Source organism: Lissotriton helveticus, chromosome 6, assembly GCF_964261635.1.
Source record: "Lissotriton helveticus chromosome 6, aLisHel1.1, whole genome shotgun sequence".
NCBI lineage: Eukaryota > Metazoa > Chordata > Amphibia > Caudata > Salamandridae > Lissotriton > Lissotriton helveticus.
The window spans coordinates 966,986,503-967,563,218 of NC_136067.1; the positions used below are offsets into that span (position 1 = coordinate 966,986,503).

A 576,716-nucleotide genomic window follows, 5' to 3' on the forward strand; every position below is an offset into this window, starting at 1 on the left:
CGATTTGAATAATTGTAAGATATTCCCTCTATTCAGAATATCACTAGAACCTCTTGAGTTGTAAATTGGTGTAAATATTATTTGTGCCAAATTCTTTATATTCATTGATTCCAACTTGTTTTCACTTTTATTTTGTATAGTTTTAATGATAATTTGTTTGTCTTTTCCAGTCTTTGTAACTATTAATTCCTCATGATTATTGTGATAGTCTCCAATATACCTCTTTTTGCTTGTTATTTCTGTACCGGTTGCAGTGTCTTCTGGTTGATTTCCCATACCAGGTCGGTAGTCTTCCCTTTGAATGGAGTTTGTAGAATCATTCAGTAAGTTTGTTTTTTCATGACAAGCTGTTCTCCGTATCATTAGACCTGAGCGGTTGTTTCTACCATTTAATGAGGTGTTAGGCTCAACTTCAGATGGCACCTTTTAAGTATCAATAGAGTCACTATGTATATTGCATGGATGATTCCAGGCTATACATCCCTTTCCATTTTGAGTATTACTTAATATTGGTACATGAGATCCATTCCGATTACTTTGTGTTAGGATTTTCTTCCCAAGGGGTAAATTTCCACCGATTATTTTGGCCACATTATCATTCGGTTTGGTTTCAGTGGGGGTATTTAGCTTGTTTTCGGTCTGATTATCAGTCTGTTTCTTGAAGATGTCGTAATATTTTTCACCTTTTACTCTCTTGCCCACGGTATCAGGCTGGTTCTCCTCCATCTCACTATTTATCAGATTTGGTGCTTCTTCGATTAAGTCTTCCAGATCAGAATCCTGGGATTCTTCTGATGGAGGGTATACATTTACAGTGTTTTGATTTCTTAGCTTATTTCTGGCCTTACAGATTTTTTTCCTTTGTCTCTTTGAGAGTTTGTATCCTTGGCAATTGATTTTATCTTTTTCTGTAATTGTGTGTCCAGCAAGCTTTTGCGTGCCTGCGGGTGGTGTTTCGGTATCCACATTCTGCCCTACCGTTTTTCCTTTCCGTTTTCATTTTTTTTGTTGTTTGAATAATGTTATGATCTTCAGCGGGCTGTGTGGTTTGACCAGCGCCGACTATTTCGCCTGTGTTTTTAATAAGAATTAGATCTTTTACATCTTCCAATATGGTATTTACTACCTCAGGTATGGTTGAAAGTTTGCTTATAATTGGTTCACAAGGACAATCCGAGTAAATTGTTGCTGCATGTTCTTGGGCTTTAGTTATTAAGCAGTTTAGCGCCGACAGCTTTCTGTCTATTCCAGAAACTGCATTAGCCATTACTCCGAGGATATCAATTTGTGTATCCATTTTGTTTGACTGATATGTCAATGCTTCTAGTATTAGCGTAGACGTTTGATAGAATATGTCCCAAGTGGTTCCCAAATCTCTTTTATCTTTTATCCCTCTTGAGGGGTTAGAATCTTTGATTGGACAAGTCACATCCTGATCTTTCAATGTCACACGGTTTTGCTCACTTTCCCTGTGAGTTGAGTTATTGCTTTCAAGACCTTTTGTCGAAGTAGATTCTACCGCATGGTTTTTTGCTATATCCAAGTCGTTGTTTCCTGTTGAAACATTTTCCGTTTTTTGGTTTTACCAACTTCGGCTTCCGGTGATGGTTGTAATAACGTTTCCCCTACAGAATTTCTATGTTCCCATTCAAGGTTGTTTGATTGTGTAGAATCTACTGCCAGAGCCATTGAGTTGTCGGTGACCTTATTGCTTGTTCCTGAAGTTTCATCTTAGTTGTAATATTCACATTAATTTCTAATGGGATTGGCTTTTCCAAATCTGTGGGTTGTTGACACATAGAAGTAGTTAGTATTGACTCTTCAATATCTCTTTTAGCCATACCTGGTGGCTCTATGTCATGTAGCAGTGGTTCATGCATTGTAGTATGATATATTAGCTCTCTGCCTAAGTTCCATGTTTCACTTTCTCCACTCTTAAGTTCCATTTCTTTGATTAAGGTATTTCCATTCACTGACTCTTCTATATCAATACCTTTTTCCACAGGGAGTCTTGCAGGTTAAATTGGGGTTTGTAATTGATGTTTAGATGTGTCTGATTCCATTGACATTAAAACCCCAGTAGGGTCGATCAGGAATTCAAATTTTTGTGGTATTTTTTTTTACTTTTCAAACATCCGTGCAATTGGTGAAATAAGAGTTTGATTTTGGTTTAGTCCTTTTGTCTGTGCTTTAATATTTAGCTCCTTGAATGCTTGTGTTTTGCGTGTCTTTTTGGTCTGGGCGCCTGATGATCTTATCTTCCCAGAACGCATCCCTGATTGCTTTGATCCCACTAACTCGCTTGGGGCTGCGCTCCCAAACTTAAGAAATTGGTTGGTGTTGTTCAAAAGAGAGATAACTGGGCTAAAAATAGAGTTCAGACGATCACTCTTCAGCGCTTTTACAGCCTGGGGGATGCGTGCTCTCTTCACCACACTCCGCTCCACCGCTCCACTGCCACAGGTCTCGTAAGGGGCGGCGGTAGCAGGAGCGACGGCTACAGCTCTGTTGTTAGCCCCGAGGTTTAGCCGTGTTATCCTCGAGTTATTTAGTTTACAACCCGTTGTTCGTTACTCGTTTCTTGTTGGATCCGCCGCCACCAACACTATGCTCTCACTTTAGACCCCCTCTTGACCACCTATCCAAATGGCGCTATATTCTGGTGCAGAGCGCGGCAGGAGGGCAAGAAGGGTAAGGAAGGGTAAGGAAGGGCAAGAAAGAGCGTGGGATCCTTGGCCTAACTTCGACGGTTGCTTCAGCTGCCGGCTTCAGCTGCCAGCTCAGTCGATGGTCTCCAGCCGCTTGACGCTGGTTGCGGGTTCGCCCCCCACCAGGCTAAGGGGTATTAAGGTGCTGCACGGAGGCTTCACAATCACCGTACTCCTGTGTACTTCATCTCACCGCTCCCCATCACTTGCAGCAGTAAGAACAGGCGGGGTGGGAAAGCGGGAGAGGCTGGTACGGTGATGGCAACAGAAAGTTTGCAGACTTGGGCTTATGGGCTTATGGGCACTGCAGTCTAGCTCTGCAGTGCTCTGCAGTCTAATATGACACTAACTCACTAAATCCGGTTTTGGCGGTGCTGCTGCGGGAGAACGCGGGAGAACGCCCTTTCAACTCCTCGCTCCTCGCTCCTCGCTCCTCGCTCCCAGTCGCCGTTACCCTACCTCTGTGTAGGTGCGGTCATGTGATCCTGGGGGCTCAGTCCCGTCAGAAAAGGACCGGTCTTTCCTCGATCGCCTCTCGCCTCTCGCCGTTGGTCCGCCCAACTCGGCTCGGCTGGCTCTCCTCTCCTCTCCGGCTCTGCTCCGCTGCCGCTGCACAAAACCGCAGGTACGCCGCCGCCACACCTCGATCAACTAGCAAGAGCAACCCGCTCAATGGTAAAGTGAATGATGTAGAAATCACTTTTCTTGTGGACACTGGTGCTACCCGTTCTACTGTTAGATCAGTGGAAATTGAAAACCTTCCTCTCTCTGGTGACACCATCCAAGTAGTTGGCGTAACAAATCAGCAAATCAAAACAGACTTGACAGAGCCAGTGAAAGTTGAAATTGGCAATTTCAAAGACAAACACAGATTTGTAGTCTGTAGTAGCAGTCCTGTAAATTTGTTGGGGAGAGATATATTGTGCAAGATGAATTGCAAAATATATTGCTCACCGGAGGGTATTGAGCTCCAAATTTTTGAGGAGGATGGCCTTTACAAATTGACAATGTTAATGGCTGAAGCAGAAGAAAGTAAATTATTTCCTGTTTTTGACAAAACTAATTTGCCTGAAGAACTGAAAGAACCAGTTAATCCAAAAATTTGGGATTTAACAGGAAGTGAAATGGGTTTGATGAAGAACGTTGATCCAGTGAAAATCACAGTGAAACAGGGAATAGATTTTCCAAACATTCCTCAGTACAAAATGAAAGCAGAAACAATTGAGGGTGTTATACCTGTAATTGACAAATTCATTCAGCAAGGTGTTTTAAAAGAAATTGAGAGCAGCCCATGTAATTCACCGATTATGGGTATCAAAAAAAAACAAATGGAACATATAGGATTGTTCAGGACCTGAGAAAACTTAACCAGATAGTTGTTCCATGTTGCCCAGTTGTACCAAACCCTGCGGTAATTCTTTATCAGATTCCACACGATGCAGAATGGTACACAGTCATTGACCTGTGTAATGCCTTCTTTACGGTTCCACTGCATCCAGAGAGTCAACAAATTTTTGCATTCTGGTTCCAGGATCGTATCCTAGCATGGTGTTGTATCCCACAGGGGTATACTGAGAGTCCATCTATCTTTAATCAGTTGTTAAAGAAATCTTTGGAAGATCTAAAGTTACCTGGTAAGTCAACATTGGTTCAGTACATTGGTGACCTTCTCGTGGCTGCAAAAACCAGAGAGAACTGTGTGACAGACACCATTACTCTTTTGAATCGATTGGCTGAAGAGGGACAAGTGTCTCCTGCAAAATTGCAGTTTTGTAAACAAGAGGTAAAATATCTTGGTCACAGAATTGCAAAAGGAATCAGACAAGTGACAATTGAGAGAATTAAAATGATTCGAGCAATACAACCTCAAACAACACAGAGACAGGTCAGAATGTTTCTAGGAATGGTAGGTTATTGTTGCCAATGGATTAGTGGGTTTTCAGTAATTGCAAAACCACTACGGAGACTGACAAAAGCAGACATAAAAGATCCGATTACACTGACAAAAACTGAGTTAGAGGCTTTTAAGCAGCTAAAAAGAAGTTTATGTGAAGCACCAGCATTGGGAATGCCAGACTATGAAAAAGAATTTGAGTTGTACTGCAGTGAAAGGGAAGGTTGTGCTTTATCAGTTTTGATACAGAGACACGGAAAACTGAGAAAGCCAATTGCTTACTTCTCAGCTGTTCTTGATCCTGTTGCAAAAGCTTTGCCAGGTTGCTTAAAAGCAGTGGCTGCAACAAGTGTAAGCCTTGAGCAGAGCGAAGGGATTATAATGGGTTTCCTGTAAAAGTATATGTACCTCATTCAGTTGAAATCCTTCTTACCAGAAGCAGTCTGTACAGTTGCTGAAGTAGTTGAAGGTTCTCCTCTTGAAGGAATTCGTTCAGCTCAAGTGGCAGAATTAGTTGCTTTGATTCGTGCATGTGAAAGAGCTATTGGAAAAAAGGTTACCATAGTGACTGATAGTCAGTATGGTTATGGCGTAGTTCATGACTATGGCCAGCTTTGGTCTCAAAGAGGTTACTTGACTTCTGCGGGAACTCCAATCAGAAATGCAAAATTGATCAAAAGACTTATCGATGGCATTCAGTTACCAGAAAAAATTGCTGTTGTGAAATGTGCTGCACATAAAAAGGGTGAGGACTATATTACTAAAGATAATTCCTTTGCTGATGAGATTGCGAAGTACTGTGCGAAAAACAATTTTTCATTAAATCGGGAAAAAGACAATTCACATGTTTTGAACTCTCTTATGCTAATATCTGTAGTTGAGACATGGCAAGGAGTAAAAGATTTACAAGATGAAGCAGATGAAGAAGAGAAAAACAAATGGCTAAAAGCAGGTTGCAGGCAGCGAGATGAAGATGGAGTTTGGGTTTACAGTGATGACAGACCAGTGATGCAAAATTCCATGATTGCTGACATGGCACGGATGTACCATGGTGCAGGACATATAGGAAGAGATTCCATGATCAGGCTATTTAGACAGACATGGTTTAACCCAAAATTTAGGATTATTGCAGAATCACTTTGCCAAAGATGCTTGACCTGCCAACAAATGAATCCACACAGAAAAACAGTTGTGAGCATGGGAACCATAGGACGGGAGGGTGGTCCTTTTACTAGGTTGCAAATGGATTTCATTGACATGCCAAAACACAATGTATTAAGATATGTTCTAGTGATTGTCTGTCTGTTTTCAAGATGGGCGGAAGCTTTCCCAACACGTCACAATGACTCAGTTACTGTGGCAAAATTGCTTTTGAGAGAGATCATACCTAGATATGGTTTTCCGGTTACAATTGAAAGTGATCGCGGTACGCATTTTGAAAACAGATTGTTACAGTTGATTTGTGAAGCCTTGAACATTGAACAAAAGTTGCACTGTGCATACAGACCAGAAGCATCAGGAGTTGTCGAGCAGATTAATGACACAATAAAAAATAGGATTGCTAAAATGTGCCTAGCTACAGGAGTTAAGTGGACTGATGCTCTTCCACTTGTTCTAATGTCTTTGAGAAGCACACCAGATAAAAAGACAGGCCTAAGTCCACATGAGATACTGATGGGCAGAGTCATGAGACAAGCATTTGTACCAGTTGATAAGCTGCTAAGTATAAATGATAGTGCAATCATTGACTATTGTAAGACTCTATCTGATATAGTGACTTCTGTATTCCATCAGGTGGGAACAGATGTGATTTCAAAAGAAAAGGAGCAAGCTCATGATCTGTTGCCAGGAGATTGGGTAAGAACAAAAATTCACCGGAGAAGAAATTGTCTAGTACCCAGATGGCAAAAGGCAAGACAGGTGATTCTAATCACAACAAATGCAGTTAAATGCAAAGGCCTAAAAAGGTGGGTGCATCCAAGTCACGTTATTCGTGTACCACCTCCTGATAATCCTGATGAGGATAGTGATACCACAGCTGATTCAGACTCTGAAGAAGAACCTGAAGAAAATCCAGATTCTGAAGATCGACAAGAAAGTCGAGATCTGGAGAATTCAAATGTGAATGAAGCATTGAATGAAAAAGATCTAGAGATTGTGATTCTAGATTCAGGCAAGGATGAAAATCTGCTAGAAAAAGAAGCAGAGAAAGAAACTGAGCCAAAAGAGAAACAAGATCAGGAGAGTATTGAAGAGCAGATTGAAAACTCTGGAAGCAGGAACAAGAATTCTGAAACTGGGAAGTTAGAAGTACTTCCAGAAGAAGAAGATGAATTACCGAGTACCAGCTATAAGGATGATGTTCCTAACGGAGTGAAAAAGCTGCTGAGTAAAGAAGTTCCTAGATCTAAAATACAGATCTCTGAAAGTGAAACTGATGAAAGTGATGAAGAGTCTCAAGTAGGAGAATTAAGAAAATGAACGTGGAAGACTGAGTGCAATCAAAGTGAGCCTCAAAAGAAACTCTTGAGAAAAGGAGACATTTGGCAAAAAGAAAGCTTAAAATTCAAATTAATTAATAAATCAAAAGAGCAGATTAATGAGATATCAAGTCAGAAAGGTGACTCCTCTGATAAGAAAAATCAGGTAGGGAATAAAATTGAAGTAGTTAGCAGCAAAGCAAAAAGAACAGTGAGACCCAATCAAAAGTATAAGTCTCCTGAATGGACTTATATCATTATCCCACCAGTTGTAGAAATTAGCAGTAGTGGTCAGGAAGATTTTGAAGAAAACAGTGACATTGATTAGAGTTGTTATCTTTTCAGGTTGAGGTTAGTTTTGGCAAAAGGCTGAAGAAATTATGTTAGGTGACACAAGGTCGAAGAAATTGTGTTAACTGAGAAACACATTGTGACGTAAGGTCGAAGAAAAACTGTTAGAAGGTTACTAATTTTAAAAAAAATCAAATAAAGGGGGTATATTATTTTTGGGAGAATATTTGAATATTTTTGATTTTTGGTGAAAGATTCTTGTTGCAAAGTAAAGATGCCTAATACTGACAATTCAAGATGCTCAATTTTAAGAAGATGTTGCAAAATGTCTTCTATTTGTGTGGTTCTAATTTTTTTAGTTTGGTTAATTTTGGCAGTTATCTTTCCCTTTGGGATCGATAAAGAGAAATTTAAAGCTAACATGACAAGCAAGACTGAGACTAAACAAGTTAATAATGATGTCAAGACTAACAGAGTTATTGAGCACAAACCGGAGTTTCACCAGGATAGATCTGTTGGTGATTTTTCTAGCAATTCTTTTTCAAGACTCCTGACAGAATATGTGAAAGTCATGGATGTCAAGGATTGTTATGTTTGTGTGAAGCTCCCTGCTTCTGTTTCTGAGGGAGTTACTTATAACATGCTACCTCTTACTTATGGCATTACCTGCAGTGTTATAGCCAGCTTGTTTTACCAAACTGGTCGTCTGGAGTACTTTTACTCTGCTCATGACGAAATTTTTGCTAATCTGAAAATTGTAAATAGCTTAAACAAAGTTAGGCCTGCTAAACAGATGAGGGAATTCTTTATAGTGATTAATGAGCTTACCTATGAGTATGCATTTAAAAACAATTTGACATGCAAAATGAGAGCAGAAGAAAAATCATTCTTAAACATGGTTGAGGAGAGAAGAGCTATTTACAAAAGAAATGAGATGCTGAAACAAACTAAATCCAAGTTTTGGCAATTGGAAGATGAAAAGCTTAATGGTGAAAATACAAATGCTGCTATTCATATAGATGATCCTGTTAGTGGCAAATTCTGCATTAGACGAGATAATACATTGTATGATAATTTCTTTGTGGGTGCTAGTCAGTGTGAGGATACATATCTTATCACAGGGGTATGTGGATTTAAAGGTGGTAAAGATCCAATATTTCCTGGAATTTATTTTGTTTGTGGAAACAAGGCATACTTCAGTCTCCCAAACCATTGGTATGGGACCTGCTACATTGGATTAGTTTTTCCAAAGGTTTTCCATGTTGACAGAAATTCAGAAGGATCATTTGAAATTGGCAAACACTTGAATAGATAAAGAAGAGAACGTTTTTCAGAAATCATTGGTAACATATTTGGTGCAATTATTCCCATGGTAGGAATAACCCTAAATGCAATTAAAATCAGAAAAGTTTCCACATTTGTAGATAGATTGTCTACAGATACTGCAACTGGTTTCCAATTAGTTGATACTGAAATGATTGCTATACGCTCGATGGTTATGCAAAACCGTCTTGCACTTGACATCCTTTTAGCAAAAGAAGGAGGAGTTTGTGGGATTTTACATGTCCAGCATTGCTGTACTTACATCCCCGATAAGAGTCAGAACATAGAAATGATGATTAGAAATATCACAGAATTTCACTCTGAAATACAACCTTTAGAAGATGACCATTTTTCAGAAAAGCTGAGCAAAAGATTTTCAGCAATCAAAAAATGGTTTCAAGAAATTGGCAGTTCAATCATTGGCAAAATACTTTATCCTGTAATAATCATTGTTATAGTGACACTTTTGTTATAAATTAGTCGCATGATTCACAAGAGAAAGAAATATGTGAGGGAAAAGCGAAGAATTTACAAACTCAGAAAGGAACAGGAGAAGGAAATAGAAATGGAAGAATTTCGGAGAGCTCAATATGAGAGTTCTCTTCAAACTGCTGAGTCTGGAGTTTAGGGAAACTAACCCAGAGTGTTCAAAACATGTTGGCGTCATAAATTAAAAATTTGGTGAAATTTTGGGTGTTGATTTGGTGATTTTGAAATCACCAGATGAGGGAGTTGATGGAGCGAGTTTCAGAAATACATTTATTCGGACTCGTGAAGTTAATCTTCCATAATAAGTAATTGAACTAATAAGTTTTGCATGATTTGTATTAAACCAACCTAGAATAAAATTGCATTCACAAACATGTGGGTTTAACATTATGTGCTCTATGTTGCAGCAAGTAAGTTTTAAAAATAATTAACTAACCTTGTTTTGTTTGTCTATTGTCTTGTCAATATTAATTGCGGCTGTTTAATTAATGGCATGTGTCTATTTTATATGTGCTTTTGTCTATGTTGTGTCTTTTTATTTTTATACAAGTATGTGGAGAATCCTGCTGGACTAAATGAAGAATGGTAGATACAAACGCTGCTTTATTTGTGCTTCTTGCTAGGTTACATAAACTAATGGGTTAACATTAGCAACGGTGGGTGGGTAACAGAATGATTTTCATTACTTGAATTAATTATTGTTCTGTGTTTGTTTAAATAATAGCCCGTGAAAAAGGCTTGAGGCCTAGTGCTTTTGGAGGGTGTCTGAAATCCTGTCCTGATGAGCTGAGCACAGCCATGATGGAAAGTTTTTCTACGGAGACATTTCTTTTGAATAAAAAGAAAATAGATGGAACTGCTGTGCGTGTTGTGCTCTGAAAGGTTATCTTTCCAAGGTCAGGAAGTGGCAAGCGGCGGATCAGCCGAGCCGAGGAGGAAACAGTGAACTGCAATTTAATAAGTTGTTGCAATCCTCGGAAGCTAATGTCGCCTCTCGTGAAAAGACAATGGCACGACCTTTGGCTTATTAAAAAGTGACCTAATGTGGACTGACGGCTGTTAGCCAATGGGATTGCTGAAAGACTCTGAAAAATTACATTTAGTTTAGATTAGTGAGTTGGAAAGGTATAAAAACTTGGCCCCTTGAGTGGAACTGTGCTGACTTGTTCCTGAGGGCGAAGTGCTGTCCTATTTCTTGGCGCACGTAAGACATTTACTATAAATGATTTTTCCTTTTCAGGGTAGAGAGCTTAAATTAGGGAATTAGGGAATGAAACTATTTTTGCTTTAATTCATGCATTTTAAACAGCTTTGGAGTGTCAGTCTAATGTGCCATTCTTGAAATAATACTTTGTTTGCTAATAAAAGAAACTCTAATAAAGATGCATTTCACTTTGATTAAATACATTTAATAAAATAGATTTTGAAATGACAAGCTGGACTTGTTATTTGTGTCCATTACCATCAGTTGATTCGTTGGCCTAAGTGGCCTAATTAAATGTTTCCGTTATAATACCATGTTTATGATGATGATAAACTGCAGTTGTATATAATGTGTAAATAGTTTTAAATAGGTTTCGATTAATTAGGCCACATGATTCAGTTGCTCAATTTCTGTCTCGGTTTTATATGGGCCTTGTGAGAGTTTTGTTAGTTGGTGTGTATTGTGGTGATATGTTGTTTAAATGAGACAGAATTTCTATAGGGGCTCTGGATCACAACATTAGGGGGTGGTACACTGGGCTGAAAAATAGTATAACTAGCGTAGGCTTAGCTAGAGAAATTGTCCAACTTGTCTGAATAGCTAACCTGTCACTGACCCAACGCACTCAATAGGTGATCAAGAGCAGAAGTGCTGCGGAGCACTCTGTCAGAAGATTCGCTGACCCAATCGGGGTCTGGGAAGCTGAGGTGCTGGCGAAGCACTTTGCCGGTGAAATCGATAAACCAATCGGGGTTCTGACTATTAGCTGCAGAGAGGGAGTAGCGCAGGCGTTGCAACTGAACTGCGGGTGCTGGTCTTAACCTTTGGAGGTCCTGTCTTGATCCAAATTTGGCTTTACCTGTCCTGATTCTGAATCTGCACCTGCATGCCTACTGGCGATTGCAACTTTCGGGAATCTGTCCTTTTAACTGACCTGTGGCCAGGGTTAGTTCTTCACACCATTCCTAGGTAAATATAATTAATGTGGGTTCGTCATTGACTTTTTTCCTTCTCTCCCCCTCCCTAAATGTTACATATTTGATAGTATTACTTGCATTACATGTTCCTTCTCTTTACCCTTCCTATTGATAAAGTTTAACATATGTCCTTTTTTCCCCTTCCCTTTCATTAAATTGCTCAATGTTTTGATCATATTCCTTTTCTTACCCTCCCTTTCGCTAAATGCCTAAAATCATATTTGATGATATGTTTTTGTTCCCTTTCTTTACCCTCCCTAATTGCTAAATGATCGAAATTAGTTTAATACATCTTTTGCATAGTTACATTTTGATTCTGATCTTCATAATTAAAAGTCTAATTGTGTTTAATTTGTGGATCATGACCATTTAAGAAACTTAGATAAAGATTTTAAAACTTCCAGAGTCTGTGGTTATCATATGAGTGCAAAAGTATTTACCTGTTTATACTAACACCCTGATCCAGTAGGTTTAAAAATACCAGTGACCAGGATTGGTAAGGGTATATGACCTAGTAGGTAAAATATCTGGTAGTAGAGCGAAGGTTACCTGATTAAATATATGTTATTGATTATGGGCCCAGGTGAGTATGGTAAATTTATGGACGGGTGACCTGCGCGCTCTATCAAAGGTATGTATCCATGCACAGCAATTGAAAGGTATATGTTATGACAGCTCCTCCTCAGTCAATTTCCCTATACTTCACTTTTGTATGGTACAGCATCAAGCAGGAAAACAAACGTCTGTCTGAGATGGGCACTAGGAATAGTAAAAATGACTCTCCTGCAACGCCATGGAAGAGTCTTTCCAGTTCTTGCAGGAATGCGGTCGGCAAATTGTCGATCCTGCAGCCTTGCCATGTCCTCCATAGCATATGAAGTGGAGGCTGCAATATGACTTTCAATTACGTTTAACTGAAAATCAAGGAAAGAAATGGGTCTTCCCAAGGTGGTCTGATAAGGAACAACATATGGGTCAGGTGAGTAAGCAGCTTATTATACCAAGTCCAAGTTTTATGACTCACATTTTATGGCTGAAGAACCTAGTCATTCTTATCCACTTCGCCCGTGTACTTATAATCAAGTTTACAGGTGGGCTAGTGAACTTTGGCCATCTGACTCCGAATCATGCCAGGGAAGTGCACTCATCATGAATTGACCGCAGCATTACCATGCAACTGCACATGGTGCGGTCGCATACCCCCATTTGCCGTAAACCGGCCGTAGCACAAGCTCACATAAAGAAATGTGAGAATTTGTTCATATCTGCACCGCGTGGCAGGCGCTGAAAGGTGCCTGCCACGCGGTGCAGGGATCAAAAGGAGGCTGTAGGGTGAAGGGGGCCCTGCTAAGGGTCCCCAATATCACTTTCCGGCAGGCTTTCCTTGTTGGAAAGCCCTGCATGGAAAGCCTGTCGGAAACTGATATCGTAATCCCTATGGCAGAAACGCTGTCTGTAGGGATTACAGGCAGGCCTCCGACTGGCTCCTTCAGCCCTTCAGAATCCAGCTGGAATGACCATCCGGTTTCACTTTCTCCCGCCTGTATCGTAATGCATCGGTCAAAACTGATACCTCGAAAGCCTCTGAACTGTGGTTTGAGGCTTTCTAGGTTCATCGTAATGAGGCCCTAGTTGTGATCAGTGGTCACGGAATGCACAAAAAGACCAAGTCTTCTCCTGTCACAAGAAGATGGGCAATGACACCAAACCTGGTACCTTAATTTCTAATCACATTCCTACATTCCCAGAAAATTAGTTTTTGAAAGCTGTACCCCTATTTTTTGGGATTACCCATGGCGTAGAATGTTCTCTGTTTGGGCACACTGGCTCAACACAAAGGAGGAATTGTTCTATCTCTTTCATTCAGGGATTGTGGTGCTGTTATCAGTAGGTCATGCTTGAGTTTTTATACAAAACGTGTATGCTCACCCTTTGGAGGGGTTACAGGCACAACCATGGGGAGTGAGACCTTTTAATCCTGATGTTCCTGGGCCCAACCTACTATGGCCCGTGAGCAACTGGGCCAAGTACCCGATCTGCACTTGACTGTGAGGGTTAGCGTGGTGCGAGCAATCTAAAGTTCCCTGTGGGAGGTGGATACAGAGGGGTGAACACAGGCTCACAACTCATAGCATATGTAGTAGCAGCAATAAATAATTGTCCTGAAAATTGCTCGCATCTATGAACAAAGAAGTATTTTATTGTACCACCACTAACACAAAGGATAATACAACATTCACAAAAAACTACACAACCCCTAAGAGGTCAGGGCTCTAGTGTATCATAGGCAGTCCCTTGTGCCCCACTCCCTCCTCGCTCTAGCAATCATGGTTATTTCCCAATTACTTTAGGCAACATCCAGGGTAAGCCCCACTAGTAATCCAAGTCACAAGAGTCCACTCTGACTCTGTATCAAAGCCAAACGTTTTCCAGTGCCACAGCCCTATCTGACAAGAAGGTTCCCCTGTGGCTTACGGGCTCGAATTCAGCCTTACCTGCACCTGCAGAATCGGAGCATCCAGAGTTCCTGGGCACGCCCCCTCTGCGAGTGCTAGTGCGGCAGTAGCTAGTTCAGATGCGTTTACAGCACATGGCCCAGGTGGGCTGCACTTGACAATTCCTGAATTCCTCATCGCGGTCTTGTTCCTGCAGCAACTGGAGGTTGCCTTCGCCCCCCACCTGGCAGGGTAAGTCTTTGTTCTGTTCTATGGTGGAGATTAAGGTAGTGCGAAGTGCCTGATGCTGATCCCTCATCCCTGTATAGGTTTGTAGGGGTTTCCAGGGCAGCCTCACTCTTTAGGCATACAGGGTCAATGTATCTCTACCGTGTAGGAGCACTGATCTGATCGGAACATCAGATGTGTGCAGAGTGCCCCTCCTGGCATACAAGGTTGCCAGCTCTTCACTGCGCAAGGTCTACAGCCCACACCTTACAGCCACTCCTCCTGTCATAAGGAGACACCAACGCCTTTCAGCATAGGGCTCCGACCCAATAAGCACAGTGATAATTACACGTTACTTTATGACAGCCCCTCCTAGTATACTGGGTCACCAACACCTCACTGCGCACGGGCTCCAGCCTGATCCACACAGCGAAAACCATGGCTCACTTCACGACGGCCTTCCTCTGTAATACGGGGGTCACTGACTTTATCCTATACACAGGAAATGTTCTGTTTGGTGCAGTAGCTGTTTCCTCACACCTTGCTCAGGGAATCCACTTGACAGGAGGGGATCATTTTCTATTATTGATTACATCTTTGTTTCCACTTCATTATGTGAATTGGGTGACGATTTTGAAGTTACCTGGAGTATTTTTAGCAACCATAATGCAGTCTCATTCTCACTACCATGTGGGAACATTAAAGACCCCTCCCCCCTTCTATTCGCAATGCCAGGAAATAGACGATTTGTGATCAGGCTCGTAGGCTAAGAGGGACCAAAGTAATACCAGACACTTTTCATAAAAAATTCCCCACGGGGAGTTAATCCTAATTCTTTGTGAGTTTGGATGCTTCTTACCCTTTGAATAGGTTCTGGCTTATTTTGAGTGAATTGGTCCAAAATGTTTTTGACAGTGCAGTATAAGGAGAAGTGTGGCTCAATGGTTAGAGCGGCAGACCCTGATGCAGAGGTCTGGCCCGGGACCAGGGTTCAATTCCTGCCTCGGCTGGCCTCGGCTGGTCTCGGCGGATCTTGGGCTCATAATTCCCCCGGACCTGATTTCTCGCCTCGGTGCCTACTCTAAGCATGAGTCCCACGCTGCAACTCTGGGCAATAGCTTGCTTAGTCTCCACAACGGCCCCCTATAGTGCTGGGGATGCCTGGCTGCACCCTGGGGATGCCCAGGAGTGGACATTTCATGGGGAAAAGCCAGGAAGGGTTCCCTAGCGGTATGAGTACAGCGCCAGGACACTTAGTAGTATCAGTGCGCTTTACAAATACGTCTATTTCATTTCATTTCATTTCAGTATAAGTTAGCCGGGTAAAGGAATATAGGTGGTTTGATCATGCTTGTTCCACTGCCCAACATGATTTAGTAGTGGTCTAAAGCAGACTCCCAGAGATAGACAAGAGGTAGCAATGTGAGAGGTAGATATCAGAATGTGGTGATGCAAAGAAGGATATCCTTACGTGAGGAGGCTTGAGAGTGGTTAGCCCAAGCAAGTACACTTAAAGATACAACAGCTTTCATGAAGGTTGTGAATTGTCCTTTCATTGCCCAACAAGAGAGAACTTCTTTGTGCTTTCATATTTCACCAGATAGTTGGGTTAACCATGTTAAGTAAATAATGAAGCCTGGACTAATGTGGAATAGGTGGACAATACCCGGTCTGGATACTGGTCTTAACTCACTTATTGCCTTTCTTCTTGCCAGAAAAACTTCAAAATCTCATACACACAAAGAGGAACACAATCCAGTCTAGTATAAAACATTTATTAATGACAGTACCTGAAGTGGTTGATGATGACGGGGCGCCAGTACCTATGTAGGATCAAGGCAAAAATCCAACCCAACCAAGTAGACCCGTATGGCTCTAGTAAACAGCAACCAGTATTACACCAACCACACTGCACTATGGGGTATATTCTCAAGGATTTATCGCTGAGTTATCAGCACTTTATCACAGCCAAAGTGGGGATACATTTATCGCCCCGTTCACAAGCTGGTGCTAACAGCCCATATCACCAGTATACCTGCGATAGCAGCTGCAAACAATATCGCCACAGTTGACCCCGGCAACTAACGCTAATGAGATGCAAAGTAGGCGTTTCTGTGCAAAAAGCAGTGAACACAGCGCTCCGCAACATTCTCAACGACCAGCAAGATCGGCGATAAGATCCCAAAACAGGCGATATGGCGCGTTAGCCGCAGGAATATAACACCTGCTCTGAACTGGTGTAAGGTCGGACGACTACCTGCACCACAAAAGGGAGCCCAGCCCAAAGCCACACCTGAAGAACAACAGATGCCATGGATCCAACAAACATGTAGCTGAAGTGGTTGATGATGACGGGGCGCCAGTACCTTTGTAGGATCAAGGCAAAAATCCAACCCAACCGAGTAGACCCGTATGGATCTAGTAAACATCACCCGGTATGACACCAACCACACTGCACTATGGGGCATATGCTCAAGGATTTATCGCTGAGTTATCAGAACTTTTTCACAGCCAAAGTGGAGATACATTTATCGCCCAATTCACAAGCTGGTGCTAACAGCCCATATCACCAGTATACCTGCGATAGCAGCTGCAAACAATATCGCCACAGATGACCCCGGCAACTAACGCTAATGAGATGCAGAGTAGGCGTTTCCGTGCAACATTTTCAACGACCAGCAAGATCGGCGATAAGATCCCAAAACAGGCGATAAGGCACGTTAGCCGCAGGAATATAACACCTGCTCTGACCTGGTGTAAGGTCGGACGACTACCTGCACCACAAAAGGGAGCCCAGCCCAGAGCCACACCAGAAGAACAACAGATGCCATGGAGCCAACTAACATGTAGCTTGGACACCCAAGAGGGCCACAACACCCACTGCCACCACATCCACGGCCACACCCCCCCGGAACCCACCCGCCCCCAGACAACCACAGAGGCAGCGCAGACAAAGAAAGCGGACCTACAGAAAATGGAGCAGCGTCACAGACCTACTACCAGAGGATGTCATTGCCCACTACAGGCTCATAAGGACAACCATCCTCCGCATCCTGAACATCATTGCCCACAGGCTGATGGTACCAACACAGCGGACAACAAGCATCACACCTCAGACAAAGGTGCTGGCTGTGCTTCACCTGTTGGCCACTGGTACCTTCCAAACAACAACTGCCCGAGTCAGATGAGTCTCACAGCCACCCCATCACTGTTCTTCACAACTGTCTTGGATGCCATCTTCAGCTTGGTACCCCAGCACCTTCACTTCCCCCACACTGCGCATGCACAGCTGGAGACCAAGAAAGGCATCCACGCCATAGCTGACTTCCCGCATGTGTTGGGGGTGATTGACTGCACACATGTCCCACTTGTGCCCCCTGCCTAAACTGCACACAATTATCGCAACAGAAAGCACACGCATTCCAACAATGTGCAGGCCATAGTGGACCACCGGGGACTCTTCAACAATGTCGTCGCCAACTACCCAGGCTGTGTGAATGATTCCAACATCTACCAACAGTCCATAATCAACCACGACGCAACTTTTACCACGCAGTGCTTTTACAACGCAGGTTTTTCAACGCAAGTCATTACAACGAATTGCGCTGGGGGGCGCTCTAGGATAGGTAATAGTTTAATTTACTATCCAACACCTTCCCTACTATCCACGGGGACTGGAGTTGGAATAGTAAATTAACTATTCACTATCCAGCACCCCCCCAACGCAAGTCGTTGTAACGACTTGCGTTGAAAAACCTGCGTTGTAAAAGCATGCATGGTAAAAGCATGCGTTGTAACAACGTACATCCAACCAGAATGGCACCTATGGAAATGCTCTACTCATTGGCAAGAACCAAATGAACACACCACACACCCCAACTCCACAATCACTCAACTCACAACTCCGGGAATGCAAATGTTACAAAATCACATTCCACATGCCAAACAACATGTCCCACCCACCTGACATGACAGCATAACTTACTGTGGCAGCTTCCGCTAGCCATGTACATGAGCCATCAACGGCATGGCACAGCAGCCACACAATAGCAGATTGTGGGGAGAGGTGGGAAACAGGCATTTGTGGAGGAGGCATTGTTTCAATGTAGGGGGTTTCTCTCCAGCAACAAATTGTTCTGTCCTGATGATGGTCTACATGACGACTGCACACTAGACCGAAACGTCCATACTCCCATCATCTCCAGAAGCGTTGCGTTGTCACCAACATACGACCATTGTTGACTGATTAATTTGGTTGTCTGTTAAACACTAAGGAGTTGATGTTCAGTTGTGAACTGATGAGTAGATGTTACATATACCTCCGTTCATGACCATTTTTGCTTGAATTAATTTTTTTGTATATCTCCCCAGACTTGCATTTGATGCTTTTCTCACTAAATACAAACGTTTTTTGAATATAATTTACTTATTCCGTGTGTTCTTTTCCCTTCCTTGGATTTACTCTAGTCAATTTTTAGTGTGATATCCTGTGGATACACTAGAGCTTGATACGTTTGTACGACTCCTAACTGAGGCCTACTGTTCTTTGAATCAAATCCCTTGTAGCTTACCTTGACTTTAAATGATACCATGCTCAGCACTCCAGGTGCCAGTAACTCAGTGCACCGCAACCCATGGACCGTTGCTTATTGAGTTTTGTGTTGTGGAGAGGTTACGCAGCAATGTCACCTCTCGCAGTGTGGATGACCTGGGACGATGATGAGGAAGATGATGCAGGTGTGACACACCCCACTATAGCTGCATCATGTATATCACGAAGGGATACAATCAGATACAATTTATTCACATGAGCGCGCTCAGCTCTGGTGCCCCAGACTCAGTGCACTGCACCTCACGGACACTTCTGTTTGCATATTGGGTGACCTCTGTACTTGCTCCGACTACCACCATGATGCTACGCAGTTGTCTATGTAATGCTGGTGTTTTCTGTTTCCGCTCACATAGTGTTCACTGTTCAAGTTGTTGCCAGCACCAACTACTCCGTGATGGCTGGCTTACACTCACCCCACACACATCCAGCACAGGCGTCACTGTACATGTGGCCCTGCCAATAAAAGGGCCGGGCGCAGGTACCCATAGCCAGTTCTACAAATTATCTGAGTGTGTCAGTGTGGTCATGATGTATGCATAAGAGCCCTGGGCCCTACAACATTACATTGTGCTGTGTACCGCGGACGCAACCATGTCACTGCAGGCAGCGGGTAAGACCTTGGACATGTAGCTTTGTTGTTACCCATTCTACACGTAGGAGGAGTGGACAGGGCTGTTGTACGCAGGTCCAGCGTGGTGTGTGCGTATGATAAATGCGGGGTTCTTGGCGTGTTTCAGTACAGGAAATGTGTAAATGCATGTGTCTCTGTCGCAATGTGGGTCTCGTTTTTGGGGTTTAGTTAGTCCCTGATAGGATTTAGACACCCACGTATGTGATCTAGTTCAGCTTCCATGAGCTCTGACCCCACCCGCACCTGTTCAGTCACCTCCTTTTGGCATTCTGACACCTGGCATTGGAATGCCATGTGTGCCTCGGTGAAGTGTTGTGAGCCAGCCGTGGTGGTGGGTGCTTCCTGCTGTGTGGTCTGTGCAGGGGCTGAGCTCTGCTCTATGTAGCTTGGCTGCCCTGTTCCTGGGAGTGGATTGCCTAGGATGTCCATGAGCTTTTGTAGGGCGTCGGTGTCGGCGGTGTGGTGGCACGCTCCAGCATCACTGATGAGTTGCCTGGTCTGCTTTGCTGGAGGTAATGTGTGTCCCTCTGCAATGTGAAGGGGAGATGCATGTTGACATTTATGTTGGCGCATTGTTTTGGTTTACATGCAGACTGGATGACAATGTACATTGTGACTGTTTCGGAGGTGCTGGATTTTGATGCGGGACAGTGGACATTTGGACTACATGACGTATGTTAGGTTGTACACGTACATTTCAATCTCACAGTTTCCTGCTATGTTAGATGTAATTAGCCTGTTTCTGCACATCAGCGGACCCAGTTGTGTCCTCTGTTCTGCAGTGTCGGTGTTGCACATTGTACCACATTGTTGTCAATCTGGATACGCTGTTATTGCTATGTATGTGTGCTGCAGTGTGCCACGGGGAACAGGGACATGATCCGGGGTTATTGTGGGTGTGCAGTGTGCTACACATCGTTGTGCATGTGTTCCATTGTGCCCATCTCCCCCGTTCCCCAGTCCCTGGTCGTTACTCACCCTGTCGTTGTTGTTTCAGGTCCTATTGAGCTGGGTCTGAACTCCCAACTCCTTGCACCATCTCCACACTGTTGACTATGGCCTCCGTTTCCTCCAGCTCCTCCGGTGGCACAGAACTCCCAACTCCTGTCGCCATTGCTGCCTTCCTGTTGGCAGCGAGTTTGTGCTTGGCTTTTCACATCATGCCAGCGCCTCTTGGCCTTCGCCATTTACCTCCTCGACACTCCGACTGCATTCATGTTTGTCTTATTGTGGGTCAGTTGATGGTAGTGTTCTGTCACCTCTGTGATGCTGATCTGGTTTTCCTGCAGACTGCACCCCGTCTTCCTCTCCCTCTAATCCTTGGGCTTCCCCTTCCACATTGTTCCTTGCTGATGGTCTGTGTGGCTTGTGGGGATCGCGTTGACCTCTGCATTCGGTCCTGGTGGATCTATGCTACTACACCTTTTTTTTTGTTTCCCTTTGTTTTTGTTCTGCTTTTATGGTGCCTTTTCCCGCTTGACGCAGGCCTGTCACTGGCTTTTGCTGCTTTTTGTAGCGCGATTGGCCTCATCGTAAGTTTTTTTCCGTCCGTGTTTCACATTTTTGCGGCGTCGCATTGACTTTATGGTGGACATTTGACGCGTTATCGTTAGCCTATCGCATGGTACCGCCGTGTTGAGAATGATATGGCGTTATTTTCCCGCGATGGACTGCGATAAGATGAGTTGCGTTGAGGTACTTTTGCAGTAATTATCACATGTTCTTGAGAATATCCCTCTATATCTTTTCCCTGAGCAAAGGAATATCCAATCTGAGGTAGACAGGATGTGCAGGAAGAGCACCATTGGGGAGGACACTGTTTGGCCATAGGACTTTGTAAAAAAGAGGTTACTTGAGGTAGCAAGACCCCCGCACCAGTGCATAAACACATCCGCTCCCGCCTCCGTCTGCGGTCCCAGGGTGGCACTTAACATCAATAGTCAGCGCTGATTTGCATATCGCCATTGTCTAACCCAGGGTGGTGTGGAGTGGAAAAACGATGGATTTGGGCCCAGATCTTTGGACTGGGGTGAATGTGTGACATTGATCCACATTCTGTCCATCATTGTTGTGTTTGCAATTACCGCTCTAAGTGTACTGGGGATGCTCAGACGTGAGTCCCAGGCACTCCACACCACTGGAATCAAGCTAGCCGGGCTGATGAGAGGTGTTACCTCGAAACCGGGCCGGTCCTCGGATGCTTGTTTCCGTTCTGGGAAGGACATGGCTTTTGTAGTTCGGACTGGACTGTTCCCATGGGGCACAGGGTCAGCGCTGATTTGCGTATCGCCATTGTCTAACCCAGGGTGGTGTGGAGTGGAAAAACGATGGATTTGGGCCCAGATCTTTGGACTGGGGTGAATGTGTGACATTGATCCACATTCTGTCCATCATCGTTGTGTTTGCAATTACCGCTCTAAGTGTACTGGGGATGCTCAGACGTGAGTCCCAGGCACTCCACACCACTGGAATCAAGCTAGCCGGGCTGATGAGAGGTGTTACCTCGAAACAGGGCCGGTCCTCGGATGCTTGTTTCCGTTCTGGGAAGGACATGGCTTATGTAGTTCGGACTGGACTGTTCCCATGGGGCACAGGGTCAGCGCTGATTTGCATATCGCCATTGTCTAACCCAGGGTGGTGTGGAGTGGAAAAACGATGGATTTGGGCCCAGATCTTTGGACTGGGGTGAATGTGTGACATTGATCCACATTCTGTCCATCATTGTTGTGTTTGCAATTACCGCTCTAAGTGTACTGGGGATGCTCAGACGTGAGTCCCAGGCACTCCACACCACTGGAATCAAGCTAGCCGGGCTGATGAGAGGTGTTACCTCGAAACCGGGCCGGTTCTCGGATGCTTGTTTCCGTTCTGGGAAGGACATGGCTTTTGTAGTTCGGACTGGACTGTTCCCATGGGGCACAGGGTCAGCGCTGATTTGCATATCGCCATTGTCTAACCCAGGGTGGTGTGGAGTGGAAAAACGATGGATTTGGGCCCAGATCTTTGGACTGGGGTGAATGTGTGACATTGATCCACATTCTGTCCATCATTGTTGTGTTTGCAATTACCGCTCTAAGTGTACTGGGGATGCTCAGACGTGAGTCCCAGGCACTCCACACCACTGGAATCAAGCTAGCCGGGCTGATGAGAGGTGTTACCTCGAAACCGGGCCGGTCCTCGGATGCTTGTTTCCGTTCTGGGAAGGACATGGCTTTTGTAGTTCGGACTGGACTGTTCCCATGGGGCACAGGGTCAGCGCTGATTTGCATATCGCCATTGTCTAACCCAGGGTGGTGTGGAGTGGAAAAACGATGGATTTGGGCCCAGATCTTTGGACTGGGGTGAATGTGTGACATTGATCCACATTCTGTCCATCATTGTTGTGTTTGCAATTACTACTTAACATCAATAGGTCCACCTTCGTTAATGACCAATGGACCCCAGACATGGAATTTCAGTGCAGAGCCCCTCATCTCACTCACGTAGGGGGCAATGAGTCCCTTGGGAGGGGGTCCAACGCCAGCGTAGACACTCCCTACCAAGCAATCTGGGATAGCGAGATCGATAGATACATATGGTTGGAGGGGAAGGGGTAACCCCTAATTTATGGAAACTTACATTGTACACTTCATATTTCAGAGGCAAAGGAACCATACCGTTGGGCAGTAATGAAAATTGCAGTACAATAGTGCATATACCAGACCTGCAATGGGGCATCTCTACGTTGATGAATCTGCACTAGCAATGTGGGGACCTTTCCTACACCCAGCTTATCCCCGGTGGCTGTGGCCTCTGCACCCTTGTGACCATAAACACTCCAACCCTGGTTATCGCTGGAGAAGATCTGTCTGAGTTGTCTCTACATCCATTACAGAATAAAACAACTCTGTATTTTGGTTGGGCTTAGCACAAGAACATTTCAGAAGAATTTATACTGTTCACAGAAGCTCAAGTAAATGCCAGAGGATCAATATAATTTTTTACCATGCAAACAAAAGCCAACGCCCGCTAGTGAAAATAACCAGATGGGAGATGATGAAACTAAGAAACAGTACTGAGCTCCGCCTTAACACTATCAAAAAGGAGTTGAGAGCCATCCACCTTATGGTGATGCAGCATCGGTATGTGTTGGACTTGATGACCGATATGGACCGTGGTTTGTGCCAAGATTGGTGCTTCTTGTTGGACTTTTATCCCTGGGAATGACCTGGATAATGGGTCACTGGCCCATACCATCCGCAAACTGTATTGTCTTCAAACCAACATAAAAAAGCAGGGAGGTGCCCCGGAGCAGGACTGGTTACATATCATTTTTTTTAATGGACCCCTTTGTGGGTATCCAAACTGTTTATGTCGCTCACACTGATTTTTATTGCTGCACTTCTGTTATGTGGTTTCCTACAAGTAGGGGTTTCTTGCTATAAAAATGCAGTCCACAAATTAGGTAGTATGCACTTAGGGAAAAAGCAACCGACACTACGCACACACACAAAATTTCATATAGCATAAGTGTCATTTACTTACGAGGAGCATAGAGCATAGAGTAATTGATGACTCAATTACAGTGGGGAATGTTAGTATGGGTGAATACGATGTCAATGAATGTCATGATATGTGCAAGCCTGATAACGGCATTATCGGTAAAACAATGCGAACGCATGCCACCTATTGTACCTGCACAATGCCATGTCAATGTGTATCTTAACTCATGCCTGCACAGCAGCACCAACATCAGCAACGATGATGCCAATGTATTTAGTGATACATGATCATACGATAATATTGTTGTGAATAAGAACAATGTCAACATACGTTCCGACCAGGGAAACATAATCTCATTATTACCAGTACAACTGTATGCATAATTATGAGAATGTAGCTAAAAATTATACTAGTGGCCGCCATATTAATTTTAGGAGTTCCAATGAACTCACATCATTGTTGTCAGATTCACTCAAGGTGACCTCTCTATCACCCCCATGACAGAGATACGTGGTCAGGTAGGTCCTGCCTCCCATGCCCTCGCCTATCAAGTAACAAGTCAGAGGTGGGGTCCTCCATAAACCAAAGACAAACAGACACACAGGAAAAACCCTGATTGATCCCACAGATAGATAGTTGTAACACAAACAAGTACAAGATAATTGACCCCAATAAAAACCGTTTGGCCAAAGGCTTGCATTTCCCAGAAATACAACAAAGCTAGATACCAAACATAGACAGGCATACTCAATCAATCAGGACACGACAGGCACACCACACGTAGTGATCACGCGCTCTTCATGCAGACATCTGGACACATATGCACTGGCCCGCACCAGCTCTCCCTGAAGTCAAGAGCCATCTGTGTCCTTATCAGATGCCCACGTGTTTTGATTTGCAACTGAGATGCTTTTTTGGAATGTAGCAAAGTGTTTTATTGTACCTCATGAACTTTATAAATAGACAGCCAAAACTTTATACATTGAGGGTTTTCATGCAGACGCATTCTGTCCAAGCTCTACCCGCCACTTGTTTTGCCAAACGGCTCTTGTCTTTTCATTTATTTAAGGTAAATTCATATCCAAGCAACATTTAAATTGGTGCAAATATAATACTTTTTGGAAAACCTACAAAGATTGGCAATAGAAGGCTTGGCAAGCTTCACTAGTCTAAACATTACAGGCATACTGCTGGAAATCAAACACCAAAAAGATGATGGAATGAATACTGGCACTGCTCAGGGTAACATCAAAACACATTGTTTTTTGCCAACTGTGCCACTCTAGACAAGCGCCCCCCTTAAATTCCTCAAGGAAACAGTCAATCCTGAACCTTTGTCATCCCATCCCCCCACCATTCAGTCCACTGCTTTTTTAGTTGGAAAATTTGAGATTCTCACCCCTAAATCTAACTGACTAAGCTACGCACCTGGAAGCCTGCCTTAAAACGTTTTCTAGGGTACCAAAAACATGGCATTCCAAAAAGTAGAAGGTTCCGTTCAGCATGGCTGTCCTTGAGTAGCCTAAAGTTCTTCACTATATTAGATGGCCTGGCTTGTTGTTCTAGAGTTGTTCCAGAGGTTTAAGCTTGTGTTGGTTTGGCATCTCCTCATTCTTCAGAGTCGAGTAGAACTACAACTTTCTTTGTGGTGGTTATGTACAGGGTGTGGACTTACTATTGCTTCCGTAGTTTGTATATACTAAAAGGGCTGATTTGGAAAATGCCTAAAGAAGTATACAGTAGTACCTGAGGTCATGGGGCTGAGGTAAAGCTGAAGCAAGAGGGAGCAAAAGGGATCATTGCTTTCCATGTGAATGCTCTGTCTATTCTAAAAATGCCTTTATTGATCCAGGCCATTCAACTCTCATTATCAACATACATGTTTTACTTACCAAGACATTCCACCCTCTATGCTCTCTTTTGCAAAATAAGACTTTGATTCTTATAAAAAGTTGTCATTATTTCCACAGTTTTTATTAGACATTTATGTTGGACATGACAGCCTTAGGGTGTTTTTTTACTCAAACTCTTTGCCTATTTACCTCTATTTTTTGATGAAGTTAATTTCTGTTGGCCTTTGGACTCTGTACACTTACCATTGTTAACCAGTGCTAAGGTTCTTGTGTTCTCTTCCCATGGTTTGATCGACATACACCTAATTGGCATATTTAATTTACTGATAACTCCCTTGTAGAGTGCTATACCATATACCAAGGGGCTGTAAATTAAATGCTACCAGTGGGCTTGCAGCGCTTATTGTGCCACCCACTTCAGTAGCACTTCAAAACATGTCCTAGGTCGGCCATTGCAGCCTGAATGCAGTTTTAATTGCCATGTCGACTTGGCATTTACACCCTATTGCCAAGCCTTAAACACCCCTTTTATTACATATGTCACCCCAAAGGTAGGCCCAAGGTAGCCCATATTGGAGGGTGCTGTGTAATGTAAAGGTTGGTCATGTACTTTTAAGTTATTCATGTCCTAGTATTGAAAACTCCCAAATTTGTTTTTCACTACTGTCAGGCCTACCCCTTAGGATAACATTGGGGTTCCTTATTAGATTTAATAAGCTGTATTTCCTAATTGAGAGAAGGTAGATATATAATATATGGTACCAATACAATTGTAATGATGACCTCTCTTTAATGGTAAAGTCGGATTTTTCATTACAACTTTGAAAATGCCACTTTTAGAAAGTTCAACACCTATACCAAGGATTTGACCTTATTTTGTCAGCAAGGCTGGGCCACTGAAAATTCTAAACCACAAAATTGCAGATGCTGACTAAATATTTATACATACTGAATTTATTTTGTGACCACTCTATTCAATAATAGTGTGTCACCATTTATTTTTGTTCATTAGTCATATCACTTTGAAATGTATCATACACCGAAGCATATTACAAACAAATCATACATAAACAGTATTTATTTAGTTATTTATGCAATTTTTAAAGCGCTGCAATTACCCTAGGGTGTCTCGGCGCTAGGGGCTAAGAGCTGATACCAGTAGTTAGATCTCTAAGACAAAGATTAAAAAGATTTGATTAGTCGTAACGTTGGGAGAACAGCCATGTCTTTAGCTGTTTTCTGAAAATGATCAGGGATGGACTGGATTTTATGTTAAAAGGAAGGGAGTTCCATAGTTTTGCAGCTGCTATGGTAAAACATCTGTCTCCCCAGTTAACTTTCCTTGTTCTGGGTATCTGAAGCAAATGAGCCGTGTTAGAACGAAGCGTTCTGGGGGTAGCCAAAGGCTTAAGGGAGCTTCTGAGGAATTTAGGTCCCATGTTGTTTATTGCCTTGTAGACAATACAGAGCGCCTTAAACTTCGTACGACTTCTGACTGGAAGCCAGTGCAATTGGTCCAAATAACAGGAAACCGAGCTAGATTTTGGAATGCCCAGTAAAACTCTGGCAGAGGCATTTTGTATCATTTGTAATTTGGAAATGACCTTTTTTTGTGCGTTGAGGAAAAGGGCATTGCAGTAGTCAGTACGTGAAAACACCAATGTAGATATAAGTGTTTTTCCTGTAGTTGTGGGAAGATATGGGAGAAGTTTCTTTATTTTCCTTAGGATGTTAAATGATGATGATACTACAGCGTTTACGTGATGATGGAAAAGGAGTTTATCATCAAATATTACTCCCAGGTTTCTGACTTTACTGACTGGTTGGGGTGGAGTTCCCATTTCCTCCGGCCACCATAAGGGGGACCACAGAGGCTGAATACTTCCAAAGAACATGACCTCCGTCTTAGATGAATTAAGTTTTAAGCAGTTGGAAGCCATCCAACTGCTAATGGCCCTCATGCCGTCCTTGAAGTTTGCTGCAACCTTGAGTCCATTTCTATATATGGATAGTACCAACTGGGTATCGTCGGAGTATGTTGTTAGGTTGATGTTATGGGCTTTTATTACCCTCGCTAAGTCCGAAACATAGATATTAAAAAGGGTCGGACTTAGCGAGGAACCCTGAGGGACTCCACACGGAAGGCTAAAAGTAGGAGAAGTGAAAGTACCTAACTTAACTGCCTGTTTGCGGTCAGCCAGGAAAGATGTAATAAGATCTCTGGCCTTGTGTTTAATACCGATGGCCTCGACACGGCCGATCAAAGTAGAGTGATCGACCGTGTCGAAAGCCGCCGACAAGCCCAACAAAATCAGGACAGCCTGTCCGCCGTTATCCATCGTGGTCCTTATTTCATCTGCAGCCTTGATCAAGGCAGTTTCTGTTCCATGACCTTGTCGGAAACCGAACTGGGTGTCATCTAAAAGGTCATTAGTTTGAATGTAGTCAGACAGTTGTTTGTTCATGACAGATTCAAAGATCTTAGCTGGGAACGGCAGAGATGCAATAGGACGGTAGCTGGAAGGTAGTGAAGGATCAAGGGAAGGTTTTTTGAGAAGCGGCCTGATTACAGTGTTTTTCCAGATAGTAGGGTAAGAACCTGTTGAAAACATAGTATTACAAATGTGTGTCAGTGGTAAAGTGATGATGTCTGGAATAGTGTTGAGTATGGAAGGGTGGCAAGGGTCGAGTGGAGAACCAGATTTGATTGACAGAATTAATTTATGGATGTGTTGTGGATATATCTTAGTGAATTCCGTCAAATCAGTAGAGTTAGAGTTTATCTGAGTGTTAGACGAGTCAGTATTGTTGGAATTTGGGGTGAAGTCCTTAAATATAGATGTGACCTTTTCAGAGAAGAAGTCAGCCAGTGTATTACAAAGGGTTTGAGATGTTTCAGTAGGAGGGTTGGATGGTTCGGCAAGATGGTTTACAACTTCGAACAATTTCTTCATGCTGCATCCGGCTTGATCTATTTGGGAGGTGTAATAGATGTTTTTTTCTGTTACTATGCTCTGCTTGTAGTTATGAAGTGCAGCTTTGTATATTATCTTGTCTGATGAATTGTAATGTTTGCGCCAGTGGCGCTCAAGGTTACGACAATGTTGTCGTTGAAGTCTAAGATTTTCCGTGAACCATGGAGCCGAGGGGGTCTTCCTGTTATGTTTGGATGTTCTGGGTGGAGCTAGTGTGAGAAATGCCCCTTCCAGAATGGAAGTGTATCTGGTGGCTACAATATTGGGGTCTGTTTCGTTGTCTATACCCATGAAAGCATCAGTAAGAGTCTGTGTGAGTTGATTGTAATCTAAGTTTTTCCAGTCTCTAGTGGTTAGATGGGAGTTCTGAGATGTGTTTTTAGGAGCTATCGTTTTAGTTTTAATGTCAAATAGAATGGCAGAGTGATCAGACCATGTTAGGGGAAGTATTTTGTTCTTGATGATATAAGGATTGTTAGAAAAAATGCCATCAAGCGTATGTCCTGCCTTATGTGTTGGAGCTGTTATCAGTTGTTCAAGATCTACAGAAAGAAGATCGTTAATAAGCTGGTCTGTGTCTTTATCAGTCTGGGATTCGAGATGAAAATTAAAATCTCCCAAGACAGCGAAGTGTTTGTGGTCCACGGCTAACTCACTCAATTGATGGAGTTGTGAGAGAAAAATAGTACGAGAACCTGGAGGTCGGTACAGAAGAATGCCTGTGAATGTTTGGTTAGTGGTAAGAGTGACCGTAAAGGCAAGTGCCTCACAGCTCCTGTGTTTTAAGTCAATAGCTTTAACACGGAGGCTGTTACGGTATATTATTGCAATCCCTCCGCCTTTGTGCGCAGAGATGCGGTCCAGCCTATGAACACAGTAGTCTTCTGGCATGGCAGCTTTAAAATCAGGTCCTGATGCATCGTCTCCCCAAGTTTCGGTGAGGAATAGGAGATCGATAGCATAGGTATTAAGCAGCTCTAATATTTCAATTCTATGACAAGGAAGCGAGCGAGCGTTAACTAGTGCTGCATGTATCAAATTTTGGGGTGTTGGTGTTACCAGATTATTATTTGTGCAAAGGGTACAAAGAAATGGCCCTCCAATAGGATCAGCAAGTAAGCATATCGGGGGATCATGCGCCTTATGTAGAGTGTTGTTTAGGTTGAGAAGTTCGTTTGCTGTGTAGACTAACCTTGTTGATGCCAGAGATGTAGGGGGGGTGGCCCTGGGCTCGGTCCAGGCTCGGACGGGCGCAGACGGGCTTGGCTTAGGCGCGGCTTCGGCGCGCGCCCGGCGCGCCCGCTGCGCCAGCCCGCTGCGCCGTCTGGTAATAACGCACATTATATAGGAGAGTGAGGAGGGTGGGAGTCCTGCGCGACTAGAGCGCTGACCCCGCTACCCCCAAGATGGCGCCCACCGCCGCCAGACGCTGAGCAGATAGTCAAAAACGGAGGTAGGAAAAGATGAGATGAAGCGTGTCAAGGGTGTTAGAGTGCCTGATATAATTCCCCAAGTTAATCTCAAGTTAAGAATCCCCCAAATACAAAATGTCAATCGATGTGCAAATTTTACAGAACAAGATAAAAACACTATTAAAAATGGTGCAGTCTCGGGTCTAGATTACAGGTAACAAGCAATTAGCTCGCAGCCCCAGTTGCAATCACCGGGGAGAGCTACTAAGGCAATGCGGCCACCGAGAAGCCTACCTTAAGTATGCTGGGAGGGCGGGAGTCCTGCGCGACTAGAGCGCTGACCCCGCTACCCCCAAGATGGCGCCCACCGCCGCCAGACGCTGAGCAGATAGTCAAAAACGGAGGTAGGAAAAGATGAGATGAAGCGTGTCAAGGGTGTTAGAGTGCCTGATATAATTCCCCAAGTTAATCTCAAGTTAAGAATCCCCCAAATACAAAATGTCAATCGATGTGCAAATTTTACAGAACAAGATAAAAACACTATTAAAAATGGTGCAGTCTCGGGTCTAGATTACAGGTAACAAGCAATTAGCTCGCAGCCCCAGTTGCAATCACCGGGGAGAGCTACTAAGGCAATGCGGCCACCGAGAAGCCTACCTTAAGTATGCTGGGAGGGCGGGAGTCCTGCGCGACTAGAGCGCTGACCCCGCTACCCCCAAGATGGCGCCCACCGCCGCCAGACGCTGAGCAGATAGTCAAAAACGGAGGTAGGAAAAGATGAGATGAAGCGTGTCAAGGGTGTTAGAGTGCCTGATATAATTCCCCAAGTTAATCTCAAGTTAAGAATCCCCCAAATACAAAATATCAATCGATGTGCAAATTTTACAGAATAAGATAAAAACACTATTAAAAATGGTGCAGTCTCGGGTCTAGATTACAGGTAACAAGCAATTAGCTCGCAGCCCCAGATGCAATCACCGGGGAGAGCTACTAAGGCAATGCGGCCACCGAGAAGCCTACCTTAAGTATGCTGGGAGGGCGGGAGTCCTGCGCGACTAGAGCGCTGACCCCGCTACCCCCAAGATGGCGCCCACCGCCGCCAGACGCTGAGCAGATAGTCAAAAACGGAGGTAGGAAAAGATGAGATGAAGCGTGTCAAGGGTGTTAGAGTGCCTGATATAATTCCCCAAGTTAATCTCAAGTTAAGAATCCCCCAAATACAAAATGTCAATCGATGTGCAAATTTTACAGAACAAGATAAAAACACTATTAAAAATGGTGCAGTCTCGGGTCTAGATTACAGGTAACAAGCAATTAGCTCTCAGCCCCAGTTGCAATCACCGGGGAGAGCTATATTTAACCCACCCAACATACATGCATGATGGCTTCAAAAATACATCAGAATATTCAGCAATGTGTTCCAGAACCAAATCGCATCCCAAGACTATCGGCTGCCATTCGGTTCTGGAACCCATTGCTAAATATGTTGATCTATTTTTTTTATCATATTTAAGGGATGCTATGGATTTCATAAATAAGATCAAAAATTCGGAATTGAATCTCTTAACTCAGAGATTGGTGACATTTGATGTCACATCTCACTACACACAAATACAGCCAGATGTTTGACTTGAGGCAAATGGAGCATTTTTGGAAGAACGACCAAGGCCTCATCAGATGACGAGTTTTATTCTGCAACAGGCACAGTTTATATTAAGAAAAAAATATTTTACATTTGGGGAGGAGTACTTTGTTCTAACTAAAGGAACAGCCATGGGTCGTCCCTTTGCTCCAAAGTTGGCTGTAATGTTCATGGCCAAATTCGAGGAACAATTCAATTATCAAAACAATTCTTTTGTCCATCACAATGCAAAGTCGTTTAGATTAATCGATCATATCTTCTATGTGTGTAATCGTCAAGACGACAGTCCGAATACATTTTTTATATGGTTAAAACCACAGGTGTGCTGACATCAAGTTCAGTATCGCCAGCAATAAATCCATCATCACATTTCTGGATGTTGTAGTGGTTGAGAATAGCAGATGATTGAAAACCACATTGTTTTCCAAACCAACAGCTCAGTATTATGCCCTATATTATACCAGTCATCACCCACAGAGCCTTCATGACAACTTGCCCTATGGTCAATTTCTTACAGTCAGGTGCAATTGCTCCGAAAAAAGTCAATACTTTTTTCACACAAAGGTATTGAAGGATAAACTCAAAAAAATAGGCTACCTGAAGAAATTGGTAAGGAACTCTAAAAAACAAGCTTGGTGGACCCCAAGAGAGATCCTATTTCAAAAAAAGAGAAAAACGTAGGACAGATCGTGTGGTTTGTGTCTTGACATTCTGCCCTAAAACAAGTCAATTTAAAAGAATCATGAGACAGAATTGGCACTTTATTGAGAAACTGGATAAGTCCTTCACAAAACAATTGCTCACCCTAAAGAAAGAATGAACTATAGGTAGCTAATTAGTCACAGTTTACACACCACCATCATCAATCAAAAATAATCTGTGACAATTATAGAACCTGACCCTCGGGGACGGGATGTAGACATAAACCTTAGCCAAAAAGAAGGTTATCTCATCTTGTATTTCAATACTGCCGCTCAAGGTCCAGAATTTGCTTCCATTACATATAGTGCCTTAAATTCTGAAAGAACTTCTATTTTTTAGGTATGCAACTTCACACGTTTCTCACTCAACCTTTATGCAGCGCCTTGTTGAACTACATCTCCCAGAATGCTTAAAGCGACTTCCCCTGGAAGGAGGTAGCACATGCGAATGCTGTGAGGTGGATTGAATAAGGAAGGAGTGTCTGACCTCGGGAGCTTGAAGCTACAGATAAAGGACAGAAACACAAGAGTATAAGGGCGTGGAGTCTGGCCCTCTCCAAAGTTCGGAAGCTGATACACCAGTAAGAGTGGTGTGCAGGGCACTGAATGTCGATTGTGCGTGTTAGCTTTTCAGAGTGTGTTTCAATTGCCTGTTTGTGTTAGCGGCTAACACTTACCTATATGATTTTGGCAGATGGGTTTAGCCTACTCTCAACAAATATGAATGATTTACAGTAACAGTTAATTGTTTGGTGATTTTTGAGTTGTACAATTAGGTCCAGTCTAGTATCGCAAGTATTGCAAGACTGCTCAGAGCAGAGTTAACTTATTGAAAGTTTGTACATGCATTTCAAGGCTGGATTGGTTTATATACGACTTATTTTCTGTTCCAGATTGATTTTCATCTGAAGTTAGTGTTATGCAGAGTTGTGGGAGGGCCGGGTCTTGAGGATTGGTTTCTTGTGATTTATGTCAGTAACATTTTATACAATATAAGAATTATTTTATAGATTTGTTAGCGGAAGTGGTTAGATGCCAACTGGAGCGTGTTTGCTGTTTTTTAGGTAAAGTAATCGGAGAAGTGAAGACGTTTACCTGTCATGCAAAATTTTGCCATATGATCCCAAGGTAAACATTGTTTGTAATCATATGTATGGAGATTCAAAATGTATGACCACCTGGATGAGCCGTAATGTAGTGATATAGATTTTGTGTTTTTCCTTTTTAGTGTTTATCAGTTCTAAGTCTGAAGAGAACCCACAAATAGTTACAGGTTCGAAACAAGTCAGCATCAGTGCAGCCTACAAGCAGATAAAAGTAGCAATATAATGAGGGCGATAAGAATGAATATGATTGATATAAAAACCCCTGGTTACAAGAGCAGTGAATTGTAGGTTGCTTGGCCCATTAATCTAGGAGTATGAAAATGATTTTGAGTCCTGCTGTGAAGCTATCAAATTTTCCTGTTTGGGCAATTTCAATTCGGATGTGAGGATTTCAGTTGTATTGTTGTGCCTTATGTGTATATTAATTTTTGTATGTAATGTTTTCGTGAATGTATATTGGGTGGGTTAAATGTACTGTTTATGTATGATTTGTTCGTAATATGCTTCTGAGTATGATGAATTTCAAAGTGATATGACTAATGAAGAAAAATAAATGGTGATCCCTGTTATTGAATAGAGTGGTCACAAAGGATATTCAGTATGTATAAATAATTGTCAGTATTGGCAATTTTGTGGTTTGTAATTTCCAGTGGCCGAGCCTTGCTGACAAAATAGGGCACAAACCCTGGCCTAACTGCCCTATATTGCCACTGCATGCAGCGTGGATCCAGGGCAGGGGACTCAGGAAATTCCAGGAACTTCAAAGGCCCTTTCCAGAAGCTTCTCCCACCTTCCAGAAGAAGGACACCAGGGTATAAAAATAAGATCTTCAGACTCCCTATTCAGTACACTACTGGACCTGTGGAAGGAATCTCAGAGGACTACCTGCTGTTGTGCCCTGCTGTGCTTTCTGCCAGACTGCTGCTGCATCTGGAAAGATTGCAACGCTGCCTGGAGCATGCCTTGAACCCTCAGAGACCAGCCCTACTGTTTAGCCCTGCATCTTCATCTGCACCCAGGAATACCAGAAGTGACTTCAAGGAATAGTTTTATGGCCTTCTGTTCAGAGTCACAGGGACATAAAAGGCTCCCACCATCTTGACCCCGCACCTGGACCCAGCCTGAATGAGTCCTGAACACCCAAGAGGTGTCCCACCAGTCCTGGACATTTGATTGTGGTGATACAGTGCCCAGATGGCCATTTTCCAAAAAGTGAGGACTTGAACAAATGTTGGCCAAAAAGTGCTCTAAGAACCAAGAGGAGACTGGGACTAACCTGCTCGTCTATCCCCCCAAGGTGCATTGCTGGTCGTATTGACTTTGCTGCTTCTCCTGCTACGTTCTTCTCTAGAGCAGCAAATCTGTTTCACCGGTCTCATGGAATTGTTTTCTGCTGCAGCCCTCTGCCTCGTCCCGCTGGTGTTTTTCGACTTCCATTTCAGCAACTAAGTCTGAACATAAAAATCTTCACTGTGGTTTCGACCCAAAGGCATCCACAATGATGCTCCCTCCTTGGACAGCTATAAAGCTTTGCCCCGCTGAACTTTACCGCCTCAAAACTTTTTCTTCATGAATTTTTCTACGCTCGAAGGTAAGTGCTGTCTGGGCATAGTTCACTTCTTGTATCAGAACCATGCTCCATTGACTTCCACCTTTGATTCGGTCTCACGCAACTTGATGTCCGCGGTTGGCGCTCTGATCTTTTGGGCACTAGTTTTAACAAAAAATTTTGAAAATTCGTAACTCTGGTTCTCCTGGTCGGGTTTTTGTCATTTTGGTGTTAAATAATTTGTTAAAGTAAGCTCTATTTTTCAAAGTTGGTTTGGGACTTTTCTTGTGGTGTGCTTTCATGTGTTTCTGCTTGCGCGCAGCATAAATACTTTGCACATTGCCTCTAAGTTAAGCCTGACCGCTTTTTGTGCCAAGCTACCTAGGGTTAAGCACCTGTTAATTTAGTGACTTTTTGTGGTTCACCATGCAAGAGATTTTAACTGTTGCTTGACCAGGGCTCACACCTCAGTCAACTAACAACACAATTTTTCAGTTTCAATGTCATACTTGGAAACATAAATAAAGCAATAGGCGAACAGTTGCTTCTTCTATTTATATCCAAGTATGTATTTTATCTTTGTCTGAGTTAGAGGGCCACAGCATAGTATGCTACAATCTAAATACCTGTTAGTAAATCGCATAACTGGGGATGTTTACTGATCCTTTAGTGGCTTGAAGTTGACATGGAGATTTATGAAGCAATTTAACTTGACCATAAAAAACTTTGCAGGCTTCTCTAGATGTCTTTATAGAATTTCTATTTGGATGACAGATTAATCGTTGAAAATTGTCTTTACCTTCTTTTTAGTGTTACTTAGGTAACTCCACCAAGAAAACTTCAAAGGGTTACACTTCTCTAGTGCAGCAAGGATGTTTATCCTCATTTGAAGTTATAATCTAGGGTTTCATTAAGGAGTGTTTGAAGCCATTGTCCAAATATGTTACTGTTAAAAAAAAAAAAAAAAAAATGGCCAAAATAGGAAATGTCTTCATTGTATCATAAAGGGCTGAGTGATTTGCTTTCTGTTTTGTCAATATTAAGGACACAATTTAGAGCTTGGCATACAGGATACTCTGTCGTATTGCGACAAAGTATCAAATCCTTAGTCCGCCTGCCTCCTTTAGAGACCAGTGAATCTTAAGTCTTCCATCAATGGAGTCCTTGTTGGTTCCTTCCAACAAGGTAGAGACTATCAGAGAAAGGAAATTACAATGCCCCCCCCATCTTTAGGGTGGATTGTGTAATATAGTTTTTTTTGCTGTTAGTCATCGCCGGGAAAAATCTAGCAGTGAGGGACAAGAAACTAAAATAATGATCCCCACACCCTGAAAGAAAACTCCCAGTGTATAGGTAGCACTGATTTTATGTTTTTCAGAAACAAACTGACTTTAATAAAGCTTCCAGCTTTCCCTACTTCTCGCCATCGGACAACAGCAAACTGCCTAAAATCAGAGGCAGAAAACATTTATCTCTTAATTTTTATAGCAAACTACCCCCTCTTGGAACCAAGCATGTATTCCTTCCTAACAAAAAGATGGTTTATATGCAACACCCTCCATTCTCCTGGTGGAAAATGAAATCCCAGACTCATACCAGTTCTTCTACTCAGGTCACGAAACCTTTGGGTCTTACACCCTGATTCACCAGTGATGAATAACCATGTTATAATGCCTCAAAGATGCCACATCTCCCCGAGAACTAAGCTTTATAAATATATTAGTGTTGTGGTCCTTATCACAGAGCTTTGGGATCAGCAAGTGGGCTTGTATACATGTCATCCAGGAAAGTGCCATTCCTGCCCCTCACCTCTGTACCAAGATGTCTGCAGACTGGGCCCTTTTGGTGAGATCAGTAGAATAATGTTTTTGGTGAACACTACAGCAGCTCTATTCTCCCACTCAATTCCACAACCAGTAAAATAGAGTTGGCTGTCTGTTAAGAGATGTTTGAGCAGAAGTATAAAGTGAGAACACATTGTTAGAGTACCTCTAGCAGACTTTACAACAAAATTCATGTTAGTTTTAAGATTGCATCTTTTGTTGGGGTTTCCTGTCTTTTGTCATTTAGATTTATAGTTCTTCTCTGTCCTAAGAAACCAATCAACCTATTTGTCTAGCCATCTTAGTTTGCTTGCTAACCGATCATCACTGCTTAGCCGCCTCAAAGCAATTTGTGTGGATTTGAGGCAAGTTTGTTGTATACCTGACAAAGGCTATTTAATCTTGTACAATCAATATTCCGGGCAACCACCTCAGTGTGCAGGGGATAATGGTGAAACTTCAGTTGTAGAAGAGTGTGATTTGGAAGCATGCTTAAGAGCCACCTGTCCCTTCTGAGGAGCAGTAGCATAGATCTGTTGAAGGCATTCAATTATTTTGAGTATAATAGACCAATGGGGGCAGAGATGGGCTACTGGGTTGTGTGAGGGCAGAGTCTAGCCCCTCCCAGGGTCATACTCAAAGAGGAACATTTGTAGTCCCCAGTAAAAATTGAGTCTTACAATTGAGTCAGGTAACAAGTACAGGAGGGAGGAGAAGTGTCTTGGGTGCATGAGTAGAGATTTGTGTTCCTCTGTTGAAACACAGCTGGTTCTTTTAACACCCAGACCAGGTCTCTCTCAGCCAGGCTGCCCATTTGTTCCTGGCTCCCGATGCCTCGTTAGGAAGATGTGGTTGTCATCTGCATAGAGATGGTATCCAATGTTGTGGGCTTAGAAATCAACCAGCTTTTAGTTGATGAAGAGGCTCACCCTGAGGGAATGTTCCTAGTGGGTCTCTAATCACAGCTAGTCCTGTAACCAGTCATTCTGATAACACTGAGTCCGCCTTTGTTTCTGTTTGTTGGGGGTATTTTAGTGCCATGCCTGTGGTTTTAGGACATTTACTGAGGCCTCCTGCTCTCCTATATGTCTTTAAAGGATTACCACTCCACTTCCTGTTACATCCACAGAATCATCCTACTCTGTGCATGCCAGTTGCTCCCATGCATTAGTGCCTGGAAGACAGTCCAATGTAGATTAATTGGGGAAAAATAACAGCCTAACAAAAAAAAAAGGTTAGGTAACTACAGCAGGTTGTGGCACTTCTGTAATTCTGGCAGTGGGACATTAGTGGGATATCCTAGCTGAGAGACATATGTTAAGCAGACCATTTGAAGTAATTTGAGGCACTGAAAAAAGTATGGCACTGTGCAAATTAGTATTGTGGGCCAATCTTCACCTAATTGAATTTAAATTACTGAATAGATATAACTATACTCCAGCAAACTTCCTGAAAAGGGGGAAATCCATACAGCGCACTGCCTTAGATGTACTGAGGGGGTACAGAGTCCGGTGAGAGGTGATTAATGCAGGAAGATTCCAACTACCAGGCTACCAAGTGCCCGGAGGGCGAACCCTGAGTCTCTCCTAAGGGGGCGGGGCTTCCTTACAATGAGCGCTTACAGCGCTACAGGCTTCCCCGCTGCAAGGGAGCTACCACAATTGGTTTTGCTTTCAACTGTCAGATTGAGGCTAGGAGAGGAGTTGGCCTAACGGCTAGGGTGGTCGACCTTGAATTTGGGGAACTTGGTTCGAGTCTCTGCAATGACGCTGAGCATCCTGTGATTCTGGGCAAATCACTTAATCTCCCCATGCCTAACAAAAAAAAAACATGAATGTGTCCTCATGTAATGCAACTGATGCTCATGTAAAGCGCTCTGATACCCGATTCGGGTCAAGTTTGCGCTATATAAAACTCTGTGAAATAAAAATATTTCTTTGGCGTTGGCCTTGTTTTCACTGTAGCCAGTGGAAATGGTCAAACGCAAGCTACATGGGGAATGGAACAACCATTCCAAACCCCAAGGGGGTAAAATTCTCAATGCTTTTCTGACACTTGCCACAAGTGTCTTAGACAAAGAGATTATCTTAGCTGAGCGACGTCTGTCCTTGGAGATGGGTTAAGTGATACCGAGTTTCTTGGAGCCCATAAAAGCTCTGGAAAGGATGCTTTCTCAAATTTGCCCATCCACTAGTCCAGCACGCTTGCCCAGCAACTTGAATCCCTTTTGCCATATCCCTGTCTAGTCACCACACTTCAAACATTGACTCTGGTCCCTCTAGGTCTGTCATGGTCCCTTGTACAGTTACCTTCTTGTCCTCCCCACATTCCTTGGACATTGTAGCCACCTCTTCTGATCATGGAGACATGGAAGCCCCCTCAAACCCGGACTGGGATCTCCTTTATAGAGCATGTCAGACTGTGATGACGGCAAATTTGTCTCCACTGATTGACAAACTTTGTAAATTGGAAACTGCAGTGCCCCTTTTAATCCAATCCCACGCTAACTTTCTGTCCCTAAGGTCCTTTGCCCAGGACCCTAAACCAATTAATTCCATTTCTCTGTGTCCTACATCTGATTCTACCAAAGACCGGGCATGAAATCAGACAATCAGGCCACCGAGGGATCAGGCTCCACTTCACTGCAGACTAACAGCACAGAAGGCATCGCCCCAATGGCAGGGGCCACCCAAGGTACTGGTGGGCAGGGTAACGCTAGAGGCATTGCAGGTAGTAGAGCTCCAACAGGCAGTCTTCCAGTGGCCCATAATCTGAAACTCCAATAGTATCCTAACCATTCTTGACTAAACCTTCCTCCAGACTGCTGCCCCTGTGTCCCAAACTAACAGATGTGCTGCCCGTTAGTCTCCCAGAGAAGAACCGCCGCTCGAACTGAAAATAAAGTCTGCCATTGGATGTCTCGCAACACTGATTTTGATATCAATGAATCTAAGGACATTTTGCTTGTATTCAGAGTCGGGGGATTGGTCCTACAGCCAAATACATGGTGGGAGGATTTTACTGTGGTGGATTGTAAAAATTGTACCAAGTCTTAAAGTTACCCTGTCCTCAAAATACTCTGTTTAACTTTTTTTCTCAGTCTGTGTTCTGATTGTGTGTGCTGCCTTGTGGCTGAGCCTGCTCGCCTCCGTTGCTGTCTGTATACCTTCAAAGAACACCACTCGGTGTACTCACCATGATGCGCACAATTAGTGTATGAGTTGGGTTCCTATGTGATACCTAAATATTTATATATTCAGAGCAATTTGGCCCCCCTCCCCAAATAATAAAAAAAAGGTAAAAAAAAAAAAAAGGAGCCAGGCCGGCCCCGGGGGATGGGGACCCCGGGGCCCTAAGTTGCCTGAGGAGGGGGCTATGCAGCCCACCTATTCAAAAATATTTTTAAAAATGTGGCCGTGCCCCGTGGGATGGGGTCCCCGGGGCCTGAAATTGGCCACGGGAGGGGGGCCCCCTTCTCGTAATTATTTTTCAAAATTTGAATTGGGGGGTGAGGCCCTGGGGTATGGGGTCCCCAGGGCTCCAAAAAACAAAAAGGAAGGGGGGCTACACAGCCCCCCTTCACAAAAAAAAAACGGGATCGAGCCGAAGGCCACGCCCCCTTATTGCACCACTCTGCAAACGCCCCCCTGGCGCGTTTGCAGAGGGGGAACAAATTCCCCTTAAATACTGGGGGTCCCTGGGGACCAACTAGCCCACCAGGTACCTCCAGTATGCGCCAGGGAGCTGTGTTGCAGAGTGGTGTTCTGAGGCCACGCCCCTTTTTACACCTCTCTGCAAAGCAGCTCTGTGGCGCTTACTGGAGGTAGCTGGTGGGCTAGTTGCACCCAGGGACCCTCAGTATTCAAGGGGAGTTAATCCCCCAAATTAAAACGCGCCACGGGGCACGTTTGCACAGTGGTGAAGGGAGGGGGCGGGGCCTGAGTTCACATGTGTGCAAACACGCCCTGTGACTCGGTTTAAGTTGGGGAATTAATTCCTTGTGAATACTGAGGGTCCCTGGGGGCCATCCAGCCCACCAGCTACCTCCAGTAAGCGCCACTGAGCTGCGCTGCAGAGTGTTGTAAAAAGGGGCGTGGCCTCTGAACATCTCTCTGCAATGAAGCCTCCTGGCACAAACTGGAGGTACCTGGTGGGCTAGTTGGCCCCCAGGGGACCTCTTGATTCAAGGGCACTTAATCCCGCAACTTAAAATGCGCCACAGGGCGTGTTTGCACACATGTCACCTTAGGCCCGCCTCCTTCCTTCACAATTGTACAAATATTCCCCTAAAATCAGCCGAACTACGAATTCTGATTCACTCACCTGTTATCAGGAGAGAATCCAGTGCGGCATCTTTTAGCCCAGCACTGACCCTGAAAAGTAATTCTAACCATACTTAATAGTAATTCTAACCATACTTACCAGTAACTTGTGTTTCCTTCCATAGGAATCCATTGTGTGGTTTTCAGCAGAAAAGTAATTCTAACTGTACACACAGTAACTTGAATTTCGTTCCATAGGCTAACATTGACTGTTTTCACTTGGAAATTCTTCTAAGTGTGGAGTTTTGGAACTTTAAAATATTCCTATAAAATCAGCCGAACTACGAATTCCGATTTACTCACCAGTTATCAGGAGAGACCTCAGTGCTGCATCTTTCAGGCCACTACTGATCCTGAAAAGTAATTCTAACCATACTTACCAGTAACTTGTATTTCCTTCCATAGGAATCCATTGTGTGGTTTTCAGCAGAAAAGTTTCTAAGTGTTGATTTTTGAAAGGTACAAATATTCCTCTAAAATTATCCGACCTACGAATTCCGATTTACTCACCTGTTATCAGGAGTGACCTCAGTGCTGCTTCTTTTAGCCCAGCATTGACCCTGAAAAGTAATTCTAACCATACTTACCAGTAACTTGTATTTCCTTCCATAGGAATTCATTGTCTGGTTTTCAGCAGAAAAGTTTCTAGGCGTCTATTTTCAGAAATTACAAATATTCCTAAGAAATCGCCTGTATGACTTAAACGCATTCTTTCAACTGTTTACAGGAGATGCACCAGTGCTAGATCCAGGATCCACCATTGAGTAAGAAAAAGTAACGATAACACTACTAACCTGCTAAGTGAATTTCCTCCCATAGGATAACATTGGTGATTCTATTTGAAAAAGTTTCTGTCAACTTTTAAAATATAATAATATTCCTTAAAAATCACTACTGTAACCAAAACGCTTTTACTCAACTGTTTACAGGAGATGTCCAAGGACTGAATCTAGGATTAAAAAACCTTTGAAATTCACTGGAAAAAAACATAGGTTTCAGGCCTGATATTATTAGGAATTAGCATTTAAAAAACCTTTGAAATTCACTGAAAAAAACATAGGTTTCAGGCCTGATTTAGTTAGGAATTAGCATTTAAAAAACCTTAGAAATTCACAGAAAAAAACGTAGGTTTTAGGGGTGTTATAGTTAGCTGGACATCTCACTCGTACAAAACCATTGAAATTCCTCTGATATATTTAGTTGTACTAACTATATCTCGCGCGCCCGCAACCCACTGCTGATGATGTCACATATTACATCATTCATAACATGGTCAGTGACATCACTGGTTTTTTCAGTGAATATATAAATATTTAGGGGTCACACAGGAACCCACCGAGTCCATTAGTTGTGCACACCGTGTTGAGTACACCGAGTAGTGCACTTGAAGGTATACGAATTGTAAAAATCCTTTTCTTGCTCAGCGCGTGATCTATCACGGGGCAAGGAGATAGGGTGTTGGGACTGGTTCACGCATCAACATTGTCCCACTCATTTTTTTTTTTACAAACACCTCAAACACCCCCTATCAAGGGATAAAATGGGGAATCGCCAGCCCAACAAGTGGCAACACTAGTCAGTGCGGTTCTCTGTCCCTGTTTCCAATATGTTCCATCCACTTTCAGATCTGGCAGATGTAGACTGATACCAAGTGGGGAAGTGCGCTTATGCAGACATAGACCAAATACCTGCCACCTATGTGGATGGAGGGTATCCACCTTAAAGTAATCTTGCAGGCAGCGACTAATGCCTTTCAGAGCCCCTTGGTGGAGACACCACCTGTAATCCACAATACAGATTTGTATTTCTTACTCTCCCCTAATCTTGCCCACTAGCTCTGAAGTGGAGTAAGCCCCCAGCAAAATCACCCTGAGTCCTCCCTTCAGTGAATCCTTAATTGTCTCTCAGGAAATTCAGGGCTTTCCCCACGCCTAGCGTCTCCAATAGTCGTACGGTTTCATGGAACATATCTAGGCTTGGGAGCAAGCTTGCTCAGGAAAACTGGGGGGCACCTATTGACCAGTGTGATATTTTTATGTTTTAGGATGCAGGGGAAATTATCCCATGGCTTAAGCAAGGTTTTAATACCTTTCATGTCCCCGCTTGCAAATCCTGCGCTGGTAGACCCCCGGGGGCTTGTCGTAAGACTATAGATTACCTTGGATTGTAATGTAAGACAGCTACTCCTTCATTCCCCTGATTGATTAGGTCTAGAAGGGAATACGGTCCACTTATTGCTCCTTAATGTCTACAGTAGGAATCTGACCAAGAAAGCTGAATCTTCGGTTTTGCATCTCTTAAAAGACACCATAATCAATATCATGGAGGAGACCACTGTAATAGTGGGCAGGGATTTTAATGTGCGCTTTGAACCCTCAACTCTATTACAAAACAGTACAATACAATCGCATTTGTAGAGCACACAGATACCTCCGAAGAGGCATCATGGCGCTAGCGGTAAAGATCACTCGAAAAAGGGAGCAGAAAGGTACTAACAGCTGTCTTAACTTAACTCAAAAAGAAAGGTTTTTAACAACTTTCTGAAAGCAACTTCAGACATGATACTTCTAAGTTTGAGAGGGAGGGCATTTTACAGCTCAGTTGTCCGAAAGGCATAATATCTGCCCCCTCTTCTGACCTGTGAATGCGTGGGACGTGGAAAAGTTTGAGATTAAAGGAAGTTGCTTGAGAGGAGGACTCATTTTGGGATATACCCCAACCACAAGGCACAACCTAAAAACCCTTTCTAGGGTAGCTCTGGAGATGCTGGACCTCTGTGTGTGTGCTGTCACCTGAGAGCTAGTATTGGCAGAATGAAGTCGGATCTAGAGTGGCACCCAACATTTAGAAGGTGTATTTATTGAAGCAGCATCGATTATACTCTTATAGAAGTTATTTTCTGGTATACCAAACTTCAGATGAAGGTTCTGCCTCGTTTTCGAAAGTGATCATTTTCCACTGGCCCTCTCCCTTTGGAGTGTCTCTGATAGCACAGTCCAAAACCAAACACAGCCTCGTGGCATCCTAATGATTAGTATTAATCAGAGGAAGGTTAGGTGACAGCAAGTGGCAAAAAACTACAGTAGCAAGTGGCAAAAAATTACAGAACTTGCACTCAATTATCAGTATTTTATACCAATTTTGCTTTCCCTCCCAATTTAGATACTGATAAAATTATGGAAAGCCCCAATAAGTGGTTTGAGGAACTAAAGACACGGTTCTTCACTAAACCGCCCTCTGGCAATAGCAAGTCCCCTACTGTAGATCCTACCTGGTTCAACATAGAATGTAGGGAGCCATAGAGGAGTGTAGCTAATACTCTTAAAACAGACTCTTGTGTAGACATCCAGTCTGGAAGATATTCCTACAAACTTAACCTAAAGCATGTGGAATACATCTATTTGGACTGACATCTTGACCGTCTCAAGAACAGGAGACCAGGGAGCCTTTTAGCACATACCATGGGCTAAGCATCAGGATCAAGGCCCTAAATAACATTCTCCCGCAAGATTTGATTAACATCTTCCATTTCCTTTACAGTGACCCTGGGGCCATCTCCCATTTCTTCCTATGGCTAGGGCAAACCCAACAACATTTCTATCTATAATTTCTTATTTGATCTTCTCAGGCAAAGCTTCAGGAGATGCTTTGGGCTTCTTCACTTTAGAAGAAACCTATTCAGCTATTTGCTCCCGGAAGTCTGGCAAGGCCCCAGGATTGGATAGAATCCCGACTGACTTATTTACTTGTGAACCAACTGTCTGGGTCCCCTATCTTAATTGTGTAGCTAGCACTATAATGGTAGATGCTGAAATCCCTGCTACATGGAAAGGTGAGAAGAATATTCCCATTTTTAAGAAGGGTCTTAAGTCAGATCCAACTAACTATTTAACCATTAGCCTTATTGACTCAAGTAAAAAAATATTCTGTAGGCAGGTTCTGGATTGCTTGCAAGCCTGGATTGTTACTAAGAAGATTCTTTCTCAGTTTCAGTCTGGGTTTCACTCCAGAACCAGCACAGACACAGTTTTAGGCTCCAGCATATAAGATGGAAGGATGTTGACATAAACAGGCTAGTTTATATATTGCCTTTGTTACCCTGAGGTCAGTATTCGGCATGGTCCCTAGGTCTGAACTTTGGTCCACCCTCAAGGTTCTAGTGTTATCTGGTCCTCTGTACGAGATTATAACAAGACTTCACTGTGACAACTTTGCGCAAATCCACTGGGGAGTAAATGGAGAAACTACTATGGGGCATATTATCAAGGAACAGCGTTCAAATTATCGCCGCTTTAGTGACAGGAAACTGCCGCTAAAGCGACAATAATGGGCTTGATAATATGCCCTTGAGAATTCCAATAGAAGCCCATGTTCTGGTGTTAACATGGGCTTCTATTGGAATTCTCTACGGCATATTATCAAGCCCATTATCGCAGTTTTAACGGCAGTTTCCTGCCGCTAAAGCAGTGATAATTTCAATGCTGTTCCTTGATAATATGCCCCTAACCGTCTTGCAGTCAGTAGGGAAGTTAGGCAAGCTGTACCCTCCCCCCCGCCTTATTTCTTTTTTTTATCAACAGTCGTGTCGACTTCCATATGAGCTGCAGCAAGGACTCCCCGGTGCTCAGGGGTACCAAAATTCCAGCGTTATTGTTCGCAGACAACACACTGCAAATTTTTAAAACCCCAATGGAGATCCAGACTCTCCTTTTATGGTTCATTCATTCTGCATTACCTTTGGCCTGATCATTAACACATCCAAAACCAAGATCATGGTAATAAATCCACACAGGGGCTTCAGAGGAGCATTAACTCTAGAGGGGCTTGAATTGGAGAGAGTTCTCAATTTTGACTATCTCGGAATCCAGCTTTCCACTTCCAACCCCTGGGACAGTCAAGTTTCTAAGAGATCAAACGTGTTAAACCAGAGGGCTGCTGTTATTTTAAGACTTGCAGGCAAGACCTCTTTCCATCCTTTTTCTCCTCTTTTAGAAGTTTGGAGAGCCCAGGCAGTAGCAGCCCCTGCCTATGGCACAGAACTTTGGGGACACAGTAAAATAGGTATGTTGGGCATAGCTGAAAACAAATTTTTGAGGAAGGCTCTTTAACTACCTCAGAGCATTCCCTTGATCTTCAAGCAAGATCTAGGTATCCACCCAATCTCCTACATGGTGTGGTTGAAACGCCTACTTTTTTGGTTACGTCTTTAGTCTGTTCCCGAGCTGTCAGACCACAGGGCGGGTTTGAGCGACATCCTGGGTAGGCAAAAAAGCAGGGCTTTATTTCCATGGTTGTGTTATATTAAACAGACCCTCTATTCATTTGGGATGCAAAAGCTCTGGGTAGATACTTCTGCCATCACATCCTCCTCCTCTAAAAAGTTAAAGTCTCTCTATTGGGAACATGAGGAGATGAAGCTGATTAAGCAGCCAAAGCCAGGGTACTCTAGTGTTTGTTTCAAAGGGTTTAAACCCTTTCTGATATTTGAGGACTATGTGGACCAGATTGAACCATCCTCCACTAAAGCCCTTTATATAAGGGTTAGGCCTCTCTACCAGTGGCTCAGGATACTTCATAACAGGAACTGATAGGTTTACTGGCATCTCCCTGGTGGGAATCACAGTCCCAGGGATCAGCGCATCTATAATTTACACAGCTGCAAGGATGGAGGAATGACCCCCTAGCACTTAAAGTGCCGTCACACTACCCACTGCCCAGGATGTGCACGGGCTGTGCCCAGGTGACGCCTGCCAAAAGCAAAAAGAACAGCACGGGGCCTCAGAAGACCGGGCAGTGTATGCCTGACAAGGGAGCCCTCTGAATCATTCCAGCCCTCAGGACAGGGGCGGGAAGGTGAGAAAATGTCCGGCCACAACACTATGAGGGGCCGCGCACCCGACATCAAGAAGCAAAAGCAACATACAGAAACGCCATGGAGAACCGGCACCCGAAGGCGACCAGAACGCCCTAGCAGAGCACAAGCTATATAACAGCTACCAGTACCCCACATAGGGTATGAGAAGTCCCAAGATATGGAAACCCTCTATGGAAGAACTTCCACAGCAGAGGAAAAAACAAAAGGGCCACGGGGAAAAACACCCCCGCAGAAGGCTTGACAAGCAGCCCAAGCAAAGCAGAAGGCCTAATCTCAGGGCCGAGTCTGTGCAAAAACTCCAGCAAAACACACACAAAGGCAACAAAGGGCTGTACAGCAGCCAACAATGCCAAAGTCCCAAGGAGGGCTCAATGGCCAGTAATCACACTCCACAGTCAGAACAAGCGGCCTAAAAAGGCCGAGAACCAGCCCAACTCAGCAGTCACTAAGGAGGGGAAGGAGGAGGATGAGGATAAGGGTAAGGAGGAGGAGGAGGATAAGGTGGAGGAGGAGGACGGAGCCCTGCCAGGAACCATCGCATGGCGGAGTCAGCTGGGGCATGGAACAGCAGGCTGCCGTCAAACGAAAGATCAATGAGCCGCTCCCGAACATTTTCAGGGAACACGCCGTCCCGAAGCCAAGCATGGTGACGGAGGGTGACTGAGGAAGGCATGGCCCGGCCTAACACCTCTGAGATGTCTAGAGCGGAGCAGAGAATAAACGCCGCTAGCTCCTGGCCATCCACAGCATGATGCCGTAAGTCCACCTGGACCGTCTCTTGGGAGGCTGCGGACCCTAGAGACTCAGCCGAGTCCCACAAACAAGAGGAGGCCCTAGCCAAAACACACACGGTGTTAAGGGCCCGAAGGGCAGCGCTGGGCGAGGTGAACATGTAGCGCCCCCAAGAATCCAGCCAGCGGGCCTCCCGAGACGGTGGAGTCAATAGTGACGGCAGGGAGGGAAAGGTGGTCCGCAAAAGCGGACTGGCAACAGAGGGGTGGAGGGAAAGGCACACCGGGTCACACAGCGCCGAAAGATGCCGGTGCAGAAGGTGGTGAGGCGCCGGATCCCCTGAGGCGGGATGCCTCCAAGCCCCCATCAGGGAAGAAAGGAGCGAACCCTCAAAAGGAAGTAAGATCTCCCTCCCACCAGAGCCCTGGTGGAGAACCTCCAGGAGAAGGTCTACTGGAAAGTGAGCAACCGGGTCACCCATGCACAAAATGTCCACGGCTGTGGACACCGCGTGAGCAAAGGCTGCACCCGCCTCCGTAGGGCCCCGCGGTGGAGAAAGCAGCTCTTCCGTGGGCGACGGCTACAAACCTAGGCGGCCGTTCCCGTAGCCAAGCGGGACGGGCCAGGGCCAGACCTGGAAGTCAGAGGGTGCTGAAGAATGAGGGACCTGCCGCTGTTCCGACGAACGCCTCTGCCTCGGGAAAGGCGGGGAGCCGCCCTTCGAAGACGCCGGTGAAAAAGATACCACGCGGCGACCAGTCTCCGGGGAGGACGACACCAATATATAGCCTGCCTCCGGAGAAGACGGATCGTCCGAATACGAATCCGCAGCACGAATCCTGCGTGGAGCCATAGAGTCCGCCGCCTGAGGCAGAAGGCCGGCACCACCCAGCGTCGCCGGACAGGGTTCCTCCCAGTCACACTGCATCAGGGACTGGAGTGGAGCTGGAGCTCGACCCCTGCCGAGGCAGCCACCTGCACGGAGGAACGAGAAGGGCCTGGGGAGTGACACGAAGCCTTCTGCCAGCCGCGGCCCAGAATGTGGCGGAGATCGTCTGGCAACCCATGTGGCAGCGCCAGGGACGATTCAACCTCTGACTTACCCTCCGATAAGGCAGCCGCCCTTGGGGAGGGACGAGAGGGTCCCAAAGAGGGACAAGGGGTCCCCACCCAGCCACGACTGGGACGAGGAGGGTCCACCGACCCCTGTGGCTCCGCACGGTCCAGCCGTAGCAGCGTCACCCCGGCCTTAGACAGGACCACCTTTTCAAAAGACTGAGAGGGGCTCGGGGATGCGACCCGAGTACCGGGGAACTCCTGCGACACCGCTGGAGTTTGCGGCGAGGCAGAGATGCCGTGGTCTGAAGGAGGTGCCCTAGAGGAGCCGCACCCCAACAGCACTACATCCTCCAAGCCTGGATCCGAACCAGTCGGCGCCGAAGCCGCCGGTGGCGCCACGGAGGGCCCCGCGCAAGGCAAGGGATCTGCCGTCACCCCATTGGGGGAAGGAGGAGGAGAAGACGCCAGCGAGGCCTGCAAAGCCACCGCATATGTCTCCATATGGACTCTTGACGCCCCAGCACCGGGAAACGGTGGATAGGCCGACACGCAGGGCTGCATCAGCCACGGAAAGCCCATGCCCCTGGCAGGCCGGAACCCAGCCCCCGTGGACAAACTGCGACACTTACCCACCGGGGAGCGACGCTCACGGTACATCGGAGAAGGGCGAGGACGATGACCACGGCCGTATCTGAAGTCGTCCGCTGAAGCAGACTGAGGGGAGGGCATCGACCTGGAGAGCCGCGCCGAGAGAAGTTTCATCCGGCGCTCCCGCCTCGACTTCGGCTTCACCTGTTGGCACGCCACACAATCAGTGGTGCCTTGATCCCCCCAAACACCACATACAAATGAGGTGAGGGTCCATCGCCGACATAAGACGCCCACACGACGTGCAAGTCTTGTAGCCCAAAGGCATTCGCACACTGTTCCGCAAAAAGAAGGGACAATGAAAGAAAAAGATGGTACATTGCCACCAACACCGCCATAGCCCATCAATCAATCAATCAAGTAGCGCAGCACTGTCACCCCTAGGGGTATCTGGGCACTCTGTCTCTGTCGAAGAGCCAGGTCTTGAGTCTCTTTCTGAAGTCTGCCAGCAAGAGGTCTGTACGGAGCTGGAGGCGAAGGTCATTCCAGGTTTTGGCAGCGATGTAGGAGATGGAACAGCCACTGCTGCAGCTGCGATGGATAAAGGGAGTATGTGCGAGGGTGAGTGATGAGGAGCGCAGGTGTCTAGCTGGCTGGTGAAAGTTCAGTCGATGGTTGAGGTAGGCAGGTTCTAGGCTGTAGAGGGCTTTGTAAGCATGCATGAGGAACTTGAACTGCCATTTAACCTGGATGGGGAGCCAGTGGAGGTCTCTCAGGTAGGGGCAATATGGGTTAGTTTGAGGAGGTGTAAGATGAGTCTGGCTGCAGCATTCTGAATGATCTGAAGTCTTCTGAGGAGCTGGTTGGAGAAGCCGGCATAGAGGGTGTTGCCGTAGTCGAGGCAGATGTTGACAAGGTCCTGAGTGATGGTCTTTGTGGCATTGTTTGGGGTCCATGAAGTTTCTGCGGAGCATGTGAAGTGTGTGGAAGAAGGAGGAGTGGACTGCGTTAACTTATCGTTCATGTTCAGTTGGCTGTCAAGGATGATGCGGAGGTTGCGTGCGTGGCCGGTCTGGTAGGTGTGGGTCCAGGTTCTGCAGGCCACCAGCTGTGGTCTCATGCAGAGGTGTTCTTCCCGAAGATCAGTTATTCAGTTTTGACAGAGTTGAGGGCAGTTGTCTCTCATCCATTTGGCTACTTTGGTCATGGCTTTGAAAAAGTTGGTTTTGGTGCTGAGGGGTCCTCGGTGAGCGAGAGGATCAGTTGAGTGCTATCTGGTTAGGAGATTATGTTGAGTCTGTGTATCTGATGACATCTACGAGAGGGTCATGTAGATGTTGAACAGGGTGTGGCTGAGGGATGATCCTTGTGGTACGCCGCATTTGATTTCTTTGGATGAGGGGGTGAAGGGAGACAGTCGGATACTCAGTGTGCGTCCTGTAACTAAGGAGGCAATTTACTTGAGGGCATTTTTCTGTATGCCTATGGTGTGCAGACTGTTGATGAGGGTGCAGTGGGATACTGTTTTTAACACTGCAGAGAGCGCAAGGAGGATTTTTCCACCGTTTCTCCGCGGTAGAGGAGTGTTACGATTGTTGTCTGTGGCAGCAATCAGTGTGGTCTCAGTGCTGTGGTTGGCAACAAATCCTAATTGAGAGGCTTCCAGTAGTTGGTTTTGTTCCAGGAATTCGGTGAGCTGCTGGTTGATGGCTTTCATTGAAACCTTGGCCTGGTAGGGGAGCAGGGAGATTGGACGGTAAGTTTTTAGATCGTTTGGGTCAGCTGTTTTTTTTAGGAGAGGTCTGACATCTGCTTGTTTCTATATTTCCAGTAGTCTTGCTGTGGAGAAGGAAATGCTGGTGAGCTGCGTGCAGGTTGGGTTCATTGCAAGGTTGTAGAAGTGGTGGGGCAGGGGTCAGTGGGTGCCCTGGAGTGGATGAAAGTCATGATGGCTAAGGTGGTCCGGGGGGTGAGCGGTGACCAGGTGGAGATGGTTTGGCTGGTGTTCACTGGTTGGTTGAGGCCTTTGGGGTCGAGGGTGGTGGGTTCCATGTTGAAATTGTTGTATATGTTGATGATCTTTCTGTGGAAGTAGTCTGAGAGGTTGTTGCTGAGTTCATGTGCAGGGTAGATGGTGTTCTCTGTGCCTGTTAGGTTGAAGAATTCTTTGACTATTTTAAAGAGTTCCTTTGTGGGGTTGGCTGCGGAGTCAATGTAGGTGGTGATGGCTGGTATCGTGGCTCCTTTGATGTGTCAGTGATAGATGCTGAGGGCTGTTATTGGCTAGTATTCAACAGAACCAGCCACTATTTTTAACTAACCAGACATCTGTAACACCATTAAACTGTCCTGAGAGTAATGACAAAGAGACTTCATTGATCCAGTGAATATTAATTAATCACCAGCCGGCTTCCCTTATCTTGGAGTTTAGGTTAACGTCCCTCCTCTGAACTCTGGTTTAAGCGAAACCCTGGGGATGCTGAAGAATAAAGTCATACAGTGTGAATCATATACTTACGCCTAACAGAGCCAATCAAATACTATTGAGGAGATGAGTAGGATGGAGTGGGCCGCTAAGGAACATCTTTAAGGGAGACTGTAGTAACCTCAATTTTAAGCAACCTAGATTTGCAGGTGAATCCTTAGCAAGGTCAATGACACCACTCCATTAGCAAGGAACACAGCTCTACTTCCACTGGCCTTTTATTTCACCATCTACGTCGTACTGAACCACGGTATAGTGTCAAGCTAAACAACCGACCGATGACTGTGCGTGATTTCCCATATACTTCTCCTATAAACATTTCTAATAGGTTCCAGTATTAGTTTGTTACAAGCTAATGATTGACTTAAGGACAGAAGGGGCTACTCTTTTCCACATTGTGAGGAGAGTAACGGGACAACCTGTTGGATTTTGTTGTAGTTTCACCTGACCCCAATTCATCATCTATACCTGGAACTGAGGGCGCTATTGTCGGACTATTGTAACTATAAACTAAGATAACAGTAGCTCCCATGCGCCACCATCGGTTGAGCCCCCTTTGACTACAACTAGTGAGGAACATGAAGGTGTTGATAAAGTTGGTACATGGAACCTGTGCTGGTAACAGAATAGGTTGGGATTGGCTGAGTATTACCTTTGGTTTTGATGGTATTTGCATACAGGAAACCTGGGGGCATATGATCAACAATTAGCGATATTTATCGCTAAATGAGCTCAGCGTAATTTTTTTTATCGCCACGCATCGCCGGGTTTTATCGCAGAGTTAACGTGCGATTAGCAACGTTTATCTCAAATGCGATAAAATATCCGGCGATAGCGGCTCAATGCGTGAATATCGCTGGAAAACCAGCAATATTCAGGCATTAACGCCAACAGGGTCTTAACCTGAATATCCAACTCCCATTGGATATACAGGTTAAGAAGTGGTCTGAGCACGCGTTAGTTTTTAGTGCTATTCGCGCCTAGCGCAAATTTTTTTATCACTGTGCCTGCGTTGATAATAGGCGATAGTGATGTTAGCTAACCGGTTGGGTACGCCCACTTTGCATGTCATTAGCGATAAATATAGCTGACATGCAAAGCGGGCCCCAAACCGCTCAATATCGCCTAAAAGCTGTTGCTAACTGATGTTAGCGACAGCTTGCTAATAGGGCGATGAAATTATCGCCGCTTTTCGGCCGAAAATGGCTGCAAAAGCGGCGATAATTTCATATCGCCCGTCTTGCTAATATGCCCCCAGGTGTGTAAACCCAACCCATGTGGACAGTTTTTCCTCATATTTTCTGGGTGCTGTACCGTCCCCAGCATGGTGGGCCTAAGGAGGGCTGCAGATATTATTATATAATAAGCTATCCTTTACTAATGAAAGGCATTCATCTGTTGGACCCAACTCCGATTTTTATGACTATGTATTTGATACCTCCCATAATACGGTTGTCCATGCCATTGATATGGGGGTGGAAGCCTTTTTGCGCCATATCCATTCTAACTTTGTATTGATATGGGCAGGTGATTTTAACATACAGTCATGCCCTCTCCCTGCAAACCAGATATGTGGGTAGTCTAACCCGGATGGGGCTGGCATTACGCATTTTTGACACAATGACTATGGGAATGCATTTAACTCAGTAATTTTTAAATATGATCTTCTTATGTTAGAGTGTAAATTCGGTACTAATGGGGAACAGATCCCTCCTTTTATCGATAGAAATGCTAATACTGTCATTGACCATGTTCTGGTGTCTGTTTCCCCTTGTGATCATATAGTATCATTCTAACTGCAATGGGTGACAAAAACCCTATTATGTTACCTTTTTCTTTTTGGGCCAACACATGTGAGGTATCCATTCTAGTCCTTAATATTACCCCAGTTAGGCCTAATGGCATACAGATTAAAGGGACAAGAATAGAGCCTAATAGCGTTGTACATGAAATAAGAATTCAGCCGATCTTAGCTACTGCTTGGAGGAGGTGGTGGACCATGAAAAACTGTTGTCTAGTTTTAAGCACATCCCATGTTCTATTAATTCTCTTTTGACACAAAATTCATAGATCCACACAAACTAGAAATTACGGGTCGTTCGACCACCCATGTACCCAGGCCTCTCAGCGCTTGAAAGTGACCCTACATAGTTCTCCCTGGGATCATATGATGATTAAGTTACTTCGTAAAAATTATAATCGGGTATTAGCAGCCACAAAGAAGGTGCTACAGGAATAAGCATGCTGAAACAAAGGACAATAAGCTATTTTGGGATATGGTTAATGCCCCCTTTTTTTTTTTTTTTTACCAACTCTTTTTATTGAGAGATCGCACAGAAGACACAGCACTCCGTACCCCGGAGGAACTGCAACAGGCATAGCACAGCATAATCAGCGATCTATACAACTTTATGTATCATAACCCCGGACCCCCCACCCATCAGTCTCCCCCCAGTTCCCCACCTTCAACCCCAACCCCCCCCCAGCCTCCCCCCAGCACAATGTCTCTTTCTTCCTGTGAAAAGAATTGCATACATACAATAGTGTGTATCAGGTCGCCCCCATGCCCCCCTCACATCCGCCCCTCTTCGTCTCTTAACAATGCTGGCGGTTCCAGCCAGAGTCCCCTGTAATCTGCCCATCTTTTCCATATTTTGTAGTGTTTCCTGGGACAGCCCCTGGCCTCAAACACTGGCCGCTCTAACCCCATACAAAAGTCGAGGCCCTTTTGCCACATCAACACCTTGGGCGCCTGGGGGTCTTTCCATGCCTGAGCCACATCCCTCTTTGCAATCGTAAGTCCCAGCAAAAGTAAATGTCGTTTATATATATTACCACCAACTCCCTCGAGGACATGAAGGAGCCCTAGTTTGGGGGTCCGAGGGAGGTCCCAGCCCAGCACCTCAGACAAGCAGTTCCACACTCCGGTCCAGAATCCTGTCAAACTACCACATCCCCACACCGTATGTAGGAAGGTGCCCACTTCGTGCCCACACCTCAAACACGCTGGGGACGCAATCAAACCAGCTCGCCACAGTCTCTCTCTAGTGTAGTAGGCCCTGTGCAGGTATTTGAACAGGATGAATCTCAGGCGCATTGCAATAGCCGCTCCTCTAGGGGCTTCAAGGGCCTCTGTGCAATCTTCCACCTCTAGTTCCCCCACATCTCTCACACAGGAGTCCCGCAGAGCCTGCAGAGAGGATGAGCAATGTGTGACCAGTGTCTGGTAAATGCGGGATATTTTCTTCTCCTCTAGGTCTCCCATGAATACCTTCGCCTCTATTGGGCTAAACTCAGGTAGGGAGTCCAGTCCCTCCAACGCGGGTGCAAGGGCATGGCGAAATTGTAAGTATTTAAAAAACCGCGTTCGGGGCATACAAAATTCTTCACTGAGCTCTTGAAAGGATTTAAGCGACGTGCCCTTCAGAACATGTCCTAGTGTAGAGATTCCTATAGAATCCCAGCCTCGGAAGCCCCGCAGCGATGCCAGCGCCGGCAGCCGCCCATTATGCCAGAGCGGGGTCTCCGCCGTAAGCCTACCCCACCATCCCATGCGACGCAACGACTGTCGCCAGATCTGAAAGACCATTTGGGTAGCCTTGGGCAGCCCCTTTCTCAGTGGCGCCGAGTATAAGATAGTGTGTAGTGTATCGGGATCCATTAGGTATCTGTAAGATCCTGTTTTTAGTTGAAGGAATACGCAGGACTCAGATTTAGATGGTTAAATCCAAGGTTTAATCCAAGACATAAAGAAGCACATCCAGACCTCAGCCTGAATAGGATAAACTGTCAGAGGTTTCAAAAGATACATTCCAACCCACAAGCTGTGATGTCACACATTGATGTCATAGAAAGAGACATGACTAGCAGTGGATTAAATGCAGAATACCACACACCTTCCCCCCATAAAAGCAAAAACAAGGTTAAAATATAAAAGCAGAAAAACAAAATTACAATGTAATCCTTCAATTGTAAAGGTTTCTTAACAATTCTAGTAAAACAAAATCACAAAATGTAATCCTTCAAATGCGAAGGTTTCTTAACAATTCTAGTAGAAGAACGTAGAGAAGAACCTCCCTCCAGACCAAGAGAAGAGCTCTCCTTCCCAATAGGATCCTTGGTCACAGACTTCTGAAAATCACACAGACCAGAAAAAACACAAACCCTGTTCAAGTTCCAGATTCTGTGATCCAAGGTTTTGACCGCATTCTCAAAAACCTTAATGACCTTGATGGGCGAAGAATATTTCACCTTAGCACCAGGAAGCCTCACCACAACCAAATCCCCAACCTTCACAGGAGTCTTCTTAACAGAATGTCTGGAATCAAACTGTACCTTCCTCTCCAAACATTTTTTCTCCTCCTGTTCTCGCCAGCTCAAGTCTAGCTTCTGAGGAGAATCAGCATCAATGTCAGAGCCAACAAAGCTTTTGCTTAAGTCTCTAACCCAAGTTGGTTCTAAAAACGTACAAGGCAGCCTACCTTTAAAAAGAACAAAAGGGGACTTTCCAGTCGAGGAATGGGGAGTAAATCTATAACACTCAACTTTTTTCAGAACTTGCTCCTTCCAATTTAAACCCGCACCCTTAGCCCACGAAATGGTCTCTTTTAACACCTTATTAAATCTTTCCACCATTCCATTGGTTTCAGGGTGATACAGTGAGGATTTTTTATGTAAGATACCTCTTTCCTTTAGAAATGTCTCCATCTCTCTAGAGACCAATTGCACACCATTGTCGGTAAGTATAGATTGTGGAAGACCCTCCCTTGCAAACACAACTTCAAGGAATTTTATGACAGAGCGAGACTCTATACATGAAGTGAAATGTATTTCTGGCCACCTTGAAAACAAGTCTAGTAAAACCAGAATGAAGATCTGCTGCCCTTCAGAATAAACCGGACCTAAGATGTCAAAAGAAATATCGGTCCAAGGACCAGAAGGAAGATCCCTAATGCACATAGGTTGGACTCTTACCATCTTAGACTTATCACTCAGACTGCAAATGCCACAATCCCTGATTATTCTCTCTACATGCAAATCCAACCCAGGCCACCAGTATGAGGAACGAATACGTTCCTTGGTTTTCGACATACCGGAGTGGGATTCATGAGCAAGATCAATGATATTCCCACGCAGTTCAGAAGGAGGTATGAGTTTAGTCCCCCGGACTAGCAAGTCATTACAAATGGCTAATTCATCTTTGACACCCCAGAACTTAGCACATTCCACAGAGGCTTGTTTCTTAGAATGCCAACCATCACGCACAAGAGCAGAGAGCTCACTCAAAACAGGATCAGAGTCCAGTTTAAGTCTCCATACCGACTCCTCAACACCTACTACAGAGACTGGACAAACCATAAAATTATCCATTTCACCATCCTCAACATCATCAACCTCATGTGAAACATCCACCAATCTTGAAAGAGTGTCAGCAACACAGTTGTCAACACCAGGAATGTACAATATTTCAAACTCATACTCTTGCAAAGCAATAACCCATTTAGTTATTCTGCTGGAAATAAAATCAAGTCCTTTCTTTGTAAATACCTCACACAACGGTTTGTGATCAGTTTTAATCACAAACCTGGTGCCCCAAAGAAATTTTTTAAATTTCCTAATCGCCCAGAAAACCGCGAAGGCCTCACGTTCAATCACCGAATAACGTGTCTCAGGATCTTTAAGACCACGTGAAGCAAACAATATTGTTTCTAGTACCCCATCTACATCCTGCTGAAGAACAGCACCAAGACCTTTCACGCTGGCATCGGTGGTGACAACAGACATACGACCAGGATTAAAACTTTTCAAGTTGGGCGCAGACTCAAGCTTCCCCTTAAGAGAATCAAATTCCATCATGCAGTCATCATTCCACAAAAACTCAGAACCCTTCTTCAGAAGACCTCTCATATGTGCACAATGATCAGCGAATCCCTTTACAAACTTATTATAGTACTCAATCATTCCAAAGAATTTCATGAGTTCCTCTCTGGAAGAGGGAGGTGGCATGCGTGTAATGGTATCAACCAAATCAGCTTTGGGAGCAATGCCATTCTTAGAAATAGTGTGACCTAGATAGTGGATTGAAGACAAGCCAAAATGACATTTCTCAAGCTTAACAGTGAGGTTTGCTTCTTGTAAGGAGTCTAAAACCTTGTCAAGAAAACACATATGTTCCTCATCATTCTTTGCAAAGACTAAAATGTCGTCTTGATACACACAAACCCCCCGGCACCCCTTCAGCACCCTTTCCATAACACGCTGAAAGGTTGCAGCTGCAGAAACAAGCCCAAAAGGCATCCTGACAAATCTATACGTCCCAAAAGGTGTAACAAAGGACGTATAGTTCCTGGACGCCTCCTCAAGCTCGATTTGATGGTATGCAGATGCGAGATCGAGGGTACTGAAAACCTTAGCACCATCAAGTAATATCATTAAATCAGCTATATTAGGTAAGGGATAATGGTCCACAATAACGCACTTATTAAGTTGCCTTAAATCAATGCATAAGCGTAGGGACCCATTGGGTTTGCGTGCTGCGACCACAGGAGCAAGCCAATCAGTACTAGTGACTTCCTCAATTATACCACCCTTCTTTAATTTTTCAAGTTCACTAATCATTTCTTCTCTTAATGCCAGAGGAACGCCCCTAGCTTTACAAGTGTAAGGTTGAGAATTTTCACGTATAGGAATTTCCAACTTAAAGTCTTTGAGACAACCCAACACTTCTCTAAAGACCCTTGGAAACTTCCTTTTAATGTGCCGTACAAGAATAGAGTCAGAAGCAACAGAAACCTCATTAACCATCTCCTTAAGAATAATGGGGTTAGGTGAAGTAGGATCCAACATGATGTTGAGATCCCCCTGATGGAACCAACTAATGATGCTGTCTCCCTTATGCGAGACATAGATTTTGCCTTTGGCAAAACGGTCCTTATACATAATTAGGCCTGTGAATAACCCAAGTAAAGGAATCAGCTCTCCACTATACCCCAAAGGACGAATATCAGGCTTGGATAGTTGAACCTTAGAGGAAAGATTACCTAGGTAGAACTTTTTGGACACAATGGTAATCTTAGCCCCTGAGTCAAACAAGACCTCCGTAGGTTCACCTTCAATGAAAATCGTATCTATAGGAGATGAGGAATTATCAGGAGTAGAGGTTACTTGTACTACAACCTGCCCACATACAAAATCTTCCTCTATTGATTCCTCATTAACAGACTTCACCAAATGACTCTGAGGTTTACTTTTACACAGGGTAGAGAAATGACCCTTCTTCTTGCATTTTGAGCAAGTTGAATTCAAAGCTGGACACTTCTTGTCATTAGCATAGTGACCCATCTTATCGCACCTAAAACACTTAGGGATAAAAGTTTTTTTTTTAACAGTAAGAGGAACAGAGTCTTTTGTAAAACTCCTTGCATCCTGACCGACCGCTTGAACTGAGCTTTGTTTATCCTTTTTTAAAGTGTCAACACATTTAAGAGAATGCTCAATTCTTTTTGCGACCTGTAGTACCTCGTCTAGAGAAGGCTCATCCTTCATCCAGAGCTCTTCCCTGACCTTTTCAATATTGCAACCAACCATAAACTGGTCCCTAATTCTCTCCTCAAGAGCATTGTCAAACTTACAAGAACTTGCCAACTTCCTTAATTGAGTTATATAACCTTCAATAGATTCTTCCTCGCTTTGCAGTCTTTTGGCAAAATGATACCTCTCTAAAATAGTGCTAACCTTTGGCAAGTAATGTAAGTCTAATTTTTTCAAAGCAACCTCAAATTCATTAAGATTTGCTACTTCTGCCGCAGAAAGTTCCGGGAGGTGATCAAATACATCTTGCCCTTCAGAGCCTAAACAGTGGAGTAGAAGGGCTGTTTTGCGTTCAGCACTTAGACTGACTCCACATACCTTAGCATACCTTTCAAAAACCTTTTTCCATTTTTTCCACTTAATGGGAGGTTCTCCAGTGGATGAAAGGAAAAAAGGGGCAGCTGTAACGTTTTGCATGTTTTACAAAAACAAAATCACCAAACCAAAATGAAATTGATGAATTTTGCAGATTTTGGTAGCCTGAAAAGGAATGAAACAGATGAAATGTGGAGCACTGGAGCGTTATAAAAATCAGTGTGCTGATAAACAACAGAGACTTTAAACACCATAAAAGTCAAGATGGTACAATAAAACAGCAGAGTCCTGCAGCTTGAAAGAAAATAAAAAAAAGGAATATGAAGCGCAGGATCGTTATATAAAATGAGTCTTGCTGAAATAAAATTCAAAGTTTCCTCTTCAGAGATTTTGAGTATCACTGTTAAAAATTGGAGTGTTAAATTAATGTATATGTTATAAGATAACAGATTCTTTGTGTACTACTGTACTGCTGTTAAAATAAAATTCAAAGTTTTCTCTTCAGAGACTTTGAGCACCGCTGTTAAAATAATGTCAAGCTCTTTTCTTCACATACTGCAGCTGAAATAATAGTCAAAGCCTCTTCTTTAAACAATTTAGTAAGTCACAGTCACAGTCGAGGAAGAGGTAAAAACAATATTAAATGTACTCTCCTTACCCCGAGGCTGAGAGATAGAGGATTAATTAGCCAGAAACCTTGAAAATCGAGGATATTGAAAGGAGAGTAACGGAAGAATGACGCTTTAATTTCTGAAGCTGAAGCTCTGACAGAGAGGTGCGCCCTGACGTGGAGCGCTCAACAGTTGCTAGGAAACAGAGTGAAGCGAAGAGAAGAAGACGGAGCTTCCTGAAACTTCGTGACGTTCTGACTCAGCAGTACGCCCTGACGTGGAGTGTTGGAATCACCAATACCCCGAGGGCATTCTGAAACGTCATCAAATGCCTGAGGACTTCCGAAGGAGTGGATCTTGGAGAAGATAAAAAACGTTACTCACAGCCAAGGCATAGAAGATCCCGAAGGTAGGTAATTAACTCTTCTTGCGCACTTGTTGGATCCACGAGTGATGTGTAATTATGACAGCTGCTACTTTTGACTTTAACTATATATCATTTTTCGTAACTTTTTTAAAATGAATACAGTTAGCTCCTTCGATAATTACATGAAGCCTCTTTGCCTCTTGCTTCAATACTGTGACGGTCGCCTTTTAAATTGAAAATAGACACAGCGTACGATGACCATCAGTTTCATCTACATGTGAAAATGAAGCCACTTCAGTTTGTTTGCTTCAACGTAGTTGTCAGCAGTCTTTAATTTGAATTTTAAACATAGACAGCTGCTATATTTATTAAACGTAGATGAAATCACACATTTATTTTGCTTGTTTGTTTCAGTAGAAGGAATTAAAATTCCAAGGTGCGATCAGGATGAAACATCAAACTTTAATTTATAATAAACAGCCGCAGGTGCAATCAAAGCACTTAATTTTGATTAACTGCCGCAGGTGTTATCATAACACAGAAAAATTGTAGAAAAGAATATTGTAAAGTCTCACCATTCTTTGGATAGTAGCACTTGAAACCAACTGCCGCTCTAGTTGTAAAATAGTAGATAATGTCCAGTTGAGATTGTTATGCCTCTTCAATCTTGCCTGCCGACTACGCCAATGTAAGATCCTGTTTTTAGTTGAAGGAATACGCAGGACTCAGATTTAGATGGTTAAATCCAAGGTTTAATCCAAGACATAAAGAAGCACATCCAGACCTCAGCCTGAATAGGATAAACTGTCAGAGGTTTCAAAAGATACATTCCAACCCACAAGCTGTGATGTCACACATTGATGTCATAGAAAGAGACATGACTAGCAGTGGATTAAATGCAGAATACCACAGTATCTCTCAAGGGCATAGGCTGGGTCTCCCCTGTCCCCATACCACCATTCATTTAGGACCAGGAGATGGGACGCCTGGTAGTAGGATTGAATGTCTGATGTTGCCAGCCCTCCGCAGTATGTGGACAGAAAGCAGGTGCGCAAGGCCACTCGCACCGCCCCTCCCGCCCATAGAAACTGCCCTAGAGCAGAGTTCACTTGCGCTCCCACGCTATAGCAGGCGAAACAGTCAAGAACACCCCCAAATACTTGAGGCCTCCAGTCGCTACCTGCTGGGCCGATGCCCACGAGCAAATCCCCACTCGATCACCGAGCATCCAAAGAGTAGATTTACGCGGGTTCAAGTACAATCCCGACACCTCACCAGAAATTCTCATAATTTCCAGGACTCTGGGCCCGGATCTATTCAAATCTGTGAGGAAAAATAGGACGTCATCTGCGTATAGCGCGATCCTGTCCGATGGTCCCGCCTCCCACTCAAAGCCCCGCAGCTGCGCGTCTATCCAGACCCACGCTGCCAGTGGCTCCATAGCTAGAGCAAACAGGTACGGCGAGAGGGGGCATCCCTGTCGGGTGCCTCGCCCTATAGGGAAGGCCACAGACGTGGCCCCCGCTACTCTCACCGAGGCCGTCAAATCAGTATATAACAGCTTCAGATACGACATAAACTGCGGCCCAAAATTAAGATGCGGGAGGAGTGCAAAGAGGTAAACCCAACTCAGGGAATCAAGGGCCCTGTCAATGTCAGCTAGCAGCAGCGCTGCTTGGGCTCCAGTTCTCCCGATCGCTTCCACTGCGACATGTGCGCGTCTGATATTATGTCTCGTCGCCCTGCGGGGCATAAACCCGTCCTGATCTGGGTGGACCAGGTCAGTAATGTATGGGAGGAGGCGATTCGCAAGAGCCTTGGCCAGTATTTTGGCCTCAGTATTCAAAAGGGAGATCGGTCGATACGACTCGTGCTTATCCGGGGTCGTCCGGGTTCGCAGAACACAACGATTTCAGCATGCCTCCAGTCCGCCGGCAAGAGCCCTCGCTTTCTCGCCTCCTCCAGGGCTTCTCTATAGTGGGACCCTAATTGGAGATGGTATTTCTTAAAGAACTCGCTCGGAAACCCATTGGGCCCAGGAGCTTTGCCTGTATTGAGCTCCCCCAGGGCCGTGCCCAGTTCTTCGGCCGACAGCGGAAGCTCAAGCCGCTCTCGTACGTCGTCCAATGCCCCTTTTTTAAACGAAAAAAACCGACCAAATTACATAGCTTAATTACTTTGGGCCTCATTTATGAGGTTTTGCTGTAGGGAAGCGCAGCAGTTCTTCCTGCTGCGCTTCTTTACGGCAAAAGAAAAGTGCAGGAATGCGCCGTATCTGTAAGATACGGCGCATTCCTGTCCTTTTCCCCTGCGCCGGCGCACAATGGCCTGCCTGCGCCAACGCAGGCACCTTTGCACAATGGTGCAAGGGTGCCTGCGTTGCGGGGATGATTATTTTTGTACAGGAAGGAAAAACTTTCTGTACAAAAATAATCACAAGAGGCTTTTCCTCTTTCTATGTGTGCAGCAGAATGTAGCACACATAGAAAAAGGAAACACGTGGAGAAATAAAGATATTTCTCCCTTTCCGCCTCCCCTGGGGAGGCGTAAGCTTTTGGCACTGCCAAAGATTTACAATTTCTCATAAATCTGGGGCAGTGTCAAAAGGCCATGGATGTTGCTGGGAACGCCCCCAGCAACACCCATTGCACGCCCCTTTAACGCAGAACACTGTGTTAAAGGGACTGATATTTATCAGGCAGCATTAAGCCAAAAAAAGTGGCTCAGTGCTACCTGATAAATATCACGCAGGCTTCTGCGCCTAGGAACGTCATAAAAAGTGATATTCCGATGGCACAAGGGGCCTCATAAATGAAGCCCTTTGTCTCCTGTGAAGAATGGGTTGTCCATTTTTGGGATATTTTCAAACAGAACCAGGGAGACTGTTGCCTAACTGTGTATTTGTGAGGGAGACCCTGGTTGGAGCTCTCTCCCCCTAAATCTTACTCCTGAGGAGGTTCACCCTGCTTTATATCATAGTGCAGGTAGAAAGGCTCTTGACCCCAATGGTTTACCAATATTTGTCTTCAAAGCAGCCAGGAATCTATGGGGACCCATTTTGACATAGGTGTTTAATGCGGCTGCAGAGGCTATGGGACATATGTGCAAGCCCCTATCGCCACCACATCGTCACTTTTATTGACATTGTGGTTGCGATGAGGACTTTGCCTTATTTACATGAATATTGGTTAGCAAGAAAGGGGTGGGTAGTGGGTGTTCCGGTGGGCGTTCCACCGCAACACCCATTGTTTTTTGACGCTATACAGGAGGCAGCACCAACATTAAGACCAGGTAAAACATGGTCTTAAGTTGGCGAAACAAGGAGAAATGCATTATTTCTCCTCGTTTTTGCTTCTTCCATGTGTGCTGCCTCGTGCAGCACACATGGATAAAGCAAAATGCCATTTTTACATAAACAATATAAAAGAAAAAATTCCATTTTGCCACTTTCATGTGTGCTGTTTGAAGCAGCACACATGAAAGTGACAACATTGCATTTTAGGATTGTTTATGTGCACGGAGGGACACCTTCCTTCACATAAACAATACTCCCCTGCACGCTGAGACCCTTGCACTATGGTGCAAGGGTGCCTGGATTGGCGCTAAATTGCTAAACTTATTGCCATCGCTGGGGGAAACACAAGGCTGCACCACATTCTTGTAAAAATGGTGCAGCCTTGCGTTTCAGAAGTGGCTGAGAAGGCATTAAGCCATGATGGCTAGCGCCTCCCTCCGCCACTTCCTAGTGCATATCCCCCTATGAGTCCTCCCTCCTGGACTGTGTCACTAATTGTACCCATTTTTAAGAAGGGTGATGAATCAGATCACAAATGTTATCACCCTATTTCCCGCTTGTACTCCTCAGTAAAATTGATGAGTAGGGTTCTATTAATGCAGTTAGAGGAATGGGTACAGGACAATTCTATCCTATCAGAAGCACAGTTCCGATTTAGGAATGGCCTGGGGACGGTTGAGCAATGTGTACATTTGGACCTGTTGATTGGAAAATATACCAGGGCCAAGCTGGGACGTCCTTACATCTGCTTTGCTGACCAAAGCACTGCTTATTACTTTGGTTCTCCATATGGTCAAAAGTGGAATCAAGTTTCAGGGAATCAATTATTTTAGGCTGCCTAACTTTGGATATGTCTCTGTTATCCCCCAGCTTTCATATCCAAATACACCCTTTATAACTTTATTTTACTTGTCAGAGAGGCAAGACCCATATAAAGGTTTTATCCCTCACCAAGAGCCATATTAAGGCTATTTTCTTCAAATACATGTATGATCGAAGAATGTGCAAAGAGATGAAGAAATAGACGGTTGATTTCTGCATGTCCCTTACCCAAAAGGAGTATTGTCAATACTATTTGTCCTTTGTTTATAACACTCAACAACGCTATGTCTTGACCAGATTTAGGTTTGGTACGGTCCACTATTTGGTCACCTTTCCCAATATAAAGACGTTGGACGGGAGTTGGAATAGGCTAATGTGCAGTCCTGCCATATTATGCCACATTTGTCACCTATGCCAATATTAAACTGCTGCACATACATTTATTTTGTTAAACTGGCAAAAACAAATAGGCTTTTAAAAAAAAAATGAATCATGCCAGAGAATGTGCAACATCATGCTTCACAATTTACCTTTTCATACTGCATACCATGTATAACACTGCTGCACTTCCTTTATTGACGCATAATCTTAGTGGCCCAAACAATGGCAAACCTCTGATTTGAGGTTTGTCATTATGATAAAGAAACCCATATTTCACAGGGACCTGTCAAACATTTAATACATCCCTGTGCTATGTTATATTGATTTGTATAGAGCACTTATCACCCGAGAGGGTATTCAGGGGCTTGGGCAGGTGTGTAGGTTTGAGATCCCCAAGGTGCTTATAAGAAGAGCCAGGTCTTCAACTTCATGCAGAACTCAAGAAGCGAAGAGGAGGCCCTGATGTGTTGTGGGAGGTTGTTCCATGTCTTAGGTGCGATGTAGGAGAATGCCCGGTTACTCACCGGTAATATCCATTACTCCGAGTCCTGGTCTCCCCGTCCCATTCCTGATACGTGAGCAGCTAGTCTGCTCCACAGAAACCCCTACCCAGCTGCGCTGTTTGCACTTCCCCCTATGATGATGTCACCATCACGTGACTATATAGGGGGAAGTGCCACAAACAACATCCTGAAAATACCAAAGATACCCAGAATGAAAAACACAGACAATCACCCAAACAAAAAAACCCAAACCAGGGAGGGAGGGAAGGGCTCAGGAATGGGACGGGGAGACCAGGACTCGGAGTAATGGATATTACCGGTGAGTAACCGGGCATTACCTCCTCGTCCTGTCTCCCCGTCCCATTCCTGATACGTGAGCCCATACCCAAGCACACGGTGATTGGCAGAAAAAAACAGACCACACAGGTTTGAGAAAACAAACAGGTCCATTTAATCCATGGAAAACAGTACATTTCAAACATCATGCACCGCAGAAAGGACACTAGCCCCAAAAGCAGCAGAGGCCGCCATCCCCAACTGAAGCCGGTAATGGGAAACAAAAGTATGGGGAGAAGCCCACGTGGCAGCATTGCAAATGTCCCTCAAGGACGCCCCCTTGAACATGGCCCAGGAGGACGAAACGCTCCGGGTCGACCGACCCTGAACAGAGGAAGGCAGAGGACAGCTGGCAGAGTCGTAAGAGGAAACCACAGCACCCCGGACCCACCGAGACAAAGTGGACAAGGAAGGACGCAGCCCCAGCCCCGAGAGGCCATAGGTGACAAAGAAGGAATCAACCTTCCTGAAAGCAGCCGTACGCTCCAAGTAGATGCGGAGAGCCCCAACACATCCAAAGAATGAAGGAGCACCTCCTCAGGAGAGGCAGGGGCCGGAAAAAACACAGGGAGAACAATATCCTCCTGACAGTGAAAGGAAGACACCACCTTAGGGAGAAAGAACTGACTCGGACGGAGAATCACCTTATCCTCGCAAAAACGCAAGAAAGGCGGGGAGGCCATCAGCGCCCCGATCTCACCAACCCGTCTGCCAGAAGTAATGGCCACCAGGAAAATAACCTTAGCAGAAAGGAACTTCAGGGCCACGGAGTCCAAAGGCTCGAAAGGAGGACCCGTCAAAGCCCGCAGAACCAGGTGAAGATCCCAAGGAGGCACAGGAGAACGGGAGACAGGACGCTGAAGCAAGAAACTCCGCAGAAGGCGAGCCACCAACGGGGAGACAGAGGCAACTGAAGAACCCCGAAAGGCAAGTACGGCAGCCCACTGAGCCCGTAGGGAAGAAACAGCAAGACCCAGGAGGAACCCATCCCGTAGGAAGTCCAAGACCCTCACAGCGTCACAGGAGGCAGAAGAGAGACCCTTCCCAAGGCACCAAGAAGAGAATTCTCCCAGTGACGGGCATACGACTTCAAAGTGGAAGGACGCCGAGAAAGCCGAAGACAATGGGCAACCTCAACCGAGCACCCGAGATCCAGCAAACTCAACCTCTCAAGTGCCAAACCCCCAGTCGGAGGCGGCGCAGAGAGGCAAGGCTCAGAAGAGGAACCCTCAGAGGGGAGGGACACAGGGGAAACCGCCAATGAGGGCGAACAGAAAAGGTCAACAGAAGGGGGAACCAAGACCGCCGAGACCACTCCGGAACAACCAGGAGAACCTCCGCCCGATCCCAACGAACCTTCCGGAGGACCCTCGGAATTAAGGCAAACGGAGGGAAGGCAAACAGCAGACCCTCCGACCAAGGAATCGAGAAAGCATCGGTGGCCCACGCCTTCGGAGAGGGAACGATGCTGCAAAACCGAGGAAGAAGGGCGGACTCCTCCGAGGCAAAAAGATCCAGCCAAGGAAGGCCGAACCGGAGGACAATCAGATTGAACAGACCCGGAGACAGACAGAGGGACACTGAGGACGGGAACACCCGGCTCAACGAGTCCGCAGGCCCATTCTCCGTCCCCGGAAGATAGACCGCCGTCAGAGACAAGAGATTCGATTCGGCCCACAGGCCGATCTTCCGGGAAAGGAGAAACAGGGCACGACACATGCCTCCCTGGTGATTCACATAAGCACGAACCACCTGATTGTCGGTCTGCACAGAGACCGCCCGACCCCGAAGGAGAGGAGCGAACCAAAGAAGAGCCAACCAGACAGCCCGCAGCTCCTTCCAGTTCGACGACTGGAGAGACTCGAAGCCGGACCACCGACCCTGAGCCGAGGAGGCACCCAGAACGGCACCCCACCCCAGAGCACTGGCATCCGTGGACAAAACGACCACAGACAGGGGAGGAAGAAGATCGAACCCCCGGGACAGAGACAGAGGGGACAACCACCACTGGAGATCCGCCCGAATCCCCGGAGTGACAGGGATGAGAGTCTCGTAGTCCAAGGAGGCAGGATCCCAGTGAGACAGGACATGATGCAACAGGGGGTAGAGATGCAGCCTGGACCAAGGAAGGAGATGCAGAGTGGACGCCATCTCCCCCTGACTCCGCAACCAGAGACGGGCAGACACCCGGGACTGGGAGAGAAGCCAGGAAAGGTGACGAAACAAAGTCAACTGGCGCTCCTGTGAGAGAAAAACCATGTCCATGTCCATACGGAAGAGAGCCCCCAGGAACTTCAGGGACTGGGAGGGCACCAGGGAGGACTTCCTGTGGTTGATAAGGAACCCAAAGGACCCCAGCAGAAAACACACCCGGTCCACATCCAACAGAGCCTGCGAAAAAGAAGGAGAGACAATCAACCAGTCATCCAGGTAAGGAAAAACCACCAGTCCCATGGAATGTAGAATACCCACCAGAGGGGCCAACAGCTTGGTGAAAACCCTGGGCGCCGACGAAAGGCCGAAAGGGAGCACCCGGAACTGATAATGCCGGCTCCCCACAGCAAACCGGAGGAAACCCTGGTCGTCCGGATGGACGGGAACATGAAGATAAGCATCCATCAGGTCCAGCGACGCCAGGAAGCCACCCGGAAGGACCCGAGGCAGGATGGACTGGAGAGTAACCATCTTGAAAGGACGATGGATCACGAAGCGATTGACCCGCTTCAGATCCAAGACAGGTCGAAGATCCGAAGTGTCCTTCTTGGAAACCAGAAAGAGAATGGAGTAGCACCCCATGCCCCTCTCCAGCGGAGGCACCTCCACAATCGCCCGCTTCTCCAACAGGATCCGTACGCCGGCCAACAAAGCATCTCTCCGCAGAGGAAGACTGGGCAGAGGGGTCCGAACAAAACCCGGAGGTGGAGGAGAGGAAAACTCGAGCCGGTAACCCTCTGAAACAGTCTGAACCGCCCAGGCATCTGGAACCGACAACCACTGGGCACGGAAGGACTGAAGGCGACCACCAACCGGCAAAGGCAGACAGTCATTGAGAAGAGGAGGAAGCGGCGGCGGCAACACCAGCAGCGGCCCGGGGCTTGGCACTTCCAGGGGCCCCCCGGCCACGACCCCTGCCACGAAAGGGCTGAGAAGCACCACGAGCAGGAGGCCCAAAGGCGCGACGGTAACCAAACCCACGACCCCGGGAAGGGGGGCGGACAGGAGCCACCAGCTTGCGATTCTCCGCAGATTGTTTGACTAAATCTTCCAACCGAGGACCGAAAACCCTGGAACCTTCAAAAGGCAATTTAAGGAGGACCGACTTCTGGGAAGAGTCCGCCTTCCAGGAACGCATCCAAATATGACGACGTGCAGCGATAGAAGCACCAGAAGCAGCCGCCGCCGCCCCCAAATTGTCAAAAGAAATATCCGACAGGTACCGAACCTGCTGTTCCATCAAAGACAAAAGAGGAGTGGCATCCTCGCCGTCCTGCAGCAAAACCGACAGGGACTGGAAATCCTTAAGGAGCGACTGAACCATATAGTTGGAATAGGCAGTCGCACGGACGGAAAAATTGGAAGCAGCATAAGAACGCTTCACAGCACCCTCAATACGCTTATCCACAGCATCCGCCGGCAGGGCGTCCTCAGAAACGACCAAACCCTGAGAAGAGAGGCCAGCCATCAGATTATCCACCTTCACAGCCTGAGGAAACTCAGCAGAAAAACCCTCAAGAGGGTAACGCCGAGACAGGAAACGAGGAAAGGCAGACTTATCCACCTCCTGCCACTCGTGTGACAACACCTTGCGAATAGCACTGTGCAAAGGCAAAGAATCCGGAGCAGGCTGGACAGATTGCGTGAAGAAGTCATCCTCCAAGACATCAGCGGCAGGAGGAGAGAACCCCAAGTTGGACCGAACATGTGCGAATAGGTCAGAGAGCTCAGCACCCTGAACAAAACGTCCACGCACACCCTCATCTCCCTCAGGACCCAAGTCATCTTCAGCTTCAGCCTGGGGATCCACAGAAACACGAGGTCTCTTGGGAGGAGGAGCAGCCGCATCCCTGGCCAGGAAAGCAGCAGCCACTGCCTCACCAACAAGGAGGCGCAGGGCATCCAGAGGGGACGCAGAAGAAGAAGCTGCAGCATCCATGAAAGCACAAGTCCAAAAACCACACCAACAGGCAAAAACAAGGACAAAAAAACATCCAAGAAGTACCCCTTAAATACAGGACTAGGACCCGAACACCTGTGGCAGGTAATGCAATGGGCCGGCATAAAACAGCCCAATCAGCAGGCCACACGCCCCCAAAGTACAAAAAAAACAGGAGCGCCACACTAGCAGCACCAGCAGAGCCCCAGCCCGCTAAAGCAGGGCGTAAAAGGACCGAAGAAAAACCGGGGACGGCCGCTGGAGCAGGCCAACCAGAGCCAGGTGAGGAAAAGCACATAAAACGGCCGCTAACGCGAGCCGCGTGAACAAACAGTGCCCCCAGACCACAGACGGCCGCTAACGCGAGCCGCGTGGACAAATGAAGCCCCCAGAACGGAGACGGCCGCTAACGCGAGCCGCGCAGAAAGAAAACAGCCTGGGGGAAGCAAAAACCAAAAGGAAAAGACGGCCGCTAAAGCACGCCGCCGACCATACCAAAAACAGCAGGGAACTCACCTCGAGAGTAGACCCAACAGCACAGCCAGGAACGCGGTCCACGGGAACGCAGAAAAAAAAGAACAGGATGTTGTTTGTGGCACTTCCCCCTATATAGTCACATGATGGTGACATCATCATAGGGGGAAGTGCAAACAGCGCAGCTGGGTAGGGGTTTCTGTGGAGCAGACTAGCTGCTCACGTATCAGGAATGGGACGGGGAGACAGGACGAGGAGGTAATGATCGACCTCCAGTTTTGCTTTCGCGGATGCAGGGAATGTGTGCAAGTGAGAGTGAGGCAGACAATAGGTGTCTGGTGAGTTGTTGAAAGTGTATACGGCTGTTGAGGTTTTCTGCTCCTGTGTTGTGCAGGACTTTGTATGTGTGTGAGAAGTCTGAATTTATTTATTTTTATTTTTTATTTTTGCCATTTGTAAAGCGCTCTGCAACCCTACGGGCAATTGGCTGCGCTTATGAATAGGGAGCGAGTGAAGCTTCTTGAGGTGTGATGTGGATATGGCGTGGGAGTTGTTTGGTGAATCCGGTGCAGAGTGTGTTGCTGTAGTCCAGCCTGCTGATGATGAATGCTTGTGAGACAGTCCTTCTGGTGTTCTGAGGCAGCAACATGAAGATCTTTTGTAGCATGCGAAGGATATGGAAGCAGGAGGTGCACACTGCGTTGACTTGAGCCTTCAATTTTGGATTTCAATTTTTTCAGCTTCTGCACGTTAAGGGACCTTTTATGTGCATTGCTATTTTAACACATACCTGAGCCACACATTGAATTATAGGCAATTAGAAATTCACTGTGTGAACTATTTGTATTCAGAAAAGCAAATTTTGTTTTTGCACTTAGATAGTTCCTGCTGGAACTGCACTCTTCACTTCATTTAGTACCCTCCTCAATAAAGGATAGTTGGTACACATTTACCAAAATATGTTGTCCTTGGGACTGTGGAATGCCATTATAAAATTGTGGACAGCTTAGACACAAGAAGAAGGATGGAATGTTGGTGAAGGGTAATTTTTTGTCAGAACTAATTCTTCAGAGCCCCTCTCCTGTGCTGTGATATTTAGAGATTTTCACCCATTTAGTGCTACTGATGTGATCTCCCCATTGTCAGCACAAACCATTAGGTACTATTGACTAGGAAGTCATATCAAAGCATCCAGGCCTGGAAATTCCTCTGATGATAGAACCACAGGGGTCCCTTTTAATGTTTCAGCTCAGGCAGCTTAGGAAGAGCTTACCCAGGAGCCCAAGTCCTTTCTTTTTATGATCAGCATCATTAGAAAGAAAGGGAAAGTAAAATGAGTAATAAGTCTCATTTTACTTTCACTTCCTTTGGTACTTGGGAGACATAACTTAGCTCCGGAGCACTAATTGCCATGAGAGAGGTATAGTTGGAAAAGGTGGAATCTCCCATTTTTATGATAAATCTCCCTAGTGGAGCCCTGCTTAGAGATCTCTGCAGGGCATGGGCAAGATCCCCCGAATACAAAAAAAGAAAGTATTTCTTCCAGTCTAAGGATGGAGATTAGAGGGTATTATCCCCAATCTGCCCTCCCTCCATCCCCCGGAGAGCAGGAGCTCCTTAGGTGCTAGGAATTTAAAAACAAAACAGGTAGAGGTTGCCTGCCCAAGCACTGGCTATGCCTTCACCCCAGAAGAGGCCTACATCTCATGGAAATTTGAGTAAAATGCATGATTTTAGCCAAAACTAGAATATTGTAGTGTATAGATACACACCAGTCACAGCATCTCTGACTCCTGCAAGTGCATTTGTTTTCAGGAATGTCTGGGTTTGGTATGTTGCCCAGGGTGGTAGCCAAGCCTGAGCCCAAATTCCACAGCTCCCCAGATCACAAACCTAGGTCAGTTTTCTTGAAAATGTGGGGCCTCATTTATGAGGTTTTGCCGTAGAGAAGGGCAGCAGGCCTTCATGCTGCGCTTCCCTCAAAAGAAAAGGGCAGGAATGCACCGTATCTAAGATACAGCGCATTCCTCTCCTTTTCCCCTGCGCCGGCGCACAGTGGGCTGCCGAGCGCCAACGCAGGCACCTTTGCACCATGGTGCAAGGATCCCTGCGTTACGGGGATGAATATTTTTGTACAGGAAGGGAAACCTTTCTGTACAAAAATAATCACAAGAGGCTTTTCCTCTTTCTATGTGTGCTGCAGAATGCAGCACAAATAGAAAATGGAAAAACGAGGAGAAATAAAGATATTTCTCCCTGTTGCGCCTCCGCTGGGGAAGCGTAAGCTTTTGGCACTGCCTCTGATTTACGATTTCTCGTAAATCTGGGGCAGTGTCAAAAGGCCATGGATGTTGCTGGCAACGCCCCCAGCAACACCCATTGCACGCCCCTTTAACGCAGAACACTGTGTTACAGGGACTGATATTTATAAGGCAGCATTAAGCCCACAAAAGTGGCTTAGTGCTGCCTGATAAATATCGCTCCGGCTTCTGTGCCACGGAACGTCACAAAAAGTGACGTTCCGATGGTGCAAGGAGCCTCATAAACGTGGCCCATGATGTCTCCACATTGCATTTTTGGCCGTTTCTTGTCACTGCTAATAGGACCCCAGTCACGAAAATGGGGTACTCCTTTGTATCGGGGACGTTTAGGAATACAGAAGCATTGATATTTGTTATTATCAATTGAATTCATTTTTACCTTCTAAATGTAAGACGTGTGCAAAAAAGAACACAATTTGCGAAATGACCTCTGAATCACATGATAGTATAGGCAGCCCCAAATGCACAATAGTACAAATAATCACTATTCCTAAACTCAGGATTAAAACATGCATTGGGTTTATTCATAACCATTTTTAATTCATTAGATTTTGCCATATAAAATAAAGTATGATCGATAAACAATGAAATATTATTGTAATCTGCAGATTAGTTGTTGGCTCTGGGTATCCTAGTTGTTTGGACAATCAACAAATACTATATATACCTGCCATCAGAACGTACTTATAGATATAAATGGCAGATTGCTTTATGAATCAGCCATCAGCACAAAAACGAACTGATAAAAACATCAGCTATTTCAACTCTTTCCATGATTTTTTTATTGCAACCGTTAGTTTCTTTGGGAAAAACCATGCGCAATCTGCCCAAATGACCTGTTGCAGAATTGAACATTTTGTCTAGTTTTCAGAACTTTCCAGGCTCACCTATGGGTTTCATGGACTACCACTTACAAAAATGCAAAAAGTGGAAAATAAAGCTTTTCCTGAAAGGTGGAAAGATAATGATTTCAGTGCAGCAAACATTTTATCGATGCACTTTTTTGTTAAAAAGAAATAAATAGGTTCTTGAACAGCATTTTCCTGTTTTAAAAAAAATATCTAGATAAATAAAAATGTAAATGTTCGTTTGTTCAAAATCGTGAATCTCCGAAAGTGCTTCACCGATTGCTTTGAAATTTTGACACAACATTGGATTTGAATACGCGCGTGTCTTTATATACACAACGTTGGATTAGAATACGAGCGAGTCTAATACGCGTGTCTTTTTAATCAAAAGCCCGAACAGACGCATACAAATTTCAATGTTCATTTGTTCAAATTTGGAAATCTCCGAAAGTTCTTTACCGAGTTTCTTTGAAATTTTGACACAACGTTGGATTCGAATACGCGCGTGTTTTTATATACACGTTGGATTCGAATACACGTGTCGAATACGCGCGTGTTTTTAATCGAAAGCCCGAACAGACACATAAAAATGTCAATGTTCGTTTGTTCAAAATCTTAAATCTCCGAAAGTTCTTCACAGATTGCTTTGAAATTTTGACACAACGTTGGATTAGATTAAGCACGTTTATATATACGCAACGTTGGATTCAAATACGCGCGTGTCCAATAAGCGCATGTTTTTAATCGAAAGGCCGAACAGACCCTTTCGATTTGGTTGCTGCGCAACAACTACAATGGACGCATAGAGACAATAGTCTACATATATTAGGATGGACAGTTGGTGTCAGGATGGCAGACCTGGAAGTGGGTGGAGGAAGGGGGGAGGAGTTGGTTCACTTTGCAACATTAAGAAAGGACGGCTGGAGACATTAGTCTACATATATTAGGATGGACAGTTGGTGTCAGGATAGCAGACCGGGAAGTGGGTGGAGGGAGGGGGGAGGAGTTGGTTCACTTTGCAACATTAAGAAAGGACGGCTAGAGACATTAGTCTACATATATTAGGATGGACAGTTGGTATCAGGATGGCAGACCGGGAAGTGGGTGGAGGGAAGGGGGAGGAGTTGGTTCACTTTGCAACATTAGCGCGTGTTTATATATACACAACGTTGGATTCGAATACACGCGTGTTTTTTAATCGAAAGGCCAAACAGACCCTATTGATTTGCTTGCTGCGCAACAACTACAAGGGACGCATACAGACAATAGTCACAAAAACATATTGTATACCCACAAGCATTGTGAAATTAAACATATTAGAAACGTGCGCTTACTCTTTTCTTTCACTTCCATTTAATCAGACCGAGACCCTGCAACGCGTGACCGGGTACAGTATATATATATATCTATATATCTATATATATATATATATATTCATCACACAAAAGGTTACCCTTACGAATGAGCCACTCACAGGTAGGTAGAGTTTTCGTATTTATTTCAGAAGCTGCAGCTTGGAGCAAAAGGTCATCTTGCAAATGAACATGCCGACGCGTTTCGTGAATGTCTTTCACTTCTTCAAAGGCAGAATGAAGAAACAGCCGCACTGCCTTCTATTATGTTGATAACAGGGCACCTGCCCAGTGACTCAGGGCGAGGCTTTCTGGTACTTGTAGTGACAGTATTCCCTCCGTGGGGTGCTGTGCGCTGTTTTTCAAAAGTAAAGCCCCAGTGGGTTTGCAAAAAAAGTCCATGGCTTACAGACTGCAGTTTAAATCCTTCCAATACGACTCCTGTCCTGTTATCTGCTGATTAGCATCAACTGCGGGCTGCTTCTGCGCAGTGAGGCTTCATCCAGGACTGGGTCAGCCGTCATAAATTCATCACACAAAAAGGTTACCCTTACGAATGAGCCACTCACAGGTAGGTAGAGTTTTCGTATTTATTTCAGAAGCTGCAGCTTGGAGCAAAAGGTCATCTTGCAAATGAACATGCCGACGCGTTTCGTGAATGTCTTTCACTTCTTCAAAGGCAGAATGAAAAAACAGCCGCACTGTCTTCTTTTATGTTGATAACAGGGCACCCGCCCAGTGACTGAGGGCGAGGCTTTCTGGTACTTGTAGTGACAGTATTCCCTCCGTGGGGTGCTGTGCGCTGTTTTTCAAAAGTAAAGCCCCAGTGGGTTTGCAAACAAAGTCCATGGCTTACAGACTGCAGTTTAAATCCTTCCGATACGACTTCCTGTCCTGTTATCTGCTGATTAGCATAAACTGCGGGCTGCTTCTGCGCAGCGAGGCTTCATCCACGACTGGGTCAGCCGTCATAAATTCATTACACAAAAAAGTTACCCTTACGAATGAGCCACTCACAGGTAGGTAGAGTTTTCGTATTTATTTCAGAAGCTGCAGCTTGGAGCAAAAGGTCATCTTGCAAATGAACATGCCGACGCGTTTCGTGAATGTCTTTCACTTCTTCAAAGGCAGAATGAAAAAACAAGCGCACTGCCTTCTTTTATGTTGATAACAGGGCACCCGCCCAGTGACTCAGTGCGAGGCTTTCTGGTACTTGTAGTGACAGTATTCCCTCCGTGGGGTGCTGTGCGCTGTTTTTCAAAAGTAAAGCCCCAGTGGGTTTGAAAACAAAGTCCATGGCTTACAGACTGCAGTTTAAATCCTTCCGATACGACCTCCTGTCCTGTTATCTGCTGATTAGCATCAACTGCGGGCTGCTTCTGCGCAGCGAGGCTTCATCCACGACTGGGTCAGCCGTCATAAATTCATCACACAAAAAGGTTACCCTTACGAATGAGCCACTCACAGGTAGGTAGAGTTTTCGTATTTATTTCAGAAGCTGCAGCTTGGAGCAAAAGGTCATCTTGCAAATGAACATGCCGACGCGTTTCGTGAATGTCTTTCACTTCTTCAAAGGCAGAATGAAAAACCAGCCGCACTGCCTTCTTTTATGTTGATAACAGGGCACCCGCCCAGTGACTCAGGGCGAGGCTTTCTGGTACTTGTAGTGACAGTATTCCCTCCGTGGGGTGCTGTGCGCTGTTTTTCAAAAGTAAAGCCCCAGTGGGTTTGCAAACAAAGTCCATGGCTTACAGACTGCAGTTTAAATCCTTCCGATACGACCTCCTGTCCTGTTATCTGCTGATTAGCATCAACTGCGGGCTGCTTCTGCGCAGCGAGGCTTCATCAACGACTGGGTCAGCCGTCATAAATTCATCACACAAAAAGGTTACCCTTACGAATGAGCCACTCACAGGTAGGTAGAGTTTTCGTATTTATTTCAGAAGCTGCAGCTTGGAGCAAAAGGTCATCTTGCAAATGAACATGCTGACGCGTTTCGTGAATGTCTTTCACTTCTTCAAAGGCAGAATGAAAAAACAGCCGCACTGCCTTCTTTTATGTTGATAACAGGGCACCCGCCCAGTGACTCAGGGTGAGGCTTTCTGGTACTTGTAGTGACAGTATTCCCTCCGTGGGGTGCTGTGCGCTGTTTTTCAAAAGTAAAGCCGAGTGGGTTTGCAAACAAAGTCCATGGCTTACAGACTGCAGTTTAAATCCTTCCGATACGACCTCCTGTCCTGTTATCTGCTGATTAGCATAAACTGCGGGCTGCTTCTGCGCAGCGAGGCTTCATCCACGACTGGGTCAGCCGTCATAAATTCATTACACAAAAAGGTTACCCTTACGAATGAGCCACTCACAGGTAGGTAGAGTTTTCGTATTTATTTCAGAAGCTGCAGCTTGGAGCAAAAGGTCATCTTGCAAATGAACATAACGATGCGTTTCGTGAATGTCTTTCACTTCTTCAAAGGCAGAATGAAAAAACAGCCGCACTGCTTTCTTTTATGTTGATAACAGGGCACCCGCCCAGTGACTCAGGGCGAGGCTTTCTGGTACTTGTAGTGACAGTATTCCCTCCGTGGGGTGCTGTGCGCTGTTTTTCAAAAGTAAAGCCCCAGTGGGTTTGCAAACAAAGTCCATGGCTTACAGACTGCAGTTTAAATCCTTCCGATACGACCTCCTGTCCTGTTATCTGCTGATTAGCATCAACTGCGGGCTGCTTCTGCGCAGCGAGGCTTCATCAACGACTGGGTCAGCCGTCATAAATTCATCACACAAAAAGGTTACCCTTACGAATGAGCCACTCACAGGTAGGTAGAGTTTTCGTATTTATTTCAGAAGCTGCAACTTGGAGCAAAAGGTCATCTTGCAAATGAACATGCTGACACGTTTCGTGAATGTCTTTCACTTCTTCAAAGGCAGAATGAAAAAACAGCCGCACTGCCTTCTTTTATGTTGATAACAGGGCACCCGCCCAGTGACTCAGGGTGAGGCTTTCTGGTACTTGTAGTGACAGTATTCCCTCCGTGGGGTGCTGTGCGCTGTTTTTCAAAAGTAAAGCCCAGTGGGTTTGCAAACAAAGTCCATGGCTTACAGACTGCAGTTTAAATCCTTCCGATACGACCTCCTGTCCTGTTATCTGCTGATTAGCATAAACTGCGGGCTGCTTCTGCGCAGCGAGGCTTCATCCACGACTGGGTCAGCCGTCATAAATTCATTACACAAAAAGGTTACCCTTACGAATGAGCCACTCACAGGTAGGTAGAGTTTTCGTATTTATTTCAGAAGCTGCAGCTTGGAGCAAAAGGTCATCTTGCAAATGAACATGCCGACGCGTTTCGTGAATGTCTTTCACTTCTTCAAAGGCAGAATGAAAAAACAGCCGCACTGCTTTCTTTTATGTTGATAACAGGGCACCCGCCCAGTGACTCAGGGCGAGGCTTTCTGGTACTTGTAGTGACAGTATTCCCTCCGTGGGGTGCTGTGCGCTGTTTTTCAAAAGTAAAGCCCCAGTGGGTTTGCAAACAAAGTCCATGGCTTACAGACTGCAGTTTAAATCCTTCCGATACGACCTCCTGTCCTGTTATCTGCTGATTAGCATCAACTGTGGGCTGCTTCTGTGCAGCGAGGCTTCATCAACGACTGGGTCAGCCGTCATAAATTCATCACACAAAAAGGTTACCCTTACGAATGAGCCACTCACAGGTAGGTAGAGTTTTCGTATTTATTTCAGAAGCTGCAGCTTGGAGCAAAAGGTCATCTTGCAAATGAACATGCTGACGCGTTTCGTGAATGTCTTTCACTTCTTCAAAGGCAGAATGAAAAACCAGCCGCACTGCCTTCTTTTATGTTGATAACAGGGCACCCGCCCAGTGACTCAGGGCGAGGCTTTCTGGTACTTGTAGTGACAGTATTCCCTCCGTGGGGTGCTGTGCGCTGTTTTTCAAAAGTAAAGCCCCAGTGGGTTTGCAAACAAAGTCCATGGCTTACAGACTGCAGTTTAAATCCTTCCGATACGACCTCCTGTCCTGTTATCTGCTGATTAGCATCAACTGCGGGCTGCTTCTGCGCAGCGAGGCTTCATCAACGACTGGGTCAGCCGTCATAAATTCATCACACAAAAAGGTTACCCTTACGAATGAGCCACTCACAGGTAGGTAGAGTTTTCGTATTTATTTCAGAAGCTGCAGCTTGGAGCAAAAGGTCATCTTGCAAATGAACATGCTGACGCGTTTCGTGAATGTCTTTCACTTCTTCAAAGGCAGAATGAAAAAACAGCCGCACTGCCTTCTTTTATGTTGATAACAGGGCACCCGCCCAGTGACTCAGGGTGAGGCTTTCTGGTACTTGTAGTGACAGTATTCCCTCCGTGGGGTGCTGTGCGCTGTTTTTCAAAAGTAAAGCCCAGTGGGTTTGCAAACAAAGTCCATGGCTTACAGACTGCAGTTTAAATCCTTCCGATACGACCTCCTGTCCTGTTATCTGCTGATTAGCATAAACTGCGGGCTGCTTCTGCGCAGCGAGGCTTCATCCACGACTGGGTCAGCCGTCATAAATTCATTACACAATAAGGTTACCCTTACGAATGAGCCACTCACAGGTAGGTAGAGTTTTCGTATTTATTTCAGAAGCTGCAGCTTGGAGCAAAAGGTCATCTTGCAAATGAACATGCCGACGCGTTTCGTGAATCTCTTTCACTTCTTCAAATGCAGAATGAAAAAACAGCCGCACTGCTTTCTTTTATGTTGATAACAGGGCACCCGCCCAGTGACTCAGGGCGAGGCTTTCTGGTACTTGTAGTGACAGTATTCCCTCCGTGGGGTGCTGTGCGCTGTTTTTCAAAAGTAAAGCCCCAGTGGGTTTGCAAACAAAGTCCATGGCTTACAGACTGCAGTTTAAATCCTTCCGATACGACCTCCTGTCCTGTTATCTGCTGATTAGCATCAACTGCGGGCTGCTTCTGCGCAGCGAGGCTTCATCAACGACTGGGTCAGCCGTCATAAATTCATCACACAAAAAGGTTACCCTTACGAATGAGCCACTCACAGGTAGGTAGTGTTTTCGTATTTATTTCAGAAGCTGCAGCTTGGAGCAAAAGGTCATCTTGCAAATGAACATGCTGACGCGTTTCGTGAATGTCTTTCACTTCTTCAAAGGCAGAATGAAAAAACAGCCGCACTGCCTTCTTTTATGTTGATAACAGGGCACCCGCCCAGTGACTCAGGGCGAGGCTTTCTGGTACTTGTAGTGACAGTATTCCCTCCGTGGGGTGCTGTGCGCTGTTTTTCAAAAGTAAAGCCCCAGTGGGTTTGAAAACAAAGTCCATGGCTTACAGACTGCAGTTTAAATCCTTCCGATACGACCTCCTGTCCTGTTATCTGCTGATTAGCATCAACTGCGGGCTGCTTCTGCGCAGCGAGGCTTCATCCACGACTGGGTCAGCCGTCATAAATTCATCACACAAAAAGGTTACCCTTACGAATGAGCCACTCACAGGTAGGTAGAGTTTTCGTATTTATTTCAGAAGCTGCAGCTTGGAGCAAAAGGTCATCTTGCAAATGAACATGCCGACGCGTTTCGTGAATGTCTTTCACTTCTTCAAAGGCAGAATGAAAAACCAGCCGCACTGCCTTCTTTTATGTTGATAACAGGGCACCCGCCCAGTGACTCAGGGCGAGGCTTTCTGGTACTTGTAGTGACAGTATTCCCTCCGTGGGGTGCTGTGTGCTGTTTTTCAAAAGTAAAGCCCCAGTGGGTTTGCAAACAAAGTCCATGGCTTACAGACTGCAGTTGAAATCCTTCCGATACGACCTCCTGTCCTGTTATCTGCTGATTAGCATCAACTGCGGGCTGCTTCTGCGCAGCGAGGCTTCATCAACGACTGGGTCAGCCGTCATAAATTCATCACACAAAAAGGTTACCCTTACGAATGAGCCACTCACAGGTAGGTAGAGTTTTCGTATTTATTTCAGAAGCTGCAACTTGGAGCAAAAGGTCATCTTGCAAATGAACATGCTGACCCGTTTCGTGAATGTCTTTCACTTCTTCAAAGGCAGAATGAAAAAACAGCCGCACTGCCTTCTTTTATGTTGATAACAGGGCACCCGCCCAGTGACTCAGGGTGAGGCTTTCTGGTACTTGTAGTGACAGTATTCCCTCCGTGGGGTGCTGTGCGCTGTTTTTCAAAAGTAAAGCCCAGTGGGTTTGCAAACAAAGTCCATGGCTTACAGACTGCAGTTTAAATCCTTCCGATACGACCTCCTGTCCTGTTATCTGCTGATTAGCATAAACTGCGGGCTGCTTCTGCGCAGCGAGGCTTCATCCACGACTGGGTCAGCCGTCATAAATTCATTACACAAAAAGGTTACCCTTACGAATGAGCCACTCACAGGTAGGTAGAGTTTTCGTATTTATTTCAGAAGCTGCAGCTTGGAGCAAAAGGTCATCTTGCAAATGAACATGCCGACGCGTTTCGTGAATGTCTTTCACTTCTTCAAAGGCAGAATGAAAAAACAGCCGCACTGCTTTCTTTTATGTTGATAACAGGGCACCCGCCCAGTGACTCAGGGCGAGGCTTTCTGGTACTTGTAGTGACAGTATTCCCTCCGTGGGGTGCTGTGCGCTGTTTTTCAAAAGTAAAGCCCCAGTGGGTTTGCAAACAAAGTCCATGGCTTACAGACTGCAGTTTAAATCCTTCCGATACGACCTCCTGTCCTGTTATCTGCTGATTAGCATCAACTGTGGGCTGCTTCTGTGCAGCGAGGCTTCATCAACGACTGGGTCAGCCGTCATAAATTCATCACACAAAATACGATGAGCCACTCACAGGTAGGTAGAGTTTTCGTATTTATTTCAGAAGCTGCAGCTTGGAGCAAAAGGTCATCTTGCAAATGAACATGCTGACGCGTTTCGTGAATGTCTTTCACTTCTTCAAAGGCAGAATGAAAAAACAGCCGCACTGCCTTCTTTTATGTTGATAACAGGGCACCCGCCCAGTGACTCAGGGCGAGGCTTTCTGGTACTTGTAGTGACAGTATTCCCTCCGTGGGGTGCTGTGCGCTATTTTTCAAAAGCAAAGCCCCAGTGGGTTTGCAAACAAAGTCCATGGCTTACAGACTGCAGTTTAAATCCTTCCGATACAACCTCCTGTCTTGTTATCTGCTGATTAGCATCAACTGCGGGCTGCTTCTGCGCAGCGAGGCTTCATCCACGACTGGGTCAGCCGTCATAAATTCATCACACAAAAAGGTTACCCTTACGAATGAGCCACTCACAGGTAGGTAGAGTTTTCGTATTTATTTCAGAAGCTGCAGCTTGGAGCAAAAGGTCATCTTGCAAATGAACATGCCGACGCGTTTCGTGAATGTCTTTCACTTCTTCAAAGGCAGAATGAAAAACCAGCCGCACTGCCTTCTTTTATGTTGATAACAGGGCACCCGCCCAGTGACTAAGGGCGAGGCTTTCTGGTACTTGTAGTGACAGTATTCCCTCGGTGGGGTTCTGTGCGCTGTTTTTCAAAAGTAAAGCCCCAGTGGGTTTGCAAACAAAGTCCATGGCTTACAGACTGCAGTTTAAATCCTTCCGATACGACCTCCTGTCCTGTTATCTGCTGATTAGCATCAACTGCGGGCTGCTTCTGCGCAGCGAGGCTTCATCCACGACTGGGTCAGCCGTCATAAATTCATCACACAAAAAGGTTACCCTTACGAATGAGCCACTCACAGGTAGGTAGAGTTTTCGTATTTATTTCAGAAGCTGCAGCTTGGAGCAAAAGGTCATCTTGCAAATGAACATGCCGACGCGTTTCGTGAATGTCTTTCACTTCTTCAAAGGCAGAATGAAAAAACAGCCGCACTGCCTTCTTTTATGTTGATAACAGGGCACCCGCCCAGTGACTCAGGGCGAGGCTTTCTGGTACTTGTAGTGACAGTATTCCCTCCGTGGGGTGCTGTGCACTGTTTTTCAAAAGTAAAGCCCAGTGGGTTTGCAAAAAAAGTCCATGGCTTACAGACTGCAGTTTAAATCCTTCCGATACGACCTCCTGTCCTGTTATCTGCTGATTAGCATCAACTGCGGGCTGCTTCTGCGCAGCGAGGCTTCATCCACGACTGGGTCAGCCGTCATAAATTCATCACACAAAAAGGTTACCCTTACGAATGAGCCACTCACAGGTAGGTAGAGTTTTCGTATTTATTTCAGAAGCTGCAGCTTGGAGCAAAAGGTCATCTTGCAAATGAACATGCCGACGCGTTTCGTGAATGTCTTTCACTTCTTCAAAGGCAGAATGAAAAACCAGCCGCACTGCCTTCTTTTATGTTGATAACAGGGCACCCACCCAGTGACTAAGGGCGAGGCTTTCTGGTACTTGTAGTGACAGTATTCCCTCCGTGGGGTGCTGTGCGCTGTTTTTCAAAAGTAAAGCCCCAGTGGGTTTGCAAACAAAGTCCATGGCTTACAGACTGCAGTTTAAATCCTTCCGATACGACCACCTGTCCTGTTATCTGCTGATTAGCATCAACTGCGGGATGCTTCTGCGCAGCGAGGCTTCATCCACGACTGGGTCAGCCGTCATAAATTCATCACACAAAAAGGTTACCCTTACGAATGAGCCACTCACAGGTAGGTAGAGTTTTCGTATTTATTTCAGAAGCTGCAGCTTGGAGCAAAAGGTCATCTTGCAAATGAACATGCCGACGCGTTTCGTGAATGTCTTTCACTTCTTCAAAGGCAGAATGAAAAAACAGCCGCACTGCCTTCTTTTATGTTGATAACAGGGCACCCGCCCAGTGACTCAGGGTGAGGCTTTCTGGTACTTGTAGTGACAGTATTCCCTCCGTGGGGTGCTGTGCGCTGTTTTTCAAAAGTAAAGCCGAGTGGGTTTGCAAACAAAGTCCATGGCTTACAGACTGCAGTTTAAATCCTTCCGATACGACCTCCTGTCCTGTTATCTGCTGATTAGCATAAACTGCGGGCTGCTTCTGCGCAGCGAGGCTTCATCCACGACTGGGTCAGCCGTCATAAATTCATTACACAAAAAGGTTACCCTTACGAATGAGCCACTCACAGGTAGGTAGTGTTTTCGTATTTATTTCAGAAGCTGCAGCTTGGAGCAAAAGGTCATCTTGCAAATGAACATGCCGACGCGTTTCGTGAATGTCTTTCACTTCTTCAAAGGCAGAATGAAAAACCAGCCGCACTGCCTTCTTTTATGTTGATAACAGGGCACCCGCCCAGTGACTCAGGGCGAGGCTTTCTGGTACTTGTAGTGACAGTATTCCCTCCGTGGGGTGCTGTGTGCTGTTTTTCAAAAGTAAAGCCCCAGTGGGTTTGCAAACAAAGTCCATGGCTTACAGACTGCAGTTGAAATCCTTCCGATACGACCTCCTGTCCTGTTATCTGCTGATTAGCATCAACTGCGGGCTGCTTCTGCGCAGCGAGGCTTCATCAACGACTGGGTCAGCCGTCATAAATTCATCACACAAAAAGGTTACCCTTACGAATGAGCCACTCACAGGTAGGTAGAGTTTTCGTATTTATTTCAGAAGCTGCAACTTGGAGCAAAAGGTCATCTTGCAAATGAACATGCTGACCCGTTTCGTGAATGTCTTTCACTTCTTCAAAGGCAGAATGAAAAAACAGCCGCACTGCCTTCTTTTATGTTGATAACAGGGCACCCGCCCAGTGACTCAGGGTGAGGCTTTCTGGTACTTGTAGTGACAGTATTCCCTCCGTGGGGTGCTGTGCGCTGTTTTTCAAAAGTAAAGCCCAGTGGGTTTGCAAACAAAGTCCATGGCTTACAGACTGCAGTTTAAATCCTTCCGATACGACCTCCTGTCCTGTTATCTGCTGATTAGCATAAACTGCGGGCTGCTTCTGCGCAGCGAGGCTTCATCCACGACTGGGTCAGCCGTCATAAATTCATTACACAAAAAGGTTACCCTTACGAATGAGCCACTCACAGGTAGGTAGAGTTTTCGTATTTATTTCAGAAGCTGCAGCTTGGAGCAAAAGGTCATCTTGCAAATGAACATGCCGACGCGTTTCGTGAATGTCTTTCACTTCTTCAAAGGCAGAATGAAAAAACAGCCGCACTGCTTTCTTTTATGTTGATAACAGGGCACCCGCCCAGTGACTCAGGGCGAGGCTTTCTGGTACTTGTAGTGACAGTATTCCCTCCGTGGGGTGCTGTGCGCTGTTTTTCAAAAGTAAAGCCCCAGTGGGTTTGCAAACAAAGTCCATGGCTTACAGACTGCAGTTTAAATCCTTCCGATACGACCTCCTGTCCTGTTATCTGCTGATTAGCATCAACTGTGGGCTGCTTCTGTGCAGCGAGGCTTCATCAACGACTGGGTCAGCCGTCATAAATTCATCACACAAAATACGATGAGCCACTCACAGGTAGGTAGAGTTTTCGTATTTATTTCAGAAGCTGCAGCTTGGAGCAAAAGGTCATCTTGCAAATGAACATGCTGACGCGTTTCGTGAATGTCTTTCACTTCTTCAAAGGCAGAATGAAAAAACAGCCGCACTGCCTTCTTTTATGTTGATAACAGGGCACCCGCCCAGTGACTCAGGGCGAGGCTTTCTGGTACTTGTAGTGACAGTATTCCCTCCGTGGGGTGCTGTGCGCTATTTTTCAAAAGCAAAGCCCCAGTGGGTTTGCAAACAAAGTCCATGGCTTACAGACTGCAGTTTAAATCCTTCCGATACAACCTCCTGTCTTGTTATCTGCTGATTAGCATCAACTGCGGGCTGCTTCTGCGCAGCGAGGCTTCATCCACGACTGGGTCAGCCGTCATAAATTCATCACACAAAAAGGTTACCCTTACGAATGAGCCACTCACAGGTAGGTAGAGTTTTCGTATTTATTTCAGAAGCTGCAGCTTGGAGCAAAAGGTCATCTTGCAAATGAACATGCCGACGCGTTTCGTGAATGTCTTTCACTTCTTCAAAGGCAGAATGAAAAACCAGCCGCACTGCCTTCTTTTATGTTGATAACAGGGCACCCGCCCAGTGACTAAGGGCGAGGCTTTCTGGTACTTGTAGTGACAGTATTCCCTCGGTGGGGTTCTGTGCGCTGTTTTTCAAAAGTAAAGCCCCAGTGGGTTTGCAAACAAAGTCCATGGCTTACAGACTGCAGTTTAAATCCTTCCGATACGACCTCCTGTCCTGTTATCTGCTGATTAGCATCAACTGCGGGCTGCTTCTGCGCAGCGAGGCTTCATCCACGACTGGGTCAGCCGTCATAAATTCATCACACAAAAAGGTTACCCTTACGAATGAGCCACTCACAGGTAGGTAGAGTTTTCGTATTTATTTCAGAAGCTGCAGCTTGGAGCAAAAGGTCATCTTGCAAATGAACATGCCGACGCGTTTCGTGAATGTCTTTCACTTCTTCAAAGGCAGAATGAAAAAACAGCCGCACTGCCTTCTTTTATGTTGATAACAGGGCACCCGCCCAGTGACTCAGGGCGAGGCTTTCTGGTACTTGTAGTGACAGTATTCCCTCCGTGGGGTGCTGTGCACTGTTTTTCAAAAGTAAAGCCCAGTGGGTTTGCAAAAAAAGTCCATGGCTTACAGACTGCAGTTTAAATCCTTCCGATACGACCTCCTGTCCTGTTATCTGCTGATTAGCATCAACTGCGGGCTGCTTCTGCGCAGCGAGGCTTCATCCACGACTGGGTCAGCCGTCATAAATTCATCACACAAAAAGGTTACCCTTACGAATGAGCCACTCACAGGTAGGTAGAGTTTTCGTATTTATTTCAGAAGCTGCAGCTTGGAGCAAAAGGTCATCTTGCAAATGAACATGCCGACGCGTTTCGTGAATGTCTTTCACTTCTTCAAAGGCAGAATGAAAAACCAGCCGCACTGCCTTCTTTTATGTTGATAACAGGGCACCCACCCAGTGACTAAGGGCGAGGCTTTCTGGTACTTGTAGTGACAGTATTCCCTCCGTGGGGTGCTGTGCGCTGTTTTTCAAAAGTAAAGCCCCAGTGGGTTTGCAAACAAAGTCCATGGCTTACAGACTGCAGTTTAAATCCTTCCGATACGACCACCTGTCCTGTTATCTGCTGATTAGCATCAACTGCGGGATGCTTCTGCGCAGCGAGGCTTCATCCACGACTGGGTCAGCCGTCATAAATTCATCACACAAAAAGGTTACCCTTACGAATGAGCCACTCACAGGTAGGTAGAGTTTTCGTATTTATTTCAGAAGCTGCAGCTTGGAGCAAAAGGTCATCTTGCAAATGAACATGCCGACGCGTTTCGTGAATGTCTTTCACTTCTTCAAAGGCAGAATGAAAAAACAGCCGCACTGCCTTCTTTTATGTTGATAACAGGGCACCCGCCCAGTGACTCAGGGTGAGGCTTTCTGGTACTTGTAGTGACAGTATTCCCTCCGTGGGGTGCTGTGCGCTGTTTTTCAAAAGTAAAGCCGAGTGGGTTTGCAAACAAAGTCCATGGCTTACAGACTGCAGTTTAAATCCTTCCGATACGACCTCCTGTCCTGTTATCTGCTGATTAGCATAAACTGCGGGCTGCTTCTGCGCAGCGAGGCTTCATCCACGACTGGGTCAGCCGTCATAAATTCATTACACAAAAAGGTTACCCTTACGAATGAGCCACTCACAGGTAGGTAGAGTTTTCGTATTTATTTCAGAAGCTGCAGCTTGGAGCAAAAGGTCATCTTGCAAATGAACATAACGACGCGTTTCGTGAATGTCTTTCACTTCTTCAAAGGCAGAATGAAAAAACAGCCGCACTGCTTTCTTTTATGTTGATAACAGGGCACCCGCCCAGTGACTCAGGGCGAGGCTTTCTGGTACTTGTAGTGACAGTATTCCCTCCGTGGGGTGCTGTGCGCTGTTTTTCAAAAGTAAAGCCCCAGTGGGTTTGCAAACAAAGTCCATGGCTTACAGACTGCAGTTTAAATCCTTCCGATACGACCTCCTGTCCTGTTATCTGCTGATTAGCATCAACTGCGGGCTGCTTCTGCGCAGCGAGGCTTCATCAACGACTGGGTCAGCCGTCATAAATTCATCACACAAAAAGGTTACCCTTACGAATGAGCCACTCACAGGTAGGTAGAGTTTTCGTATTTATTTCAGAAGCTGCAACTTGGAGCAAAAGGTCATCTTGCAAATGAACATGCTGACACGTTTCGTGAATGTCTTTCACTTCTTCAAAGGCAGAATGAAAAAACAGCCGCACTGCCTTCTTTTATGTTGATAACAGGGCACCCGCCCAGTGACTCAGGGTGAGGCTTTCTGGTACTTGTAGTGACAGTATTCCCTCCGTGGGGTGCTGTGCGCTGTTTTTCAAAAGTAAAGCCCAGTGGGTTTGCAAACAAAGTCCATGGCTTACAGACTGCAGTTTAAATCCTTCCGATACGACCTCCTGTCCTGTTATCTGCTGATTAGCATAAACTGCGGGCTGCTTCTGCGCAGCGAGGCTTCATCCACGACTGGGTCAGCCGTCATAAATTCATTACACAAAAAGGTTACCCTTACGAATGAGCCACTCACAGGTAGGTAGAGTTTTCGTATTTATTTCAGAAGCTGCAGCTTGGAGCAAAAGGTCATCTTGCAAATGAACATGCCGACGCGTTTCGTGAATGTCTTTCACTTCTTCAAAGGCAGAATGAAAAAACAGCCGCACTGCTTTCTTTTATGTTGATAACAGGGCACCCGCCCAGTGACTCAGGGCGAGGCTTTCTGGTACTTGTAGTGACAGTATTCCCTCCGTGGGGTGCTGTGCGCTGTTTTTCAAAAGTAAAGCCCCAGTGGGTTTGCAAACAAAGTCCATGGCTTACAGACTGCAGTTTAAATCCTTCCGATACGACCTCCTGTCCTGTTATCTGCTGATTAGCATCAACTGTGGGCTGCTTCTGTGCAGCGAGGCTTCATCAACGACTGGGTCAGCCGTCATAAATTCATCACACAAAAAGGTTACCCTTACGAATGAGCCACTCACAGGTAGGTAGAGTTTTCGTATTTATTTCAGAAGCTGCAGCTTGGAGCAAAAGGTCATCTTGCAAATGAACATGCTGACGCGTTTCGTGAATGTCTTTCACTTCTTCAAAGGCAGAATGAAAAACCAGCCGCACTGCCTTCTTTTATGTTGATAACAGGGCACCCGCCCAGTGACTCAGGGCGAGGCTTTCTGGTACTTGTAGTGACAGTATTCCCTCCGTGGGGTGCTGTGCGCTGTTTTTCAAAAGTAAAGCCCCAGTGGGTTTGCAAACAAAGTCCATGGCTTACAGACTGCAGTTTAAATCCTTCCGATACGACCTCCTGTCCTGTTATCTGCTGATTAGCATCAACTGCGGGCTGCTTCTGCGCAGCGAGGCTTCATCAACGACTGGGTCAGCCGTCATAAATTCATCACACAAAAAGGTTACCCTTACGAATGAGCCACTCACAGGTAGGTAGAGTTTTCGTATTTATTTCAGAAGCTGCAGCTTGGAGCAAAAGGTCATCTTGCAAATGAACATGCTGACGCGTTTCGTGAATGTCTTTCACTTCTTCAAAGGCAGAATGAAAAAACAGCCGCACTGCCTTCTTTTATGTTGATAACAGGGCACCCGCCCAGTGACTCAGGGTGAGGCTTTCTGGTACTTGTAGTGACAGTATTCCCTCCGTGGGGTGCTGTGCGCTGTTTTTCAAAAGTAATGCCCAGTGGGTTTGCAAACAAAGTCCATGGCTTACAGACTGCAGTTTAAATCCTTCCGATACGACCTACTGTCCTGTTATCTGCTGATTAGCATAAACTGCGGGCTGCTTCTGCGCAGCGAGGCTTCATCCACGACTGGGTCAGCCGTCATAAATTCATTACACAAAAAGGTTACCCTTACGAATGAGCCACTCACAGGTAGGTAGAGTTTTCGTATTTATTTCAGAAGCTGCAGCTTGGAGCAAAAGGTCATCTTGCAAATGAACATGCCGACGCGTTTCGTGAATCTCTTTCACTTCTTCAAAGGCAGAATGAAAAAACAGCCGCACTGCTTTCTTTTATGTTGATAACAGGGCACCCGCCCAGTGACTCAGGGCGAGGCTTTCTGGTACTTGTAGTGACAGTATTCCCTCCGTGGGGTGCTGTGCGCTGTTTTTCAAAAGTAAAGCCCCAGTGGGTTTGCAAACAAAGTCCATGGCTTACAGACTGCAGTTTAAATCCTTCCGATACGACCTCCTGTCCTGTTATCTGCTGATTAGCATCAACTGCGGGCTGCTTCTGCGCAGCGAGGCTTCATCAACGACTGGGTCAGCCGTCATAAATTCATCACACAAAAAGGTTACCCTTACGAATGAGCCACTCACAGGTAGGTAGTGTTTTCGTATTTATTCCAGAAGCTGCAGCTTGGAGCAAAAGGTCATCTTGCAAATGAACATGCTGACGCGTTTCGTGAATGTCTTTCACTTCTTCAAAGGCAGAATGAAAAAACAGCCGCACTGCCTTCTTTTATGTTGATAACAGGGCACCCGCCCAGTGACTCAGGGCGAGGCTTTCTGGTACTTGTAGTGACAGTATTCCCTCCGTGGGGTGCTGTGCGCTGTTTTTCAAAAGTAAAGCCCCAGTGGGTTTGAAAACAAAGTCCATGGCTTACAGACTGCAGTTTAAATCCTTCCGATACGACCTCCTGTCCTGTTATCTGCTGATTAGCATCAACTGCAGGCTGCTTCTGCGCAGCGAGGCTTCATCCACGACTGGGTCAGCCGTCATAAATTCATCACACAAAAAGGTTACCCTTACGAATGAGCCACTCACAGGTAGGTAGAGTTTTCGTATTTATTTCAGAAGCTGCAGCTTGGAGCAAAAGGTCATCTTGCAAATGAACATGCCGACGCGTTTCGTGAATGTCTTTCACTTCTTCAAAGGCAGAATGAAAAACCAGCCGCACTGCCTTCTTTTATGTTGATAACAGGGCACCCGCCCAGTGACTCAGGGCGAGGCTTTCTGGTACTTGTAGTGACAGTATTCCCTCCGTGGGGTGCTGTGTGCTGTTTTTCAAAAGTAAAGCCCCAGTGGGTTTGCAAACAAAGTCCATGGCTTACAGACTGCAGTTGAAATCCTTCCGATACGACCTCCTGTCCTGTTATCTGCTGATTAGCATCAACTGCGGGCTGCTTCTGCGCAGCGAGGCTTCATCAACGACTGGGTCAGCCGTCATAAATTCATCACACAAAAAGGTTACCCTTACGAATGAGCCACTCACAGGTAGGTAGAGTTTTCGTATTTATTTCAGAAGCTGCAACTTGGAGCAAAAGGTCATCTTGCAAATGAACATGCTGACACGTTTCGTGAATGTCTTTCACTTCTTCAAAGGCAGAATGAAAAAACAGCCGCACTGCCTTCTTTTATGTTGATAACAGGGCACCCGCCCAGTGACTCAGGGTGAGGCTTTCTGGTACTTGTAGTGACAGTATTCCCTCCGTGGGGTGCTGTGCGCTGTTTTTCAAAAGTAAAGCCCAGTGGGTTTGCAAACAAAGTCCATGGCTTACAGACTGCAGTTTAAATCCTTCCGATACGACCTCCTGTCCTGTTATCTGCTGATTAGCATAAACTGCGGGCTGCTTCTGCGCAGCGAGGCTTCATCCACGACTGGGTCAGCCGTCATAAATTCATTACACAAAAAGGTTACCCTTACGAATGAGCCACTCACAGGTAGGTAGAGTTTTCGTATTTATTTCAGAAGCTGCAGCTTGGAGCAAAAGGTCATCTTGCAAATGAACATGCCGACGCGTTTCGTGAATGTCTTTCACTTCTTCAAAGGCAGAATGAAAAAACAGCCGCACTGCTTTCTTTTATGTTGATAACAGGGCACCCGCCCAGTGACTCAGGGCGAGGCTTTCTGGTACTTGTAGTGACAGTATTCCCTCCGTGGGGTGCTGTGCGCTGTTTTTCAAAAGTAAAGCCCCAGTGGGTTTGCAAACAAAGTCCATGGCTTACAGACTGCAGTTTAAATCCTTCCGATACGACCTCCTGTCCTGTTATCTGCTGATTAGCATCAACTGTGGGCTGCTTCTGTGCAGCGAGGCTTCATCAACGACTGGGTCAGCCGTCATAAATTCATCACACAAAATACGATGAGCCACTCACAGGTAGGTAGAGTTTTCGTATTTATTTCAGAAGCTGCAGCTTGGAGCAAAAGGTCATCTTGCAAATGAACATGCTGACGCGTTTCGTGAATGTCTTTCACTTCTTCAAAGGCAGAATGAAAAAACAGCCGCACTGCCTTCTTTTATGTTGATAACAGGGCACCCGCCCAGTGACTCAGGGCGAGGCTTTCTGGTACTTGTAGTGACAGTATTCCCTCCGTGGGGTGCTGTGCGCTATTTTTCAAAAGCAAAGCCCCAGTGGGTTTGCAAACAAAGTCCATGGCTTACAGACTGCAGTTTAAATCCTTCCGATACAACCTCCTGTCTTGTTATCTGCTGATTAGCATCAACTGCGGGCTGCTTCTGCGCAGCGAGGCTTCATCCACGACTGGGTCAGCCGTCATAAATTCATCACACAAAAAGGTTACCCTTACGAATGAGCCACTCACAGGTAGGTAGAGTTTTCGTATTTATTTCAGAAGCTGCAGCTTGGAGCAAAAGGTCATCTTGCAAATGAACATGCCGACGCGTTTCGTGAATGTCTTTCACTTCTTCAAAGGCAGAATGAAAAACCAGCCGCACTGCCTTCTTTTATGTTGATAACAGGGCACCCGCCCAGTGACTAAGGGCGAGGCTTTCTGGTACTTGTAGTGACAGTATTCCCTCGGTGGGGTGCTGTGCGCTGTTTTTCAAAAGTAAAGCCCCAGTGGGTTTGCAAACAAAGTCCATGGCTTACAGACTGCAGTTTAAATCCTTCCGATACGACCTCCTGTCCTGTTATCTGCTGATTAGCATCAACTGCGGGCTGCTTCTGCGCAGCGAGGCTTCATCCACGACTGGGTCAGCCGTCATAAATTCATCACACAAAAAGGTTACCCTTACGAATGAGCCACTCACAGGTAGGTAGAGTTTTCGTATTTATTTCAGAAGCTGCAGCTTGGAGCAAAAGGTCATCTTGCAAATGAACATGCCGACGCGTTTCGTGAATGTCTTTCACTTCTTCAAAGGCAGAATGAAAAAACAGCCGCACTGCCTTCTTTTATGTTGATAACAGGGCACCCGCCCAGTGACTCAGGGCGAGGCTTTCTGGTACTTGTAGTGACAGTATTCCCTCCGTGGGGTGCTGTGCACTGTTTTTCAAAAGTAAAGCCCAGTGGGTTTGCAAAAAAAGTCCATGGCTTACAGACTGCAGTTTAAATCCTTCCGATACGACCTCCTGTCCTGTTATCTGCTGATTAGCATCAACTGCGGGCTGCTTCTGCGCAGCGAGGCTTCATCCACGACTGGGTCAGCCGTCATAAATTCATCACACAAAAAGGTTACCCTTACGAATGAGCCACTCACAGGTAGGTAGAGTTTTCGTATTTATTTCAGAAGCTGCAGCTTGGAGCAAAAGGTCATCTTGCAAATGAACATGCCGACGCGTTTCGTGAATGTCTTTCACTTCTTCAAAGGCAGAATGAAAAACCAGCCGCACTGCCTTCTTTTATGTTGATAACAGGGCACCCACCCAGTGACTAAGGGCGAGGCTTTCTGGTACTTGTAGTGACAGTATTCCCTCCGTGGGGTGCTGTGCGCTGTTTTTCAAAAGTAAAGCCCCAGTGGGTTTGCAAACAAAGTCCATGGCTTACAGACTGCAGTTTAAATCCTTCCGATACGACCACCTGTCCTGTTATCTGCTGATTAGCATCAACTGCGGGATGCTTCTGCGCAGCGAGGCTTCATCCACGACTGGGTCAGCCGTCATAAATTCATCACACAAAAAGGTTACCCTTACGAATGAGCCACTCACAGGTAGGTAGAGTTTTCGTATTTATTTCAGAAGCTGCAGCTTGGAGCAAAAGGTCATCTTGCAAATGAACATGCCGACGCGTTTCGTGAATGTCTTTCACTTCTTCAAAGGCAGAATGAAAAAACAGCCGCACTGCCTTCTTTTATGTTGATAACAGGGCACCCGCCCAGTGACTCAGGGCGAGGCTTTCTGGTACTTGTAGTGACAGTATTCCCTCCGTGGGGTGCTGTGCGCTGTTTTTCAAAAGTAAAGCCCAGTGGGTTTGCAAAAAAAGTCCATGGCTTACAGACTGCAGTTTAAATACTTCCGATACGACCTCCTGTCCTGTTATCTGCTGATTAGCATCAACTGCGGGCTGCTTCTGCGCAGCGAGGCTTCATCCACGACTGGGTCAGCCGTCATAAATTCATCACACAAAAAGGTTACCCTTAGGAATGAGCCACTCACAGGTAGGTAGAGTTTTCGTATTTATTTCAGAAGCTGCAGCTTGGAGCAAAAGGTCATAATGCAAATGAACATGCCGACGCGTTTCGTGAATGTCTTTCACTTCTTCAAAGGCAGAATTAAAAAACAGCCGCACTGCCTTCTTTTATGTTGTTAACAGGGCACCCACCCAGTGACTCAGGGCGAGGCTTTCTGGTACTTGTAGTGACAGTATTCCCTCCGTGGGGTACTGTGCGCTGTTTTTCAAAAGTAAAGCCCCAGTGGGTTTGCAAACAAACTCCATGGCTTACAGACTGCAGTTTAAATCCTTCCGATACGACCTCCTGTCCTGTTATCTGCTGATTAGCATCAACTGCGGGCTGCTTCTGCGCAGCGAGGCTTCATCCACGACTGGGTCAGCCGTCATAAATTCATCACACAAAAAGGTTACCCTTACGAATGAGCCACTCACAGGTAGGTAGAGTTTTTGTATTTATTTCAGAAGGTTCAGCTTGGAGCAAAAGGTCATCTTGCAAATGAACATGCCGACGCGTTTCGTGAATGTCTTTCACTTCTTCAAAGGCAGAATCAAAAAACAGCAGCACTGCCTTCTTTTATGTTGATAACAGGGCACCCGCCCAGTGACTCAGGGCGAGGCTTTCTGGTACTTGTAGTGACAGTATTCCCTCGGTGGGGTGCTGTGCGCTGTTTTTCAAAAGTAAAGCCCCAGTGGGTTTGCAAACAAAGTCCATGGCTTACAGACTGCAGTTTAAATCCTTCCGATACGACCTCCTGTCCTGTTATCTGCTGATTAGCATCAACTGCGGGCTGCTTCTGCGCAGCGAGGCTTCATCCACGACTGGGTCAGCCGTCATAAATTCATCACACAAAAAGGTTACCCTTACGAATGAGCCACTCACAGGTAGGTAGAGTTTTCGTATTTATTTCAGAAGCTGCAGCTTGGAGCAAAAGGTCATCTTGCAAATGAACATGCCGACGCGTTTCGTGAATGTCTTTCACTTCTTCAAAGGCAGAATGAAAAAACAGCCGCACTGCCTTCTTTTATGTTGATAACAGGGCACCCGCCCAGTGACTCAGGGCGAGGCTTTCTGGTACTTGTAGTGACAGTATTCCCTCCGTGGGGTGCTGTGCACTGTTTTTCAAAAGTAAAGCCCAGTGGGTTTGCAAAAAAAGTCCATGGCTTACAGACTGCAGTTTAAATCCTTCCGATACGACCTCCTGTCCTGTTATCTGCTGATTAGCATCAACTGCGGGCTGCTTCTGCGCAGCGAGGCTTCATCCACGACTGGGTCAGCCGTCATAAATTCATCACACAAAAAGGTTACCCTTAGGAATGAGCCACTCACAGGTAGGTAGAGTTTTCGTATTTATTTCAGAAGCTGCAGCTTGGAGCAAAAGGTCATAATGCAAATGAACATGCCGACGCGTTTCGTGAATGTCTTTCACTTCTTCAAAGGCAGAATTAAAAAACAGCCGCATTGCCTTCTCTTATGTTGTTAACAGGGCACCCGCCCAGTGACTCAGGGCGAGGCTTTCTGGTACTTGTAGTGACAGTATTCCCTCCGTGGGGTGCTGTGCGCTGTTTTTCAAAAGTAAAGCCCCAGTGGGTTTGCAAACAAACTCCATGGCTTACAGACTGCAGTTTAAATCCTTCCGATACGACCTCCTGTCCTGTTATCTGCTGATTAGCATAAACTGCGGGCTGCTTCTGCGCAGCGAGGCTTCATCCACGACTGGGTCAGCCGTCATAAATTCATTACACAAAAAGGTTACCCTTACGAATGAGCCACTCACAGGTAGGTAGAGTTTTCGTATTTATTTCAGAAGCTGCAGCTTGGAGCAAAAGGTCATCTTGCAAATGAACATGCCGACGATTTTAGTGAATGTCTTTCACTTCTTCAAAGGCAGAATGAAAAAACAGCCGCACTGCCTTCTTTTATGTTGATAACAGGGCACCTGCCCAGTGACTCAGGGCGAGGCTTTCTGGTACTTGTAGTGACAGTATTCCCTCCGTGGGGTGCTGTGTTCTGTTTTTCAAAAGTAAAGCCCCAGTGGGTTTGCAAACAAAGTCCATGGCTTACAGACTGCAGTTTAAATCCTTCTGATACGACCTCCTGTCCTGTTATCTGCTGATTAGCATCAACTGCGGGCTGCTTCTGCGCAGCGAGGCTTCATCCACGACTGGGTCAGCCGTCATAAATTCATCACACAAAAAGGTTACCCTTACGAATGAGCCACTCACAGGTAGGTAGAGTTTTCTGGCACCTTCTAATGCATTTCGGTCACCACTGTGACCTTCGTCAGAGATGGGGCTCCGCAGCTCGAGGCAAAACCAGCTCACCCACACGACCATTGTTTTTGGGACTTCCGTTTTTCTGCACCCTGTTGGGCGCCGTGTTAAGCTGTCCTTTGTGCATGCTGGGTCATGTAGTGCTCTGTTGCCTCCCGATTCTTTCCCTCCAGTGGGTGCTGCGTTGGATGATCTCACCTCATGTGCCCTCCCGGAAACCCATGGTAATGTCCTTTTAAACATTAACGGGGACCCATATATATACATATATATATATATATATATATAACCAACGATCAGGTAGCACCAAACAGGAGAGAGACCTCTGGAAGACTGTTTAGTTCATTTTCATTTATTGTAAACTGCATGCATGCTGTCCGCCTCGTAAATCAAAAGCAGCAAGGTATCATTAGCCAGACGTGTTTAGGGAAATCTTATTCCCTTCTTCAATTGCAGCAAAGAAAGAAACAAAGTCACGTAAGCGCACAGTTTAAATACGAACTCCCCGCCTCAGTGGGCGTGGCTGTCACACATCCTCATGGTTGTTGCAGTCCGCTAAATCTCACCAAGTGGCTGCGCTTTGATTCCCCCTATGTAAAAGCAAATTAAACCCCAGTGGGTTGCTGCATTGTTCTGTGAGGTGCCAGCCCCGCTTTGTTGTAGTTGACATGAAAAATGCGAGCACCAACCCTGCAATGGCGCCCACACTTGCTTCCTCCCAATGCCTCCAACTCAATGTAAGGGCCGGAGCAGTGGAGCCAGTGGAGGTCTCTCTTGTGGGGGCAATATGGGTTAGTTTGGGGAGGTCTAAGATGAGTCTGGCTGCAGCATTCTGTACGATCTGAAGTTGTCTGAGGAGCTGGTTGGAGATGCCGGCATAGAGGGTGTTGCCGTAGTCGAGGCGGATGTTGACAAGGTCCTGAGTGATGGCCTTTCTAGCTTTGTTTGGGGTCCATGAAGCTTCTGCAGAGCATGTGAAGTGTGTGGAAGAAGGAGGAGGCGACTGCGTTAACTTGTCTTTCATGGTCAGTTGGCTGTCGAGGATGATGCGGAGGTTGCATGTGTGGTCGGTCTGGTAGGTGTGGGTCCAGGTTCTGCAGTCCACCAGCTGTGGTCCCATGCAGAGGTGTTCTTCCCGAAGATCAGTTATTCAGTTTTGTCAGAGTTGAGTTGGATGCAAAAACAACAGTTGATGGACAGAATGCAGAACAATGTCATACATTCACCCCAGTACAGAGATCTGGGCCTAAATCCATCATTTTTTTGCTCACCACACCACCCCAGTTCAGACATGGCCATATGCAAATCAGCCTTGACCCTGTGCCTCATGGGAACAGTCCAGCCCGAACTGCCGAGCCACGTCTTCCATGGACTGGAATCAAGCATCGGAGGACCGGTTTCTGGCTATCAGCCGTCTTCAGCCAGGATAGCGTGACTTCAGTGGCGTGGAGAGCACGGGACTCACGTCTGAGCATACCCGTTCAGATGTATGACGGTACGACGCGGGCTATTACCACGCGTACCGTTACAACGCAAGTCGTTACCACGACTTGCGCTGTAGGGTGCGGACTTAGGAATAGTTTAATTTACTATTCCAACACCAGTCCCTGTGGATAGTAGGGAAGGTGTTGGAATAGTAAATTAACTATTCCTTGTCCTTGAGCGCCCTCCAGCGCAAGTCGTGGTTACGACTTGCATTGTAAGAGACGCGTCGTAATGGTAGCACGGGGTAACATCTGCGTCGTAAAGGATGTTCCCCTACCCGTCCCACTCGGGGTGACAAATGCAAAAACAACAGTTGATGGACAGAATGCAGTTGAGTTGGAGGCAGTTGTCTCTCATCCATTTGGCTACTTTGAGAATGGTGTTGAAGAAGTTGGTTTTGGTGTTGGAGGGGTCCTCGGTGAGCAAGAGGATCAGTTGAGTGCCATCTGCTTAGAAGATTATGTTGTGTCTGTGGGATCTGATGACATCTACGAGAGGGTCATGCGGATGTTGATCATGGTGTGGCTGAGGGATAATCCTTTGTGGTACGCCGCATTTGATTTATTTGGATGCGGAGGTGAAGGGAGGCAGTCGGATACTCAGTGTGCATCCTGTAAACAAGGAGGCAATTTACTTGAGGGCATATTTCTGTATGCCTATAGTGTGCAGTCTGTTGATGAGGGTGCTGTGGGAGACTGTTTTTAACACTGCAGAGAGTACAAGGAGGATTTTTGACACGGTTTCTCCGCGGTCGAGGAGTATTCCGATTGTTGTCTGTGGCAGCACTCAGTGCGGTCTCAGTGCAGTGGCTGGCACAGAATCCTGATTGAGAGGCTTCTAGTAGCTGGTTTTGTTCCAGGAATTCGGTGAGCTGCTGGTTGATAGCTTTCATTCAAATTTTGGCCTGGTAGGGGAGCAGGGAGATTGGACGGTAAGTTTTTAGATTGTTTGGGTCAGCTGGTTTTTTTCTCGGAGGGATCTGACATATGCTTGTTTCCATCTTTCCAGTTGACTTGCTGTGGAGAAAGGAATGCTGGTGAGTTGCATGCAGGTTGGGTTCATTGCGAGATTGTAGAAGTGGTGGGGGCAGGGGTCGGTGGGCGCCCTGGAGTGGATGAAAGACATGATGGCTAAGTTGGTCAGAGGGGTGAGCGGTGATCAGGTGGTGATGGTTTGGCTAGTGTTCACTGGTTGGTTGAGGTCATTGGGGTCGAGGGTGGTGGGTTGGATGTTGAAATTGTTGTAGATTTTGATGATCTTTCTGTGGAAATAGTCTGAGAGGTTGTTGCTGAGTTCTTGTGCGGGGTAGATGGTGTTCTCTGTGTTTGTTGGGTTGAAGAATTGTTTGATTATTTTGAAGAGTTCCTTTGTGGGGTTGGCTGCGGAGTCAATGTAGGTGGTGATGGCTTGTATCTTGGCTCCTTTGATGTGTCAGTGATAGATGCTGAGGGCTGTTATTGGTTAGTATTCAACAGAACCAGCCACTCTTTTAACTAACCAGACGTCTGTGACACCATTAAACTGCCCTGTGAGTAATGACAAAGAGACTTAATTGATCCAGGGACTATTAATTTATCACCAGCCGGCTGCCCTTATATTGAAGTTTAGGTTAACGTCCCCCCTCTGAACTCTGGTTTAAGCAAAACCCTGGAGATGCTGAAGAATAAAGTCATACATTGGCTCAGTGTAAATCATATACTTACGCCTAACAGAACCAATCAAATACTATTGACGAGATTAGTGGGATGGAGTGGGCCGCAAAGGAAAAAGTTTAAGGGAGACTAGTATCCTCAATTTTAAGCAACATAGATTTGCAGGTGAATCCTTAGCAAGGTCAATGCCAACCACCCCATTTGCCAGGAACACAGCTCTACTTCCACTGGCCTTTTATATCACCATCTACGTAGTACTGAACCAGAGTATAGTGTCAAGCTAAACAACCAATAGATGACTGTGTTGATCTCCCATATATTTCTCCTATAAACATTTCTAATAGGTTCTAGGTATGAGTTTGTTACAAGCTAATGATTGACTTAAGGACAGAAGGGACTACTCTTTTCTCCGCTGTGGGGTGAGTAGAGGACAACCTGTTGGATTTTGTTGTAGTTTCACCTGACCCCAATTCATCATCTATACCTGGAACTGAGGGTGCTATTGTAGATACTACCTATCGGACTATTGTAACTATTAAGAAAGATAACTGTAGCTCCCATGCACCACCACCTGTTGAGCCCTTTTTGACTACAACTAGTCAGGAACATGAAGGTTGGTACATGGAACATGTGCTGGTGACAGAATAGTGACAGAATAGGTTGGGATCTCCAGATTGGCTGAGTATTACCTTTGGTTTTGATGTAATCTGCATACAGGAACCCTGGTGTGTAAACCCAACCCATGTGGATGGTTTTTCCTCATATTTTCTGGGTGATGTACCTTCCCCAGCAGGGTGGGCCTAAGGAGGACCCCACTCCGAGCTGCTGTGGTTAGTTACAAAGGGGGGGCTCTGACCTAGTGTTGGCCAATTTTTATGACTATATATTTGATACCTCCCATAATACGGTTGTCCATGCCATTGATATGGGGCCGGAAGCCTTTTTGCGCCATATCCATTCTAACTTTGTATTGATGTGAGCAGGTGATTTTAACGTACAGTCAAGCCCTCCCCCTGCGAACCAGATATGTGGGTAGTCTAACCCGGATGGGGCTGGTATTATGTATTTTTGACACAATGACTATGGGAATGCACTTAACTAAGTAATTTTTAAATATGATCTTATGTTAGAGTGTAAATGCGGTACTAATGGGGAACAGATCCCTCCTTTTATCAATAGAAATGCTAATACTGTCATTGACCATGTTCTGGTGTCTGTTTTCGCTTGTGATCATATAGTATCATTCTAACTGCAATGGGTGACCATAACCCTATTATGTTACCTTTTTCTTTTTGGGCCAACAGATTTGAGGTATCCATTACAGTCCTTAATATTACCCCAGTTAGGCCTAATGGCATACAGATTAAATGGACAAGAATAGAGTCTAATAGTGTTTTACATGAAATAAGAATTCAGCCGAGCTCAGCTACTGCTTGGAGGAGGTGGTGGACCATGAAAAACTGTTGTCTAGTTTTAAGCACATCCCATGTTCTATTAATTCTCTTTTGACACAAATTCATAGACCCACACAAACTAGAAATTATGGGTCGTTCGACCACCCATGTACTCAGGCCTCTCTATGCTTGAAAGTGACCCTACATAGTTCTCCCTAGGACAATATGGCGATTAAGTTACTTCGTAAAAATTATACAGGAATTAGCAGCCACGAAGAAGGTGCTACAGGAATAAGCATGCTGAAACAAAGGGCAATAAGCTATTTTGGGATATGGTTAATGCCCCTTATTTAAATAGAAAAAACGACCAAATTACATAGCTTAATTACTTTGTCTCCTGTGAAGAATGGGTTGCCCATTTTTTGGATATTTTCAAACAGAACCAGGGAGACTGTTGCCTAACTGTGTTTGTGCGGGAGACCCTGGTTGGAGCTCTCTCCCCCTAGATCTTACTCTTGAAGAGGTTCTCCCTGCTTTATACCATAGTGCCGGTAGAAAGGCTCTTGACCTGGATGGTTTACCAATGTATGTCTTTAAAGCAGCCAGGTATCTATGAGGACCCATTTTGACATAGGTGTTTAATGCAGCTACAGAGGCTATGGGACATATGTGCAAGCCCCTATCGCCACCACATCGTCACTTTTATCGACATTGTGGTTGCGATGGGGACTTTGCCTTATTTACATGAATATTGGTTAGCAGGAAAGGGGTGGGTAGTGGGTGTTCCGGTGGGCGTTCCACCGCAACACCCATTGTTTTTTGACGCTATACAGGAGGAAGCACCAACATTAAGACCAGGTAAAACATGGTCTTAAGTTGGCGAAACAATGAGAAATGCATTATTTCTCCTCGTTTTTGCTTTTTCAATGTGTGCTGCCTCGTGCAGCACACATGGATAAAGCAAAATGCCATTTTTACATAAACAATATAAAAGAAAAAATGCCATTTTGCCACTTTCATGTGTGCTGTATGAAGCAGCACACATGAAAGTGACAACATTGCATTTTAGGATTGTTTATGTGCACGGAGGGACACCTTCCTTCACATAAACAATACTCCCCTGCATGCAGAGACCCTTGCCTGCGTTGGCGCTAAATTGCTAAACTTAATGCCATCGCAGGGGGAAACGCAAGGCTGCACCACATTCTTGTAAAAATGGCGCAGTCTTGCGTTTCAGAAGTGGCGGAGAAAGGCATTAAGCCATGATGGCTAGCGCCTCCCTCCGCCACTTCCTAGTACATATCCCCCTATGAATCCTCCCTCCTGGGCTGTGTCACTAATTGTACCCATTATTAAGAAGGGTGATAAATCAGATCACAAATGTTATTGCCATATTTCCCTCGTGTACTCCTCAGTAAAATTGATGAGTAGGGTTCTATTAATGCAGTTAGAGCAATGGGTACAGGATCATTCTATCCTATCAGAAGCACAGTTCCGATTTAGGAATGGCCTGGGGACGGTTGAGCAATGTATAAATTTGGACATGTTGATTGGAAAGGATACCAGGGCCAAGCTGGGACTTCCTTACCTCTGCTTTGCTGACCAAAGCACTGCTTATTACTTTGGTTCCCCATATGGTCAAAAGAGGAATCAAGTTTCAGGGAATCAATTATTTTAGGCTGCCTAACTTTGGATATGTCTATGTTATCCCCTAGCTTTCTTATACAAATACACCCTTTATTACTTTATTTAACTTCTCAGTGAGGCTAGACCCATATAAAGGTTTTATCCCTCACCGAGAGCCATATTAAGGCTATTTTCTTCAAATACATGTATGATCGAAGTATGTACGAAGAGATGAAGAAACGGACGGTTGATTTCTGCATGTTCCTTACCCCAAGGAATATTGTCAATACTATTTGTCCTGTGTTAATAACACTCAACACCGCTATGTCTTGACCAGCTTTAGGTTTGGTACAGTCCACTACTTGGTCACCTTTCCCAATATAAAGACGTTGGACAGGAGTTGGTATAGGCTAATGTGCAGTCCTGCCATATTATGCCAAACTTGTCACCTATGCCAATATTAAACTGCTGCACCTACATTTATTTTGTTAAATTGGCAAAAACAAATAGGCTTTTATAAAAATTAATGAATCATGCCATAGAATGTGAAACATCATGCTTCGCAATTTACCTTTTCATACTGCATACCATGGCTATTACTGCTACACTTCCCCCATTGCTGCATAATCCTAGTGGCCCAAACAATGACAAACCTCTGATCTGAGGTTTGACATTATGATAAAGAAACCCATATTTCACAGGGACCTGTCAAACATTTAATACATCCCTGTGCTATGTTATATTGATTTGTATAGCGCACTTATCACCCGAGAGGGTATTCAGGGGCTTGGGCAGGTGTGTAGGTTTGAGATCCCCAAGGTGCTTATAAGAAGAGCCAGGTCTTCAGCTTCATGCAGAACTCAAGAAGCGAAGAGGAGGCCCTGATGTGTTGAGGGAGGTTGTTCCATGTCTTAGGTGTGATGTAGGAGAATAATAGACCTCCAGTTTTGCTTTTGCGGATGTGGGGAATGTGTGCAAGTGAGAGTGAGGCAGAGCATAGGTGTCTGGTGGGTTGGTGAAAGTGTATACCGCTGCTGAGGTATTCTAGTCCTGTGTTGTGCAGGGCTTTGTATGTGTGTAAGAAGTCTGAATTGGCTGCGCTTATGAATAGGCAGCAAGTGAAGCTTCTTGAGGTGCAGTGTGATGTGGCTACGGCGTGGGAGTTGTTTGGCGATTCTGGCGTAGTGTGTGTTGCTGTAGTCCAGCCTGCTGGTGATGAATGCTGGTGAGACAGTCCTTCTGGTCTGAGGCAGCAACCTGAAGATCTTTTGTAGCATGCTTAGGATGTGGAAGCAGGAGGTGCACAGTGGGTTGACTTGAGCCTTCATATGAAATTTTGGATTTCCATTTGTTCAGCTGCTGCACGTTAACGGACCTTTTATGTGCATTGCTATTTTAGCACATACCTGAGCCACAAATTGAATCATAGGTAATTAGAAATTCACTGTGTGAACTAGGAGTATTCAGAAAAGCAAATTGTGTTTTGTACTTAGATAGTTCCTGTTGGAACTGCACTCTTCACTTCATTTAGTACCCTCTTCAATAAAGGATAGTTGGTACACATTGTCCAAAATATTTTGTTCTTGGGACTGTGGAATGCCATTATAAAATTGCGGACAGCTTAGACACAACAAGAAGGATGGAAGGTTGGTGAAGGGTCATTTTTCGTCAGAACTAATTCTTCAGAGCCCCACTCCTGTGCTGTGATATTTAGAGATTTTCACCCATTGGGTGCTACTGATGTGATCTCTGCATTGTCAGCACAAACCATTAGTTACTATTGACAAGGAAGTCATATCAAAGCATCCAGGCCTGGAAATTCCTCTGGTGATAGAACCACAGGGGTCCCTTTTAATCAGTGCCTAATTTGTAACATATTAAGTGCAGGTGCTCTCAATTTTTTAGGATACCACACCCACTCTCCATGGCTTCGCCCACTTCCTCCAGTGGCTCCACCCACTTCTGTTATCTGCTCCGCCCACATCCACAAGCCTCAACACATCAGAGCCACCTCCTAACTCCTTGAGGTCTGCAAGAAGCTGAAGACTTGGCTCTTCGCATAAGCACCTAGGGGTCCTCACACCTGCCGATGCACCTGGACACCCTCTCAGGTCATTAGTGCGCTAATAAAATCAACATAACATAACATATGGGAAGCTAGTATGAAAACAACTTAAAAGTGAACGCAAATTAGAGAATGGGTGTATATCTCAAAATGCAGCTTTAGGAAAGGTTATTTGAGGACTTGAGGCAGCTTTGCAAACTAAAGAGAATGTGTTTGTACTGCGCTGTTTAAAAGAAAGGAAAGGATGAAGGAATGAATATATTAAAGAAAGTAGCAACAAATGCAAACAGGAAGGGAAGTACTGGAGTGAGGAAAAATATAAGTAATTGATGAATGAAGGAGGAAATAAAAGAATGTGAAAGGAAGAAATGAACGGATAGAGGAAGAAAGGAAGTGAACTATGTGGGATGAATAAACAGAAAGAATAAAGGAAAGGAGGAAGAAAAGCAGAAGGAAGGATGAGGATAAGAAAGGAAGAAATGAAAGGAAGGATGATGGGAGCAGCAGGAAAAAAATACTAAGGAACAAATGAAGGAAGAAGGAAGAAATGCACCAAGGGAGGAGGCTGTGTAGGCTGACGGCTTAAAGTTCCCCAATAGGCGGCAGGCTGGCCTTAACGAGATTGCGCGCTCTGACACAACAACATCAAAATGTAATCAACATTAATAGCATTATTTGTGTATAATGAAAATTCAAAAAGTTGCGACAAGTACTTGAAGTGAAGTGGCAGGCCGGGTGCGGTGGGCAGACTTCAATCATCTTCAGAACCAGCCAGCTGCAGTGTGGTCTTGCAGAGGCCGGCCCCTGAAGGGGGCCCCGAGGGGCGCGCCATAACGGACACCAGCGCCCAGGAAGGATCCGGTTCTAGCCACCGGGAAGGGCCCTAAACTAGAAGGGGCACTCTCGTCGCGGCAACAACTTGCGCCAGGATGGCGCCTAGGCACCCGGCCAATGGGGGGGGCCAGGTGAGCTTTAACCCTCCCCCAGATGGCGGACCCGCCCGTGCATGGCGGGAAAATCATGGGAGTATAAGACGCCGCTCCCCATAACTGCAGCTCGTCACTACATCGTGGAGCTGGGGAGCGGCGCAGAAGAATTTTGAGGAACATATGGAGCAGCTCGTCGGGCTATATTTTAGTCCAGCCAGAAGACCTGCTGCGCCGTATGGGAGGGGATAAGACCTCTCCCCAAGTTCCACGAGGGGTTCGGAGCGGCAGGAGAAGAGTGCCTCAGCGAGGCCCAGCCAGGGGCGGAGCGGGGCAGCACGCGGAGACGGACAGTGCCCGATCAAGGAAGGAGCACTCCCCCAGGCCCGTGGAACGGCTAGGGCAGCTGAGCGACATCGGTGTAAAGCCTGAGGCAAAGGGCACGCCCCCCCCTTGCCACCCAGGGGCAGAGGGAATCCGAGTGGCCGAGGGCAGCGGCGATGGCAGTGAATGAACTCAGCATGGCTGACCACGAGGAGCCAGCGGAGATGGCGTCGCCGAACTCCCGCGAGCCGGAAAGGAGGCAGTGCCCAGCTGACCACGGAGAGGTCCCATGAAAAGGCGAGCGGAGAGAACGAGGCGAGGTTGAAGTAAGCACTAGTCTGGAGTCAGGGGCGGATTGGCACTGCAGGCATTCGGGAATCGGCCGAAGGGCCGCTGTTTCAGTGCCCTCTGTGGGCCGTTTTTTTTCTCCCCTTTCCCAGTCCACAGAGAGTGCTCTCTGCTGTCTGCTCTCTGTCGACTGGGAAATGGGAGAAAAAAAACGGCCCACAGCACGGAGACAGAGACAGAAATGAAAGCGCTTCACTGTGCAGGCCATACAACGATTATCAGCTGTGGCCTCTACTGCACCCCCTGCCCTGCAAAGCAATCACGCTGAGGGTGGCTGGGGAGGGGGTGATTGTTTACAAGAATCGGCCTCCCTGGGGGCCAGGTGTTTCTCAGGCCTTTTGAGCCATTTTCACCATGGCCCCCCTGGGGCCCACGCCGCCTGGGAAACGGTGATAGTCTTAACACCTCGCCCACAGCCCCTCACATTCAGGGCACAGTGGGCGAGGAAGAATGGGTCTGGCTGTGGGGGCCAGGTGATGTTTTGAAAGCGCACAATCTTCACCTTAGCCCCCCCGGTCCCCCCGTGCAAGAAGTTTTTAAAAAAAAGGGTTATAGTTCTTTCTCTGTGTCATTTTAGAACTGATGCATTTTCAATATTACATTCAAGGAAGTCATGGTTGCAGCTTTTCTATTTTATGCAACTAACAACCATTGACAAAACCTATAGTTCTGGCTTGTTGTAGGTGTAACATTACTTGCTGTATTATATATCTGAACACAATGACATAAGCAGCAAAATACCAGTCGGGCGGCACACTATGCTAAGCACAGATTTGTAGCTTAGGTGTTTTAAGCTACGCCCATAATTACATTGAACACCCCCTTTGGAGAGACCCCTCAGTTTTGTCATCCCACTTAAAGCCCTGGAAACAACACCATGTCACAGACACCTCAGGGCCTGGCACTGTGCATCATGCATGACTCATGACTTCCAAGGTTTCAGATTGACTATGTGCAGGGGCATCTTGACTGCCTCCCTTTGCTTTAGGAACTACAGCGAGGGGTGAGTTCCTGATGAGTCTCTTCTGTCTGCAACGCTGCTTACAAAGGCTCAGCTCACAATTATTGTGAAAAGGTGGGTGAGAGAGTAAGTGAAGGGATGGCTGGATGGATCAGTGAAAGGGTGAATGGATGAATGAAAGGGTGAATGGATGGATGATGAGAGAGAATGGGTGGATGGATGAGTGAAATGATGGATGGATTGATTAATTGATAAGTGAAAGTGTGAATGGATGAACAGATGTGTGAAAGGGTGGCCGTAAGGATGGATGAGTGAGTGAAAGGGAGGGTACATGGGCAAAAGATTGGATAGATGAGTGAAGGAGTGAAAGGATGGATGGATGGATGATTGAAAGGATGGATGAGTGATAGGGTCAATGGATGGATGCATGAGTGGATGAGTAGATGGATAGTTGGGTGGATGGAAGGAAGGATGGATGGCTAAGTGAAAGGGTCGATGGAGAGAGAAAGGGAGAATGGATGGCTGAAAGGGTGAATAGGTGGAAGGATGAGTGACTGGGTGGATGGATAAGAAAGTGAAAGGATGGCTGGATAGGTGAGAGGGCAAATGGCTAGATTGATGAGTGAAGAGATGAATTAGGTGAAAGGGTGGATGGAGAGAAAAAGTGAGAATGGATGTGTGGATGACTGAAAGGGTGAATGTGTCTAAGGGTGAGTGACTGGGTGGATGGATGAGTAAGTGAAAGGGTGGCTGGATGGGTGAAAGGGTAAATGGATGGATGAGTGAATGGATGGATGGGTGGATAATGGGTGGATGAGTAAAAGGGTGGATGGAGGGATGGATGAGTGAAATGATGGATGGAAGAATACATGATGGATAGGTTTGCAAATGGTTGAATATGTTTGGATCTGGATTAGCGGCATCTTATGTTTGCCACTTTACATCTCACAATGACTATCCAAGCAGATCTTCCCGACCATTTCTCTCACCAAACATGCCTGCTCAGAACCATGAATTGTAAACAAAATATCAGACTGGACAACCCAGTGCTGTAACCATATATATAGATTATTATCATATGAAATATCACAAAAAGACCTGCACAGTTGATCAAAGCTGCGTGCATACCGAAAAACCGTGAAGTACACGATTGGTTCAACCTGATATAAACTTATTTTGACTAGTGCTTAACCGCATGCGTGCGGGCGGAATTCCGCTCGCACGCTGAGATTTGCGGAACCGCATGTTACGTGACGAGCTGGGATCGTCATGAGCGTGCGAGGAGGCTACCTCATGACGAGCCCAGCTCGTCATGAGCGTGGAAGGGGTTAAATGGTTGTCTATTTACTTACTTACATAATAATGCGCAACCTCCTCTGATGGGTCTGTAAAACGTACCTTTTGTCCAGAAGGTTTGTTCTGAATTTTAACCCTTTGTCCTGATTTTTTACACTCCCCATCCTGAATTTGCACCCATGCCAGTTGGTCACCTAGACACTCCCATACAGAACTACAGAGTGTTCACCCTGCCTTTTCTATTTGGTTACTCTTGTAACCAGATGCACCACACTGCCAAGCTCTAACTCAAGAGGGGCCATCTAATCCCCTTGGCACCCCACTCTCCACAGGGCTGACCAAAGTAGGCTGAGTAAAGCTAGTAGCTAAGTACTCAAAGCTACATCGAGTGTGCCTCAATTGTCATCCCACCGAATCCTGAAAATACTGCACTTGACTCAGTTCAGTGGGTCTTCCTCAAAGGTTTACTTGACTTGCCACATCCAGCACCCAGAAATGCAATGTGTTGCTAGCCGATCCCTTCCTCTGAAGCAAGAAGGAACCGGTAGGAACCATTTTGTTTACCATTTCTTTGCACAATTTACTGATTCATTTGTGTGCCAGTCAATAATGTAACTTTATTTTAAAGGCCTCATCCAAAATGCAGACAAGGGGCATATTTCTCTATATGCGAAACATATTAATTAGTAAGTTTTGGTTCGTTTTTGTTTGTAGTGTGTAGGTCTGACTGCACTCTATTTTAGGTCCTAGGCCAGAATGTGGCAACATTTTTGTGTGTTGATTTCAGGACATGTCTAAGACTTTATGTAATGTGATTTCTCAAAAGAGAGCTGTTTAGCCTCATTCTATGCTAGGCCTTGTTCGAGGCCTAAGCAAAATTTGCAAACTTGGCACTTCTTTCTCTGTGCAGAAGAATTAACTTTTCTAGCATGTTCAGGTTAGAATTCCTTTTTGCAGATTTTATATCATTTTCATGGTTAATTGAGTAATCCACAGTCTCCTCATGGCCCAGACTTGAAGGCAGCAACAGATGTGAATACAACTGTGTTTTTTGTATATAGACATCACTTGCTGGCTGTGAAATAAATTTATGACTAGATTGTACAGATACATTTTTTCAGCATTCTTTACACCCCAGACTGCCTTTTCCTCATTTGTGAATTCTTACTTTTGTTATTACATGTTCTGTTCCCAGAGATTCCAGTCTTACCCTTTCTCCTTGACTTTGTACTAGATTTCTGATTTATGTGATGATTAGCTGGTTGGGAAAGAGTATCTAACGACCTTGTGCAGGGCGTTAAGACTGCATGTAAGTATTCAGTTATCAGACCTGCAGTGCTCCTAGTCTTTACCAATGTTACTTGCTCTGTAAGCTTTAAAAGGCTTAATTTACTAAATATTTCTCTACGAATTAGACCTCAAAGAGTAACCAAATAGTGTTTCATGAAAGGGCACGCCCCTTGAATGTGGGCCACGCCCCTTAACTGTAGGCCACGCCCCTTAACTGTATGCCACGCCCCTTGAACGTGGGCCACTTTTTTCGTCAGTGCCCGGGCCAAATTGTGATCCCAATCCGACCCTGTCTGGAGTCCACGCGCAGAAGGTAATGGGAGAGCGTAGGGTGCTAGTGCTATGCCGCTCCATAATGTGCGTTTACCACATGGGGAATAGTTCGCGAAGCATAACACTGGCGCTGGAGGAACGGGGCGATAGCAGGTACAGCGCACGATCGCGGGCGATCCTAGTGCGGGCACCAAAGGGCCCACTAGTCGGTGATAGCTGTGCCATTCCCATAAGTAATTCCTGAGCCTAGCCCAAGGCATTAGGCATGGTAGTTTGTAGTCACCGCGAGGTCGGGAGACTCTGGGCAGTTCGTAGGCACTGGGTGAAGGGCAAATGCCAGGAGATAAGTGATATCGAAGAATGGGTGGAATCATAGTTGCTGATTACCCGTGCTACCGTGCAAAACAAGGAGGAGGGCATTTAAAAAATAAATTAAAAAAAATTATGTAGGTCGCTTCCCGCTATCCCCCTTCCACCTCCCGGCATCGAAGGCGGGGCAGAAGGGACGGAGGCCCGAGGTCAAGAGATGCAAGCATGACCCCCAGCTCCCCAAGCAGTGGTTGGGAAGGAAGAGACCCTCGGCCCGGCGCCGACCACAGAGACAAGGTACGGACACAAGGTTGGGCGGCGCTGCAGGCTGGCCACCTTCTGCCACCCGATACCCGGCTACCCCCTCTTGAGCGCGATAGCGCCGAGAACACTCGCCTAAGACGGCGGAATTGCAGAAGGGCATCCGGACGGGGCGAAGCCAGCAGAGCGGGCGGGCTCACGGCCTGAGTGCAGCTGGCATAGACAGATGGGAGCAGACGACTGGAAGAAGGGCAGAAGGGCGCAGGACAGCGTGCAGGAGACAGCGGTAAATACAAGACGCTGCTGCCCGGTGGGGTTATGCCTGCTTGCTGCTCAATGCACCGCCGCGACCCAGGGAGCCTGCAATCTCGTGCGGAGCCGGAGCCAGGCTGCGGAAAAAAATAAGGCTGCATATGAGGGGTGTAAGGAAAGAAATATATATGTAACTATGTAACTGTGATAGGAAAGTGCGCGATGGGTGCAAAGGCCAGCGCGGCGTCAAACAGCCCCGGTTTAATAAAGTAACACCTTCGTAAACTGATATGCTTTCCACTCAGCCGGCACCTGAGGGTCGTGAGCGTTCTATACTTAGAGCACGGTCTAAACCCTGTTAGCTACAAATAAGGCCGAGTTATCAGGGTAGTGGTATATATTGTGGAATGGACCTCTGTAAGCACAATTCAGGGTATAGTGAGCACATGCAGATACCGGTGTTTGAAGAAAACCCAGCCCAACACATCCTCTGGAAGGGGCATAAAAGGAACATATCGTACGGACCGAGGTCCGGAGAGAGTACACAAATGTATGTTTAAGAGTCTTTCAAAAGTGAGCAGATAGACAATGCTGCCCTCTGGTGGCCTTATTAGCAATGGTGCTCTAAAACAATAATATTGAGTTAGAAAATGTGCTTCGGTCATAGTTTGATGTAAGGTCAGGAATTATCTTAAATTAAAAGTCCCGGCATAGAGGATCACGTTCAAAGGCCACGCTAATAGGCTTAGTCACGGCATCGCAGGTTCAAGGTGGAGCAAAGAGTTATCACACCTGTATAGTTGGGTCATTTGAATGCTTTACTGTGGAATTATCAAAGCTAGAGAAGTGATTTATTGTGCTACAGAATGAATGAGAATAAGCATTTGATTTGCTGTTTTGAACTATTCTTATTGCTGGTTAAAATGGTGTTAACTGTGCAGGGAAGGGCTTCTAAACTCCACCTTGAGATCTAATTTTATACTTTCACTATGTACAGTGTGACCCTCTGTACCTAATCTGCAGGCTGCCTCTGGAAACTTCTATGACCTCAGTGAGCAGATAAAAATGACTGGAGCGGTAATTTAGTTCAAAAGCTAACCTGATTGCCAAATGAGTCGCCAGAAAATCAACCTGGCTGCTATTTCATGTACCTGCCATCTCATTGTTAGCTGAGTTACACTCCTTGAACTGCTGCACTGCCATGTCCCCAAAGATGTTAAAAAACATGTATTTATAGTCCTGAGGAAAGGGCCAAAGCACTTTATTAGGTTTAGCAGGTAGATGAAGTTTCTAGTAAACCAAAATAATGCCATTGCTAACTGCAAAATGTCTGTGCTGCATAAGGGGCGCGGAGATTGTGAAATTCTGCATAACTACATAAAAGTTCCCATGAATGTGCAAGGCCCCCGTTGCAGCGTAAGCCATTTTCACTGTAGAACAGTCTTGCCACTGTATAAACGACCTATTCAGACAAAACCTACTGCCCATAGCGATAGGCAGGATCCCTGGAAAAGGTATAGCATTTCCCTGGATGGACAAAACCTTCCCCTAAATGTATGAAGGCAGGGGCGCGGTATTAAAGTGGGTATGACTGCGCTATGGACCGTGTTGTGTGAAAAAGGCTTCCGTAATTATGTAAAGATTCGCTAGTGCATCCAAAGGTATCGACACACACGCACACCCTCGCTTGGCCATACTTGGGGGCGCAAACGAATATCAAGAGAACTTTAGGAGCCGGAAGGACGGAAGGACGGAATGGTCTGAAAACAGGCGAAGGACTAAATTGAGGGGCACTCTGAATTCCAATATCTCCACCCTACTGATAAGGTTGGTATAATGGATTGATTTCAATTAGCAGGGAGGTATGGGATGAACTTCAGCAGTTAGAGTTTCCTACTGGGAGCGGGGAACCAGTGTTCAATTCCCGCCAATTTTAGTATACGCCCAGTGCCTTATAAGTGAGGACGCATACGGAACAAATGCCTGTGCCCAAGGGTGTTAGAAATATCTGTTTTATGACAACCAGCCCCTGTCATCTATTTTGGCATGAGTAAGACACATTGTACTCGGGCTCTTAATTTTTGGAGAATAAGATTTAAGTTTAAAACTTACTCAGAAATGACTGTTGTATGACAACCAGTCCGTGTCATCTATTTTGGCATGAGTAAGACACATTGTACACGGGCTCTTAATTGTGAGGATCTGCATATGATAAGTAAGAACCAGTAGCAGTGAGGCAGTTATAAATATTCAAAGGAAACATGAGCAAGGTTATCAATAACTTTTCCTTCTTGGCATATTTTTGGAGCACTTTCATGGGGAGTGCAATTTGGAGAATAAGATTTAAGTTTTAAACTTACTCAGAAATATCTTACATCAAAAAACAAACAAACACCTTTAGCAATGGCCCACTATTTTCATAACGAGGACGTTATCACCTCTGCTGTCAAAACACAAGATTGTTTTACCTTCAGAAATGAGATAGCTGACCCACTTAGCATATACAGGTAGCGAGAGGTTCATTAACTCTCTGACTCAGGTAATTTATACAGTCTGTCCAATTCGTAATCAGGCTCTTAAACGGAAGGAAAACCTGACATTTGTTTCTTTCGAGGGCATGCCAAAAAAAAATATACAAAAAAAAAATGGGTTAATATAGGCGCTTCTCTTGCCATGAACCTTTCGAAGGTTTTCCTACAGCTTTTTTCAGAGTTACCGGGGAAAGGAGCATTTACTTCACAGATAGTGGTGAATCCATTTATTCACTGTTCCTCACATCATGAATGTGTATCTCAAAGGTGCAAATGTGATAAGCAAGGTTATTTGGGCGTTGGGTGCGGTATCAGGTCACCATATGCTGCAGCTGACTGTCTCCCAATTTCATTTTCATGTATGGCCCATGGCGAGCTGAGACGAGGCTGATGAAGCCGAACGGTGAACCAGTGTACAAAGACATAACGGCAAGGATGGAGCTGAGCACGCCATTGACAGCAGGCTGCATAAAAAGAGCAACAGAAGCGGAAATAAGAGCGTCACAAGAAGGGGGGAGCCGCAGGAAGATGTAAAGCCTTCCTGGCGGCGTGGCGGATAAGAGAGGTACAGCGGATGGTTATGGAGGCACACCGACAGGGCGGTGTGTAGAAGGAGGGCCACTCACACTGGGATGCCGAACGGCAGGGTGAGTAGGCCTGACAAAAGGGGGTAGCAGACAGAGACGGCGCTCGCAGCCCAGACCCAGCCGGACGGCAAAGCACAAAAAATAGACTAGCAAGGTAGCGAGTTGGGGCCTAACTCTGGGGAGAGGCTACCCCCCACACGCAAAGGAGCATGGAAACCAACAGAACAAGTTGGACCACAAAAGTGCCAAGAAAGGAGATACGCCTATAAGAGAGAAGAATAACGAACTGTCATGGTGATTCATGATTATAGGATATGCAGAGGAGGCATGACAAGCAAATGATTTATGACCAAGAATGATGGGTGATTATGGAGTTATGACAATCAATGTAGCGCAAATGATTTATGACATCCAAATTATGGCGGTCCATCACACAAATGATTTATGACACATGATGGATGACCCTGTGATAGGCAAATAAGTGATGACAGATAAATGATTTATGACCGACAGAATGATTTATGACCAACAGTATGGTTTATGACAAATGATTTATGACAGGCAATTCTAATCATGTATGGCATCCAATTTATCATAACGCTAAATGATTTATGACAGGCAGAGGATGTAGGATGCATGATTTATGATATGCCATGATAACGATGTATGACCCTGGCCGTAAAGTGATGCCCAGGGGACAAAAATGTGTTGGTATATAATGGTAATAAAACTGCGGCCAACAACGACGACAACAAACTACAACTCGTGTTGGCTGTAATTTGGTAACAGTGCTGTTTCCAGAGTGGGCCCTGTGCGGGGGTTATTGCAGAGGCCGGCCCCTGAAGGGGGCCTCGAGGGCCGGCGCCATAATGGACGCCAGCGCCCAGGAAGGATCAGGTTCTAGCCGCCGGGAAGGGCCCTAAACTACATTGGGCACTCTCGCCGCGGCAACAACTTGCGCCAGGATGGCGCCTAGGCACCTGGCCAATGGGGGGGGCAGGTGAGGTTTGACTCTCCCCCAGATGGCGGACCCGCCCGTGCATGGCGGGAAAATCGTGGAGGGAGTAGAAGACGCCGCTCCCCATAACTGCAGCTCGTCACTACATCGTGGAGCTGGGGAGCGGCGCAGAAGAATTTTGAGTCCCACCCACCCACCCACACCTACATACCAGCAGTGTTGCAGTGCTGGCGGATATGAGAGGTACAGCAGATGGTTATGGAGGCACACCGACAGGGCGGTGTGTAGAAGGAGGGCCAGATGCCGAACGGCAGGGTGAGTAGGCCTGACAAAAGGGGGTAGCAGACAGAGACGGCGCTCGCAGCCCAGACCCAGCCGGACGGCAGGGCACAAAAAATAGACTAGCAAGGTAGCGAGTTGGGGCCTAACTCTGGGGAGAGGCTACCCCCCACACGCAAAGGAGCATAGAAACCAACAGAACAAGTTGGACCTCAAAAGTGCCAAAAAAGGAGATACACCTATAAGAGAGAAGAATAACTAACTGTCATGGTGATTGATGATTATAGGATATACAGAGGAGGCATGACAAGCAAATGATTTATGACCAAGAATGATGGGTGATAATGGAGTTATGACAATCAATGTAGCGCAAATGATTTATGACATCCAAATTATGGCGGTCCATCACACAAATGATTTATGGTACACAAATGATTTATGACACATGATGTATGACCCTGTGATATGCAAATAAGTGATGACAGATAAATGATTTATGACCGACAGAATGATTTATGACCAACAGCATGATTTATGACAGGCAATTCTAATCATGTATGACATCCAATTTATCATAACGCTAAATGATGTATGACAGGCTGAGGATGTAGGATGCATGATTTATGATATGCCATGACCCTGGCCGTAAAGTGATGCCCAGGGGACAAAAATGTGTTGGTATATAATGGTAATAAAACTGCGGCCAGCAACGACCACAACAAACTACAACTCGTGTTGGCTGTAATTTGGTAACATTGCTGTTTCCGGAGTGGGCCCTGTGCGGGGGTATGGCGCATGGGAAATCGGACTCAAGTTGGCAGCTTTGCTAAATCAAGGAGCTGGCCGCCAGTGACCCCCCCACGGCAATTATCTGCCGGTCAGTGCAGACGAAGCTGCGGCTGTGTTCTCTACTTCAGTCACAGTGACTGCAACCTAAGCCCCCCACAGAGTGGGATGTCCGGCCGAGCTGCAGGTGCGAGCACATTCTGTGCTGGCGAAGCACCTCCGAGCACAGAACACCATTATTGCCACAGCCGGCGCCACCCCAACAGGCAGTAAGCACAAAAGACTTGACCTCTGCTTCTTACGCGCTCTAGACTGGTAGGCAGCAGGATGTAAAGTCACTTCCGTCCCGCCCGAGCGGCGCCGCAATAACACACAACCTGAATGGGGCAGGCCCGCCAGGGTGTCAACAGTAGCTATTGGATAAATGGGTCACCTTGACGGCCCTGGTTACCATCAGACAGGATTGTGTGTTAGGAGCAATTCTTATAGGTTGAAGGTAGCCCATACCATAGAGTGCAACGCTGTGGCCCCACTGTAGCCTGACTGAGATCTCCTTGCCCAGCAGTCACACGTAATTTCTGGTTCATTGCGTTTGTACTTGTAGATTCTCGTAGGTTGTTTTGTCCTTTCTTGTTTACTGAGGCTGTGGATTCGACCAGGTTGCGCTAATGTGTTTTTCGAACGGGCCCTTTCCCCCTCAATAACCCTTGTTCCGTGCATCCCGTTATCTTTCCTAGCAGTCAGTTGTGACTCTCCTCAAAAGAGATGCTTCCGGAAGGGGCCTGGTTGCTAGGCAGCGGGCGTGCGTAGCTCAGAAGGCCCAGCTTCAGCACACAGAGCTCCCTTTTCACTTACAGTAGTGCTGTCTAATGCATAGCGCATCCGCAATGTTTGCACATGTAGTGTGTGTATTAATATACTACCGTCAGGTGGGCTGTGACCTCAGGCTATGTTGTGACTCAGCGGCGCTGCGGAAATTAAATACAAAATAATACATTGCAGCACTCTGAGCCTGCAGCTGCTCCCCGGAGCGCCCCAAGCCTCAGCCACGCAGGCCACACGGAATAAGTTTCAGTGACAGCGCTTGTATTTTGATAGGTGGATCTATCTATTAACCACTTGGATGCTAATGACAAGGGTAACTCGTCATGGAGTTTCCATTGATTTCAATGGAAATTACATTAAAAGCCATAAAACACCTTAGCATCCAAGTTAATATACGTGACAATGCATTTAGCACCACACTGAAATACGTTAGAGTAGCGAAGCATGCTTTTTTCACTGATTAGGGTAATTTTTTAACAATTACTGGGCCCACCGCTCGGGGAAGAAAAATGTAATAGACCCGGCCCTGAGAAATAAGTGCCAGTGCTAAGCACCGGCACAAATTAAGCACTGCTTTTAATGTTTCAGCTCAGGCAGCTTTGAAAGAGCTTACCCAGGAGCCCAAGTCTTTTTTTCTAATGATCAGCATCATTATAAAGAAAGGGAAAGTAAAGTGAGTAATATGTCTCATTTTACTTTCACTTCCTTTGGTACTTGGGAAACATAACTTAGCCCCTGAGCACTGATTACCATGAGAGAGGTATAGTTAGAAAAGGTGGAATCTCCCATTTTTATGATAAATCTCCCTAGTGGAGCCCTGCTAAGAGATTACTGCAGGGCATTGGCAAGAGCCCCCGAATACCAAAAAAGAAAGGCTTTCTGCCAGTCTAAGGATGGAGATTAGAGGATATTATCCCCAATCTGCCCCCCTCCATCCCCCGGAGAGCAGGAGCTCCTTAGGTGCTAGGAATTTAAAAACAAAAACAGGTAGAGGTTGCCTGCCCAAGCACTGGCTAAGCCTTCACCCCAGAAGAGGCCTACATCTCATGGAAATTTGAGTAAAATGCATGATTTTAGCCAAAACTTGAATATTGTAGTGTATAGATACACACCAGTCACAGCATCTCTGACCCCCCCCAAGTGCCTTTTGTTTTCAGAAATGTCTGGGTTTGGTATGTTGCCCAGGGTGGTAGCCAAGCCTGAGCCCAAATTCCACAGCTCCCCAGATCACAAACCTAGGTCAGTTTTCTTGAAAATGTGGGGCTTCATTTATGAGGTTTTGCCGTAGGGAAGCGCAGCAGGCCTTCATGCTGCGCTTCCATATGGCAAAAGAAAAGGGAAGGAATGCGCGGTATCTATAAGATACGGCGCATTCCTGTCCTTTTCGCCGGCGCACAGTGGGCTGCCGAGCACCAACGCAGGCACCTTTGCAGGATGCCTGCTTTACGGGGATGAATATTTTTGTACACGAAGGGAAACCTTTCTGTACAAAAATAATCACAAGAGTCTTTTCTTCTTTCTATGTGTGCTGCAGAATGCAGCCCACATAGAAAATGGAAAAACGAGGAGAAATAAAGATATTTCTCCCTGTTGCGCCTCGGGAGGCGAAAGCTTTTGGCACTGCCTCTGATTTACGATTTCTCGTAAATCTGGGGCGGTGTCAAAAGGCCATGGATGTTGCTGGGAACGCCCCCAGCAACACCCATTGCACGCCCCTTTAACGCAGAACACTGTGTTAAAGGGACTGATATTTATCAGGCAGCATTAAGCCAAAAAAAGTGGCTTAGTGCTGCCTGATCAATATCACGCAGGCTTCTGCGCCACGGAACGTCACAAAAAGTGACATTCAGATGGCGCAAGACCTCATAAATGAGGCCCGTGATGTCTCCACATTGCATTTTTGGCCCTTTGTCACTGCTAATAGGACCCCAGTCACGAAAATGGGGTACTCCTTTGTACCGGGGACGTTTAGGAATACAGAAGCATTGATATTTGCTATTATTAATTGAATTTCTTTCCATTTTTACCTTCTATATGTACCACGTGTGCAAAGAACACAATTTGCGAAATGCCCTCTGAATCACGATAGTATAGGCAGCCCCAAATGCACAGTAGTATAAATAATCACTATTCCTAAACTCAGGATCTTGATTGCATTAAAAAATGCATTGGGTTTCTTCATATCCATTTTTAATTCATTAGATTTTGCCATATAAAATAAAGTATGATCGATAAACAATGGAACAAATATTGTAATCCGCAGTTTAGTTGTTGGCTCTGGGTATCCTAGTTGTTTGGACAATCAACAAATACTATATGTACCTGCCATTAGAACGATCTTATAGATATAAATGGCAGATTGCTTTATGAATCAGCCATCAGCACAAAACGTACAGATAAAAACATCAGCTATTTCAACTTTTTCCATGATTTTTTTTATTGCAACCGTTAGTTTCTTTGGGGAAAACCATGAGCGATCTGCCCAAATGACCGGTTGCAGAATTGAACATTTTGTCTAATTTTCAGAACTTTCCAGGCTCACCTATGGGTTTCATGGACTACCACTTAGAAAAACGCAAAAAGTGGTAAATAAAACTTTCCCTGAAAGATGGAAAGATAATGATTTCAGTGCAACAAACATTGTATTGATGCACTTTTTTGTTAAAAAGAAATAAACAGGTTCTTGAACTGCTTTTTTTTCCTGTTTAAAAAAATAAATAATATATATATATATATATATATATATATATAGCTCTTTTGGCTATGTTGTTGGCTTAAATGAGAACTTCCGCAAACATCAATTGCTTAGCGTTTGTTGGCTTACTTGTCAATCTTGTTTGCTTCCTTCTTATTTGATGGCATTCCTTTTTCTGTGTGTGGCACTCCTCTAGAGCATAGCTGCCTTACCATCCGTTTGACTGGATATCTTACATCTTTCAATGGCTCAGGGACCTACTTTTTTTTTCTTTCTGAGTTCTCCAGTGGATACAAGTGATTTCTTTATTTCTTCCCATGTGTTGCGTCCCCCCTTACATTCCTGTCCCCCTGAATTCCCAGTGTTGCTTCTCACCCTCCAAGCTTATCTATAAGAGCACATGAACATGCAGTGACGAATTTGAAAAAATAAACCATACTATTGGAGTAACCAGGCACTTTACAAATCTCCTAAAATACCATGACATAACTATTTAAATACATTGAAACTATTGAAATCAATGTTCAGTTTCAAAATACCGTAAGATAAATGTTTGCTATTCCTACAGTATTTTTATATTTTTCTTTTACTCTAAACAATGCTTTATAAACCAGAATTATTTGTAAATCCAGGAGCTCAGCACTCACTTTGTAAAGGTGAGACCTCTTTGGTTTGTCAATGTTTGTTATACGTAACGAGTCAGCAAAAACAGCTCATACCCTAGATGCTCAAAGTGCCATTTTGTTCTTTCCCTGTAGGGCATACTTTTAAATTTTGAAATGAAGTCCTAAGGATTCCACTTTATATTGTTTACCCAGGTCCCACAAAAACACCTGGCATGTCTAGGATGGATAAAATGCCTGGTGGACAGAGGTACTATACACGAGGAACCCATGCAGAAATGGTAGAGCATTTCTAGCACTGTTTGTGGCACTTTGTGTAACATCTTATGGACTTATTACAATGAGAGTCGGAAATCCTCCGACTCCAGTTCGGAGGCTTTCTGACTCTCATTGCAGTTTCAGTTTAGATTGTCGCATTACGATGCAGGCGGTCAAAAGTGAAACCAGGCGGTCATTCCGGCTGGATTACGATGGGGTTAAGGAGCCCTTTGGACAGTTGAAGGTATGCCCCTAATCCTTATTGATGGCCTTTCCGCCGTAGGGATTACGATGTCGAATTCCGACAGGCTTTCCATGTCGGGCTTTGTGACATGGAAAGCCTGTTGGAAGAGACATTGGGGGCCCCTACCAGGGTCCTTTACACCCTGCGGCCTTCAGTTGGGGGTCAATGGGGCACCTATGGTCCCCCCCTCTGTTAATCCCTGCACCATGTGGCAGCCACCATGTGCGGGTGCATTGAAATTAAAGTGTCGGGACTAGCTCTTTTTGACAAGATGGTGGCTGTGTGAAGGCTGCGGGCGCCGCTCTTTCCGTGCTCCTAGTATGGTCCTCCACTGAACCCTCCACAATAAACCCCCATTTCTCTTTAATGGATAGCAGTTATTGGGTCCTCACGGTAGCGGTGCGTAGTTGCTACTTTCAGGAGATACGGGGGGAGAAGAAGAATCCCCCACGGCCCATTGCGTCACTTACCGGCGAACTGGGCAGAGCGGCTTCAGGTTTGCTTACGGCAGCGGAAACAGCTGTGGTACAGGTCCAGGCAGGATTGGCTGGGGATGGCTGGGGAGAGGAGCAAAATGCCTCCCAGGCAGCCTAGGCGGGACAAGCTGGAGAAACCCGCAGCTGTCAGCACTGGAGCTGAGACGGCAGCGGAGCGGGCAGCTGCAAGGAAAACCTTGCATGGAGGGAAACCCGGGGACGCCACTCCCATGGTCGGACTCCATGTAGGCGAAATGGCCAGAAGCAACACAGGAGGAAGTCGGCGCAAGCGATGGTTTCAGTAAGTGCGAACCGTTCCTGGGATGTTTGCAGGGCTGGGGAAACCAGCTATTAAGCTGAGGAATGCTGGAAAGGCGACACCCCCAGGATCGGGGTGGAAACAGCAACCTGGAATTGATGTAATCTCTGGAACAAATACGAGTGTGGATACTGTGACTATGGACAAAGATGATAAGGTCAGGCCCACTAAGGGGGAGGATTGGACTGGTCCTGCCCCAGAGCAGGTAGAGTGGGGGAGATTCTGAAACTCCAGCAAATGTAGGGGGGAGTGATGCTGTTGTTGTCATGTATGTAAATATAGATAAGTCTGCAACTTCGGTGATACTACAGCAGATAATTCAGCTATACCCTCCAACCCACCACCAATTGCTACAGTAACTATACCTTCCCATCCACCACCAATTGCTATAGCTGCTAAAGCTGAAGAAGGCTTATGGACACCAGAATATGGAGAAAAATTCTTCTCCCTTAATGAGGACTCTGACAGCCCTCTCTCTAACCCCAGCACCCAAAAACGACTCCCCTGCCTAACTAAACGTAGAAAAAAGTCCAAAATTAGCGGTACAATTGGGGGATCTGGGGAATTGGGATCTGATCATAGCCAGCTTTGGTGGGACTATTCAACTACAGAGTTAGTGGGTGAAAAATGCTGTTCAAACAAGCTTGACTGTGAGACTGGGAATACCAAAACCAGCGGAAAGCCTGATTATGCCAGTGAGACTCCCCCATCAATGGCTCTGATCTACGCCACCCTCAAATACAAGGGGAGGTTAGAGTAGAACATAAGCGCACTCACCTTGCAACTAATAAACTCCAGGGTGCAATCCGTAAATTTAATAAATCTTGTATAGAGATCACGGAGAGAACAACTGCTCTAGAGGAACGGGGTGGCTTTAGAAACTAGTGCTGAGACGTCAACTCGCCATACCCTCTCAAATGAAGCACGAATGACCGATGTCATGTGGAAACTCGAGGATTTCGAGAATCGTCAGCGTCGCAATAACTTAAGACTTCTTAGTATCCCGGAATTTGCGGAGAGGAATGATATCAGAGGCTTTGTCTTGCGTCTAATGAGAGAGGGCTTCCCAGAGCTCGGGCAGTGGGATTGGGAGAAGGAAATTCAGCTGGTTCACCGCTTCCCTCTAATGCTTAAAAAGAAACATAATCCCAGCAACACCGACGTCAGGCTGTATCTGACAAAGCTAGGCTTGAATCTCGACGATCGGCAGAAGGATTTTCCTTTTTCGCCAGGCCAGACTTAGTGCTGTTGAGAGAAGATGGAAACTCCGCCAGTTAATTCCCCTTTTCAGAAGATCGGGGCAGAGCCATTCCTTCTCAGTCCCGCACGGCTTAAAATAATTTACAAAGGCAGAAATTCAAGCTCAAGATTACTTGACCAATATTTCCAGGACTACAGTCCCAGTGGGACCTGAGGGATAGGGGAGTAAGGGGTGATTTTCTTAGTAGATAGTAATCTCCTCTCAATTCTCTTTTTTTCCTTTTTTTGAAATTTGTTTATTTCTGTGATTGAACACGATCCAATATCGGGGTCTATGGGATCCAGCACTGGTGAGGGGATTTATGGAGGGTGTGGGGGGCGCGTTCGTCTTTTCTTTCTTTATTTCGATAGGACCAACTAGAGGGGCGGCGGGGGGCTGCACCTTCATGCAGGATGCATCACGAGGGTCACTGGACCTCTTTTGCCTTGGGATAGTTGTGTTGGGACACACGAGGGAGGGAGGGGTGTTTCTTACTTAATTTTTGGGTGGTATGCAAGATGTCAGAATTGTTAATTTTTGTACTGATGATAATGGAAGATTGGAAGGAAGGCAGAATGGATACATTATTTTCATGGATATTTTGTTCTCCTGTCAAAATGGGGTTGAATAAGTTAAGGATAGCATCCATTAATATCTGCGGTCTGAATAATCCCGCGAAAAAAAGCAGAATCAATATTGAAATGCAATATTTGAAGGCTGATATAATTTGTCTCCAAGAGACCCATATCGAGGCTGGCAGGGCCAAGGTTAGCGAGCTCGAAGGATATCATTTAGTCTCAGCTACTACTCAAGGGTCTCGCACTAAAGGGGTGGCTATTATGGCAAAGAAGAATCGTGGCTTACGGTTCTCACGCTCCAAATCTGACCAGTACGGTAGATGGGTTATTACTTAATGTGGTATGGGGGGGCCAAGATTTAACTTTATGCTCTATATATGGATCTGTGTTAGACGATCCGACTTTATTTGAATGGCTGAATGTCGAATTGGTAGGTTGGCCCCTCCCAGTCATCATCTGTGGGGATGTCAATATAAACTTAAGTAATCACACTGGAGTAATAGGTGGCAATTCTTATACAGGACGTAAACCCAAGGTATTTAAGGCAGTCTCAAACCTGTGTAAAACCAACGGTCTCGCTGATGCCTGGTCCAAATTGAATATTCATGATGTGGGATACACTTTCTACTCTGCCCCACATCAAAATCATGCTAGACTCAATTATTTCTTCGTATCTCAACAACTATTAATCAATGCTAGCATTCAGAAATACCCACGGGTAATGTCTGATCATAACCCGTTAGTTTTGGAGATTTTGGTAGAGATTAAAAGATCTTCTATCCCTCGCTGGACATTTAATAGAACATTAATATATGACAACGAATACCGGCATCATATGAACAAGTGGGTTCCACAATTCTTAGAAGAAAACATAGGAAGTGCATTGGTTGAGATTATATGGGATACACTGAAAGCCGGGATCAGAGGGGGAACAACTAGGTTTGGATGGGCTGCACAATCTAAAGAGAAACAACTTCTACAAGAGCAATACCAGAAATTAAATATAGCAGAAACCCGACTGATTCAAGCTATCTCTAGCAATCAAGACATTGAATGGGCACAAAATAGAGTAGCTGTCTCTAAATCTGTTATTACAGAAGCTTCAGCAACTAAAGCGGCAGGGAAGTATTCTGCTTGGCGCTCATGGTTATATGAATGCGGTGAAAAAGTGGGCCAGGTATTGGCTATGCGTACTCGACAATGCACCACCCAGGGAAATATCGTAGCTATAAAAAGCCCAGGGAAAGGGTTGGTGGTCGGCCCCAGCGACGTTCGGGCTGCTTTTCATGGGTATTATCAGAAACTCTATCAAGAGGACATTGATAACTGTGATGAAGCAATTGATAAATATTTGGATAGCTTTTTAAGGGAGAAACTTACTCAAGAGGAGCAAACAGCTCTAGAATCTCCTATATCAATAGAAGAAATTCAGGATGCCATTAGCTCACTGTCTGGGGGCAAGGCAGCTGGCCCGATTCAATACCGGAAGAATTTTATAAGATTTGTGCACCATCACTGTTAGAAATTATGAAACAAGTATTTTTGAATGCCCAGAATGGGTTTGGGGTCCTGAAATCCTGGGAAACCGCCAATATAGTCATATTCCCTAAAAGAAAAGGAAAGCCACCGGAATAAAAATGTGGTCCTACTGGCCTATTACTCTGATAAACAGCGACATTAAAATATATGCAAAGATACTGCCAGCTCGCTTGGCAGCTATAATCAAGCAATTAGTGTCACCTACTCAGCATGGGTTTGTGCCAGGACGAAGCACAATAGAACATATTCAACGCGTTATCACCTTATTAGATGCAGCCGGCATTACAGGAGACCCTATCAGTTTTATTCTCCTAGATGCGGAGAAGGCGTTCGATAGGGTCTCCTGGCCATTTTTATGGGCAACGCTTAAGGATAGAGAAATAGGGGAAAAATATAACTCCGCATTAAAATCAATGTATCGTAGCCCAACAGCTTGTATATCTATTATAGGGAGATGACGGAACCTATCGTTATTAATAGAGGGACCCGCCAGGGTTGCCCCTGCTCACCCCTTACTGTTCGCGGTCTATATAGACCCTTTGATTAGGAAGATAGAAGCCAACCATTTGATTGAGGGTGTGCAGTGCATTGGAGGCTACACGAAAAAATTGGTTTATGCCGATGATTTAGCCATAGTCACTTCTAATGCCAAGATAGCTGTAAAAGAAATCAAAGACGTAGCTGAGGTCTATGGGAAACTTGCCGTCTATCGATTAAATCAAAATAAAACATAGATTTTAAGTGGGAATGTTTCTCAAGTAAACAATACACTTGTGGACCAAAAGGTTGTGTATTTGGGGATTGAAATTGAGTCAGATGTATCTAAAATTATGGACAAAAACTTAAACCCCTTAATCGGTAAATTTAAAATGGAATTTGCTCGCCTAGAGAATATGAAACTAACTCTTGTGGGCAGATGTAATATTATTAAAATGATTTTTTTTCCAAAGATATATTTTTTTAGGGCCATTCCTTTGTCGATTAGTAACTCTGGGCTTAAATCAATGAACCAACTTTTTTCTAGATTCATTTGGGCTAATTGCCGCCCTCGCAGAGCCTTAAGACTGTTAACGCTAACCAGGGAAAGGGGTGGGTGGGCAGTACCTAACCTTCAATTATATCATTGGGCTACAATGTTGCAGAATATGGAGATACTGCTAAATGAAAAGAATGAGTCTATAAGAAATAGGTCCTCTGTCCCTATTTTTTAAATGATTTTGGGCACTGAAGCTAAGGGGTGTCTGCTACGACATATTGACTTCAATTATTATAAGTGGGTCAGATTTATGACCCTAATCTGTGCATTTAAGGTCTGGACCGCGGTCCGGAAGAGGCTAGGACTGGGTCGATTTAATACATACATCCCTATATATAGGAATAATCTCTTGCACTATGTCTTTAATGATGGCTATATGAAGCAATGGTACGATAATGGAATTCGAACAATTGGAGATATTATGAGTGGGTGTGCTATGCTTCTGTTTGATATCATCAGGGACAAATATGGGCTGGATAATCGACAATTTTTTAAATATCTTCAAGTAAGAGATTTTTCAGCTAAAACAATTGGAGGAACCTCCGGCTTTTTCAAAGTACCGGTAATGGAGTTACTAATTAAAGACTCTAGTTCGCTGGGGGGGCTTTACAAACTCTTGTCTGACTTAGTATCCGATAATCTCACTAAACATGTTGACCGGTGGCAAATTGCATTAGAGATCAATACCGGGGATGCTGAGGACTCATTACTTATAGCACAGACATCATTTATGTGTGGGTGGGGGGTCGGGTACCTAGAGTTAATATGGATTTCTGTTTTTTGTCTAACCGATCTGGATTTTACTGAAGAAAATTAATAAAGAATGTTTTTTTAAAAAGTGTCGGTAGTGCCGACCGGAGGTTGGACGGTCCTGAGACCGCAATGGTGTCGATTGGAGGCATTTCCGACCGCCATCGTAATGAGGCCCTTAGTTGGGATATCAAGCTATGCCCAGTCCTCATTCCACTTACAGGATCCAGTAAATTTCAGGCGCAATGAGGCACAAATTTCCAAAAACACATCTAAACATCAACATAATCATTAGACTCCCATGCGAATCTCTAAAACATCATTTTTATTCTCCAGTATTCTTCAACATTTTAATTCTCTAACATAGACCTCAACAAAATTATTTCAAAAAAAGCATTAGCATTTATAATTGTACTGCATACATGTGCAGACAACTAGCAGGTTTTAGGGGATAAGCACACTCACCTGGAAAAAGGAAAAGACATACATATATAAATATACATTTTTGTTAAGGTTAATGAAACAGAAAAAGTTCTACCTTTTTAGGTAACTTGAACACAAAACACAACTAATCATGCACCAAACAGCAAACGTGATTCATGTACTGTATTGAACAAATATATTATCTGCATTTCAATACGTACATACTTTAATGATTACTTTGGCCTTTAGTACTTTCAAAAGTATGAAACAAAACAAGTGATAATTTTTGGTTGCAGAATACTCACCTTGGGACCACAGTTCGTGCTGTAGGAGTTTAGACATGGCAAAATGGAGCTGGCATTTACTTCTCAGCTGTGCCAAGGTCCCCAGTTACATATATGACTAGCTGCTTTAGTCTGGTTTTTTTCATTGCATTTTGGGACTTGTAGTCCTGTTTAGTAACATGAAACCAGGACTATAAGTCACAGAATCCTAACAAAAGTAACCTGGGCTTGAGTAGCTGGTCAAGGCTAAATCTTGACAGCTTTGAAGAAATTACAAAGTGATAAGGGAGGAAAAGCCTGGGAGGGGTGGGCAGTGATACCCACAGTCAGGCTTGAACAGCTTATCTTTCTAATCTCAGCAAGTGCTAAAGAGCCATGGCCATACAACAAAAAGTTTGCATTGGGGTAATTCTAGAAAATATAGGTCAAATAAGTTCACACCATTTTTGTTTCTTTTATGCAGTTTTCAGCAAATTATATTTGCACATCGATAAAACATGAGGCACACTGATTCCATACTAGCTTTCTAATTGTGTAAAAGCATCCATCCTGTCTATTTTTCATTTTTTTTTTATTTATATTTTTTATTTAAACCATTGCACAATTTACACAGTTCATTATAGATTCTTCAACCATCCATTGTATTCAATTATCGTATTACATCATACATAATGGAAAGTAAAGAAGAGAAAAAAAAAAAAAGAAAAAAGAAAAGGCAGTTTAGATTTCATTAAGCAACATATCAGCATCAACTCAGGTTATTTGCTTATTTCATTTGCCGTGTCATAAGCTTGTTTAAGTCTCACAAATCCAGTCCTTCCTTCCATCTTATTATGGGATCCCATATCCTTAACCCCAAGCTTCTCCCTTTCCTACCTTTCCGGGCGTATATGTTCTTTTCCAAGTTATAGGTTGATAACAAGTTCGACAGCCAAACTTGCATTCCTGGGGGGTTTTTATCTAACCAAGCCCTAGCTAGACATAACCTAAAGACAGCCATTGCAACAAAGATGAACTCTCTCTGCATAACATTAGTATCTGTAGCTATCCCGAGGAGTATTTCTGGAGGTTTTAAAGTAATCTGGATATTAAGAGTGGCATCCAGAAACTGCTCTATATCCTTTATCACTGTCTTTATCTGTGGGCATAGTGCAAATAGATGTATTAAATCTGCATCGGGGGAGGAACATCTTGGGCATGTGGTGCCTGTAGTACCCCCCCATTTTGCTATTTTTGCAGGGGTAAAGTAGAGCGAATAAAGTGTTTTATACTGCTGCGATTGCAGCGGAGCTGAGCACAGAAGAGTTCGCCCTAAGTCCAGCGACTCCTTAAACCAACAGGGTTCCCCTTCTAGCCTCTCTGCCCACTTTTCGCCATGTTTATCCATGTCATCTGCTTTACTTGCTACCAGCTCTGCATAAAAGCACCGTATTGAGCAGTCTCCCCCCAATCTTATTTTCTCGAGGATTTCTACTTTAGCAAACCCTATGCTTCCACCTTGCTTATTCCCAAGAAAACTTCTTAGCTGAAAAAATTTAAAAAGGTCCCTCCTATCTAACCCAAATTTGGTCATTAGCTCCGTGAATTGAAGCATCCCTTCCTTATTCCTCACATCTCCAAGCTGAACTATCCCCTTTTCCACCCAGCCTGCCATTGTAATGTCGCCGAAGATCTGCCTTGGGAGAGAGATGTTTTTATATAGTCTCGTATACCAGTTGTATCGGCCCAACCCAAGTTTTTTTCATCACTGCAATCCAAACCTTAGTAGCAGCTTGTACTGTCTTGAACCTAGTTCTTTTAAAATACGCAAAATCAATACATTTGAGGAAGGAGTTCTCTACCTCCTGTCCCAGCACAGTAGAATATATCCTGGATGAGTCATTCATTGTTCTAACGTCTACACCCCCCCCCCCTATCAATCCCCGCATATATTGGAGTGCAGATGCCCAATAGTATAATCTAAAATCGGGCACCCCCCACCCCCCCTTTTCTCTGGGAAGGGACATAAAGCGGTATGCCCTTCGGGTCTTGCCATGGGCCCAAATAAATCTATTCAGAATTTTTTCCAAATCATAAAACCATTTTAGCTCAAAAAATAAAGGTATTGTCCTAAACAAATACAAAAATTTCGGTAAAATTAACATTTTTATAACGTTAGTGCAGCCTACTAATGACAGGTGCAAATTATTCATACGTACTAAATCGGACTTGACTTTTAACATGAGAGGGGCAAGATTGTTTTGTACCAACTCATCCAAATTAGATGTGATTGCAACCCCCAAGTATATAGCAGTCTACAACTCTTTGATCATTAAATAAACTGTGTTGATTGCATACAATTTGGGTTTTGGAGCTGTTCAGGCTATAACCAGATATTTGCCCGAATCTTTGAGCTTCAGCCTCAATTTCCACTAAGGCCATACTAGGATTAGGAGTCAAGATAGCAATGTCATCCGCGTAAGCTAGTGTCTTTATTACGCATCCATTCAACCTTACTGGGGGGATTCTTATATTGCTTTCAATTTTCCTTATCAAGGGATCTAGGTAAAGAGCAAATAATAATGGTGATGCCGGGCAGCCCTGTCTAGTCCCTCTCCCAATCGTAACCGCTAGTGATTTGCCTCTATTTACTCTAATCCTTGCTGTAGGGTTTTTATAAAGTGTCTTCGTTGCCATTACAAAACTATTTCCAAATCCATTCCATTTTAGTATTTGCCATAGATATTCCCAGGACACTCTATCGAAAGCCTTTTCGGCGTCTAAAAATAGTGCTGCAAGAGGGTCCCCCATGCCATTTGCTGCATCAAATGCTGTAATAACTTGTCTGGTGTGTTGCGTTGTGCCTTTGCCGGGAATAAAACCATGCTGAGTATGACTTACCAACCCCTCTATTACTCCCGCCAGTCTTGTCGCTACAATCTTAGAGTATATCTTTGCATCAGCATTCAACAATGTGATAGGTCTGTATGATCCTGGGAGTGTTGGAATTTTCCCTTTTTTTAAAATGACAATAATATCTGCTTCCCCCCATGTCTCGGGTACTTTATCCCCTTTCTGTGCCTCCATCATGACATTGAACATTTCCAAACCCACTGTTTGATAAAAGACCTTGTAAAACTCCACCGGGATCTGATCCGGCCCGGCAGCTTTACCGGCCGGGAGCATGCTTATAGCCATGATAAATTCCTCTAGGGCAAAGGGGGAATCCAAGCTGTCTCTCTCATCTACCGTCAGACCTGGATCGACATTCTCTCTTAAATAATTTTCCATCTCACCCACCGTTCCCGTGCTATCCCTGGTATATAATTTTTCATAAAACTGCCTAAATACCTCTCACTCTATCTGCTTCAGTTACCAAAGTTCCGTTCTCATTCATAATCTCGACAATATCCGATGCAGCTAGTCTCTGTCTGGTACGTACTGCCAAAAGATGGCCTATCTTCTCGCTCAGCTCATACGCATCCTCTCTTTTAGACAGATAATTCTCTGCTGCTTTTTTAGAGATACTTTCCGTCACCTCTGCCCTGAGTGCCACTATTTTTAGCAGATGATCTTCTATTGGTGCCCTATTTCTTAAAGCCTGCGCCAAGTCCTCCTCCACCCTTATCAGGTTTTGTACCACTTCGCTAATTTTGAGTCTTGTTCTTTTCTGTGCTGAAAACACATAAGACATTGTTTCTCCCCGTACTCCTGCCTTAAAGGCATGCAAGACTACTCCCACTGGGGCTGAATCTTTATTAATTTCCCAGTATGATCTAATCCATCCTGTCATATGACCCCTATAGCCTTCATCTTTCAGCAGAGCTCTGTCAAAAGTCCACTGTCTATCTTTTGTTTGTGCCTGACCCAGATTAATCGTTAAAACCAAGGGACTGTGGTCTGAAACAATTCGAGGCTGTTTCTCTATCTGTACCTCTGATAACAGGGAGTGTGAGATCAGGAAGTAATCCAGCCTAACAAGTACTTTATGTGGGGCCGAATAAAATGTACTGCTATCGATACTTGGTTTTATTTTTATCCATGGGTCTACTAAAGAGTTATTTACTACCATAGCTGATAATGCCCTATGGGTTCTCTTTTTTCTTCCTGTATAAGTGGCCCCAATTTGACCAAATGAACTAGTAGGATCATGAATATTAAGATCTCCACAGCATATAATTGGCTCAGGCCACAGTGCCAGCTCTGTATCTAAGAATTGAAAGAGGTCTGGGTCATCTTCCGTAGACCCATACACAGAGACTATGGTGCATTTTTCCCCCTTAAATTTTATTTCTATTATAACCCATCTTCCCCACTTATCTTCTGCCTTCCTTATTACTACCACATCAGAGGGTCTTCCTAGTACCGCCACTCCTCTGTGTTTTGTCTCTTGCGTAGTATTTGCCAATACCGAGAACCCTAGCTGACTCATTATATAGCTCTTGGAAGCTTCAACATGCGTTTCTTGGAGGCAGACCAAATCCAGCTTGAGTGTCCTAAGTAGTGCCGCCACCTTTAATCTTTTCCCCAGATCATTCAGACCGCACACATTAATAGTAGCTATCCTACAGGTCATTTACCTAAATCGTTTATTTTACCCAACTCCATAACCCATTCCGTGTCAGGCATTTTATTCTCATAGAAAACCTGATATGTATCGTGAGGTCTCATCCTTTCTATTGTTGAATACCAATAAGAATTCTTTACTTGTGATCTGAAATGTGCTTTTTGTGCTGTTTCTACCATAGTTTCACTCTTTTTTTTGTTTTTTTAACCCTCCCTACCCCCCCTCTTCCCCTACTCCCGCCCTCCCCTGGCTCTGGACCCCTCCCCCCTCCCCCCCTTTACAGGCAAATAGGTCCGGCAGACCTATGTGTAGCCGCTTTTGAGTTGTGTCAGTCGCAACCCCCCTCAGCCTATTGACTCATAGGCTGCCAACCTTCCTGAAGCACCTTTGGATCAGTCGGACACTCATACTCGATCGATCATTCATCCTTCATTCTTGCATTATATACCTTATATACAATACTTGTAAACCATCCTCAATGATAATTATAGCATTTATCCCCCTTTCTTGCTTTTCAGCTCTTCAATAAACTGCTGCACTTTAATTTCTGAGTTAAACATACTTATTCTGCCTTTTGTCACTACTTTCAGCCTAGCGGGGAAGAGGAGATACGCTTCTGACCCTAGTGCCTGTAGTGGTGTGATCAGCTGTCTCAGCCTCCATCTTCTCTCTACTGTGGCATGGCAGAAGTCGGGCCTAGCAAAGAATGAGGACCCCTCAAAAACTCTTTTAGAATCCGGTCTGGCCTTAGCTATGATCTCCTCTCTTAGCAAGAAGTTCCCCACGTTTACCAAAATCGCTCTGGGGTAGGAGCCCTGACTATTCTGGCTATTCTTCCCCGCTCCTCGCTTTAGTGTGAAAGGATATCTGTTTGCCCGCTGAATCTCTTTCTCCCAGTCCCATTCCGACTCTGGGAAGGCCCCCTTCAGTAATTTCACTACAAATCGCCTCGTATCTTGCCCTTCAATCCCCTCTGCCACACCCAAAAGTCTAACGTTATTTCTTCGCTGTCGATTTTCAAAATCTTCCAGCTTCCATTGGAAATCTTCTGATCGCTTTTCCTGATCTGTTTCAAAGGTCTTAAAGTCCCCCATGTCATCCTCCAGTTTGCCTGTCCGTTCTTCAGCTTCCGTAACTCTTTCCGCTAGTTCATCGTATAATTTGTTCATTTTCCTCATTGTATTCTGAATTTTTTTAGCATCTTGCCTTGCTCTCCGGCTTTCCGCTCTCGCCTCAGACTGCATTTGTTTAAGGGTGTTAAACAGAAGCTCTACGGGCATCTGTTGCGCTGTCCCCTCAGGGTTTACAGGTGGGTTTACAGGATTATTGCCATCCTCTTCCTGATATGCCTGAGAGGTCGCTGAATAGTCCCATACTAATTTCCTTTGCGCTCCCTCAAAGCCCTCTGTTAACTGTCTTGAAAGCCTTAGTGATTTCCTTTTCCTTTTCTGGGTGGTGTCTCTGTCTGAGCCGGAGTCAGAGCCCGAGCCAACGCCAGACCCAGAGACTGAGAGCTCCTGTGAGCCCCTATCGCTTGTCAGCTCTATCTCAGATTCCTCATTCAGGGAGTAGAAGCAGTCCCCTTCCGCAGAGCCTGCTTCTGCCATCCCTTCTTTACTTACGAGGCTAAGGGCACTTCCCCAAGTCTTGGAGGGCTCTCCCCCTCCCATTGTTAATAACATCTCTTGCTCAACCAGCATGAGGGCTCCCAACATATCCGCTTTCCCAGGCTCAAAATCGCTCTGTACCATGCTCTTTCCAATATTGGCACTACAGTCGGAATTTAGGGCTGAGTTAATGATTTTACCTCCTGGTGTTGTTTCCTGTGCCCTTTGCGCTGGTGAGCCAGCAGTAGGTATGGCCACGGACTGCTCCAGCCGCAGCTCTCTCCTCTGGTCGGAGCTGCAATGTTGCCTAGCAACCACGGCCTCAGCGTTCACTGCGTCCTCGAGGACGCCTTGGCGGAGATCCCTCACATCGCTCTCGCCGCTCACGCCGTCTCCAGGGTTGCCGGTGTCCTGCATACCATTGAAGCCTTTGATGTCCTTAGTGCCTCTGCTGCCAGAATTCTCCTCCGCAGATCGCACCGGTAATTTCGATGTAAAGGCCTCTGCTACGGAAGGCTGTCTTGATGCTGCCTCTTTGCCTTTCTGCTTTTCGTCGTTCTTTCCCGCTCTGCTTGCCATCACTGCGCGCGTACTCACAGCGCTCCCTTGACCCGGCTTGGGTCTCTGCTCCGTCTTGTGTTCCGCTTTCTTTTTTACCGCGGGTGGTATTCCTGGCTTCATGATGACACCGGGATTACGAGGGGGCCTGTTTAAATCATCAGTATCCCCGAGTACTCCTGGCAGAGCCTTTTCCTTCTCTCTCTCTCCTGCCTCGGTGTTCTCGCTGGCATTTTGGCAACTTGCGCCTGCGATCTCTTTTTTAAACTAGTCGAGCTCATCAGAGTTTTGACGCTTTTCTTCAGCCAGGCAACTCCTTGATGACATCTGCGAAGGTAGACTGTAGCTGCCCCCGTACTGGGTAGACTGTATGCCCTAGATAAACAGCCTATGCTGAGCAGCTTAGCACTGACCCATAGCGCCCATTCATGCGCCATTCAGGGTGATCGGCATCTTAATCATACTTTTCAAAAACTCCAGGGCTGAGGAGGGCAGAGGTGCGACTGCTTACAGCAACCCAGCGTCGGCCATCTTGCCTCCCCCATCCTGTCTATTTTTCAAATGTAAAATTACTATGCTTGAGACAAAACCATTTTGTTATATAACTGATAGCAAGATTATCACAAATAATGCAGAAATAGCTTATTTGTTTAAAAAATAAAAATAAATGTTGGATTCATATCAGTTAAGCTATCTATTACTATTAAAAAGATGTATAAACAATACACAAGGACATTATGGTTTCACAATCCATCAATTATGTTTGAGACTGTCATTTATTGCACAATTAACACAAATAGTGCAGAAATCGTTTATTTTTCAAAATAATATCATTAATGAATTTAGATTAATTAAGCATTCTATTAAGCTTTTAAAATGAGGTATAAACAATGCCTGTGTAACATAGTATTTCACAATCCATCTGTAATTTGGACAAGAGTGCCAACATGCACTGGCAAAGACAGTCATTCTGGCTATGATGTGGTTTGATGGCAAAGAAGAGGAAGAAGGATAAGTTACTTACCTGTAATCCTACTTCTCTTCCAGGGGTATCCTCATCAAAGTCATAAGCATTGAATATTCCCGCCCATGTGCGGGGACCCTAATATAAAAGTATATATGGAAATCACATGTATCTAGCTCCACATATATGTATGGACATATATCATTTTTTCTCACACTAATGCAGCCCCGAACTGAGGCTAAACAATGTAATTACCCATACATATTCTGTATTTGCAAGGATATAAAAAACACATTAGGTCAAATAGCACTTGAACACTGTGTTTCAATGAGCAAAACACTCATAAATCCTGAAAATTGCTAATAAATAGACATTGTTAGCCCACAGGCTGGATTGTAAAGCAATAGCATAGAAAATGAAAGCATTTTCAACAAAAACTGGCACCGTGCCTTTAAGGCAGCCATGACCCCTGGTTTCCCATCATGCCTCAGGGGTGACAGCTAGGTCAGTTGTTCTTTGCATAACCCTGAAAGTCAGGGCTCAAAAATAAACTGTAAACACTTTGACAATGCCTCATTTACCTGGTGAGGCGGGTGGGTTGCTTATGGCTTTGATGAGGATACCCCTGGAAGAGAACTAGGATTACAGGTAAGTAACTTGTCCTTCTCTTCCAGGGGATCCTCATCAATAGTCATAAGCACTGAATAAAATATCAAGCCCATCAACCACCTGCAGGTAAATGAGAAACATATGACCCAACCAGAGATTGCAACAGCCAAAAATCAGCTGCTAAACAGATTCCGCAAGGAGGCCTGGCCTACCTGGGTATCTGCTCTAGTGTCTGAAACCAAAAAGTAATCTGGTAAATGTATGGACGGACCTCCAGGTCGCCGCCTTACAAATCTCAGACATGGGCACATTATGAAGAAAAGCTGCAGTAGCCGCTTTCTCTCTGGTGGAATGTGCTTTGGGAGAAAACCCCAGGGTCTTCTGCGCCAATTGATAAGCAAGTTTGATACACAAAATTATCCACCGTGAGATGGAACGTTTCGAGGCTGCATAACCTGTTCTGATCGATCCATAGTGGACAAATAGTTGATCAGACACTCCCAGCTGGTGTGGAGGGATTTTGAAAAAAGGTGGGTAGAGAATTGGTTTGGTTTACATGAAAATCTGACACCACCTTCGGAAGAAAAGAAGGATGTGTTCTCAACACTACCCTATTCAGATGGAACACTGTCTAAGGCTCTTTGGCACAGAGTGCTTGAATTTCACTCACCCTTCGAGCTGACGTGATTGCTACCAAAAAAGCAGCCTTCCACGAAATATGTTGCAAAGTTGCTTTATGAATGGGTTCAAAAGGTGGACCCATCAATTTTGATGGCACCTGATTCAACTCCCAGGGGGGTGACGGAGGTCGCACTGGGGGATAAACCTTTTTCAACCCTTGCAGAAAATCCTTCACCGCTTGCAACTGGAAAAAGGAAGGTTGGGAAGGTGCCCGCCTATAAGCTGTTATGGCAGCCAAATGCACTTTAATAGAATTTAAACTCAACCCCGTTTTAGCCAGATACAATAAATAAGGAAGAATGACTTCTTCCTGACCCTTGATAGGATGGCAATTGTTCTGCATACACCACATGCAGAAGCGCTTTCACCTGAATGCATAGGAATGTCTTGTGGAAGGACGTTTTGCCTCTTTCAAGATGGACATGCAGTCTTGCGACAATCCTAGGTGACCGTATTGTATGACCTCAGGAGCCATGCTGCCAAGCTAAGTGACGGAAGGTTGGGATGATGTATCCTCCCGTTCATCTTGGAGAGCAGGTCCGGCCTGCATGGCAGCTTCCTGTGTGGGGTCACTGACAGATGGAGAAGGTCCGTGTACCACCATTGTCTCGCCCAATCGGGGGCAATGAGGATCATCGTTGTGCACGGGTTCGTCAGCATGCTCACCACCTTCGAGATCAGCGGAAGGGGTGGAAAGGCTTACACAAATTCCCCTGACCAGTCTATCAAAAGGGCATTCCCTTTCGACCCTGGTCGGTAGAATCTTGAGGCGAAGTCTTGGCATTTGGTGTTCTCGTCGTCCGCGAAGAGATCTATGGTGGGACGACCCAAAGACTGGAATATGTCTTCGACTACCTCGTCGTTGAGAACCCAGTCTTCTCTGTCTTCGAGATGCCGGCTTAGAGCGTCCGCCCTTACATTCTGTTCTCCTGGGAGGTGGACTGCTGTGATCGACAGATTGCGAGCCAGGAGCCAATGCCAAATGTTCTGGGCCTCCAGCAAAAGAGTCCGTGAGTGTGTACCCCCATGCTTGTTCAGGTAGTACATTGTGGTGGTGTTGTCCGTCTGTACTAACACTGACGAGTCCTGAATCGAGGGCAGGAACGCTTTGAGGGCTAAGTGGACCGCTCTCAACTCCAGCATGTTGATGTGATAAGTGCGCTCCTTGGGGACCACAGACCTTGCATTTGGAGATGACCCATGTGTGCTCCCCATCCTTGCAAAGATGCATCCGTGATTAACGTCTGAGCAGGAGGAGGCTGATGGAACGGAATTCCGACCTGCATATTTTTCTTCTTTGTCCACCAAGGAATGGATGCTCGCGCTCCGTCTGACAGTGTGATTTTGTCGTCCCAGCGTGCTGATTGCTGGTCCCACTTGTTCTTCAGATCCTGCTGAAGAGGACGCATTCGAAGTCTGGCATTCAGGACCAGGAAAATGCAGGATGCCATCGACCCTAGCAGGGTGGCAATCCTTCGCACACTTAGGTCCTTGCTGTGAAGCACCAGTTGACACTTCTGAGCTATGGAACACTGTCTCTCCTCCGAAAGAAACACTTCCTAGCTCAGAGTCTAGCAGAGCTCCTAGGAAGTGTATCTTCTGCGTAGGCTGTGAGACTGACTTGTTGAAGTTCACATGCAGACCCAACCGGTGGCAGAGGTTGATGCAGCACAGGATTTGATTTCTTACACTGCCTGGGGAAGGTCCTTTCAACAGCCAGTCGTCCAGGTATGGATACACGAAGACACCCCTGCGGCGTAGAGCGGCCGCTACCACTGCGACACACTTCGTGAACACTCGGGGGGCTGCCTTCAACCTGAACGGTAGGACTTTGAACTGATAGTGAGAGGTCCCCACCCGGAACCGAAGGAATCTTCTGTGATTGTGAGCGATCGGCACATGAAAATATGCATCTTGTAGGTCCAGCGAACACATCCAATTTCCTCTCCTGAGATGTGGATATATTTGGTGAAGCGCCAACATGCGAAACCTTTCTTTTTTGACATACAGATTGAGTGTTCTTAAGGCCAGAATGGGTCTGTATTCTGCCTTCTGGCCCTTTTTCTGACTAGAAAATATCGAGAATACACTCCTTGCCCCCTTTGAAAGATTGGCACCCTCTCGATGGCTGACTTTTCGAGAAGGATCGCCACTTCCTTTTTTAGAAGGTCCAGCTGATGACTTGATGCTGGCATTGGAGGAACGGGTGGAGGCAGGTGTTGGAAACGAAGACAGCATCCATTCTGAAGTGTAGCTAACACCCAGCGATCTTTTGTAATGGTATGCCACTCTTCCATATGATGCGCAATGATTCCCCCCCACTGGAGTGGTTAACGGTGCTGGGGGAAGGAAGGACTCATTGCTTAGATTGGGCTTTGTTTTGATTGTTGCCCTGGCGCTAATTTCCACTGCCTCTCGAATTACGCCTGCCTCTATATTGAGATTTCTGCTGCCCCTGTTGGTCCTGACCCTTCTGCCACTGAGGGGTTTGAACCCTCTGCTTGTAAGAGACTTTATTGTAGGGGCAAAACCTTCGTCTAAACTCTTTTCCTTTCAAGCCCCACGGCTTTAAGAGTGTCCAATTCTGCTTTCATCCGCCGCATCTCTTCATCCGTACTTGCCCCAAACAACTATGTTCCTAAAAACGGCAAGTTCAAGATACGGGATTGAGCTTCAGGTTTCAATGCAGTAAGACGCAGCCACGAAGACCTTCTTGCACACACTCCGTGAGCATAGCCATGCGCTGAGAGGGTCGCACCATCCGCTGCAGCGCTGATGATTTGGTTGGAGACTTGGCTGCCCTCCAAAAGAATCTCCTCAAAGTCTTTCCGATCCTCCTGCGGAAGTTTCTAGATGAACCGCTGCAGAGTATCCCACAGGGACCTATCATACCAGCCCAGAAGCGCTTCCGCATTGGACACTTTTAGGAGGGAGGCTGAGGTGTTGCAGACTCTTCTTCCCCATGAACCCTGCGACTTGCTCTCCCTATCAGGAGGTACCGTAGATGAGGAAGCTACAGCATGGGATTTTCGCGCTGCTGCAATGATTACAGAGTCTGGTGGCGGATCGGCTCTGAGGAAGAGTGGATCCTCCTCTGGCGAGCGGTATTTCTTGAGAATCCGCGGTGGAGCGGCCCTTATTGTCGCTGGAGTGAGGAACACCTCCATGACCGGTTAAATAATCCCCGGAACCAAGGGTAGCAGGGGTTTGGGCGCAGACCTGTGGTGCAAAGTCTCAAAAATAACTGAGGTTTTGGTCTTTTGTGTTGTCATGGGGACTCCTAGCTTAAGAGCCACTCTGCCCAAGATGTCCTGGACTGTAAAAATGTCATCCACGGGAAATATTCTGGATGGAGGACTGTCCGTTAAGGTCGGAGAATAATCCCTATGAGATCGAGTAGGGGAATAGGAAGAAGTGGGAGATCTGCGTTCCCTTCTTCTGCTCCTAGACCTGGACCTCCGTCTGCCGGAGCGCACCGGGGTGCGTGATCGTTCTCTGGGCCTGGACACTGGCCTGTCTCGATCTGCTGCCAGCCTGGCCGCTGTTTCTTTGTCTGACGCCCAATGATGGAGAGTCCTTTACCATCTTGATGATAATCTGATGGAGGGCGACTTCCGAGTATCACTCCTCTCATTGTGAACTTGTTGGAGGGGGTGATCTCCTCTGTTAATGTGTCGAACGAGCAGGAGAGTGCCCAGACCTCTCACTGTCGGAAGAATATATCACCACATCTGGGGATCTGTTCCGGTGAGAGGAGTGAGAGCCTGAAGAAGATGATGAAATGCTCACTGGAGGCGAATTCTCTCTGGAAAGGCTTCTAGAGCGGGATCTTGAGCAACTCTGTGATGTCTGATCCGCTGGACCCCTCTTTCTTCTAGCAGTAAGACTCCAGCTCCCAGGAGAATGTTCTGTAGACCTATAGTGTCCCCCTGAGGTCAACTCTCCCTCTGCCGCCAACACCGTCTGTGGAGATCTCTGCTGCGACGGTGTTCTGTGACCTGGCGACGGAGCTGGTAAACTAGCTTTCTGCAACGTGGGCCTCGACATCGATGAAGGAAGCTGCGCAGAGGCCAGTTGAACTTCTCCTTGCGGAGCTCTATGGCTCGACGTCGAACGCCTCTGGGATTCAGATGGAGAGACTTGCCTCAACGTCGGGCTTCGGTGGTGATAAGCCGCCAACTTATGTCTCGACATCGAGCGTCGATGCTTTGACGCCGACGGAGGATGCTTTGACGACGAGCGTAGGCGGTGCACCATAGACGGAGACTGCCTCGACGTCGAGCGCCGGTGATGAGGCGAGGATGGGGTGTGCCTCGACGTCGAGCGCCAGTGGTGAGGCGATGATGGAGGAGGCCTCGATGTCGAGCGGCGATGATGGGACGTAGACGGAGTGCTGCCTCGACGTAGAGTGTCGATGATGAGACGCCGACGGAGTAAGCTTCGACGTCGGACGCTCATGACTAGGCTTCGACGGAGGAAGCTTCGCCGTCGAGGGCTTGTGATGCATCGACGGCGGCTGTCTCGACGTTGAGCTCCTATGCGTCAACGGAGACCTCTCCTCGACGCCGAACGTCGCCTGGTTGACGTCGGCGGAGGTACCTTGGATCTCGACGTTGAAGTCTTCATCGTCGATGGAAGGTGACTCGTCTTCGTCGCCGCTGGTAGCTTCGACGCCGATCCCGACGCTGAAGGTGAACAAGTCGGGACTTCTCTCGACGTCGATCACGCCCGTCGGTTTTTTTGCCTCTTAGGAGACCTACCTCTTTCAGAGAGGCGATATATTCTTATCCTCTCTCTATCCTTGAGGGTTCTCCTAGAAAGATTCTTGCAGTGTTCACAGAAATCTGCTGAGTGTGTCTCAGGGAGACAGAGGATACACACAGGGTGTGTATCAGTCCTGGCCTTCTTCTTCCCCCAGGAAGGGTAGGTGTCAAAGAGAGAAGGCATTTTGACAAAAATATTCCTTTTTTGAAAGTCAAAAAAGGCAGCATTGACACTCTAAGCCTAAAAGACGTCGAGTGAAAGTAAAAATTGAGGAAAATCAGTAATATTTTTTGACAGAAAGCTAAAAAAAAGTAGGAGCTGTTAAACCAGGGTCCTGACTGAAGGAGCCGGAAATAAGAACTGACCTAACTGTCACCCCTGAGGCATGATGTGAAACTAGGGGTCATGGCTGCATTAAAGGCACTGTGCCAGTTTTTGTTGAAAATGCTTTCATTTTCTATGCTATTGCTTTACAATCCAGCCTGTGGGCTAACAATGTCTATTTATTAGCAATTTTCAGGATTTATGAGTGTTTTGCTCATTAAAACACAGTGTTCAAGTGCTATTTAACCTAATGTGTTTTTTATATCCTTGCAAATACAGTATATGTATGGGTAATTACTTTGTTTAGCCTCAGTTTGGGGCTGCATTGGTGTGAGAAAAATGATAAATGTCCATACATATATGTGGAGCTAGATATATGTGATTTCCATATATAATTTTATATTATTTCCGGGGTCCCCGCACATGGGCGGGAATATTCAGTGCTTATGACTATTGATGAGGATCCACTGGAAGACAAGTGGAGCTGTAAGGAGTGAACTATGGTGTAATTATGGCTATCCAGACAGGGCTTGGAAGGATGGAGCAGACATCAATTTGACGAGAGGTGGGTGAAATGACTGCCAGGCAGCCATTTTAGTTTAGGAATTGCGATTCTCATATTACCATGACTAGAGAATCTGGATTTCATTAAAGACACAGAGGCTGACATTATGCATTATTACTTTAATGCAGTCCAAGCAGTCGCTTACATCACTATATATAAAAATATTCCAGAATAGTTCAATATCAACACAAGAAAGGCATGAACCATCAACAATCTGCCTCTTTTAAATGTGGAGGAAAATAAGTTCATAAAACTTAAAACATCAAAACTATCTTCTGATGAGCAGGATGAAGGAGAAGGAAGAACGAAGGTAATACCAAAGGCCAGACGACACGCAGTTAAGGAGCGTTACCTGAAAAGAGAAAGAAGTAAATATCTCTTGAATGTAAAAAATAGTGTAAAGCTTATCAAGATAAAAGAACAAGAGATGAAACAAGTACTGTTAATAAAAAGTACAGTAATAAAGTGCAACAAAAACAGCATTAAATCATTGTAAGACCACCAAGGGGTGGGATGGGAGGGATAATGTCAGCCTCCGTGTCTTTAATGAAATCCAGATTCTCCAGTCATGGCAATATGAGAATCGCAATTTCATTACAAGAAAGGAGGCTCCACTATGCATGTTGGTAACTTTGTAAAACAACATCAGACATATGTTCAATAGGCCTGCAATAATGATGTGCAAAGGTGCTAGCATTTGACCAGTCAGCAGCTTTGAGAATGTCGTCCAACTTACCTCCAGGCAAGAGAGTTTTACTGGCCATAGCACCTTTAAGGGAGTGAGCTTGAAATTTCTTTAAGTGAATACCTGCTAAACTCATAACAGTCTTAACCCATCTAGCAATAGAGATTGAGGTTATGCCTTTGTGGGGTTTAACCAAGGATATAAGTAATTGGTTAACATCCTGAGGGCGAAGAGCAAACATTCTGCGATCATACTCTCTCATGCAGTCCACAACGCAAAGTTTTCGACATAAATCAAAACATGATGGAATCAGACATACAGCTAGATTCATCAAAGTCCCGTTTTGCGAGTCTGTAATAGCGATTCATAAGGAATCGCTATTAAGGACTTGCAAAACGGGATTCATGTAGGAATTGCAAATAAAATTGCGATTCCTACATCTTCCTTATTTGCGATTAGCAATTTGCTAATCGCAAATAAGGATGCGATTTCAAGGGTGCCAGGGGTGTCCAAAGGACACCCTGTAGCACCCCTGAAATGAAAATGTACACGTGTTGCGCACAAACATGTCCAAAGGACATGTGTGTGTAACATGCAACTTAGAAAAATGAACTGAAGTGCATTTTTCTAAGTATTTCGCTATTTACCACGAAGTTACAATTCGTGGTAAATAGCGGCCAGTAATATCGAATTCGCAAAAAATAAATGGTTAATGAATTGCATTTAAGGAATCTCAAATAGAGATTCCTTAAATACAAATCCTCGCAAATATGCGATTTCGCTATTAGCGATTTTTGCATTTGGGATGAGGAAACCCAAATGCAAAAATTGCGCTCGCAAAGGACCAGATTCTGAGAATCTGGCCCTTTGCAAGCCGATTTTTCGTTGATGAATCTACCTGATAGTCTTTGTTCTTCTATAAATCTCAAATTTGACTCTGAACATGTTATAAGATCTATTCGTAATCTCCAGGGCTTTGACATCAGAGACCCTTCTCCGTGAGATTAGGCGTAGTAGAGTAGCCAGCTTAATGGAAAGTTTTTTTTTTTTTTTGAGGAGAGTATTAACAGCCCAGTTATTGAAAAGATCAAGGATTAGTTTGACATCCCAAAGACTTTCATATTTAGGTTTAGGAGGTCTTCTTAAACGAATGCTTTTCATCCCTCTACAAACAATGACATTTTTACCTACCGTTTTACCATTAACAAGGACATGACCAGCAGAAATAGCCGATCTGTAGCAATTGATAGTTCTATAGCTGAGGCCTTTATCAAATTGTTCAACAAGGAAGTTATCTATGTCACCAATAGGTGCTTCCAAGAAATCCAGGCTCCTTTCCCGGCACTAACGTACCCAGACTCTCCATATGTTGTTATAGCTGTAGTGAGTGCCTGGGGCCCAAGACTCTCTGAGGAGAGTTGCAGCAGTCGCCGAAAATCCTGAGATGTCATTGGATCTCCTGACACTCTCCAGGCAAGAAGGGTTAAACTCCTGTTCTGAGTTAGGGGCTGAACCCCTCCGTCTATGTCTGCAAGAAGATTCTCCAGGGTAGGAATAAAGAAGGGGGGTGTTACAAGCTAGTTCTAGAGTAGTGGGGAACCATGATTGGGATGGCCAAAAGGGAGTTATTAGGACAAGGAAGCACTGATCCTGTCTCACTATCTCTCAGAATCATGGCAAAGGGAGGGAATGCATACACCGTGGCTCCATTCCAAGATTGTAGTAAGGCGTTGACTGCTAGAGAACCCAGGTCGGGCATCCAGCTGAAGTTGTTCTACAGTTGAAAGGTTAGTCTGCTCGCAAATAAGTCTATCTCTAGAGGGCCCCAGATCTTGTTTAGGGTACTGAACACGGAAAGGATAAGTTACTTACCTGTAATCCTAGTTCTCTTCCAGGGGTACCCTCATCAAAGTCATAAGCACTGAATATTCCCGCCGACGTGCGGGGACCCCGGAAATATTGTAAAAATATATATGTTAAATTACATATAAATAGCTCCACAAATATGTATGTACATATATCATTTTTTCTCACACCAATGCAGCCCCAAAAATGAGGCTAAACAATGTAAATAATCATACATGTACTGAATTAGCAATGAAACAAAACACAATAGCCAAATAGCCCTTGAACTCTGTGTTTTAATGAGCAAAAGACTCATAACTCTTGTAAATTGCCAATAAATATACATTGTTAGCCACAGGCTGCATTGAACAGCAATAGCATAGAAAATGAAACCATTTTCAGCAAAAACTGGCACCGTGCCTTTAAGGCAGCCATGACCCCTGGCTTCCCATCATGCCTCAGGGGTGACAGTTAGGTCAGTTGTTCTTTGCATAACCCTGAAGTCAGGGCTCAACCACAAGTCATAGAACAGACCACTCTCATTTACCTGGGAGGCGGTGGGTGTGCTTATGACTTTGATGAGGATACCCCTGGAAGAGAACTAGGATTACAGGTAAGTAACTTATCCTTCTCTTCCAGGGGATCCTCATCAATAGTCATAAGCACTGAATAGAATAGCAAGCCCAAACACCACCTGCAGGTAAATGAGAAATACATGACCCAACCAAAAAAACATTTATAACAGCCGAGTACTCAGCTGCTAAACAGATTCCGCAAGGAGGCTTGGCCTACCTGGGTATCTGCTCTAGTGTCAGAATCAAGACAATAATGTCTGGTAAATGTATGGACGGACCTACAGGTCGCCGCCTTACAGATCTCAGACATGGGCACATTATGGAGAAAAGCCGCAGTCGCAGCTCTACCCCTGGTGGAATGTGCTTTGGGAGAAAACCCAAGAGTTTTCTGTGCCAACTGGTAAGCAAGCTTGATACACGAAACGATCCATCTCGAAATAGACGGTTTCGAGACTGCATGACCTGTTCTGATCGATCCATAGTTAACAAACAGTTGATCAGAATGACGTATAGCCTTGGACCTATCCAGTTAGAATTTTAAAACCCTTTACAGGTCCAAAGAGTGCAAAGCCCTCTCAGCTGGAGAAGAGGGATTGGGAAAGAAAGTGGGCAGAGAAATGGTCTGATTGACATGGAAATCTGATACCACTTTAGGAAGAAAGGACGGATGTGTCCTTAATACCACTCTATTCAAATGAAACACAGTATAGGATTCCTTGGACCAGAGAGCTTGGATCTCGCTCACCCTACGAGCTGACGTGATTGCTACCAAAAAAGCTGCCTTCCAGGAAAGGTGCTGCAAAGTAGCTTTATGAATGGGTTCAAAGGGCGGACCCATTAACTTTGATAGCACCAGGTTCAGCTCCCAGGGAGGAGAAGGCGGACGCACTGGAGGGTACACTTTTTTCAACCCTTGCAGGAAGTCCTTTACAGCCGGTAACTGGAAAAAAGAAGGTTGTGAAGGTGACCGCCTATACGCTGTTATAGCGGCTAGATGCACCTTAATAGAATTAAACTTTAAACCTGCTTTTGCCAGATATAACAAATAAGGAAGAACAACTTCTTCCTGACCCTTAATAGGATGATGACCATTTTGCATGCACCACACATAGAAGCGCTTCCATTTACAGGCATAAGAATGTCTAGTGGAAGGTCGTCTCGCTTCCTTCAGGATGGACACGCAGTCCTATGGCAATCCTATATGGCCGTATTGTATGACCTAGGGAGCCATGCTGTCAAGTTCAGTGACGGAAGGTTGGGATGATGAATCCTCCTGTTCATTTTGGAAAACAGGTCCGGCCTGCATGGCTGTCTCTTGTGAGGAGCCACTGACAGATGAAGCAGGTCCGTGTACCACCATTGTCTCGGCCAGTCGGGGGTAATGAGGATCATTGTTGTGCACGAGTGTGTCAGCTTGCTCACCACATTCGGGATCAGCGGAAGTGGTGGAAAGGCGTACACAAATTCCCCTGACCAGCCTATCAAAAGAGCATTTGTTCTTGTTCCTGGACGGTAAAACAGCGAGGCGAAGTCTTGGCATTTGGTGTTTTCGTCGTCCGCGAACAGATCTAAGGAGGGACGACCCCAATACTGGAAGATTCCTTAGAGCACCTCGTCGTTTAGAACCCAGTCCTCTGTCTTCGAAATGCCGAATCAGCGCGTCCGCCCTCACATTCTGTTCTCCTGGGAGGTGGACCGCCGTGATCGACTATTTGCGAGCCAGAAGCCAATGCCAGATGCGCTTGGCCTCCAGTGACAGAGTCCGTGAGCGCGATTCCCCCCCTGCTTGTTTAAGTAGTACATTGTGGTGGTGTTGTCCGTTTGTACTAATATTGATGTTTTCTGAAGCGAGGGGAGGAACGCTTTGAGAGCCAGATGGACTGCTCTCAACTCCAGCATGTTGATGTGATACGTACATTCCTTGGGAGACCACAAACCTTGCACTTGGAGGTGACCCATGTGTGCCCCCCAGCCTTGAAGAGAAGCATCGGTGATCAAGGTCTGTGCAGGAGGAGGTTAATGGAACAGAATTCCCACCTGCATGTTCTGTTTCTTTGCCCACCATGGAATGGAAGCTCAAGCTGTTTCTGACAGAGTAATCCGATCGTCCCAGCGAGCTGACTGTTGGTCCCACTTGTCCTCCAGATCCTGCTGAAGAGGACGCATCCGAAGCCTGCCATTCGGGACTAGAAAGATGCATGAAGCCATCGAACCTAGCAGGGAGGCAATCTTTCGCACTTTCTGAACCTTGTAACGAAGTACCAGCTGACACTTTTGGGTTATAGAACACTGTCTCTCCTCCGAAGGAAACACTTTTCCTACCTCGGAGTCTAGACGAGCTCCTAGGAAGTGAATCTTCTGGGTGGGTTGCGAGACTGATTTGCTGAAGTTGACATGTAACCCCAACCGATGACAGGGGGAACATCCTTTACAACGCGGATGTTACCCCACAGTACCGTTACAACGCGTCTTTTACAACGCAAGTCGTAAACACGACTTACGCTGGAGGGCGCTCAAGGATAAGGAATAGTAGATTTACTATTCCAACACCTTCCCTACTGTACGTAGGCTGGTGTTGGAATAGTAAATTTAACTATTCCTAAGTCCGCACCCCTACAGCGCAAGTCGTGGTAACGACTTGCGTTGTAAAAGACGCGTTGTAACGGTACGCGTGGTAATACCACGCGTTGTACCGTCATACATCCGATGACAGAGTTGGATGCGGGTTTGGAATTGATTCCTGACAGCGTCTGGGGAAGGACCTTTCAGTAGCCAATCGTCCAGATACGGGTACACGAAGACTCCATTGCGGCATAGAGCGGCAGCTACTACTGCCACACACTTTGTAAATACCCGGGGAGCTGACTTCAACCCGAAGGGCAGGACCTGGAATTGGTAGTGAGAGGTCCCCACCTGGAACCGCAGGAATCTTCTGTGTTTGTGGTGCACCGGGACATGGAAGTAGGCATCTTGGAGGTCCATCGAACACATCCAATCTCCCTTCCTGAGATTTGGATATATTTGGTGAAGTGCCAACATGCGGAACTTTTCTTTTTTGATGTGCAGGTTGAGCGTTCTCAAGTCCAGAATGGGCCTGAATTCTGCCTTTTGTCCCTTTTTTCTGACCTAGAAATATCGGGAGTACACTCCCTCCCCCCTCTGAGCGATTGGAACCCTCTCGATGACTGATTTCGCTACTTCCGTTTTCAAAAGGATGAGTTGATGACTTAAGGTTGGCCTTCGAGGGACGGGTGGAGGCAGGTGTTTGAAACGAAGACAGTACCCATTCTGAAGTGTAGTCAACACCCATCTGTCCTGAGTAATGCTTTTCCACTCTGACATATGATGCGCAATGCTTCCCCCCACTGGAGTGGTCAACGGCGCTGGGGGAAGTAACAAAGGAAAGGGTTTTTAAAGTAAAGGGAAAGGGGCGCTCAGCTATTGTAAACGCAAAGTAAAAAGGATTACCAATATTTGTTGTTGGTGCATGTAGGCGAGGGGATAAGCCCTATAACCCCCCGAATTCGTCTGTTACCAGAACACACGTTACAAACATAAAGCAGAATGCCTATTGCATACAACAAGAGTAATTTCTTCTCCATTTTTCTAATGCGTGTCTCAATGGACAAATGTTTCGAAACAGTATACATATAAAGCTGTCAGAGAAAACACAGTGTCTTAAAGAAAGTCTTCTTTAATATCTTTTGCAGCCAGCCGACACGTGTTTCGTCGCATAGCAATGCGACTCCTCAGGGCTGTAAGGTTCAGGTGAAAAGAAGAGAGGTCGCTTAGCCGGTGATACTTCCAACCCGGCCAGGCTCTAGACCATGTGAAGCGTGAGTCGATTTCAGGTTCCGATCAGAAACACAATTATGGGTATTTGCAGGTTCAATCCAATTGCACAGTTGGTAATGTTATCGGTGAATAATAGCGGCGGGGACAATGAGGCTCAATAAATCTAGAGAAAGTTGTATCCGCCAGGAAACATCCGCTACAAATGGAGAAGGAGCGGGTGTGCTTCCTTCGATGGCTATCCGGAAAGTATTCTTCCGGCTGTAAGCGGACTGCCTCAATCACTTGCAGGATCCCGTGTTCCAGATAAGGACCTTATCTGGAACACAGGATCCTGCAAGTGATTGCGACGAAACACGTGTCGGCTGGCTGCAAAAGATATTAAAGAAGACTTTCTGTGTTTTCTTTGACAGCTTTATATGTATACTGTTTCAAAACATTTGTCCATTGAGACACGCATTCGAAAAATTGACAAGAAATTACTCTCTTGTGTGCAATAGGCATTCTGCTTTTTGGCGCTGGGAGAAGGAAGGACTCATTGCTTCGGCTGGGACTTGTTGGAATTATTGCCCTGGCGTTGATTTCCACCTCCTCTGGAATTTTGCTTGCCTCTGAATTGGGACTTCTGTTTCCCCTGTTGGTCCTGACCATTTTGCCATTGAGGGGTTTGAACCCTCTGTTTGAAAGGGCCCTTATTGTAGGAGCGGTACTTCCTCCGAAATTCCTTCTTCTTTTCAAGTCCTACGGCCTTAAGAGTGTCCAACTCTGATTTCATGCGTTGCATTTCCTCATCCGTGCTTGCCCCAAACAGTGATGTACCCGAAAAGGGCAAGTTCAAGATCCGAGCCTGAGCGTCAGGTTTTAAGGCTGTCAGGCGCAACAATGAAGATCTCCTCGACGCCACTCCATGCGCATAGCCATGCGCTGCAAGGGTAGCTGCATCCGCCACGGCGCCTATGATCTGATTGGAAACCTGGCTGCCCTCCAAAAGAATCTCCTCAAAATCTTTACGGTCCTCTTGAGGGAGGTTCTCAATGAATCTTTGGAGAGAATCCCACAGGGATCTGTCATACCTCCCCAGAAGGGCTTCCGCATTAGAGACTTAGAGAAAAGAGGCTGAGGTGTTGCAGACTCTTCTCCCCCACAAATCTTGTATTTTGCTTTCCTTATCCGGAGGCACTGTGGATGAGGAAGCTACAGCACTGGATTTCTTCGCTGCCACAATGATCACTGAGTCTGGTGGTGGGTCAGACCTGAGGAAGAGTGGATCCTCCTCTGGCGAGCGATACTTTTTAAGAATCCTTGCTGGGGCGGCCTTTATAGTCACTGGAGTAAGGAAGACCTCATTCACAGGATCTATGATTCCAGGTACCAAAGGCAGCAGAGGCTTGGGTGCCGTTCTGTGATGCAAGGTCTCAAAGATCACAGAAGTCTTGACCTGTGGAGTAGTCATGGGCACTCCCAGTTTCAAAGCACCCCTGCCCAAAATGTCTTGAAAAGTGAAAATGTCATCTATCGGGGATATTCTTGATGGAGGACTGTCCGTCAGAGTCGGAGAATAATCTCTATGAGAACGAGTCGTAGATGAAGAAGTAGTCCGAGATCTGCGAGCCCGTCTCCTGCTCCTAGACCTCAATCTTCGCCTACTGGAGCACATTCGGGAGCGCGATCTCTCCCTGGGTCGGGAGACTTGTTTGTCCCGATGAGCTTGCAACCTGGCTGCTTTCTCTTTGTCTGGAGCCCAGTGATGCAGAGGCCTACACCATCTTGGAAATAGCCTGCTGGAAGGAGACTTCTGGGTGCGCTCTCTCACTGGCGAACGTGCCGGAGGAGGCAAATCCGTTTGCCCATGCTGCGAACGAGCAGGAGAATGTCTGGACCTCTCACTAGCCGAGGGATCACACCTGAAGATCGTCCACGGTGAGATCGGGAGCCCGAAGAGGATGATGACAAACTCACCGGAGACCCACCTCTGGGAGGGTGTCTGGAGGTAGACCTTGTGCGACTTCTTGAAGCACGTTCGTCCGATACTCTTTTCCTCTTCGCTGGAGGACTCCTATGCACTGAGGAGTGTTCCACCTCCGCAGCTGAAGCCGATCTTGGAGACCTCTGCTGTGGTGTTAAGGCATGAGCCTGATCCGAGGGTTGACTAGCTGTCTCCTGAGCACTCTGCCCCGAAGGTGACCTCCCCTGAGATCTTGGAGGAGAGACTTGCCTCGAAGATTTATCTTTTGACGTGGACCCACGCTGCTGCGACAACGACGGGGACCCTCTCGGCGTCGAACGCTGTTGACCAGGCGTTGACAGAGGCTGCTTCGACGTTGAACGTTGATGCTGTGATGTCAACGGGGATTTTCTCGACGTCGACCGTTGATGGTGTGACGGCGAATGCCTCGACGTCGAGCGTCGCTGGCCAGATGCCGACGGAGGGTGCCTCGACTTCGAACGCCGATGGCCGGGCGTCGACTTCGAACGCCGATGACTAGGCGTCCACGGAGGATGCCTCGACATCGGACGCCGATGACTGGGCGTCGACGGAGGGTGCCTCGATGTCCTGGTGTCGACGGAGGAAGCCGCGACGTCGAAGACTGGTGATTATGCTTTAACGCTGGCTGTCTCGACGTCGAGCTCCTATGCTCCAACAGAGACCTTTCTCTTGACGCTGCACGCCCGTAGACTGCAGCGGAGGTACCTTGTTTCTCGACGCTGAAGTCTTCATCGTCAAAGGAAGTATCCTCGTCTTCGCCGTCGTCGACTGCCGTCGATCGCGTCCTGCGCTTCTTCTGCCTCTTAGGAGACCTACCTCTCTCAGAGAGACCATAAATACGAATTCTCTCCCTATCTTTGAGAGTTCTCCTTTATAAAGTCTTGCAGTGTTCACAAGAACTCGCAGAATGAGAATCAGGGAGGCAGAGGATACACACAGGATGTGTGTCAGTCTTGGCCTTCTTCTTCCCACAGGAATTGCAGTTGTCAAAGAGAGAAGGCATTTTTGACAGAAAAATTCCTTTTTTCAGATTCAAAAAAGGTAGCACTAACACTCTATGCCCAAAAGACGTTGAGTGAAAGTAAAAATTGTAGAAATTCTTTAGTATTTTTTTACAGAAAGTCAAAAAGAAAGGGAGCTGTTGAACCAGGGTCCTGACTGAAGGAGCCGGAAAGAACAACTGACCTAACTGTCACCCCTGAGGCATGATGGGAAGCCAGGGGTCATGATTGCCTTAAAGGCACGGTGCCAGTTTTTGTTGAAAATGGTTTCATTTTCTATGCTATTGCTGTTCAATGCAGCCTGTGGCTAACAATGTATATTTATTGGCAATTTACAAGACTTAGGAGTCTTTTGCTCATTAAAACACAGAGTTTAAGGGCTATTTGGCCTAATGTGTGTTTTGTTTCATTGCTAATTCAGTATATGTATGATTATTTACATTGTTTAGCCTAATTTTCGGGGCTGCATTGGTGTGAGAAAAAATGATATATGTGCATACATATTTGTGGAGATATTTATATGTAATTTACATATATACTTCTTATAATATTTTCGGGGTCCCCACACGTGGGCGGGAATATTCAGTGCTTATCACTATTGATGAGGATCCCCTGGAAGAGAACATTCAGTTACAAATCGCTGTGATCTAACAGGAATCTTGAGTTCCAGTCTGCAGAGATGTTCGATTTCCCCGGAAGGTATTTCGATTTGAGAGCGCTCTTGTGTTCCATACAGAACATCCAAAGTTTTCTTTCTAGATTCAAGAGGTCCGCAGATTTGGTGCCTCCCAGACGATTTATATAGGCTACCGCAGACATGTTGTCCATCTTTAGAATGACTGACATCCCCTGGAGAGAGTGTTTGAAGCTCATGAGGGTATTCTAAATAATTTATGTGGTGAGATGATTCCTCTTGTGACCAGATACCACCAGTGTTCTAATTGAGAAGACAATCTCTCCAGCCATGAAGGCTTGCATCTGATTCTAAAACAAACTTTTTTGAACCAAAGATTGCTTTTTCGTTCCATGAGTATAGGTTCTCGAGCCACCAGGCTAGGTCGATTTGGCTTCTTGATCCACACAGATCCGATCTCTGTACCAGAGGCCAGATGGATTAGTTACTTACCTGTAATCCTAGTTCTCATCCAGGGGTATACTCATCAAAGTCATAAACTATGAATAATCCCCGCCCATGTGCGGGATCCCGGAGCATATAGAAAATACATATATATATATATATATATATATATATATATATATGCATATGTGAAAACATATACATGCAGCCTAAAATGTTTCCAACATGGCAAAAATTCCGAAATTAGATAGCTTTGCATTGTAGTACCCATACCTTCCTAACCCATAAGGAAAAGAGGAAGCACTAAACAGTTGTCATACAACAATGCTTTATTGCCATAAAGAAAACTTGTAATTGCAGGCATTTGCCTGTAGGCTGCAGCAGAGTACTAAGAGACAAAGAAAACTGACACCTTGCCTTTAAGGCATTAGAGTAGGGGTACCGTGCCTTTAAGACCTGCAGGAGACCCCTTGCTCCCATGATGCACCACAGGTGGCAATTAGGTCAGTTCTTTTTGATGGTGTATAGGCACCTGAGTAGACATGCAATCAATACACCATAACTCCAAAATGCTCGTCCGGGGAGGAGGGTGGGTCGCTTATGACTTTGATGAGTATACCACTGGATGAGAACTAGGATTACAGGTAAGTAACTAATCCTTCTCATCCAGGGGATACTCATCAATAGTCATAAACTATGAATAGAGTAGCAAGCCCATACCCAAAGTCTTGCGGACGAGCAACAGAGTATCTAGAACATGAAATAACATCACATTCAAACTGCAATTATGCAAACAAACTTCTTAAAGAAGCCTGCCCAACCTGGGCCACGGCCTGGGCATCCGAATCTAGGCAATAATGGTGTGTAAAGGTATGCACTGAGCGCCATGTAGCCGCCTTGCAGATTTCAGATATAGGAATGTTGCGAAGGAGAGCTTTGGTAGAAGCTTTCCATCTAGTCGAGTGTACTCTTGGTCTGCCTTGTAAGTCTCTTGTTAGCTAGCTGGTAGGATAAAGCTTTACAAGAGACGATCCATCTCGAAATAGATCGTTTGGAAGCAGCTAGACCGGTATTTGTAGAACCATAGTTGACATAAAGCCGGTCAGACTTACTAAGTGGAAGGGTTTTTGCAAGGTAAAAATTCAATACCCTCCGGAGATCTAGAGAATGTAAGATCTCTCCGGGGAGTGGTTTGTTGAGGCAAGAAAGTGGGCAGAGTAATAATCTGATTGATGTGGAAATCAGAGACCACCTTAGGTAGGAACGCGAGGATGTGTCCTTAGCACCACTCTATTGGCCTGGAACATCGTGTAAGGCTCCTTGCAGCACAGCGCCGGAATCTCACTCACCCTGTGGGATGAAGTGATGGCTACTAAGAAAGCAACCTTCCAGGTCAGATGCTGCAAAGACGCCTTATGAATAGGCTCGAAAGGAGCACCCATCAACTTGGTGAGGACAATATTACGCTCCCAGGGCGGAGAGGGGGACCTCACTGGCGGAAAAACTTTCTTGAGCCCCCCTAGAAAATCTTTGACCACTGGCATTTGAAAGAATGAGGTCTGGGTAGGAGACTTTCTATAGGCTGTGATAGCAGCTAGATGGACCCTGATGAAGGTACTTCAGGCCTGACCTCGCCAAGTGCAGTAAGTATGGGAGGATCACTTGCTCCTGACCTTGGGTCGGATAAAGAGCGTTGTCCTTACACAATAAGTAAAATCTCTTCCACTTGAAAGCATAAGACTTTCTGGTGGAGGGTCTCTTTGCTTCTCTAAGGATGTTCATACCGTCAGCAGAGTCTTAATGTCCGTACTGGATGACTTCAGGAGACATGCAGTCAATCGTGGAGATGGGAGGTTGGGATGAAATACTCTCCCCTTGTTCTTCGTCAGCAAGTCCGGGCTGCAGGGCAGCCTCCGGTGTGGAACCTCTGACAGCTAAAGGAGATCCGGGTACCACCACTGGCGCGGCCATTCTTGTGCTATCAGGATCATTCTGGTGTTGGTCCTGTAAAACTTCTGTATGACCGCCGGGATCAGAGGGAATGGAGGAAAAGCGTACAGCAATGTCTGCGACCAGCTGATCAAAAGTGCATTCCCCCGTGATCCCTGCTGGGGGAATCTGGAAGCGAAGACGGGGCATTTTGGGTTTGCTGCGTCTGCGAACAGATCGATGTCTGGCACTCCCCATTGCCAAAAGACGTCCTGAGCGACGTCGTTGTTGAGCACCCAGTCATGCGCTTCTACGAAGTCTCTGCTGAGCCCGTCTGCCTGCATGTTCAAGGTCCCTGGCAGATGAACTGCTACGATTGTGAGACCCCTCGCCAGCAGCTACTTCCATATGGTCTGAGCTTCCAAAAACAGGACTCGTGATCTGGTGCCCCCTTGTTAATTCAGATAGAACATTGTTGTTGTGTTGTCCGTCTGAATCTGAAGGTAGCTGGATTGAAGGGACGGGTACAGGTACTTGAGCGCAAGATGGACCGCCCATAGCTCCAAGAAGTTGATGTGATAACTTCTCTCTGTCTCGGACCAGAGACTTTGTACTTGAAGCTGGCCCATATGAGCTACCCAGCCCTGCATTGAGGCATCTGTAACCACTGTCTGGGTCGGAGGTATCTGATGAAAAGGGACCCCTTGCAGAAGGTGAGTTTCATTCACCATTTGATGGAGTCCCTGGCAGCTTGATGGAGAGAGACACGATCTTCCTAACGGCCTGACCTCTGTGACCATTGATCTTCGAGGGACTGTTGTAGAGGCTGCATGTGAAGCCTTGCATTGCGCACAATGAATATGCATGAGGCCATTGATCCCAGCAGTGAAGACACTTGCCTGGCTGTGGGACGTGCAGAGTCGAGAAGAGTGTGGCACTTGAGAAGCATTGATGACAACCTCTCCTCTGAAGGACACACGCTTGCTTTTGAGGAGTCCAGGGAGGCACCCAGATAGTGTATCTGTTGCGTGGGATTGAGGACCGACTTTTTGTAGTTGATTTGCAACCCCAAGGAATGCAGCAGGTTGAGGCAGTAAGAGAGATGGCTCTGGAGTAGTGCAGGTGTGGAACTTTTCAGGAGCCAGTCGTCTAGGTAGGGATAGACGAAGATCTTCCACCTGCGGAGGAAGGCAGCCACCACCGCCATGCACTTGGAGAATGTCCGAGGGGCGGATTTGATTCCGAACGGAAGCACTCGGTACTGATAGTGCTGGCGAGAAATCTGAAACCTGAGAAATCTGCGATGCTTCACTGAAATAGGAATGTGAAAGTAAGCGTCCTGCAAGTCGATGGCACACATCCAGTCTCCCTGGTGAAGGTGCGGAAAGATTTGATGCAGGGCTAGCATTAGACATTTCTCCTTTCTTATAAACCTCTTCAGCAGGCGCAGGTCGAGGATAGGTCTGTACTCTTTGGCTACTCCTGATTTTTGGACTAGGAAGTACCGAGAATATACCCCTGGTTTCTTTGGAGAAGTGGGACCTCCTCGATGGCCCTCTTGGAGAGGAGGATAGATACTTCGTCCTGTAACAGCCGACTTTGATGTTGAGGAAGGAGCATCAATTGCGGGGCACTTGTGGAGGTGGAGACTTGAACCTCAGCAAGTAACCATGCTGCACAATATTCAGCACCCATTTGTCTTTTGTTAAGGTTTCCCACTCTTCCAGGTGAAAAACGATACTCCCTCCTACCGGAGTGCCTCACTGCTTGGGAGGCTGCCTAGAGGTGGACTGTTGCTGCTCGTTGTGCTCCATTCCTCTTCCAGGGCGCCTTTGCTGGAATTGGGACCTCTGCTGGCTCTGGGAGGACCATTGAGGGGGTTGAACCCTCTGTTGGAAGGGACGTTTGTCGCCCTGTCGAAAGCGTTTTCGGAACTCCTTCCGTTTCTCCAGACCAACAGCCTTGACAGTATCCAGCTCTGCCCTCATCTTATTCATCTCCTCATTGGCATGAGCCCTGAATAAGGAGGAGCCATTAAACAGAAGGTTTAGAATCTTTTTCTGTGCCTCGGGTTTGAGGCCTGTGAGGCGCAGCCAGGCTGAGCTCCTTGAACAGACGCCATGGGAGAGACCATGAGCGGCGAGATCTGAGGCGTCCGCCGCCGCGCTTATGACCTGATTGGCCATTAGCCCACCTTCTTGCAGAATCTCGCTTAAGTCCTGCCGATCTTCTTTGGGGAGCTTTTTGGTAAACATCGCCAGGGTGTCCCAAAGAGATCTGTCATACCGCCCGAGAAGGGCTGAGGCACTTGCAATCTTCATGGATGACGCGGAAGTATTGCACATCTTTCTGCCATAGGAGTCCATCTGTTTACCGTCCTTCTCCGGGGGAACAGAAGAGGACGAGGATGCTGAATGTGACCTCATAGCTGCTGCCACAATGACGGAGTCTGCTGGTGGATCAGCTCTAAGAAATAAGGGATCCTCCGCTGGGGCCTTATACTTTTTGGCAATCCTGGATGGGACGGGCCACACCGTGGCAGGAGTGAGAAACGTGGCCATAACTGGTTCCAAGAATCCTGGCACCAAAGGAAGCAGCGGTATAGGAGCTGTACTGTGGTGCAAAGTGTCAAATATGATGGACGTGGGAACTACAGGGGTATGCAAAGTGATGTTTCATTTCTTTGCTCCCCTACCCAGAACGTCTGAGAAAGTTGCAATGTCATCGATGGGAGTTACCCGTGATGGAGGAATCGATGAGAATGGCAGAGAGTAGTCCTGGACAGATGACCTCGTGGAGGAAGACCATGTTGGTGATCGCCTGCGTCTTCTCTTATGGGGACGTTTGTGATGAGAGCTGTGACGACCCCTGGACCGTGATCTTGGTCTTCTGGGAGGAGACCTGGAGGGTCTAGCAAGAGCACTTCTATCAGGAGAGGTCCTGGATGGCGAGTATGTGCGAGAGTAGTCCGAGCCCGGACTTTTGCAATCAGCTGTCCGGACACCCTGCAGTCATCGAGGTGACAGACAGTAGGCCCTCTTCTCTGCTGCTCTGGGAGATTTCTCTGGTGAAATCTGCACAATATGCAGCCCTGGGGATGATGACTGGGCTCCAGATGACGATCTGGATCTTGATATTGATTTACGCCTGGTCTCCTCCGTGGCCGCTGTAATTTTTTCCCTCGACATTGAATGCCTCGACGTCGATGAAGTCTGGGTTACTATCGGCGTGCCGAGACCTTGGCGTCGACCTTCGACTGCGATTTCTCATGATGTCGTGTTGGTGTCGACCTTCTCGATGTCGTGTGATGGGACCTCAACGACGCTTTTGATGTTGACAAGCCCACTTGCGGCGTGATGTTTGCCGTCGTGACTCTCGACGCTGACCCCCTCGAGTGTGGTGGAGTGTCTCAAGGTCGACGGAAGCCTTGACGTCGACGGAGTTTTTTCAGGTCTCTCTGGACCCACAGCCTTCGAGCCCTAAGTGATGTGCCTTGACGCCGACTTACTGGCATGCGGCGGAGAATCTCGACATTGAGATTGCGATCTGTCCCTTAGCGTTGAAGAGTTTCTAGGCCTCTTCAACGGCGACCTCGACGTCGAATCTCCCGTCACCTTCTTTTTTCTGGACTCAGGAGAGGTTGAAATGGCGCCGTTTTCGGTGCTGCTTACTTGAAGAAGGTGCTCTGAAGTCTCCATGGTCACCTCCATGATGGCTTATGTCCTGCTCCAGCTGGGCATGCAGCTTAATGCGTTCCCTGTCGCGCAGAGTCCGCCTGGAAAACTTCTGTCAATGGCAACACTGGTCAGGATCATGTGAGGATGGAAGAAACACAATACACACGGAGTGTGGGTCTGCCAGTGCCATCTTCTTGCCACAGAAATGACATTTCCTAAATAAGGCTGGCATTCTGACTGGAAAAAGCGTTGGTAAAACCAAAAAAACTGTAGAATAAGCCTTTAGGAGTCAGAAAATGTCGAGTTTTGTGAGAAAAATCTCAAAGAAATCATTTTCAGTCAAAAAACTGAAGAGCTCAAGCTCCAGGATCCTCACAGAAGGAGCCGGAAAAAAGAACTGACCTGACTGCCACCTGTGGTGCATCATGAGAGCAAGGGGTCTCCTGCAGGTCTTAAAGGCACGGTACCCATACTCTAATGCCTTAAAGGCAAGGTGTCATTTTTCTTTGTTTCTTAGTACTCTGCTGCAGCCTACAGGCAAATGCCTGCAATTACAAGTTTTCTTTACGGCAATAAAGCATTGTTATATGACAACTGTTTAGTGCTTCGTCTTTTCCTTATGGGTTAGGAAGGTATGGGTACTACAATGCATTTTTGCCATGTTGGAATCATTTTAGGCTGCATGTATATGTTTTCACATATGCATATATATGTATTTTCTACATGCTCCGGGATCCCGCACATGGGCGGGGATTATTAATAGTTTAGGACTATTGATGAGTATCCCCTGGATTAGCACTCTCGCCCTTTCCCTTTGGTGGGCCCAATAGTTGAGGGGACCGGGAAAGATGGCTTGGATGGAGGAGGAGAGGAGACCCAGAAGTCTGGCTAGCTCTCTCAGAGATAAGTCTTGCTGTTTCAGGACGTGTCTTAATTCCTTCCTGATTTTGGTAATCTTTTTGGAAGGTGGTAAAAGGAGACATTTCAATGTTTCTACTGTGAAACCTAGGAACTCCAGAGATCTGGAAGGGGTCAGAATAGATTTTTCTTTGTTTATGATGAATCCTAAACTTTCTAGGAGATCCATCTCAGTCTTCAGGTCTTTGGCTAGTTGGGAAGGATCTTGAGACATTACAATAATAATGTTGTCTAAGTAAATGATTAATCAAATGCCCCTTATTCTCGGAGATGAGGCAACAGCTCTCATGACCTTGGTGAAGCACCAAAGGGCAAAGGAGAGTCCGAAGGGGAGAGCCTGAAATTGGTAAATGTGATTTTTCCAGAGAAACTGAAGAAAGGGTTGGCGGGATTTGGCCATAGGAATAGTGAAGTAAGCATCCTTTAGGTCCTGTTCGACTAGCCACTCTTCCTCTAGAAGTAAATCCCTCAAGAGATGGATGCCCTCCATCTTGAAGTGTCTGTAAAACAAATATTTGTTTATTTCTCTTAAGTTTATGACAGGTCTCCAACCTTTGTCTTTCTTTTTTACAAGAAAGAATGTGCTTATAAATCTTAAAGTTTCTAATGGGACCTCTATTATGGCTCCTTTCTGAAGCATAGAGGAGATCTCCTCCTCTATTATTTTTTTGTTGCTCTGGAGTGAGAGGCATGTCTCTCGGGAAAGAAATTTGTAAAGGTATGTGAGTAAAATCTATCATAAACCCGTTGACAGTGTTTAAGACCCAAGGATCTTGAGTGATCACTCTCCGATTGTGAAGGAAGTATTTGAGTTTGTAGCTTAGGAATTGGACATATAAGTTACATAGGAGGAGGAGTAGATGGTGCAAGATGAGGATGGATTTTAGGCACAATTTCAAAAGGACAACAGAGCCTGTGCAAGAGGTCAAATGAATACTCATGGTATGGATCAGGCATATCCATTGATATTTCCTTTAACCTACCATTTCTCTTCCAGAAAAGGGATCAATCTGGAGCGCAATTATAGGGTTGCTCTGAAACATTTCAGGTACATCATGCCACAGTGGCAGCTGTGAAGAAACAAACGCAAGCATTACAGGTATGCAGTCAAAGTATTGCACCACTCTCCACATTCACATCACCTCTCTACCCACCACAAAATATCCTTCTATTTTCATAAGCTAGTAGTCTCCATGGTTTGTTCTGCCTAGTGGCAAAAAGTTTCTAATAAAAATTCAAATAAAAATAATAAAATGAAACCATTGTTTATACATTTTTTATAGACCATTATGGGTGCTTCCTGGCAGGCTGGTGTAATTAGAATAGGTAAAGAAAATCTTTTTTTCACAGGAAAATATTACTCATATTGGCTTAAAGAAAAGATAAACCAGGGTTTGAGTTACTGACATAGCTTACATAAACGACAAAAAAAAAACGGTAACATGATAAGGAATGGAAATAAATAAGTATTTGCCAGTGCTGGGCCACCAGTCCTGGTAATAAAGGGCACTTTTTTAGACAGGTATGCATATGTGTTTAGGCAAAATGCCATCACTCAAAGTGTGTGAGGCAACAGATGGAAGTGAGCTGACCTACAGCCCCATGCTATGATGAAAGGAAGCACAATGTGAACGACAGATGAGCAGGCCAAAGGAGGAATTTTTATATTTATGAATGTTTGATTACACGAGGTCCCCAAAAAAGCTAAAGGTCTGTCTATGCCAGACCTAAACAAGTAAACAAGGGTAAGTGCAATGTCTGCCCGAGCAGCTCTGTAGTCTGATATACACTCTAATCACCCCATGCCAGGCATGAGAATCTTATTTCGTCTTTTTTTCTCTGCACTCTGCTACTTGTTCTATCAGAGATGCAGAACAACAAGTACCAGAATGCAACATAAAGAATACTTGAGCTGCTCCCACCTGGCAGGGACAGGGTCTGAAGCGCTGCCAGTCCCCATTCATAGTTGTTAAAAGAGCTGAAATACGACTCCCCTGCCCACACCAGTTTCCCGCCCCCACATTTTGAGAGGGAGTTTACCTGCTGTGGGAAAGCCTGCAGGTTCCCATCACACCTGGCAGCACATACCGCTCGTGGTCTCCATAGCCACTGACCCTTGTCAATGACACGAGAAATAGGCCCTTTAAAATAACAGGCATCAGAACAGCCCCATGGAAGATCAGTGGCCCATGAGTTTGTTTTATCTAGTAAAAAGTGACAATTATGTAATTAAACCTACCACTTTTCTTTTCCATAAAAAGCTGTACCTGCATACAGAGAAAAAAAAATTCCCTGCAGCGAAGTTGCCTTCAGAGACCTATAAAAAGCTAAGCTCGAATCTGTACAATAGTAGATTGTGCGATTGTCCAGTAGTCTGGGGTATGACCGACTCTGCCCCGACACTACCAACATCAGAGATTCCAGGCGTACCTGTTGTTTGCTTTTTAAAATAGTCGTACAAGTATATACCTGAGATAATTGACTCAGTCCCATTCCTAATGGCCTGACATATGAACCGGTCCTTTGAGGAAATATCGCAAACCCTTTAAAGACGTGTTTCTGACTCTGCTCAGGTGCTACGATTTTGGAGGCACGTTGTAGGAAGGTAGATCCCTGACTATGGTTGCCCCCAACTTTTTGCCTGGTGTTTTGCTGGTTTTCTGACTTAGTTGACCTGGGGCCCTGCTATTCAGGACCCCAGGCCTACTGCTCTCTCCGTAAAATGGATTCCATGTACCTTAGGTACATATCTAAATTGGATACTGAGTCACCTTACCAGTCCCTGTACAGTGTACCTTAGGTACCCAGAGCATAGGTGTACCCAGGGCCTACCAGGGGCTGCAGCATGTATTATGCCACCCCTGGCTGGCCATCCAAATCTGACACAACTGGCTGCTTGACAGCTGGGGCAAGGTGGTGTAATCACCCTTTGCTTTAGATATAGTATACCTATATCTAACCCTAAAAATGGACACACAGATCTCCTATCAGTCACTCCTATGGCAGGCCTTAACAATCCTGAAGGCAGGGTGCTTGGAATCGTGTGAGATGGTGCTCTGGCATGAGCTGAGCCTGTCTGCGGCTTTCGGGATCTATCCCTTAGCCGTTTCCATGATATCGCATACCATATACTCTTAAGTGCATTATTCAATTCAATTCAAAAAAATCTTTATTTCGATCACAGATCATAAAAGATACAACAAACACAGACATTTTAAAAACTTATTAAACATGAAGTGATCAGTGATAAAAATCATTAAATATTAAATAAAACACTCGGGGAAATCGCTGAAGGAGTCCGTTATACCAATCTTTTCAGCATGCGAGTTCGAGTAACCCATAATGCAGTTAAAAATTTTGACAGTGCAAAAACTACATAAGGGGAGAGGTCAGATTTTAGAACTCTATGCGCAGTATGAAAAGATCTAAATCCCAGGTTCCTAAGCGCAGGGACTAGCCAATATTTTCTACTTCGGTCATAACCCCTACAGAAGAAGATTGCGTGGATGTCATCCTCTTTCGGGTAGGCACACATCGGGCACGATGGTGTCGTAGAACACGCTGTCCAAGACGCTGTGTACGAGGCCAAAGGCAGACATCCATAGCGCCACTGGAGGAACAATTTCCTTGTTAATGCGGGGGAAATATTGTCCAATACCTTTTCAAGAGAGTAAGTGTCTTTAATTTTCAGGAATGATTTTGTCAGGGACCCCTCAGGGGAGTTATTGAAGGCTTTAGTGAGCATCATATCATTGTAGGCGCTCGTAAGTACCTTCTTGGAGGTTTTCGTGCATGAATTGATAGGGTCAGTCCATAATTCTGAGAGCCCAATTTCTTCGAGCCTTCCCTTGACATAGGTCAGCCAAGGAATCTTCTTTAACTTCCCTATTTCCAGGAATTCCTGTAATTCCTCTCTGTAAGTTATAAGATCAGGGCTAGACCACAGACGCCTCCAGAATTTTAGGGGTTTGAGTCCCAGTTCCTCTGTTATTGGAGTGATACCCAGATCTAGCCTGAGTGGAAGTAATGGGGTACTCTGGGGAAGGGTGACTAGCTGTCTCAAAAATTTGTTCTCGCTGACCTGCAGCTTCGGGTGTTGAATATAGCCCCACAGCTCACCCCCATAAGTAACCCCTGCTCTCGCTTGCATCTTGTATATATGAATAATTGGGGCAAGGGGTCGATAGCTTGATTTATTCGCCAGGCGCAAAGTGCCACCCGCCAACTGTGCCAGTTTGATGGTCATTTTGGCCTGGTGGGATGACCAAGCGAAGTATTCATTTATCGTAATGCCCAAGTATTCAATGTTATGGACCCGTTCTAACTGGATCGTTCCTAGGTTGGGAGGGGCTCTATTTCGGGCACTCGGATTTAAAATCATAAATTTGGTTTTTTGGGGGTTTATTTCCAATCCCCTCTCAGAGCAAAAGTCTAGGAAGCCATCCAAAATACGTTGGATCCCCATCGGAGATTTAGACAGCAGCAGGGTGTCGTCCGCAAACATGATTGCGGGCACCCTGTTGCCGGTCAACTTTGGGGCATCAGAGTTAACAATCCTGTTGAGGTGGGCAACTACCCCGTTCACAAAGATACAAAACAGGGTGGGTGCAAGCACACAACCCTGTCTTACACCTCTGCGAACGGGGAACCTTTCGGTTAGCTTGCCACCTTTGCCACACCTAACGCGGGCATAATTGTTGGAGTGGAGTCTCATCAGGATTGCCAAAATGTCCTCAGGGACGTTCAGGTCCTTCATGACGCTCCACAACCTTGCTCTGGGAACCAAATCGAAGGCGGCACGAAGGTCTACAAAGATGGTGTATAGACTGCCGCCCTCGATAACCGCTGTTCTCCAATAAAGCAGTTGAAGCCTGAAGATTTGGTCAGTGGTAGATACACCCTCCCGAAATCCTGCCTGGTATGGTGACAGGATATCCATTTCTTGAATCCACACCTGCAAACGATTTAGAATCAGTCTGCCAAAGAGTTTTTGGGATATATCTATCAGACTGATAGGACGATAGTTGGATGGGAGCAGAGGGGATCCCTTTTTAAAGATTGGGACTACCTCTGCTCCCATCCAAGTATCTGGTACAGTCATTCCACCCTGAATAGCATTGAACATAAGTGTGAGGTAAGGTGCCCAAATCCCTGGTTCCTGTTTGAACAGGTCCCCCGGAACCCCGTCCAATCCAGGTGCTTTTCCAGCAGATAAGCTCTTAATGGCCTGCCTCACTTCTTTCTCTGTAAAAGGAGGCCCGGAGGAGGTTGGACAAGTCAGAGAGCACTCGTTAGTGGGATCCCCAACACCCTGCTCATACAATGCTTCAAAGTGGGCCTGCCACGCAGAAGGGGCTATATTTGGCTCAAGTGCTGGAGATAGCTCAGTCGTACCATTCGCTACTACCCGCCAGAATTTACGTGAATCTCTGGTTGATAGTGCTTTCGTGAGGGTCTCCCAGTAATCATGATCCCATTCCGCCTTGGCATTCACCACAAGGCTCTTGTAGTTTTTTCTCCTGTCACTAATTTCTTCCCTGCCAAGGCGTCCCTTAATAGCAGCTATCAAGTGCGCCTTTGCATTCCTGCACGTGGCATTATACCACGAGATCTTTGGCTTTAAGCCCTTCTTTTTCATGGCGGATGTGAACAAGTCATGTTGAAGGGAGTCTGTAATATTTTTGTGTATTGTTGCTAGTTCGCCTCTAGTTACTTCATCTAGGTCTTTAGTACCTAGCTCAAAGGCACACTCTAAAAATGGAATTAGCCTTTCATAGAGGCACGGTATTTTATTTGCGCTAGTGACTAGCGTCTCCCACTTGACTTTCCTACGATTGTTTTCGAGTAGGAGGCCTGACTTGTCACTGCCAGTTCCCTGTGAAGGTTCCTGGTTCCAGTGAAGGGAATAAGTCAATTCCAGGGAATTATGGTCGCTATCCATTCTTGGGCATACTTTAAAATCGATTATTGCTGGCCACATGAAGGTTTTGACCATAATGTAATCTAGGCGGGATTCACTACCGGGTTTGTTGTAAGTCGGTTTACTTGGTATGTCCGAATTACAGCGCCCATTACATGCCCGGAGGGCCAGGTTAAGGGTAAGGGCGTTTATTTGTAAGGCCAAGGGGGTCCAGGCCTTTGGAGGTGGTGCCGCCGACTCTGGAATCAGCCAGCTAGAGTCTTCGTCCAGGGAAGGACCATCACGTAGTCCGGAGAGGGGTTCATAGTGGGAATTGAAATCCCCGCCCACTAGACAGGGGTGATCACACGGGATGTCTTCAAGAAACCTTGCTAATTCGTCTATAGTGGGGGATTCTTTATACATTTTAGTCGGCCTAGAGTAGATGTTGATAACTAAAAGCTTTAGTGCGCCAGGCCACTGTAATAGGACGGCCAGCAGATCATCGGAAGCGGTCTCCAGAACGGAGGCCTGACAGCCAAGATCCGTTGCTATCCCTATCATTAATCCCCCGGATGGTCTCCCCTTTCCCTCCCACTTGGCTATTTTGGTAAAAACAGCAAAGCCAGGTAGATCTACTGGTTCTCGCGCCCAGGTTTCCTGTAGTAATATTATATTTTTGGAACTAACATAAGCACCCCACTCTGGACAGTCTAATTTGCTAGAGAGCCCAGCCACGTTCCATGAAATTATAGTTAAGTGTGGTACTTCTGTACAGGACAGGCTCACAGCCATGTCATTGGGTTCGTGATGGGCCATAAAATTAGAAGAAGGAAGTGTAAAGCCAAGTGGGCTGGAAACAATCAGTGGGGACGGATTTGTCATAACTGGCATCTGGATTGGTTCGTCTAGCGTTGTTGCCAGAATGGCCTCCATTCTATCTGATGATTTGAGGGGTGAAGGGCTCCGTTGCTGGGGAGCGATCTCAGAGGGAGATGAATCTCCAGACCTCCCGAGTCAATCCACCTCCTCCAGGCAGCCGAACCTGTTTGAAGTGGGGACCCCCTGCCACCAATTGAGTTGATTTTGTCCGACCAGACTATACGTTGGTCGACCAGGGTTTCTAACAGTAGACCATGACCCCTCACTCACGTGTTGTTGCCTAGGAGGATAAAAAAAGGTGAGTGGCCTAACCACAATCGTGGGATTGGGCTTGAAGGATGGCCCTGCACATAAACACCGGGCTGTGAGGGGGTCAGAAAATGATACCACCACACAGTCACCGGGTATGGATTTATGCGTACGACCAATCCAGGGAACTCTCCGCACCATAAGTATATTACTTCTTTGGTGGTCGGGGAGTTGTTTATTGGAATTGAGCCAGTGAATGACTTTATTTTTTAAGGAAAAATCATTTTCCTGTGATTGCTGATCTAACTCTGGAACACCCGCTAGAACAATAACGTACGACCCTGCTTCTGGCGGGAGGTCAATAAACCCTCCACGAAAATTGTGACGACTAACCTGTCGTGATTGGTTATGCACCGAGGGTGGCCTGGGAAGGTGGTTAACCGGTGCCCTAGAGACTGTGTTCGGCCTCTGTACTGGTTTCTGCGAATAAGGAGGTTTACGTGTTGCTGAACTCGGAGTAGGGGGAGTAGTATTTACAACAATGTTACGGGGTTTTGGAATAGGCTTGGGAAGGGTCTCGGGGATGCTATGGACTCTTTGTAAGGGAGGTTGAACATATTGTGTTTCTTTAGGCTGTGAAGTGGATTCCGTTACGCATGTGAGCTTAGCGTCCATTTCCTTGAGGCTCAAACTAGCTAGAGTGACTATAGTCCTTTCCATTTCGAGGAGGTTATTCTCTATGCGAGAGAGCCTCAATTCCAGAGGGGAAAGTAACTGCTTTAACGTACCCCAGACTAGTTGAAGGAATTCACTATCACTCTCCCTATCATGTACGGATGCACTCACCCGACCCTCCAGGATGTTTATGCTATCCTGACTAGGAGGGATGGTAGGAATATCATCTTCGACCCGGCTAGGTAATTCTGTAGTAACTTCCCCATTAAAAACAGTATTGGACAGTTTGGGGTTAGCGTCATTCATCCCAAGGGAACCCATGACCCTTCTATTGTTAAAAAACTTTAGCCTTGCTATTCTGGCTTTTTTCCTAGCGTGTATAGTTCTTGCCAGACATTTCTTTTTATATGCCGCAGCTTTCTTGGCGCTAAAATGACTGGGAGCTTGACTTATTTTGGGGGAGGGAAAGGAACCCGCAATACTAAATATAGGGGCAGGGGCAGTGTTCTGTAACACTGGATCAAGTTGGGAAAATGAAGGGGGATCTAGAGGGATAGTGGAGGGAGCAGGATGCATGACTGCCGTTGTTATCAAAGGGCGTAGGGCAGCAGGGCAATCAGGGGAACGAGCAGATGCAATTTCCCCCAAAGAAGATTTTTTGGCGTTGGCAATGTGCGCCGACAACCTGCGTGCAGCATCAAGTTCTAAAGAGACCTTGTGCTGCATTTTGGTGATTTCCTGGTCAATCGCCAGATTGGTTTTGACCAGGAAATCATCTATAGATCTATTGGAGTTGCTAGCCGCCATGAGGGTTTTACTCCGGCTACCCCATGAACACATGTTACAGAGTACAAGTCAATAAATAGCTATACACACAACAATAAAACTGTAAAATGTGACAGTAATGCTAGGATGTAACAAAGGGGGTGGCCCAACCCAGCCCTCTTAGACCTCGAACGGCCTCAAACGGCCCAGTCTTTGCCCTGTCTTCGCCCGTGCTGCGTCCCGCGCTGCGGGAGTGTTGGGCCCTGAAATAGTGGGCGTGCTGTGCAGGGGGCGGGCCGGCGGGGAGAGCGGACCGGATGGTGAGTCCGTGGTCTTCGCAGGGACTCCTGGGTGTTGGAGTCCCTGCACACTCGCAGCCCACGCCTTACCTCGCGCCCCTGCCTCCGCCCTCAGTGATCAGGTGCTGGTGAATGGACACGCACTCCTGTGCGCAGCGGCTCCCGCGAAGCGGGAGCGGCAAGCCGTGGGATTAAAACTGCCCCTGAATTCCAAAAACAACGAAGTAAGTCACTGCCACTCCGTTCAGCGTCCCAAGGGTTTGACAGGAAAGAGCGCCTTTTACAGATTCAGGTGTGCAGGGGGCGGGCCGGCGGGGAGAGCGGACCGGATGGTGAGTCCGTGGTCTTCGCAGGGACTCCTGGGTGTTGGAGTCCCTGCACACTCGCAGCCCACGCCTTACCTCGCGCCCCTGCCTCCGCCCTCAGTGATCAGGTGCTGGTGAATGGACACGCACTCCTGTGCGCAGCGGCTCCCGCGAAGCGGGAGCGGCAAGCCGTGGGATTAAAACTGCCCCTGAATTCCAAAAACAACGAAGTAAGTCACTGCCACTCCGTTCAGCGTCCCATATACTCCTATTAGTCACTCCTATGGCAGGCCTTATCAATCCTGAAGGCAGAGTGCTTGGAATTCTGTGAGATGGTGCTCTAGCATGAGCTGAGCCTGTCTGCAGCTTGCGGAACCAAGTCCTTATAACTGTTTCATGATAACGCTATACCATATACTCTTAAGTGCATTATAATCCTCGCGGTTATATGCCAACTCTGGTATCGCTTTATCAAAACATGTCGAGTAAGGTGTCATACGAATTGGAATACTAACCCCTCGCCAATTCTGGCGACGGGGTTAGCATTCCACCCTTCTAGAGGGACACGACATGCATGTAACCTATAACCCGGTTAAAAGTCAGACAGAGCCTTAGCATCCACAAAATGGATGCTGCCACCGAGACACAAGTCTGCCCTCCTGCTGCTGGGAGTCCTCCCAGAGCAGGAGATAAGGACAAAGGGTTTCCTGCCAGGGGCGGTGCCAGCACCGTCCCAGACAGGGTTTTGTGTATTGTAGGTAGGCAGGGCTTTAGAGGAAGGTGACTGCACGTGGCACCCCGGTGCTCACTGTGCATAGGCTGGCTGGAACCAGTTCCAGGGTCACTCCAGACCCTGTGCTGGGGAAAAGCCCGCCAAGGAAGTGGGTGTAACCACCCCCCTCCTAGTCCCACCCATAGGGCAGGACTTAGTCGCGTGCCAGCCCCTTTTTACAGGATAAAGGTAGAGACTGGCCCCCTTCCAAATCAGATCATCTTTGAATCCTGAAACTACTTTCTGCGAAAGGAACTCAAGACTTCTTCCTAAGATTTCTCCCTTGTGACTAAGGAGTAGTCACCCTGCATCCGCAGGCACCATCTAAGAACACTGCGGTCTGCTGCAAGTCCTTCCTCCGGAATCCGACTGCCCAGCTCGACGAGAACCGGCTTCCCTGGCACCTCTGACCTCTACCCACCTCTTACAGCCCAGCTGAGAACCGTGGGTGCGACGAGACCTCAAGGGACCGGCCATCTGCAAGACTGCACGACTTCTTTCCAGCAAGCCCGCCGAGTGAATTCCTGGTGAGTGCTTTGGGGTCCGAGAAGCCCCCACCCTGAGCAGCTCCAGCACCGAAGAGCAGCCCCCCAGCATCTCCACGATCTGCGTGGGGCCCTTCTGCTTTTTACTGCTCACCGCGTTGTTTGGCTACTAGCCCGCTGGCTTGTGGCCTTCCTGACGACGCCCGACGACATTTCTGCTGCTGGTCTGGTTGCTCCAGACTGGCCCTTGCTTCCCTCCATCGGAGAAGTACCCTGGACCCTCCTGGTCCACCCAAGACGCCATTTTAGGTCCACCGCGTGGGCCTTGCATTTGCCAAGACTTGTTGCCCAATCCTGGGTCCAGCGACGTCGACAGCAAGAACCTTCGTGGGACAGCTCGCACCTCCATCCTGGTCGCCGACAACGCCTCCTGGTCCGAGAGACTGCAGAGCCCAGCAGCGCCCACTCACCTGACTGCGGTGACTTCGCCCGGTGCCATCCTGGTGCCCACTTAATCACTGGCTAGTGATTCAAGAACTTGGTCCCCTCTGCTTTCAGGTTTCCTTCTTCCTTGATCCAGGCTTGGATCCATCGAACTTTTCTTCACTGGTCGCCTGCCAGCAACTTCTTCCTTCCAGGCTCCTGGTCCGGCAACGAGATCCCCGACGTCTTTTCAGACCTATGCAGCTGCAGCCCCTGGGCTAGGTAACTTCGGCACTCCGGTGTCCCAGCATAGCCTCACTATCCAAGGGTCAGGATCCACTGTCGTTTTCTTCCTACCAGGTCGGGTTCGCCCGTGAACACTAACTTTGTGAATTCTAGCTTCCATAGACTTTGTCCCGCATCCCGCGTGAGAGTGCACACTCTGCACCCGAGTCCCCTGGGCCTCCTAGTAGTAATCTAACGATTCCCTAGTCCAGTCCTAGCGATTCCAAAGCCTATTAGAACTGTTACTTACCTGCTAGTAATTCGCATTCCACTTTTAGAGTATATGGTTTTTCGTGCCCCTCGGGCATTTGTGTATAACGTGCTAACTTAAGTATTTTCGTAAGAGTTTTGTTGTGTGCTTAGCTCCCTGTCTCATAAAGAGCCAGGGTAGTCTTGTTATAAATAAATACACTGTTTATTTTCATAACAACTTGTGTGGTGTCCTTTCACTGGGTGTTCAAGGGGTAATGTGATGGTAAAACAGCTGGCTTAACACGCCCTCTAGAGTCTTAGCCTTAGACTGCTCGTATCCATGCTACTAGGATAGCTGGTCTATAAGGTTGACTTACAACCAATCATCAATAAGGGTTGTTTGGACTGATATATAGTGATCACTAGAATAGTGAACACTGCACATCAGGCCAACTTCTCACACACGTGTTATGTCCCCCAGCTCAACCGGCCTTACAGCGGGTTGGGTCTGACCTGTGTTTCGCATTGCTCCAGGCTTCCAGAGGGGCAAAGCTTAACAGGCGACCTGCACCGATTTATCTAATCTTTCGAGTTTCGGCCTAGACTCCAGCCCGCCTGCCCCTGTGCCTGACAGAGCGCATCCTTCTATGTCTTCCGGAGGTCCCACTTGACACGTTATAGATTTATCAACATGACTTTTGATTGGCAGCCTTTCAGAGAATCCAGCTTCTACCAGCCTTTCATGTGTTCTGACTTTAGAGAGAGTAACTTTTCCCAGAGACTGGGCTGACAAAACAACTGCTTATCCCCAGTCTTACAAGTGCCTGGCATATGATTCTGACCAAGTCCTATCAGCCTTAGAGAGGTCCTCCTGCGCGTTTGAAGACCTCTGCTTTTAAATTTACATTTGTGCAGGGCTATCTCCCAGCCCCCAAGTGTTGGCAGGTATGAGTTTACTCCCTTACAAACATTCACATCTTATATGAGCTCCTGTTTCCTGTAATTAAATTTGCAAAATCTATTTGTTCTGGTTCAAGCTTGTTTGGTTAGTTTCCCTGCCATCCCAAACCTCCCTGGGCGGAGAGCTGCCAGCAGGCGATCGACTCTCACTATGGAGAGGAAAGGCTCACAGCCCAAGAGTCCCTTCACATGGAGAAATGTAAAGGATGTTGTCCCCTTCACCCCCTTTCAGTTTCTCAGATGTTAACATCTATTCTGCTTCATAGGAACTCGAAATACTTGCTGGGCAAAAAAAAAACCCACCCCCCAAAAAAACTCTCTCTCCCTCGCGCGCTGTCTCTTGCTCGTTGTATAGGTACTTTTATTACACACAATGGAGCAATACATAAACACCTCCTTTCGAAGTCCTTCTTTAAATCTCTTAGGTCATTATTGATTTGGCCCCAGCTTCGTTTGGGACACAGCATAATGGGCAGAACTACTGGAGCACCCCTGTGAGGCAATAAAGATCCCACCTTGCCATGCACGCGGCTGCGCATAAAACCCCACTGCCGTCCCGCGACGGGTGCAGCCGCAGCTTTGTTTGGGATACAGCATAACGGGCAGAACTACTGGAGCACCCCTGTGAGGCACTACAGATCCCACCTTGCCATGCACGCGGCAGTGCATAAAACACCACTGCCGGCCCACGGTGGGTGCATCCGCAGCTTAGTTCGGGACACAGCATAATGGGCAGAGCTACTGGAGCACCCTTGTGAGGCACTACAGATCCCCCTTCGCCAGGCACGCGGCCGCGCATAAAACACCACTGCCGGCCCGCGGCGGGTGCAGCCGCAGCTTCGTTTGGGACAATGAAACAAATCCTGGTGTCGGAAGCCGATTGAACCATTGTTTCACATCGCGACGTTAATTAAGCGAGGGGGCCTTTCGCTGATATGCCAGAGACTATCGTCCATCCTGTTCCTGAAGCTGAGTGGCCAAGCCATCGTACGGTTCGGGTGGAGGAAGTAAGAACTATGAGGGGAGGAGGCAGGAGGGGGCCTGCTCCTGTTTCCCTTGTGGGAGCAAGCAGGGAACACCATCTGTTAATTACAAACAAATGGTTTGAAAGCTCGCTCCCGCAAGGGAATCGCCAAACGTGCACGGGTTGCCATTCAAAGCAATGCAACGCCTGCAAGTTTTTGCCTACAAAACCGAATCCATTGCTAAAGGTCTTTTTCCTTTGCAGCGCATGCGCGCTGCGTAGGCAAGACCTAAAAAAAGAACATCAGGCAAGATCCAGTCTATGTACCACCCAACACACACATCCCCACCCTCTTCATCCATTCATGTGCATTTCCTTTCATCTAGACATCCATCCATGCATTTCACTCTACGACCATCCACGTACACCTTCCTCTATGTATGCACTCAATCTGAGTGCCTTTATCATTGGTGACTAGTGATATCAATGACCAGTACATGGTATGACTAATGCTTGTTGGCAGCTGATAAGTCATGGAGTACAGGCCTTCATACCCTAAGCACAATGGGAAAACCAACTCATCCTCTGGAACCCTGTGTAGACTTTCTTATCTGGGCCATTAAGTCCCCCAAGAGTAAGCCAGAGCTTCTCCAATTACTTTGTTAACATGAGAGGGAAGAGCCATGTAAATCTTTCCCACTTGCCCATATCTATCCTCTACACCAAGGTACTGCCATTTGCTCCCATACTCCTGCAGGCATGCTAACATATGCCTCAGTGGTAAATTTGTAAAACAATAGGTGCTGGGGCTCTCATCAGAGGAGCAGCTTGCATCAACCCATTTCTCCTGTTAGGGCCGCCTAAAACAGAGGCAACTACAGAACCATGAAAGTGGTGTGAGGATGTGGCGTAATGGCCAGAGCTGGGGAACCAGGTTTGAGTCTTGGTGTCGGCTCAACTTCCTGTGACTCTGGGCAAATCACTTAATCTCCCCGTAAATTAATGTGTCCTTTACGGATGCTCGTGAAAAGCACCGGTGTTGATGATTGAGTGTTGGTGGTGCTGAGCACCAGAAACCAAAGCCTCAAATGAAGCACTGCTTTGCCTCCTACAAAATAAATCCTGCTTGCTCCCTTTCCTTCCCCACCCCCGGGGATTCATGTTGGATACACACATCTTCCTCTGCATGAGCCCAGGGAGCTCCTGTCCACCCAACCCTCCTCCTAGGATAAAATAATATTTACCTAGTTAGGAACAAGAGCCAGCTTTGAGAGGGAGGGCATTAGCACCAGAAGTAAGGATAGCAGCACCCAGCAGAACGTATGTTTAAATAAACAAAAGTTGCTTTTATTTTGTGTGTGCACGAGTGCTACGTCTGTGTGTCTGTGCGTGCATGTATGTCTGCTAATTTGCATGCTTGCATGAGGAGTGTCTGAATGTTGTGCTCACTGCCCACCATGGTAAAATGCTGGCCCTGACACACAATGTTAAGGATAACTATTGTCCATCTGTGGTAAAAGGCTACCCACCTAATGGTGGTAATTCTTGGGAACCTGTGGGCACCCATGGCATGGTGCCCATTCCCACCCTACTAGAGTGGTGGCACAGACACAATGGTGGTAATTCTTGGCAACTTGTGGGGTTCCATTAGAGGACCCTATTGCACTCCCATTGTAAAATCCTGGGCATTGCATAATGGTTGTATTTCTTTGAAGCTTGTAGTCATCCATGCGATAATGCCCCACCCCTGGTAAAATGCTGGTTGCTGCAAAATGGTGCTAAATCCTGGAAGGTGGTGGGCATCTGGGATGTCATGGTGCCAATCTTTGGCCTGGTGATAGTCCAGAGAGAATGCTGCAGATTCTTGACATATTGAGAAGTGTGTCAGGACATATAGAGTCTGTCAGAGAGTGAAACTAGACTTTTGGTTGAGGGGGTTTGACTGAAAATGTGCAGTGGGATATTAAATATTTTTATTATATTTTTGATAATTTGTTAGGTGCAAGATATATCCGTAGCCTCTAGATTGTTTTGATTGTCTATTCTTAGGAGCCTAATGGGAAGAAAGTAGCTAAAAATTGTCAAGGAATTGCTAAATGGTTAAGACTAGCCTAGAGACACGTACTTTTTAAAAACTGTCCGCATCGACTTCAAGACAAAACAAGAGAAATTTTGGATGCTTTCGCTATCCAATTAAAATCTGAGTATCGTCTAGTGCGCTGGTGTCGTGGTGAGAAATTGCACATGCTGTTGCCAATCAGGCAAAATAAATTGTAAATATGTATGAGAAGCCATACTGGATGACTACAACAGGAGGCATTTCTTCACCCTAGTAAACATTCAAAGGCACCTTTTAAAGTCAGTCCATTAACAGCTCCCTCTCATTTTCCATTTCTCTCCCAGCAACTTGATGCAAGAATGTGATCACTGGTGCACTCCCAGGTCTGGATCTAAATGCAACAGGCCAATCTGGTAGCTGTGAAGATAACAAAAACGTACATTAAGCAAGACTGAGTCCAGACGTTAACTGCACCTTACACTAGCCCATAACTCTTCTCCTCCATTAACAGTCTACAGTCCATAACATTATCTTGACTAAGTAGAAAGATTATCACAAACAGTCAGCAATTTGCAATGTTCTCATGGTCTGATTATCTTCCAGTCATGAGGTGACATCCTGATATGCACTCTCTGACTCTATATGTCATTATGTAATGGTTTAGCCACCCTTTCCATTAAAAAGGCATTTTTAATTTCACCTACACTCTGAAGCCCATGAACCAAGCTGCCCAACTTTAAGCACTCAATTAACATTACCAACTATGATCCTGAATGCCACATTTCATCCAGTCTCATGCAGGGGAAAAAGGTCAAGCGGAGGCAAAAAACACTAAACATTCTATTTCCAACCAGTGAAAATTCTTAGCTGCATCTTGAAGAGAACAGCTTCAACAATTCCTCCCTTTAAAGGAAAAACATTGTTTTTTAACTCTAATTCAAATATTCCAACAAAAGTAAATTTTCTTACCTACATATTTAAGTATTGTTTTCTTCAGTTTACTGCTGACAATTAAACGGCATAATCCAGTATTTCACTTACAATTTCAGTAAATATGTATCTGTTTGATATGCTTTTCAAGTTGACTAACCCAAAATAATCCTGTGATTTAAAAAAATGCAGAACATGCCAATTGTAATAAGGCCAAAATAGCCATTAAGGGCTTTGGTGACGTCACAGGAGGAATGCTGAGTGGTCTGCAAATATCAAACATGAGTTTGCACTGAAATGGCATCACCATCCCCATTCGATTGAAGGGCATCGGTGCCCTTGCTGTCAACTGTGAAATCACTATTGACAGAATAAAAAAAACATTTTTATTTAGCAGACTGCCAGCCAAAAGGGAGGACATTTCAATGGTAATGGCTTATGAACAGTCTAAATGTCAGGGAAAGTTGTGGACACTTTGATCTAGAAATATGCATTCTGCAAAAATGAAATCATTGTGTATGCTTTGGCAGTGGCATGGGTGCAGAAACGGGAAGTGAAGGAGGAGAATGAAGAGTCTGGAGGGGGGAAAAGGAAAACATGAGGGACTTTTGATGAGGTTGCTGTTGTGCAAAACAGTGTACAGATAAAGCAGTCAGGTAAGACAATGGAGGAAAGAGGAGAAGGTACAGTTTAAAGTGGGAGACAGGGGAATGTGGATGCGACTGGCTTTGTAGATGATCCATTGCTAGGAATCTACAAGATAACATGAATTGTGGAAAAGGAAATATTCAAACATCTGGTGGTCTCTGATATCATGTCTCACTTACTCTTTCGCAAAAGTAAGATACAAGGCTTCAGCAGTCTCTCATTAGCTCCATGGCAGGCCAGCATAGCTGCTGTAAGGTAAGAAATGGAATGAGGCAAAAGTCCACTCCAAATCCATAGCAACACCTCACGCGTAACCACAACAAAAGAAAATCATCAAATCTTTCAGCAACACCGAAGCTCAAGTAGGGAGGTGTACACAATCTCTTTATTTCCGTCTACCTAGTTTCTAATAAATCATGTGGGACAGCACATGACACTTTAGTTATGCAGTTTAGTTATAGAAGGGGCAAGAGGTGAGACTGGTTCACTCAGGGCGACAGTCAACCTCATGAACATTTCTACGCGGGAAGCAAGCGCCCTGGGTGTCTTCCGCAGGCGGAAGACTGAAAAGGTGCAACAAAGGTTTGCATCCCTAGCTATTCTTTTAGCGAATCGTGAAATAGCCATGCATTAGAGAGCCCCAGCAGGACCCCCAGAAGCAGCCTGGATAGGTGCCGTGAAAAAGTGGGGGTCAGCTGAGGAAGAAACGCTGAGAGACGAGGAGTTGAAAGCGATGCGTAAACATCGGATGTACGTTGTTACAACGCAGGTTGTAACAACGCATACCTTTACCACGCGGCCGCTACAATGCAAGTCGTTACCACGACTTGCGTTGGAGGGCGCGGATTTAGGATTTTTATAATTTTATATTCCAACACCAGTCCCCGTAACAGTAGGGAAGGTGTTGGAATATAAATTTATAAAATTCCTTATCCCACAGCGCCCTCCAGCGCAAGTCGTGGTAACGACTTGCGTTGTAACGGCCGCGTGGTAAAGGTACCGCGTGCTAAAAACTTCGTGGTAAAGGTTGTTTACCGTAAACATCCCATCTCTATGGAATGGGCACACCTCTTGTTCCAGTTTGTCCAAGAGGCAACACCAGAGGAATCACCCACGGCCACACAATTCCAATCCCAAACTCCACCCCTGTCCCCCATGGTGCAAAAAAACGCCAACACGAAGCAGCCGTGTAATGCGTAGGGCCCACTGATGGGAGACGCTCCCCCCCTCCCCCCGCTACCGACACAACAGCACATTAACGATCCGTAGGCTATCTAACCCCCCCCACTTACCCCTCAGTTAACTGTTCTACGTTCCCCCCCCCCCCCCCGACACCCACGTAGTCAGCATTTCCGTATTGGGAACACAATCATGGACACTATATAAGAAGGTTTATGGGGATAGAGCTGGGAACTGAACACCAACCCACACCTCGGGGAAACCCACGTATGCAGGCACCAGGCAGCCTACCATTGCACGTAATAGTCCACCTGAAGGGTAAATCCCATTTAATTTAGCTGTTTCTTACACGTGATGTAAAATATAAGATGGGATGGTTGTTCCGTGACGCAATTATACGATTCAACTGCCTGCACTCACCTGTCAACATGTGTTAATAATGATGTGCATCTATGTACCATGAAATGTAAAACTCCCAATAATAAAAAAAAATAAAAAAAAAGAGGTGAGACTGGTTTTGTAGATGATTCATTGCTAGAAGTCAACAAGATAAAAATGTAATGGAGCAAAGAAAATACTCACCCACACATGGTGGCTTTTGAGATTGTCTTACCCTTTCGCCAGAATAAGGTACAAGGCTTCTGCTCTGTCTAATCGTCTCTGTGGCAGGCCGGCATGGCAGCTTTAAAAGTAAAAAATGGCATGAGGTAAAACCTTCTCCAAAATCTCCTTACAGTCCATACCAACACCCACTCTATTACCATAACAAAAGATCCTCATCCAACTTTTCAATAACACCCAAGTTTAAGGAGGTGTGTGACCAGATACCCTTTGTTTTCATGTTACTTGCTTGTAAAGTCATACATTGGCTAGATCTGCAAGCTTTGAATACCCCAGTGTTAAAGTCTTGTGGTTTGATTGCTCACCTACACACAATATCTGAGTATAGATTAAATACATGAAGTTTTTGCCAGTGGCCAATTACTTCAGTTAAAAAAAAAATAGCCATGACACATAAGAACAATAGTTACTTACCTGTAATCTGTGGTTCTCCAGTATTGGTGTCTTTCATAGATTCACATGCCTGAACCATTCCCCATCGTCGGAGTGGGAGTGCCACGGTACATGAAAAAGCAATAATATGCCTATAGGAAACCAAAAACCTTGGAATTAACCAACCAGGAAGTAAAGTAGCCCTAAGCTACAGTGCAAAAAACTTCCACACCTATGACCATCCTAGTCATTTTGTATAGACCAAACTGCAGCCAATCAGGCGTCAGCACCCACCAGAATGTTCTCCCCAGAGGCTCAGGCTCTCAGATTGTCTCGCACAGGAGTGAAACCAATAATATCGCCTGAGGAGGCTCTGAGGGGAGGTGGGCGGGTGCATGTGAATCTATGAAAGACACCAATACTGGAGAACCACAGATTACAGGTAAGTAACTATTGTTCTTCTCCAGTATTGGGGTGTCTTTCATAGATTCACATGCCTGAATCAGATTAGATAGCAGTACAATAATTTTGCTCATAGACGCTTTTTGTATTATAGAGCATACATATGTCCTGCAAACAAGAATTACATGTAAAATCAGCGTCTAAAGAGCATAGAGGAGGAGGGACAAACAGAGGCTCACCTTATTTAAAAAGATTGCGAAGCCCTGCTCGTCCCACTGAAGTATCTGCATCGCTGGCAGCATCCAAGCAGTAGTGCTTGGTGAAGGTATGCTTGTTGGACCAAGTTGCTGCCCTGCATATATGATGGAGAGGCACTCCAGCAAAAAGGGCTGTCGAGGAGGAGACCGCTCTCGTGGAATGTGCCCGTTGCAATGATTGCAATGGTCTTCCTGCTTGCTGATGACATAGACTGATTGCTGAGGATACCCAGCGGGCTATAGTCTGTTTAGATACAGCGTATCCTTGACGAATTCTTCCGTATGCTACAAATAACTGACCTGTCTTACAGAATGTAGCAGTTCGTTGAAGATAGAATTTGAGACATCTCCTGATGTCCAGGGAATGCAAGGCCTTCTCCGCTACCGTCTACGGATTAGGAAAGAATGTTTTTAAAATCACTGGCTCGTTAAGGTGAAAGTTGGATGGAACTTTCGGCATTTAACTTGGATTAGTAAGGAGCACCACTGAATTTGCAGTGAACTTTAAAAACGGAGGCTTGATGGTGAATGCTTGAATGTGACTGACTCTACGTGCCGAAGTCAGTGCTAAAAGAAGAGAAACCTTCCAGGAAATAAATTTAAGATCCACTTTATGAATAGGTTCAAAGGGTTGCCGCATGATTTGGGAGAGCACCACATTCAAGTACCAGGAAGGAGGTGGACGCCGAACAGGAGGGAACATCCGGAATAAGCCTTTGAAGAATTGTTGAATTATTCTTGAAGAGTACAGAGAATTAGAGCCATCCTGACGGAATCTGGAAATAGCTGCCAAAAACACATTCAGTGTGGCATGGGACAAACCAGATTTTGCCAATTGAAGAAAGAACGGTAAGATCTGTTCTGGCTTAGCTCGTAGTGGATGCAAATTGGCCGTGAGACACCAGGCACAAAACCTTTTCCATTTGAGCTTGTAAGTTTTAATCGTGGCCGGTGCTCTAGCATTGGCTAGAACTCCCTGACAATCCGCAGGGATGTCTAAATGGGCGAACTCAATGTGTTGAGGAGCCAAGCTGCTACTTTCATGGAGGCTGGATCCGGATGGCAAGCTTGACCCCCTTGTATTTTCAAGAGATTCGGTATTGGTGGCAACTGAATGGGATTGCACTCTGAGAGGAGAAGTTCGGTGAACCAATACTGTCGAGGCCATCTGGGCGCAATGAGAATTAGGCGAAATGGCTGTCTCTTCATCTTCCGGATGACCTTGGGAACCAACGAAATTGGTGGAAAGGCGTATGCATATATATGAGACCAGTTCATCGAAAGCGCATCCCCGCATGAGTTCCTGTGGGGAATCCAGCTTGCAAAGTGTAGGCATTTGCGGTTCTGATTCGTTGCAAACAAGTCCAGGTCGTGGTGCCCCCACTCTCGAAAGACTCGATCCAGAGTCGGTTGGTGGATCTCCCACTCGTGATTGAATATTGCAGATCTGCTGAGGGAGTCTGCTAACACGTTGGAGATCCCTGGAACATGAACCGCTGACAGATTGATCTTGTGATCTAAGGCCCAATCCCAAATCACCTGCGCCTGCTGAGATAGTAGGGCCGACCTCATTCTTCCTTGTTTGTTCAGATAATGCATACTTGTTGTATTGTCTGTTCGAATTAGAACCGTGGAACCCTCGATGACTGTCCGAAAAGACTTCAGGGCTAGAAAAATGTCTCGCAGCTCCAGGAGATTTATGTGCCACTTTCTCTGTTGCACACTCCATTTTCCGCTGACCGTCATTCCTTGAAGGTGTGCGCCCCATCTTTACAGAGAAGCATCCGTGGTGACGGTAAACCTTGGCACCTCCGCAGGAATGCACATCCCTTTTTTAAATTGTTCCTTTGCATCCACCATCAAAAAGCGTCTCTCATACGACGAGTTAAGTTGATCATGTCGTCGAACGACCCTGAAACCTGTACCCATTGGAGACTGAGTTCCGCTTGCAAGGGTCTCATTCTGAGACGACACTTGGGTATCAGAGGGATACAGGAGGAGATCATCCCTAGGAAAGATTTGAACATTCAAACAGAAACGCACTCTTTTTGCAGTAGTAGGGAAGCCATCTTGTAAAGTTTTATCTGCCATTCTTTTGAAACGAAAGCTTGAGTGAGTTGAGTGTCCAATGTCGCCCCCAAGAAAGACTTTCTCCGAGACAGAGTTAGATGGGATTTCTCGTAATTGACCGAGAGACCCAGGGCCTGGAATATTGACAGGCATCTTTTAACATGCGCTTCTGCAGTTTTTAGAGAATTGGCCTTGATAAGGCAGTTGTCCAAGTATGGGAAAAATTGAATTCCTTCTAAACGCAGATGAGCTGCCACGGGAGCTAACATCTTTGAAAACTCGGGGAGCTGAACGGAGTCCAAAGGGAGAACTTTGAATTGAAAGTGCCTGCCAGCCACTCTGAACCTTAAGAATTTCCTGTGCCTGGGAAGGATGAGCACTTGGAAATAAGCATCCTGAAGGACGAGGGTTGCCATGTGATCCCCTTCCGAGAGAAACTGGAGGATTTCTTGAAGGGTTAACATCCGGAAGGACAATTTTTTGAGGTATTTGTTGAGGGCACTCAGGTGGAGAATAGGACGCCATTCCCCTGACTTTTTTTGTATGAGGAAAAATCTCGAATAGAAACCTCTTCCTCTTTGTAATTGAGGTACCCTTTTGATTGCTCCTTTCCGAATCATCACATATATATTTGGGAGAACAGCTCATTGATATGAGCTGGTGGTGGACCTTTTGGGGGAGAATTTGGAGGGGTTTTGACAAATTCCAGGGCGTGACCCCTGGCCACTACGTCACGGACCCATCTGTCCGTAGTAATTTTTAACCAATTCGGTAAGAAAAGGGATAGTCTTCCCCCAATTTTCGACTTTGGGATGGGTAGAGATGGTGGCAGCTTGTCCGACTCATTTATTTTTGGAGGTCTCTCGTCCCCGATATGAAGACTTGCTTCTTGCTTGAGAAAAATTGTTTCCTCGCTGACCATACGTCTGTTGTCTGTACGGCTGGTATCTTTGGTTACTTTGTGTGTTTTGATACGAACGTTGCTGGGAGTATCCTCCTCTATTGGAAAAATTGTCCTGTCCTTTTGTACCACGAAAGGACGATTTGCGTAATTGTAGACTCCCCAGCGATCTTGCCGTCTCTGTGTCCTTTTTTATGGTCTGCAAGGCCTCATCAACATGCTGACTGTAGGAGAGTACGGTCTGCTATCCTATGGTCACCCCAGATTTTTGCTTTTTGCTTCACTGGTTTACGACTTTCCTTGGCTGTGTGCCTGCTAATCAGACCCACAGCCTAGCTGTTCTCTCTCTAAATTGACACACATGTACTTTAGGTGCATTTACCAATTGGTATTGGGACACCTTTTCAGCCCCTGTACAGTGTACCTTAGGTACCCAGGGCATAGGTGTACCCAAGGCCTACCAGGGGCTGCAGCATGTATTATGCCACCCATGGCTGGCCATCTAAACAGACACAACTGGCTGGTAAGACAGCTGGGGCAAGGTGGTGTAATCACCCTTTGCTGTAGATATAGTATACCTATATCTAACCCCAAAATGGACACATATACTCCTATTAGTCACTCCTATGGCAGGCCTTATCAATCCTGAAGGCAGAGTGCTTGGAATTCTGTGAGATGGTGCTCTAGCATGAGCTGAGCCTGTCTGCAGCTTGCGGAACCAAGTCCTTATAACTGTTTCATGATAACGCTATACCATATACTCTTAAGTGCATTATAATCCTTGCGGTTATTGCTAACTTTGGTATAGCATTATCAAAACATGTCGTGTAAGGTGTCATACGCTTTGGAATACTACCCCCTCGCCAGTTCTGGCGACGGGGGTAGCATTCCACCCTTCTAGAGGGATAAGACATGTATGTAACTGTAACCCCGGTTAAAGTTAAGCAGAGCCTCACCATCACAAAATGGATGCTGCCACCACAGACACAAGTCTGACCTCCTGCTGCTGGGAGTCCTTCCAGCGAGGGAGGCCTGGACAAAGGGTTTCCTGCCTTGGGAGGTGCTAGCACCACCCCAGACAGGATTTTGTGTATTGAGGTAGAGAGGGCTGAAAGGAATGAGAAATGCCTGGGGCACACAAGGTGTCCCTGTGCATACCCCGGTTCAAACCAGTTGCTGGGGCACTCCAGCCCCAGCTCTGGCGCGAAACCGGACAAAGGATAGGGGGTGTAACCACCCCCCTTCCTGGTCCCACCCATGGGAGGGACCTAGGCACTAGTGCAGCCCCCTTTAGCAGGATAAAGGTAGGAGCTGGTCCCATTCCAAATTAGTATGTAGCAAACAAGGACCCCCTGATGAGGATAAGTTTCCTGGGTCAAGGCAAATAAACAGAGGTAAAATAACAACCCAGGCAATGTGCAAATAATGGCAAAGTTCAAGAACCAACAGAGAAATATATATAATATTTATAATAAACAAAAAAGCACTGAATTAGCATTAAAAAGTTGAATTGAATAAATTTGATTAAAATGTTATGAAGATATTCATTAACATAGAAACAAGTACAAATTACATTAAAAAGTTTAACAATCAATATTCACTGAGTATATATCCTTTTAAAAAGAGAATGGTATGAAGGGAAGATGGGGTCTGTCTACGCGTTTCGACACGTTAGGAGTGTCTGCCTCAGGACGCCACCATCTTGTAGCATGTGTTGCCTTCATTAAAGCAATGCAAAAAAAGGGAAAATATGAAATAGGTCCAATCCTGATCTCTGCGTTAGGCTTCTTTTTCTGAATACGGCTATGCTGTTAGATTCTCTGCTGAAGAAACGTGTAGGCGAGTGATGCCGCTCATCGGTTTAAGAAAAGGATGAAAGCTCAATAGCTGAAATCACTAGGCATTCCGTGTCGAGGATAAACAACGTAATGTACTTCAAATATCTTGAGCCGAAGAGAAGATGTTTTATAGCTTGATAGGGCTTTAAACGCTGATATTGCGTGCTTAACTTCTTTTTGTTAATTGTGGATTATTGATGACGTTAAAAGCGCGGCTCTTGTCAGGTATCGTTTTCAAAGGTCGCGTACATAAACCGCAGAGGTGAAACGGCTGTTTTTCGTGATAAGGATTCCAAATTAGATTATCCTGAACAACTCTACAAAGAAGAAACTCTGGACTTCGACGTTCTGCTCCACAGAAGACTGAAGAAATCTCTCTTGTGGCCAAGGAGTGACCACCCTGCAACTGCAGGCACCATCAAGTGTCCTAGCGGTTCACTTTGTCGTCCTTCCTGCCGGAACCAGACTTCAGAGCCCGACGAGACACGGACTCCCAGACCTCTGCGACCTCTACCCACATCTGCAGCACAGCTAAGACCAGTGGGTGCGACGAGACTCGTGGGACCGGCCATCTTGGAGAAACTGCACTTCGCTTCCAGCACGACTTCAGAGGCATCCTCGAGTAAGTGCTTTGGGGATTGAGAAGCCCCAGCCCCGAGCAGCTCCTGCACAGAAGACCAGCCCTCCAGCATCCATGAGATCTGCGTGGGGCCCTTTTGCTTGATTGCTGCTCGACGCGTTGTCTGGTCACTTGCCGGCTGGCTAGTGGCCTCCTAGACGACGATCCACGAAATCCACACCGCTGGTCTGGTTGCTCCAGACTGGCCCTTGCTCCCTTCCAAAAGAGGAGCACCCGGGACCCTCCTGGTCCGCACCAGACGCCATTTCCACTCACCGCGTGGGTTGCCTTTGCCAAGGCCTGTTGACTCCAAATCCGGATCCTACACCGCCAACAGCGAGAGCCTGCGTGGGACAGCTCGTGCCTCCATCCTGGTTGTCGAAGACACCTCCTGGTCCACGTGGCTGCAGAGACAAGCGACCACTCTTCACCTGATCGCGACAAAAGCATCTGGTTCCTTTCTGGTTCCACTCCGGTCACTGGCTAGTGACTTTGAACACTGTCCCCTCTGCTTTCAGGTCCTCTTCTTCCTCGATCCACCCTTGGATCGCTCCGGACATCCTCCTCCTGGTCGCCTGCAGCATCTTTCTTCAAGGCTCCATAGACTTCGACGCGGAAACCCGACACACTTTCACACCTATGCACCCGCAGCCCGTGGGTGAGGTAACGAGAGTATTTTGGTGCTCAAGGGTAGATTGACTCTCCTAGTGTCCAGGAATCCTGTTGTTTTAGTCGGAACTAGTCGGAACTGTCTTTTACTTACCTTTTTGTAATTTGTTCTGCCCATTGACTTTGTTCCGCATCTCGCGTGTGAGTTCACACTCTGCACACGCGTCCCATGGGCCTCCTGCTAATTACCTAAGGTTAGGGTAGTGTAGTCCCAGCGATCCTACAGCCTCTGGGCATCTTCATTTCCTCTATCGATTTCCTTATACCATTTACTTAGTATATGGTTTGTCGTGCCCCTGGGGCACCATTGTAATTTGTGCGACTTACTGTATTTTTCTTAAGAGTCTTGTTATGTGCTTAGCCCTCTGATCTCATAAAGAGTTCAGAGGTGTTTGTTAGTAATAAATATATTGTTTATTTTCATAACAACCTGTGTGGTGTCCTTTCATCTGGCATTCAAGGGGTTATATGTGGTAAAACAGTGGCTTCACATGCCAAAAGAGTTTAGCCTAAGACTGCTCTGTCCATGCTACCATTAGGATAGCTGGTCTATAAGGTTGACTTACAACCAATCACCATAAGGGTTGTTTGGACTGATACAAGGTGATCACTAGAACTAGTGAGCATCATATATCAGGCCAACTTCTCACACTGACCAAATAGAAACTCCCTGTCATAAGGCATGTCTATGATTTTAGCTTGAATTTCTTGGCAAAAGGATGTTGATCTCAGCCAACCTTGCCTTCTCAGTACTGCTGCACCCGCCAACTGCCTGAAACCAGTAGCAGCCACATATACTGCTGCATCAATTATTTCAGCTGAGGTACATTTTCCTTCATGGAGTATTTTCTTGGCTTCAGATCTGTCAGGTTCCGGAAGCTTCTCAATATATGGAGATATATCTGACCACATTTGTCTGTCATATCTCCCTAATATCGCTAGGGAGTTTGCGGCAAAGACAGTAGATGCAGCAATAATTGACACCTTTTGCCAATGGAGTCCAGACGTCTACCGTCCCTGTCCGGTGGAGCGGTTATCTGCGAAGATGGATTCCTGGCTCTTCTCTGAGCCGCCTGGGTGACAACTGACTCCGTCTTAGACTGTCCAATAAGGCATGCTGGTGAAGTGAGAGGTGCCTTGTATTTTTTATCTACTCGAGGTAATACTGCAGGTAGAGAATTTGGCGTAGACATTATCTTTAGACCCCCTTTCCAAATAAAGTCAATTATTGGTATTGTCTTAACCTGCTTTTGAGGCTGATCTTTAAAATCGTACAGGAAACAGTCCTCCTGTTTTGTTTCCATGTCAATTAAAAATCTTTTCGTCGCTCTTTCCATTATAAAATGGAATCCTCCGATATCTACAGGCGGAGAATCTGCAGCAGGTGGACCTGTAGAAGAGGTTTGAGCTTGGGATTCGTCCCACTCCGACAACACTGATTTATCGTCCACTTCTCCCTCTTCTCTTTCTTCGCCAGACGTATCATCCTCTTGTGTATGGTGAGATGGCATTGGAGAAGGAGGGACTGTAGCTCGTACTTCTGACACTGGCAACAGAGAAGATTGCCTTGGAGGCCTAAACGCTGCCGTAGAGGCTTGAGACATAGGCGTCGAAAGGTGTGATTCTCCTGATTCCGAAGGTGGGAACTGGCGATAGTAGTCACTCAACATATATTGTAAATTATTGAGAAGATCTAAAGGCATCTGTGCTGTAGGTACCGAGGTAGGAGCCCGACCTGTAGATTTGAGGAACTGTTCTTCTTCTTGATCTTCATCTTGGTATTTTATAAGCAGCTCCGATGGACTCCTTGCTGCACGAAACCTCTCATCCTCCTCAGATTGTGGTGGTGTGGTGTCCGTCGACGATGAAGTCGTCGACGGGAAGGTGGTCTTCGTTGACGAGGAACCCGTCGACAGGATGGCCTTCGCCGACGAAAGCTTCGACGACAATACGCTCGTCGACGGGATCTTCATAACCTTTGTCGACGACGGGACGTCGGTGATCGAAGGCATTACCTTCGTCGACGAGATGGGTCGAGCCATCACAGAGACTAACGTCGACGGGGAAGAGGCTGAAGACATCACCATCTCTGGCTTTGGCGATGAGAAGGTAACCGTCGACAACGTGTCGACGCTGACAACCGTCGTCGAAGAAGCCGCCGTCGACTATGTCATTTTTTGAGGTACATTTTTCTGTGAAGGTCCTTTGGAAGATGAAGACTTCCCAGACCTTCTCGGGGGCGTATCATGTCCAGATTTTAAAGGTGGAGATGCCTTTTTTGAGGTAGAAGTCGAAGGCACGGCAGAATCCTTAGAGGACTGGGCTCTTCTCAACACCTTTGCCCCAGGAGAAGTTATTTCTACCTCAGTCTTCCTCTTTCTAGAGGACATAATTGACCCTGAGGCTATACTTCCTACCTCAGAAAGGGGGTTATCCTGGTCCTTGATCTTCTGGAGCCACAGGAGATGACGACCCTCCCTGTCTCTAAGGGTCTTCTGAGGAAAGGTTCCGCAGATCTTACACTCCTTTACATCGTGGTCAGGATACAGACAATAAATACACTTCTTGTGGGGATCTTCCTTAAAAAGCCTAAGCTTTCCACAAGAGTAACTAGGCCTGAAGAGCAATTTTGAAGATGACATTTTTAAGAAGGAAAAAACCAACCAAAGTTGTGAAGTACTGAGCAGAGCTCAGGGAGTCTCCCTTCACACGACGTGCGGTAGAAAATCTTAAAGCCTGAGCCTCTGGGGAGAACATTCTGGTGGATGCTGACGCCTGATTGGCTGCAGTTTGGTCTATACAAAATGACTAGGATGGTCATAGGTGTGGAAGTTTTTTGCACTGTAGCTTAGAGCTACTTTACTTCCTGGTTGGTTATTACCAAGTTTTTTTGTTTTCTATAGGCATATTATTGCTTTTTTATGTACTGTGGGACTCCCACTCCGACGACGGGGAATGATTCAGCCATGTGAATCTATGAAAGACACCCCAATACTGGAGAATCAGATTGCTATGAGCTAAACAAGTAGACAGGCTCATATTTAATTAAAAGAAATGTGAATACTAGATGCATTTGATGATTCAAAACAAGAGTTGTATATATTTTGGCATTGAAAGGTGGTGGTTAGCCTGACAGGCAAAGTGAGGCACGTTTTCCCACATATCGGCTGGGGCATCTATGGGTACCACACTCATTCATCTTTAGATATGTTTGTGACTGTCACTCTCTGGCCTAACTGCCCAAGTGTTTGTGTTCACTAATGAATTTTAACATTTTCCAGAGGTCTCTTCTAGAACTGACTGAGTGTTATGAACTACCATTGCTCTCTGGTAAGGGTGTTAACACTAGTTAATACCATGTTCTTAAAGCAGCCACCTTCGTTAATTGACCATCATTTATTTGAGGGGCATGATGAGAAAGAGCCATTATTAGCTCTTACCAGTGAGGAGCATGAGATGTATCAGTCTATTAGCATCAAAACCATCAATCTCACCCCTACAGGAAGGCCAACAAGCCAAATACAATAGTTGGCTTCCTGTCTCTGATTCAGACTTTCCCTGAATCAATTACTCGGACAGGGACAGAAGTTAATGTGGCACTTCTATGGCTTTGGAGTAGCTGAGATAGTTTCAGCATTCCATACAGAATTCTAATTATTTCAATCATTAGTTTGCCAGTTTGCCTATTCAGTTGAAGAAGGCTGAATGTACATTTCCTAAGTATTTTATACAATGCATAGGCATAAAAAATATATTTTTAGTGATTCACTAAGAACTCTTTTAAAAAAAAAAATTTGTTTATTGAACAGCTTGTATATTACACAATAGTTCCCCTGACGGGGACCAAGGCAATCATCAAGGTTCACAGTCAAAATAAGCATTTTTCATAGAATAAACAACACCCCTCTGAACTTCCCACCACCCTTAACCCCCGTTACCTCACGGCACTGTAAAAAGATACTGCTACTCTAACGAGACATAGCATCACATCAATCAAATACACACATCAAATACAACAATTGGCAGTCCCAGAATTAAACAGATCAGAGCATCAGGTTATGGCGTCTATTGCAAATCAGGGTTTTCCAGAATGTACACAGATATCTGAGCCCAAAAATCTTTAGGACGTGAAGTCTCAAGTTGTTCTTTACAATAAAGCAAATCTCGGACCCACTTTTTCAATGTTGGGGTGAGTTTAGAGCCCCAGTACTGGGCCACCGCCCTCTTAGCCAGTAAGGTCGAAACGGCCACCAATCTGTGGTTCCAGGGTTTAAGATCCTTCACCCAGCCCAACAGGCAAACCTCAAGGGTACATAGCATAGGTTCTGACACCACTTTTGTAAGCATGTTCATGACAGTACACCAAAATGTATATATTCCCTTACAATTCCATGCGAGATGCAGAAAATCTGCATCCCCTTGCCCACAGCGGACAGAGCAAGTGCTCTCCCGCAGACCAAAGTGCAGCTATTGAAGCGGGGTATAGTATAACTGGTGCAGGTATTTAAAATGGATAATGCGGAGGTTACAATTTGCCGTTAGGCGGCCAGTCAGTCAGGGTACAGTAGAACTTCCACATATGCGGCGACAACGAAGGTCCCAGTATCGCCTCCCATTTTTTATATGAAGGGGAGTTCAGCTGTTCTCTTTATCCAAGGGACGCATTGTATAACTTTGTAATCAGGCCTGTCCAATCCGCACTTGCTAGCACAGCATGCAGTGCCAGAAGCGGCGTAATTGGGATAAATGGTTCTAATCGCCTGCCGCACGGGCACATAAGTAAACCCAAGCATCAACCCCCGGTCCCTGCCATTCTGTATATCAGCGAGCGGCGGGAACTGGCCTGGTTTATAAAGGTCCCCTAAATGTATTATTCCAGCCTCACCCAGTCCTTTAAGGGCAGCCGGCTCTCATGCAGCAGAGCTATCCGGGTGCGCAGCGAGTGGTAAAGTCGGGGCAGAGAAATAGTGCAGCTGTGCATGCGCCGCTAGAACCTTCCACGCCCATGCTGTGCAAAGAGCTGGGTTAATTTTGGTCCTGGGTTCATCCCCCCACCAGACAAGGCGGTCGAGACAAGGGCCTGCGACAGGACAGCATCAACCTCAATAGCTACGTGGGTTTGGAATCGGTGTGGAAAGAACCAGTAATGTGCAAACTGGGCCTGTGCACCGAGATAGTATAAGCGCATATCAGGAGCTACGAAGCCTCCCCGCTCGAACGGTAATACCAGCACCTCCCAGCTGCATCGGGGCTTCTTATCACCCCACACAAAGGACAGCAGTGTTGACTCAAGTGATTTAAACATAGCAAGGGTGAGGCGGATGGGAATATTAATAAGCAAATAGAGTAGGTTGGGCAAAATTGCCATTTTAACCACTGTGATGCTATCTGCCAACAAAAGCGGGAGTTTGGCCCATCTCGCGTGCGTTCAGTAATTTGGGTCAGGCGCGGCCATAATTCTCAGTAACCACCACCTCTCGGTCTCTGTGTAGCCATACCCCTAGATATTTTACTGGGTCAGTCGACAATGCCAATGGGAAATCAAGCTTCACGCGCTACGTACCAGCCGTCAGTGGGAACACCGTAGATTTTACCCAATTTATGCCACGCCCTGAAAAGCGTTCGAATTTGATATGTTCACGTAGCAATTCTGGGAGATATGTTGCAGGCTCTTGAACATACAGAAGCAGATCATCGGCGTACATCGAGACTACCAATGGACGCTGTCTGAATCGTAACGGTGCGTGTGCTTGCCGCTGGTCGAGCTTACAAGCCAGTGACTCCAATGCAAGCGCGAACAGCATCGACGACAGCCCTGCCGCGTATGTCTAATGGGAAACGTACTTGAAACCCAACTATTGACCTGCACACGTGCCGCAGGCGCTTCATATAGTAGTTGTATCCACTTCAGAAAAAAGGGCGGTTGCCCCATTCTGAGTAGGACTGTAAACATGAACTCTCACAGCAGGGTATCATATGCTTTTGCTGCATCAAGCAGCACAGCAACCGTTTAAAAATCAGCCTCAAAATAATGAAGGGTGGAGAAGACCGTGCGTAAATTATGCGCTGTCGACCAGGCAGGGACAAAGCCCAATTGATTTTGGAGGACAAGGTTAGGGATGAGGGGTTGAAGCCTACTGGCAACCATTTTTGCCAAAATGTTGGCATCTATATTTATGATGGAAAGAGGACGGTAGGAGTCACATCGATTGGCAGGTTTGTCCGGCTTGAGAAGCATAACCAGGAGGGCCTCTTTTAACGAGGGGGGGAGAGCACCTTTGTCATATGCCTCCGCAACGACATCCAAGATTCTGGGCGCAAGGTCATCAGCATAGGCCTTGTAGAATTCACTAGGGAGTCCGTCCCGGCCAGCCGCCTTACACGTGGGCAGCGATATAACGGTCAATATTGCATCTTCCACGTCAAAAGGCTGTGTAAGTTACTCACGTTGGTTGAGAGACAGTCACCCCAACGCAACGTCATCTAAATATGCATGTATGTCATCAGCTGACACATGCGTCCGACCCCCATATAGATTGGAGTAGAAATCCAGCACTACCTCACTCATTTCAGGAGAATTGTAGTGCACTATTCCCTCAGTCAAGCATCTCTGTGATGCAGTCCTGACTACGTGGTGCGGCTGGTTTCTGGGCAAGCGAGCGGCTGGGACGACCACCCTTCCCACAACAACGAGCAGTATATCGCTGCGATCTATGAGCCAGCTCCTGATCCACGGTGTCATTATGTTCCGTTACCAGCTCCCGTATTGTAGTCAGTGAATGTGGAACTGGGTTCGGGGCATACTCCAGCTCTATTGCAGAGATATAGCAGGCCAATTTAGTTATCCGGTGACGCAGATCCTTCAAAACACCAGCCTGCGCTCCCATGCAGACCACTCTGATGGTGACTTTAAATACCTCCCAAATGACCACCGCACTCTCTACAGAGCCGGTGTTTTCTTCGAAAAAGTTACTAATGGCCGTGCCTACTGTACACTTGAACACCTGGTTAGTGAGAGAGGAAGGCTGCAAACGCCACTGAAAGGGGGGACGCTCACAAGTGGGAGCCTGCATCTCTAACATCATGGGGGAGTGATCCAACAATGTTTTAGCCAGGTGGCGAACGTCCACAACCCAAGTGCATGCAATCTCGGAGAGAAGCCAGTAGTCCAAGCGGGACCATGTGCCATGTACAGTGGAGATAAATGTGCTTTCACGGGAACCTGTGTGTCGCATGCACCAAATATCATGTACAGCCCCTGCCTCTAGAAAGCTCAATAACGCATCAGTGGCCTGTCTGTGTCTCGCTGCCCCGCTACTGAGTCTGTCTAGTTGCCCGTCCAGGAAGGTATTGAATTCACCCCCCAAAATAATTCAGTTGGAGGAAATTTTGAGATGCAGCGCCAAACATCTGTGAAAAAAGAATGGTCATCGACGTTTGGGCCATAGACATTCACCAACAGGACCCCCACGCCGCTCAGGTTACCATGGACCAATACTACCCTGCCTTGAGTATCTGTGGTAAGCACAGTGAATGGGACCCCTCTCTTAACCAATATCATCACTCCCCTAGTGTAAGGATGAAGCGACCCTCAGCCCCACCCTGCGGGTGCCAACATTCTTCTTCGAGAGCTGCGTAAGATGCGTTTCTTGCAGGAACGCCACCTGGACGTCCAGTCTATCTAGGTGTGCCAGCACAGGACGTATCTTCTTGGGACTATTTAAGCCATGCACGTTCAATGTATGGAACTTTATGTTACCACCCATGGATATGCAAAATCAGATGCAGACAGTAGCGTGAGGTGAATTATTGAAAACAGGCCATAGAGGTACAAGGGAGGTGCAATAGAAAAGTGCGAACTGTCCCACCCCACCCATCCCACCCCCCAAACGCTTTAGTGACCCAAACTTGCCAAAGCCATCCCATCCCAGAGTAAACAATCCCCAACGTGGAGAACTAAATATACATAACTTTCTTTGGGGAACACCCATGGGGGGGGAACATCAGAGTGCTACTAGCCTCCCACTTAGTAGGAGGTGGCTGATCAGGTAGAAAACATGTGCGAGGATGTAAGAAAGGGTACCAGTAAACAATGCATCAATAAACAATCATAGTGGAGTTTGTTGCTGCCCTTACAAGACAGCTGGTGTGAGTGTTCGAGGACCACAATAAATGTGTATAAGAATGCATCTCGCCGGCTTAAGAGCAGGTAAGTGTTATAGGGAATCGCCATATCAGCAGCCAGCGTCCGAACCCAGCCACCAGGAGAGGCACGGGAAGACTGCGACGACCACCCAGCCATTTCACAGCTCCGAGAGCCAGACCAGGGAGGAGATAGACACATCATAGTGCGTAAGGTTGGTAGCTGGCTCACTGAGAAGACCAAAATCAGGGGTGGAGGCCACTCCCCCGACGCAACAAGGCCATGCAACAAAGGAGGGTGAGCTCGTAGACCATAGACAGTTAAAAAAGAGTCAGCATGAGGTGGCCAGCAAAAGATCGACCAGGCATCGGAATGAGCAGAAAGTCACAGCATAACAATTTAAAACATGTCACATATGCAAACCAATGGCCATACACATAGGAAACCCCAGGCATACATTTACTGCTCCTCCACGTCTTGATCCGTGGCTGCCGCAGTTCCCCTACGCTTCAGCTTTTTGACGTAATCCATTGCTGTCTTGGGAGAAGTGAACATTTTACAATCCCCATCCTGGCCCACCCATAATCGGGCAGGGTACAGCACGGCATAAGGAATGCCTTCAGCCTTCAAAAATTTCTTAACTGCGTCAAATTCCCGCCTGGCTGAATGGACAGCCACTGTCAAGTCTGGAAAGAAAGACAGCGCGTTCCCTTGATAATTCACTGTGCCATTTTATCTCGCAAGCCTCAAAATAATATCTTGGTCCCGATAGTTGAAAAGACGGGCTATTGAAGGGCGAGGTGGGGCACCTGGTACCGGTATCGCCGCCAGGGAACGGTAGGCCCATTCTACTATAAACATAGGGGAGAGATTTTCAGGGCCAAAAATGTCCTTGAGCAGGGACTCGATGAAGGTCTCTGTCCTGCCGCTATTGGTGGACTCCGGCAGGCCCGTGATGCGGATGTTATTGCGGTGAGACCGGGCCTCCAAATCCTCACATGGATGACCATGCACAGCGGATAAACAGAGGCAGTCCAGCCCCAGGCAGGACCAAAAAAGTACCAAGTGCTAAAGTTCCAAGGTAGCAAGGGAGTATAGCCTCTAACCATGCGGTCCCAGGCGCCACAATGCCACAGATAGATTGCTGCTGAAGTACAGGCCGAATCTGGAGCGCAACCAGTACTCCCAGGAGCCTCCCAGGATCGTAGCGTGTAGCACAGGGGGTCCAGGCACACCAAGTGTAGAGGATAGGGAAGTCACAGGGTCCGCTGGAGCACGCGGTAAATGGAAATTTCCAAGGCCTCAATGGAGGTACAGCAGATGTGCAGGGCCATGCACCCGCTGATCGCCCCCACCATGCACACAGGCCGGAGCTCGCACAGCGCGGCCTATTGCTCAGGCCCTCACCCACCTCCGCTGCTAAAGGCCTAAGACAGGCCACACCCCACTCACCACAGCCGTTAGCCGGTGTCGTCAGTCTCACGGAGTGCCGGCCCAAACTCTCCAGGAGTCTGTCGCACCTCCCGCCCGATCACAGGGCAGAGACTGCACCGATGCGTGCAGCAAATCGAGCCGCAGCTCCACTGGCCCACAGGAGCCCCATCAGCCCTAGTGCAGGAGCCCAGTCCACCACGCTAGATGAGGGCAATGATCACAGTCGCCGCCCGAGGCCCCACCGGATCCCCCAGCAACTGCAGTGGCCGCTCACAGGCGGGCAACAGGAGTTGGCATGCAGGGGAATCGCTCTCCTCCGTCTCTCCCAGGGTGGCGCAGACGGACAGCCACAACACTCTCCAGCCTGCAGGAACCACACAGGTAGGACCCGCAGCCCTCTGTCAGATCCCTGCACACAGCGCGACGGCAGCGGGATGGGTCAGCATCAGGCTTCAGCGAGCGCCATCTTGCCACGCACCATTAATTTTCCTCGATCTTCAGATTGTAGCCGCCGCAATGCCCTCGGAGATCCGGAATTTCGCTACCAGGTTCGGGATGTGGGTACCGTGCAGGGCAGCCGTTTGCAGGCAGTGATGCGATGATTTTGGGCAGATTCTAGGCGGATTAGAGATCAGCCGGGCGGAGCTGCACTAAAGTGCAGCCATCTTGCCTGGTGCCCTCTAGCGCCCCCCACTAAGAACTCTTGTTGATAGATTATACTAAGGAATAAAGACAAAACAAACATTCCTCCAGGGTGCACAAAACATTTAGGTTGCTGCTCCTAAAGTTAGATAGACATCTATTCCTCTGAATTATGCATTACCGAACAACATGCATTACCATCTAGGGCTCTCAGCACCAAATACAATACAAAAGGTATTTTAAATGGCAAGGTTATCTATCCTATGTAATCTCGTAAGGAGTATGATGAGCATGTGCATACAAATAACGAAAAATGCATCTGGTAAAACTAGCCCGACAAAAAATGTCTCATGATATATAACCTATGAATCATCTATGACCTACAAGGTGTGTGTGTGTGTGTGTGTGTGTGTGTGTGTGTGCGCGTTTGTGTGTGTTTTGACTTTGGGGCGGTGAAGAGCCCACCTACAAAGTCTTTGCTAGGTCTATGGCATGACTACATTTTTCTGTACTGACACTGTTGATGCAGTAGCCGTTGCGAAGGTGTCTGATACACCTGTTTCATCTCTGTTATCCACGGAGTCCATACAGATGTAGCCCCGGATCTTTGAGCCTGGAGAGATGTACCAGGTGTGAAAACCCTTATCATGCTCCACAATTGTCAATGGTGAAGCGTACATTTACTGAATATATATACTCTTCTTTGGTACAATGAGGACGCAAGGGATCAAATGAAGAGAGAAAGAATTGGGGTAGCAAAAATATTTGTGGCTTCTAATCCAAATACAAAAGGAAAGAAGAGGAAAGGGTAAATACTGCCAGTAACGGTGGCTTAAAAGTGCTAGTGGGTTTGAGGTAATGTTAATGCAACAAGTGAGGATGCTAAGCAGATGGACTGAACTTTAGAAGTGCTATGGTTTGGTCAGGAATGTTGTAAAAGGGATTCTTTAGAGCCAGGGCAGTTTGATTATAGATTACAAACAAAGGTGGGTGATGAGATTATACTTATAAAGAATACTGTGTTAGAGAACTACAAATAACGTATAGACAAGAACAGAAACACTCCAATACAATTAAAATACACCTTCTGACTTACCCATCCTCTCCCAGCAATTTGACATGTTGGGTTATTATTCAGTGACAAACTCCTTTGTCTCATGTTGCTTCTGGAAGGCAATATGGGAAGCTGTGAAGAATCCATAAAAAGGATGTTAGACAAGAATAAGTCCAGGGTCCACTAATAGACCCACGTTTCCTTTCTGCCCCTAAATCAAAGATCTCTATATTTGATTTGTTAGAATATCAAGATTTTAATATTGCAAAAAGTATTGACAGCCATAATTTTGATAAGATAATCATATATAGATAAATATTGACCACTCGTAATATCTACCATTCTTGTATAATAAAACATATGCATTTTAAGTACATGAATGTGGAGTTGTGTGTATATGGTACTACTTTGTATACAATTGGAAGGGCTAGCATCTCTTCAATTTCAAACTTGGGAAGAAGACATGCTAGATATCAATTTACCCAAGAAACCAAGTTTTTATCACATAAGCTTCTAATCTATTGTCGGTCTGTCTTACTTGCAAACCATAAAAAATATCAATTTTAGTTATGTCTAATTTTGTACTTGTTTGCGATTACCTCACAATTATTATGACCTTTATTCAGCTTAAAATGTCAGAACAGTGTAGTTTAAAGAGCCATGTCCCTCTGCTGAGGGATAATAATAATAGCACAATGCTTTCCTTGTGTTTCTTTAGGTTTAGAAGATAAGGAAAATAAATGAATTTGGAACACTACACATCTCCTGTAGGTGCCTGGGCAGGGCACCTGGCATCCTTCTAGGGGCCATTCATGGCAAAGAACACTCCTCTTTCCCTGATTGTATTCTCTCTCCTTATGCCCTCGCTGTGCCTGCTGCTATAAACCGCATGGTGCTAGAGAGTGAAATAAGTGGTATGGTCCTTCTAATGCTGGTCTCCAATGGCACCAACCCCCTGGTGAAATGCCAGATGAGATAAGGAGTAGTTTCTTACCTGTAACTCCAGTTCTTTCATAGGGGTATTTCTGTGATAGTCATAATCTTGTGAATAGTCCCGCCCATGTGCGTGGACCCCGGAGCACTTCATTAGATATCTTCTTAAGTTGACATCTTCTGCCTTTCTTCAGGAAGAATTGTATAGACACTTAAGAGATAAAAGTTCAATAATGCAGCCTAACCAACTGGGCCACACTGGCCATTACTTCGTCTTGAAGTGAATGAAAGATAGACAGTTTAACTTTAAAATGAGCAATTTGCTGAGTTTTACACATAGAACACTCTCCTTCACAAAGCTCCTTTTCCCATGATAGAGATGAAAAGGAATGGATAGAGAAGCCCCCATATGCTGTCATTATGTGTTTGCAAATGGGTACTGTGCCTTAAAGAGTCTCCAGAGACCCCCAGTATCACATGAGGCATAGCCAGAGGCATTTACTTTCAGTTCTTTTTCCCGGCTCCTGCTAGCAGGACCCTGGAGCATTGAGCTCTACCTTTTTTGGTATTTCTATAAAATTAGTGAGTATTTATGGATTTCTGCAGTTTCACTCGACGTCTTTGGCCTTTATCTAACTTCTGTAGATTTTTGGCAGAATTTCTGCTGTTTTCGTGTCAAAATTCCATCTCTATTTGACAAGTGCCCTGACTGCGGTAAGAAGAAGGCCCAGTTGGATTCTCACAGAGTCTGTATTCGGAGTTTGCCTGTGTCTCATGTGCCTGACACCTGTTCCGTTTGTAAGACCTTTTCCAGGCCCACCCTGCGTGACAGGGAGAAGATTCGGCTCCAAGGGATGCAGCAGAGGAGACAGAAGGCAGCTTCTTCAGCCTCTGGGAAAGGAGAGGGTAAGCCTTCTACCAAGTCCCAGTCTTCGACCTCTGGGGAGGTCCCCAGCAGAAAAACAACAGAATAAGGACGCCGGGCCCGGTCGATGTCGAGGACGGCGACGATGTCGAGAGCAGGTTTGACCTCGATATGCTCTCTGTCAACCCCGGGCCCTGGGTCGAACCGATTTCGATTATCAACGTCGAGAAGAACGGCGAGATCGCCGTCGCCGGGTTCCCAGAGTTCGACGCCGACGCAACGAACATCGCCGTCCATAAGGCTAGGAAGGATGGAGGTGTTATCAGCAGGACATGAGCCAGTGGATAGGAGGATGGACTAAGAATACAGAGGTGTTGAAAATATGTTAAGGGTGTACAGAAACCTACTTTGTAGACTAGGCTGTTCTATTACAGAGTGTGAGACAGATGGATTAGTTACTTACCAGTAATCCTAGTTCTCTTCCAGGGGTATCCTCATCAAAGTCATAAGCATTAGAATATTCCTGCCCATTTGCGGGACCCCGGAAACACTATATTATATGTGCCCCACATATATATATACACTCATATATAATATATATACATATATATATATATAAAAAACATGCAATAGCAGCCAAATAAAGAACAGAGCTGAAATATGCTGTAAAGAATTTCCACCATACATGAGTAATAAGCATTATAAACATGAGAAAACACAAGGTTTGTTTCAGAAACTGTTTTAATGCTCAGAAAGCAGTAGAAATTCTCATAACTCACTGGAAGCATAGAAAGCTCCCAGGCTGCATTGCAAACACACAGTCTAAAAAGACTGAAAAGCTAACCTGTAGCTGTATAGCAATAAACTGACACCGTGCCTTTAAGGCACCCATGACCCCCAGTATCCCATCATGCCTCAGGGGTGACAGTTAGGTCAGTTGTTCTTTTCGGAGACTGAAAATAAACCCAGTAACAAATAGGTTAACAATATCTCCTTATTAAAGAATGTCCTTTTCCCGGGGAGGCGGGAGGGTTGCTTATGACTTTGATGAGGATACCCCTGGAAGAGAACTAGGATTACAGGTAAGTAACTAATCCTTCTCTTCCAGGGGATCCTCATCAATAGTCATAAGCATTAGAATAGAATAGCGAGCCTCACCTCATCTCCCTGCGGGCAAAGGAGTAACAATACAGTAATAACCATATTAAGCCTAGTAACTACTAAGCTTGTACAGGCCGTAGGCTACCCAAATAGATTCCTCAAAGAGGCTTGTCCTACTTGAGTATCGGCCCTGGAATCAGACTCGAGACAGTAATGTCTCGTAAAGGTATGAACTGATTTCGAAGTCGCAGCCTTGCAAATCTCCGACATTGGAATGTCGTGCAAGAAGGCTACTGTAGCGGCCTTCCCTCTAGTGGAATGCGCTTTGGAGGACTGCAACAAAGGCTTGCCTGCAAGCTGATAAGCCAATTTAATGCAAGAGACAATCCATCTCGCGATGGACCTCTTGGCCGCTGGAAAACCTGTTCGCATTGAACCATAGTTCACAAACAGTTGATCCTTTTTTCTAATCCTTTTGGTCATTTCCAAATAGAACTTGAGCACTCTCTTAAGATCTAAGGAGTGAAGTGACCGCTCGGCTGGGGTCATAGGATTTGGAAAAAACGAAGGGAGGGAAATGGACTGATTTATATGAAAATCAGAAATAACTTTAGGCAAGAAAGCCGGATGAGCCCTTAGGACTACCCTATTGTGATGAAAGACAGTATAAGGTTCTTTCGCACAGAGAGCTTGAATCTCGCTGACTCTGCGAGCAGAGGTAATAGCCACCAAAAAGGCCGCCTTCCAAGAGAGATGTTGTAAAGAGGCCTTGTGGATGGGCTCAAAAGGCGGTGACATTAACCTGGATAGAACCAGGTTCAATTCCCATGGAGGAGAAGGATTTCGCACAGGGGGATACACTTTTTTCAACCCCTGGAGGAAGTCCTTAACCACTGGAACCTGAAAGAAAGAAACCTGATCAGGTTATTTTCTGTATGCTACTATGGCTGACAAATGCACCCTAATAGAAGCGTATTTTAAACCAGCAGTCGCTAGGGAAAGGAGGTATGGCAAGATGACATCCTCCTGTCCTGTAGTCGGATCAAGGTGATGATCCCTACACCATAAGAAAAACCTCTTCCACTTGAACGCATAGGACGCTCTCGTGGAAGGTCTCTTAGCCTCCTTTAAAATGTTCATGCACTCAGGAGGCAAGTTCAAATGTCCGTATTGCAGGACCTCAGGAGCCATGCTGTTAGGTTCAGTGAAGGGAGGTTGGGATGCATTATCCTCCCGTTCATCTTGCTCAACAGGTCCGGCCTGCAAGGGAGTCGTCTGTGTGGACACACAGACAGATGTAGAAGATCCGGGTACCACCACTGCCGTGGCCAATCCGGAGCTATCAGGATCATGTCCATGTTCGACCTGCAGAGCTTGGAAACTACTCTCGGAATCAGAGCCAGGGGAGGAAACGCGTAAGCGAATGTCCCTGACCAATCCATCAGTAGAGCATTCCCCTGAGTGCCTGGCCGGTGGAACCTGGACGTGAAGGCGTGGCATTTGGAGTTTTCGTCGTCTGCAAACAAATCTATGGTTGGACGACCCCAGCAACGAAAAAACTCTTCTACGACTTCGTCGTTTAGCACCCAGTCTGGCTGATCTTCGAAGTGTCTGCTGAGTGCGTCTGCTTTTACGTTCAACTCGCCTGGAAGGTGTACTGCCACTACCGTGAGGCCTCGAGAGAGGAGCCAATGCCAGATTGCCTGAGCCTCTCGAGACAGAGGGCGAGACCTTGTGCCTCCTTGCTTGTTCAGATAGAACATGGTGGTCGTATTGTCCGTCTGAACTAGGACTGAGTTGGACTCTATCGCTGGGAAAAAAGCCTTGAGAGCCAGGAATACCGCTCTGAGTTCCAGCATATTGATGTGGTATGTCTGCTCCTGCGCAGACCACTGGCCTTGAATTTAAAGCGGACCCATGTGCGCTCCCCAACCTTGCAGAGAGGCATCCGTCACTATCGACTGGGTTGGAAGAGGCTGGTGAAACCGAACCCCGACCAGCAAATTCTTTCTCCGTGTCCACCATTTGATGGCATCTTTCGTCGCTTGGGAGAGCTTGATGCAATCCTCCCAAAGACCTGTCGCCTGGTCCCATTGATCCTCCAGAGCCTGCTGTAAAGGACGCATTCTCAGCCTGGCGTTTGGGATGAGAAAGATGCAGGATGCCATGGAACCCAGCAGGGATGCTACTTGTCGGGCTGTTGGAAGCCGAGATTCTAGCAGTATTCCACATTTCTGGTTCAAGGAAAAAAGTCTCCCCTCCGAAGGAAACGCTTTTCCCACTTTTGCGTCCAGAACGGAGCCTAGGTAGTGAATTGACTGTGTAGGCCGCTGGACTGACTTCTCCAGATTCACATGGAGGCCGAGCCTGTGCAACTGGAGAAGACACAGATGTAGATCGTGTTTTACCCGCACTGGAGATGGACCTTTCAGGAGCCAGTCGTCCAGGTATGGGTAGATGAAGAGTCCCTTCTTGTGAAGAAAAGCCGCCACCACTGCCATGCATTTGGTTAAGACCCGTGGTGCGGACTTGAGACCGAAGGGTAGCACTGTGTACTGATAGTGTTTGTTCCCTACGACAAACCTCAAGTACTTGCGATGTTGTTGAGCAATTGGGATGTGAAAGTACGCATCTTGCAGGTCCACCGAACACATCCAATCTCCGACTTGAAGATGTGGGCATATTTGGTGAAGCGCCAACATGCGGAACTTTTCTCTGATGCTGACCTTGTTTAGAAGTCGTAGATCGAGTATTGGTCTGAACTTGTCCTCCTGATCTTTTTTGGGGACAAGAAAGTACCTGGAGTAAACTCCCTTTCCTCTTTGAGCGAGAGGAACCTCCTCTATTGCTCGTTTTTGTAGTAGGACTTTTACGTCTCTTCGGAGCAAGCTTAGTTGGTGAGGGTAAGCGCTCTTTGGAGGGATGTTCTTTGGCGGAGCAAGGAAACGTAGTTTGTATCCATTGCGCAGTATATTCAGCACCCACTGATCCTTTGTGATGCTGACCCACTCTGCCAGGTGTTGTGAAGCACTTCCTCCCACTGGAGTGGGCAACGGCGCCAGAGGAAGCCACTGCTCAGGCTTTTCCTCCTCTTGTGGTGTTAGAGGATTGTTGATGACCTCCTCTACCTCTGCCAGGTTTACCTCGAAACTGGGGTTTCCCTTGGTTCTTGTTTTGGGACCACTGAGGGGTTTGAACCCTCTGTTGAGCCCCTCTCCCCCTGTTGGCCTTGAAGCGGCGCTTGAATTCTTTCTTTTTCTCCAAGCCCACCGCTTTCACTGTGTCCAGCTCCGTCTTCAATCGGGTCATTTCCTCGTCAGCATGTTCCCCGAAGAGAGCGGAACTCGAAAAGGGGAGATTAAGGATGCGATGCTGAGCATCCGGCTTCAGGCCTGTAAGGCGCAACCATGCCGACCTCCTGGCACAAACCCCATGTGAATAGGAATGCGCCGCAAGGACAGCACCATCCGCAGCCGTGCTTATCATCTGATTCGCCACCAGACATCCTTCAGTCACGGTCTCTTCAAAATCCTGCTGATCTTCTTTTGGCAGCTTGGCTTTGAACCTTTCCATAGAGTCCCATAAGGCTCTATCGTATCGACCCAGAAGCGCAGCCGCACTAGAAACCTTAAGAGTCGAAGCAGCTGAGGTGCAAACTTTCCGACCCCAGGAGTCTTGAGTCTTGCTGTCCTTGTCTGGTGGGACTGAAGAGGAACCGGCAACTGCGGGTGTCTTCCTCGCTGCTGCCACAATAACAGAGTCTGCTGGAGGGTCAGATCGTACAAAAACCGGGTCAGAAGAGGCCGGTTTGTATTTCTTCTGAATGCGGGCTGGCACCGCTCTGATAGCCGCCGGAGTTAGGAACACCTCCTTGACAGGATCCATAATCCCCGGGACTAATGGCAGTAGAGGACGGGAGATCGCTTTTTTGTGTAAAGTCTCAAAAATGACTGTCGTTGTAACCTGAGGGACAGACATTTCAATGCTCAGCTTCTGAGCTCCTCTTTGCAAGACATCCAGATACGTGCCAATGTCATCCACTGGGGAGGATCTGGACGTAGGACTGTCCGTCAACGTAGGGGAGTAGTCCCTCTTGGAAGACTTGGTAGAAGAGGTAGATGAAGTAGACGGAGTTCGTCGACGTCTACGGTGAACACTGTGCCTCCTCTCTTTTGATCTGTTTGAACGCTCTTCCCGTCTAGGAGAGCGAGACCTGACTCGATTCTCCGGTTCTTTCCTGGGCGATCGGGGCCTTCTGGGAGATCTGGTTGGTGTTCTCACAGGAGATTTGCGCCTGGGAGGACTATGCTTGTCCATTTCCTCTACCAGATCCTGAAGGGGAAACCTGTGCTGCGAGCTGGCATAGTCCTGCATACGTTTTGCAGCCCCAGAATCTCTCCAATGTTCAAGAGATCTGTACCATCTAGGTGACAGTCTGACTTTATCCGCCCCCGGGTCTGTCCGACGCTCAGGAGATTTGTGCACAGGACTTCTGGACTTCGAAGATGCAGTTGAGGAGCCAGAGGACCTTGAAGTGGAATGACGGGAAGCTGACTCTGTTACCATAACCACATCTGAACACCTCGACGTCGAGCGATCTTCCCTCGTCGTCGAGTGCTTTGGGGGAGTCGGCGGATCAAACAATCTTGTCTTTGATTGTCTATGCGAGGATGTATGGTCTCTCGACGTCGAGCGCCGATGATCAGCCGCCGACGGAGTTCCCTGTCTCGACGTCGAACGGTGAGTACCGGCCGTCGACGGAGCTCTCTCTCTCGACGTCGAACGACGAAGCCCAGTCGTCGACGGAAGTCTTTTTCTCGACATCGAACGACGATGTCCAGTCGTCGACGGAAGTCTCTCTCTCGACGTCGAACGACGATGTCCTGTCGTCGACGGAGCTCTCTGCCTCGACGTCGAGTGACGATGTCCAGTCGTCGATGGAGGTCCTTCTCCCGACGTCGAACGGTGATGATCAGCCGTCGACGGAGTTTTCTGCCTCGACGTCGAATGTCTGTACGACGACGGCGGAGGGGTATTGGGCACCCTCGACGCCGAGAGCTGACGAGACACCGACGGAGACTGCCTCCTCGACGCCGATCGACTTTTCCCTGTCGACGGCGGAGGGGTCTCGGTCCTCGACGCCGAACGCCGTTTCTTTGACGACGGCGGAGGCGTCACACTTCTCGACGCCGGTCGTCGTCTGGATGACGTCAGCAGAGGGGTGACCTCCCTCGACGCCGGTCGTCGCCTGGTTGACGACGGCGGAGGGGTCTTGGATCTCGACGCCGACCGTCGCCCGGTTGACGGCGGCGGAGTTCCCTTCCTCGACGTCGCCCGGTTGACGCCGGCGGAGGGGATTTCGACGATGGAACTGGATCCTTCGACGTCGTTGACGTACCTGGTCTTCTCCTCGACGGCGAGCCCGCCGTCGACGGTAGTTTAGACGATGAATGATCCACCGGTGGTTCTTTTCTCAGCGCCGAGCCCGACGCTGAAGGTGAAGGGTGTGAAGACTTCTTTCTGGAAGATGTATGAGTCTTCTTGGAGCCCTTCTTCACCGGAGATCTTCCTCTTGATGACCTATGAGCTAGGCCATAAATGCGAATCCTCTCCCTGTCCTTCAGAGTTCTTCCTGACAGGTGTTCACAATGAGGACAGGTGCCTGGATCATGTTCTTCAGGCAGACACAGTATACAGACGTCGTGGTTGTCTGATTTGGCCTTCTTGTTGCCACAAGAAGGACATTTGTCAAAGAGTGAAGGCATTCTCAGGAGAAAATGCTCACAAAAAAGACTGAAAAAGGCAGTATCTTACTTAACTAGATGTAAAATGTCAAGTAAGAGCAAAAAATTGTCAAAAGTGAAGTATTTTTCTGTCAAAAACAGAAAAAATAGTGGAGCTGTGTAACTAGGGTCCTTCTCTGAAGGAGCCGGAAAGAACAACTGACCTAACTGTCACCCCTGAGGCATGATGGGATACTGGGGGTCATGGGTGCCTTAAAGGCACGGTGTCAGTTTATTGCTATGCAGCTACAGGTTAGCTTTTCAGTCTTTTTAGACTGTGTGTTTGCAATGCAGCCTGGGAGCTTTCTATGCTTCCAGTGAGTTATGAGAATTTCTACTGCTTTCTGAGCATTAAAACAGTTTCTGAAACAAACCTTGTGTTGTTTTCTCATGTTTATAATGCTTATTACTCATGTATGGTGGAAATTCTTTACAGCATATTTCAGCTCTGTTCTTTATTTGGCTGCTATTGCATGTTTTTTATATATATATATATATATGTATATATATTATATATGAGTGTATATATACATATGTGGGGCACATATGATATAGTGTTTCCGGGGTCCCGCACATGGGCGGGAATATTCTAATGCTTATGACTATTGATGAGGATCCACTGGAAGAGAAACAAAGGATGATGATGAGTTTATAGTGAAACCACTGGCAGAAGACAATACTGATAATGTGTTCATTACTTGCATCCCCCATTCACTCACATCTCCTTTCACTTACACTTTCAGTTAGGCAACGGTAAGGTGCAAGAAACCTGTTCTTTTGCATTTCACCCCTTACAGATTTCAGTGGTTTCTGTGTGGATACCAAAAAGGGGCATCAGACCGAGACCCAATACAGGGACCACCATAATTATCCACACCCAAACTCCATTTCAGAAGACAGCAACGCATATTCTCTTAACTGTTATAGAATACCAAATATACTCTACCTATGTAGTAAGTTGATTACAGACTATGGATCGTCAAAGTAGACGTTAGGAAAAGCCATGCTTGTTTTTCCAGCCAATAAGAAAGCTCTTGTGTCAGTGAAGATAACTAGCAATGACAAAGTCAGACTTGCATTTTGATTCATGACTAAAATATTTTTCAAAGCATGCATATTTTCATTGCATTTCTGAGATAAATAATCGAGTCATGATTTAGTGAGCTTTTGAGAGGGAAATTATGCATTCCAGTGAAAACACTCCATAGGACACAGAATGATATGAAAAGCCAGTAGCATGATGTGACATAGAAATGTTCCTCTGCACGGAACAAAGCCCACTCGGTGTATTTTGAAGAATTAATTTAAAAAAGAAAGTAATTACACAGCTGCGGTGTCAAACCAGCCCAAATAAAAAAGGCTAATTGGGCAGCAATTTATAGTATTTGAAGAAAAGCAAGGGAGATAAACTTGCAAGTCAAGGATTACTTGTATATATAAAACTGGTGCAGTCTTGGTGCATCCTCCTGAAGAGAGGGACAACACAAATCAATAAAATGGCATGTCAATGCCATTTTATTTATTTGCCACAACACCGGCTACCGCTGTGTACAGTGCGAGGGTGGGGGTGGGCTGAATACTGCAAATGCAGCATTACAGCACTGGTCTACAGTGTGCATGTCAGATTGGCTAGCTGTCTTCCAACGGCCAACCTGACATGCCAGCTATCAAAAGGCTGTGAAACAGCCTGGAGATTGCTGGCACAGGACGCCAGCCTTAAAATGAGTGCTGGGTTAGCCTGCTCCAACCAATCCTGGAGCTACTCTCATACTGATGAGAGTAGCTCCAGGATTGGTTGGATCGTGTTCCACTGAGCAGGAAGGGAAGTCCTTCCCTTTCCTGCTCGAGGACAACCAGGATCTGATTCCCAGCTGAGAAGTGCTGCATCGGTCATGCCCACGCTCCTTATGGTTAGTTGTGTGCCATTGCGGTCCACCATCCTATCTTAACGTTAGCTGTACCAGGTACGTTTTTGAAGAAAGCATCAGACTGACAGACTGATGGTAATGGGAGCAGGGAGCAAACATTTTTAAAAGAGTAGCACTAGGATAAAATTAGTCATCCAAAGGCTAGTAAATAGAGCTTCATGTTGTCAATCATAAATCCACAACAAGATAATCAGGAAAGGTGACAGTAGCCTTAACACTTAGGCAGCACTGGTAAGGAAGCCCTTCTGATGTAAGCGGTGGGTAACAATGCACCATGAAGTAGGCTTGACCAATAACAATATCAACTTGAGAGAAACGATAGCAGTGTAGGGGGAGATGCCCCCCTCAGATAGAAAGTTAAGGAAGCATAATGGGTACACCAGGGCTCTATTACAAATAGGGCGCACTTTCCCTCTTTGCGCCATAGCGTACCTTAAAACAGGTGCGCCGGGCGCAAACAGGGAAAGCATGCCCTATTACAGCCGTAAAGTCGTGCTGCCCTGGGGCAGAGCATTCAAATGAGAAACGGAGCGACTTTGAAGCAGCGACTCGGTTTCACTATGCAGGCGGCAACCCACCTGTACTTTTAAAAGAGGGGTGAGAGATCCCCTTGCAGGCGGGTGCACTGAGTGACTGCATCAGCTTGCAAAGTGATGTCTGAGGGGTCCATAGGACCCCCTTTTCGCCATCCAGAGAGGAGCCATCAGGGGGTGCACTGACAGCTTCTTTGCCTTTGCACCCAATTCTATAACACAGCGCGCGTGCAGGGGCAAAATGACCCCCTCATTTGCCTGGGACCACACCGCTATGCAAATGAGGGAACACCCTCTAAGTATAGACCTGGCACTGCATATCTGTATTACAGAAGAGCTGCACAAGGGTCTGCAGCTCTTTCTGTAATATCAAAGTGCCCCATGGGCACTGCAAAGAGGGTGCACATGCCCGTTGGGCCCCCGGGGCATTTTCCATAATACTGGTAGGCAATATATGACCCCCATCAAGCAAGCAGCAGCAGTAGTAATTATCAGCACCCTCTATTGGTGCTTACCAGAGGTGCAAGGGAGACCATGCAGAGAATCCAGTATTTTGTCTTTTACTGCACCCTAAAGCGTAAACGCCCCTGGATGGATGTATCATAAATACCAAAACCAGGTTGTGCTTTCTTATATTATGCCATAATAATAATGTCAATACAGCGCCACAAAAATTAATTAACATGACTTAACATTTTATAAAGCACAATACAATTCTGGTGCCTGCCACATAAGGATAAGTTACTTACCTGTAATCCTAGTTCTCTTCCAGGGGTATCCTCATCAAAGTCATAAGCACTGAATATTCCCACCCACGTGCGGGGACCCCGTAAATAATAAAAAATATATATGGAAATCACATATATCTAGCTCTGCTTATATGTATGCACATATATCATTTTTTCTCACACCAATGCAGCCCCAAAACTGAGGCTAAACAATGTAATTACTCGTACATGCACTGAATAAGCAATGTAGTATTTACTTTGAGTGGCTCCCACCTTGGTGTTCTTACTGACTTGTACCCTGTCACCTATCTCCCACTTGGGATCCTTCACCCCATGCTTAGTATCATACCACAGCTTGTACTTGTCTTGGTGGAGTCGAACCTTCTCTGCCCTTGCCTCCTGATCCACTACTCTAGGCTCACCCCCACTCATCAAACTAGGATTAAATTTGGTGCATGGTTCACGACCACGTAGTGCCACAAAGGGTGAGATGCCTGTGACATTATTGGGAGAGGTGTGGTAAGCCCAGAGACACTTCCTAATAGACTCTTCTACATCATGCCCATTGGTTGCAGCTAATTGGATGTGTTCCTTTATGATTCTGTTTGCTCGCTCCACCAGCCCATTGGCCTTAGGGCAGTATAAAGCGGTGGTTTCATGTTTAATGTTCAAACCTTTGAGAAATGTACGCATTTCATCAGAGCACAACTGAACGCCATTATCCGTGACCAGAGTCACTGGTATGCCTTCCTCAACAAATACTCCATTTAAGAACTCAATCACTGCCCTCGTGGTGACAGAGTGGACAAACATTTGCTTGATCCAATGGGTCGTGTAATCAATTAAAACCAGCATGAATTTTCTCTTTTCTCCTAATTCAAGCATGGGGCCAATAATGTCCATAGCCAGCTTGCTCCATGGTTTACTTGGCACTTCTACTGGAGATAAAGGAGCTTTCTGAATTGTCTTTGATTTGTCGCTTTTTGCACATGCCCCACAATCCTTAACAGCTTGTTCAGTCATGGCATCCATCCTGGGAAACCAGGAGCTGGATCTGACTCTTGCTTTTGTAAGGCTACGCCCTAGATGGCCTTCATGCGCCAAATCAATGACCTTCGTCCTGAGGCTCTTAGGTGGAACCGCTCTCTGGTTGCGATAGATTCTTCCGTTGATGAGGCTTAGTTCATTCCTCACTTCCCAAAACTCTTCTACCTTAGGTTCAAGTTCGCTCTTCCTGTTCGGCCATCCTTTCTCCATGTATTCCTTCAGGGCATTTAATTCCTTGTCTTCCTTAGTCTCCATTTCCCACTCTTCTTATGTTATGTTATGTTAAAATCAATTTGTAGAGCGCTCGTACGCCCATGGGCTTCATGGCGCTATAGGAAAGGTGAAGAATCCGTCTAACATAACACTGAGCTGACAATAGCTAATGGTAGGCTTGGGCGAACAACCAGGTCTTTAATCCCTTACGAAAGGTAAGTAAATCCTCACTCTGCCTAATCGATAAGGGAATGGAGTTCCAAAGTGAGGCTGCTAGATGGCGAAAACAGCAGCCTCCCTGTCGCTTCCTTTTGAAGCGAGACACCTCCAGTAGGGATTTTTGCGCAGAGCGCAAGCTTCTGGTGGGTATATATTTAGAGATCAGGCAACGAATAAAGGCAGGGCCTTTATCTTGTATGGCCTTGAAGGTGATACACCCTGCTTTAAAGGCTATGCGCTGGGAGATCGGAAGCCAGTGTAGCTTTTCTAGTCCAGGTTTAATAGAAGACCATTTTGGCTGTTGTAGGATGAGTCTCGCCGCCTGATTCTGGACAAGTTGAAGTCTCTTCGACAGGCCCACTGGAAGTCCCAAATAGACGCTGTTGGAATAGTCCAGGCGGGACATAACCAGAGCAATAGTAACCTGGATTAAGGCAGACTGGGTGAAAAGATGAGCAATCTTTTTTATTTTCCTCATTTGGAAAAAACTTGCTGAGACCACAGCGCCCACCTGGGTTTTTAAGGACAGGTCCGAGTGGAGCGTGATGCCTAAGCTCTTTACAGCAATGGACCTTACGGGAGGGATGCCCAGGTCTACTGGCCAGAAGTTATCACTCCAGCTGGATAAACTGTTCCCGGGCAAAAGTAGTTCTGTTTTGCCCGGGTTGAGTTTTAGATGATTTTCGTTCATCCAGCATTGGATGTGTTTCATAGTGTTCTGAAATTCGGACACAGCATCAGGGATGTTCAGATGAAATATTAGCTGTAAATCGTCCGCATAGTTGAACACTGTGACATTAAACTTTTTAAGGGAATAAAGAAGAGGGCGGAGGTAAAGATTAAATAATAAGGGGGACAATGACGACCCCTGCGGGACTCCACAGGTGGACGTGTGCCTAGTACCTGTAAAGCTGCCCAGTTGAGTTGCCTGAGTCCGGCCCTCGATAAAGGATGTAATCCAGCTCAACGCCGGTCCTCTCAGGCCGGCCTGTTCGACACGGTTGAGCAAGATGTCATAGTCAACCGTGTCGAACGCCGCCGAGAGGTCAAGCAGCACCAGAGCTTGGTGTGTATCGATATCCGCATTGGCTCTAAGGTTGTCCTGAACCGCTAGAATCACCGCCTCTGTTGAATGACCAGGGCGAAACCCCGCTTGATTAGGCTCCAAGTAGTTAGTGGTCTCGATAAAATTGGAGACACTCTTAGAGACATGAGCCTCCAGTACCTTTGAGAGGTAGGGCAGCAGGGAAATAGGTCTATAATTTGTAAGATCCAGAGGATCCTTCCCTTGTTTTTTTACCAAAGGTATAAGGAGAGCTTTTTTGAAATCTGTGGGGACTCTGCCTTGTCTGAGGGATTCATTGAGGATAGGCAGGAATGCCTGTGGAAGGGATAGGCCTACTTCTCTGAAGATTGAAGGGGGACAGATGTCATTAGGTGACCCTGATTTGATCCTTTGAAGAAGTTCCGACAATTGTTTGGAATCAATCAGGGGGATGTGGTCTAAGATCTCTGGGTTCATGTATGTGTCCTCAGTGATGTTACTGGCAGGGTGTGATGGTATACTTTGTTTAATTGTGATGATTTTTTCTATAAAAAAATTATTCAAGTCATCACATAAGGCTTGAGATTGTACAATAGGTAGTGACGTACGCTCGTCATTGCAGAGATCGTTCACTATTCTAAAGATGTCTTTAGTTTGATTCTGAGATTTCAGAATTATGCCTGAAAAATAGTCAGTCTTCCTCTTAAGGATGGTTTTTTGATAGAGGCGACGACTCAGGCAATAGACCTCTTTATCTTGTGGGAGATAATTTCTGCGCCAGATTCTCTCTTTTTGCCTGACCTCTAGTTTAAGTTGTTTGAGGTCCGCAGAGAACCATTTATGAGCCTCTTTGTCGCGTGAGCGGGAGAATTTTACGTTAGGTGCATGAATATTAGCAGCACTTTGGATCCATGAGACAAGCGCCTCATAGATATCATCTACGTCCCCCAGGTCGTCAGGTGGAGGCAGAGTAGAAACCAAAGTATCCAAAAAAGCAGAGAGATCTATTGCCCTCCATTTGCGAGTTTCCCCTCCAGGCTGAGAAGGAATCTGATGTTGTCTCCTTACTTGCAGGGAAAAATGAACAAAATGGTGATCTGACCAGATACAGGGCTGAATCACGATAGATAACAAAGGGAGATTATGCGACCATAATTGGTCGAGATGGTGGCCTTTCTCATGAGTGGAGGACTGTATGAATTGGGTCATGTTAATGTCAGTAAGTAAATCTAACAATTCTCTCGCTTGGATATCCGTGTCCGGGCTGTCGAACCACAGATTAAAATCTCCAATGAGGATAGTGTGGGGATATTTCATAGTAATTGACGCTATTTGTTCAGCAAGTCCTAAGGGAAAGGCAGGCATAGATTGTGGGGCACGGTAAAGTAAAACCAAAGCTATGGCGCCTTTCTCAGTATCGGTTTTTATTACTAGATTTTCAGTGCCAGGTAGCAGCAGGGACGGGCGACTAATAAAATTATGTTTTTTATTAATAATGGCCGCCACTCCCCCTCCAGCTTTACCTGGGGCACGATTTACGGCCAATATATAGTAGTCTGATGGAAGTGAGGCCAGTATATCAGGCTGCGAATTCTCAGTAAGCCAGGTCTCAGTGAGTAGTAATAGGTCGGGCTTCTGCGAAGTAAGTAGCAGGAAAATATCCAGTTGATGCTTCACCAAAGATCTAGTGTTAAGATAAATACAATCCAAATTGAGCACAGGTAAATTGGAGCTTATAGGGGGTTTAATGGATACCATGCTGCGTTTATAATTCGGTCCAGGTGGTAAAATGACCTGAGAAATACCTAAATCGCTCAGGCGTTTAAGCGTGTAGCAGGGGAGTAAGGGGCAGAGGGACGCTGGAGGTCTGAGGGATAGTAGTTCCTGGGTAGTGTATGTGTAAATAGGAGAGCGGGCAGAGTAACATAGCCCTGGTCCCGTGCGGTCACGGACGGGCACAGACGGGCTTACCTTAGGCGCACCTTCGGCGCGCCACCGTCGCGCCCGCTGCGCCCGTCCGCTGCGCTCCCGGAGGCACATTGCCTCTTATGCTCTCCCTCGGGAAGCACTAGAACGCTGACTGCGTCCAGGCTCCCGGGAGACACCCACCCAAGATGGCGCCTCGCGCTCCCCTCTCCAGACCCTGATGGCCGGGGAGAGTGGGCCACGAGAGGCAGAGAAAGCGAACCTGCACAACCAAAACGTTAGTCACACAAAGTAACGCAAATTAAAATGCACAGATGCTATTTTTAAAATACATGTAGACTTTGTTTAAAATCAATGCTAAATTATAATAGCGAGCTTTCCGCTCGTGTCAGGCTCTTAGTAATTGTACAGACGGACTCTGCAAGCAAAGCAGGGTGCTGCCACCAACCCTTAGCTTCACCGCGAGCCCCGTCGTCTTGGCCCTCTTATGCTCTCCCTCGGGAAGCACTAGAACGCTGACTGCGTCCAGGCTCCCGGGAGACACCCACCCAAGATGGCGCCTCGCGCTCCCCTCTCCAGACCCTGATGGCCGGGGAGAGTGGGCCACGAGAGGCAGAGAAAGCGAACCTGCACAACCAAAACGTTAGTCACACAAAGTAACGCAAATTAAAATGCACAGATGCTATTTTTAAAATACATGTAGACTTTGTTTAAAATCAATGCTAAATTATAATAGCGAGCTTTCCGCTCGTGTCAGGCTCTTAGTAATTGTACAGACGGACTCTGCAAGCAAAGCAGGGTGCTGCCACCAACCCTTAGCTTCTGTGATGGCAGGCGTCTCCATCATAAGTACAGGACTGTCAAGAGCTTCTTCTTTCTCTTCCACTTCCGGTAATGGTGATCTTGAAAGGAAATCAGCGATTTTATTCTCCTTCCCTGGCACATACTCTACATTGAAATTATAGTGTTCCAGGCCCAAAATCCATCTGCTGATGCGAGGAGTACAATTCTCTAGTCCCTTCACAGAAAATATGAAGGTGAGGGGTTTATGATCTGTCCGGATGGTGAACCTTAAACCCCACAAGAAAAACTTGAAATGTCTTACAGCCCAGAAACAGGCCAGGGCCTCCCTTTCAATTACGGAGTAGTTCCTTTCTGGGTTAGTGAGACTCCTGGAAGCAAACGCGATGACTTTCTCCTCTTTACCATCCTTTTGTATTAAGGTTGCTCCCAGGCCTTTGTTGGAAGCATCTGTTGCTAGGATGGTTTTCTTTGAGGCATCAAAAGTTCCTAATGCTGGGGAGGTTAACAACTCCTCTTTCAACAGTTTTACCACAGCATCATGCTCCTTGTTCCATAAAAAATCCTTGTCCTTCTTCATCAACTCTCTCATAAAAATTGTCTAGGTACTTTGACATATATTCTAAAAGCACTAAGAAGGATTTCAGTTCTTCCTTGTTTTTGGGGCTGGGTGCTTCCTTCACCGCTCGGATTAAACTGCTTTTCGGCCTGAATCCTTCTTCTGTAATCTTGTGGCCTAAATACTCTACCTCCTTCACTTTTATTTTACATTTTTCCTTTTTTAGAGTCAGGCCTGCCTCCATAAGCCTGCTAAACACCTGTCTCACGACTCCATCATGTTCTTCCTCAGTCTGGCCGTATACTAGGATGTCGTCCTGGAAACACATGGTGTTCCCCACTCCTTCTAGTATTTTCTGCATCGCCTTCTGGAAAATAGCTGCTGCTGACGCCAGGCCAAAAGGCATCCGTTTGAACATGAACGCTCCTATTGGGGTGATGAATGCCGTGAGGGGCCTAGATTCTGAATGGAGTTCTATTTGGTGATATGCCATAGACAGGTCGATTACACTGAAGTACTTAGCTGGACCCATGGTACTCAGCATTTCATTGATTATGGGCAAAGGATGTCTTTCCACCCATATACTGTCATTTAGGCTGCGCAAATCAACACAGAGACGAATACCCTCTCCATTGGCCTTGGCCGCGATGACAATAGGAGCCAACCACTCTGTGCAGGTTACTGGTTGTATTATCTCTAACTCACACAGTTTGCGCAATTCCTCTTCTAGAGGTGCCTTCAACTTCAGGGGTACAGGGCGAAGTTTATGCACAACTGGTTTCGCATTATACTTCAATTTAATTCTATGCTGGAACATGTGCAAGCACCCAAGCTCATCTCTGAATAGCTGTCCAAACTCCTCACAAATGTTTCCACATTCCTGGTACTTGTCAGTAAGTAACACCTGTTCTGCACTATTAGGATCTAGGATGATTCCCAGCTCTTTTTGGTGAACCCACCCCAACAAATTAGATCCGGATTCTACTACATACACTGGACCAAAAGTTTCTCTGTCTTTAAAACGTAGTTGAACATTTTTCATGCCCACCAAAGGTATTTTCCCCTTGTTATACCCTGTGGGAGAAATATCAGGCATTTTCAATTGTTTGACATTGCAATTTTCCATGCAGACAAAATCATCTCTGTTAAGTAACGTATAAGGAGAGCAAGAATCTGCATACATTTCTACACATTGGTCATCGAGGAAGACATCACATTTAGGATAGATAGCATTTACAGTCCCTTCTATATCTTTTACCTGTAAAATAATTTTCTCTAACCTTGGTCCTATGCACTTTACCTCCCTGGCTGTACTCTTCTCTGTACTCTTACTTCTAGAATATTGTTCACCATCCCTACATACTCTCGCAAAATGCCCTCTCCTATTACATTTTTTGCATGTGACAAACCTGGCAGGGCATTGGTAAAAAGTTGCAAAATGATTATTACTTCCACACCTGTAGCACTTCGGTTCCCTCTCTTTGGTTTCTCCTCTGATGCTGTGATTATCCTTAGCTCTTATCTTACATATTTCGCTGACCTCTTCTTCATCTTTTATAGAAGCTACCTCCTCCCCATTTGTTTTCATCTCCCTAATACATCTGGCTGTGTGTTCTACAGACTTAGCTATTTCAATAGCTTCTTTTAAACCTGGGTTCTTCGCTAGTAACTTCTCCTGGATGCGGGGGTTATTGGTACATCTTACAAGTTGGTCCCTAATAAGGGAATCTGTCAAACTGCCAAACTCACATAACTGCGTTAAACCCCACAAAGCAGCAATAAAATTCTGCACAGACTCCTGCTTCCTCTGACTCCTTTTGAAACACCTTCCAACACCACATTTACCTTGTCTCCAAAGTGTTTCTCTAACTTTTCCATGGTTTGCTCATACTCATCCACTCCCGTTTCCTCCTGTCCTTCCTGATCTAGCATAGGTAAAGACTCATATACCTTGCGCCCATGCCTACCCAAATTGTGTAATAGAATATGTTTTTTCCTTTCAGGCTTGTACTTTTCTCCACCTACAGCTAATAAATAAGACTCAAAAAGTTTCACCCACTCCTTCCAACTTATTTCAGGCTCACCTAACTCATTAAGAAAAGGAGGGGGTTGACTCATGCTTGCTGCTGCCATAATTAATCCTATGCTCGATAACCACCTTGAAAAAAGAGGTACAAAAAGCTCAAGGGAAGAAGACAGCAGTATTTTACACTACAAGCAAATCTTTTAAGGAACAAACTCTAAATTATACATTGGCTTCAAACTGGTAAAATATCGTAAAGGATAAATTCCTTGGATTCACGACGTCTATGTAGTGTCCTTCCTTGCCACAAATAGGAGCAATCAGGTGGCTCGGCTGTCTTATAAGTAGAGGATAACCCACAAGGCTGTAATCACGAAGCAGACAGCAACTGAGGTAGCAAAGAGTTAAATTTCCTCACAGGAGAGCCGGCCCTTAGCTACTGGCGCGCCGGCAACACCCCCACTATCCGGTTACCAGGAAATCCAGACGCTGACTGAACTCTCCGGCTCCACAGCTCTCCCACACCCGATGGCACTTGAGAACAGCTGCTCTCGACCGTGGAGCACACTAGGATCAGCACACAGCTTGAGACTGCGATGACAGCTATGACGAGTGGCCTTTCACAGCTCCACAGACGCACTTCGGTCGCTCTTCACTCGGGACCATAAGATCGGACGACAGCAACCACTGGAAACTCAGGCCAGACGACGCCACAGCCGAATAGCATGCCTTCCAAACAGCACAGTTTCTCCTCAAACACGGTAGGTTCTTCCTTTCTTCTACCTTAAAGTTGCTCGGCTAAATAGCACATTCGCCCGATTCCTTTCACCAGTAATCCAATTGACAGCCAATCGCTACCTCGCAACAGCCCAGGAGTTAAACGCTCGGTGAATAGGCACTTAACACAGTCATATGAAGATAGTAAGGCCCAGAGCCACTCGCAATGCACGTCCTCACCTCCTCATGAAGCGGATATTTACGATAACAGCAGTGGCCTATTAACTTAAAAACACAGATGAGGATACAGCATATTTTCCTTATCATCTGATATCGTTTTCAAATGGAGTCCTCTCAGTCCAATTCTTCCTTGATATATCCTCTTCCTTTGATAAATTTTGTGTGGAGAGAGCACTCAAAGGGGAGATGATTAATTCCTGCCCCCTGCGCAGGTCCGTCGCCAGTGTTGAAGTATAAGAATATCCAGAGACCCAGAACAGAGTATAGAGGTCTGTTTATTAATCATCCACTCTCCTCACTGGACAGCTTCTCAACATTCCATGGCAAGCTCCAGGGCCGGCCATACCAACAGGGTCAACAGGGAAGGGGTGGTGGGACATACCAGTAAAGGGAATAAATTACAACACACATTAGGTCAAATAGCCCTTGAACTCTGTGTTTTAATGAGCAAAACACTCATAAAATCTTAAAATTGCTCATAAATAGACATTGTTAACCCATAGGCTGCATTGTAAAGCAATAGCATAGAAAATGAAACCATTTTCAACAAATAAAACTGGCACCGTGCCTTTAAGGCAGCCATGGCCCCTGGCTTCCCATCATGCCTCAGGGGTGACAGTTAGGTCAGTTGTTCTTTGCATAACCCTGAAGACAGGGCTCAACAATAAACTATAAATACATTGATCACATCTCATTTACCTGGGGAGGCGGGTGGGTTGCCTATGACTTTGATGAGGATACCCCTGGAAGAGAACTAGGATTATAGGTAAGTAACTTATCCTTCTCTTCCAGGGGATCCTCATCAATAGTCATAAGCACTGAATAGAATAGCAAGCCCAACCAACCACCTGCAGGTAAATGAGAAGACAACATGACCCAACCAAAAAAAGTGTAACAGCCGAACTCAGCTGTTAAACAGATTCCGCAAGGAGGCCTGGCCTACTTGGGTATCTGCTCTAGTGTCTGAATCTAGACCGTAATGTCCGGTAAATGTATGGACGGACCTCCAAGTCGCCGCCTTACAAATCTCAGACATAGGCACGTTATTAAGAAAAGCTGTAGTAGCCGCTTTCCCTCTGGTGGAATGTGCCTTGGGGGAAAACCCTAGGTTCTTCTGCGCCAACTGATAAGCCAGCTTAATACAAGAAACTATCCACCTTGAGATAGAAAGTTTTGAGGCTGCATAACCTGGTCTGATCGATCCATAGTTGACAAATAACTGATCAGACTTACGTATAGATTTGGACTTATCAAGATGGAATTTTAGGACTCTTTTCAGGTCCAAAGAATGCAATGCCCTCTCAGCTGGTGTGGATGGATTGGGAAAAGAGGTGGGTAGAGATATGATCTGGTTTACATGGAAATCTGACACGACCTTAGGTAGAAAAGAAGGATGTGTTCTCAATACTACCCTATTCAGATGGAACACTGTGTACGGCTCTTTGGAACAGAGAGTTTGAATTTCGCTCACCCTGCGAGCTGACGTGATATGCTGCAAGGTTGCTTTATGAATAGATTCAAAAGGTGAACTCATCAATTTTGATAGCACCAGGTTCAACTCCCAGGGGGGTGACGGAGGTAGCACCGGAGGATAAACCTTTGTCAAACCCTGCAGAAAGTCTTTCACAGAAAAAACATATAATATCCCAACTGGTATTATTGAAAGACAATTAGAATAGATATGCAGTAAACATTATCAACAAGGAAATAAGGAGACTCATTGAATATTTCCAATGTGCTCATGGCATCATATTTATCTAGAAAAGGTTGGGCAAAATACAGTTGTAGCAGCACTGTAGGTAAACAAATAATAATACAACCCCAATTGTACTTGGTGCTCAAGATGTGAGTGTGATGAATGTGATCAGCATAAACAGCGCATAGTGAATGGTGCTTAGATATATACTGTGAGTAAATGAAACAATGTGGCTCCAGATGAATTGTGAAGCTTGGGTTCTAAAGTAGGTTGATTGTAGTTAGGATGAACCACATTGTAAGCTGCGCCTCTTATTGCGCTGAGTGCTCAACGGCGTTTCGATCCTCATGGTTTGGGATCATCTTTAGGACTGGGTTGAAGTGAAAACGGTGCTGTCGCAACTAATAATTTCGGCGGTAATCCGGATAAACAAAACTCGATCTCGTGGACGCGAGACAACCAGGCCTGTACGCTGGGTAGTTCAGGGCTGAGTGTAGGGGTTCCTTTGGTAACGATCTGACATCCGATCCGAACAGTGATCGGGGGTAGGAGAATCAATCTCATGTTGCAGCAGGCAGCGAGTATGTGTCCGAGCAAATCTGGCGTAGTCAAAAGAAAGTTTTTCACAGCTTGCAACTGGAAAAAAGAAGGTTGGGAAGGTGATCGCCTATCAGCCGCTATAGCAGCCAAATGCACCTTAATGGAATTAAATTTCAACCCTGCTTTAGCCAGATATGATAGGTAAGGGAGAATGACTTCTTACTGACCCTTGATAGGATGACAATTGTTTTGTATACACCACATATAGAAGCACTTCCACGCATAAGAATGTCTTGTGGAAGGACGTCTCACCTCCTTCAAGATGGAATGCAGTCCTGCGGCAGTCCTAGGTGGCAGTATTGTATGACTTCAGGAGCCATGCTGCCAAGTTCAGTGACGGAAGGTTGGGATGATGAATCCTCCCGTTCATCTTGGACAGCAGGTCCGGCCTGCATGGCAGCTTCCTGTGAGGACTCACTGGCAGATGAAGAAGGTCCGTGTACCACCATTGCCTCGGCCAGTCGGGGGCAATGAGAATCATCGTTGTGCACAAGTGTGTTGGCTTGCTCACCACCTTCGGGATCAGCGGAAGGGGCGGAAAGGCGTACACAAATTCCCCAGACCAATCTCTCAAAAGGGCATTCCCTTTCGATCCTGGTCGGTAGAATCTTGAGGCGATGTCTCGGCATTTGGTGTTTTCGTCGTCCACGAAGAGATCTATGGTGGGATGACCCCATGACTGGAAGATGTCTTTGACTACCTCGTTGTTGAGAACCCAGTCCTCTCTGTCTTCAAAATGCCAGCTTAGCGCATCCGCTCTCACATTCTGTTCTCCTGGGAGGCGGACTGCTGTGACTGACAGATTGCGAGTCAGGAGCCAATGCCAAAGGTGTTGAGCCTCCAGTGAAAGAGTCCGCGAGCGTGTTTCTCCCTGCTTCTTCAAGTAGTACATTGTGGTGGTGTTGTCCGTTTGTACTAACACTGATGACGCCTGAATCGAGGGTAGGAACGCTTTGAGGGCTAGGTGGACTGCCCTCAACTCCAACATGTTGATGTGGTAAGTACGCTCTTTGGGAGACCACAGACCTTGCATCTGGAGATGACCCATGTGTGCTCCCCAGCCTTGTACAGAGGCATCTGTGATCAACGTCTGGGCAGGAGGAGGTTGATGGAACAGAATTCCGACCTGCATATTTTGCCTTTTCATCCACCAAGGAATGGATGCTTGCGCCGCGCCTGACAGTGTAATCTTGTCATCCCAGCGAGCTAATTGCTGGTCCTACTTGTCCTCCAGATCCTGCTGAAGAGGACGCATTCGTAGCCTGGCATTCGGGACCAGGACAATGCAGGATGCCATCGACCCTAGCAGGGAGGCAATCCTTCGCACCCTCAGATCTTTGTTTCTAAGCACCAGTTGACACTTCTGAGCAATGGAACACTGTCTCTCCTCCGAAGGAAACACTTTTCCTACCTCGGAGTCTAGCAGCACTCCTAGGAAATGTATCTTCTGCGTAGGCTGTGAGATTGACTTGTTGAAATTCACATGCAGATCCAACTGGTGGCAGAGATCGATACAGTTCTGAAATTGGTTCCTTACACTGTCTGGGGAAGGACCTTTCAACAGCCAGTCGTCCAGGTATGGGTACACGAAGACACCCCTGCGGCGTAGAGTGGCTGCTACCACTGCGGCACACTTCATGAACACTCAGGGGGCTGACTTCAACCCGAACGCGAGGACTTTGAACTGGTAGTGGGAGGTCCCCACCCTGAACCGAAGGAATCTTCTGTGACTGTAAGCGATCGGCACATGAAAATATGCATCTTGTAGGTCCAGGGAACACATCCAATCCCCCTGCCTGAGATGTGGATATATTTGATGAAGCGCCAACATGCGAAACCTTTCATTCTTGATATACAGGTTGAGTGTTCCGAAGTCCAGAATTGGTCTGTATTCTGCTTTTTGGCCCCTTTTTCTGACCATAAATTATCGTGAATATACTCCTTTCCCCCTTTGAGAAATTGGCACCCTCTCGATGACTTTGAGGAGGATAGCCACCTCTTTTTTCAGTAGGTTCTGCGGATGACTTGATGTTGGCATTGGAGGAACGGGTGGAGGCAGATGCTGGAAACGAAGACAGTATCCATTCTGAAGTGTAGCTAACACCCATAGATCTTTTGTAATGGCATGCCACTCTTCCATATGATGCACGATGCTTCCTCCCACTGGAGTGGTCAACGGAGCTGGGGGAAGGAAGAACTCATGGCTTGGATTGCGATTTGTTGGAATTGTTGCCCTGGCGCTGATTTCCACCGCCTCTGGAGTTACTCCTGCCTCTGTATTGAGACTTCTGCTGCCCCTGTTGGTCTTGACTCTTCTGCCACTGAGGGGTTTGAACCCTCTGCTTTGAAGAACTCTTATTGTAGGAGCGAAACCTTTTCCGGAATTCTTTCTTCTTTTCAAGCCCTACGGCCTTAAGAGTGTCTAATTCCACCTTCATACGCTGCATCTCTTCATCGGTACTTGCACCAAATAAAGATGTTCCTGAAAAAGGTAAGTTCAAGATACGAGACTGAGCCTCTGGTTTTAGGGAAGTAAGACGCAACCAGGAGGACCTCCTTGCACATACCCCGTGAGCATAGCCAAGCACCGAAAGGGTAGCTCCGTCCGCTGCAGCGCTGATGATCTGATTGGAGACCTGACTGCCCTCCAAGAGAATTTCCTCAAAGTCCTTTCGATCCTCTCGCGGGAGTTTTTCGATGAACCGCTGCAGCGAATCCCACAAGGGACCTATCATAGCGGCCCAAAATCGCTTCCGCATTGGATACCTTCAGTAGTGAGGCTAAGGTGTTACAGACTCTTCTTCCCCATGAATCCTGCGTCTTGCTTTCCTTAACAGGAGGCACCGTGGAGGAGGAAGCCACAGCATGGGATTTTCTTGCCGCTGCGATAATGACCGAATCTGGTGGAGGGTCAGCTCTGAGGAAGAGAGGATCCTCCTCTGGCGAACGATATTTCTTGAGATTCCTCGCTGGGGCAGCCTATATCATCGCTGGAATGAGGAACACCTCCATAACCGGTTCTATAATACCCGGAACCAAGGGTAGCAGAGGTTGTGGCGCAGACTTGTGATGCAAAGTCTCGAAAATTACCGAGGTCTTGGTCTGGTGAGTTGTCATGGGAACTCCCAGCTTAAGAGCCCCTCTGCCCAAAATGTCTTGAAAAGTAAAGGTGTTGTCCACTGGAGATATTCTCGATGGGGGACTATCTGTCAAAGTTGGAGAATAATCCCTATGTGATTGAGTAGGAGAAGAGGAAGAAGTCGGAGATCTGCGTTCCCTTCTGCTTCTAGACCGGGATCTCCGTCTGCTGGAGCGCACCAGGGTGCGCATTCGTTCCCTGGACCTGGACACATGCCTGCCTCGATCCGCTGCCAGCCTGGCCGCTGTTTCCTTGTCTTAAGCCCAGTGATGAAGAAGCCTGCACCATCTTGGTGACAATCTGATGGAAGGCGACTTCTGAGTGTCTCTCCTAGCAGGTGAACGTGTTGGAGGAGGTGATTTCCTCTGTTCATGCAGTGAACGTGCAGGGGAATGCCTTGACCTTTCACTGTCGGAGACCACATCTGGAGACCTATTACGGTGAGAGGAGCAAGAGACTGAAGAAGATGATGAAGGGCCCACTGGAGGCGTGTTCTCTCTTGAAGTGCCTCTAGAGCGGGACCTGGAGCGACTCTGTGATGCCTAATCCGTTGGACCCCTCTTCCTTTTAGCATGAGGGTTCGTGCACACAGGAGAATGTTCTATAGACATAGACCGTCTCCCCGAGGCCAATTCTCCCTCCGCAGCCGACGCCAACTTTGGAGATCTCTGTTGCGACAGTGGCCTGTTACCTGGCAACGGAGTTGGCAAGGTCGACGTCGTTTTTTTTCTGGGTCGACGTTGATGTTGGCAATACAGGCCTCGACGTCGACGATGGAGGCTGAGCCAAGGACTGAAGAACTCCCCCTTGCGGAGACCTGTGGCTCGACGTCGAACGCCTCTGGGATTCCGATGGAGAGACTTGCCTTGACGTCGAACTTTGGTGTTAAGAAGTCGACGAGGGATGCCTCAATGTCGTAAGTCGGTGCTTTGACGTCGACGGAGGATGCTACTACAACAAGCGTCGGTGGTGCGGCGTCGACGGAGAGCGCCTCGACGTCAAACCCTGGTGATGAGGCATCGACGGAGTGTGTCTCGACGTCGAGTGCCGGTGATGAGGCTTCGACGTACTATGCCTCGACGTCGAGCGCCGGTGATGAGGCGTCAACGGAGTGCGCCTTGACATCGAACGCCGTTTACTAGGGACCGACGAAGGAAGCTTTGACGTCGAAAGCCGGTGATGCGGCGTTGACGAAGGCTGTCTCGACGTCGAGCTCCTGTGCATCAACGGAGACCTCTCTCTTGACCCTGAACGTCGCCTAGTTGACGTCAGTGGAGTTACCTCAGATCTCGACAGCGAAGTCTTCGCCGTCGAAGGAAGATGACTCGTCTTTGACATCATCTTCGCCGGAAGCTTCGACGCCGATCCCGATGCCGAAGGATAACATGTCGGGACTTCTCTCAACGTCGATCGCGTCCTCCGTTTTTTCTGTCCTACCTCTTTCAGAGAGGCCATAAATCCTTATACTCTCTCTGTCCTTGAGGGTTCTCTTAGATAAAGTCTTGCAGTGTTCACAGTTGTCTGCAGAGTGTGTCTCAGGGAGACAGAGGATACACAGAGGGTTTGTATCAGTCCTGGCCTTCTTCTTCCCACAGGAAGGGCAGGTGTCAAAAAAAGAAGGCATTTTGACAAAAATAATCCTTTTTTGAAAATCAAAAAAGGCAGCACTAACACTCTAAACCTAAAAGACGTCGAGTGAAAGTGAAAAATGTGAAGGATCACAAAGTATTTTTGACAGAAATTCAACAAAGGTAGGAGCTGTTAATCCAGGGTCCTGGCTGAAGGAGCCGGAAAGAACAACTGACCTAACTGTCACCCCTGAGGCATGATGGGAAGCCAGGGGTCATGGTTGCCTTAAAGGCACAGTGCCAGTTTTATTTGTTGAAAATGGTTTCATTTTCTATGCTATTGCTTTACAATGCAGCCTATGGGCTAATAATGTCTATTTATGAGCACTTTTCAGGATTTATGAGTGTTTTGCTCATTAAAACACAGAGTTTAATGGCTATTTGACCTAATGTGTTTTTTATATCCTTGCTTATTCAGTGCATGTATGAGTAATTACATTGTTTAGCCTCAGCTTTGGGGCTGCATTGGTGTGAGAAAAAAGGATATATGTGCATACATATATGCGGAGCTAGATATATGTGATTTCTATATATATTTTTATATTATTTCCGGGGTCCCCGCACGTGGGCGGGAATATTCAGTGCTTACGACTATTGATGAGGATCCCCTGGAATAAAACAGAATCCTACATGCAGGGAATCAAATTATCTCATCAGCTGTAGAACTACCAATTCTTAAGCTGCTTCTGTAACCACAAACAGATGACCTGATAGGTGAAGCTGTTCTAGCAGGCTGTGTCAGGTGGTAGGGCCCAGGATAAAAAAAGAGTGACGCTCAATATTGCCTCCTGATCAGGAACCAAGACTGCAATGCCATATAGCAAAGCAGCACAAAGCACTATGAACAATACATACAAGTTTTAACAAGCATTGCCAAAACCATGGTCTGATTGCACTTTAGCACTGTGGCTCAGTGTAAAGTGAGTGCGCACTCTGAGTGCGTGTGGTGAGATGGGCCTGCCCTCCCATAGGGATGCATGGGGGATATGTGTGCCCATGGTAATTCCTGAGATGAGGGGAGTGCAGGAACAAGTTTAGTATGTGCAAACTCGTGAGAATAAATGCTGCGCCATAGTGTGCGCAGATTTATTGTGGTTATTTTAGAAATGCCACTTTTAGAAGTTGGCATTTCTGTGTGCTGTGAATTGTCTGTCTGGCTTGTGAGTGACAGGTGCTGGATGGTGTGGCTGGCTCCAGGAGCCAGGATGGGTCTGCCCGGTGGTGAATAGGGAGATCTGCATGTAGATGGGTGGGAGGAGTTGCACCAGGGACCTGAATAGGGCTGTGCCTTCCCTACCACAATGCTGGCTCCACCCCCTGTGGTGCGTCTGATGTCCCTGGCCTGTCTTGTGAAAGGGAGAGAGGAGCTGAGCAAAACAAAGTGCTCAGGAGCTCCCCTGAACCAGTTGTCTGCACTCTAAAAACAAAAGATTTGGTGGTATAAATAGAGGGGTTGTGACCCCATATAAATGTTCTTGTTCTTGGACTCGAATCTGTCAGGGGCGTGCTGCTGCTGGGACCCAGGGGAGGGCTAGCCTCCCTGGGCTCCGCCCTGCCCCTGGATTCCTGGAGGACTTCTTTTTGGGACCGATCCGCCCTGCTTTGATTCCAGGTCCCTAAAGAGACTTTGGGAGCCTTTTCACGCCCTGGGAGCGCTGTGCTTATTTCCTTTGTTAGCCCTGTAAGAGGGGATCCCCAGCGTAGGGCTTCCCCCGTGACACCTGCAATGCGGGTGCCCACACCGCTTATTTTTGGGATTTTAGTGCGCAGGTGCCCACCCTGCGTCTTCGCTTTTATTTTTCAATTAATGCGGGTGCCCACCCTGCTCATTTGAGTCCAAGCGGGTGCCCACCCTGCGTTAAGTAATTCATTTTAACTCTTGAGGGAGCCTACCCCTCTTGCGCCGAAAAACAATCACCGCTGCGGCCCGAGTCGCGGCCAACCGGAAATTAGGCCTGCATCCGGGCCGGAAGGGTGCCAGAGTGATGCATCCTACGCAGGGCTCCAATGTGGTTGAGGGAAGCCCCGCGGCGTGAGGAGAAGTTTCGCCAGCTTTGAAGCGAAGCGCGGTGGCAGTACGGCGGGACTCCCGAGGTGAAGGGAGAGCCCCGCAGGTGCCGCGCTGACCGGAGAAACCTGCCCCCGCTACACTCGAGGGGAGACCAAGAGGCGAGTGGAGTCCCGCGAAGCGCCGGTGAGTACTCGCTGAATGCTACATTGTTTAGGGGGTGGTGTCGGGGCACATTGCCAGTGCCCGCCCCCTGTGCCCATAACGTGTCGTTGGCCCCCTGAGCGGCCCGCTAGCTAGAGGGCCGCTCCACCGTGGCCACCATTTGTTTAGGTCCCCGTGAGGGGCTGTGGGCATCATTTGTTCTACAGAACCCGGGTGGCTCCAATACTGGCCATCATTATTCACCAAGCCTTAGGGGCCCGTGTTCTTTCCCAATGTTTAACCCCCATGGACACATTTATTAACAGTGCCAGTGCGCTCCATGTTTTGGGGTTTATAATTGTTTAACGTGTTCACAGAGCCCCGTGTGGCTCCCATGTTTTTGGCCCCAGTATTTCTAGAGCCTGAGTGGCTCCAACGCTTTGCACCATTATTTTAAGAGCCCAGTGTGGCTCCAATGAAGGGGGCACATTTGTTTAAAGGGCCACTGAGAGCCCATGCCCCATTTTTCTATTTCCAGCTGCCCAGCAGGCAGTGGGCAGCTGCACCGTTTAGGTCTTTCTTTTAGGGGACATGTTTTAAGTCAGGAGTGAGATGCACTCCTTCGCCCCCATCTTTCACAGCTGCGCAGCACTAAGTGCCAGCTGCTATGTTTAGGCCGGCGCAAAGTGCGCACCCTTGACAGTCACTGCATTGGCAGCAGCCCTGACTTTGGACCTAGGGCATTTGAGCCCCTTAGAGATGGCCAGTTGGCCAACGGGACTGTTAGGTTTATAGGGTGCCAGGCCCTAGTGTGCTTATATAGGTGCTAGGAAATGTAATGTCTATGATGTCTTATGCACCTTGATTTATGCTTATAGATGTGATTTCATGATTATTAGGTTTTACCTACTGTCTTATGTTTTATTTGATTCTCTACTGTGGTCTAGGTTTGATTTATTCCCTACTGCAGTTTGTTAGTAAATTTGTTTCCTAATGCGAGTTATGTTTAGGAGATTATGGTCTACTATGTTTAGGCTTATGAGGTTGGTGCAGAATAGATGTCTCGCCTTATGTGATACTGTGCATGATATGAAATGCGTTACTTACCTGTAACTGCAGTTATCCAGTATTGGTGTCTTTCATAGATTCACATGCCTGAATCATTCCCCGTCGTCGAGATGGGAGTCCCCGGTACATAAATAAGCAATGTCCTATAGACATATATAGAGAATAGTAGGCCAAAAGGCCTCACATTAGTAACATATTTAGGTCCTTTTGTAAAAAGGACCAAAGTCCAGAGAAGAGCCAATCAGCTGCCACCTCCCCCTAGAACCTTCCTGTCAGGAGCCTCAGTCCCTCAGATTTTCGTACGCTCTAAGATAAGTAGGCGTGTTACTGAGAGAATTAGGTGAGTCCTTCCAGGGAAGGCGGGAGGGTTGCATGTGAATCTATGAAAGACACCAATACTGGATAACTGCAGTTACAGGTGAGTAACGCATTTCTTATCCAGTATTATGGGTGTCTTTCATAGATTCACATGCCTGAATCAGAGTAGCAAGCAATGCCAAGTGCACATTTCTGATGGAACAGCATATACAAGTCATTACATAATACATATCATGCAACTCTGAACCATCAATAGCCATCAACAATAAGCATTAGTAGAGAAATGTGCATACCAGAGTAGGATGGAGGGACGGAGGAAGGCTCACCTTACTGAAATAGATGGCGAAGCACTGCTTGTCCCATTGCTGCATCCTTCATCAGCTCTGTATCCATACAGTAGTGCCTAGTGAAGGTATGCGGCGACTTCCATGTTGCCGCCCTGCAAATGTCAATGACCGGCACCCCTGCAAAGAGTGCCATAGAAGTGGACATAGCTCTCGTGGAGTGCGCTCTCACTTTGGAATGCAATGGCTGTCCAGCTTGGTCATGGCAGAAAGCAATGGCTGCAGAAATCCATCGGGAGATGCTCTGCTTGGTAAGCGGTAGACCCTTCCTAGGTCTGCTGTAAGCTACGAATAGCTGATTAGATTTTCTGAAGGTTTTCGTTTTGTCAATATAAAATTTCAAGCATCGTTTGAGATCTAAAGAATGTAGTGATCTCTCAGCTGCTGTGCTTGGGTTTGGAAAGAAGGAACGTAGAACCACCGGTTCATTAAGGTGGAAGTCCGACGGGACCTTTGGAATAAACCTAGGATTGGTTCTCAGGATTACTCTGTCGTTTTTAAACTGTAGAAAAGGATCCTGGATTGAAAACGCCTGCAGCTCACTCACCCTCCTTGCAGATGTGAGCGCTAGGAGGAGTGCTGTCTTCCACGAGACATACTTTAGGTCGGCTCTGTGTTCTGGCTCGAACGGGTGCTTCATGAGCTGATTAAGAACCATATTTAGATGCTAGGTAGGCGGCAACATCCTTACTGGTGGGAAAGACCTGAATAATCCCTTTAGAAATTGCTTAACCAACCTGTTTGACCAGAGAGATGGACCCGTTGCAGTTCTTTTATAACGAGAAATTGCTGCCAAATGTACTTTAATGGAGGAGGTAAGATTTGCTCTGGTGAGGAGGAGAAAGGCCGAATTCCTTGATCTGCACACCAAACACAAAAGCGCTTCCACTTCAGGGAATACGTTTTGGTCGTACTATCCGCCCTTGCTCTGACCAGAATGTCTCTACAATCTTGTGGAACATTCAGATTCCGAAACTCTCTGAACTCAGGAGCCAGGCGGCTAACCTGAGAGACTTCAGATCCAGATGTTGAACTTGTTTGTTGTTCATCGTGAGCAGAGATGGATACTGCCGCAGGTGGATCGGCGGTTTCAGGGACAGACGGTGGAGCTCGGCCAAGTTGGGGCTATTAGAATTAGAGTACAAGGCTCCACCTTCATTTTCCTTAGGACTCTGGGAAGCATCGGGAATGGCGGAAAGGCGTACGCAAAGACATTGAGCCATGCGATGGAAAATGCATTCTCTAGAGACCCTGACTGGGGATGCCAACTTGCGAAGTGTGGGCATTTGGTGTTCACTCTTGTCGCAAATAGATCGATTTGTGGCGTGCCCCATCTGGAGAAGATCTGGTCGATAACTTGTTGATCTAGCTCCCACTCGTGTGACGATGTTTTCTGTCTGCTCAACGCGTCGGCGAGCACATTGTCTGTGCCTGGGACATATTCCGCCCTTAGGGCTACATTGTTGCGTATGAGCCAATTCCAGATTTTTTGCAACTTGCAAAAGAGTGTCAGTGAGCGCGTCCCTCCCTGTTTGTTGAGATAGTGCATTGTCGTAGTGTTGTCGGTCCTGACGAGCACTAGGGAGTTTTTGATCCTTGGTAGGAATGACTGTAGGGTCAGGAAAACTGCTCTCAGTTCGAGAAGGTTGATATGGAGTTTTTTCTCTGCCACGGACCATTTTCCGCTTATCTGCAACTCCTGCAGGAAGGCCCCCCAACCTTCCAAGGAGGCGTCCGTCGTGATGACATGAGGAGCTGCGGGAAGTAGGAATGTCAATCCTTGAGATAGGTTTTTTGGCGCCATCCACCAGCGTAAAGCCTTGACCATTTGCGCTATCACCCTTATACGGTCGTCGAACCACCCAATGCATTGCACCCACTGCGTGGACAGTGCCTCTTGCAGAGGACGCATCCGCAGACGGCAATGTGGTATCAGTAGGATGCACGATGACATCATTCCCAAAAGGGACTTGAAGAGACGAACCGTCAACACTTTTTTCGAGGCCACTGTCGAGGCTAGAGAAAGGAGTTTGCCTTTTGTCTCCTGTGATGGGAACGCTCTCACAGAACATGTGTCCAGGGTTGCCCCCAGAAAGGTGATGGTTCGAGAAGGCTGCAGGGTCGACTTCTCTAGGTTGAGCGTAAGACCCAGATGATCGAAGAGACTGAGACAGGCGTTGGAGGATCTGGAAGCGTCTGTGAAGGATGGTGCCTTTATAAGCCAGTCGTCCAGATATGAGAAGACTTGGTGACCGTGCTGCCTGAGGTATGCCGCCACTGGGGAGAGACATTTGGTGAAGATTTGGGGTGCCGATTTGAGACCAAAGGGCAGGACACGGAACTGGAAGTGCCTGACCGTTACTGCAAACCTCAGGCACTTTTTGTAATTTTTGTGATTGAGATATGAAAGTATGCGTCCTGTAAATTCAGTGACACCATGAAATCTCCCTCCTTCAGAAGATGCAGGACTTCTTTCAACGTGACCATGCGCGACGACTGCTTCCTCAAGAATTTGTTCAATGCCCTGAGGTCTAGTATCGGCCTCCATTTCTTCTCTTTTTTTCTGGATAAGAAAGAAACGGGAATAAAATCCCTTCCCCTTCTGTGATGGTGGTACCTTCTCTATTGCTCCTTTCTTTAGCATAACGGAGAGTTCTCGCAGAAGCAGTTGTAAATTCTTGTGGAGCATTGGGCGAGGAGGAGTTTGTGGAGGAGTACTCTCGAACTCCATGGATACGGTCGGTAGTAATTTTCTTCCAAATTTTTAGATAGTGGGTTAGTTTTCCTCCAATTCTTAATAATTGAGATGAGGTCTGGACTGGCTGGGTAAACAAGTCATCGTCGTCCTCCGTTGTTCCTCTTTTGACCTTTGCCCCGAAAGGATGACTTTCCAAATGAGGACTGTCGGCCCTGCTGCTGTTGACGCTGCTGGTATTGAGGTCTACTCTGATTGGAAGTGTAGGATGACCTGTTTTGATAACCACCTCTGTAGGAGGAGTGTCCTCTTCCTCTATTTCCTCGAAAGGACTGATTCCTAAACTGGAACGTGCCCAGCGCACTTGCAGTGTCAGTGTCTTTTTTAATATTTTGTAGTGCCTCATCAATCTTGGAACCAAACAGAAGTTGGCCGTCATATGGCATATCCAAAACTTTGGTCTGTACCTCAGGTCTGAATGAGGTCGCTTTCAGCCATCCCTGCCGCCTAACACCGCTGCCCTAGCTAGTTGGCGGAATCCTGTCATTGCCACATCCATTGCACAGTCTATCATCTCTGAAGCTGAAGTTTGACCCTCTAGAAGTATCGCTTTAACTTCTTCCTTCGAGGCATCTGGCAGTTCAGACAGGTATGGGGCTATGTCTGCCCACAGTTGTCTATTATAGCGTCCCAGAAGTGCTAGGGAATTTGCGCTTTGACTGTAATCGCTGACATTGTGGAAAATCGTTTTCCTATGTAGTCTAATTTCCTCCCCTCCTTATCCAGTGGCGCCGATAAGGGAGATGAGGGATTTCTGGAGTTCTTCTGTGCCGCCTGCGTCACCACCGAATCAGGCTTAGGATGCCCTGTCAAGCAGGCCGGTGCCGATGTTGGAGCCTTGTATTTTTTGTCCAGGCGAAGGACTACTGGCGAAACTGAAGCAGGATTTTGCATCAATTGAACTCCCTGTGTCCACAGATAATCAATAATTGGAATCGACCTTGTCGATTTCTAAAGAGGTTCTTTAAAATCGTACAGGAAGCAGTCCTGCTCCTGTGATTCCATCGTAATCTGGAAGCGTTTAGCGGCCCTTTCTACCACATTGTGGAAACCACCGATGTCCACCGGTGGAGAATCTGAGGTGGCGGGCACTGGAGATGCTGGGGAAGGTATAACGTAATCGCCCCAGTCTTCATGGACAGATTGATCATCCTGCACTTCACCTTCCTCTTGTTGTTCTACCTCCCCTTCTTCATCCGAAGACTGAGGATCAGGCACATTCACCCTTTCTTGCTGGATAACCAAGGGCGGCGGTCGTGGTCTTGGCGATGGTACTGCCGTGGCAGCCGGAGGAGCTGGAGATTCTGGGAATCTCTGCTTGTAGTCCTGAATGAGGAACCTCAGATCTGTAACCAAGGATGCTGGTAAACAGACCATAGGTGTAATTTGTGGTTGAACTATGTGCTCCTGAACATCCTCCTCATCCGAGCTTTGGCATTTAACATTTAGTTCTGAGGGGCTAGTGGCTTGAAACATATCCCCGTCCTCAGAATCCTCATCCTGAAGGAGACATGCTGGTGGTAAACGCTGCACACGGCTAGGAGTAGTTAACTCTGGCGTTAGTGTCTTTTTGGTGATTTTGAGACGTACAGAAGCTGCTTGAAATCCAGAATCACTCAACGGCAATGAGCCCGTCGACGGAGTGATCGTCGACAAAGCAGTGTCGACAGTTTTTATATTCTGTACATCTGTCATCGACGGGATTGTCGTCGTCGACTGTACTAAAGGTATCGTCGACAGTGTTGTCGTCGATGGTATTGATGCAGCTGTCGTCGGTGCCTTCGTCGACGACGATGTCTTTGTCGACGGTGCCTTCGTTGACGGTGTCTTCGACGACGAGGCCTTCGTCGACGGTACCGATGTCGGCGGTGATGATCTCGTCGTCGACGCTGTCGTCGGCGAGGTAATCGTCGACGGGATCTTGGGTGTCGACGATGATTTCTTAATGACAATCGTCGACGATAAAGCCTTACCCGCTGACGACGATGGGGTAGTCGTCGTCGATGAAGATAATGACGACGATGCTGGCGTCGTCGAGACTGTCGTCGTCGACGTTGAGACATAAACAGGAGACCCAGCTTTCCTGAACGCTGATGATGTCGTCGACGAGGTCGTCGTCGTCAGGTTCTTGAAGGTGTGAACCTCCTTGTCAGAAGCTGATTTTAACAGAGCCTCTGAAGACTTTTTTGGTGTCTTCTTTTGAGGAGCGTCCAGAGGGCTAGGGGAAGCTACCCGTGGCCTTTTAAGAGACATTTTTGAGGAGACTGAAGAGCCCTCAGTTCCCTTAGAAGAATCCAAATTATCTCTGTCCTTGAGTCTTTGGAGCCAAATCAAAAGGCGTCCCTCCCGGTCTTTGAGGGTTTTTGTAGAAAATGTTTGATATACCTTGCAGTCCTTAGCTGAATGATCAGGGTACAGGCAGTATAGGCAGTCCTTGTGTTGGTTATCTATGTGGAGCCTTTTCTTCCCACAAGAGCTACAAGCTCTGAAGAGACCTTTCTTAGGAGTGTCAGCCATAGTGTACAGCTTACACTTGAAGAGAAAAATTCAAAAGTTTGAAGAGAAAAGCTTTGAAGAAACAAACCTGAACAGAACTCCCATCTCGACGACGGGGAAGGATTCAGGCATGTGAATCTATGAAAGACACCCATAATACTGGATAAGATTTATGTTACAGGTTGATGCTGAGTATAGTGTTTGCCAGTAGTTACTGGTTATGTTCGAAGTTAATGATATATTCTAACTTCTACTATTTTTACCAAGTGATGATTCTGACAGTGACCCACGTGGCCCTGTCATGTGTAAATAATCCCCTGTAAATATTGCCCAGTGCCAGTTGGAACAGTGTATATTGTGTGATTACCATCTAATGTGTTTTATGATAATACAAAGGCTATTTTTATATATAACCTTGTGTGCAGTTCCTTTTGTGGTGTGCCTAGTAAGTTGTTACTGTGCGTGTTGTGCAAATGCTTTACACATCGCCACCGGGATAAGCCTAACTGCTCGTGCCAAGCTACCAAGGGGGTGAGCAGGGGTTATCTTTGGCGTGTAACTCCCTTTCCCTGACTAGAGTGGTAGTCTCTGCCTGGCTTTGGCGCAAGCCATAGCCAACCAGAGATCCCCATTTCTAACACAACCATTATTGCATTCACTCCTACTAGACTAGGGGTCTGCTTTGCCATTCCCCAACGGGTCCAAATTGGTGAGGGGTGATTAATTTTGCATTACGATGCATAAGAAACTGGATAAACGCAGAGATTAATTTCAGATTATTCCAGGTACACTAGGCTAAAAGAATAGCGGGGGAGGCAGGTATTAGTAATTTTTAATCTATACTGTATTAAAAACAACAGTTGTCATGCTCATTTCTAAACTAGATGAGCAGCGCTACCTTGTGGCAGACTGTCATAAGTGCAGTGTCGACAATTAAGTGATGGTGCCAAGCACCCAAAACCAATTACGTGCCAGTGCTGAGCACTGGAAACCATAGGCTCAAATTAAGCCCTGCATAGGGCTAAAGAGTAACTAGATTATATTGCAGAAAGACTACATAATGTAAGGGGTAAATTCCAGTAGAAGTTATATAGAACAGCATCTTCATTAAACATGTCTGAGTGAAACAGGCGAAGAAAAGTAAAAAATGCAAAGCTGAGGAACATCATTGGACTCTATATTCCAGAGAGGCAGGCTGTGGACAAGCTAATGGACTCAGCAATTTGTCTCCTGTTAAAACCTTTGGGCCTTATTTATGAGCCCTTGCCACACATTTATGCCACCGTTGTGTCACTGTTTGTAATGCTGCGGCGGCGTAAATAATGCGCCACATTGCTCCATATTTATGCAGAGACGCATCTTTCAATCGAGAAAGCTAATGATCCAGGGCCTAATTTTGTCCAGACTGGATTATGGCAACGCCCTCCTCCTGGCCGCGCCTCAGGCTTCTATTAATATCCTGCAGCGAGTACAGAACGCTGCAGCCAGGTTGCTCATGGGGGCTCCTAGACGGGCCTCAGCCAAACCTTTGCTGAGAGCCCTTCACTGGCTCCCAATCCAGGAGCGAATTACCTTTAAGTCACTCTGCATCGCTCACAAAACACTGCAAGGTAAAGGCCCACCGGCCTTGAGAGGCTTGATTCGCCCTTACAAATCTGCTCGGGCCCTTCGGTCCGACGGAGAAAATCTGGCCATCACACCTAGAGTGAGGAAAGCCCGCACCGGAGGCCGCCGGTTCTCGTTGAATGCGGCAAAAAATTGGAACGCACTTCCCAGGGATCTCCGGATGGAATCCTCCTACCTGAAATTTAGAAAAGCACTCAAAACCTTTCTTTTCCCTAAGACCTTCTAATTCTTTTCCCCTCTTGAGTTTTCTGTTATTAGTTCACCAGCGCTGGGACGCTTTAGGGCAGCCATGCGCTTTATAAACCCAATTTCATTTCATTTCTAGGCAGATGCGCCACTTTTTAATCCCCATTGCTACATTATACCTGCGTCATGTATAATGTATGCAGGGTGGGCGTTCCCCGCAAGAAAGGGTAATATGAGTGGTGCAGTGAAATCTATTAGATTTCACTGCGCCACTTCTCAGACGCCAATGCGCGAAAGGAATTAGTTACTTACCTGTACACTATAGTTCTCCAGTATTATCTTTCATAGATTCACATGCTTGTATCTTCCCCGTCGTCATGGTGGGAGTCTCACGGTAACAGAATGACCAAAGCAGTATCATAGAGAAGATAAAACTGCATTGAAAATCCCATAGGGACTGTAGCATTTGGTAACCAGACCATGTCGTTATTTGGTCCAAAAGTCAGCCAATCAGCATTGCTGCCCTGACCTCACACTCCCCAGCAGAAGCTTCCTGCCTCAGATTTCCGTCCCCGAGTGAGAGACATGGATAAATACCGAGAAACAGGTTCTGCCTGCGAAACGGGGAGGCGGGTGGGCGCATGTGAATCTATGAAAGATAATACTGGAGAACTATAGTGTACAGGTAAGTAACTAATTCCTTCTCCAGTATTACATCTTTCATAGATTCACATGCTTGTATCAGAGTAGTAAGCAGTGCTCACAAAGGTTTGCAGCGTTTCCAGGACAGAACCCAGAAGGAAGCTCTGCAATAAAGCAATGTTAGAATAATACATATCCATATAATACCAAGTATGCAGAGACATATATATATATAAAGATACATGCAAGCATAAGGCAAAAGTACTGAATAGACAAATTAGCAGATAATCAAATTGTACCTTATTGAAATAGGCGTTTCAAAACAGCTTGTCCCACTGCCGTGTCCTCTTTCCATGCAGTGTCCAGACAGTAGTGCTTGGTGAAAGAGTGCACACTCTTCCACGTCGCTGCTCTGCAGATGTCTGGCAGCGACACTCCTGCGAATAAGGCCATTGATGTCGCCATCTTCCTTGTGGAATGTGCATTCACCGTAGAAGAGAGCGGCTTTCCCATGACACTTTAGTATAGCCGATGATATCCATCTTGCAATACTCAGTCTTGATAGAGGAAGGCCTCTCCTTTGGCCTTCAAAAGCAATAAATAATTGTTTGGATTTGCGAAATGTCTTTGTTCGCTCAATGTAGAACTTCAAACATCTAGCAATGTCTAAAGAGTGCAAAGCTCTTTCTGCATCAGTTGAGGGATTGCTGAAAAAGGTAGGCAAAATAATAGGCTCATTAAGGTGAAAAGACGTAGGGACTTTGGGTATGAAGGTAGGATTTGTCCTTAAAATAACCCTGTCCTGGCGAAATTGTAAGAAAGGTTCTTCCACTGAAAAGGCTTGAATTTCGCTAACCCTCCTTGCTGATGTTAATGCGAGGAGCAGGGCTGTCTTCCATGAAAGAAACTGTAAGTCTGTGTTGTGGATAGGCTCGAAAGGAGGCCTCATAAGTTGCGACAGAACTGTATTGAGGTGCCATGGCACTGGTGGGCGCCGAATGGGTGGAAAAACTCTAAAAAGTCCTTTAATGAACTCCTTTATTAGCCTGGAAGACCAGAGAGATGGCTCATTTGGCTTTCTCCTGAAGCGTGATATTGCTGCTAAGTGTACCTTTACCGAGGCATGCGACAGTCCTGCCTTAGATAGTGACAACAGGTAGGGTAGAATACCTTCAGGGTGTACTGTTAACGGATGCAAGTTGTGAGTGTCACACCAGTGACAGAAACGAGACCATTTAGCTGCATATGTCTTGTTGGTTGACGTAGCTCTGGCTTGTGACAGAATATGTCTGCATTCTTGAGGAATGTTTAAGTCCTGGAATTCCCGCTCATGAGGTTCCATGCGGACAATTTTAGCGATTGCAGGTCCGGATGAAGAATCTGACCGTTTTTCATGGAAATGAGGTTCTGGAATGTCGGAAACTGCAGTTTGTTGCCCTTTGACAACCGTAGCAGTTCTGGATACCATGCCTGTCTCGGCCAGGCTGGTGCTATCAGTATGACCTGACACGGTTCCGCCCTTATTTTGCGAAGTATTCGTGGTATCAGTGGAAACGGAGGGAACGCGTAGGCAAACATGTCCGTCCAATCCATGTGGAATGCATTTCCCCTGGAATCTTGCTGAGGGTACCTGGAAGCAAACTGGGCGCACTTTGAATTGTCCCTGGTTGCGAACAAGTCTAATGTGGGAGTGCCCCACCTTTGAAACACTCTGTCGAGCTGAATGTCGTGAGGTTCCCATTCGTGCGTCACATTCGGTGTGCGACTCAGGGCATCTGCCCGTGTGTTGAGGATGCCTTGTATATGTTGCACTTGAATTGAAATGCCGTGGATTATCAGCCACTTCCAGATTCTTTGCGCCAACATCGACAGTTGTTTGGATTTTGTTCCCCCTTGCTTTAGCAGATAAAACATAGTCGTGGTGCTGTCTGTTTGAATAAGCACCGATGCATGTCGTATCCTGGGTAGGAAGGCTTGGAGCCCCAGGAACACAGCTTTGAGTTCTAGCATGTTTATGTGAAGCTGTGCCTCCCAGTTTGACCAGAGGCCCTGGATCTCCAGCTCCTGAAGATGTGCGCCCCATCCTTGTAAGGAGGCGTCCGTCGTCATCACGTAATCGTGAGTCTGAGTCACAAAGGGTAAGCCCTGATCCAAGTTCTTCTGTACCTTCCACCATGACGTGGCCACCTTCATACGGTTCGTGATGGTAATGCGATCCTCGAAGGTACCTTTGGACTGAACCCACTGCTCGTCCAGTTGTTCCTGTAAAGGTCTCATTCGAAGACGGCAATTTGGTACCAGTGGGATGCAAGAAGATATCATCCCTAACATGGATTTGTATATTCTCACATAAGTGAACCTTTTTGACTGAAGGGTCGTGGCCAGACCCATTATCTTTGTCATCCGTTCCTTGGAAGGATGAGCTTTCACTGCCTTGGTGCATATCCACGCTCCTAGGAAGTGAATGCCCTGAGCTGGAGTCAGCGAGGACTTCTCTAAGTTGGTCCTCAGTCCCAAACGTCGAAACAGACGAATGCAGCACTGGAGAGACGTTGTTGTTTCCCTGAAAGATGGACCTGTCACTAACCAGTCGTCCAGATATGGGTAAATGTAATGCCCTTGCAATCTTAAATGGGCTGCCACCGGGGCCATGCATTTGGTGAACACCCTCGGGGCCGATTTGAGGCCGAATGGAAGGACCTTGAATTGAAAGTGGCGACTCTCCACGATGAATCTTAAATATCTTCTGTGCTTCCAATGGATTGGAATATGGAAGTACGCATCCATGAGATCCAAAGACGCCATGTAGTCTTGTTCCTTTAACATTTGCAGGATCTCTTGCAATGATAGCATTCTGAATGGAATCTTTTTTATGTATTGATTCAGATCCCTCAAATCCAATACCTGTCTCCATTTCAGGGTTTGTTTCTTCTTGATGAGGAAGAAATGCGAGTAGAAGCCTTTCCCTCTGAGATGTTGCGGCACTTCCTCTATGGCCCCCTTTTGCAGAAGCGAGTGGACCTCCCTCTGCAATTCCTGATGATGTTGAGAGAGCCTGAGCACCGGGGGACGATCCGGTGGCATTTCTACAAATTCCAGGGTATGACCCCTGCTGATGACATCTAGAACCCATTTGTCCGATGTTATGGACTTCCAGTTGTTGAAGTATTGAGACAGATAGTGGTCGTTTTCCGGGATCTGCATTGTGGGGAGCGCCGGCCTGAAATCATTGACGTCTGTTAGACTGTTGATTTTTCCCCCTGGCGCCAGACTTGCCCCTAGATTACTGCTGGTAAGAGGAGTTGTAGGGCTTGAACTGGGTGTTTGAATTGTATTGCCGATAATTCTGTTGGTTATACGGCTGATATCTGTTGGTCTGATATGAGGCTCTCTGATTGAATTGACCTCTTGTACCTCTTCTACGAAAGGACTGAAACCTTCCTTGTTGAAGAGATCCCAGCGCTCTAGCAGTATCCGTGTCGGATTTGATGCCTTGCAACGCCTCATCTATATGTTTCCCAAATAAATTTTCGCCGTCAAACGTCATGTCCACAATCTTCGCTTGGACCTCTGGACGAAATGAGGTAGCCTTAAGCCAGCCTTGTCTGCGAAGCGAAACTGCTCCAGCCATCTGTCTGAAAGCCATAGATGACACATCCATGGCGATGTCAATGGATTCAGCCGCGGACTTTGCTCCGTCTTTGAGGATGGCCACCGCTTCCTCTTTCCTATCTTCCGGGAGCGCAGATAGTATGGGTGCCAGATCTGACCACATTTGTCTGTTGAAACGGCTAATTAGGGCCATAGCATTGGCTGCCTTAATAGTAGAGGCTGCCATGACTGCAAACCTCTTACCGGCACCATCCATCCTTCTTTGTCTGGTGGCACCAAGGAAGTAGCCACCGGGTTCTTAGAATTCCTCTGCGCCGCCTGCGTCACAACTGACTCTGGTCTGGGGTGTCCTATTAGACAGGCTGCAGCAGACTCTGGCGCTCTATACTTCTTTTCAATCCTTGGAACTGAAACCGCTATGGAAGCCGGTGTTTTCAAAATTTTTAGGCCCTCTTCCCAAATATGAGGGATAATTGGAATAAATCTAGCTGATTTCCTGGCATCGTCCTTGAAATCGTACAAGAAACAGTCTGTTTCTTTAACCTCCATATCTAATTTAAACCTCTTCGCCGCTTTTTCCATGATGTCGTGGAAACCTCCGATGTCTTGAGGAGGAGAGGTGGATGGCAGTGGAGATGGTGACGGGGCAGATGGCAAGATGTATTCATTCCATTCTTGTCCCGAAGCATCATGAACAAGCTCCCCTTCTTCAGGTTGTTCATCCTCGTCGGATTCCGTTAGATCATCTCGTATTGTAACCAAAGGCGGTGATCTCACCCCTTGATCTTGAGTGGTGTCCTTCGCCTTGGATGGCTGCGAAGAGTCTATTGGCGTAGCTGATTGAGGGGCGTTTGCCTCCGGGAAACGACGGTAGTAGTCGTTTATCATGAACCTGAGGTCAGATACAAGAGATATCGGAATGGAAACTGTGTCCTGCCGCTCTACCTCACGTGATTCCTCTTGTTGCTCTTCCTCCTCATTATACTCACATGTGTCTTGGAAAGACTCATACCTGGAAGATTGAGTTCTGTCCTTAAAGGAGAATACCTCCTCCTCATCTGTGTCCTGGCTCTTTATTTGGAGCTGTGAATGACTGTAGGCAGCACCTGAGGACTCCTCTCCATCTGAGTCTTGTTCCAACAGAGAAGATGGTGGGAGAGGTGAAATCTTCGTCCATGATGTGAATTCCGCAGATTTGCTGATATTCGCCGAACCCTTGGACGACTGAAAAGACCGGATTGAAATCACAGTCTTCGCCTGTGGTGATTTGAAAGCTTTTGCCGTTTTCAGTATCATTTTCGTCGACGGTGCCCCGTCGACATCCTCGTTGTCGAGCCCTTCGTCGACGATGTCGTCGTCGACGGTCTCTTCATCGACGGGATAATCTTACTCGCCGACGTTGTTGTCGTCGACGTAGTCGACGCTGCTTTAGATCCTGTCGTCGACGAAGCCGTCGTCGTCGACGGAACTGAAGGCTTTTCCACAGATTTTGAAGCAAAAGCTAGGGAACTGGTCGACGGAGCGGACCCTGTCCCTTTCTGGTCTGACAGCTTCTGCAGAGGAGTAATAGGGAGAGATGACATTGCTTTCTCCTTAGGTTTACTCTTTTTAGGCTCCACTTTCTCCTCAGAAATAGAGGCCTTTCTCTTCTTAGGTGTTATTTTAGAAGATTCTTCCCCAGAATCTGAGTCTGATATGGCCTTCTTCTTCTGAAGCCATAACAGCAAGCGAGCTTCTCTGTCTCTAAGAGTTTTGACAGAAAAAGTTCTACAGTATTTACAATCCTTAGCAACATGCTTCGGATGAAGACAGTATAGGCAGTCCTTATGAGGGTCTTCTGAGAAAAGCCTGGCCTTCCCACAGGATCTGCAAGGCCTGAACAGCCTCTTCTTAGAGCTTTCAGCCATATTGAGAAATATAGTCACACAATACCTTAATCCAGAAGTCAGGATATAAGAAGCAAAAGGTCAAAAGTTCACTCAGGAACAGTAAAATGAGCAGAGCTCAGGGAGACTCCTTTCTCACATGAAGGCGGTTGGAAATCTGAGGCAGGAAGCTTCTGCTGGGGAGTGTGAGGTCAGGGCAGCAATGCTGATTGGCTGACTTTTGGACCAAATAACAACATGGTCTGGTTACCAAATGCTACAGTCCCTATGGGATTTTCTATACAGTTTTATCTTCTCTATTTTACTGCTTTGGTCATTCTGTTACCGTGAGACTCCCACCATGCCGACGGGGAAGATACAAGCATGTGAATCTATGAAAGATGTAATACTGGAGAAACCTTATGACTGCTTCATGGCAGGCGTAAGGGTGACACAGGCCCTTTCACATGGGGCTTGCCCATGTTAAGGGACACATTGCTGGAGTAGAGTCTGTTTTCAGACACACCCCAGCAATGTGACACTTTTGCACATACAGAAACGTCAGTAATACTGACATATCTGTAACTCCTTGCAACATGATGTGCCGTATTGTAAATACAGTGCATCCATTATGTCACAAGGAGGGCGCATTGAAAAGTGTTGCATCACTGCTTTGTTGCAACGATGCAAATACCTTCTCGTGGCTCCACAAGAAGGTATTTACGGGAGAGTGTGCAGCCTTGACCACTGTTTAAATACAGGCGCCCTCCCCTTCCGTGACAGCTCATGAAGCCTTTAGTTCCTTTAAAATAGTGTTATAAAGATACCAAATGGGTATGGTTTTTTGGCATGCTTTAATTTTTTAGAATGATCTGTGGCTGAACAACATTTTGGCACATGCATTACATATAAATAAAGTGTAAGTGTAGTAGAGATCACGCATGGTTCTGAAGAAAAAAGCCAAGGGGATGGCTTTTGAAACATGTTGACCAAGTAGGAGGCAACTAATAACAGTATACCCCCTACATCTCCCCATTTGTTTATGTTTCCAGCTAGGGAAGCGAAAAAAGTAAAAACAATTCACCAGCCAGGTAACTTTTAATTTTGCACCACTATCTCTCCTGACCCTACCACTCTTACCTTTGCACTACACATAGCTTTTTTCACTGAAATCAAGTGCTCCCGTGTCCACATAGGTTGCAGCACGCCCCACCCCCCTGATGGACGGGAAGAACCACATGATGAAGCATGACACTAAGGGATTCTTAGTATGTGAGGGGTATTTTAACAACATATAGTGTTTCCCAGGGCAATTCTTTGGGCTTAACACTATTTTCCAGCCACCTTCATTACAGTCTCTTAAACACATGCTAAAAATAAAATGTTGCTAGGCAGTTTTGACCATCTTCACATTTTATAATTTGATTCAGGCAACTTACCGGCTGCTGCAGCAACTTTATGGTTGTTTTGAAGATACAGACACTAATCTCGTACAGAAGAGTCTGACGCCGGAGGATGAGGAGAAGAGTCTCCATTACTGCTAACTTGTGCTCCCATACGAGCTGAGATAAGAAAGAAATATGGCTTTAAACATCCGTTCCGCTTCCAAGCGTTAGGAATCCCAATGTCTTAGTGGCCCCACGGCCACCCTTCGCCCTCTAACTTAGTAAGGATTGAAGGACAGAGCTGCATTCCTATGGGCAGACTTACTATCTCAGAACGCTCCAAATATCCACAGCATGCAGTTGCAGGTTTATCCGGGTAGCAGGCAGCACAATAATATCGAACTCTCAGGATGGTGGATCTGTCCATTTCCTTCAGATACTTCATCTTAGGAACTGTGGCAAATTTCAGAAAAAATTGACATGTGCACGCTCTCTGCTGTGGTTGCTCAGCTGCATAGATTGTGCTTGCACAGGGATAGCATGACGGCCATCCTCATGTCCCTCAGAATTGCCGGAAGAGGAGTTGATGGATGGAACTCCTTTTACCCATGAATCACTTTCAGATTCTGCTCCATTTTCCTCCCTCTCAGATGCTGTCTCAGTATCTGCTGTCTCAGTCTCTGATCCTGCCTCAGAGGTGTCTTCCATAACCAGATCTAGGGCCAAGGCTGCAGTTATCCACCAAGACGCCATCTCTGCTGACTGGCTAATCCTTCCTTTTAAAACACTGTCCTACATGGAAATCAGAAGTATTGTTCTATATGAGGCGGTATGTGTGAGAGATGTGTGCAACAGTAAATAAGCACCAAATACTTATCTTGTTTCCTGAATCTGCAGGTTCTTCCTAGATACTGAAAAAAGTAAAAAAGAACACAGTATTATTTCACCTTGCCCCATTCTTAATACCACAGAATCATTTTGTCATGGCTTATGCAAACCTTTACTGTTGGTGGAGCTGCTGGACCTTTGCAAGTATAAAACTTATTTACTAAAACCAGATATCTCCCTTGGATCTCAAGAAGCACACATTCACGCAATAGCCCCTGCCACATTGTGAAAACACATAGGGGTCCATTAGGATTTTGGGGCGGATTGCCCCTGCCAGGCTGGCGGTGGCAATCCGCCCGACATCCTTCCCTGAATTCCCCTCCGCCATATTACAATGGCGGGGGGGACCGCAGTGGACCAAAACACCGCCCACCACTTTTCCGCCCCGGTCGCCTTGCGGCCGGGGCGGAAAATGTTTAATATGGTGGCGGTGTCTATTAGACACCGCCAGCCATATTACAATGGGCATTGTTAGATGCCTTTCCGCGGCGGCGCTGCCGCCACGGAAAGGCATGCGGTCTTCGCTCTGGGGGCCCCCTCGCGGGCCCCCAGAGTGAAGTACAGGTGGGGGGGTGCACATGGTACCCCTTCATTGTCATTTCCAAAGCGGCAGGCACCACGCGGTGCCTGCCACTTTGCAAATGAAAATATTAAAGTGCATTTTCAGCATTGTGCCGGGCGGTGCAGAGAGCACCGCCCGCCACAATGCTGAAAATACAGGATGTGGCCCGCACCCGGCCTTATGGCGGGCGGTCCCGATTTACGATAGGATGACGGGCGGGCAAAGTCCGTCCGTCATCCTAATGGACCCCATAGTGTGCAACCTGGGTCATTTTACTGCCGGGAGAGCACCCAATTATGCGACAGAGTTGACTAAACTATGCGGCAAGAAAGGTAAGTTATGCATCATAATTCGGCACATTTTGCCATGTGTCTACTGTGTTTTTTTTTTTTTAAATAAATGGGTATTTTCCCATTGGGGAGGGGGCACAATCGCCCCACCAGAGGAAATCACAATTCTTTTTTTTAAATGAGCCCCATAGGAAGAGTCGACCCATATCCTCAAGGCCGACCCATCAACATTTATTTACATTTTTTTTTAAATGTGTGCTCTCTCCTGGAGGAGGGGGGAGGTGGGAGGAGGCAAGGCGTGATCTGCCCCCCGAGAAAATGCACATTTCGAATACAAATATGGGCCCAACAGGGAATCACCTTGATGGCAGGAGGGCGGAACCCCCTGACAATTTCACTTTTTAAAAATATACATATATGGTTTTACTTCCCCTGGGGGCATGATTGTACCCCCAGGGAGAAACACTTTGTTTTTATAATTTCTGCCCCCCAGGGGGGCTGGCACATTCACCATGGGGGCTGACCCCCCCACCAAACAATGTGATTTCCTTTTGTTTTAAAAACAAAATATTTTTTTCCTTCACCTGGGGGCATGATCCAAGATCAAAAAACATTTTTTTTTAAATTGTTTGTGTCCCTCCGTTCAAAACGAGGGCCGATCCCCCCCCTAACTGCTAGTCCCTGGTGGCCTACTAGGTGTCCAAGCTGTTGATCATGGCGAGACCATGATCAGGAAACAAGCAGGATACAGGACTCACTTCCTTCTGCTCTCCACTCCGGTGAGGAATCTGTGATGTCAGTCACAAATGGGCAGTATGGGCAGTATGGGCGCGTAGGCTGACGTGGAAGAAATTCCACATCTCCCACACCCTTTGTTTTAAAAAAAGGAATCCCCCAGTGCAAGCACCAGGGGATCCGTTCCCGCCCCAGGGTTGGCCATTTGCTGACAACTGCACGTACAGGGTTAAAATCAAGAGATGACTGTGCATGTCATTAGAAATTAATACAATATCATGTTTAAGAGATGAATGGCCCATATAAGAGCCTTGAGCAAAATAATTATTAGAGACACAAACAACCTGGACATGGCTTCAAAACAACCTGGACATGGCTTTGTCTTGAGGAAAGCAAATGAAAACATCCTTGTTTACTTATGAGTAGATACCATCACTGAGGCTGTATTTATAAATGATTTTCTGAAATGGAAAAGGACACAGAGAAACATGAATGTGGACCCGCTCATTGGTGTAAAACAAAGGCACATTTCTTTCTGCAAATATGAATAAAGGACAATGTAAGCTGGCTGTTGCCTCATAATGTCAACTACAGCCTGGTTATGTTAACCTAAACACATTTTAATAAAGCATTATTTTCTTTTTAAAAAACTCTCTCAAATGTATTGCATTTCTCTTTCTTCTATACGTTATGGGTGAATTTGTCAGGAGTACTCTAGCGTGCCCTATTAATGGATGGAATAAAAGCTTTGAAAAACGTAGCCAAATAACTTTAATGTCCCTGAAAGCTTTATCCTTTATCAACACCAATTTAGATGTTTGCGACAACAGATATGGACAAGAGAGAAATCTCTTCAAACACAGAGAAACACCTGAAGACTACAGAAGACATTTTGTGTTCTAGTCCATCCTGGTGCTCTGCTCTCTATTGGCTTTGTTCCAAGCTCCCCTCCAATTGACATCTATCGCCAAGGAAAATTTACCTTTATGTCAACAGCCAACAGAAAAATAGGCATTCCCTAATATACTTCTTAAGGCACTCAATAGACCGACATAAGCCAGGTATCTCCCTTATATTGATTACTTCAAATTTTCTTCTAAATATTTCCATTGCTGTTTACTTTTATTCTATTCTCCTTTTTATACTCAAAGGCCATAACCTGAATAATTATCAATAGCAGTCGAAAACTGACAGATGCTGAAGAGAAAAGTAAAAACAAGAGAAAGGGAGAGCACAAAGAGGCAAGGAAACAGTATGTGTAAGTTGGGGTTTTGCAAGGTAGAAAAAGAGGGTGGAGGACTTAAAAGCCTGAAGGAGCTAAAGAATGATGATGGATTAAACCCAGATCAGTTGACTGGGGGTGAGTGCTTGCAATGTTCAACACTCCGTTCATCATCTCCTTTGGTTTTGCTTTGTTTGCCCTAAGTTGGCAGGGTATGACCAGACGTGGGTCCCTTGCTCACTTTGCCACTGGATTCAAGCTAACCTGGCTGATTAGCCAGAAACCGGTCCCAGGATGCTTGTTTCCGGTCCAGGGAAGGCTTGGCAGTTCGGGCTGGACTGTTCCCTTGAGGCACAGGGTCAAGACTGATTTGCATATGGATGGTTTCAAACTGGAATGGCATGGTGAGCAAAAAAACGATGGATTTAGGCCCAGATCTCTGTACTGGGGTGAATGTATGACATTGTTCTGCATTCTGTCCACCAACTGTTGGTTCTGCATTTGTCAACCCGAGTGGGAGGGGTATGCCCAGAGGTGGGTCCCGTGCTCATCCTAGGACTGGTTTCGGGGTTTCACCCTTCTTCAGCCAGGATAGCTTGATTCCAGTGGCATGGTGAGCACGGGACCCACGTCTGGGCATACCCATCCTAATTGGGATGACAAATGCAAAAACAACAGTTCATGGACAGAATGCAGAACAATGTCATACATTCACCCCAGTACAGAGATCTGGGACTAAATCCATCGTTTTTTTGCTCATCATGCCATTCCAGTTTGAACCCAGCCATATGCAAATCAGTCTTGACCCTGTGCTTCATGGGAACAGCCCAGCCCAAACTGCTAAGCCAGGTCCTCCCTGGACTGGAAAAAAAGCATCCTAGGACCTGTTTCGTGGTTTCACCCCTCTTCAGCCAGGATACTTTATTCCAGTGGCATGGATGCTTGTTTCCAGTCCAGGGAGGACCTGGCTTGGCAGTTCGGGCTGGACTGTTCCCCTGAGGCACAGGGTCAAGACCGATTTATATATGGCTGGGTTCAAACTGGAATGGAATGATGAGCAAAAAAACTATGGATTTAGGCCCAGATCTCTGTACTGGGAAGAATGTATGACATGTTTCTCCATTCTGTCCATCAACTGTTGTTTTTGTAGTCGCCACTACCAAACTCGATGGCAAGCCACCCACCAGATTACAAGTTTCCTCGTGGTCTGGTGGGTGGTCTTTTGGCGGTGCCTATTAGACAGTCACCGCAATGGGAGCGCCAAAGCCCATTCCTGCATTGCATGGGCTGTGCAGTTCATGCCATGCAGGAAAGGGGGTGCATGGACACAGGGGAGCACACCATGTGCCTCCCTGCATTTGTCCCCTGGCCCCGAGGCAACTGGGGGACCTGGTGGCTGCCCTTAGTTTCCTCATCGCCAGCCTTTTCATGCTGTGAGCACCGCCATGAAAGCGCGGGTGGTGAGGAAACACGTAATATGTTTGGCAGTGCCACAGTGGCACCGCCAAGCATATTGCAGCCTCTGATCGCCGCTCAACCGCCAGGGATCGTTGTTCCCGGCAGTCTCATGGTGGTCCGACCGTCAAAGTCGTATTATGGTGTTCAGACTGCTGGTGCATCTGTAGCCACACTGCCACCGCGGCGCCACTGTGGGTTTGGCGGTCTAAAGACCACCAATCTCATTACCAGGCCCTACATTTGTAAGTTGGGGTGTTTAGTCTTAAATACACATTTGACCAAATCCTCTTAAATTTCCCACAAAATGTGTATCTAGGGCACCGGCCTGAGTGCAGCTTGCCCAGTTCGAAGCAGTCGCGGCTTCCTTAAATAAAGAATGATGAGGTGTGAAAGGCACACGACTCATCACAAATCCAGCGCATGACCGATGGTGCTATTTGCTGTCCACGACAAGGTACTCTGACCCTCTGCTGAAAAACAAACGAAAGCCTTTTTGTCAAAGCTTCTGTGGTTTCAGCCAAACTATCTGCAGGCTGGTGGATGCTGCCCAGGTGCAGGCCACACAGCAGTAGCACAGATTTCGGATTCTGCAGCCTGCCACCCTGTGTAGCCAACAACAGAACAATGCCCAAGTGCGTTAAGACGGAGGATGGAAGGTTCTCATGCGCTCCAAATAACTTTAGTGACTCAGTTCTGTCAACAGCCACACCACATGGGCCCAAACGGACAACAAACAAATGAGCACAGCGCTAGGCAAGGAATGGGTTGCTGGGCGCTTTGTTTGAGGTCCATGAGCAGGAAAAGGAAAGACTTTTTCCTACTTGTGGACCACAACTCCAACCAATCATGGAGCTGCTCTCAGGCTGTGAAAACAGCTCCAGGATTGGTGGGAGAAGGCTCACCCAGTGCTCATTTGGAATCTGGGGGCTTGTGTCAGAAATTCCCAGGCTGTTTCACAGCCTTTGGTTTGCTGGGTCTACAGTGCACATGTCGGGCTGCTTGTCGCAAGAAAACCGGCCAATCCATCATCCTCACTGTAGACCAGTGGTGTAATCCTGCATTTGTGGAACTACACATAAATAAAATCTTGACATTTGTCTTTATACAGGGATCCCACTTATTAATACAGTCACGACTGTCCGACCTATAACTTCATATTACGTTGTTTCAGGTAACAAACTTCGTGCATTTTCTAGTCTGATGCACTGCATAAAATATTTGTATCCTTTGTTTGGAGTTGTGACAGCGTTTTGATTCTCACTAGTCTCCGCTGGATGGTAGTATAAGACTATTATATCTCTCAGTGCGCGCCCAGCCTAACAAGATTAACATCCTCATGTGGAAGAACAGGCAGAACCTAGTTTAAAATGTCACTGCCGAGAAAATTCCTGTAAACTATTTGTACAGAAAAATATAAATCCATTTACTGGCTTTCACGGATCTAAATGGAGGTTTGCCTCTTGGGTCAGGTATTATTCAGACCAGCACACACAATGCTGCAATCTGTCTTTATTATGCTATTTTTAGGTCGAGCATTCAAGATCTCTTGTATATACTTTAGTATATACGTATATGTGTTTGTACTTTGTGGGTTTTGGAGATCAGCCCTAGGACTTGTGTGCTTCCGCTTAGGACTTTTTTTCTGTTCAACTGCCTCTATTTAACTTTCTTGATAGAAAACGACCAGTAGAGGTCAGTAATATACCAGAATTGCTTTCTGCTGAGGGACTTTCTTTTTTTTTAATGTTTCTGGCAACTGCCTTTATTTAACTTTCTTGATAAAAAAAGGACCAGCAGTCAGTAAAATACCAGAATTACTTTATCATTCTCTAGATTCCAGTCCCTAAAAATTGTCTTGCGTGTTTACTGTTTTCTGCCATTGACTTTGCCTTTTGTGACTGTTGGCTGGCTGGAATGCTTGTGATTATGGACTGAATAGCCTTGCCACATTGCATAGACTCAGAGCATTGGGCTGTTTGGGTAGGACGTTTCTCACGGTTCTAGGAATCGCCAAGCCCATAAATTGCAATATCCCCGATTCGAGCGGGAGACTCCGGATGTTTGAAGCAAAAACTGGTTTCATTTGGGTGTCACCCCTTAAAATTGTCTCCTTCAATATTAGCCAATTAGGCAAATTCCCCCGATTTGTTTTTCAAAATGTCCCACTTCCCCGTTTGAAAAAATGTTGGCTTGTATGGAAGTCTTATGTGCTATAGTTTTGATAAATTATGCTCATTGGTTGAAATGGAAATATAGAAGTGCAGGCACTTAGGGGCATGTTTACAGTAAAATGAGTTGTGCCAAATTTGACAGCACCCTGCTCTGACATTTTTAAAACACAGGGATGCACTAGATTCACAAGAAAATGGCGCACCCTGTGTTTCCTCTAGCGCTGGCACAAAAAAGACAGGTGCCTAGCACCAGCTTAGGCACCTTCCTGCACATAAAACAATCAATAATGGCGATTTGAACCTTCTATGTGTGCTACAAAATGCAGCACAAATGGAAAGAGCAAAAGCGAGGGGAAATTAACCATTTCGTCTTGTATCGCCATTCTAATGCCTGGCATTCCATCGGATACGTTTTTGGTGCTGCCTCAGCCTTGTAAATCTGGAGCAGCGTAAACAAACAATGGGTGTTGCTTTGAAAGGCCCACAGCAACACCCATTGCACGCCCCTCTGCCGCAGAGGACTGCAGCGGAAATGGGCTTATTTACAAGGTGGCGTTAAGCCATACAAAGTATGGAAAATTGTGCTGTGCCACCGGAGCATCAAAAAAAGTGATGCTCCGGTGGCGGTGAGGGCGTGTAAATTCCTCTCAATATCCTAGAGGGGAAACAGCCATTACAACGCGGCTGTTACGTCGCATGCGTTGTACCACGCGTAGACTTTACGGCGCGGGCCATTACATCGCATGAGCATTTAAAACGCATGTGATGTAATGGCAGACAGGAACCGGGAGCAGAGACTTGGCGACACTGGGAACGGACCACGAGGAAGGAGAGAAGTAAGTGGGATTAGGGTTTAGTGTAGTCTCAGGTGGTAGTAGTGTAAGCGCTAGGGCTAGTGTATGCTAGTATTTTAGAGTTTAGGGCTTAGGGTAGTGTAAGGGTGTTGTAGTGTATGCTAGTGTTTTAGAATTTAGGGCTTAGGGTAGTGTCAGGGGGTTGTAGTGTATGGTATTGGTTTAGGCTTACGGGTTGTGTAAGCAGGCCCGGGACAGACTGTACATAGGGGTAGGGTCGTGTTTTGAGTAGTGTTTTGGGGTAGTTTTAAATTATGTAATGTACGTTATTACTATGGACTGTGTGTTTGTAGGGTAGTGTGTTAGTGTTTGAGGGATATTTAGCAATTTAAATACATGCGGGAAAGTTGAGGACGATGTAAAGGCATATAGTATGCATTTCAAAGGAAATGCGAACTAATGCCATGCGTTGTAAAAAATGCGTTGTGACGGTATAAGCGAACTAAAAACCGCGTTGTAAAAGCACGCGTTGTTTTAGTTTGCGATGTTTTGTCATACATCCATCCTAGAGTACCTGTTTGCTACAGACAATTGCAGGTAGTCTTCCATTACAAGTATTACCTCACTTCTGAAAAGTGCAGGTACTCTACCTTTCAAATTAACACCTTGGCTGCTAGGGAGATTATCCTGCTGTGCTGAATAATATGCAAATCCATTGTTCATGACGAGCTCAGCTCGTCATGATCACACGAGCAGTGTACTGCATGACGAGCTGAGCTCGTCATGAGCATCGAAGGGGTTAAAGAAGTGAATGTGATACTGGTAGTTTTGGTTGTATTCTGTCTGGGATTTTGTGTGTCCCTACTGAAGGTGTAATGAACGAGTATATAATGAACTTGTCAATTAGCTGAAGAGGATCTTATTTATGACAAACAGCCCGGTGTCTGGTGCTGAGCTCTACCAAAGGGGATGATGGACGGAGCGTTTGAACAAATCAAACACTCACCTCCAGTCAACTGATCTGGGTTTAATCCATCATCATTCTTTAGCTCACTCCACCACCCCAGTTCAGACATGGCCATATGCAAATTAGTCTGACCCTGTGCCTCATGGGAACAGTCCAGCCCAAACTGCCAAGCCATGTCTTCTCTGGACCGGAAACAAAGCATCCTGGGACCGGTTTCGGGTTCATAACCCTTGTCAACCAGGCTATCTTGAATTCAGTGGCAAAGTGAGCAAGGGACCCATGTGTGGGCATACCCTGCCAACTTATGGCGAACAAAGCAACACCAAAAAGGATGATGGACGGAGCGTTTGAGCAAATCAAACACCCACACCCAGTCAACTGATCTGGGTGTAATCCATTAGAAAAGCCACCTGGTTCTCCGCAAACCTCCAAGAAGCCAGAAGCCTCGAGAAGAACTAGAGAAATAACAAGACTCCTGAAAACCACACCACCTACAAGAACGCCATGACGGCATACCACCAAAACATCAGAACCATAAAAAGAACCTTCATCCACAACAAAGTCCTCGTCAATGTGAGCAACCCAAGGGAACACCAGCGTTATATAGGAATTCACCAAGCCCCCCAGCGCACCATGGAGATCACCTCCTCCCAGGACCTCTGCGACAAGCTCAGAACATACTTCCACCTGAAATCTAGAACCTCTACGACAACTTCAACGACCAAATATCTGACTCCGCAACCACCAATGACCAAACATCTGGCTCCGGCAACACCAACCAACCCACCATCTCCTCCTGGACACCAGTCACATTAGAAGAGACCGCCTCGACCATGAAAGGCATCCACTCAGGGGCCCACACAGACCACTGTCCACTGCATATAAACCACAGAGCCACCATCGCACCAGAATTATGACACACAATAAAACGCCAACTTCAAGACCGGCACCTTTCCCGACAACTGGAAACGCACAAAAGTCAGACCCCTGATGAAATCCTCAGCAGATCCCATGGACATCAAGAACTACCGACCCATCTCTCTTTTCCCCTTCACTGCAAAAGTCGATGTGAAGACTGTTAACACAGCTAATAAAGTTCATCGAAGACAACTCCATCCTTGACCCCTCCCAATACGGATTCCGCACCAACCACAGCACAGAAACCATGTCACTTGCCGCCACAGATGACATCGGACCCTCCTTGACCAAAGCCACACCGCAGCCCTGATCCTGCTCGACCTGTCAGCAGCATTCAACACCGTCTCCCACCGCACACTCGCCACCAGACTACGCGACGCTGGCATACAAGGTACCGCCCTTGACTGGATCCGCTCGTTCCTCACCGGCAGAAGCCAAAGAATCAGACTGCCAACACTTCCTCTCCCAACCCACGGAAATCAGCTGCAGAGTACCCCAGGGATCATCGCTCAGCCCAAGCTTCTCCAACATCTCCATGGCCCCCCTCACCACCATCTTCAGACAGTACGGCCTCAACATAGTATCCTACGCCGATGACAACGGGCTCATCCTCTCCCTCACCAAGGACCCCACCATCACCAGACTCAACTTCCAGGAAGGAAGGCAGTACTTTGCATGCTGGATGAGCAACAGCTGCCTGAAGCTCAACGTGGAGAAGACAGAAGTCCTCGTATTCGGAACCACCCCGTCAGCATGGAACAACACCTAGTGGCCCACTGCCCTCGGAAGACCCCCGACCCCCACAGACCATGCCAGAAACCTAGGCATCATACGCCGTCGGGTCCAGCTGCTTCAACACCCTCCCCAACATCCAAAAAACCTTTAAATGGATTCCCCCCCTCTAGTTCTGTTACAATCTTACCTTCCAGTGCCACCCTAGAGCCCAAAATAGCCACCTTTAGCTAAGCCCTGGAGGGCACCTCCACCATCACCTCCGGGTTAGGGTCACGACGAGGCCTCCCCTGGCGTGTTTGTCTGTGAGGGCCTGCCAGAGGCATTGTATACAGTTCAATAGTGTTAGCCTGGCATTGCCCCGTGGCATCTGTTTCCCGTCGCAGTTGTAAAACAGCAGCCACAGGAGCAAACCAATGTATAAAGGTTTACAGGTCAGAATGCTAGCCAGGCCAGTCCCAGATATGATGTCACCCCCATGTCTTCCAGGGGTTCTGCTCAGCGTAATCTAACAGGAGACAACCAGAGTAAATTGCTGGGCAAGTACTGAGTCCTACATAGGAGGGGGAGAGCATCCCAGTCCCAGTGGCCACCAGGCTTTAAAAGCAGCACATACAGTTTATGGCAGCATCAAGTAGCTACCCAAAGAAGGCACCGCTTCATGTGTCTACAAGCATTCTAAGTGCAGAGACGCTGCAGTGAAGGCGCAGTGCGGCCCAGAGTCCCTGACAGGAGAAAGCATCTGATGCATGCGGGCAGGAGGGAAGACTAGCCGAGCGGCACACCCTCAGCCGTAAGCTGACGTGAGCTGGTCTCCAAGCTGATTGCTGACCATACCTCCAATCACTTTCACACCAGGGCTGGGGGACTCCACTGAGTCAATTTGCTGCCCCATGTGGCCAGCAACAGTTTTCGTGTCTCTGTCAAGAAAAGGGGGAGGCGGCAGTTGCCTGGCATTCACACCCCAACTGAAGCAATTGCAAATCCCTGTAAAGTTGTGGGCTCTAGGCTAATTGGTAAATAAAACACAGACACAGTAGTTGCTATTACTGGAACTGCCCACAATCATGTGCACTCTGGCCCTTTTATTAACAGGCCCACGTCACTCGTGACGCCTGTGTTAGATGGATGTGGGGTGTGAGTGTATCCAGCCCTCACGGGAATGGCTGGTAATATAAGTGCCTGCTGAGACACTAGAACGTGTCCAGCAGGACACTACATTCTTCCCAAACTTTATTTAAACAAAACAAAGTCAAACTAATGGAAATAAACTATGCACACAAGACACCACTCAGTCTCAGCCTTGAAAGGCAGTCCACAGGAAAAAAGTGGACAGGTACAGCAAAGAGCACCCGGGTATCTCGGCACATGTCCATAATTTAACCAGCTACTACTTGGCACGAATAATGTGCTGATGGGAGTCCGGATTCTTTGGCACCTGTACACTTACACACTGTTGGATTGAGCTGTGTGCTCTTGCGGAGATGCTGTAGGTGTCTGACAACTCAAACATATTGCATCAGGAGAGTAGATGGAGTCCTATTACAGAGTCTTCTCTTGAGGACACCCGGGCACTATGATGACCAATCCACCAGAACTGAGATGGCATCAATGATGCTTAGTGGGTTATCCCCCGAAGCCTCGGTGCCTTCCGGTATCTTGTAGGTGGAGCCGCTTCCAGACCATCTCTCATATCAGGATGCCTTGGTGCAGACTTGTCCTTCAGGCCCTTTTGCGGGGCTGCCACGGTAAAGCGTAGACTGTGCAGGGCTTCTTGTGGGCCACCTGGGTCCTGCAGAAGGATCACTGACTGGATCCGATGGCGTTGTTCATGCAACCACCAGGGTAGGTGACTTAAATGTCGGTGTGCTTGCTAACAGGACACAGAGGCAGATGGGCTATCAGATAATACCTGGACACTTGATCTTTCATTTTGAGAGGGGTGACTTGGTCTCTTGGTGCTTTGTAGGTGCTAGGCTCCACCCTGGTGACAATTTACTCCTTCGATGGGAGGGGTGATTCACGTTGCAACAATGGTGTGGTTGCCATTAGACTGAAAGACGGGTGATGATGATTCATCTGGAGTAACAAATAACGACTTTGCAGCCACGTAGGTCGGTGTCTCTGCTGAGGCTGTTCTTCACCTGTGGATTCTGCGGTCACAAGCAGGGATGGCGTCTGACTTTGACTATAAACACTTGGGAATTGAAGGTCACACTAGGAAGCGTTGAGGTTAGATGCAGTTCGCACTTGCTGACAGCTTATGTTTGGTTCTCCCATTGAGCTGTCTCCAGGGACATCGCTCCAACTTGGTGGCTGTCTTGTGTCTGTAGGTGCACTCTTGACTTGTGGTAAGAGTCCAAGTCCCCTACCGCTGCATCTGCGATTGTGAGTAGGGGTGCCATCTGTCTCGAGCAGCCGGCGCTTGGGGACTGACGGTCGCACTGGGAAGCGTGGGGTAGAGACGCAGTTTGCGTTTGATAGCGACTTACATTTGTTCTCCCTTTATCCTGTCGCCAGGGATGTTGCTCCCCTCGGTGTCTAATTGCGTCTGCAGGGCACTCCGATGGTGGCTTGGTCTTTGGTCTGTTCACCCTGTGATCTTCTGCATCTATGTTCGTCCAGTTCTTCTGTGTGACTGATCTGGTCACATTCCCTTCTCCTTCTCATTTATTTTTCACAAGGTGGCGTCATGTTATGCTCCTTCTTACATGCAGTGTAATGTGGGAATTCTGCAACATATGGCACGTCTTCAGTGCACAAGCTGTGGTGGCAGCTTGCCACTTGGAGTGTGTGACTCTGCTCTTGCCTGAATTGGGCCACTGAGGCACTGTGGGGGAGGACATTCTTTGGGCCACAGCGGGTGGTGCCAATGCTGTGAAGGTGTAGAAGCTCTCCCTCTTGCCTTCGGGCCATACTAGGATTTTTCACACCTCTTGGCTCTGGGGTACCTGTGTGGGGTAGATGGCAGACAGTTCCTCACTTAATTTGTGGGGGGTAGCAGTAGCAGACTTCCCCCTATTGGCACCAGTGGCAGCGTCTCCTGTATGTTGTGGCATCATGACACACTCTCCTCCTTCTGGGGCACAATGCTTACACCTCAAGATTTCGCTGTTGCGCGCCTAGTCTGCTGAGATTGGTACTTGGTTGGCAAGTTCATGTAACGCTCTAAATAGACGGCCAATCGGTGCTGGGGCTGCCACCTGGTACAGTCTCTCTCATGTGTATATGCATGGTCTCTGCACCTGTCGAGTCAGTGCCTTCTTCTGGCTCACTGGGTGCTATCTCCTCTCTCTTGCAGTGGTGGCTGTTCACCAGTAGGGGTCATGCAGCACCCATCTCTCTCACTGGGGCTTTTCCTTGTGTGGCCTTTCTCCCAGGCCCATACACTTTAAACCTTCCCTGAGGAAATAGATCTATGGCTGCAGGCGGTGGCAGTGTTACTTGCTAGCTGATTAGCAGGGCCTTGCGGGGTTTAACACCTTTCTCCACTACTGTTCTTTCTTTCTTTGCTGGGGCGTTTCCTTTTTGGGATTTGCTTTATTGGACTCTTGGCAGCTTTAGGCTTCTTGTAGCTCTTTGCTACGTGGGGGGTTTGGAGTCTTGCCCCTTCAAAACACTTGGCAGCCCCCTTGGCCAGTCACTGCTGTGGTGCTGGGAGCAGTGCTCAGTCTCTTCATCTTGTTTTGCCAGTGGCTGGGCTATGGTCTCCTTACTGGACGCAGGTACATGCTCCAAGCACTTCTCTCCTTTGAATGTAATGCCCCCAGTCTGTGGCGGGGTTCATGAAGTGGTAAACATAGTGGCAACTTCAGGTATCCACTGTGCTTACTCCCTCTATGCTTTGTGACTGCAGTCACTCGCTGTGCACATAGGTAACAAGGGTACTCCCTACGGTAATTTCAGGTCTAGAGGGGGGAGTGACAATAGAACAACAATGAAATGGGGGGAACCTCTATTATGACCTATCTATCTTAATATAATAGCATTTAAGTATATTCGCAATTACATAAGGGATGCAACAGGGTACATGAAATCATTCACTTAGACATAGTATTTGTTATTTTCCATTCTTCTTTGTATCAAAAATATTTTTTAATTTTTTAGTGAGTATATAGTCAAGATTGTGATACAATAACATAATAGCGTTTATACAACTATATAAAATACAGATCTAAGACATTGTTCAACAGGAACCCCTGAACAATCTGTATACAAAAACCGTCACTCATACCTTCATTCATACAAACTCAGACTTTCATATCTAGTGTGCTGACAAAACTAATACAACATACACAGTGAAACAATAGTGTCCTGCATTAGACTCCTCAAAGTATAGTACAACTCGTGATTTACATCTTCCTTTTTTTATTTATTTGCAAGGGTTGGTAGTCTTTTGTAATCCTTTCCTTTATTACTTCAGGGTTTGATTCTATTTTGTGTGAGGGTCTACGGTGCGTACGGCCTACGTACGTTTCGGTGGTATCATTTCTTTAATTCACCTTCTTCAGGGCCAACATGAAACTGGACAAAGAACATATATATGCATTCTATTAAAACCAGGGAGTTCTCATAATCTTTAGCATTCCTGTTCCATTCGTGAAAATATACAAGGATAGGTCTCATATGTTCTGAATCTCTGTGCAGATGTTAATTCCAAGTTATTTTGGTCCACGGAGTGTGTCTGTATTAGGTATTTACATGAATTGGTATATCGGGCAGGCACCAAGAGTGGCTGGTGCTGCTCTGATGTCCTTTAAACGCGAAGTTTGTCGTCTCCGGGGGGGGCGCCTTAGGCCAGTATCTCTGCCACAGCTGTGCACATGCCTTCACTCCCTGTTCTTCTTACGAAATGATGAGGGCAGTTGCAGCGGGCAGCAAAGTCTCTTCTGGCTGTGGCTGTAGATGGTGTACTTGCACCCGTCCCGGCTTCTCACTCTTTCTTGCGGGTGATAGGCAGAGCTGTCTGGATGCTCTGGTAGGCAACAGTAGCTGTGGATGGGCGGAGTCGCAGGAGGTGCTTTCCCGTTTCCTGTTTGTGTGGGGGCACTAGGGCTCTTCCTCATGTAAGCAGCAGCGCAAGTTGTTTTTTGAGAATTTCACTGCTGGGTGCAGATTACTGGGCAGTCACTAGGTGGAGCTGCAGCCACCATTCTACTCAGCCCGCTGCAGTCTCAGTAATCTCCACGATGCTGCAGGTGCTGGTCTTACTTAAATGCAGATGTGGGGCTTTATTTCCTGCAAAATGCGCTTATCCTTTCCAAACGGTTCGCCCAGTTGGGGCGAACATGTACCTTACCTAGGTACGCTGCCCTTTTCCACACTGCCACTGCAGCCTTTCTCCCCTGTGGAGGCAGTGTGGTGGCTACTCCCTCCCTGCTCTGGGAACTGCAGATGTGGGCAGCATCATGCAGGCTGGGTGGCCTTATTCACTCAGACTTCCTGCACGCTGGGCTGCCAACAAAAATCTCCTCTCTTTTCCCCGGCAGCCTCTTGCCAACTCTGGGCCATGTGGGGGCTGAAAGTGTAGATGCGGGGTCGCAGTCTCTCACGTGTTCAGCCCTGGACAGGGCTGCCGCATGCAGGGCACTTTCCTTGCGATATGTTTCAAATACTATTTTTATGGTCTGGCTTCTCAGTGCAGCTATCCCTAGACAATTATGTGACAATCATAAGAAGAGAGATTTTGGCTCCGCTGACAAGCTGGGAGCCAATAGTTTCGATTGGGTAGAAGTTGTGAGCTTGCACAAAAAACATGCTGGCTGAGGTGGGGGGTGCATGGTTAACCGCGGAGTGTGATGGTCGCTTTAACGAGAGTCTCTGCCGATCGAGCCTGATTTCCCCTTACAATCTGATCAAAAATCCTTAATCTGGGTGAGGTCGGTATGGCCCACTGATCTCCCGGGTATTGCTTGAGTCCCGAAAAAAACCCAGATTGGCCCTGAACAGGAGGTGAGGCGGTGAGAGGTCTGCAGGTGAGCAGCATCCCAAGGCAAGCATGGCGGAGCTTGCGAGCTCTGAGAACCGCGTCGTGGGGATCCGGCGTTCCTCCCTGCTCGAGATGCACTAGGAAGGTGGGAACTGGGATCACTACAGGCTGAAGCAAGAACAGGCGCCACAGCATTGGGAGGCAGTGCTACACAGAACAAATTGAGCACCGTATGGAGCCCGGTGACAAGGAGAATTAGGATGGCCAGAGGCAGAGGATTGACCCACACTACCTGAGGTGACTCCAGAGCATGTGATGTGGTGAGAGGGCAGAGCGCGGGGCAAGCACTAGAGAGTGCAAGCGACATAGTTGGATCGCATCGGCGATTGTAATACTGCGCACAGGGAGAGAGGACAATTCTGGCGAGGCCATTTTGGGGAGGCCTTGGCTGAAATCTGTGGGCAGGTCGACCGCACACGTGCCCCCCTGGAGCAGGGCTCACTGAGACGATATCTAGGTACCACAGGAGGCTGAAGTTCGGGTGCTGCGTACTGAACAATACTGGTCCTGGGGCTGTCTCCATAGAAGGGTGTCCGTGTGCACAGAAGGGGACGGTGAGACGCTTTTCGGTCCTCTGGTCACAGCAGTGGTCCCACGAGAGGCGGCGTTACAGTCATGACAAGGGGCAGAGGTCCACGTGGCCCCCAACAGACCAAACTAGATAAATACGCTGTACCACGGGACCAGACGGCCAATTCAGAGGGGGTGTACACACCAGGGTTGCTAACGGCTTCCCCCAAGTGGAAAACCCGGATCCCACATTACAAGATGTTATCACCGCAATACAAGGGATTAAAGCAGACCTGGCAGGTAAAATCGACGCAGTAACCACAGAGGTGTCCCTACTTAGAGATGACCTCCGCAACATGAGGGACATAGAGTGACCGAAGTGGAAGGTACGACGGTGGAACTGGTGGAGGACATGAAAACCCTGAAGAAGCAGGTCCAGGAATTAACGCAGATGACGAGGGACTTAGAGGTCAAGATGGAAAGCCAAGAGGGGTAATCCCGACGCAATAATATTCGAATAATAGGAGTGCCAGAAAAGACGGAGGGACGGACAGTGGCATGTTTGTTGAGGACTTAGTAACCAACTCACTCCAGACCAGGGATCTGGCAAAATTATTTTTGGTGGAACGCACCCATAGGGTTCCTGGAGTGCGGTCCCATAATTGCGAGACTATTCTATTACAGGGATGCAATACTTCAGGCAGCCAGTAGCACCCCACCGCTTAAGTATGAGAATGCCCTCATTACTTTTTATCCAGATTTTACACAGAAGGTGCAGCAGAAAAGACAGACCTTTCTGGATATCAAAAAGAACTTACGTGACCGAGACATTAAGTACTCTATGCTTTTCCTAGCGACACTTAGAGTAATGGCAGAAGGCAAAGTTTGGCAGTTGTACACTCCTAAGGAGGACCAAGACTGGTTAGAATGCTGGAGGACTATTCCAAAGTCACATCACCGGCAGCAGACCACATCCAGGGAGAACACAGCAGATCCCGAGGGCGAGACAGACTCTGGATGCTGATCGATAAGGAGGGGGTCTGCTCTTTGACTCCAGAGGAGGTGCAGCAAGGGGAAGCTCTGGGGGTTGGGGCTCCGTAGAACCGTGGGTGGTTTGCACTGACTTGCAGCTGATGCAGTGCGATAACACGACAGCATATCAGTTTAAGACCATATATGCAGCTAAGACTTATGCTTTCTCTGTGTAGCTAAAAGTAATGTTAAATTGTTGTGCTTGCCTAGATATATGAGGGTCAGTAGAAGACCCTATATGTAGTTAAGTCTTTTGCTTCCTATTTACAGCCAGGAGAGATGTTAAATTGTAGTGTCTGTCTAGATATAACATGGTCAGTTGAAGACCCTACATGCAGATACGTTTTATGCTTCCTACCTACAGCCAAAAGCAATGTTAAAGTGGGATACTTGCCTAGATACAGCAGGGTCAGTTGAAGACCCTGCATACAGATATCTTTTAACGTTTCCCGCGTACAGCCAAAAGCGATGTTAAATCGTTGTGTTTGCCCAAGATATAACATGGTACTACATCTACACCGCTTTCCGGCACTGAGCCAACCCCAGTTGGGTTTCTTAATCTGGGGCGACAGGCCCTCTGCAAGTTGGGGGGAGGGGTAGTTTTTAACCGACAGTCCAGGGCGGCAGGGAGGGGGTGGGGTTACACACAGGGTTTGCAATGTTGGAGTGGCCACCGAAGAGATGGCACAGTTTTAAAGTTATACAGGTTGATAGCCTGGCAGGGCGTGGGAGGAAGACGAGTTACACTAATGGGAACTAAAGGGCAAGGCAGACTCCTCGCAAACAAATGGTATCTGGGTTGTAGCCCCGTTGTTTAAATATATAATAATTGGGGAAATGGGCGCATATGAGTGCCTCCCTGCCCATTGGCACAACCCAATGGGCAGATATGTAGCCATCACAGGGAAATGGGAGGGCAGGGTGCTTAATCTATGTTCGGTTTAAGGCTTAATCTATGTTCGGTTTATGTACCGCAAAGGTTGCACTCAGACACGTTGAGGAAATTTGGGGCCTTGCTATTGGACCTGCCAGATGGTATCCTAATAATGGGTGGGGACATGAATGCCACAATAGATCTAGGGTTAAAAGGGATATCTGCGGCAGGCCAAGAGCAGGGGCAGGACCCACTAAAGGATTTTGTGGGTGCAATGGGGCTAGTGGATTTGTGGAGACTGCACAAAAACAAAAGATAGACAATACACGTTCCACTCCATCTTACATGGGGGATACTCCAGCTTGGATTATTTGATGATGCAAACGATGTATGCACAGTGGTTTATGGGGACAGTGCACGGGGCACAGGGAATTTCTGACCATTCGCCTGTAGAAACGCACCTGAAGGGAGTAACAAGACACTTTATTACGCCTCCCAGAATGGACACCTGGCTCTTTAAGGATAAACAGGTTAGGCACCAAATAGGTGTGCAGACGGGGCAATACTTCAGTGTTAATGTAGAAACAGTGAACTCGCCATGCACATTATTGGAGGCATATAAGGCAGTGAGGAGGGGGTACGTTTAGGGACTGGTGAATGGGGAAAAAGAAGAAACGCATTCAACGGAATACACTAGAGAGGGAGATTCTGCACCTGAAGGGGAAGGTCTTGGAAGGTGGTGAGACAGCAGAGCGGGTTAGACAGCAGCTCAAGCTTAAGCAAAAGGAGATGAAAGACATAGAAGAAGCAGCCAAAAAACATGCCAGAGCGACCCAAAGGTGACTATATGAGGTTGGGGGATAAGGCCAACAAGTTGTTGACATGAAAGGGAGAAAGAGCGAAGCTGGGTTGTAGGACTCCACAGCAGGAGACTAAAACGACAGGATCTGACATAGCCTCAGTGTTCGCAGATTACTATGAGGCCTTATACACATCAACAGCCACCAGAACGGGTGAAGATTGCTCGGAGCTGCTAAGAGATCTCCCAGTCCCACGACTTTCAGCAGAACACCGGGAAGCATTAGATATGGAGCTCACGGTGAAAGACATAATATGGGCTATGGGGGACCTACAGTCGAGAAAAGCGGCCGGTCCCAATGGCATTCCGATAACATTCTATAAGGGGGTGGCATTAAAGGTGGCGCTGTACATGCTGGCTATGTATAATAAAGCCCTCAGTGATGGAGAGCTACCGGCAGTCCAGAGATTGGTCACAATTATGGTGCTGCCGAAATAAGGTAAACCGCCGGAAGACTGTGGGTCATACCGTCCGATATCATTGTTGAACGTGGAGGTTAAGCTACTGGCAAAGGTGTTGGCGATCAGGCTGGGGGTGGTTATTTCTTCAGTAATACACCCAGACCAGTCTGGGTTTATACCCCACAGGAGCACCAGGCTCAACTTACAAAGGCTCTATGGTGTGCTGCATGCTACCAGGAACGTCGCATATGGAGGCGCGGCGCTACAGACGCTTGACACATGCATGGCATTTGACAATAAAGAATTGCCATACCTAATGGCAGTATTAGAGAGGTTCGGATTTGGGCCTAGTTTCTGTGCATGGGTGCGGTTGATGTACACGGGCCCAGTGGCAAGAATTCAAGTGAATGGGGCTACTTCAAGGGTAATACAGCTGAACAAGGGAACAAGGCAGGGCTGCCCGCTCTTGCCCATGTTGTGTGTGCTGGCATTGGAGCCGCTGGCGGCATGGGTTAAGCTGGACCCATTCATCCAAGGAGTAAGTGAGGCATACTGTTATATGTCACTAACCCTGCATCCTCGATTGGTCGAGTCATCCATATATTCCACCTCTTTGGAACCTATTCTGGGTACAGAATAAATTGGAACAAGCCCTACTATAAGTATTATCTGGCGCAGCGCCGTGCTTACTTTCTAGTGCTCATGCTTTAGAAATAAAAGATGAGTTTAAATACCTGGGTATAATAATTTTTAAAGGAAACCACCGCTTCCTAGAGTAGAATTTGCTCCCCCAACTTGACAGAGTGCGCAGGGATATTCTCCACTGGAGGAAGATCCCTCTGTCCCTAATGGGGCGTGCAGCCCTGTTCACAATAATGGCGCTGCCTCGATTTGTCTATGTTCTACAGAACACCCATGTAAGATACCTCCTAGCTTTTTTAAACAAATAGATTCTGAGCTGCGACTGCTGTTACGGGACGGGGTCAGGCTAGAATTGCCCTCCATAAGTTGCAACACAGTGTTTACGAGGGAGGACTGGCAATTCCTGATATTAAAAAGTATTACTGGGCAGCACAACTCACAGCCATTAACAAGTGGGTGTTCGCTGGAAGAGAGGGACCTGTCTCAGAATGGATCGTTACTATCTGGGAGACGGTGGCTACTTAGCGGCGCTGTATGGGCGAGGCGGGTATGGTACAATACCTCCAAACAAAAGGGTGAGAGTACAAGTCTGGAGGGCGGCCATCGCGTTTCTTGGGTGGAGGGGCAGGTTGACTGAACGGACACCACTATGGGTCGGCAACCACCTTAAGGAGGTGGGTCAACTAGATGGATTCCAAAAATGGCAGACCATTGGGATAGACTACCTGGGAGATATCTGGAGAGGGGGTAAATTGATAAACTTTGAGGACCTCAAAATAGAGTACAAGATGTCCGACAAGGAGTTCCTACGCTACCTGCAGCTACGACATGCGCTGATGAGACTTATAGCATAAGGGGAACAAATAGCAGAATACTCTCCACTTGAAGACAGGCTGCTCATGGATCCCATGCAGGAAAAGGCTATCTCATTGGTTTATAAAAAAATAATGAATAATTCCCCTGACCTGTTGGTGGCTCTTAGGGAGGCCTGGACAAAAGATTTAGAGATGTTGGATGACGACGACTGGGCGGAGGCGATAGAGTCCAAGGTAGGTGGCAATAAGGGCAAGATTACGGGTAATACAGTTGCGAATATTGCACAGATCATACACCTCCAAGGTACTCTTGCGCCGGATCAGGCGGAGTGACACTGACCGGTGCACATGGGAATGCAGAGAGGTAGGCACATTTTTTCATATATTGTGGTCATGTTCTATGATACAGCAGTTTTGGAAGGGTGTTGTGCATGTCATGACAGATGTAATCGTGCTAGAAGTCCCATGCGAAGCCAAACGCCATATTCTTTATGTGACGGGGGGAGGAGGGGGGGGGGGGGGACCTGGCCTAAATATTCTAAAATATGGCTTACAACAGCAAGCATAGTTGCCAAACGCAATATAGCAAGGGAGTGGGGGGCAAGCCAGCCTCAGAGCGTGACGAAATGTAAGGAGGATCTAGACTGGTGCTGCAGCGCAGAGAAAGTGGAGACCCAAAAAAATGGGACAAAATTTGGGGAGGCTGGGTGCAATACAGAGGACTGTGACCAGTGGCTAATTAGCCCTGTGCAGGAGGAGCGGGAGCAATTATGGGCCAGATGTAGGAAAAACGTATTTACCGATTCATAAATACCGAATTTTACCGATTCGTTATTTATGAATTGGTAAATATGAAGGAGGGAGATTTAGGAAGAATCGGTAATTGAATTACCGATTCTTTAAAATTCGGTATTTACCGATTCGGTAAATACCGAATCGGTATTTCCTATTGATTCCTATGGGCTGTGAAGCCCATAGGAATCAATGGAAAATACCGAATCGGTATTTACCGATTCAGTAAATACCGATTCCAGCAAGGGTGCAGGGGGTGTCACTTTGACACCCTCTAGCACCCCAAAGACGGGCATGTGTGCCATGTGGCACACAGACATGCCCTAAGGGCATGTCTGTCTGTCACATGGCTAGGTGTGCATGCACACACATATGCATGCACACCTGGATTCGGTATTTTAACACCCAATTGGATTGGGTGGTAAAATACCGAATCTGTAGGGCCTTTGGGACTCAGAAGAGTCCCACCTACATCTGGGATTTACCGAATCGGTAAAAATATCGATTCGGTATTTTACAGAATCGGTAAATTTACCGAATCGGTAAATTTACCGATTCTGTCCTGGCTCCATGGATAGTAACCCTCCATTGACAGATGTCACAGCGGCTGTTGAATTTTCTTCTTCGGATGCTTCAGTGTTTCCAGCTGCCTGATGGTGGAGCAACATCCGGCTTCCCTCTCTCACCAGAATTCCCCTCACTCACCAGGTTTCTCCTCTCACAGGACTGTGTGGACTGTGCAGTATACCTCCCATGCCACACCTTAGGGCCACGGGGGAACCACCATCAGTTCCACCTTCAAGTCACTCACTGCACCTCAAGGGTAGTGGTTTCCAGGGTCAGTGTACTCCTGCCACCCAGACTCACAGACATCTACAGAACTTTGGGTTAAACCCAGTCTCTAGGCCCCCTTCCGTTGCTTCTTGATACCCGTCGTGAAGCGGCTGAAGACACATCTCTCTTGGTGGGACTCCCCTCTAATGGGAATCCGTAGAGGCCTTTGTCCCTAGCTTGCCATGGTACTGCGTGAGCTGTGCCGGCCTCTCATAGGCATCGCCAAAGGGTCACTGAAGAACTCCCAAAAGTGTCACATCCAAGCCTCACGTGTAATCCCAAGGGTGGATTGTCCAATGGTTGAGATTGCTCTCACCTGCAGGCATCAGGTTCACCGGTGCACACACTGGTTCCTGGGTGACTAGCCTCCCAAGGCACCAAATATGCCTCATTGACCTCTGGGTGTTTCATAGGCACAGTGCTCCACTCTAGATGTCCAGTGCTCCTTGGATGTTCTTTGGTATGCAATTAATTGCAATAACAATCACAGTTCTTAGTCTGTGACGTGCAGTGTACCAGGTGTCTACTACACACCATTCACTTCTTCTTTTCCTTCGCGCTCTAGTGCTGTGGCCTCGTGCCACATTTTTCTTCTCATCTTCCTTCTTTTCTTCCCTTCTTCTCGTCCTCCTTTTTCAGATGTAGCCTTGTTCCATTTTGTCAAAACCCTTCTTCCTTCAGACCAGTCCTCTCTATGTGACGTGCACTTCACTTAGAATTTCCGAGTCATTTGCCACCCGTAGGACTGACTCTTTTTGCCACTCTCTCTCTCCTGACCAGGTCTCTTGCAGTAATCTTCCTTTCACCAGGACCTCCTTGATCACCTCCTGTCCTAACTGTAGGACTGGAAATGTCTTCGCTTTGTAGACCTCTCAAGGTCTTCTCTTTGCAGGCCTGTCACAGGTCTCCTCTTCATGACCTCTCACAGGTCTCTTCTTCATGGATCTTTCACAGGTCTCCTCTTCACTTGAGAACGCACTCCTTGCACCTCAAGGCTATGCCGTCGCAGCATATGCTTCCCTTCCTCTTCCTTTCCTCACTTAAAGGTGTTGTGCATGCACGTCAAAGCTGCAACATCATAGTGCTTACTTCTGCCTCCACTCCGGCAGGCTTCACAGGCAAGTCACACTGTGTGAAGCCATGGTTCTTCTACCTCATAGGGCTCTATCACTCCCAGGCTCCTGCCTGTAATGTCTGATTTCCGGATGCGCCTCTTGATGCACCACTGTCCTTCATGCTCTCAGTCTTGTTCAGGAGCACTCTCTGCTGGCACTCTGCATGCCCAGTATTCACTTGGGGCGCGTGTCGCTATCTCCTCTCTTGCAGTGGTCTCAGACAATCACTGGTGGTGCGCTTGCAGCACACATTCTTCTGTCTTTTGTGGGCATGCTGCCTGGCTGCTTCTTGGTATCAGTTGAATCATGGAAGCTTTTTTGGGTGGCAGCATTGAGCTTTCTCTGGCTCCATACATTGGGATGAACAAAAGTTACTTACCTGTAAACTGTGGTTCTCCAGTATTAGTGTCTTTCATAGATTCACATGCTTGAATATTCCCCGTCGTCAAAGTGGGAGTCCAATGGTACATAAAAATAGCAATATAGTAATAACATAACCATAGTATAGCTAAGAAATACCCATAGAATAATGTAGAAACATAGAAATTGATAGACAGAAACTTGGCACTTCAATGACCTATCCAAGTCATTATAAATAGTCCAAACTCCAGCCAATTAGGAACTAGCACCCTCTAGAATCTTTTCATCAGTAACTTTTGTTCTTCTCCAGTATTAGGGTCTCTTTCACAGATTCACATGCTTGAATAAGAGTAGTTAGCAGTGACACCAAGATAGTCCAAGGTAAACCATAAATCAATTATAAAACACAGTACAATAGAGATACTCAAGCATAGAAAAAACGGTACCTTGTATACAGGAGGAGGGAAGCAACAGAGGTTCACCTTATTTAAAGAGATTACGTAGAACCGCTTGTCTCACGGCTGTGTCAGCGTTGTCAGCAGCTTCTAGACAGTAGTGCTTGTAAAGGTGTGTCTGCGGGAAACTGTTCTGGGAGAATGCGCTCGAACAGTTGCAGGAAGTGGTTTTCCAGCTTGTTGATGGCAAAAGGCAATTGGAGTAGATATCCGGCGTGCAATCGTTTGCTTGATGACTGGATGCCCTTTACACATCCGTCCGTAGGCTACAAAAAGATGTTCAGTCTTAGGGATACTGGCCGTCCTTTGAAGATAAAATGTAAGACATCTCTTGACATCTAAAGAATGCAGAGTGCTTTCTGCTGATGTTTGAGGATTAGGGAAAAAAGTTTTTAAGATGACCGGCTCATTAAGATGGAAATCAGAAGGCACTTTAGGGATAAAAGCTTTTTTTCTTCTTTTTTCTAAATAATTTTTTATTGAACAGTGCAAATCACCATGATAAAATGTCTTGTATTAACACCATACATCACATCTGTCCTATTTTCTGATTTTTGACCCTTGTCCACCTCTCCCCACCCCAATGCTCAGATCAGACCTGGATACATAATATCTTCGGTATACACATTACATTTCAGGTAAATATATAATCGGAGAGCAAAATATTAACATGGTCATATAATAAATCAAAACTCACACAGCTTTTAATCCAAATATAATTCTAGACATAAATGTTCTATATTTGTACCCACTGTAAAATAGTATCCCATATTGCCATCCCCTTTTTGCGTTTACTAAAGCCTTTTCTTTTGTAGATGGGTACTTCCAAACTGCAAGTGGCCAGCAATCTTGATCTCCATTGTTGAAAGGCTGGAGCATTTGCATCGAGCCATGCTGATGCCACACATAATCTAAAAAACGCCATTGCAACAAATATCAGGCCACACATACCTTGTAGTCGTGGGGGATTAGCTATTCCTAACATAATCTCCTCAACGGAGATTATTAGCCTTGTATTAAGTAATTCTGACAAATAGTCTGAGATATCATTCACGACTTTCCTAAGTCCTGGGCAGGAGGCAAACATATGTATACTATCCGCTACAGTGGAAGCGCATCTCGGACATGTAGTTCCCTTCCCGGTCCCCCATTTAGCTATTTTATTTGGTGTATAGTACAAATGGAAAAAAGTCTTAAAATATTGAGCCTGTAATTTGGTGGACATTAAACTAGATTGGAATAAAGTAAAAGAATAGTTAACGGCTTCAGCCGAGACTCCAAGTTTAGTCTGCCATGTACTCATATGATTATCCAGATCATCTGGGAGACAGCAGATCAGTTGTTCATATATCGTCACAATTTTGACATTCTTTTTTTAATATTGCTTTCCATTAACTCAACTTTTTGAAATCCTTTCCCTCCCTCTCCTTTCTTCGAAAGATAATCACGGATTTGCAGGTATTTAAAAAAATCATGTTGATCAAGATTATATTTCATTTGTATTTCCCCAAAAGATTTCATGGTTGATTTAAAATAAAAACAGCCTAGTTGCGTTATCCCTTTGTGTATCCATTTCTTCATGCACAAATCGTCAAAAATCTCGGGGAGATTACTATTCTCATAAATTGGAGTGTAGTATGATAGTCGTCCTAAACTGGATACTTTCCGTATATAGTTCCACGCCTTGTAGATGCCTAGTAGTGACTTAAATCTAACTTTTTTGAAATAATTATCATTAATATGGCGCCATAGCGCACACCTCGATTCTTTACCTAAAATAAGTTCTTGTGGTGATGGGATCTCACCTTCGATATTTGCATTCGTATCAAGTAAGGTAGTACAGTATTTCAATATGGCTGCCCAATAATATAACTTAAGGTTAGGTAATGCCAATCCACCCCTATCCTTAGGTAGAGTAATTGCTTGGAATGCTCTTCGGGGTTTCTTGTATCCCCATAGGAAGCTGGAGAACATGTGGTCTATATCTTTGAACAGCTGTGATGGAAATTCTGAGCAAATTGATTTGAAAAAATATAGAAATCTAGGTAGATAGAGCATTTTATTTTAGTTAGACCTGCCCCAGATAGAAAGATGTAGATTATTAAGACGAGTCATATCTTTTTTGGTACGCTGCATTAAAGGGACAATATTATCTATACTGGCCACGAGGCTGCTTCCCCATATGACGACTCTACTACATGCGGACCAAGCGGGGTTTATCCCGACTAGGAATACCTCGACTAATATTCGCCGCCTCATCCGTGTATTGGAGTGTGAACTGGAAGACGGTATGATGCCGGCCGTGTTGTCGGTTGATATGGAGAAGGCGTTCGACAGCCTGGAATGGGACTACCTCGACAGGGTGCTGGAGAAATTCGCTTTAGGAGAGCAGTTTAGGCGATGGACGAAGGTCTTGTACTCCATGGCGACAGCCAGGGTGAGACTGGGTACGGTCATATCCTCAGGATATCCGGTACAAAGGGGTACAAGGCAAGGATGCTCGCTTTCGCCCCTGCTGTTCGCACTGGCGATTGAGTCCCTGGCGTCCAACGCTAGGACAGGGACAGCTTATAATGGCCTTATGTGTGGAGGAATCCCGCACTACATTTCCTTGTATGCAGACGATCTGCTATTGTTCTTGGAGGACGCGACATTACCACTGCAGGGAGCGGTGGGCCTGCTCGCGGATTTTGGGGCGCTTTCGGGCCTCAGAGTTAACTGGACTAAAACGTGCGTTCTCCCTCTGAGACAGGAGATGCAACAACCGCTGTTGCCCGTTGGTCTGTTATGGGAGCGATCATGCTTCACATACCTGGGAGTTCGGATATATCATGGTGTTGACGACATGTTGGAGGGGAATATAGGACGCTGTATAAGGGCCCAGAGAGGATGTATGGCGTGTTGGGCAACCCTTCCCCTTTCAGTAGTAGGGAGAGTGGCGCTGCTGAAGATGGTGGCTCTGCCTCGCTTACTTTATTACTTCCGGACACTGCCTTTATGGATTCCCCCACGGTTCTTCCGAGAACTTCGCACGCTCACCATTGACTTTATATGGGGGCACGGGAGGCGGCGAGTGGCGCTGAACACGCTGTTGAGACCGAAATTAGAGGGGGGGTTGGCAGTTCCTAACTTCGAACTTTATTATTTGGCGGCACAGCTGCAGATTCTTACCCAACATGTTGCACGAGAATTTAGGGGCCCGGATCAGACTCGTGGAATGGGAGTACAGAGGCACGTGCTATCCTATATAATCCTGCAACAAAAGCTTGCATTACGGGACTTAACCTTGGAGGAGAAGACCCTGAGGTTGTGCTGGAATAAAAGCCAGAGGAGGACAGGAGTGGCACACCCGTACGCGCCTGGGTTTCCTCTGGGAATGCTGACGGCCCTACCGCATGGGGGAGACTGGTCTCCACTACTGGAATGGGAGGAACTGGGGCTGCACATGGTGGGGGACCTCTTTGCTGAAGGCGGATTGTCGCCCTTCCGGGCAGTGCAGGCTCAGTTTGGTCTCCCTGATGGGAGCTTCCTGTTACACATGGCTGTCACGAAGGCGATTAAGAAACATTGGAAGTCTGGACAGACGGGAACCAATGACCACAAAGGCCTGCCAGTATGTGGTGATGGCGACGGGCACCTTTAAGGCGGTCACTTGCCTGCAGTCTCGACTGCTACATGAAGGATTAGACCCGCTTGCGGCACTCAAGCAAAGGTGGGAGGAAAGTGTGGGGAAGCCCATCCCGGACGCGACGTGGGGGTACATATTGAGGAGGACGTGGAAGGGGTGCAGGAATGCTCGATTTCAACAAGTAAATTTTTTTGTGCTGCACAGGGCTTATCTTACTCCAGGGAGGATCCGGAAGTATTTCCAGGTACAAGATGCTGCATGCCCTAGATGTTTGTTGCCTGATGCAGAACTGGACCACATGTTGTGGGACTGTCCGAACCTAGGGCTCTATTGGTCCGAGGTGGGGGAGCTACTTAACAAGATTACTGATAGACAGGTGGTATACGACAAGGCGGCCTGTTTGTTGCTCTGGTTTCCCCACACAAAGAAGACCAAGATCACCAGTAAATTTATTGACTTAGGTCTTATATTAGCCCAGAGAGAGATAACGTGGCACTGGAAATCGAAGGAGGGCCCGTCTGGTAAACGATGGGTGACTGAACTGTGTAAATGGGCTAGTAGCAAAGGTACTATCAGACTTAGGCAGGCAGCGCGCACAGCTAATGAGAGGAGTCTAGAGATGGCGCGAGCTTGGGAGGAACTGGTGCGAACGCTCAAAAACAGTTTGACGAATGAGGATGACTAGGGCGGCAGGGGGTTCTGAAGGGTAGTTCTATAGCATACAAAGATAGATGAGTAGGACTCCTGCAGGCTTCTTCCTTTTGGCGATCAATGCAGGTGAGCTAGGCCCACACCAGCCAAGGTTCAAGGGGCGGGTGGGAATGGGAGGGTGGGAAGTCCTATTGTTGAGGTAGTGCAACTCTGATGTTCGAGGGCTGCATGAGTTGCTGTTTGGAATGTATGACTGCTCACACTTTCCCCACTTAGGGAAGATACGCCGAGTTTAACCCCCACAGGGTGGCTACTACTGGGGACGAGATGGTTGATGGAGGAACACCAAACAGTAATAGCAGCACATACTAGTATTTCCCGCCCGAGTTTAAATGAAGGTTGTTTGTTGAGACCAGGGGATGGGATGACAGAAGAAAAGCAGATGCTGGATTATCTAGCCGAACAGATGTCAATATTTCCTTGTGCTATTGCCCGGTTTAAGTACTTGCTGACTGGCGCCGCCCGGCCTCCGGGATGTGGGCTCACCGGCTGTGTGATAACTGATTAACGATATTTATGGGACGTTTGTGAATGGCGGAACTGCCGGACCAATGATTGTAAGTTTTCTACATCTGCAATAAGAACACAGTTTAAAAAAAAAAGGTACAATATTATCATTGACAATATTCTCTATTTTGGCGATTATACTCACACCGAGGTATATTGATTTTTCTACAACCCGTGGATCTATCATCACTGTCTGGTTTTCGAGAATGATTTGCGTTTTATTTAGATTTAGTTTATACCCTGAGATCTAGCCAAACATATCGGCTTCTTCTTCAATCAGACCTATTGCATTCACGGGGTCACTGATGACTAAAGCAATATCGTCAGCATACGCTAGCGTTTTTGCGGCTTGATTTCTTATACGTATCGGTTGAATCTTTGGATTATTTTCTAATCTTCGAATCTATATGTCGATATATATTGCAAATAAAAGAGGCGAACATGGACAGCCCTGTCTTGTCCCTCTTTTAATTGGAAAACAATCTGATATTAGTCCATTCACCATAACAGCCGCTGAGGGGTCCTGATATAGATTTTGAACTGCTCTAATAAATGGTGCCCCAATCCCTATGTTGGCCATTGCTGCCCATAGATAGTTCCAGGAGATCCTATCAAAGGCCTTTTCGGCGTCTAACAATATAAGGGCCATAGGGTCTCCTGAAACCTCAGTCCAGTCAAATAATGCGATGACCCTCTGTATGTGATCAGTGGTGTCCCTTCCAGGTATAAACCCATGCTGTCTAGTTGCTACTACTTTATCAATATTAGGGGCTAATCGCATAGCGAGTAGCTTAGAATATATTTTTGAATCACATGTTATTAAAGTTATCGGACGGTATGATCCCAGCTCGGTAGGGTCCTTGTGTTTTTTTAGGAAACACTATAATTTTAGCCTTAGCCCATGATCTTGGTGAACGACCCCCTCGGAATATGTGCATGAATAATGCTAGTAATCTCTTTTACTTGGGCGGCAAATTTAATGTAAAATTCAGTTGGGATCTCGTCTAAACCTGCTGCTTTACCAGCTCCCAAGCTATTTAATGCGAGAACAATGTCTTCCCAATATGGGATAGCATCCATAGGATCTGCCTTGTCACTCTCTAATCTAGTGTAGTTATTTTGATCAATATACTCATCAATAGAGTATTGTGAGTATTTTTGAAATTATATTTTGATTGCCTCTGAATCTGTTGTTAACCCTACGTCTGGATCCCGAATAGACTTTATACTGTTGGCCGTGCTTTCCTCACATGTCCGGACCGCCAGCTGATATACGACTTGTTCATTTAGTTCATATACCTTTTCTTTAAACGAAGTTGCCTTATCAATTGCTTTTGTTATTCAAATATTTATGATATGATTCTTAGCAATAGTAATATTACTCAGATCTTCTTCTGGTGCTCTACCTTCTGTAATAGATTTAATTAAACTTTCTTCTGCCTTGATTACAATGTTTTGAAGGACCTTCATTTCTTCTTTTGCTTTTTTATTAGCTTTTAAAGAAAAACAGAGTCTCACCTCTAATACCTGCTTTTAGTGCATCCCCAACTGTCTCGATAGATGCGCTCCCTATGTTCTCTTCTAGGAATCTGGGAATCCATTGTCGCATGGAGTCACAATACCATATATAAATGAGACCATGAGTTTGACATAGGTTTTGTTACTGTATATTGTACACAAAGTCAGCTTTGTTCCCGTGTTCATTTGGACCTCTGTTATCGCCCATCAACCAAATGTATCTGACAAGGAGCGACTAAATTGCATCCCACTTAATTTCTCCGCAACTCCCTTTGTTTTGGCCTTTTAAGATGTTGCAGTGACCATCTTGAAACCCAATCAATTCAAAAGATATGTTTGACCGCCCTCGATGTGAGTTACTTGTATACATATAATATTGGGTCTAATTGTTTGGAGTCCACTAGCTACCCTTTGCCTTTTTTCTCATCATTCAGACCACACATGTTAATGGACAACATTTTCAACCTAGTTCCCATAGACATTTGTACAAAACCTTACATTTAGCACTCCCTCATTGCTTAGTACTGCCTTCAAAACTGTTTATCCCTTTCTGGAGTTGTAAATGTGTATGTTGGACAGTTAACCCTGGTCTGAGTTTCCTACCCCTCTCCCCACCCCCACCCTGTTCACCTGTCCCCCCCTCTTTTGCCCTGACCCCCCCCCCCTCCTCTAGAACCCCCTCGCCACCCGCCACCACCCATTGAGGCTACCTGGTTCAGGGAGAACCAGGGTAGTCAGTGAACCACGTCCGGTTCCGCGACCCGATGCCTGTATCCGCTATCAGCACAAAAAAAAAGAAAAAAACATCGTGGATAGCCACTGTCTTAAATTTTCAAATATGATTTCGAATAATGTAGCTTTAGAAATGTTGGTGTTTAATCTTTGTTATCTATTCATGTTACTGAAAACTTAGAGTATATATTGTAGTTATTCTTCCTAATTACTCTTTTTATTTTTTTATTTTGTCTTTCCCAGGGTCAGTGTACTCCTGCCACCCAGACTCACAGACATCTACAGAACTTTGGGTTAACCCAGTCTCCAGGCCCCCTTCCGTTGCTTCTTGATACCTGTCGTGGAGCGGCTGCAGACACATCTCTTTTGGTAGGAATCCGTAGAGGCCTTTGCCCCTAGCTTGCCATGGTACTGCGTGAGCTGTGCCGGCCTCTCATCGCCAAAGGGTCACTGAAGAACTCCCAACAGTGCCACATCCAAGCCGCACGTGTAATCCCAAGGGTGGATTGTCCAATGGTTGAGATTGCTCTCACCTGCATGCATCAGGTTCACCGGTGCACACACTTGTTCCTGCATGACTAGCCTCCCACGGCACCAAATATGCCTCATTGACCTCTGGGTGTTTCATAGGCACAGGGCTCAACTCTAGATGTCCAGTGCTCCTTGGATGTTCTTTGGTATGCAATTAATTGCAATAACAATCACAGTTCTTAGTCTGTAACGTGCAGTGTACCAGGTGTCTACTACACACCATTCACTTATTCTTTTCCGTCGGGCTCTAGTGCTGTGGCCACATTTTTCTTCTCATCCTCCTTTTCCAGATGTAGCCTTGTTCCATTTTGTCAAAACCCTTCTTCCTTCAGACCAGTCCTCTCCATGTGACGGTGCACTTCACTTGGAATTTCCTAGCCATTTGCTACCCCTAGGACTGACTCTCTTTGCCACTCTCTCTCTCCTGACCAAGCCTCTTGCAGTAATCTTCCTGCTGGACCATGTTGCAGCGCTGCAGATCTGCTGAAGAGGCACACCAGCAAATAGCGCAGTAGAAGAAGAAACTGTTCTGGTAGAATGCGCTCGAACAGTTGCAGGAAGTGGTTTTCCAGCTTGTTGATAGCAAAAGGCAATTGCAGTAGATATCCAGCGTGCAATCGTTTGCTTGGTGACTGGATGCCCTTTACGCATCCGTCCGTAGGCTACAAAAAAGATGTTCAGTCTTACGGATACTGGCCGTCCTTTGAAGATAAAATTTAAGACATCATAAAGAATGCAGAGTCCTTTCTGCTGATGTTTAAGGATTAGGGAAGAATGTTTTTAAGATGACTGGCTCATTAAGATGGAAATCAGAAGGCACTTTAGGGATAAAAGCTGGATTGGTGCTGAGCACGACAGAGTCCTTGGTAAATTGAAGAAAAGGCGGTTTTGTAGTAAAAGCCTGTAAGTCACTTACTCAACAAGAAGTGAGAGCTAGGAGCAGCGAAGTCTTCCAGTAAATTAATTTGAGATCGACCCTATGGATTGGCTCAAATGGGGCTTTCATGAGTTGTGCCAACACAATGTTTAAACTCCAAGGAGGAGGCGGGCAAAGATTTGGAGGAAACATCCTAAATAGGCCCTTGAAAAATTGTTGGATTACTCTGGAGGAGTAAAGAGAGGTGGAACCATCTTGTTGAAATCTGGAAATTGCTGCACCGAAAACTTTTAAGGGTAGAATGTGAGAGGCCTGATTTCACTAGATGTAAAAAGAAAGGCAAATGTTGGTCTGGTGTAGAATGAACGGGGTGAACGTTAGAAGCTTCACACCAAAGACAGAACTATTTCCATTTCAGTTTGTAGGTTTTTACAGTGAAGGGTGCTCTAGCTTTAGCACAAACCTCCCTGCAGTCTGAAGGAATATTTAGGTTGGCAAATTCATAGTATTCAGGTTTAGGTGCCACTAAACGAAGAGATGCTGGATCGGGATGGCAAACCTGTCCCTGATTATGAGGAGGAGCCCGCCTTTACCCCCGTGATCTCTCCCCACCGGAGCTTTCCAGGCGAGTTGCCGTCCGTCGGCCTGGACCAGAGAGGGTTAACTAACCCAGACTCCTCTTCCCTGCAGGAACGCCCATGGAAGAGCACCAACCAAAGGGAAGAGACCTGGGGCATTAGAAGGGAGGACCTGGCGCGAGAAGGAGAGAACCCAGAAGATGCCACGAACGAAGAGGTGGACACGCTGAACACGGACAAGGGAAAGCTACAACGAGAGAAGACTGGACCGAACAAGGAGCGACCCAAGAGCCGTGCCGTTCCCGAAGAAGACAAGGACGACATTGTGACTGGTGAAGCAGAGGTCTGGTCGGAGGATTGGTGGACGCCCCCGGAGGACGCCTGTATGCCGCTGTAACTCTGGAGAGTTACGGCAGACGCGGTATGTAAATCGGACCAGGGGGTGGGGGAGGGAGGTAACCATAACGGGAGGACGGATACGGGGATTTAATTTAGTTACACATATTTGCTTTTGGGAGGGGAGTGGGCACACTGTGACCTTTTTGCAGCCCTTACTATCTGACCCTCGGTACCTCTTCTACTTTAATGAAAGCGGGCGTAAACATAACAAGTGTTGGCCCAGACATTCTGTTCTTTGCGTGCCATAGTTCCGACCAATATTTGCTCTGATGGTGGCATCCTAGTTCTCTTTACTCTCATTTGTCTTATATAGGAGCCCGTGTCCTGAAGTAAGGAACGAGCTAAAAGACAATTCTATCGTTTTGTTTTTCTCCTAGTGAATAGCACTATTTTCTCCCTAACTTCCTGCACTATCCTTACCTTAAGTGCACTCGGTGTCCCTATCACCCTGGTGATGGTACTCTTTTGACAAACTGTGACAAATACACTTACCGCCTGTCTCTTCTTTTTACACGCTACCCGGGGAACGTCAACACCACCCACTGGGAGAAGAGGAAAAACGGTAGAGGAAGCTCAGCGACAGCCTGAATCCAACATCCCCAAGGCCCACCTGTGTTATTTGTATACCAAGATTTAAATAAATACGCCACAATAGATTCACGCATAAGACCTCCTAGCTTCTTTTTCCGCCCGTCCCTCTCACATCGATCCATTGTCAGAAGATCTGGAGTGGGGCTGAGCAGAATCGGGTCGACTCGGACAGAAGCAGAGGTTCCGTAAACCAGATTTGTCGAAGCCACCTTGGAGCTATTAGAAGAATGCTGCAAGGTTCCCTCCTCATTTTCCGAAGCACCCTGGAGACCAGAGGAATCGGCGGAAAAGCGTAGGCATAAATCTTTGACCAGTTCATCAAAAATGCATTCCCGCACGACTCTGGTTGGGGAAGCCAACTTGCATAGAATGGGCATTTGCGGTTCAGATTGGTTGCAAATAGATCCAAATTTGGGGGGCCCCATAACAGAAAATTGCAATCCAGTGTGGGTTAATGTAATTCCCACTCGTGGTTGGATGAGATTGACCTGCTCAGAGAATCTGCTAGAATGTTTTACGCTCCCAAAACTTGTACTGCCGTTAGAGTGATTTGTTGTTGGATTGCCCAATACCAGATTTGCTGGGCTTGAAGGGATAGCAAAATGGACCTTGTGCCCCCTTGTTTGTATATATAGTGCATGCTTGTTGTGGTGTCCGTCCGGATCAACATCAAAACTCCCTGAATGATGGTGCGAAAAGACTTTAGCACCAGGAATATGGCTAGTAATTCCAAAAGGTTGATATGACAGGTCCGTTGGTGGGTATCCCACCTTCCCTTGACTGTGAGGCCCTGAAGGTGTGCTCCCCACCCTTCGAGAGATGCGTCTGTTGTGAGTGTGAAACTTGGGGTGTCCACCAGAAATGAACAGCCTGCTGATACGTTTGTTTTGAGATTCCACCATAACAGAGCTGTTTGCATCTGAGACGTGACCTTGACCATATCGTTGAAGGATCAGTAAACTTGAGTCCATTGTTTGTCGAGTTCCTCCTGGATGGGTCTCATTTTTAGGCCGCAGTGAGGGACTAGGGGAATGCAAGAAGACAACATCCCTAGCACTGACTTTAACTTCCGAACAGAAACAGACCTTCTTGACAGGAGGGAGGACGCTAGGTTGCAAATTCGTTGTCGGCTTTCATGCGAAACGAAGGCTTTTGCCAGTTTGGTGTTGAAGATGGCCCCCAAGAACATCCTGATTTGAGCAGGGATGAATTGAGACTTTTCCAGGTTGAAAGTGAGGCCCAGAGACTGGAAAAGGGACCTGCAAAATAGAGTGTGTCGAGATTCCAGTTCGAACGACTGTGCCTTTAGAAGGAAATCGTTGAGATAGGGAAATATCTGTACACCTTCTAGACAAGCTCCCATTCTTCCCTGTCATCATCATCGTCGTCATCAATGACATGTGGATTGTCCTGTTGCTGGAATCTTGACGCCGCCGGAGAAGGTGGAGGAAGCGGCCCTGCAATGGGAAGAGGTGGAAGAGGCGTCTGTGGTTCCAGAGAGGCCGGGACTGAGTGTGGAAAATGACGGAAATAGTCGTACAGCATAAATTGAAGATTTGAAATAAGGGACATGGGCATTTGTACCATGGAAAGATCTGGCGCTGGTTGGTTGGTATGCCCTGAAAAATCTTCATACTCTTGATCGCCAACAAAATCTTGGCATTTAATTAGAAGTTCAGAGGGACTGCGAGAAGCCCGAAATCTGTCATCATTCTCCGAATCACCTTCACCAGCCTCAGAAGAAAACAGCTCTGCTGGTAGATGAGGAGTGGGTTATATTGGCAACAGAGTATCCAAAGACTATCAGCGCTGAAGCAGAGAACTTGTAGAAGACTTCAAAGGAACCAGATCCAAGCATGCAGCCATCGACGCGGTCGCTGTGAGATGCTGGCGCTGAGCTGCAGACGAAGCCACTGTCGACGAAGTCACCGTCAACGAAGTAGAAAGGGCTGTCGACACTGACCCCCCTCGTTGACAAAGATGAGCATGTCGATTAATTTTTTTTCTGTTTAGAGGACGTCGTTGATGAAGTCAAAGGTACAGTGGATGACAGAGGTCTCACCTTCACTGACACTAACGTCAATGGCGATGTTGCCGACGACAGGATCATAGCTGGCTTTGTAGAAGAGGAAGTTGAAGTTGTCGTTGTAGAAGCGACGACGGAAGTCCTCGTTGACGGAGGGAGCGCCGACGAGCTCGCCGACAAGATGGCCAGTTTTTTTAGGCAAAAACTGCTCAGAAAGAGTCTTAGACACCTGAGAGGCAGATCTTGGGGGCGCTGAGGGCAAAGGCAGACTCTGAGGGGGTGGAAGCACCCCTTTTGAAGAAGAAGGCAGGTCTGTGGGCTTTGCAACATGATGTCTCTTCAACACTAAGTTTAGGAGAAGCCCTCTCAGACTCAATGGCTCTCTTCAAAGATGAAGCAGTCCGGACAGAGGAGACACTTTCCACATCTGACAGGGGATTATCCGAAGTCCTCAACTTCTGTAGCCACAGAAGAAAACGCCCCTCTCCCTGTCCTCAAAAAGTCTTTTGGGAAAAGGTCCTGCAGATTTTACAATCCTTCACCTGATGGTCAGGGCAGAGGCAATAAATGCATTTTTTGAGGATCCTCAGAATGAATTTGTTGTTTTCCACATGCTCCACAGGGTCTGAAGAGAGACTTCTTGGTCGTAGACATGGCAAAAATATCTCCTTTCTGAAGAAAAAAAGGAACGATGTGCAGCAGAAAATCTGAGGGCCTGAGCCTCTGAGGAGAAGATTCTAGAGGGTGCTAGCGCTTGATTGGCTGGAGTTTGGACTATTCATAATGACTTGGATAGGTTATTGAAGCGGCAAGTTTCTGTCTATCAATTTCTAGGTCTCTACAATATTCTATGGTTATTTCTTAGCTATACTATGGTTATGTTATTACTATATTGCTATTTTTATGTACCGTTGGACTTCGGCAACGGGGAATATTCAAGCATGTGAATCTATGAAAGACATCCCAATACTGGAGAAACATAATTTCTTACCATGCTTCTGGATGCTGCCACCAGCTTAAACCATGTGCCAGGCAGCCTTCTAAGCGTTTCAGGGCTTTTCTCTTCCAAAGGTGTCCTTTGCTGCTGCAGTGACCACCCAAGGCCACTAGAAGTCACTGCAGTCATCTCCATAAGCCCCATCTGCTTTCCCCCTTGAGGTCCACTTGCTTAGCTATTATTTGGTTTGTCCTTCTCTCTACCCACTGTCTTGGAGCATGGCAGTGCTAAAACCAGTCTTCTTGGGAGCTAATCTCATCCCAACATGCCCCTCAAACCCTGGGCTGTGTAATTCCTCTGGGGACCTTCATTCAGACCACACACTCTTGCAGCTCTGCCCCCAGCCCCAGTGTGATGCCACTCTCTTCCTCACTGGGGTCGCGGCAGGCCACAAAACGCTTCAGGCCTTCTGGTGCATTGGAATTTCTGGTTGTGAGGCGGAAGAGCCGCACCTCCCTCTGCTGATCTGGGGTTAGGCTTCTCGCACCTCCTCAGACACTTCGTCCATTTGGCCTACCTCACCACAATGAGGGTGATTCCAGTAATAAGCCTTTCTCTACCCATCCTCTCATCTGTGGGCGGGCCCCCCACTGGGCCACCGCAGAGAAAGGCGTGGGGCTTCCACACTGGCGCGACTTTGCGGCACCAGGCTCAGATATAGGGACGCTTCTCGCGGGCCACAGCACCTCCTCCAGTGTTCCTCTGGCATGTGCGGCAGGGAAGCTGCTCTCCTCACCCGCAGGACATCCACACCTCCTCACGTCGCCTGTCCTCTCACCAGGACCAGGTGAGTAATGACGGGGCGATGCACCTATTCTCGAGGGCAGGGGCACAGCTCCTCTGCTCTTCGTCCCTGGTTGCAGCAGCCATTTTCTACCTTCGGGCCATGCTAATCTCCGCTGCAGCACTGGTACATCGGGCTGCTGCTGCAGCTTTCCTCAGGCCACGGCCATACCGTATTTTGCAGGCACAGTCTTTGTGGATTTCAGGGAGGTGATACTCACGTGGCTACACGGCCACGAACCTGATTCACACAACCCTCACCTACGGTGCATCAATCGGTGCTCTGTCAGCCTGGTGATGCGCTTCTTACTTTGTTTCGGTGCTGCTGATCACAGTTAGGGGCCACCGGCGGCTTACCACGCACAGTAGGCTGTCCACTTGCCACTCAGCTACGAATCTCCAACGCATATTCAGTAACTTTAATTCGTGACCATCACAGGAATGGTGGACTGCTAGGGTCAGCTGACTACCATGTCCATGATTGCCTTTTAATAAAGTGAATGAATGAATAAACTAACTAATTTGCAAGTTTGATTTTTGGCACCTGTTGCATCGATTGAGTTTATGTCTAGGCCAAATAGATTAGGTAGCTGAAGGAAGGAAAGTAACAGGAGACAAAGGAAATGGGGCTGGGGTGCAATTGTTTTAGTTGATTTGAGTTAGGACTCTTAGGGCGGGGTAGTCTCCTCTCTTTTCTTAAAGGATGGAAAGGTGAGGTGTTTTTGCTTAACGCTAATGGATTAAACAATACTAGGAAAAAACAGGTAGTCAACACTTGCATGAAAAGCTATAAACATACAGCGATTAATTTTTTTTGCAAGCAACTCATATTCCTCTTAATATGATACCCAAGTTCTACATGTTGAAAATATGGGCTGGTTGTGAGTATTTCTCTTCTGTTGGGCCAGCACATAGGGGATTGTCCATGTATATAAATAAGAAAGCTAAAGTAAGGATTCATAGATGGCAGTCAGACATGGAAGGATGGAGGTAGACTGCACGATTAAACGGCTGAGGTTAACATTAGTTAATCTATATTATAGTGTGGCTAGGCCTGGTTTGCACACTGTGCTATGTTAGCATGGCTTGCTAGAAGTTTAAACGCCATTTTTCCTTTTGCTGCTTTTGCACACAAAACTGCATATAGCTGTTTTTGTAAGTTAGGCTGCGTGAATATCTTCACATGAGAAAGGGTTGTTTTCAGCATCCTTAGACTTACATTGTGACCCTAGTCTGCACAGTGAGTGCTAAAGCCTCCAAGGTTATCACAACAAGGTAGCTGTTGTTCCAACTGATCGGCTTGCGTTTTTAGACACAACACATGGCAGCTGCCAGCCAACTGAGATTCTGGCACCTTTATTATTGCACTGTAAGCATGATTTCACACACTTGGAAGAAGCCCGTTTTTCCAGAGAGACAGAGAGCTTTTGCAGATCCTGATGTGATCCACTACTGATGATCTTAGAGGTATGGGGTCCCCCAACCAAGCCTAAGAGACCTTCTATATTTTATAAAACATAGTTCCTAACTAGGCAGAGTGTTATACTAGGCACTATAAGACCAGTTTTCACCATCATTGTAATATGATTTCTCCTTTTGTATTTTATGGAATTGTAACAATGCTGACCATATTATTTCTGATTGTATGTCTGCGTATGTTAGCAAAAATACTGCATCTTAGAGCATGTCGTTAAAATAAATATTTTAACTTTGCCTGTGTCTCTATTTACTCCTGTTGTGGACTGGTATTAGAGTATAATGAAAGAGTGTTCTTGTTTCCCACCATTCCTGAGTATAACCTAAGTCGCATATTCTGGGTTCTCTAATCATTGGTTCCTTTGCTATAGGACGAAGAGCTAATGTGACACTGATGCTAGCTGGATAGGGTTCCTAGGCACTAGAACCCCTAACCCACTTTTTGCGGGTCCGGACGATAAGAAGAACAAGAGTATATGCCCCACGATAGTGGTTCCCTGTATGCACCAATGGAATTATGAGCAACTGCTTGAAACACATGAACTCCAATAAGGATACATTTAAAAAAGCTAACTACAGATAATAAAAATAGCAGAAGAGGCCCAGATTGTGAGAAAAATATCTATTTATAAAATAACATACAAGGAAGAACGTTTGGAGCATACCCCGCATATTTCAGTTTCAATTTTAACGATAGACATCTTTGGAGTCGTGACAAGCAGGAAGAAAACTAAAAAAAAAATCACGAAAGTTGGCACCAGGTCTACTGCGACATATACCTAGTGGACTGGGGCATTTCCTGTATGAAAAATACATCAGGAGAATAGAACACAGTATTCACTGGTAAAAGAGAAATCCTGAGGAAGGCACTTGCCGAAAAGCGTTGGTGATTGTTCTGCACATCATTACCAGTGTTTTTTGTTAGTCTTTGTTTTGTTCTTTATTTCTACCAAATGTTACTATGTACTGCATTATTAAAAAACGTATAAATTGTGAGAAAACTGAGATACAATTTGAATCAAAACATATAGATTGAGTTCATAACTGTACTCGTTGAACTATCAGATCTAACACAGTGATTCTCATATGTATATGCCAAAAAAAGTGATTATATATATAAGATTTATTTTTGATATGGGAAAATACCGAGATTAATAAAAATAAAAATATTTTTCTAAACATTTTTGTAAGGTGTCTACATCTAGAGTTAACGCATGGATTAATTTGTGAATTATGCACTGAGCCCGGTGCTTTTATCTGTTTTTCCAACTAGTTATTTCCTTGCTAGGGTTTTATCCTTTTTTTGCAGGTGCCCCGTCAGTTTGTTAAAGTGTACCTTCCATTCGGACCAGGGTCCAGCTTTTGCCTCTAAGGCATACAAGGATGCCATGCGTTCATTGGGGGTCCAAGTCAAATTTTCGTCTCCATATCGGTCTGAGGGCAACTGTTGGAACTGGCCCTTCTTGCAGGGTCATCCTCAAACTTTTTGATTCTTCCTCCCTTATTTTTCCTGACCCGTGGCTGTTGGCAATAGGACTCTGCGCACTTTACCACTGCTGATCAGTGCTAAAGTGCATATGCTCTCTGTGTAAATTGTTATTCTGATTGAATATACATGTTTGGCATATTTGTATCACCATGAAGTCCCTAGTAAAGTGCACTGGGTGTGCCAGGGCTGGTGATGACAAATGCTACTAGTGGGCCTGCAGCACTGATTGTGCCACCCACAGGAGTAGCCCTAAAATGATGTCTCAGGCCTGACACTGCAGTGCCTGTGTGCAGTTTAGAACTGCCATGTCTTCCTGGTCAGTGTCCCTACTGACCAGGCCTAACCCTTCCCTTTTTGTGCACATCAGTCACCCCTATGGAAGGCCCAAGGTACCCCCCTGGGCAGGGTGCAGTGTATGTGAAAGGTAGAGCATGTACTGGTGCAGGTAACATGTTCTGGTAGTGAATTACAGCCATTTTCGTTTTTCACTACTGTAAGGCTATCTTGCTCCATAGGTTAACATGGGGGATGCTGGCTACAGTGGTTAACAGCATTTCTTCCCATAGGAACAAGATAGGACATAAGTATCTAGTATCTCTGAACTCAGAATTTAATAACACATCTTTTGGGAAAGGTTGTTTTTAAATCCTGTGTTTGAGAACAGCACTTTTAGAACGTTGCTGTTCTCTTGTCTGACCCTTCTGTGTGCCTGGGCCTGTTTGTGTATTGACTGTCTGGTTTGAGAGTGACAGGGGCTGGGGAATTCCCCAGGAGGCTGGATGAGTCAGCACTAGGCTGAATGACTGCAATTGCAACTGGAGTGGTGGGAGGAGTTAGCACCTGGGCTGAATAGGGCTGTGCCTGCCTTCCACAATGCTGGCTCCACCCCCCTGCTGGGCGGCTGAGGACCCTGCCCCTCACTCTGAAAGGAAAGATGCTGCCAGCAAAACAAAGTGCTCAGGATCCACCCAGAACTAGTTTAGACCGGGCTCAGGGCCCACATGCACCAAGAGAACAAAGACTTTAGGGGTATAAGTACAGGACCCCTGACAACAGAAAATTAGATCATCCTGGAAACCAAGAAGGAACCTCTGCCAAGGAGAAAGCTGAAACTGAAGAAGGAAGACTGTCCTGCTGTTGCTCTGCTGGACTGACCTGTTGCTTTGCTGCTGAGCTGTGTCCCCTGTCTTGAAGGAATCTCCAAGGGCCTGAGTAGAGCTGGCTCCCTGTTTTGAAGTCCCAGGAACAAAAGGACTTCACCCCCAGCTTCCCTGAACTCTGCTGAGAGAGTTCTGTCCTTCCCAGAGTGCTTGATCCAGTTGTGGGGCCTCTGGAAGTTGTACCTGTGCTGGGAAGCTTGAAACTAAGCTTGAGTGACTTTTGAAACTGAAAAGTGTTGCATCGCTCGCTTGCGGAGCGCATCCCCGACAGTGCGAGAAGTTTCCCGCCGCTACGGAGGTCGAGATCGTCGCAGCGCCTGACGCCGCTGCCAGAGACATTGCATCCTTCGTTTGCGGGACGCACCAGACCGGTGCGGGAGAATCGAACATCGCTGCGAGCATCGTCGCAGAGCCTGTCGTCGCTGGGTGAGATCGCCGCACCGCTTGCTTGCGGACCGCATCACGTCGCTGCGAGCATCGTCGCAGAATCAACGCATCGAGGAGCTGCGAGAGAGAGGATCCCCGCTGGACCGCGCATCGTCGCCCCGGAGATCGTCGCAGCCCCTACGAGATCGTCGCATCGTGCCTTTGCGAGAACAGACTTCCTACGGAACCTACGCATTGGAATCCATACAAGTGGCCTTCCTCCCCATACAGACTGGATTTGTCGCAACACGCCCGCTGCTGCAGCGGGGCTGTCGCATCGCCTCCCCAGGGTCTCAGGAGCAAGGCATCGCTTGTTTTCCACCGCACCAGCTTCTGCTTTTGGAACTTTGTTGCAACTAAAAGGTACTGTGAGTAAACGTGACGCAACTGTGAACTTTTCACGCATCAGTAGAGAATTCTATCGCAACGTAGAGAATTCTAACGCAACCTTCAGAACTCTTTTTGAAATCATATTCTTGAACTATGTATGTTGGATTTTTGTCGTTTTGGTCTTGTGTAGTTTTAGATTAAAATACCTTTATTTTTCTAAACTGTTGTGGAGTCAGTTTGTGGTGTTTTCACTGTGTTACTGTGAGTGTTGGTGCAAATACTTTACGCATTGCCTCTGGTTAGCCTAGACTGCTCGTGCCAAGCTACCTAGAGGGTGAGCAGGGGTTATCTCAGAGGGTTATCTCCATGCCCTGACTAGAAGCAAGGGTCCCTATTTGGACAGTGTTACCTACCTCTGCCAACTAGAGACCCCCAGATCTAACATTGGTGGTCAGGCGGTGGGATTTGAACTTGTATTTGTACTAGACCCACAGTAATTGGTGTACATCACTAGTGAGTGCAGACCACTACGCCACCACATACTGTTTGTTTTTTCCGGTGTCCTCCTGAAAGTATTTTTTGGATATTGAGACTCTGGCTAATGTTGCACCTGTAAAATCCTGCCAAAATGGAAGTCAACTTTTTCCACCTGTGCATCTACACAGAAGAGGAGATAAAAGCCTTTTGCAAGAAGAGGGGGCTGCCCGTGGAGAAAGGTTCCACAAGGAGGGATCTTGAGGCATGCCTGTATTCCCATGAGGCCAGGATTTGGGAAGCAACATTAGCAGATGATTCTGAGGAGGAGGACTTCTCTGACAGTGAGGAAGAGAAAGATGAGTGGCTTCTTGCTGCTGAGCAAAGGTGCAGAGAATTAGACCGGCTAAACAAGGAAGGTATGATCCGGTGGGCTTAGCCCAGAAAGAAAAATGGGATGCTCAAGGAAGGAGCTTTGCTGAGTTGGAGGTGGAGTCCAGCTCAGATGGTGGCAGCATGTTTATGATATCTAGTGCTGAGAGAAAGGTACAAATACCCAGAGATGTGGCGCCTGACTTGAGGGAGGGGGTCGACATACACCAGGGTGTTCAGGTTTATGATGTAGTTCCATTGGAGTGCAGTGTCCCTGAATTAGATTGGGGGACTGGCACAGGGGACCATATTCCTAGTGGTGGGAGGGACACTCTACTGACTCTAGATGAGAGGTACAGGGAGAGGGGTTCCCCCATTGTAGAAACCTTGGTGTGTGTATGTGAAGACCAGCCATAAGAGTGTGGGTTGTGTGACAGAGACAGTCAGATACTGTCTTGCCAGTCTCAGGAGAGTGGTGTGGGGTACTTGTGTGAGGCACTGGAGGGTGAGGCAAAGGGTAGCTTGGTTAACAACTGTGGGGGGCTGTGTGATTCATTTGTTGGAGAGCATATTTTAAGTCCCTGTTTTCCAGAGCTATGCCAACACCCGGTGGAGTGTGAGTTCTCTGACCCCAGAGAGCTTGCATTGGAGGCAGACCTCTTGGTGGATTCCAAAGGGTCTGAAGAGGCATTGGGGAGTGATCCCGAAAGGAGTGGCTTAGATATCTTCCAGACCTGTGAGGTGGAAGAGGTTCAGTGTAGCCCAGTTAGGTCCCAGTGTAGTGGGAGGGGTGTAGGGGCTCATGTCCGGACTGAGCGGAGAAGGAATGAGTGTGGGACGGTGTGTCCCATGGTGCCCGAAACCCAGTCTCAGGGCCTGGAGGGTTCCTTAAGGGAACACCAGGTTGGGGACCTAGACTGTACTTGTAGGCCATTTGAGGAGGATCTCCTAGTGTCTGGTGAACGGGGAGTGCCTGTAACCAGGCCTCCATCGGTTCTGGTGTCTGGCAGTGCCGCTCCATTTGGGAGGGTACAGAAGTCTAGACTGAGGGGTGAGAGGGGGAAGGAGTCCCCAGTGGGAGAACCAGTGGGTCAGGGACCAGTCGGAAGGGCTGAGTCCCCAGTGAGTGACCATGGTGACCTCACTTCTGTCCTGGGGGATCTTCCCGCGCTGTCAGGTGGACAGGGGTCAGGAGATCTGCGCCAGGCAGACTGTCACAGGACACATGAGTTGTGTGTCACCCTCAAGGGGGTACTATGTGAGTCCCCAGAAGTCCTGGTGTGCCAGGCAAATGCACAACCGCAGGTTTTGGTCCCTGGGTTGGGAGATCAGGTTCAGGATTTGCCTGACCTGGAAGGAAGGACATCTGTAACCAGTGTCCTGACCAATATGGTTCCCAGGGGTACCCCTCCAGTAGGGAGGGTGCAGCGCTCTGGAAGGGGGTGCAGAGGGAGGGAGCCCTCGCCCCTGACCCCGGTACAACCTGAGGGGTTAAACCCTCGGTTGGGAGACCAGTTGCTGGAGGGAGGTCCTGAACTGGTAGGAAAGTTGTGTTCTTGGTTGTCTTGGTGGACAGGGTTGCCCCTGGAAGGAGGGCTGGAGTCTCACCCTGGGGTGGACTGGGCCACACCGGTGTGTTGGCCAGGTGGGTACTGTCTACCAGTATAGGCACCTCAGTGAGTGAAGTCCTGGTGCGCCAGGCAAGAGTTCCACTGCAGGGGTTAGTTCCTGGGTGGGGAAGCCAGGTTCAGGTGTTGTCTGACCTGGAGGCTTGGGAGCCTAGGTTTGAGGGCCAGGCCCGGGGTATCCCCCCTGACCTGGAAAACCAGTTGCAGGATAGCACCCCTGAACTGGTGGATGAATGGTGCGGGACACCTGCCACAGGTGCCCTGGCTATTCTAGAAGGGGGTACCGCTCCAGGTGGGAGGGTACAGAGCCCCAAGTAAGAGGAGGACCGGGTGTGAGGAAGCCCACCACAGCCTCCTGTCCAGCCGCTGGATACAGGTCCAGGACTGGTGGGTCAGTGCCAGAGTGTCAGACCTGACCTGACAAGAGAGGGAGTGGACAAAGGGTGCCAAGCACCTGGGGCTACTGTCCCCCACCCTCTGACGCCACAGAGGTTTGAGCGCCCTGAGAGGCATGAGGCCTGGGTCTCATCCCCGATCACTGTTGGTGGTCACTGTGGCTTGCTGTAGGTCTGTTGGGACACACCTGTGAGGAAATTAAGGCTAGGTGCCGCACAGGTGGTGTCCACAGGTGAGGAGAAGGGTTCCACATGGATTGGCATGGTGGACCCTGAGAGTATGGATAGAGTGATTGAACTGGGTTTAGGACGGCGTAGAACAGGACTGCCCTGCTGTGTGGGCCAGTTTCCATGTTCTATCGCCTTAAGCAGGGAATCCCATCGAGGTATCGTTTGGTCTACCCTGGCTTTAGGCTGGAAGGGGGTTGTGTTGGAAGGATTAGTTACTTACCTGTAATCCTAGTTCTCTTCCAGGGGTATCCTCATCAAAGTCATAAGCATTAGAATATTCCCGCCCATGTGCGGGACCCCGGAAACACTATATTATATGTGCCCCACATATATATACTCATATATATATATATATATAACATGCAATAGCAGCCAATAAAAACAGAGCTGAAATATGCTGTGTAGAATTTCCACCATACATGTAATAATAATAAGCATTAGAAACATGAGAAAACAACACAACGTTTGTTTTAGAAACTGTTTTAATGCTCAGAAAGCAGTAGAAATTCTTATAACTCACTGGAAGCATAGAAAGCTCCCAGGCTGCATTGCAAACACACAGTCTAAAAAGACTGAAAAGCTAACCTGTAGCTACATAGCAATAAACTGACACCGTGCCTTTAAGGCACTCATGACCCCCAGTATCCCATCATGCCTCAGGGGTGACAGTTAGGTCAGTTGTTCTTTTCGGAGACTGAAAATAAACCCAATAACAAATAGGTTAACCATATCTCCTTATTAAAGAATGTCCTTTGCCCGGGGAGGCGGGAGGGTTGCTTATGACTTTGATGAGGATACCCCTGGAAGAGAACTAGGATTACAGGTAAGTAACTAATCCTTCTCTTCCAGGGGATCCTCATCAATAGTCATAAGCATTAGAATAGAATAGCGAGCCTCACCTCATCTCCCTGCGGGCAAAGGAGTAACAATACAGTAATAAACCATATTAAGCCTAGTATTCACTAAGCTTGTACAGGCCGTAGGCTACCCAAATAGATTCCTCAAAGAGGCTTGTCCTACTTGAGTATCGGCCCTGGAATCAGACTCGAGACAGTAATGTCTCGTAAAGGTATGAACTGATTTCCAAGTCGCAGCCTTGCATATCTCCGACATTGGAATGTCGTGCAAGAAGGCTACTGTAGCGGCCTTCCCTCTAGTGGAATGCGCTTTGGGTGACTGCAACAAAGGCTTGCCTGCAAGCTGATAAGCCAATTTAATGCAAGAGACAATCCATCTCGCCATGGACCTCTTGGCCGCTGGAAAACCTGTTCGCATTGAACCATAGTTCACAAACAGTTGATCCGTTTTCCTAATCCCTTTGGTCATTTCCAAATAGAACTTAAGCACTCTTTTAAGATCTAAGGAGTGAAGTGACCGCTCGGCTGGGGTCGTAGGATTTCGAAAAAATGAAGGGAGGGAAATGGACTGATTTATATGAAAATCAGAAATGACTTTAGGTAGGAAAGCTGGATGAGCCCTTAGGACTACCCTATTGTGATGAAAGATAGTGTATGGTTCTTTCGCACAGAGAGCTTGAATCTCGCTGACTCTGCGAGCAGAGGTAATCGCCACCAAAAAGGCCGCCTTCCAAGAGAGATGTTGCAAAGAGGCCTTGTGGATGGGCTCAAAAGGTGGTGACATTAACCTGGATAGCACCAGGTTTAATTCCCATGGAGGAGAAGGATTTCGCACAGGGGGATACACTTTCTTCAACCCCTGGAGGAAGTCCTTAACCACTGGAACCTGAAAGAAAGAAACCTGATCTGGAGATTTTCTGTATGCTACTATGGCTGATAAATGCACCCTAATAGAAGCATATTTCAAACCAGCAGTGGCTAGGGAAAGGAGGTATGGCAAGATGACGTCCTCCTGTCCTGTAGTCGGATCAAGGTGATGATCCCTACACCATAGGAAAAACCGCTTCCACTTAAACGCATAGGACGTTCTCGTGGAAGGTCTCTTAGCCTCCTTTAAAATGTTCATGCACTCAGGAGGCAAGTTCAAATGTCCATATTGCAGGACCTCAGGAGCCATGCTGTTAGGTTCAATGATGGGAGGTTGGGATGCATTATCCTCCCGTTCATTTTGCTCAACAGGTCCGGCCTGCAAGGGAGTCGTCTGTGTGGACACACAGACAGATGTAGAAGGTCCGGGTACCACCACTGCCGCGGCCAATCCGGAGCTATCAGGATCATTTCCATGTTCGACCTGCAGAGCTTGGAAACTACTCTCGGAATCAGAGCCAGGGGAGGAAACGCGTAAGCGAACGTCCCTGACCAATCCATCAGCAGAGCATTCCCCTAAGTTCCAGGCCGGTGGAACCTGGACGCGAAGGCGTGGCATTTGGAGTTTTCGTCGTCTGCAAACAAATCTATGGCTGGACGACCCCAGCAACGAAAAAGCTCTTCCACCACATCGTCGTTTAGCACCCAGTCTGGCTGATCTTCGAAGTGCCTGCTGAGTGCGTCTGCTTTTACGTTCAACTCGCCTGGCAGGTGCACCGCCACTATCGTGAGGCCTCGAGAGAGGAGCCAATGCCAAATTGCCTGAGCCTCTCGAGACAGAGGGCGAGATCTTGTGCCTCCTTGTTTGTTCAGATAGAACATGGTGGTCGTGTTGTCTGTCTGAACTAGGACTGAGTTGGACTCTATCGCTGGTAAAAACGCTTTGAGAGCCAGGAATACCGCTCTGAGTTCCAGCATATTGATGTGGTATGTCTGCTCCTGCGCAGACCACAGGCCTTGAATCTGAAGCGGACCCATATGCGCTCCCCAACCTTGTAGAGAGGCATCCGTCACTATCGACTGGTTTGGAAGAGGCTGGTGAAACCGAACCCCCACCAGCAGATTCTTTCTCCGTGTCCACCATTTGATGGCGTCTTTCGTCGCTTGGGAGAGCTTGATGCGATCCTCCCAAAGTCCTGTCGCCTGGTCCCATTGATCCTCCAGGGCCTGCTGTAGAGGCCGCATTCTCAGCCTTGCGTTTGGGATGAGAAAGATGCAGGATGCCATGGAACCCAGCAGGGATGCGACTTGTCAGGCTGTTGGAAGCCGAGAGTCTATCAGAATTCCACATTTCTGGTTCAGGGAAAAAAGTCTCTCCTCCGAAGGAAACGCTTTTCCCACTTTTGTGTCCAGAACGGAGGCTAGGTAGTGAATTGACTGTGTAGGCCGCTGGACTGACTTCTCCAGATTCACATGGAGACCGAGCCTGTGCAATTGGAGAAGACACAGATGTAGATCGTGCTTTACCCGCACTGGAGACGGACCTTTTAGGAGCCAGTCGTCCAAGTATGGGTATAGGAAGAGTCCCTTCTTGTGCAGAAAAGCCGCCACCACCGCCATGCATTTGGTGAAGACTCGTGGTGCGGACTGGAGACCGAAGGGTAGCACCGTGTACTGATAGTGTTTGTTCCCTACGACAAACCTCAAGTACTTGCGATGTTGATGAGCAATTGGGATGTGAAAGTACGCATCTTGCAAGTCCACCGAACACATCCAATCTCCGACTTGAAGATGTGGGCATATTTGGTGAAGAGCCAGCATGCGGAACTTTTCTCTGATGATGATCTTGTTTAGAAGTCGTAGATCGAGTATTGGTCTGAACTTGTCCTCCTGATCTTTTTTGGGGACAAGAAAGTACCTGGAGTAAACTCCCTTTCCTCTTTGAGCGAGAGGAACCTCCTCTATCGCTCGCTTTTGTAGTAGGACTGTTACCTCTCTTCGGAGCAAGCTTAGTTGGTGAGGGGAAGCGCTCTTTGGAGGTATGTTCTTTGGAGGAGCAAGGAAACGTAGTTTGTATCCATTGCGCAGTATATTCAGCACCCACTGATCCTTGGTGATGCTGACCCACTCTGCCAGGTGTTGTGAAGCACTTCCTCCCACTGGAGTGGGCAACGGTGCCAGAGGAAGCCACTGATCAGGCTTTTCCTCCTCTTGTAGTGGTAGAGGATTGTTGATGACCTCCTCTACCTCTGCCAGGTTTATCTCGAAACTGGGGTTTTCCTTGGGCTTTACTTTGGGACCATTGAGGGGTTTGAACCCTCTGTTGAGCCCCTCTCCCCCTGTTGGGCTTGAAACGACGCTTGAACTCTTTCTTCTTTTCCAAGCCCACTGCTTTCACTGTGTCAAGTTCCGTCTTCATTCGGGTCATTTCTTCGTCCGCATGCTCACCGAAAAGAGCGGAACCCGAAAAGGGGAGATTAAGGATGCGATGTTGAGCATCCGGCTTCAGGCCTGTCAAGCGCAACCATGCCGATCTCCTGGCACAAACCCCATGAGAATAGGAATGCGCCGACAGGACAGCCCCATCCGCAGCCGTGCCTATCATCTGATTCGCCACCAGACATCCTTCAGTCACGGTCTCTTCAAAGTCCTGCTGGTCTTCTTTTGGCAGCTTGGCTTTGAACCTTTCCATAGAGTCCCATAAGGCTCTGTCGTACCGACCCAGAAGTGCAGCCGCACTAGAAACCTTAAGAGTCGACGCAGCTGAGTTGCAAACTTTGCGACCCCAGGAATCTTGCGTCTTGCTGTCCTGGTCTGGGGGGACGGAAGAAGAACCTGCCACTGCGTGTGTCTTCCTCGCCGCCGCCACAATAACAGAGTCTGCTGGCGGGTCCGATCTTACAAAAACCGGGTCAGAAGAGGCCGGTTTGTATTTCTTTTGGATGCGGGCTGGCACCGCTCTGATAGCCGCCGGAGTTAGGAATACCTCCTTGACAGGATCTATAATCCCCGGAACGAATGGCAGTAGAGGACGGGTGATCGCCTTTTTGTGTAAAGTCTCAAAAATGACTGTCGTGGTAACCTGAGGGACAGACATTTCAATGTTCAGCTTCTGAGCTCCTCTTTGCAAGACGTCCAGATACGTGCCAATGTCATCCACTGGGGAGGATCGGGACGTAGGACTGTCCGTCAAAGTAGGGGAGTAGTCCCTCTTGGAAGACCTGGTAGAAGAGGTAGAGGAAGTAGACAGAGTTTGTCGACGTCTACGGTGGACACTGTGCCTCCTCTCTTCGGATCGTTTCGGACGCACTTCTCGTCTAGGAGAGCGAGACCTGACCCGCTCCTCTGGGTCTTTTCTGGGAGATCGGGTCCTTCTGGGAGATCTAGTTGGTGTTCTCACCGGAGATTTGCACCTGGGAGGGCTATGCTTGTCCATCTCCTCCACTAGATCCTGAAGAGGAGACCTGTGCTGCGAGCTGGCGTAGTCCTGCATGCGTTTTGCAGCCCCAGAATCCCTCCAATGATCCAAAGACCTATACCATCTAGGTGAAAGTCTGACTTTATCCGCCCAAGGGTCCGTCCGACGCTCAGGTGACTTGCGTACTGGACTTCTGGACTTCGAAGAAGTAGTTGAGGAGCCAGAGGACCTTGAGGTGGAATGACGGGAAGCTGACTCCGTTACCATCACCACATCTGAACATCTCGACGCCGAGCGATCTTCCCTCGTGGTCGAGTGCTTTCAGGGAGTCGGCGGATCAAACAATCTTGTTTGCGAGGATGTATGGTCTCTCGACGTCGAGCGGCGATGAGCAGCCGCCGACGGAGTTCCACGTCTCGACGTCGAACGGTGAGTACCGGCCGTCGACGGAGCCCTCTCCCTCGACGTCGAACGACGATGCCCAGTCGTCGACGGGAGTCTCGACGTCGAACGACAATGTCCTGTCGTCGGCGAAGCACCCTGCCTCGACGTCGAGTGACGATGTCTAGTCGTCGACGGAGGTCTTTCTCTCGACGTCGAACGGTGATGATCAGCCGTCGACGGAGATTTCTGCCTCGACGTCGAATGGCTGTGCGACGACGGTGGAGGGGTATTGGACACCCTCGACGCCGAGAGCTGACGAGACACCGACGGAGACTGCATCCTCGACGCCGATCGACTCTTCCCTGTCGACGGCGGAGGGGTCTTGGTCCTCGACGCCGAACGTCGCTTCTTCGACGACGGCGGAGGAGTCACACTTCTCGACGCCGGTCGACGTCTGGATGACGACGGCGGAGGGGTGACCTCCCTCGACGCCGGTCGTCGCCTGGTTGACGACGGCAGAGGGGTCCTGGATCTCGACGCCGACCATCGCCCGGTTGACGGCGGCGGAGTTCCCTTCCTCGACGTCGGACGTCGCCCGGTCGTCGCCGACGGAGGGGATTTCGACGATGGAACTGGATCCTTCGACGTCGTCGACGTACCTGGTCTTCTCTTCGACGGCGAGCCCGCCGTCGACGGTAGTTTAGACGATGAATGATCCACCGGTGGTTCTTTTCTCAGCGCCGAGCCCGACGCTGAGGGTGAGGGGTATGAAGACTTCTTTCTGGAAGATGAATGAGTCTTCTTGGAGCCCTTCCTCACCGGAGATCTTCCTCTTGATGACCTATGAGCTAGGCCATAAATGCGAATCCTCTCCATGTCTTTTAAAGTTCTTCCTGACAGGTGTTCACAATGAGGACAGGTGCCTGGATCATGTTCCTCAGGCAGACACAGGATACAGACGTCGTGGTTGTCTGACTTGGCCTTCTTGTTGCCACAAGAAGGGCATTTGTCAAAGAGTGAAGGCATTTTCCGGAGAAAATGCTCACCAAATTGACTGAAAAAGACAGTATCTTACTTGACTAGATGTTAAATGTCGAGCAAGAACAAAAAATTGTCAAAAGTGAAGAGTTTTTCTGTCAAAAAACAGGAAAATTAGTGGAGCTGTGTAACCAGGGTCCTTCTCTGAAGGAGCCGGAAAGAACAACTGACCTAACTGTCACCCCTGAGGCATGATGGGATACTGGGGGTCATGAGTGCCTTAAAGGCACGGTGTCAGTTTATTGCTATGTAGCTACAGGTTAGATTTTCAGTCTTTTTAGACTGTGTGTTTGCAATGCAGCCTGGGAGCTTTCTATGCTTCCAGTGAGTTATAAGAATTTCTACTGCTTTCTGAGCATTAAAACAGTTTCTAAAACAAACTTTGTGTTGTTTTCTCATGTTTCTAATGCTTATTATTATTACATGTATGGTGGACATTCTACACAGCATATTTCAGCTCTGTTTTTATTGGCTGCTATTGCATGTTATATATATATATATATATGTATTTATATATATATGAGTATATATATGTGGGGCACATATAATATAGTGTTTCTGGGGTCCAGCACATGGGCGGGAATATTCTAATGCTTATGACTATTGATGAGGATCCCCTGGAAGAGAACTGGCCCTTCTTGCAGGGTCATCCTCAAACTTTTTGATTCTTCCTCCCTTATTTTTCCTGACCCGTGGCTGTTGGCAATAGGACACTGCGCACTTTACCACTGCTGATCAGTGCTAAAGTGCATATGCTCTCTGTGTAAATTGTTATTCTGATTGAATATACATGTTTGGCATATTTGTATCACCATGAAGTCCCTAGTAAAGTGCACTGGGTGTGCCAGGGCTGGTGATGACAAATGCTACTAGTGGGCCTGCAGCACTGATTGTGCCACCCACAGGAGTAGCCCTAAAATGATGTCTCAGGCCTGACACTGCAGTGCCTGTGTGCAGTTTAGAACTGCCATGTCTTCCTGGTCAGTGTCCCCACTGACCAGGCCTAACCCTTCCCTTTTTGTGCACATCAGTCACCCCTATGGAAGGCCCAAGGTACCCCCCTGGGCAGGGTGCAGTGTATGTGAAAGGTAGAGCATGTACTGGTGCAGGTAACATGTTCTGGTAGTGAATTACAGCCATTTTCGTTTTTCACTACTGTAAGGTTATCTTGCTCCATAGGTTAACATGGGGGATGCTGGCTACAGTGGTTAACAGCATTTCTTCCCATAGGAACAAGATAGGACATAAGTATCTAGTATCTCTGAACTCAGAATTTAATAACACATCTTTTGGGAAAGGTTGTTTTTAAATCCTGTGTTTGAGAACAGCACTTTTAGAACGTTGCTGTTCTCTTGTCTGACCCTTCTGTGTGCCTGGGCCTGTTTGTGTATTGACTGTCTGGTTTGAGAGTGACAGGGGCTGGGGAATTCCCCAGGAGGCTGGATGAGTCAGCACTAGGCTGAATGACTGCAATTGCAACTGGAGTGGTGGGAGGAGTTAGCACCTGGGCTGAATAGGGCTGTGCCTGCCTTCCACAATGCTGGCTCCACACCCCTGCTGGGCAGCTGATGACCCTGCCCCTCACTCTGAAAGGAAAGATGCTGCCAGCAAAACAAAGTGCTCAGGATCCACCCAGAACTGGTTTAGACCGGGCTCAGGGCCCACATGCACCAAGAGAACAAAGACTTTAGGGGTATAAGTACAGGACCCCTGACAACAGAAAATTAGATCATCCTGGAAACCAAGAAGGAACCTCTGCCAAGGAGAAAGCTGAAACTGAAGAAGGAAGACTGTCCTGCTGTTGCTCTGCTGGACTGACCTGTTGCTTTGCTGCCAAGGAGAGGGGAAGGACTTTGCTGCTGAGCTGTGTCCCCTGTCTTGAAGGAATCTCCAAGGGCCTGAGTAGAGCTGGCTCCCTGTTTTGAAGTCCCAGGAACAAAAGGACTTCACCCCCAGCTTCCCTGAACTCTGCTGAGAGAGTTCTGTCCTTCCTAGAGTGCTTGATCCAGTTGTGGGGCCTCTGGAAGTTGTACCTGTGCTGGGAAGCTTGAAACTAAGCTTGAGTGACTTTTGAAACTGAAAAGTGTCGCATTGCTTGCTTGCGAAGTGCATCCCCGACAGTGCGAGAAGTTTCCCGCCGCTACGGAGGTCGAGATCGTCGCAGCGCCTGACGCCGCTGCCAGAGACGTTGCATCCTTCGTTTGCGGGACGCACCAGACCGGTGCGGGAGAATCGAACATCGCTGCGAGTATCGTCGCAGAGCCTGTCGTCGCTGGGTGAGATCGCCGCACCGCTTGCTTGCGGACCGCATCACGTCGCTGCGAGCATCGTCGCAGAATCAACGCATCGAGGAGCTGCGAGAGAGAGGATCCCCGCTGGACCGCGCATCGTCGCCCCGGAGATCGTCGCAGCCCCTACGAGATCGTCGCATCGTGCCTTTGCGAGAACAGACTTTCTACGGAACCTACGCATTGGAATCCATACAAGTGGCCTTCCTCCCCATACAGACTGGATTCGTCGCAACACGCCAGCTGCTGCAGCGGGGCTGTCGCATCGCCTCCCCAGGGTCTCAGGAGCAAGGCATCGCTTGTTTTCCACCGCACCAGCTTCTGCTTTTGGAACTTGGTTGCAACTAAAAGGTACTGTGAGTAAACGTGTTGCAACTGAACTTTTCACGCATCAGTAGAGAATTCTATCGCAATGTAGAGAATTCTAACGCAACCTTAAGAACTCTTTTTGAAACCATTTTCTTGAACTGTATGTTGGATTTTTGTCGTTTTGGTCTTGTGTAGTTTTAGATTAAAATACCTTTATTTTTCTAAACTGTTGTGGAGTCAGTTTGTGGTGTTTTCACTGTGTTACTGTGAGTGGTGGTACAAATACTTTACGCATTGCCTCTGGTTAGCCTAGACTGCTCGTGCCAAGCTACCTAGAGGGTGAGCAGGGGTTATCTCAGAGGGTTATCTCCATGCCCTGACTAGAAGCAAGGGTCCCTATTTGGACAGTGGTACCTACCTCTGCCAACTAGAGACCCCCAGATCTAACAGCAACAGTGTTGTGGGGCGGATGAACCGTGACTTAAAGCAATCCTTGACACCTAGGGTATTAGGTACAGACTGGAAGTGGCTAGCCCACCTCAATAGCGTTCAGCGTGCACTTAATAATCTCCCTAGAAGGTCTCTGGGTGGGCGGACCCCATATGAAATGCTCCTTGGTATCAAAATGTTTGTTTCGGTCCTTGAAGGTCTAGACCAAGTGGCGTCTGCCGCTCCCTTTGACGTAGATGAACATTGTACTGTTTTCCAGAATCTACAAGAGACCCGTGACAGTCTTGCAAAGGAACACTTGCCCTCCACATCTGATGCTGCATTGCAGATCCCGGTAGTTGGCTGGCTAGCCCACGTTGGTGAATTGGTCCGAGAAAAGGTCGCAAACAAGAAGGAGTTTGGTCCCTCGTATCGTGCTCCACTTCCTGTGCTTGGCGTGCAGGGTACAAGAATAGTCCTTTTACCTCAGCTTCCTGGTCAAAAGGAAAACAGGTACATCTCCATTGACAATGTCAAACTACACAGAGTGGCCGATTCTTCTTAGTATGACACCTGCGGTCTCTTGTCCAGCCATGCTGCAAAACTCTGTTCTGGCTCCGACACCTGATGCCCGACCTGATGTTGCCATCGAGATGCCTACAGTTACAAATCCGTTATTGAATCCACCGGCTGTTGATCCTCTTGATGATACTGAGTATACTTATCCCACATATTTATCCATGCCTGATTTAGAGACCTGTGTGGCTAATCAAACACGTTTGTCATTTGACACTAACTCTACCACATCAAAGTTTCCCTCAAAAGTTTCAATTTTTGCTGTTTGGTTTAAAAAACATTTTTTGATTCCTCCTTGGACTTACATTTGCCTGGTGCTTTTTTCAATTTTTTGTTCATGTCCATTGGCTTTGTGGTGTATTTTTTCCGTCTTGTGAATGGCCACTATGTTAAGGAAAGAACTACAATTAGACTAATTGATGGAACTTTGGCACCCCACTCCTCGTCACACAGAATGAAGAGGGACTTGCCATTCGTGAATATCACTGCTTGGCCTGTCTTAGATGAGATAGTGTGGGATGCTGTTAAATTTCAGATTCATGGCCCCACAGAGGGTATTAAAGTCCCTAATGTACTTCGTGTTTCAATGGGGATGTGGTTAAACCAAATATTCGCTCTGATGATTGGGACGTCCAAGCCGTAGAGGCTGTTTTCTGATTTAAAATATTTTGCTGCCTTTGATGCTGAGATTTTGTATTTAGGTTCTGCTAATTATGCTGATTTGTTCTGTTACCAACACTATGGCAATCATTTTCTGCACAAAACACGTTAAGGAATGTGGTTAATTACACACAATGGGAACATTGTCCTGCACATGTTGGAGGCAGCTCTAAAACTCTTTTGAAAACGTTTTCTTACTTTACTGATTTTAATCAATCCAACCCTGATGCATTTTATTTTAAGATGACTGAGAAGTCCTCTTCCAAAGATAGACTTACCCACAAGAAATACTGTATTCAAAGTCCTTTATTGACCAATTGGCTGTTGGGGGCTATGAACTGTTGAAAGATACCATTGATCTTAAATCTGTTTGGGGTTCTAAAAGTTGGCAAGGCACTGAGGCATTGCATCGTGCATGTCTCATCCCAAACCATATGTTGTTTCTGAATGCTACTATTTCACAAACCACCTGCTTTGCATTGGCAACGTCTAAAAAATTAAATGCTCCTTCTGTTCCTGAATTAGGAGAATACTCCAATTGGAATAATCACACTGATAGGCCCCTTACTGAGTTACAGTCTCTGTTGCAAAACTCTTCCTTTAATATTTCCAGTTTGAATTCCAAAGGCTGGTTATTATGGCAAAAAAGTGCAGATTTATGCCAGCACCGTTTTCTGAGTCTGGCCCCTGGCTACACAGAGGTTAGGATAGATCCCCGCTTTGAGAGTGACCATTCGGTCACCACCTATTCTGTAGGCAAGCTGTGCCAGAGCTGGCTTAGGCACTCCACATTGGCGTCAGTAAAACTCCATTTACCTAAATTAACTGACAATGTCGATTTGAATGATTTTGTGAAAGGTCCTGCCAATGGCAGATCAAAAAGATGGATATATGCTATTTACAACAAAGTTTGGAAACTGTCCCAAATTGAAGCTGCTTCTAGGGCTCCGGGCGAATGATCAAGCAAATTTAGAAAAAGTGCTTGTGGGTGTAGATAATAGCATTAACACGCTTTCTTCCCAAATTTACACATTAGATAATATTGTTTCTTCTGTTGTTGATATTGTTCAAGAGAATGTCGCAATTCTGTACAATGGTCAAAATCAATTACGTTCTATTATACAGTTTGCCTGGACTTTACAAACGTTGAAGGCTGGGAAAGTGTCTTGGGATTACATTAACACTACTTCACTGCTTTTGCCCTTTAATTTAACTGTTAAACAACAATTTATGTCGATGAAAGATGCCACATTTTCTCTGTTACATATTGAGAAGTTAGAACCTTTACCGTTTTCTGCGGCCGAAATGAATTCGACAGTTTGGCTTATTCATGGATTATTAACTCTGCCTTTTTCACTGTTTAAATTTGATTCATGCATGAAACATTATGCTATAGGCAGATTCAAACCCTTAGGTAGCGCCTATCTCCATGAAGTTTGATCTCTCCCCTTTATATATAGGTGCTTGAGGGAAGGAAAAGATGTATATTTAAAAGGTGAAGATTGCACTTCTACCCCCGATCATTCATTGGTCTGTCGGAATTTACAATGCACGGTTCTTGTAATATTGAAGCACCAAATTTGGCCTGTGTTTTAATAGGCACACCCGCCCCGGCTATTACTTTCACATTGTTAGCAAACGGTAGTTATTGGTTATTAAATAATGAAGATTGCTGTGGTATGCTTGCAGAATTCCGTACATAGTGGCTGTTTCCCAACGTGTTGTCTGTTGTAAGAATGTACTGTTTTTCCCTCCGCATGGGAGGCTCGATGTATCTATCTGGCCTTCTATTCCGACCTTGAAAGCAGAATTCAACAAGATGAGTCGAATAAGGGCTCTTTTGTCCCCGAAAGAAGTCGCCTTTACATCTGCGCGTGAAACATTCGTCCTTCACGTTGCTAGCACACGTACTGAGGTACATGTCTTATTAAATACAGATCTCCCCCTGCATTTTGGTACTTAGATTCACATAATATTTAATGCCTCTTCCACCACGGGCTTGGCACACTTTTTTAAGGTACTAAGTTCTGGCCTTGTGACCTCATTCCAAACTATATTTGGTGTGATACCTGCATTTTTCCATTCTATTTTTTCCAGCCCCTTTGGCAGTTTCCGTTAATTCTCGCCTTGGGTGCCGGTGTACTACTGTTGGTTTTCTTGCTGCAAAATGGTTGCACATTCTGTGCCCCTTGACAATCAGCCCTGACTGCTCCAGCTTCGTAACCGGATGCTTGAATACTATGGATCGCTGCCTCTGGCTACTTTAAGTGTGGCGTATGGTTTATCCTTCTCCTCTTTTATTTTTGGAGATTTCTTGACACCATTCGGATTTTTTACTCCCAATTATCTTGTTAGGCAAAATTTTTAACTTGGTTCTGTCTCACTCGAACTTGAACTCTGCGTTCTATGAAATTGCCCCCTTTGTTGTGCGTTCTCCGATCAAGAGAGGGTGTAGTGTGGGCTAGGCCTGGTTTGCACACATTGCTATATTAGCATGGCTTGCTAGAAGTTTAAACGTCATTTTTCCTTTTGCTGCTTTTGCACACAACACTGCATACAGCAGTTTTTGTAAGTTAGGCTGCGTGAATATCTTCACATGAGAAAGGCTTGTTTTCAGCATCCCTAGACTTACATTGCGACCCTAGTCTGCACAGTGAGTGCTAAAGCCTCCATGGTTATCATAACAAGGTAGCTATTGTTCGAAATGATCGGCTCGCGTACTTAGACACAACACATGGCAGCTGCCAGCCAACTGAGATTCTGGCGCCTTTATTATTGCACTGTAAGCATGATTTCACACACTTGGAAGAAGACCGTTTTTCCAGAGAGACAGAGAGCTTTTGCAGATCCTGATGTGATCCACTACTGATGATCTTAGAGGTATGGGGTTCCCCAACCAAGCCTAAGAGACCTTCTATATTTTATAAAGCATAGTTCCTAACTAGGCAGAGTGTTATACTAGGCACTATAAGACCAGTTTTCACAATCATTGTAATATGATTTCTCCTTTTGTGTTTTATGGAATTGTAACAATGCTGACCATATTATTTCTGATTGTATGTCTTCTTATGTTAGCGAAAATACTGCATTTTAGAGCACGTCATTATAATAAATATTTTAACTTCGCCCGTGTCTCTATTTACTCCTGTTGTGGACTGGTATGAGAATATAACGAAAGAGTGTTCTTGTTTCCCACCATTCCGGAGTATAACCTAAGTCGCATGTTCTGGGTTCTCTAATCATTGGTTCCTTTGCTATAGGACGAAGAGCTAATGTGACACTGATGCTAGCTGGTTAGGGTTTCTAGGCACTAAGGTGAGTTTTACACCACAATTCACTGAGGTCCTGGGTCTCTGTACACAGTTCTGTGTAGGAGCAGAATCCCTGCGACAATATGCTCCAGTGGAAGATGATCCTGCCCCATTTATTAAACTGTTCCTAAGAATTTCTAGGGAGCGTTAAACTCAAAATAATGAGCCCAATATCTAAGCTGCGCCCCCAGAGAGGTTTGGTCTCGGCTATGCCACCTAAGGGGTCCACAGGTAAGGAGAACAGGAAGAAACAGCAGCAGGCAGTTGTTTCCAACACAACCTAACGTTTCTTCAACTTACAATAGCATCCAAGGGGAGCTCTGAGGCAGCACTACCTCCTCTAGCTGCTCATTCCATCTCGTCTGCCTCATCACCGGCCTTTCAATTATTACTGAATTCAGGCAAAGGTGCTTAGTTTATTGACCAAAGTACAGCAGAAGCTGAAATGAAAAGTCTAGCATGATTACAGCTGACATCAATATTGAAGGTGTGCTTGGGGCTGATAACATCGTTGCTCCACAGGATACAGGTGTTACTGGAAGGCAGTGGCGGCTCCACCATTGGGGCGTCACCCCACCGCTTTCTCACAGTGCGAGAATGCAGAAGTGCCTTGAGTGCCTGGTTGCGAGAGGAAGGGTGGGCGGTCCTGCTAGAGGGCAGCGGGTAGTGGCTTCCCCACTGGAAGATGACTGCTTTGGTCGGCCTGGGGCTGACCAAAGCAGTCATGCGCACCCACATAGAGAAAAGGGTCCCCGATTAGGCTCCCGGCTGGGGCACTGTGTGCCTGCACCGGACCAATCACAACGCTGCCATCGCAGCGTTGTGATAGGCGGAGGGGAGGGAGGCTGCCTGTGGGTGGCTTTCCTCCCGATAAGAGCTGCTGGAGGAAAACACGCAGGACGGCGGGAGTCGGGACCCGGCCGCGAATAGTGAGTTTTATATTTTATTTCAATTTATTCAGTTTACATCTGTGCTGACTTCACAGCTATGTAAAAAGGAACTTTTCGTACCCCATGTTGTTGCTTGTTATCATGCGAGTGAGTCGGTTAGAGCGTGAGTACCTTAGGCAATCGTAAAACACCATTAAAAACAGATGCACTACTTTTTAATGGGCCTTGGGTAGGCCAGGGGGCGCCCCTGCCCCCATTGTAGAACCTGTCTTGCGGGATAAAGCTGGCGTAGGGCAAACATCCAGTCTCGGGGGTTGCGAGCAGCATGTGTTGTTAGTTATACCCACGCAGCAAATCAATTGTTTCAGTGCCCTTATGAAGCTCCCACACGCGCCTGGGTGAGTGTTGAATTCATACTGCGCAGCTGGAATTGCTTCACCTCAGCTCCCCTTCTGACAGTAGGGGGTCGAATTGTTTTTTTCTCATGCACAATTTTCACAGAATGGGTCGTTATCGTTGGGCTGCTCCACAAACGATCCTCCCGACCTCCTTCAGCAGTCCATGTTACAGCATTCTCACAGCTCAAAGCCTCAGAGAATCCATACTTCAGCCACAGGTTAATAATATTTGCTGTCCCCAATGAAATAGAACCCTGTTACCCCTCCCGCCTCACCCCCATCCCCCCGCGATGACCCCATTACCACCTCCACCCGCCATGACTGGTTAAAGGTGATGGCAAGCCGTGTTTTCCCCTTTCAAATGTCATCTCAGTTTTAAAGGAAATCTTTCTTCATTCAAATGATGCCTGTGCTTTTTATCAGCGGTGACATTGTTACTGCGGTCAAGAAAGATGCCAATGAAGGTGTTCTGCTTCGGAGGGGTTGTTTGTAAATGCTGAAAGGGAGTTGGGTAATCAGGAAGCAGTTTTTCCAATTCTAGACTTTATTTAGTTTGTTGACTTGATAAGACATTTATTTCACATAAGCCGCAAATCAAGGGTGTTCAAAGATGAAATTAAATGAATGAGTACTTGTATAGCGCACTTATACCCTGAGGTGTCTTGGCGCTGTACGCATACCGCTGTGGTACCCTTCCTGGCTTTTCCCTGTGAAATCCCCACTCCTGGGCACCCCCAAGGTGAAGCCAGGCATCCCAGCGCTGTTGGGGCCGTTGTGGAGATTAAGCAAGCTATTGCCCAGAGTTGCAGAGTGGGACCCATGATTCGAATAGGCACCGAGGCGAGAATTATCAGGTCCGAGGAAATTGAGCCCAAGACCCGCCGAGGCGGGAATTGAACCCTGGTCCCGGGCCAGACCTCTGCATCAGGGTCTGCCGCTCTAACCATTGAGCCACACTTCTCCATAAGGCCTTCCTCCACCTGTTACCGGTAGGTCACTCGGAAACCTCAGTGCAGATGACAGTGCCATGGGCAGAACTGTTATACATCTGTGGGGAGGAGTTGGTGTCTAATCTTTATCCATACGTGGCCTTGGAGAGGGCGGAGTGGGTGCCTAATCTTTATACATCTGTGGGGTTGGAGAGGGAGAAGCGGGTGCCTAATCTTTGCACATCTGTGGGGTTGGAGAGGGAGGAGTGGGTGCCTAATCTTTGTACATCTGTGGGGTTGAAGTGGGAGGAATGGGTGCCTAATCTTTGTACATCTGTGGGGAATTCCTATCAGTAGAGTAAAGTCCAGTCTGATCCGTACAGGAGATTGAATTAATATCTTAACATCTGCACCTGGGAAAGTTTTGATTACTCTACTTATAATTCCTACTTCTAATTACTTTATTCCAACTTGACTTCATGTGTTAGGTCATTTAAATGTATTATTTTTTGAATTTCTAAAATTTGCTTTAAAACGCACCATTTATCCACTCTTTTTTCAAAAGTTTCTCAGGGGGATGAACCCCTCGGAATCCCCCGTAGGTTGGTCTGGCTCGACAGTGCAATACGACAATTATTTTAATGCTCTCCACTTTCAAATGTCAAGAGCCGCCACTGCTGGAAGGCAAGATCTGGCAAGAGAATGGCCTGTATGGCCTAGGAAGTCTTTAAGTAATGATTCTATTGCCTAGATTACTGTAGAGACTATTACAGAGACTATTGCTATCTTATCAGGCACCACTCATTGTCTGGCTGTGCCACCTCCCGGGAGGGACGATACTAATAATACTACTAATTTAATATTACATTGAAAAAAGAGAGTGGAACTGGCCTTTTAGCACAGGTGCCGAGGCTTAATATTAAACCCATATAAACCCAACTAAGGGAGCTTGCCCCCTGCAATATGTTCAACTGATGTGTGGAGTTGAGTGCCTCTAGCACTGTGTTGCTGCTACATAAAGAAATTCTTGGTGAAATTAAGTTTAAGGCACTAGCAGTTCAATTTTGTAAATGAAATTAAGTAATGCTTGGGGAAGACAGAGGGCCAAATGACTCAATTTGCTGATCGCTGTGAGGAACTGGAACAGCGTATTTCAAGGTGCACAATACGTTAAAAATCATCTCAGTTCAGACGCAGAAGTTTAAGAAAGAGATCAGGTCTCTTTAATAAATACAGGAACAACTGGAAAAAATTGATAGAGGTGATCAAATCTAAGAATTGTAGGGGTGCCCGAAGTAAGGGAGTACAACAGGGGTGTAGCAGCGTGTGTTGATTCATTGATACGATGTTTCATTCTCCCGGAATCTCCCCAGGATCTAACTATACCATATGGTGCTTTCTCAGATTCCGCACAATGCTAAGTACCCCAGGGCTATTCTGGTTAGCTTTGCTGATTATAGGGTTAAATAAAATATTTTCTTTAAGGGGAACCGGGCTACATTTAAATATAACAGTTTACTTTTTAAATTTGTTTTACAGTTGGCAGTTGCCCCTTGAACCAATACCTACTGTCCTACAAACTTTTTTCACATTCACAAAAGAGCAGCAGGTCCCCTTTTGGGACTGTCTTACCACTCCAACTTAGTAGTCTGTAATATTTCAATGCCTTGCAACCAGATGTCAGTTGTAAATCACTGATCTCATACTGAATTGTTATTTAGAATGAAACCTACAAAACACACCTTCCAAATAGTGGTTTGGTTTGAAGCTGCAAACCACTTTTACAAGGAGTCTGTAAACATTTTCTATTAGAACATGGCAAAAAACGTGTTTCCTGTCACAAACAGTGATTTTGGCTGTTTGTGAGTGTAAAAAATGTTTAATACATCCGAGCCAAGATTTGTGGTGGCCACTATAATGGAACAATTAAAGAAATTAATATAATTAATGTTTTATCAACATATAATTGTATCTCCAAGCTACAATGGACAAAGAAAACATCACTTGTAGGTATATCAGAAACACACAAAACTACAGGGTAGAGTAGGGCCCAAGGGGAATTATTATTATAGACCTATCAGCACCTTGTCCCCCAACTATACATATTCAATACAAGGAAGATGCTACAGGTCTTGGGTACAGTCCAGACATGGTAGGGGAATCTCAAAGGTATTCCGCAACAGAGGCTGGAGTAACAGGATAGACACAGGGATACAGAAGGTGAGAAAAGTACCCATCAGCCCACTCAATAGTGGAGGCTCGTCATTTGGGATTTTCAAATGTAGAAAGTTGGTGTCCAACAAGCACTGCCTCCAGTGAGTACTGAGGCTAGCCTAGGACCCAAAGGTTGAACCCTCAACCTGAGCAAATGACAGCACAAGTGGCTGAAAAGGGCTTAGTTGCAGTGCTCAAAGAAATACGAAAATGTGAGAAAAAGGAAGATGATCCAAGTGATTCTAAAAATGCCTACCTTGACGTCAACAAGAAAACTTTATTGAGTGTGCCCGTCAAGATGGTATAATTAAAAACAGAGTGATAATAGCAAGAAAGATGGTTTGCTATTTACCCAAGATGTTGTCTGGTCAACATGTTTCAGCCTGTAAAGGCTTTCGTCAGGACCTATGTATCACTACTGCAACACTTACTTCATAACGTGTGAGAAAGAAAAATAATGTTTTCATAGGTGGTGTATCCCCTCCTGTTAGGAAAAAGAAATAAGACAAAATTGCACAAGAAAGTAAAATGCACAACGTAACTTAAGTCCATTATAGTGACAGTCACGCATGTATGTATTATTTACAATATTTTCAGTATATTCACTTACCCAACTTTGTGGGATCAGGAGCCTCACCTCACCTGGCGACAGCTCAGGCTAAAGGAGGCCACGCACTGAAAGAAATGTATTCAGAGTGGAGTAGTAGTTTATTTAAGTTCATCTTTTATGCAGCTATTTCCCAGATTACATGCAGCGGCAGACTAAGGCAGTTGTTGGCTACAACCGTGTAGTGGTTCAAAAATATGCTAACCCGAATCTTAGTCCGAAAAACCTCAATCGCTCATGGTAGACCCATAAGCCCAAAACTGCTATACTGTATAAGGGTAACACCAAAATTCAGGAAGCTTCTAGAACCCTATACTCTCTATGATACACAGTCGGTGGTATTACAGCTGTAACCACGGGACATCGTCGTTCAATCCTTCTGAATCGCACATCAATTTATGGACCCATCTCTGCTCCTTTCTTAATAGAAATTGGGACACATCTGTGACATGCTCTCGTTCCCTCTCTCCCCTTTCTTTAGGGTTTTTTTAGCGTTCTTATGTATTGTGGTAACGCCTATGCAGAATATGTTTCCTATTTCTAATTAAGGAGTCTGTCATGTAGGAGTGTATTCTCTCCTCTATCATGCCAGAGTTTTCAGCAAACTCTCTATCCTAGATAGGATTTTTTGAGGCAAACATTTTGCTTGTGGTTTGTAAAATTATTGTTTGTTAAGATTTTAGTTTATACAACAGATGGCACAGAATTTGTATCTATGAATATGTGTGTCACCTAAAGAAACCAAGCTGCATTCTGAATAAATACCATTTATACACACCTCCACGGAGGTTTTATGTCACCCAAATAGATGTAGGGTACATTTGGGTGGAGTGTTTAGTTAGCATATTTTTGAACCACTACACGGTTGTAGCCAACAACTGCCTTAGTCTGCCGCTGCATGTAATCTGGGAAATAGCTGCATAAAAGATGAACTTAAATAAACTACTACTCCACTCTGAATACATTTCTTTCAGTGCGTGGCCTCCTTTAGCCTGAGCTGTCGCCAGGTGAGGTGAGGCTCCTGATCCCACAAAGTTGGGTAAGTGAATATACTGAAAATATTGTAAATAATACATACATGCGTGACAGTCACTATAATGGACTTAAGTTACGTTGTGCATTTTACTTTCTTGTGCAATTTTGTCTTATTTCTTTTTCCTAACAGGAGGGGATACACCACCTATGAAAACATTATTTTTCTTTCTCACACGTTATGAAGTAAGTGTTGCAGTAGTGATACATAGGTCCTGACGAAAGCCTTTACAGGCTGAAACATGTTGACCAGACAACATCTTGGGTATATAGCAAACCATCTTTCTTGCTATTATCACTCTGTTTTTAATTATACCATCTTGACGGGCACACTCAATAAAGTTTTCTTGTTGACGTCAAGGTAGGCATTTTTAGAATCACTTGGATCATCTTCCTTTTTCTCACATTTTCGTATTTCTTTGAGCACTGCAACTAAGCCCTTTTCAGCCACTTGTGCTGTCATTTGCTCAGGTTGAGGGTTCAACCTTTGGGTCCTAGGCTAGCCTCAGTACTCACTGGAGGCAGTGCTTGTTGGACACCAACTTTCTACATTTGAAAATCCCAAATGACGAGCCTCCACTATTGAGTGGGCTGATGGGTACTTTTCTCACCTTCTGTATCCCTGTGTCTATCCGGTATATCAGAAACAGCTTCCCTGAGGGGTTCCCCAGCGGTCATCCTTGAACCCCAATGTATTTAACTTGTATGCTGCCCCTTTAGCAAAACTGGTACGTTCTTTTGGGATCCAGTTAGCTTCCTACGTGGACGGTACCCAGATCATGGTGTCTATATCTGATGAATAGGCCAAGGTGGCAGACAGGTTTAGAGCTTGCATGCAGGAGATTAGCAGTTGGATGAGGGACAACTGCCTGAAATTGAATGTGGAACTCTCCCTACACCTGTGGTTGCGGCTAAAAATCTGGGTGTGAGTTTTGATAACACCTTGTCGTTCGACGCGCAGATTAAAAGAACAGTGAGTACTTGCTTCTGGAGTATTGGCATTCTGAAGAAAATATTACCTTTTTTTCCAATAGAATTGAGGGTGTCAGTGGTCACTACTCTTATCACCTCCTGTTAAGATTACTCCCAACACCCTTTATTTAAATGCCAGCCAATAAACTTAAATAAGATTCAAATTATCCAGAAGGCTGCCGTATACCTGGTTCTTGGCATACCCGAGCCGTCCTCCGTTAGGGAAAAACTGAGGTCTCTTCATTGGCTGGCACTAAAGAAGTGGGTGCGCTTTACAGCCGGAAACACGACTGAGAGGGCACTCATTGACACTGGAGTGTCAGTGAATATATTGTACTCTGAACAATAGGAACTACTCACACCCCGCCTTCCTCTATCTGACACCAAAGCCAAGATCAATATGTATGGTTGCACAAAGCCCCTGCCACTTCCTGGAGTCATAGAGGTGGACGTCACCAGAATCAAGCAGGCCACCAGAGCAAAACTCCACATAACGTAAGGAAAGAAGGGCATGCTGCAATGCTGCCACACGGCCGAAGATCAAACTAGTTTTCTTTACAAACGAAATACACGAGTCTCATGCCGACTCCATCCTGCTGGAATTCCTGCAGCTCTTCCAAGGGCTACGCAAGCTAAAGCACAAACAGATGCAACTACACATTGACACGTCAGTTAAACCCACTGACCTATGACACCGCAGAGTCCCATTTCATCTGAGGCCTCAAGTTGCTGAAGAACCGTGGGATCATTGAAAAGGTCACAGGTCCAACTCCCTGGGTGTTGCCTCTGGTTATAGCATCCAAGTTGAAGCAGCTAGGAGCGATAAGGCTCTGCGTGAACATGTGACTCCCGAACCAGGCCATCTAGAGAAAGAGCCATATGATGTCCACCATGGACGACATTGTGGCCGACCTTAACCAAGACAATTGATTCTCTGAATTCAACCTCAACTCCGGATACCATCAGCTGAAACTAGCCCCAGAGTGTAGGCACATCACGACCTTCTCTATGCACTTAGGCCTCGAAGGTACAAGAGACTGAGCATTGGTGGGTCGTCTGTGGCGGAGGTCTTCCAGAATGCCATCAAGGAGACGCTGTCCAGTCTGCTAGGCAACCGAAGTGATGACAACCTCATATTCTTGAACAGCCTGGAAGCGCATCACATTCGCCTAAGAGACATGTTGCGACATCTATCAGACAGAGGTCTGACTTTGAACAAGCACAAATGTTCTTTCTATCAAGACTCCATTGAGTTACTCGGATACATATTCTCCTGGGAGGACCTGCGAGTGGATCCGAAGAAAGCCCTGGCCACCCAAACAGCACCCACTCCTAGAAACTCGATGGAAGTCCACAGATTCCTCGGAATGGCCACATTCTGCACACACTTTATCCCCAACTTGGCATCCCTGTTCAAACCCCTGCGGGCACTCACACGTGCCAGGGTGTCCTGGGACTGGAACCACAAAATGGATAAAGCCTTCAAAGCGATCAAGGATGCCCTCATGGTCAAGACCACCATGGCTTACTTACACCGTCATTTTTTATGCTAGGGCCCATGATCATGCATGAAGGCACTGACGGAGTGGACACCAATAGCATATGCCAGTTGAGCCCTGTCAGAAACTGAAATATGATAAGCACAGATAGAGCGGGAAGCTCTGGCCATCAGGTGGGCCTGTCGGCATTTCCACCTTTACCTCTGTGGACTGGGGTTTAGAGTAGTGACGGATCATAACCCTCTTCTTCCTCTGTTCATGTGCAATACCCGGCTAGCTCCCCCGAGGATCGAGCGATGGGCGGTACCACTACAGGCCTACACATTTGACATTGTTTACCACCCAGGCGATAACTGCCTGGCCGACTACTTGTCACACCTTCTTCTGCCGGAAGGGATCCTACGTTCAACCCAGGAGGAAGAGCGGACCAAGGAGTTTGTCCGGATTTATTGTCCAGGATGCCTGCCCGATGGCGTTAACCCTTGAGGAGCTTAGCAAAGCGACAAGCCAAGATGAGACTCTGGAAAAGGTCCAAGAGCCACTGACCAAGAGTAAATGACAGAATTTCCTCAATGGATTCTGATCAGAACCACAGAGGTCCAGATCGCAAGACAAAAGCTGTGGTGGGTCCGGCATAAACTCAGTGAACGACAGCATGGATTACTACTACAGGGCCAAATGATTGTACTCCCAAATGGTCTGTGGAGCAGAATGATCACTCTGGCTCACCTAGAGCACCAAGGCAGTACAAATACTAAAGCCCAGCTCTGCAGCAAGGCAGTGCGTAATTGCCACTCATGCGTCATAACAAGTGAAGATCAGCTGCCCACACCCGTTCTCACAGAAGAACCAAGCCTAGAGCCCTGGAACAAAGTCAGCATCAATATCAGAAGTTACCCCAACGGATGAAGCACTGTGGTGGTGGTAGACCCATTGTGGAACTGGTGTCGTCCAATGCGCTTCCGCAAGTCAAAGCAGTGCTAGACAAGACCTTTGTACTGCTGGGTCTCGGAGAGGAGCCAAAGTCAGACAAAGGTCCACCTTTCCAGGCGCGTGAATTTCAGGACTACCTCTCATCCCTTGCATCAAGCACAGGAAAATCACCCCGCAGTGGCCGCAAGCAAACGGGGAAGTAGAAAGGGTTATGTGGACCGTCAACTGCCCAATACGGATAGGAGTGGAGCAAGGCAAGGAAGCAGAATGCTGCCTACACAGGTTTCTGAATGCTTAACGGCAGACTCCTCGCAGCACCACTAACTGCCCACCAGTGCACCTGTTGTTCCGGAAGCCCACACGAGGCAGCATTCCCATTAGTCCAGAGTGGCACCCGCCAGACGTTGACAAGGAAGTGGCTCAAGCCAGAGAGCACAAATCCCCTCTCTGCAAGTGGGTGATTAAGTGATCTTCAAGGACATATACCCTGGATGGAAGTTCAGAACCCCCTACAAACCTGAAGTCTAAATGGCATGATGATCACAGCAGAGTGAGGTCCCTGCACAGTCACCAGAAATGTTTTCTGGTTTAAGAAAGTAGTCGCCACTCCACAGACAGTCGATGATGCAGTCGAGATGGCGGCCAGGGAAGGGCATGCCAGCGAGGAATTTTCTTCTCCGAAAGAGGGAGAGGATGCCTATCACCCATTAGTTATTGTTTATGGTTCTTTCACCCACCTTGACTAAGTTTGGGCAACAAATACGAGTAAACATAGTTAAATTCTTGCAAATTACACTAACAAAAATGTAAACATATTCAATTGTGGATAAAAACAGCAGCACAAATGTTCTATAAAAAGCATGTACGTAAGAGCAATTAGTTTGTAGTTTACACTTAACCAAATTAATATTACCTGGTGTTAAAAGAGGAAACAATTTATTCCTTGGTTGCAGCAATAAAAATATAATATAAAAGTCTTTTAATGACTACATTGATTGATTACTGTTGTTGAAGGAAATCTAAAAAATACACTTGAAGATATGGGAAATTGATAAAAATGTATATGCAATATAGTGACAACCAATGCAATCCTATTACCCTGTGGAGAACATGAAAACGGAAGCCCCAGCCAGCAAGGTGCAAGTGTCTGGAGGGAGACGAAACGGGCATTGGCTTCCGGGGCAGGAGTCCGGAAACAACTCTTAGAGTCACACATATATGGTCTCCGGCCGAATCCTGCCCCCAGTCAAAGACTGAGAGATTGTGTATGCCGCACACAAGCTGGGTGAGAGGCTGTTTGTTTTGAACTCAATAAAGAATAAGATGGATGTAGAGAGACAACCAGATTCTACACAAAAAATTCTTCACTTGTGTCACTCTCCGGGCTGGACGCAGCCTGAGGGGATAAATAAACAGGCGTAAGACCGCACTGGGTGTTCCCCAATACATGAGCACTGTGTGTGTGTGTATGTGTGTGTGTGCATCACTGCAGAGCTACTGAAAGTGGGCCTAAGCGGGGCTGGGAGAGCCCCACTACAGGTGCCTACTCCTGGACGCCAAACTCATAATCAGGACCTTACTCTTTTACAAATTAAAAACTGTCCACCACCATTGCCTGCCTCCTGGATGTGCCTAGTCCCATTCCTTCAGGAGAACGACCCCAGTGAATACACTCTACATCCTAAGCGGCCAAAGTGGACATAAAATCAGGAAAGACTCTACTCACCACCATGTTATTTAATTGGAGCAATTGGTATGCGGTATGCTTACCAGTGGTACCCAGCCCAAAATCTGTGGAAGGAAGAAGGAGGTGATTATGCTGCTTCCACCACACTGTAGGCGCAGACAGGAATCTGCCCATGGAGAATCATTTGTTAGATGATATAGACTAAGCTACGATTGAAAGTCAGGCAGAGCAGAATTCCTGCATGGAATTCCACTCTGCTCAATTTTGACAAGCCAAATTACACCAATTCAGATTTTACTGGCTAAAATAAAAGGTAGTAAACTGACTTTAGGCTTGGCCTGGTCCCACAGCTAGGGCAAGGGAGAAAATGCAATGCTCTCCCCACTGTGGCACTTCCTCCAATTCTGTGCCCTACTCTCCCGACCCCCTGCCTCCCCAACTTCACATCAGCAGACCCTGCATATTTACACTACCTGCTCACAGCAGAAGGTAAATGTGTGGGTTAAAACCCTTGCATGTGGAAAAATGAAGAATTCCAACCAGTAATTGCTGGTCTGCACAGTTATATCCCATTTTGAGGAATTCCAAGCATGTTTTCTTGTGGGTAACACTAATTCCTGCCATGAAGAATCTACACCTGGAATTCTGCAATGCTCATAATGGTTTCCTTAATCTATCTTGGGGTTATTTGTCAAAAGGTGAGTTAAACTCACTCACGTACAGCTGGGATGAGAACATGTAGGACCAAACCTTGGCCACTGCACCTGCTGCACTGTTAGATCTGGGGGTCTCTAGTTGGCAATGGTATTCACCTTTGTCCAAATAGGGACCCTTCTATGTCAGGATAAGGGGATTACACGCCTTAATAACCCCTCGCAGAGTAGGTGATGCGTTGTGATCCTTACCGGTGCGGAGGTGATGCGTAGATTCTCGGCCTGCGGACCCGTTGCGATGCGCAAGATGGCGCCTTGATGCGATGCTATGATCCGGTTGCGATACGAGAAGATGGCGCCCATGATGCGACGATGCGAAGCGTAGACGCCCTGTCAGCCTTGCGACTACTCTGTACTTTGGAGCTGTGACAGGCCCTGCGACACGCTTCTCCGTGAATGCAATGGCGATTCTCTCGATGGCGTCACGCTTCTCCGGTGATGCGACAGCAGGCAGCTTTGGCGAAGAGACGCTTCCAGGGAGATGCGGCGGCGGCACGCTTCTCCGGCGATGAGACGATTTCAGCTGCGGCGGCGACACGCTTCCTCTCGATGCGTCACGCTTCCAGCTCCCAGCGACACGCAAATGTCTGTAGATAGAAGCAAGGAATTTCACAGGGGGAGCTGTAGTGAAGTCTTTTGTCCCTGAGACTTCAGCAGGAGGCACGCACAAGTTCAAGCCCTTGGAGAATATTCTGTAAGATTATGAAAGTCCTTAAAAAGTTCCTTCTCCTTTCCTTGGCAATGAAGAAACCAATGCAGGCCAACCCAGCAAACTGCACACTGGCAGAGGGGCAGTCCAAACTCCTGCAGCTTCCGTTGGTTCTTCTCCTTGGCAAAAGGTTTCTTATTCTAGAAGTGATCTAAAGTTATTGGGACTGGGTCCCAATATTTATACCCTAAAATCCTTTGTTCTCTGAAGGAAGAGAGGTCTTTGCCTGGTCCAAACCAGTTCCTGAGCACTTTGTTTACAGGACGCCTTCCTTCCTTTCACAGTGCAGGGCAGCGACATCAGACACACCACAGGATGTGGAGACATCATTGTAGAGGGAAGGCCCAGCCCTATTCAGGTCCCAGGTGCAACTCCTCCCTCCCATCTAGATTCAGATCTCTCTATTCACCTTTGGGCTGCCCCAGCCTGTCTCCTGGAATCCCCCAGCCCTGTCACTCACAAACTCCAGACAAGGAATACACAACCTAGCAGAGGCAGGCCAGAAAAGTTAGGTAAGAAAATACCTACTTTCTAAAAGTGGTATTTTCAAACAAAGAATGTTAAAACTAACTTTACTAAAAGATTTATTTTATCATTCTGAGTTCAGGCATATTACATTCGAATTTCTACCATGTTCCCTGAGTCAGTTAGGATTATAATAATGTAAAAATCTAACTGCCCATTCTAGCCTATGGAGAACAGGTAGCCTTGCAATAGCGAAAAACCAAAATGGCTGTAATTCACTATTAGGAAATGCTACACACACCAGAGCATGTCCTACCGTATACTTACAAGGTACCATGCCCTTGGGCCTACCATAGGGGTGTCTGATATGAAGCAAAGGGAAGGTTAAGGGACTGGCAAATGGGTGAACTTGCCAAAACGACATGGCAGTCACAGACTGCACACAGGCCTTGCAATGGCAGGCCTGAGACACACTTTACAAGCTGCTTCTGTGGGTGGCACAACCAGCGCTGCAAGCACACCAGCAGTATTTGATTTACAAGCCCTGGGCACACACGGTGCACTGTACTAGGGCCTGACAAGTAAATCAAATAACCCAATCTTGGAATCACTAATCAGTACATCAATTTAACGTAGGGAGCACTTGCACTGTGGCACTGAATAGCAGTGGCACAGTGCCCAAAGCATATAACCAGCAAAACATATCAAAACAGAGGAGGCATTCAGTAAAAATGGAAGGGAGACTCACACCAATGATACCAGGTCTAAAACGTGTCACCTCAATCTGAAATGTGGGGAGAACTACCCTTCCCCTTGAGAGTTCTATTCACTAAGGCGGAAAAATCTGGACAGACCATCAGCGTTGGCGTGTTCTGTACCAGGGCGGTGTTCCACCGTAAAGTCCATACCATGTAGGGAAATGAACCACCTCAACAACTTTGGATTCTCACCCCTCATCTGCATTATCCATCTGAGGGGCCTGTAGTCGGTCTGAACCAGGAAGTGAGCCCCAAACAAGTATGGTCTCAACTTCTTCATGGCCCAGACCACAGCAAATGCCTCACGCTCAATTGCACTCCACCTCCGTTCCCGTGGAAGTAACCTCCTACTGATGAAGGCTACAGGTTGGTCTAGGCCCTTCTCATAAGTCTGTGATAGGACAGCCCCCACACCATGCTCCAAAGCGTCTGTCTGAACAAAGAATTCCTTTGAGAAGTTGGGTGCCTGAAGCATGGGTCCTGTGCACATGGCAGTCTTCAGGGCGTCAAAAGCCTTCTGACAGGTGTCAGTTCAGTTCACTTTCTTGGGCTGCTTCCTGGAAGTCAGCTCAGTCAAAGGTGCAACAATGTTGCCATACCCCTTGACAAACCTCCTGTAGTATCCCATGAGTCCTAAAAAGGCTCTCACCTGTGTCTGAGTCTTTGGGGGCTCCCATGCCAGGATTGTATCAATCTTGGGTTGTAGGGGCGCCACCTGGCCGCTCCCTACCTGGTTAACCAAGTACACCACGTAACCCTGCCCGATCTGGCACTTACTCGCCTTGATCGTGAGGCCTGCCGGAACCCTGCCCGATCTGGCACTTACTCGCCTTGATCGTGAGGCCTGCCTTGCGCAGTGCAATCAACACTTCCCAGAGGTGGTGCAGATGTTCTTCCAAACTAAAGCTGAACACTGCAATGTCATCCAGGTAGGCGGCATTGATATCCTCCAGTCCAGCCAACACCTGGTTGATGACCAACCTCTGAAAGGTGGCACGGGCATTCTTCCTCCCAAAGGGCATAACCCGGAATTGGTTGTGCCCATCTGGTGTGGAGAATGCTTACCTCTCTTTAGCCCCATCAGTCAAGGCGATCTGCCAGTACCCAGACGTCAAATCAAACGTGCTGAGGTACTGTACAGCCCCTAACCGATCAATGAGCTCATCAGCCCTGGGGATGGGGTGCGCATCAGTCCTGGTGACTGAATTGAGTCCTCTGTAGTCCACACAGAACCGGAGTTCAGGTGTGGCACCAGGCGTGGCAGCCTTTGGGACCAAAGCCACTGGCCTGGCCCAAGGACTGTTTGAGGACTCAATCACCCCTAAAGCAAACATCTAGGAGACTTCTTCCTTGATGTAAGCCCTGACCTTGTCAGTCACTCTGTAAGCCTTGTGCTTCACAGAAGAACTGTCTCCAGTGTCTGTCCTGAGGTGAAAAGCCGGGACCTGTGCGTGTGCTTTGCATTTTGATCGCGTTCCTTTTAATCTGCACATGTTAGTTGTTATTTTGCACTGATCAGTTTTAAAATCGCGAAATTTGTAAGAATTTGTAAAACTAGCTAATTACCTTAGCGCAAACTTAGGCTTGCCTTCTTTGACCGATATTCCGGTCTCCACCTTCCCAGCCCCATTGCAGCCGATTAGGCGCTGCCTGGGGTCCTATCCTTGCAGCCACCATCTTGGGTGAGGAGTAGGCGAGCTGACCAGTGCTCTGCCCCTCCCGCCCTTGTTGCTATAAAATGGTTCCTTCTACTAGGGAGCGCAGCGAACGGGCGCAGCGGGCGTGCCGACGGCGCGCCGAAGATGCGCCAAACATAAGCCCATCTGCGCCAGAACATCGCCTCTCGCCACAGATGCCGCTCCTGTTATCTTGAAGGGGCGCACCTACACGAGAGACTTCCTACTGAGCGTTCACCAGCAAGCACACCAGTGTGAATGCCCTCCCCTGCATCCGCTGTGTGGCCCGTTTAGGTGTCCCTGCAGTGATTTTACACTTGACCCCCCTACCCCTATAAGTGCTCTCCTCGAGTCCCTGTCTCATCGGCATCTGAAAATTCTGCAACTGAATGTCAGATAGCTTGTTAAACACCATGCCGAAATACGCGATCTCATTTCTGACGAGGCTCCAGATATTTTCTTTATGACAGAGACCTGGCTTCACGATGAAGCTACGGTGGAGCTCAACTTAGCTCTCCCCCCAGAGTACTCTATTTACACGAGTAACCGTAGTACCAGAGGTGGGGGCATTGCTGTAATAGTAAAATCCTGCTACCCGTGTAGAGGGACAAAGATGCTGATAGAAGGTTGTGAAAGCGCGCATTTTAACATCCTGATAAGCCATCACTTCACCCTTTCAGGGCTACTGATATATAGACCCCCAGGGAATAACACTACATTTAGGAACGCCTTACCAGAGATAGTCGGCTCTCTGGCGATGGGGAAGGCTAATTTTAATATTTTTGGGGATTTAAATCTTTATTTTGACCTTCCCCAGACCCCGACCATCGGTAACCTGCTTGCCGATTTAGCGGCGTTCCAGCTCTGCCAGGTGGTCACCAGTTCCACTCATGTGGGAGGCCATATATTGGACCCCATATTTACCAACATAGCCACGGCCACTGCCCAGCCACCGATTCCGGTGGTAAGGTCGGATCATTTACTGGTGGAGCTATCCCTCCCAGTCCTTGGCCCTGTAAATAAAAATATTGATAGAGCCACTCTTAAACGCCCCTGGAGGTAGCTGAAGCTAGAGAACTTCCATCGTCTTCTTAAAGAAAGCCCCTTGGGTCCACTCGACAAAGTTGAGTCTGGCTATGACCTCTTCTGTGATTGGATTATTCGGGCACTTGACTTACTGGTCCCTGCTACCTGGAGTAAATTTTGTACCCTTGAACCCAGTCCTTGGTACAACGACGCCTTGATGGTTGTGAAGAAATCTTGTAAAAAGGCGGAGAGAGACTGGAGGAAAAACTATGATTCTAGGAAAAAAACATTGTACCTAGTCGAGGTAAAAATCTATCATAAAGCCATCTGTAGGGCTCGGGCGGCATATTACTCCAGTGAAATTACCCGTAGCTCCAATCCGACTAAGTTGGTCTTTAAGATTCTTAAAGACCTCACGGCTAAGAGAGTCCAACTGTCCGAAGTGTGTCCACAAACTCACACTGTGAAGACCTCGCTGCCTTCTTTCTCGAAAAGGTACGCGCCATCTACCGCACATTTCCTAACACTAGTCCCCCAAATGAGTGGACATTGCCCAGCTCCAGCACCATCACCGGCCTCACAATCCTCCCTGGGATCTCGGAGGACAAATTTGACAAACTAGCGGTCAAAGTTTAAACCGGGCTCTCCTGACGATTCGCTTAGGCCGGCACAATTTAGAGACTCTGCCGCGCTGTGCTTGTCTCCCCTACACCAACTTATCAATATTTCATTCGCCTCTGCTATAGTCCCATCCAAATGGAAACAAGCTTTTGTAACCCCGATCCTTAAAAAATCCACACTGGATCCGAGTAAACCTGAGAATTATCGACCAATCTCCCTTTTCCCCTGGGCTGCTAAGGTGACTGAAGCTCATGTCAACAGTATACTCACTAAACACCTCCAAATTAACAACATCCTGGATGACTCCCAGAATGGGTTCCGGGCAGGCCACAGTACCGAAACCGCCCTCCTTGCCATGACAGAGCATCTGCGATTCATGCTCGACTTCGGTCAAACAGCGGCACTGATTCTTTTAGATCTCAGTGCCGCCTTTGACACGGTTTCGCACGCGGTTTTGCTCCATCGCCTGGAGGGGGCGGGGATCTCTGGCCAGGCCCTTGAATGGTTTAGATCGTTCCTGTCAGGAAGATCGTTTCGGGTGGCTACTCCACCCTTTCAGTCTCAGGACTATCCTATTGAGCAGGGAGTGCCTCAGGGGTCGGCGCTGAGCCCTACTTTATTTAATCTTTACGTGCAGCCGTTGGCTGCTGTTGCTAAGCAGTGGGGCCTGAGTATAGTCTCATATGCTGATTACACGCAGCTGGCGGTTGCACTCTCCGGGGACTCTGTCCATGAGGCCTCAAGGTTCAAGGATGGTTTGACGGCGGTAGCTGGCTGGATGTCAGCTAACTATCTCCAGCTGAATGCCAACAAAACGGAGGTTATGATTGTTGGCAAAAACAGTCAACTGTGGGGAGAACAGTGGTGGCCTACGGTGCTGGGTAAGACACCTATCCCGGTGATGGAGGTGAAAAATCTGGGGGTCTGGCTTGACCCCTCCCTTAGCTTCTCTGGCCACACAAAAAAAGTGGCAGCCACGTGCTTTGGCATTCTGCGGGGTCTCCGACCAATTTTGAAATTCTTCGACGCTCCCACAAGACAGCTTATAATTCAGGCCACCATACTGTCTCGGCTGGATTATGCTAGCTCTCTTCTGCTGGGGGCAAACCTGGCGGAAGTCACTCGGCTGCAGCGTATTCAAAATGCCGCGGCCAGGGCTCTGGTTGGTCTACCTAGGTTCTGCTCTGCGAGGGAGACCGTTCGGAAGCTTCATTGGCTCCCAATGGCCCAAAGGATTCAATTCAAGTCGTTATGTCTGTCCTTTAAATTTCTCAAACAGACTACTCCCAAAATCCTTGAGAACCTTTTAACCCCTATGTCCCTTCACGGTCCTTGAGCTCTAAAGGACAAGGCCTGGTCATGGTACCGCCTTTTCGATGCTGTAGAGTAGGAGGGCGTTCCTTCCGCTACTTAGCGGCAAAACTTTGGAACTCACTACCGGTACATATTCGTGTCCTCAATGACCTTCTTTCCTTTAGGAGGGCGATTAAGACGTACCTTTTTCCATCTAGGACTTAGGTTCTGGTACTGCTCTGAAACTATTACGGGATTCCCTTGGGCAGTTGGTTTCTCTGTTGGTCTAAGCGCCGGGACGCCCCTTCGCTGGGGCAGCTGCGCGCTATAGAAATCCAATTAACATAACATAACATAACATAACATCATGGATGCACCACTCTGTGACACCCGGAACCAAGGAAAATAGATCAGAGAATGGTCCCAACAGTTGGCGACAATGGGGGTCAGTGTGGCAGAGAGGCTGACTCCATCCACTGACCCATCTTGCTCTGTTGCAGACAGGAGGTCAGGCAGAGACTCTGTCTCCTTCTCCATTCCATCATCTGTCGCTAGGAGCATGCCCACTTCGGACCTTTCTAAGTGGGGCTTCAGGCGGTTAACATGTAGGACCCTCAAAGGGTTCCTGGGAGTCTGCAAGTTCACCAGATAGGTGACATAACTCTTGTGCTTCACCACCTCAAATGGAACGGTCCACCAGTCCTGGAGCGCACAAGGCTCCACAGGGGCCATGACCCAAACTTTCTGTCCAGGTTGAAGCTCAATCAGAGTGGCATTGTAATCGTATCACCGCTTCATCTCTTCCTGGCTGGCTTCCAGATTCACCTGAGCGAGATCTCTGAATCGCCGAGTCTGGTTCCTGAAGGCTGGCATGTAACTGTATACATCCTGGGGAGGTTTCCTGGGAGATTGCTCCCAGCCTTCCTTGACCAGACTCAAAGGTCCTCTTACCGCAGAGGTCTTCAAACTTTTTTACTCAGAGCCCCCCTAAGCAAAATGTTTTGAGGTCGGGCCCCCCTCCAAAACTTTATGGCTAGCATTGGGGGAGCGGGAGGGACATGGCTGGGACATAGCGGGGCTTATGAGATGATTTCAGGAACACTTTTTCTATAGCTTATGAACCGCACCAAATATGAAACTTATAAAATGGCAAATGCATCAAACAAAAACAGATATCCCAAACAAACTGCTCCCCATAATTGAGGTGTTGTGAGCCCCTCACACTCTTTGACTCCAATGCAACTATACTTGCTGCACTAATGATAACTGCAGTCCTGAGTAGCAGGCTATCTCCTCTGCCTCTTTTACCTCTTCCCCACCATGATGGATCATCACCTCTGTCCTAATGCTTAAAAGGACAATATGCTTGGCTGCCCCTTTTTTAAAGGTAGTCAGTCATAATTGTGATGCAGTGGGCCCCCCCAATTCCTGGGCCCAAGTCCTTCTGCATCTGCATCTACTCCTTTACGATAACCAGCAGTGGCCACTTACACACTTGGCAGCAGTACCAGCTTCAATAATGTCCCTTTAAAAAAAAAACACTTATATCGTCCCCTTCTTTGGGGTAGCTCTCTAAAGAAGCGGTCTCTGGCCATTTGTAAACCTATAAATGAGTTTGCATAGAGTGCTCACTATTCTACGCCTTCTCTTTGACAATATCTATGAATCTCGATCCTTTCCTCTGTCTCCTAGTCCATTTCTGTGAGGCCCCAAGGATCGAGAGGATTAGGGCTCTGCATCTGAATGCAACCCTGCTGGCCTTCTACCAGCCACCCCATGGACTCAGCTTTCACACAAAAAACTTCCCCTGAATGGTTAATACTGACTTTGAGGTGCCTGTGCCTGAAATCGAAAAGTGTCTGTGTCAGTGCAGGGCTGAGACGTCAGACACACCACAGAAGGTGGAGCCAGCATTGCAGAGGGAAGGCCCAGCCCTATTCAGGTCCCAGGTGCAACTCCTCCCTCCAATCTAGATGCAGATCTCTCTATTCACCACTGGGCTGCCCCAGCCCTGTCACTCACAAACTCCAGACAAGGAATACACAACCTAGCAGAGGCAAACCTGGACAGTTAGGTAAGAAAATACCTACAGTCTAAAAGTGGTATTTTCAAACACAGAATGTTATAACCAAATTATTTACTAAAAGATGCATTTTATCATTCTGAGTTCAGGCACATTAAATTCGAATTTCTACCATGTTCCCTGAGTCAGTTAGGATTATAAGAATGTAATCTAACTGCCCATTCTAGCCTATAGAGAACAGGTAGCCTTGCAATAGTGAAAAAAGAAAATGGCTGTAATTCACTATTAGGACATGCTCCACACACCAGAGCATGTTCTACCTTATACTTACAATGCACCCTGCCCATGGGCCTACCATAGGGGTGTCTGATATGAAGTAAAGGGAAGGTTTAGGGACTGGCAAGTGTGTGCACTTGCCAAATCGACATGGCAGACACAGACTGCAAACAGGCTTTGCAATGGCAGGCCTGAGATACACTTTACACGCTGCTTCTGTCGGTGGCACAACCAGTGCTGCAAGCCCACTAGCAGTATGTGATTTACAAGCCCTGTGCACACATGGTGCACTGTACTAGGGACTGACAAGTAAATCAAATAACCCAATCATGGAATCACTAATCAGTACATCAATTTAACAAAGGGAGCACTTGCACTGTGACACTGAATAGCAGTGGCACAGTGCCCAAAGCATATAACCAGCAAAAACATATCAAAATAGAGGAGGCAATCAGTAAAAATGGAAGGGAGACTCACACCAATGATGCCAGGTCTAACATGCACTATGGATAAATGCACCCTTGATGCAAACACAAGAAGCCGATGGACAGAGCGCTGAAACTTAAGACACACACACACATCATCATTCTCTAGCTCACTTCACCACCCCAGCCATATGTAAATCAGTCTTGACCCTGTGCATCATGGGAACAGTCGGTATACAACGTTTACAACGCAACTTTTACAACGCACTACCATTACAACGAAACTTTTACAACGCAACATCCATTACAATGCATACATTTACAACGCAGTCATTACAACGCATGACACAACGCACACCACTACAACGCATACCATTACAACGCATACCATTACAACGCAAAACTTACCATCCAATACTTACCCTACTGTTGCACCCCCTGGAGTTAGAATAGTAATTTTAACCCCTACACTATCCAATATTCTCCCTACTGTTGCACCCCCTGGAGTTAGAATAGTAATTTTAACCCCTACACTATCCAACACTTACCTTATTTGCAATGTAATGTAATGCGTTGGAATGGTATGCGTTGTAAATGTAGTATGCGTTGTAGTGAAATGCGTTGTAAAGGTATTTTTTGAGAATTCGTTGTAATGGTATGCGTTGTAAAAGTGTGCGGTGTAATGGATGTTGCGTTGTAAAAAATGCGTTGTAAAGGTATGCGTTGTAAAAGTGTGCATTGTATCGTCATACATCCGAACAGTCCAGTCCGAACTGCCAAGCCAGGTCTGCCCTGGACCCGAAACAAGCATTCCGATGACCTGAAGAAACATTTGTGCTGAGGGAAAATGGAGATTGTTAAAAATTGTTATTTATTCGCCTACCAGGAATTTTCTGCTGCAATTTATTTATGACGACCAAGTACATTTAAATAATGTCTCATGTGAATTTTCGAACAAAAGATGGGATGTGATGAGCAACAGGAAGATACTACACAAACTAGCAATAATACAGCTTCACCTAATTCAGCTGCAGCCTCCAAGGGCCAAGTTGAACGCAAACTTAAAATGGGACAGGGTTTGTTTATGATAAAGGGCATTTCAAGGTTTAAATGAGAGTTAGCGCTTAGATGCTTTGTATTTTTCCATTCTCCGTATGCAGCACTAAACAAGCATCTGACATCAAGGATCACTGGCCCCAAAACAACACAAGCAGCAAGCTCCTGTTTAAAAATATACCTGGAATAAAATCAGTCCTAACACATTCTTGTTTACTGTGGGTGGTTTTTTTTGGATTCTCCAAACTATGAGATTCCGAAAATGGTAGGTTTATTTGGGCAACGACCTTTAAAGTCTTTAATCAATGTACTTCGAATTAGAATTCAAGTTACTCTGTAAACAAAATGCCAAGCAATGTTTATCAATGGGGATAAAAGTCACACTATGCACTGGAGATAGTGTTGCTTGCCAGGCGTTATTTTTAGGGAACTATTCCATGAGGTGGCTGCGCATTCAATCTAGCTCAGTGAATTCTGCCATCTTCCCATCATGGCATTTACAACAGGCATGGAAAGTAGTACAAGAACCTTTATGAAAATAGAGTGTCAACATTTTAATGTGTAGAACGTGAAAAGGAGCTTCAGCTAACAAAGGACAACTTAGCTTCTGTCATCCATTTTGGATTTGACATTGCCCTACACCAGGTGATCCAAACTGCGGTTTATTCCCTGCTATAATAAAGATTTTCAGTCAATCCATTAACAAGGAGACTTTCCCAACCCAGTTGACAGAAATGTACCTTTCCGTGGACAAACTAATTGTCCCATACTGAATAACAAGCAATATAGCAGGATGAGAGAATTACTGAATGTACTCTGTAATAAATGTTTCTCTTTGCGTGTCCCTCATTGGTTAAAAACCTGTGAACCATGTACTAATGTAGTGAATGTATGAACTCTATTATCTAAAGACCAATAAAACAGAAAGATTCCTCCATGTAAGGAGACCTTTTTCCCATTCTGTGAAGGCGAATCTATGCCAGATTTGCCATTGCTAGACTTTTACTGAGTTTTGACTTTCTAATCCCTATTGAACCTCTATGTTTTGATGTTCCTAATTGATGGCCCAGTTTATGCATTGCTGTAACAATTCTATTTAAGTAAATATTTCAACTTTGGCCTTTCTTGTTCTTTGAGCAGAACACTTTCCTTTCTTAGTTCTATTATGTAAGCCTAAAATATCAGAGAGACTGATCCAGCGAGAAGTAACAAAGTTTAATAGGGACTACATGGCTCCTGTTCCAAATTGCCAGCGTACCAGGTAAGTCAACCGGAGCTGGGTTAGTGCTTTTGACAGATCTGGTAGCAGAGCTGAGGTCCTGACTGTCATTAGTAAGATATTGACTGGACCTACCAAGGTGAGGTAAATTAACCATAGAACAAACAGTCTGCACCTTTATGGTCCAGGAGGGTATACCCCAAGATTCAAACTAACCCAGCCCAGACCTCTGATACCCAGACACCGAGGGGAGATGTAGTGGATGTTCTGGTAATTCCAAAGACACATGCGTGAGTATCATTAGGGAGAACTGTGGGATAAAATTTGAATTAGGGTGAAGCAAATTGGCACATGTTGGAACAAGTAGAGAGAACAAATGAAATGCTGTGAACATAGGGGCAGATTTACAGGCCGCTATATCTACCACAACATCACTTTTCTCGATGTTGTGGTGGCGATAGGGGATTCTCTCCTTATTCCCAAGGTGATGCTAAGCCACTTAAAGTGGCTTAACGCCGCCTTGTGAATAAGGCACCCTTTCACTCTATACTTAGCATGAAAGGGGCAGGCAATGGGTGTTGTGGTGGGCATTCCACTGCAACACCCATTGATTTTGACGCTGCCCCATATGTAAAAAATTAAGACGAGTGAAAACCTCTCTTTTCCTGGCACAACGAGGATAAATGTTGAGGAGAAATGTTTCATTTCTCCACGTTTTTGCTGTTTCCATGTGTGCTGCATTGTGCAGCACACATAAAAACAGCAAAAAGCCATTGATAGTTTATGTGCAGGAAGGTGTCCCTTACTGCACATAAGCAATCATTTAAAAAATGACATATTGCAACTTCTAGGAGTGCTGCATTAAGCAGCACACATACAAGTTTCAAGACGCTATGTCAGATTGTTCATGTGCAGGAAGGGACACATTCCTGCACATAAACAATCATTCCCCTCAGCGCAGGCACCCTGGCACTATGGTGCAAGGGTGCCTGCATTGGCGCTAGGCAGCAAAATGATCACCAGTGCAGGGGGACTCACCAGGCTGCACCGAATTCTTGTAAATACGGTGCAGCCCTGCGTTTCAGAAGTGGCGAAGTCAAACGCAGCGCTCAACCACTTCCTTGTAAAAAAGCCCCAGAGTTTGAATTTAATTATGATGTGGCATTGATTCTTGGATTTCTAGGGGGGGATAATCATTGTATCTTAAGATGGGTCATTTTGAAATTTGGAGTACAGTGCTGTATAAGTCGCCTTTTGTTTAACCCCTTCCATGCTCATGACGAGCTGAGCTCGTCATGAGTTGCGCCGCTCGCATGCTCATGACGAGCTCAGCTCGTCATGTAACGCGGCTTTTGGAAAAAAGCCGCACAGCGCAAAAATGACCGCAGCACGCATGCGGTTAAGGTATTGAACATATAAGATAACAAATATGTAACTCAGTTGTAGTTTGAGATTTAATAAGTTGATGTATTGCCTGCTACGGTGGGGCATGCTGTGAAGGGCTATCAGTCACACCAGGATACAGACACAACATTACTATTGTGCTATTGTACTAAACGAATATGGTAGTGGTTCATTCCTGCACAGGTGTGAGCGCAGCGGTCACAGCAAGCTCCCACTGGCCGAGGGTCTGTCAGCAAGCGTATGTGGATAGTGTTCTTCATCTTTTACAAGCTTTCTCATGTAGAAGAATGAGACAATGTGCAATTTTAAGAAAGTTGGGCAAATAGCTTAGGGGAGATCAACAATACACAAGCTGCTGATTTCATATGGTGTCGCAAACGCTGAGTCCAGCATTACGATTAGTTGACCTTTGACAGGGTCCCGCATGTATTGGCGGACGAGTCGTCAGCTCTGGGAGTGAGAAAGGCTTGTGTGTGAAAAGAGTGTGATAATCATTTAGAGGGACAAGTGGGGAATCTTTTTTCAAAAACTCAGAAAACCTTAGATCAGGAAGAGAAATTCCCACCCGAGTAAACACCAGGTAGGGTGTGAAAGGTTTTCATGCCAGTGTTTGAGCCATACGTATGTGTGAAAGGGTTTCACACGTGTGTATGGCTTAAACAATGCCTGAAATCACTACAAAGGATCTCAAACTGTGGTTCCTACTGTGCCTGACGTTTCACATAACTAGACTTGAGAATCTGAGGAGAATGCATGACGTGCAACCCTGACTATACCCAACCACCTTGAGACCCTGTATCTTTGGGAACAGGCTGCCAATGACAAGAATGGAATATGCTACTTACCAGTATGCATCTGTTCTTGGCATGTAGGGCTGCTGACATTCATATCTGTGCATAGATCGCCGCCTAGTGTTGGGTCGGGATGATTGCACTTTGTTGTCTTGGAAGAGTCTTCGAAGTATCACGAGATAGGTGACTCCTCCCCTGGACTACAGTGCGCATGGGCATCCTCTCCGTCCTCAGATTGTTTTTCGCCATTGTGGCAGAGATGGAGATATGAAAGTAAGAGATGGCCATGCCAGAGATAATGCTGCAGCTGCTACAGGCACCGGGGAGGAGGGCGGGCGATATGAATGTCAGCAGCCCTACATGCCAAGAACAGATGCATACTGGTAAGTAGCATATTCCGTTCGAGACATGCGGGCTGCTGAATTCATATCTGTGCATAGACTGAATAGCAGTATCTCCTCTAGCGGTGGCCACCTGTGCCAGCTGCAGCAGTTTGGAAAAGAGTTTTGAGGACAGCCTGGCCTACAGCAGCTTGCTGTTTTGCTTGCACGTCTACACAGTATTGTTTAGTGAAAGTGTGTATGGTGGACCATGTGGCTGCCTTACAGATGTCTTCGAGAGGAATATTCCCTAGGAAAGCCATGGATGCCCCCATTTTGCGTGTAGAGTGCGCTCTAGGGGGGACTGCTAAAGTGCGTTTAGCTTTTAGATAACATATTTGAATGCATTTAACTATCCATCTGGCTATTCCTGACTTTGAAATAGGATTTCCTTTGTGTTGTGGTGCAAAAGCAACAAAGAGTTGTTTTGTCTTTCTAAATGATTTAGTTCTGTCCACATAATAGAGTAGAGCTCTTCTTACATCTAGTGTGTGCAGGGCTCTCTCCGCTACTGACTGTGGATTCTGAAAAAATACTGGCAGTTCAATTGCTTGATTGATATGGAAATTGGATACGACTTTGGGCATGAATTTGGGGTTTGTCCTTAGGACTACCCTGTTAGCATGTACCTGCATGAAAGGTTCTTGAATTGTTAGTGCTTGGAGTTCGCCCACTCTTCTGAGTGAGGTAAAGGCAACTAAGAATGCAACTTTCCATGTCAAGAATTGTAATTCGCATGAATGTAGAGGTTGGAAAGGAGGTCCCATGAGTCTGGTGAGGACTATATTGAGATTCCAGACTGGGGAAGGGGGGTGTCTCGGAGGGATCACCCTTTTTAAACCTGCCATGAAGGCTTTGATTGCTGGCACTTTAAACAGTGAAAGGTGCTGCCTGTTTTAAAGATACGCTGCTATAGCAGCATGATGTAGTCGTATAGAAGAGTATGCTAAGTTACATCTTTGTAAATGCAGCAGGTAACATATAATGTTTTGTATGGAAGCGTCTAATGGGTTGATTTGGTTATTGTTGCAGTAAATAACAAATCTCTTCCATTTTGCTGCATAGCACGCTCGTGTGGTTGGTTTTCTTGCCTCCCTATTGATGTTCATGCAGTCTGGGGGCAAGTTAAGGTATCCAAACTCTAAGACCTCAGTAGCCAGATCGTTAGGTTCATCTGATTGGGATCTGGGTGTCTTATTTCTCCATGGCTCTGAGTTAGAAGATGGGGAGCAAGGCACAGTCTTTGATGAGGAACTACTGAAAGTTCCTGGAATGTTGTGTACCATGGTTGTCTGGCCCACGTGGAAGCAACTAGGATTAGGGTGAGTGAGTGTTGCCGCAGTTTGTGTGCCACCAGCGGGATCAGCGGTGCTGGGGGAAAAGCGTACGCAAATCTGCCTGACCAGTTCATCCATATCGCATTGCCCAGTGACAGCGGATGTGGGAACCTGGCGGCAAAGTACTGGCATTTGGAGTTTTCTTTTGTGGCAAACAGGTCTACCTCTGGGTGACCCCATTCCTCAAAGAATGGCTGGAGAACCTGGGGGTGAATCTCCCATTTGTGTATTTGTTGGCTGTGCCTGCTGAGCAGGTCGGCAATCTGATTGTCCTTCCCTGGAAGGAGTTCTGCTAGGACAAAGATGTTCTTTGGAATCGCCCACTTCCATATACTCTGCGGCAGATGGGACAGCTGTGGAGAGTGCGTCCCCCCCCCCTGTTTTTGGTTATAGTACATTGCGGTCATGTTGTCCGTCCGGATCAATACCGTCTTGTTGTACACGTATTTTTGAAAGGCCTTTAGGGCTAGGAATATCGCTAGCAACTCTAGTTGGTTGATATGCAGGTTTTTCTGTTTGGACGTCCATAGCCCTTGTACCGTGTATTAGAGGAGATGGGCTCCCCAGCCTGTCAGTGATGCGTCCGCTGTTAGTACTAGTTGTGGAACCGGCTCTTGGAACAGTCGCCCTCTGGAAAGGTTTTGTGGGTTCCACCACTGCAGAGAGTTGTGAGCGCGACTGTCCACCAACACTAGGGGGCTCATTAGGATGGCGGACGGAAGAGCCACTGCCGCCCTGGAGTAGGCGGAAAAAGCCATTTCCGTGTCCGCCTGCCGCGGACACTCCGTCCGCCATATCAGGATAGGAAAACGTGTCAAATTTCCGTCCGCGACGGAAAAGCACGCACCGCCGCCGAACTACACACGACCACGCGGCGGACGGAACACATCCGGAGGCCCCGCCGTACGTACTGACGTCTAAGACCGTCCCCCAAATCAAGATGGCGGAAAATACACATAAAACCGCAGCGGAAAAACAACCTGTCTGAACACGGCGGAATCCCCACAGCGAACATAGGTGACATAGCAGAGATACCCACCGCAAGCTGACCACCACCATGGACCCAGCGCTACACGCTTTCCCGATGCTCTTCGCGATCCACCACGTCCTAGTCATGGCCCACTATCGACGACGACGCAGGTAAGGCACAAACCATTGGCTGTCTGGAGGGGAATACCAGCAAGGGTCGTGACATAGGGAGGGGGAGTGTCATGTTACCGAAACCACTGATGAGAAGCAAATACGAATACACATTTGTAGTACGCAAGCAGGAATGACAACGACAGACCACGAGACTTGATAGACTACCTTTATTGTACATTATAGGGGTATAATCACAGTGTATGCGTGAGCATGGGCAAAGTTGGCACCAGAGCAGCTACATCATTGGCAGCACATGAGAGGGCAGAATGCAGTATCAGAGCATCAACAGGGCATTGTGGAGTACAGAGCAGGTACATCATTGGCAGCACATGAGAGGGCAGAATGCAGTATCAGAGCATCAACAGGGCATTGTGGAGTACAGAGCAGGTACATCATTGGCAGCACATGAGAGGGCAGAATGCAGTATCAGAGCATCAACAGGGCATTGTGGAGTACAGAGCAGGTACATCAGAGGCAGTAAACGAGAGGGCAGAATGCAGTATCAGAGCATCAACAGGGCATTGTGGAGTACAGAGCAGGTACATCATTGGCAGCACATGAGAGGGCAGAATGCAGTATCAGAGCATCAACAGGGCATTGTGGAGTACAGAGCAGGTACATCAGAGGCAGTAAACGAGAGGGCAGAATGCAGTATCAGAACAGCAACAGGGCATTGTGGACAACAGAGCAGGTACATCATTGGCAGCACATGAGAGGGCAGAATGCAGTATCAGAGCATCAACAGGGCATTGTGCCCAACAGAGCAGCTACATCATAGGCAGTAAACGAGAGGGGCTAAGTGCATCAACAGTCCATTGCACAGAACAGGTCCATCAGAGGCAGCACGTGAGAGGGGCTAAGTGCATCAACAGTCCATTGCACAGAACAGGTCCATCAGAGGCAGCACGTGAGAGGGGCTAAGTGCATCAACAGTCCATTGCACAGAACAGGTCCATCAGAGGCAGCACGTGAGAGGGGCTAAGTGCATCAACAGTCCATTGCACAGAACAGGTCCATCAGAGGCAGCACGTGAGAGGGGCTAAGTGCATCAACAGTCCATTGCACAGAACAGGTCCATCAGAGGCAGCACGTGAGAGGGGCTAAGTGCATCAACAGTCCATTGCACTGAACAGGTTGATCAGAGGCAGCACATGAGAGTGCAGAATGCAGTATCAGAACAGCAACAGGGCATTGTGGAGTACAGAGCAGGTACATCATAGGCAGTAAACTAGAGTGCAGAATGCAGTATCAGAACAGCAACAGGGCATTGTGGAGTACAGAGCAGGTACATCATAGGCAGTAAACTAGAGTGCAGAATGCAGTATCAGAACAGCAACAGGGCATTGTGGAGTACAGAGCAGGTACATCAGAGGCAGCACAAGTACGTGTCCCTACCAACCCGTCACAGGAACCACAAGAGTGCCACGCAGTTCCCAATGGACACACCATGTGAAATAACATTTGATTGAAGTGTTCAGCACCTCACATCACAGAATCAGGGGGACTGCGTGAACTACCTGCCTCGGACACACTGTCAGCACCAGCAACAGGAGTGTGAGACACAGCCACAGCCCGAGTGACACACACATGGGCCACGGACCCAGACACACTGTCAGCACCAGCAACAGGAGTGTGAGACACAGCCACAGCCCGAGTGACACACACATGGGCCACGGACCCAGACACACTGGCAGCACCAGCAACAGGAGTGTGAGACACAGCCACAGCCCGAGTGACACACACATGGGCCACGGACCCAGACACACTGGCAGCACCAGAAACAGGAGTGTGCAACACAGCCACAGATGTAGTCACTGACACGTGACCCACTGACCCAGACAGACTGTCAGCACCAGAAACAGGAGTGTGCAACACAGCCTCAGATCTTCTAACTGACACGTGAGCCATAGACCCAGATACACTGCCAGGACCTGCAACAGGAGAGGGCACAACTGAGACTGTGCCACTACATGATGCATGACAGCCAACAACAGACACAGTGCCACCATCTGATACATGAGAGTCAACTGCACCAGCGCCACTGGGACAACTGAAATGATGAGCCACAGGGCTGTATGGGCCAGGAGGCAGGGTGGGCCTGGGAGCTGGGGATAGCTGACCTTGAGCCAAATCGGGGTTGGCAGGTGTCAATGGTGTGTGTCTGCGTTTCTTAGGGATGTGTGAGTGCACCCTGGACAGGACAGGACTGCCAAGTGGTGGGGACTCTAAAGAATCACCACCCACCATAGGTGGAGCATCTGCAGCCGGGGATCGGGTTTCTGGGGACGTGCTGGAGCCTGCTTGTCGTTTGCTGTGTGCCTGCCGCCTGGACTCGGAATCATGTGTAATGGGGGATGCAACAACAGGGGACACCCTCCTCTGCTTCGGACTGGCCTGGATGGGAGTGGAGGTATGGGGGGACTCCGCCGCGGAGACATCTGTTTGGCGTTCAGTAGAAAACATCAGCCTCAGTACAGCCAGGGGTGAAGTATGCCTGTCCTTGATTGCGCCATTGTCCATGCTAGATGCCTTGTCCGTAGGATGTGCCTTATCCTTAGGTGGAGTGTTGTCTCTGGATGTAGCCTGTGCCCTGGTCGCCGCCCTGTTTCTGCCAGCAGACTTGTCGTCTGTGGTGCACCCGTCTCCAGTATACACCTGCTCTCTGTGTGTGTCCCTGCCCTTGGGAGATGGACCTTGCTCTGCTGTGGGCCTGCCCTTGGGAGTCTCCCTGCTCTTAGGAGGTGCCTTTGTCTTTTCACTGTCCTTGGGAGTGTTCCTTTCCTCTGCTGTGGGCCTGCCCTTGGGAGTCTCCCTGCTCTTAGGAGGTGCCTTTGTCTTTTCACTGTCCTTGGGAGTGTCCCTTTCCTCTGCTGTGGGCCTGCCCTTGGGAGTCTCCCTGCTCCTAGGAGGAGCCTTTGTCTTTTCACTGTCCTTGGGAGTGTCCCTTTCCTCTGTTGTGGGCCTGCCCTTGGGAGTCCCCATGCTCCTAGGAGGTGCCTTTGTCTTTTCACTGTCCTTGGGAGTGTCCCTTTCCTCTGTTGTGGGCCTGCCCTTGGGAGTCTCTCTGCTCTTAGGAGGTGCCTTTGTCTTCTGACTGGCCTTGTCCAAGGTACAGTCCATGGACATGTGAGTATCCCTTGCCTTGGGAGTACCTTTTGTGTTGAATGGCTGTGTAGCTCCTGAAGGCATGTCCCCCAACAACACTTGTGGATCCTGTGTGTGTACTCCAGTGTATCTGACATTGTCTACGTGAACAGATTTAGCTGATCTAGGGGATGGGGTCCGTGCCCTGCGTGCCCCGACGTGCTGTCTGACGCTGCTTCTAGTGCAATAACCTGTATTTGAGTCCTGCTCAGAATAATCACTACCCCCTGAGACATCCAGTGGTGTAGATGGGGAAACAGAAGTAGCACCCTGTTCATGCGACTGTACTATTGCAGACGACACACTGCTTGCCAATGACTGCACTGTCCTGTGTAGACCTGCAAGATCGCCATGCATCCCTTCCATGAATGCCACCACCTGCCCCAACTTCCTATCATGGTCCTGGAAAGCATTTGTCATATTGGTCTGCCCCACACACAGCTGTCGCAGCAGATCAACGGCCTCAGCACACAGTGCATTTTGGCTCACCGTGGCAGGGGCAGCGGTGCCTGCACCGAACGCCACTCTGCTCCCCCTACTCCTCCGGCCACGAACAGTACATGGTGCAGTTGGCGGAAGTGTGGGCCCTGTGTGCTGTCTTCCGACAGAAGGTGATGATAGCCCACTCCCAGTCTGTGACAACAGTGCAGGCTCACCATGAGTGTCCGACGAGGAGGACGATGGTGTCTCCACATGCGAGTCCTCAGGGACGGTCCTGTCCCCCTCTCCGCCGCTGGCCTCCTCTGTGTCAGTCTGCGTGTGTGCGAAGTCTGAGCCGGACTCATTTCCTCGACTAATCTCCACCGTCTGTGGCTGAGTGTCCTCTGTCATAGCTGAAATGCACATAAAAGATGTGCGAGTCATGGGCACACTGACGTACAGAAGGACCAGGAGTGCCAAATTACATAGCTGACAAAGATTTAGTGGCCCTCATCCTGCACACGGCCCACCTCTACCAGTCATCCTCACATTTCCTGCCATGGGGCCATGGACCACTAGGGGATGTGCTTCAACACTCAACTACTAAGCAAGTGGCGTGTCAACATGGCGGACCTGGATGTCAAATGACAACCACCCAATGGGACCAAAATGGCATCACAGAGATACATACGCAACACGGAACTCAATACTGTGTCTGTGCACCAATACATGCATAGCACTCACAGGTTTCCTACACAGACAGTATGCTCACCGCTAGTTTGCTGTTGATCGGCACTCAGACGTTCGGCCAGTTCAGGATGCGTCACTGCAATGATACGGTGCATGAGAGGGGTCATGGAGCGTCGGGCCAGACGGGGCGTCCTTGGAATCATGCCCAGTGTACCTTCCGCTACATTCTTGCTCAGCCTGGAAATGTCGTCCCAGCGTTTGTGGCAGTGTGTATGTCGTCTGTTGCACACCCCCAATGCCCTTACTTCCCGTGCTATGCTCCTCCACAGGTCCTTGCGAAGGTGCAGCTTGACCTACCATGATGGGAGACAAAAGGGTTTAACTCAGTGGACAGTTGGCCTGTCACACACATAGGGGCAAGACGTAACTGTCAGCAGCCATGCACAATCAGGAACATATGTCTAGCCCACACTACACAGCTAAGATAGAAATAGGCCTGATTATTTGGCCCCCTCATGCACACCAACATGTCCCACACTGCACTTACCACCCGTCCTGGTGCGCCGTAGAGGCGTCCATAGTTGCGGAGTACACCGTCCACGAGGACATCAAGCTCCGCGGCGGTGAAGGGTCTAGACCGGATCTCTTTGCCTCTCGACATGGCAAGATCACGGAGTATGGCACTAGAGCAGCAGTCGGTGGTCAGCTCAGCAGCAGCAGCAGGTCGAGGTGATGGTCACAGGCAGCAGTCGGTGGTCAGCTCAGCAGCAGGTCGAGGTGATGGTCACAGGCAGCAGTCGGTGGTCAGCTCAGCAGCAGCAGGTCGAGGTGAACAGGCAGCACTGGTCCCCAGGGTAGGAAGTGTCATTTTGGCCAACACACATATATAGGGCCCTCAGCACGTGTCAGTGGCATTCGTCGCCAGCAATTGGTCAGCCCTGGAAGCGTGTTCGTGAAATGGGCCAATGACTGGCCCTGTTGTTGCGGTGCACTGCTTCCGCTACTTGCGATTGGCCATATGCGGCCAGCGTCCCTCTTCCCATTGGCTGCATGTGCACGGACCGTCACGGGCACACATCGCCAACCGCACGTGCAAGCTTCAGGCACGGATGCTTCAGTTGCAACAATGTTCTATCACTGGCGCCACCATGGCGGTGCACGTACTCAGCGGGGGAGGTGCAGGCCTATACACCCTGTAGATGTACTCAATGGACATGCCAGTTCATGTCCCCTCTTACAGTCACATTGCATCATCCACCGTACACCGGCCGGAGCGGCTGGGCCAAGGACGGCCGTGCCGGCCATGTCCACAACCGCCGTGCCCGGCCATGTACACAACCGCCGTGCCCGGCCCGGCCTAGGACGGCCGTGCCCGGCCATGTCCACAACCGCCGTCCTAGGCCGGGCCGGGCACGGCGGTTGTGTACATGGCCGGGCACGGCGGTTGTGGACATGGCCGGGCACGGCGGTTGTGGACATGGCCGGGCACGGCGGTTGTGGACATGGCCGGGCACGGCGGTTGTGGACATGGCCGGGCACGGTGGTTGTGGACATGGCCGGCACGGCCGTCCTTGGCCCGGCCGCTCCGGCCGGTGTACGGTGGATGATGCAATGTGACTGTAAGAGGGGACATGAACTGGCATGTCCATTGAGTACATCTACAGGGTGTATAGGCCTGCACCTCCCCCGCTGAGTACGTGCACCGCCATGGTGGCGCCAGTGATAGAACTTTGTTGCAACTGAAGCATCCGTGCCTGAAGCTTGCACGTGCGGTTGCCGATGTGTGCCCGTGACGGTCCGTGCACATGCAGCCAATGGGAAGAGGGCCGCTGGCCGCGTATGGCCTTTGGGAAGTAGCGGAAGTTGTGCACCGCCATGGCGGCGCCAATTATGTTATCTTGTCAGACGCTGCACCGTGATGTGTTCTGTGCAGTTGCGTCATGAAAGTTGTGAGCGTGATAGGGAAAGGTCATATGTCATACAATATAGCATGTGTGTCCATACTATGCCCATCGGTCGGCACACAATGGGCAACAGATGTGCATTTGGACGTGTTGACGTCGGGTGTGACCCTACAGACGTTATTACATCGTCACAACTACACAGTACATCACGGCTGTATGGCCAAATTATGCATCTGTTGTCAGTGTCTTGTTCTGGCGAGGTGACTACAGTGGTGGTGGTACACATGCAGTCAGTGTATGTGTTTTGGACGTTGTGTCACCATGCATGTAATTACCGTATGCACAACATTATTGGTGTTGGCATTGGTGCTTGATGACATGGCGTGTGTATAATTATCGTTTGTGTGCATGCAGTTGCATGTGTGTCTGTGATGTGGCTACTAAACATTAGGGTGAAGACTGACGTTTTGTCAGTAAGGTTCACATGTGATGGAGTTGTACACGTATGCGTCGTTTGTAAGTTGACCTAAGTTACATCTCTCTCCCACACAGGAGGGATCCAAATGTGCATCGGCCATACACTGTGCTGGAGGATATGGTTGACGAGGAGGTGATTAGGAAATTCCGGCTGGATCGACGTCGGTTGCTGGAGCTTGTGGCTCAATTGTCTCCTCATCTGCAGCCACGTAGGACGTATCCTGGGTCGATTACACCCACTGCAAAGGTCATGGCGGTACTACATTTCTTTGCTACTGGCACAATTCAGTACACAGTTGGACATGCCGGGGGGATGTCACAGGCCATGTTCAGCACGGTTCTTCGGGATGTCTTAACAGCTATGATGCTGTACAAGAATGACTACATACATTTCCCACGGCCGGAAGAGTTGGCAGCAGTCAAAGACTTCTATGCACTGGGCCACATACCTCACGTTGTGGGTTCAATTGATGGCACACACATCGCTATCATTCCACCACGGGCACGTGAGCAAGTTTTTAGGAATCGCAAACACTTCCATTCGCTGAACGTGCAGGTGGTGTGCCTGGCAAACAATATCATCTCCCATGTGTGTGCAAGATTTCCTGGCTCCGCACATGACGCCCACATCATGCGGAGCAGCATTGTCCCACGACTCATGGCAAATCTGCGACCCGGTCAAGCGTGGCTTGTTGGTGAGTGTGCAGTGGGGACTCTTGTGTTCTCTGTGTGGCATGGGGTACCCACCATATCTTGTTGTGATGTTTGTGTCTCTCATCCCCCCTACATAGGCGACTCGGCGTACCCAAACCGGCCCTGGCTCCTCAGTCCCCTACGTAATCCTACAACAGCGGGTGAAATGCGGTACAATGATGCACATGGAAGGACACGGAGAGTCATCGAACGTACCTTTGGACTGCTAAAGTCTAGGTTTAGGTGCCTCGATAAGACCGGAGGGGCCCTGCCTTACTCACCTGGAAAAGTATGCAGGATCGTGATTGCCTGCTGCATGCTCCACAACCTGGCAGTACGAAATGACATTGAACTGCTGTTGGACCCTGAAGACGAAGAAGTTCCTTGGCCTCCCATCCCACCCATGTCGACTGATGAGTAAAGTGGTGAGGAGGAAGGTGTGGACCAGAGGCGCCAGCTCATAGATCGCTACTTCCCTTGAACGTGAGTAACTACCTCTAGTGGCGGTTGACAATGCCTCATGTATGTTTGCTGGTGTTGTGTGGATGTGGGGTTCATCAGCTGGGTGTTGTTTGTGATAGTTGCATATGTGTGTCTTCATTTCTTTGGACATACAAGTCTCCATGATGTGTGTGCTCTCATCCCATGCTTTTGTGATGATTGTAGTTTGTGTAATGTTGCTGTGCATTGTGTTGTGATGTGTGTCAATCCTGACGTGTGTTTGCTGTCTCTGATTTTCCCTAGGTCACTCCCGCAGCGCCATGATCATGTACGACTATGATCCCTGAACCGGTTTACGTCTGTTTCTGAAGGCAATCATGTGAATAAACATGGAGGCAAAACATCATTGTGTGTGTAAGTGCAATTTATTTACAGGTTGTGCTTTTGTGCTGGTGATTATTTACAAGTAAGTGGGGTGGAGGGAGTTGGAGTTGAAGGTAATGGCAGATGAAATGTCCGTGCTGACACCACATTGGGGGGTGTCAGGGTAGTCCAGCAGACCAGTGGGAATGGTTGTCTGTGGGACAGGATACTTAGCAGGGTGAATGTCTGGCACAGGCAGTGACATTGTCATTGGCGTCCCCTCTTGGAGCGTGTGGATGGCGCTCCAACACTGCTCTCAGCCACTTCCTGCCTCGGCCGGCCCCTCCGTCTCTGAGGTGGAACAGAGGCAGCTGGGGGGGTAGGTTGTTGATGGGCCACATCCGTCGCCAGGGGCACAGGTGGTGGTGGCGGAGGTGGAGGCGGAGGTGACGGTGGCGCTACGACAATTGGTGGAGGGGGGGGGGTTGTTCCGGCCAACCCATTCCCTCCACATCGTTGCCTGCTGGCCCATGATGTGCACCATCTGGCAAAGGTACCCAGAGATTTCGCGCAACATGTTGGTGTTGTCCACTGAGTCCTGGTGTGCACGATCAGCGTTTGCCTGGGACCGGTCGTATGACGCCTGGCACCTGGCAAGGGCTTGTAGGGACTCTGCCACTGGATGGGGTAGCTGTCCTTCCTCTGCACGGCGGTGTGTGGCTCGCCTGATTGGCTGATGTCCCATTGCCTCTCTTTGTGGCACACTCACCCTGCTTGTGTGTGAGGCCGATGGACCAGCGTCGTGCGCTGGGTTAGGCTGGGTGGCACAGGCAGGAGTCGTGGTACTGGTGGTACTGGTGGTGGTGGTGGGGACTGTGCAGATCACAGAGAGGTGTCGCTGGAGTCACACATGCGACGTTGGTCGGTCCCGGGAGTCCCTGTGAGCCAGATGGCCCTGGCTGTGTGCTTGGTCCCGCTCCATCCTCCGCACCGGAGCTGCCTGTGTCCTCGTCACCAGAGAGTCCTGTATGTGTGGGAGGCGAGGCTGGCGGCCGGGTACTGGTTTCCCCAGTCAGTGCACGATCACCTGAGGGACAAGATAGAGCTGGTCAGTAATGTGGACATTACATGTTCATATAGATTTGTAGACATTTCTGTTTCCTGTCGCACACACCCCACCCTCCACCACCACCACCACCCTCCTCGTGAACATGGGGGCCTGTTGGGAGTTGTAGTTTGGGCCTCTCACACACCCCACCCTCCACCACCACCACCACCACCACCCTCCCCGTGAACATGGGGGCCTGTTGGGAGTTGTAGTTTGGGCCTCTCACACACCCCACCCTCCACCACCACCACCCTCCCCGTGAACATGGGGGCCTGTTGGGAGTTGTAGTTTGGGCCTCTCATACACCCCACCCTCCACCACCACCACCACCACCCTCCCCGTGAACATGGGGGCCTGTTGGGAGTTGTAGTTTGGGCCTCTCACACACCCCACCCTCCACCACCACCACCACCCTTCCCGTGAACATGGGGGCCTGTTGGGAGCCATGTACATGTTTGTGAGTTGGTGTCCAACGTGCATGGGTTGGGGCGTAGGAGATGTTTCTTCTCAGTTGTGTGAGCCTGACCATGTCGTGCTGATCGTGGTGCTTGGTTTGTACTCACCAGCCTCTTCTCCTTCGTCAAGTCCGTCTAGGCTCTCTGGGTGTAGTATCACCAGCACCTTCTCCTCCCAATCGGTGTAGGGTATGGGCTCCGGGGGTGTTCCACCGCCAGTATGATTGGCTCTAGCAAAGTTTTTAGCTCGGATGCCCTTCACCCTGTTCTTCAGGTCATGCCACCGCCTCTGAATGTCATGCTTCGTCCTCGGCACAGTCCCTGACGCATTCACTCGAGTGACGATCCTGTCCCACATGTGGTTCTTTTGCGCCACGGACGTCTGCTGGACTTGGGCCCCGAAGATGTGGGGCTCAACACGGATTATTTCATCTACCATTACCCTCAACTCGGTCTCCGTGAATTTAGTTTTTTTTTTGGGTGCCATGGTGTGTGGTGCTCAGTGTGTGAGTTGAGTGAGTTGGGGGGTGCAGGTGTGTGGTGTGTGATGTGTAGGATTTGTGTGGTGGGTGTTTGTGTGGTGGGTGTGGTAGGGTGGTGGTTGTGTGTCTTCTATGTGAGTTAGCAGTATCTCGAATAGGGCCTCTTGCTAGCAGCAATGCTGTGATGCAAAGGATTGTGGTAGTGTGTGGGTGTCATTTTATAGTCGTGTCTCAATGGTTGTTGGCAGTCAGGTGGTAGGTGGGCGTGTTGACTAGTGTGCATTATTGGATACTTGGGACGTGTCATGGTGGCTTGTGCTTGGTGTTGGTGTATGGGGGGGGCGTTGTCAATGTTCGTATGTTTGCTTTGGACTTGCGGTACACTTTCTAACATTTGTTTGCCGCTAGGGATGTTGTGCGTGTTGGCCTTCCGCAGTGATGCTGTGTTTATCGTTGCATTCTTTCCGCCGCGGACGCGGATGGCTGTGCGTTCCGTGGTACGGGCGGATTTATCCTAATTGCGGCCACGGAGTATTCACAGGTATGGCGGTACATGTGTTATTTTCCGCGGTCATTCCCGTCCGCGGCAGTGGTTGTTCATTGGACTCCGTCCGCCGCGGACGGAGTTGGATGTGTTCCGTCCACCGCGGACGGTGTTGGTTATGATCCATCCGCCGCGGTCGGAGTTTCGTGACATGATTATCCTAATCCCAACCGCGGAATCTCCGCGGCGCAGCCGGGAGTAAAATTTCCCCCACCATGGCGGACAGTACACATTTCCGTCCGCCATCCTAATCGACCCCTAGGTCTTTTAGTTGTCCACGAGCCTGGTTCCATTGCGTTGCTAGGCATTCCTGTAATGGGCGCATCTGAAGTCTGGCATGGGGGACAATAAATATACAGGAGGCCATCATGCCTATGAGCTGCATGAAGACTTGAGCTGGCAGGGAGTATTGTGGCTGGAATTTGCGAATGAGTATCTGCATGCTGGCTATCCTTGCTGTGTTTGGATATGCCTTCGCCACCGAGGTGTTTATAGTGGCTCCCAGGTATTGCTGTATGTGGGAAGGTTGCAGATGCGATTTCGCGTAGTTGATTGAAAAGCCTAGGCTGTGTAGCAACTGGATTGTTTGGGATGTGTGTGCTGCACATTCTTGGTACGATTTTGCTTGTATTAGCGAATCGTCCAGGTAAGGGTACACATGGATGTGTTGCCTCCTGAGATGCGCTGCCACGGTCGCTAAGCATTTTGTAAACACTCTAGGAGCCGTGGTAACCCCGAAGGGCAAAACCTTGAATTGGTAGCGTTGACCTTCTATTGTGAACCTGAGGTATTTTCTGTGGGCTAGATGGATGGGTATGTGAAAGTACGCATCTTTGAGGTCCAGAGTTGCTAGGAAGTCTCATTGCTGTAGCAACGGGAGCACTTGTTGTAGTGTGATCATATGGAAGTGCTCCGATAGTATATATTGGTTCAGGGGCCTGAGGTCCAAGATTGGTCTGAGAGAACCGTCCTCCTTTGGAATAAGGAAGTATAGGGAGTATACTCCTTTCCCTTGTTGGTGGGAAGGGACTTGCTCTATGGCCCCCTTTTCCAGCATGCATTTTACCTCTTGTTGTAGAAGGGTGATGTGGGTTTCCTTTGGACATCGGACGATGTCTGGGTGGTATGTTTGGTGGTGTAGAAGTCAGTTCTAGGCAATAACCAGACTGGATAATTTTTCTCACCCACCTGTCCGTGGTAATTGCGTGCCAGACAGGTAGGAACTGTTGTAGTCTGCCTCCGACTGGTGTTAAGTGGTTTGGAGGCAGCGTAATGAAGTCACTGTTTTGTGGCACTGGAGGCCCTGGTGTTACTGCCTCCACGTCCTCTTCCCTTATTACTGTTACCTCTGTAACCAACTCTGGCTGTGTTCTTTGTGAAGGAGCCTTGTGTGTTACTTTTGTATGAGGCAGATGATTGTGAAGCATTCCCTCGTGTATTTGCTCTGAATGAGGAGCGACGAAAGGAGCCCCTATGTTGCAGAAATTGCAATGCACCCATAGATTTTGCGGTTTCAGTGTCCTTTTTCATTTTGCCCAAGATGGGGACTACCGCAGGGCCAAATAGAAATTCTTGATTGACAGGTTGATTTAGAATGGTGGACTGCACCTCATTCTTAAAACCGGAAATACGCGGCCATGCATGTCTGCGTAGCAGGACACTAGTATTAATAGACCTAGCTGCGGTGTCTGCAGCGTCAAGCGCACATTTGATGGAGGCGTTTGATATGAATTTACCCTCCTGAATGAGATCATTGGCTTGTGCTTAGAAAGGCTCGGGCAAATGTTGCATAAGGCTCTCGAGCTGATCATAGTGCGCCCTGTCATAACGAGCCAGTAGGGCTTGTGTGTTAGCAATCCTCCAGGAGTTGGATGCTTGTGCAGCTACCCTTTTGCCTGATGCCTCTAGAATTTTTGACTCTTTGTCAGGGGGAGGTGCTTTCCCTGTTGTCTGAGAGTTGGCTCGTTTTCATGCGTTAGCAACCACCAGAGGGTCTAGTGGCAACTGGCCTTTGATGTAAGTAGGGTCTGTAGGAGCCGGTCTATATTTTTTTTCTATTCTGGGATTGATTACCCGTGCCCTTAAATATGTCAGGTGCGTGTTTTAGAACTCCCTTTAACATGGGAAGAGTTTTGACACTTTTTTCTGCAGTAGTAAATGTGTCAAACGGGAAGTCTTCTTCTACAGGGTCGCTGTGCATGTCCACGTTGTGGAATTGTGCTGCCCTGTCTATGAGTTGGTTGAAAACTACTGTGTCATCAGTGGGTGATGGCTTAGTAGGATAAGTGGGCACATCAGGGATGGGATGGGTATCATAAGGGTCTGTTGGTTCTTCCCAAGGTTCCTCCTGATGAGGATCTTGTGGTAAGTCATATAGAGGCTGTGGTTCATACCCTGTGTCTCCCTCACCGTCCCCGTGGTAAGAAGGTGATGTAGGTGCAAAAGGTGTGGCAGGCATAATAGGTTGAAAAGGGCTGATGGGTCTTGAGGGAGAAGCCCCAAAGTCCTTTTTTAGGTCGAGCAGACGTACTCTCAATGCGTGAGCATTGAGAGTGTCTGTCTCGACAACTATTGTTGCCCGTTAATGGGAATGTGGACACCAATGTGCACGAGCGTTTCCTTCGCAGTTTTCACCGCGGCAGCGCGCGTCTCACCCGCGCATGCGCAGAGTAACTCAGCCATTTTTTTTAAATTTTTTTTTCAGCCCCGAACCGAATCAGGTATCAGAGCGCTTTACATATAGGCAGCCCCCACCCCCCACCCCTCTGCATGCGCACACACAGGCGAGCGCATGCACACGCAGGCACACACATACAGGCACACGGCACAGACACTCGCTCACACACACCCCCCTCCCCCACAGTCACACACACGCACTCCAGACACATACACACACGCACACACACACACACACACACACACACACACACACACACACACATACACACACACACACACACACATACACACACACACACATACACAGCCCGCCCCCCCCCCCCGCACTCGCGCGCGCGCACACACATCGCGCGCACACATGCTCCCTCCCCCCCCCCCCCCCCCCTGCCCAGCAACCCACTCACCGGCTTCATTCCTGCGGCGGCTCTCCTCAGCTGCAGGGCCCGGCAGCAGGACTCTTCTTCCCTCCTTCGGCACCCGCAGGGTAGGCTCCTGCCAGCTCCGGTGCTTCAAACGCGGCTCTTCCGTTGGAGGCGGGGTAGGCTCCCGCCCTCCTACTTACTGTTTCCTGTTGTCGCGCCGGCCTGCCTGACTTCCTGGTCGCAGGCCGGCACAGTGACGGCGGTGATTTGCGGTACTTATTAATTTAGTTATTTATGCATTTTTATATAGCGCGGACTTTACCCGAAGGCGGAATTTATTTCTTTATGTATTTATGCATTTTTATATAGCGCGGACTTCACCCGAAGGCGGTATTTATTTTTTACTTATGTTTATCTGGTTTATCCGAATGAGCTGTCTGTCGCTCAGCGAAATGTTTGGGGCGTGTCTATAGTACACCGGTGGAGGCTGTGTGCACAGCAATGGTCTCAGCAAGGGGGAGGGGGGGACGACGACTTTGCAGTGTTGCAAACGTACCCAATACCCGACTTGTGTGCTTATGTTGTAAAGAGACCAACACACCCCCTTGCACACTCTTGAACACAGGGCAGTGACACAAACGTGGGCGAAGACGCAGCCCAAAATAACCTCGGCCTGTTGCAGACAAAGGGAGACGTACAGAGGAATATAGAACGTGTGGGCAGCAGGCATCAAGGGAACACAGGGTGTGTTGTGTACCAGGAAGGCACAGTGATGTATGTCAGGAGAGCACCAGGAAATGTGCTTCTAGACCGCCTAGCGCTGTCTTTGAAGACACCCAAAAAAGGACTGGGACAGGTAAAGAGTCCGAGGGATGGAGAAAGACCATATATAACGCACCTGCATTGTGCATACGCTAATCAAAATGCCAACAGGTATCCATGCACACTGTCCAACAGGCGTCAGGCATTCCCTCACAAAAGGTTTACATATAGGCATACATGCATGCACACAAAGACAACAAGAAAAGGCACCATTACAGACAACACATAAAATCACTATTTACACACCAAGAAAGCACGTAAATGCACAACTGTACACAAAGACACACATAGACAGCACTCTTACCTGTGTGTGACAGACAGACAACACGTGCAAACACAGGCAAGAATCATACAGGCAGACATTGCTGGTGGGATGAAAGGACAGGCAGGGGCACCGGGACCGACTAAAGGATTCCTTGGTGCTGGAAGAGTCAGTCGCCGTTTTAATTTAGGCTCTTATTAAACGTATGACGGTAATCCCAATGTGTTAGCCCAGAAAGCACGCGCACTGGGAGCATCCCAAGTTCATATTTCGCAAGGCAAACCCTGATGAAATGTTAATGTTAATGGGAAAAAGGTCCCGTTTTTTTCCTGGAGAAAAGGATGAATTCAGCATGCAAATAATGGCCTTCCCAGATATTCCCTTTGCCCAGCCCTCCAACTGATAACTGAACAGAATTTTGCTACTGGGAATTACCAATGCCTGTGGTATTGGTAATTCCCGGGTGAAAGAATTCTCCCGGGTGAAAGAATTCTCCCGGGTGAAAAAATTCTCCCCCTATCACTGTATCAATACCTGTCACGACGTAACGGTCAGTAATGTCCTTCCGATTAAACCCTTCCTAAGTAACAATTCCAAAAATGTTTTGGCGGGGCGTGTGCAGTGTAGCTAAGTTCCCGTCTTCACAAGAGGCTGTTTAGAAAGATTTCCTGAATCTGCAAACGGGTCGATACTAAGAGGTGCACAGCAATTTAAAAATATTTCAAACATTAACAAAGCCAATGCGCTTGCATTATGTATTCCAGAGGGACACATCATAAGGGTAAATGTTGTAATGCTTCTCTCTTCTGCTATAAGTGTCACATTTACAAAAGTTATAAGTATTGGCATTGGAAATGACAAAGCTATTAGTTTCGCTATTTTCAAAACCAACACATAAATAAAAAATTTGGCGTTTACAAGACCAATAGCTCAAACTTTCCTAATGCGAGACCTATTGCATTGCAAATGCTTGTCTTTAGTGGAATAGGTGAATCAGGTTCAAAGTCCAAAGGCCTCTTTTTTCTATGCAGGATGGTAACTTTACCAGTCTCTGGGTTAATGTATATTTTAGCTTGGTCGTCTGATGGATCTGGGTGGAATAGTTCTTCCTCTACAGTCCTGGGTTTAGTGTTTGACTTTTTGTGGTCGGCAACACTAGTTTTTTCGACGAGTTTTGTTGGACTTTTTAGGCTCGGGTCCTGATTTCGGGTCGGCAAGTTTTTTCGGTTCGACCGGAAGTTTCGGGTTGACATGTTTTTTGTGTTCCGTAGGCTTCTTCGGAGGAGTGTCTTTCACCGAGTCGACTGATTTTGGAACAGCAGGCTTGTTCGGGTCGGCGACCTTCTTCGGTTGGGCGCCCTCGGCTGCATGCTTTTGTTCGAGTCGACTGATTTTTTTGGGGTCGACGGCTTTTGGCTGAACAGCCTTTGTGGGGTCGACAGTCTTTTTTGGCTCAACGCTCTTTGGCTGTGCGGCCTTCTTTGGATCGACGCCCTCCGGGTCGGTGACCTTTTTTGGCCCTGGAACCTTCTTCGAGGCGATTGTACTGGGCCCTGGGGTTTATGAAGTTTTCGGTTTCGGAGCCGAGCCGCAAGGCGGGGCTTTCGAAAGTCTTTTATGATCTTGGCTAAGGCCTTTTGGCGATGCCTCGACCGGAGCCTTTGGTAACGAGACAGTTGGTGTCGGGGGTGTTGTACTCCCGATTTGCCCCAACGGGATTTCGTCGTCGGAGTCAGAGTAGTCCTCGCCGGTGACGATTTCTTGAGCGTCCGGTAGTTCCTGGTCATCATCGAAGATGTTGTCCGGTTCCGGTGCCTGTCGCTGCATTTCTTGCCTAGCGGCCTGTCGGATCCATATAGTTTTCTTCGACCGAAACTGGGCGCAGGTAGGGCAGGTTTCTTCCCTATGGTCTGGGGAAAGGCACTTGTTGCATACTGAGTGTTTATCAGTATGTGGGAACTTGGAATGGCATTGTGGGCACCTTTTGAAAGGGCTTCTTTTCATCGACGGTCGGCTCACGTGGCGTGGAAAGGCCCAACGGCCCGCGTCGATGACCGATTCGAGATGGAAGTGTGAATCAAGTAGAGAGGTACCGAACGAGAACAATACCGTCGGAGCCTAAGGCCTTTTGGCCCTTAGAAAAGTTTTGTTTTCGATTCCGAGTTGGAGTATAGGATTTTGCTTCCGAGCCCAATGGCGGAAATAAACAATCTGAGGATGGAGAGGATGCCCATGCGCACTGTAGTCCAGGGGAGGAGTCACCTATCTCGTGATACTTCGAAGACTCTTCCAAGACAACAAAGTGCAATCATCCGGACCCAACACTAGGCGGCAATCTATGCACAGATATCAATTCAGCAGCCCACATGCCTCGAACAGAAAGACATTTTCGCTAAAGTTCCGAAATAAGTACTGTTCCTGGATAAGCGAACAAGACGATGAGAGACAAAGGAAATGGGGGGTAGGATGTAATTGAGACAGTGGGTGCATACAACTCAATAGATAGTGAAGCTTTACAAGAAGAACCCTGGTGCTAAAAAGAAACCCAAAGGAGAGATAGAAGAAGAGAGCAAGAAGCAGGATGGTTTTATAAATAAGATCTCATAATCCAGACCATCCCTGTATAATGCAGCACCCATGATAGGGAACCCAACACAAGCTGCAACAGGAAATTATTATACCACAATACCCTCCACTGAAGCAGGTGCCCCACCTAGTTACACCGAAGCCAGTATCATGTCAATGTCCCCCACCCAAAGTGGCTCACTGACTTCAGTAAAAGTAACCACCTCCAACACCCTGACCAGCACAAGCATTGCTTCCACCCCAATGATTACCAGCACACCCTGAGCTCAGCAACCCTTGAGCACTCCCCAACCTCTGGAAACGCATCAAGCATGCCAGTCCCTAGAAGTCAAATCAAAGGGCTTAGTTAGATCCCCGGTACCAGAGAAATGGTACAACCTGCAGCCCAAAGATTGCCCTCCCCTGCAAAATGAAGTAGTCTCACGAAGAATAAATATTGCCCAGTTGAAAAGTGAATTGGAAGAGATTGTAAAGGTAATGGAGGGTTAGACTTTCTAGGACACTATACCGAGAGCAAATTGGTTTACTTGAGCAAAGAGGCAGCAAGAGTAGCAAGGGAAATGTATGCAAAGATGGAGAAGTTGGCTGATGAATGTGGATTTGATTTGACGCAACGAAAGAAGTAGAGGAAGACTGTCAGAATAATGAGTGACAAGGATTTAAAGATACTAAAGCCAAAGGGGTTGAAGACACTTGCAAGAGAACAGATCAAATGTATTAGAGAATGGAGCGAAATGGAGAAGTTCAGGACATTGTGATGAAAGAAAGAAAGGTGAAACTGAAACAGGAACATACAGGGGAGGAGAATGGGAAGACCACAGAAGGAGTGGTAAAATAATACCCTTTGAGGGAAAAACAGAGAGCAGCATACGTGCATGTTATGTGGTCTTGAGTAGATCTTATGTGGTCTTGAGTAGATCTCTTCCATTTCACAAACACTCTCCTGAAATTGATGGAAAACCCTGACAAGAGGTATGAACAAAAAGATCAAATTGTAACCATTTCCAAGGTTGTGGGAAGATCTGGACCTGCTCTTTGAGGTAGTGGTCCAAACGATCTGTGGGCAGAATGCAAGCAAGCTGTAGATTGGCCAACCCAGGACACTCCAAGAGTAGCAAACATTAACGCCCCATCACTATTACTGAAGACCAAATACGAAGCGAAAGGGATTGAAGAAAAGGTTCACAATCGCTCAAACCTAACTGGCACAGAATGGAGGGATGAAATGTTTGAGTATGTCCGACCCAGTTCAAAACGAGAATAGGATCAAACATGCAGGGAGTTTCTGTAACTTATGGAGAGAATGCGCATGTTTTTGCTAGAGAAAAAGGAAGGGTGAATGTCACAAATATTAGAACTTTAAAGAAGGTCACCCCATATAATCTTTGTAACAAGGTCAGCCACTGTAAGAGAGAGTGTTGATTGAAACCTGATCAATGCTGTTACAGCCACTGCAAACATTCAATGAGCTAAGGAACCTAAAGCGTGAAGCCCCTGAAAGTGAGAAAGACAGATGTGAATAAACAGGCCATATGAAGGATACTAGCGATATATGGGTATTCAGTGATGGAAGACCTGTTTTGCCCGATTCCATGTTGCCTGCACTGGTAAGACACATGCATGGCCCAACTCATGTCGGTCGGGATGGAATGGTGATGACTTTCAAGCGACACTGGTATAAGCCCTATTTGCGAGTCATGGCCCAGACCATGTGCCAGCGTTCCGCCACTTGCTAGAAGCAAAATGTAGGCAAGAAGGTCGTTGTGACTATGAGTCACATATAGATATCATAATCGACTGTTTTCAGATTGACTTCTTGGAGGTGCCCCGATTTGATCAGTTGAGGTACATATTACTCAATGTTTCCAAAACCCATACCTTTTGCCCGGGTTGAAATTCAACCAGTGCAGCTTTTTGGTCATACCAGTGCTTCTGAAGCTCCTGACTGGCCTCAAGATTTTTGGATGCCTTTTCCATGTACTCAGCCACTCTGGACCTTAGGCCAAGCACATAGTCCACAATATATTTTTTGGGTGCTTGGAGAGGCTTCTCCCAACCCTCTTTTATAAGACAGAGTGGTCCCCTCACAGGATGAACACAAAAGAGTGACTGTGGGTCTGTGAGTAATGACTGTTGAACAATGCCCAGAGCTCCAAAAGAACATGAAGGACCAGAGTGAATCAAGTGCCATAGGATACTCCACATTTGTAAAAGTACCCATCAGTTACCGATCGGTTCCGCCCTTATCATCATTTGGGACTCCTCACACCGAGGAGAGCAATCCTGCAACCCCTTGATGCTAGAAAAGTGGTTGCCCTAATGTGTTTTACGGTGTAAGGCAGCTAACCGTAGTAACTGAAAAAGCAGTGTGTGAGACAAACTAATAAAGGTGTGAAAGATAGTGAGGGAATATAAAATTGGAGAACCAGGAGAGAAAAACTTTATTAGGGATCTCCTATGTTTCCAAAGTTAAAAATGAGTGCTGAGATATAGTAGAAAAACAAATAACTACTATTGTTGATCTTAAACGGTCGACATGTTTCTGCAGACTATGGACCCACCCAGGTGTCCTGCTGCTTTCATGAGGACCACATCTCGCTACTGCGGAGGTTTATTATTAAAAATATTTTTTGTTTTTGTACTTTACGTGCCTTTTCAAGTGAACCGGTTGTCCCTTGACAGGTACTGGTCCTCCTTACTAAAAGAGAATGGAGACAACAGGCACAGACAACAAACAAAACAAGAAAATTCAGGCCTGATACACAATTTAGTTTGACCAAGAAGCGGGTATGTTAATTACATATCCCCACTGATGTTATTTCATATGCATCTTAGATTCCTATATAGGCCAACCCCTGCTTACTTTATAGATAGGAGGCACATGCTACGCCTCACCTGGTTGCGGCTCAGGTAGGTGGAGCACCGCGCTACAAGTGACAAAAACAAATGAATACACATAAACACATCACACACAGTGTCGGTCACATGAAATTGACAACGTAATGATACTAGTGTCAAACAGAAGTTCAAAGGGGGGAACCCTACTCCCTTCTGTGGCACCTCTATGTAAGTGAAATGCAGGGATGATAAGAGGACATCCTATCTCCTTTTGAGCTTTTCAGGGAGCCCCATAATCATGTCTTTCAATGTCTTGTTGAATCTCTCAACAAGGCCATTGGTTTGTGGGTGATAGGGTGTAGTAAACTTGTACTGCACTCCACACTCTTTCCACATGTGTCTTAGGTAAGCAGACATGAAGTTGGAACCTCTGTCTGAACCACCTCCTTAGGAAACGCTACCCTGGCCTGGTGACAACACCAATGAGGGCCTTGGCTACTGCAGGAGCTGTAGTAGTCCCAAGGGGAATGGCTTCAGGGTACCTAGTGGCATGATCCACTACCACTAGAATGAATTTGTTCCCTGATGCTGTGGGTGGTTCAAGTGGACCAACTATGTCCACACCTACCCTTTCAAAGGGAGCCCCCACCAACGGAAGTGGTATCAGGGGAGGCTTTGAAGGGCCACCTGTCTTGCCACTGGCCTGACAGGTGACACAGGAGCCTTTACTTTTTGGTGCATCTGGGGCCATTAAAAGTGGCTAACTAGCCTTTCCCAAGTATGTTTGGCCCAGATGTACAGCTAGGGGGATGTCATGAGCTAAAGGTAGGAGAAACCCCCTGTACTTCTGAGGCACTGCCACTCTCCTAGTGGCGCCAGGTTTGGGGTCTCTGGTCTCAGTTTAAAGTAGTCCCTCTTCCCAATAAACTCTTTGGGTCCCACTGACATCTCCTTTTTCCTGTGTAGCAGCTTGCTGCCTCAGGCATTCAAGAGTTGGATAGTCCTGCTGTGCAAGGCATAGCTCTTCCCTAGAGGGTCCCCCTGGGCCTGAGAGTTCAACCTGGTAAGGGTCAAGCTCCATGGGCTCAGTTCCCTCTGGGGTGTCCAAGTCCTCTCCCTGAGGAGAGGGGTCCTGATCCTTTGCAGTACAGAAGCTGGTTCCCCAGTCATCTTCTCTATTCCAAACAGGAGCCAAGAGTGAAAAAGGGAAAACCAGGGTTGCCCTCCACTCATAAACAATTCAATTCAAACAAACCCGAGACTATCGGGCGGCCGGGCGGGGGGCGAGTGGGCTTGTGTATCTTGGGCAGTATATAGAAGGCCGGAGTTCTGGATGTGTCATTCACCAGAAACTCCGCCTCCTTAACTGAGATCCACTTTTTTTTCTTTTGCCACACTCACCATCTCCCGTATGGTCTTAAGAAGTTCTTCTGCCGGATCACGGCTCAGGGGTTTGTAGTTAGTGCGTACTTCCAACAAACGCATAACCTCTGCGTCATAGTCCTTTGAATTCAAGACAACCACTGCCCCGCCCTTGTCGGCCGACTTGATGGTCAGCAAGTGATTGTCCTGAAGTCCTTTGATGGCATCCCAGTCATTCTTCGTCATGTTTTTATATTTTGAAGAATCCTGTGTGTTCTCAAATCTCTCAATGTCCTGCAGTACTCTTGCTTCAAACACCAGCACTTCAGGGCCAACAGGCGAGGTAGGTGGACAGAACACTGAGGGTCTCTTGAGGTTCGTACCGAAAAACCTGCTGTTGTCTTGGTCTTTATTAGCAAAGAACTTTTTTTATTAGATTTTTTGTACAGTTTCGTGGAATTCAATCCTACATTTAAAGGAATCATGATTGGGGGTCGGGACGAACCCCAAGCCCTTATTCAGTACTTTTTCTTAATTTTCCGTCAGTACATGGTCAGAGAGATTGACCACAATGCTCTCCCTTAGGTCTGCATCCGGCTGCGGGTCACTCTGGGGGGAGAATGGTTGCCATTGCGGGGGTTGATTCCCTCTGCCTCTTACTGGCGGACCGCCCCCCCCCCCCCCTGGTATTGGTCCTCTGGCCCGTCCTAAAAAAGTCCTTAATAATGCTCCTAGGTCTTTGTTATTGCGGTCCTGCTGACTGAATCTCACCCTATTAGCTTGTGGGATATCGTCGTCTTCCTCACTAGAAGTATTGTTGAACGTCCAGTTACTAGGAGTACGTCTTGTGTACTGTCTAGCCCCTCTCCCTCTTCGTCGTATTCCTGAGCTTTGTTGTTCAGGGCCTGGTTGGTAATATTCGTCTTTTACATATGGAAAAGCCCACTCATGAGTATATCTTTCCAAATTACGGGTGAGCCCTTTGATTTTTTGATTGACCATATAATTTTTATAGTCAGTCAAATCGTCCTGAATTCTTTGAAGATGCTCTTTGGTATCCACCAAGGTCGTATCTCGCTGTATGCTCTCTTCAAGGTCAAGAATCTCTTTCAATAGTTCTTCGCTCAACCTTTTTGCAGTACTAATAATCAATATCAACCAGTCTCTTGTACACTTGTTAGAGATGAAACTCCAATCAAGCCTAAATTTTCTGTCCTCCAAAAATATACGTGGCTCAATCCTTACAAGCAGACTGGCTGGGGCAGCTCCCGCCGTATAATACTCAGTCATTAAGGTGACATGTAACGCTATTCTCACTTGTTTCTTTTTAAGTGTGCTTAGTTTTTCCCATTCCTCCCTTGCTGTGGTTGTACCTAGCAAGGGGGCTCCGGGGAACAATGAAGGTCCCGACAGAATTGCCGCTATTTGCTCGTCAGTGAAAGCAAGGCAGTTCTTATCCATTTGCTTTCAACCTGAGAAAGGAAGGGAGAAAGAATAGTGCACCTATGGTAGTGTGGTCGTGTGTTTTAATTTGCAACAGATGTAGACAGTAGTTGCAAAGTAGAGGAAAAAATCTATCGAACAGATATTAAACCTGTGTATTGAGTATGGAAGGGTGTCATACAGGGGTGTATACTATGTGTGTCTAAAAAAGGAACATCTCAAATTACTTTATAAAAAGGCTCTCACATCTATTCCAAACAGGAGCCAAGAGGGAAAAAGGGAAAACTAGGGTTGCCCTCCACTCAAACAATTCAATTCAAACAAACCCTGTCCCTGGACGATAAAAATGGGTATCCGTTTTCAACAATAGAGAGGCTACATGTCAATTTCTACTATTGTGCCACCAGACTTTGCCAGTTTAATCTTCGGGTATGATACCGTGTCTCGTCCTATTCTAAAACCTAGAGAGTTTCCTTGTGAGCTTTCAAGAGGACAGGCAACACGAACACAGAATGATGTCTGAATTCCCAATTTTCACAGTACATCGGCAGTCAAACGTGAAAAAATGTGTGGAGAACAAAATGACCCCTCACGGGCGCACCAACTTCGAGGCCACTGGCAGGTACTCGCCAGATTACACCCATTTTATCATCATAGGTAGTCATTTTGTTAAAAAAATAACAGTGTCCAAAATAAAGAAAAACAAATATGTGAGGTGCAAGGGAGTAATTAATATTCACTCCTTTTGTGACAAACAGTGATTAAAATCAACAGGCACACCTAGCACGCAACTTTTATTCTGGATTATCAGGCGTGATCTGTTGAACTAAAAAGGCCGGTAGCTAACTCTGCATACCATTACCTATTGCGAACATGTTTCTCTGCCTCTAGAATTTTGGCAGTTTCATCAGGGCTGGACACCTTGTCACCGCACCAATGTTGAACACCTTGTTCTCTGTGACTGTCAAATTGAAAGAACACATACATTAAAAGACACCCCCGGATGCACCTCTCTCCATATACCTTATCAGAGAGTCATACTAGAAATTTTAAATAATTACCCTCTGCCAGCATTTTTATCTCGTACCGGCTTAAGAGGTGAATTAGTTCACTCCTACTGTGAACTTGTACTTAAAATGTTTTGCCCCTGCGATTGTCTCATCAATCTGATGAGAGGAATACAGCGTATACCACAACTATTACTTTCAACTCGCTAGTGCTATGTCCAAGACAGAAAAATACGGTAACAGCCATTCCACAACTTGCCACTCGCTTACAAGAACCTGGAAGCGCTGTAAAGCCAGGGAGCCCTCATGTTTTAATTAGACCAACTTGTGATGTAATAGTACAAAGTGGTTCCTTCTAGTGATTCTCCAAGCTTCGGGGCACCCCATGCGTGTAAAACAAGCAAAATCATCCCACTGCTCAGCTCTCTCTCTCTCTTCGTACTGCCAACTAATTCACAGTGTAAAGTTACATGCTTCACGGCAAACTTGTTGTTAACGTCCTGACAAAAATCAAAGCTGCTTGCTTTTCAAACCCGGCTCCCCCACTCCTCACCGTATCGGGCTGCACGGGGCTCTGCGTCTCTTCCTGTGGCCTTCGTAATCACCCCCCTCGATAAAGACACATTCGGCGTGTGACGTCTTTCGACGCTGGTCACGTGACCAGCGTCCTCGACGTTAGGCGTCATAATTGTTTGGGCATTTAAAACTTACTGACCCTATCTAAAGTAATGGGTTGCATATTCAAAACACGGGCATTTTCGCACTAGATTTTCAAAAGTTAAAAACAAGTGCCATTACAGAGTGCGCTTAAAGTGCCCTCCCTGGTTTCATTGAATAATGGGCCCGAACTTAACGTTTTTGCAAACATTTTCCCAAATACATTTTCCCAAATACAATGGAAATGGTAAATATAGAGGCGGTAGATATAAAAACAAGGCACTCAATTATTAAAAGCACCACATCTCGTTACCGCATCCCTAATGCCACATCATATGCATCTAGATATTAGCTCTATAGTTGGCAGTGTGGATGTAGAGCCAGAATGTTAAAACCGCCGGCCTTTTCATACCCAATAGCAATAAATTGGTGATAGGCACCATTACAAAGAGGGTCTTTTCTAATGCCATGGGGTGACAGGGGAAAGCTAGATCAAAAAAATGCTAAAAAGGCCAGAGTTTAAAAAATGTCACCCGGCCGGACACCAAAGAGCAAAACAGGATTTATATGGGGTAAACCACCATCTGTGTCACTTAACCCTATTCCACTCTATAATCTCATTCAGGCCCTGCTGATCACTTTCTTCTCTATAGATCCAGCGGGCCTCTTTGGACAAAAGTACGTTCTCAATATTATGCGGAGTACCCTTCACTTTTCCAAGTACTGCCCAGGTGAAATTGTGTTTTTCCTTGAAACAGTGCTGAACCTTTTCTCCTGGAGGGTTGGGCCATATTTCAGGCTCCAACACTTCTTTTTCACCCTTTCTCTTGCTCTGTGCTCTTGTTTTTACAAACACCAATTCCGGGATGTCCAGCATTGCTGCATGGGTTTTTAGTTCAACCTCAGCCCATGCTGAGGTTTCCAGTTCATTGCCAAGCACACATGCAGCGGGTAGTTTTGGAGAGACCACTACCTGTTTCAGGCCATTATCTCCCCCCCCCCCCCCAAGTCTATTGTCACCATAGCTATTGCATGGTTAGTGGTAACACTGTCAGCATTGGTGACTGAGTAAGTTCTCCCAATGAAGTATTGTTCAGGGAAAACCAGTGTGTCTCTCACCATAGTGACACTGTGAAAGGAAGACACAGCGTTGTAGGTAGGAGTAAGGTTTATTCGGTCCAAGGTCCTACAGATCTAGGCAGCAACTGCCGCCGTGGGACACCACATTCTAGAGTGGAACCCCGCTGAGCTACACGAGCTTTAGGCACATTCCAAGCAGATCCCAACACACTCCCCTTCCTTCACAATAAAGAAAAACAAGAGGAACAGAATAAAGGTGAGGAAAAACAGTAAAAAAAAGCAAACTAAAAACAGGCAGCATGACATAATAGGTAAATTACATTACAGCATTTTGTAATAATGAAACTGCAGGAACAAACTTCAATCTGGTGTATGCACCCCTAGAAAGAACACGGTCAGAATGAATAGCATCTTTACAGTGAACATTGGAGGGTACAGTTGTAGAGAAGGAATGATTACCAAATTTCTTGTTGACATAGTGAAGCATAGACTCGGGTACAATGGAAACAGCACACTTGTTCCAAACTTTCCCGTTCTCCAACACCACCACATGATTCTTTACTGCAGACACTCTTTTGGGAGCTGAAAAACAAGAATCACACTTGCGCAGAGAACCGGGTCTCTTGATTCTCATCCAATCACCCACTTTGACAGGCAATGAACAACAAACACCCAACCTGGTGTCATACTTAGCCTAAACAGCAGCCCTGACATCAGTTACAACAGATAATTTCTTTGTGTCCACCTCTATCCTGGATATCCATTATTTGTTCAATTTGGAGTCAGTAACTCTCCCCCTAAGTAAGGTAAACAGGGCAATGCCAGTACTAACATGGGGAGAGGTCCTCACAGCCCACAGCATGTCGCTGACAGCTTGGCGCCAATGTAAACCATTCACTAATGCCAGTTGCAGATGTTCCTTGATTACACGGTTAAAGTGCTCAACCAAACCATTGCTGCGTGGGTGATGAAGGTACGCAAGGACGTGTCTTACACCTATATCCTTGAGAAACGTTTGCATCTCGCAGCAAACCAATTGGGTACCATTGTCCGACATTAACTCCTCAGGAAAACCTCCCCCGAGAAAGACATCCTGCAGAAAATTGATAACAGATGAAGAGTTAGCATTGTCTACGAACCTGACTTCAGGCCATTTTGACATGTAATCAATTAGAACTAGAGCCTTTTTGGGAGAACTACCAATGAGTCCAAAAGGACCAGCAATGTCGAAGGCCAATTTGGTCTAAGGTGTGTTCTTCACCACAACAGGTTCAACCGGGAAGGTATGTGTTACCTGATATTTGTCGCTAGTAACACAAACGCAGCAATCTCAAACAAAATGCTCAACATCCTTATCAAGAGCAGACCACCCAAAATGCTGTCTTACCCTGCGTTTCATGGCACGAATGCCTGGATGCCCCTCATGAGCAACATTCAAAATTATTTTGCGTATGGACAAAGGAACTACCAACAAACCACCTCTCCTCAATACCCCATCATCCATGGATAACTCATCCTTAACTCTTTTGTAGAGCACTAATTTGGAGGGCAATCTTTGTTGCTATGCCACACACCAGCTAAGAGATCAATGACCCTCGTAACAACAGTATCTTCAGACGTACTCTCCAACCATTCATGTTCGAAAGGGCAACCTCCACAGTGTCTTCCAATGAGCACACCACGCAAACCATCTCCAAATCATCACACGCCACCATATCATTCTCACGTGAGATATGTAATCTGGATAGGTAATCTGCAACATGGTTCTTGGCTCCAGCAACATACTCCAGCCGATAGTGGAACTCCTGTAGCCTATATTGCCATTTAGAAATGTGTGTTGTGGCCCTGCTACCACCCTTGGTGATAAACAATTCTACCAAGGGTTTATGGTCAATTCTTAGATGAACTCGTTACCCCACAAGAAAGTTCCGAAGTGTTGGACTCCCCACCATAAACCTAAGGCTTCCTTTTCAATGGTTGAATAGGTGCCCTCGGCACCCCTTCAGGTCCTCGAAGCGAAGGCAATGGTTTCTTCACGACCATCACCCCTCCTTTGAAGGACAGCCCCCAAACCAACATTGCTTGCATCAGTGGATGCAATACATAGGTCATTAATGTTAAAAAAAAGTTTAAGGGGACGAGCGTGTACAATCTCTGATCTGATTGATTAAAAATTGTAGTTGCAGTCAACATCCCATACATACTTGACATTTTACTTCAGCAAGTTCCGCATGGAAGCGGTTTTGGTGGAAAGTTTACTAACAAATTTGGCGCAATATTCCACCAGTCCTAAAAAGAAGAGCGAAGTTAGTCCTTGTTCAATGGTGTGGGTGCATTCTGGATAGCCTCAATGATGTTCAGTTTGGGCTCAATTCCCTTGTGAGAGATGAGATGACTAAGGTAATAAACACCCTCTTGGAGGAACTTGCACTTATCTGCCCTCAATGTTAAACCACAAGATTTAATAATGCTCAGAACATGCTTGACTGTCATCGTGTTCAGATTCCTTCTTCCCATGAATGAGAATATCATCCTGAAAAAAATACGACTCCAGCAATGTCCCTAAATAGGTTATTCATCAACCTCTGAAACACTGCTGAAGCCGAGGCAAGCACCCTCAGGAGTGACAAAAGATGTAAGCTGTCTGGATTCATTACACAGCTCAATTTGGTGATAGGCTGAAGAAATATCAAGGGAGGTAAAAAACCTGGCACCCTCCAAAGTGGCCAACATCTCGTTGATGTTAGGAAGTGCTTGACGATCAACCCAGATGTTAGCATTGAGATCTCTCAAGTCAACACACATCCTGAGAGATTTGTCGGATTTCCGGGCCAAAACAATGGGGGCCAATCATTCAGAACCTCCAATGGGTTCAATAACCCCTGCAGTATGCAGACATTCCAAATCATGCTTGAGTACTTTGCGAACCTTATGAGCCACGGACTTTGCACCATCCTTAAATACAATGCGATGCTGGAAGCCCTTAAGTTTCCCATTAAATACCTCAGGAAAAATATGTGCCCACTTGTCAGATTGCTGAGTAACAGTGTGGGCAGGGGACGCATCAGAAGATGTGGAATTATAGAATTTGCTGAGGGCACTGCAGGACACAACCATATCAAGATGGTTAGGATCTAGGACGATATTATGAGCGCCCTGCTTATCCCACCCCAACTAGTTTGCATCATCTTGGATACAAATACAGTCCCTGTAGCTTGAACAGCATCAAATACAAGATTAGCAAAAAACTATCAGCAATGTTAGCCTTATTAAAATTGACCACCACACAATCCCCCGGTATACATTTGTTTCTCTTACCTACCCATTACACACGTCTAACCATGTTAATATTTGCGGCGACATCAACATTCCAGCTGCGAAACTGTGAGCACCACCTTTTTGTCCTGTTCATGAGATCTGCCTCGGATTCCACTGACCCATTTGTTAGGCAAGGTACCCCAGTTAAAATTACCACTAAGGGTGCGCGTGTGGAGGGAGACTTAGTGTACCTAACTTACTATTACCGGATCTATTGGTAGTGCTCTCATAACCGGTAGACGTTTTTAACCTACCCTCAAGAGGATCATTTTGTTTCCCCCCACTTAGTGACTCAACCCTATGCCCTTGAGAGGTATTGTTAATGGGCAAAGTAGCGGGAATTGTATCTGAATGAGGGTCTGTAGATGGCCTTTGTCTTTCTATTGACATTTGACCCCCACGATCTTCCCTGCCATGCTTCTGGACAATGTTTTGTACTCTAAATTCCCTTATAAACTCGTCAAAGTGTTCACATTTCTTTAATATATTAGCCACACACGAGTTCAAGGTGTCCACTATATCCTTGGCAATATTCACAAGGGCTGGCTCCAACCGAGAATCGAATAATTCTTCTATGTGATCTGCCAGATGGACAGAGCAGCTGGGAATAGACTTATCGACAGGTTTTGCTTTGGACTGTTTACGTGGTCCTTTCTTAGAGTTACGTTTTCCTTTATGGTGAGTAGAACTCCGGGCCTCAGGCTGCTCATCATTACTCCTCTTTGGGGTTTCCATATTTCCCACCACAGTAGGATGTACCTGCGGAGAGTTTACTATCACAATGTCTGGTTCTAGTGGGATAGGGTGAACCGAACCCAGGGGCAGTATGGGCCCAGTATCAACTTGTGTGGTGGAAGATGAGTCAAGCCCCAGTTCCTTTTCAGCATTTGCAATTTGGACATTTAGGGCCCCCACCACAGATGTCAAATAAGATATAATAGGTTCCTTTTTTCTGGGTACTTTGGCCTTCTTACCTTCGTCCGACTTTTGATTCAGTTTACGCTTCCCCATCCTATCGGCCAAGAGGGGTGGCCCGACCCGACCCGACCTCTGCTGGCCCCGGATGGCCACAGATGGCTCGCCCTTGTCCCGGGCTTCTGCCGCGCGCGACTCACGGTGCGAGAGGCGTTCCCGGTTGATAAGGCGCCTCCGGGCGCGTGTGAGGTGTCAGAGCCGCTGCCTCCACCCCCGGGGCAGCTGGGTGATGTAGTTCACGGTGGTCTCGAACCGGAGCCAATTCCCCCCGTTGGTCCCGCCATCTTGAGTGAGGAGCTGGGCGAGCAGACTAGTGCTCCGCCCCTCCCGCCCCATCTCGCATAAAAACCCCGCCTAAACGCACCTCCACTGATTGATAGTGTGTGTGGTGTGATTGCACGGTCCTGAGGCGGAAGCCGGGACTTGAAGCTTTGCGATATTGCTGCTATTTGTTTTAAAAGCTCTATATAATTGCAGCTGATTTTAAAAGCGCTCTTGCACACTTATGTTTTAAAATTGCACAGACTGCACACGGTGGTCCCGAACCGGAGCCAATTCCCCCCGTTGGTCCCGCCATCTTGAGTGAGGAGCTGGGCGAGCAGACTAGTGCTCCGCCCCTCCCACCCATACTCGCATAAACCGGCACCCTTTCCTAGGAAGCGCAGCGGACGAGCGCAGGGGGCGCGCCGGCGGCGCGCCAAAGGCGAGCCCGTCTGCTCCCGTCCGCGCCGGACCCGCGCCCAGAGCCATAACCCCAGGTCCGGTGCTACTGAGAGCCGTGACGGGCCACTCTTATAATCGCAATACTCTGCTGGCCCTACGTGGCAACGGCAAGATTCCAGGCTGCATTACATTAGAAATGCGGGAAGATAGGCAGACCACTCCCCATTTCTGCACAAACTGTAAGCAGGCTCTTCTCAATCTTCTATGGCATACCAGCACACTTACCTCGGCTTCATTTAAACCCTTGGAGAAGAAAAAACAAACCGCTGTAAAATGTCTGCTACTTAACGCCAGATCGCTGGTGAAACACAGCATAGAACTGGCGGATCTAATACAGAAAACCAAAGTTAAGATAGCTTTCATAACGGTATCCTGGACAGATGCTGCCTCAGGCCCAGATATTGTTAAAACAAACCCCCCCCCCCCCATACGAAGAGTGTTTTGTCCAAAACAGAGAAAAGAGGAGGGGCGGAGGGCTGGCCATAATCTATCATAAATCGGTCAGAGGGTCCTTCCAGCCCGGCACCACCAACCTATTTGAAGCGCTAGATTTTAACTTCACTCTATCTAACCATCAAACCCTCAAAGGTTGTCTCATGTACAGGCCCCCTGGGCCCAAAACCCCTTTTCTCACAGGACTCACTAACCTGTTAGAAGAAGCGGTATGCGCCAATACATTCACTCTGCTAGGGGACTTCAATTTTCATCTGGAGAGTGACTCAGACCCAGATACTCTGGATCTCATTGAACTGTTGCATGGGGTAGACCTAAAACAAATGGTCAGTGGCTCGACCCATAGGGCGGGACACACCCTAGATGGGATTTTTTCAAACCATCCCTACCTAGAGATGACGGGTGTTCGCCCGGTCTCCTGGTCGGACCATGCTGCTATCCACTTTGATATTAGCCTAGCCCCCCTACCAGACCGAACAAGGTCAAAAACCCACCCAGAATAATTAGGAAGTGGAAAAGCATAGAAGGGAGGGCACTGGAGGATCTGTTGAGAACCTCTATGGTGCCCCCCCCAGTTATGGTGGAGGAAGCGGCCACCACTTACACGAACTGGCTGGAGGCAGCTTGCCTACACTTAGCTCCCCCAAAAATGTATCACTCTACATGTTCAAGTCCTTCAGCCCCCTGGTTCTCTGAGCAAATTAGGGACCATAAAGTACTCTGCAAAAAACTTGAAAGATCCTGGCGGAAAAATTATAGAGAGGAGGACAGAAGACTACTTAACGCTGAGCTGAGAGTGTACAAACACACGATCCAAAAGGTGAAATACGCCTATTTTACCAACGCATCAAGGAAGCAAGTAACTCCCCATAGGAACTATTTCATGCAGTATCATCCCTGGTGGCCCCCAAACCAGCGGAGATTCCCCCAAGCCGCGAATTATGCGGAGACCTGGCCAAGTTCTTCCGGGAAAAGGTGGAAAAGATTTTCCTCCCGCTAGGCAAGCAAGTTAAGATCGGAACCCCAGAATCTGACCCTGAAAAAAACAGTAACAAAGTGATGCTACTCAACTTCACCATCATCAGTGAGGAGGAGGTCGGGAACAGATTACTAAGGATAAAATCAGGTTCCCCGTCAGACCCCTGCCCAGCAACGGTGGCTAAATTAGCCCCCGCGTCCATGGCCGCAGGTCTTACCCCATTGTTCAATGCCATGCTGGACGACGGGGAATTTCCCTTGCGTTGGAAACAAACCTCCATACTACCCTTGCTCAAAAAACCCAACCTAGAAATGACTGATCTGAATAACTTTCGGCCCATTGCCAAGCTACCCCTCCCAGCGAAAATCATGGAGGGTATTTTAAACACACAGCTGAGTGCCTTCCTGGGGGCAGGTCAACGTCTAGATCCGTCACAGCATGGATTCCGGGCGGGGCACAGCACAGAATCCGCACTGACTAAATCAGTAGAGAACATAAGAACGGTGATGGATGCAGGGGGCAGAGCTGCCCTGATCCTGCTGGACCTGTCTGCGGCCTTTGATACGGTCCACCACAAGTTACTGGTGGACCGACTGAGGGTCTGTGGGATTCAAGGAAAGGCACTTAAAATCCTCCAAGCCTTCCTTTCCGGCAAGACTCAGAAAGTGGCTTTAGGGGCCTTTGAATCCGACTCTTTTGTGCTCCCCTGCGGAGTTCCTCAGGGGTCCTCCCTGAGTCCAACTCTTTTTAACGTGTACGTTTCTACCCTGGCGCCAGTGATCAGATCTTTTGGCTTCAACTTAACATCATACGCAGATGACACACAGATAGTGGTGTCACTGCTACCGGGTGAAACTGATAGCACAGCAGATATGTTCAGAGGCTGCATGCGTGAGGTCAGCAACTGGATGGCTGAAAACTGTCTCAAATTGAATTCAGCAAAAACTGAAGTGATGCTGTTTGGGTCTAGAGATAACTTCTGGTCCCCACGCTGGTGGCCAGAGGAAATGGGGACCCCCCCCCCCCATCACCGGTCACCAAGGTGAAAAACCTGGGTGTACTGATGGATGACTCTCTATCCTTCAGGCCTCAAATAAATGCCCTTTCCTCAACTACCCACTATGTGCTAAAAACCATCCGGAAAGTCTTGCCGGTTCTAGCGGATGAGCACAAGAAGACAGTGGTCACAGGTTTGGTGATGTCCCGATTGGACTACTGCAACAGCCTTCTGCTGAATGCGCAACAGGGGATTCTAAACAAACTCCAAATTCTGCAGAACGCAGCTGCCCGTCTGATTACAGGTACACCCAAACTCTCCTCTGCTGCACGGGACTTGGTGAAGCTACACTGGCTACCAGTTCGCAAAAGAATAATCTTTAAATCATTGTGCGTGGTCTTCAAGGCACTGAATGGCCTTGGCCCCCACTGTATGACCTTGCTCTTTCACTGGTACATACCGGTAAGATCCCTTAGGTCAGCCGAGCAGGGGCTGGTGGTAGTCCCAAGAGTCAGGAAAGCTCGTTGGGGGGGTAGGAGCTTTTCCTTGGGCGCTGCGAAAGCATGGAACGCACTGCCGCTAAACCTCAGACAGATGCCTGACCTTCTATCATTCAGGAGAGCTTTAAAGACCTGGCTTTTTACACACTAATTTCTCAGCTCTCACACACTAATGTCAGTCAGTCAGCGCCAGGACACCTCCGGGTAACAGCGTGCTCTAAAAATGTGAAAAATAAATAATTTATAGTAGGCTTTTAGCTATTAAGGATATATAGTCTAGGCCTCTTGTAGAAGGATATAGGGTGACTTGGCTTTGGAGTAATCTAAACATTTGTTTTGTTTGTTTAGTTAGTTTTGGTCCTATTTGGGTTAGTGATTGTTGTATACGTAGCTCTTGGTAGCTCTGTTCTTTTTGTAAAGCTTCTATTAGTTTTTGGACAGTGGGTTTTCCTCTGCTAGTGGTAGCTTGAAATGCATTGTGCCATCCTTCGACACTGTTGTTAGTTTTAGCTTCTTGATTCAGTGTACTTAAATATACATTCCACCAAGTTATGTGAAATTTAGGTTGGCGTCTGTGTCCCGATCTATGTAGCCTTCCCACCCATGTATCTTCGAAATAGTCTAGGAGTGGTGCTAGTTTTTCCTCATATTTTTTGTAATATGGGCTATCGATTAGGATATTATAATGTTCTGCTACGTCTGTAACAGGGACATATGATAGGGCAATTAATTTTTTGATTTGGTATGCAAAGGTGCTGTCTGTAGCATATTGTATGCTTAATGTAGATTTTTGGAGATGTCTCCAAATGCTTTGATTAAAATGATAATAGCAACCTTGTATTGCTGTGTGAGGAAAAGTTTTTAATATACTATTGATCATAGCTAGTTCGAAATCAATAATTATTTTTTGTGGAAAATAATTATTTGTTTCCTGTTTTATTGTGTTTAGGACTTCTGTGTAAGTATTTTGTTGTTTGTTGGGCAACAAGCAGTAAATAAATGGGATGTTAGAATGATGGTACAATCCATGTATGCTGTAGAGTTGGTAAAATGGTTTAGGACATGTTTTAAAAGTCCCATCCATCATCCAATGTTGGCACTCTTGTAATTTTCTTAGATTGTTAGCAGTACCAAACATTATAATTCGGTTGGTAGGGCATTTGTTGTCAAACAGTAAGAATAGTTCCTTATTATGTGTTATACTCAGTTCTGGTGGAATAACAACTTCTTCTAACGTTTTGAGGTTAGGTAGCGTAGTTGTTGGGACTCTTTTTTGTCTTGCAATTGTGCGTTTTAGGTTGTCAATTGAGGGGAGTTGGCCAGAAGCATGTTGAGGAACTTTTAAGAGTTCCTCTTTTAATATTTGGGTTGTTGGTTTGTCAGTCCCTGTACTTGCTTCTTTTATACTTTCAAGGGCATCCCTGACCTCAATTTCAGTTATATTAGGGGGGTGATTGTGTTCCTTGGTAGATAGTACATTAGCTTCTTCTGTTGTAGCCCTACCATAACATTTATTAGAGTAGTATTTACTACATTTCCAAAAAACTTAGCGGCCTGACTGTTTTTCTTGGGTATAAACATACCCCATATAACATAGTAAAAGCTTGTTTTTCTGTGACATAACAAACTCTGTACCTTCAGTCATATTTCTATTTGTAGTGCTAGGAACGGTCAGAAAGAAATATATATTAAGTTTAAATACTGCTATACATGTTTTTAATGCATTCATTTTTTTATGATTATACTTACATTTGTTCTTTGTTGTAATTCGAAATGTTGAGAAGGTGTTTTCAAGCTTTTTCTTGTATTTCCTTGTAATATTTCTGTTGATAGAAAAATAAAATAATTAGATAATCTATCATTTAATTACTTTTTGAGCGGTTTCTAGGGGGAAGCTGTCTTGTAGTTAGCATTTTAGGGTTTTTAAATAATGCACAAAATATACTTACATTTTTTATTTGTGTAGTCTTCAGCTTTAATGGAGTAATTTTTTGGATGTCTTCGAAATTTCTGTTAAGAAGGTAGAATAAAGATAAAGGGCAAGATGTAGGTAGCCTAATACCGGTCGGTAACGGCCGAAAATCGGTGTTTTCGGCCGTTACCGACCGGTATTTGGAAATTGAGATGTAGGTCGCCTAAAACCGGAAAAAATACCGAATCGGTAGATTACCGGCTCGGTAAAGATACCGAAACGTCAATATTTCCGATTTGGTAAAATTATCGTTTCGGAACAAATACAGAGTCGGTAAAAGTTCAGACTCGGTAAAATTACCGATTCGGAAATTACGAAATGGAAAATACCACGCCATCGAGATGTAGGTGAGCCTTAAATTACCGATTTGCTCAGAAATTCGGTAATTACGAGTCGGTATTTAACATGGATTGCAAGCAGGTGGTAATCAGGTGCAGCCTATAAAAAAGGGCCCCAAAATGCAACACTGGAAGCAGAATGGCGGCTTTTTACGTCATAGCAAGACGGCTAAGGCAGCAGGTGAGAGGGAATGGAGAAGGGAGGAATGGAGAAGGGAGGAACAGGTATATAGGCAAAGGATTACACTCCTCCAATTGACAGAGCCAGAGATACTGCAGAGATGCAGACTGCACCCTGAAACCATCATGGACCTGATCAGGGACCTGCATCCACTCCTGGACCACCCAAGACCAAGGGCCCATGCCATCCCACCCCATGTCTAGGTGCTCTGTAGCATACACCTCCTAGCATCTGGGAGCCACCAGAGTATAGTGGCAGCGGTAGGTGGGGTGTCCCAGAGCTGCCTGTCGCGTTTTTCCCGAAATTTCCTGGATGCCATGATGCAAAGAATGGATCACTACGTCCACTTCCCAGACACTGATGCGGACTTGCTCAGGACCAAGACTGACTTTTACCTCATGGCAAACTTCCCCCACGTGATTGGCTGCATTGATGGGACCCACATCCCCATTTGCCCCCAGCTGCCACAGAGCACATATACAGGAACAGAAAGTCAACACACACAATTAATGTACAAGCAATCTGTGATGCCAAGTTCATCATCACTGATATAGTGGCCAGATACCCAGGAAGTACCCACGATTCATATATCTTCCAAAACAGTGGGACCTATACCCGCCTGACAGCGGGTGAATTCGGGGAAGGATACCTGCTAGGTAAAGAATTGGGTGACACTCCCTTGATAGATGAAGCAGACGTATGTCAATGTGTGCATCTGAGTAATGTATATTTTGTCTTCCACTTTAGGGGATAGTGCATATGCACTCCGTTCCTTCGTCCTGACACCCTACCTCAACCCCACAACCCCCAGCCAGAGACGTTACAATGTGGCACATAAATCCACCGGAACATCATTGAGCGCACCTTTGGCCTCCTGAAGAGCCGGTTCCGCTGCCTCCACAAAAGTGGGGGGGCACGGCAGTACACACCTGAAACGTGCTGTAAGATAATTGCAACCTGTGCAATGTTGCACAACCTCGCAACTAAGAGGGGCACAGAGGTGGAATTGGAGGAGTATGTAGACCATGACGATGAGCAGGCACTACCAGCAGCCAACACAGTCGGAGTACCAACACCCACAGATGGAAGACAGAGACGGACAGAAATCACACACAACTACTTCTGAGTAAGTATCGAGACAAAGCATGTGTTGTACGTCAATGCACGTAGTTTATTTAGCACTACGTAGAAAAGACATGAGCCACAAATGTAACATACTAGTGTGCCTGGCACTACTGTGTGTACAGGGGTTACCTCACCCTCACATGTCCAACTGAACATGCTAGACTCACTGCTTGCGCCCATGAACAGCCCCGCGTGATGCATGAGCTTGGCTGGGTTCAAAGTCTGCTGTGCCAGCGCCGGCACTCTGGCGTCTGCTACTCCTCCTTACTTCAGGGACAGGGGTGCTGCCCCTGCTACTAGTGGTATCTGTGTCCCCAAGACCTTCTGCTCCTGTGGTGGCTGACTGGTTTGTCAGCAACACTTCCATCGCAGTAGTGACTCTCCCCATCCCCAGTGTGAGGTCAGTACAGCAGTGCACCAGCCCCTCCTGCATTGCAACTGACCGGCGACACATCAGTGAAATTGCAAGTTGCCGCATGCCGCCTGTCAGCTGCTGCGTACGATGGGTCTCCCTGCGCCTTTGTGCACGGTCCTCACGAAGTTCCTCACAGAGTGTCATCACACACTGAGACATGCCATGTCCTTCATGCTGTCTGCCATTGATGCTATTCCCTTGTTCATGTCTGTGAAGTTGGTGTTCAGAATTCGCATTTGCCTGTGAACTGCACGTATCCCTTTTGCCTGCAGGCGCTGAACCTTCACCATTGTGGTCTCGAGGCCTTGGAACACACTCTCATCATGGCCACTGCCGCCTGACTCCCGGACCCTACGACGTCTTGTTCCTTCAGATGGCCTGACAGGAGTGGATGTGTGACCTGGTGCATTCCCTGCCATAGACTGCATTGACTCCTCACATTCCCCTTCCTCATCCGAGGATGTTTGTAGGATCCTATGCGGGGGACCCTCATGCCTCACAGGCCTGAGGATTTCAGACACCTCGGAGTCTGCTGGTTTGTGTGATTGTTCTGACGCAGGTAGTGGTGAGCCAATGAGCACAGGAGATGCTTCCAGTTGCATGGTGTCGTCTGCCTCTGGTATGTCTGCTGCTTGTGTGCATGGTGCTGTAGGTCTTGCACTGCTGGGCCCAGCATCCCTGCCTTCTTGCTCACTGCTATCTCTTTGGGGATGTGTCTTCTCCCTCACCTGCTGTGACTTGCGTGATGTCTCTCCTGTGGACAGACATGGACAGCATCTTAGTGGTGCTTTCACCGTGTACATCAATATTAAATTACATTTTCACATCACTATTTTCTGCTCCTCCCATGTCAGGGCTCGACAAATCTACTCGCCCGCTCGCATTTGCGAGGGAGAATGGATGAGGACGAGCTATTTTTAGGTCCTACTCACCCTTTCTGGCGAGTAGGAAGACAAACTAACTTTTGTCCTCTGTCTTTGAAAACGGAGCAAAGGTGACAAGATAACAAGATTTAAAGGCATTTTTATTGCTCACAAAGGGACTGAGCAATAAAGATGGCTTTAAATCTTGTTAACTTGTCACTTTTGCTCCGTTTTTCAGAGACATTGGTCAAGAAGGTTGCAGTTTGGTCGAGGGGATTGTCCAAGTTACTAGACCTGCAGGACTAGTACAATTTTTTAGATTTGTCGAGCCCTGCATGTGTCCGATTGTATTGTGTGGCATGCCTGACGACATTTCATGTTGACTGCTCATAAGGGTATTCTTATGACTACCACTCCCATAATGCATTGCAGGTGAGTACTAAAGTCAGAACTGGATTTCCTAAATACATAGCCACATTGGGGGAGGTACACAGGCAGGGGGTGTGGGATGATGGACATGTCCCTTACCTTTCTTAGCTGCAGCTCGGGCTGAGCTGTCTGCATCACCAATCCCCAGGACGCAGTCTGGCTCCAGTGTGGACTCCACTAGCTCTTCCAGGTCTGTGAGTGGAGGTGCCTTGTTCTTCCCTCCACCTGTTAAATTGGACTCCTTGCTTCTTGCAGCCAGTTTCTTTTTAGTGATGATCCTTAGATCGTACCATCGCTTTTTTAGGTCGTCCACTTCCCTGTTGCTCACTCCTATGGCGTTGATTTTAGTCTGGATCCCCAGCCAGGTGCTCCTCTTGACAGCCTCTGGTACCTGCAGGGACTGCTTTCCAAAGATTCTTGGGTAGTGCTTGACTACCTCCTCCACCAGCACCTGCAGTTCTCCAGTGCTAAACTTCATCTTCCTCTTCCTCTCTACTCCTTCCCTCTGAGAGTCTTGGGGCTCCATGTGTTTCTCCTGCAAGGATCTGCTTCACAACTGCCTGTCTCTGTGTGTCTGCTCTCCTGTGTGATCAGTTACACTGCACCTGCATGGGTGTGGCCACTTCCTGGTTGTGGGGTGGGGTCGATGCACAGTATTGGTCTATTGCTCTGTTGGTTGGCTGAGGGGCGGGATGGAGACACGTGATTGGTTGATACTTCAACTGCCTGATATTTTGTATCCCCGACTCGGTATTTACCGACTCGGTATTTACCGATTCGGTAAATACCGAGTCGGTAGTTTCAATGCATTCCTATGGGCCTCCGGGCCCATAGGATTGCATGTGAGTTACCGATTCGATATTTGCCGTATCGGAAAATACCGATTCGGTGAATACCGTGAAGGGGTTACCGATTTTTACCGAATCGGTATTTTTTACCGGATTTTGACCTACATCTCGTTTCACTGTTCTGAAATACCGATTCGGTAAAAATCGGTATTTTGGAGTCGGTAAAAATGTGTTACCTACATCTGGCCCAAAATGTGTATTAGAAAATTGGGTTTAATAAATGCAGTTGGTGTGTTACAGAACAGTTACAAATACTTACAATAAGGATTTTGTAGTAAGTAATCAGTTCAACTTTTATAGCTGTGTTTTGGAGATGTCTGTAGAAGAAATGTAAAAGGTAAAAATAAAATGGTATTTAAACTGTTTAGAGAGATTGTAACGCTTTTAGCCTAGTACTTTTGTTTTATGTAAAAATTAGTTTAACTTACTTTAATTATTTCTGTAGGAGTCTTGTCTGGAGAAGTAGTCTGCTCAGGAAACAGTTGGTCAGAGTGTCACCTTCTTCTTTCTTTAGAGTTAGAAGCAGGAAATAGCAGTAGCAAAAGAATCCTTTTATAGTGTGTATTTGATTAGTTACTTCATTTGATTGGTTTATTTAAGAATGGGGCCTTTTCATTGGTTGGTTTGAATTTTTTTTAATTTAATTGCTATGTTTGGTGTTGTGGTAATGCAATTTACTTAATACTTTTGCAGTAAACCAGGTTTGTTTTTTTCTATTTAAAATGTATGTAATAATATTTTGCATATTTATGTTAAAGGTATCCTATTTATTTATACATTCACTGAAATGTTTATATGATATATGTTAAAAAGTTGAATTTTTATTGTATGTGTTGTAAAAAATGTTTATTCTTTGTATTATATTTATTGTGGAGTGTATTATATATTTAAAATATAAAGTTGTATTGTATTTAAAACGTTTTAGGTACTTTTTATCGAGTCGATATTCCTTTTTTTTATATTAGTGTCATTGATATATTTTGTTTCGATATTTTTGTTGTGTACTGTATAATTTTTAATAGACGATATTTGTTTAATCAATATTTTGTCTTTCGATATTAGTGATGTCGATTATTTTATTCGATAATTAGTAGTCGATATTTTTGTAGTTTCGTAAATAAGTATTGGATGTCGATATAATGGTAATCGATATCATGTCGCCGATATTTTTGGAACTCGATATTGTGGTCGTCGATATTATGTCAGTGATCCGGGAGATCCACCACCTGATCTCTTCTATCACCTCAGTTGAGAGAGGGGCTAGTTGGGAATAGGAGAGGCCTTCCCGGAGATGCATTATCTTTAATCGCTGTAGAGCCCGGTAATGGAAGGGTCCCGGAAATATCGCTTGGATGGAAGACAAGAGCAGTCCACTATGCGGGCCAGTTGCCGTAGAGTGATCTGAGGTCTGGTCAGAGTTATCCTTAGTTTGTGTCTGATCCTGGACAACTTTTGAAGAGGGAGTCCGAAGGTCGCCTATATCGAGTTGACTAGGAAATTGGATGGATTGTGTCGGGGGCAGGGTGGACTTGTGCGTGTTGATCGGGAAGCCCCGAGATTCCAATAGGTCTATGGCCATCTGCAATGGGAGGGACAGAATTCAAGGGCAGTGATTCATGAGGAGAAGATCGTTGAGATAGACGACCAGACGCACTCCTAGAACCACGCCGAAATTCTGCCACTGGTCTCATTAGTTTGGTGAAACACCAAGGGGCGGATGATAGCCCGAAAGGAAGGGAGGTGAATTTGAACACCTGGGATTTCCACTGGAATTGCAGAAAACGTCTGTGAGGTAGAAATATTGGTATGGCCAGGTAGGCATCCTTCAAGTCTCACCAGACCATCCAGTCTGATACTACCGCAGAAGATCCCTGAGGAGGTGAATGCCCTCCATTTTGAAGTGACTGTAAAGGAGCCACCTGTTGAATTCCTTTAGATTGATCACCAGACGACGGCCTCCATCCCTCTTCTCTATGAGGAAGATATTGTGGAGGCACCCATTGGGATGTCTGGATGTGAGGACGATAGCTTCCTTCATCAAGAGATCTGGTATCTATAAGTCGATCAGGGCTTGTAGATTCTTTGGGAAGGTCAAAGATCTGGGGTCGATGGTTTGGGTGGGCGTCTCGTAGAACTCTACGTGAAACCCTTGTACTGCTTGAAGGACCGAGGAGTCTGAGGACAGGGATTCAAAATTCTGCAAGAATAATGCCAAACGACCCCCAAGTCTTAGGCCCTCCATCCCTTGAGTTCCCACCTTGTGAATTGTTGTAGTAGTTGTAGCCCCTGTGGCAGCCTCTGCGGATGTAGGTTTTGGTTTGGTAGAAGGTTTCGAATTTACTGGAGTCTTGATATTGGCCCCGGGGGGTTCTCCAACTCTGGAGGCTTGCTGTGGGTAACAATCGGACAAACGTCCCCTTCCTCAGCCGGCACTGGCAAAAACTCAGTGGTAAAATATTCTTTTATTAGAGGTTTGGGCCTTATCAAGGGAATTGAATGTATTAACGAATTTTCCCAGTTCCCGAATAAACAGGTCCCTGAAAAGGTTGACCTGTGCAACTGTGGTGGAAAGATTCTCCAGTTTGGGATCGATCTTGATGAGTATGGATCTGTGCCATTTGGTAGAAATCTCGCAGTTGGCGTTCCCCCAAAAGATTATTGCTCGCTGGGCCCAACTAGACAAGGCTTCAGGGCAGATAAGCGTACCGGAGGTCTTTGCGTCCTCCGCCATGTCCATTATTTTGGCCAAGGGTCCTGCTATGTCCAATAGCTTACCCTCACAGTACCGCCAGGACCTGTCAATGCCTTTTTTAGGGTTGTGGACGAATTTGGCGAGGAAGGTGGCCATCTGCACATCTATCTCTGGGGTAAGGGCCACCTTCCCCTCCAAAGACGGGCGCAAGCATTCTGCCTTGAGGCAGTTCCGCACCTCCTTATCTAGGGGCTTCCTAAGTCTGCTAGCCCTGTAAGACGAGACTTTGGGGGCAGGGAACCATTCCGCAGAGCACAGATGCAGTAGGTCATCCAGATCTAATAGATCTGCTGCCGCAACCAGATTTGGGTCGGTAGGTTCTGCGCCATGCACGGCGGGCCCAAGGCGACAGGGTCTGAACTGTTCCCCATCAGATGTATTCGGGGAATCATCCCTGTCCTTTAAATTACCGGGGGTTGTTAGAGGGGGTTTCTCCGAAGTGCCCTGGTCTGAAGGTTCTTGGACAGGTTGGGCATTCATAAACGCCTTCTTCAGATGCTCAAATGTGTCAAGATCTACCCCTGAACCCTCTGTGTGCTTACACTTGTCAGGGTTGGGTTTGGTAGGGTTACCTGGTGGGACTAGGGCTCGAGACCACGCCAATTCTTCCCTCTGGTTGAGGGGTAACTGGCATTGGGCTTGCAATGCCATAATTTCTTTCTCCAGGGGAGTCACCACCTGTAAAACTGCTTTGATTGTAGTGTAGTTCCTATTATCCCAATAGGCTCTGCGCATTGGAATAATATCTTCAATAGTATAGACCTAGGGCAGAGGTTAACTAGGTCTTCTACCGACGATATTAGACTTAAAGTTTTGTGTTTGCCAGCTAGCTCAGAGTTCACTAGAAACTTTCTCGAATAGGCAAGGAGGATTTTAACCTCCCTGGATAGACAAGAAGGGATTTAGTTTCTGACAACCATAGAACATGACAACTTTGCTCTCCCCTAATCAAGAGTGTATCTCTAGAGTCGTGTGAAAACAATAGACAACTTATTTTACTCAGTCAGTACGTGCATTCTTAGTTTCACCAGTTTGTAGAGAAATAAGAGATGGGCGTGGTTCAATAAAAGATGTTATTTATTGATCAGTCTCTTTTCTCATACAAGAGAAATGAATCGCTATTATTGCAATACTTGTAGTTAAGTAAAGTGCATACAGTAGAGACAGAATTATAAAATAATACTGTAAAAGCATTGATATGGTTTCTGAGCCATATGATACTTTAAAATGGATAAAATAGATACATACATATATATATACATTTGACTAATCGTACTCAACTGGTGCTTCTAACCACGCCTACCCCAGTGTACCTGACCTAAGCCTAATACGTGGGCGGGAGTAGATAAGTAGCAGTTTAAGTTAAGTATGTTTTGCCAAGGGACTGATTCGAGAATTCTCTGCAAGGGGTTATTCAGTTCTGTACCTGAGATCTAGAATGATGGAGGACTGGTATCTCTTATCCCAGGTCTTGATATTCCAGCTGCCTGCGAGGGCTGCTTGTAAGCGCCGGAGCTGGATTTCTCGGCAAGAGAAAGGCAGCATCTCGTTCTCAGCGCGTCAGGAAGGCGGGGCAGCGTCTGTGGGCTTCGCTCTCTGCTGGGCTCCTCAGCACGTCTCGCTGCTCCGATCCCGTCACCACCGCATGTGTTTGCTTAAGGCAATGTCGGTAATATTTATACCTGAAAGGTGCCGAGATTGACGTAAGGATGGACATATATACGTCAATAAGGATGTCATATGAACGGGCTCGTTCGCACATTCTTTTGCTGAAGTTCTCGGTGAAATCAAAACAATGGCTATGGGAATTTCCCAGGTCGCTGTAGGTTTGATTTGTTTTGAGAACTCGTATGCCTTATCAGGGGCTGGAGGAATATCGCTTGTCTAATTAGATGGCATGCGTTATGACCTAATCAGATAACGCGCTTCTGTGCCGTGGTGTGGCTTAATCAGATAACGGTTTTTGCACCGTTAGATGGCTGCTAGTTAATTATTAACCAGACCAGGGTCAGGAATAGGGGAATCGATACAGTAACTATAGGAATACATCACACCCACTCCACGTAGACTATGTCCATATTTACAAATCTAGGCATAGTGAATATCAGTAGCGTTTGTGTATACCGTACCACCCCAAAATACATTTATATGTATCCTGAAAATTTTGAAACCTAATCACATGTACTATCACGTGTACTATATGCACAAGCAGTCTAATAATGCTAAACATATAACGCATATTTCTAAATTCAGCATGAATAAATGCGAAAACCACACATGAAATGGCTCTTAATACAGAAAAAAAAGTGCGAGACCATTTCATCACAATCATAAAGTTATGTATAATAGTGCTAGAGGATAGCTAATGTCTCGTGACTACCTAAAATAGAAATTCAGTTCTCTAAGAATAATGTCTACTTTAAGCAGAAGATAAGTGTCCCAAAAAATCTTAAATATTTTGGAATTTGGGGAAAAAGGTTCTTGCAGTCTGAAAAAAAATTATGAGAATTTTTTTTTTTCATATCGCTTTTCTTCAAAAAGTTGAAGGCCAAATTCAGCATGTAGGGAACTCCAAGTGCTAGTTTGCTCAAAGTTATTCCTGCTGCTCTGGTGAAAACATCATATCATTTAGACTGTTGAAAAAACGGTCAACAGCTTCTTGCGTAAGTTCCACTAATTCGGAAAAGGTTGTTACCATGCATTCATGAGCCTGAGCATGATTGCCTCCATTGATGTTTGGATCAGCATAGCTGACTGAAGGTCGTACCTGATCGATGCTGCTTTCATCTTGTACTTCACTACCCCTCAATCGTAGTGGTGAAGACTCCACGAATGCCGTCATCAGGATTGGTAGCCGCTGGGGACAGCACAATGCATGAGCCGTTACCGGACCCAACAAGGTATCTGCGTCCATTGGCACATCCGATTGTAGTGCCAGACAGGTGTCCAACACGCATTCTTCGCCGCATAGCAAGCACCTTAATACAGGCATAACACAACTTTGCCACATTGGTCTAAATGAAAGAAACCAAGTCATGTTCAGGTCTCTGAGCCGGGATAGTCCAAGGATTTTAGTTACCCGGTCCCGGTAGCCAATGGCTAGGATCATTTCTAGACTAGTGAATCGGTCACACTGTTTCACCAATGGCTTAACAGTCAGAACAACTACCTCCGGTTCACTATGGAAATGAGTAAAGATAGACTTCCATTCTTGGACCTCTCGATTTACAGCACCACTAGTGGTTTGGAGAGTGAACTATATAGAAAACCGATGGCAAGGAATTCCCTTCTCCTGTACGAAAGCCAACACCCCAAGTCACTGAGGGATAATCTGCCCTTCGGACAGTTTCTTCGAGTTCATCGGAACTGTTCTACCCCAGAAACCTTCAAACGCCATGCAGATGATCTTTCTAAGCAATTGAGGGAGAGGCGTTACCCCAAAAAATTGGTCCAGCGCTCTTATAAACGAGCAGCAAACAATCATCGTGCTGCCCTTCTGGAACCACGTGTAGAGAAACCACCTTTGGACCGATTAACACTAGTGAGCACATTCAACACCAAATCGAACTACGTTCAGAAAGTGATTAAAAAGCACTGGAAAATTCTGAACAGCGGCAAAGATAAAATTCCTTTCCCACTTTTCGCTTTTAAGCGCTCAGCGAACCTGAGGGACCGTTTGGTACACACTCGACCTAAAGCCACACCTAGGAGAGAGATAGGCACACTTTGGGATCTCCCTCCGGTGGTAGGGCACCATCCGTGTGGCGGCTGCTCTGTTTGCCCTCTTACGACTAAAATCACTAGTGTGGACATTGGTACAGATAGGCCATGGGAACTGCGGCAGTTTACAAACTGCAATAGCGCCAACTTGATCTACCTCATCACTTGCACGTGCAATGAACGATATGTGGGCATGACCACGAGAAAGGTGCGTGTGAGGATGCAGGAGCATAAAAGCACCTTTCGCTGCAAAAAAGACATCTCTAAACTCACTAAGCACTTTATCACACGTAATCATGCCGAAACAGACTTCAAGTGGCATGTTTTGGAAAAACCATACATTCCACCACATGTGAGTGATGTGTCTAGGTATCTTTTCATTCGTGAACAAAAGTGGGTTTTCAAATTGGGGACAGACAGACAAGGGCTGAACGATGACATTCCGTGGTTCGCCTTGACCTGATTCATTGCAATTCAGGTGTGATTATGTGAAAGAGCTAATTTTTGGTCACGATTTGACTTTGTACATAACATGATTCTCACTATGATGCTTATATATGAGGGTACTGGGGGCTAGTTACCACCTCTAGTCCACTACATAATGGCTGTTGAGATTGAACCTTGTTATTGGTCTGAAATATGCAAAAGTGTCATTATATTTATTCCTGGTATGCTCATGGCAGGGCGACCTGGAGACACCTTTGGCGCCTCCCGGCTGGTATTAATGCGAGCCCGGTCACTCTGTAAGTTGGGCATTGTTATCTAACCTTAGAAATTATTTGGGTCCAGTATATGACTAACATCGCCTGTTTAGTCCCGATCTGTATTGACTTTAGTCCAGGGTCTGTATTTGTTTTGGGGACTGGGTGATCAAACCCTTTGTGGGGATGATGTGTCTATCATGGTACAACGATCGATGTACGCAGGCTTGCGACATCGTTGAAATATTGTTCTGGGCTAAGGAACTCGGCTAAGTCCGCTATGCGGAAGTCAGCACTTGAAACTACAGATTAGGGAGACGTGACGTCATCCTGTAGTTTCATACCGCCTAGTCTCGCGAGAGCATGAGCGCGAGTCCGGGACGGGGTGCTGAATGCCCTTTGTGGGTAGGCTAATTCTATCATGGCACAACCACTGGTGGACGCGTTAAAGCGTTACCCGGCAGACATTGTTCTTTGTTGCTATACTTGGCTAAGTCCGCAACGCGGAAGTTATATCTATAAACTACGTACACGGGCGACGTGATGTCATTTTGTAGTTTCCTACCGGCGCGTCTCGCGAGAGTACGAGCGCGGGGCCGGGATTGAATGTGGGAATGTTTACGTGCAATCTCTGGGTATCTATCAGTCCTGTCATTAGCGGTGGGCCTTACTGCTAATCAAAGCGCTAGAGGAGTCACCCTGGAAGTCTTGGATATCGATCCCTGTGTAGGCGGCGACAGGGCTAGCCCCTCCCCCACAGGTATCGATTGGGTGGTTGTCATCTACCAGAATAGTGAAGTAGTCCGAGGTTAGGAGGGACTGTGCCTCCCCCTGACTCAGCCACGGCCTGAGACAACGACGGACAGGTAGGAGTATTGGTCTACTTGCTCTACTAGCCTTATACTGGGTTTTTCTTCATATCGCCAGCTAGATGCTGGAGCAAAGGAGGTTTGAACACGTTTGTGTGTTTAGCCTGTAGTTGACAGTGAGGTGGAGAGAGGGTGTTTTGGTGAAGCTCTGGATGGTTGTTAATAAGCTCCACATACAGAATATATATCGCCAGAGTAAATTAATGTTTGACCTCTTGGTCTTTGTAATTTACGCAGTCGGTTTCTGTTATTGTAGAGCGGGGTCTCACATATCCTGAGCCAGGTCCAGGAAGAGGTGAGGTCCACTCCCCGGACACTCTGGGTGAGTAAGCAAGCTGATTTATTATTTTTGTGGAATAATTTATGTTGTTTACTACAGACCAGTGTAGCTGATTGTGATCTTCCTGTACGTTTGTCCTCCTTACACAGTACAAATTCCACCAGGTGCCGAAGAGAGGAGTTGATACAGTTGAAGGAACACTATATCCTTTACTGGTTTTCACTTGTGTGTTTTTTTCTATATTTTTTCACACTTTATTCACTTTTAAGCAGTAGTATTTTGATTGAACAGAGACCCTGACGAAAGCCTGAGGAGTTAACCTTTAGTGGCTGAAACATGTTGGTCTCCTCGCAGCTATTTGTGTGGACTGCGATGATGATACTACACTGTTCTTGATTTTATTAGGGAAGGGGCCAACAATTATTAAAAATATTCTTGGTTGAGCTCCCTATCCTTTTTTAGACCACCACTTATTTGTTTACACTGCACTTCCCATCATATCAACATCATGTGGTAGTACCGAGTGATTGTGGGTCGCTACCCCGTATCTGGTTATCTGGGTATGCCGGTCTCAATGATCTAGAGACACAATACCCGATAAGGATTACCAAATGATAATATTGATCATTACAAGACTGTTGATGGGAATCCTAATACCAGGGGTGACTTACGCTACTGGTTCTTCACATCGTGTGATCTGGTTTGTCAGTGTCACTGTCTTCGTACCCTTGTACTACTGATAAGGTTACTATGAGTAGAGGATTACTTTTGGATCCCTGATTAGACCCCTAAGTTTGTAGTTGATCGTTGATTTCCATGGGGATAATACTTAGGCTTGGTCTATAAACATCCCTCTAGCCCTGCAAGATAGTGTGTTTTTCCATAGGATCATTTCTTCCCTTGTCGCAGGTGTTTTGTCTGTGACATGGTTTGCCATAGCGAAATAACAGGATCAAAAATAGAATACCCGCTACTAGTCCTAAAAGGAGAGGAAGTCCGCCAAAAATGGAATGGACAAAGTCTGGAAAAATACCCAGGATGGCTTTGAATGGAGTTAAAGCACCCGAAAACACTGCTTTAAATACACTGGAGATACCAGTGGTATCAGAAATATTTAAGATTTCGTTCAGTATTTCTGCGAAATGTATGGGGGAATTAGTTGATAATAATGAATGAATCTCTTCTGTTGTCCTTGCAACTTGGAGATCATACGTTTCTTTTGATGACGTGAGCCTGGTCGGCGTCTGTAGGAGCACAGTCTTCATTCTGCTTAAAGTATCTATTCGAATAGAAGCAATTTTCAAATCGGGCCATAACCTTGCCTCCCTGTCTGCAGACTCGCTGGGGAACAATACATGTTCACAGCACATGACCTTCCTAGTCACAGTTATGAGATAAGGTTTTCCGGGCAGCAAACTACAACATCTGCGATCTACTATTAGAATGTAACTCCCGTTCGAGAGTCTCCTAAAGAATGGTTCTATTCCTTTTGCAGGTGTGCCTAGCTGGTAACATGAAAGGTTATTTGAAGTCCCTTCACAGGCTCCGTGCAAACTAATACCCTGACACAGAAGTGTACCGCTCAGTGATCTTGCACAATTATCGCCACTGAGAAACACTTTCTGGCCTTTATTGCTGACACATTCGTGTGTATAGGGCAAGTTCCATATTGACTTAATGTATCCTTTACCCAACCTTTCATACTGGCCTGCCTGTATATATTTTTGGCAGAATTGAAACTGGAAAGTTGTTATCGGAATATTTATTATTCCATGTATTATCCATTCAATGACAGGTCGTACTGACATTGTCAATGGTAATCTCTCAAGTTTTTCAATGCTCAGAATTGTATAGTCAGCACCCTTCTGTGCCAAACTGATTTGTTTATCAGTGAGGTTAAAGATATTAAATAATGACGTTGTGTTGATTAAACGCCAAGGCACATAGCCAGAACGCAAATTTTGTAACGTCCAGCCAAGCTGTACAATAGAACGCAATTGGGACTGACCGTGTTGTAACATCAGTAAGGCTTGCGAGATTATATCGATTGCTGAAGACACAATGCTGTCCAGAGAATATATTTTGGAGGACAGAGTCATTAACCCATTGTCCACCACAGAAAGTGATTTTTCCAAATTAATACGGTCAATTTCCCGTATTTTTTCTGCTGTCTCAATTTGAGTTATTTTCCAGACTTCGTTATAAGCTGCATATATAGAGGCCGCTATGAAACATTTTTGACGCTGTTTGCGTGGTCCCAATATGAAATCACGCAAGTCAGCACCTTCTGTAAGTAAAGTTAGGTGTTGCTTAATTTCAGCCAGTGTGGACGTTTGTAGCCATTGAAGGCAGAGCTTGCCCACGCTGTAGGTGGTTACTATCCCTGGATGTTGTCTTTGGGAATATCTAGGGTCTGGCCTAGTCAATGTGAACCCCTGTTCTTTGTTCAGGAATCTGTCTTGACAGTTATTTGTATCTGTGGGCCAGATCAACCATTTTTTCCATTCAGGATGTGTTCTGTTTTGGTTTAATATATGGTTTACGTCTATCTCAACATCTATAGAGCTATTACTGTTCACTGTTGGCTTTGGAATAGACGGTTTGTTCAAATCTTTGATTTTGGCTAAGCCAAGACAGGTAGTTTGTTGAATAGTGTCTTCAAAAATATAATTTGTTCTGGGATCATGCAGGCTCTAAACAATGATTCTATACCTTGCACTTGCCAATCTCTTGTACCCCAAACAGTTTTTGTTTCAATATTATTGTTCCAGAAATCAAACCCAAATGTATTCATTTGTTCAAAGAATGAATCGGAATATATCAATTTTGTGTTTGTAAGCATGGTCTTCATACCTGTCTTATTTGACAATTTGAAATAAAATGTTTCTGCATTACTTGTGTTAAACCCTGAAAAGTATGAATATTTATCATAAAATGTTTTCGAGCTATCTTTTGGAGGAGTAGCACAATGTTCCCATTGGTTATAATTTAAAACATTTCTAGGTTGAGCAGATTTATGTAGATAATGGTTACCATAATGGTTGTAGCAGAACATCTGATCATAATTAGACGAACCCTGCAAATAATCATGTTCTGTAAATTTAGCAGACATCACAAGATCAGACATCATATCATTAATACTTTCAAAGTCCCAATCATCCGCAAATGAGCTTGGTTTTACAAAGTCACTCAATGAGATCTTGAATTGGTGTGGATACTTCAGGATTTCAACCGGACCATAGATTTCATAATCAGTTTTGTCCCATGCTACACCGCCTGGTATAGGATTGGCTGTGAAGTTTACTGAAGAAAGTTCTCTTTTCTCGATGTGTGAAGATGTGTGTGGTTTAAGGACCAAGTTGATTTTCTGGCTTGCTGTGTCCATTTTAGCATATTTCCCTTCAATGAAATGTCCCAAACATAGTACTAAGATGAGCCAAAGAATGAGGATAGATGCACCGAAGGCCACCCAAAATTCAATCCATGGAGAGATCAGATAGGTTTCTTTCAGCTGTTGAAAAAGTTCCTTAGCTTTGTCTTTAAAAGTTTTTGTTGATGGCTGTTTCTTTGCTTCACTCAGGTCTTCAGATGAATCATCGAAGTTGATGAAGTAGCCGAATGCTGTTCTGTCAATTGTTCCAATTGTTTTTGGATTTTGCTTTGTTTCATTAGCAAAGTCTGCAGTTACATCATCATAGGTTGTTGTTTCTTGATGAAAAGTTTTAATTTGGGTTTTAAGAGGTTCAAGTTCCATTGCTTTGTTGCATAGTCCTTGTTGATTCACTGTAGATTTTCCAAATGTGATCAGTCTTCCAGTTAGAGCCTCTGTATTCGTAGCAAACATTGGTGTTCTGCTACTTCTTGGGAGTCCACTTGGCCTACTGTTTGTTATCGGCCACATGATTGTGGTATAACCAGGTCGATGGATACAACTCGGTTCTCCTTTTTACCAGCAAGGGGCGGTAGTACTACTGATCTTGTCCCGTTGACAGACAAGACAGGAACTGCTTTTCTGTAAGAAGGCCCAAATTCCTTCTTTACCGCGATCTTCTCTCGGACTAGATCCCCGACTTTTGGAATCCAGACAGGCCTTGCTGGGACAGGTGGTTTCTCTTCAGTGGTTGTTGGCTGTTTCAGTTTTATGTTGCTCAGGTCTTTTCTTGTTTCATTTAAGTCCTGTAAAATAGCCAAACGATCTTTGATATCAAAGCTTTTGTCTTTAACCACTGAAGTCTGACTATCAAGATCTTGGATCATCATTCTAGTCCCGAACAGTAGTTCGTACGGACTGAACCCTTTCAGAGAATTCCTTGGCAGGTTATTTAGACTACGTTGGACACTTATTAGATGTTTGACCCACCCAGCTCCCGACCCTAATACCTTTTCCGTTATAGATTGCTTTATGTCTTGGTTTTTTCTTTACACCATCCCGTATCCCTCAGGAAGGAAGTGAGAAGAGTCCCGCTATGCTATGCTCATTTGGCCATGCTTCCCCATAAGCTTGAAGGCTAAAAGGAATACATTAGTCAAAACGTAGCATGCTCCTAGCGTATATGCCATTATAGACTCGCAAATCCTTTTATAACAGTCCAGACGTCAGCCGAGCGCTGGGGTCTACATTATAAGTGAAAATTAGTCTTTTTATGTTAATATAACGCTTTTTTTTTTTTCATGATGGGGGCTTTCTTATTGTTGTTGTTCATCTGGAGTGAAATGCCATGGCAATAGTCCTCCCCGCTCGCCACTGCGATCTCTATTGCAGTCTGGGCAGTTTTTTACAAAAATGATGATGCAGGCTCATGCCTCGCCACCAGTACACTGATTGTAATTCTTCCAGAGAATCTTTTAGCTTAAGGTGTCTGAGACCCTCACCCATATGTGCGTCTGCTATTAACAAGCCTCTCCTGTCCGTGTTTGGAATCACTCTATCCCCCACTCCAGGGATTCGAGCAAAAGGGACTGAGTTTGCATCGATTATGTATGTATAATTGAGTGGATAATTGATCGGTAGCGCCGAGCAGTCGCCTTTTGATGACGTTTTCACCGCCAGCACAGTTTCACCGTCAATGTGTTTTACGGTACGCTTTTTTGTAGCTACGGAAGCCGGTTTAGTTGCTACCGCTGTGGCTGTCTCAGCCAATGAATTCCCTGCAACGTGAACGCCATCACGCTGATGACTCAGTGAATGTATCACGTGAGTTTTTGTAGTTCCTTTTGCAAAAGAACTACTTGTTCCCAAAGCATTTTATGTTTGATTGTGCCACCTTTTGCATCTTTAAAACCATTCTGAACCCAGATCTGCAAGTATTCATTGTAAGATTGGACGCAGTAATACGAATCGCACACAATAAGTGTGGGGAATTCTCGATCGGTATTTTCAAGCGCCATCTTGAATGCTAGTAGTTCTGCTGTTTGAGCTGTACAGTCTCCTAGCGATTGTGTTTTAGTGACCACAGGTTTAAATTTTCCTTCGTGCCAGCGACCTTTAACAATCGCGCACGCAGCACTGTAGGCTTGCTTACCCCCCACTGCGGGTTGTGCTGATCCGTCTGTATATATTATACAGCCGTAGTGTTCTAGAGGCAGAATTTCGGTCGGCGGAGGATATTCGAATTCATATTGGAGAAATTCTTGTGTTTTTAAATTGGGATCAAATTCGTATACCACGTCTGTTGCAGCAAGAGAGTTAGCCCACTGTATCCATCTTGGATGGAGTGCTTTAGCATTCGGAATGCTTGCCTTGGTTACCGCCTCTAGAGCTGGTATAGGTGTCACGATGATTATTCGTTTACCCTGTGCTAGGGCCCGCTCCTTTGCTACAGCAGTCTGTACCGCGGTCAGAATTTTTTCCGTTGGGCTAAATTTCATTTCAGCTTTTGTGTACAAATGTGATTTGTATGCTATTGGTACCTTCTCTCCTTCATTAGAGGTCAGGTATGTGAATCCGCATCTTCCTGGGATGACTCGAATCACAAGGTTGCGTGTGTTGTCACGTGTTTGTAATTTTGTTTTAATTAACATGTCTGTTTGTAAAGATCTCAAAATTTCTGTGTGTTTTTGAGTCCAATTGATTCTTTTAAAATCTGGTTTTATTAGATCATAAAGGGGTTTGACCCTTTCTGCATAATTTATAATAGAAGTTCTTCCGAAATTCAGGAAGCCTAGAATTGATTGTAGGTTTTTTAGTGTTCTGGGTGCTTGGATTACAGCACATTTCTCTAGGAAATTGTCAGCCAGGCTTTTGCCTTCACTTGATAGTTCATATCCTAAAAACAGGACTGTTAGATGGGCAATTCTTGACTTTTTAAAGTTGAATTTGTAACCCTCTGCTGCGAACCCAAGTATTATGGTGTTCACTCTCTTCAAGTGAGTATCCAAGTCATCATCTGTTAGATAGATGTCGTCGACATAAGATAATGCCTCGTCATCATAGGTTTGTAGTAACTCTGTTACCCTCGCTGAGAATAACCCTGGGCTGTTCTTGAACCCCTGGGGCAAACAACAGAAATTCTTTTGCGTGCCATTTATTGAGAACACCGTCAAATATCTGCTCTCTGGTGCTATATTTTGACGAAAGAAACCATTAGAAATGTCTAAGGTTGTTTTGTATTTTTTGCGCACTATGTTACTCATTAGTGCAGCACTGTGCGAGTTTTGTACTGCAAATGTTTTGCAACATGAGTTAAGGTGTCTGTAGTCCAAAACAAGACGATATGAATTGTCTGGCTTGGAGACAGGAAACAAAGGGTTGTTCATTTGTGAGGTGCATGTTTCAATTACCCCCTGGTATTCAAGTTGATCTAGGATTTCTTTTACCTGTTTTTTAGCTTCTTGCTTAATCAGGTACTGCCTCTGTGCAGTAGGTTGTGATTTTAACTGGATTTTGTGAGGAGGAGAGTCCTCATCCCATCCCACATGATTTTTATATAAGGCAGGGGCTTGAGCTACTGCCCACTTTCTTGCAAGTGTATATTTTTTATGAATTGGAATATGGTTTGAGAAGGCAGGCATAATTATTTCTTTGCCATGTGGGCACTCCCTGACAAACTCTGGAGGCCAGTCTCTTTCAGCTAGAAGGATGTCATAGCCCTTGGAGAGATTATCCCAAAATAGACCCCTTATTTTTCTAGTCTTATCCCCCTCTATACGCAATGTTATTTCATATATTTTATGAGGTTTGCTAACTCTGGTATCTGCAGTTTCCACCTGAATGTATTCATTCGTGTCCACTGTCTCCAGATGATTCATAAGGACTTTGCGAGCTATGCTCACTTCTGCTGGGCTGTCTAGCATTGTCTGAGCCCATTCTCCGTTTTTCAGTTGTGTCCTCAGTATTCTCGGCATTGTTGATTACTTTAATACTGGCTACCTTCTTTTTTGGAAATTGTAATTTTTTATTCAGATGAGCAGGTTCTTTGTCTTTGGACTTGACGTGCTCTTCCCTTTGTTCTGATCTCCCTTCTTTCCGATTTCTGCGAGGAAGTCTGAAAAGATTGAGAGGGACGTGTATCAATATCTTGATATCTATCAGGTTTCTTTATATTATCCCTATTTCTAAGGTTGTATTTTTTCACAGTGGGCTCCCGTTGGGGAGACTTGCGTCCTTGGTCGGGAGATCTTTCTCTCCGCCAAGGAGACCTTCCTCTGGACTGGAATCTTTTTTCTTTAGGATTGGATTGCTTATTTCCATCCCAGCTCTTTTTTTGAGTGTTTAAATTATTTTTTATAAATACTTTTTCAGGACTTTCAACTAGTTGGGGTTTCACTGGTATTCCACCCAAACTATCTCTTCCTAGTTCTTCCTAGGATTTTTCTATGATTCTGGCAATTTCCGATGGTTGGTCTGCTATATTTGTCTCTTTTAACCTCTGGCGAATCGCCACATTTGCTGCTTCTCCGTTTATGTTGGCTAATAATATTGCAGAGACCTGCTTGAAGTCTTTCAGTAGTTTCATACCGAGAGTTAAAGCGGGTTCTGGACCGTATTCAGCTTGAATCTGTTTTAGCACATCTGGTATTACTGACATGGATGGTACACCATGTGTTTTTGTGTAAATGGAAGCAGAGACTGTTCCCCAAGTGTCACAATCCTCCACATGTGGTGCGATTCCCATTGGAAGACAGATAGTCAGAATCCTATGTTTCTCAACAGGGGTGGTATCTGGAAACACCGCCTCTATTTGAGTTATTTTTTGTGCTAGCCAGAAAGGAATTTGTTCCCGTTTTGCGGGTACCTTACCTAGACAGGACTGTATGTTCTGTGGTGTAATTTTATTTGTGTTCCCCTGATGACTGGTCAGCTGTGGAATTTTAATTGCTGGTTGGATTGTTGAAGTCCGCATTACATATTGGACTAATTGTCTAAGTATTTTTATTAATTGTTTTAGCTGTGCTAAAAGTTCTGGTGCAGGCATTTCTTCAATGTCTGGATGTGGTGTGTATCCGGCTAGGACCGGCCACGTTGCTCCTGGTCTACCTAGTGGACCGAGCCTGGTGATGTGATTATTATGTTTTAGGGCGCCATTAAACAAGAGCAGATGCTCTTGGAATTTGAGTGGTATTTCCACCTCCTCGAAAGGAGTGTACTCACTAGGAGGTTCCTCTATTTTGTAATAGTGGAAGTCCTTTGTTACAGCGTTTGCTGCTGGAAAGTTTATCCATGAATAGAATACCTCTGTCTGCCGATATTCGTGTGCCTCAATTACGAATATGACTGTACCACCTCTTGGTGTCAGTCCATTTTATATAAGTTTTAAAGTTATAGATTTCCTTATGTTGACCGGGATGAGTATTGCATTTGGGTCATTTTCCAGCAGAGTATTGTCTGCTGCTAGTCTAGCTGTCTCTCTTTCTTCTTCAGTGTCTGACATTTTACTGACATGAAGGTTATTCTGTTTGTTTGCAGATCAAGCTTCCACGGAATATAAAGATTAGATGCACCATATTTTGGAACAGTGTATCCTTCAACGTTGAATAAACCAAGAACCATACATAGGAGTCTCCTCCTGCGAGGTTTGGCGGATATGACCTTTCACCCACTCCAGACGTCTTTGGAGTATTATGGGAAGAAAGGGGTCTATGTGAAAAAGCACGACTGAGTTACTCTAATGTCTTGCATTAGTTTTATCGCCTATCCAAACGGTTGGGCATCATGTAGTGTAGTTCCTATTATCCCAATAGGCTCTGCGCATTGGAATAATATCTTCAATAGTATAGACCTAGGGCAGAGGTTAACTAGGTCTTCTACCGACGATATTAGACTTAAAGTTTTGTGTTTGCCAGCTAGCTCAGAGTTCACTAGAAACTTTCTCGAATAGGCAAGGAGGATTTTAACCTCCCTGGAAAGACAAGAAGGGATTTAGTTTCTGACAACCATAGAACATTACAACTTTGCTCTCCCCTAATCAAGAGTGTATCTCTAGAGTCGTGTGAAAACAATAGACAACTTATTTTACTCAGTCAGTACGTGCATTCTTAGTTTCACCAGTTTGTAGAGAAATAAGAGATGGGCGTGGTTCAATAAAAGATGTTATTTATTGATCAGTCTCTTTTCTCATACAAGAGAAATGAATCGCTATTATTGCAATACTTGTAGTTAAGTAAAGTGCATACAGTAGAGACAGAATTATAAAATAATAGCGCTGGGATACCCACGGGTGACTACGCGCTTTATAAATATTTTTAATAATAATAAAAGCATTGATATGGTTTCTGAGCCATATGATACTTTAAAATGGATAAAATAGATACATACATATATACATTTGACTAATCGTACTCAACTGGTGCTTCTAACCACGCCTACCCCAGTGTACCTGACCTAAGCCTAATACGTGGGCGGGAGTAGATAAGAAGCAGTTTAAGTTACGTTTGTTTTGCCAAGGGACTGATTCGAGAATTCTCTGCAAGGGGTTATTCAGTTCTGTACCTGAGATCTAGAATGATGGAGGGCAGGTATCTCTTATCCCAGGTCTTGATATTCCAGCTGCCTGCGAGGGCTGCTTGGAAGCGCCGGAGCTGGATTTCTCGGCAAGAGAAAGGCAGCGTCTCGTTCTCAGCGCGTCAGGAAGGCGGGGCAGCGTCTGTGGGCTTCGCTCTCTGCTGGGCTCCTCAGCACGTCTCGCTGCTCCGATCTCGTCACCACCGCATGTGTTTGCTTAAGGCAATGTCGGTAATATTTATACCTGAAAGGTGCCGAGATTGACGTAAGGATGGACATATATACGTCAATAAGGATGTCATATGAACGGGCTCGTTCGCACATTCTTTTGCTGAAGTTCTCGGTGAAATCAAAACAATGGCTATGGGAATTTCCCAGGTCGCTGTAGGTTTGATTTGTTTTGAGAACTCCGTATGCCTTATCAGGGGCTGGAGGAATATCGCTTGTCTAATTAGATGGCATGCGTTATGACCTAATCAGATAACGCGCTTCTGTGCCGTGGTGTGGCTTAATCAGATAACGGTTTTTGCACCGTTAGATGGCTGCTAGTTAATTATTAACCAGACCAGGGTCAGGAATAGGGGAATCGATACAGTACCTATAGGAATACATCACATGATAATGGAGGCAACCATTACCTAGCAGAAGTGGTCGTCGATTGGGAGGTAAGTAACATCCTCTTCTTCTATAAACTCATCCCCCCTCAAAGCTCTCCATTACCCTAGTATGAGGGAGTGGGGCAACTGACTAGGTGTATCCAAATTGTGTCCCTGTGTTAGGGTTTACTCCCCTTTGATGGCGTAAAGGGTGCAGATGTGGGATTTCCTCCCTTTATTTTTAGGAAAACAATACTCTGCCTGGGACTGTCCCACTAGTGTGTGTCGGATACCATACCAGGTTACGGGTGTCTGTCTCCAGGCAGGTGCTCGCTGTCAAGCATCGGGAATGTTATTTTAGTCCAACAGGTGTCGCTTTATGAGCGGTAGGGAACAACGCTAATTAGGGTTTTCCCCAAAGGCCAATGACCTCTTTCCAGCTTCCCCCGTGTGTGTTACCTCCGCCGGCCGCGCTTCACTGATCACAGTGAAATAGATGGGCGCCGGGGAGAGGGGCCCCAAGACGCACTACTGGGTGCGTTGTCAGGAATGTGCGGGGCCCCCTTAGCGGTCGGATGACTGCACCGTGCGCAAGCGCTCAGTCAAAGAACGACCGCGTGGGAGCAACGAAGGCTCCCACAGCCCCGAAAGAAAAATGTTAGCAATTTTCACACAAAAAATACAGCCTAGTACCTGGTAGAAGGAAGCGATTAAGCAGTGCCTGTGAATTTATCTATTAATCCCATACACAATTAACAAAACCTCACATAATCAAAGAGGCAGAGAGGAATTTATCTGTTTTCTCTTTGGTTTCCCATTGTGCCATGGGAAATGTAGTTTCTTTCAATGCTTTACTGTTTGAAAGGCTGCTATGAATAAAAGCGGAGAAAGTAAAAGCCTAACCCTCGCCTATGGGCCCTGCCAGGAATCTTGTTACTTCAAGTTATTCTTTATTGCCTATGGCTTAAATCGTGCAGTAAAAGTTCTCACTAATGTAATTACTACAACAGGATATTACTGTAGAATGTAGTTTTGCATTCTAAAAGGTAGACTTTGGCATTCATGAAGAGTGGGATTATAAATTATGGGGTAATACCCGGTTACAGTACCACCTTTAGTACAGAACTCTGAGCAATATTACACCTGTCAACTTCAACAAAAAGAACAGTAAGGTCAGTGCGTCCAGATACATCCCTTGCTGTTGCCCTAAATTATGAGAATCACACGTTTGGGTGTAGCTACTAATCCTAAACTGAGCGCGATTTAAATTCTAATATAGGCTGATAGAAAAAGCATTAGTAAAGGCATTAGGTTTCGCCTATGTGATTGTTAATAATTAGATTATTTTGTGCCCACATCCTTCACATTTAGGAAGCTAAAATCACTGCATAACGAGCATTAGAAAGCACATTTTGTACAGTAAGATTATAAACAGACTCTCACTTACTTGAACTCTCAATGGTATGAATGACCAAGTGCTGTTATGGTGCTGCATTCGCTAAAAGCAATAACCCCACCCCCAATGATAACATTGGTTGTGTGGTGCATGCTACTGAGGGGTGTGAGGGATTGCTGCTCAAAAGGGGTATGTAAACCATGGTTCTAGAGCAAAGGAACACCTGCCACTGCTTAAAAACAGTGCACAATGGACCAGAGAGGAGTGCTAAAGCCGCAAAGCAGACGAGATCTGATTCAGATTCTGCACAAGATTTTTTCCAGTGACAAAATCAATATTGAAGAGGTGCATACGATTATGGAAGATGTAATATTGGGTATAGCAGTCTTAGTGTTCGGGGGGTGGAGTCGTGGGAGGAGTAGGAAAGGGAGGAGCAGGGGGACAGGAAGAAGGGCAGATAGAGTAGAGACGAGATGGGAGATGGAAGCCAGCAATAAAGCTCCTCTAATACACAACCGTGTCATAGTGTTATTTGACAGTGAGACATGACCGAATCCTACAAGAGCAACTCACTGGGCCGGAGGCAGTGTGCAAAGTTTGACCAATACAGGTATCTGGAACAGTTTCTCTAACAGAACACGTTGTAGGGCAGTGCGTTATTTGCAGATATTCATGTGCATGCACCAATGTCTGATTCTGAAGCAACTGTAAGAGTTGTACTGAACGGTACAGGATGAACGGGATAGAGTGCGAGGGATTAGCAAATCACTAATTTACTGTGAAAATTACATCCAGAGAAAAACTTACTGAAGCAATAATTTATCTAAAATGAAAATACCTGCCTGTGCGTCATAACTATGGCTCTGCATGTCCGCGCCTTTCATTTAAATAGGGGAGTACTTTATTTATTCTGCACGGGTTTGAGTAGAAATTAAATTCAATTTGACTTGTACACTTGTTTTAACCCGTTCGATGCTGATGACGGAAACGCTCCGTCATCAGCTGCGGTCGGGCTGTGCTGATGACGGAGCGGTTCCGTCATGGCCCGGCCGGGGCGCCTGCGCGGCGCTGATTTCGCGCCTGCGCGGCGCGTTCTATTGAGCGGGCGGGGCCATGACGGAACCGCTCCGTCATTAGCACATCCCAACCGCGGCTGATGACGGAGCGGTTCCTTCACCAGCATGCGGCCATCGCGCGGCCGCCCCGCCCCCTTAGCGCTGCGGCGGAATAGCCGCCGCAGCGATGCGGTTAAAACTTTTGTTAACTGAGGTGCTGCTTTCATGTGTTTCTGAACAGAGGAGAGAAATTGTGGATGGTTGCAGTTTACAGGGTAGCGGGTACAAAACTGCCTGGTTGGGGAGGGAGGCTTTGGTAGTAATGAAGCTTGTCTATTATTATGATCTGTAACATGTGTTTCATAGCCCAACCCTCAAGAAAAACTTAGACATGTAAACACAAGCATCTGATGAAATGTATACTACGTTGAAATAATTGCATGTCTCAAAGTTACAGCTCAAAGATTTACAAGCAAAGAAAAAACTGTTATTTAAGTGAGTACCTTAAGTAGCTTTAGGTGAGCTTCCTGTTCACAGCTGAGTGAGCAGTTCCCAGTGCCTAAGCAGCTGAAGGAACCTTGACTCAAGAAGGAATGACTATGTACAGGTAGGGTGCAACCATAAAAAGCATGACCCGTAAGCCTAAACACACTTGGCACCTGGAGCGCTCTAAAATCCAACGCATCCTTAAAATACAAAACAGCATTCCTACAAGGATGATGCCATATGCAGTCGCACCACACCCTTGAACTGATCAAACAGTCTCTGTGCAACAACTGGTACCTGAGGAAAAGTGGACACACTGAGCATCTAATGGGCCGCATGAAGTTGAACAGGACACACAGCAGCCAATCTACACCCTTGGAACTAAACGAGCATGCCTTTGCAATCACGGAATCCTAAGGGAAAACTGATGTAGTGAGCAAGAACAGCGCCACTCCAAGCTAAATGAAAGAACTGCAAGCAAAGAAAAACTATTTATTTAAGTGAGTACCTAGTAGTGCTCTTAATGCAAGCACCGGCCTCTGAAGAGGCACTCCCGCTGGCACCACTGGGCTTCAGGAGGTGCTCAGAGGGGATCACTAGAGTGGGCCCCTGCTTTGGCCCCGGGGGGGACTGGTGAGTGTGATGCTCAAAGCGCACATAGGTGCAGACAAAAATTTCCAGCAAAGTGAAAGAGGATGAAAACAGTACTTGAGCCCCGGGAGACTAATAAGAGAAACACATGAGGAACAACAGGAAATAGTGTGCTACTGCCAACAGAAAAGGAGGAAACTTAAGTTGCAAACACAGGAACCAATGAAAAGCAAGGGGAGGGATGTAAGCCCCTTGTAAGATTATATTAACAATAGATTTCACAAACACAGCACAAGCGCTGTGCAGGTGAACCTAAAAAGGGAGTTTGGTATTGGGCGCTGATTTCAAAACATTTATACTAATAGATGACACCATGTAACAAAATGAAGTAGGTGTAGTTTTTTCATTTAAAACGAATGTTAAATGCAAAAAGGATACAGACTTTTTTCACACGTTTTTAGGTCTCGCCTATGCAGCGCGCATGCATGAGCTTTTCTCCCCAAAAACATGCACGCGTGGCATTGCTTTCTATGCTACGCGTGCACGTTTGGCGATCTCCTCGCGGGAGCGAGCATATGGCAGCAATTATCGCAACGCCTGCCGCTCCTTCCCGCGAGTGAATCGCGCAGGACCCCTCTTCTCTCCCCTCCCACAGCTGCAAGGCGCGCACGCTTGTTCCTTTTGAAATGTAAATCTAATTGTCCCAGATAACCGTGGGAGGCGGTGACAGCGCCACACCAGCTCTGTTTGGAGATTAAAAGGTTATCTTGTGGTTCCGTGGTTTGAGCAGAGCTTGTGTTCGTTTTTGATTGGTCTTTCACCAGGAGGTGGTGGATTCTCGGTTATTGCCCTTTAAACCTTTTGTGTTCAAAGTAAAGTACTTTCAGGCTGAAATCTGCCTTCTTTGTTTAAATGTGCGACATCACATTTCTTGCCCAGTTTGTCAAATAAGTATATACCAGGTGAAGCTGGAGTCAAGGAGTCCATGTAGAGTGGGCGCTTCAGTGCCACACTCCCTCCCATCTGTGTGAAGTGAGGGAAGAGGACGCCAGAGACCAGGAATGGGTACAGAGGGACAGGCAGATGTACCTCTTGGAGAGCACAGAAGGGCCACAGTCTGCATTGGTATAATCTTCTTTAGCCCTGTAAGAAAACGGGTTCCCTCAAAGGCACGCAGGCCACTGCTGTCAGCTCATCGGGTCTGTGCGGACAATACATGAGGTGCTCTGGATTAAGCTCATCCTTTTCACTTAGCGCACTTCCCACTAGGCATTCGGCCTTGAGTGAAAATGTAAAACACCAGACGTCAAAGAAAAAAATCAAATGTGGCAACCACGAAAAAACAAAAATACATACCATTTGAAAGAAAGTTGAAGGGCACAGCCCTAAGCATGCAAAACAATGCGGAAGTGGCCAAGAGGAGAGAAAATGATGACATTATAATGGGTAATTCCATTACTCTGAATCCATTATTCCTCGTTGCAGTAATAACACCATCAAGGTGATTCCACCTTCTCAGACTGTCAATTCCTTGTCCAATCACCGCATCTGAAAGCAAAATGATGCACCCTGAGAAGTGTACCTGGCTCACCCTTCCAGAAGACGTTGTGTAATGTAGTCACGCCCTACCCTCGCCGATTTCTAGGCTAATCCTTAATCGGGACTTTGACTTTTTGTCTTCCACCCTTCATCAGTGCTCCAAATCAGCTTTGTCTATATTTGCTAGAAGTGTGCTCTCAAACCCAGTAATATGTATCATTTTATTGAATGATTCATTTTTTTTTTATCTTGGGGGGGGGCGGTAAAATTATGTTAACAGGGAGGGGCGCATAACAGTAAAAAGTTTGAAGACCATTAGTTTTGGAGGCCTACATTAGGATGTTGAATTCAGCTTTGAAGCGACACAAACATAACACCGAACACCTAGCAGGGGACTTGTTTCAGGGGTCGGGTCAGCTGAGAAGGAAAGTATGTAGGAGGGTCTGCTAGAACGATGAAACTCAGAGCAAGACGTTACATGGTTAGGGGATCGAGCCTTGTGACATTACACCGCACCATCGTCCTTCCATTTTGTTGTTAGCAGCTATTGCTGTTTGCTGCATTCTATTTTTTGTGATGGCCAATGTTGCATATTATCTCCCATATACACTTTTGTTCCACCGCGCACATCTTTAGTTTGCTTTCAGTGTCTGGACCTCCTGTAAAACTAGCTGTGTATTTCATCTGTGGGCATTTACCAGGCTGCAATGGGGTTTTGCTCACCCCTAAAACAGTCATGTTTTCAGGAATTACACAAAGAAAGCACGAGTATGTAAAGCTACGTCAGCGTTATTGCTGTCTATTAAGTCTTTTGGGCATGTGACTCTGATAAGATATAGGTATTCATTGTAGGTTTAAGTGGGCTGTGCCTGACCTGATGCTGAGTCTGACCAACACACATTCAAAGCACTTGACTCGTGATGTTAGTTTTACTCACCATATTGATAGGTTTTTTTTTTTAGTTCACATATTTGATCGAAATATACCTATTTGTTAAAGGCAAAATTGATTTGTCATAATTTTGGGGGGATTTTTTATCTAAATCTTTTTATTGGCTTTTATGATCATGGAGTTTTTAAATGCCTCCTTCCACAGGGAAACCTAACACAAAAGCACAGGAATCCATGACACTTATGAGCATCCTAATTTAAACCATTGAGGGTCCACAGTGTCATGAACAAAAACGCTCTTCACTGTGGCTTCATGACATGATCACAAAGAGACCTGGCCTCTAAAAGAGGTCTGCAAGGGTCAGTTATATGATCTTCAGCAAATCCACATGGGATCGGTTTACATTCAATACTTCGAAATTGAAGTAATTTGCATAACAAATGGTTATCCAGTAATCTGCCATGGGTCCAGCCCTAGTGGATCAAGGCACCACTGATGTTTAGAAACGTGTTTAAACCGTAATCTACAAGCAAATGTTAGTGTGCTCTGGTATGTTTTGCATTTTTGGGTGGTTTGCATGACTAATCTGCTTCTCCACCTCCCACCAGCCCTCCCATACCTCTTTCATCTCCTTTTATTGTCTGCCCCTCTCTTTTTTTTAACTTATCCCCAATCCCTCCCTTCTTAGGTCTCGTAGAACCAACGCGCATGCGTTGTTCTGCGAGAGTATAGTAGGGCTTTCAGAAATGCTCCCAAAGTCTGCAGATCGGACACAGTGCATGTGCTTCGGACGCGCACACCATCTGTCCGCCTGCAGGCTTTGGGAGCAATTTTGCGGCCGCTTTGATGTTCTCAGTGAGCCGCGTGGCCCTGAGAACATCAAAGCGGCCGCGAAATGCTCACCATTTGTCACCCCTTCCCTTCCTGCTGGCATTCCCCCCTCCCTTCTTGCCCATTGAGCTGTACTCTCACCGTTACTGCTATCCTAGTATTGTCCTGGTGAAGCTGACACACATCTACAAAACTGACCATCCTTCTACCTCACAAAAAATGTATTTCCTGCTATTTATACGGGGCATTCAGAGTCTGTATAACAAAATGTTGTCATTGTTTCGGGCAAAGCACCCGTTCGTGCTTTTTCTTTATTTTCTTTTTCTGGATTTCGGAATCCAAAAGTTGTTTCATCTCTTGCAATATTACAATCAACTCCACATCCCACCGTTAACAACATTTTTGAAAGTGGTTTCATTAACTTTTTTGGGAAGATATTTTCTCACGGACTCCATTTTGTGAGTTGCATTCGTACCCTGAAATAGAAGTGATGTTTAAGGAGGACAGGAAGTGCGGTTTGCAGATCTAGTACACAAGTAAAACTGCAAAGTTAATGAGGAAGGAGGTTTGGGGTGAAGAGGGCAGAGTGTGCGACGTATGCACTTGTGAGAAAGAGAAGAAAAGGCCGCATGTTTCCATAGGCTCTTATGTTAACACTTCTTTTAAGCAACTAATTATGTCCTACAGATTCATCAGGATGATGCTGCAGAATGAATCAGCATTTCTCACGTCAATCTTTAGTTGGTGGTTCTAGTCTTGTAATGTGAAAATTCTTCACTTAAGCGGCGTGCCTGTTATCAGTATAAAATACTTCCTTGCTGCAATTTCGCTTTGCTCCCATCCCTGTTGCCTGCCCCTGATTCTCAACAGCCCACTCCAACTCTCCCAAAAGAAAAGGAAGTGCAAAGATGTTCAATGCTCCAGGCAAATCCATGTTTTACTGCTGGAGTGCTACTCCACACCTGCAATTCGATGCCACTTGCTTGGTACCAAAAGGCAGCAACCCTGCTAAGACCTATGGATGTGTCGAACTGAACCTGGCATCTTAAATCTACCAGTGACTGAAGTAGCATTCCTTTGCATTCCTTAGTTTTATCCAGCTAGCATCTACTGGCCTTCTACTGCCCTGAAGCACATAGTTCGCCTACAGTCCCTTTTAGTAGTACAGCTAGATCAGAAGTACAGCAAAAGTGAAATACCTGGTCCCCTTCTTAATTACTGTTTACTTTGTTGAAAACAAATATTAATTGCAAACTAAAATGAGTGCAGAGGCCTCAAGTGTTTCAAAAGGTGCCAGCCGCTGGTGCTGCTGCATGTTGGGGTTGCCTGGTACCATTGCGGCCTACTCTTGATTCTACCTCGGGCCTCTTTCTTCCACAGTCCGGCATCTCCTACCTCTACATCTCACTCTTACAGGCTCCTTGGCATCCCTGCTTTCTCCCTCTGGCAGCGATTTCTTTTCTTTTGTCTTTTTTCCCTTTTTACCTTTCTCTCTCTTGCTCAGCGGCCAACGTCTGATGATGATAAACAAGTCTCACCCCCACCCCTGCAATCACCGACACACTTTAAGCGATGATAAGTTAACTCCAAAGGGAGTTCTTTCATTGTACACTGGCCTTTCTGAGAGTGTAATGGCCGTGTGGTAGCTATCTTTTCTGTGCACCGCTCATAGACTCCAATGTGCCCTGAAGCCTATGTCGCGCCACAGAATTGTCTATCACTCAGTCGATCACTTACTATGACTTGGGTAATTAGAAGGTGGCTTCTTCCGACGGGACGGACTTTGTGTCTCAGTTCCAACCACACAGCTGTTAGCATGTCAGTGAATCATTATGACAAAGGCTCACTTCCAAATCCAAATATCTGACTAACCTATCCACCACTTAAAATGTACTTGCATTTTTCACTATATTAATTAAACACTAATCCTCTATGGGTCCCGGAGTAGCGTGCTACCCACCGAAAAAGCGCTTTGACGCTTCGTATGGGGTAGTAAGCTCTATATAAATGTAATTACAATTAGTCACTCTGACAGTGAATTATGCTTACAGCTCGAGGTCAATGCCATGATAAAGCAAGTCAATTACCCACTCAAACTAGCCAAAGACAGCGCTCATTTGCTGGACTTGCAATGCAAAGCCACACCGAGATGGACCATTGGTTCATGGTGGCTAAACCAAAGCAGCAGACGATACCTTTGCCTTCCTCTGAAACAAGATTTAAAACCCCCAACAAGAGACGCAGAACTAAGTATTCCACTTACCTTATGAATGAGACGGAGGAATCAACTCCTACAGGAATGACGCCGCGTACACATATTCACAGATATTCCAAAAAACGTTATAAAGCCCACAGGTAAACAATTTTATCAGTCATGAGGAACCACATACCAAATATAACAAAACAAAACCTAGCATATCAAAACAAAGCATAGCATGGCATATCATAACAAAACACAACAAAACATTGCATAGCATAACAAAACATAGCATAGCAGTGCAAAATATAAAAAATAGCAGAACAAAACATAGCATAACAGAGCACAGCATAACAAAACACAGCATAACACAACATAGCATAACACAACAAAGCATAGCATAACAAAACACAAAAAACACAGCATAGCATAACAAACATAGCATAACAAAACACAACACAACAGAACATAGCATAAAACAAAGCATAGCATAACAAAACATAGCATAGCATAACAAAACATAGCATAGCAAAACACAACAAAACATAGCATAACAAAACACAAAAACACAGCAGAGCATAGCAAAACATAGCATAACAAAACACAACAAAGCATACCATAACAAAACAGAACAGCATAACAAAGCATAGCACGGCATAACAAAACATAGCATAGCATAACAAAACACAACAAAGCTTGGGGGTGAGGCCAAGCAGCATGGCCGACAGCACGTGAGCTCCTTCGGCTCCCTGGTGGCCGCTGTATTAATCCTGATATTCAGATCCTTTCAGCGCCCATTGGCGAGTAATCGTGTTGTCCACGAGCCCGGACTGCACTGGGCTCTCCCCTGCCCCGTTTTGAGGCGGCTGGCGAGCAGATCGGTGGAGTGCTTGGCCCGGACTGCCAGGAGGCGGCTCTGCATATACCTGAGGCCGGGGGCTGCAGCCTGGCCCCGGGCGACGGAGCTCTCCAGGGCCGGGGGCCCGTATTGAACATCCTGGCTGAGTGTCGCCTGGGCTGGAGTGGAGGGGGCGGCCTGTCCGGTTCGGGACGGGGCCGCTCAGAATTGAGGCCGGGGACTGGGCCTGTAGTCACGAACTGCGGGCGGATTTCTACCGGGAGGCCCGCTGCCATCGGGGCCGCCCTGGGTGTAGGAGTGATGGCGGCAGGTGAATCGGCGGAGAACTTGACCCGGATTGCCCGGAGACGGAGCTGCCTGTACCCGGGCCCTGTGGCCTAGACCCGAGAGACGGAACTCTCCTGGCGCGGAGGGCCCACTACCATCGGAGCCTCCCGCAGCAACTGGGGCGTTGGAGGTGTGACGGGGCCTTCTGGCGGACGGGGGAAGCCCGTGTTCAACATCCTTGCAGGCAGTGGCCTGGGACGGAGGGGAGGGAGCGGCCTGTCCGCCTCGGGATGGGGCCGCTCCTAATTTAGACCGGGGACTGGGCTTGACGACGTGAGTTGCGGGCGGATTGGTCCCGGGGGGCCCACTGACACCGGGGCCTCCCTGAGTGAAAGAGGTGACGGTGGAGGACCGGGCCCTAATCGAGCTGTGAATGGCAGAGGAGGGTGAATTTTGCAACATCCCAAAGACGGAGCCTCCGGGGGCTGGGACCAGAGACGAAGCCTGTACCTGCAGGGGACGCCGAAAGAGGGACGGGGAGCCGCTGACCTTGGGGCCTACTGCCGTCCCTGGTCAATTGGAGCGGATTGGGGCCTGCGCTGGCTGGGGCCCCGTAGAGGTGAGAGCGGCCTGCGGGGGCCGTGTCTGTGACTGGAGCTCGCGGCCGCCCCATATGATATAGGAGTTGGTCTGCCGCGGGGGGAGGGGGGGGTTGACGGGTCTGTTGTCCTCCGGACCTCTGGGGACTGGTGCATGGTACCCCGGGGCCCGCTGTCGGTCGGGGCCCCGGTGGGGAAGACATCTCCTGTGACCCTTTGGAGCCTGGAGTGCAGGCCACGGTTATCCTTTTTTCAGGGAGACGCCGGCCGTAGTTGGGACTGCAACATTCTTGGACAGTGGGGAGCCCAGATTGTGATACTGTGGGCCGTGGTGTTTGGCGACCTGTGCGTGTGCAACATTCATTGCTCTGCTTGAGTCGAGAGGCTAGTGGGGACTCCCTTGCCGTCAGAGAGGCCTGAAAGGGACTTTGTCACTATCCATGATGCGTAAGGACAAAGCGCCCAGGGCTACGCAGCCCAACACCATAACGCAGTACACTACGCAGAGGCACCCCTCGCAAAGAATCACGCGCCAGTCGGGACAGGATGAGGGGGATCTGGTGACTGAGGAGTCCTCCCGTGCGGAATTGTTAAAAGCGATACAGGGTTCCCACTCAGTCTTGGAGCGACAGCTCGAAACTGTGTCTATCGACGTGAATCTCCTGCTGACTGACCGGCGCGAAGTGGCCGATAAGGTCACAGACGCAGAGGGGAATATCACCCAACTGCAAGGGGAAGTCGCGTCCCTAAAAAAACAGTCTTGCAACTCACTGCTACGACGGAGGCCCTCGAGAGGAGAGCAGAAGATGCGGAAGGGAGAGCGCGCCGCAGTAACATACGAGTGCTGGGTATTCCTGAACGGGCGGAGGCGGGCAATCCGGAACGCTTCCTTGAGCGCTGGATTCGTGCGGTATTGCGCCCTGCAGGCCTGTCAAACGTCTTTGTGACTGAACGAGCCCACAGAGCGTTGGTCCCACCCAGAGGCCTGGAGTTCCCCCACGGGCTCTCATTGCCAAAATCCTCAACTACCGCGACAGGGACTGCATCCTCAGAGCGGCAAGGGAGTCTAAGGACCTCGCGTTTGAAAATGCGTGGGTGTCCATATTTCCGGACTATAAACAATTGGTCCAGGAGCAGCGGAAGTCCTTTTTGGCAGTCAAACAAAAGCTCCGGGAGATGCACCTACAGTATATGCTGCTCTACCCAGCAAAGTTAAAGGTTATATCCCAAGGGAAGGCGCACTTCTTTGGAGCTCCTGCTGAGGTTTGGGAGTGGCTTGAGATTAGGGGGGGATGCCCTCCCTCCGGGAGAACAGGGAGGGGCCCACAGCACATGGGGGACTAGACAGCAGAGGCGGCGTAGCAGGAGAAGACGACGTTGGTCCCGTACGAATGAGAGTGTAGAGGGCAACCGAGTCACGGTGGGAGAGGATGGATCCCTTCGCATGGATTTGATGGAGTTTGACCGTTTGCCAGCAGCATCTCAGCCTCCCTCCCCTGGGGAGATTCTTGTGCCGGACACGTTGCAGCCCACTACAGAGGTAGTTTCCCCTACCAATGCAACGGTCCCGGAGACGGCTGGAGCACAGGGGCAGGTGCCGGACGGACTATCGTGAGGAGGGGAACTGGCACTGCATAGCTTGCTGGACTCTGGACATGGTGGTTGACCGTTGTTGGACAGTAAGGGGGCTATTGATGGAGGGGGCTCTACGTGATTCTGAGCTTTAGGGGCGGGTTAGGATTCGGGGGGTTGGACGATTGATGGACTCCTTCATTGTTATGGCCGGGGTGCTGTATTTATGTCCTGTTGGGCGGCCCTGTGGGGAGTCGCATGGGGGGTGGGGGAGTTGTTCTTTTTTTTCCTGTGGGTAGGATTAGCGAGGGTGGGGGATGGGGAAGCTGTGCACGTCCTGGCATCAGCATGGGAAGGGCATATCGGCGGGTTTGGTTGTTGCTAGTATATTGCTCGTGGGTGGGGTTGGGGTGGTGGGGGGTTGTTGGTAGGGAATCTTGTAGGCATTGCATGTATGACACGTCGGGCACGGGACTGGAGGGACACAGAGTGGGGGTCGGGGGGAGACGGGACACATAGTTGACAATGGGGTACAAGTTTGTGAGCTGTAATGTGAGAGGGCTAGGTACTTGCACTAAACGATACAGAGTACTGTCTTGGCTTCGTAGGCATAGGGTCTCGATTGCATGCCTTCAGGAGACCCATCTTACTGATGAGGGGGCGCAGAAGCTGGGTAAGAAATGGCGGTGTCAGGTGTTCTATTCTTCTTATTCTTCGTATGCTAGAGGGGTGTTGATTTGGGTAGCGCCTGGGGTCCCGTTCGCAGTCCAGTATGTAGAAGCAGACATTCAGGGCAGATATTTGCTCCTCAGGGCTAAATTAGAAGGCAGGGATGTTGCCCTTCTAAATAGATATGCACCGAAAGTCGATGATCCAGGCTTTTTTTCGGCTCTTCGGGATGTCCTGGTCGATGACCTGGGAGCGCCGATCTTCTGGCTGGGGGACTTTAAACTTTAATTGTGTTCTGGACCCGGTCCTTGATAGGTCTCCACCGCGGGAGGGCACGAAACCCCAAATGACAGCACAGCTTCAGGAGGTCATGGAGAATATAGGGGCTGTGGATGTCTGGCGACAGGTCAACCCGACGCTGCAGGTACATACCTGCTTTTCTCCCACTCATAATACACACAGTTGACTTGATAGAGTTTTGGTAGCCAACGCGGAGATCAACATGGCTATGGAAGTGACACATCAGGCGCGCTTTCTACCCGACCACTCCCCAGTGGTTTGCCTGGTGCGATGGGGAACCCCGGTTTCCCGTCCACGTACTTGGAGGTTTCCAGTGGATATCCTCCGTGACTCCGTGGGAAAAGCGCATGTTGAGAAGGCCCTGAAGGACTATGCGGACCTTAATTGGGAGGTGGGAGACCTGTCGCTGGCCACTAAATGGGAGGCCCTGAAGGCATGAAGGGAGTGGTGAGGTGAGCCTGTATGGGACTGACATATGGAGTCCGGAAGCAGCTTCTCCAGGACTTGCAGACGATGGAGGAGGGGCTCTTAAGTGTCCAGACTGCTAAGTCTCCCGACGACCTACAGCGAGCGGAAGAGCGAGTAGCCCAAGGGAAGGTCCATGATATTCTGGACCGACTTGATAAGTATACCCTAGGCCAGCATAGGCAGAGGCTCCATAGAGAAGGGGACAAATCGGGGCGGCTGTTGGCCTGGATCCTTCGTAAGGAGCAAACCCCGGAACGTATTGTAGCTTTACGGGACGCCCATGGGGCTGTGGTCCACTCGGAACGCGCGATTCTTGAGACTCTTAGATCCAACCTCCAGCAGGTATACACTTCGGACCCGGGCATCTCCGAGGCCTCTTATTACCCTTATCTGCAGGGGCCGACCCTCCCATCTATCTCCGCAGCGGACCAGAAGGACTTGGATGCGGCACTGTCGGTGGGCCAGGTGCGGGCAGCCCTGGCCCGCCTGCCGCGTGCGAAGTCACCGGGTAGTGACGGATACCCACCGGAGTTTTATCACGAATTCGGAGGCACAATGGCGCGTCTCCTGGTGCAGGTCTACGCCGAAGTCTTTAAGACCGGGTCTCTTCCGCGGAGCATGTCCACTGGGGAAATTTTTTTGATCCTTAAACCTGGGGGGTGAGGGAGGGGGGGGCAAGCTCAACCCTTCCGCATATCACCCAATCACCATGATCAATACAGACGTAAAAGTTTTTGACTAAGTTATTGGCCACCCGGTTGGCCCCGCATATGGCGCAGTTGGTCCATCCGGACCAATGCGGCTTTATTCCAGAGCGTAACACCGCCATGATCCTGAGGCGCTTAAATCACATTATACATGAGGTCCAGGGGTTGGATGATCAGATGGTGCTCGTGTCGGTTGACCTTGCCAAGGCGTTCGATACCGTAGACTGGGGTTACTTGCAGGAAGTTCTCCGGGTGATGGGTCTGGGCCCAAACTTTTGCCGTTGGATCCGTATTTTATATAACTCCCCCCGGGCTCGGGTGAGACTGGGAACAGCGCGTTCGGAGGAGTGGCAGTTGGGGCGGGGCACACGACAGGGGTGTCCCCTTTCACCACTACTCTTTGCTCTAGCAATAGAGCCTTTGGCCGACTGGAGATGACACAGTGGGGCATACAAGTGGGAGACACATGTAATATTGTCTCCTTGTATGCAGACAATACCTTATTTTATCTGAGGGCCCAGAGGGAGGCGCTTCCTGTGCTGCTCTATCAGTTGGATTGGTTCGGGAATGCATCGGGACTAAGACTCAAAAGACGAAAGTCTCTGATTTACCCGTTGTCAGGACTGGGGTTGGTGCCCCGGGAGGATCTGCCGGAGCTCGGGCTTCACTGGGAGACGGATAGTTTTCGTTACTTAGGGATTAAGGTGGCGCCAACGGAGGCGAGTTCCCTGGCCTGTAATATTGATAGGGGGCTTCAGTCTCTGCAGCGCTCCGTGTCCTTTTGGAACACCCTCCCGTTGTCTCTTATGGGCCGACTAGCTGTCGCTAAGATGGTGATGCTGCCTAGGACACTTTATACACTGCAAAATGCGTTGTGTCCCCTTCCCCCTAGGGTCTTTCGGACTCTGAACATGCTCCTTACATCCCTAATCTGGGCGAACCGGCGTAATCCAGTTGCCCTTCACACAGTGGTGCGATCCTATGATGAGGGAGGCCTGGAGGCCCCACGCTTTCACCTGTACTATTATGCTGCGCAGCTGCTACCGGCAGCCAGATGGTTCGCAGAAGCGGATGTTTGGGAAACGCAGCTGTTGGCGGGTAGAGCAACGGTACAGGAGCTCCAAGTGGCGTTAATGCGGGGTAGGGGCGCGAGCGAGACTTTGCCCTACATCGTGAGACATTCGGCAAATGTTTGGCACCGCTTCGTTGAGAGGGTGCTCCGGACAGCGCCCTTTCACAGGGACCTGCCGCTTTGGATCCTGGCGCCCATGGTGTAGATGGAACAGCATATGTCCTTTCGGGCCTGGCGGGAGGGGGGCTGTGAGACCCTGGCAGATCTATATCCAGCCGAGACCTTTTTGACATATGAACAAGCGGAGGAGGCTTTTGCCCTGGGTAGAGGACAGTACCTGCATTACCAGGGACTGCGGGATGTGGTGCGGTTGCTTTGGATGCAGTATCCAGAGGTTCCCCCAATGACTCATACCTTGGACATTTTACTGTCTTGTGGCAGAGGACGTAGACTTATTTCCCTGCTGTATGCGGCCATGCGTAGGGACTCTGCCACGCCGGTCCCTCCGGCATGAGCGGCCTCGGAAGTGGATTTGGGTGCCCCGCTGACTCAGGGACAGCGCAAGCGAATAGGAGCCCTTACAAAGAAGGTTTCTTGTAATGCGCGCTTTAAGTTGATACATTTCAATTTCCTGCACCGCACCTATCTCACTCCGATCTTATTGAAGCGCTACTCCCCAGGTAGGAGAGATGATTGCCCTAGGTGTGGTGCGGAGGGGGCGGGGTTCCTGCACTTGGCCTGGGACTGTCCACTGGTCCATAGTTTTGGGGGGGGGGTGGAACATATAATTGCCACAATCGGATCCGTATTACATGGATACCTTTGCACTGCCCGTTGACGCTGGTACCTAGGCCAAAGAAACGTAAATTGTCTTATAGATTGATGCAATTGATGCTGGCCAGACGTAGGGTGGCTATTACTTGGATGGGCCAGAGGACCCCAGAGATTCCCATGTCGCTTAGAGATGTGCTGGAATGGTCCCTAGCGGAGGAGACACATATGCAGAGCTGTAGAAGGGACGAGAAGCTGCAGGAGGACCTGCTGGCCTGGCGAGCAATGTGTGTTAGGATAGGGGCCCTGGGACACACTTCTCATAGTGAATCAGAAGGGACGAGTGGAGAGTTATTCTCGCCGATGGGTTCGGGAACTGAGGAGGACACCGGGGACGCCCCCGGAGGCACAGCGGAGATAGGGTGAAGTGTAGGGACTGGCCCAGTACTCACAGGATGGTAGCTGCTGTATGTTCTTCTGAAATGTTTCCTGGGTAGCTATGTGTCTCGGTGTGGCCCTAGGTCAATAACAGTGCCTTAATGAGTCAGTCGATGTGCGTATATGATGTTTTGATGCCAATTGGGGGGATGTTTTGTATGTTTATCTTGCAAAAATGACAAATTAAGTTTTCAACCAAAAAACCACAAAGAACCACAACAAAGCTTAGCACCGCATAACAAAAGCTAGCATAGCATAAGAAAACAAAAGCATAACAAAACATAGCAAAGCATAGCAAAACAGCATAGCATAGCAAAACATAGCATAGCATAACAAAACAAAGCATAGCATAACAAAACACAACATAGCATAACAAATCAAAGCATAGGATAGCAAAACATAGCATAGCATAACAAAACAAAGCAAATGATAGCAAAACAAAACAAAGCAAATGATAGCAAAACAAAACATAGCAAAACAAAACATAGCATAGCATAACAAAACATAGCATAACAACAAAACATAGCATAACAAAACAGCAAAACACAACAAAACAGCATAGATTAACAAAACACAACAAAAAATATCAAAAGAAAACATATCATAGCATAGCAAAACATAGCATACCAAACACAACAAAACATAGCATAGCAAAACAAAACATAGCATAGCAAAACATAGCATAATAAAAAACAACAAAACAAAACATAGCGTAGCATAACAAAGCATAGCAAAAGAACATAAAGCATAGCATAAAAAACACAGCATAGCATAACAAATCAAAGCATAGGATAGCAAAACATAGCATAGTATTACAAAACAAAACATAGGATAACAAAACATAACAGCATACAACATCATTCAACACCACCACAGCATCACTCAGGGGCACCACAGCATCACTCAGGGGCACCACAACATCACTATGCGCTACCCACAGCATCACTGAACGCCACAGCATCACTCGTTCGCCACCACATCACTCAGCGCCACCACAGCATCAATCTGTGCAACCATTCAACAACAACTGGTTCAAATATGTTCTCTCAATGTTTCAAGCTTTATTACAAATGTCACAAAAAGATGTTAATAATTCACTTCTGTTCTTGGATTTTCGTCACAATAAAATACACTGAACATAATCTTTACAAAAGTTTAAGCTATTGCCATTATAAATTACAATAACTTTTATTTAAGTATTAATTATTTTAAAAAATTAAAAGCCATTGTTATTTGTAATATCAATACACGTAAGTCATGTAAATACATCACATATTGCATTACAAATGCTATAGGTGTCACATTTGCGAAAGTTATAATTATTGGCATTGTAAATGACAAAGCTATTAATTTCGCTATTTTCAAAACCAACACATAAATAAAAAAATTGTCATCTACAATACCAATAGCTTAAACTTTCCTAATGCGAGACCTATTGCATTGCAAATGCTTGTTCCTTTTCCCTTCCACCCTCTCTCGTCCCTTTTTCTCCTCCCCACACCCTCTCGTCCCTGTTTCCTCTCCCACTCATCATTGTTCATTCTCCTTTCTCTGTTTCTTCCTTCCCATTCCTGTTCGCCACTCCCATCCGATTGCCAAAGTCAAAAGCTCACCCATGGGCGAGACCTATTGGCTATATACCAATGCTTGTTATTGTACTATGCTATGGTGGGTAATTCAGAATATGAATAACAAAAGTAAAGCAGTTTACCATACTGAGGTAAAAAGTACCCTCAATCGTACGTCTATTGGAGGATACATACAAAACATGTTAAAAAGAATAATTGCTTACTCTTTCCGTTCTTCCTCTTGAAAATAACTCATTTAGCTCATAATAAAAATAATAAATTAAAAAAGCGGTTTCTTTCAACACAAATAACTGTCACGCTATCTTCCTTTAACCCTTCTTCTTTGAATGCAATGACAGTGCCTAATACTGCGTCGTTATTTCACGAATTTCCCTGACCCTTCCTTACATCTAATATGTCGCTCTTCAAAGTAGATTCCAATGATCATCAAAAGTCTTGAAAAAGACATAGGGTGAAAGTGTCTGGCCTCTACTTAGAGCGGTAGAACATATGGAAAAACACCCATATTTTAGCTACAAATAAAACTCAAACTGGTACAATAGATACTAGCAATGGACTCTAACAAAAAATAAACTTGTATTTTTCTCCCTCAGTGAATACGGTGGTAATAGCATAACACTGTAAAATCTTCAGTGAAGAAAAGTCTATATTTCATTTTATACTTGCAAGATTGTTCTTTATCTCCTTTTGAAAAACAAATACAATAGTATGCCTGATTTGTCATATGGTCGGATTAATTACTACAGATCTTTTTAATTCAATACCCAATACCAAACACTTTTTTCTGACTTCAACACGATCGGTGTCTTCACAAGAATGTGTACCAAAGAAAATATATTGTGCCCATGTATTCATGTGAAACCAACCTGCATAAATGGACGTTTGAGGTTCTCCATTGAAAGTACGCCTGGATGTCTTTCCACACCAACCAAATTAGCATACTACGCACCACGACAAATACGTTACTTGAGATGTTTATATGCCACGACTCTAATGTGTTGGGTGTTAGTAGTGCACTCTACGATCAATAGCCAATCATCATCTCAAAGAAATACTGTGCTATAAATTAGTCCAAGAGGCAAAATAAGGAGAAAAGGGTGGGTTTATTTAAAAGCGGCACCAAAAAAAAAAAAAAAAAAAAAAAGAACAGTTCCTCTAACTGCCGAGCCTAGAGCTGCGCAGGTCAAACCTCAACATTCTAAGGTGCACTCCCAATGGAATTTTCGGGAGAGACCACCCAGGGAGGGGGGAAAGGAGCGTACCAACAACATTATAATAAGGATAATAGCCATACGATATAAGAGGATTATATTATAAGGTGTGAACATATAATCTTTGAGAGAATAAAAAGAACACAAAGAGGGAGTGGGAGGGATTGTACAGAAAGGAGATCGAAAAGCGAGGAAGCAGCAGAGGCATGGTGGACGCCACTTACAACAACATTACTTTGGTAACTCACTATAATATGTGAGACCCTGCCCCGTTGATAAAGGACACTAACCACATTTCAACGGTGTTTCTGTCACACAGCAGGCTGTCTAGCTGTGAAAACATTGAAGCTAGGTGGGAGAAGGCCTGGCGATAGAACCTATTTCTCTTTCAGGAATGGCGGGTTGAATAAATATTTGGAAAGTACACCGAGCTCTGGATGTAATTTTTTGTTTTTCATTCAAGGAAACCGCACGAATGGCTAAATTCCAAAGCAGCTCACATAGATTCAGTAAAATCAGAGTGCAAAGAAAAGCCCGTTGTTTTACATATTTTTGTGTCATTGGTAGGGACGGAAACATGACAACAGATATAGAGCATTTAACAGGGTCCATTAAATACTTTATGCCCCCAATACTGGAGAGAGGTAGAGAGAATGAAGAGGTAACGGTTCACAGCCTGTAGCATTGAACCCTTGCGATAACTGTTTAAACCACAACAGAAGAGACATGACATATTATGTAAAACGGCCTTCAAGTTTCTGATTTCAAAATGCAGGCGGGCGCCAGAATATCATGGTGCAAGATGACAACCCAAGGATGAGCTTCAGCCAGACAATCTACATACCTGATAATTATCCTCCACTTGAGAGACCCATTGGAACACAATTAACGGTGCTGGGATGCTTCGTTACCCTCCAACATTGATCCAGCTGGAAGTGGACGGCCAGGAGCATATCGGAGAGAATCCGCGGGAACTGGTGCGGTTGGTCACGTGGCACCTCGACAGAACTCTTCCGCGTGGCTCCTGCAGCGGTGCTGAGGCCGCGCGCATCTGAGGGAGGCTGCGCGCGGAGACTGGCGAGGTGGGTCACGTGGCACATCTAGACAGAACTCTTCCGCGTGGCTCCTGCGGCGATAAAGAGGCCGCGGAGACTGGTGAGTTGGACTGCATGGCTCCTGGATGCAGTCCTGTTCGGTACCCGATGAGAGGAGCAGCGGAAGAGCTACGAGGTTGGGGTGTGTGCAGCCCTATGGCAGAAAGCTTTCAGGCCGTGCCTGGCTGACTTGAGGGGCATGACCGCTGGGGATCTGCTGACGCTGTACATCATTTGGCGCCATGTGAGCGCCTGGCTGTGGCCTAGAGCGACACCTGCAGGGGGGAGGACGTCCTGACTACCATCTTTGGGGCACTTGGCTTATCTAATGTGATGTCAGTACCCTCGGTTGGCCGCGGGGCGCCGACTTTAGGGGTGATATTTTCATAATTTCAGTGTAATTATGAGTAACATTTCAATGGCTATGAGTGATACTTTCTCATGAGCAAAATCATGCAAAAAAGATGAGGGAAACGAGATGCTCTAAGATTATTTTAAAATCAATGCAAAGCACCAGAAATGGAACAGCTAGATATAAGGGCTTTAAGTGGGATGAAAAAAGTGGAGGTCTCTAAAAGGGCATGCATGGGCTGTGTAATTAAGCGTATGGATTAAACACAAACTACATTTCTGTGATTTCTATAGTGTGCTGTTCAATCAGTATTTTGGTTCCTCTCCGAGCTTGACAACTGGCATATGTGTGAAACCAGCCAGGAGTATTGGCTTTGTCAATGGTTGTTAGCAGTATAAGATAAATGAATATAAACAATTATTTTGTTGTAAAATGTATTGAAAATGTTTCAATTATGAAACAGTGAGGCTCTGAGTTAAACATTGCTGAGGCCTTTAGTAATGGTAGGGGTCTTCTGGGTGTTAAATTGAACCTATATTAGTCGTGTGCACCCATTTTCTCTCTGTATCTTCCACTTGTGCAGTACTACTAGAGTGTATTATAATAATAATAATCTTTATTCAGCATATATAAAAAATATGACTATAAATGATACACATCCATCAGCACAGCAATATAGTACAATAATCATCATGGGCCCCCAATGTCGCTTTCCGACAGGCTTTCAATGTCGGAAAGCCTGTCGGAAAGCTACATCGGCAGAAACTCTGTCCATAGAGATTATAGGCAGGCCTCCGACTGTCCAACAGGCTCCTTCAGCCCGTCAGAATCCAGCCGGAATGACCATTCGGTTCCACTTTCAACCACCTGCATCGTAATGCATCGGCCGAAACTGAAACCTGGAAAGCCGCCGAACTGTGGTCGGAGGCTTTCCGGCTCTCCTCATAATGAGGCCCTATATGTGATCAGTGGTCAGAGAACACATAAAAAGACCAAGTCTTCCCCTGTCACAAGAAGATGTGCAATGACACCAAAACTGGTACCTTAATTTCTAATCACATTCATACATTTCCAGAAAGTTCGTTTTTGAAAGCTGTACCCCCATTTTTTGGGACTACCCATGGCGTAGAATGTGCTCATTATCCTACAAATGAATGATGATGTGTAGGCGCACAGCCTATGTTGTATCCTGATTTAAACTGTTGTGTGTGCTCTCAGGGTATGTACTCCGTAGTACACGTCACACTGGTAAATATAAGCGTGCCCCTCATTATCCTACACACACCTCTGTTTGGGCACACTGGCTCAACGCAAAGGAGGAATTGTTCTATCTCTTTCATGTAGGGATTGTGTTGTTGTTATCAGTAGGCAAAAACAACAGGTGATGGGCAGAATGCAGAACATTGTCATACATTCACCCCAGTACAGAGATTTGGGCCTAAATCCATCTTGTTTTGCACTCCACACCACCCCAGGTCAGACATGGCCATATGTAAATCATCCTTGACCCTGTGCCTCATGGGCATTGGCAGTTCGGGTTGGACTGTTCCCATGAGGCACAGGTTCAAGGCTGATTTGCATATGGCCATGTCTGACTTGGGGTGGTGTGGAGTGCAAAAAAACCGATGGATTTAGGCCCAGATCTCTGTACTGGGGTGAATGTATGACATTGTTCTGCATTCTGTCCATCAACTGTTGTTTTGCATTTGTCACCCCGAGTGGGATGGGTATGCTCAGACGTGAGTCCCATGCTCTCCACACCACTGGAGTCAAGCTATCCAGGCTGATGACGGCTGATAGCCAGAAACCGGCCCTTGGATGCTTGATTCCGGTCCAGGAAAGACATGGCTTGGCAGTTCGGGCTAGACTGTTCCCATGAGGCACAGGTTCAAGGCTGATTTGCATATGGCCATGTCTGACTCGGGGTGGTGTGGAGTGCAAAAAAACCGATGGATTTAGGCCCAGATCTCTGTACTGGGGTGAATGTATGACATTGTTCTGCATTTTGTCCATCAACTGTTGTTTTGCATTTGTCACCCCGAGTGGGATGGGTATGCTCAGACGTGAGTCCCATGCTCTCCACACCACTGGAGTCAAGCTATCCAGGCTGATGACGGCTGATAGCCAGAAACCGGTCCTTGGATGCTTGATTCCGGCCCAGGAAAGACATGGCTTGGCAGTTCGGGCTAGACTGTTCCCATGAGGCACAGGTTCAAGGCTGATTTGCATATGGCCATGTCTGACTTGGGGTGGTGTGGAGTGCAAAAAAAAAGATGGATTTAGGCCCAGATCTCTGTACTGGGGTGAATGTATGACATTGTTCTGCATTCTGTCCATCAACTGTTGTTTTGCAGTTGTTATCAGTAGGTCATGCATGAGTTTAATACAAAACGTGTATGCTCACCCTTTGGAGGGGTTACTGGACACAACCATGGGGGTCGAGACCTTTTAATCCTGATGTTCCAGGGCCCAACCTACTATGGATCATGAGTAACTGGGCCAAGTACCCCTTCTGCACTTGACTGTCAGGGTTAGAGTTGTGCGAGCAGTCTAGAGTTCCCTCTGGGAGGTAGATACAGAGGGGTGAACACAGGCTCACAACGCATAGTATATGTAGCAGCAGAAATAAATAATTGTCCTCACAATTGCTCACATCTATGAAAAGGAGAAGTATTTTATTTTACCACTATTAACACAAAGGATAATACGACATTCACACACAACTACACAACCCCTGAGAGGTCAGGGCTCTAGTGTTTCATAGGCAGTTCCTTGTGACCCACTCCCTCCTCGCTCTAGCAGTCGTGGTTATTTCCTAATTACTTTAGGCAACATCCAGGGTAAACCCCTCTAGTAATACAAGTCACAAGAGTCCATTCTGACTCTATATCAAAGCCGAAAGTGTTTTAGTGCCACAGCCCTATCTAACAAGAAGGTTCCCCTGTGGCTTACGGGCTCAAATTCAGCCTTACCTGCACCTGCAGAATCGGAGCTTCCAGAGTTCCTGCGGGTGCTAGAGCGGCAGGGGCTAGTTCAGATGAGTTCACAGCACATGGCCCAGGCGGGCTGCACTTGACAATTCCTGAATTTCTCATTGCGGTCTTGCTCCTGCAGCGACTGGAGGTTACCTGCGCTCCCCATTCTCCCCCCCAACCTGGCAGGGTAAGTCTTTGTTCTGTCTCATGGTAGGGAGAAGGGTAGTGCATGTGCCTGATGCTGATCCCTCATCCCTGTGTAGGTTCATAAGGGTTTCCAGGGGATCCTCACTCTTTAGGCATACAGGGACACTGTATCTCTTCTGTGTATGGGCACTCATCTGATCGGCACATCAGATGTGTGCACAGCGGCCCCTCCTGGCATACAAGGTTGCCAGCTCTTCACTGCGCTAGGTCTACAGCCCACTCCTTATGGCCACTCCTCCTGCCATGAGGGGACACCAATGCCTTTCAGCACAGGGCTCCGACTTAAACAGCACAGTGATAATCACACTTTACTTTGTGACTTCCCCTCCTGTTATACTGGTCACCAACACCTCACTGCGCACGGGCTCCAGCCTGATCTAGACAGCGAAAACCGTGGCTCACTTCACGACCGCTCTCTTCTGTAATACAGGGGTCACCGCCGTTGATACTTTCATCAATATTTATATGTGTCCCAACTACTGAAAGCGTATTACGACCTTGAACGCTGTACCCGGGGTATGTGCTCCTAGGCGCCGCACGCGCGGTACTAGGCTCATACAAAAGGCCAATGCTATGTGGGAAACCGCATCCCGTCCCCTGGACCGGGTGCAACAATGAAAATGAGAGGGAATTTAGTCACTGCCTAGCCGCGCAACACGCAGATAAAGATTTAGAATACTTTAAAGGGCTAATTCATACATTAAAACTTCAGACTCTGTACTTTTACAACGGCCGACATGGCAGACTAACAAAGTGGAATCAGCATTACCATAAGCCTTACGACAATGTCGCTCAAACCACATACTACTAAGTGTGGATTACATTTTCTTGACATATTGGGAGGTAGAGGTGACCACACGCTTCCAGAACACCAATCAGCCCATACATGCGAGAGACTCTCGGCCACCTATGACAATCTTGTCAGCAACCAAGATCAGTATCTTGGTTAAGCCCTACCTTAAGCACTCTATAATGATGGAGACATTAACCTGTGCTCTACAGATAAGACATACACTGTTGTATATATTGTTTGTGTTTCTCCCTGTTTAGTCCAACACACATAGGAGCAAAGCCTTATGCGTGATCCACCGGGTACTGTTGAAGCCTGGGGACTATACTAAATTGGGTGAGTCCAGACCAATGTAATTCTGCTACATGATTGTTTTCCACAGGGGCATTACGGCACAATAGTTCACAGTGGAGACTCACCACTTGCTTTTAATCTGTTGTTTTTAGATGTCCTCAAACGCAATTGCGTTCACCTCAGATGTGTTAATGACAAAAGTCAGAGTCACCGTAAGACCGTGTCTGTTTGTATTGTACACACCTCATCCTGAAATATGCCTATACATTTTTGTCTCCCACAACAGGTAGGTCCAGGTATTAACAGGTACATTAAGTAATAGACACTATTACCGTGAGTAATAAGATAGACCATAAACTCTAGGTGTAGATAGTTCAATCATTTAGGTCCTGAGGAATTGCTAGGATATTTACCCATAAGCGAGAAACATGTTGACCCACACTTTCTAACAAGGACACCACTACACGAGACATTACGCTTGGGCGAGTGCCTTGTTCTTTGCTTTTACTTAGGGTAGGAGACCCCCAGAATAAAAGTTTGTCCTTCTAGGTACTCCCAACCCTATTTTAAATAACCTCACTACATCTACACTGTTCTGGCTCCACACTCGCACTTCACCATACGGCTGTTGGATAAAAGATCTCCGATAAAGTGCCCCTACCATAGGGAGCCCGTAGGGTATTGCACCGCCGACCCAACGAGGAGCAGCCCAGATGATGAAGCATGACACCTGCAAGGGTGTGTGAGGGCACTGCAATCCAACATATGGATTTCCAACACTGACCCCCTTCGGGGCACGGTGGGCTCCAGTCTTGCCTGACTCTAGAGGAACAACATAATACCACTTTTGAAAACGGTCACCGACTTTACCCTATACACAGGAAATGTTCTGTTTGGTTCAGTAGCCATTTCCTCACACCTTGCTCAGGGAATCCACTTTACAGGAGGGGGTCATTTTCTATTATTGATTACATATTTTTTTCCACTTAATTTTGTGAAGTGGGTGATGATTTTGAAGTTACCTGGAGTATTTTTAGCAACCATAAGGCAGTTTCTTTGTCACTACCATATACATTAAAGCCCCCTCCCCCTTCTATCCACGATGCCAGGGAAGAGAAGATTTGTGATCAGGGTCATAGGATAAGAGGGACCAAAGTAATACCAGATGATTTTCATAAAGAATTCCCCACGGGGAGTTAGTCCGAATTATTTGTGAGTTTGGATGTTTCTTATCCTTTGAATAGGTTCTGGCTTCTTTTGAGTAAATTGGTATTACTGTCCACATTTTTTTTTGTTTTGACAGGTCTAAGTTAGCCCGGTAAAGGAATAAAGGTGGTTTGATCATGCTTGTTCCACTGCCCACTATGATTTAGTAGTAACCTAAAAGCAGACCCATCCAGAGATAGACAAGAGGTAGCGACGTGAGAGTTAGATATAAAGAATGTGATGATGCAAAGAAGGATATCCTTATGTGAGGAGGCTTGGGAGTGGTTAGCCCAAGCAAGTACACTTAAAGATACAACAGCTTTCAGGAAGGTTGTGAATTGTCCTTTCCTCGCCCAACAAGATAGCACTTCTTTGTGCTCTCATATTTCACCAGATAGTTGGGTTAACCACATTAAGATGATTTATGGATACAGAACTCCTGTTATTATTTTGACAGATTTGTCTTTGACCCTTTGAGACCCTATTCTTTGCTTTTCACTAGGGGAGGTAACAACACCATTGTTACATCATCTAACAACAAGGCTCCTGGTCCAGTTTGGGTACCTATTGACTTAAACAGACCAGACATTTCTCTATGGCTCCCCCTGCTTACTTGACCATCAATGCAACTGTTGCCCAGAGTATCCAGCACTTATGGACGCAGTCAGTAATAGTGCTCATCTTTAAAAATGAAAAGAAAAGCAGCCCGTGGTGCTACAAATCTATATCACTAATTGACTAGCTGGATATATTACGGGGATAAGTCCCTAAGTGAATGTTTTTGGTCCGTGATATTGACTTGTGAATTAAGATACCTTAATGGTCATACAGCATTGGATGTCCCGGTAAATATGTAGTACTGAGGAAATGCGAGTTCATCCCTTATTGATTTTATTTTAGTAAATATTGAAGCCTGGGCAACTGTAGGATAGGTGGATAATACCCCAGCCGGATACTGATCTTAACTCTCTTATTGCCTTTCTTCTTGCCAGAAAAACCGCAAAATCTGATACACACAACAAAGATGTTATAAAAACCTGTCCCTCAGTATGCCAGCAAGGTACTAGGAGGGCAGTGAGGTGTAATGCCTAAAACATGTATATTTTGCCTAGAAAATGAGGAACACAATCCAGTCTAGTTTAAAACATGTATTAATGACAGTACCTGAAGTAGTTGATGATGACAGGGTGCCATTTTTATTTGAAAAAACTTTTTGCCAAGATAGCTCCCTTCCAGACTATTAAGACTATTGAATATATGAGTAGGGATAACCAAAATAGTAATTTATCTGGCCACGCATGCAGGATCATGAAAAAGGAATTGTCACACACCCTGGTGAGACGCAATGAGACAAATGGCTCAGAATAGACCTTTATTAGACAAAGCTATAACGATCTGATATGGGAATACAATCTAGCGCTGTACCATCAAGGTATGGGAAAAGATAAGGCATGCTGCTGTTGAAAAGGAAATCTATGAACCTTTGGTCACTCATTACATGGGGTTAAAATGGAAACAGGAATAGTTATTGCAAATGTATAAGAACATATGAGTGAATTTCTCATTTCACTAAACTGTATGCTTCTGATATGACCAGAGATAGGCCCAAACATTGTACAACTACAAAGAACAGATAGGAACTTAGAAATGTAGAGAAGAAGCTATTGTATGACAAAACTCAAATAAAGCTCCTGGTCTTGACTTTTCACCTTTAGACCTCTATATGATCTATCATTATGTATCTCAGTCCTTACTAGAGTAACTCAGTTCTGAAATCGAGAAATACTCCTAGATCAAGTTGCATGGCGACTATTATCCTAGTATATGAGAAAGGTATAAGAAACTACCCCTCCAATCAGCGCCTGATATCATTATTGGACGGTGCGGGCAAGATTTATGGAAGAGTAATTTTTAAATGTATGCACGATTAGATTGAAACTGAAAAAATACTAGCTGATAATCAAGCAGGTTTTAGGAGGGGAATTTGGGCGATTGAGCAGGCCATGTGCCTGTATTTAATTTGTACAAAATATGTAAGACAAAGGGGAGCATTTCTTTATTTAATGTTTATTGATATCAAGTCGGTCTATGATTCAGTAAATAAGCAATAGGTTGGAGCAGCAGGGATTGGACCTGTATTTTTTGAGGTCTCTGCAAAGCGTATACAAGTATACACCAGTTTGGGTACATTATGGTCCTAGAGGGGAAAGTACAGAGAGTTTAATAATTAGCAGAGGTGTGCGCCAGGGGTGCATATTAGCTTTTCTGCTTTTCATTGTTTACATAGGCCCGTATATGGATAATTTGAAATTAGATAACCCAAGAGTTGCTAATACAAGAATACCTGCATTATTATTTGTGGATGAGGCTGTCCTTTTGTCATTGATTCAGCTCTCCATGCATAGGCTGATTAAGGACTTTGCTGAATACTGTTCAGAAAAACATTGTTAAAGTATCAGAAAATAAGCAATGATAATGAGCCCAAAATATGACGGGTAAACAAATTAAGTTATCTTAGCATATAATATGAGACTGGATTACCTTGGAACCAACACAGGAAAAAGGCAGCAGCTATAATATTGCAAGCTACGGCTGCCGTTATTACATGTAAGCAATAAATCAGGGACAGGGGCAGCCCTTGAGTACATTGCTGCATTTATACAGAACAAAGGCAGCAGCTACAGAAATATATGGAGCAGAACTATGGGGTCATATAGATCACTATAATTCCGAAAATCGATAATATGTTTTTAAGATCAATACTGTTTATGTGCCAAGGTACGCCCTTATCTGCTCTTTATTTGGAATTATGCTAGAGGGCTAAATTAGAAAAGCAGTGGGAGTCCTTAATAAAAAATTAGAGAGTACGGAAAGACAACTATCTGTCCCAGTAGCATTGGCCTCTGATACTCTAGTATCTCCTAAGTCAAACACACAACTTCCCAATGTGATTAGCAGTGATTCTCAACAAGCCACATTAGATGATCCTCTCAGATCTGTTGAACATAGCTGTGAACAGAGGCAATATACCAACCAAATATTAGTATTGCCACATGATAGAGCCCTTGACAGAGCCCCCCAACCAAGCTGAAAAGACGGGTCGGCCAGCGAGTGGTCTGACAGAGCTGGAGGGGAAGGTCGTTCAAGGTCTTGGTAGCGATGTAGGAGACGGAACTGCCACTGCTGCAGCTGCAATCGATGCAGGGAGTGTGTTAGGGCAAGTGATGTGGACCGCAGGTGTCTAGCTGTTAGGGCAAGTGATGAGGGCCGCAGGTGTCCAGCTGGCTGGTACAGTCGATGGTTGAGGTAGGCAGGTTCTAGGTTATAAAGGGCTTTGTAGGCATGCGTGAGGAACTTGAACTGCCATTTTTTCTGGATAGTGAGCCAGTGGAGGTCTTTCAGGTGCTGGTGATATGGGTTAGTTTGGGGAGGTCTAGGATAAGTCAGGCCATCAGCTGTGGTCCCATGCAGAGGTGTTCTTACCGAAGATCACTACTTCATTTTTGTCAGAGTTGAGTTGGAGGCAGTTGTCTCTCATCCATTTGACTACTTTGGTCTTGGCGTTGAAGACGTTGGTTTCGGTGTTGGAGGAGTCCTCGGTGAGCGAGAGGATCAGTTGAGTGTTATCTGCCTAGGAGATTGTGTTGAGTCTGTGGGATCTGGTGACATCTACGAGGGGGTCATGTAGATGTTGAACAGGGTAGAGCTGAGGTATAATCTTTGTGGTACACTGCATATGATGTCTTTAGATGCAGAGGTGAAAGGAGGCAGTTGGATACTCTGTGTACGTCCTGTTAGGAAGGAGGCAATTTGCTTGAGGGCATCTTGCTGTATGCCTATGTTGTGCAGTCTGTTGATGAGGGTGCTGTGGGAGACTGTTTCGAACACCGTAAAGAGCGCAAGGAGGATTTCTGCCACGGTTTCTTCACGGGAGAGGAGTGTTCCGAATGTCGTCTGTGGCGGCACTCAGTGCACTTTCATTGCTGTGGTTGGCACAGAATCCTGATTGAGAAGCTTTAAGTAGTTGGTTGATGGCTCTCTTACAAACTTTGGCCTGGTAAGGGATCAGGGAGATTGGATGGTACATTTTTTGATTGTTTGGATCAGCTGAGGTCTTTTTCAGGAGGGGTCTGACATATGCGTGTTTCCATCTGCCCAGTAATCTTGCTGTGGAGAAGGAAATAATGGTGAGTTGCATGCAGATTAGGTACATTGCGAGGTTGTAGAGATGGTGAGGCAGGGGTTGGTGGGTGCTGCAGAGTGGATGAAAGAGATGATGGCTAAGGTGGTCAGGGCGGTGAGCGGTGCCCAGGTGGTGATGGTTTGGCTGGTGTTCACTGGTTGGTTGAGGTCGTTGGGGTCGAGGGTGGTGGGTTGGATGTTAAAATTGTTGTAGATGTTGGTGATCTTTCTGTGGACGTAGTCTGAGAGGTTGTCGCTGAGTTCTTGAGCGGGGTGGATGGTGTTCTCTGTGTCTGTTAGGTTGGAGAATTCTTTGACTATTTTGTAGAGTGCCTTTGTGAGGATAGCTGTGGAGTCAATGTAGGTGGTGATGGCTGCTATCTTGGCTGCTTTGATGTGTCGGTGATAGATGCTGACGGCTGTTATTGGCTAGTATTCACCAGAACCAAACACTCTGTTTAACTAACCAGACGTTGTAACACCATTAAACTGCCCTGGGAGTTATGCCATAAAGCCTTCATTGATCCAGTGACTATTAATTTATCACTGGCCGGCTGGCCTCATGTTGGAGGTTAGGTTAATTTCCCCACTTTGAACTCTGGTTTAAGCAAAATCCCATAGATGCAGAAAAATAAAGTCATACATTGGATCAGTGTGAATCCTATACTTACGACTAATAGAGCCAATCAAATACTATTGACGAGATGAGTGAGATGGAGTGGGCCGCTAAGGAAAAACTTTACAGGGGACTGTAGTATCATCAATTTTACGCAACCTAGATTTGCAGGGGAATCCTTAGCGACACCAGTGCCAACCACCCCATTTGCCAGGCACATGGCTCTACTTACACTGGGCTTTTTATATCACCATCTACGCAGTATTGAACCGAGGGGTCCATTTCAAGCTAAACAACCGACAGATGACTGTGTGTAATCTCCCATATATTTCTCCTTTAGACCTGTCCAACAGGTTCCAGGTTTTGAGTTTGTTACAAGATAATAATTGACTGTGGTGAGGAGATTAGTGGGACAACCTGTTGGATTTTGTTGTAGTTTCACACCCCAATTCATCATATATACCTGGCAGTGAGGGCTCTACTGGAGATACTACCTAATTAACTATTGTAACTATTAACAAAGATTACAGTAGCTCTAATGCGCCACCATCTGTTGAGCCCCTTATGATTTCAACTTATCAGAAACACGAAGGTGTTGATAAATTTGCTACATGGAATGTGTGCTGGTAACAGAATAAGTTTGGGATCTCCAGACTGGCTGAGTATTATTGGGTTTTGATGTTATCTGCCTACAGGAAACTTGGTGTGTAAACCCAACTCATGTGAAGGGTTTTTCCTCATATATTCTGGGCGCTGTACCTTCTCTAGCAGGTCGGGTACTCGGAGGGCTGGAAATACTCATATTTAATAAGCTATCTGTTACTGCTGGAAGGCTTTCATCTGTTGGACCCCACTCCAAGTTGCTCTGGTTAGTTACTAAGGGGGGCTCTGAACTGGTGTTAGCCAATTTTTATAACTATGTATCTGATACCTCCCATAATACCCTTGCACTATGGTGTAAGGGTGCCTGCGTTGGCGCTAAGTTGCTAAACGTACCGCCCTCGCAGGGGGAAATGCAAGGCTGCACCACATTCTTGTAAATATACTGCAGCCTTGCGTTTCAAAAGTGTCGGAGGGCTGTGTTAAGCCATGATGGCTAACGCCTCTCTACTCCACTTACTTGTACATATCCCCCAATGAGTCCTTTCTCCTAGGCTGACTTACTAATTGTACCCATTTTTAAGAAGGGTCTTAAATCAGATTACAAATGTTATCACCCTATTTCCCTCTTGTACTCCTCAGTAAAATTGATGAGTAAGGTCCTATTAATGCGGTTAGGGGAATGGGTACAGGATAATTCTATCCTATCAGAAGCATAGTTCCGATTTAGGAATGGCCTGGAGACGGTTGAGTAATGTGTGAATTTGGATCTGTGGATTGGAAAGTATACCAGGGCCAAGCTGGGACTTTCTTACCTCTGCTTTGCTGACCTAAGCAGTGCTTATTACTTTGGTTCTGTATATGGTCAGAAGAGGAAACAAGTTTCAGGAAATCAGTTATTTTAGACTGCCTAACTTTGGATATGTCTCTCTTATCCCCTAGCTTTCTTATACGAATATACCCTGTAGTAATTTGTCAGTGAGGCAAGGCCCACATAAAGTTGTATGCCTGACCAAGAGCCATATTAAGGCTATTGTCTTCAAATACATCTATGATCGAAGAGTGTGCGAAGAGATGAAGATACGGAAGGTAACTTTCTGCATGTCCATTACCCCCAGGGAGTATTGTCAATACTATGTGTCCTGTGTTAATAACGCGCAACACCGGTATATCTTGACCGGATTTAGCCTTGGTGCGGTCCACTGTTTGGTCACCTTTCCCTAATATAAAGACATTGGGTTGGGAGTGGGAATAGGCTAATGTGTAGTTCTGCCATATTATGCCAATTTTGTCACCCATGCCAATATTAAACTGCTGCACGTACTACATTTATTTTGTTAAATTGGAAAAATCAAATAGGCCTTCATAAAAATAATGAATCATGCCAGAGCATGTGCAACATCATGCTGCGCAATTTACCTTTTCATACTGTATACCATGGATAACACTGCTGCACTTCCTTCATTGACACATAATCTTAATGGCCCAAACAATGGTAAACCTCTGATTTGAGCACTAATGACCCGAGAGGGTATTCAGGGGTTTGGGCAGGTGTGTAGGTTTGAGATCCCCAAGGTGCTTATAAGAAGAGCCAGGTCTTCAGCTTAATGCAGAACTCAAGAAGTGAACAGGAAGCCCTGATGTGTTGAGGGAGGTTGTTCCAATGTCTTAGGTGGGATGTAGGAGAATGATCTACCTCCAGTTTTGCTTTCGCGGATGCGGGATTGTGTGCAAGTGAGAGTGAGGCAGAACATAGGTGCCTGGTGGGTTGGTGAAAGTGTATACGGCTGCTGAGGTATTCTGGTACTGTGTTGTGCAGTGCTTTGTATGTGTGTAAGAATTCTATATTGGCTGCGCTTATGAATAGGAAGCCAGTGAAGCTTCTTGAGGTGCTGTGTGATGTGGCTATGACGTGGGAGTTGCTTGGTGATACCGGCATAAAGAGTGTTGCGGTAGTGCAGCCTGCTGGTGATGAATGCTTGTGAGACAGTCCTTCTGGGGTTCTGAAGGGTTCTGAGGTGTTCTAACACATACCTGAGCTACAGCCTGAGTCATAGGCAATTAGAAATTCACTGTGTGAACTAGGAGTATTCAGAAAAGCAAATTTTGTTTTGCACTTACATAGTTTCTGTTGGAACTGCACTCTTCACTTCATTTAGTACCCTCCTCAATAAAGGATAGTTGGTACACATTTTCCAAAAATATGTTGTCTTTGGGACGGTGGAATGCCATTATAAAATTATGGCCAGCTTAGGCACAACATGAAGGATGAAATGTTGGTGAAGGGTCATTTTTTCATCAGAACCAATTCTTCAGACCATACACTTTTGCTGTGATATTTAGAGATTTTAACCCATTGGGTGTTACTGATATGATCTCCCCATTGTCAGCACAAACCATTAGGTACTATTGACAAGGAAGTCATATCAAAGCATCAAGACCTGGAAATTCCTCTGATGATAGAACCAAAGGGGCCCCTTTTACTGTTATAGCTCAGGCAGGTTGGGAAGAGCTTCCACAGCAGCCCAAGTTTTTTTTTGTTGATGATCAGTATCATTACAAAGAAAGGGAAAGTAAAATAAGTAATAAGGCTCCTTTTACTTTCACTTCCGTTGGTACTTGGGAGACCTAGCTTAGCCCCTGAGTACTGATTGCCATGGGAGAGGTATAGTTGGAAAGGGAGGAATCTCCCATTTTTAATGATAAGTCTTAGTGGAGCCCGTCTTTGAGATTTCCTCAGGGCATGGGAAAGAGCCCCCGAATACAAAAAATTACGTTTTTCTTCCAGTCTAAAGAGGGATAATAGAGGGTATTATCCCCAATCTGTCCTTCACTGGAGAGCAGAAGCTCCTTAGGCGCTAGGAATGGTGATGATTAAAAAGGTAGAGGTTGCCTGCCCAAGCACTGGCTAGGCCTTCACCCCAGAAGAGGTCTACGTCTCATGGAAATTTGATGAAAAAATACATGATTATAGCCAAAACTTGAATTTTGTAGTGTATAGATACACACAAGTCACAGTATCTCTGACTCCCCCAAGTGCCTTCGTTTTCAGAAATGTCTGGGTTTGGTATGTTGCCCAGGGTGGTAGCCAAGCCTGAGCCCAAATTCCACAAATTCCACAGTTCCCCATATTACCAACCTAGGTCAGTTTTCTTGAAAATGTGATGTCTCCACATTGCATATCAGGCTGTTTCTTGTCACTGCTAATCGGGCCCCAGTTACTAAAATAGGGTACTCCTTTGTATCGGGGAAGTTTAGGAATACAGAATAGTTGATATTTGTTATTATCAATTGATTTTCTTTCCATTTTTACCTTCTAAATGTAAGACGTGTGCAAAAAAGAACACAATTTGCGGAATGCCCTCTGAATCACATGATAGTATAGGCAGCCCAAATGCACAGTAGTACAAATAATCACTATTCCTAAACTCAGGATCTTGATTGCATTAAAAAATGCGTAGGGTTTCTTCATACCCATTTTTAATTCATTAGATTTTGCCATATAAAATGCAGTATTATTGATAAACAATGAAAAATGATTCTATTCTACAGCTTAGTTGTTGACTCTGGGTATCATAGTTGTATAGAGAATCAACGAATACTATATGTACCTGCTATCAGAACGATCTTATAGATATAAATGGCAGATTACTTTTATGAATCAGCCATCAGGACAAAAACTTACAGACTGGACTGGACTGGACTACCACTTAGAAAAATGCAAAAGTGGTAAATAAAACTTTTCCTGAAAGTTGAAAAGATAATGATTTCAGCGGAGCAAACATTTTATTGATAGACTTTTTTTTTTTTAAAGAAACAAACAGGTTCTTGAACTGCACATTTTTCCTGTTTAAAAAATTAACAAAGATTTTCTATCTTTTGGCAATTTTGTTGGCTTAAATGAGAACTTCCCCAAACATCTTAACATTTGTTGACTTTCTTGTCAAACTTGTTTACTTGCTTCTTGTTTGACGGCATTACTTTTTCTGTGTGTGGCATAACTGGCTAACCATTATTTTGACTGGATCTTACATTTTTAAATGGCTAAGGGACCTACTTTTTTCGTTTTGAGTTCTCCAGTAGATACATGTGATTTCTTTATTTCTTCCCATGCGTTGTGTCCCCCTTACATTCCTGTCCCTCTAAATTCCCTGTGTTGCATCTTACCCTCCCAGCTTATCTATACGAGCACCTGAACATGGAAGCTTGACTAATGGGTAGCCTTTATGCATTTGTTTTTCTCCCACCTTCCACATCTCCCATATGATTTATTAGTTTTTTATATATCAATGAAATAGTATTTTCTGGGAGATAGCAATCCAATATCCGGTCCTCCAAGGGGGAGGTCTCCAGGAGCACGGATCCTCTTGGGACATTTGCTGATAAGGCATGTCTGACCTGAGTGTACCGATACCGCTCACTCTCCTGCAATTGATATTTTTCCTTTAGGGCGTTGAATGTAAGGATACCATCTTTCCCCCAGACATCTTTAATCTGTGAGATCCCGATGAGGTTCCATTTATCAAAGCCCTTAGTTTTCCACAGGCTACCCATTCTCTCCGAATTCCACAACGGGGTCGCCAGGGTTAATTTCCCTTCCCACTGAAGGTTCCGAGTGGTGGCGTGCTACACTTGTACTGCTTATGCCGGAGGTCCAACAAGGGGAAACCGACCATTTCTGGCATACAGGGCTCTCGTAATATCTCCCCCGGTATCTGACGCCGGTCCATCGCAAATCCAGGGTCCAAAGGGGACCCATACACTGCGTGATTAATCGCTGCAAGCTGAGAAGCCCATTGTAGTTCTGAAGGTCTGGCAGACCAATACCCCGTCATACCTTTAAAGTGTAAGCTTGGAGAAGGTGGTACACGGCCTGCCCTCCCAAAGAAGCTGTCTTTGGAGGGACTCTATGTCCTTAAAATATGAGAGGGGTACAGGGTCCATCGAGTTCTGTAGCGCATATAGGAAGCGAGGGAGAGCCTTCATCTTAAATAGTACAGCTCTACCTATAAGGGAAAGCAGCAACAGTTTCCATCTCGCCAAGTCTTTGCGGAATCTGGCCAGTGGGGGCCCCAAGTAGTTATCATATCTCAATTTCGGGTCCATGGTCACATATATACCCAGGTAACTAAATCCTACTGATTCAATCTGTAGTGGACAGTACTCCGGGACCATGGGAGGGTCTCCGCTGAGTACGAAAAGCACCGACTAATGGCAAATGCAGAATATCTCCCGAATATTGCCAGAGCATCTAAAAAATGTACCAAAGATTCCCTAGGAGTAGTGAGATATAACAAAATATCGTCAGCGTATAGCAAAATCTTATCCTCCCATTCCGAAGTCCAGCGCAACCTTCTAATCGATCGGTCCCACCGGACCCATGCCGCCAACGGCTCAAGGGCCAGAGCGAATAGAAGTGGGGACAGTGGGCACCCCTGTCGTGTGCCCCTGTTTAAGGCAAAGTCAGCAGATCTGTTGTTATTCACCACCACTCTAGCCAGGTGACTCGTATACAAGAGACGGACCCGCCCTATGAATTCCTGGCCGATACCGAACTTCCCCAGCACGGCAAATAAATAGGACCACTCAACTCTGTGAAATGCCATGGTCGCATCCAGGGACAGCAGCGCCGCTGGTTCATGTATCTTTGGTGCCCCTCCCAGGATCCCATTCAACCGTCGTAGGTTGAGGGCCGTGTTACGGCGCGGCATAAAGCCCGACTGGTCCGGGTGTATCAGATTGGAGATAACCTTAACAAGCCTGGTTGCTAGCAGTTTTGCCAGCACCTTGGGTTCAGCATTTAATAGCAAAATCGGCCGGTAGGAAGAGCATTGCGTCTTGGGCTTACCGACCTTATGAATGGCAACGATGTTTGCTACCCATTGGTCATAGGGGAGTTGGCCCTTTTCCTTGCTCTCCACAAACATATCGCGGAGAAACGGCACCACCTTATTCGCATTGAGTTTATACAGCTCAATGGGGATTCCATTCGGGCCAGAAGCCTTTCCGGAATGAACACCCCTAATGGCCTGCGCCACTTTGTCATTCGTGAGGGGGGAGTCTAGGTATTTCCTGTCCTCTTCTGACAGCTCAGGCAACTGGATGTCATGTATCATTGCCTCATTTTCATCCTCCGTATAGTTGCATGCCGACTTATATACCGAACGATAATAATCCGCAAATTCCTCTACTATCACTTGCGGATCGATCACTCTGCCTGACTCTCCTGTATGCAATTCTGGCACCAGTCTAGGCGCCCGCTCCCCCTTCTCCAACCACGCGATAAGTTTCCCTGCTTTGTCACCATGTTCATACACCCTACTCTGAGCGTCCGCGTGTTGCACTTTTGCTCTATCTCTTGCCAGGGTCTTATATTCATCTTGGAGTAGCCGCAGACGGTGTGTTCCGCTCAGGGGTGGCATCTCTCGACACCTCCTCCAGGATTGCTAATTCTGCCGCAATCCTATCCACCTCTGCCCTTCCCTTCTTCTTTTTTTCCGAGACCAGCAATAACATTTCTCCTCTGATGACCGTCTTGTAGGCCTCCCACAATGACTAGGCCGACTCCACTGTTCCAACATTTTCTTGGAAAAATCTTTCTGCGGCTTGTATCACCTCCTTTTTGGTGTCGGGATCTCTTAAGTGCCATATGTTAATAGAGGCGATCCTCCCCGCGTCCCGTTGCCCCACCTCCAATCTAAGCCAGACCAGTGATTGATCCGAAATCCCCCTCCCCATATGACGTACCTCCCGGACCCATGCTGCCTGCGATGCCGGCACCAGGACATAGTCTATTCTCAATAAGGAGTTATGTGCAGCAGAGGTGTGTGTGTAGTGTACTCAATCTGGGTTCCTTAATCTCCACCCATCTATAAGGCCTGTTGTGGCCACGAAATCCGTCAGCCACCTCTGAGATGACGCTAGAGTTCGAGCCGGGCATCTATCCGCTTCACAGTCCATCGCCGCCTTGAAGTCCTCACCCACAATTAGTATCCCAACAGGCAGTGCCAAGAAAATCGCGCACAGATCACGGTAGGTATCTGTCTGGAGACCGTGCGGGACATATACTGACAAAAAAGTGACAGTTCTTCCCTCCCACAGCCCCGAGACGCCGACATATCTGCCTCGATTATCAGCCCATGTGGCCTGGATAGCCAGTGGAAAGGAGTTTTTCGTTAAGATGCCCACCCCCCTAGACCCCGTGGTGAAGCCGACATGTACCACCAATTTGTAGCCGCCCCTATGGAGGGCCATACAACGATTATCGACCAAGTGCATCTCTTGGAGCAACACCACATCTGGGGAGTGTCTCCTGATCAACTTTTGATTTAATTTTGTCTCCCAGGTCATTTACGTTCCAACTGAGCGTGGATACCCCTAATCCCTTACTACCAGAAGACATTGTAACGATAGATCCTGTCTAGGTCACCCGATGCTATACCAAAAGAAACACAAATTAGCAATAATTTGTCATCAACTTGAAGCTGAAATAAGAAAAGCCCCTCAACACTCAATCTCCCTCCCCCCACCAGGCACCCCTGCATACAGCTTGCGCTCATCCTCAACTAGCAGTGTGCTGTCGCCCCCACACCAATCTACCACTACCTAGAGGTAGAAAATTGAGGGAGGGTCCGAACATTCCATCCGACCCCCTCCTTCCCCACCTTGCCGTCTGTTCCCCTGATCTATGCATTCAACAATGATATCATTCCTATGCTCCCTGGCAGGGGAAAACAGTACTTACCCCCCATACACAAAATATCACAACTGGAACCCTGTTTTCGTCCGTTCACGAGAAGTTATTTTCGTCTGCTTCGTCCCGGGGCCCGGCTTCCATCTCCGCACTGTACATAGTTTCCAACCAGTCCGACGCAACCTCCGGATCGTCGAAGAACCAGGCCTTCCCATTGAGTTCAACTCGGAGGCTGGCTGTATACATTATGGCATATTTTAGTCCCTTATCTCTCAGCTTCTTCTTCACCGGTGTGAAGCCCTGGCGCTGTTTTTTAACCATTTGGGTGAAATCCGGGAAAAAGGAAAGAGTCACGTTTTCATATCTTAGGGGGGCCTAGTCTCGTGCCGCCTGGAGGATAGCATCCCTGTCTCGAAAATTCAGGACCCTTGCAATCATGGGATGAGGGGGTGCCCCCGGCTTGGGCCTACCCCTCCCCGCCCCCTCCCCCCCCGGACCCTGTGCGCCCTTTCAGCCTTAAAAAAGTTGCTACGGCCCTTAGGCTTGAGATGATTGAGGATTCTATTTTCGACAAATAAATCCGGCTTTTGACCTTCTGATTTTTTTCAGCACCCCTAGGATGCGTTGTTACGTCTGGCCCTGCCCTCATAGTCTTCCAGCTTGCGGTATGCGAGGGCTCTTGAAGTCTTAAGGTCCCGCACCTCTTGCTGCAGCAGATTCACGTCATCGATTAAGCTGGCTGTCTTGAGCTCAAGTGTCTTGACCTTCTTGTTCGCCTTCGTAAGGTCTGCCCGTATCAGCCCCATCTCAAGGGTAACAGTGTCCAGCTTATTGTCTAGGGCCTCCATCTTCTGGCCCGGGGATGCCTGCACTCCGGTAATCGTTGCCATAAGATCCGTCAACGTTGGCCCAATGGGGGATTGCACAGCTTCCCCCCCGCACCCCCCCCTCCCCTGGCGGGGTCTTGCTAATTTCCAGCAGGGAGCCTTTGGGCAGGGTGTATCGGTCCAATTTGTTGGACTGGACCATTCTGGACCCCCTGGATGACCGAGGCAGGGACTTCTCCTGTTCCGTTTTTGTCGCCATCCCACCTCTTTGGTCCACTTCACCAGTTGCGGCGGACCTCCACACTGTGGATCAGGGGCTCCGGTCCCCACCTGACACCCCTCGACGGACCTCACACTATCCCGTCCGCTCGGGGTACCCACTATGTCGTTACTCAGCCACTCAGTCCAAAACGCACCTCAGCTCCCCAGCCGCTCCACTCAACCGATGCAACGCCTGTCGCGCTTTTCAGGGGCCTCCCGGTGCAGTCCTCTATCTTCCGAGTAGTCACCTCCGGCTCTCCCAGCTGATCCAAAAGGGCATTTTCTGTTTTCGTCAGTAATGGTGCTACCTCACCTCCTCCAGGGGTACACAATTCGGGGGATCCCGTCTGCCGATTCTCACCCCCAACAGCTAAGCTTTTAAAATGAGGTATAAACAATGCTTATGTTAAATATGGTTTCACAATCCATCTGTAATTTGGACAGGAGTGTCAACATGCACTGGCAAAGACAGTAATTCTGGCTATGAAGTGGTTTGATGGGAAAGAAGAGGAAGAAGTGGAGCTGTAAGGATAGAGCTATGTTGTAAAGATGAGCTATCCAGACAGGGCTTGGAAGGATAGACCAAACATCAATTTGACGAGAGGAGGGTTAAAGACCTGTCAGGGAGCCATTTTAGTTTAGGAATTGGACATATAAGTTACACAGAAGGAGGGGTATGTGATGTAAGATGAGGATGGATTTTAAACACCATTTCTGATGGACAACAGAGCCTGCGCAAGAGGCCAAATTAATACTCATGGTACGGTTCAGACCTATCCATTGATATTTCCTTTCACCTACCATTTCTCTTCCAGAAGAGGGATCAATCTGGAGCACAATTATAGGGCTGCTCTGAAACATTTCAGGGGTGTCATGCTACAGTGGCAGCTGTGAAGAAGCAAACACAAGTATTACAGGTATGCAGTCAACGTATTGCACCACTCTCCACACTCACATCACCTCTCTGCCCACCACAAAAGATCCTTCTTTTTTCCCCAGTCAGTATTCTCCATGGTTTGCTCTGCCTAGTTTGAAAAAGGATTATAGATTCTCCAGTGTCATATTGCTTTCAGAATCTACTTTAGATTGTGTGTAGTGTGACCAATTCCAGAATCCCCTTTAGATTGTATGAAGTGTGATACATTCTAGAACCTTTACTTTGTATGATGTGAAATATGTTTCAGTATCCACTTTAGACTGCATAAAGTGAGGTACAGTCCAGAATCCACTCTAGATTGTATGGAGTGAAGTAAACATGTCCAGTGACAGCAGGATTTGTAGCACACATTGATGCATTCATATGAATGCTTGACTGGAGAGGTCAGTAGTTGCCAACTGAAGAAATGAAGGAATTAATTGCTGGGACAAGCTGTCACCACCCAACTGCAAAATCACATTAAACGGACAAAAATCCTACACAATCTCAAATGGTAAATGAGATTCTCCCTTGAGTTCAATGAAAGCGCCCTTCCCAGGAACTCAGTGTTTCAGTATTTTTATACAGGATTGGCTGATCTTTCACCTTTTGAAATGAACATTCAGATTCCTGATCATTATTTTCTCTCATAAGTCATATGCGATCACACCAACAACAAAGACGTGTTCTCTATTAGGAAACTCATTAATGCACCACACTCTTGCACAACACGTGACAGTAAAAGCTGAAGACATCTCCTAGCATGAAGACTAATAAAAAAAAAAATCCTATGAGAACAAATCTGAATTCTATAATAAATGTGGGATAGAAATGGCACCAGTGGATATCTGGGTTGACTTGTGAGATTCAGCAAACAAAAGTTCCTTTAAGCATGCTGATCCTTCTCAGCATTTTAATCTCATCTGCCTACAACATCGCTAGTCTGTTGCACCCATAACTGACCAACCCTGGCATGCTATGACCCAAAACAGAACCCTCATTCTCACCCTTTGACGTCCAAAATCATAAGGTACAAGACTTGTGTTCTCTCTCGTTTCCAGCGTGTCCTGGTGTGATTGCTCCTGTGAAGACACCATAGAGAGAAAAAAAGAACATCAGGCAAGATCCAGTCTAAGAACCATCCCAACACACACATCCCCTCCCTCTTCATCCATTCATATGCATTTCCTTTCATCTAGCCATCCATCCATGCATTTCACTCTACAACCATCCACATAATCATTGCTCTATTTATGCACTCCATCTGAGAGTCAAAGGTGGCTGGTGACATCTATGTCCAGTACATGGCCTGACTAATAAGCTGATAAGTCCATGGTCAGTACGTGGCATGACTAATAAGCTGGTAAGTCGTGGAGTGCAGGCCTTCATACCCTAAGCACAATGGGAAACCAACTGTTCCTCTGGAACCCTGTGTAGATGTCTTATCTGGGCCGTTAGGCCCCCCAAGAGTAAGCTGTGTATGTAAGTGCTGCATTGGTGTATGAGGAGTGAAATCTCTCGTTTTGCATTTGTCCTATATATGGATGTATCTAAGTAGGTAATAAGGTTGTAGGGTTCATCATGGGGTATAGTCATAGTCAGAGTGTTTCAAGGCAGCTGTGCAACCAGGGTATTTTGTTTGCTATATCTACAGAATGCATATTGCCACATCTCTTGGAATGCTAAAGAAAATGTCAGGCAAGTTCTCTGAAGCATGGTTCACTTAAAAAAAAGATAGCTTTTTAGATTTTAGAATAATTCAGCATTGTATCTGTTAGCAATGTAAATGTTATTTACTTTAAATTGCTTTAAATGTTGATTTAAATGTTTGTGATGGGAACATTTCGTTATATACTGCTTTTCATTGTTTATAATTACATTGAAATGACTGATTTCTGTTTATAAGATCCAGTCCAGGAAGCCAAGAAATTGTATTCATCAGTAGAGAACACTAGAATTATATGGTTTATCTTCCACTCACTGATTCTCCCTTTCTCTTACCCTTTCGCTCTCTGTAGTATCAGAATTAAAATTGGTTCTCGGCATCAAAGTTTCCTCTGAAGTGGTATGGGGTGGGTTTTGTGAAGGTACCAAGAAAGGTCCGTCAGGCAAAACCTAGTCCAATGCCCACTTCCATCACCTAAATAACAATAAAGAAAAGCCAATACTGATACATTATTTGAAGCAATTATTTCGAGCCCAAATACAGACTACAGTTCAATATTCTGGACTGCTATTGAATAGCTGTTTATTCAAAAAAGTTTTCTTGAAAATGCACAATTTTGATTTAGTGTTCAAGTTCAAAAGCAAAACATAAAACAACAGAGGACATTAGGACACCAAATGGTACGGTAAAAACTCATCCAAACTAGCATTCGTAAATCATCAGACATATCACATTCAAACCTCTATCATTCAAACATTCAAACTGAATACCTCACACGACCTGGAGCTGAAATGAACCAGGTGGTGAAGTATAAGGTCTGCTCAAAAATCAAAAGCAATCAATAGTGTTCTATAGTGTTCTAAACAGTGCACCATTGATAATTCAATAAAGTCGCAATAATTTTCATGTCATTTTACAACAATAAGTTTGTCAACAAAACTCGAGGTGCAAAACAAACAAACACCAAGGTATAATGAGCAGACCAAAGGGCCTACGCGTTTCGAATCCTTTTGAGTACCAGGATTCTCATCAGGGCCAAGCGTCTCTGTAAAAGAGAAAAGACAATATATCTAAAATCTACGAAACCAAGAAAACTAGCGAGCACTACTACACCTAAGTGAAACTTCAGCTTACCAGTCTTTTTTTTCCTCAGTAAACAAAGTTCCCAAGAGTGACCTCCTATACCAGTGAGGAAAAAGAAGAGAAATAGAGAAAAAAACGTTTGTAAACAATGTATCCTATGTAATTGACGTGGGTTGACTAGGAATGGAGGAGACAACCTACAAGTCTGGTTACCTGAGCAACAGGTTGAGGTGCCCTTATTTCACTAATGCCATGGTTTCAGCTTGCTGTGCAGGGGTTAAAAGGATCTAATGGAAAAACAAAATAAAAACGAATTGAAATGGACCGTCAAAATGAAGGCGATATGGAGTGCCCTTTCGCCCCAGAGCTAGCTGTTTTATTCATGTCTCTGTATGAAGATACTTACGTCCATAACAACAATCCATTTTCAGAATACATTGGAACGTGGCTACGTTTCATTGATGACGTTTTTTTGATTTGGACGGGTGGTGAAGAACAACTCATGCTGTTTCACAACTGGTTGAATACCAGAACAATTGACATCCAGTTCAGTATTTCTTACTCGGATAAAAAATTATCTTTTCTAGATGTTGAGGTGTACCCAGCTGAAGGCAAATTAGCCACTTCACTTTTCATCAGACCCACAGACCGTAATAAGGCCTTACTATTCTCGAGCAATCACCCGAGGAGCTTGAAAGAAAATTTGCCTTATGGCCAATTTTTAAGGATCCGTCGGAATTGCTCCTACAATGAGGATTACAATCTGCACGCTGGAAATCTGGTAAACAAATTATGCGAACGTGGGTATCCAAGGAAATTAGTCCGTAATTCCATGAAAAGAGCGAGATGGACTCCAAGGGAAAATCTGCTTGAACGGAAAAGTAGACCACAACTAAAACGTCAAGTTTTTGTTACAACCTGCTGTCCCCATGCCAATAAACTCAAAAAAATCGTTGGACAAAATTGGCACTTGATAAAAAAGTTGGATGAGAGCCTTCGGGCACCCCCAATGTTCGCATTCAAAAAAGAGAGCAGTATTGCCAATCATGTGGTAAGAGCGGCGGTCCCTAAAGAAATCCAGCCAACCTTGAGACAACTGATGGGTCTAACTCCTGTCATAGGCCACCACAAATGTGGCACATGCCTGTGCTGCGATTCAACCTTAGAAGGTTCATTGTTTCAACACAAAGGTATTTCATGGAAACATGATTTATTCAGTAACTGTAAGTCCAAATACGTTATATATGGAATTTTATGCCCATGTGGACTTCTGTATATTGGTAAAACCAACCAGGAAATTTGTCAACGAATTTCACAGCACAAATCTCGAATTAAGAACAAAGTGGAAACGGCGCCACTAGTCAATCATTGGACAAGACTGAAACATCAAATCAGCGATCTCAAATGGACTGTCATTTCCAAAGTTGAAAGGGACTCACGTGGGGGTGACTTGGACCTGAAATTAACCAAAAGGGAGGCACTCTTGATTGTAAAGTTTGACACGGCTGTGTCAGGCCTTAATGAACTTTCTGAGATTTATAAACTGTAGTTCTTTATATACTGTCCCCTTTATTGTTCAGCCCCACGCAGCAAGACCGTATTATTTTGTTGTTGTTGCGGTACACTTATTGATTGGCGTCCCTGAATTGCACCTCCCGCCCTTTCTCAGAATTTTTGCACTGTCCTTTATGATTTAAACTATCAGTCCCAGCTCCCCTTCGTGGGCTGCAGGGGTCAGACTTTTAATGAATAATCCCGCTCTTCGACGGCGTCACTTCCCGCCGTACTTGCCTTGGACTACATTACCCAACACTGGTAGAGCCCGCGCATGCGCTGACGAGTGCCTCCGATGCTATTTTGAATTGAAGACGCAGCAATCACCCCGGCGGTTGAGGTATGTGATCCTCGAAAAAACGTAGCCTTGTTTTGATCAAGTTGGCGATTAGCGACCCGGTTAACACTCCGCATCATCTTTTTCCCGCAGTTCGGTGTGTTGGACTGATTCACCCGTCCACGCCCAACCAACCTTTTTCAACCAACCTTCCGTGCTGTGGCACTAGGATTTGCACGGTAAGAAACCGGAGGGCTCCCTGGCTTTCCATATCGCCTTCATTTTGACGGTCCATTTCAATTCGTTTTTATTTTGTTTTTCCATTAGATCCTTTTAACCCCTGCCCAGCAAGATGAAACCATGGCATTAGTGAAATAAGGGCACCTCAACCTGTTGCTCAGGTAACCAGACTTGTAGGTTGTCTCCTCCATTCCTAGTCAACCCACATCAATTACATAGGATACATTGTTTACAAACTTTTTTTCTCTAGTTCTCTTCTTTTTCCTCACTGGTATAGGAGGTCACTCTTGGGAACTTTGTTTACTGAGAAAAAAAAAAAAGACTGGTAAGCTGAAGTTTCTCTTAGGTGTAGTAGTGCTCGCTAGTTTTCTTGGTTTCGTATATTTTAGATATATTGTCTTTTCTCTTTTACAGAGACGCTTGGCCCTGATGAGAATCCTGGTACTCAAAAGGATTCGAAACGCGTAGGCCCTTTGGTCTGCTCATTATACCTTGGTGTTTATTTGTTTTGCACCTCGAGTTTTGTTGACAAACTTATTGTTGTAAAATGACATGAAAATTATTGCGACTTTATTGAATTATCAATGGTGCACTGTTTAGAACACTATAGAACACTATTGATTGCTTTTGATTTTTGAGCAGACCTTATACTTCACCACCTGCTTCATTTCAGCTCCAGGTCGTGTGAGGTATTCAGTTTGAATGTTTGAATGATAGTGGTTTGAATCTGATATGTCTGATGATTTACGAGTGTTAGTTTGGATGAGTTTTTACCGTACCATTTGGTGTCCTGATGTCCTCTGTTGTTTTATGTTTTGCTTGTGAACTTGAACACTAAATCAAAATTGTGCATTTTCAAGAAAACGTTTTTGAATAAACAGCAATAGCAGTCCTGAATATTGAACTGTAGTCTGTATTTGGGCTCGAAATAATTGCTTCAAATAACGTATCAGTATTGGCTTTTCTTTATTGTTATTTAGTTTATTGGGCTCAGCCTTACTTATTAGAGCCAACCCCATTTGTTATAACACTTCCATCACCATCAACTATGATCCCCCCCCCCCATGAAAGTTCCCTCTCTCTTCAACCTTGGATCTAATGGATCAATCACATCTCATAGTTAATCAGAGTATCTTCATGTACAACTGAGCTGGTTATCTTTTTCAGAGACGTTACATCAGGGGAATAGCTAGGCACTGCCTTTGCCACCCCGCAGCCGCACTGAAGAGCTGGCAATGACTCATGTAAGAGCGGGGGAGCCGCCGCTGCCACCAAAACTAATGCCACCTAGGACCACCCAGCACCCCCCTTGCTACGCCCCTGCGTTACATGTTTACTTTTCTTTTTTTCTACTGAAAGCTGATTTGTGATTGTTTTTTAATTTTGAAGAGCACGCATTTTGTCACTCTTCTAGTCCTATAGGGAAAGTTATCCATGGGTGGCTATCCTGGTGGAGGGCTTTTAGTCATACACTGTGTGGTTCACTTGTTTGTCTACAAGTTCTTTCATCTCAGTAGAGCTCAGTATCCTGATTTACAAAAGCAAAATTGTAAGATCTTTCCTCTGATATCAGCTGAATAATTCACTAGGCACATATAGCAAAAAAGAAAGCATGGAGGACAAAGGAAACACAACATTGTATGCTTAATCCCTCCTCTACTGACATTCTCCCACTTACCCAGTCCCTTCCATTACTGCAATGCATGAAGCTCAAAATCAATGAGCCGCTCTGTCTCATTCTCTCTCTTGATGGCAAGAGTGACATCTGCAAATTCACAAAAAGTGTGTCAGGAAATACTCAGTCCAAGGCTCATTTTCATTAACTATAGCCACACCCTCTGGTTAACCACAAATGTTCCCTCTCCTATCACTGTATCACAATTTCCAACTAACTTGCTCTAAGTAGGACGACGGCCACAAGGTAATCAATGTAGCATCTATGACATCATACGGAATAGCATATGAAATATTATTTACCTTGGACACTATGACTCTAACATCAATATCCTATGTAGATTCCAGTGGTAGCTGGTATTTGAAGGCGGTGGGGAGTTGTGTCGCAGGGGGGAGCAGGAGGGAATGAAATAAAAAGAAATACACTTATCTGTCTGCTGCTGCAACCCGCCGCTGCCTTCTCTAGGACTTTTTCCCCACTTCCAGGGCAGGAAGCAGGATGCACCAGGCTCCTAGCCCCCCAATGGCCAATCACAACGCTGCAATGCAGCGTTATGATTGGTCTGCGCACCGTGGGTCGGCGCTCAGCCAGAGAATGGGAGGCTTGGCATATTCTCCATGCAGGCTGTAACGCAGCCTGCATGGAGAACATGGAAAGTGTGCATGAATGTTTGGCAGGCCCCAGAGGGCCCTTTAGGGAGTGCAAACCACTCCTTCCCTCCCCTGCTCTGTCATCAGAGCACCCAAGCTCTGCCGCAACAAAGAAAAAATAAAATGATAATAGCTTAGTCAGGACCGGAGGCTCAGAATATGCCTTCTCCCTTCACTTTATTGTCACAGCAGCATATTTTCAAACACTTATAGGGAAAGTAAAAGTCTCAAACACTAGTACTTCCTCTCTGTCTGCACTCTAGTCAGCCAGCATAGTCCCTTCACGCTGTTTCCTCTTCCTCTTTCTTCGCTGCTCAGCAGCAGATAAGTCGATTTTCTTTGCTTCTCCTGTTCTGGGGGTGTTAATCGGCTAATTTGGTGGTGTTTGGCTAGCGCGTGTGTAATTTTCTGTTTTCTACAGATTCCAATTAGTCACTGGACATTTTAAATGTATCTTACGTGACTGTTTCCCTACGAGGTGCGATGTGGTCCTCCCGCCGCCAGGGGGCGCAGTGCCCTCTCTATGGGCAGCACGAGTCAGGCACTGGCATTAGAGTCCTGACGAGTGCTGCCCGGTGAAAGCTCAGCCTTGCATCCTGCCACCCGGATTACTCCCTCTGGGGTTTGTATCTTCCCTTTTTTCCTGTGAACGCCCCAGTGAGGGTCTGTATTGCTTTTTCTGAACGCCCTACGGGGTCGCAATTTCACCCTGACTTGTGGTGCCTGTGGGACACTGTCCCGGGTTGCTGCCCTTAGACCAGAGGGCTGGTGTGTCCCTAGGGCTCTGCCCATTAATTGTGTGCTATTGGCCACCCCTGATTTTTCTGGGCTCCAGCCCAGTTTGAAAATAGAGCGCTATAGTGCCTATAAATGAGTGCTTTCAGCACCGAGCTGCCTGTGCTCCTAATACTGACCTATACTGTACCTGTGCTTACCTAAGTCATGCAGTCCGAGTAAGATCAGTACCAGGAGGAGGATCCGTTAGCGTATCTCCCCAGGGATGATGACTTTTACCAGGCGGTGGATGGCCCCATCTATAGGGCTGTCAACCAGGCCATGGAGCCTTTGGAGCAATGCCTGTCTGCGCAGATAGCGAAGGAAGCGCCAAGTAGGCTGACCCGCGCCAACTACCCCTATGCCCCCTCCTATGCCTCAACCTACTCGTTCCCCTCCTGCTAAGAAACCATGTCCTCAAGGGCTAGATGTAGATGTAGAGGCCTTTGCCTGCCTGAAACATGCGTTTATGGCGCAGGTGCCCCAACAGTCTGACCCGGTGCCCCCGCGGATTGCATCCCAAAGCCTCAGAGTACCGCTTCTCCAGACCCTTTTGATAATGGTGACTCCCCCGGGGACACGGATGAGGAAGCAGTCTCCTCTAGATCTTGGCTCCCAACACCCACTCCTGCCCCAATGTGGGCGTCCGATATGTTGGATCCGGACGACATTGTCCACCCGAGGTCTTCGTATTGGGTTCCCCGGGATAAAGTAGCCCAGTATATGGCAAGCCATCTCCGCAAGCCTATGGACAAGGACTCTCACAAACGGCTACGGGCAGAGTGTCCCAGCCCTAGTTTGGAGGGAAAGGTTGCATTAATACCCGAGATTCACCCCAAGATGGCAACATTCCTTGCGAAATTCGTACGGGACCCTAAGAAGGGTATTGACCGCTCCTGGCGTACGTGCCAGGATAAACTGCTAGATGCAGTGGGGCCTGTCACCAAAATTCTAGACTTGGCCGAAGAGGCCAAGGTGTCAGGTGCCCTTATCTCCCCAGGGGTTCTCTCCAGCTTGGTTTGTGCTGAGACCACTCGACTGGATGGTCCGGCTCGACCGGAAGGATGCGTACCTGACGGTCCCTACCTTCTCCCCTCATCAGCCTTTTCTGCAATTCAGGTGGGAAGGTCAGGTTTTCGAATTCTCCCTTTCGGGCTATCCTCCACTCCGTGGTGCTTCACAAAGGTTCTCAGACCCGCAGTGGAGTTCCTGCGAGCTCAGGGTGTTCGAATGATCGTCTACCTGGACGGCATGCTCTTCCTGGATCAGTGCCCCAGAAGGCTATCCAGCCAGTTGAGGACTATGGTTGACCTCCTCCAGGGACTGGGGTTTGTCATAAATGAGAAGTAGTCCTTGGTGGTTCCGGTCCAGTGTGCAACCTTTTTAGGCTTTATTGTGGACTTTGTGTCTTCCACTCTGAGTCTGCCCGCCAGGAAGACGGCGAAGATCAGACACAAATTGCGCCAGACCTTGGCGAAGTCACAGATTTCCTTGCGCTGGTAGCGGACGGAACATTGAGGATGATGGCTTGGCTGATCTCCGGCATCGCTGGTCGCTCCCAGGCCTTTCGGGAAAGGCTCAGGACTAGCTCACCAAGGCATGGGCGGACAGCACGACTAAGAGATACCAGTCAGCCTGGCACAGATAGCGTAGTTGGTGTGTGCGATGGAGTGCCGATCCCGTGGGGGAATATGTAGTCCACATCCTTAACTTTCTGGTGAGTCTGGCGGAAGAGGGTCTGGCCTATAGGTTAATCAATTCCTTCCGCTCTGCGATTTTGGCCGGTCATATTATGGTACTGGGCTCTCCGGTGGGCGAATATACGTTGGTTTGCCGGCTTCTCAGGGGTATTCGCCTCTCCCTCTCGCTGGAGCCTCGGTACTCCGTCCTGTGGGATGTGAACCGGGTGCTGAATCTTTTTCTTTCTTGGCAACCAAACAGATTTCTGTCCCATAAAGAGGTAATGGCCAAATTGGCCATGCTGTTATGCCTGGTCTCGTGCAGACGCATCTCTGACATGAGGGCCTTGGACATCTCAGCCAGAGTGTATCCCCGGATGGGGTATTGTTCACGGTAAGTAGAAGGACCAAGACTAATACTAGGGTCATCTCGTACCTAGCGTTTTCAGATTCCCCTAAACTGTGTGTAGTGGAGTGCCTCCGTGCTTACGAAGAACTTACTGAGGAAACTCGCCCTCCGGGTGAGAAGCAGCTTCTCATTGCGCTATGTAAACCGTACAGAGCAGTCTTGTCCCGACCATCGCAAGATGGGTGCTTTGCGTTATGCAGGAGGCGGGATCGAAACTAAGCAGTTTGTCTCTCATTCGGCAAGAGGAGCGATGGTCTCTAAGGCTTTTTCCCTAGGAAAATCTGATGCACGCAGCCGATTGGTCCTCTGAATCCACCTTTAAGAGGCTTTATTTCAAACCAGTTCTAGAAGTGGCAAGGCTAATAGTCAACAAGCTTTGAACTGGTATAATCTGAGCCTCCGGTCCTGACATAGAATGAGAAATTGCCTAACTGTAGTGCTGGTAAGTTTCAATTCTATTAAGGACACGGAGGCGAGGATTATCCCGCCCAATGACCTCTGCAGATGTTGACCCTCCCCGTTCTAATGTAATTAAGGGATTCATGGGTCTTTCGAACTGTGGTAATGAGTTGTGAACATTACTCATGTGTTATTGTTGCTTGTGCTAAACTGCAATTGGTTCCAGCTTAGTCCCTGGCGCTACGTGTTTTGCAGGAATTGATGGTTCCAAACAAGAAGCTTGAAATCTGACAGTATTGATTTGCGTGAAGAAAGAGGAAGAGGAAACAGCGTGGAGGGACTATGCTGGCTGACTGGAGTGCGGATAGAGAGGAAGGACTCCTGTTTGAGACTCTTACTTTCCCTATTGTTCAAGGGAAATGTAGTTGTTATAAGTGTTTGAAAATATGCTGCTGTGAAAATAAAGCGAAGGAAGAAGGCATAATCCTCGCCTCTGCGTCCTTAATAGAATTGGAACTTACCAGCACTACAGCTAGGCAAATTCTCATTCTCGTTTTTTATTTTTACTTTAGTGACACTGCTTAATAGCAATGGGGCCACTGGTAGATTCACTCACTTGAACTAATGCTCACTTTTGATGAGAACTCCACAGAACTCCATACCGTCCAACACCATTGTTCACCTTTGCACCTCATTGTTGTCCCTTCAAGAATGAAGTTATGTGTGTCTTTGCGCCAGTGTGTACCAGATCAGAGGGTGACTGTGCAGAATTTCTAAGGGACTTCGCCTTACGTGTGTTGTCGGAGGAGGCACGTGAGGTGCTTGAGGCTGGCATTACGGAGGAGGAATTGGGGAGCACCTTGGGTTCCCTGAATTCCGGGAAGGCGCCAGGCCCGAATGAGCTCCCAGTTGAGATTTATAAAGGGCAGGCCTCGGTTATCATACCCCCGCTCCAAAACAAGCTAATGGAGGCGCGAGAACAGGGGCAAATTCCGGTCGGACCAGCAGGCAGCCATGATGGTAGTAATCTATAAAGCCAGGAAGCCGCTGGACCAGTGCAGTTCCTACCGCCTTATTTCGCTTATCAATGTGGAGGCCAAGGTTCTGGCCAAAGCTTTGGCAGACAAGCTGGTATCTGTCATCGCTGAATTTGTCCACGTGTACCAATCGGGGTTTATGCCCGCTAGAAGCCCCCGGCACAATCTTCAGATACTATATGGCGTGCTACACTTGACTAGTAATCCTGAGGCTTAGCAGACGGCGTTGATGGCGCTGAACGCATCAATGGCCTTTGATAGCATCGAGGGGCCCTACCTGTTCGCAGTGCTTCACAGACTGGGCTTTGGCCCCAATTTTGTGGTTGGGTGCAACTACTACACAAGGCACCCACGGCCAGGGAGCATGTAAACGGGGCAATATCTAGATCCTTTCAACTGCACAGGGGCACCGGGCAGGGGTGCCCCTTGTCCCCGCTCCTGTTTGCCCTTGCACTAAAACCGTTGGCGTTCTGGGTCCAGAGGGACCCAATGATATGGGGCATAGCTGCACCGGTGGGTGGGAAGAGCAAATTTCGCTCTATGCTGACTATATCGTCTTGTACCTTGCACGGCTGTACCACTCGATGTCATGTGTACTGTACATCTTTGAGCTATTTGGTAGCTACTCGGGCTACACTACTGATTGGTTCAAGTCAGTGATCTTTCCACTGTTGGGTCCCCCCCCAGGGTTCCAATGCGGTGTGCGACCCCAGTTGGTGCTAGAGGGTTTCAAATACCTGGGTATTTATGTTACGCGGGGTCGGAAGGCATTCCTAGACAGGAATCATTGGCCCCAGAGGAGACGCCTTGGAGCTGATGTCAGCCACTGGCGTATCCTTCCACTTTCACTTATGGGCAGGGCGGCCCTGTACAAAATGATGTCATTACCGCGCCTCTTATATGTCCTTCAGAACACCCCATATGAGGTCCTTCCGACGGTCTTCAAGAAGATAGCCCAGGAAGTCAGAACGTTGTTGTGGCAGGGGGGATCGCCAAGAATAGCGCTTCACAAGTTGCAGAAGGGTGTCTACGACGATGACCTGGCAGTGCCTGATATTAGGCTCTATTACTGGGCTTCGCAGCTGCAGGTCATTAACGACTGGGTGTACTCGGATACAGATGGGCCGGCCTACAGTGCAGATAGAGCTGTCATGCCGGGAAGAATGGACCGGAGTGGCCAGAGCACACCAAAGTGGTGTTACTGTGCTGGAGGGAGGACAATAAGCTACTAGGCTGGGCGGGGACACTGACTGGTAGAACCCCACTGTGGGTGGGGGATCCCCTACGTGAAGTAGCTGCCCTTACGGTTTTCAAAGGGTGGAAATTGATAGGCATCGGGTACCTGGGGGATGTATGGAAAGGCGACTCTCCCCTCACCTTTGAGGTCCTCAAGCGGGAATACCATCTAAACTAGACTCAGAGCTATCAATACCTGAGACTAGTGCAAGCGCTGCGCACCCACATTCATAGTGGCACTTCTGTCCCAGAATACTCCCAATTGGAAGACAGGGTGCTACTGGACCCAATTGTTGAGAAACCAACATCCACAATTTACCGCAAGTTGATAAATAATGTACCAGACCCCCTGACAACCCTCCGAGAATCATGGGCTAAAGATTTGGGGCCTATTGACAATAAGGAGTGGCAGAAGGCAATCCAGAGCCCAAGAGAAATAGCGGTTCGCTCCCGATTTAGATTGATACAACTTAAGATACTACATCGAACCTATTACCCGCGCACTCACCTCCACACATGGGGCAGGATCCCTACAGCTACCTATGTCCGGGGTTGCCAGGGGGAGGGAACTTTCCTACATATTTTATGGGAATATCCAGAGATTGCGCAGTACTGGCACAAGTTCACAGATACTGACGAGGGTACTGGGAGTGACAGTCCCCTTGGATGCAAAGTGGCTACTATTAATGACTAAGGGTGACTCTGACAGGTCCAGGTATGAGGGACTATGGCTGGCTCTTGCAGCAGGGATTGCCAACCGGAACATTGCAAGAAGGTGGGGGGGGGGGGCGCCTCTACCTCCGACGTTGGAGGAGTGCAGACGGGACCTCGATTGGTGCCAGCGCGCTGAAGAAACGGTCTACAAAGTAGGGGGTGTGGTAAGAAATGGGAAAGAATATGGGCGCTCTGGCGAAAATACAGAGGGATGAACTTGAGAAGCTGACACGCACAGAGAGTTTTCTATACCATATATCCTCATCTGAATGTATTATTATTGTAATATTGTGTCCACCTTACCGTGTAACTTTGACTATGCATACTGTAATTGAAGTTCTTTTGAGCTATGTTATTAAACAGAATACAACATTTTAAAAAAGAATGAAGTTGTTTGCGCCTTGATGCCCTTGTGGTTACGTTTGCGTATTACAAGACTTATTTCATTCATTCATTCATTCAGTTATGTCACTTTGGGCCAGATTTACCACTTATTTACGCAGCGCAATGCAGCATCCACAAATGATGCACTGCATGAAAAGGAGAGAGGAGAAAAGCGCCATATTTACAGAAATATGGCATTCTTCTCCCCTTTCCGTAGCGCTGGTGCTGAAGTCAGCTGCCGTGAGCCACGGAGACACCTTTGCGCCATATTGCGAGGGTGTCTCTGTGAGCCTAGCATAGGTTTTGCACTGGAAGGATAGCCTTACAGTACAAAATATCATGCTAAGACTAACTCTAACCCTTTTCCTCTTTGTATGTGTGCTGTAAAGTGCAGACCACATACAAAGTCAGAAAAGGAAGGAGAAATGAAAGCAGTTCCCCTTCATTGCACCTACTTCAAAAGAGTGCAGTTTTTTATGCTAAGCCCTCACTGGTTTATTTAGTAAATAGGGTTTAGCTTCAGAAACCTTGGGTGGTTGCATGAGAATGACCATGCACCACCCATGGTATGCCCTCTTGGCGCTAAGTGATGCAAAGCAGCGCTATACACTGCTTCGCATTACTTTCATGTTATTTCCTAGAAAGTAAATCAGAAAAAAAAGATTTCATGTCGACGTACAACACGGCGTAAAATCTTAGTAAATCTCCCCCTTAATCTGCAAACTGCAAAACATATGCAGAGGGCACCGAATGACCACCTTCCAGCCATGTCTGCAGTGCAGCAGCAGCCAGAGGCACCCTCTCCACTGAACATGCTCAAAAGTATCACAGCCTCCAATACAATTGTTCTTCTCCTCGTGCCCTCCTGGAGGATCCCTCACGATCAGTCAGTATCTGTTAGATGAAGAAGCAGCCAAGGACACTTCAAACCTATCAATTGGTGCATGCAGAAAGTAATCTGTTAGATGTGGTCTGAATCTTCATTTTTACCCTGGTTACCTACCAATTCACTGCGCTAAATTCAGGTGTTTTGGTATGTGCCACTAAATATTCAGACAGATTCTTGGACGGGGGAAGGAATGGTGGGGAAACTTGCATATCTCTATGACAGCATATTAAACAAACTCAATCTCTAGGGGAGATTTGAACAATTCAGGTCAGGTCATTACGTCTTTATTTCGAAATAAAATTCATAAAAGACAGCATACAATACATGAAATATTGATAAAAACAGCATTCATAAACCCTTTAAAAAAGTTATTAAACAATTGAAAAGACTTTACAGTAAAAAACATTCATACATTATCATTTAAAAAGAATTCATATTCCTAATACGGATCAACCACGCCCCTCCTAGGAACTTAGCCACACTAACCACAACGAACTCCGATCTAATAGTACGAAACTTCCACAAGGCTTCGAGGTGTCCCCTACTATCCAGTATACTACATAAAGGTTTGAGCCATTTTAAGCGTGGGGCTCGGTAGGCTGGACAGGCAAAGAACAAATGACCTATACTTTCCACATGATACGGGCACCAGGGACATTTGTTATTTACATTCCCCACCCACTTGACAGTAAATGAATTGATGGGGAGTGTCCCGACACGGAATTGATGGTACAGTTTCCGATCGAGGGTTTTACAGATCACGTCCCAATAAGGCTCAAGAAAAGGTGTCAGTTTATGAGTCAAAAAATGCCCTGTTAGGTTGGTATCTAATGATTGGGTGACTGCAGTTGATGTAGCAGATGCCCAGAAAAGGTCTTTAAAGTCTTGTTTGGAGGGGAAGATGGAGCCCCCCCGGATTAGTCCACAGCTGGTAAAGGCCCATTTCTAACAAGGCGTGTTTAACTTCCCTAAGCCAGGGGATTTCAGAAGCACCCCACAACGATTTTACCTCCTTCAATTCATTAGCAAAAAGGCTAAGCTCCGGAGTCGTCCAAAGCCGTCGCCATAATGCCACCAAGCGAAACCGGGCCATCTCGTTTAAGGGTTTACAACCTAGGTCTAGCAGCAATGGTTTGGTAGGTGTGGACTGGGGAAGCCCTACCAGATTTCGCAAGAACCTATTCTGGGCTATGACCAAGATAGACAAATCCTTATAACCCCAAATGTCAGCACCATACAGGGTAGCTGCTTTGATCTTAGCTTCATAAATCTTTAATACTGGGGCAATGCGTTTGGTCAAGGATTTCTTCTGTTCCTGTAGTAAGCAACCCGTAAGACGAACAAATTTGAGATATAATGCCTCGATCTGGGGTTTCCAGCTTAGTTGGTAATCCAAGGTCACACCCAGATAGGTCATTACCTTAACCTGTTCAATCAAAACACCATTCAAACTAACAGAGCTTGTGATCGGGTTTTTATTACTGAAAACCATAAATTTGGTTTTGTCTACATTGATCTGTAGATCATTTACCCTGCAAAACTCTGCGAACCTATTCAGGGCTGTTTGCAACCCACTACGGGTTTTAGAGAAAAGCAGGGTATCATCAGCAAATATTAACATCGGGTACTTAGACCCGCCCAAAGATGGTGCATCTGTCTGAGAATTGGTGAAAAATTTAACAACCTGGTTGATAAAGAGGAGAAACAGGGTGGGGGCCAGCACACATCCCTGGCGCACCCCACGTTTTACCGGGAAGCTGTCAGTCACCTGGCCCTGTTTGCCCCACCTCACTCGGGCGAAGTTATCCTCGTGTAATCTCATGACTATTTCCAAGAGTTCAACAGGTAGGCCCATAAGTCTCAATGAATCCCATAGTTTTGCTCTTGGAACCAAGTCAAAAGCCGACTTAAGGTCCACAAATACAGCATAAATAACCCCTCCACCCAAAAATACCACCTTCCAATAAAGCATAGTGAGTCTGAACACCTGATCTATGGTAATAGTGCCCAGTCTAAACCCAGCTTGCATGGGGGATAGTATATTTTCCTGCTCTATCCATCCCTGTATTCTTACAAGAACCATCCTGGAGTCTATTTTTTGGATTGAGTCTATCAGACTTATGGGGCGATAATTTCTTGGCAATTAGCGGTCCCCTTTTTAAAAAATTGGTAAAATCTCTGCCCCTTTCCAAGATTCGGGAATCCTGGCCCCTGCTGCAATGGCATTGGCCAACATAGTTATGTACGGGACCCATACATCGAGATTCGATTTAAAAAAGATCTGCAGGGATTGCATCCAGTCCCGGGGCTTTCCCTGGCTGAACAGTACCAAGGGCACGCTCTGTGTCTGTGGGTGAAAAACTGAGTGCGGCCCCAACATTAAAAAACAAACCCGATGCAGGCTCATTCTGTGTGACAAGCACAACACTCGTGTCTTAAAATTGAACAGTGAAAAAACCCACCCAATCTAATGCAGAGACATGATTAACAGGTGTTTGGGAATCCGGGTCCCTGCCCCACTTAACAGTTTCCCAAAACTTCATTTGATTAGACGATTTACTCGCCAGGAGTAATTCTGACCAGTAATGGTCATCCCATTCCCTCTTAGCTATCCATAAAGCGTGTTTATAGGTTAACCTGGCATTCTTAATATCATTAGTGGCCCTAGATTTGACTGCTGCAATTAATTTGCTGTGTGCTTCCCTGCAACTCTTATTGTACCACCTTTTGGGAGCATTAACTTTCTTAGACCTCAATGGCTTTGTGAGCAAACTTTTTAATTCCATGAAGCACTTCTCGTGTAGATTAATAATTGGAGAATCAACCCCATGGGGAGATGGCAGGTCCAACATGTTACCCATAGTTCTCGTTACCACCTCCTCTATTTCTTTAATAAGCAGAGGCTCTGCTATGACCCTAGGCCATTTTACCCGTCTTCTATTATTGCACAAAATGATCTCAGACGTCGGGCATGCTGTTACGGAGGGTCCATCCCCCAGACCGGGTACCCTAAGGCCCAATGAGAGAGGATTATGATTGCTCTCTGGCCGTACCTCTACCTCCATGTCTACCACAAAAGACCAAAAATCTACTTTAACTAGTATGTAGTCGATTCGACTCGTACTAGTCCCGTTATTGAAGGTTGGTTGGCCGGACTTGTCAGAGGGTGTGTGGCCATTCACTGCACGCAACCCCCACTCCATACAAAATCCCAACCAATGCAGGGCCGCCTCAGTTCCCCTAACACCCTTACCTATAGTTAATGGCGGGATGTTCCAAACAGTGTCCTCATCGGCTCCCACATCCTCGGCTAAACTAAGGATGGGTTCAAATGAGCAGTTCAAATCCCCTGCCACTAAGATAAAACAGTCACAGCTTAATTTCCTCATAAGCAAATCAAGATCATTCAAAACCGGTTGCTTACGGCCACCTTGACAGCCTCGGGCGTAGATATTTATTAATACAATGCACTCATTATTACCCTTACTAAGATTAATACATAGGAGGTCAGGGTTGTCTACCAAAATTTCCGTGGGTTGGTACCCCAAAGAGTCTCTAATCCACACCACCAAACCTCCGGAGGCTCTTCCCTTTGGGCCCTGTATAGCAGGCTTGTAGTAGTTCAAATACCCCGCTCTAAATAAAGGGACTGTTGCCCAACTTTCCTGGAATACAACAATGTCATAGGTGTCGATGAATTCTGCCCAATCATCATTATCCAAACGACCCCTTAACCCTGCTATGTTCCAGGAAACCATTTTGAGCAACCCCACTTGACTACAGATAGAATTAACCTCGGGTAAACTTACATCTTCCACCCTGGTCTCAATAAACCTAATTGCAGGCCTTAGATCCAATCGTGGTCCTTCTGTGAGAACAGCACTATCTATGCATGGTTCTGGTAGGATAGGGACAGAAATCACAGAAATGGAAGTGGGTTTGGGGTCATAAATTAAATCGTTTGTCCCCCGAAGTCAATCGACCTCATCCAAGCATCCAAACTGGTTGGAAGTTGGTGCCCCTTCCCACCAACCATTATGACCTTGCCATCCTTCCCTTCGCCCACCCCGCCTAATATTTTGGACTATTGACCAGTTCCCCTCTAGATTTGGATTTTGCCGTGGCGGATAAAAAAAGGTAAGTTGCCTAACAACAATTGTTGAATTTTCGCCTCGTGTATCCCATGAACATAGATGTTACACTGTACATGGATCTGCAAAGGAGAAGACAATACAGTCACCTGGGATGGACTTAGATGTAGGACCTACCCAAGGTACCCTGCGTACCATTAGAATGTCACTTCTTAAGTGATTTGGTAACTGTCAGTTTGCATTAAGCCAATAAATAACCTTGTTTTTTAGTGACCTAAAGTTCTCTTGGGATTGTGGCTCTAAAACAGGCACACCGGCTAACACTACGACATACGGCCTGGCATCTGGGGGTAGATCTATAAAACCCCCACGAAAGTTATGTATATTTCTATTTCTAGGTCCCTGGAGATATGTACATTGGGTCGCAGTCTTATTAAGTTTTTGGACAACGACCCGAGACCCAGGTTTTGTAGGTAGTGTGCCTTGTGCAGGGCGATGGATGGAGGCATTAATTTGTGGGGTGATAACTATAGGATTACAACCCTTTGTGCGGGGTTTGGGTATAGGTTTGGAGTTGGGCGGGGGCTGAACAGGTGTGGCTGCTACTAGAGCCTGTGGGGTGCTCTCATCTCCCTGTAAGATTTTTGGTTCCATTTGTTTTAGACTAAGACTTACTAAAGTAACAATTGTCTTGTCCATTTCTAACAGGTTGTTTTCTATACGTGAGAGTCTGAGTTCGAGGGGGGATAAAAGCTTTTTCAGTGTCTCCCATACAATTTTAAGGAAATCTTCATCACCCCCCTGTGGCTCACCAGGCTCACCTGACGGTCCCTCAATAGCCCCCTCGACAAAATGTGGAAGGGTTTCCCCCACTGATGTGTCTAATTCTACTCTGTCTATACTGGTACTAGTCTCCTCTCCCTTGAGACTAACATTTACTTTGGGAACATCAGCACCCACCCTGTTTAAAGCTGGGAGTCTTCGATTATTAAAAAATTGTGCCCTAGCAATTTTGGCCTTTTACCGGGCATAAGCTGATCTTGCGAGGCGTTTCCTTTTTTGAACAACATCCCTTTTATTGACACTTACAGACGGCTTGAACATCTCCGATTTTTTGGAGATACCTAAGTCCAAACCAGGGGTATTTGACAACAGGATCTGATTGGGCCTTGGAGATGCCGACAATGGGAAACAAGATTGGTCCAAGGGTGGAGATGATGGGGAGTGATGAATAACCGCCTTTGTTATTAATGGCCGAGGACCAGACAGGCGCTCGGGAGTTTTGGCAGAGGCAATATTACCTAAGGAAGATTTTTTTGACAAGGCTAGATCCTGAGATAGTCTTCGTGCTGCGTCTAACTCTAAGGACACTCTATGTTGCATTTTAGTGATTTCAATATCAATAGCCGTATTAGTCTTAGTAATGAAATCATCTAGGGTCCCATTAAGCTTTTTCCCTCCCTTTGCAGTTTTACTGCGACTACCCCGTGAGCACATGGTAAGTATAAAAACAGAATAAACTTAATACTTATAAGTGCGACAGAGTTTAAACAGGGGGGGTGGCCCAGTCCAGTCCTCTCCGTACTCGAACGGCCTCAAACGGCCCGCTCTTTGCCCGGTCTTCGCCCAGAGCTGCGTCCCGCGCTGCGGGAGACAGGACCTTAGTTATAGGGTAGTTTAGGGGCAGTGGGCGGGACAACAGGGAGAGCGGACCGGAAGCTGACTATCGGTCAAGCAGGGACTCCTGGGAAATGGAGTCCCTGCAACGCTCGCAGCCCCGTTGTCTGCCTCAGCCCGGTTCCAGCAATCCACAGCTCCCTCGGTGTCAAACAAGCAGCCCCTCTCTCCTCCAAGCGATGCGGCACCCGCGAAGCGGGTGCGGCGAGGTCCGTGAGGCAAATGGGCAGGTTCTCCTCCTGCCGATAACTCCTCTCAGGTAGGGTCTTTAAAAGTGGTCCCGCAGGAAAAGGGACACTAGGGGTTTAAAAGGCCTCGAAGGGGCAGGGGGCGGGACAACAGGGAGAGCGGACCGGAAGTTGACTATCGGTCAAGCAGGGACTCCTGGAAAATGGAGTCCCTGCAACGCTCGCAGCCCCGTTGTCTGCCTCAGCCCGGTTCCAGCAATCCACAGCTCCCTCGGTGTCAAACAAGCAGCCCCTCTCTCCTCCAAGCGATGCGGCACCCGGGAAACGGGTGCGGCGAGGTCCGTGAGGCAAATGGGCAGGTTCTCCTCCTGGCGATAACTCCTCTCAGGTAGGGTCTTTAAAAGTGGTCCTGCAGGAAAAGGGACACTAGGGGTTTAAAAGGCCTCGAAGGGGCAGGGGGCGGGACAACAGGGAGAGCGGACCGGAAGCTGACTATCGGTCAAGCAGGGACTCCTGGGAAATGGAGTCCCTGCAACGCTCGCAGCCCCGTTGTCTGCCTCAGCCCGGTTCCAGCAATCCACAGCTCCCTCGGTGTCAAACAAGCAGCCCCTCTCTCCTCCAAGCGATGCGGCACCCGCGAAGCGGGTGCGGCGAGGTCCGTGAGGCAAATGGGCAGGTTCTCCTCCTGGCGATAACTCCTCTCAGGTAGGGTCTTTAAAAGTGGTCCCGCAGGAAAAGGGACACTAGGGGTTTAAAAGGCCTCGAAGGGGCAGGGGGCGGGACAACAGGGAGAGCGGACCGGAAGCTGACTATCGGTCAAGCAGGGACTCCTGGGAAATGGAGTCCCTGCAACGCTCGCAGCCCCGTTGTCTGCCTCAGCCCGGTTCCAGCAATCCACAGCTCCCTCGGTGTCAAACAAGCAGCCCCTCTCTCCTCCAAGCGATGCGGCACCCGCGAAGCAGGTGCGGCGAGGTCCGTGAGGCAAATGGGCAGGTTCTCCTCCTGCCGATAACTCCTCTCAGGTAGGGTCTTTAAAAGTGGTCCCGCAGGAAAAGGGACACTAGGGGTTTAAAAGGCCTCGAAGGGGCAGGGGGCGGGACAACAGGGAGAGCGGACCGGAAGTTGACTATCGGTCAAGCAGGGACTCCTGGAAAATGGAGTCCCTGCAACGCTCGCAGCCCCGTTGTCTGCCTCAGCCCGGTTCCAGCAATCCACAGCTCCCTCGGTGTCAAACAAGCAGCCCCTCTCTCCTCCAAGCGATGCGGCACCCGGGAAACGGGTGCGGCGAGGTCCGTGAGGCAAATGGGCAGGTTCTCCTCCTGGCGATAACTCCTCTCAGGTAGGGTCTTTAAAAGTGGTCCCGCAGGAAAAGGGACACTAGGGGTTTAAAAGGCCTCGAAGGGGCAGGGGGCGGGACAACAGGGAGAGCGGACCGGAAACTGACTATCGGTCAAGCAGGGACTCCTGGGAAATGGAGTCCCTGCATTGCTCGCAGCCCCGTTGTCTGCCTCAGCCCGGTTCCAGCAATCCACAGCTCCCTCGGTGTCAAAAAAGCAGCCCCTCTCTCCTCCAAGCGATGCGGCACCCGCGAAGCGGGTGCGGCGAGGTCCGTGAGGCAAATGGGCAGGTTCTCCTCCTGGCGATAACTCCTCTCAGGTAGGGTCTTTAAAAGTGGTCCCGCAGGAAAAGGGACACTAGGGGTTTAAAAGGCCTCGAAGGGGCAGGGGGCGGGACAACAGGGAGAGCGGACCGGAAGCTGACTATCGGTCAAGCAGGGACTCCTGGGAAATGGAGTCCCTGCAACGCTCGCAGCCCCGTTGTCTGCCTCAGCCCGGTTCCAGCAATCCACAGCTCCCTCGGTGTCAAACAAGCAGCCCCTCTCTCCTCCAAGCGATGCGGCACCCGCGAAGCGGGTGCGGCGAGGTCCGTGAGGCAAATGGGCAGGTTCTCCTCCTGGCGATAACTCCTCTCAGGTAGGGTCTTTAAAAGTGGTCCCGCAGGAAAAGGGACACTAGGGGTTTAAAAGGCCTCGAAGGGGCAGGGGGCGGGACAACAGGGAGAGCGGACCGGAAGCTGACTATCGGTCAAGCAGGGACTCCTGGGAAATGGAGTCCCTGCAACGCTCGCAGCCCCGTTGTCTGCCTCAGCCCGGTTCCAGCAATCCACAGCTCCCTCGGTGTCAAACAAGCAGCCCCTCTCTCCTCCAAGCGATGCGGCACCCGCGAAGCGGGTGCGGCGAGGTCCGTGAGGCAAATGGGCAGGTTCTCCTCCTGGCGATAACTCCTCTCAGGTAGGGACTTTCAAATCTGGTGTAACAGGCTTCAAGAACCCTGAAAGGACCTTGGTACTTTCTGTGTCCTTGGAGTTGTGCCAGATTGTTGTAACCAGATGCCCAAAACTGAGGAAAAATACCTTTTTAGTTACCAAAAACACAGGCCTTCTATTTACTCCAGTTTGTTTTCCTTGTTTAATTTAGTGTTTGTAAGAGTGCAACCATGTGTGTTTATTTCTAATGATGCCTAGTGCTTTTTTCTTATTAGGATATTTTTTAGGTAGATAGAAGAAACTTACCTGCCCAGCAAAATGGTTGGAATAAGAGTTCCTTGAGTTAGCTTATTTAGCCGAAGGGAAAAAAATAATCCCTGCACAAGGAGGAAGCTTTCCCAGAACTTCTCCAACCACTTTGTTATCATGAGAGGAATAAGCCATGTAAATCTTTCCCACCTGCCCGGACCTTTCCTCCACATCAAGGTACTGCCACTTGTTCCCATAATCCTGCAGGCATGCTAACCTATGCCTCAGTGGTTAAATTTACGAAAAAAAATTGGTGCTGGGGTTTTGATCAGGGGCAGCTTGCCACAGCCCATTTCTCCTGTTAGCGCCGCCTAAAACAGAACCATGAAGTGGGATGAGGATGTGGTGTAATGGCCAGAGCTGCTGATTTTGGAGCTGAGGAACCAGGTTTGAGTCTCTGTGTCGACTCAACCTGCTGTGATTCTGAGCAAATCACTTCATCTCCCTGTAAATGAATGTGTCCTTAACCCCTTCGACGCTCATGACGAGCTGGGCTCGTCATGCAGTAGCCTCCTGCTACGCTCATGACGAGCCCAGCTCGTCATGAATAATGGTGATCATGATTTTCCAGCACGGGAAAAATCCCCATAGCATTCAAAAGGTTAACTGGTGGTCATGAAAAGTGATGGTTGTGTTGATTAAGTGCTGGTTCTGAGCACCAGAAACCACAGGCTCAAATTAAGCACTGCCTAGTGTAATTTTCCCGATTCATGCCCATATATAGGTATAATTCACCCAATCCTTGTATAGGCATAGGAATAATTGCCTTATTTAGTCTCAGCCTGCACAGCTCAAATGCGGCATGGCTACTTCCACTAAACGCCGAGAATCCACAATGATTTCTTTGAAAAACCTGCCTTCCGCAGTCATGGACTTCCCCCTGCTTGAATACTAATGTATCCAAGAACTCCTGGAGTTTTCAAGGAATTGAGGCACTAGTGACGATATTATGTCCAATCTTACGTCAAACTCGGCACCTTCAAAGTATAAATATACCTACATTTGCCCAGTCACACACAAGGTGGTTTAGAAGCAGATCGACTAACTACTTGCCCGACGCCCTGCTGCTGCAAGTGCCGAAGGAAGCCGACCCTCCATCTGATGCACTGAGAAGACGCTATCTTTTCTCTTGCCGAGAAATCCAGCTCCGGTGTTTTCAGGCCACCCTTGCGGGTTGCTGGGAGATCGATTCCTGAGAGAGAGATACAAGACCTCTATCATTCTGAAACCAAGGTACGGAGCGGATTAGACGCCTAGAGAATTCTTGGAACAGATTCTTGGCAGAAAATTACTAGACTTAAGCTGCACCACACTTACTCCTCCCTCGTACTAAACTTAGGCTAGGTACACCGGGGTAGGCGTATTTTAGAAGCACCAGTTGAGTACTTTTAGCCACTATTTTATCACTGTATGTATTTTATGCATTTTATGTATTCTTGGTTTATGGCTTAGAAACCATATCATGCTTTTACAGTACTATTTTATAATACTATTCGTATTATATGCATAGTACTTCTTAACCAGCATTTCAATTGTAGCAGTGCATTTCTTATGCTTAAGAAATAAGACTGTTCAATAAATACTTTTATTGAAAACGCCCGTCTCTCTATTTCTAAGCAACTCTGGTGAAACGAAGCATGCACATCTGACTGAGTGAAATAGCCGTCTATTGTTTCCGCGACTCTAGATATACATTTCCTTCTAGGGAAACAAAGTTGTCATGTTATATGGTTGTCAGAGACTAATCCGTTCTTGTACTTTCGAGAAAGTTTCTAGTGACCTCTGAGCGAGCTGGCACTCACAATTAAGTCTAATATATTCGGAAGAGACCTAGTAGACATAAGTCTTACGTCTAAGGTGCAGGATATATTATTCCAATGCGCAGAGCCTATTGGGAATATAGGAACTACACTACATGGCGCCCAACATTTGGTAAGGCGATAATTTAACGCTAGATACTAGTGTAACTCAGTCGTGCTTTTCACACAGACCCCTTTTTTCCCGTAAAAACTCCAATAGACGTCTGGAGTGGGTGAAAGGCTAAATATCCGCCAAAACTGAGTAGGACGAAAAATCCTATGTATTAGTTTTTGGTTTGTTCAACGTTGAAGGATACAGTGTTCCAAAATATTGTGCACCTAATCTTTGTTTCCTTGAAACTTTTTCTGCAAACTCTCAGCCGACTAAAATGTCGGATAGTGATACCGAAATAGAGAGAGCTGCAGCAGCAGCTCAAGCGGTCTTAGATGACGCTGCTATCCTAGAAAATGACACTGATGCTATACTGCTTGTGGTAAATGTAAGGAAAAGTATAACTTACAGACTCATAAATAATGGAGTATCATCAAAAGGTGGCAGGGTAATCTTTGTCATAGAGGCACATAAGTATCGGCAGACAGAGGTATTCTATTCATGGATTCAGTTTCCAGCAGCAAATGCGGGAACACGTGAGTTCCACTACTACAAAGCAGAGGAACCCACAGCAGAATACGTTCCTTTCGAGGACGTTGAAATTCCATTAACTTACCAATAGCATCAGCTCTGGTTTAAAGGTGCCCTAAAACATCAAAATCACATTACCAGGCTCGGTCCACTAGGTAGACCAGGAGCAACATGGCCGGTACTAGCCAGCTATACACCACATCCAGACATTGAAAGGATGCATGATGCAGACTTATTAGCTCAGCTAAAACAGTTAATTAAAATACATAGACAATTGGTTCAATATGTCATGCGGACATTAACAGTCCCACCAGCTGTAAGAATTCCACAGCACACCCCTCACCAGGGGAATACAAATACAATTACACCACAGACTATACAGTCAGTCATTGGTAAACTACCAGCAAAATGAGAACAAATTCCGTGCTGGTTAGCACAAAAAATTACTCAAATAGAGGCAGTATTTCCTGATAGTACGCCTCATGAGAAACACAGGATTCTGACAATCTGCTTACCTATGGGGATTGCACCACACATAGAGGATTGTGACACTTGGGGCACAGTCTTTGCTTCAATCTACACTAAAACACATGGTGTTCCGTCCATGGCGGTAATACCAGACGTTCTAAGTCAGATTAAAAATTAATACGGTCCAGAACCGGCTTTAAATCTAGGTATGAAATTACTGAAAGATTTCAAACAGGTCTCGGCTATACTATTAGCCAACATTAAAGGTAAAGCGGCATCAGTGGCAATCCGCCAGAAACTAAAAGAAACCGACATTACTGAGCAACCTTATGAGCTTGCCAGAATTATTGAAAAATCCTATGAAGAACTAGGTAGAGATAGTTTGGGTGGGAAACCACTAAAACCACAACTAACAGAGAATCCTGAAAAAAACTTTTATTAAAAATAATCTCACTACTCCTAAAAAGAAGTGGGAGAACACTAAACAAATGCTTCCTAGAGAGAAGCATTCCCAGTCCAGAGGAAGATCTCCTTAACGAGGAGGAAGGTCTCCCTAACGGGAGCCCTCTGAAAAGAGGTACAACCTCAGAAATAGGGATACTTTAAGAAAACCTGATAGATATCAAGAAAATGATACACGTTCCTCTCGTACCTTTCAGACTTCACCACAGAAAGAAGAGGACGGTCAGAACAGAAAGAAGAACGTGTGAAGTCCAAAGACGAACAGCACGTTCCAAAAAAATAAGAAAACTCAATTCACCAAAAAGAAGGTAGCAAGTGTAAAGATCAGACATCCCGAGCATTCTGAGGACACAACTCAAGAACGGGGAATGGGCTCAGACAATGCTAGACAGTGCAGCAGAAGTAACCAAATTCGCAAGATCCTAAGGGATCATCTAGAGACAGTGGACTTGAATGAATGCATTCAAGTTGAAACTGCCGACACCAGGGTTAGTGTACCCCACAAGTTATATGAAGTAACACTCCGGATGGAGGGGGACATAACTAGAAAAATAAAAGCTCTCTTTTGGGACAAGCTTTCCAAGGGTTATGACATACTTCTAGCTGAAAAAGACTGGCCACCTGCAGTTGTTAGGGAGTGCCCACACGGCGAAGAGATAATTATGCCAGCCTTCGCAAATCACATTCCAATTCATAAAAAATATACATATGCCAGGAAATGGGCAGTAGCTCAGGCTCCAGCATTATATAAAAATCACGTAGGATGGGATGAGGATTCTCCTCACCACAAAATCCAGTTAAAAAATCAACCTACTGCTCAGAGGCAGTATCCAGTCAAGCAAGAAGCTAAAAAACAAGTCTGGGAGATCTTAGAGCAACTTGAATATCAAGGGGTGATTGAAACATGCACCTCATCTATGAACAATCCTTTGTTTCCTGTCTCCAAGCCAGACAATTCGTATCGTCTAGTTTTGGATTACAGACACCTGAACTCTTGTTGCAAAACTTTTGCAGTACAAAATTCACATAGTGCAGCACTGATGAATAACATCGTGCAAAAAATATAAAAGCACATGAGACATTTCAAATGGGTTTTTCTGTCAAAACATTGCAACGGAAAGTAGGCATTTGACCACTTTCTCAATCTTGGGGACACAGCGACAATTTTGCCGTCTCCCCCAGGGATTCAAGAATAGTCCGGGGTTATTTTCAGCCAGAGTAACAGAAATACTACAAATGTACGATGATGAGGCATTATCTTATGTCGATGACATCTATCTTACAGATGATGATTTGGACGTGCACTTGAAAAGAGTGAACACCATAATACTTGGGTTCGCTTCTGAAGGGTACAAATTCAATTTTAAGAAATCACGAATTGCCCACCTCAACGTCCTATTCTTAGGATACGAGTTGTCAAGTGAAGGCAAAAGCCTCGCAGCAAACATTCTTGAGAAATGTGCGCTGCTCCAACCTCCAAATACGATGAAAAACTTACAGTCAATTCCAGGTTTCCTGAATTTTAGAAGAACTTATGTTCTAAATTACGCAGAAAGGATTAAACCTCTCTATGAACTAAGGGTTAAACCTCTCTACGAACTAATCAAACCGGATTTCAAACCAACAAATTGGACACAGAAACATACAGAAATTTTGCGTTCAGTACAAACAGACATGTTGGCAAAAACACAATTAGATACACGCAACAATGCGCGCAATCTTGTGATCCGTGTCATCCCAGGAAAATGCAGATTCACATACCTGACCTTTAATGGAGGAGAAAGGTACCAATTGCATTCAAATCACACTTGTACACACAAGGTGAAATGAAATTCACTTCAACAGAAAAAATTCTGACAGCGGTTCAAACTGCAGTAGCATCAGAGAGAGCTCTCGCGCAGGGTAAACGCACAATGATCGTTTCACCTGTACCTGCCTTAGAGGCAGTGACGAAAGCGAGCATTCCAAATACAAAAGCCTTACATCCGAGATGGATACAATGACGTCTGCTGCAACAGACGTTGAATACATTTTTGACCCCTACTTGAAGACACAAGAATTCCTATAATACGTATGCGAATGTCCTCTGCCGACCGAAATTCTGCCTCTAGAACATTACGGCTGTATAATATATACAGACGGATCAGCACAGCCCGCAATTAGGGGTAAAAAAGCCTATAGTGCTGCGTGCGCGATCGTTAAAGGTCGTTGGCGCGAAGGTAAATTCAGACCTATGATCACTAAAACTCAATCACTCGGAGACTGTACAGCTCAGCGAGTTGAACTACAGGCTTTCAAGATGGGGCTTGAAAATATAGATCGCTAATTCCCCACACTAATAGTGTGCGATTCGTATTTCTGCGTTGAATCTTACAATAAACACTTGCAGAACTGGGTTCGAAACGGTTTCAAAAATTCAAAAGGTGGCACAATTAGGCGTAAAAAGCTTTGGGAACAAGTAGTTCTATTACAGAAAGAACTACAAAAGACTCAAGTGATTCATACACTGAGTCATCAGTGTGATGGCGTTCACTTTGCAGGGAATTCATTGGCTGATGAAGCCGCAAAGGCAGCTGTGCAAACGGCTTCCGTAGCTACAATCACTTGTTCGAAAAGAATAATAGATGGTGAAACGCTACTAGCAGTAAAAACCTCAATGAAAGGCAGCTATGCAGCGTTACCTCTAAACTATACACTCACAAATACATACAAAATTGATGCAAACTCCGTTCCTTTTGCTCAAATCCCTGGAGTAGGGGACAGAGTAATTCCAAACAGGTATTTGGAGAGCAGCTTTGGTACACGAAGCACATATGTGAGTGGGTCTGAGACATCAAGGGATCTTGAAATCTCTAATAGAATTAGAAAAGATGTACTGGTGGCCGGGACTGGGGGGTGTACAATTTCGCAACCTATTGCCCTAACTGCAACAGTTCAGATACCATTACTAGACAGCATTAGACTGTCTACCTGCAAACGTCATAATGGACGAATGCAGTCCCACAACTACTAGGACAAAGTTTATTTGGATATGACCCCAGCGCTCGGCTGACGCCAGAACTGTTATAAAGGATTTGCGAGTCTTTATCAGCACATACGCAATTGGCACGCTACATTCTGACCAGGGTCCTGCGTTCAGCTCTCGCGCTTTAAAGGAGGCCATGGCTAGCTTGGGCGTTGCATTGCGGTATTCTAGTCCCTTCCATCCTGAGGGTAATGCGGTAGTGGAAAGAAAAATCCGTGACATAAAGCAATCCATAACAAATTCAAATTCAAAAATTCTTTATTTCGGCCATTCTGGCAATAAAAGAGTACAGAAGTAAAACATGATAGAGGGAGATTATATACAGAATTCATTTACATCGACACAGTAAATCATAAAATTCATTGGGGGTATATTAGACATCTTTGCAGTAGAAAAGGTTCAAAGTATTTAGTCCTTAACATTCAATATCAATTAATTGACGCCGCTTGGACCACATGGCTAACAAATACTTAGAAAGTGCAAATACAATAGAACTTGATGTGTCAGTTTTTAGAATTCTAAAGGCAGGTAAACAGTTTTTAAAACCCAAGTTTTTACAAAGAGGTACCAGCCAATACTTCCTGGATTTACTGTAAGCTGGACAGAAGAAGAGCACATGAAGTTCATCCTCTTCGTCACAGCTACATCCTGGACACAACTTGTTAGTACAGGCTGACCATTTACTTGTAAAAGCTTTTAGGGATAAAGTGCCGTATCTCCATTGTATAAAAAGTTTCCTTGCTAAAATCAGGAAAACAACATCCATAAAATCCTCAAAAGAATAAGAATTTTTAAAAGCTAAAAAGGAATTAGTCAGGGTGCCAGCATTGGAGGCACAGACAGCAGAATTACATTTTTTATCTTTAAAAATCCTAGTAAGGGACTAGCGCGACACCTCGCGACAGCCCCCTTCCGGATTGTCCCACAAAGCAGGTAAACCTAATCTTAAAAATTCATGTTTTATGAACACCAGCCAGGGAATTGTTCCTACGCTATTATAGCTTAGTATCTGCTTGAGCTCTTGCCTATAATTTAGCAGATCTGGCGTTGTCCATAGTCTACACCAAAACCTGAGTGGCTTTAATGCTAGCTCATCTTCTATAGGTCTCAGTCCCAAATCTAACCTTAAGGGGAGGAGCGGGGTACTTTGAGGGAGAGTCAGCAACTGCCTGATAAATTTTGTTTCTATTTTAGCGATTGCAGACCCGCAGGAATGCTCCTACAGCTCCCCACCATAGAGAGCTGCAGCCCTTGCTTGGGTCTTATAAATCTCCAGGACTGGGCTCACTGGCTTAGATGTCGATGTGTTGGAGACTTTGAGAATACCACCCGCCAACTGTGACAGTTTAATTTGAGATTTGACTTGTTGGGGTCCCCAAGACAGATTTTCATGCAGTGTAAACCCAAGATACTGGAAAGTTGTGACCCTTTCCAACCTCACAGTACCCAGAGTCGGATTCGGACGGTGGATGCCGGAGGCTTAAATATCATAAATTTTGTTTTGTCTGCATCTATCTCAAGACCACAGCATCAACAGAAGTCCCCGAACCCATTAAATATGCGTTGAATCCTTATAGGGGACTTGGAAAGCAGGAAGGTGTCATCAGCGAACATAATCGCCGGAACCCTCCTGCCTGGCAACCTTGGCGCGTCGTTGTTGGGGACATTGTCCAGATGTGAGATTACACCATTTACATAGAGGCAAAACAGGGTCGGTGCCAGAACGCAGCCCTGCCTCACCCCTCTGCCGACTGGGAACATTGGTGACAACGCCCCATTCCTCCCACATCTAACCTGCGCAAAATTCCCCTCGTGTAACCTCATCAACACATTCAAAATTTGGGATGGGACGCCCAATTCCTGAAGAACCCCCCACAGTTTTCGCCGTGGCACTAAGTCAAACGCGGACCGAAGGACCACAAACACCATGTAGAGGCTGCCACCCTCGATCTTTGCCGTTTTCCAATACAATAGTATTAGGCAAAAGATCTGGTCCATGGTGGAAGTGTTCCTCCTTAACCCCGCCTGAAAAGGACTTAGGACTTTGTGTTCCTCCATCCATGCCAACAGGTGATCCAGAACGAGCCGCGCAAAGATTTTTTGTGGGTCGTCAATGAGGCTGATGGGCCTGTAGTTGACTGGGAGCAGAGGAGAACCCTTCTTGTAAATCGGGACTATCTCTGCTCCCAGCCAAGTACTGGGAACCTCCAAGCCTCTCAGGATTTCATTAAAGACAATGAGCAGGTAAGGGCCCCAAATCCTTGGTTGATGCCTAAAAAGGTCTCCCGGGAGTTTATCAAGTGCTCGAATGTTCCACGTGGCCCCTATGCAGTGCCCCCGTATAGTCGCCTTATGGGCGTCCCATTCCACCATAGGTTCGCTCGCTGTTCCCCCATTTTCCTCAAAGTATGAGAGAATGACAGTACCTGGGGATGATCTGAACTCTGCATCCTCCAGCGCAGCCGCCTGCAGCCGCCACGTGGACACCGGAGGCCTGTCTGCCGCCCAGCTAATCTGAAACCACAGGGGGTTATGATCTGAGTGCGTCCTACCCAGATATTCTGACTTGGTTATGAGTGGGAGCAGGGACTGGGAGCCCACTATTCTGTCCAGCCTAACATGGAGGCCGTGCACCGCAGAGTAATAGGAGTATATTTTATCTGTGGGGTGCTGGGTGCACCATAGGTCTTGAATGCCACAGTGCGTTAGCCAGTTTCTGAGGGCTTGTGCCGCTGAAGTCGCTGCTACTGCGCGCAGGGGCGGGTATGAGCGGTCTAGCTGTGTGTCTAGTACCATATTATAGTCGCCTCCCAGTAGCCAGGGCAGCCCCGCGTATTGCTGAAGGGCGTGATTTAGGGACTCCAGGAAGGCAGGCTGCCCCACATTAGGGGTGTAAATAGAGCCCAGTAGTATTTCTAGCCCATTAAGTTTCCCCCTCACTAGAGTGTATCGCCCTTCCGTGTCTACCTGCATGTCAGCATGTACGAAGGGAACTCCCGCCTTCACCCATATCAGGGTGCCTCTCGCGTGCGCAGAGTAGGTCATGCCATACAGTTGTCCCCTCCATCGCCTGCGAAGTCTCTCCAACTCCACCCCAGACATGTGTGTTTCTTGGAGGAGCGCAATCCCCATGTGATGGCGCTGCGTGTACGCAAAAATGGAATACCGGCGCGATGAGGTGTGCATGCCTCGGATATTCCAGGTCAGTATGTTAGTGCATGCCATGAGTGGTGCTGTGACGCGTTCGCCCGGGGGGGCCGGAGGCGCAGTCTGTGAGGTCTGAGGGTGGGTATTCGGTCGGGAATCTCTAAGTGCCACATCTTAAGCATGTAAACAAAAAGTAACTGTGTAACTTTATGGGCACACTCCCAACGGAGAGTGCGTCCAGACAGAGCAATCAAACTATCGCTTAGTGTATTATGAACGCAGCGTGCGTGCGTTTGGGGGACTCGCAGTCAGTGGTGGTATCGGTGGACCCCTTTCGACAAGGCCCCAGCGCTGTTGGGGTGTGTTTAGTCTGCCCCCCGCATCTGAGCGTGCCGGCTCAAGTGAGTCTCCTGTGAGTGTCACCTCGCGCGTGAAAGCGTGGTCTTACGTTCTAGTGGGGCGCGTGGCTATGCATCTGCAGCAAGGTAGCAGGACCCGTTTCTGCGCCTGTGCGTGTGTGTGCAACTCCAGGGCAGCATTAGTACCCATCAGTGGGTGACAGCAAACATTCAAAGGATACCAAGGATCTTTGCACAGAACACAAGTCACTAGATAGTCCATTGTGTATTTGACAGCCATCACACTATATAGTCCGCTGTTTGGGGCGTCACCACCGGCTGCAGAGTGTCGTCCGACATTACTGTGGACGGCGAGGAAGGGCCGCTGGCCTCGGCTCCATGCTGCTGCTCGTGCTCCGGCCTGCCATTTCCTGTCCCCGCTCCCAACGTTGCTACCGCTTCCAGGGCCTCCTGCCGCTCCTGCCGTATCTTCTCCGGGCTGGGAGCTGCTTGCCTCAGGCCCGTTCCCTTTTTGGCCCCTCTGTTCCTTCTCCTCTTCCTGGGGTGCTGCTCTTGCCAACCTCCACCCCCAGAGGTCTCTGGTCGCGTCCCCGACCATTGTCCAGACTCCTCCAGCCAGTCCCAGACTTCCGATGGGGTATCAAAGAAGCGTGTGCCCCCGTTTGTGACCACTCGCAGCCGTGAGGGGAAGAGCAACGAGTAGGGCAAGTCCAGTTCCCTGAGCTGTTTCTTCACTGCCATGAAGGAACCCCGCCTCTTCTGCGTCGCCGCCGTGTAGTCCGGGAAAAGCATTACACGGCTGTTGCCCACCTGCAGGTCGCTTATCTTCCGCGTTTCCCGGAGTACCGTGTCCCGGTCTCTGTAGTTGAGGAGCTTGAAGAGAAACGGTCGAGGTCTGTCTCCCACCCCTCGGGCCTGTGCGGGGACCCTGTGTGCCCTTTCCACCACAAACTGCGGAGACAGCACCCCGGGCGGTAGAACCGTTCTCAGCCACGCCTCGGTGTAACGCTCAGGTGTCGCCCCTTCTTCTCCCTCAGGCAGGCCCACTACGCGGATATTGTTGCGCCGAGAGCGCCCTTCCGCATCCTCGGCGCGGTCCTCCCGCACGTGGACTCTATCGATCAGGTCTTGCAGGGCCGCGGCATGGCTGCGCGTCACAAGTTGCAGCTCTTGAACGATTTGGCGCTGTTCTGTAACGGTCTCCGCTAACTTACGGTGGTCTGCATGCAGTAATGTGAAGTCGGACGTAACTTTATCGATCCGTCCCTCGAGCGACGACTTGGTTTGTTCCAGGGTCGATCCGATGCGCTCCACCGCCACCAGAACTGTGTCCATCTTGGCCGCCAGTGCAGCAGCCGGGTCCGTGGCCAACTGCCGTTGATCCTGTGTCTCGTCTGGTCTGGTAGTCTCCTGCTGCCGCAACTGTCCTTTGTCCCTAAGCCGGCCCATAACAATTTGCTGCGCTGTGGGCATCTACGCTTCCGGCCACTCACCACCGGTCACCCCCGGCCGGGCGTCATCCCTGGAGGGTGAGGTTCTTGTTTCAGTCAGTCAACTGTCTCATCAGGAATCCTGTGGCTGTCCACCCAGCGCGTACTCCCGTCTGCCAGTGTCCATGCGCGTCGCCTGCAGTCTTCCCGCCACTTCCCAAAGAGCAGTGCCTGCGGTTACCAGTGTGGCTCCAGGTGTGCTCAGTTAGGCAGGACAAACAGTCACCTCCAGTAGCCCACAATCAGCCAAGCTACAGGCAGGTTATTGGCAAGGGCATTATCCACGTCCCAGAAGAGTAATCACTCCAGGTGGCCTCCCCCTTCAAGTTGCTGCGATGGACGGCTTAGGGCTGCTCCCAGCACCACATCCAGCTCTCAAGTCTGGGCACTCTCGTATCTGACATGCCCCGTATCAGCAGGTCAGGCGGACGCCTCCGACAGGCCCCGTAGTAGCAGGTCAGGCGGACCCCTCCGCAGTCGGCAGTGCACTCAATCTGTAGGACTCAACACTGCAGGCCCGGGAGGGGGGGGGATGAGGGCGGCAGCGCAGGATCTTCCAAATGGCGCCTGGGTTATGACCTCTCCTCGATAGCGCAGGACAGTTCCAATTGCGCCTCTCTCGCCCACTGCCCCCAGGCCCCACTGCTTCGGCGTATCTCTCTAGTTCGTTCCGGGAGCACCGATGGCGTGCAGCTGCTTCCCGCCTCCGATTATTTCCCCGCTCCTCACACTGCAGGTCCCCTCCTGTCCCGGTGACTATCTCCGGGTCTCACCTGCGGGGGGGGTCCGCTCTCCAGCCGCTCGGGGGAACCGGTCTCAAGATGGCAGCTCACTGTCTAGTCCGTCACAGGGCGCCGCGAGGCTCCTCCTCTCCGTCTGCCCGCAGCGGTGCGGGTCAATCCGTCCGGCCCACCGCTCCGGAGCCTCCACAACGCTGCCACTAGCTCTCCCCGTCGTCCCCTGCAGCAGCCAGTATTCTCACGCTCCGTCGGGGTCGGATTACCGCACCTCCGGGGCCCGGCTGAGCTGTGCGCCTTCACCCCGGCCGGCAACAGCTCTCACGCGGCGGGGAAGTCGCATCTCCTGGCTTCGCCGCACAGTTCTGGGGACACCGGCTAGATCCCCTGGCTATGCCGCGTCCACTCCGCTCGTCTCGGGCAGGCTTTCCCCACACTTTCCGACGAGATTCAGGATAAATTAGGGCCTCACTAGCGGAGCTCTACAAATCTGCGCCCGCCATGCTCCCTGGCTGGTGAGGTGTGCTCATACTCCTGGGGAGTGGGGGGGTATGTAAAGTTACTGGGACAAGAGTTATATTGGCACGGCTATCGTGCTCGAGTGTAAGAGCATTTGCAAAATGGCCCATAGAGGAACGTTTAGCCATGGCAAGATCTTGCGACACCCGGGGCTCCATTGGAGTTATCCCCTGGTCAATGACTTAGTTAGCTCTAGTTATGAAGTTGTCCAATGTTCCTGTTAGATGACCTCTAGCAGCCAGAGTTTTGTTCCTCATTTCACGTGCAGCCATACTACTACTAGAAGTGTTCGCCCACGAGAGTACTTACAGCGAATGCAGGCGATGGATGTGTGTTCTACAGCAGACAAAGGAGGGATGGTCCAGTCTCTCTCGGTCTAGAACGGGCTAAAACGGGCCCTCCCATGGTCCGGGCTTCGCCCGGCGCGCGCCCGCGCGCGTTCCGCGAAGCGGAAGGAGTAGTCAAATAAATACCTGCAGGTAGAGGGCGGGAGCAAAGCGGGAAGAGGACACAGCTGAGAATAAACCGGGCTGCTGGTCATCGCAGTCCCGAGTTCTTTCAATCCCCAAAAGTCCAGAGCAGGTCCGACTGCTGCGAGCGGCGCCTGCGGAGCGGGGGCCGTGAGCAGTATTTAGGCTGCAGGCAGAGGGCGGGAGCAAAGCGGGAGGAGGACACAGCTGAGAATAAACCGGGCTGCTGGTCCTCGCAGTCCCGAGTTCTTTAAATCCCCAAAAGTCCAGAGCAGGTCCGACTGCTGTGAGCGGCTCCCGTGGAGCGGGGGCCGCGAGCAGTATTTAGGCTGCAGACAGAGGGCGGAAGCAAAGCGGGAAGAGGACACAGCTGAGAATAAACCGGGCTGCTGGTCCTCACAGTCCCGAGTTCTTTCAATCCCCAAAAGTCCAGAGCAGGTCCGACTGCTGCGAGCGGCACCCCATAACAGCTACGGTATTGGGTTCGGGTGATGGCTTGGTCAAACATCTAATAAGTGTCCAACGTAGTCTTAACAATCTGCCAAGAAATTCTCTGGGTGGAGTCACTCCGTATGAACTAATGTTTGGTACTAGAATGGTAATCGAAGACCTCGATTGTCAGACTTCAGTGGTGGAACAAAAACCCTTTGATGTCAAGGATCGTTTGACTGTTTTACAGGACTTAAATGAAACAAGAAGAAGTCCGAGTAATACAATACAGAAGCAAACGCCCACTGAAGAAAAACCACCTGTCCCAGCAAGGCCTGTCTGGATTCCAAAGATTGGGGATCTGGTCAGGGAGAAAATCGCGGTTAAGAAGGAATTTGGGCCTTCTTACAGAAAAGCAGTACCTGTCTTGGCAATCCAAGGAACAAGATCAGTAGTACTACCGCCCATTGCTGGTAAAAGTGCCAACAGAGTTGTATCCATCGACCTGGTCAAACCACAATCATGTGGCCGATAATAAGTAGTAGGCCCAGTGGACTCCCAAGAAGTAGCAGACGACCGAATCTGGCTACAATCCGAGAGGTTCAAACTGAAAGACTTATCACTATTGATAAACATGCAGTGCGAAAAGAAGGACTATGCAACAAAGCCATGGAACTTGTACCTCTGGATACCCAAATAACAGTTTGTCAAGACACGCCTGTCTACAATGATGTGAAAGAAGAGGCCTGTCAGAGGGAACATCACAGCCGTTCCTATACCTGGGGGTATAGCATGGGACAGAACTGATGATGACATCTATGTTCCGGTGGAATTATTGAAGGTTTCACATCAGTTTAAGGTTTCTTTGAGTGACTTTGTCGCACCCAGTATATTTTCTGATTATTGGGACTTTAAGACTGTTAACAACATGATGAAAGATTTAGAAATGTCAGCTAAATTTACAGAACATGACTACTTAGAAGGGTCATCAGATTATGAACAAATGTATTGTTTTAATCATTATGGTCACCATTTTTTGCACAAATCTGCAAACCCTAGAAATGTGTTTCAATACAATCATTGGGAACATTGTCCAACACCGTCGAAAGGCAGCTATAAAACATTTCAAGAAAAGTTTTTGTACTTCTCAGGGTCTAATGTTACCAATGCAGAAACATTTTATTTTAAAAATCTAAATAAGACAGGAATGAAAACAATGTTGACCAATACGAAACAAATTTATTCTGCAAACTTTTATGCTCAATTGTGTGCATTAGGTTTTAACTTTTGGAAAGACAAAATTGAGAGACGAAAACCGTCTAGGACACTAAAGATTGGCAGGTACAGGGTATGGAAGCCTTATTTAGAGCTTGCATCATCCCAGAACAAATTTTGTTTTTAAATGACACTGTTCAACAAACTTCTTGTCTTGGCCTAGCTAATATAAAAGATTTAAATAAACCGTCTATACCTAAACCTACATCTGACAGTGATAATGCTACAGAAGAGGAGGTGGACGTACCATATATTTTAAAACAACACAGAACTAATCCTGATTGGAAAAAATGGTTAATCTGGCCCACAGACACAAATAACTGTCAAGATAGATTCCTGAAAAAGACACAAGGGTTCACAGTGATTAGGCTAGTTCAAAGATATTCCCAGAGACAACATCCAGGGATAGTAACCCCTTATAGTGCAGGGAAGCTGTGCCTTGAGTGGCTTCAAAAATCTACACTTCCAGAAATTAAACAACACTTATCTTTACTTAAAGGAAGCAATGATTTGCGAGATTTCTTAATGGGGCCTCGCAAACCACGGCAAAAACGTTTCATATATGCCGGAATATACGCGGCATACAACGAAATATGGAAAGTGACGCAAATGGAAACTGCAGAAAGAATACGAGAAATTGATCGTATTAATTTAGAAAAAAGCCTCTCTGTAGTGGCCAATGGGCTAACGACTCTGTCCTCCAGAATTTATTCTTTGGACAGCATCGTGTCATCTGCCATTGACATCATAGAACAAGACTTGTTAATGTTACAACATGGCCAGTCTCAATTACGTTCTATCATGCTGCTAGGCTGGACGTTGCCAAATCTGCGTTCAGGCTATGTGCCATGGCATCTAATCAATAACACGTCATTGTGTGCTGTATTTAACCTTACAGATAAACAAATCTCTTTGGCACAAAGAGGAGCAGACTATACGGTGCTGAGCATTGAACAACTCAAAAGATTACAATTAACAGTTTCTGAGAAACCTGTCATTGAATGGATAATTCATGGCACCGTTACGATACCAGTGATGTCTTTCCTGTTTCAGTATTGTCTGGAGCATATACCAGCAGGCCTGTATGAAAGGTTGGGTAAAGAATATATTAAGTCAACCTGGGTTTTACCATACACACACAGATGTTGGAATGGGGGATATGAAGAATTCCTTAGTGGTAAGAATTGTAACATCTCACTGAGTGGTACACTTTTGTGCCAGGGTATTAATTTGCACGGAGCCTGTGACGGTTCTACAGATAACCTCTCGTGCTACCTGCACGGATCACCCTCCACAACTGTAGTACCAATTTTCAGGCAGCTATCCTATGGCAGCTACGTAATGCTCAACGATCACAGCTGTTGTGGCATGTTGCCAGGATAAAGTTATCGTGTAACTGTGTCATCCACGGTCACTTGTTGTATGCAAGTATTGTATCCAAAAAGCGAGACAGAAAGGGAGACAGCTTTATGGCCTTCACTGAATATCTCTTCTATACGAATTGATACTTTAAGCAGAATGAAAGCCATTCTTTTACAAAAAAAGTGCCACTGACCTCGTCTAGAGAAACGTATGATCTGCAAGTAGCAAGGTTTTCTCCAGAGATACATGCATTATTATCAACAAACTGCCCAGTACATTTCGCAGAAATGTTAAGTCAAATCTTAAACATGTCTGATACCAGCGGCATTGCACATGTATTTAAGACGATCTTTTCGGGACTGTTAACACCATTTGAAGCAGTCCTCAGCATTTTTCCAAATTTCGTGCACTCTGTGTTCGGCAGCCTGCCTCTGATCTTGGGACTAGTAGCAGGAATTCTATTTTTATTCCTTCTGCTCCGATATGGCCACTCCGGTCACCAGCAACACCCAGACTACCATGGAGCAATGCCTCCTTGCCATAAGGTATCGTGAGAGAATTTCACAGATTCTTGGCTTGGCTCGTTTAAGAGATCTGAACACAACCTGGTTTTTATCGTTCAGACCAATCTGGCAAGATTGCAGCTTACCTGTTCTTCGATGCCTGCTTTGTGGAGAAGAATGCGTATCGGACATCTGTCTTACACTTCCATCAGTCCTGCCTACGGATGTTGACGCTTTGCTAGGTCCAGTAACGGCTCATGCATCGTGTTGCCCCCAACTGCTGCCAATTCTGATGACGGCATTCATTGAGGTCTCACCGGCAAGTCTAACTGAGGGTGAGATACGAGAAACTACAGGCATACAGGTACCATCTACTACGGACATTGCTAATGCATCAAACGATGACGGCGATGATCCACACTTCAGCACTTTTGATCTGCTAACTGAAGTGGTTCCACTTTCACCTACCACGGTAGACGGTTACTTTGCGAGCCTAGATGATCTGATGTTTTCTCTTGACAATCCTGAGAATAACTTTTGATTATTTCACACAGCGTTCCCTGAACTCTGCAATTCGGCCTTCATTTTTCAAAACAATCTGCTAATTTGAACTTTTTGCAAAATAGAACTTCTTGCACAGAGTAATCTGCTTAAAGTAGAACTATTCTTAGAGAACAAGATTTCGTGTTTGAACTTCCTAAATGACAATATTTGGCTTCAACCTCAAAACACAGTTAGAAACCTATGCTATGGGACAGATTTCAGGTATCAATGGATGAATGTACTTTCGTTTTATTTAATGGGAGAATAAATGCTCATGATTTATGCTTAATTTCAGATGACGCCTATAACTTCTGCATACAGTATATACTAATTTTCATGTGAACAAGCCTATTTAAATGCATTTTTGTATTTTGGGGTGGGATTGTGAACACTTTGCTTTAGATATGTTCAGTGCTTAGGTGTTATTAAACTTAATAATCGTGGAGTGGGTGTTATGTGGGAATCTAGGACCCTAGTGTAATTTTCCTGATTCATGCCCATATATAGGTATAATTCACCCAATCCTTATATAGGAATAGGAATCATTGCCTTATTTAGTCTCAGCCTGCACAGCCCAAATATGGCATGGCTACTTCCACTAAACTCTGAGAATCCACAATGATTTCTTGGAAAAACCAGCCTTCAGCAGTCAGGGACTTCCCCCTGCTTGAATACTAATTTATCCAAGAACTCCTGGAGTTTTCAAGGAATTGAGGCACTAGTGACGATAATATGTCCAATCTTACTTCAAACTCAGCACCTTCAAAGTATAAATATGCGTCCATTTGCCCAGTCAAACACACGGTGGTTTAGGAGCAGATCGACTAACTACTTGCCCGACGCCCTGCTGCTGCAAGTGCTGAAGGAAGCCGACCCTCTAACTGACGCACTGAGAAGACGCTGTCTTTTCTCGTGCAGAGAAATCCAGCTCCGGTGTTTCCAGGCTACCCTTGCGGGTTGCAGGGAGATCGAGTCCTGAGAGAGTGATACAAGACCTCTATCATTCTGAAACCAAGGTACGGAGCAGATTAGACCCCTAGAGAATTCTTGGAACAGATTCTTGGCAGAAAATTACTAGACTTAAGCTGCACCACTCTTACTCCTCCCTCGTACTAGACTTAGGCTAGGTACACCGGGGTAGGCGTATTTTAGAAGCACCAGTTGAGTACTTTTAGCCACTATTTTATCACTGTATGTATTTTATGCATTCTTGGTTTATGGCTTAGAAACCATATCATACTTTTACAGTACTAATTTATAATACTATTCGTATTATTTGCATTGTACTTCTTAACCAGCATTTTAATTGTAGCAGAGCATTTCTTATGCTTAAGAAATAAGACTGTTCAATAAATACTTTTATTGAAAAACGCCCTTCTCTCTATTTCTAAGCAACTCTGGTGAAACGAAGCATGCACATCTGACTGAGTGAAATAGCCGTCTATTGTTTCCGCGACTCTAGAGATACGTTTCATTCTAGGGAAACAAAGTTGTCATGTTATATGGTTGTCAGAGACTAATCCCTTCTTGTACTTTCGAGAAAGTTTCTAGTGACCTCTGAGCTAGCTGGCACTCACAATTAAGTCTAATATATTCGGCAGAGACCTAGTCGACATAAGTCCTACGTCTAAGCTGCAGGATATATTATTCCAATGCGCAGAGCCTATTGGGAATATAGGAACTACACTACAATGGCATATTAGCATTTCCTGAACATGGTACATTTAATGGTAGAGTATTGAACAATTTGCGAACTCGCATGAATGAATTAGACCCCAAACAAAGATTAACGCAATATGAAGCCTTAGAAGAGTGGGAGACAGGCTTTTGAACGAGATAGATCGTGAGGTGACAGAAGTTTTAGCAGATTTTATCCCAGATTTCAAAAAGAAACTCGAGATAAACAGATGAAACAATGGAGACAGTCTATGCTAGTGGAAGAATTATATCCTGTTTTTACCACCGAAGAACCGATTGGAAGTAAACGTACTGAGAAAACAAAATGTTTAATGACTAGTGGTGGTGATTCAGATGATGATTATTTAGAAGATTTATTAATGAAAAATCCACCACCTTATCAAGAAGAGACAAATAGAACTATCCCTAGTGCTCCGTTTCTACAACCTCCTTTGGGTCCACACATTATACATGAAACTTCATTGGAAAAACTACTACAAGAAAGAGAGAAAGAAGCATTAAACAAACAGCGTAGTGAGTTAATACAGAAAATCACTCAATTAAATACGAGTCCTGAAGCTCTGATAATATCAGTAACTATAGGTCCCGTAGTTCCTTTATATGGAGATAAGCAATCCATTCCTAAAACTCTTGTTCTAACTACACCCTTAGTACAGTCTAGGAAAGAAACCCTAATAGTTGATAACCAAGCATATGAGTGCGAGTCAGTAATTTCCTTGATGGATTTACCTATACGGGAACCAGTGGGTGACTCAATCAGGAAAATTACTCCTTGGTGTGCAAAGGCAGTTGAAATTGAAACATCCTCAGGAATGAGAAGTGCAACTGTAAGCCCAGACAAATTCGAAAGGTGGACCCGAGACATATAAAAGCCAAAGACACAGCCAGAGGTATTGGACATATTTAAATTAAGGGTAGAATTAGAAGAGATGGTAGCTGGAAATGTAGGATTGGAAAGGTTAAACTCTTTTAATGAAGAAGAATTGTTGTTTATATGCAGAAGTATTACTTGAAATACAAAAATATATCATGAGAAATTGATGAATTTGGCTTCAGAAATGGGAATTGACATTGGCAAATCAAAAGTATTACAGAAACCATATAGAGTGAATTTTCTGACAAAGATTTGGAAAACATGAATGTGTCAGGACGTAAATTGCAGATAAAGGAACTGTTGTCGTTGTTGCAGAAATGGGGAGATCTAGACAAATGGAAAGCCAGATGGACTAAGAAAAAGAAAGAAGCACAGGCCAATAAAAATGTAACAGAGTATTTGTTAAAAGAAACAGAAAAGGCTGAAACGTTGTGTCCGATGAGAGAAGTACCAGGAGGAGGTTATGTACATGTCCCATGGTCCCGACAAGATATATTATCATTTACTAATGACTTCCCAAAGCTTAGAGAAAAACCTGTTGAATGGTACCGGCAAGTTGAAAGGTTTGTGAAGGTTTCGGAGGTGCTGTTAAAAGATTTAGGTGGGTTATTTGACATTGTTGTTCCAGCTGATTTGTGGACTGAGTGTAAGGTTACAGTAGATTGGCCAAATGAGGAATACCCTAGAGATCAAAAGACAGGAGCCCGTCAGAAGAAGTAATGAAAAAGTATAATCAGGTAATAACCTATTTAAAGGGAAAGATTCCCCCAAAAGAAACAGACTGGACTAAAATAGACAGAACCACTCAAAATAAGGATAAATCCGTACATGCATATTATGAACGCCTATTGCAGGTATTTAAACAGTACAGTGGTTTAGGAGACATTGACAATAAGGACATGACACATTTTATATATCGTTTTGTGTCCGGTCTAAAACCAGAAATCTCCCAAACGATTAAAGAACATAAATTATGTTGGCAAGCGAAGCCTGTTGACGAGATTCTCAAGTATGCAAAATACTGTGAGTATGAAATTGATAATAAACAAAAGAAATTAGAAGAAAAAGTAATGTGGGCTCAAGTAAGAATGTCAGAACAACAGGAACTTCAGTTAAGTCAGCAAGCAAATAATCAGAAAAGAGGGGAAGGCCAAAGCGAAGGAAGTGGAGGTAAACCCAGAGGAAAGATGAGTTAAGAAGAGGCAAAGAAAAAGTTTCCCTGTCATGGGTACGGAAAATTGGGGCATTGGAGGAACAAATGTAAACTAATACAGAATAATAATGTCCAAAATCAAAACTTAAATCCACAGACGCAGAATGAGGTGTCAATGAGACAGCCGCAACAGGTAATACAGAATCAGTTACCTCAAGCCCCTATGCCAGATTTTGTGAGCCAAGCCAAATACAGTGTGGACACCGGATTTCGGGAGGGAAGTGGTAAGAAAAATACAGTAACACCACAGTTTCTTTTGCAGGACACATTTTTCGACACAGAGGATCACTGACGGTGCCTGAGAGGGGGGAAAGAGGAATGCGTACTTGGCGCATCCTTACCGGTAGATCAGTCAGGTCCTTACATTGAGGGAAAAGTGGAGGGAAATGATGTTACCTTTTTATTGGACACTGGTGCTACCCGTTCTACTGGGAGAACAGCAGACATCTCAAACCTACCCCTCTCGGGAGAGGCAATCCAAGTAGTGGGCGTTTCTAATGAACAAATTAGGACCCCTGTCATAGAGCCAATGGAAGTCTGTATCGGTAATTTTAGAGAGATGCACAAGTTTGTAGTGTTCAACTCTAGCCCTGTAAACGTACTAGGGAGGGATTTACTGTGCAAGATGAATTGCACAATTCTTTGCACAACCAATGGTGTCGAAATACAGACTCCAGATGAAGACTGAGTGTACAAAATTATGTTAGCTAAACAAGAAACATCAGTTAAAAAGATGTTCCTAGAAGATTTACCAGACAAACTGAAAACCTTTGTGAATCCTGATGTGTGGGATTTTTCTGGAAAAGAAGTAGGTTTGATGGCAGATGTCAATCCTATAACAATGAGAGTAAAAGAAGGTGCAGTTTACCCAAATATTCGACAGTATAAAATAAGTCCAGAAATAAAAGAAGGTGTCGCAAAAGAAATAGAGCGTTTGGTTGAACAAGGCATTCTAGAAGAAATAATGAGCAGTCCTTGCAATTCACCTATAATTGGCATAAAGATACCAAAATGGAAAGTACAGGGTGGCCAAGACCTCTGTAAAAATTAATGAAATTGTCGTCCCATGTTGTCCAGTAGTACCGAATCCAGCAGTAATTCTGTATCAAATACCATGGAGAGCAGGATGGTTCACTGTAATTGATTCATGCCATGCCTTCTTTTCCATTCCATTGCACCCAGACAGCAAGTTTTTAAATTGTCGTTCAAATTTGACAAGCATGTTTACGTTTGGAATCGTGTTCCACAAGGGTACATGGAAAGCCAATCCATTTTCAATCAAATTCTGAAAAGATGTCTTGAATTACTGGTGCTGCCCGGACAATCTGTTCTGGTGCAGTATATCGATGATCTATTATTAGCATTGAGAACTAGAAATGACTGCAGGACCGATTCCATTGCATTATTGAATCATTTAGCAAAGGGTGGACATCAAGTGTCCCCTGAAAAATTGGAATACTGTACAACCTCAGTCAAGTATCTGGGACACCAGATAGAAAGAGGAGTCAGAAGAGTGACATCCGAAAGAATCAAAATATTTCAAAACATGAAACTACCCCAAACTCTGAAAGAAATCAGAATGTTTCTTGGAGTTGTAGGTTATTGCAGGCAGTGGATTGTGGGATTTGCAGTGCTAGGCACACTATTGATTCAGCTGACAAAGAAACAGGCAAAGGATCCAGTCAAATAGGATGATGAAAGCATGACTGCTTTCCTAAAATTACGCAACTGACTGTGTGAAGCACCAGCATTAGGAATGCCTGACTACTCAAAAGAGTTTGCCCTATTTTTTGACACAAGAGACAATTGTGCTCTCTCAGTTCTAACCCAGACCCATGAGTTAATGCGACGTCCTGTGGCATATTTTTCTGCCTCATTGGACTCAGTGACATCAGCATTTCCAGGTTGCCTAAAATCGGTAGCTGCAACTTGCATGAGTCTTGAACAAAGTGAATCCATTGTCATGGGACACCCTGTAACCGTGTATGTCCCACATGCAGTCGTGATTCTGTTACCTTGAACACGTGCTCAGTATTTAACTCTTACTCGGATGACTAAATAGGAAAGAATTATCCTTGGTTCAGAAAATGTGACAATAGTCAGGTGCACTATTCTAAATCCAGCAACCCTGTTGCCGAATTCCCACTTTGAGGAAGTAAGGGAGGAAGTCGAACATGATTGTATCGACCTCACTGAATTCAGAACTAAACCACATGCATACATACAAGAAGAACCTTTAAAAGACACAGAACATGAGCTATTTGTAGATGGCTCGTGTATGCGCCATGAGGAAGGAGGATTTTTTTTTTTTTTGTAAACACATTTTTTATTGGCAGTCGTATCCCAAAAGGAACATCTATCAATATATCACTTCAGTGTTTGACAACTCAAGATTGGTACACAGTATTGGTACTTATGCCTTTTATGAAACAAACCCCACAGATCCCACCTCCCGTCAACCCCCCCACCCTTGTCAGTGCGCCCGCAATCAACCTTAAACAAAGATAGTGTCAGTAGGTACCTTCCACCTAGTAGTGCCTTTGAACATGTCTGTTTGTGTTAGGGGGACAGTTTCCCCAGTGTCCATTCTGTGTGTGTGCCATCATGGTATCTGCGTTGGGAGCAGTCCACCCACTAGGTTGCCAGCTCTACGCCAGCACCTCCTCCTCCTCTTCACTTAAACTAACCTCCGGTCGTTTAAGCGCTGTCGCTAAGGCCTCCCATGCTCTGGCTACTTCTAAGGCTTTGTCATTGTCTAAGCGCCTGGCCTACTGCAGTCTAGGCTTGCTCTCAGCTCCTGCCCAGCGCTGAAGAATGGTCTTCCATCTCAAATAACTAGGGCCCTGGCTTTATTTCCAGTGCATGGTGATTTCCCTTTTAGCCAAAATCAGGCCCAGGTCATAGAATTTGCTAGTGACTTTTGTTCGGGGGGTGTGAGGAAACCAGAGCAGCAAGCAGGTGCCCATATCCACTTCTATCCGTCGGTCCGTGACAGCATTCAGACAAGCCAGCACTGCATCCCAGTAACCAGTTAGTCCACTACAAGACCAAAACAAATGGGCGAAATCAGCCCCATCCGTCCTACATCTCGGGCATAGCGATGTGGTGCCCCCAAAGTATTGTGAAATCTTAACAGGTGTCAAGTACGCTCTGTGGAGCATGAAAAACTGGACTAGCTGGAACCGAGCATTCCGAGTACCCTTCCATGGTCTGCCCGTAGTAGGCCCAAACTCGTGGATACCTGGGTGATGTCGTGATGTAAGGCCTCCCTCGTGTCAGTAATGGCTTTCAGGATCTGATCCAGCTGGTGCTGCTGAAGGCCCGCCGTAGTGTCACTGGGTGAATCAAGTTCCCGAGTGTCCGGTAAGTCCTCTGCAGGGTCAGGAGGCGGTTTCTGGCGCGGCTTCCCCGTGGCGGCGGCCGTCTCTCTGCACTTAGTCTCTGCGGCTGCGGGGTGTCCCCCGAGGTAAGATCCACCTGGGGCACTCACTGAAGTCGACGGTCTGGAAACTCCACGGTGCAAATTATGGTCTCATTCCCAGGGTTGGGGCGCCTGTCAATGTCACCGCAACCCTGTAGGACCTTAGAGCCTCCACATGTAGACCAAACCAACCTCGCTGCGCCCCCCAGGGCAAACGTCGCAAGGAAGGGCCAATTCCGAGTTGCCTCTAGGAGCAGGACCAGAGGCAAACCAGGTGCGGCAGTGGGCGCATCCGGTCTATCCCAGTCGCAGCGTCGCTGCCCCAGTGAAAGGAGAGGTTGCAGTCTACTCTCATGCTAGGGAAAAGCATCCCCTCTTTCCCATGTAATGCTGGGCATCAGTGTCCCATCAGTTGCCGAACCCCAGGAGGTATGCCCTTGCTAATATGTCCTCCGAGGCGAGGGGGGGGTGTGCTCCATCAGCAGGTACCGGTCTGCGGTCGTCGTGTTCAAGGGGGCCACCTGCCATCCGATGAAACCCCAGGAAGCGCAATCAGGGTAGTAGCATAGGCTGCACGCCCCAGCCAAAGAGTGCCAATACCTAGGGGGCACCGCGAGTCCGGCTACCCCCATGCTCCCACAACCGGCTACCTCCACAGTCAGGCCCCGCCGGGCCTCCGGATGTTCCACTGGGCCCTCAACTCCTGTGGACAGTGGCAGCCGACAAGTCCACAGTGCAGATCCAGCGCCTGTTCACGCCAGGCCGGGGATGAAAGTGATTCCGCTGGCCGCGGCAGGCGATCCGCGCCACCACAAGAAATCCGCAGGCTGTCCATGATACCACCACCTCCGTGGCACTCAGGGCCCGCCGATACCCCGGACCAGCCGATCACCCTCTCCAAAGTTGCGCCAGTGCAGGGCCAGCCAGATCAGGGGCCGCGTCCAGCCCCACGGTCATCGGGTGCAAAAAGCGCAACTCAGCAATTCAATCGGGCACGGCGGAATGGGTCTCCGCGACAGCCGGTTGCCCCCAGCACGCCGTGGGTCACAGCCTGCAAGGCCTCTGATCCGCCGCTGGGCAGCGATCTCACCACACGGGTCCCAACATCAGGGGGAGAAGCGGCACCTCCGCCACTCGCCGCCTCTCCCACAAGGCACCGCAGAGGTCTCCAATGGGGCTCAGATCTCCCTGCTGCCAAGTGCCGCCTCACGGTAGCGACGCCGGAGCCCCCACCCGCGCCGCAATAGGAGACCGGCAGGCCCTCGCCCCAAAGCGGCCAGTCAGCAAATCGAGGCCGGGGATGAGGCCGACCGCACAGGCCGCAGGAAAATGGCCGGCGCCGCCTCCGGGGGTCCGTCAGCAGCCCGCCGATCCGCCGCCACCGAGCTAGTTTCACTGCTCCAGGCCGAACCACAATGGTCACGCCGGGGTCGGGGATCGTTCCCGACTTACCAGGGACATCAGGGCAAAGGCAATCAGGATAAATGAGAAGGCGGGCACGGAGCTTCGTGCTCACGCGTCCATTCTCGTTGGTGGACAAGCCACGCCCCATCATGAGGAAGGAGGATTAAGCGCTACTTATGCTGTGTGTACATTATCTGGTATAGTCGAAGCATCCTATTTACCAGGAGTGAAATCTGCAAAAGTAGCCGAATTGATTGCTTTAATAAAAGCGTGCAAAATTGGAAGAAATTGGAGAGTAACCATTTACACTGATAGTATGGTTACGGGGTTGTGCATGACTTTGGCCAACTATGGATGCAAAGGGAGTTCATAGCTTCATCAAGAATCCCTATTAAAAACGGACAACTTTTATATGTGTATTTTCATATGTTTTACATTTTCATATTTTTTTACCCTTATGTACCCTTTTCCTTTGTGCTTATGATTGTAGTACACGGCTGATCACTTCTTAAACTCTCAATAAAAATTTGTGAACAGAAAAAAAAAACAAAAAAAAAAAACGGACAATTTGTAAAAGAATTACTTGAAGCAATTCAGTTGCCAAAAGAATTGGCCGTGGTCAAGTGTGCTGCTCACCAATCTGGAAATGACAAAGTGACAGCTGGTAATCGTTATGCTGACCAAGTGGCCCAACATTGTGCCAGATATAGAATGGCAGTAAACAAGAAAATCGATGCATGTGGAATCAGCTGCCAACTTATGCTGTTGAGAGGAGTGAATACATGGGAGGAAGTGAGAGATTTGCAAAGCGAAGCAGAACCTAAAGAAAAGGAAGACTGGGAGAAAATAGGGTGTCAGATAAGACCTGAAGATGGTGTGATAATTTACCTAGATGGGAGACCAGTACTACCTGATTGTATGCTTGCAGCAATGGCCCGAATGTACCATGGGGACTCACACATAGGCAGAGATGCTATGATAAGGTTGTTCAGACAGGATTGGTTTAATGCAAGGTTCAGGAACATAGCAGAGAGTCTTTGCCAGAGATGCTTAATTTGTCAGCGAATTAACCCTGGTAGGAAAACTGTGGTTTGTCCTGGAAAAATTGGGAAGGCAGAAGGCCCATTTATCAGACTACAACTTGATTTCATTCAGTTACCTGTTTGTCGAGGATTAAAATATGTTCTGGTCATCGTCTGCTTATTTTCCAAATGGGTAGAAGCATACCCGACCCGAAGGAATGACAGCTTTACTGTAGCCAAACTCTTTTTAAGAGAGCTCATTCCTCAGTTCGGTTTTCCAGTAATGATTGAATCAGACCAAGGTTCTCATTTTAATAATGAAATAATTCGACTGAATTGTGAAGCATACAAAATTGAACAAAAGCTGCACTGTGCATATCGCCCAGAGGCTTCTGGAATGATAAAACAACTGAATGGCACAATCAAAGCAAGATAGAAAAAGATGTGTAAATCTACCCAATTGGAATGGCCTGATGCTTTACCTCTTGTCCTGATGGGACTCAGAAGCATTCCAGACAAGAAAACAGGCTTGAGTCCCCATGAAATACTCATGGGAAGGGCAATGAGGCAGGCATGTGTGCCAGGACACAAGCTAATAACTATATCTGATGACTTAGTGTTGGAGTACTGCAAAGAGTTGGCTGATCAAGTGCGTTCTATCTCTCACCAGGTTGGGGTAGACGCTGTGGCCAGACAATCAACTCCAGCACATGATTTGAACCCTGGAGATTGGGTAGTGATAAAAGATCACACCCAGGAATCTTGCCTAGCACCAAGGTGGGGGGAGCCATGCCACATGATACTGGTTACCACCACAGCTGTAAAGTGCAAGGGAATTCCAAACTGGATCCATGCCAGCCATACCAAAAGGGTAACAGAACCTGACGAAGTAGAGGCTGAAGGTTGCGCAGCTGAAGGGTTTCAAGAAGTTGATCCTGAAATAGTTGACCAAGAACAACCGAGCACCAGTCAGAATGAATGGATTCCAGTAGTCGACATACCTGAAATAAGAATAAGAACAAGAAGCCAAACATATTTAGATAGTCAGAGTGATAGTGAGGATGAGACAGGAATAGAAGAACACACTCAGATTACAGAAATCCAAGCTAATGGTAATCTTGAGGAGGAGCAGATAAGGAACAAGCAATATACTCAGACCAACGAAACACCCATTAGAACACCTCTGTCTGAGGAGAGACAGAAAGGTACTAGAGAAAACGCACAGGCAGAAGACAATCAAGCAATTGCAAGACCTGTGCAGGACCAGACAGAATTAGCAAAACGGGTTCAGGAAGAAGAACATATTCCAGGCCCAGCAAAGCAATATCCTGAACCAGGTCAGACTAGTGTAGAAGAACTCATCCAAGCAGAAACATCAACGATAATAAGCCCTGAACAAGGTCAGATAGAGAAGATACCTGAAGACAATGATAATCAAATTGTGCCTCAACTCAAAGATAACAAAAGGACATCTGAAGAAACTGAAAGCACAGTGCCAGCTAAAAGACTCAGAAAAGGCGATAAATGGCCTGGTTTTGTTAAAAGACTGAGATATTGCCTAGTCACAATAAATAAAGAACCTGAACAAGTGGACGAAGTAACCAGTCAAACTGAACCATCAACAAGTAATCATAGTAGAAGGAGTCCACGCTTGAAAAGATTGAACAATAAATTCAAAGGTCCTGAATGGACTTACGTTATTCTCGAAGATGAAGCGATGAAGAATTGATTGCTGATCAATCTATCGAAGAAGTGAGAACAACTTGAGATACATTCACAGTTATATTCTGTGTAAAGTTTACAAAGAGAGGAAAAGCCTCCTTAGTCAAAAATGGCTGATACGAGAGTTACTGGAAACTCGAAAAGAAATTGTATAAAGACATGCTGTCTAATATGCATTTGTAATGTATTAATAGTGCTTATAGTATGGCTAGGACTGACAATAGCAATACCTTACTTGATGGCTGCTAAACAGAATGACACTAGTATACACGGAAAGGTAGCACACTACAAACAATATAGAGTAGACTTAGAAGCACCAGATGAGATAGAATTACATCATTTTAGAAATAAAAATGAAACAGATATGAATGTATTTGCTAACCTATTAGTACATTATTTAGAGACAATGCAAGTTAGTGATTGCTATGTCTGTATGAAATTACAGACATCAGTAGCTGAAGGGGTTACTTAGCATCATTTACCACTGGCATATGGTATTTCATGTTGTATATTAACTAGTCTGTTTTATAAAACTGGAAAGTTACAGTATTATTATTCAAATCTAGACGTCATTTGTTCTGAAATTCCTATATGCAGAAAACTGAATCCTGTCCTTAGCAGTAGAGACTCACAGTTCATGGGTGAATATTTTCTAACAATGAAAATAATAGATATAGCTGAAGCACACAAAGACATTTTACCGATTCTGTAAATTTACCGAATCGGTAAATTTACAGAATCGGTAAAATACCGAATCGGTATATTTACCGATTCGGTAAATCCATATGTAGATGACACTCCTGAGAGTGCCACTGGCCCTTAAGAGTCGGTATTTTACCACCCAATCCTATTGGGTGGTAAAATACCGAATTCAGGTGTGCATGCACATCTGTGCATGCACACCTGTGCAGTGTGACACACAGACATGCCCTCAGGGCATGTATGTGTGCCACATGGCACACAAGCCTGTAGTTGGGGTGCTAGAGGGTGTCAAAGTGACACCCCCTGCACCCTTGCAGGATTCGGTATTTACAGATTCTGTAAATACCGAATCTGTATTTCCCATTGATTCCTATGGGCTTCAAGGCCCATAGGAATCAATGTGAAATACAGAGTCGATATTTACAGAATCGGTAAATACCGACTCTTACATAATCGGTAATTGAAATATGAGAATTACCTACATCTGCCTCCTTCCGATTTACCTACTCCTAAATACCGATTCGGTATGAGTCGGTATTTAAGAGTAGGTAAATCGGAATTACCTACATCTGGCCCTAAATCCTAAACTTACTACTATTTGGTATTCACAGAATGCACTTACTACTTTCGGGATTCACAGAGTGAACGTACTACTTTCGGGATTCACAGAATGAACTTACTACTTTCGGTATTCACAGAATAGATTTAAGACTACTAACTTTACGTCCGCACTCGGGTCGGAAATTTTGATATTAACAAGAATAGAGCTATGAGGCCAGAGGATATCTAGTGGATATCGAGGCTCAGTGGCATGTAATAGAATTTAATATTCAGCATGACTGTAGCTGAAGTGGTGATAGATTTAGGTGTTGTTTTTCTTTTCTCAACTTTACTAAACGTGCTACCTATCTCACTATCCTCCCCTACCCCTACTAGGCTATCTAGATTGCCCTCGAACATATCACTCTAACAATTTCAGCATTTTTGCCCCTTTTGTCTCTCTCCTCTATGACTTCTACTTAATATACTCATCACCCTGAGCGGAAATTGTCACACAGCTTAGATTAGACACACTGAGGCAGGTGGTGAATATGACACAGCTGATGACGTTATCTGTATTTTTTCTTGACCATAACAAGATCTAATTTTATGTTTTTCTTTATCAATACTTTGTGTTCGACCATATGCATATAAAATGCACCCACATCAAAGTGCATGTTCCCCGTGCATAAACATCAGAAATGCAAATGAGATTTCTTACCTTTTTCTGGTTTTACTCCATGGGGAAAATATTTTTCGATGTAAATAATTCCTCCAACTACACTTCCACCATTTTTTTGGGTGTGCTCTTCACATTCTGTAAAGGAATTTACTCCTGGTATTGACAGGGAAAAACTCAAACTTTTTGCAGTGCAGGATGGGTTGCAGAGGACTTGGCAACCACCCATTAACATGTGCATTTGTGGGTGACTGTATACTCGCAGTGGAATTCCTGGACAGCAATGCAGACTTCGCCTACCCTTGGTGATGCACAAGTTACTACTTGTGTAACGATATATCTGTAAGAGACATTAGTTGGTATTAGATTCCTTACCTTAGAATATCCCCAGGCGTCAGACTGGATCCGGAAATTTTTGCGTAGCAGTACCCTTGCGCGTCGGTAGGCGTCGTCTGCGGCTCCGCGTCCGTCGTCGGCGTCGTGGGCGCCGTGATGACGTCGTCGGAGTACTTAGACGCCGCCTCCGCGTGCTGACGTCAGTTCATGTGAAGAATTATACATTGACATCCTTGTTCAAATAAGTGGGGCATTAGAACCGTGAGCTTGGTTCTCAAAAAATGTATATATGTATGTAAGCTAAAAATATATGTGTATGTGTGTTTTTTTGTATATATATATATATGTAAATTGTGTACAGTTTTTTTGTTTAAAGCAAGAGACCAATAATTAAGGTCAAAAATGGTTTGATTAAAAGAAAAAGTTGAACTATATATGGGTTATTGATTGCTTTATGTGTTTGGCTATTGTTTGGGGAGATACTCTATTGTAATAATTTTTCAATTAAAAGTGTGTGGAGAAGGATTGTCTCAAGACTGGATAATTGATGGTATCCAGTCTTTTCAAACTAAAATAACAAAATTGAGCTCCGTAGGCTTTACATTGTTGTTTTTTCTCGACGTCAGTTCTTAGACACAGCTTTTCCGCGCCAGAAACGCAGAGCCATGTTAAAAACCAACACTGGTGCCATTGAAACTAGGGCCCTGAAAGGGGATAACCCTAACCCTAGATATTGGTTCGCAGAACGGGGAGGATGGGTGGGTCGGTAAGGAATCTAATACCAACTAATGTCTCTTACAGATATATCGTTACACAAGTAGTAACTTGTGCATCTGAAAGAGACACGTTAGTATTAGATTCCTTACCTTAGAATAGATACCCCAGCAATACCAACCCCGGTGGTGGGTCTGCGAACCAATAATCACACCAGAAAGTCCTGGAGGACGGAACGGCCAAAGAAGCCATCCCTCCGGACTTGGCTGTCCAGGCAGTAGTGTCTTGCAAACGTGTGCAGCGAAGCCCACGTAGCTGCCTGACAGATGTCTTGTAAGGGCACACCCCTGCCCAGGGCAGTGGTAGCCGCCGTCGCTCGGGTAGAATGAGCCCGCAGGCCAACCGGGGGCTCCCTCCTAGCCAAGGAGTAGCATGCCTGGATACACAGGATGATCCACCGGGAGATGGTCCTCTTGTGCACCGCTTTCCCCTTCTTCGCGCCCACGTAACCAACAAAGAGTTGGTCATCCACCCGGAACTGGCGTCTGCGATCCAAGTAGAATGAGAGCGCACCTTTTGGGTCCAGACGGTGGAGCCGCTCTTCCTCTTTAGAGGGATGCGGTGGCGGGAAGAAGGTTGGCAAGGTGATAGACTGCCCAATGTGGAAGGCCGTGACAACCTTGGGCAGGAAAGAAGGTTTGGTACGCAGCACCACTTTGTCCGGATGGACAGAAAGGAAAGGTGGAGTACAAGAAAGGGCCTGGAGCTCACTCACTCTCCTGGCAGAGGTGATGGCAACCAGGAAAGCAGTCTTCAGAGTTAGAAGGCGTAGAGGGCAATTGTGAAGTGGCTCAAAGGGAGCGCACATCAGAAATGTAAGAACCAGGTTCAAGTCCCACTGGGGCATCACAAACGGAACAGGAGGAAACGTGTGTGTGATGCCCTTAAGAAATCTATTTACAATAGGGGACTTGAACAAAGAAGGTTAATCAGGCAGCCTGAGAAAGGCCGAAAGGGCAGAAAGGTAGCCCTTGATAGTGCCCAGAGCAGAGTCCTGCTGGGCAAGAGAAAGAAGGAAGAGAAGGACTTCAGAAAGAGGGGCATTGAGGGGATCCACAGCCTTTGCTGTGCACCATGCCACAAATCTGTTCCACCTGCAGGCGTATACCGACTTTGTGGAGAGACGCCTGGCTGCCAGAATGATGTTACAAACTTCAGGAGGCAAGTCAAATGGCCTCAACTGTCGCCGCTCAATCTCCAAGCATGGAGGTGGAGACTGGAAAGGTTCGGGTGGAGGACCGTCCCCTGCTGCTGCGACAGAAGGTCCTCCTGAAGAGGCAGACGAACCGGGGGATCGACTGACATACTGAGTAGCTCTGGATACCAGTACCTTCTCGCCCAGTCCGGAGCCACAAGGATGACTTGGGCCCGGTCGCGCTTGATCCTCTTCAGCACTCTGGGCAGAAGTGGTATAGGCGGAAAGGCGTACAACAGACCGCAACTCCACTCGTGACGAAAAGCGTCTCCGAGCGAGTGCCGCCTTGGAAATTCCAACGCGCAGAACTGATGACATTGCGCGTTCTCTTCGGTGGCGAATAGATCTAACCAAGGCTCTCCCCACTGCTGAAAGAGGCCTTGCGCCACATCCGAGTTCAGACGCCATTCGTGATCCATCATGCACCGACGGCTTAGCTCGTCCGCCCTGGCGTTCAGAGAACCTGCCAGGTGTTGAGCCACCAGGGTCACGCCCTGGCGTTCCAGCCATTGCCAAAGGCGAAGAGCCTCTTGACAAAGGGTCCACGACCCCACCCCGCCTTGTTTGTTGCAGTACCACATGGCGGTGGCGTTGTCCGTGAACACCTGCACTACACTCCCCCGGATAGAGGGGAGGAATGCCTTCAGTGCCAGACGAATCGCCCGGAGCTCCAACAGGTTGATGTGGAGCCGGGTCTCCGCCGGAGACCAGAGGCCTCTGATCTCCGCCTCTCCCATGTGGCCTCCCCAGCCCTGGAGGGACGCGTCCGTCACAACTACGTGCTCCGGTTGGGGAAGGGAGAGGGATCTGCCGCTGACCCAATCGCGGTCCGTAAGCCACCACTGCAGCTGTCTCGCAGTGCCCTCCGAGATCAGGACGTGGTCGGATAGGTTGCCCTGATGCTGGGCCCACTGAAACTTCAGGTCCCACTGCAGAGCCCGCATCCGCCACCTGGCGTGATGCACCAGTAGGATGCAGGAGGCCTTCAGCCCCAGAAGCCGCAGCGTCAACCTGACCGAAACCCGGGTTAACGGCTGAAAGATGGGAATCAGAGCCTGAATATCCCGGACCCGCTGTTCGGGTGGATAAACCTGAAACCGCGCCGAGTCCAGAACCGCTCCGATGAAGAGGAGCTTCTGAGAGGGGCACAGGTGTGACTTTGGCACATTGAGGGAGAACCCCAGCTGGTGCAGGAGGTCTGCCGTAGTCTGGAGGTGGCTGATGACTGTCTGGGGCGAGCCCGCCTTCAACAACCAGTCGTCGAGGTAGGGGAAGACTGAAACCCCTAACCTGCGCAGATGAGCTGCGACCACCGCCATCACCTTTGTGAACACCCGTGGGGCGCTGGTAAGGCCGAAGGGGAGCACGGTAAACTGAAAGTGCCCATGGCCAACCATGAACCGCAGGTAGCGCCGGTGGGCAGGCAGGACGGGGATATGAAAGTAAGCGTCCTGCAAGTCCAATGCTACCATCCAGTCTCCTGGGTCCAGGGCAGCTAGGACCTGAGCCAGTGTCAGCATCTTGAACTTCTCCTTCCGGAGGAAGCCATTGACGTTCCTCAGGTCCAAGATAGGATGTAGGCCCCCTTTGCCCTTCTTGGGTACCAGAAAGTAGTGGGAGTAGCAACCACACCCTACTTCTGGCCCAGGAACGCCCTCGATGGCCCCCTTGGCCAAGAGGGCCGTAACTTCCTCCTGCAGAAGTCGCAAATGATCCCCCGATACACGGTGGTTCTGCGGTGGCATGGCTGGAGGAGTCGCCTCGAAGGGGAGGGAGTAGCCCCTTCGGACGATTTGCAGCACCCACCTGTCCGATGTGACAGTGCGCCAGTGGAGGTGGTGATGGCGAACCCTGCCCCCCACTGGCGTCACATGGGCCTGAAAGCACGGTCTAGGAGGGTTTTGAGGCGGATGCTGCGGGGGAAGGTGTGGACTGACCTCGCCGTTGCCCCCGACCGCCCGGACGGTGGTTCCCACGGCCGCCACCGCGTTGGGTATTGCCCTGCGGAGCGTGGCTGGCGGCGCATGTGGGCGCACCCCTTCCGTGGCCACGAAGGGAGTGAAAGGCAGCCGATTGCTGGCGCTGGCCCGAGAGGCCCAAGGACTTGGCCGTAGCCCTGGAGTCCTTAAAGCGCTCAAGCGCATGGTCTGCCTTGTCGCCAAAGAGGCGACGGCCATCGAACGGCATGTCCATGAGTGTGTTCTGGACATCTGCCGAAAAGTTGGCGGACCTCAGCCAGGCGTGGCGTCTCACCGCCACCGTCGTTGCCATCGCTCTACCTAGCGAGTCGGTGGTATCCAGCCCACACCTGATGGAATACTTGGCTGCATCCCGGCCCTCCACAAGGGCTTGGCCGAGTTTGGCCCGTACCTCCAACGGACACTCTGGCAGCACCTCCGCGACCTTGTCCCACACAGAGTGGGTGTAACGTCCTAAGAGGCAGGCGGTGTTGGAAGACCGCAGGCTCAGACTAAGGGATGAGAAGATCTTCTTCCCATACTGGTCATACCTCTTGGATTCCCTGTCCGGCGGGGCCGACGGGAATGCGGTCTGGGAATTGGAGGCCTGGATGACCAGGCTCTCAGGGGTAGGGTGGGAGGACAGGAAACATGGGTCGCCCGGGGCTGGGCGGTGGCATCTGGCCACGTTCCTATCTACGTGCGAACCCGTAGCGGGCTTGGACCAAGTGCCCAGAAGAACGTCGGTCAAGGCCTCATTAAAGGGCAGCAGAGGCTCGGCCGAGCTTGACTGCGGTTTAAGGACCTCAGTGAGGAGGTTAGTCCTCACGGCCGCGACGGAGAGCTCAAGGCCCAAGGCCTTGGCAGCCCTCATCAGCACCACACTATATGTTGCCCCCTCCTCCGAAGCCACGGTAGGAGGGGAGACAAAACCAGTGTCTGGAGAGGTGTCCAGGCCACTGGCCTCCCCAAGGTCTCCTGTCCAGTCCTCATGAGACTGACACTCCCTGGTCAGAGGGTCCTCAGACCCCTCCCAGTCCTCTTCATCACCCATCTCCTGAAACTCAGGGTTCTCAACTAATGGGGCCTGTTCATAGAAGTGAAAGTCCCCAAACGACGTCTGGAGCGGCGCCGGAACAGGAACGAAGGTGGAACCGGGGATGGCGCTACCCGAGGGCGGCGCCGGAGGCGACACCTGAGGGTCCGACGCCGGGGAGGTCGTAAGGTCCACCGGCGACGAACCAGATCCCGAAGGAGGTCCAGCGGCGTCCTGCGGCGCCGGGCCCGAAGGCGCTGGCGGCGCTGGAACAACTGAATCCCTCGGCGCCGGGCCCGAAGGCGCTGGCGGCGTCGGGGTAACGGGAACCTGCGGCGCCGGGCCCGAAGGCGCCGGCGGCGCCGGGGCCGAAGCACCCGACAGCGTCGGGGCAGAACCCGACCCGCTAGGGGTCCCAGACGGGTCGCTGGGCCCGAAGGCGCCGCGGAGCCCGTCGGAGGAGAGAGTTTCCTCATGGCCATGAGGAAGCGCTCGATCTCCTCCGGCGTCGCGTTGAGCCCAGGGACCGTAGGGTATGGGGCTGGACGCGACGCCTGCGACTCCGTCGGAGCCGCGTGGGTGGTGTCACCGGAACACCCGGCCGCATCGCGCGAGCGTCGGGGGGAGTCCGAAGAGCGATGACGCCGCTTGGACTTCTTGTGCCGCTTACCTGACGACGACTTCGACCCGGAGGAGTGCGGCCTACCCTCGGAACTGTGGTGGCTCCAAGCCCGCGACCTGTCCCTCGACCTCCCATGGGATCGGGACCTCTCGCGGCGCGGGACCGTCTGCCGGAGTTCGAGCCGCCTGCGGGACCGCTCCCGTCTGGCTTTCGAAGAGAGGGCCCGGCAGTCGGAGCAGGCCTTGTCGTCGTGGTCGACGCCGAGACAAGATAAACACACGCGGTGAGGATCCGTGACCGACATCAGGCGGTCGCAATCATCGCAGTGCTTAAAGCCGGGCATCCCTACGGCACCGTCGGAGTCGAAAGACTTCGAGAAAAATCTAAAGAGATCAAAAAGTTAGTCAAAAAATGACTAGGGTTACTGCTTTTTCCAGATCTGCGCTTGCTGGCGCGGAAAAAAGAAGAACTGACGTCAGCACGCGGAGGCGGCGTCTAAGTACTCCGACGACGTCATCACGGCGCCCAAGACGCCGACGACGGACGCGGAGCCGCAGACGACGCCTACCGACGCGCAAGGGTACTGCTACGCAAAAATTTCCGGATCCAGTCTGACGCCTGGGGATATTCTAAGGTAAGGAATCTAATACTAACGTGTCTCTTTCAAATACAGCAATCAACATACAACTGGTTGGGAACAGTTCAGTGATCCTCCCTGATTAGACTCCAACCTCATCTGTATTCTCCTCAAACACTCTGAAGTAATCAAAAAGTAACAGAGTGCTTTACAAAACACCTCAATATATCTGTACTTGTTTGCTCAAAGTTAGATTACTTTAGATTTGATTAAAGGTAAAAATGTGGACTCCTGATATCCCCTTTTGAAGCAATGCCAGCATTATCTCATCTTTACCGCTGTGCATATTAAAACCCCTTCTTATGAAAAGACATCCTATCCCCAAAATGTCACACTCATGAGAAAAATCACATAAGTAAAACAGGAATTGAAAACCACATTCTGAGACTTCCTTTTTTCAATATGTCCATCTTTGAAAGAAAAGATCGTGTTGAAGGGAGAGGCAATGAGGAGAGGTGAAACACCCCTTTTCCAGCCTCTTTCTTTTGATGTATCCCAGTGTACTTTGAAACTGTTCATTTGCTTTCTTCCATTGAAATCCCATTTCATTTTCATCCTCACTTGTTATTTATAATGCATACAGGCCCTTCAAACGGAACTTCAAATCACTCATAAGAGATGACAACACATTTGACAGAAGAAAAATAGAATTAACATGTCCTGAACATCAGTTCACATGACACAATATTTTCACTACTTTAATGTGACATCTTTCCCCATCTCTCACTTTAACTCTTGCCTTTGTACTATTTACTTTAACCCTCTCCAAATTTCTTCCTCATGCACCTCTATTACACTTCTCTATCTCTATTGTCTTAGTCCATTTTGTTGTCCAGTCTCCCTCTTTTAATTTGTGTCCCTAAACTATTTTCATTTGTCAATCTAGCAGGCTCTTCTGTGGTCTTTTTTCTAGATCCTCAACAAGAGGAATACATTTCCTTCTTCAGCGGGATTGAGAAAATGCTCTTAAGTCATGATATGAACTTGAATGAAAAGTCTAGTGTTCAGCCCAGGGGATGGAGAACAATCCATCAGAGAATCAATCACTGCTGTGTCCTTTTACTAAGCAGCAGGCTGGATAGATCTATTGCAGCAAAAATCTATGCTGCCCATATCCCAGTCTCCACCGATCCTGTCACCTTCATCTCTAATTGGATAATAAAGTCAATATGAATATTGAAGACAAATTCAGAAACTTGGGTAAAAGATGCTAATGTCCCTCTTTCAGACCACGAAGCAAGCACTCCCAATTGAAAAAAGTATCCAATATTCCAGAAAGTAGACCTTTCTCCATGTGGGCGAGGCCGCCACCTCTGTGGATAGGATGAGTCTCTCAAAAAGGATAATGTATTCAAAACTTGTCTATCCTCATCCACAAAGATTTCTGTCTCTCACAAGAAGGTGGATACACCAAACCCTGCAAAACAATGTGGATAAGGATTTACTCAAGACCTTCAAGAATAGATGGTCTCCAAGTAGCAATGTTTCTGCCCTAAAGAGAAGAGCCAGCAAAGAAACCAAACTCACCCCCCTCCTGAGCAGAAGAAGTAACAGCTAAATTCAGGCACACTAAGGAGCAGGTGGTAAACCTCGCATAACATGGCTGATGAGGTAATTTCCTTTCCTTCACTAACATATCCATCACTCAAATTGCTTTCATATTTCTCTATATTAAATCACCACTAATCCTTTATAGGTTCCAGAGTAGAGTGCTACTCGCCGAACAAACGCTACATCACCCCATCAGGAGTAGCAAGTGTTATATAAATGCAAATCTTTTTCCCTCTTCTGTCCCTCCACTATCCTTCTCAATACAAATAACTGACTAACATATCCACCACTCAAATTACTTTCATATTTCACTATACTAATTCACCACTAACCCTTTATGGGTTCTGGAGTAGCATGCTACTCGCCAAAAAAGCTCTTCGACAACTTGTCAGGGGTAGTAAGCCGTATATAAATGCAATTACAATAATTGAGATTTGTATAATTCCAATGGATACTGTGGGGCAATTAGCCTGTCCCTATTTTCGAGAAAAAAAATTGGAGATACATTTTAATTGTGTTTTATTTCCATTGGTTACTTGGTGTAAGGCAAAGAATGTTGCTTTTTTTCAAAATGTCTCTTTTCGTCATTTCAGTGAATTCTGTTGGCCCATATGCTTTGAGAATTACATAAGGAACTAGCCTCCTATTATGTAAAAGTTAATTCAAAGATCAACGGCACTGTTCCTTCTCCCACTATTGGGAAGAAAGCAAGACTTCTGAGACTAGACTACAGGCTCTGTATTTTTTTCTTTTTTGATAATCAATATTTTTTATTGTTTTCGAACTCTTGAAACATTTCAGCAAATACACAGAGATCATTAACACAATTACGTTCCTGTAAGCAGTGCATCCCACGGTCACAAACCCCATAAAACGTACACAGATAAGGTATGGAATCAAATTAATCATAACCCTCCACAGTACCCAACCACTTCCCCCACGCCCTAAGGTATTTTTGCCGCAACCCTTTGCTTTGTGAAGGACTTTCTCCTGGGTGGCGCTCCAGTCCACCCCTCTACGCCACCTACCAAGGTCAAGCGGATCAGGACTTTTCCCAGCCACCGTATTATCCCGCTTGGCCACAATCATAGTTGTATTAACCACTTGCGTGCTTGTGACGGAACCGTTCCGTCACAAGCCTCGGGTGGGCTGTGCTGGTGACGGAACGGTGCCGTCACGGCCCGCTCGCCGCGCCTGCGCGGCGCGAATTCCGAGCCTACGCTGAGGATTCTATTGGGTGGGCGGGGCCGTGACGGAACCGTTCCGTCACAAGCACAGCTCACCCGAGGCTCGTGACGGAGCGGTTTCGTCACGAGCACGGGAGAGCCGCATGGCCCCCCTCCCCCTTAGCACTGCGGCGGAATAGCTGCCGCAGCTGAGGGGTTAAAGAATAACTTTTCATTTCTGGACCCATCCAGCCCATCCGCGAACCCCAGTAGTGAGTGATCGGGAACCTCCCAGCCCAGTACCTCAGTAAGTTCCACCTCGACCTCCCCCCAGAATCGCTCCAAGCGGGGGCACGACCAAACCACGTGGAAGTAGTCTGCTGGGTCGTGATTACACCTCGCACATGATGCGTCCTGGCGCAAGCGTGCCCGATGTAGTCATTCGGAGTGAGGTACGCAGCATGCAGGTAGTATAGCTAAATCAACTTATGTTTGGCGGAGGCAGTGACTGTCCTGGGGGCCATAAGAGCATCGCGCCAATCCACCTCGTTGAGATGGCCCACCCATTCCACCCACTGTTCCCTCAACTTATCCAAGGAGGTGGGGGTGTTGTTAACTAAGGTGCGATATATGTGGGAGATGCTCTCCTTGCCTAAGTCTCCCATTATCGTTTGGGCCTCAGTGGGGCTATATTCAGGGAGCCTCGTGTCGTTCCTGATGTGCGTTTGGAGGGCATGTCACATCTGCAGGTACTTGTAGAATTGGGATGAGTGTAAGAAATAGCGGGTTTGGAGCTCCTGAATGGAAACCATATGCCTTTAGCCCATACATCCCCTAGCAGTGAGATGCCGATAAGCTCCCATGTTTTAAATCCCTGCAGCCCACTAACCTCCCTGAGCCAGGTCCCATGCCGGAGGGGAGTACATTGGGTCAGCTTACGCGCCCAGCCGGTTTGACGCAACGAGACCCGCCAGGCCAATACCACGGAGAGTGTCACATCAGGCATTCAAGATGGAATGGGCCCCCGTACATCATAGCCTGGATTTGGGGTAGTCCCAGCTCACTTAGCTCAAGCCTATATGCCGGGTCGGACCAGCCCCCATTGAACCAGTCATGGACCACCAGGAGGCGTACAGCCAAAAAAGAAAGTTATAAATGTGTCATTCCCATACCACCGTCAAAGGAGGGAATCCGGCATGCAGACAGGGCCAGGCACGCCCTCCCTCCGCTCCAGAGGAACTGAGTAGCTAGACTGTCCAGTTCCCGGAACCAGGTCCTAGGAAAGCAGAAGGGAACATTTTGAAGGACAGAGAGAAATCTGGGAAGGATCATCATTTTAAACAGTTCCACCCTCCCTAGGGGGTTCAAAGGTAGTGTTATCCATTTGTGGAGGTCTTTCTTGGCCTTCTTAACCAATGGGGCTACGTTGAGGGACCAGCCCCGCTCGGGAAGGAGGGTAATCCATATCCCCAAGTATTGAAAGGACTGTCGCCGAAGCGGTATGGTGGATTGCCAATTAAAGCAATCCCTAGATAGATGCAGAGGGATCAGAACTGATTTCCCATGGTTCAGCTGCAGACCTGAGGCTTGCTTGAAAGATTGCAAGATCTGGAGGCAATATGGTCCAGAGGAGGCTGGTTTAGCCAGGAAGACCAGTACGTCGTCTGCATATAGTGCAATCTTGTCAGTTTTGGTATTAGGCCACTCCCAGCCACGGATACGATCCTCAGCCTGTATCAGGGAAAACAAGGGCCCCATTGCCAGCGGGAATAGCAAGGGGGAGAGGGGGAGCCCTGCCTAGTGCCCCTGGCAATGGGAAAGGCCTCAGATAGTACCCCGTTCACCAGCACCCGCGCTCTTGGGTGAGCATAGAGAACTTGAACCAAAGCTCTGAATTGGGGCCCAAACCCCATCTCGGCCAGCACCCTGCTCTGTTTTTAACAAAGCTTAAAAACACACATACTGATAATGAACCAGGGTAAAAATCATCAACCTCTGTCCTAAGCAAATAAAGTTGCAACATTACCACTAAATGTGTTATCTGCTCTTGTATTCTATGGCCTGGCCCTATCATGCTGTTCCTCCATAACATTATCAGGCACCACCTGTTTACATAACAAATACTGTGATATCTATGAATACTTTTAGTTTGGACAGGATGCTCTTGATGACTTAATATAGGGCTTGAAATGAAGTGGTCAGTGACCCTGTCCAGTTAGCCTTCATTCTCCTCATCAGTAAAGTGTATTTTCCTTAGTCAAACAGTCTAAAGGTACTGAAAGGCAATTTGAAGCATTTAATAAAACTCCACAATAAATCTAACTTGTTTGCTCAAGGTTAGAGGTAGTCACTTCAGATTCTGATTAAGGCAATCATTTGGACTGATATCCCTTCTTCGAAGCAGCCACCAATGAGAGAGGGGAGCACTATCTCACTTTATCTTCTGTGAATTTTAATTCCGAGACACTGCATCACCAAAATGTCTCACCAATGAGAGTCAATTAACAGAAGTAAAGGGAATTGAAAACCATGTTATAATAATTCATACTTTCAAATCTGTAAATGAAAAGGTGGTTGAGAGAAAGGCAGATAGAAGGAGATGTGGAACTGCCCTATTCTGCCTATCACCTGACATCTTCCTGCATGCTATGAAACTGTTCCTTTGCTTTGTTGGAACGATCAGAAATGACTAATTCACTTATTTTCCTACCTCCACTTTGACTCACATTGTCCTTTATATTTCCTTTCCTGTCTACCTCACTCCAAGTCTTCTACTGATATACCTTTCCATTTTCTTCCCCATTCGGTTTATTCACAAATGTGTTATATGCCTATGACAATGTTCTCTTCACTGGCTTGGCTCAGTCCTTCTGTTCGTCCGTACCATTATCAGGCACCATCTGTTTACTTAACATGTACTGTGATTCCCGTGGATACTTTCAGTTGAGAAAGGCTCATTTTGCAGACTCAATATAGTGCCTGACGAAAAGTGGTCAGTGACCCTGCCTGATTTGATTCCAATCACCTCCCATCATTAAATTGTATTTTCTTCAGTCAAGCAGTCTGAAGTGACTGAAAGGAAACATGAAACATTTAATAAAACTCTTCAATAAATCTAACTTATTTGCTCAAGGTTAGAAGTAATTTCTCTATATTCTGATTAAGGTGATTGAACTCCTCTTCGAAGCAGCCTCCATTCCGAGAAGGTGGCATTATCTAACTGTATCTTCTGTACATTTGATTTGAATTAAATGAAAATACACTGCATTCCCAAAATGACACACCCATATGAGAAAATTTGCAAAATAGTCCTTTCCATTTCGCTTCCTGTCTGTCACTCACAGTCTTCTATTGATATAACTTTCCCACCCCACTCTTTATCTATTTATAATACGTACATGTCCTGCAATAAAAGTTTCAGGGTGCACATAAGGAGATGACAACACATTTTTTAAAAGGAAAAAAAATCCTAAAATGAAATTAAACTAATTTAGTCCATTTAACTAAATGAAAATCAGCTTATGTTACACAGTAAATATTTCAAATTAAATTGATCTGTTCCTTCTTTCTCCGTTTCTCACGTTCTCTCTTGCCTGTCTTTGATTTACTGGAGCCCTCTCCAAATTTCTTGGTCATGTACTTGTATTGTTCGTCCCTATCTCCCCTGTATCACTTGTGTCTATTTTGGCATTCACTATTCCCCTCCCTTTCTCTTTCTCCGGTCGTCTTTCCTCCTCTTTCAAACAAAAAAACACTGATATTATTAATGGGGCAAGCTGAGGTGTGTCATGCTCTGCATTGAAAGTAACTCACTAAATCATCACAAAATGTTTTATGTCCCCTTAGCAATGTTGTCTTCAAAGGCCTGGATCTGTCATTCTTTTCCTCTGTAAAATTATCTGGCACCACCTATTTACTTACTATATAATGTAACACTCGTCGATACTTTCAGTTGAGAAAGGGTGATTTTGCAGACTTAATATAGGGCCTGACGTGAAGTGGTCAGTGACCCTGCCTCATTGGATTCCAATCCCCTCCTATGACTAAATTGTATCATCCTCAGTCAAGCAGTCTGAAGTGACTGCAAGACAACATGAAACATTTAATGAATCTCTTCAATACATCTACTTTGTGTACTGAAGGTTAGAGGTCATTCTTTTAGATTATGATTAAGGCAATCTGTAGAACTCCTGACATCCCGTCTTCTGTCGTGTTGTTCCCACTAATCCATGGGACCTGCACATTTGTTTGGACAATATAAACTTTGGGTGAGGTGCCTAGAATGATTCCAGGAACCCCGCAGGATATGTTGGTCTAGAGACTAGCTAGCACACAGTGCCACCGTAAGCCCCTCTAAACTTACCATGGCGCTAATGGTTCTCGGCAACCACTCAATATAACAACCCTGACCCTCAGGAATCATGGAAACAGATCAGATCCTTTCCCTCAGTCACTTGTGCTTACTTGTGCTCAGAGAAATATATAGAGAGTACACAGTGGGACGTTTTTCAATATATTTATTGAACCAACATTATTCCTGTATAGAATACATGTGCTGCGATAATCAATAGACAGAAGGTGATTACAAGCACCAAAAGAGTAAATAATAGATACTGTTCTACCATGGTGCTAAAACAGTGTATATATGCACGCCTATGAACAATGCAGTAATCCAACGTACTCCTACTATGCAAACCCTACTCTAAGTACGGCTAGAGTGTAGGTGTAGAAACAAGAATCCGCCCAAAGGGACGATCTAACCCCATTACCTGGTGGGAGAGAATGAAGAACCCCGTCTTGGTCACAAACTGGACACCCCTCATGAGATGTCAGACCACTGCGTGGTAAAATCTCAGCACGCAGGGATCCTCGGTGTCAGCTGAAGTGCCTCCTCCCGCTACTAATCTTTTGGAATGCTCTTTATTTATAATAGAAAGCATCCTTGCGATGTGCGTATAGATTAGCGATGTTAAGGATATGTAGATAGACCTGTCGGCACATGGATTAAGATTGAACAACATTTGTACATATTGCATAGAAAGGCCTTGTATATGACGTTCTAGGCATTGTGATAATGTTTGGCGAAGCTAGATGTGTAAACAAAGTAGTTTCAGAGAAACTAATCCAACATTGTCGCGCAAAAGGTCATGTCATAAATGTTGTTGTGAAAAATAGCACTATGGAAGAAATGAGCTGCTTTGCTACATGGTTCTAGCCCGGGCACATAACACTTCGAAGCAGCCTCCATTCTGGGAAGGTGGCATTATCCCATTTTATTTTCTGTACATGTTAGTTCCCTTCCATGAAAAGACTCTGCCTCTCCAAAATGCCACACCCATATGAGAAAATTAGCAAAAGAAAGAGTGCTTCCGATTTCCCTTCCTGTCTACATCACCCAAACTCTTCCATTGATATACTTTACCCTTTTCTCCCCACTCATTATTTTATTTATAATGCATACATACCCTCAATTAAAGGTGCAGGGTGCACATAAAGGAGATGACAACACATTCCATGAAAGAAAAAATGAATCCCTAAAAGCTTAATATGTTTCTCTTTTTATCAGAAATCTTGCAATGCTCTTAAGTCATGGCATAGCCCAGAACTGAAAAGTGTAGAGCTCAGCACAGAAAATGGAGTCCCTTCAAGCACTCCCACATGTCCCTGTTTCGCTCAACACCAGGATGGACATGTCTGTTCCAGAAAACACCCATACAAGTCTTTATCCAGCCAAAACCTGTCACCATCAACTCCGATGATATATTAACGAAATGATGACATTATGAGATAAAGAAATGCAACTTCCCCAAACTAAATCTGTGATGCTTAGTTTTCGGAGTATAAAGCAAGTCACCCAATTTCAGATATTAGAAGGTATTACATTCAAATAATGACTTTTAGCTACAAAAACTTTAATTTGCTGTTTTGTATTGCATACACAACAGCAAATCCGTATGCTTCTGAGGACATTTGATCATCTAAAGAAACATTTATGCACAGAAAAAAATCACGACCTTACATTAGTGGGAAAGGTGCAAATGTTCTTTGGGACTGCAAAGTAAGTCATCCAAATTCAAAGCAAATTTTCAAATGCTTGCAAAGTAGACTTTTCTCCTCGTGGGTCAGCCAGACACCTAACAGGATATGATGGCCCTCTCAATCAGGATAACAGTAGGTGCTCTCACCAACAAAATGAGTTGCCTGTCTCTCTCAAGGCATGTTCTGAACTCAACAAAACAACAATCTGGATTAAGATTTACAGAAAAAGATCTACAAGAGGGATAGATTGCAAATACCAAAAGCCAGATCTATAGAGAACAGCAAGTAGAGAAGCCTCCTAATGTTTTACTCTCTGAGCAGAAATGGTGATTCATCTGAGTTTAGGCACATTGAGGGGGAGAGGTAACTCCCTATGACATGACTGATGAGGTAATTTCCATTATTTCCTTGACCTTCACTGTGAGGCTTGTAAAATGCCAATGACTCTGTGGGCCAATCAACTCCCATATTTTCTCTGTCCTTTTCACAGTACATTTAATTATGGTTTTTATAATTTACTCTGTGTAAAGCACATAATGTTCCTTTTAATAAAAAAATATTTCTGTTCATCATTTGATTTAATTTTGTTGGGCCATATGCTTAGATAATTATAGAAGTAATAGGCCTCCTGTTATGGGCAGGTCTGTTGCAAACCCCAAAGGAATTGTACCTTCTCCAATTGTTACCATGAAAAAGGGAAGACTTCCCCGGGACTAGACAACAGGCTCTGGTTTTAACCAGGAGTCTTTAGCTTAAAACCACTTCGATTTTTCCATAAGACACACCACCTTCACTAATCTTTAACATTTATTAACACAATATACAATACAATATACTTAGTGAAGGTCGTGTGTCTTATGAATTTATATGCTTCACAAATGAAATGAGCTTGCAAAAAAAAGTTGTAAAAGAAAAGCTAATAAATACTTAAGACCATTTGAATTAGCGAATGTCCTTAGTCTGTTCAAATCAATACAGCACCATAAATATGATGGTTGGGTCCTTCCTTTGTTCCTAAATTGTTCAGGTCCTACCCAGCCGCCCTAGGGCCAAACCCCACTTTTTGTCGCTTTTAGAAAGTGGACATTCCTCTGCTCTTACTGCTTTGTGTGCCTTGCAGTCTTTCTGGGGGGGGCAACAGCTACACTTTGTGCATTCCTCTAGACAGCCACAAACACGGGAAGGCTAGGTATGTCTGAGTACCCATCTACATACATCTGCATTCTGATGGCCCTGCCTGGGAAGGATGGAAGAGAGGGGCCAACACTTCACTTAATAGGTAGTGTACTGTCCCCATACAAAGTGCTGATTTAACCCCCATAGAAAGCCTGGCAGAAAGGGCTGGATTGAAAGGATACTTGTGCACTTCAAAGACCACTCTTTGAAGTCACCCCCACTTCAAAGGCACTTTTGGGTATAAGTACTCGGTGACTGACCCCCTGAAATGAGACACTACTGGACTTGTAACAGAACCTCTGCCAGAAGAACAGCTGTGCTGCATAAAGGACTCAACTGGACTGCTGATCTGGAAGGCCTGTGTTTCTCTTTGTTGCTTGCTACCTGCTGCTCTCTTATTTTGCTGAAGGAGAGGTGGACTCTGCCTTTACTCCAAGTGTGCTCCAAGGGCTTGTTGGCTTGCCTCCTGTTGCTTGAGACTCAAGGATATCAACGTCTCTATCCCTGCTCCTGTGCCTGGCACACTGTAAGTGGACCCAGATACTAGCAATATGGACATTGATGCATCTCCTGTCTGCCTGTAGCAGAATCGGTGGATCAACCCAATTGCAGGAGTAAAATTGGCGCTTCGCTCTCAGAACCAACACAGCGCCTCAAGAGCTCAATGCATTGGAACCGTGCAGCGCTGTCGCAGCAGTTCAGAAAGATCAACATATCTCTTGACTGCATGAAGAAACCTGATGGATCCAACTGATCTCATCCTTGCATCTCACCTACGGAACCTACGCATCACCATCACTGCATGGTGTTGAATCGATGCATTCTCGACCTGCGGGATCGACATTGACGCATCTCCCAACACATCTCGCAGTTGCGACCAGGAAAGATGCTTTGTTCATCGGGGCCTGTCTGGGTCCTGTAGCCGGCTGGTACTCCATTGCGGTTGGCCCAAACGTTGACATTACCACAGTCCAGCGCAACCCTAAATAATCCTTAAAGCACTATTTCCTTCTAAGTGGTATTTTTCACTTCTTCTTCTAAAATTCATATCTCAACTTCTAGAAATTGGATTGTTGTCATTTTAGTTGTTTTGTTCAGAATATACTATACTCTTTTTCTAAACCTGAGTACAGTCTTTTTGAAATGTATTCATTGTGTTACTGTGTGTGTGTGTTGCACATATACTTTATTTGTTGCCTCTTTAGATAAGCCTGGCTGCTCTGTGCCAAGCTACCAGAGAGTGAGCGCAAACTACCTTTTAGTGTATACTCAGCTTACCCCTGCTTGAGTGGTGGTTCTTGCCTGGCCTTGGTGCCTGGGACCTCAGCCAACCAGGAATCCTAGTTCTAACCGGAAACCATGTAAACTTACATAGTTTTGAAAAGTAGACAAAAAGGGAAATCCAGTGTGGGATGACATGCATGGCTCTCACCAGAAGCCTCAAACTTTGATTAAAATACACATTTTTCTCATATATCTGTGACAGAATGAAAAGGGGGGGCTCTTGGCCCCCCCCGCCCGCATGGCGGTGCGGCGACCGCCCCTCTCCCTCGGTACCTCTCGGTGGTGGGGCGTGTCCTCTGGGGCGCGCCCTACCACCGATTGGTTGGCGCCCTCCCTGACCCGGATGGCGTTAAGCGACATCCGGGTCAGGGGGGCGGGCAGCAGGAGGGGCTGGGAGGGGGGGGCGTGCCGCCCCCCCCTCCCCGGGCCCCCTTGAGGATAAAGAAGCGGGGAGCACCCAGGGGACTCCTTGTTGCCTGGACGCTCTCCCACACCGGTAGTGCCCCGCGCTCGGGGCTTCTTGTTTTTCTTAATTGTTCTGTTTATCTTCCAGGGGCAGGCGCGGTGCGGAGGCGGTGTCTGGATCCTCTAGGAGGGGTGTTTTCCAGCAGCAGCGTGGAGCAGTCGTTCGCGACGAGCAGCGCGGACTAGCAAAGGAAAAGGGGTGTTTTCAAAAACAAAAGGAAGGCGCCGCCTGTGTGCGTTTCCCGGCGTCTTTACAAGGTATTTGCCGGGGCGGGTGCGGGCGGTGACGAGCAGTGCGGCCTGCTGCTGCCGCTCGAGTGCTAGTCGGCGGGTAGGGGTGGTCCACAATAAAAGAAGGTTAGGAGCCTTTACCCCGAATCGGGCACTTTGCTTGGCCTTAGTGGGATTACACGATTAACCCCGCCTTTTCCCGCTCCATAAATGGGCAAGCGAACCGGTCGAGCCAGGCAGCCCTTGAGATCTGTTTTCCTGTGGTGGGGCGAAGCAGGGTCGACTAGGGCGGGGCCTGGATGGGAGACTTGAGGGAGAATACTTCGTTTAGCAATGTGTTTATAATTACAAATGGTGCTGTGGTTTAGTTTGATTAGACAGCCAGGTTTGGCATAGGGGTTTAGTTTAATTAAACAGCCAGGTTTGGCATAGGGGTGGTCAACAAAGGTTTGATCTATTCTTCATTTCCCGTGTGACATTATTTCCAGTGTTTTAATTTTTCAGCAACTGTTTGAGTTAGCCACCCCCAGATATTCATAATTTTTTCTATTACAGGCAATCACAATTTTGTGTGTTCGCAATACAAGCCTCAGCATCTTGCACACGGTGAGCCCGGAGTGGGGGATGGCGGACGTGGCCACACACCCGATACCGGCTGTGAAAGACGCAGGATTGGATCGGTAAGAGGAGAGCGGGGGGCTTGCATTTCATTGCTTCTGGTGGCCGCCGGGTGGGTCTACGTTAGAGTTTACTCACCCCTGACAAACCGGAGAAGCCGGGGCGTTGCGGTTACGGTTGCATGGTGCTTATAGCCCCCTGTGCATCCTCCAGCTGGTGAAGGTACAAAGCAAACGGTCACCGGAGTTGTAACACTAGGAGTGTAGGGCAGGGGTGTGCAAACATGCCGGGGCCAAAGGGTGGTAAAGGAGGGCCCAGCATGGAGGTTATGATGCACGCCATGATGCGTGAGATGAGCGAAATTAATAAGAGGTTGGGTAAAGTAGATGAATTGGAGGCCCGCATGAATGAGAGGTTTGCTGATCCCCCAGGCCCATCAGGCAGGCCCATGCGGCAGAGAGCGGCACCCTTGCCGAGGGGGGATTTCGTTACCCCACCAAAGAGACCTAGGGCCAAGAAGCCGAGGTACAGTGCCCCAGCCCCCGTACCTCTAGTGCCGGTCCCGAGTACGCCCGTACCCGCGGTACCGGTTCCTCTTGCACCTCTGCCGGTAATTCCGGCGCCCGCGGCACCGGCCCCTGCCATGCCGCCGGCACCCCCTCCTGCGGGGCCTACCCCCCGCCCGTGGTACCGATACCAGTCCCGAATGTGCCGCCGACACCCGCTCCCTTGCCTACCACGCCAGTGCCACCATACATGCCCCCTGGGGTCCCAAATGTGCCAGCTGGTAACCTGGACCCGGTCCCTGTTGAATTGGTATCTCAGATAACTGCCTTATTGCTTTGGCTGCAAAAGGGGTGTGTGTTTCCTGCCTCATCAGATCATGCGGCAGAAGCGGCGAAGTTGGTAGAAAAGATTAAAGCTGCAACGGCGGCTGACAGTACTGCGGTGCCCTCATCTTCTTCACTTACAGGTTCCAGTCCCGCCCAACCGAATGGAGATGGTGGTCTACCGGCCCAGGTGCCCGTAAATGGTAAGGAGGTGGCGCTGCCTCTTTTGGGGGACGGCTCAGTACCATCCAGGAGTGAAAATTTGGCACAACATGTGTCCCAGGCAGTGAAGGAGTTGATTTGGGCGGGAAAATATGTTTACATTTTTTCTTTGTTGCTAGACAATAGGGAAATGGAGCAGGCCAAGTTACTAAAGGAATGGATGCATCCGAGTGAATGGAGGGCACAGTGCTCCAAGTTCAGGGTGGAGGAGACTTTGAAGAATTGGATCAGGGCCTTTTCCGTTGTTACGGCTATCACGGCCGAACGCCCCCCTAATGTGCAGGCAGCAATGGCTTGCTACCAGAGCAGGATTGTGGGGTGGAGCGATCAATACACTGGCGACGCGTGGAAGGAATATGATGTTAATTTCAGGAAAGCCAAGGAATTTGACAAATCACTGGCATGGGACAGGGTGGACTCTATGTCCTGGCATAAGCAGTTCTCAGGGGACACAGCCCCATCCCAGGTCACCAGTGCAGTCAGGGTGTTCTCCGCTAGACCCCAACAGCCCTTTCGGTCAGCCCAGGGGAGTGAGGTCCCGGGGAAGAATAGGGGGGGGTCAGAGAGAAAAGGGGTATGCTGGGACTTTAATAAGCGCTCCTGCACAAGGGCCCAGGGCACCTGTAGATTTAGACATGCATGTGCAGTCTGTGGTCACCCATCCCACCTTGAGACAACTTGCAGGTCCAAGCAAGGCAACCACGGTCAGAGGGGAAGGGGGAAGCCAGAGTAGTGCAGACGAGTCGGGCCCCCCCTCGCCAATAGACGTTTTAGCAATGATTCCATGGTTGAATAGATACCCGGACCACACAGCGGCCACTCTACTTCAGGAAGGTTTCTCACAAGGTTTTAGGATCCCGGCGGTGGGGTACACAGGTAGCGCACATTGCAGGAACCAACTGTCAGTAAAGCATAATCCTGAAGTGGTGGGTGCTAAGATTAGCAAGGAACTGTCGCTGGGCAGGATAGCTGGCCCTTTCCAGGAGGTGCCTGTCCCCAATTTTGTGTGTTCGCCGCTTGGAGTAGTACCCAAAAAAGAGAGAGGCGAGTTTAGACTGATCCACAACCTGTCGGCACCAAGAGGAGCATCCTTGAATGATGCGATTGATGAGGGGATTTGTAGTGTAAAGTATGCCTCATTTGACCAGGCTGTTGATTTATTGCGGGCTCTGGGGCCAGGGGCACTGATGGCAAAGTCCGACAAAGAATCTGCCTTCCGTCTCCTCCCAGTCCATCCTTTGGATCACCACCTCCTAGGCTTCAATTTCGAAGGCAAGTTTTACATGGACAAATGCATGCCCATGGGCTGTTCCATATCATGTGCTTACTTTGAGACGTTTAGCTCATTTCTAGAATGGGTCATGAGACAGGCGACGGGCCACCAGCAGTTCATGCATTACCTAGACGATTTCCTTTTCTTGGGGGGCGGCGGGCTCGCAGGAGTGTGCCTGGGCATTGCAGGAATTTTGCGTGCTCATGCGGGCTTTTGGGGTCCCGCTGGCGCCGGAGAAGACGGTCGGCCCGTCCACTTGCCTGGAATTCCTTGGTATCGAGATTGACTCAGTGGAGGGATGCTTCAGGTTGCCCAGGGACAAAGTGTCTAGGTTTAGAGCAGCGCTTCGTCAAAGCCTACGCAAAGACAAGGTGTCATTGCAACAGCTGCAGGAAGTGGTGGGGCAACTGAACTTTGCACTGCGGGTCATCCCAATGGCACGCCCATTCTCACGCTCCATTGCCCAAGCTATGAAAGGACTACGGGAGAAACATCACCGCACGAGGTTGTCATCTGAGGTTCGCCAGGATATGCATATATGGATGGCATTCCTGGAGGATTTTAATGGCAGGGTAGTGTGGTCCGGTCCTCCTGCCACATCAGCAGAGTTGGGTTTATGGACAGACGCTGCTGGTAGTGTGGGCTTCGGCGCCATCTTGGGGACCAAGTGGGTCGCCCAGCGGTGGCCGGAGGAATGGAAAGCATGGGGTCTGACCGCCAATATTGGCTTCCTGGAATTCTTCCCAATATGGGTGGCCTTGCAGGTCTGGCCGGAACACCTATGTAATCATTCAGTGGTGTTCTGGTCTGATAACATGACAGTTGTGGAATGTATAAATCAACAGGGGGCACGCTGTCCCTTCATACTGCGCCTGATAAAGGAGATTGTGTTACAGTGCTTAAAATGGAATGTGGTTTTCAGAGCCAAGCATGTCCCAGGAATCCTCAATAATGCAGCTGATTCCCTTTCTCGCTTTAAAATGCAGGTTTTCAGGGAACATCTTCTTGCAGCAGACCCCTCGCCAGCGCACTTCCCGGCAGTACTTTGGCAGATTGGTGCCCCATATTACAGGACCTCGTGGTTGCTAGCTTAGCCCCAGGACCAAGACAGCTTACGAAGGGGCGTTTTTGTCTTACCGGGCTTTCTTGGGGCTGGAATGGGAGGATAGGTGGGCACACGAGGACAGCTTTGCGGCCTACTTAGAATTGCATAGGGAAGGGCGCTCAGTGGCGGTGGCGAGCAGACATAGGGCGGCGGTCTCCTTCTTTGCGCAGGCTAAGGGCATGCGGGATCCTACTAACATCTTTATGGTGCGCAAGGCTTTGAGGGGTTGGCGCCGTCTACAAGGTCACGCTCCAGATGGAAGAAGGCCCATTGGGTTAGCTCGGCTGACAGCCTTATTGGGGGCACTTCACAGTGTCTGTAGCTCCGAGTGGGAGGTACTTCTGTTTAAGGCGGCATTTTCCCTGGCTTTCTGTGGGGCTCTGAGAATTGGTGAATTAGTTGCAGGGTCAAAAGGAGATAAGTTGGGCGGCCTACAGTGGACCTGTGTAAAGATCAGAGAGGATACTATGTGGGTGACAATTCAGAGATCAAAAACTGACCAGGAATCTCGGGGTCACACCATAGTGCTCCACCGGGCCCAGGCCAACCCTTGCTGCCCGGATTCTCACGTGGAGTTCCTCCACAGGCAGCGAGAGGGCACGACGGGGGGTGCACTGTTGTGTCACGCCGATGGTACACCATTGACGAGGTACCAGTTTAGGCGAGTCTTGGAGCTGACGGTCAGACAGGCAGGTTTTGATCCCAGGGAATTTGGCACTCACTCCTTTAGGATTGGGGCAGCAACTGAAGCAGTAGCAAGGGGTCTCCCAGTTGAGAATGTGAAGAAAATAGGGGGATGGTCGTCTGAATGTTACAAACGATATGTACGAATTGACATGTTGTGACAGGATGGTGCTCACGCCTGGTGTGTTTCTGGTTTTTTGCAGTTTCTCAAACCTGTGACGCAGGGGAGGAACTCGCCGCCGGGCGTCAACGATCTACACCATCGCAGCACAAGCGGCACGAAGAGCACAGGAAATTGGTGACTTGGATTGTGGGCCACTCTTATGTGAGGCGTGCTGAGCATGTTTTTCTTTCAGGAGACCATACGAACAGGGCGGCGCTGAAAGGGTTTCATATCTCATTTTTTGGAAGGGGGGTTTGTGCCTCAGCCAGTTTAGGAGCTTCTTCCAGGGACTCTTAGCTCAGCAGCCCGCCCCCCGTCAGTGGTGATACTTCACCTGGGGGAGAATGATTTGGCCAAACCAGGGAGGCGCATCCTTATTGAGGAGATTATCTCCACTGCAGGGTGGGTGACTAGGATTTGCCCGGGCTCTGTCAGGGCGTTGAATCACTCGGTAAAGAGGATCAACACACAGTTGGACAAACTATTCCGAGCCCCCCTGTTGCAGACGATTCCACATGGATGTATCTGGGGCAAGCAGTTTTACCTGGGGGACGGGGTACACTTGACTGAGGCAGGGAACGTCCTGTGGTCTAATAATCTCTGGGCCTGGTTAGAGGGATTTGCTAAGTAAGTCAGTCCTGGGTTAGGTCTAGGATGGGGGAGGCCAGATCGTCGGTTAACAATGCTGGCCTGTGGCGGTAAGGTCATGACCGGTGAGCAGCTATTTTAAGGTCTGAGGGGGCGGGCATCATCCAATGGAGGTTCCCCCCCCAGGGGGAGGGGCCATTGGCCCCTCCTAGAACTTCAGGGCAAGGTAACTGGTGCTTCAAAGGGGCGCGGGTTGGAGGAGTCACGCTTTCCTTAGGCTGGTAGCCACCCCGCGCGCGCATACTTATGACGTCGACAGATGGCGCTGAGTAAGGGCCCTCCTTAAGTGGGTAAATGGAGTTCACGGCGTGGACCGGGTAATTACCGGGCCCGGCTGCGCATGCGCACATCTTGCGGTGAGGCGCAGCTCGTAGGTCCTGACACCGGTTAGCGACCTTGCCACATGGCCAAAAATGTTAGTATACAAAAAATTCAGATGAGGATGTTAGATTCGGTTAGGAAACAATCTGTATTAGAGTTTTTGTTAAGGATAGTCTCTCACACCTGTTGACAATCATGTATCTAATGTCCTGCTAATTTTGTATAAACTGATTATCGTGCAATTAAAATTTATTGTTTTATATCTTAATAAATACGGCCGGGGGGTCTTGCGACCCCCCGCCTTCCAAAGATAACCATGTGTCATGTTCATGTGTCCGTGGGTTGGTGTGGTCATAGGGGGGGGGGGCGGCAGCCAGTCACTGACCATGTGAAAAGGGGGGGCTCTTGGCCCCCCCGCCCGCATGGCGGTGCGGCTCCGCCCCTCTCCCTCGGTACCTCACGGTGGTGGGGCGTGTCCTCTGGGGCGCGCCCTACCACCGATTGGTTGGCGCCCTCCCTGACCCGGATGGCGTTAAGGGACATCCGGGTCAGGGGGGCGGGCTGCAGGAGGGGCTGGGAGGGGGGGCGTGCCACCCCCCCCCCCGGGCCCCCTTGAGGATAAAGAAGCGGGGAGCGCCCATGGGACTCCTTGTTGCCTGGACGCTCCCCCACACCGGTGGTGCCCCGCGCTCGGGGCTTCTTGTTTTCCCACCCACCATCCCTGGAACAATGCGGTGTTGTATGCACTATTAGTCTGATTCAGTCGGTACTCTTCTGTAATGTTTGTTAGGCAATTTTTTCCATGTGTAGAAAACTGTTTGGTTTGTGTATTTTGCTTGTGATGCTTTCTCTTAGGCCTTTTTTCCCTGTTTAGTTAATGGTATTGTAATATGTTATTGGTTGCAATGGTATTTAGGCCTTTTTTCCCTTTTGTAGCTTTACGGTGTTATGCGTGATGGTTTACTTAGTCAGGGTAGTTGTCCTTTAGAATTTTTTCCCATAGGTCGTCGTATTTATTAGGTATGGGGCATGCGGTAAGGTCATGACCGGTGAGCAGCTATTTTAAGGTCTGAGGGGGCGGGCATCATCCAATGGAGGTTCCCGCCCATTGGCCCCTCCTAGAACTTCAGGGGCAAGGTAACTGGTGCTTCAAAGGGGCGCGGGTTGGAGGAGTCACGCTTTCCTTAGGCTGGTAACCACCCCGCGCGCGCATACTTATGACGTCGACAGATGGCGCTGAGTAAGGGCCCTCCTTAAGTGGGTAAATGGAGTTCACGGCGTGGACCGGGTAATTACCGGGCCCGGCTGCGCATGCGCACATCTTGCGGTGAGGCCCAGCTAGTAGGACCTGACACCGGTTAGCGACCTTGCCATATGGCCAGAAATGTTAGTATACAAAAAATTCAGATGAGGATGTTAGATTCGGTTAGGAAACAATCTGTATTAGAGTTTTTGTTATGGATAGTCTCTCACACCTGTTGACAATCATGTATCTAATGTCCTGCTAATTTTGTATAAACTGATTATCGTGCAATTAAAATTTATTGTTTTATATCTTAATAAATACGGCCGGGGGGTCTTGCGACCCCCCGCCTTCCAAAGATAACCATATGTCATGTTCATGTGTCCGTGGGTTGGTGTGGTCATAGGGGGGGGGGGGCGGCAGCCAGTCACTGACCATGTGTCTCTGGAATCTGTGAGGAGCCACAAACTTCCTTCCACCCAGCATTCCCTCAAGTCTCCCGATAAAAATGGTACCTCACTTGTGTGGGTGGGCCTAGTCCCCGCAACAGGATATGTCCCAAAACACAACATACACACATCACATTTTTACACTGAAAACGGACACTTTTTTGCAATGAGAGATCCCATTGACCTTGGTTTGATTCGTACCTGAAGTGGGGACTAGGCCCAGCCACACAGGTGAGGCAGAGTTTTTATCAGCAGTGGGGTAAAGCAGTGTGATATGATCTTTTTTTTATTCCTGCAGATTTCACAAGTTTCCATCACAGAAATGGAAGGAAAATGTGTAATTCCAGGTAGAGTTTGAAGTTTTCAGGGCATTGTGGGTAAAATGTATGGGGTTTGTAGGTTTGCATGGATGGTGCAACAGCATAGTCCCAAATACAGCAGCTCTCCTATTGGTTATCTCTCAACGTAGCCGTTTAGGGCCTTTGTGTTGTTGTCTCTTTGTACACCCACACAGGTGGGGTGCAGTTCTTATTAGGAGATGTGTGGGAACTTAGGGTGATAGGAAGTTTACCCGGTAAGAGCCACACAAGTCATGCACCCTTGGACTCCCATGGTTGTCTAATTTTAAACAATGTGTGGGTTTGCCTAGGTGCTGGCCGAGCTAGGGTCTAAAATCCATAGCTACCCGCATTGCAAAAACAGATGCTTTTTCACTGCATAAATGTGATGTGTCTAGGTTGCATTTCCAGCATTTTCCAATTATGATGGCTGGGGCCACCCACAAAAATTGGGTTTAGTTTTTATGTGGAGACACATGGAAATACTGATTGGTTCTCAATTTGTGGACTCAACAGATTATAGATATTTCCAACACAAAAAGTAAATAAATTAGTTCTTAACAGGGCCAGATTTACATTTTGGCCTACAGAGGAGACTCCGCCACTCTGGTGAAGGACGTAACGTCTGCCATGCTGAGACTCCTCAGCCCGCCACATTTAGAAATGACCACCGAGCTGCTGATCAATTTTAAAAAACATCAGAAGGAGTGGCTGTCACCGCGATTCCTGTCAATGCCTTTTTATGTTAGACACACTGCTCCACCAACATGACAGAGCCATCCATCAATTTCTTTTTTTTAAATTTTCAATAACAAAATCCCAAACCTGACTGACTGACTGACTGACTGAACCATTTGTAAAGTGCTCTTATGCCGAGGCGTCTTGGCGCTGAAAGGACGCAAGAGAAACAAAGGGAGGTTACGGTAGCAAGAAGAGCCAGGTCTTCAAGGCCCTTCTGAACCTGCCTAAGTTCTTTTCTGAGCGCAGTGTGTTAGGCAGACTGTTCCATTGCTTAGAGGCTTGGTAGGAAAAGGATCTGCCACCCCAGCGAGCCCTTTTTATTCTGGGAATTTGAATAAGATCTAGGGAACTGGATCTGAGTGCACGCACCGGCACACAGCGGGGAAGAAGATTCGAAAGTTGCTTGGAGGAGTTTCCGTAAAGAGACTTATGGACCATCCACATGGCCTTCAATTGGATTCTGCGCCTGATTGGTAGCCAATGAAGTTCCCGTATAGCTTTAGAAGTAGGATGTCTTTTGGGGAGGTCAAGTAGGACTCTCGCTGCTGCATTCTGAATTGACTGGAGCCTGGCGAGCTGTGTTTTGCCTGCTCCGATGTACAGGGCATTACAATAGTCCACCCTGGACATAACTAGTGCTCCTACCACAGTTTTCTTAAGGGTAGAAGGTAGGTAGGGCAGAATTTTCCTGAGAATTTTCAGTGTGAAAAAACAGGCTGAGGTGACCTGGCTGATGTGAGCTGTGCAGGAGAGATCTTAATCCATTATAAAACCTAGATTCCTAACCTTGTTGGCTGGAGCCGGGCAGCTAGCAGCCTCTGGGGGCCACCATAGGTGGCTCCATATGGATGATTTTTGGCCGAACTCGATCACCTCAGTCTTTTCAGTGTTGAGCTTTAGGAAATGAACATTCATTCACTTCATTACATCAGAGAAACAGTTCCTGAAACTGGCTGCAGTGACCTCCACTGACTGTGTGAGTGAAACGACTAGTTGTGTATCATCTGCGTATGATACCAAGTGCAGGCCATGGGATTTTATCAGTGCAGCAAGGGGAGTTACATAAAGATTAAAAAGAGTGGGTGAAAGTGCTGATGCCTGTGGGACACCACATGGGAGATGGAACTCGTCTGATTGGAGGCCGCCCCAGGGAATCTGGTGGGTTCGAGCATTTAAAAAAGACTCGAGCAGAGCTAGGGCAGTGTTTGTAATGCCCAGCATCCGCAGCCTGTTCACTAGGACCCCATGGTTAACGGTGTCAAATGCCGCCGTTAAGTCCCGTAGGATCAGTGCGGCTCTACCACCATCATCCATGGTCCTACGAATATCATCGGTGGCTATAATCAACGCGGATTCGGTGGAATGATTAGCCCTAAAGCCGTGTTGTGTAGGGTCCAATAGATGATTTTTGTCTAGGTGTTGTGTAAGCTCCTGATTCATGGCACTCTCAAGCATTTTATCTGGAAGGGGTAAGCAGGAAATTGGCTGGTAATGTTTGGTTTCCATCGGATCCAATGACTCCTTTTTTAGGATAGGTCTGATACATGCTTTCCTCCAACTAGTGGGGAATAGTCCCGAACTTAAGACCTGGATTTTCTTTTAAAAAAAAGAAATGACCCCTCTCCATGGAAGTTATCTCCCATGGCAACGGGGGCATTAGACAGTTTATACTGCCCCTTACCACCAAGGATTTCCAGGTGGTGATGAACACTGAACATTGACCTGTAGGTCCGCACATCTAAATTAGATGGGGGGACATAGAGGTCAGCTGTAGATGACCCTCACTGAATGGGGGATTTGGTGGGGTACAACCATGCCAGAGGTGGAGTAGTTTTCCCCACAGTTACACTAATGGTCTGTCTGCATATATATCAGGTGGGCAGACCATTGTCACTGTTGGTATGGAGTATCATTACCGCCACAGATATAAATCTGGTACTCATTTTTTAAAGTTAATCCACCACTTACACTGATTGGTTTTAGCACCTGCAGACATGCTAGCTTCAAAGCAGATACTTATCACAGCATCTGAATACTGAAACCAGGACTACTGAAGGTGAGCCATAAAGGCTCGGCAATTCACCAACCGCTTTATGATCTATTCACACGTAATTCACTCACCACACACAAGACTTTCATACCATCGGCCATGGTCCCAATTAAGCAGATCAATGCACTCATATCAACATACAGCTGCTATTCAAGGGCCCCTCACATTCATACACCACAGGAAGGGATCCCCAATTCAAGACAACCTCTGAACTAATCATCAACTAAATTGCACACTAATACACCACGAACAAACCTCTACAAACACATATGTCTCAACATATTGGCGGTTGATGCAGCCACAACATTCCCACACTAATAAGCAGTTTGATTACATTTTTACCACCTTTCAAATACCCACCTCCATTCTGAACATTGTTGGATTCATGACTAGTAAACCTTTACTAATGGCTACCTTGGCATCCACATGAGGCTCAGGAAGACATGTCTTACATGGCACCTTCAGCCCACTCACTATGCTAAACCCAACTCCTTCCAGTTTGTGGATACAAGTTGGAGGTGTCCAACAAAGCCTTCTGGGGCCTACATTGCTCGAACTGAGTGAGCATATATACCTTTGAAAGTAAGGCAAACATGTTGGGTAAGAACGCCTGAGTTCCCTAAAGAGCACGTAATATATAAGGGTGAGTAGTTCGCGCTTTACAACTATGGATTTCACAAAATACAGATTTACTGCGAAGAACGTTATTTTTTGACTCACAGTGTAGTCAGTGAGAATGTAGCATATGACCCGTCCACTGTTATGTGCAGTGCTATGACTATGGGGTTCGTCTTTTCAGCGCATCGGGACAATTCTGCCTGCAGCCCTTTTGACTCCCTGCCTCACCTGCTCACCGCTGGTCTTGCCGGTCTCGCTCTCTGTTCCTGGCTCTTGTCTCCCCCCGCCGCCGCAGCCCTTGCAATCCCGGCGCGGCCGCTGAGAGGGGGAGACTACAACTACCAGGGTCACTTGCGGCAGGAAGCGGCTCCCGCCTATTTCCGCGCCTGGAGGCGCTTAAAAATCAAAGTCAGCCCCGGGGGAGCGGTTCGTCTTTTCAGCGCATCGGGGCAGTTCTGCCTGCAGCCCTATTGACTCCCTGCCTCACCTGCTCACCGCTGGTCTTGCCGGTCTCGCTCTCTGTTCCTGGCTCTTGTCTCCCCCCGCCGCCGCAGCCCTTGCCATCCCGGCGCGGCCACCGAGAGGGGGAGACTACAACTCCCAGGGTCACTTGCGTCAGGAAGCCGCTCCCGCCTAATCCACGCCTGGAGGCACTTAAAAATCAAGGTCAGCCCCGGGGGAGCGGGTTCGTCTTTTCAGCGCATCGGGACAGTTCTGCCTGCAGCCCTTTTGACTCCCTGCCTCACCTGCTCACTGCTGGTCTTGCCGGTCTCGCTCTCTGTTCCTGGATCTTGTCTCCCCCCGCCGCCGCAGCCCTTGCCATCCCGGCGTGGCCGCTGAGTGGGGGAGACTACAACTCCCAGGGTCACTTGCGGCAGGAAGCCGCTCCCGCCTATTTCCGCGCCTGGAGGCGATTTAAAAATCAAGGTCAGCCCCGGCGGAGCAGGTTCGTCTTTTCAGCGCATCGGGACAGTTATGCCTGCAGCCCTTTTGACTCCCTGCCTCACCTGCTCACCGCTGGTCTTGCCGGTCTTGCGCTCTGTTCCTGGCTCTTGTCTCCCCCCGCCGCCGCAGCCCTTGCCATCCCGGCGCGGCCACTGAGAGGGGGAGACTACAACTCCCAGGGTCACTTGCGGCAGGAAGTCGCTCCCGCCTATTTCCGTGCCTGGAGACGCTAAAAAATCAAGGTCAGCCCCCAACATAAAGTAAGCAGAATGTACTCACTATAACATTGAATAAAGACTTTTCTGACCTCTTTGCTTTTTAGCGGTAAGGGGCTACCCTCAGAGTGATTAGTGGACATGTAACACCTGCATTGTGAATGTGAGTGTCCCTGTCAGCTTTAGCCCCTTTAATTGTAGGATAAAACTTTTTCAAAGTGCCTAGTGAATCAAAAATTTCTCCAAAAGAGCGCAATACTAAACCGGGGATATGACTTCCAAACATAACGGAGTGGCACAGAAGGTAGGGGCAGGGGGAAGTGTGGTAGGCACCTTGGACGCCTTTTTGGTTAGAGCTGGTTCTATGCTCCAGCATGAGATAATTCTAACAGAAAAAAGGCTTTCGTTAGGACTTTATGCAGCTCAGAAAAGATCTTTAATGGGTAACATTCAATTGGCCAAATCACCTGTGATAGCGGTTCAAGCTATAAGCCTCTTAAATTCTGACCCCGCAGATGACTCGCAGGGGGACATGGGGGACATAGTTCTAAGTCCAATTCTGGATTCGAGGATTGGGCATAACTCACCGTGCCAGGAATGTATCACTCCCCAGGATGGCATTGTGTGTGAGGCAATGCAAGATAGGAGTGTGGTACCCTCTACCATGCATAATCTGGCCTGCCCTCCTGATCAAACCCTAGCCAATGCTGAAACTTTTCCCCCTTAGATAAAGGGGAAATTTGTGATACCCGATCGTCCAGGCCGAAAAGGTCGGCCAGGGAATGTATCGGTGTAAGTAGGGGCTTGGGGGAGCATTTGGCAAAACGCCCATGGGGTGGCCTAGCGACATGGTCACAAAATAAGGCCAAAGGGAAAAGTAAAATTCAGAACGGGAAATCATCAGGAACTCCTGATGTTGGGGAGGACCAGGACCAGGTTGTAAATTCTGATGTAAATGAACCATGTGAATCAGTGGGTAGCCAGGCTTTCTGGGAGCGTATGGAGTCATTGATATCATCCATTCTCGCCCCCTTTTGGATCAAGCTTGAGGTCATTGAGGACAAAATCACTAGTTTGGTAAAAGATATTGAAGTAAGAAATAGCACTAACCAACAGAATGTAGGGGGAGGTAATGTACTCATTATCCATCCAGGGAGCTTAGTGACAGGTGAGATTCTGGGTAAGCCAAACACCATCATGGCTATTGACCACCCGAACGCCAGAAAATCTATTCCCAATCATCCAGTGGCGGGTGGGAGTTTGCATTCTGGCGGCAGGACATTGTTAGCCGGTAACTTACAGCAAGATCTAGCCCAGCAAATTCACCCACACCCTCCGGGTGTACAACATCCGCAACCCTCAAATAATCTGCCTGGGTCGGTGAATGTCCCCATAGTAGGGCAAAGTAGCGGGCAGGACAGACAGACCCATAACATCAGGATGAAACCAGTTCAAGATATCATTGATTTACCACCAGCTGGGGGGGCCTGGTTGTAGTCCTGGCTGGTGTTCCTTCATTGAGATCAGAGCAGGGTGAAACCTGGACCCAGCTAAAAAATAAAACTGTGGATTGGCTCACTAGACACAAATGCTTTAGACCATTCTTATCTAATAACATCTTCACAGAAAAAGATAAGGGGGGATTGTGTTATTGTCAATTTTAGAAGATCGGATTTTGCCCAAACAATCCTTGAAGCACAAGATTACTCTATAACCACTACTTGTATTGCGGCTCTCCCATTGGGCTTTTTTTATAGGCCCTCTGTGAGACCACATGGGGGGATTACTCAGTTTCTTCCGTCTCAAATAGTTTTGAGGCCCTGTCCAACTTAGAAGAACAAGGTTGACGGCAGGACAGGGATGTGCCTGTTGTATGCCGGCCGGCGGCTGGGCTGTTGGCAGAGGAGAAGTCCCCGGCCTAGGAGCCTGTCCTCGAAAAAGAGGTTGTACGCCAGTCTGTACTGCCAAATCCGGTTAAGATAGCGATCTTGGAAACAAAACAAACAGGGCAGACCGTTTCCGAGAATAAAGTAGAGATTCTTTCATGGAATATTGCCGGGCTGCGGTCAAAAAGAAGGGATATAAACTGGGAGGCCTTTCTGTCAACGCATCATATTATTGCTCTGCAGGAAACCTGGGACGCTAGAGATACCTACCATTTGGATGGGTATCATTAAAACGCTGAACCATCTGTAATGGGGAGATTGAGGGGGGGTCTCTTGTTATTATTCAGCCTCAAAGTATTGTATAGGCCGGAGTTGGTAGCGACAAGTTCCCCAAACATTTTAGCTGTTAAACTTGTAGGTGATAATCTCCCAGCAATGTTGGTGGTACATTTTTATAATTCCTTTACTAGGATAGATGAATTGGACCATTTAAGAGCATTGTCTATTTTTTTGGATGATTATGATGTAAATAATGATATGCCCTACCATCTTTTAATTCTTGGTGATTTTAATACTCATGTTTGTCATCTAAACTGTCTACAAGGTATTGAGCAGGAATATGGCCCGCAGGGGGTTACCCACTTTGAGCATACGAAGAACGGGACGTATCTGGAGACTCTTTTATCCGCCCATTACTTGTTATATTATCAAGGACGGGCGATACATTATCGCCACTTTTATCGGCAGGAAATTGCTGATAAAACAGCGATAATGGGCTTGATAATATGCTCTATAGAATTCCTATCGAAGCCCATGTTAGATGTGAAGACATCTAACATGGGCTTCAATAGGAAATCTTGAGAAAATTATCAAGCCCATTATCGCCGTTTTATCGGCAGTTTCCTGCCGATAAAAGCGGCGATAATGTATCGCCCGTCCTTGATAATATGCCCCGTGCCCTGTGTCAACCTAAATAGGACAAGGTCAATGTAGTATTATCGATTATATGTTAGTATCATGCCCTTTGATGGATCTAATAGGCTTTTTTTGTGTCACACAGAATGGACTGAGTGAACACAATCGCCTTATGATGGACATTAAAATTAAGGCCCTTGAAAGTGAGATACCACTGGCCCTTATTTCAAATTCTAATATAATTGCCAAATGTCAGGGTCGAAGGTTGAGATGGGAGGTAATTACTCCAGCTGACTTCCTTGATAATTTGTATAATAGTAATTCTGAGGACTTGAGTTTATGTCTAAATACGGACTCTGACCCTAGTGTAATCCTAGGCGCCTTTGACCGTATTACAAAACAGGTAGCGGTTAACCTGACTCGGCGTGGTAAGCCAAGACCTAATAAATTTAAAAATTGGTTTGACCAAGCTTGTAATACTGCACATATGGCACTCTTGGAGGTGTTGAAAGAGTCTGTTAGGGACACTAATAAGATTGTAGAAGCCAGAAGGGCCTATAAAAACGCAATTAAAGTAAGGAAAACCCAGCTAAAAGAGATGGCTTGGGATGAACTCAGCCAAGCGAGTTTTCTGACAAGTAGCACCCATTTTTGGAAAGTGATTAATAGTCCATTATTTGATGAGACTGATAATACACCTATAGATTGTCTCATCCTCCCAGAAAGATGGGTGGAACACTTTAGTGGCCTATACTCCGAGACCAGTCAGTTGCCGCCTACTCCTCATGGGGAAATTATTCAGGCCCCAAAAATCAATTTTACAGAGGAAGAAGTAATGGAGGCGATTGTGTCCACAGCAAAGGGGAAAGCATCAGGCCCGGACGGGGTACCGGCTGATCAATATAGGGCTGACCCTAGTGTATGGGCGAAGATTTTAACTTCTGTTTTTAATGCAGCCTCTAGAGCTGGTTTCCCAATGTCTTGGGGTAAAGCAGTTATAGTCCCAATATTTAAAAAGGGCGCAAGAGAAGATCCGGTCTGTTAAAGGCCCATCTCACTCTTGGACTCTGCTGCCAAGATTATGGGAAAAGCCGTACTAGCCCGCCTTACAGACTGGCTGGACAAACATTCTGTTGTCTCGGACCAACAGTATGGGTTCAGACAGGGAAGGGGTCCAGCGGGTCAATGCCTTAATTTACATCTTGTCATAGGGAAGTACACGGTCGCAAAGCAGGGGGACATCCATCTAGCTTTTAAGGATTTGTCCACTGCTTTCGACCTTGTAAACAGGAAAAAGCTATGGACTTCACTCTATGGTATGGGACTGGAACCTGCACTGATATCTTTCCTGGCTGATATCCATGAGAATACCACGGCAGCGGTCCGTTACAAAGAGAACGGGAGTCTAACAGAAGCTTGGCCAGTCAAGCGAGGGGTAAGGCAGGGATGCATCCTTGCACCATTGCTGTTTACTCTCTATATTAACAACTTGGGAGACGCATTAATTTCATCTTGTAAGGATATCCCAAGAGCTGGCTTAAAAATTATCCCTGCATTGTTATATGCAGATGATGCAATTTTAGTGGCAAGAGCGGCAAGAGGGCTACAATCCCTTTTAGATAGTTTAATTAATTTTATGGACTCTCTAGATTTAATAACCAATTTTCAAAAGTCACACTCTATGTCAATAGGTGGGGGATGGGCAAAAAAGGCAAACATTTTCTGTGAAGGGCTAGAGCTCATTAAGTGGAGTGGTGTGGCTCACTGGTTAGAGGCGGCAGACTCGGAAGCAGAGAAGGGCCCGGGACCAGGGTTCAATTCCCGACGCGGCAGGGTCGTGGACCAGGGTCAGCGGACTCAACAATTCTCGCCTCGGCGCCTACTCTAACCAGGGATCACACTTGGCAACTGTGGGCATTAAGCTTGCCTCATCTCTACAACGGCCCCCCACAGACGCCGGGGATGCCTGGTTTCCCCTTGGAGATACCCAGAAGGGACCATCTCACAGGGAAAGCCAGGACGGGTTCCCCAGCGGTCTCCAGCGCCGGGACGCTTACGGGCAGCCGTGCGCTTTACAAATCCAACACACACACACACACACATTAAAGTCCCAGCCTTCCCATACTTAGGGATTCTTTTTGACGATAGAAGGTCATGGGTCACGCAGCGTGCTCATAAAAAGAATACCCTTGCCAGGGCGACTGGGGCTCTGTTAGGGTTTGCAAAACGGTTAGGTTCTAAACCACTCCCGGCACTCATGAAAATTTATAACGCTAAGGGGTCCATTACGATGTCGGGCGGATTTCCTCCGCCAGGCTGGCGGTGGCCACCGCCAGCCTGGCGGAGGAAATCCGCTCGACATCCACTGCCCAATTCCCCACCACCATATTTGGATGGCGGGGGGGACCGCGGCGGTGTCAAACACCGCCCGCCTGTTTTCCGCCCCGGTCGCCGTTGCGGCCGGGGCGGAAAATGAGTAACATGGTGGCGGTGTCTGTTAGACACCGCCCGCCATATTACTATGGGCATTTACAAATGCTTTTCCGTGGTGGCAGGCATGCGGAGACTCCCTGCGGGGGCCCCTTGTGGGCCCCCTGGGAGTCCGGGGCTTGGGGGGTGCACATGGGGGGTACCCATGGTACCCCCCCACATTTCAAAGTCCAACATGGCAGACACCGCACGGTGCCTGTCATGTTGTGCCTTGAAATGCACAACGTGCATTTTTACCATTGCGGCGGGCGGAGATTTCAGCTCCGCCCGCCGCAATGGTAAATATACGGGTTGCACCCGCCTGTGTGGCGGGCGCATCCTAATGCCTAAATCGGGACCCCCACCCTGTAGGCGGGCGGTCCACATTACCAAAAGGGTGGTGGGCGGGCTTTGCCCGCCCGCCATCCTAATAAACCCCTAAGTGTGTCCCAATGGTGTTAGATGGGAGCGAGGTATGGGGCTACACAGATGTTAGCAAAATCCAAACAGCAGAAAATGTATTTTTACGAAAGTTGTTGTCGCTCCCAGCTTCTGCTGCAACTTTCAATATTCATGAGGATCTTGGTGCTGGTTATATTTCAGACCAGATCGCTGTGGTCCCAATTGATTATCCAAGACTGTATGTTTTAGACAGAGCCCTTGATATCCCGTGGATCCGTTATATTAAAACCCAAATGGATTCACTGGGCAGCTCTGACTTGTTCACGAACCCTAGTGCATTAGGCAAGATGGCCATTAAAGCCGTAAAGTCTCAGTTCCTGCAAAGGGCAATGTCAATGAGGAAAGAAGGGGAATTGGTAAAACCTCCAGTCAGGAGTTTTGTAATGCTGAGTATAGGGAGAGAAATCCAGCCGTACTTGACCTAGATAAACATGCCATATCATCTGTTTGTGTTATTAAGGTTCAAGTATAACATGCTCCCATGGCTATTATCATTCCCAAAAGGTTTTTCCAAGGAAGGGGCTTTGGGGCCCTGCCCCTGTGACAATTTTTCTTAGCAGAATACCTTACATATGTTTTTTCTGCAATTTTTATGTCCTTTTACGCAAGAAATGTATTTTGCCATTGTTAAGGGGCTGTAACTTTGAGCAAGTTAGACCGGCTATGGCCTCCTTGCAAACGCTTGGGACCTCAGTGGTGTGTTTGGGGGAGCTAGTTACATCACAGGGGCCATCAGGCGAAGAAACAAAGTACAGCCACAGCGGTAACTGTCCTCTACCTTTTTATCTATAGGGACTTTTTAAGCAGAAAATTTGTGGTGTGACGATTTAGCTGATGAATTATTGGATTTTAAATGGAGAACTCACTGGGTGACAAACTTCTTAATCTATTTATTTCTACGCCAAGTGTTCTTTTATTTGATGGTGCAATGTGATAGTATTTGGCTCATGCATTATTTATAGTATTTGTTTATTTGTAATGTGTTTTTGATACTGTCTGTTTGTGATGTGTTATTTACTTTATGAAATATTGTCCTGTGCTTTGATGGTTTTAAATTTTAACCGAATAAAGCAAATCTTTGACTTTGACTGTAATGCCCTTGTTATACATCAAACTGAACATCTGCTAAGTTCTAACGGAGGATAAACATGACAATCAGGACAAACATTTTACCCATATGTTTAGTGTTGGGTGCAGAGTTCCTCTGTAATGTTATGATTTTTTTGTAAAACCCACTATTACACGGGATTGTCTCCTCTCGCTGACACAGGACCTAGTCAAAGAGCCAAGTGTTCAGCGCTTCTGGAATGCAAACATTTTAGAAATTACGCATATGTGTAGGGGCAGGACGTTTGGGGCCAATTAGGTGAAGTGACTTCTTCTTGTTCTGGTGAAGCATATGCATGAAATGTGTCCGAGTACGACTCTGGCTGAGCAGAGGTGCCCGGAAGGTTTCTGAAATCTGAGGCAGTATTGATGTATGCTGGGCCAGTGCTGTGTAAGGCTTTGAATTTGTGTCAGGAGTTTGGAAAGAGCTGTGATGAAGAGTCAGTGAAGCTGTTTGAAGGGCACGGAGTGTGCAGGTTGGAATGTTGGGGGAGGTGGCTGCCTCATGTCCTCTTTATAGTTTGGAGTCATCTGCTTAGTTGAGTGAGGGAGTATTCAGTATCAGGTTGAGTGCGGCACCAGTGGGTTTAGGTCTGTAGGTGAAGATGAAGTAATGGCATGTGTATCTGTACTACCTTGACTATCTGCCTTCTACCTATGCAATATCCCTGTGAAAACACACCTAGCCTAAAGTTTTTCTACCCGTTCATGTCTCTTTCCTCATCAAAGTCCTGACTAATCCTGTATACTTGCCAAGTGGACCTATACTAACGCCTTCTATTGCTAGCTACTTGAAGCTAAACAAAACATGCCTTTAATGCTCCTTCAGTACACTCACTGTTCTAAATCCAACTCCTTCCAGTTTGTGGTTGCAAGTTGGGGTTGTCCAAGAATGCTTTCCGAATCCAACATTCCTTAAACTGAGTGACATATCTACCTTTGAAACAAATCCAAACATGCTGGGGAATACTGCCTAAGCTCCCTAAAGTAATAAGCCAAACAAAGGCTCCTTGGTACTCATTAACCAACACTTCTACTTTTGCTTTGGAAATGTGAAGTTACTAATGGAGTTTGAAAGTAGATGTGCTGGTGAATGAGTTCCATGGGACATTTGTTTTACTTATTAAACTTACTCTGTTTCTCATGGGCAATTAGGTGGCCCTTGTGTTACATACGTAGGTTCCCTAAAAAGCCCTTCAAAAACGAATCAAGACTTTATGTTTTTGCCACACGGGGTACTCCGTGACAACGTGGCTTATGTTCCCACCACCATTATGTGGCGAGTAGGGAGTATAACGCACTTGTCAATCAGCTAACAGAACACCTACCACGTTCTGATTGCAGAAAAATGTGTCGAGCAGGCCATAGAGGTAAAGAAAAGAACAAAAAATTCTATGGCTGCTTGCCTAGTGACACATTGGTCCTTGGAAGGTAAATGTAAATGTAAATGTAGTTGAGCTTATATAGCGCACAGCTACCCGCAGTGGGTTTCCCGGCGCTTGCTTAGGGAACCCTTCCTGGTATTCCCCTGTGAGATGGCAGGGTATCCACAAGGTGAAAGTCAGGCATCCCGCCGCGAGGGGCCGTTGTGGAGATTAAGCAAGCTATTGCCCAGAGTCGCAGAGTGTGAACCCGTGAGTCGAGGAGGCACCGGGGCGAGAATTATCAAGTCCGTGGAATTTTTAGCCCAAGACCCCGCCGAGGCGGGGAATTGAACCCTGGTCCAGGACTGATCTCAGCTTCCGGGTCTGCTGCCTCTAACCCCTGAGCCACACTTCTCCACTAGGTAGGTAGGTAGGTATCCATGCAATCATTTTAAGGTTTACGTTACAGCAACTCCACCTCAGTCAATTTCCCAGTACTGCACTTTTGTATGACACAACATGAAGCAAGTAGGAAAATACAGGGCTGACTGAGATGGACACAGGGGACAGTAAACATAACTATCCTGCCGTTTTCCTTGCTTAGAGCAGACTCTGTAATGACAACATAGTTGTGTGAAAAAACGATCTCTGCTCATGTACGGTGCCAAGATGGATGTTACCCAAACCTTGTGAGTTGACCAGTAGCATTGCAAGCTTGGCTTGTGCAATAACCCCATTTTGAGTGTAAGGCCCATAAATATCTGCAACACCTCAAGTGAAATGGGAGTCCACTGATGTTCCCTAGTATGAGGCCTTAGATTACCTCCAAGCTCCCTCAGAAATTGTTCTACACACAAATTTGCTTACTGCAAAATTTGCTCAAGGAAGTCAACATCAAAAAAGAGATGGACATAGTCAATTGGCAAAAAGTTGGCCACATTGAGTTTACATCCAGCGTTGCCAGTGAACAGCGGAATTTGGGGCTGAACTAAATGTAGGGCTGCCAAGAGAGCACTCCTTCTGTGCTTAAAGCCACATGTGTCCGCCCTCTGGGTTGATCTACACTGCTAGGGTCGCTCCACTGAACAGACTGTGCTTGCGGAGGGGCAGCATTACTGCCATCATAATGTCCCTCAGAATTGCTGGACAAAGAGTTGACGGAAGAAACTCCGCCGACTGATAAATCACTTCCAGATTCTGCTCCATTTTCCTCTCCCTCTGATGCTGTCTCAGTATCTGCTCTCTCATTCTGTGATCCTGCCTCAGAGGTGTCCTCCATAACCAGAGTTAGGGCCCGGGCTGCAGTCATCCACAGAGACGCTATCTCTGCTGACTGGCTAAACCCTTTCTTTAAAACACTGTTCTACATAGAAATCAGAAGTATTCTTCTATAACAGTCAGTGGGTGGGTGTGTGTGTGAGATGTGTACAACAGTAAATTGCTCTGTAGAGACCTAGATAAGACAAGGTCTGCTGGGAGCTCACCCTCTAAGTCCCTAGGGTTTCGGGTAATTTTATCAAGAGTATCACAACTTTAGTCCCCCATTTTTTTCTTAAATTCAATGAAAGATAAACAATTAGGTTAGATAAACAAATTTAGTAGTACATCAAATCAGCAAGTATACTACAGGCATTTTAAATATAATGAAAATGTCAAAAAGCATTGTATCTTAACAGAGATATAAACATAAGAATCATACTTAATCACTGTGCTCTGCACATGTTTGAAAAATCAACAAAACAGAAAGAAAAATCCCTATGCATTTCGGGTCTAATAGAACCCTTCTTCAGGGGAATACACAATATAGCAAATCTCACTTACCCTGTCCGTCAACCTGAGAAACTCAACCGTATATGATTGCTGTGTTTTCTTGAGATAATGGTAACCCCATCTAAAGACAACAATTTAATCCAGAGTTCATGGCTATGCATTTAAATTAACAAGATTCACTGGGTTAAACCAACTTCTCCGTGCGCTGACGGACAGGTAAGTGAGATTTGATAACCTTGAGACACCTAGGTGCATGGCTCTTCAAAACTGTTGCGGTGTATTGGTGATTACTGGATATGTTTATTCACATTAGGATAGTCGAATAGGACATTCCGCATATCAACTTGTTCTTACATCATGATCTTAGCCAGCAAGGGTATACGATCACACTTTTCTGGTGGTGGACCTTTTTAGCACGATTTTCATTTCTTTTCATAAATCTAATCACGGTCCTTTTTTTAATTCATATCCTAATACCCCTTTCTTAACCCCATATCTTGGCGAGTAGTGTTAAACCTAAATACCTACCATGTACACACACTAGGTAATAATGTTAAGCTATTTTACATTTTAGTGCCCGAAAACGGAACTGATGTGAAAACTACCAGAAAAACCAAGATTCAACAATTATATTTGCTATATTGTGTATTCCCCTGAAGAAGGGTTCTATTAGACCCGAAATGCATAGGGATTTTTTTTCTGTTTTGTTGATTTTTCAAACATGTGCAGAGCACAGTGATTAAGTATGATTCTTATGTTTATATCTCTGTTGAGATACAATGCTTTTGACATATTCATTATATTGAAAATGCCTGTAGTATACTTGCTGATTTGATGTACTACTAAATTTGTTTATCTAACCTAATTGTTTATCTTTCATTGAATTTAAGAAACAAATGGGGGAGTAAAGTTGTGATACTCTTGATAAAATTACCCGAAACCCTAGGGACTTAGAGGGTGAGCTCCCAGCAGACCTAGTCTTATCTAGGTCTCTACAGAGCAGTTTCCAAATAAGGTTGTGGGCACAACCGTATCACTGGGATCGCTCCCAATAAAGATTCTAACTATCTCACACAAGATAAAATAGGACTCGTAAGGGTGTGCAGGCTAGAAACTTACAGTACAACAGTAAATTACCACAAAATTAATTATCTGATTTCCTGAATCTGCAGGTTCTTCAAAGACAAAAAGGACAAATACTTCAAATTGCCTAATACCAAATACCACAGCATACGTTTGTCTTGGCTTATGCAACACTTTACTGTTGGTGGAGCTACTGGTCCTTTGCCAGTATAAAACGAATTTCCTAAAGCCAAAAATCTACCTTTGATCTCAAGAAGCACACATTCACATAATAGCCCTTGCCACTCTGTGCGCAGGTGTGCTCCTTGTGAAAACACAAAGTGTACAACTAGGGTGACTGGACTTATAACACCGGGAGAGCACTCAATTATGCAAAAAAGTTGACTAAATTATGCAGCAAGAAAAGGCAAACTATGCATCATGATGCAGCATATTTTTGACATGTCTCTACAGTGGTTTTAAAAAAATGTGTATTTTCCCATGGGGAGAGGGCACAATCATCCCATTAGGGGAAAACACCATTTTCTTTTTTAAATGAGCCCCAAATGGGGCTCGACCCATATCCTCAGGGCCGAACCCATCAACATTTATTTGAATTCTTTTTGAAAATGTGTGCTTTCTCCTGGAGGGGAGGAAGGGGAGGCACAATCAGCCCCCCAGGGGAAATAGACTTTCCAAAACAAATATGGAGCCGGCAGGGGGTCACCTGTATGCAGGAGGGCAGAACCCCCTGACAAGTTCACCTTTTTTTATATATGTATATGGGTTTACTTCCCCAGGGAAAAACATTTGTTTTTATAATTTCACCACGGCCCCCCGGAGAACTGGTCCATTTACCATGGGGGCCAACTACACCCTAAACAATTTCCTTTACTGTTTAGAATTTTTTTTTTTAAATCTTTTCTTGGGGGCGCGATTCCAGGCGAAAAAGCATTTTTTCTCAGTTGTTTGTGTCCACCCAAGGTGAGTCGGCCTGTTCAGACTGAGGGCTCCCCTAACTGGTAGACCTTGGTGGCCTAATGGGTTTCCTAGCTGGGGATTGTGGTGCAACAGGTATCAGGAAACTGTTTCAGCGTTTTTCCCCTCAAAAGCAGGAGATATTGCTCACCTCCTTCTGCTTTCCGCTCCAGTGAGAAATCTGTGATGTCAGTGCACCTTGCAGCGTGGTAATGTCACAGATGGACCGCATGAGGGCGGGGGCTGATGTGGAAGCTATTCCACTTCTCCCACATGCTTTGTTTAAAAAAATATATATATCCTTTGGTGGAAGCACCAGAGGATCCTTTCCAGAACTCCCCAGTGTTGGCCATTGGTCACTGACCTCACTTATAGGGTTAAAATCTGAGATGACAGTGCATTTCATAAGAAATGAATACAATATCATGTTCAAGAGATGAATGGTTGGTTGGATTCCTCCAGAAGCTTAGCCGAATCTCTGCAGAACAAGAGATTGGCTCCCTCATGAGTTCAATTAGAGGCTTGTAAAAGCGTTGTCAGAGATGCCTGCAAGATCTCAGTAAATTCCTGTAGAACATAATGTTGTTTCCTGCAAAACCTCAGTGAGGGTCTTGTAGAAGGATGGTTGGAGCCCGGTTGGAATTCTGCTGAATTCTTGCAGAATAGAAGTGTGATTCCTCCAGAAGCTCAGTGACAGACTTTCGAAAGCATTGTTAGATATCCCTGTAGAAGCACAACAGAATTTCTGCGGGACAGAGTTTTGGTTCTTGCATGTGCTTCTTGAGGTACTTGTAGCAGATCAGTTGGATCTCTTCAGAAATTTAAGTGAACCTCTGTAGATTAGAAGATTGGTTCATGCAAGAGCAAAGCTCAGTGACAGTTTTACAAATGCGTGGTGAGCTATCTCTGCAGGAGCTCGGTTGAAATCCTACAGAATGGAATATTAGCTCCTACAGGAACTGGGTGAGGTACGTGTAGCAGATTGGGTCGATCAGTAAGAGATTTTCAAAAGCATTGTTAGATATCCCAGAAGGAGCTCAGCTAAATCTCTGCAGAATAGAAAACTGGTCCCTAGAGGATCTCAGTGTAAGGCTTGTAAAAGCATGGATTGAGATCCCTGTAGGCAGGGCCTTCCTTTGTTCAGATATGGCCCCAGGGACAACCAAATTATTGACCCTCGAGGTCCTCTCACTGCCACCTCTAGGTTGTTGCTGCTAATGATCTCAGTAGGGGGGTGGTGGCATGTGTGTTCACAGATCAGGTCTTAGCTGATTATCTTAGAACAGTGACTGCCTATGAACACATATTTCCCCCTCATTTGCATCACCTGCACCATACCCGATATTCCTTCCATCAATGCCAAACTGGATGTGTGGGGCAGGGAGAGGTAAAAATCAGAATGAAGGGTTGATGATGGTGGGGGGGACTGGAACTACGTGATGGACATGGCATGGACAGATGGCAAACTGGGGGATATTCCAATGTGCATCAGGGCACCAAATTGAATTCCCTGGTGACGGTACCGGGATAGGTGGACCCATGGCGGTGGTTACATAGCAAGGAGCAGGGATGCACATACTTCTCGACGACCCATGATTTGTTCTACCGTCTTGACTATATCTTTGTGTCAATAGGTGCCTTTGGTAGGGTGAGGGCAGCTGATATTCTCCCAAGAGGTTTATCCGATCACTCCCCAGTTGTTTTGACCTTGCAGTTGGGTCCAAACGGCCCTTTCGGTGGTGCCTCTCCCAATGGCATTTACAAGATGAGAAGTATCGGGAGAATATGGGACTAGCAGTCGAGCAGTACCTAGAACTAAACGTGGAGACAGTTGCAGAGGCTGAAACCCCATGGGAGGCTATGAAACCCACTCTACGGGGGGTGGATATATCCTTCTGCGCGGCAGCACGGCGAACCTGAAGGGAGTTACATCTGCGATCAGAGGCCCATATCATGGAGTTGGAGCGTAGCAGTAGGGTGGAGGGAGGGAATGAGGCGCGCCGACAGCTAGTGTTGGCCTGTCAGACACATGTCGGCACCTAGTGGAGGAGGCACGTCTTGCGTGGCTGGCATCCTGCAGCAGAATCTACCAGTGGGGCGATATGTCCAGTAAACTACTACATAGAGTGTGTCAGGGGGCCCTACGTCCACAAGTTCTCCCTGTTGTACCGGGTCCGGATGGGAGGGTTCTTAGTGACCCCTCCCATATAGCAGAGAGCTTGGCCAGCAACTTTGCAGAGCTATATGCCCCTAAGGAATTGTTACAGGAAGACCTGATACACCGCTTTATAGCAGACTTGCCGCCCGTGCTCTAACAGATGAGGCACGAGGCGACCTTGATCTTCAACTTACCGAAGAGGAGCTTAGCACAGCCCTGGGGGATTTGAACTCTGGGAAGGCGTCGGGTCCGAATGGATTCCCATGCGAATTCTTAATGAAATACTTTTCTAAACTGGGGCCTCACTTTCTACCTGTTGTAGACAAGGTGAGGGATCGGGGTTGTCTGCTGTGAGATTGGAGACATGCAGAAGTAGTGGTATTCCACTAACCAGGCAGGCCACCAGACCAACACGCTTCATACTGTCCAATTTCACTTCTAAATGTTGAGGCAAAGATCTTAGCCAAGATTTTGGCCAATCAACTTAAACCCCACATAACTACTTTGGTCCATCCAGACCATGCCGGTTTTATGCCCCAAAGGGCAACGCGCCACAACATCCAGCGAGCCAACACGGCCATTGCCACCATCCAGGGGAAGGGGTTGCAGGCCGCCATTTTGCTGGCGGACATGGACAGGGCGTTCGACTCCCTTAGTACTTGTATGCGCTCCTAGACTGCCTCAACATGGGAAAGCGCTTCCTGTCCTACTTAAAGTTGTTACATACGAATCTCACGGCGTCAGTGCTGATTGTGGGGTCCACCTCCTTTACGTTTTCCACCAGCAGGGGCACCCGTCAGGGGTGTCCCCTATCGCCATACCTTTTTGCTTTGACAATGGAGCCCTTGTCGGCGTGGGTGCGGTTGGATGCGCAGGTAGCTGGATTTGAGTGGACTCATGTGCTATTGGATCGCATTGCATTATATGCGGATGATGTCCTCTTCTTCCTGATGGATTTAAACATGACAATACAAAGGCTGCTATTATGCAAATCTTCGGGGAATCATCTGGCCTCTTTATGAATCCGAGTAAATCCAATCTGTGGGTACTGGGAGGGACGGATGGCTAGAGGCTGTGGGCATCGGCGGTGCAGGTGACGACAGAGGGCGTGAAATATCTGGGAGTCTTTCTGTCGGATGTGTCGAGGGTGGCTTGGGACAGAAATATTGTTATTGGCACGGGTCCGAGAGGAGATGAAAATGTGTTTCGCATACGCCCTTCTCTATCTATGGTAGATAGGCTATTTTAAAAATGGAGTCATTGCCGCACCTGCTTTACCAGTTGCAGAATCACCCATACCCAATACTCCCGATGTGGTTTCGCCAGGTTAGCGCGGCATTGGGCCAGTTTCTGTGAGGCAAGGGGGGCATCCAGAGTGGCACTGCAGACATGCTTTCAATCCACATACTGCGGGGGATTGGCCACATCAGACGTCCAATCATATTATATGGCATCGCATCTCTTAGTGCTGAATGAATGGTGGTATGGAGATAGGATGGACCCCGCTGATGCAGTAGAGCGAAGGTGTATGGGTGAATCCACCTTACACACTATATTGTACTCAGCACCACTGCGCAACTCCCTGCCAACAGCCACTCGGGTGGTGTTTCAGGTATGGAAACAGTCTCTCTGCAAGATGTGGTGGTGGAATAAGCTGACAGGGGAAACCCCATTGTGGTGTAATGGCCGCTTGCCACAGGTGGCAGTGTTGTCTGGATTTCGAGGGTGGGATAACATAGGAATTTCAATGTTAGGGGACGTGATGCGAGAATCCGTTTTAAAATAATTCCAAGATCTCCAGCAGGAGTACCAGATGCCTAAAACGCAATTCTATAGATACCTCCAACTTTGGCATGCCATCCGTTCTAGCATTTCGGACTTAGAGGCTCTCCCCGAATTTAGTCCAAACGAGGCCAAGGTATTTATGGGTGATCTGCACGACCAGAAAATCTTGAAAATGTACCAGTCACTAGTGATCAATGGCTCTACGACATTGGTTAAGCTTAGGGAGGCATGGATGGGTGATCTTGGCCCAATAGATGAAGATGATTGGATGAATGCACTGGCCTCCCCACAGGGAGCAGCGATAGCAACACGGCTGTGTCTCATTCAATTTAAGTACCTTCACCGGGTTTACTACACGAGGCTTAGGTTATGGAGAGCAGGCCTAGTGTCATCCCCGATGTGCCTGCGGTGTGGTCGGGAGGAGGGGTCCTTGATGCATATGATCTGGCATTGCACAGCACTCGCAAGATTTTGGTGGGGAGTTCTGGCCTGTCTTGCAGACATGCTGGGGTTGGTGCTCCCATCCTCCCCAAGATAAGCAATTCTGGGGCTTATTTACAAGCCCCTTGCGCCACTTTTGCGTCATTTTTACCATGGGAAAAGTGATGTATGGGTGGCGCAAGGGGCTTGTAAATAAGCTCCTCTGTATATTATCGCGGGTGTTGGAAGTAACATATATAAGAAACATATGTTACTGCTTGGGCTGACACTGGCTAAGAGGGACATAGCAAAGCTGTGGAAGGCAATGCCCCCACCTTCTCTTTCGGCATGGAAAAAGGAACGCGACTTCTGCATGGGATTGGAGATTCCAATATTTGGGTCATGGGGATGCCCGCAAAAGCACCCCAAGATCTGGAAAAGATGGGCAGATTATCGAGGTATCAACTTAGATCCGGTGCCCCCGGTGGATGCATCCATATCTAGGTTGGTGTGTGGGCCTCTTGGATAGGAGACTGGTTATCTGGCGATGGACATTATCTGCTGGCATGGGTGAAGTGGTGGCAAATAAGACGCAGTGCTGAAAAAGTGCAACGGGGTGAACTAGAATAAACTTTATTCGATTTCAAAGCATGTTAAAATCATAAAAGTCACAATTTAAACATTCATTATTGTTAAAGGTTCATTCGACAGAATCACCTATGCAGATTTTATTTTTAAACATTTCCATCATAATATTATCACTCTTTCTGAGGAATTATAATACACATTATCACGCAGTTATGCTCTTTCTTTTCCTTATTATACTTTTCAGGAATCCCGTCATGATGGATGCACAGTACGCATTTTCCAGTAATTGCAAATATAAAAAGGCCGGACAGCACTGCCTCCATCCCCCCTGTTTTACAAATGGCAAAATCCATCTATTTCTTTCATTCCAATACATTTTACAGAAAAGAATCACATGTATGGTAGATTGAGTTGATCAATTATCACATGGACAGTAACAGATTTCTAGACAAATCATTAACAACTGGAAAACTGACCAATCGATGGAAGCAATCAAGCCTAAACCTAGTAAGAACATATCTGTCAAACCCTCTTAAACACCAGACCAGATATGGCTGTATACGGTAGGTTACTAGAGTCAATTGGTGCCGAACCACCATACGTTTGTTAATTTCCAGTGCGGCTTTAGGGACTCTAAGAGTGTCATAAATAGTAGTTTAAAATCTTTCCTAGAAATGGAATTCATAGTTTCAGGAAAGGTATAAAAATCATAATGATCGATATCTGATAAAAATGTCCTGAGATAATTCATCCAACTTACCCTGGAGACATGATCCAGTTTCATTGTATCCCTTATAATATCTCTATTCAAACCTGCGCTGGTGGATGTCCAGACTCTGTGCCATAATAAAAGAGGTTGCATGCTAATCAAATCCAAACTATATGAGATCCCCAATTCGCTATGGCAATTAAAAACCTGGGTACTCTGTGGAACCGCTAAAATAAATCTTAAAAATATACTTTCTATGACTTGAATTTTTGAGAGGTCCTGAAAACCCCAAATTACAGACACAAACATTGTAATGCTAATGCACTTTGCTTGATACATTTTCAGGAGAATCTCCGGGGGCCTTTTGCCTAACTTCTTTGCAAAATTAATCACTCCCATAACTGATCTCCTGAAGAGAAAGCGGTACAAAAGGGGGTGGTGATGGCGATTGTACCGCTTTATTCGCCATAAGTTGGCAGGGTATGCTCAGACGTGAGTCCCTTGCTCACTTTGCCACTGGATTCAAGCAAGCCTGGCTGAAGACGGCTGAAATGCCAGAAACCGGGCCTAGGAAGCTTGTTTCCGGTCCAGGTAAAGCATGGCTTGGCAGTTCGGGCTAGACTGTTCCCATGAGGTACAGGGTCAGACTGATTTGCATATGTCCATGTCTGAACTGGGGTGGCAGAGTGGGCTAAAGAACGGTGATGGATTAAACCCAGATCTGTTGACTGGGTGTGAGTGGTTGATTGGTTCAGATGCTCCGTCCTTCACCACCCCCTTTTGTACAGCTTTGTTCGCCATAAGTTGGCAGAGTTTGCTCAGACATGAGTTCCTTGCTCACTTTGCCACTGATTTCAAGCAAGCCTGGCTGAAGACGGCTGTAATGCCAGAAACCGGTCCTAGGAAGCTTGTTTCCGGTCCAGGGAAGGCATGGCTTGGCAGTTCGGGCTGGACTGTTCCCATGAGGCACAGGGTCAGACTGATTTGCATATGGCCATGTCTGAACTGGGGTGGCAGAGTGGGCTAAAGAACAGTGATGGATTAAACCCAGATCTGTTGACTGGGTGTGAGTGTTTGATTGGCTCAGATGCTCCGTCCATCACCACCCCCTTTTGTACCGCTTTGTTTGCCATAAGTTGGCAGGGTATGCTCAGACGTGAGTCCCTTGCTCACTTTGCCACTGGATTCAAGCAAGCCTGGCTGAAGACGGCTGAAATGCCAGAAACCGTTCCTAGGAAGCTTGTTTCCGGTCCAGGGAAGGCATGGCTTGGCAGTTCGGGATGGACTGTTCCCATGAGGCACAGGGTCAGACTGATTTGAATATGGCCATGTCTGAACTGGGGTGGCAGAGTGGGCTAAAGAACGGTGATGGATTAAACCCAGATCTGTTGACTGGGTGTGAGTGTTTGATTAGTTCAGATGCTCCGTCCATCACCACCCCCTTTTGTACCTCCTGAAGAGAAGGCATCGACTCTTGATTGCCGCTCCCAGGAACAGTTGCAGTCAAATACGACACCCAAATAGGTGAACGTATTGGTAGAATCTATCCTATCTTTTCCAGCTGATAGACTACTACATTTACTTTTCCCCTTTCCGCATGACATTGTAAACGTTTTTTTAACATTTAATTCTAGTCCTCGGCTGTCCATAAAACTGATGTATGTGGCGAGGGCTCGCTGTAAACCGATTTGTGTGCTGGCCATAAGCACTGTGTCGTCTGTGTAGAGAAGGGAGACTATTGGCTTGTTGTTAATTTGAAGGGGGTCTCTTGCCCCGCCCACCAGTTCCTCCTCTAAGGCATTGGTATATAAGGAGAAAAGGAACGGGGCCAGGACGCAACCTTGTCTCACACCCCTCTCCACGCGTAATGGTGCCGTGCATTCTCCCTTTAGCCCGAACCTCACCTTGGCACTAGCCCGAGTATAGTTGTCTTACAAATTGAACCAGTACCGGGTCGACCTTTAACTCTGTCAAAATTTGCCACAGTCTGGTATGGATGACGCAGTCAAATGCGGCCGTGAGGTCTACGAAAGCTACATATAATTTCTCAGCCTTGAGTTTAAAACCTGTTTGTTGGTCCCAAGCCCCCGTCTAAAACCATATTGTACGGGACTCAGTATGTTGTTATCTTTGGCCCATATTTGTAGTCTGTTTAAGACAATCCTGCCTGCCACCTTCACCAAAGCATCTGAAAGAGATATTGGTCAGTAGCAGGCTGGATCATTTTTATAGATCGGGATGATCACGAATACCGACCATGTGCTGATAAAACCCCTTGCACAACAAGCTTCAAGCACCCTGGTTAACAACGGGGACCTTAAAGGTGGAATAGACTTAAATAAATCCATTGGAACCCCGTCGGGACCCGGAGCCTTGCCTCCTTTACTGGTGTTAATGGCTGCACTCACCTACTCGAGTGTTATATATAAATCAATTGGGGTGAAGTCATCGTGGCCTTCCCTATATGGGGGTTCGGAGGCCGAGTTATTTTCTTCCAAACCCCGAGAACTATACATGTTAGCGAAAAAATTGATCCATGATTTCTCGTCGATTGCCACCTCAATCTTTGCTCCTTCTCCACGTGAAAAAACTGGGGCATTTACCGCCTGCAAAAACGAGGTACAGTCCATGCGTAGGGATGCTTCATAAAGAGCACACCAAGCTTGGGGGCATATTACCAAGCAATAGCGATAATTATCGCTATTGGTTGGTTAGCGATAAAAATTTATCGCCGAGCTGCGACGATTTTTATCGCAGATAAACCTTGCTATTACCAAGGTTTATCTCTGAAAAGATAAAAATCGGCCGAAATGCATGAATATCGCTGTAAAGTCAGTGATATTCATGCATTTCCAAGCGAATGCTCTTAGCCATGTTATCCACCTCCCATTGGATAACATGGCTAAGAACTGCTCAGGGCAGTTGTTAGCTTTTGGAGATATTCGTGCTTATCGCGGATATCTCCAAAAGTTGGTAATAGGAGATAGCGATGTTAGCGACTGTTTCCAGTCGCTAACATCTTTGCACGCCCACTTTGCATGTCATTAGTGATAAATTTCTCTGACATGCAAAGCGGGGCCCAAGATGGTCGCTATCTCCTACTAGCTGTCGCTAACTGGTGTTAGCGACAGCTAGGTAATAGGGAGATAATTTTATCTCCGCTTTCTTAGCTTTTAAAGCCAAAAAAGCGGAGATAAATCCCTTGATAATATGCCCCATGGTCTTTTAGTTCTTTCATTCGTACATTTCTGGCAAGGTTGTATGCCCACGTGAGACATTCTCTAATTTCCCTCTGGTCTCTTACACTTCTATGAAATGCAGTTTTCAGTTTTGTATAAGACCTAGTGCAGTTTGAATCAAACCAGCCATTTTCCTTAGTGGAGCCACCACCATTGGCACCATTGGCATGCAATTTTATTTTTTATTTTTTGCCTGCTGGACTCGCAGTTGGCGGGGCGACGCTCCACGGGAGGAACCACCCCTGGGCCCAAGAAAGGCCCTGCCTGCAAGAAGCTCATTTGAATTCCTGTGGAACAGAATATCGGTTCCTCTAGGAGCTCATTGAGGAGCTTGTAGCAGATTGGTTGGATCCCTGCAGGATACTCATAAATGTCTGTAGTAGAAGCATTAATCAACTATACTATCAAAGTGCTGCACAGAAACACTGACCGACCCAATAGGTCTGGCTTCTTATGTAGATGTGTTTGTGGTGTGTTTTGTTGGTCGGTGGGTATCTGCTTGTCTTTATGTTTAATATTAATTGCATGCGTTTGTTGTAGGGACATTATCGACTACTCTTACAGCTGCCTAGTCTGGCCTTGTTTTAGAAGTGGAACTACACATAAATAACATCTTGACACTTTTCATTATACAGAGATGACGCTTATTAATACAGTCACGACATTCCGACCTATAACTTCATATTGAGCTCCAGCAGGTACCGGAAAGTTTGTGCATTTCGTCGTCTGAGGCACTGCACATAATAATTAGACCCTGAAGTGTGTTTTATTCTCACTTGTTTCCGCTAGATGGTAGTATAAGACTATTATATCTCTCAGTGACGCTCTGAGCCTAGCAACATCAACATCCTCATGTGGAAGAACAGACAGAACCGTGTTTAAAATGTCACTGCCGAGAATATTCCTGTAACCTATTTGAACAGAAAAATATAAATCCATTTACTGGCCTTCACGGAGCTAAATAGAAGTTTGCCTCTCGGCTTAGGTATTAGCACGCGCCGAAAATTATTCAGAACAGCCAGCACACACAACGCTGCATGCAATCTGTCTTCATTATGCTATTTTATTAGAATGTGTTCAGTGAATTTCTGGCATTGACTTTGGCTTTTGCGACTGTTGGCTGTCTGGGTTGCTTCTTGCCTCGTGATTATGGGCTGGATAATAGGTTTGGCTTGCCTTGCCACATGGCACAGACTCTGAGCATGGGCTGTTTCAGTAGGACGTTTCTCACTGTTCTAGGAATGTCCAAGCCCATAAATGCCAATAACCCCTGATTCGAGCAGGAGACTCCCGATGTTTGAAGCAAAAACTGTGGGCAATATTATCAAGAAGGGTGATAACATTTATCGCCACCTTAGCGGCAGCAAACTGCTGCTAAGGCGGCGATAATGGGCTGGATAATATGCCCTTGTGAATTCCCTTAGAAGCCCACGTTTGGTGTCCTTCACACCTGAAACGTGGGCTTCTATGGGAATTCACAAGGGCACATTATCAAGCCCATTATCGCCGCTTTAGCGGCAGTTTCCTGCCGCTAAAGCGGCGATAATGCTATCGCCCTTCTTGATAATATGGCCCTGTATTTTTTTTAGGTGTCTTCTCCTAAAATTGTCTGTACTGCTTCAATATTAGCCAATTGGGAAAATACATTCCTCCGATTTGTTTTTCAAAATGTCCCACTTCCCAGTTTGAAAATGTTGCCTTGTATGTGCTATAGTTTTGGTAAATTAGGCTCAGTGGTTGAAATGGAAATATAGAAGTGCAGGCACTCAGGGGCATATTTACAATAAAATGTCAGAGCGCTGAGTTGCGCCAAATTTGGCAGCACCGCGCTCCAACATTTTCAGAAAACAGTGATGCACCGTTTTCACATGAAAACGGCACACCCCTGTGTTTCCCCTAGCGCTGGAGCAAAAAACACCTGCCTAGCGCCAGCGCAGGCACCCTGCCTCCATGTTACAAGGGTGTCTGCTCTGCAGGGACAATTGTTTATGTACAGGAAGGGACACCTACCTGCACATAAACAATAATGGCGGTTTGCAAGTGTGTTCTGCAGATCTCTGCACATATGGAAACAGCAAAAATTAGCAGAAATTAATAATTTCTCCCCGCATCGCCATTAAAATGCCCGGCATTATATGCCGTTAGTTTTTGGCGCTGCCTCAGCCTTGTAAATCTGGGTCAGCGCAAAAAAAAATGGGTGTTGCGGTGGAAGGCCCACAGCAACACCCATTGCACGCCCCTTTGCCACAGAGAGCTGCGGCAGAAAGGGGCTTACAAGGTGGCGTTAAGCCACGCAAGTCATGGAAAATGGCACTGTGCCATCGGAGCATCAAAACAAATGATGCTCCGATGGCAAGGAGGGCTTGTAAATATGCCCCTCAATATCCTAGAGTACCTTTTTGCTACAGATAAGTGCAGGTAGTCTCCCATAACAAGTATTAACCTGCTTCTGAAAAGTGGAGGTACTCTTCCTTTCAAATTAAAGAAGTGAATGCGATGCTGGTAGTTTTGGTTGTATTGTGACTGTGATTTTGTGTGTCCCTATTGAAGGTGTAGTGAACGAGTGTGTAATGAACTAGTTCATTCGTTGAAGAGGATCTTGGATGTGATAAACCGCCCGGTAACAGGTGCTGACTTCATGCTTGCTCCCTGCGCTGAAAAGTTGTACAAAGTGTGGATTTGTTTAGCAGTGAGGTGGTTGAAGGCGTTGCTGCCAAAATGGTTACGAGGCAAGCAAGGGGTTTGTGTGGGGATTAGCTGCACGAAAGTATGGGCAGGTTGTCTAGGGACAGATGCAGGCTATATTAGGTGAATCAAACAAAACTATCCACCCTATGGTACCAGTGACACATTTCCCACCAGGTTCGCCTTTTATCTTATTAATTGTTCATGCAAGAATGCCATGTAAGAAAACGGTGGATTTGACTACAGTGGAGCGGGATTTTGTTTTTTTATATGTGAGGAGTGAAGGATTGAAAGTGAATATTAAAAATTGTCCAATAAACTACTCACTAGTATAATTTTATTCTGGAGTGATTGGGCAACAAATAAAATTAAGTGGGACACCTTTGCCTGATTAGGTAGGCTGGTGGTGTCAAAAAATTGTGTAGTGAATTAAAATTTTGGTCTACATGTTTAACCATGATGCAAATGTAAGGTTTTCATTAGGACCAGTGGTGGTAGTCCGGGTGGTGTACAGACGCTAAGGTGTACCCTGCCCTTCACTACGTCAAAGAACAGAGCCACAAAATCGTGGTTGTTAAAAAACAGGAGTTCCTCTCCAGGATTCCTAGAAAAAAACCTGTGGAATGTTGAAAGATGACTTATTCATTAGTCAACAAAAATTGCCCAGACAATGGCACTGCTAGGCTTCAGCATGAGCCTGTACATTTTTTTGGTACAACCCACTAATTAAGGTGTGTGTCCACGTTCATAGCCCACTCCTTCGATCTAAACGTGAGCGGGTGGTCACAGAATCACACACACAGGCTATCAGTGGGTGTCAGGTTTCTCACATGAACTGTGAGTGAAGCGTAAGTTGGCCAACTACCATACGTACGTAATTACACCTTTGATGTACCGAAAAAATAAATACAACCCAATAGAGCTATATCCTCACAAATAGCCCTAATACCAATTACTGATAATCAGTCAGTTGGCAGTGTAGAAGGTTCAATCATTTATTAAACAAACAAATTCTGCCAGAGGAGCCTCTCGCGACCTAACCCTTCGAGGTCCGCCGAGAAGACTGCTGGCACATTATCAACGAATCACATATATACTGTTACATTTCGAAACCGTTACCTAAGAAGGAAAAATACAAGTTGGTACAGGTTGGTGCAAAGGAAAGACCATATATGGAACACAAAGCGCCCTTAGTTTAGTTCAGCTCCTTATAGCAATGTAGTGTAGTTCCTATCTTCCCAATAGGCTCTGCGCATTGGAATAATACCTACAGCAGTAAAGGCCTAGGCCAGACGTTAACTAGGTCTACTACTGTCGATACTAGACTTAAGTTTTGGGTTTGCCAGCGTAGCTCAGAGTTCGCTAGAAACTGTCTCGAATGTTCAGGAAAGAATTAACTCCCCTGATTAGACAAGAAGGGATTTAGTTTCTGACAACCATAGAACATGACAACTTTGCTCTCCCCTAATCAAGAGTGTATCTCCAGAGTCGTGTGAGCACAAGGCAATTATTTTACTCAGTCAGTACGTGCATTCTTAGTCTCATCAGATTGTAGAGAAAAGGAAGAGACGGGCGTGTTCAATAAAAAGGTGTTATTTATTGATCAGTCTCTTTTCTCGTACAAGAGAAATGGATCGATATTATTGCAATACTTATAGTTAAGTAAAGTGCATACATTAAAAGCAATAGTATAAAATAATACTGTAAAAACATTGATATGGTTTCTGAGCCATATGATGTTTAAAATGATTAAAATATATTTACATACACATATACATTTGACTAAACGTACTCAACTGGTGTTTCTAAATACGCCTACCCCGTGTACCTGACCTAAGTCTAATGCGTGGGCGGGAATAGAAAGTTACAGTTTAAGTTAAGTTTGTTTTTGCCAAGTGAATAACTAAAGAATTCTCTGTGAGGGGTTATTCAGTTCTGTACCTGGAAGTTAGGATGAATGAGGAATGGTATCTCTTTCTCTGCTCTCGATATTCCAGGCTGCCTGCGAGGGCTGCCCAGAAGCGCCGGTGCTGGGTCTCTCGGCTTGAGATAGCAGCGCGTCTCTCAGCGCGTCAGGAAGGCGGGGCTGCTGCCAGCTGGGTCTGCTTCTGCTCTCGGCTTCGGCAAGTATGGCTGCTCCGTCTCGTCACCACGCGTGTGTTTGCATAGGGCAAGATCGGCAATATTTATACCTTAAAGGTGCCGAGATTGACGTAAGGATGGACATAGATACGTCAATAAAGATGTCATACGACTTGCTCGTTAGCACATTCTTTTACTGAAGTTCTCTGTGAAATCAAAACAATGGCCGCACGGATTTTCCAGGTTGTCATAGGTTTCATTTGTTATGAGAACGTCGTATGCCTTATCAGGGGCTGGAGGAATGTCGCTTGTCTAATTAGATCTCAAGCGTTATGACCTAATCAGATAACACGTTCCTGTGCCGTAGTGTGACTGCGTCAGATAACGGTATCTGCATCATGGGGGCTTTTCTTGCCTCATGGGCTGACTGTTAGTTAACTTGATAGTTAGTTTAACCAGAATAGGGTCAGGAATAGGGGGATCGATTCAGAACCTATAGGAATACATGACACCCACTCCACGCTAACTATGGTCATATTTACTAATCTATGCATAGTATAACATAGTACAACATACTATAGAGTATAGTGTATACCTTACCACCCCAAAATACATTAATGCATTTTGAAATTTTCAAATATACTGAAAAATTGCAGTCATATATATTGTATGCACTTAAGCTATGAATTAAACGCTAAAGTGAACACGCATTGGTATGCATTATTGCTTATTTGGTATATGAGAAATACACATGAAATGGCTCTTAACATAGCTATACAGAAAGGAAGTGCGAGACCATTTCATCACATAATAAAATATTCGTGAACATCCCAGCGGGCAACTAAAGTTTATAAAGTATCTAAAAATAGAAATCTTAGTTCTCTAGGAATAGTTTCTTACTTTAAGCAGAAGATAAGTGTCCTGAAAATGTTGTAAAAAATAATTTGGGCTGCTAAAAAATTGCTGTCCGTGAACTGGTGGGAAAAATTGTTCATGTGACTTTATTTTTAAAGTTGAAGGCCGAATTCAGGGTACGCCGTGTGCGAGCTTGCTCAAAAGTCTCTATTTCTGTTCTGGAGAGAACATCATATCATTAAGGCTTTCGAAAAAACTGTCAACAGCTTCATGGGAAAGTTCCACTAAGTCGGAAATAGGTGTAACCATGCATTCGTGCGCATGATTGTCTCCATTGACATTCTGATTCGCATTGCTGACAGAAGGTCGTACCTGTTCGATGCTGCTTTCATCTTGAACTTCACTACTCTTCAATCGTAGTGGTGAAGATTCCACGAATGCCGTCATCAGGATTGGCAGCCTTTGAGGGCAGCACAAAGCGTGAACCTTGGTAGGAACCAACAATGTATCTGCATCCACTGGCGCATCCGATTGTAGCGTCAGACAGGTGTCTAACACGCATTCTTCTCCGCATAGCAGACATCTCAATACAGGTAAAACACATCTTTGCCACATTGGTCGAAATGATAGAAACCAAGTCATGTTCAGGTCTCTAAGCCGGGAGAGTCCCAGGATGTTTGATATCCGGTCCCGGTATCCAATGGCTAGGATTGTATCTTCCATTGTCGCGAGAGTTTGATCTGTGACATGGGTTGCCATAACGAAAAATAAGGACTAAGAATAGGATTCCTGCAATTAGTCCCAGGATCAGGGGAAGTCCGCCAAAAATCGAATGGACGAAATCTGGAAAAATACCCAGTATGGCTTTGAATGGTGTTAATGCCATCGAAAATACTGTCTTAAATACCTTTGAGACCCCAGTGGTATCAGAAATATTTAAGATTTCGCTCAGGATTTCCGCGAAATGTACGGGGGAATTAGTCGATAATAATGTATGTATCTCTGCAGTCGTCCTTGTGACTTGTAGATCATACGTTTCTTTTGATGACGTGAGCCTTGTAGGCGTCTGAAGAAGCACTGTTTTCATTCTGCTTAAAGTATCTATTCGAATAGAAGTAATTTTCAAATTGGGCCATGCCCTTGCCTCCCTGTCTGGAAAGGAGCTGGGGAACAAAGAACGTCCACAGCACTTGACCTTCGCAGTCGTAGTGACTAGATAAGGAGTCCCGGGCATAAGACTACAACATTTGCGGTCTACAATAAGAATGTAACTCCCATTATAGTCTTTGAAAGAATGGTTCTATTTCAGTTGCAGGTGCGCCTTGCTGGTGACATGAAAGGTTGTATGAATTCCCTTCACAGGCTCCATGCAAACTAATTCCGTTACACAGAAGCGTGCCGCTTAGTGACATAGCACAATTGTTGCCACTAAGAAACACTTTCTGTCCTTTATTACTGACACATGCATGTGAATAGGGCAGGTTCCAAGTTGTTTTAAGGTACCCCTTTCCCAATTTCTCGTACATGCCAGCCTGTATATATTTTTGGCAGTATTGAAACCTGAAGGTTGAGATTGGAATATTTATGATTCCGTGGATTATCCATTCACTGACAGGTCGTTCTGACATTGTCATTGGTAATCTTTCTAGTTTTTCAATGCTCAAGATTGTATAATCAGCACCCTTTTGCGCCATACCGATTTGTCTATCAGTAAGGTTAAAGATTTGGAATAGTGACGTTGTGTTGATTAAACGCCAAGGCACATAGCCTGAACGCAGATTTTGTAACGTCCAGCCAAGCTGTACAATAGAACGCAATTGTGACTGACCATGTTGTAATAACAGTAAGTCTTGCGATAATATATCGATTGCTGAAGACACAATGCTGTCCAAAGAAAAAATTCTGGAGGACAGAGTCATTAACCCATTGTCCACTACAGAAAGTGATTTTTCCAAATTAATACGGTCAATTTCCCGTATTCTCTCTGCTGTCTCAATTTGAGTAACCTTCCAGGCCTCATTGTATGCTGCATATACAGAGGCTGCTATGAAACGCTTTTGACGCTGTTTGCGTGGTCCCAGTATGAAATCACGCAAGTCAGCACCATCAGTAAGTAAAGTTAGGTGTTGCTTAATTTCAGGCAGTGTGGAAGTTTGTAGCCACTGAAGGCATAATTTGCCCACACTGTAGGTTGTTATTATCCCTGGGTGATGTCTTTGGGGATATCTAGGGTCTGGCCTGGTCATTTTGAAACCCTGTGTTTTATTCAGGAATCTATCTTGACAGTTATTTGTATCTGTGGGCCAGATCAACCATTGTTTCCAATCAGGATATGTTCTGTTTTGGTTTAATATATGGTTTACGTCTATCTGTTCATCTGTTTACAGAGTTATTGCTAAACATTATTGGCTTTGGAATAGACGGTTTATTTAAATCTTTGATTTTGGCTAAGCCAAGACAGGTGGTTTGTTGAACAGTGTCATTTAAAAATATCATTTGTTCTGGGATCATGCAGGCTCTAAACAAAGCTTCTAAACCCTGTACTTGCCAATCTTTTGTACCCCAAACACTTTTCAAATCAACATTTTTGTCCCAATAATCAAATCCAAAAGTATTCATTTTTTCGAAGAATGAATCTGAATATATCAATTTTGTGTTGGTTATCATGGTTTTCATCCCTGTCTTGTTTGACATTTTAAAATAAAATGTTTCAGCATTACTTGTGTTAAAACCTGAAAAATATGAATATTTGTCGTAAACGGTTCTTGAGCTCCCTTTTGGAGGTGTAGCACAATGTTCCCATTGATTATAATTTAAAACATTTCTAGGTTATGCAGATTTATGTAAAAAATGGTTACCATAGTGGTTATAGCAATACATACTATCATAATTTGTAGAACCTTGCAAATAATCATGTTTTGTAAATTTAGCAGACATTACTAAGTCAGACATCATGTTATTAATACTTTCAAAGTCCCAATCATCAGCAAATGAGTTTGGTTTTGCAAAGTCACTCAAGGAGATCTTGATTTGGTGTGGATATTTCAGGATCTCGACCGGACCATAAATTTCATAGTCAGTGTTGTCCCAGGCTACCCCACCAGGTATCGGATTGGCTGTGAAGTTGGCTGAAGAAAGTTCTCTTTTCTCGACGTGTGAAGATGTGTGTGGTTTGAGGACCAAGTTGATGTTCTGACTTGCTGTGTCCATTTTAGCATATTTTCCCTCAATGAAGCGTCCCAAAGTAAATACCATGATGAGCCAAAGTATGAGGATAAATGCACCAAAACCCACCCAAAATTCAATCCATGGAGAAATCAGATATGTTTCTTTCAGTTGGTTCAAAAGTTCCTTAGCTTTGTCTTTAAAGGATTTTGATGATGGCTGTGTCTTTGATTCACTGAAGCCTTCAGAGGAATCATCGAAGTTGATGAAGTACCCGGATGCAGTTCTGTCAATTGTTCCAATTGCTTCAGGATTTTTGTTTCTTGCATTGTCACTTGGTACTTCATTGTAGATTGGTGTGTCTCTGCTAAATGTTTTTATTTGGGTTGTCAGAGGTCTGAGTTCTATTGCATTGTTGCATAGTCCTTGTTGTTCTTCTGTAGGCGTTTCGAATGTGATGAGCCTCTTTGTTAGGACCTCTGTACTGGTAGCAAACCTTGGTGTTCTGCTACTTATTGGGAGTCCACTTGGCCTACTGTTTGTTATCGGCCACATGTTGTGGTTTTACCAGGTCGATGGATACAACTCGGTTCTCCTTTTTACCAGCAAGTGGCGGTAGTACAACTGATCTTGTCCCGTTGACAGACAAGACAGGAACTGCTTTTCTGTAAGAAGGCCCAAATTCCTTCTTTACCGCGATCTTCTCCCTGACTAGATCCCCGACTTTTGGAATCCAGACAGGTCTTGCTGGGACAGGTGGTGATTCTTCAGTGGTTGTTGGCTGTTGTTTCAACTGTATGTTGCTCAGGTCTTTTCTTGTTTTGTTTAAGTCCTGCAAAATAGCCAAACGGTCTTTGACATCAAAGCTTTTTTCTTTAACCACTGAAGTCTGACTGTCGAGGTCAGAGATAATCATTCTAGTTCCAAATAATAATTCGTACGGACTGAATCCCTTCAGAGAATTTCTTGGCAAGTTATTTAGACTACGTTGGACACTTATTAGATGTTTGACCCACCCAGCTCCCGAACCTAATATCCTTTCCATTATAGATTGCTTTCTGCCTTGGTTTTTTCTTTACACCATCCTGTACCCTCAGGAAGGAAGTGAGAAGATTCCCGCTGGACTGTGCTCATTCGGCCATGTTTCCCCCCAGGCTGGTGGGCTTGAGTGAAAACAATGGTCGAACGTAGCATGCTCTTAGCGTATATGCCATTTAGACTTGCAAATCTTTGTATAACAGTCCGGACATCAGCCGAGTGCTGGTGATCTACATTATAAGTGGAAACTAGCCTGTATATGTTAATCGCAAGCCCTGCTTTTTATTGGTCATATTATCTGCCTTGATACGACGAGGTATTAAACTGTTTCTCTCCCCACTGCGATCTCTGTTGCAGTTTGGGCAGTTTTTTACAAACATGGTGTAATGCAGGCTCATGCCTGGCCACCAGTACCGTGATTGTAATTCTTCCAGAGAATCTTTCAGTTTGAGGTGTCTGAGACCCTCGCCCATGTGTGCGTCTGCGATTAACAAGTTTCTCCTGTCCATGTTTGGAATCACTCTATCCCCCACTCCAGGGATTCGAGCAAAAGGGACGGAGTTTGCATCGATTATGTATGTGTAATTGAGTGGATAGTTGATCGGTAACGCTGAGCAGTCGCCTTTTGATGATGTTTTCACTGCCAGCACTGTTTCACCGTCAATGTATTTTAATGTACGCTTTTTTCGATCTACGGGAGCCGGTTTAGTGGCTGCCGCTGCGGCTGTTTCAGCCAATGAATTCCCTACAACGTGAACGCCATCACGCTGATGACTCAGTGAGTGTGTCACGTGAGTCTTTGGTAGTTCTTTTTGTAAAAGAGCTATTTGTTCCCAGAGCAATTTCTGCTTTATTGGTGCATCTGTGTCATCTTTGTAACCATTCTGAATCCATGTCTGCAAATCCTTGTTATATGCTTTGACGCAGTAATATGAATCTGACACTATAAGTATCGGGAATTCGCGATCCGCATTATCCAGCGCCATTTTTAATGCTATTATTTCAGTTTGTAGTTCTGAATTAGTTTCTACCGAGTGTGATTTTGTTAATAGAGGTCTTAGTTTACCTCCGCGCCACACTTCTTTTGTAATCTCACATGTGGGGTTGTATGCATGTTCTCCCCAAACGGAGGGTTGAGCCTGTCCGTCTGTATAGATTACACAGGCGTAATGTCGTAGAGGCAGAATGTCGATTGGCAGAGGATACGTCTTTTCATATTTTAGATTTTTTAATTCTTCTAGTTCTTGATCAAAGTAGTAGTATACTTTGTCCGTTGTGATTGAATTCACCCATTGTATCCATTCCGGATTCAATGTTGTTGTTGGTAAATTACACGGTGTTGTTAGTGCCTCAAAGGCTGATTCTGCTGTTCTGACTGTGATATGTCTACCGTCAGCTATGTCTTTTTCTCTAGCTATTGCGGTTTGAACTGCACAAATGATTTTTTCTGTATTACTGAATTTCTGTTCAGCTTCTGTGTACAGGTGTGATTTGAATGCAATTGGTACCTTTTCTCCCTCATTAGAGGTTAGGTATGTGAATCCGCATCTCCCTGGGATGACTCGAATCACAAGATTGCGTGTGTTATCACGTGTTTCTAATTTTGTTTTAATTAGCATGTCTGTTTGTAAGGATCTCAAAATTTCTGTGTGTGTTTGAGTCCAATTGGATCTTTTAAAGTCTGGTTTAATTAGATCATAAAGGGGTTTGACCCTTTCTGCGTAATTTGCAATGTATGTTCTTCCGAAATTTAGGAAGCCTAGAATTGACTGTAGGTTTTTTAGTGTTTTAGGAGCTTGGATTACGGCACATTTCTCTAGGAAATTGTCTGCCAGGCTTTTACCTTCACTTGATAACTCATATCCTAAGAACAGGACTGTCAGATGGGCAATTCTGGACTTTTTAAGGTTGAATTTGTAACCCTCTGCTGCGAACCCAAGTATTATGGTGTTCACTCTTTTCAAGTGAGTATCCAAGTCATCATCTGTTAAGTAAATGTCATCGACATAAGATAATGCTTCATCATCATATAGTTGCAGTAATTCTGTTACTCTCGCTGAGAATACCCCCGGGCTGTTCTTGTACCCCTGGGCTAACCGACAGAATTGCTTTTGAGTGCCATTTACTGAGAATGCAGTTAAATATCTGTTCTCAGGTGCTATGCTTTGACAAAAGAATCCATTGGAGATGTCCAAGGTTGTTTTGTATTTTTTGCGCACTATGTTATTCATTAGTGCAGCACTGTGTGCGTTTTGCACTGCAAAGGTTTTGCAACATGTGTTAAGGTGTCGGTAATCCAAAACTAGACGATATGAATTGTCTGGTTTGGAGACCGGAAACAAAGGATTGTTCATTTGTGAGGTGCAAGTTTCAATCACCCCCTGGTATTCTAGCTGATCTAGTATTTCATTTACCTGTTTTTTAGCTTCTTGCTTAATTGGGTACTGCCTTTGTGCAGCAGGTTGTGATTTTAACTGGATTTTGTGAGGAGGAGAATCCTCATCCCATCCTACATGATTTTTATATAAAGCAGGTGCTAAGGCCACTGCCCACTTTCTAGCAAGTGTGTATTTTTTATGAATCGGGATTTGATTCGAGAAGGCAGGCATAATTACTTCTTCGCCATGAGGGCACTCCCTGACAAACTCTGGTGGCCAGTCTTTTTCAGCTAGAAGGATATCATAGCCCTTGGAGAGATTATCCCAAAATAGTCCCCTTATTTTCCTAGTCTTATCTCCCTCTATACGTAATGTTATCTCGTATATCTTGTGGGGTTTGCTAACTCTGGTGTCTGCAGTTTCCACTTGAAGATATTCATTCGTGTCCACTGTCTCCAGATGATTCATAAGGACTTTGCGAGCTATGCTCACCTCTGCTGCGCTGTCTAGCATTGTCTGAGCCCACTCTCCGTTTTTCAGTTGTGTCCTCAGTATTCTCGGCATTGTTAACTACCTTGATACTGGCTACCTTCTTTTTTGGAAATTGTAATTTCTTTTTTAGCTGAGCAGGTTCCTTGTCTTTGGACTTGGCGTGCTCTTCTCTTTGTTCTGATCGTCCTCTTCTTTCCGATTTCTGCGAGGAATTCTGAAAAGATTGAGAGGGACGTGTATCAATGTCTTGATATCTATCAGGTTTTTTAATATTATCCCTATTTCCAAGGTTATATCTATTCCCAGAGGGGTCACTCTGCGGTGACCTCTGTCTTCGGTTTGGAGATTTTTCTCTTCGCCTAGGAGACCTTCCTCTGGACTGGAATTTCTTTTCTTTAGGATTGGATTGTTTGTTTCCTTCCCAGTTCTTTTTTGGTGAATTATTATTAAAAAATATTTTTTCTGGACTTTCAGTCAGTTGCGGTTTTACTGGTATTCCACCTAAACTATCTCTACCTAGTTCCTCATAGGATTTTTCTATGATTCTGGCAATTTCAGCTGGTTGGTCTGCTATATCTGTCTCTTTTAACCTCTGGCGGATCGCCACGTTTGCTGCTTCACCTTTTATATTGGCTAGTAATATAGCCGAGACCTGCTTGAAGTCTTTCAGTAATTTCATACCAAGAGTTAAAGCTGGTTCTGGACCGTATTCATCTTGAATTTGTTTTAGCACATCTGGTATTACCGAAATGGATGGAACACCGTGCGTTTTTGTGTAGATGGAAGCAAAGACTGTACCCCAAGTGTCACAGTCCTCTATGTGTGGTGCGATTCCCATTGGGAGACATATAGTCAGAATCCTGTGTTTTTCTAGCGGGGTGGTGTCAGGAAACACCGCCTCTATTTGGGTGATTTTCTGTGCCAACCAGAATGGTATCTGTTCCCGTTTAGCCGGAACTTTACCTAGGCAGGATTGGATGTTCTGTGGTGTGATTTTATTTGTGTTCCCCTGGTGAGGGGTCAGCTGTGGAAGTTTAATCGCTGGCTGAATTGTTGAAGTCCGCATTACATACTGAACTAATTGTCTATGAATTTTTAGTAATTGTTTTAGCTGTATTAACAGCTCTCCTGTAGACATTCTTTCGATGTCTGGGTGTGGTGTGTATCCGGCTAAGACCGGCCACGTTGCTCCTGGTCTACCTAAAGGACCGAGCCTTGTAATGTGATTGTTATGTATTAGGGCGCCATCAAATAAGAGCAAATGCTCTTGGAATTTGAGTGGTACTTCCACCTCCTCGAAAGGAGTGTAAATGTCGGGTGGAACCTCTATTTTGTAATAGAGGAAGTACTTTGTTACAGCATTTGCTGCTGGAAAATGTATCCATGTATAGTATACCTCTGTCTGCCGATATTCGTGTGCCTCAATTACGAATATGACTGTGCCACCTCTAGGTGTCAGTCCATTTTCTATAAGTTTTAAGGTTATAGATTTTCTTTTGGCGACCGGGATGAGTATTATATCCCCGTCCGCATCTAGTGCTGCAGTATCAGCTGCTACTATTTCAGCTGCTAATCTAACTGCCTCTCTTTCTTCATCACTTTCTGACATTTTACTGTTAGAAAGGTTATTCTTTTTGTTTGCAGATCAGGTTTCTTATGGAAACAGAGATTAGATGCACAATATTTTGGAATAGTGTATCCTTCAACGTTGACTATACCAAGAACCATACATAGGAGTTCCCTCCTGCGAGTTTTTGGAGGATATTACCTTTCACCCACTCCAGACGTCTTTGGAGTATTTGGGAAAAGGGGTCTGAGTGAGAAAGCACGACTGAGTTACTCTAAATGTCTTACGTTAGTTTTATCGCCCTTTCCAAACGCGTTGGGCGCCATGTAGTGTAGTTCCTATCTTCCCAATAGGCTCTGCGCATTGGAATAATACCTACAGCAGTAAAGGCCTACGCCAGACGTTAACTAGGTCTACTACTGTCGATACTAGACTTAAGTTTTGGGTTTGCCAGCGTAGCTCAGAGTTCGCTAGAAACTTTCTCGAATGTTCAGGAAAGAATTAACTCCCCTGATTAGACAAGAAGGGATTTAGTTTCTGACAACCATAGAACATGACAACTTTGCTCTCCCCTAATCAAGAGTGTATCTCCAGAGTCGTGTGAGCACAAGGCAATTATTTTACTCAGTCAGTACGTGCATTCTTAGTCTCATCAGATTGTAGAGAAAAGGAAGAGACGGGCGTGTTCAATAAAAAGGTGTTATTTATTGATCAGTCTCTTTTCTCGTACAAGAGAAATGGATCGATATTATTGCAATACTTATAGTTAAGTAAAGTGCATACATTAAAAGCAATAGTATAAAATAATACTGTAAAAACATTGATATGGTTTCTGAGCCATATGATGTTTAAAATGATTAAAATATATTTACATACACATATACATTTGACTAAACGTACTCAACTGGTGTTTCTAAATACGCCTACCCCGTGTACCTGACCTAAGTCTAATGCGTGGGCGGGAATAGAAAGTTACAGTTTAAGTTAAGTTTGTTTTTGCCAAGTGAATAACTAAAGAATTCTCTGTGAGGGGTTATTCAGTTCTGTACCTGGAAGTTAGGATGAATGAGGAATGGTATCTCTTTCTCTGCTCTCGATATTCCAGGCTGCCTGCGAGGGCTGCCCAGAAGCGCCGGTGCTGGGTCTCTCGGCTTGAGATAGCAGCGCGTCTCTCAGCGCGTCAGGAAGGCGGGGCTGCTGCCAGCTGGGTCTGCTTCTGCTCTCGGCTTCGGCAAGTATGGCTGCTCCGTCTCGTCACCACGCGTGTGTTTGCATAGGGCAAGATCGGCAATATTTATACCTTAAAGGTGCCGAGATTGACGTAAGGATGGACATAGATACGTCAATAAAGATGTCATACGACTTGCTCGTTAGCACATTCTTTTACTGAAGTTCTCTGTGAAATCAAAACAATGGCCGCACGGATTTTCCAGGTTGTCATAGGTTTCATTTGTTATGAGAACGTCGTATGCCTTATCAGGGGCTGGAGGAATGTCGCTTGTCTAATTAGATCTCAAGCGTTATGACCTAATCAGATAACACGTTCCTGTGCCGTAGTGTGACTGCGTCAGATAACGGTATCTGCATCATGGGGGCTTTTCTTGCCTCATGGGCTGACTGTTAGTTAACTTGATAGTTAGTTTAACCAGAATAGGGTCAGGAATAGGGGGATCGATTCAGAACCTATAGGAATACATGACAGCAAGGTCGAGGAGGGTGACTCCCTTCTGCCAGCGCTAGGAGAGTCCCCACAGCACCTCCTGGAATGTGCTTATCCATTCTACCCCCACCTACAACCTTGACAGGCCCAACGGGCAGAAGAAGCAGTTGTCTACATTTGTCAGCCTATTTCACGAAAGAAAGACTTCTCTAAATGCAATGGTAGGTTTCCACTACTGACGCAAGCAGACTAGGCCATAAAAATGGCGTTGGTCGAGTTAATCTATATTGCTCGCAATAAAGAAAATATTCTAAATAGGGCATGCATTAATCCCTCACTTTGTACATATGTGAGGTTACTAATACTCGAACACCTGCACTAAAATAATAGCTGCATCACGCTAATATCTAATTGAATCACTGCATCTTACTAGGCCTGATTCAGATTTTAGTTCCTCAAACCCTCCTTTTAGCGTGAGGTAGCTAACTAATCCTGAAAGACGTCATCATCAATGGCCATCAGCTCACGGATCTCCTGCTGGAGCATCTGAGATTTAGAAGGCTCTGGAGAAGGGACAATTATAGCTGTCAATATGGTAGCACAGTAAGAGCAGCAGGCTGGACCACATTGCATGCAAAGGCAGCAAGTAAAGAGGATACCAGCTGCTCCAGCAACTATCATCAATAACTTCCAACCCCAGGTAGACAGAAGCCCCCAAAACCAGCTGGACAGTGACCAGGACCCATTGTCAGTGTGCATTTTGGCAGCGATACGATGCAACTTTTGGATAGCTAAGTGGACCGTAGGGGCGGAGTCTGGAATGTAAACACAACAGGAGCTGCCGATCACCCGGCATGCTCCTCCTCGATCAGCCAAGATGACGTCAAGAACCATTCGGTTCTGAAGAGAAACAAGCCTCGTCGCCTGAAGCTCTTCAGTTATATTGGTCATAATCTCAGTAGTGATATTTATGACATTCTCCACTATCCTAGACAATCGCCTTATCTCCCTACTATTGAATATCGGGCCGCAGAATGGGACCAAACCCTTAGTAAAATCCGTAAATTGTTGCAGGGAAGTGTCAGTCTGGTCAACTTCAGTCATCCCGAGCTGTCTGCGCTGCCTATTAGAACTCGCCCTAGTACTATGAAGTTGATGTGTTTTATGGTAATCTGATGGTGCTATATATACAGGAGGATATAGGAAGGACAAGTAACATTGGCCTGCCCACCCTCGCGGCAACCAGGTATAGGCATTTTCCCCACATACAAAATACACATTCGGAGGCGTTAATAATGGAGGGCTACTAAAAATGTTCATTCTATATGTATAATTGCAGATGCTATTTCCAACCTGTACATGCCCAATCCCTTGCACGCAAAAGAGTGAGAAGGTATTCAAAATAGGGATGGGCAAGACACGTTCACTTGTAAGATTTCTGGTAATGAACTGCTGAAAATACTGGGAATGGTTAAAATTAGAAAAATCATAAAGTTCATCCTTCAACCAAGTACTGTTCTCACTCTCCGTATATAAGTTCATACATGCTTCTGGGTCCAGTGATCCCTCCCCCCCATTTCCTGCCGGGTCAAACACTTGGTGTGTTTCAATGTAAGCTAAAATCATACTGTAATCTTTTTCCGAGTATTGCTTAGGGTTTTCCACATAATGGTTATACATGGCTGAGAACAGTTGGAACCATGCCTCACAACTACCTAAATATGAGAATGGGAGAGAGAGAAATAATCATGTTTATGCATAACTGATGGCAGAAGTCCACAAACCCAACAATCGGTCATATTGGTGGAGCTATGGGTTTGATGGAGCATTTCTACGAACACATTTTTAGCATAAGTCTGACGATGCCTTTCCTTATGTGGGGCGAAGGTGAACATCAAATGCTCAGGTGGGGCAACGGTAGTGGGCATCATTGCCTGCATCGGATGCTTGTACTCTAAAAATACGAATATACTCATAAAAACTGCCAATATAAAGGCTATTACTAACACAAATGCTATTTTCACACGCATGGTCCAAGTAGAAAACATTGGCTCATAAAATGGCAAATATCGTGGTGCAAAAGGGCGTTCTTCTTCAGGCACAATACGACCAAAAGGGTACAATCCTAACTAAAAGTCCAAAACTAAACTCGGACAAAGCAGTCCGTCCTGCCAGAGGGTTCTTCTCCCTGTGTCCTTCTAGAGTCTCACAGGCAGACTCTTATCGTTCATCTCAAGCAAACAAAACACCGTAGTTCTGGAAATCCGTTGTACAACCTGGCCTTTTGCATGTGACAGTCTTTCTTTCTGAACAGAGCACAATACCAGAGTTCCAGCTCTCAACTAGTTCAGTCCAGTGTCTCGCTCAGTACCTCAGCCGTAAATCTAGCAAACCCTGCTAACGGTGGGGTCTGAGGTACCGTGTTGTTTTCTTGGCCGCAGGTTGTATCGCACATGACCCGGAGCTTCCTGATCAGGAAATAGCACAGAGGAAGGTACGTTTCCTTTATCAGAGCCCCTGCTTACCGGAGTATCAGTGACAGGGTTAAGGGCAATCGGGAATTCAACTGGGGCCGTTTCGCCCAATCCCGTCACTCCTTCTTCTTGCCTTGGCTTTATTTCACAGGCATCAGAAAAAGGAACAAATGCAGCGGCTCTTTCACCTTCCTGGGTCAAAATTCCATCCTGGTGCTGCTGATCATAAGGAAGCGGGAGCGGCAACCACTTAAGGTGGGAGACGTTTATCCAATGCTTCTTCCCGTTAACAGCGGTCTGCGTGGCGAGGAGGATTCGGAATGGTTTTGACCACCTCAGAGCCAAACTGGTGCCTCGTTCGTACTTCTTAACTAGCACCCACTGGCCGGGCTCCAATCGATGTCCGGGACCCTCTGGCAGGGGCTGCAGTACAGATGCTACCTGCTGATGAACAGAACAAAGGTCTTTAGTCAAGGTATACAGATAATCAATCATCATAGGATATTCAACATCTGTAAAGAACCGTGGTCTAGGCACTACCCATATATTAGCAGGCCGCCCAAAGATTACCTCATATGGAGAGAGGCCAGAACGTGAGTGAGGAGTAACTCGTAATGACATAAGGGCCAGGGGTAAGTTGTCAGGCCATTTTAAACCAGTATTCTCTTGTATCTTAGCCATTTTTAGCTTCAGTATCCCATTATATTTTTCCACTAATCCTGCTGATTGTGGGTGTCGAGCTGCATGAAATTTCTGTCGTATCTGTAATTCGTTACAAATATGTTTGACAAGAGCCCCATGGAAGTGTCCCCCGTTGTCAGACAAAATCAAACGGGGCACTCCATATCTTGGGATAAACTCCTTGATAAGAGCTTTTGCTGTAGCCAAAGCGGTGTTATCTTTAGTTGGATAAGCTTCTACCCATTTGCTAAAAGCACAAACCACTACCAAAACATATTTTAAGTTGTTGATGCGCTCCATATGGATATAGTTTATCTGAAGCACTTCAAACGGTAAAGTTGGAGGTGCAAAATTCCCACTCAACACACTTTCCACTTTTCCTGGATTATGTTGTAAACAGACAATGCAGTATTGGACCAAATGGACAGCCGTCCTCTGAATGTCGGGGTTATTCCATACTGGGTCTAACAAAGCACAGATACCTTTAGCTCCAATATGGGCGGGACCGTGAGCCATGGTTACGACAGCCTGTACCAAAGCATTGGGCAGCAACCATCTTTGTTTTTTCTATTAAATCAACCCAACAGTTATTCTCATCCAACCTTCCCACTTCCTGCTCCCACCGTATCAATTCCACTGGAGTGGCTTCCTTCTGTATTTCTATCACACTCTCTATAGCAGGGGTACCCATAGTACGGCCCGCGGGCCGCTGGCTGCCCGGCAAGCCTTCCCTGGCGGCCCGCGGACCTTTCAGACATCGAACACAGGCTGTCTGCAACCAGAGCTCGACTCCGAGACTCTGCTGCCTGTGGGGGCCGGGCGATTTCCGCCGTAGTCAAAGTGGGGCTGCAGGGGCGCTGAGAGGTGAACATAGCCTCATTAACATGCTAATGGTCTTTTAACGACCTGTGAAATGCTTTGGTACGGCTGTGTGCGCACGCCTGGAGTTGTCTCACATGAACACACACAAACCTGCCAGTCACACATGAACTCGCTCGTATCTGTTAGATCACTGCCCTCGTCCAGGAATTTTGTCTCCCCTCTGTTATGTGTACATGTGCATGTTTGGGACCACCAATGGCCCACGCTTCCTTATACAGTGTCATGCTAGCCAACAGTCAGTACTTTCGCGTATTTTGGATTCAGAACGACATGTCCCAGGACTCGCACCATGGAGGACAACTTGTTTTGACAGTGCCCACATAAAGATGCCACAGCAAATGTATGCTATTAAGTATTGAGACCAGAGCTTGTCTTGCATTACAGCTGGTCATCACCAGCTAGATTCTGCTTTGTGCATCATTGTGACTTTATTACTGATCGTCTTTTGGCTTGAGGGCTTCACTGGAGCTTTACAGGACTTTTGTGGCCATCAGACCCAGTGCGAGGTACTCTCCCTGTGCCTCACCAATACAGAAACTTCAGACTTGGCAAAGACTCTCCGTACTTTGGGTAAAAGGTGGGGCCTTACCGATAGACAATAAAGTACTATATTGCGGTGTTGAAATAGTTCTGAAGACATTCCGTTTTGCCTAAATTTTGCCGTAACATTGAAGGGGAACATTTCAGAAACTGCTAGAACTTGCCACTGAATTATTTATAGATCTTGTTAATGGTGAAAGGAGTATTCTGAAATTACTAGGACAAAACGTTTTAATTTTTCTGAATCTTGGTACAGAGTTGAAGGGAATATTATTGAAACTTACAGAACATATAGTTGACTTATCTAAAATCTATGAGGAGCAAAACTAATTGAGAAATGTGCTCCTTTCGTGGCCTATTAATGTTGGTTTGTGAGTTCATATTGTTTGGATAATAATTTTTAGCATATACACGAGTACTATACTTGCATGACAGGCTGTTGTTCCTAACTAATGTTCTAGCGAGGGAGGGAGGGAAAGGGAGGCAGACGGAGGGAGACAGAGGGAGGAAAAGGGAGGGAGAGGGAGACAGAGGGAGAGCAAGGGTGGGAGGGAAAGGGAGGGAGAGGGAGACCGAGGGAGAGAGAGGTGGAGGGAGAGAGAGGTGGAGGGAGGGAGACAGAGGGAGGCAGAGAGAGGGAGGGAGATAGAGAGAGGGAGGGAGACAGAGAGAGGGAGGGAGACAGAGAGAGGGAGGGAGACAGAAGGAGGGAGGGAGACAGAGAGAGGGAGGGAGGGAGACAGAGAGAGGGAGACAGAGGAAGGCAGGGAAAGCGAGGGAGGGAAGGAAAGTGAGGGAGGGAGGGAGGGAGGGAAAGGGAGGCAGAAGGAGGGAGACAGAGGGAGGAAAAGGGAGGGAGAGGGATACAGAGGGAGGGAGAGCGAGAGGGAGGGAAAGGGAGAGGGAGAGAAAGGGAGGGAGAGCGAGGGAGAGCAAGGGAGGGAGGGAAAGCGAGAGAGGGAGGGAGGGAAAGGGAGGCAGACAGAGAGAGGGAGGGAGGGAAAGGGAGGCAGAGAGGGAGGGAGACAAAGGGAGCGAGAGGGAGACAGAGGGAGGGAGAGCAAGGGTGGGAGGGAAAGGTGGAGGGAGGGAGACAGAGTGAGTGAGACAGAGGAAGAGAGGGAGTGAGAGAGTCAGAGTGAGTGAGACAGAGGAAGAGAGGGAGTGAAAGTCAGAGTGAGTGAGACAGAGGGGGAGATGGGGAGAGATGGAGTGAGAGGGAGTGAGAGGGAGACAGAGGGAGACAGAGAGTCAGAGGGAGACAGAGAGTCAGAGGGAGACAGAGAGTCAGAGGGAGACAGAGAGAGGGAGAGGGAGAGGGAGAGGGAGGGAGAGAGAGAGAGAGAGAGCGAGAGAGACAGATGTGTCTATGCCGGGTCTGGTGGGTCTGATGGCTCAGTGGACGAAGGCGTCCGCTGCAAGGACCTATGATCAACCTCATGGTCACAGTTTCTTTTGTTGCTCCAGCCCCGCCCCTTCCCCACTGACTCCACCCCCACCGGTGCAGCCCTCGGGGCCCTGTAAATTTGGCCCAGAGAGAAAGTTTGTGAGTACCCATGCTCTATAGTATTATTGAACAGATCAGATTCTTCTACCCATCTTGCTGAAGTTGTTACATACATAGTTGATAACATGGACTGAGCCGTCTGCTTAGCAGTCTGATCAGCAAAGGCATTCCCCTCGCCCACTTCATCCACCAACGCCTTATGGGCGCTACATTTGATTATGGCTAGTTTCTTGGGCAAGGTGAGGGCAGCAAGTAATTGCAATACCAGAGGACTGTTTTGTATTTTCTGACCATGGGAGGTAAGGAAACCCCGTTCCTTCCACAGCCGCCCAAAGCTATGGGCCACGCCAAAGGCGTACTGGCTGTCGGTATATATGTTAACCTCGAGTCCTCCACTTAATTCGCAGGCTCGCAACAATGCCACTAATTATGCAGCCTTGGCTGATCGATAGGGAACCCGAGAAGTCTCAACTACCATTTTCAGCATGGTGATTGCATATGCAGCTGTTGTTGTACCATCTGATAACTTGAAACAAGACCCATCCACATATAATTCCCCTTAGGGGTCAGATAGAGGAATGTCAGTAAGGTCAATCCTCCCCTTCGTTTCTTCTTCAGTCCGAAATATGCAATCGTGTATATCATTTGTAATTTCATTCGAAGGGAGAGGTAACAATGTGGCAGGATTTAACATGGCACATCGCATAATTGTAATATGTGGAGCAAACAATGTCAATTCATAACCGGTGAGGCGTGCACTTGTAAGATGCTGCGTTTTCGTTTTATTTAGCAATGCATCCACAGCATGCGGCACCATTACTGTTAGATTAGAATTTAGAACGAGCCCCTCCGACTGCCGGATGGCCAGCGCGACAGCTGCAGTGGCCCTCAGACAGCCAGGAAGCTCTCTGGCAACATTATCCAATGTGGCCGAGAAATAAGCGCAAGGTCTTTGTTTACCACCAAATCCTTGCGTTAACACTGAAAGCGAACAACCGTCAACCTCGTGCACGTAGAGTACAAAAGGTTTATGGTAGTCAGGAGTACCCAAGACGGGTGCAGAGCAAAGAGCAGATTTCAAAGAGTCAAAAGAATGCTGACATTCGTCAATCCAAGGGAGAGGTTCATGCACATCTTTAGTGGTTAAATGTAACAAAGGTTTAGCAAGAAGAGAAAAATTAGGTATCCATTGGCGACAGTAGGAAGTGATGCCAAGAAAAGCACAAACTTCACGCTGGGTGCAAGGGACAGACATGTTAGAGATAGTAGTAATTTGTTCAGGAGTCAAACGCCTACCCTCCTTCGACAGTAGATGACCTAAGTAGGTCACCTCCTGTCGACAATATTGAAATTTTGACAGGGACATCTTATTACCTTTGGCCGCCAAGTGATGCAGTAACTTAACAGTGGCAGCCTTACAACCCTGCTCGGTGTCAGACGCTATCAACAAGTCATCCACATATTGCAATAATACATTACCCGTGGGCAGAATTAAATCATCCAAAAGGGCCTTAAGGGCCTGACTATAAATACTCGGGCTTTCAGTATAGCCTTGGGGTGCGCAACAGAATCTAAAGCTTCGACCAGATAATGAGAATCCGAAGATCTGCCTGCTATCTGGATGGATCGGAATGCTGAAGAAAGCATTCTTCAGATCATTGACCGAAAAATATTTGGCAGTTGGTGGGATCATGGTGAGGATAGTAGTGATATCAGTCACCACGGGGTACTGAGGTACCACAATCTTATTAACCTCCCGCAGGTCTATTACAAAACGATATGCATCAATATTCCCGGGAGATCCAGAATCAGAGGATTTCTTCAAAATCGGGAGAATAGGACTGTTACAAATATTGGCAGCCGTTTCCTCCACCACTCCTTTATCAATTAAATCCTGAATAATTGAAAGTAAATCTCGCTCGCCAGCCGGCGAGATTTTGTACTGAGGTATACGTGGCAATTTCACACCAGGTTTCAGCGTGATATGGACGGGAGGGATATCTAATTTGCCGACATCCGCATCCCCTGTTGCCCACAATGAGTTAGGGATGCCATTGAATTCAGAGGTAAGAGGCTCATTTTTAGCGAAGCACTGTTTCATATTTTCTGTGTAGGGTTGTATCGTTAAATAAACACCGTCAGGGGAACAATATATTTTTGCGTTTAATTTCTTCAACATATCAAGACCTAATAAATTCTCTCCACAATGCGAAGTCAACAGAAAAGGGGAATCAATTGTAGCAGGACCAATAGTAAATGGGAGGGGTTTAGAGATGGGGCTTACCACCGGAACTCCTGAAAATCCCACTGATACATTATTATGCCCGGACAGAGCCGCCACTGGAACCAATGATCGAGCAACAGAACTATTCATTGCTCCTGTGTCAATTAGAAACTTCTCGGAAGTCCCCATCAATTCCCCTTTCACATAGGGTCCTTGCTGATTGACTGGGATCAACACTTGGCCCCTAGTCTGTCCCTGGCTGTCCTATGGATAAGTAAACCCATCCTGGTCACCAACTGTATAATCCTCATTAAAGTATTGCCTACCTTGAGGGTTATCAAAGTAATTTCGCCCAGACCTGCCCTGGGCAACTTCCTCCCTACACATATCGCTCCGGTCCAGACCACCTCGACCACGTCCCCGCCCTCAAAGAGCTCCGTTCTGAGCCAGCAATAACGGACACTGAGCTTTCCAATGTCCTTCCTGTTTACAATAAGCACACTGATTTAGCCCCAGCGACTGGGCTGGGCCTGCACTTCTTCCTGTCCCCACCCCTCTGGACACGGGTCCTCGGACTCCTCTCCCTCCTCCTTGTCCTCGAATGACTTGCTGTAGTAACACCTGAGTTTTAAGATCCTTAGTCTTTTTCTCTACTTTTTCCTTGCTTTCGTTTTCCCTGTGCTCATAATATTGGACCATGCTCAGTATAATGGAGGGGGTAGAGGTCGTCCAGGTACTCTCTGCGGCTCGCAGCCGTATCAGGTAGGTGACGAAGCGATTGACAAACAACCGGACCCCGCCTTCTGTGGCCAGGTCCTGTCCACTAAAATCTATGAAAGTACTTTCAAATCGAGTGAAAAAGTCAGAGACACTTTCATCTTTCTTTTGTTTACAAGCAGTCAATTTATCCCTGTCGACTTTGCGTGGGGGAATTAACGTGTGCATATAGGCAATTATTTTCGCGGGGAGAGTAGTAATCTCATCCCTGGGCTTGTCTCCAGGCTTGCGGTCCCGGTCCCAGTCTCTCAACTGATTCCAGGTCCCGCCTAATTCTGCGTGATCGGTGTCATGAACCTGTCGCCATATATCTACAGGGACCAGCAGCCCGAAAAACAATTCAACATCAGCTAGAGTCATTACGGCTGACGCTGCGGCTTCAGTTAACTCCTTGTAATAAGTGGTGGGGTATTTACAAGGGTCCGGCAGCTGTGATTTTAGAGCCAGGACCTCACTTCGCTTCCATGGCGTGTATACGCACTGTTCCCGAAATCGTGCATCCTCTCGAGCTCTCGTAAATTGGTTAGCATTATCATGTATTTCGGGTATCTCAGGATGGAAAATAGGATGCACTTCCCGCATAGGATGTTGAAAATTCCAGTTAGGAGTTTTTACAAACATTCTACCCCGGTATTTCACCAGGGTTTCTAGATTTTTGTATACTTCTACCGGACTTAGATTGAACTTATGAGCTCGGTCCAAGATATCATACAGTACTTGAGGGGCTATTCTGTTATGTATTCCTATAGGTACTGTATCGATTCCCCTATTCCTGACCCTGGTTTGGTTAATAATTAACTAGCAGCCATCTAACGGTGCAAAAACCGTTATCTGATTAAGCCACACCACGGCACAGAAGCGCGTTATCTGATTAGGTCATAACGCATGCAATCTAATTAGACAAGCGATATTCCTCCAGCCCCTGATAAGGCATACGGAGTTCTCAAAACAAATCAAACCTACAGCGACCTGGGAAATTCCCATAACCATTGTTTTGATTTCACCGAGAACTTCAGCAAAAGAATGTGCGAACGAGCCCGTTCATATGACATCCTTATTGACGTATATATGTCCATCCTTACGTCAATCTCGGCACCTTTCAGGTATAAATATTACCGACATTGCCTTAAGCAAACACATGCGGTGGTGACGAGATCGGAGCAGCGAGACGTGCTGAGGAGCCCAGCAGAGAGCGAAGCCCACAGGCGCTGCCCCGCCTTCCTGATGCGCTGAGAACGAGACGCTGCCTTTCTCCTGCTGAGAAATCCAGCTCCGGCGCTTCCAAGCAGCCCTCGCAGGCAGCTGGAATATCAAGACCTGGGATAAGAGATACCAGCCCTCCATCATTCTAGATCTCAGGTACAGAACTGAATAATCCCTTGCAGAGAATTCTCGAATCAGTCCCTTGGCAAACAAACTTAACTTAAACTGCTACTTATCTACTCCCGCCCACGTATTAGGCTTAGGTCAGGTACACTGGGGTAGGCGTGGTTAGAAGCTCCAGTTGAGTATGATTAGTCAAATGTATATATGTATGTATCTATTTTATCCATTTTAAAGTATCATATGACTCAGAAACCATATCAATGCTCTTACAGTATTATTTTATAATTCTGTCTTTACTGTATGCACTTTACTTAACTATAAGTATTACAATAATAGCTATTCATTTCTCTTGTATGAGAAAGGAGACTGATCAATAAATAACATTTTTTATTGAACACGCCCGTCTCTTCCTTTTCTCTACAATCTGGTGAAACTAAGAATGCACTGAACTGACTGAGTAAAATAAGTTGTCTTTTGTTTTCACACGACTCTAGAGATACACTCTTGATTAGGGGAGAGCAAAGTTGTCATGTTCTATGGTTGTCAGAAACTAAATCCCTTCTTGTCTATCCAGGGAGGTTAAAATCCTCCTTGCCTATTCGAGAAAGTTTCTAGTGAACTCGGAGCTAGCTGGCAAACACAAAACTTTAAGTCTAATATCGTCGGTAGAAGACCTAGTTAACCTCTGCCCTAGGTCTATACTATTGAAGATATTATTCCAATGCGCAGAGCCTATTGGGATAATAGGAACTACACTATAATTCCGTCTGGGAAACATTGTTCCCAGGCGTCAATAAGGTATTGAGACATCTGATGTAAAACATGTTGTTGCATGACTGGTTTGAAATCCTTTATGGTACTCCACAAATCGGCTACTGTGTACACGTCCTTCCGCATCCACTTCACTGCCTGTTCTGCTATAGCCTCCTTCTCACTATAGCCCAATGAGGCTCTCGTAAATAATCGTCTAGAATGTATCCCCCCTAGATCCCCCAAGGGGGTACGATCCCTGTCCTCAGGGGTCGTACCAGCTGATTGAGACGTCCATATGGGACTAGGTGTCGCTAAAACAACCCGGGAAATACCCGAGGCTGTTGTGCATCGGGAATAAGGGTAGCCGTGTCTCTCAATGAGGTAGTCGGAGCACGAATTGCACCCAAAGGGGTGAGAGACACGTCGGTCCCAGGAGCGGAGGCTAAAGGTGCTGTAGCCGCATGTAGGGGTACAGCGGGATATATACGTTGCGGCGCATATGGTGGGGGAGGCCGAACATCCAATAACTCTTCAATTTCATCCTCCGCCTCATTTCGAGTCACATAACGTTTGTCCACCTGTAGTCTAAACTGTCTGTCCAAACATTCAATATTCTGTTCATACACATAAATGACAAAACAACATATTCCAAACAAGAGGTGGAGCCCGTCGACTCCCTCCTATGGAGAACCCTGCAAATTTTCCAAATTCAAAACAAAATCAGAGTCAAACAGTCTTGTCCTTAGACTGCCTAGAGATAGCCACACAGGTTTAAACCACAGATCGACTTACGGACCATCCGGCAGCCTTCATGGTTCGCCTCCCGGACTATTCTGGCTGAGCCCGCTTTTTCAAGCACCGCTCCAGATTTGTCCGAGTGCTACCCAATCTCAGCTGCTGACTTTTCCGAGAGCAATCCGGCCGGGTGCTACACCAAGGCGTCTGGTCACAGTCTCTAGTGTTCTCCAAAATCCAAAACGGGAGCGTCTGCCCGTGCAGTCTCAATACTGCCCCGTCAGACCCCCCTTCTGAGTTCTCCGTGGCATAAAACCACCAAATACCAAATTCAAATCCAACGGATATCCAACACGAGACGAAAACGAATCACTCACCTGGTGCACTCAGGTTTGATTGCAAGCTTCTCCACTGCCAACTCCTGCAGACTCAACGTAGTCTGTTCACGGGTTACACCAGTAAGACTCCGGCGTGGGGTCACTAACAGCTGAGGCTCCCTCGACCGGGAGAGTGGTGCAACCCTCGAGCTTTTGGTCGGTCCTTCCCCCGTTCAAGATCACCCTTCACAATGTCCCGTTTTGTTCTGATTACAGAGGGACGACCCCAACGCGGAGTCCCGGCGGAGTCGCCAACTGATGTACCGAAAAAATAAATACAACGCAATAGAGCTATACTCACAAATAGCCCTAATACCAATTACTAATAATCAGTCAGTTGGCAGTGTAGAAGGTTCAATCATTTATTAAACAAACAAACTCTGCCAGAGGAGCCTCTCGCGACCTAACCCTTCGAGGTCCACCGAGAAGACTGTTGGCACATTATCAACAAATCACATATATACTGTTACATTTCGAAACCGTTACCTAAGAAGGAAAAATACAAGTTGGTACAGGTTGGTGCAAAGGAAAGACCATATATGGAACACAAAGCGCCCTTAGTTTAGTTCAGCTCGTTATAGCAAGGTCGAGGAGGGTGACTCCCTTCTGCCAGCACTAGGAGAGTCCGCACAGCACCTCCTGGAATGTGCTTATCCATTCTACCCCCACCTACAACCTTGACAGGCCTAACGGGCAGAAGCAGCAGTTGGCTACATCTGTCAGCCTATTTCACGAAAGAAAGACTTCTCTAAATGCAATGGTAGGTTTCCACTACTGACACAAGCAGACTAGGCCATAAAAATGGCGCTGGTCGAGCTAATCTATATTGCTCGCAATAAAGAAAATGATCTAAATAGGGCATACATTAAACCCTCACTTTGTACACATGTGAGGTTACTAATACTCGAACACCTGCACTGAAATAATAGCTGCATCACGCTAATATCTAATTGAATCACTACATCTTACTAGGCCTGATTCAGATTTTAGTTCCTCAGTTGGATGTCACGCATGAGGAGCACCTCAATCACACTTTGTGTTTAATGTTTATGTATTGTGTGTTTGTCGCCACCCCCCTTCTTTTGTTTCCACAGGTGTTTTTCTAGGAATCCTGTAGAGGAACTCCTGTTTTTAACAACCACGATTTTGTGTCTCTGTTCTTTCACATAGTCAAGGGCAGGGTACACCTTAGCGTGTGTACACCACCCGGACTACCACCACTGGTCCTGACGAAACCTTACATTTGCATCATGGTTGAAACATGTACACCAAAATTTTAATTCACTACATGATTTTCTGACACTACCAGCCTACCTAATCAGGCAAAGGTGTCCCACTTAATTTTATCTGTTGCCCAATCACTCCAGAATAACATTTTACTAGTGAGTAGTTTATTGGACAATTTTTAATATTCACTTTCATTCCTTCACTCCTCACATATAAAAAAACAAAATCCCGCTCCACTGTAGTCAGATGTCGCAGCACTCCCGGATGGCACTCGACTGTCTGGGTGGGACCCCGATGATGAAGCATGTCACCAACTAGGTTGGTAAGTGAGGGGTCTTCTAAAAAGGACAAAAACTGTCCTCTATTTTGTGGCACTGTGTGCACCTCGATATTCTCTAGACGGAGGCACAGAAAAGCCTCCAGGGGGTACTCCTCCATTTGTTGTTGAAAATTGATTAAGGGGACCAGGAGTTCCCTCCCTACCTAAAGTTAAATACCCGTTCTCTCCCATTTGTCTTTCATAAGATAATGTAGGTGTTGGACAGGCCACATGAAGGGCTCGCTCCCTCCCCGCAGGACAGGGCCCGGGCCACCGTCAGCACCATTGCCCGGCCCAGCCGCCATCTTGGACACGGCACCACGCGGCCGCGCGGCCTCAGCCCGACCCCAACCCTGGGCCTGGCCAGGCCCCGACATCCCGGCACCACCCTCCACCCAGGAGGTGAACGGACCACTTGGCAGGTCAATGGGAGTAAGAAGTGTCGATGGCTCTCCCCCGCCAGGTGCCGAGCACCCCCAGCCTCCTCGGGCGCTGGCTCCACCCCCCTGCTGGGTGTCTGGACTCCCTAATCCCAGACCTCCCGACCTCCAAGAGCGAGGGTCCGGACATTAAAGGGCGCCAGACCTATAACTGAGGCCGCCCCAGGACAGGAAGGCAGTTGTATCCTGGAGTCGAGAGATACCGCGACGAACTCATCCTTGACGGACTGCTGGCGCTGCCACAGCCCTGCCTTGTGAACTATTGTCCTGCCTGCTGGCGCTGCCGCGGCCCTCTGCAACCTTCATCCTCGTGGGACCTGCTGGCGCTGCCGCGGCCCTCTGCAACCTTCATCCTCGTGGGACCTGCTGGCGCTGCCGCGGCCCGTTGTAACCTTCATCCTCGTGGGACCTGCTGGCGCTGCCGCGGCCCGTTGCAACCTGCATTCTCGTGGGACCTGCTGGCGCTGCCGCGGCCCGTTGTAACCTTCATCCTCGTTGGGACCTGCTGGCGCTGCCGCGGCCCGTTGCCACCTACGACCTCTTCGGGACCTGCCGGCGCTGCCGCGGTCTGACCCATCCGAACACCGAGCTCGAGGATTGTGAGCTATCACCGTTACACCTCCGTACCCGTGGGTATCAAGACTGTCCCGCTACCCCCTTCCCTTACTAGAGACTAGAATTGAGAGGATCATCGTGTCCTGATCGCCTTGTATCGTACCACTCTACTACCAGAAGTGCCTATAAAAGGTGTTACCCTGATCTTTGTGTGGTGTCCATCTGTGGGGGGGAAGTTACCTGTCTGTGCGATCACTGTGCTCGGCCGACCCTCCAGGTCTCCGTCTAACATTGGTGGCTAGCGGCGCGATCCGAACCAACGCGTACCGTACAGACAGTAACTCACCCTACGACTAAAACCACAATGACGACCAAAGAGAGCGGATCGGCGGAGAAGTTCCAGATGGAAAAGCTGGAAGAATACAACCACCGAGAGCTCAAACAATTTTGCATGGACTTAGGCATTGCTACCACCGGGCTAAGCACAAAAGAAGACTTCAAAAACGCCCTAGAGGCCTGGACAGAGACAAATACCGCAACCCCCCGGGACCCCGCAGCCCCGGAAGTCAACACCACCCGGACGGAGGAACGGAGAACAGGCCCTTCCCGTGAAGAGATCCAAGAGCGGGAAAAAAATAGATTACACGAGTTAGACTTGGCACGACTCAGATTAGACGGAGAATTGAAACTGGCGGAACAAAAAATAAACTTAGAACACTTACGGCTCAGAGAAGAGCGAGAGGAAAAACAGAGACAGAGAGACCTCGAAGAAAAAAGACTGGCATACGAGCACGAGTGCAAACTAGCGGAGATAGAAATACGCAAACTGAACAAAAACCTACTCACTCCCCGGGTCCTACCGAGCAGAAGGTCCACATCCCCAAGGATGTGGTCCGAGAATATCACCGGAACGACGACATACAGCAGTGGTTCAAGGCCTATGAGATTGCCATGACCGCCCACCGGGTCGCTCGAAGTGACTGGGGAGCCGGTCTATGGGGGAGATTCGTCAACGAGGGTCGTGATGCCCTGCTGCAGCTTCCGGACCATCAAATGACGTCCTATGACCACATGAAGGCCGCCCTCCTCAGTCGATATGGGCTTACACCCGAAATGTACCGCCAGAGGTTCCGCAACTGCACCCGGATCCCAGGTACAACGTGGTTGGAATACGTGAACTATTTCAGCCGAGCCTTCGAGGGGTGGATCAAGGGTAACAACGTAACCACTTACGAACAACTCTTCAATCTCATTGTGTGGGAGCACCTCTCCAACAACTGCTTCGTCGAGCTCAGGCAGCACCTCCTCGACAGTAAATTGACTGAACCCCGGCAGCTCGCCACCGAGGCTGACCGGTGGGAGAGCACCCGAGTGGCCCGGAGTGGGCCGAATGAGCAGAACAGAACCAACCAAGGTCATCATCGTCCCCGAGGAGGAGGAGGAGGCCCGGGCCGGGGCAGAGACGCCGTCCCGGCCGCGCCCACTAACGCCACCCCGGCCCCAGCAGGCCGGGGAAACCCCCCGATGCGCCCGGGGTTCCGAGCTAACGTGACGTGTCATCGATGCCAGCGAGTCGGCCACTATGCCAGTGACCCGACCTGCCCGAAGAACCAGGTCCCCGGGCCCCGCCAGATGGCGGCCGCCGCCCTGGGAGAAGAACAAGTCTCCGAAGACACGGAGACCTATGAGTCGGAGCAGTTCGAGTGGGAACCCGCCGCCATGACCCTGGCATGCCTGGGAGGAAGAGACATGGTCCCGCGGACTCCCCTGCCCGCCAACACTCGGAAGTACAGCCAATGGGTGAGCATCAATGGGCGCAAGGCTGAGGCCCTGCGTGACACCGGGGCCAGTGTGACGGCCGTCCGTTGTCACCTGGTGACCCCAGAACAAATCCTACCAAACGTACTTTGCCCCGTCCGATCGGCAGATAACTCGGAGAGCCTGTGTCGGATGGCCTGCGTCCCCTTCGAATGGGGAGGAGTGTCCGGCATGCTGAAAGTAACTGTCCGCGACGATGCCCCCGTGGACTGCCTCCTGGGGAACGATCTCGAGAGCTCCCCGTGGGCCGCTGTAGAAAGAAGAGAGCATCTGGGGATGTTGGGTCTCCCGGACTGGGCGTGCGTAACCACCCGGTCCATGGCCGCCTGCACCATCCCTAGACCAGAAGAACCAGAATGGGCAGCACCTCCGCCCTCGATCACTCCAGAAGAAGACTTCCCCCAGACCGACCACCCGTACCCCACCACAGAGGGGTCCACACAGCCCCCCGAGCTTCCCGACCTGGCTCAGTGGCGTCAAGAAGGGGGGCCCACCCAGGAACAATTCCGGCAGGAGCAAAAGACCTGCCCCTCCCTCGAGGGATTGCGACAGCAAGCGCTCGCCCAGAGCCAAGGAGACACCACCGGGGCCCACTGGGTTTATTGGGACAATGATCTCTTGTACAGCGAGCAGAAAATCGCAGAACTGGGGGCCGGGCGAGTGCTGGTGGTGCCCCTCCACTTCAGAGACTTCCTGTTGAACCTAGCCCATGATGTCCCCCTGGCCGGGCACCTGGGCCAAGACAAGACCTACCACCGCCTGGTGACTCACTTTTTTTGGCCCAAAATGAGAAATGACGTCTCCAACCATTGCCGGTCCTGCCCGACCTGCCAGGCCAGCGGGAAGAGCGGCCGCAAACTCAAGGCACCCCTACAACCATTCCCCGTGGTGACCACCCCGTTCGAAAGGGTGGGAAAAGACATTGTGGGGCCCCTGGACCCCCGAACAGCACAGGGGCATCGCTTCATCCTGGTCCTGGTGGACCACGCCACCCGCTATCCTGAGGCGGTCCCCCTCCGTACTATAACAGCCCCAGTAGTGGGTCAAGCCTTGATGGGGATCTTCTCTCGAGTGGGCTTCCCCCGGGAAGTCGTCAGCGACAGGGGTACGAACTTTATTTCAAAGTATATGAAATCCCTCTGGCAGCAGTGTGGAGTCACTTACCGCTTCACCACCCCCTATCACCCCCAGGGGAACGGACTGGTCGAGCGGTTCAACCGCACCCTCAAGGGGATGATCATGGGGCTGGAAGAACCCCTACGCCGCCAGTGGGACGTGCTACTACCGTGCCTCCTCTTCGCCTACCGAGAAGTCCCCAGAAGTCCCTCGGCTTCAGCCCCTTCAAACTCCTGTACGGACACCCCGTTCGCGGGCCTCTCAGCCTAGTGAAGGAGGAATGGGAAATGGCCCCCCTAAAGACCCCTCCGGACGTCTACAAATACCTCCTGACCCTCCGAAATCAGACCCGGAAATTCAGGGAGATCGCTAAAGCCAATCTGGAGGCCAGTCAGGAGGACATGAAGAAGTGGTACGACCAACATGCCTCCTCCATCGAGTTTGAACCGGGTCAGCAGGTATGGGTGATGTCCCCCATCGAACCGTGTGCCTTGCAAGACAAATGGACGGGGCCCTTCAAGGTGATCGAGCGCAGGAGTCCCGTCACCTATCTCATCGACCTGGAGTCCCCCCGGAACCCCCTCCGGGTCCTCCACGCCAACAGGCTCAAACCCCACTTCATGCGCTCAGAGCTCAGCCTGCTGATGGCGACCGACAGTGGCACAGAAGGAGACTCCGAGCCCCTCCCTGACCTACTGAGGACTCGGGAAAGAGATGGCTCGTGGACGGGGTCCGACTCTCCGAGGCCCTGACCCCAGAGCAGCGTCAAGATTGCCGGGCCCTCCTGCTGCCGTTCGCAAACCTGTTCTCCCTCGCACCCGGAGTCACCTCCTGGTGCCTGCACGACGTGGACACGGGGGACAGTCCTCCTGTCCGACACCGGGCGTACCGAGTACCGGATCGGGTACGTACATGCATCCAAGAAGAAGTCTCCAAGATGCTCGCCCTCTGGGTCATCGAGCCTTCGGACAGTCCCTGGGCCAGCCCGGTCGTCCTGGTCCCCAAGGCCGCGGCACCGGGCACCACGCCGGAGCTCCGATTCTGCATCGACTATCGGGGGCTGAACGCGGTCACCCGAACCGACGCTCACCCTATCCCCCGAGCAGATGAACTAGTCGACCGCATGGGGGCAGCCCGCTACCTAAGCATCTTTGACCTGACAGCGGGCTACTGGCAGATCGGCCTCACCCCCAGGGCCCAAGAACGTTCCGCTTTCTCCACCCCGGACGGGCACTACCATTTCAGAGTGATGCCCTTCGGCATGAAGAACGCTCCAGCCACCTTTCAAAGACTGGTGAACCAGGTATTGGCGGGCCTCGAAGAATTCAGCGCCGCCTACCTGGACGACATCGCGGTATACAGCCGCCACTGGGCCGACCACCTCCACCACCTCAGAGCGGTCCTGCAGGCCCTCCAACAGGCCGGCCTCACCATAAAGGCCAGCAAGTGCCAAATCGGCCAGGGGTCCGTGACCTACCTCGGACACCAAGTGGGGAGCGGTCTGGTGGCCCCCCTCCAACTCAAGGTAGCTGCCATCCAGTCCTGGCAACCCCCCGAAACACAAACAGAGGTCCGAGCCTTCCTGGGGCTCACCGGATACTACCGGCGGTTTGTGAGGGACTATGGCAGCATTGTGGGGCCCCTCACGGAACTCACGTCTAAGAACAACCCAAAACGAGTCAACTGGACTCCCGACTGTCACGCGGCCTTCGAGACGCTGAAGGCCGCCATGTGCACCGCTCCGGTGCTCCAGGCCCCCGACTACAGCCGCAAGTTCATTGTGCAGACCGATGCCTCCGACCATGGTATTGGGGCCGTCCTCTCCCAACTGAACCCCGAAGGAGTGGACCAACCCGTGGCCTTCATCAGCAGACGCCTACTGCCCCGAGAACAGCGCTGGAGCACCATTGAGCGAGAGGCCTTCGCAGTGGTATGGGCCCTCAAGAAGCTCCGGCCGTACCTCTTCGGAACCCATTTCCGGGTACAGACAGATCATCGGCCCCTGCAATGGCTCATGCAGATGCGGGGGGAGAACCCCAAACTATTGCGATGGTCCATCTCCCTGCAGGGGATGGACTTCACTGTGGAGCATCGCCCTGGCCAAGACCACGCCAACGCGGATGGCCTGTCCCGCTTTTTCCGCCTCGACGAGGAAAGTCCCCAAGAAGATGGGTGACTCTCCCCGCCTTCAGCTGGGGGGGACGCATGTTGGACAGGCCACATGAAGGGCTCGCTCCCTCCCCGCAGGACAGGGCCCGGGCCACCGTCAGCACCATTGCCCGGCCCAGCCGCCATCTTGGACACGGCACCACGCGGCCGCGCGGCCTCAGCCCGACCCCAACCCTGGGCCTGGCCAGGCCCCGACATCCCGGCACCACCCTCCACCCAGGAGGTGAACGGACCACTTGGCAGGTCAATGGGAGTAAGAAGTGTCAATGGCTCTCCCCCGCCAGGTGCCGAGCACCCCCAGCCTCCTCGGGCGCTGGCTCCACCCCCCTGCTGGGTGTCTGGACTCCCTCATCCCAGACCTCCCGACCTCCAAGAGCGAGGGTCCGGACATCAAAGGGCGCCAGACCTATAACTGAGGCCGCCCCAGGACAGGAAGGCAGTTGTATCCTGGAGTCGAGAGACACCGCGACGAACTCATCCTTGACGGACTGCTGGCGCTGCCACAGCCCTGCCTTGTGAACTATTGTCCTGCCTGCTGGCGCTGCCGCGGCCCTCTGCAACCTTCATCCTCGTGGGACCTGCTGGCGCTGCCGCGGCCCTCTGCAACCTTCATCCTCGTGGGACCTGCTGGCGCTGCCGCGGCCCGTTGTAACCTTCATCCTCGTGGGACCTGCTGGCGCTGCCGCGGCCCGTTGCAACCTGCATTCTCGTGGGACCTGCTGGCGCTGCCGCGGCCCGTTGTAACCTTCATCCTCGTTGGGACCTGCTGGCGCTGCCGCGGCCCGTTGCCACCTACGACCTCTTCGGGACCTGCCGGCGCTGCCGCGGTCTGACCCATCCGAACACCGAGCTCGAGGATTGTGAGCTATCACCGTTACACCTCCGTACCCGTGGGTACCAAGACTGTCCCGCTACCCCCTTCCCTTACTAGAGACTAGAATTGAGAGGATCATCGTGTCCTGATCGCCTTGTATCGTACCACTCTACTACCAGAAGTGCCTATAAAAGGTGTTACCCTGATCTTTGTGTGGTGTCCATCTGTGGGGGGGAAGTTACCTGTCTGTGCGATCACTGTGCTCGGCCGACCCTCCAGGTCTCCGTCTAACAGTAGGTGTGCCACATATTCACACATACTCAGCATTCAAACATACTCTGTCCTGACTAACGTACTAAAGGGAAGAGAGTATTATATATGTTAAAAGGTTTTTTTTTTATTGAAATACATGCATTTATAATGTGATTAATAAAGTTGTGTGACAAGTTATGAATTAATGCCACAGGAGAAAACAACATGAAATGTTGCATTGAGAGATACTTAATTAGGATGTCTGCAACTAATGTTAAATGTTTATACGCATAATTTTAATTCATCAAGTGCAGATGTATTTACACTAAAACGTTTATAATTCCCTGTATTTATTCGTGCTTTTATTTTTATTTTTTGTACAAAGGTGCACATGTTCTGTAACCCTGTGCACGTTAACGTAGCAAAACTAGGTCTTGAGAAAAATTAGTACAGTTGCTACTCACATTAAGATTTGAAATATAAATCACGTTTAGCCTTCATTATGGAATGTATGTTGCTGAGTTGTTTCTATTGCAAGTGTGGATAAGCCTCATTAATGAGAATAAAGGAGTTTTGTGTAAAGTGATAGCAATACATGATAAGAAGGAGTCAGATGTGGCAATCATGGGAACGAGCCAGGAGAGGAGCTCTCATGGTAGAGAAATGACCAAGTACGAGACGATATAATGTGCTATCTGGCTGGGAAAGGTGATGAAAGTATCCAGTTGTGCCAGACCTATGGAAATTTCCCAAGGAGGAGCCACATGAGAGTATCACGTCGATGACAGATGATATTATAAGACACCCTTGGGTAATCGTGCACTTTAGAAGTATCTGTAACATAACATATTATGTGCTTTGTTTAGTTAGGGAGAGAGTCCATCTTGGGTTTCCTTAGGGAGCAGACCTATGCTACTGCTTCCGTGGCTGTAAGCACTTGACCCATTTTTTCTATTGAAGGCTCGATGGCTGATACCTTTCTTCTCTTCTTATTTGATTATGTCCTTACTCAAATACTTTAGTATAA

General features: G+C 46.7%; 1 protein-coding gene across 4 annotated transcripts; it reads right to left on the reverse strand.

The window, feature by feature from the left end:
* Window positions 1–142,484: 142,484 nt before the first annotated feature.
* LOC144763225 (uncharacterized) lies at window positions 142,485–411,014 on the reverse strand. 4 transcript variants are annotated; one of them, XM_078648621.1, is made up of 11 exons: window positions 410,877–411,014; window positions 368,434–368,507; window positions 268,440–268,752; window positions 243,359–243,944; window positions 243,088–243,210; window positions 196,903–196,992; window positions 178,452–178,520; window positions 176,839–176,907; window positions 175,373–175,498; window positions 160,851–160,937; window positions 142,485–142,732 (listed from the first exon to the last, which is right to left on the reverse strand). In XM_078648621.1, exons 4-8 carry the CDS (start codon window positions 243,476–243,478, stop codon window positions 176,866–176,868), a joined length of 444 nt encoding a protein of 147 aa, XP_078504747.1. In that variant the 5' UTR covers window positions 243,479–243,944; window positions 268,440–268,752; window positions 368,434–368,507; window positions 410,877–411,014; the 3' UTR covers window positions 142,485–142,732; window positions 160,851–160,937; window positions 175,373–175,498; window positions 176,839–176,865. The 4 variants fall into 4 exon arrangements, with proteins under 4 accessions (XP_078504747.1, XP_078504745.1, XP_078504744.1 ...); XM_078648619.1 differs by lacking the exon at window positions 176,839–176,907 and having other exon boundaries at window positions 268,476–268,752; XM_078648618.1 differs by lacking the exon at window positions 176,839–176,907.
* Window positions 411,015–576,716: the final 165,702 nt, after the last annotated feature.

Coding starts and splice junctions, on each gene's coding strand:
- LOC144763225 (XM_078648619.1), bottom strand. CDS start 243,478: ATGAAGTATCTGAAGGAAATGGACAGATCCACCATCCTGAGAGTTCGA. Junction 178,521..196,902: donor AAATTGCTGGGAGAGGATGG/GTAAGTCAGAAG, acceptor TTACTTTTAAAG/CTGCCATGCCGGCCTGCCAC. Junction 175,499..178,451: donor TACCTTATTCTGGCGAAAGG/GTAAGACAATCT, acceptor TTATCTTCACAG/CTACCAGATTGGCCTGTTGC.